The 563,830-nt window shown below is 39.0% G+C and overlaps 27 protein-coding genes and 1 pseudogene across 37 annotated transcripts; 14 read left to right on the plus strand and 14 right to left on the minus strand.

Annotated features, from left to right (window-relative positions):
• Window positions 1-1,241: 1,241 nt before the first annotated feature.
• vwf (von Willebrand factor) lies at window positions 1,242-33,041 on the minus strand. Its single transcript, XM_020934745.2, is given in 54 exon segments — window positions 1,242-1,315; window positions 1,318-1,420; window positions 2,046-2,143; window positions 2,319-2,358; window positions 3,005-3,133; window positions 4,343-4,441; window positions 4,974-5,090; window positions 5,180-5,220; window positions 6,010-6,190; window positions 6,275-6,391; window positions 7,037-7,186; window positions 7,864-8,069; window positions 9,027-9,131; window positions 9,213-9,284; window positions 9,376-9,478; window positions 10,042-10,265; window positions 10,700-11,053; window positions 11,502-11,691; window positions 12,266-12,507; window positions 13,091-13,268; window positions 13,405-13,451; window positions 13,517-13,681; window positions 13,756-13,899; window positions 14,877-15,020; window positions 15,914-16,018; window positions 16,100-17,234; window positions 17,750-18,059; window positions 18,126-18,261; window positions 18,819-18,986; window positions 19,512-19,668; window positions 19,840-19,938; window positions 20,940-21,080; window positions 21,147-21,293; window positions 21,956-22,090; window positions 22,373-22,511; window positions 22,995-23,098; window positions 23,169-23,323; window positions 23,809-23,903; window positions 24,245-24,491; window positions 25,040-25,255; window positions 26,180-26,375; window positions 26,855-26,955; window positions 27,042-27,180; window positions 27,622-27,758; window positions 27,840-27,886; window positions 28,494-28,605; window positions 28,746-28,868; window positions 29,192-29,408; window positions 30,012-30,133; window positions 31,144-31,352; window positions 31,424-31,526; window positions 32,603-32,746; window positions 32,821-32,869; window positions 32,966-33,041. Coding segments are annotated over 54 exon segments (8,517 nt in total). The 5' UTR covers window positions 32,972-33,041.
• A 1,459-nt stretch (window positions 33,042-34,500) lies between these two features.
• cd9a (CD9 molecule a) lies at window positions 34,501-40,031 on the plus strand. 2 transcript variants are annotated; one of them, XM_055155486.1, is made up of 8 exons: window positions 34,501-34,640; window positions 37,897-37,999; window positions 38,097-38,194; window positions 38,436-38,510; window positions 38,603-38,704; window positions 38,797-38,886; window positions 39,077-39,160; window positions 39,241-40,031. In XM_055155486.1, the coding sequence occupies exons 1-8, from the start codon at window positions 34,572-34,574 to the stop codon at window positions 39,304-39,306; spliced, it is 687 nt and encodes a 228-aa protein (XP_055011461.1). In that variant the 5' UTR covers window positions 34,501-34,571; the 3' UTR covers window positions 39,307-40,031. The 2 variants fall into 2 exon arrangements, with proteins under 2 accessions (XP_055011461.1, XP_055011462.1); XM_055155487.1 differs by lacking the exon at window positions 34,501-34,640 and adding an exon at window positions 37,375-37,529.
• Window positions 40,032-41,773: 1,742 nt separating this feature from the next.
• bbs10 (Bardet-Biedl syndrome 10) lies at window positions 41,774-45,441 on the minus strand. The gene is made up of 4 exons (XM_020934704.2): window positions 45,407-45,441; window positions 44,972-45,146; window positions 43,352-44,269; window positions 41,774-42,682 (listed from the first exon to the last, which is right to left on the minus strand). The coding sequence occupies exons 2-4, from the start codon at window positions 45,136-45,138 to the stop codon at window positions 42,034-42,036; spliced, it is 1,734 nt and encodes a 577-aa protein (XP_020790363.2). The 5' UTR covers window positions 45,139-45,146; window positions 45,407-45,441; the 3' UTR covers window positions 41,774-42,033.
• Window positions 45,442-46,712: 1,271 nt separating this feature from the next.
• On the plus strand, window positions 46,713-53,826 carry syt1b (synaptotagmin Ib). Its single transcript, XM_020934705.1, has 9 exons — window positions 46,713-46,854; window positions 48,366-48,509; window positions 49,155-49,336; window positions 50,040-50,153; window positions 50,251-50,418; window positions 51,641-51,808; window positions 52,356-52,473; window positions 52,704-52,837; window positions 53,620-53,826. The coding sequence occupies exons 1-9, from the start codon at window positions 46,713-46,715 to the stop codon at window positions 53,824-53,826; spliced, it is 1,377 nt and encodes a 458-aa protein (XP_020790364.1).
• A 1,476-nt stretch (window positions 53,827-55,302) lies between these two features.
• Window positions 55,303-76,744, plus strand: otogl (otogelin-like). The gene is made up of 57 exons (XM_055155360.1): window positions 55,303-55,375; window positions 55,619-55,661; window positions 55,871-55,916; window positions 56,127-56,205; window positions 56,284-56,376; window positions 57,132-57,286; window positions 57,499-57,620; window positions 58,380-58,585; window positions 59,856-59,980; window positions 60,059-60,165; window positions 60,249-60,355; window positions 60,417-60,542; window positions 60,622-60,730; window positions 60,810-60,856; window positions 60,927-61,072; window positions 61,148-61,274; window positions 61,377-61,554; window positions 61,632-61,756; window positions 61,829-62,038; window positions 62,132-62,300; window positions 62,379-62,453; window positions 62,836-62,879; window positions 62,974-63,139; window positions 63,356-63,463; window positions 63,550-63,688; window positions 64,355-64,489; window positions 64,571-64,717; window positions 65,315-65,434; window positions 65,601-65,717; window positions 66,284-66,440; window positions 66,640-66,666; window positions 66,742-66,921; window positions 67,005-67,283; window positions 67,376-67,493; window positions 67,569-67,648; window positions 67,726-68,612; window positions 69,655-69,832; window positions 69,914-70,056; window positions 70,129-70,152; window positions 70,232-70,321; window positions 70,393-70,582; window positions 71,169-71,386; window positions 72,105-72,246; window positions 72,323-72,508; window positions 73,133-73,345; window positions 73,426-73,530; window positions 73,635-73,742; window positions 73,854-73,955; window positions 74,030-74,134; window positions 74,356-74,396; window positions 74,484-74,547; window positions 74,656-74,834; window positions 74,905-75,009; window positions 75,088-75,207; window positions 75,293-75,338; window positions 76,390-76,469; window positions 76,544-76,744. Exons 1-57 carry the CDS (start codon window positions 55,303-55,305, stop codon window positions 76,742-76,744), a joined length of 7,812 nt encoding a protein of 2,603 aa, XP_055011335.1.
• A 1,059-nt stretch (window positions 76,745-77,803) lies between these two features.
• On the plus strand, window positions 77,804-134,192 carry ptprq (protein tyrosine phosphatase receptor type Q). Its single transcript, XM_055155844.1, is given in 64 exon segments — window positions 77,804-77,911; window positions 77,978-78,103; window positions 80,811-80,958; window positions 81,033-81,317; window positions 82,392-82,609; window positions 84,559-84,742; window positions 85,238-85,289; window positions 85,291-85,586; window positions 86,318-86,629; window positions 87,586-87,876; window positions 88,514-88,816; window positions 89,798-89,928; window positions 90,873-91,002; window positions 91,064-91,217; window positions 91,298-91,404; window positions 92,007-92,104; window positions 92,403-92,571; window positions 92,639-92,899; window positions 93,798-93,958; window positions 96,171-96,282; window positions 97,423-97,525; window positions 98,643-98,757; window positions 100,787-100,856; window positions 100,933-101,132; window positions 101,826-102,054; window positions 102,646-102,774; window positions 103,026-103,172; window positions 103,538-103,701; window positions 104,327-104,777; window positions 106,031-106,195; window positions 106,267-106,443; window positions 106,589-106,699; window positions 106,791-107,072; window positions 108,090-108,368; window positions 108,651-108,771; window positions 109,348-109,502; window positions 110,449-110,594; window positions 111,627-111,792; window positions 112,830-113,144; window positions 113,319-113,594; window positions 114,735-114,886; window positions 115,109-115,250; window positions 115,899-116,174; window positions 117,165-117,515; window positions 118,013-118,122; window positions 118,591-118,777; window positions 119,109-119,347; window positions 120,668-120,737; window positions 120,911-121,069; window positions 121,799-122,075; window positions 123,156-123,229; window positions 123,307-123,406; window positions 123,995-124,123; window positions 126,860-126,904; window positions 128,464-128,490; window positions 128,585-128,666; window positions 129,312-129,402; window positions 130,357-130,433; window positions 130,508-130,642; window positions 130,822-130,947; window positions 131,563-131,708; window positions 131,779-131,914; window positions 133,904-134,027; window positions 134,100-134,192. Coding segments are annotated over 64 exon segments (10,677 nt in total). The 5' UTR covers window positions 77,804-77,866; the 3' UTR covers window positions 134,138-134,192.
• Window positions 134,193-135,841: 1,649 nt separating this feature from the next.
• On the minus strand, window positions 135,842-202,329 carry iqsec3b (IQ motif and Sec7 domain ArfGEF 3b). Its single transcript, XM_020934754.2, has 16 exons — window positions 202,271-202,329; window positions 201,247-201,755; window positions 187,845-187,922; window positions 173,790-173,892; window positions 169,301-169,708; window positions 167,633-168,321; window positions 166,397-166,558; window positions 161,961-162,083; window positions 146,933-147,099; window positions 143,381-143,520; window positions 142,622-142,753; window positions 142,448-142,547; window positions 140,191-140,349; window positions 139,660-139,746; window positions 138,537-138,583; window positions 135,842-137,057 (listed from the first exon to the last, which is right to left on the minus strand). Exons 2-16 carry the CDS (start codon window positions 201,750-201,752, stop codon window positions 136,641-136,643), a joined length of 3,318 nt encoding a protein of 1,105 aa, XP_020790413.2. The 5' UTR covers window positions 201,753-201,755; window positions 202,271-202,329; the 3' UTR covers window positions 135,842-136,640.
• Window positions 202,330-202,572: 243 nt separating this feature from the next.
• On the plus strand, window positions 202,573-210,880 carry wash1 (WAS protein family homolog 1). 2 transcript variants are annotated; one of them, XM_055155156.1, is made up of 11 exons: window positions 202,573-202,711; window positions 203,444-203,584; window positions 204,411-204,522; window positions 204,643-204,789; window positions 206,020-206,156; window positions 206,947-207,082; window positions 207,476-207,671; window positions 208,178-208,348; window positions 208,925-209,083; window positions 209,468-209,539; window positions 210,030-210,880. In XM_055155156.1, the coding sequence occupies exons 1-11, from the start codon at window positions 202,704-202,706 to the stop codon at window positions 210,173-210,175; spliced, it is 1,425 nt and encodes a 474-aa protein (XP_055011131.1). In that variant the 5' UTR covers window positions 202,573-202,703; the 3' UTR covers window positions 210,176-210,880. The 2 variants fall into 2 exon arrangements, with proteins under 2 accessions (XP_055011131.1, XP_055011132.1); XM_055155157.1 differs by having other exon boundaries at window positions 209,471-209,539.
• On the minus strand, window positions 210,220-227,652 carry ddx11 (DEAD/H (Asp-Glu-Ala-Asp/His) box helicase 11). Its single transcript, XM_055155155.1, has 28 exons — window positions 227,467-227,652; window positions 226,920-227,065; window positions 226,000-226,214; window positions 225,157-225,241; window positions 224,949-225,082; window positions 224,270-224,330; window positions 224,087-224,194; window positions 223,433-223,520; window positions 223,155-223,357; window positions 222,192-222,266; window positions 221,410-221,487; window positions 221,094-221,140; window positions 220,934-221,013; window positions 220,490-220,531; window positions 220,347-220,414; window positions 219,674-219,712; window positions 219,460-219,592; window positions 218,885-219,019; window positions 217,145-217,257; window positions 216,024-216,096; window positions 215,841-215,944; window positions 215,233-215,382; window positions 214,210-214,278; window positions 214,026-214,126; window positions 213,057-213,141; window positions 212,902-212,977; window positions 211,692-211,846; window positions 210,220-210,996 (listed from the first exon to the last, which is right to left on the minus strand). The coding sequence occupies exons 2-28, from the start codon at window positions 227,046-227,048 to the stop codon at window positions 210,958-210,960; spliced, it is 2,685 nt and encodes an 894-aa protein (XP_055011130.1). The 5' UTR covers window positions 227,049-227,065; window positions 227,467-227,652; the 3' UTR covers window positions 210,220-210,957.
• Window positions 227,653-227,761: 109 nt separating this feature from the next.
• On the plus strand, window positions 227,762-236,350 carry fkbp4 (FKBP prolyl isomerase 4). Its single transcript, XM_055155158.1, has 11 exons — window positions 227,762-228,146; window positions 229,285-229,429; window positions 229,923-230,065; window positions 230,146-230,266; window positions 231,279-231,435; window positions 231,708-231,798; window positions 231,897-231,980; window positions 232,582-232,767; window positions 233,312-233,455; window positions 233,536-233,631; window positions 235,175-236,350. The coding sequence occupies exons 1-11, from the start codon at window positions 228,048-228,050 to the stop codon at window positions 235,265-235,267; spliced, it is 1,359 nt and encodes a 452-aa protein (XP_055011133.1). The 5' UTR covers window positions 227,762-228,047; the 3' UTR covers window positions 235,268-236,350.
• A 517-nt stretch (window positions 236,351-236,867) lies between these two features.
• On the plus strand, window positions 236,868-272,919 carry b4galnt3b (beta-1,4-N-acetyl-galactosaminyl transferase 3b). The gene is made up of 20 exons (XM_055155970.1): window positions 236,868-237,156; window positions 244,392-244,438; window positions 245,148-245,228; window positions 247,835-247,930; window positions 252,278-252,368; window positions 253,254-253,354; window positions 253,440-253,507; window positions 257,380-257,455; window positions 257,525-257,591; window positions 259,048-259,182; window positions 260,519-260,628; window positions 260,708-260,787; window positions 261,142-261,188; window positions 261,569-262,088; window positions 267,655-267,881; window positions 269,332-269,485; window positions 270,083-270,155; window positions 270,237-270,390; window positions 271,102-271,228; window positions 271,979-272,919. Exons 1-20 carry the CDS (start codon window positions 236,979-236,981, stop codon window positions 272,076-272,078), a joined length of 2,532 nt encoding a protein of 843 aa, XP_055011945.1. The 5' UTR covers window positions 236,868-236,978; the 3' UTR covers window positions 272,079-272,919.
• Window positions 252,790-252,907, minus strand: LOC129409571 (5S ribosomal RNA; annotated as a pseudogene).
• Window positions 272,920-275,869: 2,950 nt separating the features above from the next.
• Window positions 275,870-298,862, plus strand: c2cd5 (C2 calcium dependent domain containing 5). Of its 4 annotated transcripts, XM_055155305.1 has the most exons (29): window positions 275,870-276,164; window positions 277,043-277,150; window positions 277,231-277,317; window positions 277,693-277,864; window positions 277,948-278,043; window positions 278,181-278,336; window positions 278,820-279,033; window positions 283,222-283,385; window positions 284,283-284,462; window positions 284,704-284,792; window positions 285,807-285,915; window positions 290,413-290,527; window positions 290,608-290,706; window positions 290,804-290,915; window positions 290,991-291,070; window positions 291,834-292,020; window positions 292,114-292,278; window positions 293,269-293,409; window positions 293,542-293,605; window positions 293,704-293,765; window positions 293,858-293,956; window positions 294,038-294,127; window positions 294,531-294,612; window positions 294,776-294,865; window positions 296,236-296,268; window positions 296,464-296,565; window positions 297,380-297,573; window positions 297,640-297,786; window positions 297,859-298,862. In XM_055155305.1, exons 2-29 carry the CDS (start codon window positions 277,061-277,063, stop codon window positions 297,979-297,981), a joined length of 3,342 nt encoding a protein of 1,113 aa, XP_055011280.1. In that variant the 5' UTR covers window positions 275,870-276,164; window positions 277,043-277,060; the 3' UTR covers window positions 297,982-298,862. The 4 variants fall into 4 exon arrangements, with proteins under 4 accessions (XP_055011280.1, XP_020790339.1, XP_020790340.1 ...); XM_020934680.2 differs by lacking the exon at window positions 284,283-284,462 and having other exon boundaries at window positions 283,222-283,382; XM_020934681.2 differs by lacking the exon at window positions 284,283-284,462 and having other exon boundaries at window positions 283,222-283,382; window positions 296,494-296,565.
• Window positions 298,863-299,733: 871 nt separating this feature from the next.
• Window positions 299,734-308,328, plus strand: lmf2a (lipase maturation factor 2a). The gene is made up of 14 exons (XM_020934729.2): window positions 299,734-299,956; window positions 300,846-301,099; window positions 301,707-301,735; window positions 302,036-302,229; window positions 302,396-302,574; window positions 302,653-302,791; window positions 303,335-303,463; window positions 303,532-303,637; window positions 304,163-304,259; window positions 304,707-304,889; window positions 305,279-305,447; window positions 306,428-306,539; window positions 306,615-306,723; window positions 307,223-308,328. Exons 1-14 carry the CDS (start codon window positions 299,863-299,865, stop codon window positions 307,649-307,651), a joined length of 2,223 nt encoding a protein of 740 aa, XP_020790388.2. The 5' UTR covers window positions 299,734-299,862; the 3' UTR covers window positions 307,652-308,328.
• Window positions 308,268-312,455, minus strand: miox (myo-inositol oxygenase). Of its 2 annotated transcripts, XM_020934739.2 has the most exons (10): window positions 312,333-312,449; window positions 312,180-312,251; window positions 311,997-312,077; window positions 311,289-311,451; window positions 310,954-311,021; window positions 310,251-310,360; window positions 309,549-309,616; window positions 309,409-309,458; window positions 308,618-308,730; window positions 308,268-308,543 (listed from the first exon to the last, which is right to left on the minus strand). In XM_020934739.2, exons 1-10 carry the CDS (start codon window positions 312,348-312,350, stop codon window positions 308,435-308,437), a joined length of 852 nt encoding a protein of 283 aa, XP_020790398.1. In that variant the 5' UTR covers window positions 312,351-312,449; the 3' UTR covers window positions 308,268-308,434. The 2 variants fall into 2 exon arrangements, with proteins under 2 accessions (XP_020790398.1, XP_055011756.1); XM_055155781.1 differs by having other exon boundaries at window positions 309,409-309,616; window positions 312,333-312,455.
• A 2,960-nt stretch (window positions 312,456-315,415) lies between these two features.
• Window positions 315,416-322,505, minus strand: adm2b (adrenomedullin 2b). Its single transcript, XM_055155845.1, has 3 exons — window positions 322,486-322,505; window positions 319,808-319,951; window positions 315,416-315,794 (listed from the first exon to the last, which is right to left on the minus strand). The coding sequence occupies exons 1-3, from the start codon at window positions 322,503-322,505 to the stop codon at window positions 315,416-315,418; spliced, it is 543 nt and encodes a 180-aa protein (XP_055011820.1).
• A 1,612-nt stretch (window positions 322,506-324,117) lies between these two features.
• Window positions 324,118-330,886, minus strand: LOC110169210 (MOB kinase activator 2). The gene is made up of 5 exons (XM_055155570.1): window positions 330,550-330,886; window positions 327,416-327,555; window positions 327,233-327,329; window positions 326,136-326,260; window positions 324,118-324,660 (listed from the first exon to the last, which is right to left on the minus strand). Exons 1-5 carry the CDS (start codon window positions 330,618-330,620, stop codon window positions 324,401-324,403), a joined length of 693 nt encoding a protein of 230 aa, XP_055011545.1. The 5' UTR covers window positions 330,621-330,886; the 3' UTR covers window positions 324,118-324,400.
• Window positions 330,887-338,178: 7,292 nt separating this feature from the next.
• Window positions 338,179-355,175, minus strand: ppp6r2b (protein phosphatase 6, regulatory subunit 2b). The gene is made up of 24 exons (XM_020934711.2): window positions 355,052-355,175; window positions 352,728-352,889; window positions 351,150-351,248; window positions 350,170-350,356; window positions 349,157-349,294; window positions 348,611-348,676; window positions 348,426-348,538; window positions 347,613-347,726; window positions 347,408-347,528; window positions 345,995-346,156; window positions 345,054-345,290; window positions 344,909-344,973; window positions 342,977-343,092; window positions 342,823-342,908; window positions 342,509-342,586; window positions 342,318-342,415; window positions 342,180-342,237; window positions 341,958-342,079; window positions 341,485-341,636; window positions 340,737-340,896; window positions 340,551-340,630; window positions 340,028-340,172; window positions 339,786-339,875; window positions 338,179-339,330 (listed from the first exon to the last, which is right to left on the minus strand). Exons 2-24 carry the CDS (start codon window positions 352,853-352,855, stop codon window positions 339,297-339,299), a joined length of 2,649 nt encoding a protein of 882 aa, XP_020790370.2. The 5' UTR covers window positions 352,856-352,889; window positions 355,052-355,175; the 3' UTR covers window positions 338,179-339,296.
• Window positions 355,176-356,077: 902 nt separating this feature from the next.
• Window positions 356,078-361,221, plus strand: dnaja2b (DnaJ heat shock protein family (Hsp40) member A2b). The gene is made up of 9 exons (XM_020934667.2): window positions 356,078-356,237; window positions 357,211-357,270; window positions 357,355-357,578; window positions 358,403-358,483; window positions 358,556-358,689; window positions 358,763-358,959; window positions 359,409-359,553; window positions 359,641-359,768; window positions 359,844-361,221. The coding sequence occupies exons 1-9, from the start codon at window positions 356,160-356,162 to the stop codon at window positions 360,027-360,029; spliced, it is 1,233 nt and encodes a 410-aa protein (XP_020790326.1). The 5' UTR covers window positions 356,078-356,159; the 3' UTR covers window positions 360,030-361,221.
• A 15,333-nt stretch (window positions 361,222-376,554) lies between these two features.
• Window positions 376,555-403,147, minus strand: kcp (kielin cysteine rich BMP regulator). Its single transcript, XM_055155846.1, has 46 exons — window positions 403,045-403,147; window positions 402,128-402,654; window positions 401,964-402,033; window positions 400,918-401,168; window positions 400,229-400,397; window positions 395,009-395,085; window positions 394,837-394,930; window positions 394,063-394,142; window positions 393,888-393,981; window positions 393,728-393,807; window positions 393,565-393,650; window positions 393,389-393,479; window positions 392,347-392,446; window positions 392,173-392,258; window positions 391,511-391,604; window positions 391,003-391,152; window positions 390,816-390,922; window positions 390,222-390,315; window positions 389,083-389,256; window positions 388,921-389,003; window positions 388,755-388,848; window positions 387,931-388,113; window positions 387,693-387,863; window positions 387,130-387,303; window positions 386,761-386,843; window positions 386,595-386,685; window positions 386,292-386,374; window positions 386,050-386,223; window positions 385,060-385,239; window positions 384,118-384,379; window positions 383,170-383,252; window positions 382,996-383,089; window positions 382,416-382,589; window positions 381,516-381,598; window positions 381,327-381,447; window positions 381,159-381,241; window positions 380,526-380,625; window positions 380,362-380,450; window positions 379,694-379,796; window positions 379,473-379,615; window positions 379,212-379,384; window positions 378,730-378,841; window positions 378,563-378,664; window positions 378,316-378,480; window positions 377,891-378,191; window positions 376,555-377,432 (listed from the first exon to the last, which is right to left on the minus strand). The coding sequence occupies exons 1-46, from the start codon at window positions 403,145-403,147 to the stop codon at window positions 377,212-377,214; spliced, it is 6,252 nt and encodes a 2,083-aa protein (XP_055011821.1). The 3' UTR covers window positions 376,555-377,211.
• Window positions 403,148-405,631: 2,484 nt separating this feature from the next.
• Window positions 405,632-414,398, plus strand: LOC110169196 (cadherin-related family member 5). 2 transcript variants are annotated; one of them, XM_020934715.2, is made up of 16 exons: window positions 405,632-405,870; window positions 406,394-406,513; window positions 406,581-406,795; window positions 407,720-407,776; window positions 407,845-407,937; window positions 408,665-408,751; window positions 409,137-409,247; window positions 409,318-409,488; window positions 410,054-410,144; window positions 410,224-410,330; window positions 410,399-410,599; window positions 410,677-410,808; window positions 411,948-412,026; window positions 412,648-412,838; window positions 412,922-412,942; window positions 413,692-414,398. In XM_020934715.2, exons 2-16 carry the CDS (start codon window positions 406,426-406,428, stop codon window positions 414,361-414,363), a joined length of 2,316 nt encoding a protein of 771 aa, XP_020790374.2. In that variant the 5' UTR covers window positions 405,632-405,870; window positions 406,394-406,425; the 3' UTR covers window positions 414,364-414,398. The 2 variants fall into 2 exon arrangements, with proteins under 2 accessions (XP_020790374.2, XP_055011684.1); XM_055155709.1 differs by having other exon boundaries at window positions 405,632-405,829.
• Window positions 414,399-415,043: 645 nt separating this feature from the next.
• On the minus strand, window positions 415,044-421,698 carry calub (calumenin b). 2 transcript variants are annotated; one of them, XM_055155755.1, is made up of 7 exons: window positions 421,641-421,698; window positions 420,396-420,625; window positions 419,383-419,576; window positions 418,969-419,135; window positions 418,629-418,689; window positions 417,979-418,178; window positions 415,044-416,455 (listed from the first exon to the last, which is right to left on the minus strand). In XM_055155755.1, the coding sequence occupies exons 2-7, from the start codon at window positions 420,620-420,622 to the stop codon at window positions 416,351-416,353; spliced, it is 954 nt and encodes a 317-aa protein (XP_055011730.1). In that variant the 5' UTR covers window positions 420,623-420,625; window positions 421,641-421,698; the 3' UTR covers window positions 415,044-416,350. The 2 variants fall into 2 exon arrangements, with proteins under 2 accessions (XP_055011730.1, XP_020790337.1); XM_020934678.2 differs by having other exon boundaries at window positions 421,548-421,678.
• Window positions 421,699-423,108: 1,410 nt separating this feature from the next.
• Window positions 423,109-426,884, minus strand: gtf3c6 (general transcription factor IIIC, polypeptide 6, alpha). The gene is made up of 6 exons (XM_020934756.2): window positions 426,705-426,884; window positions 425,864-425,944; window positions 425,716-425,779; window positions 425,081-425,125; window positions 424,908-425,012; window positions 423,109-423,372 (listed from the first exon to the last, which is right to left on the minus strand). Exons 1-6 carry the CDS (start codon window positions 426,726-426,728, stop codon window positions 423,251-423,253), a joined length of 441 nt encoding a protein of 146 aa, XP_020790415.2. The 5' UTR covers window positions 426,729-426,884; the 3' UTR covers window positions 423,109-423,250.
• A 9,470-nt stretch (window positions 426,885-436,354) lies between these two features.
• LOC110169197 (zinc finger homeobox protein 4-like) lies at window positions 436,355-453,381 on the plus strand. The gene is made up of 11 exons (XM_055155542.1): window positions 436,355-436,660; window positions 438,739-440,314; window positions 440,384-440,922; window positions 441,242-441,455; window positions 442,039-442,146; window positions 442,310-442,431; window positions 442,559-442,669; window positions 444,085-444,232; window positions 444,765-449,290; window positions 449,494-450,156; window positions 450,423-453,381. Exons 2-11 carry the CDS (start codon window positions 438,775-438,777, stop codon window positions 450,534-450,536), a joined length of 8,085 nt encoding a protein of 2,694 aa, XP_055011517.1. The 5' UTR covers window positions 436,355-436,660; window positions 438,739-438,774; the 3' UTR covers window positions 450,537-453,381.
• Window positions 453,382-463,690: 10,309 nt separating this feature from the next.
• Window positions 463,691-471,130, plus strand: si:ch1073-390k14.1 (deoxyribodipyrimidine photo-lyase). The gene is made up of 9 exons (XM_055155543.1): window positions 463,691-463,997; window positions 465,161-465,626; window positions 466,534-466,830; window positions 467,279-467,451; window positions 467,533-467,617; window positions 467,691-467,923; window positions 468,112-468,306; window positions 468,396-468,621; window positions 469,192-471,130. The coding sequence occupies exons 1-9, from the start codon at window positions 463,767-463,769 to the stop codon at window positions 469,725-469,727; spliced, it is 2,442 nt and encodes an 813-aa protein (XP_055011518.1). The 5' UTR covers window positions 463,691-463,766; the 3' UTR covers window positions 469,728-471,130.
• Window positions 471,131-471,156: 26 nt separating this feature from the next.
• On the minus strand, window positions 471,157-474,365 carry LOC110169214 (glycine cleavage system H protein, mitochondrial-like). Its single transcript, XM_020934735.2, has 5 exons — window positions 474,175-474,365; window positions 473,895-473,977; window positions 473,720-473,783; window positions 472,964-473,095; window positions 471,157-471,675 (listed from the first exon to the last, which is right to left on the minus strand). Exons 1-5 carry the CDS (start codon window positions 474,329-474,331, stop codon window positions 471,578-471,580), a joined length of 534 nt encoding a protein of 177 aa, XP_020790394.1. The 5' UTR covers window positions 474,332-474,365; the 3' UTR covers window positions 471,157-471,577.
• Window positions 474,366-476,873: 2,508 nt separating this feature from the next.
• On the minus strand, window positions 476,874-509,172 carry fam107b (family with sequence similarity 107 member B). 3 transcript variants are annotated; one of them, XM_020934741.2, is made up of 4 exons: window positions 508,984-509,172; window positions 486,268-486,442; window positions 478,770-478,926; window positions 476,874-478,188 (listed from the first exon to the last, which is right to left on the minus strand). In XM_020934741.2, the coding sequence occupies exons 2-4, from the start codon at window positions 486,393-486,395 to the stop codon at window positions 478,069-478,071; spliced, it is 405 nt and encodes a 134-aa protein (XP_020790400.1). In that variant the 5' UTR covers window positions 486,396-486,442; window positions 508,984-509,172; the 3' UTR covers window positions 476,874-478,068. The 3 variants fall into 3 exon arrangements, with proteins under 3 accessions (XP_020790400.1, XP_055011519.1, XP_020790399.1); XM_055155544.1 differs by lacking the exon at window positions 508,984-509,172 and adding an exon at window positions 508,243-508,353; XM_020934740.2 differs by lacking the exon at window positions 508,984-509,172 and adding an exon at window positions 488,668-488,822.
• Window positions 509,173-536,628: 27,456 nt separating this feature from the next.
• elapor2a (endosome-lysosome associated apoptosis and autophagy regulator family member 2a) lies at window positions 536,629-557,473 on the plus strand. Its single transcript, XM_020934731.2, has 22 exons — window positions 536,629-536,884; window positions 540,284-540,404; window positions 542,565-542,754; window positions 543,664-543,811; window positions 544,422-544,511; window positions 544,992-545,097; window positions 545,195-545,347; window positions 546,016-546,104; window positions 546,183-546,363; window positions 546,700-546,828; window positions 547,047-547,137; window positions 548,428-548,530; window positions 548,954-549,091; window positions 551,168-551,446; window positions 551,936-552,109; window positions 552,307-552,487; window positions 552,638-552,734; window positions 552,879-552,980; window positions 553,464-553,590; window positions 554,160-554,338; window positions 554,926-555,094; window positions 556,474-557,473. The coding sequence occupies exons 1-22, from the start codon at window positions 536,810-536,812 to the stop codon at window positions 556,540-556,542; spliced, it is 2,991 nt and encodes a 996-aa protein (XP_020790390.1). The 5' UTR covers window positions 536,629-536,809; the 3' UTR covers window positions 556,543-557,473.
• The last annotated feature ends 6,357 nt before the right edge of the window (window positions 557,474-563,830 follow it).

The following is a 563,830-nucleotide window of genomic DNA, read 5'->3' on the forward strand; positions in this document are numbered from 1 at the left end:
ACAAGTGACAAAAGATTTACATTGACAGTGTGTATTTTTGCACTGCTCCTTCAGATATGATTTAGATTTTCAAATTTGTCTGTCTATAATTTAAAAATCCATGTGTGTACATTATTTAATGTTTCGTCAAGAGTTGCTAGTCTGGATAGTAGTCCATCCATCCATTTTCTTCCACTTATCCGGGGCCAGCTCCTGGGGGCAGCAGCCTAAGCAGGGACTTCCAGACTTCCTTCACTCCAGACACATCCTCCAGCTCCTCCGGGGGGACCCCGAGGCGTTCCCAGGTCAGCCGAGAGACATAGTCCCTCCAGCATGTCCTGGGTCTTCCCCGGGGCCTCCTCCCGGTGAGACATGCCCGGAACACCTCCCGAGGGAGGCGCCCAGGAGGCATCCGAGATAGATGCCCAAGCCACCTCGACTGGCTCCTCTCGACGTGGAGGAGCAGCGGCTCTACTCCGAGCTTCTCCCGTGTGACTGAGCTCCTCACCCTATCTCTAAGGGAGCGCCCAGCCACCATGCGAAGGAAACTCATTTCGAGCCCTTGTATCTGCGATCTTGTCCTTTCGGTCATTACCCAGAGCTCATGACCATAGGTGAGAGTAGGAACAAAGACTGACCGGTAAATTAAGAGTTTCACCTTTCGACTCAGCTCCCTCTTCACCACAATGGTCCGATACAGCGACCGCATCACTGCAGATACTGCCTGTCAATCTCACGCTCTGTCCTCCCCTCACTCGTGAACACGAGTGGATAGTAGTCATTTTTTCAAATACTTTTTTACTTTTACTTGAATAATTTCTTGGACCGCTACTTTGCACTTTTACTTGAGTAACATTATTTTGAAGTAACCTTACTCTTACTTGAATACAATTCTTGTCTCTCAACCCACGTTTGTTGATTAAGGGCACCCAACCAGCACATTGCATAGGGCCCCCACCTCACTAGAAACGGCCCTGCTTGTTCCTGTAAATGCTGAGCTGTATATTATTTGTATATGTAGGGCCTCATAGCATAATTACTATTTTTTAGCCAAGGTTCTCATCCTGCTCTCCAGACTCTGCTGCATCTGTAGCTAAATCATCTTCATGACTTAGGTGGATTAATAGATAATGCTGTTAAAACACCATACCACAGGTTTATAGTGGATAAAAATTGGATTTCATGTTTAGTTCGACTTTAAACAAAAATTACTCAGGCAATTATGCTATGAGGCTAATGATAGGTTGCATTGTGTTGCAGGATCAGTCACAGTGCCTGGACACGCAGTCACACTGGGTCACAGACAGGACAGTGTGGAGGGTCCGGGTCCCATTGGCACAGGTACACTCAGAGCCTGTGTGTTTAGAGCAGAGCAGCACACACACTCCTGCTCCACTGCTCCGCTCTCCAGCGAGTATAAGGAACGGCTCCGGCATTTACCCTGCAGGAGAGACACACAGACAGGGCTGGGGTCAGGTAATATGTGGAGAAGTATCTTAATATAATAGTGGGAAACGTGTTACAGATAACACACTGGCAGCGGTTACATGCACACTCATAATCAGATTTTGTAGTTAATAAGTCATAAAAATAATCCTAAATGTCCTGAAAACAGATAATAATCAGATTTTGATTGACTGTGGGTGATAACTGATAGTGCAGGGCACACAAAGGGATCCAGTAGAAGCCAGTAATCATGTACTGATTGATTAAAGGAATTATGCATGAAATTACTTAAATAATCACACAAATCACAGTTTAGCCTAATTAGAGACAATATATCAAAGACAAGGTCCATCCATTGTCCTGATAAATGATCAAACCACAACACACAAGACAAGCCAAGTTGGCCACTTGATCCTGCTCCATTTCTGAGATGTTGAAAATGAAGTGAATATTGGCTGGCCACATGTTTATTTCAAGTGTCTGAACTACTCCAAAAGACAAGGACACACATTTGGAGCTTGGGTCAACTTCACACAGGTGCTGCTCATAGTTCAGCCAGTTAGCAGATTTTTATTGTACAAGAGCATGTGTAGAGCAGGGCGTTTGCTGCCTTGGCTCACCTCACAGTAGTGCAGCTCCACCTGCTGCTCTGACTCACAGTCATCCACTTTGATGTACTTCAGGGTCCCTTTGGTCTTCTGGCACTCTGGCTCCACACCTCCAAACACACACAGAAGACAAACACATTTCACACACGCACACACACATACACACACACATATATAAATATAGATATAGATATAGATAGATATATAAGTAGATGTAATAGTTCTACCCACCTCTGACTCTTAAGGTTCAGGTGCAGTTTAAATATAAGAATTAGAATTACTCACATGTCTCACAGCAGCTGTCTCCGAGATGACTGACCGTACCCTGAGGAATAAATCATTTACTTTATTTAGACAAACTAAAGGACATCCTGCAGTTCAAATTACTTGAATTCATATTCTTAACCTTGATTTGTGCAGGAATACTACAAAGAAAAAAAATAAATAATACATTTTATTTATAGGTGCCTTTCAGTGCAGTAAAGGTCACCATTTTATAACATTAAAGTAAGGTGATCAGTTTATGTTATACTTTGCTATGGTTTTGATTTAGTTTTGATTTAATTTTTAGGCCTAATCATTAGCTTTTTCATAATGTTTCTGGCTGGTTCTACTTATCTGTCATGTAACAAATTTGCACTTGGAAATGGGCTGCAAGATTAATCACAATTTCAACAACCGTAATAAGCAAATTGCAATGGCTACAATTTTTGAAGTACCATAATTTGCTCCACAAACAATAAAATATCCTGTTTTACTCTGTATAAAAGCTGCAAACACTGTAGTTTAGATTTGCACAAACATGTTCTTAAATGTGATTGGATTAATTTGTCAGTTCTCCTGGACACATTTAAAATATGAACTTTGAACAGAATCCTGTTATTAAAACAAATCGAATCACAAACAGAAATGTGTGAATACAATAGATCGAGCAGCATTCTACAGTGTTAAATAGTGTAGAAGAGTTGTACCCCATTATCGCGACAGGCCTGTTGGTCAAAAGCAGGACAGCTGGTCACTTTGACCTGAGCCACAAGATCCCCCTGAGGGCTCACGCTGCATGAGTACAAGTTACAGCCCTCCTCCCTGGTGGAGTTCACCTGGAGATAGAGTCATTAAGTGTGTCAATGAGTTTTCACAAATATAGTAACAGCAATACACAGTAGCTCACACATCACAATATATTATAATAACAAAAAGCAAAAATATACATGGTTATAATAAATTCAAAATAAGTAACAAAAATAAGAAGAAATAAGGCATAATATCATAAATGTATAACAAGTATAACTTGTAATAAGTAAAATTTATATACAATTATGTCAATGTATAAAAAGTTTTGAAAAAAAGTAAAAAAAAAACAAAAAAAGAAACATTTAACATTTTGAACATCAAATTATCTTATTTTGGTTTGAGACTTCCAAAACTAGCCTTCTGATTTCACTTACCTGTTTGGGCGGCCTTCTTAACATAAGTCTGTACCACTGATCAACACTCACCCTCATAATGCAGATCTATATTTGAGTCTAACCAGTGTATGTGTGTGTGTGTGTGTGTTGTACAGATATATCCAGATAACTCAGCCAAGAATGAGGACAGAAAGTCCGTCATTGACTTCCTTATAGAAATGTTGTCCATGACGAGGAGCAAAGAGTGACTCCCTGTCAGGCCCTCCAGTATAGTTATATTGCAATGTTTCATCTGCAGAACACTACACTCCAGGAATAGTAAGTCTACAGATCTCAACCATAAAAAGTTGTACAAACTAAAATAGTGTGTGAGTACTGATTTATGTCTGTGTGTTTTTTTGTTTTTTTTTTCAGTTTGACGATGTCAAAGGAACTGACGCTGATCTGTCCTGGTGTGGATTCCTCTTTAAGTTCCCCAGAAGATATAGTGTTTGTCTCCTGCAGTAATTTAAAAGTTACTGTACAATCAGATGCTCTAGAATCCTTTCCTTCCTTTTAGGACCTTCATGTTCTACTTGCTCATCCCTTTCTGGACCTACATGTTCTCCTAGCTCGGGTGGACATTACAGTGGACATGACATTACAGTTACAGTATGCCCCAGCAGCTGGAATGAGCGTGAGCCTGAAACAATCACCCTCCAAATAGAATAATTGTGAGTAATGAGTATTAAGACTAAAGTGAATAAGCAATTCCTTCATGTTGGCCACGTTATGCATTTTAGACCATAGAGAGAAGTATCTGATTAGATTTGTACTATTTGATTTTTAACAATATCACAATCCTGATGGCTGTATATGATTAGTGCATATGATCAGTGCATTGCCACAGTACATATTTACTGGCAGACTGCTGAGAGTTCCATCAGGTCTCTGTATAAAACAGGTGGTGCCCACACAGTGACCACAGCACGCCCCCTCCTCCTTCTGTAGACTGTAGCCCTGCACAGAAGCATGAGGACAGAGGAGGACATTAGAGCCATTATAAGTAATACTGTTAGTCATTTACCCACTTTCCAAGTGACATGTGTAAAGTATTACTCAGAGGTTATAATGGGACATATTATGCAAAATAAACTTTTGTGAGCTTTAAACCATGTTATCACAGAGATCCGTTATCATAAGCTTAGTGATAGTTGTATTTCCATTGATTCATGTATGTTTGAGTTATCCTGTATTGTCATGCATTGAGATTGAGTGCTCTGAAAGTGTCTGTTTACACCCACCCCGTAGGATTCAGAAATGTCATGCTACCAATTTTCAACCATAAAAACACAATCAAAAATCTCTTGCTTTCCACAATGCCATGATGAAGAGGTGGGGTATATAAAAGTTTGAATGGCAGATTAGACTACTCCTTTTCTTTAAAGTTTGACAAATAAAAATAAATAATAAAAAACATTCTGGATGTATATCTTCTTAAATTAAAACAGTCATATTAATAATCCATAGAGTAGTTAAACACAGGAATTACCATGGGACACTCGGGGCAGGTGGTTTTCTTACAGGACAGTTTGAACTTCCTCACTGCCCCCTGCTCCACCTGACATTCACAATGAGTGCACAGGTCCACCATCAGTCGCTCTCCAGGCTGCACAATAACAACACAATCACACAGTCATAACAATGCAGGCTTTATGAACCATTTACCAACGCAATCTAAGTCAATGTTTAACTCACTCCAATCAGTGTGCTGTTGAAGAGACAGGCCTCCACAGGAACTGCAAAGAAAACACATCTTATTTATGAACTTTTTTATACCGCTCATAAAAACAGTGTGGTGTTAAATCAAAGGAGACAGAGACCCCCACTGGACAAAAGCAACAACTACACAGGAGACAGTAAACAATATTAAACCTTGTGAGAATCAATTTACATGACAGCCAGTTTGATACATTCAAAACCACATATAGTGATAGTAACTATCTTTCTTGGGATGGAAAGTCAGTTTCATAATTCTATGGAAATAGAAAGTTAAAATCATCCTTCAGAATATAAGTCAGAACAAATAATTCTCCACACCGAAAAAGAGTCAGGTTTGTGGAGATGCAAGCTCGCTCATAGAAAGGATGCATGTTTTTCTATATTTTTCTGTGCAACAAAGAACTGAAATGGAAAAAAACAGAATTTTGTTTCTGTGCTGTCCTGTGCCTTTATTTTCCAAAGGTCAGTGGTAGAAAATAATTATGAATATTGCCTTGAGCTGCAATAGCTAATCACATTTTGTAATAATTGAATTGTGCGTTAGCATGCTAGTTGTTGTTAGCTTCATTGTGGCAAAAATCTGCTCTGAATGCATAAGTGAGGAATAACTTTGGACCTCTGCAAACTGTTTAAAATGAACTAGTTCTATTTTTTATGCTTTTAAGACAGTAAAACCAGGTACATAGTTTAAGACTAATAAAAAATACACACCAACAACTTCGTTCTGTGTTAGTGTTTAGAAAAAATGCCATCACGTTTTCTAAGTTGTAAGCACTGTATAATATTGTGTATGCTTTGATGGTTACCACAGTGACAAAAGGGGCAGCATCCTTCCTTGGCACAGTGCAGCTCGGTCCCCAGGGGGCAGTTGGGAGTGTCCACAGCAGAGCAGCTCACATTCTTCTCAGTGACAAAGACCTGCTCATGGACCTTCACACACTCCTGTAGGACACACTGGTCCAGAGGAGAAGACCACACCTCACCCACCTGCTCCAAACAGAAAGCCCCGGTCAGCTCATATTCAATACAGTGAACGCATGAATAAGAAAAGTGAAACTGTATAGTACATACATGCCGTATTTTAGTTCCTATCAGCGTGTCTCCTCTCATCTCTCCTCGTGAGATCACACAGCTCGATGTTACACACTTTCCACAGCACTCATTGTCTGATGGAGCATATGTGGAGCCCTGGAAAGGGAGCACACTGATTCTAAAACATCACTTCATTGTGTGTTGTGGTGTTCTATCCTCTACATCAGTGAGTTAAAACAATGTAACACATTGTCTCACATTTAGTTTTAATAATGGGCTCAAATGTCCAAATAAGTAATAGAATATACGGGAAAAGTTTTTCACATGCGTCTTAGTGCAAACTAAGGTCGTATGGACAAAAGAGTCTGTTGCAGCCAATCAGATTCTTTCTTTCAACAATTCCAGTCAGTTCTGGTTTCTGAACTAATAAGACAGAAAAATCTTCTTCTTCAGAAGAAGATTTTTTTTTGCATGTCCTACTTAGGGATGCATACTCGTATCGGATATCAACTTTCAAGATATCGGTTCAGCCAATATCCCATTTTAGTTTATTTAGTAATAAACTGGTATAATAAGACAATTTACTGACCAATGTTGGCCCAAAATGTCTCTCAATATTAAACTTGTATTTTTACAATGATGTTCTGTAGTTACAAAACATATTTTTTTATACTATACTGGCGCAATTACAATCTGTCATATTGTTGCAGTATGATAACATAGGGAACATTTCATTACCTAGACCCATTTTATTGCTGTAGTATGATCTATATTTAGTACATTGTCGGGTCAGTCACTCACCAGAGGGCAGGCGGTGTCACAGGTGCGCGGACTACAGTGGGGCACGTACAGGGAGCTGTGGGCGTCCAGCTGCTGGGTGCACACACACTTGGTACAGCCGTCCTCCCACTCACTACCCACTGGGTGAGCCTGAGCACCCACTACGCACACCTAAGAAGAGGCACGCATATCACTGCACCAGATAGAGCTGCAGTTTAGAAGATTTTTGTTTGTATTACTCTGGGATGAATATTAAGTTGAAAGATGGAGGAGCATTAATATCAAGTACTAAAAATGTATAATATGTTTGGGTGAAGAGTAAGTGTTTTTTCCATCTTTCAAAAAATCACTTCAACTTTAAAGGTGCACTATATAACTTTTCTGGTGGAAGGTCTGGCAGATATATTACTGCTTTGCCTGGATTGTTACACTGCATGGCATTGGATTTAATCATCTCCACTGAGGTGACCCAACCAGGCCAAGTTACAGGTCAGCTCTGTGGAGAGGTGACCCTGCTCACAATATCCATGTTTTTCAAGGTATTTTTGAGCAATAAAACACTTGAAATAAAATAAATGCTTGAAAGGTATGTTTTAATGCCATATCGAGGAACATTGACAAAGCTAAAACTTACAAGGTCAAATATGTTGCACAGAACATCAACTTTAAGAAGTTGCCTGTTTATTTTGCCACTCAACCAATCAAGTCATTAATATAAATGCACCTTCTATCTTCCTGTTTTGTTTGTATACAACACTCATCCGCCCCACTCATCCGCCCCATTTCCACCACAACCTCTTCAGCTTCTTTCACCTCTTCATCACCATCTAAATGCTCTGTGTACCCACCTTGTCTGGCTCACAGCTGGTGACAGTGCAGCCACAGTCATTGGTGGAAGTAGACGTGACAAAGCCAACAGGACAGGCACGTGTGGAGTTCTGACACTTACATGCGCATTCGAACGCATCGCAGCATGTGGTTTTTTTGACTGACAGCTGCCGGTGTGGTGGACAAGTGGGAGGGGGCTTGAGATCACACTGCTCCTTTTTACAGACTAAGAAAAAGCTAAATTAAAAATACTGTTTCAAAAGCCTACACAGCATGTTATAAGTTACAATAAGATATTTAGAATGAAACAGAAGACCACATAGACTAATATACATCCATGGAACGCTATGGAACCTACCTAAAGGACTGAGGGATTACACAGATATAAGATCACATCATAAAATAAAAGAGTACTATAATTTAAAGTTAAAATTATATTCCATTGTCTACCTATTGAGTGTTTTTTACTATCATTGTGGTATTGAAATCGTAACTGAGTGTCAAGTCTATTTCTTAGTATCAAAATTTAGTTTGAAATTTTTGTATTGTAACAACAACAACAACAACAAAAATTCAATTATGTAGTATTGTTATGGATCCTTCCTGGACTACTGAGGAATTACACAGACTAATTGTAAGGGTGACATTTTTAGAATCTGATCTGTAAATTTATCTTGTTTTAGAAAATGTAGTTTGGGTAACATTCTTCACTCTGCTGTCTCTTATGCATTTTATTAGAATTAAAATATTGAAGCTAGTCTAAAATATGCTAAATACTTTAATTAAAAAGTAAAAGATGAACTGTGTAACGTAACCTTTATGGTACGGAGGTCTGTCATCTGCTTTGCCAAGAATGTTCCACAATATGGCATTAAATCATCTATCATCCAATAAATCAATTATAGATCTTTGATTACTAAAAAAATTGCACTTAAAAACTCTGGAATTTTAGTATGAGCAGCCTGCCTCTCCACAGATCTGAACAGCAAGTTGATCTTTTGGTGACATATGCATGTCTGCATGGAGGCAGTCAAGTTTAATGCCTTACTGTGATATATAAGCAATAGTGTATCCATGTAGACAAGTAGGCGACAGACCCTCCATCAAAAAGTTACATAGTGCATCTTTAATTAAAGGATTAAAATGAATATATTATTCTGAATTCACCAGGCTAGCTGCTTACCACATTCATGTACTGGTTGACATTCTCCTGGGTTTTTCAAAACTAAGGTTTGTCCGTCTTCACAGAGAGGCACTTCAGGCACCGAGCAATTTGTAAGATCACATACTACATAAAAAAATAAAGATATAAATAATATTCAGCAGTAAAAGCAATAGGAAAGTAAGAAATGTCTGTACAGTGCCTTACCACACTCATACTCTGGACAGCACTTGGACTCCCTCTTCTCTCTCAAGACCTCACAAGGGCCACACGCAGGAGCTACAAACAGATAATAATTCAAATCGCAGCCATATGTTTATTAATCCCTGATTTTAAAGAAAAATAGAGTAGTAAAGCAGTGTAAAAATACCCTTGACGTCATTGCAGGGCCGGGCAGTGCAGTTGATGCGCTGCTGGTCTAAACACAAACATATCAGGCAGGGATTCTCCTCTGGGATCCAGGAAAGCATGTACTGAGGAAAAGAGATCTTTTTTTTTTATGTGGCCAAGTAAACACTATACAGTATATAAAAGAAAAATACACTAGAAATATATGTAATGCCCATCTACAAGATATGTTAAATGTTACTATTAGCATGCACATGTCTCAGGTTGCAGATGCAGATGTACACAATTGTAACTATTCTTTTGTAACTACAACCATTTTTGCAATTAAATAATGTATTATTATTAGACTAAATGCGAAAAATAGTTCTGCAAATGAACAGTTTAGATTTTACTGCAAACTGTGGTTCTGCCACAAAGAGTGCAGCAGCATTGCACAAGTTTTCTTATAGATCATATTTCATCAAATTCAGTATTCAACTTGACACGTCAACATTGTGATTTTGAGAGCTACTTAAATGAAAACACATAAACCCAGGTATGTTCAAGATAAGGGGAAGTTTAAATGCAAAGTTTGACCTGCTCTCTATAGCAATTATGGCAACAAGGGACCTCAGCACAGAGACCCATCATCACTGGGTTGTTGGCATAGCCTGTAAAAGAGGACTATCTGAACAGTAGAGTGACTCACTGGATGTGTGTGGCCCTGCTGGTCCACACATTGGTTACAGCTGTCAGGTGGCACACACACACCCTGGTGGAGGACCATGCCCTCTGGACAGTAGCAGCCCTCTGTGGGCGTGTCCACACAGGAGGATGTGTTCCTCTCCTCTTTCAGAGTCTGGATACTGCTGCAGTCCTCTACACAGCCACTCTGACAAGCATGGTATTCCATCGGACTGGGGCACTGGAATGCTGCCACAATCAAACAAGTAATCAAATATGACCCATTGTAATGTAACAAGAATTATATAATATTTGTGGTGAATTTGTAGCATTTGTTCAGGTAATAACTAATGCAGAAGCTACTGATATGATCACTTTTTTTTGTCTAAACAGGCACAGGTTACTAAAAATTTTTGGGAAACAACTGCATATCACTATCCCAGAGAAAAGTTCTGTGTCATTGTGCAATATAACAGCGGCAGAAAGGACCGAGTTCAAATTCAGACAAGCTCACGACATGTTGTATTTTTATATTTGTGTGGAGGAAATGCTTGGCTAAACATTTTCCTATTATGTTTCAGTATAGATTCCTTAATGCACTCTGAGTGGCCTTGCTCCCATTAAAAACACATAGATTCATAATCATTTCACTTGTGACTCCCTGTGCTGTGTAGCAGACTCACGGCAAAGGTGTGGGCCCCTCCAGTGCACACAGGCCCCGTTCTGCCTGCACAGCTGAGCGTAGGCTGACAGCACCTCACACACGTCCGATTGCTCACATGCCTGCTCCTCACAGCGGGACAGGAACAGCTGCACCGGGACCACATGGTGACATGGGGCAAACACCTCAGACCGGAGAGCCTGACAGCCCATGGAGACTCCCAGGGCACACTGGGGCCTCCTCTTAGGCACACATACACCCTCACTCCCCTCTACACCTCCAGAGCTACTCCAGTCCCACATGAAGGCCGAGTGGTCTGAGGTCAGGCTGCCGTCACGCAGATGGAGTTGATTGGCTTGCTCCTCTCCACAAGTCCCTAAAAGAGTGAATAGTGTGAGAGAAAACAGGGGCTCATAGGTTAGGCCTACCTCAAGAGCGATAAAGCAATACTTGATACTTAATATATTGACCCTGAACCTCAATAAAATGTGTTGATAGTAAAGAAATACAAAAAGGAACTTGTCTCCTCAACTATACAACAGTTCCAACACACTGAAGCTCCTCTGTGTTTTTAAGTCCATACACCTTCATCAGAAACCGCACTTAAAATCAAGCATATAGGAAACATAGCTAATTTAATATGACAAATGGAGCTGACAGATCATTTAGAGAAATTATAGGGGCAGTGTGTAGTCTACACTGTTTTATTGAAGGTACAATCAACAAGTGAACTTGGTTTTAACCTGCAACTAGAGGACACAAGCTAACACTGGTTAATGACTGGCTGCAGGTGCTGCGGTGTAGGCTATGTGGAGATGTCTTACCACAAAGTCCATTGGTGGGCCCGGCAGCACTAGAACCAAGCACAGTGATGGTGAACTCGTTGCTGTGAGGTGTAAAGGTCAGAGTGTAGCCATGGTTTGACTTCAGCTGCAGCATGATGCCCCCATAACGCACCAGCTCCAGACCTGCATGTGTCCAGGGGAGAGCTAGCTCCTCACGCCCAATCAGAGCCTGTTCACAAGACAGTAACAACAAATAAAAGGTGATCAAATGCTTGTATTTATAGAATAGTATCCTCAGACATATTGATTAGTTCTACTAAAATAATAACCCAAAAAAGAAACTATATAACGAGAGAAGAGAATGAGATTTCTTTTTTGTAATAATGTTACTCAAAGTGGATAATTTTATGATACGGTCTAAATAAATTGTTTTATTTTATTTGATAGGCCCATTAAGATTTGGAGTTTTGTAATTAAATGCAATGATAACATGATATGATATTAAAAAAACTATATCTTACTACTGCATTTACAACTCTCTTAGAAAAATTAAATGTATTAATAAATTAATAAAGTCATGCTCTATATTAGTACATTTACTCAACATTTTGTTAAAAAAAGATGCATGTGGTTTCAACTGTTTTCATGGTATCATGCAGAAATCATGCAAGAAAGTTACTAATGTACTTTAAGAATAAAAAGGGTTGTAGAAGTTGTTATAGTGACTGTTATGTTTTATGATTATTGTAATACATTTTGTTATAGACTATTCCATTTTAGTGCCCTGTTCAGAGTAGCATTACCGTCATATCATCTTTTAGCGTGATGGTGTGAGGTCCATGGATGACTTCTATGGCCTTCATGCAGACTTGGTTGTACTCAGAGGGATGGCTGCATGGTCCATTGTGCAGTTTCACTTCAGACGATTCACTCAGACTCTTGTTCACAGTCAATAAGGTGTAGGAGCAAAGGCCCTCACTGTCCAACCGGAGAGCCAGGCTATCAAACCTCACTACGTGGTTGGTAGAGCTGCCCATGCACATGCCTACAAACACAGAAAAAGTACTTTTACACCTAGAACTCCACATACTGGTAACTCCAATTAAGTTTGTGGTGATGTAACTTTATGTTGTACTTTGGACAGCAAAACCCAACTAATGTGAGGTCTCATGTACTGCTTCATGTACTAAGACTAAATCAAGACTTTTAAACCCACTTAAACATCCTCCTGATGCTGAGAGGAGATAGAAATATGTCAGGCTGATTGAGATCATTTTGTCTTCCACTTAGTATCTTGGGTCTCTGGTGAGGAAAGGATGGAGCTTGAGATTGACAGGAGAATCATGCAGTGTCTGCAGTGACGCGATCACTGTATCGAACTATTGTGGTAAAAAGAATTGTATTAATTATAGACCACTATACGATCAATAGCTCCTTCTGCTGTTAACTGACTTGACAAATGGGGCAAAAGCTCATGCAAGTCCAACACTGTAACAGCTATTTTTGGTGTTCTTCCAAACCTTTATATATAATTCAGGGTCAAAGTCGAGGGATTACAGGTGTTCGTCATTTTGAAGTAGATTATGAGCAAAGAGTGTAAGATTGTGAATTACATATATTAGACTTACATGGGCATTCCCAGTGGCAGTTGCATTTCTCTTGGACCCTGACTGCGGGCATGTTGTTGGTACAGGCTGGGGGCTCCATGCTGTCACAGCTCACTTTGTGGCTCTGCATGGTGATTGCTCCACTGGGGTGACATAGGAGAGAGTGGCAGCCATCCTCCATCAGCCACGACTCTCCAGGCTACAACAGGGAGGTATGTCATAAGGAATAAGAGAAATCATCTTATACACAATTAAGAAAACTCATGTGTCAGCAGGATTTTAAAGATGCTAAAAGTTCTCATTCTAATATTAAGGACTGTGACTTAAATACAAACCTTTCTCTCTGTTCCATTATCATCTACACAAAATCCTGGTGGACCAGCTAAAACACAAAGACAGCATTAGCTTGAAAATAAGTCACATGAGTCTTAACTTCAGAATATGCACCTCTGCACATCCTCTCTATGTAGCCATGATCCAGGGTCAGCAGCAACCGCAGCTGGTCCATGCTGCTCAAGTGGAGGCTGTTGTCCTGGTTACCATGGCGACCCAGAACACTGAGCTCCGCCCTATCATATCCTGACCCCACGCCAATAGGAAACACAGACACGCCTAAAACGAAGAGAAATCACAAGTCAATAAAAACAGAATAGAGTCATGTGAGGGGAGTTCCAGATAGTAGTCACCGGCTGCGAGAGCTTCGTTAGCTGCTTCTTTCACATCATCAGTGGATTTGTCCTGGATCACCATGACAATGATTTTAGCCACCCCAGCTCTGCCTCCACTGGCCGGGGAAAGGGACGTTTGTATAGCAAACCGCAAAGCTGCACCTGAAGACAAGAGTCAAAAGTGTCAACTTTGCATGGAAAGATTTATTTCAGAATTTTGTATAAATTTTTACTATTACATTAGTATTAGTATTATATTACATTGCAAAAGATTACAGGTGTCACAGTAAGACAAGAGTTTAGAAAGTAGTTGTAAGAATTTTATCACATTTGATTGTAAATTAATCTACACTACAAATTAGGTGTGAGAAATATATTGAAAATGTACATTACATCACGTTATTTTGGAGATATGCAAAATTAGAATATCGAGTATGACCTGACCTCAAAAAGGTTCTGAATGTTTTGAAGTATGGTTTTAGTTTTCTATTTCCATCGAAGCATGCAGGTTAAGTACCACAAGACAGAAAAATCAAACAAATTATGTACTTTAGTTCAGGGATGTCTAAACTACTATGGCCCTGGGGCCAAATGTGGCCATTAGAGCAATATTTGTGGGCCCTCAAGCTTCTTGCTCAACTGGCCCAAATTATCATAAGCAGAACTTGTTACTGCAAATTGATGCAAATTTAAGCAATTCCACTTCTATAAACTCAATAACATCAAATTGTTTTGTGACATAGACCTAAAATGAATGTGCCAAGCCTTATTAAAGGTACACTGAATTGGCTCTGTCATAGCTAAATACACCAATCTGAACTACTCACTGTAATAACCAACTGTCTGCGGTGCAATGCTTCAAATACATTTTGATGTGGCCCACAATAAAAAAAGGTTTTGCTTTAGCTGATTAAATAAATATAGCCATGAATTATCTGTGACTCCCATTATCAGGGGAGTAGACAGGGGGACAAATGGGCCCCAGGGTTTTAGGGCACCAAAACTGAACCTTCATCCTATTAATCTGGAGGGGGGCCCATGTGAGGCTCCTTGCCCCAGGCCCCCAAATGTTGATGGGCATGCCCCTATTTAACGTAATTGTTCAGTAGATGGCTGATAATGTCATTCATGGTCATTACCGAGTTGTGGAGGTGTGGGAGTCCTGCTGGGAACTCTGTCCAGCAAGTTTAATAGCTGTTCTCTGCGCTGCTCCTGCTTCCAGGTTATTTCTGCTGTGTTTCTCTCACCATACTGTAATACACCGATCTGAGTGTCCTTTTGTCCTGTCAAAAGCATTGTAAAGCATTTAATATTTAAGTCCATTTATTGTCTTAATGTAGTACCTCAAACTAATACAAAGAATCATGTGCATACAATGTATATAAATGCACAGAACCCTTAAAAGCATTAGAGTTTGCTAAAGGTCATTTTTTTCTGGTGGTGAGTCCATTATCTGTCTCTTCATAGAGCATTTTCAGAAATGCTCTACAGTATAGAATTAAATTGATCTAACTCCGAGAGACAAACTAAGTAAAAAAGGAGGGTTTTTTTTGTAATATTTGCTATGGAATACATGTAATATAATAAAGTGGAGCTAGACTAGTTTAATGCCATACTGTGGAACATTTCTGGGAATGCACTATATAGAGATGGAAAATGTGCTTGGACCTTCCACTAGAAAAACTGTACACGGGGCACCTTTAAGTTTTAAAGGGCCCATGTTACTCTTTTTTCTGATTTGCTATAATGAAGTTGTGTTTTGTTTCATTTGCATGTTTAACTCAATAATCCTGTATATTAAGGCTGAGTTCTTCACTCACACAGAAAACACTCTGTTGCACCTTGAGGTGTCATTGGTAATACAGGAAGTGCTCCACTGTGTTTTTAAATTCCATACACCTTCACCTGAATCATTTGGATAATGTCAGATCTGGAATTGCCAATCTCCCCCTTCATGACCGCTTCATGACAACACAAGGTGGCACAGACCATTTTTTGTGTGTGTGTGTGTAATATAGGATCTTTAACATATTTCTAGTGCTTTGCAATTTGTTGCCTTTTAGAGTTTGGATCTGATTATGTGCATTGGTCAAAATCTATACTGAATTTGTGCAATACTAATATTAAGAAATGCTATTTAAAGACATATTAATTTAAAAGATAGATAAGACCATACCTATTTTAGCATTTGTGATGAAGCTTTTGACAAAGGTTTTCATTTCTGTGAACTGCTCCCCCGCCTTTAATAAGAACAGAACGTCCATGGGCTTGTCACATGGCACTAAACAACGACAGAGTACAAGCACACATAAGTACACTGTCAACAGCCAGCCTGATGTCTGCAGTAAGTACAGTACTGCACCTGAGGGGGGAAGTGTGGCCAGAGTGGGCACAACCAGAGGTGGGAGGGTTGGGGAGCGTGGCACTACTGTAGTCTTAGTAATATTGATCACACGGTGGACTATGCTTGTGAGGTTGAAATAGTCTTCTACCATGAGAGGTCGCTGGGGAGTGCTGAGAGGGAACAAGTCCATTTCCTTGACTTTTGGCCCAACTCCAATAGGGTAGATATGCGTTTGTGTACTGGTGACTGGGCGAGTTATAATGTCTGTTGGTGGATTTTCTGTGATGAGAAACACCAATTGAGGTGGAGATGTGGGTCCAGTGGGAGGAGCTGTTGCCACCTGCTGGAAAACTGTTGTAACTGCAGCCCCTGTGTTGGTTTTATTCCCTCCTCTCCAGCGAATCTCCCTTAACCTCTGTAAAAGTCTTTCTCTATGCCATCTGATCTCCCAATGGCTAATTTCGATAGTTACCGTCACTGAATATTGGATTATGGTAATGCGGATGACCTCTTCCTCTTCCTGTGCGAGCTGAGTGATCACTTCTTCAAGAAATGTTAGAGATTTGTTGAAGTTTGCCTCACCAACCGTATCTGAGCCCTCTATGACGAATGTGAGATCTTTGGTTGGGATGAGAAGAGCAAGGGGAGTGGTGATTGGAGAGGTGGTAGCTGGCTTGCTGGAACTTGCGGGGAGATTTGGAGTAGTAGTAGTGGTAGTAGTAGTAGTAGTAGAAGTAGTAGTAGTAGTAAGGGTAGTTTTTGGCTTGGCTCCTTCAGGCTCAAGCCCTAGAGTGCAAAGATAATCAGTCAGTTCTAACAGTCGGTCGTTGAGTTCCCCTGTACTGCTGAGAATATATGCTCTGTTGTCTGGACTGACTTTCGTGATTTCGTTGATTTGTGCCATGTCTACACCAGGACCCAGGGCTACAGTTAGAGTGGTGATGGACTTCCGGCGGAGCATCTTGAGCACAGCGCGCATGGATCGGGGGTTCTCACTGGCGGTCAGAATGACAGCAACGCGACCCGCATGCTCACGCTTGTTCTTGTCGTAGATGTTGATGGCCAAGTACTTGATGGCTTCGTCCAGGAATGCTGCATCTCCTCCGGCGTAGTGGAGCTCGTGGACAGTCTTCTTAAACAACCACTTCTGAACCTACAAACAAAGAGCGTGGTGCAATCAGTCAATCTTTTCTTGTGCCAGAAAGGAAATCCTCTTTGGAATTCTACTTACTACTAAGATGGGGGGCCTGTTTGCAAATGTGATTAGGCTAATGTTATTTTACCGGCAACCTATTTCAGTTAAATATTTTGTCCCATATAATATTGTGAGATCATCAGAAACCCAGTGACTATTCAAAATTAGGACTATGTTTTTCAAGCCAAAGGTCTTTAAAACATCAAAACAATTTCCAATATTTCCAAGCTACTACACTTGTAAAAGATACAGGGTAAGATAACATATTTTCATCACCTAGTAAGCTCCAAACACAGTGCAAATGTCAACTGTGGAACCAAAGAAATAGGGAAAGTGTCTCCACAACACCAGTGTACAATGTGTCAAGTTGTCAAAATTCTGCCTTTAAATCATTATTAACATTAGCTACCCACTAGTACATGTGAGGTTGATTAGTGCAACAGAATAACATGTTGTATTGCATTCCCACTCACCTGCAGGTCATAAGTTTTGACTCCAGAGTGGTAGAGAAGCACTGTGGCTCGGGTATGAGCTGAGCCCATCCGGAAGCGCTCCACCACGCCCAGGATGAAGTCTTTGGCCACCTGGAACTCCTCCTCGCTCAGGGCCTCTGACCCGTCCAGCAGGAAGGCCAGATCCATGGCTCTGTCACAATTCCCTTCAGGCATCAGCGTGGTATAGGGCAGGGTGCTCTGTGTCACCCAAGGGTGCGTGGGGGCAGGGGTGGTAAGAGAAGGGGAGGAAGCACAGTCCTCACAGTGCAGGGTGTTGGTTTCACAGTGACTAGAAAGAAGGAAGAGTAAATTTGATGCTTCTTTGGATTTTAATAAATATACTAAGTGGCTTTACCATATCTGGCACTTGTCTGGGTCTTCCTGGTTGAGGAGAATTTTGGTCCCATGGGAGATAGTTTGACCATCATGGACACACACCTGACACTGAGAGGGTTCCACACAGCGCAGGAGCACCTCATCCAACAACTGGCCTAAAAGAAAAAAAAAACAGCCTTTAAAACACCAGCTTCTTTTGGCATTTAATTTATAAGCTTCATATTTATATTGTGTGAACAGAATGATCATCAACTACCTCCAGTCTACCTCCCTTTCTGTCAATGTCAGACAATAAGAGCCTGATTCCTTTGATGGACTTCTTAAACAAAAGGTACTTATATGTACACATCAGGCTCCCGGATGAAAATGCCATAGGAAGTAAATTATACTGTAACTTTTGAGAGATTTCTATACAATCTTACATTGTAGTGTGGACAGATTTGATATTAAAGTGCCATCACTCAATTTTCACACCGTGAAGGGAGGAAGTATGTATGTATGTATGTAAACTATTCATAATTATGAATGCACTCACTCTCCCTTCCTTCCTTCTACCATCTTAGCTACAACCTTCCTCCACCACCCTTCCACCACTGCAGCAGAACCATCAGCCTCCTCAGCTTTTACATCTCCCCCATTACTCTTTGCAGAGGACTCATCTGTGCCTGCGTTCCTCCGTTTGCATACAGACAGTGAGTTGTTGGTAGGACACCTGGAGGGCAGTGGGCGTGGCATCCTTCTATACAGGTGAGTGAGCAGTGCAGAGGCTCTGGATGCTGACAGCTGATTGGACAGGCTGGACCACAGGCGTTGTACCTCCACTGACATAGCTCCTCCCCTGTGTTAGCGCTCATGGGGTTCAGGTCCTCACAGCTCAAAGCTTCAGGAAAATTAAACACATTTTTTATTGCTAAGAAATGCATTATAAAAAAACTGCCTGAATACAAGTGCTAAGAACAAACAAAGTTGCAAAGGTCAATGGAATATTTTTATATTTCCACAAAATTGTGGAACATTCCAAGGAAAGATTGTTTCATTAAACGTCTTTGTCCTGATTTACCATGACATTTAATGAAAAAAAAGGATCAGAATATATATATATATATATATATATATATATATATATATATATATATATATATATATATATATATATATATATATATATATATATATATATATATATATGTACTTTTTTTATTTTTATGAAAGATGCCCAACTAGGATGAAGAGTCTTACTCTTGACAACAACAATACAAGAAAGGGCAAGAATAGAGCTGGCTTTTGTTAATGGATGACTCAATTACCTACTACACCATAGTGAGTTTTTTCACAAAAATACACACTTTCAAATTTTTATTGCATACGCCAGGTTTTTGAGTAAATAATGTATGTAAATACTCACGACACAGCTGATTGGACCTCCAGCTGATAGGCAGGCCTTGTTCTGAGCAGGCCAGAGCGTAAGCTGCCACCACATCACAGAAACAAGCACAGTCTCCCACAGAGGGACAGGAGCATGCCGCTTCTACACACATCTCCACATAGGGCTCTGGGTCAATCTGAGGACAGAAGAATACCATATAGTTTGACTGAATAAAACGTAATACTACTACTACTACTACTACTACTACTACTACTACTAACAATAATAATAATAATAATAATACATGTATAAATACTATTATTTTAATATTTATTTTAGCTATTGATTTGAGTGTAAATTAGCTCACCTGAGTATTGCATTCCTTGAAGATGGGGCCCGTAAGGACACGGCAGGACTGTTCCACTGTGACCAGCTTGATGATGTCATTATTACAGTGGGGAGGTACCTGAAAGGGCAAATGTAAAACCAAGTCAAACCACATGTGCCACTCAATGGTAAAAGGCTATTTCTGTAGCCATAGCAACCATGTGAGTGTAAGAAGTGAGGCTATCTGCCAACAGCTTCTCCTATGCACAGTCTTAATATGTTCAGGGTAAAAAGTTTCAGCCCAGGACCTTAACAACAGTTTTTTCCCTTAGAACCAGGTTTGAACCCTCATCACATCGAGGGCTTGTGGTAAGGTTCCACAATATATCATCAAAAGAACTTAATCTGACAGAAATTGTGTGAGTTTTTGTAAGTAAAATGTATAAAAGGCAGATTTCATTCATGATTTTGCCTTCAAGTCTTGATTTAATTATTCTTAGTTAATAATGTGAAAAAGTGCATTAAAATATTACAATAGTCTTGTTATTGCTATACATAGCTATTGATCTTTTTTTTTCTTCTGAAATCATGCAGCCTTGTCTAATCGGTTGACTTATACATTGCACCAACGTCACCCAAATACTATACACTATGACTACTTCCTCAAACAAATAATAATACACAAATAGTTTAAATAACAGTGTAACTCATAAACATACATGTAATTATTAGGGTTGATGAAAGTAAATCGGATACTCATCAGATACTAATTGATATCAATACTAGATACTTATTTGAGAAAGTATTACTACTAGAAAAGTCACATTTACAGGAGAAAAATTTACCTATCCTAAATATCTTTAGAATGATCTTGAGTTGTATCAGAAGAAGTATGAGACCACATAGACAAGTATACATCCATGGACCACTATGAACCCTACATGGACAACTGAAGGATTATACAGATAAAAGGCCACAGGGTAATATTAAAGAAAGTACTATGATTTACTGTTGAAAATCACATTTTACTGTCTAAGGAAAGAGTGTTTTTATTATCACTGGGAGTACCAAGTCTATTCCTTAGTATTAAGATGGAGTTTGAAATTTTTGTATCGTGATAGCACTAGCACTTGTTCAGACCTGATTTACGTCAGCACAGCTGGGCACCACTTTCCAGGAGTTGCCAAAGTGTGGTGCATCCACCTCCAGCTGGTTGTTACTGCTCATCAGGTCATTGTTCAAGTTTCCATCATAGTTTCCACAGAGGCCACACACTTTGCCCTGCTCACACAGACATAGGTTAGAATCACATATTTAATAATCGCATGTATGAAATTACAATATTACCCTGTATACAGCGGAGATATGAACACGCAGGTGAGTTCCTCTGTCCCAACTGAGAGAGATGTGCTTTCCCAGGAGCACGGTGTAGGAGTGAGCGGACCGAATAATCTGCACCTGGGAGTCGAGCAGTATTGGCCTCTTCATTTTCACCTGGAAAAAATATTGCTATATGATGCTGTTGGTACTTTATTTATGGCTTATATATGTTACTTTTTTATTTACTAGAAGGTAAATTTGCAAAAGTTAACCCTTGTGTTAAAGGTGCATTGTGTACCTTTTCTGGTGGAGGGTCAGTCAAAAGCTTTTCTCCATGGAGATGCTATTTCTTTGTCAGAAATGTTTCACAGTATGGCTTTAAACCTTACTATCATCATGGATACCAAACCAGGTCAAGAGAGGTAACCCCACTCACAGTCAGAATGCCTGTTTTTCTAGGTATTTTTGAGCTATAAAATCACCTCTAATTGAATAAATGTAAGGTAGATCTGTTTAATGTCATATCGTGGAACATTCGAAGCAGAGCATTGACACATCCATAGAAACAAGAAGGTGATGGACCCCAACCAAAAACTTACATAATGCACCTTTAAGTGAATATCCCAAAATTCAGTCAATTTGCTTCTGAAAATCTCTACACCAAGGCAGTAAAAATAAACTTGAAATTTATATAATGAATATTTAATTTGTTGTTTTACACATACATGAAAAATATTTATTCAATATTGGCATGAAAGGAGAATTTAATAAAAATATGATGAGAAGCAGAAAGCGTATTGATATAATAATTAAAAAAAAATATATATTGTTGTAACCTCCCCATGCTGCATAACGATGACTCCTCCCTGGAAATAGATGGTGATGGCTTTTGCACAGCGATGTCCCACTATTCCACAGGCTTCATTCTCCACCAGCACTCTGAAGGAGCCCTCTTCACCTCCACACATGTCCTGGACAGACACATAAAAATTCACTATAGAGCAGGATAGAGGTTTAATATATGCAACAGTATTACTTATATCCACACATCAATAACTATTAAAGACGTAAGATTGTAGGCTTTGAAATGTTATAATAGTACAAATAAAATTAGCCAAAGTAAGACATCAACATTGGCTAATTAAAAATATGTTAAATTTATGTGTAAATTTATATTGTTTTATCATTCCTCCTATAACTCAGCAGCAGATCTTCTAAGTCTAAAGATGTATGTTAAGTTATGTAAAGTTTACCTGTACAAGCACATACTGACAGAACCCAGGGAAGGAGTACTTGAGCCCGTCGAAGGTGATGTAGTGGTTCTCTCCAACTGTGCGGCACACTGCATCACACACTTTATCTGTGCACTGCCACTTCCTCTTCTGACACACACTGTACAACAGAAAATATAAAACATAAATTACAGTACACCAAAACTCACTATATGAGGTACTCAGTGTTTGAGAAGACTAACGATGACAACAGATTTCTACTCAAGTACTTGTAGTGTGCATTCACACTTGCAACTACAATACAACTATAATAGAACCAAAACAGGACTCAAAAAGGACAAGCGTGAATGTGACCTTTGTATCCTACTGCTCTTAAGTAAATTGTATCCATTTCTAAAACAACAATAGAGCCAATAAAGCATACAAAAATCATAAAATGTAAGCATACATTAAATTGTCTTTAGTTGTATAAAGTAACTTTCTGGTTCAATTTCTTTATTATTACTAGGAATCTGATTCAAATAAAGTGTATTATGCTATGAGGTGAAGCTGGAGATGAACAATTTATCAGTAAAAAAAAATGGTTAAAAGGAAAGGGTGTGTTTCCCTACAGAATCAAGGTACAGTATTTACAGTTCTTTACCAGGTGTTGCATTCCACAGTTATGGTCTGTCCCGATGTATAAGGCCTGTTGTTATGGTAACAGGGACATTCCTCTGGTGCAATGCAGTCTCTTCGATGGCGCACCTGTTTGAAATTGTCAAGTTTTTAGTCTGTCATAAAAGGATGGACAGTAACATTAGGACAGCACGCTCACAGTGCCTGGTGGACAGAGACACCCAGGGATGCAGGCTGCACTGATACAGGGGAGGTCCACATTCTGACAGGTCCTGGCACATTCTAGACCTGTCTTTCCACTGGCCTCACAGTCTGCTCTGACCAGGGGGGGAGCACACTGAGCCGACCGCCGCTCTAAAACACACACATAAGCCAGAATCTACATACTCTGAAATAGTACAGTGGAGGGTTTGAACTGATTCTCCAGCAAATGTGATATTCAGATTTAGTTCATTCAGTAGCTCCTTTGTCCATAATTTTAAAGATGTATAAATTTTACTTAGATCAGCTTTACATTTGGTAGAAAGTAAAGATTTTGGCCAAACCTCCTTGTTATGGTCTGTTCTTGTCATCTTGTCAAGCTAAGCAGGTGTTATTGGTGCGCATTTGCAGCCTCACTTCTGTCAGTCTAGTGGCTACAATTGTAGCTTACCACCACCAAATGTGGAGTGAATTAATAATGCAAACATACATCTGGAAAAGACTTCTGAAATCTGGAATTTGGTCTCAGTGTGTTTCCATTCTTACATAGCGTCAGAGCCATCCTTGTCATTAACTTTTTTGTTTTTAGAATACAATATCTGTTAAAACATTTCAGGTATAATTGAAATAAATCCTACCTCTGGATGGGGCCAAATCATCATCATAAAACATGTCTGACAGCATGGCGCCCTCCTCAGTGGAACTGCAGCGCATGGCTCCATTCTCACAGTGACTGCACAAGCAATAGTTTACAATATTTAGCTTTACATGTACAATATGATTACAAATTCAAATCTGTGAAAATGATCAATTTCACATTTTTTTGTATTCCTTTTCTGATTATATTTTTATGCTATTTTAATGAATCATTTTGACACAGTGAGACAATTTAATCAAATAAAATATGTATATGTTTGGCAGAAGTCAGAACCAATAAGGATAATCAAACTATAAACATCATAGATCATAGATCATCATCATGGATAAAAAGACTTGAATCTGGCCATTTTAAGTTATGCAAACACTGCAGACTTAAAAAGCATCAATAAGCCTTTGACGTTAGCATTGCTGTACCAGATGGTGTGGTGGTCAGCATAGATGTCTTGGGGCTGGTAGAGCTGTCCATCATGCAGACAGGGGCAGAGGTCAGAGGTCACACACTGTCCTGAGTTGGTTAGGTACTTCCCCGGGGGACAGAAGCAGCCCTCCTCACATGCTGAATCTACTCCACAGCCAGGCTCCGCCCCAGACAAAGACCTGCATGTGCGCTCACACATGGTCCCACACGCTTCATACACCTGACCTCCAGGGCACTCCATGGCTGGCCAGGAAAAGAGACAAGATGGCTCTAAGAATGTACATGCAATTTGTGTGGTCGCAATAAACTGGGACTAAACTGGGACTAAACTAGAAACTAAACTTGGACTTTTAAAAATTTTAAAGTAAGGTCTAAAATCTGTGTGACAAAAATTAAAATCCAGGAATCAAAGCTATTGTGAGGTAGATGTGCCAACTACTGTGCCACCACGTTGCTAAATACAGTGCATTAGGTGACTTCAAATATATTCATCATATTTATGAAATCTGGAGCAACATTCAAAAAGTAATGGATGCTCTTCCTGGTCCAAAATGTCACATACATTGTGACTGTAATGGGTAAAGTCAGTAATAAGAGATGCACACCTTAACACGAGGTTTGAACTGGTGATGTTCCAGTTTTTAACATTTGATGATGCACCACACCACTGTCATCCCACAACTAATAAATATTCAACATATTTTATCTCAATTTTAATAGTCATTTATTTTATTTTTTTGTTTAGTGTTTAGTTGGATATTAAAGTATGTATAGCAAATTGCTCCCCATACCACATAGTGAGGGGGACCTCCAGCTGAGCAGCACTCCCCGGGCAGAGCAGGCTGAGGCATAAGCGGCCAGGGCTGAGCAGAGACACTCCTCTCCATCAGAGCAGGCGCACACGTCGTACCGACAGAAGCGTTGGAAAGGAGCCGGGTTCACCAGGAAGTGACAAGGAGTGAACACCTCTGACATCATCACTGAGCATGCCTCCTCTGCATAACGCACTGAGGGGACGGGAGGAAGAAGAAGGACTTAAAAGAAAGAAATGTTTACAAATATTTCATAAACATTACTTTTATGTGTGAAAATAAAGTAAACATATCCAAATCTGATATATATATTACTGTTAAAACATATTCACAATTTAAAAATAATTTAGTGACATTTGTAAGACTGCTGTAAAACGTTTGAACCAGTAAATACCTTTAAGGACAATTTTGTGAAGGTTACTTTTATTGTTTAGAAGAATCTGTACTTTGGACTTCACTTTGTTTGGGAACAGATTTGAAGTTATTAAAGACATTTTCAGAGTACTTTTCAATCATCCTCCTACTTGAGTAATATTTTTGTTGAAGTTTTGTTGAGGAAGAACGTTTTGGTTCCTCTTCCCACTGTGACTACGTCTACAAGTGACAAAAGCTTTATGTTGACAATGTTTTATGTCTATGCTTTAACATATCAGATTTTGTGGAATATTTAATGTTTTGTCCTTCCAACTGTATTAACATTAAATTATAAATCGTCCTAACACTTACTCTTTAAGTTAGTCTTACTTGAGTAATTTCTTCGTACTTAAGTAATATTATTTTGAAGTAACTTTACTCTTACTTGAGTACAATTTTTGGCTACTCTGCCCACCTCTGATTATCACACAGTCTTTAAAAAACAAAAACAAAAAAAACCTCTCTAATCTGGTCATGCCATTGCTATCAGTATTACAATTTCATAAAGTTACATTAGTAATAGATCACTACTACTTACTACAACTTACCATTACAGGAATATGACTGTCATTTGATTGTGCATTTAATGTTGAGAGAATATATAGAATATAGCTTCTTTTAGCTGACCAACAAATGCAATACTAGTTACATACTGATAATGAAATAGCAGTGTGAGTAGATCTGGATGTGGTAGTGTCAGTATACCTCTTTTGGGATTTGCAGCACACGGGTCCCCCTCCTGTTTGTGGATGGCCTCACAGTCTCCATTGATTCCCCAGGACTGAGCAAATGCCTGAGCCCCTCCCTCTACCAGACCTGACCCGGACAGGAAGTCATCGCCCTGGTTACTGTTGTAGTTTCCACAGAGGCCACAGGTGCGCCCCTGCCACCGTGGACCCAGCTGACACAAAGACAGACAAAAATATAACATATAGCTAACATTTATGAAGAATTCTACCTTTAACGATACAGTCTATTAATGTGTATGTGTATGAATCCTACTGTTTATGTCGTCAATAGGAAATGGTTTGAGCATTTGTGTTTCTTATACTACTCCTTCAGATTTTATTTAGATTTTGTGCTTCAAAGTATAAATCTGACGCTCCATACAGACAGGTACTCTTAAGTGGTAGTTTACCCAATTTCTTTTGTATTCTTACATGAGTAATCAATCAGAACAGTACTTGGTACTAAGATTTAATTCAAATTATTTAGCAGTAACTGTACTTATTGTATAGTTTTTCGTTACACTACCCATCTCTGCATTAGTAGTAGTAGTAGTTAGTATTTCAAAAAAGACTGTTAATGCCAAATGGAGAAATCTGCAGTTTATATTCTGTGTGAAGCTTGTTGGAAACTGTAAAATAAAATAAACTCTACCTTTAAGCGAAGACGACCACGCCCATCCCACTCAATCTGAAAGTCCTCTTTGAATCTGACATGCACTGCTGACTGGACTGGCCTGTGGATGTGCAGATGACCTGTACATAAGAAATATCTCAACATTTACTATTTGAACAGGTACTAGGACGTTTGTGACATATACATATGAGGTATATGTGAGTACCATGATGCATTGGTGTCTGGATATCCATACTGTTAACAGAGACCAATCCTCCATGTTTGAGCTTTATGGTCATGTTCTCCAGAGAGGGTAGGCTGAGCATCACTGAGCGTGTGCACACAGCATCCTGGTCATCAGCACACTAGGGTTGTCAAAAATATAAAAAAATCAGATAGTAATCGGTACTAAAACTAGTATCAAAACTAGATACTAATTTGAACAGGAATTGATACTAAAAAAGTCACATTCACTGGACAGAATTTAACCCTTCCTGAATACCTTTGAATTATCTTGAGCTGTATCAGAACAACTATAAGACCACATGGGCTGGTATACACCCATGGAGCACTACAGAACCAACTCAGGAGACTGAGGGATTACACATATATAAAGCCACATGGTAATATAAAATAAAGTACTACAATTTAATGTTGAAAATCACATTCTATCCTTAGTGTCAAAATCAAATTTGAAATTTTAGTATTGTGATAACACCATAGAACACTAAAATATATTATTAATACAAATGATGAATATTAGAGATAAAAGAATAAAATATAAAAAGCATACAGCTAGAATATACCTGCACATTCTCAATAATAACTGAAAATTCTTTGTCGACACAGTCCTTGGCCAGGAGATACTGGCACTGCCCGGTAAAGGTGAAGAACTTATCATCAAACGTTTTGAAGTGAGACTGGCCTAAGACCAAACACTCCCCTGTAAAGATACAATCATATATAAAGTACAATTGAAACAGGAAAATATATTACACTTAAATATGGTTTCATATTTGCTCACCCGGACAGCCTTCGTTAGTGCACTCCCAAGAACCATGGCGACACACACTGCAGACAAGACACATTTCACAATCATTCATTACAGTTATATCTGGGCTACAAGAAACCCTTTCAATAGTACATAGCTTAGTAGAATTTTGTTCTACTATTTCCAGCATGTAAGCAAGATTTTTAACAGTACCTACTAGTAAAGTGTCAAAACCAAACCTTGAAGACTACACATAAAAACTACAGTAATAGTACATTCAGACTGAATTTAGAATATCATGACTGAAAAAAAATAACAGTCAAATGGGAATGTCATAGATATACATCCTTTTAAAATATGTAAATATATCCTAGTTGAAATATAATTGTTAAAACCAAATATTTAAATTCTTATATTTGTAATGCAAATATGATTAGATGCTATTATACATTTCTCATTGACCATTAATTTAGTTAACAAACAATGTATTTTGTTACATGTACTACATTCTTTTACACTGAGTTACATAGCATTATAGTGTAAAAAACCTAACAAAATGGTTTATCTATGTTCCTCCCATTGTTGTGCATTTATTTATCACTAAGTAGAGAAGGGAAATTCCTTTGATTTTAGTAAAGTAACAGCATTCTGATAATAGATATTGTAGACATTTTATGGTCCCCTCACCAGGTGTTACAGTCTTGAGAGATGGTGGCCCCAGGAGGGAAGTGTCGGCCCATGTGCACACAGGAGCACAGGGACACCTCGACACACCGCTTCCCGTCCAGAACCTTACCCACTGCAACCAAAATCAGACAGATTCAATTAGTAAATCAGTATTGAAGATCTTTCATAAAATTTTGGTGAAACTGGTGACTAGCCATATTTCAACCATCTGAAATATGGACATTCACGGTCCCAGGCACAGGCATAGGTCACCTGGACATGTGCAGCCGTCAGAGCACTCCTCTGTACAGACCTCCTGGATGTTCAGACTGTGACAGGTGGTGGAGCAGGACTTGGTGCATTCACTGTACTGCATCCCGATGGGACATTTGGGCACTGAGTTCAATACAAACACCATCAATGAACACTCAATCAGGTTTTTCAGATAATAATTTACATTTAAAAAATTCATCTTACACATAATTTGGATACTTTCCAAGTCATAAAAATATATGATTTTTTAAATTGTATCTTTTTTTCACATTGGTAGATCTTGTACACAGGTCTACAGTTCCTCACAATATCATCTTATTTGCCATGTTAATAAAAACAGACTGTTGTAGCTTTCAGTGCAAACCTAAGAAATGTTCCATAGTATTGTATAGAGCAATCTATTTTGCGCCTTTTGCGCAAGGAAAACGCACTCTCATAGGACTCACCACAGTGACTCTCAGAGGTCCACCCGGTCAACACTACCCCATGGGCACGACAGGTGCGGGCGTACTCCAGTAGGACAGGGCAGGAGCAGTGCTCTGGAGCCCCCTCACAGTGACAGGCCTCTTGCTCACACAGAGCCACAAAGACCTCCAGAGGAACCACGTGAGCGCAACGACGGAACACGGACGACTGCCCCAGCACATTGCAGCCAGACAGGATCTGAGAGAGGAACAAGGGACTATGGTGGAGGATTGAGGTACCAGAAGATCATGCAAAATTCACATGGTATGGGAGTCAATTCATTATCATTCATTCATTAATTTCGGCTTCTTGTTATCAGGAACATTTTGAGAACTTTATTCAAAACATCAAAATTGAAGCCTATAATTTGAATATATATATATATATATATATATATATATATATATATATAGAGAGAGAGAGAGAGAGAGAGAGAGAGAGAGAGAGAGAGAGAGAGAGAGAGAGAGAGAGAGAGAGAGAGAGAGAGAGAGAGAGAGAGAGAGAGAGAGAGAGAGAGAGAGAGAGAGAGAGAGAGACGATATTACAGAGGTCTATGGGTGAATTTACCTACTAATATACACACAGATTGGGTTAAGCATCTCACTTAAGTGCCTGAAAGCAGTAGGAATTGACTTGAGATTTTAACCACCACCCCTGTAGTAATAAGGCAACTGCAACAGTTTACAAGCCTTAGCCAAATAGTCCTTTACTTTTACTCTGTCATCAATGATAATGAGTACCATTCATTATCTACTAACATGTATACAGTGCACTTTAAATGTTCTGTATGCATGCTCTCACCTCTGCAGTCCTTTGGGTGCTGTTACAGGTCAGAGTGGGTGGGGTGACCCTCTGACATATCTGGCCCGCCCCCTTCACTGCCCATGAGTTTGCAAAATCATAACTGTCTTCTGTGACAAACCCTACAATCAAACACACACTAATTAGACCAGGGTTTTACTTTAATCTCTTCTGAACACGGCTGTTTCTTTTACATCTTATCTTTTCCTCTTCCTGTTTCTCAGTCCCGGTGACTCAGAATATTTCCTAGATACCACTTAAAAGTTTGCTTTCATATAATGTTCTAACATTAGACCGGAGTTAAAAGTGTTGGTGTAGGACTGAGAATTCAGTAGTGGAGTATGTTGTAAAAAATACATGAAAAGCTGGTTAATTGTGAATGGGAAAAATTAAACACAATTTTGCAAATAACACAACATTACAAAACCCTTTTTTTCACAGTAACATTAAAGAGGTGACATTATTCCCTCACACAGGCTTACTGGTTTATAGAAGAAAGTACAATAACTCACAAAAGATGCTGGAGGCAAAGTGAGGCAAAGCAAAGGACACAATGACTGAATGCCGAATTGGGAACAGAACTGTCAAGTTTCAAGTTTGTTGCAAATGGTTAACACTTTTGCATAAGATGACTACTGAACATCAAACGTGGCTTGTTTGTTGTCAGTCAAATAAAGCTGTTAAACTGGGAAGTACCTGTAGAACTAAAGAAGGAAGTGAGAGGGGAGAAGGGGCAAGGTCTGGGGTTATAAAACATTGTGATTGGTCTAACAGGTAGCCACACTTCAAACTTGACCCCTGCAGCCTGTTGTTTATAATCAGAAGCAAGTGGTTGTAACAGCACAGTGCTGTGTGATGTAATGCAGTGCTTGAAATTGGAGAAGCCACTGGAGGCAGCACACACTCACTTTTTTGACTTCATGGCAAAGCTTCAAAGTGACCTATTCTACACTAAAATTGCCACTAGCCACAATACTAGCCAAGACAATTCAAATACCATAAAATACTTTGGGTTCAGTTCCAATAGCAGATCATTCATTCAACAATGATATTTTGAATGTAACTCTAGTAAGTGAATGCAAACTATTACAGATTTTGAACCGGTAAATACCCACTACACCTTCTTGCATACCTTCTTGAGCAGTATATTCATCTGATGTGATGGCATTGTAATTCCCACATAGACCACAGGTGCGGTTAGCATGCTGCTCGCTTAGGGTCAGCGCAAAGTTTGCTGCGTTATCGATTGTCACGGAGAAGCCAAACTCTTCACTCCAAAATTTGGAGAAGCCCAGCTCGGTACCCACAAACAGAGAATGGGATGCATATGGCACTGACAGGCTACAATCACACAAACAAACTTTATGTGAGGAATAACTGCAAATTAAGATATTGAGTAAAATATCTCTTACATTTTTTCTCCCTGTGAGAGGATTCCATCCACAGACAGGTGCAGCTCAAAGGCGTCTCCGAGAAATAGAGTGATGCCAACGCGTTTGCCATCCACAAAATCACCTGTAGTACAGCAAAGATAGGAATAATATTAGACACATCTTTGACTAACAGTTTATTGCAAATTATACAAATTATACAAATATATTCATGGGTTTCAGCTTTCTCCTATATGTAATATTTAAAGGACTTTTCACCACTCAAAAGATATTGGGTATTTGTTCTTAATTGTTAATCACTATGGCAACAGTCCTATTTTGTCATCATTCTGAATCCCATGGATAGCTGAACATAATAAAACTACTAAAACATGACAAGTACTCAAGTTATATTTGAATTTAAAGATAACTGTTGGAAGAAGTATCATGATTTTGTGATTATTCATAATTATTAACACCATGACTATAAATTTACCATCAGTGACTAAAAGATTCTTTAAAAGATTCTTTATGAAAGATAAAGTAAAATTAATGTCACATAAAAAGACAAATAAATAACATTTAGGTAAAACATTTTTTGGAGCATTTGTTGAACAACGTCAACATTCCAACCATTTTTACTATACTTTTACAAATTGTTATCTAAAGTAAGACCATTGTCTAGAATGCCTTCAAACTCAAAACAAAAACATATTTTCTATGCAGTAGATACTGAAAAGGAATATGAAGTAAGTTAGTTGGAGAGAAGAGAATGGTAGTTGGGACAGTAAAACAACAGGAGGCAAGGTAATTAAAGGTACAGTATATAACTTTCTGGAGGTGGCCCATCGCTTGCATGATTCCATGCAAACAGAAAGTGAAGACCATACTTGGGAACATTTCCATGGAAGTGTGTTTTATGCCATACTGTGGAATATTATAGCCAAAGGAACATTTCCATGGAGACAAGTAGGAAGAGCCTTTCCTTCAGGCTAAATAAGAGTCCGGTTTGAGAAGATGCAAGCCTGCTCAGTGTAACCTGCATGTTTTTTGTTTTGTTTTGTTTTTTGTCATTGTTGTTTGTTTTACAGTGCAATAAACACAACCAAAATGGAAAATACATTTATTTTAGTATAATTTCGGCTAAAAAGTTACATACTGTGACTTTAAATATCCCAAAAATAATACCATGTAAATATTGTCTCCATAGGTCTGACTCACCTAGCAGTGTAAAAGAGCGATGTGTGCAGTCCCCAGCCAACAGATAACTACAGTCTCCAGGAAAGTCATACAAAACTCCATCAAATGTGTGGATGTGCTGCCGACCAAACAGACTGCACCTGCCTTTTGCACCTGTCACCCAAACTACACCAAAAAAGTTTGAATTATAGCAAGAAATAAGTCATGATGTTAGCATGCACAACGAATATGCGCCTTACCTGTCTGATGGAAAAGGATGCATACATGTAGCAAATATCTCCAATAAACCTAGGGGGAAAAAAAAAAAATATATATATATATATATATATAAATAAAGTATTTATTTGAATATGATTAAGTCTTAAAAGTTGTAGATGTGAATACCTCCATATTTTCAGCCTGTACAAAATATGGCTTGAAAATAAAACAATTGACAACTTAAGCACCAAGTCAGGGCATGGTGCTCGACAAAGGACTTGTGCATAGAAAAGTGGTTTTATATTAGAGAAATTCCCAGCAAGTTAGTTCCCTCCCCTTATCGGGTTCTTTGGAGTGGGTAGTTGTGGATTGACACATCCAAAACATGCACAGGGACAAAGGCAGGATGTGCCCGCTGATCGGCCTGCTGAGAGATAGGTCCACACATGCGCACAGTGCCAGCCAGGCCAAGCCAAACAGACCCACTCTTGCTGAAAACTCACACTATGGGGGACACGTCCACAGCAACAGTAAATGGTATAAACATATGATTAAGAGGTTCCACTGTCACTGACTCACAACACAATCAGTGCTGGAAGACGCCATTCCCTCATTCACCCTTATAATCACTCGCTCACACAGTGAACACAGACACTGGAGGAAAGGCAAGTGAGGTGTTTTGCCAAAGGACACAATGGCACAATGTACTGCCAAAATTGGGAATCGAACAGAAATATTTGTGTCAAAAAGTGTTCCTTATTGTATTACAATTTTGAAGATAAATATGCTATCGTTCATTAGCTTAGAAATGCTTGTTTTTGGTATTGACCTGCATTTAAATCGTTTGATCTATCACCAGCCATGCTCGTGCACGTTCATTCATGTAGCAGTGCTGAAGCCTTGAACGCGCTTTGCCTGTATCGACGATGGCGTCACTGCACTGCCTGCAGCAGTAGAGCTGCAGGAGCATGCGTTTGCCAGAGGAGAATACTGTCACTGCTGCTGCACACCACAGAGCCCGACTTACTCTTCATCACATGCAGACACGTAATATTTTTATTAGAACGCCATAATAGTCACTGTGGCATTGTTATAGAATTTTTGTTGTTGTTATGAGACATTCAGTCATTTAAAATATTAATCTACGTTTAATCATTGTACATTATAAGATTATCAAAATTGCTTTGTGTCTTGTTCAAACTGTATGTAACTATAGAACATCAGCTGATATCTGTTGACGCATTTGGGCTGACACGGGACCCGGAGAGGCTGAGAAGGAGCTGTGTGTGAACCGGGATATGAAATTGAGTGTGTAATCGGGTGCTGTTAGTCAGAGAAAACAACAAAAAAACATGTATAACTATGTCAAGGCCATTGTGTGATGCTTAGCAATAAAAGGGCTGTGGGGAGGACGAGAGCTCCAGTGCTAGGTTCAGTCAGTTAGCTCTCGCCTTCTTGCTGCAAGTAAAACGAACCACGGTGTCGTCTCTGGCTTGTTATTTACTGATTGAGTCTTTGGGTTAATTCCCTGACAGGCATTAACCTTCCTTCTGTACACGCTTTAGGCTAGCGTACTCCTTATTTATTGTAACTAATGGCAATGAGCCATATCCAGCTAATGAGTTGACATGACGCTGGTTTGGAGCGGAGCGTTGGGAGGGGGCGGACCACTCCGAGCGCACAGCACGAAGCGCGTGTCCGCTAACCCCATTCTGCATAGTGACTGTTACTGACGCTTTCTTACTCCTCCATCGGTGCTAATACAAGTGTAATTTTTAATCTGTAGATCACCATGGCTGCTCTTTCGGGCGGAGAGACGTGCATTAAATACCTGATGTTTGCCTTCAATCTGGTCTTCTGGGTAAGTGTGGAGCGAACATTTTGCCTTGTTTGTTTCCTGTAAATGGAAGGATACCTGCAGTTGCGCGGGGTTTGTGCGTGCATTTGTCAAGTGCTGTTGAAGCTGTGGTATAATAGACTTATTAGTGTAACTGACAGAATGGTGTTTGGGAAGCCTCTCATTCCCTAGGATAAATATAAGCGACAGAAATGCTTCTTATGTGTTACACTCTTGTTCATCTAAACAAACAGTATCCGGTGTAATCCCCTGTGGCCAAGTGACCCAATTCCTGCGCAGACACCACCGTGGAGTCTGCGCGCATGGCATTACTATTACCGAATTTCTGAATGCGTAATTGTAGTGGTTTATTGTCTTTATCATAATCAAATAATAGGACTGGATCACGTGGTGCACTGAATTGCGCATGTCCCGTTTGGCATGTATTGGTTGAGTTGTGTGTGAATGAATTTAAGAACATAGCCTGTCACGAGCTATTTCTGTCCAGTTATGGATGGGCTGCGGTCTTGTGTCATGTAGTGGGTGCATATGAAATGTTTTGCCCTTATAAGAACAGAGAGAGGGTGATCTTCCATGTACTAGGAGTCATTACATTTCCATGCGCAGTGGGGGCAGCAAGAGGCGAGTTAATCATTCTTAATCGTGTCTGTGTGGCTGCTTGCACAAACATAAGTACCTGTAGTGCACTGTAAGCTCTTACATTCCCAGGTGAATCAAAAAAAAAAAAAAAAAAGACTAATTATACCGTGGTTTGGTGGGAAAGCACATGTGGTACATATTTATCATAGTTTTTCAAAAACAAATAAATTACTATAAAAATGCAGGAAGTAGCGCTGAGTTACAGAGTCCCTTGACCCTTAAAATTCCATCCAAAATACCGGGACAATTTATGCACAAGGAATTTATTTTTTCTGGCATTTTAAACTACTAGTATTTACTGTCCATATCCAACCAGGAAGTACAGTCATGAACTTCTCTAAAAGTAAAAAACAGAAAAAAAATGTAGGTAAGATTTTTTGTTGAGTTTTGTACTTATTGAGGGTTTGTATGTTTTTTAGTTTTAGTCGTAAATATAATTATGTTAACTATGTTTCAGTGAAATAAGTTAAGCTATTCAGCAGAGGTTCATTTCTTCTCCATGAAAGTGAATTTTGGTGTTACTATTTGTGTTACTATTGATTAGTAATTGATTTTCGATACAATGCTATGTACAAATAAAACACAAAGTCAGTTCATAGGCTAACCTGTAACCAACACAGTTCTCTTCATAAACAGTGACCCAGATGTGGGATGGGTAACTTTGGTAACAGAACTTCATAAAGTTTTTATTAGTTACAGCTGTACCTAAGAGGAACAACAAAGATCATGACCAAGTTGTGTTCAGTTTAAATAGCGTGTTTATCAGCAATGCAGCATATAGGAAGTGAAAATGATTTAGTTTGTTAATAATTATGTAATTCTGAAAAAGTTTTTTTTTTTTTTTTAATCTGGTTGTTTATGTCACATTATCTAACTTTGTCATTCAGAAAGTTTGAGTTCATAAAGCTGGTCACTTAAACAGCTTTATAGTTAGATCACCATTAAACTTCAATAGTAGTTTAATATCTATGAGACAATGTGAATAAAAGAAAAGTTTGGATTTCACTGTTGTTTGGTTATAGTATCAATAATTGTGAATAATTGTATGCTCCTTCTCACAATGACCTAATTGTAACCCTAAAACTTGACCTTGTGACCCCATTACCTGCATTTCAAATGTCCAGGTAGTTTAAAAAGGCACTTGATAGGGTTGTCAAAAGTATTGAATATCAGAGACTAGTCGATACTAAAACTAGTATCACAACTAGGTAGGTATTGATACTAACAAAATCACATTTACAGGACAGAAATTAACCTTTCCTGAATAGATTTAGCTAGTCTAGATAAGGCTAGACTATGGACCTACCTATATGACTGAGGGATTAGACAGATATAAAACTCACATGCTAATATAAAAAAGTACTGTGAAAAATATTTTTAAAAGTACTATGAAAAATGCATTCTATTGTTTAAATAAAGAGTATTTTTTATTATGATTATGGTACTGGAATCAGTATTAAGTATCGATACTATTCCGTAGTATCAAAATTGAGTATCATGACAACACTAACTACATAACATAGTGTTCTGAAACAGTGATCTTTTTTTTCATCTTAGGGATCAGTAGTTCAGTGAACATGCCCTGCCCACATCAGGAAAACTATTTATTTAAACATGTCTCAACAAATCCTTTTCAGCAGATGTGAAGTGTGTGTTCACTGACGCTGAGGTAAAAATCAACCAGTTCAACCAAAGAGAGGCTGACAACTGGTCTGGTCCTTAAAATAAAGAGCATAGGTTACTCGATCATGAAGAGAGGTGGGTAGAGTATTGTATGTGTGCTCAAAAAAGAGTAACATTCCTATATATAATAATATTAAGTAGAAGTACAACTTTAAAAGTAGAAGTACAAATTTAGCCGTAAGAGTAAATAAAATCTTTTACTCAAGTAAGAGTATTGTATTGTATTCAATAAAAATATGACTCAAGTAGGAGTAAAGGTATGCTGCTAGAAAAGTACTCTGAAAACTACAGTTTCTTAAAAGTTACTCAAGTAAACATAATACACAACTCTGGTCATAGCATTCTCCTTACATTAGCTTGCCACTCCCAAAATGAAAGATCAGGTGATGTCAGGTAGGCGGGTAGTGCTAGTGCTTTCCTTTTCACCCATGTCTGGGGCAGGCACCGTCTTGCTTCCTCTTCCTGTTAAAAAATATACACAAACAAAGTGCTACGTTAGGCAGCATGGCAGTCAGAGGAGGTATCCAGTGTGTCAAATATCTCATGTTTGTCTTCAACGGCATCTTCTGGGTAGGGAGAATGTTTCACTTTGATGTGGTTGTGTTGTGTGTGAAGAAGGAGAGACTGGGAGGTGAGTAAGTCTACAAAAAGGGCAGAGTAGTGTCAAAGTTGTGGATACAAAGTTTACGGAATGCTGTGTTTGCTGACAAGGTTTTGCTAGTGCTTTAGTCGTCACCTTTTAGCCCACAGTGTGCTCATGTGGTGAATAGCAATGCCTTGGAATTTTTCACTTCACCTTTTCACACTGGTTATAGGTTTTTTATGGTGAAACTGCAATGAAAGAACTTGATACTTTTGAAATAGCTGGTGAATGCTAGTTATTGAAAGCCTGAATCAATAGTTTGAGCTGTGTTATTAATCCCATCTGTGTCTTCAGCTTGCAGGGACAGCTGTCTTTGCCATTGGCTTGTGGCTCAGGCTCGACCCAAAGACCAAAGGCCTGTTTGAAGGGGACGACTCTCCATATGTCTTCTATACTGGTATGACAGTAATAATATTGTGCCATGTGAAGCCAAGGCACAAAAAAATATATTAAATAAATGCTTCTGTATAAACATGCATGTTCCATTTCCACAGGTGTGTATGTCCTGATTGCAGCCGGAGCACTCATGATGGTGGTGGGGTTTCTGGGCTGCTGTGGAGCCATCCAGGAGTCTCCCTGTATGCTTGGACTGGTCTGTGTCATGATAAAAACCCTATTGATCATTTACTTGTATGCTCTCTTAGAGTGTAATGTTTAACTGAGCTTTAACACCAAAGTCCCAAAGTCACTGACAACTAACAGCTGCGTCATAATCTTCTTGTAGTTAATCTCTGAGGGGCGGGGCTTATGTAAAATGACTTGTACCACCTGACCTTGCTTTTATAGACATGCCCTGTCATGGCCACATTATAACTGCATTGTTTTTTGTACAGTTCTTCTTCTTCCTGCTCATCATCTTTGCTGTTGAGGTGGCAGCAGGAATCTGGGGGTTTTCAAACCAAACAAAGGTAATTCAAAATGAATAATAAAATTTGCAATTTAAACTAAAACCATAAATGACACAGATGTGGAAACCTATAACAGAAAAGTCTGTTTGTAGGTGGTGAATGATATTACTACCTTCTATATACAAACATTCAACAAGTACAAAGAAACAAATGATCAGCGTCTAAAAGAGACATTAAAAGTCATTCAACATGGGGTGAGTATTGTCAACATGCTTCTCATGTTGATCAATGTACACTGAGAGGAACTGCCCTAATACATGATAATCTTATTGTCCTGTTTCGACAGCTTAACTGCTGTGGTCCCACTGGTACAGTGGCTGACATCGCTAAAGAAACATGTCCCAGAGGAGACACACTCCAGGAGCTGATTACGAAGGTCCTACTACAGAAACATACTCACAGACATTTAAACTAAATAATCTGCTATTATAACAGCTATTATATGAGTTCCTTTTTCTTGTATCACTTTTTATTCTGTCAAAAGTGGGAAGATTTGTTACTATGGCAACATTTGCTATAGATAGTGAATTTTATCAACTTCCTAAAACAAAGTTGTTGTTTTGCAGAGCTGCCCTGATGCTATTGATGAGGTGTTTGACTCCAAACTGCACATCATTGGAGGCGTGGGCATCACCATTGGAGTAATTATGGTGAGTCTCATTGTTAATAGGATAAGATGTCATAGTTTAATACATGTATTAAATGCAATCATGTAAATTATATTTGGCAGGTATTTGGGATGATCTTCAGCATGCTCCTGTGTTGTGCTATCAGGAAGTCTCGGGAGGTGGTGTGACAGCCCTCCTCATGCCCAAATGTGTATTAATATTGCATGATGTCATTCCCAGAGTCACATGACTCCTCACTGCCAATGGAACACTGCTTGTTGAAGAACATAAACTTAAAATAGGCCGGGATCAGACTTTTATAAATATGTTAAACTGTACTGCTGACACTTGAGATAGAAGAGGTATGGTGAGCAGACTGAGCTATACAATGGTGTCATCTGTGCTTGTATAAATATACTACAGATATGTGTCTTATTGTGATCATCGATTTAAACTACTGTTTGTAAACTGTTAATATTCTAATGAGACGTTTATATAACTGTTGATCACATACCGCCAAGACTCATGGTGCAAAGATACACTGGAACCACCTCCTCACTTGACAGCTGTTGCCAATGGATCCAATTTACCTACAATGCAAAGATATGTAGTCATTTTTTATTAGTTTTATACAAAACTCAATCATTTAAGCTTTGGTGGGAGTGGAAGTACCAGTTTTACATTTCAGTTTTTCCAGTTCAAATTTTAATTTTCAAATTTTCATTTATTTTGAATGTAACGTTTCACTTTTCTGAAATGTTTTGTTTTTATACTTGTAAGATTTATGAGAAAGTGTTGTATAGCGAGGCTGTCTGAAGGTACATTTTATACTGTAACTGACATGTTTTGGAGATTTTGTTGAATGATATGCACTGGTTCACTGTGTTGAGTAAAAACTATTATGCAAAAACAAGGCAATATCTTTTTTTTTCTTTAGTCTTTAGTACGTTTTGTTATGCAAGATCTATTTTCCCATGTGAACCTGTTTATCAGAAAGTTGCTCCTACTGACTCATACTTAATCAAATCCACAAAGACTTTCCGCAGTTATTTACCAAAAACACCAGCTGACTCATAGCAAAACCATTCTAAACACTATGCATTTGGGATCTTAAATTACTTAGAATAGAGTTACATCTGATCATTACAGTAGGAGGAAGCCTTGTCTGATTTGCTCGCTGACAGTTGAGTGCTGGACTTTCAGACCCACACCCATAACTCCACAGATAACACTGATTATAAAAGGAAGGTGTTATTGTGGTGTCTGCATGAGCTGTGAATGGACTCCAAGCAATATCAGAATGCCTTTGCTCCCAAAGAAGACAGTTGAGCTAAGAAGATTTTAAGAGTTTTAATACAGAGTGTTGATCTATTTGAAAAATATTTAATAGTATTTTTGGACAGTTAAACTAACAAGATTTGGCTTAAAAACTCCTTACGCTGTAGTTCAGCTCTGTATAAACAAGTTCTGAAATGTGATATCAGTCGTTTAATCAATTTTTCAATTTATTTATTATAATACCAGGTAACTAAAATCTTCTGGACATGTTTAAAATGAGAACTTTGAACAGAATCCTGTTGTTAAAAAAGTATTCTTTTATTTATTATTTATTGTTAAAAATCATAAATCTAATCACAATCACAAACCTTATTAGAAAAAAAAAACCCAAACACTTAAATATTTTTTCCCAAATTATTCAGCTCTGTCAAATCAAGATTCAGTTAGTAAATTTAAAAGTCATCCATAAGAACTAAGATTTCAGACTAAAATACAAACTACTAAAATAAGAATAATTTGTAGAGGCAACAGAGATTTTTTCATCATATGATCTCTAATAACTCAATAATACCGCCTTTGGAAGTTGCTAAAAGAACCATTCAAGCAGTGATTTTTGACTGATTCATGTAACACTTTATTTCAATGTATAGAATTAGTTAGAATTAAAATAATGTACATTAACTACTGAATTTTACCCATTGGCCTAAGGCAGGTCAAAACATACATTTTTTTTAAGAGTGTACAGTGCTCTGTACACTTCTGAGGGGGTCAGCCATCTGCTTGTCTCCATGGAAATGTAGTTTGCAATAACACTTCATAATCTAACTCTGCTATACGTACTATATGTAATTAGCCTTAATAAAGCATGAAAAATGCTTATTAAGAATAATTCAGGCTTAATAAGTACTTACATTTTCAGAATTAACTACAATTCTCTAGAGATAATTCTGTAACTGGGACCAAAACACATTAGTCCATAACCAGACTAATAAAAAGAGATTACAGATGCTTTATTTTGTTCAGTGTTTACTCTGTCAGAAAAATGATTTCCCTGTGTGTATTTTGAATGGAATTTTCTATCTTCATGGCACAGATAAAGGTATTCTGTTTTAATTCTCATTACTACTTGTAATTTGAAACTTTTCTTTTCAACTTTTTTCAGCACAAATTCTCACTCAGGTAAAATATGATAACTATTTACCACAAGTACTGTCCCACCAAAGTAATAAATAGAAATACATGTTAACTTCTCATATAGACTTTAATGAATAACCTACCCTAACCCCCAGATTAAGTAGTTACTAAGTCTTCATCGATCTTAATAAACTACTTCAATATGAGTGAAGTCTTTTAAACTGAATGAAGAGTTTTATTAAGGTTAATTAAGATATAATCATTATAAAGTGTAAACATGTAATGCCATATTGTGGAATATTCCACGAACCATCTCCCAGAAGTTTCATAGTGCACCTTTAATATGTACATGTTAGTGCACCTTTAATACGTATACCTTAGAATACCTGTTTTAATGAATAAAGACATCTCACCAGCTTTTATTGTTCTATGCACTCTTTATGTTATGCCTGAATGTCAGCTTTAAAGAGAGACCAGCCTCCCCATTAGCACACAATACAATGTCATTCCTCAACCTGCTCTTCCTCCTCTTCCCTCTCCTCCTCCTTGCAGGAAATGTTTGCGATTGTTTTTAATCTCCTGCGTGTGTGAATAACAGAGTCTATACGGAAAAGCTGTGAGACACACTGTAACACCGCCAAAAGCAACTGGTACTTACAGAAGACCGACTCTAGCCCCGACTCCTGTATACAACATTCTGATCCTACATTTATACTGCTCTCTGAAGACATAGGGCTTGTGTGTGTGCGTTTTATAACTTTGGATTGGATTTGAACAAAATGCAATGGTTTGTGGGAGTAAATAAGTCGAGGAAGGCAAAGGAGGGAGTCAGCCAAGATGCAGGAAATCATATATGTGTGTCTAGGAGCTGAATTGTTTTGAAGGCTGTGACTTAAAAGGAATTCAAAAGTTCCACCAGCAGTCAGAACGCAGCCTTGTGGACAGTTTGGGTGACGAGGAGGGCAGTTAGATGTAATGGAGGAGTTTCTTTCAGGTTGTGCAGAGGTAGGGGGTTGCCAGGTGGTCAGAAGCATCCTGATAGCGTCTAGCATAGCCAATGCGTGCTGTTCAGTCTGGCCTTCTCCAGCGCCACAGACGACCAGGCTGCAAGGTTTAAGGTCTTGTTTATCAGGGAAACCCACGTGGACATACCTTTGGAGAGAAAAAAATAAAATAATATCACAGAAAATTATCACATGATATAATATCTACAATAGTTAAGAGTTGGATTCAGTGTCCATTTGAGTCAAGTTAACTAATAAAGATGAAGATCTTATTTTGACAAATTTTATTCATAGCTAATTTATCTTACTAACCACTGCACTATATTTATTTATTTTATTTCATGTACAAGCCATTCTATAGGATAAAAAAATAGGACAGAAGAAATTGGAAATACTTTAAACAAGTCAAACGAGGACTGGATAATTTGTAAAAAAAAAAAATTAACTGAACTGAATTTTTATATATTTTTTTTATACATGAATTTACAATTTTGATTCGAATCTTTTTCTTTTTGAAACAAATAAATAAATGAAATGATGTTGATTACAATGCTCAATTACAATTTTAACTTCAACGTTTTTGAGACAAATTATGGCTTTTAATAATAGTGTTTATAAAAATTTTAATAAAACATAAGAAAATAAGTTATTTACATTACAATTCCATTTTATATATATTTTTCATCCAAATTTTGAAAAACACTACAAACAATATGCCTTTGCTACTACAAGACATGACTGGCTGTAGACCTGCTGATTTAAAAGTCCCCATTTTACCCCAAATTACTTTGTGACAATTTACACAAAATAATCAAACCTGTGAGCTCCAAGAACTGCTGCTTTACAAAAGGCCAGAGAGACCACATGCTTTGACTGGATATTCCAAAAGCCAGAGACAGCTGTGGCTTCACTTAGATGGATGAACAGATCTAAGTCCTCCTGGCTGATACACTCCACCACACTGATGCACGCCTGTGCTGCTAGGGCCAAAACCACAGCTGGCTGCTTGACTGAAGACAGGAGCACAGACACCCCCAGACTGCACAGGTATGAGATCACACATTCTAGAGAGCTTTCTGCAAAAGAGCTGAAATGCAGAATATCCCCCTTGCCTCCAATTTCCAGTGTCTCCCCTGCTTCAATGAATTTGGGGTGAAGAGGTGAGGTTAAAACAATAGCCTTGACTGGTCCTTGTGCGGTCTGTGTGGATGGTATCGCAAAGTCTCTATGGATGACCTGCCCCTCGAGTAACCGGGAGTAAACGATGGGAAAGCCAACTACAGGAGTATACAGCGCAGGCCAAGAGTCATTCAAAAACTGCAGGGAGGAATAAGGTTGGTTGTCTTTGATTGTCCAGTTGGATAACAGTTCACAAAGGAGTCCGCTGATGAAACTGCAATGATTCTGGCTCAGGCGGGTGTGGAAGAAGGCAGATAGCAGCTTCTGAACTGGACATGGTAGCGCGGCGTGTACCTCATCCCACATGAGGCACTGTGTGTAAGGCAGGACACCCACGCCCAGGACGTTATCCAGGTGATGCAGTGAGAAGGACAAGAGCTCATCAGCTAAGCATCGAGCTTTGGAACACGCTCTGGAAGGGTAGGAGAGGGACATCTGCTGGTCAGTACAAGCAGCACACTTGATTTTCCGAACAAGTGAGGCAAGGAGGAGGATGAAGGACTTGGAGCCATCCCCTGTTCTGGCACTGTGTCTTGATGCACAGTCCACAATGATTCTATTAAAAACATACATTGAATTAATAATTTTCAGTTTTAAATGAATATGGACAGGTTTTTATGTTTCTCTAAAAACTCACTGACTTAGTTTGGTGAGATAGTGCCTGCCTGCAGTCAATAATAATCAGTTTTGCATCAGTCAAACTTTGTGAAGAACTGTTGTTACAAATGACAAATTACAGTAGCACTGAGTACTAAAAGATCATTCATAAAATTCAGGGGGCATTTGCACGACAAACAGTTTTTCTGACCCTTTATATATTCACTTAACAAAAGTAAATTAGCCAAACTTTGTCACAATTTTCAAACAGGAGGCACAATTCAACCACAAAAATTGCTGGTGAAATAATAATAATAGTGTTCAGCAAAATAAGTATATAACACTCTGGAGGTGGCACATGACCTGCATTATTCCACTGAAATAGAAAGTTTAAACCATACTTTCCCATGGAAACAAGCAGGAGGTTCCAGTGTTCCAGACAAAAGTAAGAACACCAGACCTCACCCTTCAACAGAAAAGTTAAAAATTTGCATGTCAGGTCTGTGAAGAGACAAGCTTTTGTGTAGCAAGGGTGAGTGTTCATCAAGGTTTTTGGTGGAATAAAACCTACTGAAGGAAATACATTTGGTAGGCCAAATAACCTGTCATATGCACTTTAAAGAGATAAAAGCAGTATTATGTTAGGTAGGCCTATAGTTACCGTGCCAGTGGGTTGTCCAGTCGTAGTGCAGTGAGAATACGTGCTCCGCTGCGGCTGAGCATCGCCTGCCCCGTGTCCCGGGTGAAGAGGACTTGTCCCCCGTGTGGACCAAAGGCTCGTAGGACTACTGCCTCCAGAGCTCCCACGGTCTGCACTACGCTCTCCATTGCGCTCACTGCAAAACCAGCGCAAGATTTATGATGTCATATGACTTCATAAACATTAAATATAAGATGAGTTAAGCTATGGTAAGAAACGACATTTGCAGAAGTTAGCGACACAAAAACACGTGGTTAGCTGTAAACTTTAGCAATTAGTAATATTAGTTTATCAAGTATAGGATGGCGCCGATCTCTAACAAGCGCATGCAAGAGTAGGTCTGACCATACCCGTGTAACTTTGAGGAAAGAGCAGAAATGTGAGCAATGATCTTACCTCTTCAGTCTAAACGCTTCCTCCGTATCCTAGAGACGGCTTCTTTAGCTCTCAGTACACCGAAAATCTATATTATAACAACACTGCCATCTAGTGTGCAAAGGCATTATTGTGTAAATGCTCATACTGGGATACTGTGGTGTGTGTACTCATCATAACCATAGATAAGATCATAACAAAAAGACACGTTTATTTAAAAATAATTAGAACATCAATAAGTATCCCGTCATCAGTGCTATGATCAATTTTTATATGTTGTATTTGTTTTGCTTGTAATGCAAAGGTTGTCCGGCATTTTAAAATCAAAGTTTTAAAAAAGAATGGATAAATTAACTAATTACAAATTCTCAAGATGCAATAATTAAGTAACTATCCACATTAGGTAACTGTACTTTTTGTGTAGAGTTTTAAATATTATGTTACATTTTTATCAATGTAATTGTAATAAGTAACATTTAAAATCATACGAGTTACTGAGTACAGCACAAGTCTCACCGCTGTCCCTGCTCCTGTCTAAATCTACAAACACACCTGACAGCACTGTATCACCTGCTCAGAGCGCAGAGAATACTTGGTTTACAGTTTATAACAACTAACTACTATAGATTTAAATGGTTTAATTTGTCAAGTATTGTTTGGAGGTTATTTAATGCTACTAAAATTCCATTAAAAAGTAACACGTACAGATTATATTTGACTCTATTCAAATGCAAAGGCCATCCAGCTGTTTTATATCAGTCTTTTTTTATTAAATAAAAACTCACACATAATTCTATTTAAAATATATAAAATGAAAGTAAATCCACAGTCATATTCTACCTCCCTGTTTGTGTGCAGTATCTCTGAAACTCAAGGTGAAAGGGGTGGAGCCAGAACATGATCCCTGGGCTGCTGCAGCCACATCCTAAGTTTCTAAATGAGGAAACATCATCTATACATAGATCGTATGAGACAGTACTGCATCCCCCCCCCCCCCCCCCCCACACACACACTCACTTGTCCACTCTAAATGTAAATGTCCTCTACTGCTGAACTCTCACTATGCTAACGAGGTTTTAAAGGCCATGTCACCTCCCTGATGCATATTCATCATTGACCCAACAAGAGTGACCTGTAAGCAAACCTGCAATACAACCCCTAAACTGTCCCAAGTCAGGAACAATTAGAACATAATAAAGCATATTCAAATGAAAAAGACAAATATTATGGTAAATGTCCTGCAGATGGACCCAGAGGCATGTTTGTGGAGTATGAGTAAACTGCATATGCCTAAGTATAAGCCTGAGTGTGAGCCTGGTGTGAGGGTATGGACCAGGCTCTCTCTCCCCTGTTCACCTGCACTCCTCCTCCAGTCACCCACCCGCACCACCCCGAGGCACTACAGGCATATGAGCTCCCATCATCAGCCCGCACTGCTCCACTGATGCTGTACCTCAACTCTTTGTGCAGTCGGCGAGGGAATAATAATTATAAGGCAACGTCACACAGGTAAGTCACTCAGAAACTCATAATATTTAAATTACTTTAGAAAACAAAATGAAAATGTATTTGCCATCCAGTGTGTTTATTTTAACTTGCAAGTTTTTAAAGAACTGTGCTTGTTAACATAACCCATTTTAACCTATAAGTTAAAGTAAAACAAAGTAAAAAGCTCCAGGCAAACTCCCAAATTAAGAATCAGTAGAACTAGAACTGGAAAGTTTAACTAGAAATTAAGCAATGCTCACAAAACTTTAAGAGTTAAAAAAACAACCAGACTTACTTTTTCTCAATTTTCTTTTTTCTTTTTCACTTTTTATGTGCATTTATTTACATCTTGTTAATTAGTAATAATATATTATTTTGTAGTATATTCATATTTTACTGCATAGGATTAGAGCTCATAGAAAAAGCATAGCTCATTGCACAGTTACGGTTTGCAATGCGTCTGGTCACACGGGGTCGATGTCTGCCTGGGTCAGGTCCCATGTGCTGACTCAGCTCCAGATACTTGTGAAGAAAAGACAAAGCATGAGACATTGGAGTGAGTCATCCCCTTTGAACCTGTGATGGATTGTGTAGTGTCTGAACATGACCTTGCAGGAGTTTGACGAGGTGGTGACAGTAGAGGTCCATGATGCAGTGCTGTCCTGTTTTCCGTCTTCGCTGCTCCTCCCGTCAGCAGCTTTGGCCCAACCACAGCTTCATATCCTGTGTTGAAGTGTTGTGCCATGCCAGCAGAAATCAGAGAAGTCACTTGACACTGAGGGCCTTACAGTGTCGATAAGCACATTACTGTCTCCTAAGCATCAGATCAATTGTATTTGTGGACACTTTGTACATTTGTCTGCTCACTTTGTTAAGGTGTACTGCACTGGCAAGAAGAGCTGTTATCTTTAGGAACGGCATTAGTGGTGTCACGCTACAAAAATGTCAAACTCGTTATACAAGCCATAGATTACCAATTCTGATACAATGATTGTAATTTAAAAAATGCTTTTTCTTTAGGCAGCAGAATGTGATTTTCAACATTAAATTAGAGCGGTTTATTTTATATTACCTTGTGTTCTTTTATCTGTGTAGTCCCTTAGGGTCCATAGCAGTCATTCTTTTCAGGAAAGTTTCATTTCTGTCCTCTGACATTTTTTCTCAAATGAGAATTTATTTTCTATACTAGTATACTATTATCAATTATTATCTAATTTGGATACTTTTGACAAACCTAGCCATAGGTAATTTGGTTACTGACAATATCAGTATATTTCCCCAGGTATCTTTATCACAATATTTTTTTTTGCACATCTCCAGACTGTTTGTGCCCATGTGTCATTCCCAATCCATCTGCTTATATCAGTTATCAACAATAACAGCAAGACAAATATCAGTATCTTCTGAGAAAATACATCTTGGACCATCCCTAGTAATCTTAATGGTTATTATTTTCATATGTTGAAGATTTTTGTTTTGTCTGTTTTACTAGAACTGAAAATGACTGGAAAGCTACAAACCACCATCACTCCTGCTTCCCTCACCCTCTCATTCAACACTACCACACCGACCAATCACACGCATTCTGGAGGACACAGCATCAAAAAGTTCATGAATGAATTACGGCGAGCACACTGTAAGTATTGAGCCTGTATATATCCAATATAATATATATAAAATTAAACCGTATCTTTACCCCAAAAGTGTGTATCTTCAATGGCTAGTAATAATACTGAATTATCCATCCATCAGTGAATTTGGGGGCTTATATGTTCTAAAAAAAAATTAACAGAAAAAAGTTTTAGAAAGTGTATATTTATGAAAAGATGCTGATTAAACTCATGATTCACTTCCAAATCTTCAACTGACTCCCTACATACTTACATACTACTGTGGTTGTCCCATATATATTCTTTTAATCAAAATAAAATTATTAGTCGACTAACATAAACGTTGGTTGACTAAGACTGCATTCATCGACTAAACCACTAAAGCACTTCAGCCCTACATTCTAGTCTTGAATTGGGATTGCACATCCGGGTATACTGAAATGACTTCAGCCAATATGGGGTATGTTTTATTCTGAAAATATCAAAAGTGCAATGAAATTATGGTTTGACAATTCAACTAATTAAAAATGATGAAGATGCTCCTGAGAATGCAGCGGCAATGACAAGTGTGTGAAATGCAGCGACTAGCTATTTCTTAACCCTAAATGTGACTGTAACCATCCTAAAGATGCACCTTACAATACATAGCTATCATAGCATTGTCTTTGCAGTGCCATCCATGGAGGTAGGTGCCGTGTGCTTTGTGACTTTGTGCACCGTCCTAGCCTGCAGTCTGTGTGTGTGGAAAAAGTGCTTGAAAAAGAAAAACAAGGACAAAGACAAAGACAAGAAGACCGGCAAAGAAAAGGGCAGCAGCGGCTGTGACACTGAAATGATGTCCAGTTTTAAAGAGGTAACACAGCACATGCACTGCTCTGCCCATGTATCAGCACTGACATCCAGGTCACCCACTGTGCAGCTGTCAGAGGAGCAGGGCTAATGGAGTTATGAACTAGCCTTCACAGCAGTATAAGCTGGAATGAGCCCTGATATGTATGTGTTCTACTGCATCCACATAGTGTCATCTGTCTCATCTGAACAAGACAGCGATTGTCTACTTGTCTATATGTACACAATCTATAACATGAACAGCATATCTTTACAGGTTTTTCCAGTTGCCTGTATGCTTTACTAACTCAATTCAAACACACAGAGTGATACTATGCCCAGGGCACGTTTCAGCTGAGGATTTTGAAATGTGTAAAAACTACTGTGAGGGTAGAGGTGGGTAGTACAGCAAGAAGGCAAAAAAAAAAAAAGTATTTCAGGCCCACAACAAAGGGGCAATGCTGAGTATAACCAAAATATGGGCCATATTGGCCAGTTGGTCAGCCTGTACCTAGATCATTCTGAACAGATTTCAGCTTCTTGGTCAGAGCAATAATATACTGTAATCACAGTTACAATTGTAACACATACTTTTAATAGAAAACAATAAATGTGACTTTGAAAAGCCCTGTTTTGTCTGGGAATTGAACCCAATACTTTCTAGCTACAACTGCCATTGTACATAATCTCATGCACTTTGTGTTTTGCTTTGATGTTTATGTTGACAGAAAACAAAAGAAGATCGCAGTAAGGAAGCCGAGCTGTCTGATGAAGAGCCTAAAGAAGAGGAGAAGCTGGGCCGCCTGCAGTTTTCCCTAGACTACAACTTCACAGATAACACTGTGAGATCATTCTATATAGCCTGAAATACCACACTTTCAGACAAACATATATGATGAGTGCTTCTTTTAATAGATTCCCTTCCCCTTGCTTTTCTAGCTAGTGGTAGGCATCATACAAGCAGCAGAGCTCCCTGCTATGGATGTGGGAGGCAGTTCCGATCCCTATGTCAAAGTCTACCTTCTGCCAGACAAGAAGAAAAAGTTTGAAACCAAAGTTCATCGCAAAACTCTGGAGCCCACTTTCAATGAGACATTCACATTCAAGGTAAGAATATGGTGTAGTTGTCTGTGCCAGCATAACTCACTCAAACTAAACTGTAAGGTCCACAAATTGAAATAAAGTTGTTGTATCATTCACAAATTACCTTTTTGCTTAAAAAATGTAAAATGTATCTGATATCTTTATGATTACTATCTACATACAGACACTTGTTTATTTAGTTATATTGCTATTTCCATTTGAGATCAGTCGTCTGTTGATGCACGGTTGACAAACTGGGAATGACAAAGTGGTACATATTGTGGAAGTTTAACAAAATATTGGAGAAGTTCTAAACTGCATAAGGTTTGTTAATATAGTTATCATTATAGTTAAGATTTTACTAAACATCTGAATAGTTTAGTCTAGTTTTTTAATTCTGGTGAACGTTTTAATTTTCTAGTTTCTAGTTGGACAAGGGCAGCAGAGACTATTTAGAGGTTAATTAATCGATAACTGTATTTATATAGTGCCTTTCAAGACTCCTATAGTGTTTTACCGTTCATTGTTTATTCACTACACACTCAGTAGTAGCAAGCTACAATTGTAGCCACAGATGCACTGGGGCAGACTGACGGAAGCGGGACTGCCAGTCTGCACCATTGGCCCCTCCAACCACCACCAACACTCACACACACCCCATTTTCTTACTAGGCAATGTAGGTGAAGTGTCTTGCCTGTCTTGCCTAAATACACAGCAACAGTTTTTGCCACTGGTGAATCCATAACTGTTAACTAGCAACCATAATGTTAACAAATTGCTAAATAAATAAATAATTTAGTAGTTATGATTAGACAAAAAAAAATAAATGATAGGACACATTTATTTTGTTAAATTAATGTTTAAACTGTCAGAAAAATGTCTTTAAATTCTCCCAGCATTTTGGATAGAATTTTTGGGGTTGATGACATAGATACTCTGCTTTAGAACTTACTAAAATTTTTTTTTTGTAGTTTTCTTCAAAAAAAATGTTTCACAAAGTGTAATTTTCTTCACAAACTGTAAAAAAACACTAAGTAATTAAATAACATGAAAAAAACTTGAAAACCTGTCACATGCACTGTAATATGACAAAAATGCCCATACTGTATATCATATTACTTTCACACCTGCATATTCCATTCCTAGTAGTGGAATCATGTTTATTTTATGGGTATTTACTCTAACTCTTTACGCCTTAAGTTGAATTGCTCAAAATCCAAAGTGTACCTTGTTCTGCCTGCTCAGGTCCCTTACAGTGAGCTGGGAGGAAAGACCCTGGTGATGACGGTATATGACTTTGACCGCTTCTCCAAACATGACGCCATTGGAGATATAAAGATCCCCATGAGCAGCATAGACTTTAGCCAGTCCCTACAAGAGTGGAGAGACCTGCAGAAAGCAGAGAAGGAGGAGGTGAGCCCCAGGAATCAAACCTCTGACTCTTGTTATATAGCAAAGACATACATACACATCAATGGGAAAAGGACTTATTCTGTAAAAGATGTGCTAAAGCTGTAGTTTGGGGTTGTCCGAAGTATCAAAAATCAGATGCTAATTGAGACTAAAACTAATAATATAGCAGGTACCAGTACTGAAAAAAATCACATTCATTGAGAGCCAGTTTTAGTGCAACTTTTAGCTTTATGAGAATGAATATAAGACCTCAAGCTAAGATAAAGAAAGTATTATTATTTTGTAAAATAAAAATCTTTTAATATTTTCATTTAAACACATTTTACTTTATTCCCATGACCAACATTAGAGTTGAATACATTTCTACTCTTCAGCATGATAAGGCAAAAAAAATCTGAACTGGACTAGTTCACTTACTGCTTTCTCTCCATGTCACATCATTTTAAAATGTACTTCCCAATAGATCTGTAATAATTTAGCTGCCATATTGTAACATAATTGGAGTTCTTTGGATAATAAGCTTATTACCTCGGTCTCCTTGTTGTAGAGCGAGCGGCTGGGAGACATCTGCTTGTCCTTGAGATATGTTCCCACTGCAGGGAAGCTGACGGTGGTGATTCTGGAGGCCAAAAACCTCAAGAAAATGGACGTGGGTGGATTATCAGGTATTTTAACAGACTCTGGATTCATTTTAAAATTAACGAATCCTATGTACACACATTCACACAAGATCGACAAATTAAAGGACCCGCTTTGTGGTTGTGACCAAGTGATCTCTGATAAGTAGTTTGTTAATGGTGTATCAACTTTCAAGCAGTTAAGCAGCAACTAAAATACTGATGGATTTGCTGCAACTGTGCCAGGCCATATTTAATCCTCTCTGCTCTCCTAACAGACCCCTATGTGAAGCTCCACTTAATGCAAAATGGGAAAAGACTCAAGAAAAAGAAAACGACAATAAAGAAGAACACTTTGAATCCGTACTACAACGAGTCTTTCAGTTTTGAGGTGGCATGTGATCTCATAGAGGTACATTCATTTATTTTTCTTCTTTATTTCCATGGTTATTTTAATTGTAGATTCTCGATGAAAACATCAAAACTACGACATAACATATGGAAAGGAACAAATAAAAATAGAGCAAAAATAACTCAAAAGTACCTTTCGTTTTTGACACTCCAAGTCACCCGTTTCCACAAAGTCACTCCTCCTTCTGAGCGCTATCACAACACAATCAGTGTGCATCCCGCTAATTAAACTACTGCACATCGCATCGGGTTTATCAAGTTGTTACGTACAGTTTTGTATCATGTTTTTGAATATTTATGGAAAATTGTTGTATGAGCATGAAAGACATAGGCGTGTCTTACAGCTAACTTGTAAGAAATGTTTGAAACTGGTAACTCTAACATGCAAGGACGACATCTAAAACCTCTTCAAGCATGTTTTTGATGAAGGAACATTACAACATGGTAGAAAAAAAAAATATTTTGCTTAAAATCCCCTTTTTAAGAAGATCATAGAAAGATGAAGGTTTGCAGTGCTGTCAACAATGCAAAGAGTGGCTACTTTAAGGATTTGAATTTAAAATATAAAAGAAATTTAGTAGACCTATTAACTTTGTTTCTATACTACATAATTTCATATATCTTCCATCAACTATTTGATGTCTTCCTTATGCATCTAAAATGTAAAAAGTACTAAACCTAGAGAAAAAAAATCAATGAGAGGGTATGGCCCTTTGGCTGGTAGGGTACTATTTTTATTTATAATACTTACCTGTTCCTGGTTTTGTTGCTTGTTGTTCATAGAAAGTGCAGGTCGCTATAACTGTCCTGGATTATGACAAGATTGGGAAAAACGATGCCATTGGGAAAATACTGTTGGGAGCTACAAGCTTCGGCACAGAGCAGCGTCATTGGCTGGATATGCTGGCCAATCCGCGGAGGCCCATTGCCCAGTGGCATAGCCTGAAACCAGAGGAGGACATAAATGCACTCATTTCCAATAAGAAGTAACACGCAGTCACCAGCACACCAGCAGTAACCTATACAGCTCTGACAGTCTCAAGTGTATGCCCTCAAGTCTTCAAATACTGTCCCTACCTCTCTTCCAATCATTCTTCATTACTGGTCCACTCTACACCTGAACATCACATGATTGTTATACTGTATATGCTTCACCATCAACTTCAATACTTTAATGCTCAGTTTGATAGATTTCAGAGTATATCCGATTAAAACAAGTATGATATTCATAAAGGAAATGGAGACATTATGTTCCTGTTACAAATTCATACTAAGATTGTATCATAAGATTGTATCCTTTTTCTGTCTATTTACTGTATCTCCACATTGATCACAGTCAGACATTGTAATTTGCCAAATAAATATTTACTACAAATATGTTGTTAAAAGTGTTGTTTATATAAATGTTATGCTAACATTAAAATTTAAATAATTCTCAATAAAATTTTGGTGGTAATTTAAATTTTAGAAACACTGTATCTAAGGCAAAACTTAAGACCTGACTGGCAAGGGCGGTCCATCCTGTTTTACTTTCCACTCAGTAAAAGCTTTTCTAAAGCTGTGCTAATGGCTAAAAAATCATGCAAGTGAATATATTAGTGATGTGCCATAGGGATTGTGACAGCTAGGAACAAGTTAGTTAAAAATACGGCAAACAGACCTCCAGGTTAGAGTGTACTTGTAGGAATTTAGGCATAGAGGAATCAGTGTTCAGTTTATGTGGGCTATTTCGCTCCTACTTACAATCATTGGGCCAAACAAATGTAGGAGGGACTGGGGGGCCCCTTAGTGCACTCTGGCCAAACGGAATGCGAGCTAAAGGTATTTTTACTAAATAAATCACTGTTTGCACTTTAATACACAATACATAAATATACGTCATTAAATGTATTATTTGTAAAAGGAAAACCTAGCTCGCTATGTTAGCATACATAACGCTACTTTTGCTAGTTGAATTATTATAATTATAGGGTTAATTTTATTATAATATGATCTGTGTTGTTTTTGTTTTGTTTTTTTAAATATGCTTTCCAAATAACAAGTATTTATGAAAGTATGATATTAGCTGCATTTTTATTTAAAATATCTGGTGTTTTAGCTGGGTAAGTTTGCTAGCTTATGGTAAAAGATCATGGATCTTCCATGTAAAAGATGCCAGGATAATAGACCAGGTTGAGTGCGCTGGCAGCGTGCTTACCTGCCCATAACAGCCCAGTATACTGCCCAGTCCTGCCCAGTCCTGCCCACACATTCACATAGGTGCTGTTCCCGTCCCGAGCTGAAGGGGCCGTCGCCTCCTGGCAGGTAGACTTATTGGGCAGGTAGACTTATTGGGCAGGTAGGTGTAGGTAGGTTTCAGCCTCAAACTCCGCATCGTCCCGGTGTGTCCAGTCCTCCCGCGCCCTTTCTCCCGGGACCACAGAGATGCGCCGTTAAAGTTTGGCGGGACTTCTTTCGGACTCTGAAATGAACTTAAAGTGGACAGTGGAAAGATTTCTTCTTATGTCATTTTCCATCTCTCACCTGCTGCTAATTGAGGGTAAGCATGGCACCTGTTTTTGTAAAGTTGTAGTTACAGGGAAAAGAGCAATTAGTTATAAATATTATAACATGGTTATTTCATGGATGTACAATACATTAATTGTGTGCCATTCATATTGTTATTTGTTATGTAGAATTATATTTATATGTGGCCCTAAGCTGCTTTGACAAAACAGTTGTTTCTGTTGCCAAAAAAATCCTTCTTGCACTTTGAAAGGTGAATTGTTTTTGTGTTGTTTAGGAGCTCAGAGCCGACTTTCACTATCAACAGGGAAACTACAGAGGTAAATGATGATTACAATCATTCTATGTCCCAGTGCTGTCACTGGAGGTGAGATAGAGATCTGTGATGGTGTGTGTATGTGTGTGTATGTGCTTCTGAGTGCGAGAGGGTTCAGAAAAGAGTTTGGAGTCGAGATTCAAGTGGTGTAAAGTGCACTTAAGTCTCCCCTCTGACTGTTTCTCTCACTAATGTGCATGTTTGTGTGCGCAGAAGGGCTAATGCACTTCGGAGGAAACGGGATCTCCTCGGGGAGGAGGTTGGTACACTACACCTAAGAGAACCAGGAGAGGTCAGGGCACCCACATGCGCACAAACACCCAAACGGGCACAAAGCAGGCTTTGTACAGAACAAGACACACTCACTAACTAACACATTCACTTTGTCCCACTCATCTTGACGCAATTACAGCCAGTTACACTTGTGTCAATGATGCTGTTTAAGTGTCTGCTGCTTCTTATGTCCTAGACATACAGGCCACTGCTGTCAGAGGGAGCACTGTCACGTGGTATTGTGCACAATTACACATCCAGAGATGCTTCTTCAGGTAACTGTTCTAAAACTATAAAGAGAAATACACATTACATTAAAATGGACAAAGTGGATTTGACTTCATCTTCTCCAGAATACTGTGGTTGTCTCAATGGAGGTTGGTGTCAGGAGGGTGGTGCGTGTGACTGTGCTCAGTTCCAGGCAATGGGAGACCGCTGCCAGATCAGTGAGTAATACTGTACCTGCAAACTCATTACATTTCATTTAGTATGATTGTGGTTGACTGAACACACATATGGCTATATGCTCACCATTTGGTTTGAATGCCTAATAATCGTATTGTATTACACTAATTAATACAAGAATGTGTGAGACTTGAGTTGAATGCATCATACTCTCCAATCCTTCAACAAGCTTTAATTAGCTCTACGGCAAATGTTAATTATCAGATTTTCTGAGATTTGCTCATTCCAGTTTTAATTCATATTCAGAGCCACTGTAGTGAGGGCTCAGACACAAGCCCCCATCGCTCCCACAGAAGACAAAACCACCCTGTTCCTTCAGACTGTACATGATACACAACCATTCTATCATAGCTACTGGACAGCAAGTATTATGTAAATTCTGAATTAGATGTTTTGTCGTAATCCAGGTAAAATATAGAATTTAGAATCCAAACCTCTCTGTAGTTTTCCTGGTGATAAAAAGGCACTCATGACATGTGAGTCACTCTCAGTCATTTTCCAGGTGAATCTTGGGTAGCATCTTGGCACCACCAGCTAGGGGGGGAATTCCTGTAACAACAGTCTTTAGAGAATCAGGTGTTCATTTTCCTCTGATAAGTTTAGTAGAAAAGAAGGATGACGAAAGACAGTGCAGCACTAGCCCTATCACTTCCCTAGTATTTCAAATTCCTCATTGTGTTCATGGATGTCATCACTGCAAACATCTTGTGTGAGTAAATTGTCCATTTATCGTCAGTACCAAACCAGGGCCAGGACAGAGACGGGATCTGCCGGTCATGGGGTCAGCACCACTATGAAACATTTGATGGGATTTACTTCTACTTCCCCGGCACCTGCTCTTATATCCTGGCCCAAGACTGCCATTCAGCCATGCCACAGTACACCGTGTGGGTAAGAGCGTATAGATCAAGCTTATCTGCTGATTTGAAGCAGTTAAATAGAGCTAAGTAGATTTAAGTTGGTGTCAGGTGTTAGTGCTCAGGTTTAGGCTGGGTTCATCTCATCACAGACAATTGAGCGTATTTTTAGATAGACTGGTCACGTTACAGGGTGTGGATTAATACTGTTTTTCCTCTGCGCGCGTCCCTTTGATCCTCTTTCAGGTCCATAACAGCCGAGTGTGCGAGGGGAGTGTGTACTCCTGCCCTAGAGCTCTTAGCCTCTTCTTCCCTAATGAGGAAGAAATTCACATCTCTGGTTATCAAGTCCATCAAGGTGGTCACCGGTCAGTATGCATTTACACTGTTTAAAGTTTCACTATGTAACTTTTCTAGTGGAGGGTCTGCCACCTGCTTGTCTCCATGGTGATGTTATTGATTTGCCTGATTTGAATGTTCCATAGTATGGTATTAATCTTTTTTAGTTTATTCAATTATAGGTGTTTTTATTGTGAGGCCACCAGTTTCCATGGAAATAGGGTTTATACCATACTTTGCATAGGCTTTAAAAAGGAGATGTGGTGTTTGATGTTTGGACTAGTTTGATAGACTTGCCATCAAGCTAATCCAGGGACTTTTTAGAATTCTAGAGCCAGGCTCATATATTTTTTTCCAATTGCCATTAGCTTTAGTCCTCAAAAATAGCAAATTATTAATAATAACCATGAGATCAAAGCCTTGTTAAAAGTATTTGTTGAGCGTGTAAACCCTTTGTTGTTTTATAATTCTACTAATTTTAAATTGAGATTCAGATTTTGCGACAATTAAACATTTCTCCTCATGAAATGTATGTTGTCTCATCAACAAGGCTAAGAGCTAACCAAGTGATTGAGTTGCAGCAGGCCAATGTAGGGAATTGTCTATGCATGTCTCTGATACTCTGGAACATACTAGACAAAACCCAAGCACCTCCATGGAGACACAGACGTTTCAGACTCTCCACCAGAAATCATAAATAGTGCACTTTTCAAATAAGCTTGAACTGCTGTGGCCCAAGTAGATATATAATATACTTGTTTGTTTCTTTGTTTGTTTGTTTGTCGCAGGCTCAGCTTGCCACATACTATCGGAGGTGTATTTATAGAACGCCTGGCTGACTACCTGCTGGTGAAGAGTGTGTTTGGGTTCTCTCTAGCCTGGGATGGGGAATCAGGCGTTTACCTAAAAATGAGTGAGGATCACCAGGGCGCCCCCTGTGGTTTATGTGGTAACTTCAACCACCTCTCACGGGATGATCTCACTACTGCCCGAGGTAAGACTGAGCATTGTGGATTCCTCACTGATTTGAACTATCATGCAGCCTTTGTCTGCTTGATGTGTTTGTGTGTAGGCCAGGACAAGAGTATAGTATTGCATTGACGAGACCTTGATTAAACAGAACCTAATGAAAATAATAAATTACCAATTCTGAGTAGATGTGGGTAAAAGTATATTTATAAGTATAATTTATAGTTCAGGTATGACTTGGGGCCAGAAATAAGTCAACTCTATGTGACTACTAACCTGCTATTTGAGTTCAGTTCGTCACAGTGGGGCTGTAGTCAATTAAAGAAATTCTTGGCCAACTAAAGACATGTCCAGCCGACTGATTGGTCCACTCACAGAACTATTATGTATCTATGTAACTATTACGTATCTGACCCACTGATCTATTAAAATAACTGGAAAGGGTATTGCTAACTTGAAGCTCTCTTGAATTGGCATAGTGGCAACTCACTGGTACTACAGCAAAAAAATCCCTCTGGCCCAGAAAGGATTTTTCGCATAGAGCGCAGTGTAATCAAAAACTGCTCGTGTTCGGCTGACAGGGCGCCTACAGTTTGCAAAAATGTTGGATTTTGTCAAGATTTTTACCTATTTTTGATCACAAACTTTTTCTCAGCTCAAAATCCTTAAGTTGTCTTAAAAACAGCTTTTGAATCGTTAGCTCCGGCTCCACTCTGCTCCTCTCTAGCTGTTCTTCCTCTGATTGGTCAAAGCAGTCACGTGATACACAAGACCGTGCTCCTTGCACACGCACACTTGCATACATTTGTGTGTGCCCGTGGGAGAAAAGAGCACTACTGCACATGTTCAATGGGTAGGGAGCCGCCAGAAGTACCTAGCCAGGTTAGGCTAATCTGGAAACATGTGCCATTGAGCCATGCTTAGACCCCCGGAGCTTGATCTGACCCAAGACTACGCCTGCATGGTAGACCATTCAAAACAACTATCTGTTTATGCAGTAAAAAGTACTAGGAAGCATTGTATTTATATAAAGGCAGATTCAATTTGTGAACCATGAATTGAATATGCCTTTTTAAATACAAAAAAAATACCAAATATTCTGATAACTTGCTCACTAAGTAACTGCTCCTTTCTGCTGTTGTCCCATATACATCCTCATAATATAAATAAAATGATTTAACAGCTCTATTAACCCTCTGCAGTGTGGAAACACAGCATTTCCCAGGCCTATTACCAGCCTCTGAAGCTCTTTGTGCCTCTGTCTGAGTGTTTTGTGTTGATGTTGTGTTGTGAAGGGATCCGAACAGATGAGCCGGCTGTGTTTGCTAACAGCTGGGCTGTTGACTTGCCCCATGAACGACACTGTCCTGCTGTAGATCTTGACTTCAATGGGCCTTGCCAGTCAGAGTCAGACATGGATGTAAGAGCAATAGTAACAAAGACCAGCATAAAGCACTAGGGGATATTATGATGTGTCATATGCTTATATCTTACACAGGATGCCATAGAGAAATGCAGTGCACTTCTCTTCTTCCCCTTTCTGTCTTGTCATCAACATATTGATCCTAATCCGTTTGTAGCCAGTTGTGTCTCCGACCTTTGTGTGTAAGTTGTTTTTACACATGTATGTTTACAGGCATCTTTTGGAATTGTATGAAATGGTCATATTTATTTGTTTCTGCCTTTAGGTCTGATGATGAGGATACTTTTTGCAAAGCTTTGGTTGAATACACTCGTGCCTGCTCACATGTGGGGTATCCTGTGAGAGAGTGGAGAGACAGCTTTCCATCCTGCAGTAAGACTCCCTTGTACACTTATTGTTAGTATGCAACACCTAATATTGTATTTGTCTCAAGATGATGGCTGTGAGGACAGTTTTGTCTATAGAGACTGCATCAGTTGCTGTCCACCCACATGCACATTTGAAAAAGAATGTCTGGGAACAAACTTGCATTGTCTGGATGGCTGCTACTGTCCTGATGGTACAGAAGTGTTTCACCTCTGAGTGATGTTTTACTTGTGCTTTACAAATACATCACACTGTACTGTATCTTTTATCAGGCCTTATCCTACAAAATGGAACATGTATTGCTGTTTCCCAGTGTCCCTGTGTTTACCATGGCACATCATATGAACAAGGGCATGTTTTGCAGCAAGGATGTAGTGTTTGGTTAGTACTTCGTCATATAATACAATAGACTTGTCAAAATTGATCAGATGTACAGTAAATGTTAAATGTTATGCTCCAGCGTGTGCATGGGTGGAGTGTGGAACTGCACAGAGAACAACTGCACTGGTAAATCTCTGCATATTATACTTGGCCCAGATGCTCATTCTGAAATCTAAACTTATATTGTTTTCCTAAGCTGAGTGTTCAGTCGTGGGGGACGTGTTTGTCACCACCTTTGATGGAAGGATGTTCCTTCAGCCAGGGGCATGCCAGTATGTTCTAGCCAAAAGTCGCACCAGCAGCAAGTTTATTGTCACACTCCAGTACACCACATGTGCCGAGGTACATGGGATTTATTCAGAATAGATGAAATAGGATTTAAAATTTTGGCAGTTGATTTTAGCATTCTTTCTGTAGCATCAGGTGTGTATTCAGTCAGTGACTCTGGTGTTGGATGAAGACATGACTCGTCAAATCACGTTGACCCGGGAAGGGGAAGTAATCTTTGGAGTGAACCCAGCCCCTGTTCTGCCCTATGTGGATGGTATGATAGGACACTGACACATTTATTTATTTGAAAAGGGACATTGTACTTTAATTGACATGTAAAATGAGTAAATGACTAAAGCTGTTGTTTAATTTACAGAAACAGTTCAAATACGAAAACTCACCTCTGTATTTACTCAACTAAAGACAGATATTGGTCTGCGAATTCTCTATGATGGTCAAGGGGGCCGGATCTATTTGCAGATCGAAAATTATTGGCGGGGACTGACTCTTGGCCTTTGTGGTACCTTTAATGGAAATCTACGAGATGACTTCCTGTAACAACCTTAACACATCTCTAAAATCGCTTGTTTATTTCTTTTGTGTATTTATGTGATGATGCATGTTTTATTAGATCTCCCTCTGGAATGATCGAAGGAACTCCTCAGCTGCACAGTAATGCTTGGAAGGTGTCTTCTGCTTGCATTGCTCCTGTTAATATCCCCATCATAGACCCATGTGAGATGAACCAGCACAATGGTAATACTATTAAGAACATGTTAAATGTGTTCATTAAGGTCAGTGAATTAATGTGTATAATGCATTTCCTAGTATACTATGCAAACCAGTGTGAGATTCTTGTGGGGAGTGTGTTTGCTCCATGCCATGGCTACATCAGTCCTAACATGTACCAACAGCAGTGCCGGTACCAGGCGTGTCGCTGCGGTGGCAGCTGCCTGTGCACTGTCCTGGCTCATTATACATACCTCTGCTCAAAACATGGAGCAGACATCAACTTCAGGCCACATGTGTCTGAGTGTGGTGAGTGTGATATTAACAATATAACTCTATATATAACTACTGTAATTTAATGTCATAAAAGTATAGTAACAATTAGTCATGTCTTGTGAGCAGGCGTGGTGTGTCTTGGAGGGATGCTGTACCACTCGTGTGTCTCCTCCTGTGGCCGCTCATGTCGCGCTTTGTCCGGCCCAGAGACCTGTGATCCAGCCGAGTGTGCAGAGGGCTGTGGATGTCCTCACAACAGTTACTATGATGATGTACGCCAGCGCTGTGTGCAGCTGTAAGACCTCAAAGCCTATCTATGCTAGTGATCAAAACTACGTGGATGGTCATTTGAAAGTGTTTGGTTTTTCATAAGGTCTCAGTGCCACTGCTACTCCATGGGAGGTGTGTCACAGCCAGGAGAGGTAACCTTCAGTGTATCTGGTCCCTGGTGAGTGTTCAATAGAATTGTGAGCTAATCCTGTGACGATACGATATATTTTAATGAGATTGTCATTTCGTGATTGAGTCCTTCACTGTGTAATGCAGCTTTTAGCTCAAGCACAGACACTTTCCCACCCATGACTCCTATTTATCAGCCTCTATCATGCTTTCACTATAAATGAAATGTAGATTTCACAAATCGCAGTGAAATGTGAAGCAGCAGATGGGTTTAGTTAATGGATAAAAAGATATTAACTGCATGAAATGTGATGAAATCAAAATCATGAGCTTAGCTCAGAAGAACTGTGATCTGATTTTTTTAGAGGCCACCCCTAGTGCATTCTAGCTAACCTTTTTTACCGCCTTCTTTTTCTTGTTCTCTTTCACAGCCTCTGCAGAAACGGGAAGATGGAATGTGTGCAAGAGGAACAAGGTCTCACAGTATCACCATTTTCCCTAGTTCCATTTAAGCTTTATGACTTTTTTGTAACTTTCTTGTTTGATTCTCTGTTGTATCTCCCTTGCAGAGTCAGACAGCACAGAAGTTGGAGAGTGTCCAGAGGGTAAAGTGTACCACAGCTGCAACGAGCAGAGAGGAGGGGTGGCCTGTGCTCCAACCTGCCGCAACCTCATGCTCAATATGACCTGCCCTCCAAACACGCCCTGCATACCGGGATGTGTCTGTCCTCCTGGGTAAACACCAACTGCAGCTTCTCAAAACAGCACAGCTACCAATTTTTACACTAGAAGTAAAAATACAACATATACAACAATACTGCATTTTAGGTCTTAAAGTTAAGCCTTTGTTGGTTTACATATGTACATTATATTATAATATGTGAAGTAGATAAGTAAAAGGAATGCAGCTACTTTGATGAATGATTTTCTTTGCCTTTTTTATGTTTAAAGACTGGTCCTGCACCATGGAGAGTGCTACTATCCAGAGAATTGTCCTTGTGCTTGGCTGGGACTTGAATACCTTCCTGGAGAAACTGTTGAGACTCCATGTTACAGATGGTATAAAGCTTTGTTGTTGATGACGTGTTTTAAAAAGATAGAGTAAAACATACTGTACAATTAATGTATGTCTCTTTTTTTATCAGTGTGTGTCACCGTGGCTATTTTAACTGCAGCTATTCCCCATGTCCGGCAGTGTGCACTATCTACAGTGACCGACACTACCATACCTTTGATGGACTAGAGTATGACTACCATTCAGACTGTCAGGTCTACCTCATTAAAGTAAGTCATGCTTCATCACAGCTTCACTTAAGTACACAGTCTTTGCATTTCAGTGAAAGATTCTGGAATTTACCTTGACCACACAGGTGTCGGTTTCTACTTGATTGTGTTAAAGTATGTGTGTATAGAGCAATCATGCCTTTGAGAGCCAAGTGAGAGATTTTTTGTGTTTTTAACCAGGAGTGAATTGTATCTTTTTATCCTGATATAAACTGTACACTTAATTAGAACAAGATTAAGATTAATGTTTGTGTGAACATTGTACATAGCTTCATTTACACTGCAGTAATGCTATCAGACATTGGGCAAAGCTGTAACAACACAAAGGCACTAGTGTTCAATTCAAAGCCCTGGGCTCTGGCGCTCCCAGGGATATAGAATTAGAATTAGCTCAACAGACACAGCATTTCAGATCCAACAGGCGGCCGACCACTACTCAGACCTCAGAGAATGGCCACAGAGGTCACAGCCCTGTCCTAATAGCCTACAGCCACTTCCTGTCCTGTCACCTTTCACTTACCTGGAATGACACAGTTTCCTCCAGTCTGGATTGTGTTGCAATATATTTATTTTACAGGAATTATTATCAAAGTAGCACAAAATTTAAAGTAAATGTTTCTTTTTCTTTTTAGAGTTTTAATGAATAAATGTATTTTATTTCATCAGAGCACAGAGGAAACTGAGGTGTCCATCATTGCCCAAAACAAGGACTGTTATGAGAGTGGCATTGTGTGCTTGAAAACACTGGTCATTCACGTGGGACTTACCCAGATCTACTTCATGGACAACTCGGGCAACCCTGTAGGAGCTCACCTCTGGTTAACTCATTCTGCCAACTCATTTCCACCTTAGCTCTAAAACACTTCTGATCTGTTATTCCAGAGTCCATCCACTGTTATTGGAAGAGGATTTGAATTTGAATTGTGGAAGGCAGGCTACTACACGGTTGTTCATTTTGCAAATCAGGACTTAACCATCCTCTGGGACCGCAAAACGACTGTCCACATCCGAGCTGGGCCTCAGTGGAAGGTCTGGGTCAGAAAACAATCCCACACTATAGGTGTGCAGGTGTGCCTCTCACGCAACCTGCAGAGCCTACCTACTGCACAACAGACAGAACACTCAAAGCTCATTATTTCATGAGAACAGTAAGGGAGGTAGCAATAGTCCTTTACACTAATGCACTTTGCATGTTCAATGCTTTGTGCCCAAAGAAAGAGGTCAAGTTGCTGACTACTGGAATTTTATGAATGACCTTTATATATAAATGTATTTTTACTTCCTGGATGACACAGGCATAGAGAATCTTTGATGTTCAACGACAGGAATTTTCTTTTGAGATTATGAATTTATCACAAAGACCCCACAATAGCATTACAGTGAAATTCAGAAGTTCAAACCATGTTTATGACCAAATTTGAATGGAAGATTAATTTCTCTTTAATTTATTGGTATGTTTGGGCTTGTATGTCAGTGAAAATGCTTGTAGTCTGTGAAAATGCCACAATTTCAAGAAAATATTGCTACATTTCTGTGTTAGGTTTGTGTATCATTACATCCATGATGTATGAGTGTTACTGTTGTTGTTATGCAAATGCGATTGTGTGACCATGTTTGTGTTTGCAGGGACACCTAAGTGGGATGTGTGGTAACTTTGACAGTGTGACGGTGAATGACATGACCACCTCGAGCCACATGGAGGTGAATAATGCGCAGACATTTGGAGACAGCTGGGCCCTGGGGCAGGTAGGAAGCACCACAAACTTTCTCCCTCACTTACTCTTTCACTCTTCTTTTCAACTTGCATCTGTAATTCATGTGGACTCCATTCCCCTGAGTTCTGTGTGATATTTAAGAGTAATCAGACACTTAATCACATGGTGCTGTGCGTGTGTGTTGATGTGTGCATCAGTGTGAAAGTGACTATGTACTGGCCCGACCGTGTGAAGGGGACCTGGGCCGACAGCCATATGCCAAGAGGGAGTGTGCTCTTCTCTACAGTGACGTCTTTGCTCCCTGTCACAATGTGGTGAGTCATTTGAACTGTCATTAGGTGGCTCTTGACACACTTTTACATCTAATTATGAACTCACACGCGAACATTTCCTGTCTGTTGTTGTCCAGCAGAGGGAGCCACCAGTATGTCCAAAAAATAGTTGTTAGTGGTCATTTCAATACAAGTGAACAAGTAACAGAAACAGTACTACCTGTACTACTGTTTTTGAAAAAATACATTGGAACTATACTTTTTGACATTTCTGCAAAATAATATAATATTTGGAAGATTTTGTTTTCAAGAATCCTATCTGTTACAAGAAATCAAATATATACTGAATTTTAATATAAATCTATTATTCTGGGAAAGCATACTATATTTATATGGTACTCTCCATTTCAGTTTGACCCAATTCTTTTGATTATTTTGTCCCTAAAACTCACCCCTTCTTTCCTATGTGAATTATTGAGAGCTAGTCACCCCCTACCTACCCCCAGCAGCTCCCCCATGTGATCCCCCTATCCTGGTCCACATTGTAGTGAATATAATGAGTGTTTATGTGTACATGCATTTTTTAACATGGCTTGTCTTTCTGCCAGGTGGATGTGGCCTGGTTCTACAGAAACTGTCTGACTGACACTTGCAATTGTAATCGTGGGGGTGACTGTGAGTGTCTGTGCACGTCTATCGCAGCATATGCACATAAGTGCTGCCAGCAAGGGGTCACCATACACTGGAGGTCACCCTCTGCCTGCCGTAAGTCCAGCATCACTGACCCGTGTCTGTTACACAGGATAACAGCTTGTCCATTCTCTCCTTTTTACCTATTGCAGTAGTCTGCAGGAGGCAGTGCAGTGCTGTTTCATTTGTCAAACTCACTTTGATGTTATTGTGTTTTATGTGTGTTCTAAATATAACAATCGATAAACCTTCATCTCCTCTTCTTATTCTACAGCTTATGATTGTGAATACTATAATCAGGGTAGGTAGAAGAGCACTTAACATGCACTGCTTGTAGCATGGCATATTCCTCATATTCTGTTTGGTCTCCTATCAGAGTTAGGTGATGGCCCATTCTCCATAGTGAGTGCTGTGTATAATGACACCATGTTTGGGGTGAATCGCAGCAGCAGCACTGTCTTTCCTCTGTTCAGAGAGAGAGCAGGCCAGATGCCTGCTCCAGGCTTACTCTTCAACTTCATGATCACAGCAGGACTGCAGAAGGATAAAACATCACGTGGGTGCTCAGATTCTCACACAAATATGCAATACTGCCATGTTCCCGAGCTGATCCAAGTCCTTCCCCTCTCCTCATACCAGGTGTCCCTGTGGTGTCATTAGAATCTGCAGAGCGGCCTAACTACTTCCTGGTAGTATCCGGCCGTAGCAGTCTTCACCTGGAGCGCTGGACCAGAGGCCCAGAGTTCAGTCGCAGGGCCACCTTCATTCAGCACCAGGGCTTATTCCTGCCCGGACACAGCTCCTTTGAACTGATGAGCCAACCAGGAACCTTTATGACCCTGACACGAGCAGCCGCACAAGCTCAAAGATATGACTCCTCGGAGGGCTTTAAGGCCAGCAGCAGCTTTACACTGGAGGGTCAGGAACTCCTTCATACCTCATACCATACCATAAAAGCCTTCTATGATGCAAATATTGAATTTCATTTATTTTAATTTTTGTTCTTGTAGAAAGCAGTTTTGTTATTCCATACCGTATGATGTGTGAGTGGCGCTACCAGCCATGTGCCAGTCCATGTGTCCACACATGTAGTGATCCCGATGCTACACGCTGCCAGTTTTTGCCCCCGTAAGTTTGAGAACATTTAAATCAAAAGTCTTCTTAACCAGGACACTGGCACTAAAGCATAATTGTGTTTGACAGTGTGGAGGGATGCTTCCCACGATGTCCACAGAATATGGTTCTTGATGAAGTGACCAGAAGATGTGTGTACACAGAGGACTGTAAGTTCAAATAGCACACATTTGTTATTGTGCCTTTAGTTTACATGGCATTTACATTTTATTGTTTACTGTTGTAGGTGTGATGCTCCCCCCTACTCCTACTCCTTTTGCATATGTGACACGGTCAAACCGAACTACAACCCAACCAACCACTACTACAATAAGGCCTACAACCACCACAACTACCACCACAACTATCACCACAACTACCACCACAACAACAACCACTACCACAGATACCACTACCACTCTTCTGACCAGCACTGCTGCTCCCACTACCACTGCAATGATGACAACCGCCTCCACCACTCTCACTCCTACTACTACTACTACAACTCCCCTGCCAACTACTCCTACAACCACACTAACTACAGAGCTGGTCACTACGCCAACTACTCCTTTACCAACTACTTCCACTACCACTCCTTCACTGCTCCCCACCACTACCACCACTCCTCTTCCAACCACCTCACCTGAAGCCACCACTACTGAGATGGTCACTACGGTTGCTACAACTACTGCTGTTCCTACCACAACAGCTGTTCCCTCTACTACAACCAAAGCCACAACGCTACCACCCACTACTACTCCTACCATAACGACTACTGTGTTTATCACCACACCAACACTAACCCCAACCCCAGTGATAACAACTGAACAGATAACTACGACTACTACCTCCGCTCCCCCGACCACTCCTACTGCCATGCCCCCAACTACAACCATCCAAACTACACTTGTCTTTACCACTGAGAGCACAACCCCACTGCTTGAGACCACTACCGTAGAGACTACTACTCCAATGGAGACGTCAACAAGCACCATGACAACCACTGCTACACCATCTACAACCGCTGAGCCCACTACTGAGCTCTTGACGACAGAAATAGCCACAAGTCCTACTATTGTAACAGAAGAAGCATCCACCATGACTCCCTTTGTTCTGCCAACCTCTCCTTGTACAGTAAGTGACACATACTGTGAACAAGCTACTGGTGGTGAGGAGAGCTAATTTTCCAGTTTGTCTGCTTCTATCCTATACCAATAGATTCAAAATTCTTTTGACTTGCAGAGACGTTTACAATGAGAAGAGAAATAGTATCACCACTTAAAACACACTTTTTAATGTACAGATAGATAGGGCTATTGGAATCTTTAAATTGCTCCTCTAGGCTATAGTTTAGCTTGTAGTGATAACAGGCATTTCATAACAAGTACTTTTTTGTCCGACTTCAAACTTTGACAGCTATTGCTATAGTGATGCTGTATTGGTTGTGAATTATAATTCCTTTTGCATTGTGTATGTGTTAAAGTGGACCTTATTTAACTTTGTAATAATTGTAGTAATACATTTTATAATGAACCAAAATAAAAATAAAAAACACTTTTTTCAGCCATCTGATGATGTTAAGGACAAGACAAATACACAGACAGTATCATACCAACCAATAATTCGCACTGTGGACAGGATCTGATGTAAAAGTATAGTTCAATAGGGCTGTTGGTATTTTGGTCAATTAATCATTTATTAATGAGTCTTAGTCAACCAAAATTTGTATTAGTCAACTAATCATTTTATTTAGATAAATAGAATAAGAATTTGTATGGGGCAACAACAGAAAAGCGAATGAGTGAGTTAGCTGAAGTTTTGGTATAGTGTGGTATTTATATATAAAAAAGGCAGGTTCAATTCTCATTCACAAGTTTAATCGATCTTTATAGAAATATTCCTAGTGTTTCTATTTTCCTATGTATTCCTAGTGCTTTTATCTGAATAAATTGTTTTGCATGAACTCTCCTGCAGGTGTAGTCTTGTGAGTACAGTTGGAGTCAGATACATAGAGATGCATAATAGTTATTTTTGAGAGCTTTGGCCACACCCCTTTTTTAGTCAACTAATGGATCGTCAGGAACACAGTATAATAATTTTTATAGTGGGCAATGGGCATTTGGACAGGGTCTAATGTAAATGCTTGGTTCAAACACATCTTTGTTTTCCTCCGTAGCCGCCATACTCTTACCGCATCGATGAGTGTGCCGAGCTAATCTGTTTCAATGGAGAGCTTCTGCTTCACAACTCGTCTCTGCACTGCCGTTATAACACCACTCAGCCACAGTGCAACCTGCTGGGCCTGCCTGTCCTCACCAGCTCCGACCCCTGCTGTCCACAGTGGCAGTGTCCCTGTACGTTTACATGGTCATTACAGCCATAGCTCTTTTTCAGTCATCTTATACACGCATTCATGCTTACAAGTCTTTTTTCAGGTCGTTGCACTGTGATGTCAGACCTGCGAGTGATCACCTTTGATGGAAATAATGTAGCCTTGTATGATAATGGCTCCTACATTCTTGTGAAATTACCAAGAGAGACTATAATTGGTACAGTGGAAAAATGTCCAACAAGTCAGGTAAGAGGAACGTAAAATGAATATATGTAAAAAGTATCATAGCTTTATATAATATGTATTCTTGTTTTGTAGAGTGTTAATTCTATCCGACGCTATGTGAGTATAGTACTGAGAGACAAAAATATAAAATTATTAGTTTCAACCCACATTTTAATCCAGTCTTGTTTCCTTCCAGGGTCCCACTGGTGCATCCGGTTTGTGTTTCAAGAAGTTGAATATCACCACCTCATCTTACAGGATCATTATCAACAGATTAGACCGAAAGGTCAGTGGCTCTCCCTAATTTCCTATAATAAACATTATGTAAGTCACACTGAGGTTGTGCTGTTTGTCCAGGTAACAGTGAACTACCGGCCTGTGAGGCTCCCCTTCTCACGGCACTCTCTGTATGTGGAGGACACCGGCAGCATGTACCTGCTCCATACACCAGGAGGGATCGGTATACAGTGGTACCACAGCACTGGCATCATGGTGCTGCAGTACATGTCTCCCACTAATGGCTCTGTGCCCACCCGAGGCCTCTGTGGTAAGAAAACTAGCTTCTGGCGGGGAGATCATTAAAGGACTAGTATTGTACTGAATACAAAGCACTGTCCCTGCCATAGTCGTGTCATCCTTATGTAGTTACTACATTTGACAAGCTAGCTTACAGTAGCATTCAAATGCAGAAAGCATCTCTTCTTAAAATTCCATTTATAATTCAAAGTGAAATTTTTAATTTATCCCACCTCTGACTTAGATGTGTCCAACTATTTACACATTTGAAGTACTTTTAAACAAAATGTGAAATTCTGATTACAATTATTATTACTAGCATTGTTAGGGAGCAAACTGGTACCACAAACAAAGGATGTATACAAACGATGTAGATCACTTATGTTTGTATTATGACTAAGTATTATAAGTTGGAACTAGGAAAAGGAAGAGGATTAAATAAGATCAAACTTCTTCCCTTTGATCACGCAAGCACAATTATGTGAATATTATCGTTGCATTTTGTATTTATTATTACTTATTAAGATGCTGATGATAATAATTGTTACTATCCTAAAATCTTAAGTGTTTGTTTATGCACTAATATATGGTTTGACATGTCAACTTCTGTTTTCTAGGCTGTTGTGATGGACACCCAGAGGATGACCTAAAGCTGCCAAACGGCACAGTGGTGAGAGAAGTGGGTGACATGGTGGTGTTCCTTCATGCGTGGAGAGTGCAGACCACAGATGAGACAGAGCACACGCGCAGGGTTGGAGACAATTGCACCATCGGAGACTGCTCCACCTGCATCTCCATGCTACAGCAGAGAACCTTTGTGCCTTGTCACAGCAAGGTCCTTCATTAATACACTAGATAACTTTGGTAGTTTAGTGGCAAATAGATTTCATATGCCTTGTATATTGGTTCATGAGTGGATGAAGAATTTAGTAAACTACCTAGGCAGTAGCAATATCCCAGTCTCAGAGTATGGTAATATGATTTACCATACTCTAAGACTGGAATAGTGATTATTACTCTCTAGAGACAAGCAAAAGTAGTGGATTATAATTTGAATATAGGGATGTGTGCTTACTGTTCTACCTGTGATACATCTAAGGGTAAAAAACATGAAATATAAGGAAATGTGGATATTTTTTTGTGAATTGGGTATATAAGATTTTTTGTTGCTATATATTTGGTATTGCAGAAATGCTTATTCTGTAAAATGCTTTCTAACTAACCTTTAGTCCTTTAGTGAAGTTATTACTTTCTTCATTGCCCTTTGCCTGCACTGAGCTGGAACTCCAGTTTGTTTATATATATATGTGTGTGCGCGCGCGCATGTGTGTGTGTGTGTGTGCGCGCGCGCGCGCGTGTGTGTGTGTGTGTGTGTGTGTGTATATATATATATATATATATATATATATATATATATATATATATATATATATATATATATATATATATATATATATATATATATATATATATATATATATATTTTTTTTTTTTTTTTACCATGCCACCATGGCGACCATTAATTATGCTAATATATGTATTGTATTGAGCAGGTTCCCCCAGAGCAGTTTTGTGACATCATATGGGCTGGAGATTTGCACTACAAGAATCACCAATGTGACTTTTTGGCTGCATATGTGGCAGTCTGCTACACACATCAAGTGTGCATCAACTGGAGAAGACCCAACTTTTGTCGTAAGAGCTGCACAAAATGTAACCCACACACCATTAAACAGCACTGTATCTGTCTTACTTCTCTTGTGTCTTGCAGCGTTACGGTGTCCCCCTGGAAAGGAGTACCAGCCCTGTGTCAGCACATGCACCAGCCGCACATGTCTTAATAAAGATTATTACGAGGAAACCACCTGCTCTTTTATCCGAGAGGAGTGTGTGTGCCGCCCCGGGACCATCCTGCACCGCGCAGACTCTCCCTTCTGTGTCACAGAGGATCGCTGTGGTCAGTCACTGCCTCAATTCTGTGCTGTGTAGTCAAATATTTACAGCATATGTCTTTTTTTAAAAAAAGTACTTGCAACCTATTTTTTATTCCCAAATTATTTTCCAAACATGAATCCAAAAATTGATTGTTCATCAAATTATGTATCCTAAATGTTACACTATATAATTTTTGTTACTTTGCTTGTCTCCTTGGAAAATACCTTGTGATTCCTGGAATGTTCCATAATATAGCATTAAATGTGTCTTATCTCTAGGGAAACAAGCAGGTGATACCTCCAGGCCAGGTAATAAGTCATATCTGTGGAGAGGCAATCCTGCTCACAGAAAGAATGCATATAAGGTATATTTTAGCTATACAAACACCCATAACTGAATAAATGCAAGATAGATTAGTTTAATGCCATACTGTGGGACATCCTAGGCAAAGTATTAACATTTCCTTGGAGACAAGCCATTAGATGAACCCCACCATTAAAAAGTGGCATAGTACACCTTTACAATGATTCTTCTTTAGATTCTCTCACCCTAGGTATGATGTCAGTGTTATGTAAGTGTATATTGTAGTCACATAGTACTAAAGAACTCACTGTATCCCTTTGTATCTTTGTGCTGGGATTCCCAGTGTGCACAGATAATGAGGGTAACCCTCGGGCCCCAGGCGAAGTGTGGAACGGCTCTTTGCGTGGTTGCTGTCTGTACAAGTGTATGGAGAACGGCTCGGTGGTGTCTGTGGAGCCAGACTGTGACTCTGTGCCCACTCCTCTCTGTGAGAGAGAGGGAGAGTATGTGCTGGATGTGCTGGAGGAGGGAGCTTGCTGTCCCAAGAAAATCTGTGGTCTGTTTGAAGATCACTTTACTCTGTATAACACATGGATTAGACATAGGATTCATCTATGTTCTTACTGCTCTTTGTAGAATGCAATATGACCATTTGTGACAATGAAGCCCCACCCTGTGACTATGGAAACCGACTGGTGATTGGTTACAGTGCTACGTCATGCTGCCCAGAGTACAGATGTGGTGAGAGCTTATTTTATCTAGCATGCACTGCAGACATGCACAAATGTTGTATTTATTATTTGCACTAGCCTTTAAATGGCCTTTAAAGTGCCTGGTCTTTTCAGAGTGTGACCCGATGGCGTGCCCTCCTGTGTCCTCCCCTGAATGCAGGGAGGACCAGTTTCTGGTGGAGGTCAGAGGGTCCAGATCCTGCTGCTATTCGTACCTGTGTGGTAAGTTTAATGGCTGCTACAGGTCGGGCAGAAGTAAGGACCTTTTGCTTATGAGGTCAAGCTGTTTACTGCCATCAGCCTACCACACAAATACCTGTTCTGTGTATGCAGTGTGTGAATCATGCATTGAGCCTATTCCATCCTGTTCCAATGGGGAAATTCTGGCTGTGGATCTGAATACTACTAACAGTTGCTGTCCACGTTATCACTGTGGTATGAAGGCAGTTCCTTATATCAAACACACTTACGGTTGTTTATAGACTAAGATTGTTGTCTTTATTGTACAGTGTGTGATGTGAACCTGTGTTCAGAGTCTTCTATGAGCTGTGCTCAAGGCCTCTCTCTGATTACAACTACAGTCCCAGGACACTGCTGCCCTCAGTATCACTGTGGTACACATATTACACTATGTGCTGTCTGAAAATTAGAATTTGGACATTTGGACACACACATATATATATATGTGTGTGGGGGTGTGTGTGGGTGTGTGTCCAAATGTGTGTGTATATATATATATATATATATATATATATATAAACATCATATTTCTTGATTAAATTTAATAATATTAATAATCCATGACATGTAAATTAACTGTTTTTGTTGCTGTCAGAATGCCAATGTGACGACAACTCCCTCCCCAGCTGTCAAATTGTATGTTACAACAGGAAATGCAAAATATCCACAAATAAATACATTGAATAAATAAGAGTGTATTCACAAAGTGCTCTCTGCTTTTAGGGAGAGGTGAGGGTGGAGCTTCCAGAAAACAATGGGGACTGTGACTGCCTTCAACATGTATGCCGTAAGTGCATTTGAACCAGTACAATTGTACCAGTGTACTGTATCAATGCTGTATGTGCCCTATATCTAACTATTATTTGATACATAATACTGTGCTGATCTTCCACAGGGAAAGCAGATGTGTGCTTGTTCCAGGGTGTGACTGTTCTGGGGCCTGGCCAGTCTCTAGTGCAATATTTTGAGGGAGAAATGTGCTACACTGTGCACTGTCTGCATCGCAAGGACCCCGATACAGGCTTCTATGCTATGGAGATCAGCTCAGTTAACTGCTCTCAGAAATGTGGACCTGTATGTAGCAAAGATAGAGACCTAGTATTTTTTGTGGAAATTATTTATGACTGCTTTTGTGTTCTTTCAGCATCAGATCTATGTACCATCCACAGATCCTCAAGTCTGCTGTGGTTCATGTAAAAACATCTCCTGCACTTTTACTAATGAAAATGGAACCACAGAGCTTTTTGCTGTAAGAGTCAACCAAAGCGATTACTTTGCTACCTTGTATGACAATATTTTTATGAAATGTGTCCACTTTTTCTTGTAGGCAGGGAGTTCGTGGGTAGAGAACTGCACACGGTTTGACTGTATGGAGACAAGTGTAGGGGCAGTGGTCCTGGCCTCAGGGGTCATATGTCCTCCATTCAACGACACAGAGTGTGTTCAGGTCTGCTCTCTTTTATCTAAAGACATGCTCCATCTAACTTCTAACTCATTCTATATGATATGAGTGTGTTATATTCCTCCTACAGAACGGTGGTGTGGTACAGAGCTATGTGGATGGATGTTGCAGGACGTGTAAGTCACACAGTGCTTTGGGTAATGCTTAGAGTGCTGGATCAGAGCGGTGAGCGCCTTGTTGCCTGGCAGTCGGAGGGGCTTGTTGGCTGTTGGGGGCGTGGGCTGGTGTATACAGGAGGCTGAAGGAGCAGTATGCTGAGCCTGCCGTTACATTTGTCACAACTTTTATCAAATGTCCACTAATCTTATGCATTACATATACAGTATGTGCACTGCTATAGTTTAAGAGTACCAAATACGTATTTGGTTTCTTACATGTTTAAAGTGATAGAAATTATACCTGTGTATGATCTAATCTATGATTATCTAGTCCTTTGAGTTTAATGTGAAAGTTTGACTTTAACTTTTTTGAAACACTGAAATAGCTCTGGTCTCTGTGCAGCGCTGCTTGCTTGCTTCAGCCTGGATCTTGCCGTTTGGTGAATGTCAGGTGCAGTGGTTCCAACTTTATCCTGCTGTGCTTTTTGTCTGTATTGAATGACCGCAATGCCTGGCTGGGCCCAGTAACTCCCAATGCACACCCACGTGCATGCAGGCTGCATTCACTGCATTCTGTAATTCTCATTATATTAACTCTTTGTGTTGTTTGAACTCAATTGTGATCCCACCAGGTTCTGGAGTGGGTGTTTTACCATTTACCGTTAATCCAGTCACTCCCACTGGTAGTACTAACTGTGACACAGGTACCCTCAACTTACACATCTAACATACCATATCTGCATGCTTCCTCTATTTGCGAAGTATAGTGTTTGTAAAGATAACTATAGTATTGGCATAAAGTGTGCCACTGAAATCTGATCCTTTATTCATTAGTTCGGCTCTAAATGATCATCCCAGACCACACCTCCAACATCAGTCTGAAAGCTCTACTGCTGGGCAACAAAGAGACACACATGTGTTTTTGTGATCTTTATACCTTTTCACAGACCTCACATGCTTCTTCAGTTTTTAATTTCAACTTGTACTTGCCTTTTACAGCATGATCAGCATAAATAATATACATTACTACCATTTATTTTGTAAATCATTTTGTGTATCTCATTTATAGGTAAAGAAGATGGCAAAACCTGCAAACGTGTGGCTATAAGAACCACCATAAGAAAAGATGACTGCAGGAGCAATGCACCAGTGAGAAACACATCATTATCAGTCAGTGTCTCCTTATTGTTATAGCTCTCTCCGTTTGTTTTCTTCCCTTAAAGGTGACTGTCTATTCCTGTGATGGCAAATGCCCCTCTGCGACCATATTCAACTTCAATATCAACAGTCACGCTCGCTTTTGTAAATGCTGTCGGGAGAGTGCTCTACAAACACGCTCCGTCACACTCTACTGCTCCCGAAACGCCACTGTGGTGGAGTACAACTTCCAGGAGCCTCTGGACTGCTCGTGTCAGTGGAACTAAAACACACTGCAGCATGCGTGTGAAGAGTGCCACGTTTAAACCACTAATGGACTGGCCCTGCCACAGTAGTGTTGTACTGTATGTCTCACTGTCACACATCCTCTGCACTGTAGTGAACAGTAGCCAAGCCTCTGCTGGCCTCTTGGCTCCCTAGTCCTTTTGGTAGTGCTACACTGTCATTTAGATCATGTGTATTATCCTTTAATGCAACCAGTGTTTTATTTTTATATCTATTTTGATATCTACCTTTGCAAAATGTTGATGCTTTAATTATTGGAAATTGCTATTTCTGACTGGCAATTAGTAACTGTACATTTTGAAATGGCTTAAAATAATAAAGATTTTCTTCACACACAAACACAATGTTGTCTTGGTCCTTAATATGTCCTTGGCTCACAGTGATGTGAGTAAACACACTACTGCCTGAGTCAGCCTCCTTGTGCTGACAGCAGCTGACCTTTGACCTGGAGCTGTTATTGCTATGGTGGAGTCACCTTTAATACCAGCACCCCTCACTGGACTGTTACAGCAGTCAGCCTTATTTCTCTCCCCTCACATGCCGATCATTCCATACTGGCCGCTGCCTCAGCCACACCCGCTCCTGCAGCCAGAGCACACTCTACGCTGTTCTATACAGTTTGGGCCATATTTAACAACTTACATAAACACACTGAAATTAAAAAGTGACGTATTGTATTGCTGTCAGTGGTATGTGAACTTTCTCTCTCACTCTTTCTCGCTGCCCCCGCCTCTGCTTATATTCTCCAAAGCAAGTGGGCTGAACTTACACATAAACTCTCTCCTCCCATACATTATAATACAGACTTGAAGATTTCTTGTTGAGTGAGACACAGAATGTCCACTACATTTAAGTTCATGCTGCTATGATGACATGGCATGTAATTGCATGTAACAGCTTTGAGGTGTTAGTTTGAGTGGAAAAACCTTGAGTCACTTCAACTATCTGACATTCATCTTTGTCAAGGATCTAAATAGTCTGGGACTTTCCACAGCCTTACCCACGGCTTCTGTTTGGAATGATCTTGTAAGCAGTAACTTCTCACTGTGGATGCAGGAGGGATGCGTCCAGGGTAACACTGTGCCTAGGGAAATAGATTTTCAATGGGTGGAACAGAGCATCTTCTAATATTGGCAAGTGTATGTCAGGTAAGTAACACCCTTGCATATATCCCCACTATAACATTCGAAATCATCTCTTTGTTTCACTCTCAGGTGGTTTGGCTGACATGTGAACGACATTCCAGTCCTATTGAAGTTAAGATGGAGTTTCATCCTTTACCAAACAGTCAGGAAGCTGACAGCTACCTTGTCACCTGCAGGACTGCAACTCACCAGCTGGTAAAACACAAAAAGACATAATAATTGAAATAGAGACAGCTTACTGTAATTACAATGTATGACCTGTGGGATATGCACCAACCCAGGTGTATTGTAGATGTCAGGCCAAACTAACTAATAATTTGAACTTTTAAAGAAGAATAACAGCCTTTTAGCCATCTTAAAATGCTGTTACCTCATCAAAAACGTATCTGAAGTTATGCTTTGTTTCATTCCTGCATGTTTGAGTAACTGAAATGTTGGGCTGTCTACCTCTCCAAAGCTCAAAATGCTCTTTTCCACCTTGTGATGTCATTAAGTGGTGTAGATTTTAAGTTAATAGTTATTTTACCCTCAGTTGCACTGTTTTGTTGTTGCCATTTAAAAAAAAAAAGTTTTTGATTCAGTTGAGATTGACACAGAAAGTTAACAATATCTTTTCACGAAAACTAAAACAATAGCTGTAGCTTCAAAATTTGGCAAGTCCAGGACTGCAAATTGTTCAAATGATTCTAGTGAAGTGTATGGAGTTTAAAAACACAGTGAAGCAACTCCTGTATTACCTCTTGATGGCATCACAATTTTTTTTTCAGTCTGAGAGAAGAACAGAGAATTAGGCAAGGCAAGGCAAGTTTATTTGTATAACACAATTCGTACACAAAGTAATTCAAAGTGCTTTACAGAATAAGAAATACATTAAAATCATAATAAAAACTAATCAAAACATAAATAATCATGAAGATTAAAATTAAAAAAGAGAGACATAAATTGGAGAGAAGAGTGCGGAATGAAAACCTTTCAGTCATATGCACAGTTAAACAGAAATTTTTTGAGCCTGGATTTAAACAGCGTCACAGAAGAGTTGTCTCACATGTTCAGGAAGAGGCCGGTCCCTGAGCTCCTCAGAGTGCGAGATGGTTCATATGACACTAACATGTCACAGATGTACTTTGGTGCTCGGCCATGGAGAGACTTGTACACAAGCAGAGCTGCTTTTAAGTCTATTCTCTAATAATAATAATTAAATATACAGACTAATAAAATCATGTAGCTTCAAAATTATAACATATATCAAAAATATTTGTATTATAGGCCTTTTAAAAGTCAATTCTTATCACAACAAAGACGTCTGCCATTCTTCATCTGTTGTCAGAGCAAATGCTTTCTAACCTGTTCAACTCAGATTATTATTTTTTGTTTCTGGTGGCACAATCTTATGATTGCTCAGTCCCACATAAAACTGCACAGACACATATTTCATAATTATCAAGTGCAATTTATCACATGTAGGTGAACCACATGAAGTCTATCACATACATGCGACCCATTGTTTGCCACTGCCAGCCGTGTTTTATTATAGTTGGACTATGTAACCTTTCGAATGGAGACCCCACTAAACGCAGATGTTATCTCCAGATGTTATTGCTTTGCCCTTAGTATGGCAATAAACTTAGATTGATGCATTTACTTAATTTTATTGCTAAACATACTTTGAAAAAGCATTCATTCAGTCAGTGTCGTGTCTCCAGATATCTGAACTGTAACTTGCCCTTGTGAAGTCTTCTGCTTGTGTCCATGGAGATAGATAAGATTAATGACATACTGTGGAACATTCCAGGCAAAAACAAAATTTCTATGAAAACAAGTAGGTAGCGAACCCCCACATCAAACAAGTTAAATAATACCCCTTTAAGTAATTCATTTATTGTTCTGTATCCATCCTTTTGGAGGTCATGAGAGATTAGAACTTCCAAAGACTGCACACAAAATTGGCAGAGCCCCAATCATCATAACTTTTAAAGACTAAGAAAGATTTATTGCGACAGCTCAGTCAGGACATGTCTTTGGACAGTGGGACAGTTCTTAAAACAAGTGTTAGAGCCAGCCCATTCATTAACATCTTTTTATGTCAGTTTTCCTTTGAATTATTAGCTTCATTTTTTGCAGTTTAAAGTAAGTTGGGAAACTAATCTTGAAATTTTATGACACTTGTACAGGAAGCTCAAGGACCTAGACCTCATTTTGCCTCTAGACTAAAACTTGGCCTTTTCTGATTTATCTACATCAGGCCTATTCAAGTTGCAGCCAGGGGCCAGATCAAGCCCTCCAAACAAGCAAATCCAGTCCATAGCCCACATTCCAAATATTAAATATTTTTTTACTGGTTTTGTGTTGGTTTAGATGTAGTTTGCAGTTAGACTTTTTTGATCCCTGAGGGAAATTACTTTTACACAGTAGCTCACACAAACAAACAAAAGAGATGTAAAGGTGAGTTGGTGTACGGTTGTATGGAATATGGTATGAATGAATGAATAGAGCTGTAGGAGCCTGTTAGAGAATGAGCTCCTTTGTCTCTCTATAGTCTGGTGCAGTGGGTGAATAGGAGTGTCCTTGATGGAGAGCAGTTGTCTAGTGTCCTCCTGTTACTCACTGTGACAAATGTCTCCAGCTCACAGCCGATCACATGACCAGCTTTAGAACCAGTTTGTCAATCAAAAAAACATCCTAAAGGCACTGTTCTAGTCTTACAGGTTCACCAAGGACTGTAAAAGTGATATTGATAAAGCCTTTATTATTTTATTTTTCACAAAAATCAATTGTTATATTGTTATTACTGAAACAGATATAGTGTTTGGGTTATTTTGAGGCTATGGCTCTGCAAAAATATATGAAAATGTAGGTCAACAGCTCTGATCTATATGTCTTAAACGCAGCTTCCATTCTCCAGGTGCATGAAGAACCAGTAGCATGCTCATCGTGTTCTCCTGATTGCGCTCTGTCCTTCCACATCCTTGAGGATTTGAGAGGTTATCGAGTCACGCTGACGCCAAGGACTAATAACAGCAGAACACTCGCCGAGAGGACTTTTGACTTCAGTGAGTATCATCCAAACAATGCCCCCTGATTACACCATTCACTGAGCAGGATTCAACTATTATGTTGTGTTTAGGCCCGGTGTCTCCAAGTAGCTTTCATCTCTCCAGTACAACCACGTCTGTGTCCTTAGCATGGAGCCTTCCAAGACAACATGTGCTGTACAATCTAGCCCTATATGACCTCCACGATAGTTCTGTAATCAGGAGTGTGGACATAAACTCTACAGTGAGACAGTCCCATTACACTGTCAATGATATTCAACCAGGGGCACGCGTCAAAGCTGCTGTCATAGTGTCTGCGTTTCTCAAGGACCACAATGTGACACTGAAACAGCGACTCACCATGGTTATACAGACAGGTACAATCAATGAGAACTGCTACAATATATGAAAATATCTTTATTTTTGTCTTTTCCTTTATTTATTCTACTGTTAGGAAATTTCATTGTTGCACTACAAAGATCAAGAACAGCCAGAGAATAGAAACCGAAATATGTAATCAAAAATCAAGATGTCAAGTTATATGTGTCAAGTTATATGTTATAAACTTGTGTCTAAACTTATGATTTGTGAATTGTTGTCTATTTTGCCCTAAGTTTATGGGCAGAGGGCAAAGCTGATTATAGAGTAAATTATAAAACAGACCTTCACCAGTGCAGGAAGAAAACCACATATTTATTCTTTGCTCTCAGTAGCTCAGCCCTACTGAATTTGAAACATAACATTTTGAAATGAATCTACTTGAACAAGCACTTGATTTGCGCCTGAATGAAATCTCTTTTTTGGCTGCTTATACCAAATAGACCAAATATACCAAATAGAAAAGCAATATGAGGACAAAATATATCTGGTTCAGGAATGGCATTAAAGGACCTATATTAGATGGATTTTTCATCTGTTATAATGTATCCTCATCAAAAACTAGCTACATGTATTGTTTTAGCTTTTTTGAAACTACTTAATTTATAGTGCACCAATCTCAACTGAAGAAAAGGTAAAATGAAAAGGGAACAACTTGGTGGTTATTCTAGTGTATTGTAGAGTAAATCAGTAAATCAGTTCAAGGCTAAAAATACCTGTTAATTTTAAACTACCACATGATGACATCACAAGGTGGAATGGTGCATTTTGAGCTTTGGCGATGTAGATAGCCTAATAACACAGGATTACTCAAACATGTATGTATGTATGAAACTAAACACAACTGTTTGTATGTTAATGAAGTAACGTTCCTGAACACGACTAAAAGTGTCAATTTCCATAATATACGAGCTTTAATACCTAAAATCATTTAAAATCATTTACCATAATTTATTGTTAAATTGACCAAAGTGACAGACTTCTGTTACATACCATTATCATGATCCAACCAGCATCACTGATTGCTTAGTGTTTGCTTTGAACCGTGCTGTGATTCTGTTTTGTGTGACTAGCCCAGTGCCCCCCCAGCTGGCTGGCCAACAGAAGACACTGCTACACTGTTGAGAAGAAAGCTTTAGCCTGGAGCCAAGCCCAACAGAGCTGTTCAGACAGGGCTGTGGGGAGTCACCTGGCCGATCTGAAGACCCGCCAAGATCTGCACTTTATAACTTCACGCCTAATGAGCCACAACAGCCTGCTGCTGCTCTGGACCGCGCTCAATGACAGGCTGGTAATGCACAAGACACAGAGACAACCACAAGGCTTACAGGAACTGGTTTGGCTTTAGTAAATTCAAAGAGAGAGCTACAGAGAAAAAGTTATGTGATCCAAAAACATTTACAAAGCTTAACTACAAATTCTCTGAAGCGAGACGTGGGTAGTGTTTAGTTGCATTTACTCAGTTGCATTTACTTGAGTAACACTAACAGCATCCTTTTTAATCCTTCTTCAGTATTTTTTATAGAAGTAACAGTCTCACTTGAATAAAAGTTTTGGGTACTCTTCCTACTGTGAGTCCTTCAGATATGATTTAGTTTGTCTCATTTCTCTTACATTAGTAACTTGTTGGGCCACTACTTTGAACTTCTAATATTATTTTGAAGGAAAAATTTTTGGCTACTCTACCCACCTCTGGGTATTTGAAAATACATTTTCAAATCAGTTTCCTGTTAAATTTACAGATACCAAGGCTTTAACCACCCCAAATACTACATTATGCAAAACTAACAAGTGATTGATATTTGGAAAACTATTTACTTAGAGTTGAATTCACTTTTAATCAAGAAGAAATATTTTTGACTTTGCTAAAGATGCACTATGTAACTTTTCTGGAGAAGAGTGCACCATCTGTTTCACTCCATGATGTGATTATTTTGTCTAGACTACCACAGTGTGGTATCCATCTCTATAGAGATAAGCAGGTGATACTAACAGGCCAAGCCACAGGTCAGATCAATAGAGAAGTGACCCTGCTCATACAGCAAGTTTTTCACAGAATTTTTGATAATAATATGAATGTAACTAAATGAATACAAAACAAATCATTCTACTCTTATACACTGGAATATTCCAGGCAAAGCAATACAATCTCCATGGAGACAAGCAAGTTAACTTTTAAATAGTAATAAATCTGTACACTTTACACAAAGCTTGACAAGCCTCTCAAAGCACCACATTGTATTTATTGATTCCCTCCATACTCAGTGGTGGACAACTACGTCTATAGCACCAGCTGCCTTGAAATAGCAGAAGAAAGGCTGCCAATCTGTGCCCACCTCTGACCACCACCTATCACTCACACAGACCACATTCATCTTGCCCAAGGACACAACAATAGTATGCAGTGGTGGGCGTTCGCTCGAACCACTGAACCAGAAAGTTTTAGAGAAAATTGTCAAGTAGTGGAAAAACATTTACCAAACAAAACAACACATTGTGAAAGCTGCTTGAAGGTCAGTGGTGGAAAGCTTTTGAAAGTGAAGTGCCTCCTATTCATAGAGGAAGGTTGTTTTTTATTAACAGTTTTTCTACACGGAATAGCCACACGTGAAAGATGGCTCTCATTTAGAAAGACCAGTGTACCTAATCACCTGAACACCTCATTGAAACGATAATTACAAGACTGCTACAAACTGTGCTGTAGATGAATTTGTGGCTAAATTTCATTTATTTTGTATTTTTATTTATGTATGTATTTATTTATTTTTATTCTGACAGAATTTTATTTACAACAATATACTATTACAATTGGCAGTTGAAGAGTATTTTAAATTAGCAATGGCCTATATATTGGTTCCAGTATTTTAGTATCGGCCAATATTAATAGCTTTTTTAATATCTCAGTATTGACTGGTATCAATATTTGACACAAATATTGGATAAGTAAATTAAGTAAATTACTGATCTTTGTGGACCATGTTATGGATTTTAAAAGCCAAATATAGGTATCACAGCCACAGGAGCAAGCAAAATATCGTATCGACTCAAAAAATCCAGCACATACCTTCTTTAAATGTTTGGATCTGTAAAAAGAAAAAAGATTTAATAAAAAAATAGTACTATGAAAAATGTTTTGCAGGGCATAACATTTACAAAAAGGAAACTCTAGAAGATCACTACATTTGAAAGCCAATGTATCCCGTTAAGTGCACAAGGTGGTTTATCATTGTCATTCTGCAGGCGGAGGGCCGGGCTGTGTGGTCGGACGGATCGCTCAATAATATGACCAATAGTGTGATGTCATCAGTTCTCCCGGAGAACCAGAGTGACTGCTTTGCCCTTCAGAGGAATGCCACAGGGCCTGGATACTTCCTCACTCCATTCTTCTGCAGCATCCCTCTGCCTTTCATCTGCCACTACCCCAGTAAATCAGCACCGCTACTGTATTTACATGACACTTTTACTGGGAGTCTGGGGTTACATTTTCTACAGTTTCTCATTTGTTTTTCTGCAGAGGATCAAATAAACACACGAGCATATATACATGTAAATGGAAACAAAGCAAATTTGTCCATTCTGTTTGAATATTAGGGTTGGACAGTCCTCATATTGACAGATGGATTTTTTTTTTAAATGCAAAATTTAAGACCAAAAAATAAACTAATTTCTTCCTCCAAAGTCTTCTGTTTGCTCCAAACCACATGCTTTTACTCACAAAGGATTAGGTGTTGACCTTTCAATTCTGATTTAAGATCTCTTGATTAATTTCCCAGCCCTAATGAGTATGTTAAAAAAATAAATGTTAAGGGGGGCAAATAGATTTCTTTTTGTGACCTGTGCTTAATCCTTAAAACCTGTATGATTGTCTTTGGACAACAGGATGCAGTAAAAACTGTCTGTGTGTTTTTCTTGACCACAGTCCCGCTTGCGGCCTCCTCATTCTCCTTTGACCTGGTTCAAGTGACAGAGCGAGGTGGAGCTGCAGTGGAGTGAACCTTCAGCCCTAAACTCATTCACTCGGCCACCTTTGGAGATATTTCTTTTGTATCAACAAGACCAGCCATCAGACTTCAAAAAACACGGAGAGCAAAGTCACATGCACAGTCACAGCCGTACCAGTAAATTGGTCAAAGTCCCCATAGCTCTCTCTTCCCCTGGGGTAACTGTGGCAGGTCTGTTCCCAGGAAGTGTCTATTCCTTCAGCCTACAGGCCTCTCATCCCTCTGGCTTCAAATGGAACTTGGGACAATCCCGAACAGCGCACACAAGTAAGTCTGAGAAACACTATCATGCACTGGCATCTGTGTGCCACGTCTATACTGCAAAAATGAAATTTGGAGAAGTTACAAATTACATTAAAATTAAATTAATCTTATCAGTATGAGTGCATATACATGCCACAGTATCCCAGTTACAATTGGAATATACAAGCTACAGTATCAGGATACTGCCTTATTCGGGATACTGAAACAGGGATACTGCGTATACATGCACCATGACAAAACCGGGATACTCAAAAACCCGATCATAACCGGGATACTGATGTGCATGTATATGCACTCTATTAGAAGAATCCATAGTTTCCAAAGGATTTGTAAAACAAGTATTTCCAGTAATAACTCTAATATTTCTAACTCTAATAGGAATATTTATGATGACTGATTTTAATGCCATACTGTGGAACTCTCCAGTCAAAGCAATAACCTCCATTGATACATGCAAGTGGTGCCTTAACTAAAAGAGTTACATAGTGCATGTTTACGATTTATTTACTTCAAGATTTGTCTTTAAACAGGTTGTGTGAAAATAAGTGGTTACATCTTCAGCTTTTTTTACTAAATGATTTTGCAATGTTATGAACCAATGAAATGTTCAAACTCCTATATTGTTAGAAAATTACTCAAATCCATAGTAATCTTCTGAAGTCGAGTCATTTTAAGCAAGACTCAATATTAAATTTCATAGTGTAGTCTAATTCTTGTCTTCCTTCTCCTCTTAGGGCCCTTTCCCCCACTAAATGTCACTGTGATGGAGGCTACAGTGGATCAGATACGTGTCCATTGGCTGCTGACAGACGCACACTATGTCTCAGACTGGTCCTTTCTTGTGCACTATACAGACGTACATTTAAAAAAGGAGAGAATAGCTGGAATGGACAATATTTCCAGATCATTTAGGAGCGGCGGACAGCACTCATTCACTGCTGTTATCGGAGGTCTGGTTTCTTACAGGAACTACAGCATTGATGTGTATACAGTCACCAAGTATGGGATCAAGAGCTGTGGGCAGGTTCCACTTCTGGCACATACAGGTAAACTATAATATGCTCAAATGCATGTTAATTCAACCAGTAGAGCCTAGATAGTTTGTTTTTTGTTTGTACACTTTTTATTTAATGTTGAAAATCACATTCTCTTGTCTATAGAAAGAGTGTTTTTTATTATCATTATGGTATCGGAATTGGTATTGAGTATCAAGTCTGCGGTGGTGGAGATGAGGCAAAGGAGCTTTGCAAACCCCAGCTAAAACAAAAGAAAGAACAGAAAAACATCTTAAGGGGAGATTATTTAGAGTCCGTTTGGAATTTCATTTTCATTCATTTCATTTCAAAAAGATGACTGAAACATCTGCAGCATTCTTGGTACAATTTACTCTATCAAATCTTTTTGCATGATGCAGCAGAAGTGGCTTATTAATATTTTCAGATTTTTTGGTGGATCTAAACACTACTAATCTGTGTATATGGTGTTTTAATAGCTTTATTTACTACATTATTAATATAATATTACTATACAACTTTATTGGAAACTAAACAAATTTGGAGCTTTCTGGTAAAAAAAAATAAAATCTAAGTACATGCTGCCTCCAGTGACTTCTGTGATTTCCAGTACTTGGTGACATCACCCTGATTACAGCTAGGTGTTTCTGATTATTAACACCTTATATCTTACACCCTCAAATCCAGCCCCTCCTCCTTGCTCACTCTTTTCTTTAGTCCAAAAGTACTACCTAGTTTCGCCGCTCAATTTGAAATGCAGATATGGGCAGAGTTTAGGTGTTAAGTCCCATGTTAATAATAGTAACCGACGACCCTCAAGGTACACAAAGTTCTCTTCTTTCATTTAATGTTATGATCCACCACTTAAGAGCTATGGTTTACTTGCATCAAGGAAAGACTGAACTTTGTCCCTGCTGAGTGCATTTTTCTATAATAATATTAATGTCATATTTAATCTCTGATAGCTAACTTGACACTTTGTTTTTCAGCGATAAGAGCACCACGTGGGCTGGTAGCAGAGAGTTCAGCAGAAAACTTGACTGTGTGCTGGACGACTGAGCATGCAGACCTTCCAGACACATACAAAGTCACAACCCTCTCACTCCATGATACAAAGGTTACATCTAAACTGGTGCATCCTGGGACCCCTGAAGCATTCCCGGATGAGTCACTTTGTGTTTCTTTGGGTCCTTTTATTCCTGGACAAACTTACAACATAGGAGTGATGGCTTTTAAAGGGAATGACAGAAGCCAAGAGACCAGTATATTACACACTGCAAGTATGACAAATATAATATGTAAATTAATACAACTATCATTAATGTATTTTAACCCTAACCCTAAAGGTGCACTAAGTAACTTTTTCTGAATTTAGTGTTTTTGTTATTCCAGTAGTTAATACATCATTGAATAAATGCAACAAAAGATTAAAAATAAATAAATAAAATAAAATAAATAAATAATAATAAAATAATAACATTCTGGGCAACATTCCAAGCAAAGCAATGGCATCTTCGTGGATACAAGCAGATGGTGGATCATCTACCAGAAAAGTTAATTAGTGCATCTTTAATGGTCTTATATTATGGTAAATTAATTTTGCTGAGCCTTTAACTGTGTTGTAAAGTCTAAGTTGATCAGATAGCTTTCACTATTATGCTATCATGCCTTCTTTTTACTTACCAATTCGGGACTAGCAGCTACTGTTTGTAGTCTTATTTAAATTGCTTCATGCCCCTGCTGACAAAAGAGGGTGCAGGAACTAACTGACATTTAAATGTCAATTAAATCAGAGATTTATAACTTTTGCATCCATATTGTTTTAGGTTAAACTAAACCTAACTACCAAAAGAAATAAAAAAAGTCAGACTGGACTATAACATATCACATTTTTAAATGATGTTGTTTTTCTTTTAGAGCCAATGTCAGTCCAGGTCGCTGTTCCTCTCTCAGTTGGCACCACAAGTGTCCAGCTCTATGTCCAGCCTCCACAAGTCGGTTTGATGGATGGGGTCAAAGTTTGTGGTTGTCCAAAACTCTGTGACCCCACCTGTGAGGACTTTATTTGTGGCTATAACTGTGACTGGTATGCTGTCCACGCTGACATCCATACTGTTACGATTAGCAACCTTAGCCCGGGCTCACAACTGCAATTCAAGGTGTACAGCACAAGCAGAAATCAAACTGGACCACCTTTCTTCACCAAGCAAATTAGAACAAGTGAGTTAGCTGTTGTATAGTTAGTTGTATCTAAACACATTGTTAAAGAGGGATATTGGAAATTGTGAAGAGGAGGAGATGGAGAAGCTGAGGAATTCTGCTGCTTCACTGGGTATGAGGCAGAGGAGGCTGTAGCTGAAATGACTGTAACAATGAAGGAAGAGGGAGTGTTATTATATTAATGGATTGAGATGTGATTGATCGAGAGGCAGTGATAGCAAGCCATGATTGGTTGACAGTAATACATTAGATTTGATAGCAGCAGAGGTGGGTAGTACTCAGTTACATTTACTTGAGTAACTTTTTTTATGTACTTTTCATGCAGCATACTTACCTTGCCTTACCTACATAGTTACTTCTACCCAAGGAGTATATTTTAATTGAAGTAACAGAACTCTTACAGTATGTTAGTGTTCACAGTATGAAATTATTTGAACATTTGTATTTCTTGCAATACTCCTTCAGATATGATTTAGTTTTCTCATTTTTGTGGTCTATCCTTTGTGCATCTTAAATTATAAATCAGATGGCACGCTCCAAAGGTTCAGTTGCTCTTTAAATTACCCTTGAGTAGTAGTTTTCCCAAATCTGTTTTTTCTCTTACTTGAGTGAGTACTTTGTACTACTTATTTACAGAATAAATATTATTTAGAAGTAACATTACTCTTACTTGAGTAAAAATTTTGGATACTCTACCCATCTTTGGACAGGAGGAAATTTACACTTAAAAGTATGAAATGGTATTATAGCATTTAACATTTTTCTTCACAGATTGCAAATATATTTTAAGATTTGACTTTTCTCCCTACTAAATTTCTTGCTATCATGCAGGACTCTATCTGACCTCGACAGCTAACAAGTATTCACTGTAAAACTCAAGGGTTAAAAAGAATTCAGGCTCCTGTTAATTAGTGCAGGGTGAGCATGAGTGTAAAGCAGTAATTACAGCACTAACGCGTGTGATCTGGTTTCTAATTGTAGGTCTCACTCCTCCTAGCAGGCTAAGGGAGGGAGTGGTCACCCATTCAACTATAGAACTGCTTTGGGACCCTGCTCTGGGGCATGCCGACAGCTACGAAGTCATCTGTTACAACTGTGAACACACACATATGGTAAAAGGTTTTGTCTCTAATGTCTAACTCTTGACATTATTTCAACTAGTAGCTTGGTTTAAACATTATGTTTCATATGGTGCATTTTTTTGCCACTACCTTTTCCATCCCAATAAGTTGAGTTGTTCATGGATTTTAAATTGATGGCAAATTTAATGATACTCATACAGGCATTTTTATATATTTTTTTATTTCTTTAGTATTACTTATTGGTTCTCATTATCTTCAAAAAATTAAAAATAAAAAAGCTTAGAGAAAAGCATTTAAATAAAAAAACTTTATAAAATCATGCATCCTTACTGCGAGCAAGCTTGTATCTCCAAAAACCTGACTTATTTGTCCTGGAGTAAAGCCTCCTTCTGCTTGTTTCCATGGAAATGTTGGTCATTTGGCTATAATCTTCCACAATATGGCATAAAGCTTATCGTTCTGAAGTATGGTTTACTTTCTTGTTCTATGGCATTTTGCTGATGAAGTGCCATCTCCAGAAAGTTACATACAATACCTTTAAGACTACATTAATCTTGTCTTGTCTTGCCCGCATTCTCAACAACAGTATGCACTATTAACTAGTCTGAGCTTGACCAAAATATAAACTATACTGACAAAAAATAATATCTTGATAACAAATCAATATATAAATAAATTATCTACCCGCCCCACTCAAACCTTCAAGCTTGGGTTTGCGGGCACCCGCTCTAACCACTTAGCCACTGCTGCCCCTAAATTAGTCTACAACATATCCACGGCAACATTCCCAAAACTTCTTTATACATCTGAAACAGTATTCCATTAAAAGGTGCTGCATTGCCTTGAGCAGGTGACCAATTTAATGTTGCTTCAGGCAGTGTGCATATATCCACGATGTACTGCAGTGAAACCTTACATGCCCCTCCAGCCTTTGCGATAATGATTTAGGTTTGATTATTTTTTTCTCTGTAAAGGTGCAGAAAGTCTCTGGTCAAAGCGCTATGTACTCCTCCCTGACTCCTGGAACGCTGTATCAGTTTGCAGTGCGTACGGAAAAGCGTTTCTTCCCAGACTCCTATCCTATCAACATAAACATCACTGCAGGTAGACTCACATATTTTTATTCCGCTTTCAGCAGTTACACTAATTGTTTTTCACACACCAGCTCCCAACCCCGTAGAGCTGTCCATTGCCAATAAAACCACATCATCTATATGCATTAGTTGGACTGCAGGCCGAGGAGTTGTGAGCGGCTTTCTACTGTCAATCAAAAACGTAACAGCCAAACAAGCGGCAATCAATATGCATCCAGAGCACAGGTCATTTTGCGGCAAGCAGTATACCATGTGAATGATGAGGAGCATAGCTTTTATCCTCCAAACCTGTCTTGTATTTACAGATGGTACTGTTTCCGAGGGCTCACTCCAGGAAGCAGATATACTATTGAAGTGATGAGCCTCAGTGGAGAGAGGAGAGGTCAAGCTGCTGTTATTACGCTCCATACCAGTGAGTCTGAGTAAATAAATGCGTGTGGAAAAAATTTTGGTTATGTACATTATCTGACTAAATAATTTTTTTGCTACTAAACTGTGTATGTGGTGTTCTAATAGCATTATCTACTATTACTAGTCTCTTTTTGGCAACTTTAGTGCAAACTAGGTAAATTGACTTTTCAGGTTTACCTAGTTTTGTCTCTGCAAACACCTGGCTGTAGAAGTGGAGTTTGTGTGGCTTCCTGTAAGACCAATCACGCTATTTCTTATACAGCAAGAATGCAGGGTTTTCAAGGATTTTTGTGAAAAAATACTGTACATTGAATAAATGCTAGCTAGTTAAGTTTAATTGCATACAATGGAATGTAAACATATCTATGAGACACACATGTGACAGACCACCAGAAAAAGAACCTATAAAAATAATAGCTTCAGCAACTGTGATTCAAATGTGCAAGAGTTAATACAACCAGAACAGATTAAGCACATATTCTAAGAGGTCTCACACGCACACACTCACACACACACATATGACAACCACTAGGAGGAGCATAGTCTAGTCCCACTCCCCCTGTGTGGGTGTCTGTGATGTGTGCTCACTGACTCTGTCTGCAGCCCCACAGATGCCTCAGGACGTGACTCTGTCCGAGCAGGGGGTCACATCCGTCTTTGTTGCCTGGAGACCACCAGCTGGACTCGTGGATGGGTACAAGGTATCAGGAAACCAAAATATTTGCACTGTGCAGAATGAGCAGGCAGGCAGAAGAGAACACACCTCACAATATGGATTCAGAATTGGACTGAAAATGCTTTTTTGTGGGGCTGCTTACGTCAGGCCCTGTGCTTAGTTCTTGGTTTCTAAGCAGCAGCTGACAGCACACTGCAGCTTCAGTTACCACCCTTTTAAAGATGTATGACCTGTGCCTGAGCCATGACCAGGAAGCATGAGCCAGCAGTACACTCACAGTGACAAAGACAAACAAACATTTATTCTCTATTGTTTTGTTCCAGGTGTGCTTTGGACTGCACTTTGTCAACACAACATTCTGGGACCATGCTTATGTTCAAAGCCCAAGTTATGAGATCAGTCACTTAACCCCGGGCTCAGAGTATGGACTCAGCATTCAGAGTGTTCTAGGCTCTGACCTCAGTTCAGCTGTGCACAGGCACTTCAGCACACGTAAGAAAGAAGGTCCTACTTCAAACCTGTCAAACTATCAAGTAAAAGCACATCAAATCTGTTTTAGGCCCAGCGGGAGTGTGTGGTCTCCATTTGAACTACATCAACTCCTCATCTGTCTCTATTCGCTGGGACAATGCAGCTGGTGTCTTTGACTTCCACAGAGTGACCATGGCCAACATCTCTGTCACAAGCACATGGAGCATACGAAAGGAGGAGCGTGTCGCCATGGTTGCAGGCCTTCAAGATGGCTGCACTTACAACTTGAGTGTTGAAAGAGTGAGAGGAGCACATGTGGGGAGAGCAGCCTCTCTGACAGTAAGCACAGGTAGTTACAGCAGCAAAGGTCAGACAGACTATTGGTAGCTTTAACTTTATAGAATGTGATGTCTCAGATGGAGGGCATGGGACAAGATGATTCTGTGCTGAGGGACTATTCTGAAACACGTTGAATGTTGAACCTGAACATTGTTATTTATGCTCTGTCTACCACTCTTTTTGACCTGGTACTTTTCATTTAAGAGGTAGTATTATGCATTGATGAAAAATCAATTTTGAGCTTTCTATCATGTTTTAACATTCCTTCATCAAAAATATCCCCCAGGAGGTCTTAGATGTCATCCATGCATGTTTCAGTAATTTAGTGATCCCTCCCAGGCCATATTTGAACCCTCTTTATATGTAAGATTCTGTCCAATTCTCGGTCCACAAGCCTATGTCAACAATGCTCCCAAATGACAATTCTCCATAAATAACTATACAAAAGCATGATACAAAACTGTTCACAACAACTTGACAAACCTGATGTAATGTACTGTCGTTTCATTAGTAAGTTGCACGCTGATTGTACTGTGAGAGCATTTTCTAGTGTGAGTGAAGGGAGGAGGTGCTCAGAGCATCAAAATTGAAAGTGAAACTTTCAATATTAATAAGCTTTTGGAGAATATATCTTTTTCAAAGCATTAAAAGATAACATGGTGAGCTAAATAGATGTAAAAAACCTAACCAAAACCAAAAACCAAAAGCCTATTTTTATTTCTATTCTAATAGGCCCACCTTAACTTTCTTAAGGAAACCTAGAGTTTGAATCCTTAAAAGCTAATTCTAAAATATCCTGATGTGCCCTGCAGCTCAGTTTTAACCTATAGACACTATGTTTTGACAGCACATGAACCCAGCCTGCTCTATATACTCTTACATACTGTCTTCTCTCTGCTTGTCCTGAGTGCCAGCCCCAGTGAGGGAAGTGCGTGTCCAAAATGTGTCCTCCCACGCCTTCTCATTACTCTGGCCTGAAGCAAAGGGCTGTGTGGATCATTATCAAGTGACCTTACGACCGAATGAGGGCAAAGTCACAGTGCACCCAGCCCAGAATGGATACATACAGGTACATAAATCCACACCTCTGCATACATTCCACCAGTATTCTTAATTGTTTTCTTGTTGTCTGTTGCAAGACACTGCAAAAATAATTATCTACAATATTGTTACACAAATGAGAAAGAAAACATTATTTGGAGGCCTACCAGGTGAACACTTTCTTGTCCAATGGGGATGTTTTACTTTGCCTAAAATGTCCCACAGTATAGCATTAACATTGTTTATCTTTAATAAAACCTGTTTTATAGCTACAAAAATCATATTTTCTTACTGGGAAAGACATATTTTCTTACTGGGAGTTTGCAATCTTCTCCACAGATTTGACAGGTAACTTAGCCTGGTAGCATCACCTGTTTGTCTCCATGGTGATAGATCATTTTAATGCCATAGTGTGGAACTACAATAAGTAAAGGTCCAAATGAAATGTCTTACTACTACCCAAACTTTGGGTATGTTTAAGATAAGCCCTGCCCCCTCAGCATCTCTTCCTGAATAGCAGGTGTCACTTACCTCTAGCTGAAACCCTACACAGACACTGCACACAGTGGAGTAATAGATCTCATTCATTATTAAGTTTGCCTCATGAGCTCAACTCTGAATCATTCATTGACTTAAGCACCTCTCCCAGTAGAGCTGCAGAGACCAGAGGGAGCAAGTTAGCCTTATGCTAATGACAATAGTGTTTGGCATCTATGGATAACCATTTCCTTTACTGAATACAGCAGGATTATTATTCAATGCTGACATAACATAACTGGCTCTTGGATCTACTTTTTACCACTTCAAATTGGCTCTTTGTTACTGCCCTGGACTAAAACAACAGCTGATGTTGGGAGGCTGACAGTGGACATTACTCCACTGAGGAGGCCTCTGCTTGTTAGCCGTCCTCCATACTAAGTGTACTCCCTAGCATGGCCTTTCTGTCCGTGCTTTTCATATTCTGCTTTGGACACTCACAGGTAAGAATATTCAGTAAGGCTTCTCAAACTGTGGCATAGGTACTACCAGTGACACACAGTCTTTTCTTGGTTTTCTTTTCTTTTTGCAGTTAAAGGGGGCATGTTTGAGTAAACTTGTATTGCTCTGCATTCAAGGCTTGGATGGTCACAGAATTTCATTTTACACCTACCCCTATCTCTGCCCACTTTTCTGTACTTACTTGTCATTTTTCCCAAATTAACCCCACGGGTTAGATTAATATTTGCTGTTTGTTACATTTTCTTTTATGACAATACGTGAAAAAATGCTTGTGAAATGTTTGCGTTTGAAATATATGTTGGAATACAACAATTTTTCGCATTTCAAAATGTCTTTACTTTAGTAAACAGATTGCTACCCATTTCAGAACAGCAATGACAAATGTACAGTGTGGTTGTAATGACAATATTATACAGTTTCAAATAGCAAAGGGCGATAGCATGGGCGGTGAGATGCATATGGTGCATTGCTGCTGATACACTTTCAGAGATATAGAAATGGCTTGGTCATATTTCTGAGCGATAACATAAAGTATGAGTCTGACAGCAGCGGGAAGCAGCTGCAGTATAACAGTACAAATGCTGTTTAGAGGCAGCAGAGCAAAACGCAGAGGGCACCTAAAAACACTGGTCATCAGTCTAATTCCATATGAAAGGTGTGAATATGCAGAGACAAACTGGAACAAGCCAGCTCTCCCATAAACAGCTACATTCAGCCTCACAAGATTTTATGGTGTTGAAGAAATCCCCTATCTCATATAAGAAGGTTCCCAATGTTTCAAAATATCATTTTTATTTGGCCATCATACCTGTCAATGTTTCACAAGTCAAATGAAACAGAAAACTCACACCAAAGTTCTTGTAGAGGTGCAAATGCAAGGAACAGCAACATATATATAAAGTGAAAAAATACATAGCACACTCATATGCCCGATGTCCATTTTTAAATAATGTTTCAGCAAAAAGCAGGTTTTGTAAAATGATAATTTACATTACTGCATACCCTTCTTTAATAGTAAATGATCATTGTATCTCTTTACCCTGACATCTAATAACCTAACCTAATAACAAGCTAATAATATTGGAAAGGGTACCTTAGCTTGGATAAACTGAACATTATTTGTGCATTTTCAGTGACATCAAAAAGTTCTGCATTGAAGTATATGTGCAACAATGATTATTTTTAGATGGCGTCACATTATGCATTACGGTTGTGAGTTTGATGCATGTTTGTGTCCTCAGGCTCATGTGGTGAGTGTGACCCCCTCCACAGAGTACAATGTAACTGTCTCAGTAGCAGCCTCCTCCCACATCAGCCCTGGAGTCAGCCGCATGATCAGCACCAGGAACAGCGGTGAGACCCTCCACAATCCTATACCATCTAATCTGTAGCACACACATCTTCTTCTCTCTATTAGCACATGTATGCTCTAGTAGGCCTGGTGACATATCAAGTGGAATACCAAAACCAATGCATGACAAAAATGTATTTGATCATATTTTTCCATCAAAAATATGATGGGTTGTTGAATATGCTAAAACTGTTCAAGTGTCACACAGAAATTGAATTTACTGTAAAAAGGTTTTGTTTTGAAAGACACTGTACTCTACATTCTATCTAAACAAAACAATCAATATCATATTGTATATCAGTCTTTCTCAAACTATGGTATGCAAGCTCCTTCAGTTTGTATTTGGGCAGGTCTTTAATGTGTGGGTTTGCCACAGAGTCCACTTTAGAGTCCACTTTTTTGGTTAGATCTAGATTAGACCTGAAATTGTAATATTATTATCCACTTGATTTAAATCTGGTGTTACTAAGAAATTGGGATCTTTTTTTGGTGGTACTTGGTGTGAAAAGTTTGAGAGCCACTGTTGTAGATCATATGTCACTCAGATCTAATCATAAAATATCTGACATTATTTTATCAGCAGACTTCCAAAACCTTTCCAAAACCTGTAACACGAGTCTGTAGACTGCAGCCAGACTAGTAAAATCCTTCTTTCTGAGGTTAATACTGCCATCAGTTCAAAGAGCTGAGACATCACCAGTCAAAGCAGGGGGAGGGTTGTCAAGGAGCTGTGGTAAACTGTTAGAAAAGACTTTTGTGTGAATGTTATCTTCAGTGTGAGTTTTCAGAAATCACTTCTGTTTTCTATGATCCAGCATTCCCCAACAAAAAATCTCTATTATCTTTGGCTAGCTGGAGATGGCTACAGGTTTAGTGCTTATCATTTAGAATCCTCTAATCTCATGTTCTAAATTCCGTACGGCTGTGGATTTGGGTGCTCTCTTGTGTATTTGGTTTATCTGTTGTAACTTTAGCCCAGGCTTTTGAAGCAAACCGTGAATAAGCCTGAAGTGAATGTCACTGAAATGTCAGTGCTATGTAAGGGCTCATTCATCCGAGTTCAACCCAAAACACTCCTGCACTCGTTAAGCACAGGCCTCACAGTTCTTCTTCAAATTACTTCTTATTTTTGGTTCCTCTAGTGCCCTCTACCCCTTTTGGCCTCGAGGGTCACACTTCGGGTACCAATGGAATCTTGCTGTCCTGGACAATGGCAGATGCAAAATACTCAGAATTTATTATCAGGTATTATTTAATTTTAATCATTTAAATGTGCACAATGTAATGTTTAAGCTTAGGGTCCACCATCATCTTGTCTACATGGAGAGTTATTGTGTTGTCTGAAATGCTCCAAAAATTCTCCACAAATTCTTGTGAACTTTAAGCTATATTAAAAAGTCATTACAGAGCTGTGTTTTGTTTCATTCACACATCTTTGAGTAGACACCTATTATTAGTCTATCTACATCTCCGAAGCTCAAAATGCTCTGTTCCACCTTGTGATGTCATGTAGTGGTAGTTTTCAAGTTAAAGCTACCTTTTACCTTTAGTTCAGTAGAGACTCGTATTTCCAGGGCTGAAATTGTCCAAATAATTCTAGTGAAGGTGTATGGGGTTTGAAAACACTGGAGCACTTCCTGGATTACCTCACTAACATCAAAAGGTAGAACAGGGTGTTTGAGAGAAGAACTCAGTCTAAATATGGATCTGCTGGGATGTTATTGATAAGGAAACAACACTATAACATACATCAGAAAAATTGTCTAATATAAGTCCTGAAATAGATGCATAGATAGAAAATAGATGCATTTAGCATCTATTTTCTATTTAATCAATATGTGTTTTAATTACTTATAGATATAATTCCTCTAAAGAGAACTGTGCTTTATACAATCATTGGAATCAGCTCCCTAGCTAAGCACGTAGAATGGAAGTAAAACATTTACATTACAGTTACTACAGATGGCCAAATTTTTTATCCAACCATTATTCTTATCGCTGTAAGTTTTTAAATCATTGTTATGAAATGCAAATGGAGCACATTTCTATTGTGTAGTAGGTAAGAGGATGCCAGGAAATCTAGCTGCCATTAAACTGGCAGCTAATGGGGATCCTAATAAGACTATTAAATAATAAAACTTGAAATAATAAGAATGCCTTAAAATTGTGCCTTATTACCATAGGCATTCTCACCTCTTCACAAATCTAACTTGTATCTTGGCCTGGTGGGGTGATTATATTGTGGTACATTCCAGGCAAAGCAATAACATAATCATGGAGACAAGCAGGCAGAGGGTCCTCCAGCATAAAAGTTACATAATACACCTGTTTTGGAATAATCTAAAATGGCCTTTTCCGGCAGGTACAGGGAGGTGTGTCCTTACCCTGCCACTGACTTCACAGAGGAAACTATGTTGCTTGATTCTCCTGTCGTCCTGCTAACTGAGCTAATCTCCGGCTCAACATACCAGTTTCAGGTACAAACAATTCTTTTATTTATTATAAAATGGCCTTCTCACTCAAATCCTGCTGAGCTATTGTCTGGATTTGGCAGAATGTGGGTAATTGATCCAGATTGCATTATTAAGCAGGTAAAGGGATCTATGGATAAAGCAGGGTTCTTTCCACTGTCTGTTGTCACTGGGCTCCAACGTGATCACGCTTATTAGTTTTCAGAATGCATTAACCCATCCTGACCTTCATGCTCAGGCCAACTATCAAACATGCACTTTGTTTGTTAAGAGTGATGTGTGCAGGGTTCATATTACTATTGTGTTATTTTTTTTAGAAAGGATTATGTGATCATGTGTGTGACTATGTATGTTTGAACAACAACTGTTTTTTTTAGTTCAACTGCATTCAGAGAGTTGTAACCTGTATATTTTAATTGATCTGACCAAGAAGGTAATTGCATACAGCACATTAGTGATAAAAGGATTATTCTCTTTGGACACCTTGGCATTGATACTTGCCAAAGGGTCCTTCGCTGATGCACTGAGGAGTGAAGTAGAGGCATAAAACAAGAGCTGCTAGCTTCAGAGTTGAGATGTATTAAGACAAATTGAGCAGTGAAGGGATCCTTCGAATCTGATGAAGGTCAATAAACTTTAAAGGGGACATATCATGTGAAAGGGACTTTTATGAGCTTTTAACCATGTTATAAGGGTGTCTCCTTATCTTTGTCTTACTCAGATTTGAGATTCAAATGATTAATGCATCTTTGATTTAAGCCTCTTCTTTAAAAACACAGGAGCACTTGCTGGTTTGTCACTTCTTGTTCTTTCAAGGTGGTTGAGAGTGTTTGGCTCTGGAGAGGTTAACTTACAGTTTTCTCCGTTGATTTGGCTCATTTCTTGAAACAGAAATTACATTCTTAAAAGTAGAAGATGATTTTAAGAAGTTTGACATCACACACACTGCTCTCACACTGCCAACGAAACTGTAACCATTTTATTCACAGTTTCACACACATAAAGTCACTTCCATACATCAGAGTACATAAAAAGAGAATGTATACCGTATTCTGTACATGTACAAAATATAAACACAAACAAAAGGAGAGTACGGTGATAGTAGCTCCATGAGCATCATTGGATGGGGAGTGAACCATGAGCACAATCACACAGTGTGATAGGAAGTTCTCATTTAATCTGACTGTCAATTACTGTCATGAATTTATCAAATAAAATTCATATATGGTGTTCATGGTATCATGTTCCTGACTAATTTTGACAATTGAACAGTCTATTGTGCATATGATGACTTAGACAATGAAATCATGCTGACATGTTTTGGAGAGAACAACCATCAGACTGAGAATCAACTAATCAGCTTAGATCAGCAAGATCAATTTATTTGGAAAATGTGCCAAATGTGTACTCATTGTGCTAACTGTAGGCGACTTGTACAGAACCATTTGCAAAGATGCCCTGAGACACTTGAGACATGTACTAAGAAATTAGCAATTTGATGAAATCAATGAGAAATGCCTTTTTGTTGTTAACGATTGCAAGGTGGTTTGGAGATTTGTTCATGTTGTTTAGAGAATGTCATTTCTGTTTCAAGAAATGAGCCAAACCAATGGAGAAAAACTGTAATATGAACATGGATTAAAATAACAAAACAAAACTCAGAATATGTTTTTCATGATGAAATGAATTGATGAATATTATAACATGCTAGAAAAAAATTGTATAATAATGAAACCTAATGAACATGTTAACATGTAAATGGAATGTAGACTAAATCTCACAAAACACATGCATTTGTACTCCAGTGTGTGAATGAGGCATGGTTAGTGAAGTGTCTTGTTCAAGGACACGGCGGCAATGGTAGAATTGTCAACCTTTGAGTTTGTATGCAAATGCCTTACCACTGAGCCCCGCACAGTCAGCTGCAGTTTACTGTACATAAAATAAACTAAAAGATGAACATGTGAAATATAATTTATTCTCTGTCTTTTATGTTACCATCATTTGAAATAAGACAATTCTGTTTTCTTTCCAGGTAGCAGCTGTTTCTTCTGGTATTCCAGGAGCTTTCAGCAAATCGTTGTACATAAAAACAGCTGAGTCCCGTGAGTGCACATTATTGTAATAAAGAACAACACAGTGCTGTTTACTCATGTGTGTATGTGTTTGTGCTCTGTACAGCTCCTGGACATGTGACAAACCTGACTGCATTTGCACAGAACCACTCCTATGTGGTGGTCACCTGGTATCTGCCCCAGCGCATCAATGGTCTCATCACAAAGTTCAGTGTCAATGTCAAACACGCCCGAAATGGAATGGTGGTCCGCAGGCTCAACGTCAATGCAGAGGAGATCATGAGTATCTCACTGCCACACTGCAATGTAAGACTTTTAGTTTGTCCTTTTTAATCACTGAAACATATTTGTGTAAAATCTATGTTGAGAAGTAACATTACAGTTACTTTATAGGAAAGTCCTTTTCACAATAAATCACAGATTTTTATGATTTCTACACAGTCCCAGTGTGATTTTGACCATTGGCCTTGAGTGCTCTCCACAGTCTCTCATTTGGATTCTAGTGGGGATAGTGGCTGTGCCTCTCCAGAATGATGACCCTCTGTGTGATAAACGTTTCCTGACCACTTTGGACATGTTGTGTCGATCATTGTCAGGCTCCAAGATCCAATCTTTCTCAACAAGCAGCGTTTTCAGCAGTCTGTCTGATCTTCAGTGATACGTTAACTGTCTTTGACTGAAAACAGGGTTACACTTTTGGGATGGTGTTTTGGCGATGAAGACTCCCCCTTTTCTTTGCTGCTCAAGTGCAAACTCTGCATTTAGTTATTTTCCATCTCCTCTGAATAGAGAAACAAAGGTTTCTGGTCACCAACTAATGTTAGTGTCATTGCAAAAAAAATCTGACTGTTGTGGTGAACCATGTCCATTTCTTTAACACTAAATGCTGCAGAACAGTTTACATAAATGATCTTAAAGATACCTCAGTAATACTAGACTTGTCACATACCTGCTTCTAGATTTATGACCCTTGCTCCTCTATCTATTCTCACTTCCCAGGATGCTGCAGAAATCCTGTCACGGGCCACTGTGAGTCCTCTGGAGATGACCGCCTCGTCTCCACCCATCACCCTCTCAGCAGTGCCACCGGCCGCTCTGTGGAAAGTACCCATATCTGTGGGAGTGGATCAGCTCCGACCATTCACTCCTTATCTGTTTGAAGTGTCCGCCTTCACATCTGAGGGAGAGGGCAAAACCGGCTCTGTTATGGTCCACATGCCAGAATCAGGTGTGTGCTAATGTGTTGAATTCATAACATTTACATAAGATCTATCAAGTATTATTATTATTATACTTCCCTTCCATCTAGGGGTACTCAGTTACGGATAAAGACTAATAATAGTTATGTGACATTGAAATCATCATCATCATGACAACAAACCAGTACACTTATTCATGAACTGTCAAATGTTGACTTGTTACCATTTTTAGAAGTGTTTTAAAAGCCTCTGCAGATTAGACATTTGGTTGGGCTCCAGGTTTTGAGGGGCAGAATGGACAGTTGTATCAGTCTGAACTGAATTTAATTGTTTGTTTTTCATTTTTGTAATTAAATGATTTCAGTAAATGTAATTATTATTCAAATTTGATTAGTTCAATTCAATGCATTTTTGTGTAGCCCAAAATCACAGCAGCAGTCGCCTCACAGAGCTTCACAAAATGGTTCATTTAATCAGCAGAAAGTTCAAAAATCAATCAGATCCATGCAAGATTGGACAACATTCAAATAGTTGCCTTGCAGAGATTTTTACATAATCATACAACATATTTTTGAAGTAAGTAAGTTAAAGTATAACACTGGTAATTTGTTCTGATACAGCTCCTGAGGACTCGCCACAGAACCTGACCTTACTGAATATGACCTCCAGGTTCATTGTGTTGTCCTGGATTTCTCCCAGAATTGTGACAGGAAAATTCAGCTATGTCCTGCAGCTTCGCGGGCCTACAGGTAAGGCTGGCTTTAAGATGAAGTCTATTCAGTTATTCTAAGCTTGTAGTGGTTGATGGAGATTAAGGGAAGTGACTAAAAGTGAATATGCATATTTTCTTAAATGGATAGGTTTGACAATGAACCTTCACAGTAACAAATCATTATAGTACAATATTTGTGGGTTTTTCTTATGGAACTTAAGAAAATACCATATTGTTATATATCAGATATTTATACTGGTTTGTGCGTTGTTCCTTCTTTCTGTATAGGTTATTTCTTGAATGGAAGCACTTTTGACACAAGCTTTGAGTTCAAAGGTCTGACGCCGTACACCAGGTATACTGTGGTTGTTCGAGCCAAATCAGCAGGAGAATTGGGTCCAGCAGCAGAGAGGCGTGTGGTCACAGCGGCTGAAGGTACAGACTATGTATACAAGCTGTTCAACCCGGAGAAAATTAAACTGACAAAACCAGTGAGGTGCAATGAAAAGTTTATGGAATGGATACATATATCTACCATGACCTAGACACTGCTGATGAAAAGGAAGAGATGGAAAGGCTGAGGGTGCAGTTGGAGTGGAGACAGTGAGCTAAAATAGTTGAAAGAAGATCGAGGGGAGAGTGACTGCATGTATATGAATTTTCTGAGATGGGAACAGTTCTGCAAGAAAAATCACATTGACACTGACAGTAATATCTGAAAGAGAAACCAGAAGGAAATCAAGTTGAATTTATAAGTCTGTCCTTCATTTGTAACTGTGTTTAACTGTAACTTTGCTCAGCCCCCAGTGCTGTACAGGCCCTGACAGCAGAAGCAGAGGACTCCCTGTCCATCAGAGTGAACTGGAGGAGCCCTGCTCAGCCTAATGGCCCCATCATTCAGTACAGACTGCAGGTCCTGGTGCAGGGGACACTGCTACAGGACATCACCCTCACAGCTCCTCGGGTATGGCATTCTGTGAACATATGTGAACAACTTATATATTCACTATTCCAATGACCTATTGGTATCTTTTGCAAGTTAGTTTGAACTGTTATTAATTTATGGTGGCTTCAACTTCATTCGACTTTTATTTCTCATTTCAAGCTAAATTATCTGCCAGTGGAGACATTTTCTTTCTCATTTGCACTAAGTTACTTTACTAGTGCAGGGTCAGCCAGTTGCTTGTCACTATGTAATTGGAGTTTGTGGAATTGCATTTAACTTCCCTATCTAGGATTTTTTTCCACACGTGTTTATTCAAACTAAAAAATAACTTGAAAACGTGCATTCTTATTGTGAGTGGAGTTTCCTTTACACAGATCTAACCTTTTAAGTGCCTTGTTCCATGACCTATTTGTCTCCATGGTGACAGATACATTTACCGTAATGCCAAACTCTGGAGCATTCTAAGCTAAGCAAAAACATCTCTATGAAGACAAGCAAGTGGCAGATCTCCACCAGAAAAGTTACATAGTGAACCTTTATTATTTAATCATAATATATCAAGTTAATACATCAAGTTTTTGCAGCATAGCAGCACAGATCATTTGTCATTCAGAAACAACTGAAATATTGTGATTGTGTGCAGAATGAGACCACAACTGGCCTATATGAGGAGGAGACATTTACCGCCAGCCCTAGAAGGAGTAAGAGAAGCGCAGACTTTATCACATCCCCTGCCTCCTTCACTCCTTCAGTTTCCAAACGTTCCTCTGACTCCCTTGCTCTCGGCATAACCAATGACCCTCACGTCACTTCTGAACCCACGCTGAGCGACCACACCAGCCTGACTTACACAGCCACTGAAGAGTTTTATAGCATGGCTTTAGACAGCACAGATAGCCCTGCCTCTCACAGCCCCACCCAAGCTTACTCTGTCACCTCTGCCCCTCCTGTGACACACCCACCTTGGCTCACGCGGCAGTCCAGAACAGATATGACCTCTGAGTCTATGACCACGGCTTATCACTCTGTAAGCACTCGCGATACTTCAGTGACTGGGCGCTACACAGCTTACACTACAGGCTCTGGCATCACAGGTAACATTTAATTTCTGTCCCATTCTCTTTGAATGGATGTGTGAAGTGTACTTTGAAATTTAAAGCATGTAACTATGTAACTTTTCTGGTGGATGGGTCACCTGCTTGTCTCCATAGAGGTTATTATTTTGCATGAAATGTTCAACAAAAGTACATTGAACTTACCTACTTTGGCTATTTAGTTATTGCTAAAAATACCTTGAAAAATATGCATCCTACTATAAACCAGGCCACCTCTCCAAAAATCTGCCCTGTAACTGGGTCTAGTATTGTGTAGGGAAGATTAATAATACCTGATTGTGGAAGTTTCCAGGCAAATCAGTAGCATCTCCATGGAGAAAATCAGTATTGGGGACCCTCCACCAGAAGTTGCCCATTAACAGTGTGGTGCTGTTATGCTGCTAATATCACAGTATAATATATCAATATTTTGGGAGACTCATTATGTTATAGAAATCATACATTAACTAAATATGCCCCAATGAGCCTTTAGTCTAAGTTCTTGCCTGGAATGGTCCACAGTATGGGATTAAATGTATGTGTATGTAATTCCATGGAAACGAGCAGGTGATACTCTCAGGCCAAGTTACTGTTTAGTGTGGACAGGCTAACCCTTTCATAGTTTTTCAAGGTATTATTTTAGCAAAACACATGTAATTTAGTGACAGATACATTTTAATCTCATACAGTTGAAAATTCCAGATAAAGCTTTGTCATCTCCGAAAATTAAGACCACCAGAAAAGTGACATCCTTGTACTATTTGTATCAGTAGTAGTGTTGTCACGATACTGAAATTTCAAATTTCAAAGGAATAGACTTGATAATGAATACTGATTCCGATACCACAATGATAATTAAAAACATCATATGACCCCATATCTGTGTAATCCCTCAGTCATCCATGTTATAGTGATCCATGGGCTCTTTTCTGTTCTGTGAGTGTGACTTTTTAGTATTGATAGCTACTCAAGTAAGTATCTAGTTTTGGTGCCAGGTTTAATATTGATTAGTATCAGATTTTTTTGACAACCCTGATCAGTATTTGCTTTATGTTGCCTGAGGAAAGGAAGGACTGTGGTCTATCTGTGTAACTCCTTTGGGACTGATTTATAGCTGCAACAAATCAATGCATTTTATAAAGTTCTCCATTTAATCTGTTATGTAATGCCATATTGCTATTTTGAAATTAGAGCATTACATCACCTTTTGTTATACAGTACAATATGTGTAACAAGTATGATGTGTGTTACAGCCAGTGTGACAGTGAAAGAAGAGGTGCTGGGTGTTCTGTCGGAGGAGATGTCTTACTTAGTGTCAGATTTGAACCCCTTCACCGAGTACATGTTCAGGGTCAGTGCTTTCACCACAGTGGGAGAGGGCCCCGCTGCAGACATCATGGAAAAGACCAGAGAACAGGGTACACTACTACTGCTGCCATTATAATTCATGTGTAACTAGCAATGATAGGAGTGTATATTATTCCCTCAGTACCTAGCGCCGTGCTGAATGTTACCTACCAGAACATCAGCTCCACTTCCATACTGGTCAACTGGGTCCCTCCCATCAACCCCAACGGGAGAATCACACATTACACCATCTATGGGGTCAGAGTATATGACAGTGAAGAGTTGCAATGGGAGAGCAATGGCACATCCCTATTAATAACAGGAAAGTAGCAACATGTTTTAGTGTATTTCTAAGATTTTGTTTAAAGCTAATAATTTTCATGACACACATCTCTATAATATATTATAGAGCTACTGATAACTGTGATGACAGCAATTCATTATGTAAATGTAAATTTTCCTTCCAGATTTAGATAAATATACAGGCTATAAGCTTGGGGTGGCAGCCTCTACAGCAGTGGGAGAAAGTGAACTCACCAATGAAGACTACATCTATGTTTATACTGAGGAGGATGGTATGTTCTAGACACTATATATCTGTGTATCTCTTTTTCTGTCTAATTTATCTATTATAATAATCACTTTTTTCTTTCTTTTTTTCCCCAGTGCCAGACTCCCCTCCCACCAACCTCACTGTGGTCGACACCAGTCCCTCCACTGCCACTCTCTCCTGGTCGCCCCCTGAGCAGGCCAATGGAGTTATTCAATATTACCAAGTCCACTATGGCAATGACACCTTTGAGACGGCTATAAACACCAGTACAAACAGCGCCACACTAATGGACCTCAAGCCCTTCTCCTTCTACAACGTGTCTGTGAGAGCATTTACCCGCCTGGGCCATGGAGACCAAAGATCAGACTCATTACTGCTGCTGTCTGGAGAGGACGGTATGTTTATGCATTTTACATTCCTCTAAATGGGCCAGTATTGTCTGAGAGGCTGGCTTCAATGGTAGTCCCTTTGTAGAGTTTAGAGTGCCAGCAAAGAAGATAGAATAAAATCAAAAAGTATCTCAAATGGTTAAAATTAGAGGTTATTATGTAAAAGTTTGCTCAAATATTAATGTATTATTTCATACTAGAGTTGTCAAAAGTATTGAAACTGAGATACTAATTGATACTAAAAAATAGTATCGAAACTAGATAGATATAGTATCGATACTCTTTGAAATCGAGTTTGAGTTGAGTATTTTAACGCAAATTTGTTCAAGTCTTTTTTTTTTTTTTAATACTTTGATACTTGGAATGTTTTGCACATTTGTTAGGAGGGAGTTCCTGGTCTTCATCCCTCTTAACATAACACAGTATAATTTTTATTAGTAAGAAAAGCGAATATTATTCATTAGTTCATAGAAATGCACATGCATAAGAACTACATATGGTTGTCTTAGTATAAAATGTTTGAGTAATAAATACTTTGTGATCATATATGCATATGGGTATAAGTATTAAGGGAAAACCAAATTTATGGTCTATGGGAGGTATGTCTAAACTATGTCCCATTTCTTTTGCCCCTCAAATTTCCAGGTGAATTGGCCCATATTAATTTAAACAATACTTCTTACTGCAAGTTTTTGAAAATCTACCTTGATAAAGCCAATATCATATATTTAGTATGTTCTATTGAGGATCTAAGCATGAATAAAGGTCTAGTGGCTTGCATGCACATATTTGAATTATTCACTGTATTGACCTCCAGTCTATGGCCCTTGACTGGCCCTCTATTTCGTCTGTGTTTTGATATGCAGCATGTGATGAAAAGAAGTTTGGACACTCCTGGTCTAAGGTGTTCCTTTTCTAAAGCCTGTAGACTGAATTTATAAACGCCCTTTTCAAGATGAAACAGTAACTCTCAGGTGAGAAAAGTTTGTCAACTCATGAACTAAACTCTTCTTGTGTTCTCAGTCCCGGGCGGACCACCAAACGACCTGTCCTACGAGTCAGTCAGCCCCAGTGAGGTGAACGTGACCTGGCTGCCTCCTGAACTTCCTAATGGGAATATCACGCATTACGGTCTGGAGCTCTGGAACTCCACTCACTTCCTCAACCTCACCTCCAGCACCCAGCACCTGCTCATCCAATACCTGAAAAAGTACACGGAGTACAGGCTCAGGGTGCAGGCCTACACGCGGGTCGGCCCAGGCAACTTCAGCCAGCCCATCAACATCACCACACTGGAGGACGGTAAGGGATTTGTTTTTTTTTTTTTTCCCCAGGTGTTTTATGGGATCCCAGATTACATCATGGATGAAGGAGATCATCGGATTACATTTTGTCCTTCTCTTGAATTACAGCTCTTTGTTTCTCTGCATTCTAATCAATGTTACATCACAGGTACTACTCGGAGGATGTGGCTTCAGCTTTAACCAGGAGATTTCTTTCTTTCAGTAACATTTTTTTTTTTTATCCCAAGCTCTGCCATTACATTTTTTGTCTATTTAGTTGTTAATCTCTTGTATATCTCAGCCCCTGATACCCCACCTCAGTTTTTACGTGCTCGAAAGTTATCTGACTATGAGGTGGAGTTGTCTTGGGAGGCACCACGGGAAGCCAATTCTGACATCTTGTACTACAAAATCCGAGTTTGGTGAGTAGGTTATTAAGAGGGGGTATTATGTAAAATCTACTTTTTAGAGCTTTCTATCATGTTATAGCATTGTTCCAGCATCAAAAACATGCCAGAAGAACTAGTTTAAGAAGAATATTTTAGCAATCTCTCCAGGGCCCTGTTCAAATCCTCCTTATGGTTAGTTGTAAGATTCTGTCCAATGCTTTGCCTACAAACCTATTCCATGCTCCTGCACAACAATTTTCCACAAATATACAAAAGCGAAATACAAAACAATACACTATAGTGTCACAAACCTGATGCAATGATCAATAGTTTAATTTGTGGGATGCCTGCTGATTGTGTTGTGATAACACTCTGAAAGGGGAAGAGCAAAGGGAGGGGGATTAAACATGTTAATACATTGTTTTCGGTGTAATATAGCATTTCCAAAACAATAAAAGGAAACACGGTGATCCAAATATGTGTAATAATGTGTATGTGTTAGCAGTTAATACCCCATAGAAGTAAAATACTCCCTCTTTAAAGTGTGTAATAGGAGTTTGAAATTGGGACCTGGGTGAGTGAAACATATTGTGTATGTGGTTATGATAGGAATGAAACAACAGAGCAGTGGCAGAATGTGACGGGGACTTCAGTTGTAATAAATGTGGACTCTGAAAGCCCCTACAACGCCTCCGTGTCCAGCTGGACCCGCATGGGGGATGGAGGGGTGCTCGTCTACATCAGCTTTTCTACTAGTGTGGCAGGTGAGGACATGCACTAGCTCATGTGTACAGTTAAAGGGCCCATGTTACAATGTTTTCTGAGGTTTGTATTAATGCTGTTTCCTCATCCAAAACATACCCCCAGTTGTGTTTTGTTTAAAATGTTTAACTCACAAATCCTACATGTTTGAGCTGTGTTCTTCTCTCAAAATGTAAACACTATCCTTAGTACCTTGTGATCATGTTATCTTGTCATCAAGTGATAATATAGGAAGTGGTTCACTGTGTTTTTAAACTCTACAGCTTCACTAGAATTATTTCAATGACTGCCAAATCTCGACTGAACAACTGTAAACTGCTGTTTCATGACATCATAAGGTGGAACAAAGCATTTTGAGCTTTGGTAAACAGAAAGGGTTACAAAGTGCATAAATAATAAGTGAGTGAATAAAACAAAACAAACTCTGGTTATGTTTTTGAGGAGGTAACAACATTATAACATTTTATTATAACTGGGCTAAAAGCTCACAGCAGTCAGTAATATAGGGCCATTAATAATGAACTGAGTCATCCATTGCCATCCAAAGGGGAGATGTGATGTTCTTTCAGACTTTATCAGATGCCTTTTGATACATTTTCATAGTCATTTTATTATGTTTTTAAACTTATTTAATTATCCATGCTTTATTTAGTTTTCTTTGAACACCTGGGGTTGAAATGTTCAGTCTGGTGATGATATCAGAAACTAGCCCTTCCAAGTTTTTATTCCTTATGTAGAGACATGAAACCAAATGTGTGTTAGGAAAGGAGAGGACCTCACCAAAGTAACAGCCTGCATAAGCAATACAAAATACCAGTTCTTGAGGTGCAAACGTTATACTTTGTCTCTTTAAAATTCTTTAAATTTCAACAGTAAACTGTGCTGTGCATTAAGATCTTTACCAAAATATCATGTTTTCTTGAATTAATTTTGTTTGTTTCATTGCAGAGCCGTATGACCCTCCTCACAATGTGACTGCTGCAAACATGACCTTCTCCTCAGTCACTCTGACATGGCTCCCACCCCGAGAGCCTAACGGGATTATAGTGCACTACTCCATCTACTACAGAGACAACCACACTGTGTTGGAACAGGTAGGACACATGCCTAAGACCTGAATGTCTAAGACATAGACCACAAAGTAAGTAGTGAGTATTAAGTAATAAGTAAGTAGCTAAATGATACCAGTGAATAGCAGATTGATGAGTAATAGTCACAAAAACTGATCGCACCGCTTGTTCCTCAGCCATCTTAATTCCTTCTCTGTGCATTGTCTCTGTGCATGTGTGATGTTTCTGATGGTTCTTTTATTATGTAGACCTCTTACCCCCAGCATTCTCAGGGCTCTTGTGAGAAACTGCACAGCAAACCATCAAACTTCACGGGGCTGCAGCATGCTTGCCCTCCCTGGTTCCTTTATGTGTCTACTAGCTCCATGTACTTACCCATGTTGCTCTCAACGGCCTCCTTCTGGTCTTCTCAGGGGACAGCCTGACAGCAATGCCATACCTGGCCATAATGTAGTCTCTGCAATTCTGTCTGGGAATTTCAGTTGTCTCCCATAGATCAATCTTCAGCCGCCAGTCCCTTGCTTCTCCAGTTTGCTGCTTTGCTGATTGCTGGTGTTTGTTGCTTGAGATGCCTATGCTGATGGCCTCTGCAATGACTTTCAGCACTCGTTCGTGGTGCTATCAATAGTGCCCCTCTGCCAAGGCTCTTGGGCAGCAGCTCAGGATGTGTTCTAATAAGTCTGCCCCCTGGCAAAGTGGACCCCAGTGAAAGAGTTTAAATGGTGTAGACAGGCTTGCTGTAGATTGATTCTGGATGGATTGTAGCCAAGTCCTGCTCATCCAGAGGCCACACGTCAGCATGGACCTGCCTCATGTGCACTCCACTTCCTTCCAGTTCTGACTTTACTCTCAGGCTCATCTCGGTACAGCAGCACCTCTCTTACACGGCACTGCATTTTCATTGTTTTCATTATATTTGCAATTATCATAAGTTAGGATAGGAAATTGTTTATCTATCCCACAATGGAGACATTTCAGCAGAAGAATAAAAAAGTAATATTATCAGCCATTGTGTGCCATTCTTGTGAGAAAATGTATGTTTATATTTAATTGTAGAAAGTGTACACGAAGGAGTTGAGCTCCTCTTCTGATAAGGCCCTGTACTACACTCTGACTGGGCTGATCGGAGGAACCAACTACACTGTGTGGATGACCTCCAGCACCATCCAGGGCGATGGAGGAGTGCAGACGGATCTGTTCACTGTACTGTTACCAGAGGGAGGTCTGTCACACACACTCCTAAATCTAAAGAATATATGCTTGTAGGCTTACTTCTGCATATACACTAATCTGTACACTTTTTTCAAATCTGATCCTGATGAAAATTACATAAAAACTCTTTGTGTCAGTTAGGCAAAGGAAATAACTCTTTCTTACAAACTGTCTGTCTATGACGGCTTTATAGACATGCAGTTTGTGTTTCCTTTTTCTAAACATGACCAGTGGTGTCAAGGATTAAACGTTGTACAATTTTAGGATTTAAACAGGAATTGAGAAAACATTTGCGGTTTTACTTTGGCTCTAATGTTTTATAAATGTTGTGTTTCCATAGAAACTAACATTTGCATACAAATTTAATCATACCCAAACTCATCATACTTTCTGTTGATGGGTGTACATGTTTTTATGTGATTTTGTGAAAAATGGTGCAGATTTTGATATGTCACATTTGTATATCATGAGCTTGATGATGTTTTCTCTATCTTATACTGACTATGTTTCTGCCTGTACCCAGCCTGACAGGGGACCACCAGAGCAGCTATCCTTTTGTGCTTCACTCAGCCCAGCCGGGGCACCTTCTTCTGGGCTCAGACCTCCACACCACTCGGGTCTCACTAACACCTATGGATCTCTCAAGTGTCATTATGTCTTTTGAACTGTCTTTTCTTTCCCTCTGTGTGCACTGCTCACTGCCTCTAACATTGAGGTACAGAGCTGTACAAACATGGAGGACAGGATGAGTATTTCATTCACCATGTTTTATCATCACGCTTCTCCTTAATGTGTGCCAATGTGTAATGTTTCCTTATTCACTCTGCTATTGTGTCTATTATTTATGTCAAATGTGTCATCTGTTTTCTCTAATCATTCCAGTTCCTGTGACAGATGGTGACCATAATCATGATGATATTGATGAATTATGTGCTGCAAACACAGTTTTATTGTGTGTGGTTGCTTGATATCAATAACTGTGTCTATGTCTGTTTTTAGATTTACCCGTGACTTGCTGCTAATATGTTTTCCTCTGTCCGTCTTTAGTGCCCAGTGATTCTGTGCACAACCTGACTGCCACTAACGCCACTGCCCAGGCCATCCTGGTCACCTGGGACCCCCCTCTGGAGCCCAATGGACGTCTGCATTACCTGCTCACCTTACAGGAAGATGCCCTCCCTCCCAACACGTCCAACCAAGGGCCTCCTTACAAGATCATCAGACAGACCACTACAGATACTGTTTATCTTTTTACCAAGCTCAGGATATATTTCCCCTATGTGTTTAATGTTACCCCGGCAACGGCAGCTGGCATTGCATACAACCACACAAGGACGCTGCACCTGAGGACACGTGACGATGGTAATCTAAAGAAGTGTAAAAGTGACATTTAGAGCAGTAGGGACATAAAAGATGAGAGCTTTTGCTAATGATGACCTTATTCTATGCTAAAATATTATGAAAAAATGAAATACTTTATTTTTGTTTTAAATGCTCACACAATCTTATGTTTTTGTGATTTTTTTGTTTTATTAGTTCCCTCATCACCTCCAGTGCTGGTGTCCACACGGAACCTGTCATCATCTTCTGTCGCTGTAGTGTGGCAGCGCCCTCTAGAGGCAAATGGGGAGATAACAGAGTATACCCTTACACTATCTGGCCCTGGAGGCACCAACACTACATCCACTACTGAGACTTCGTACAAGTTAACCAACTTACTCCCATACACAGCCTATAACTTATCTATCACTGCGGCAACCCGCAAAGGCAATGGCCCTGCTCTCACGCTACACCTGCATACAGATGAAGGAGGTGAGAGAGTGTGGCTAACAGGCATCTCCATAAAACACATGATTATAAATGTATGATCCCTGAGCTTTGATCTTAATGAAGCTTTAAAGGTGCAGTGTGGAGCCTTTGGCAACAGCCCTGCCAGCCGTACCAGTTCTTCCTATTTTTCCAAATAATTAGTCTGGTCTCTGTGGATTTGAGCTACATTTCCAGGGAGCAGTTTCAGTCAGTGGTGCAAGTTTAAACCAGACAGACATACAAGTGAAGGAAATAGCAGAAAGCAAGATATCTGTTTGTGTTAGAAGCAATAAATTTGGCAAGGATCTTTGGGATGAAAACATTAAATTACTAATTAAACCAAGTGGAGCACCAAATGTGGGTGTGTCTTCAAACTATTAAGGCAAGACATTTAGAGATGTCAGTCAGATGTCAGATGTAGATATAGTATTGCTGGGTTTCAGGTAACATCACAACATTTTATTGACCAAAAATATTTAATACAGATGGGGGCAGCTCTAATTGATATGGTGAAAATGCAAATATTGTTTGTAATAAGAATACACTGTTAGGTACATTTGTCTTAAAGATATTGGCTTTTATTGGCCAATTGTTTTTAGATGTCATATTGTGGGGATAAAAAATACATATACACACTCAATTCATGATTTTTTTTTGTATCTAAAAATTTTAATTAAAAATCAAAATGATTAATTATTCTAAAATCCTTTGATCATGTATTGTATGTATATCATGTATATCTAGCAAATGAATAAAATGCCAAGGTCTCAATTAAAGTAAATGAGGTATACAGTATATGTTTTACAATAAAGTCAGAGTATATAACTTTTTAGCCAAAATAATAAATAAATCAAATAAAGAAATAAAACAAGAGCATGTTTTTTCATGTTGGATGCATTTAGTGTTGTGGACCTTACTGTGAATGAGCTTACAGCTCTGTGAACCTGACCCATATTTGGCCTCCACCTGCTTGTTTCCATGAAAAACTCATTCCTTTGGCTACAATCTTAATAGAAAGAAAGTTACATTTTGCAACTTCAAGCAGAACCCTGAAATCCAGAATGTGAGAAAGACACAGAGCCATGTATACAAAAGAAAAAACAATATATTGATGAATACCTTTGTAATCCTGTTGTGCCCCAGGGCCCATGTCCCCTCCACGTAACCTGACCATATACAACTACACGGCGGTGTCAGTGTGGCTGAGCTGGGAGCCTGCTCTGGAGCCCAATGGAGTGGTGACGCACTATGGCTTCAGGATCCTGGAGCTCATCACACAGACGGTCACACTCCAGGTGCTACTAATTTCACAGCCCGAAAGTCCACAGCCCCCTCCCCAAAAATACACCCCAGCATGCCGCTAAGTACCTTCACACTGTTATATTTACTCCAATTTCACAGACTGCAAAGCACCACAAACATGATATTTAAACACTCAAATGCACAGAGTCAAAGCAGTGTTATTCCTTCCACTAGATGAAGTAACCTGTTCTATCATATTTACTGTTTATGTGTAGAATTCCTCGGGTCCATCCACTATGGAGTATCTGTCTGGGTTCCGGCCCCACAGCTCCTATGAGATAAGTGTGTGCAGCTACACACGAGTGGGCCATGGAAACCAGTTCAGCAGCCCAGTCACCTTCACTACCAATGAGTCAGGTTTGTACTCTCACAACATTCATACATATTACATTACATTATCAAGATACACTTTTATGTTATCCTTTTACCTTTTTTCAGTAGAGATAGGCAATTTTAGGGCTAAAATCATCCAAATGATTCTAGGGATGGTGTATAGAGCTAAAAATACGGTGCAGCACTTCCTGTATGCCACATGACATCGCAAGGTGGAACAGAGTGTTTTCTGTTTGAGAGAAGAACTCAGGCTGAATTAGAAGAGTTTGTGTATGAATGAAACAATGTATGTTATAGCATAGATCAGAAAATAGTGTCATACCAACTTTTTAATGGTACAGCCAGTTAGACCCACTTTCAGCCACTGTTGCTGTGTGAACGCAGCAGGGGGAACTCAGGTTGATTCTTCTGACTAACAGGAACTGGGGATTATGGGGACTTAATTCTTAATGTGTGAAAAACCTGTTATCTAAACCTAACATGATAAAGCTGATGATAAAGTAAGTATTCACTCTGTGTTATCATCAAATTTAATTCCAAATTCATCCCTGTCTATTCACTTTCCATCTTCTTAAAATGTAAATGTGAGTAACCTTGAGTGTATTTAAGTGCAGAATAAAGATGAGCTCTAAGACCAAATGCCTTCTGAAATCCCTGTAACTGTGTGTGCAGTGTCTGACGCTGTGAATAATCTGTTATGCGCTGGAGTGAGCTGGGACTCGGTGTACTTAAGGTGGGAGAGCCCGGACAACCCCAATGGCCAGATCCTGTTTTATGAGATCACAGTGGAGGTGAACGCAGAGAGGCTACTCCATCAGGCTCTTACAACAGACTACACCATCTCAGGCTTGGCTCCAGAGCAGCACTACACTCTGACTGTGATTGCGGTCAACTCTGCGGGGCCTGGAGACGTGGTTAACTGTACCGCCAGCACACTGTCCGAGTCAGGTACAGCACAGTCTCAATCAGACTGGACATTTGATTATAGAGGAGGAGTTTTCTTGTGTCTCATTTGATGGTGTATGATAGCTTCACCAAGAATTGTTGAAAATGTAAACACTAACATTTGAATCCTAAGGAATAAACTTGACGCTGGATAGTAATTCCACAATCATATAAAAAAAAATTATAATAATAAAATGTCATTTTTAACTTAAATTACACTACTTTCTTATATTGCCATGTGGTTTTATAACTGTGTTATCCCACAGTCGTTCAGATCGGTTTCATAGTGGTCCATGGGCATATACTATATTTATACTTGTTCTGATGAAGTTCAAGAGCATTCTAAAGCAATTCAAAAGGTTCATTTCTGCCCTTGAATGTGACTTTTTGTAGTTTCAGCACTAGCTTTAATAATGATTAGCATCTGAATGTCAATACATTTGACAACCCTACTTTAAAAATGCACTATGTAACTTTCTGGAGAGTCTGGAGAGAGTCTGGAGAGAGTGCAAAGATATAACATCTTTTTGTCTCCATGGAGATGTTATATCTTTGCATGTTCCACAGTAAGGGATTAAACTTGTACATCTCCATGGAGTCAAGTAGATGACAGCCACAGTCTAAGAAACAGGCCTGATCTGTGAAGAGGCGAATCCACTCACAATAAAAATGCATGTTTTTCACTATTTTATGAAGTTTAGAAGTAAAACACCAATAATTTAATAAATGAAGTTGCTGTGCAACATTCCAGGCTAAGCAATTACAACTCTATGGAGACAAGAAGGTGCCATACACTCCACCAGAAAAGTTACATAGTGCACCTTTTTGATGGTTTATTTGGCATCGATATTAACAGTTACATGGTTAATGGTTACAATTGTACCCTGTCTGTGTCTCCCTACTTATTAGATATTCTCTCAAACCTTAGTGTCTACTTTGTGTAATCTATTTGAAGTAATTTAAAGTGTGTTTAATATCACTGTTGTTCCACAGTCCCAGCTGCCCCTCTCAGCCTCATCATCTCAGGGGCCACAGCTAACAACATGACTCTGGATTGGTCCCCTCCGCTGTCCGTCCCCGGTCTGCTCAGACAATACCAAATAATTGCACAGCTGCTGTCCACTGTTTGTGCATCATCCCCCACTATTACAGATGACACTCCGGAGTGTGTCGACGACAGCTTCATGTTGTCCCTTAATGTGTCCAATGGCACTGCAGACCAGTCCAGCTTCACAGTGCAGGCCCTGTCTAAATACAGGTCCTACCGCTTCAGAGTGGCTGCGGTCACTAACGCTGGAGTAGGGGAGTACACTGCCTGGGTGTATGGTCGGACCTTGGCAGGAGGTAACGCTTTTCAGTTCAACTCTACTATTTTACAACATATGACAGATCACCTTTAAGAAGCAATACATTTCTAAAACTTAAAGGGGTTGTACCTGATTTGAATTTATTTTGGCCAACATTGAGACTGTAAAATAGAAGTGATTCATTTTACATAGTATTTTCTCATGTAATTAAATAACACATAAGATACTGACAGGGTTAGTTCTTTCTGTGTACTCAGGCACAATGTTACTAAGAATCAAGGGAAATCATCTGCCTAACACTATCCCATACACTTTATTCTCTTTCATTTTCAATGTGACAAAACCACATTTTTTGTAATTTTTGGTGCATTTTTATTTGATAGTTTTGACACCACTGATTACCTCCCCAGCCTGTAGGCTAGACTAGAAACTATTTGCAATGAATATTAATGTTGTTGGAGATGTTATTTGTACTGACAGCCCTCTAACACAAACACAAATCAAAAGGAAATATTACGTAACTTTCTTCTGTAGATCCCGACGCTCCCCCTCGTGACCTCCAAGTGACCTCCACTGCCAACAGTCTACATGTGATGTGGGAGGAGCCAGCTGTTCTCTCTGGACCAACCAAATATCTAGTTCAGGTTGGTTTACTTGTTTTCCTGCACAAACTAATATGCATGTATGCAGATATAACCAGAGGTTGGTAGTAACCAAGCAGCATACTTTGACTTCTGCTTGATTACTATTTAATGAATTAACAGTACTACAAGTGACAAAAGCTTTATTTTGACATTTATTGACATTTATATTTTCCTTCAGATATTTAGTTTTTGTGACTATCCTTTGAAGATATAAGATTTTGTGCAACTTATATTATAAATCAGATGGCACGCAGATGAGAAAAAGATTTTATGCCTTATTTAATATTTTGTCCTTCAAATAAGACTATTTAAACTTTACCTTATTAATTAAATGCTACGGCCAGGCAGTTACTCCTTCACTCCTTACTTTAGTAGTAGTTTTCCCAAATACTTACTTTACTTACTGTTTGCTTTACCCACCTCTGGATCTAACTTGCCCTTGCTACATTTGTTGTTCTGTGCTTGTAGGTGGAGGGCCCTGGGGTGAACTTGTCCCTGGTGCGGGGCCCAGCAGAGAAGAATAGCCTGCTTGTGTCTAACCTGACGGCTTTCTCCACTTACTTCGTGACTGTCATCGCCTTCACCGGCCCAGTCCAGTCTGCAGCCATTGATGGAAAGGCCATTGGTCCTCTCGTGTTTCACACCTTAGAGGAGGGTATGCAAGTGTTTGTATATTTAAATTTGTGTGATTAATTATTTTCAGTTTCACTGTACTTATATTAAAAACTATTGAGAGGTAGGTGAAAAGTTAACTGCACGAAATAGAAACTTAAAACCATACACTGGAACTTTTCCTTGGTTATAGATGTTGCATTAGTAACTCAAAAGTAGCTCAAATACTGTCCATCTAATTTGATTAAATTGTACAAAATATACAAAATTCTTCTGAAAAGGTAGGCTTACCTATAGGGCAGTTGCTGAATTTCTCTTTTTATATAAATGGCCTATTATTCCTTATTAAATCTTACTGTATGATCTGCCTGCAGAGCCCAAGAGCCCTCCGACCAATGTGACAGTAACAGTTATCCCAGAGGAGGTGAACCGAGTGAGAGTGAGCTTCTCCCCTCCAGAAGAGCCCAATGGAAACATCACAGCTTATTACGTGTACATCTACCAAGGACAGGAGATAGTGAAAAACATCAGCCTCACTGCTATTCACTCTGAGGAGAACCAGCTAACAGCAGTGATCGACGGCCTGAAGGGAGGACACAACTATACCATACAGGTACAAACCTGACACTGCTGCTATTGGTCAACGTTTATTCTGGACAGGATTATTCAGATCTCAAAATAATCAGAAGAACTAAGCCTGTTATACCACTAGTATATCAAGTTACTGTTCAATACATGATAGAACAACCGTGGGTCCTTTTTGTACAGTTTTTTTTATGTATGGTGAGATTTGAGCTGTAGAAGGTTGACTTTTATGACAGATACAAACTAGTGTTTCAGTGTTTATTTGTTGTAGGTCATGTTTTTAAGTATATTGTATATTTACATTTGTTTTTGTTTAATCAATAAGCCTAGTTTCAATATTATCATTTATTGTCTCTATTTTGTTCATGTATATATTGCACTAAAGTTGTCAAACGTTTTGAAAGATACTTATTGATATTATACCTAGTATCAAAACTAGATACTCATTTGAGCAGGTGTCAGTACTAAAACAGTCACATTCACAGGACTTTAAAAAAATTTAACTTTCCCAAATAGATTTGGAATGATCTTGAGCTGTATTAGAACAAGTAAAAAAACACACAAGCACAGAGATTACACAGGTTTAGCACCACGTGGTAATATAAAAGAAAATACTATGATTTAATTTTGAAAGTTTTATCATAGTCATCAATCATAAAATTTTATTGTCCAAATAACAAGTTTTTATTATCATTGTGGTATCAGAATTTGCAGAATCTGTATTACAATATTGGACTTTAAATTTTGAAATTTTAAACTGGCCTAGTAAGTACTGAAAAATATTAACAATTTAACCCATCTAAGCCTTTGAAACTAAATTAAGTCAGTTCAGTTTATACTAAAAACAAATAAAACTATGTACAGTGCACTTTTATCTCTTAGACAATGTGAATGAAAAATTGTTGTGAGGTCAATAATTCAGATTGATTGTAACATGAAAAGCCGATATTGTAAAATTCCTTTTATCTTGAACCGCTATGTTCTGTCTAATTTATTTAAATGAACTGGAGTACACCCTTACAGTAAATACCTCCACAAAAAAGAAATACCTCCACAAAAAAGCTTTACATGTCTTGACAAAAATGTGTTTTTTACTAATAGTTCAGCCAGTGGAAAAATGTCACCACAAGCATAAAAGAGGCATTTCTGTGATGAATTACTCACAAACAGAGTGTCATCTTGGCCCTAAAGTCATTATGGTGTTATGCGGGGGGAGTAAGTTTTACAATGTGAAGTTACAAGAAATTCTTATCAAAATGATGGTGACATTTACGTGGTTATACAGAGGTGCTTTGGTAAATGCCAGAAACACTCATGACAGTTTCAAATCCTGTCTGTCTGATTGTAGATCTCAGCGAGGAATGGAGCAGGCAGGAGCCCCCCCAGCCCCCACGTCCAGATAACTACAGCCATCAAAGGTACAATAGTGCACTTACCGCTTAGGGCACAAGAGAGTGTAGCAGAGAAAGGAGATGATTAGCAGTGTAAAAATGATGTGTAAGCCTAAAGTGCAAGTGCAGTGTGGGTGTCTGCTGCAGACTACATAACCCGTCACTCATCTCTTCTGCTCTCTCACGTGTGGTCATCCCAGCTCCGTCCAAACCCACCCAGATACCCCGGGCGATGCTGGGCCCCCGAGGGGTTGCTATGGTAACCCACAGGAGTATCTACATCCACAAGCCTGCCTGTTTCTATAGTGACGACAACGGACCAATCGCGAGAATCCAGGTCATCGTGGCCGAGTCAGGGGGTATGACTCTTTTGGAATATATCATTAAAGGAATTACTCTTTGTAATTACTCTTAAATAAAATTCTGCTTACAATGTTTATTTTAAACACATGTGGAGCAATATGATTTTAAATATTATTATATTAAGTCTACTCTAAACAACAGGATTAGTAGTAATATATCAAAATATGACCACCATGGAGATGGGATATTTTGTCACTTTGCAAAGGATATCGCAATATTTGACATCATCTTGATCAAACTCAGATAGGTTGGGTTCATGTGACATCACAACATTCATGAATCTAAAATAGTTTAAACTGAAGTAGAGACAGGTCAGAATTACATGGTGGAATTTCCTGTTTAACTGTCAGATTGCAGATTTGTTAAACTGGTTTATGGTTAATATCTCTGTATTTACTCAGCCCAACAACAGGAATCAAAAACTGGTACAAGCTTCAACAACGTCTCTGTTTAAATAAACAAATAGCTTCAGAATGTGGTCCTACTATTAAGCCCAAAATGATTGTTGTGAGTTGAAAAGATATGGCAACCGTTCAACATTTTTGGATTTAGAATTTCTATATTTCATTTAAAAGAAGTACATTTCTCATACAGTTATATGAGCATCATCAAATTCTAGAACGTGAATGCAGCTTACTAATTTAGTTTTTTAGCAGTAATATGACTTTGATTAATCACCTGTAAATCACAAATTCCTGTCTAATTCTTGTTTCACATTTCAACAGTAAAAGACGCTGAGAACGTGACTAACTGGCGAGCTGCCTTCTCCCGGTCTCCTGCCCCTTACATCACAGACAGGGGCTTTCCCAACCCACCCTGTGAGGACCCAAACTCAGACCCTGACCTCAACCAGAGGATAGGCCAGCACCTCCTGTGGGGGGACAAGCCTCCTCTGGCACTGCCCAATATGACGGGAGTATACATGATCGGACAGAGGGATGACTGCCTGAACGAGACAGACACCTACTGTAATGGACCACTGAAGCCTAATACTGTTTATGTGTGAGTGAACCATGAGTGATAAACGTGTGCCAGAATGAACTATTAGCTGTGCCCTCTTAAGACTTTTCTCGAACTCTGAAGATGAACCAAGCACTTGTTTCCATATAGTTCTTTTTCAGCTGTGTGTGTGTGTGTTTCACATCTCTGATTGGATAAACTGTTCGTGGCAGGTGCTTCCTTGTAGTTTTCATTCAGCAAAAACACCTTTAAAGTGAGTTTATAACAAAAAAAAAAAATCCTGCTTTTCAGTTTACTGTATGAAGTTAAAATAAAAAATCAAGCACGTTTTTATTGCCTTGAAAAGGTAAAAAACAGAACTAGATCATTTTAGACAATTTGCAATGGTCCAAAGTTACTCTTCATTCTGAACATCCTAATTTATTCACCAATATGTGTTTATTAGAGCTTTTCACAACCCTAGTGTGGAGCTAACAACACTTGCATGCTAAAACGCACTTCCTGATTATCCGACAAATGCTTTCTAATGAGATGCAACTTCAAGAGTTGCTTATATAACACATTTACATAAATAAAAGTCCAGTACAAGTCTTTACACATAGACAAATGAGACTTGTGAGTAGGTATATAAGCCATAAAGAGATAGCAGAATGGATTTTTCAGGAAAAATGTCTCCCCAAATGCTTAGACACTGGTGGTGAAGAGAAGATGGAGAGGCGGAGGAGGCTAAGGCTTCTGCTGCTGAAGTGGAGATGAGGTGGAGGAGGGGTGAAGAATGCAGTCTTTTGTCTCAAAAACATTCTTTTGAAAGCCTTAACCCCTTGTTTTCTTGATATCCAGTTCACAGAGAAGAGAGATGGTTGTGTCATTTGTGAGAATGTGGGATTTAAGGCAAAGGCAGAATTTGCTTAAATATTTAGAGATTTGATTGTGGTTGAAGAAAAGGGGATAGAGCATGCAATTGAATGTATGGCTTGTGAGCTGATTGGTTTACATTTAAAAGTACCAGTTAAAAAACAAACAGGGAGGAAATGCAGTCTTCCTGGTTGAAACAATAAATAATGCATTAGGCTCATTTATCTTTCTAAAGTAACAGTTTCTGTGTTTTTCCATGGCACCCAGGTTTAAATTCCGAGCCACCAACATCAAGGGCGAGTACACAGACTCGGAATACTCAGAGCACATCAAAACCAATGGTATGATGATTCTCATTTTGTGCATAATTGGCTCAGCTGTGTATGCAATGTGATTTGTGTTGTGGTGCCTCTTACAGCAAACGGGCTGTTAACCAGAGACGAGCAGATCATCCTGGGAGTGCTCCTGTCCTTTTTCCTGGCAGTGTTGTTGATAATCATCATCTGCTGCTCTGTCAAGTAAGATGCACCAAGAATCCAGTGGTTCATTATCAGGAATCAGAGGCTGAGCATATCAGTTATAGCCAGTGAGCAGCACCTGTGTGAATAAGGCTCATCATGTTCAGATTACAGTGGCTCCTGGATATGCAGCAGTTCATCCATTATCTCTGACAAATATTTTTTCTTAACCACTAAAATGCCACAAAGCTGCAAATTAACCTAGTTTGCACTAAAATTGCCAAAAAAAAGTACTAGTAGGAAGAGTAGATATGCATTAAAACACTGGGTCATGAACAGTAGTTACCACATAGTTGGTTAGCCTTTTAACTTCTAACTGCTTAATATTTGAATTTTTAAAAAATCCATTTGGAAAAAGGGATAGGAAATTAACTTTGACAACTGTAGTAGGCTTCAAAGTGGTCAGGACTGTTGAGCTCCATTGCGTCACTGAGCAAGACACTTCAACCACAGTGTCTATGCCTATAAAATGTGAATGTGGAACTGAGTGAATACATAATGCACTAAACTGTAGAGCAATAGACAAGTGCTTTCAATGCCATATTCTGAAAGTAAAGTTTTCCTGGTAACTGTGCTGTTCCCATCCAGACTTCACCAGCACAAAAAAGAAGGAGGCACTTATTCCCCCCGAGAGGCTGAGATCATAGAGACCAAGTGTAAGCTGGACCAGCTGATTGCCATCGCAGACATGGAGCTCAAGCAGGAGAAAATCAACCGGTCAGTCAGTCTGTCCTCTGCACGAACACAATGTCTTATCCGCACAATGCTCTAGTTTACATTTGTCTACTTGTGTCATCTTTCTGAATACAGTAATTTCATTACTACTTCATTGCACAGTTTTGAATTAAAAATGGGAAATATTATAAAGGTACATTATGTAACTTTTTTGGTAGTGTATATTTTGCATTATATATGAATACTCAGGCAAAGCAATAACATCTCCAGGGAGACAAGCAGGTAATGAAGCCTCCACCAGAAAAGTTACATAGTGCAATTTAAAAAGTATATGACAGGTTAGAGTACTTTTTCAGTAAAACATAGTTAACATGATTATATTTAAGAATAAAAAATAAAAAAAAGTTTTACATATTTTTCTTTGTAATTCAAGTGAAGTTTATAATTTTACATCCTAGTATGACACACGTAGAGGTAATTCCACAGCTGTTACTTAGCAACCATAATGTTAACTGTAGCCATGTCTAAATTACACAATAGTTATGATTAGATAAACAAAAATGAATGATAAAAATGGGTTTCTTTCTTGTAAATTAGAACGATAGTATTTTCTCTGTTGATGACATTGAGGTTTGAGGTATTTTGTTTTAGAACTCTCCACTACTTGTACTACTACTACTACTACTACTACTACTACTACTACTACTACTACTACTACTACTACTGCTATATTTTTTATACTTTTCTCAACTTTTTTTCTTATCTGTGTTTTAGAAAAAAAAAATATATATATCTTGATGATACATAATTAATCCATTTGCGAAGCCTGATGAGTTTTTGGAATACAGACAAAGGTTTATTCTTGTTACAGCAGATATGGACAGGGTATAGGCCTGGCCTTGGCCAGAGACCAACAGCCTCTCCTGAGTATCCTCTCTCCAGCCACCCTTTCACTCCTTCTTTCCCCAGAGTGTCTGAGCTCTGAGTATTTATACAGAAATAAAAGTTACATACATATCAAAGCAGAGTGACTTCACACTCTTGTCACTTATGCTAATCAACTAAGCTTACATTTGAGGACTTACATCAGACAACAGTTTAGCTTCCTGGGGGTGGAGACAGTTGTGTCTGATGAGTCTTTACACATGCTAATGACTGGTCTGGTCTAAGGTAGAAATCACATTCATTTACACAAAGAAAGATTGAGGGAAATGTTTCTGCAATATAAATTTCCATCACTCCCGATATAAAACTTTGATAAGTAATATTTACAGGCACTATCCCTCCAAAACAAGTAAGAATTCTAAAAACATGAAAACCTGTCATATGTACTTTAAAGTAAACCCAAAATGCCTTTAAGGAAGTCAAAAAGTCAAAGCTGAATAAGTGATTATCTTAACTATTCCACTGAACCTCTCAAATGTGCTTGCATAGTTAAAGTTTCTTTATGTGTTCTTACTCATCACCTCCCTGTGTATCCAAACAGCAGCAGCAGTAGCAGTGTGCACAGGGCATTCATCACTAGACGTTAATGCTTTATTTAGTGCATTGAGACGAGACTTTAAATCTGATGCGACCAGACAAAAAGGTCTTTGGTGCAGCAGGCTGAAGTGAGCTCCTGTCAACAGCAGACTTCCAGCGCACAAGTGTAGAGCTGCACAGAAGCTAAAACAGGAGGTGCACCAGAGCCTGCCTCACTGTGTATGTGCATCCTCACACCTGAGTCTCTCTAACCAGACCTGGCAACTGCTCCACAAACTGCTTTTATCCTCTGTGTGCCCCAAAGTACAAAAGAGCTATCGGCAGAGCAACTATTACATCAACTTCTGCATCACTTTGATAATAACACGTATTACCTTTTCAGACTACCATTTCAGAAAAGATAAAAGACTCACAAACAGAAATTCTAGGACTGTAACAGAAATGTACTTAAAGGTGCACTATGTGACTTTTCTGATCTGGGGTTTGCCACCTGGTTGTCTTCATGGACTCCCCACACACAGTATGGGGTGAAATGAATCTATCAATATTCTATTTTACTATCATGCAGTTATTAAATTATAGGTGTTTTTGTTGCAAAGGAGATTCCTTAAAAAACATTAATTCGAATGTGAACAGGGTAGAGTCTCCACAGATCTGACCTGTAATTTAGCCTGGTTGCTTCATCTGCTTATCTATGAGGAGATACCATTTAATAAAGTTTTATACCAGAAAAAGTTCCGTTTCACCTTTAAAAAAAAAGAAGGATTCTAATAAGCATAAAAAACTGAAATATACTAAGGCAAGTAATGCAGAATTGTATGCTTTTTGTGTGGGTGACTGTAGCACTGTTCACAGGATCCAACTTTATGGGCACACACTGTCACCCCATAATGTTCCACTCTCATCGTATCATGCTTGATTGCAATAGGAAGGGCATCTGACATAAAAGTCAACACTCAATTTAGCAGATCCTCCATATCTCTGCTCAGATACCTTTTTAATATATTTCTAACGTGAGTAAATCAGGAGATATTTATTGGCTAAACTTCAACTCTTGAGTGTTCAGGCTAAGTTTAGTTCATGTGTTTTAGAGAGCTAAAATAGTATGGTGTGTCAGGCTTGTTGTCTCGTCTCGGCTCCAATTGGATCCCTTTATGACGCCTGCGCTGCTCTGCTCCTGCTGTGGCCCAGATAAAAGCCAGTTAGAGGAATGCTTAAATAACTGCTCTCTGCTCCCTGTCACACATAAGCCAGTACACTTTGGCTTGTTCACAGTCAGCAATCTTCTCCCTCCAGGTACTCCTCATTTTTTTTCAGGCGCAAAGAGATCTATGTCATTCAGTAAGTCCAGCGGTGTTTGGGATCACTTGTGTGTGTGTGTGGTCTTTGTAGCAATAAAGGTAAGTTAAAGTATTGCACTTTAACTTGGCTTTTGGAAAACACTATGGCTATGTCTTGAACAGTTTGTAGTGGTCCAGAGTTATTCCTCATTTACTTTATGCATTCCTAACATCCTAATTACTCACCCGGATGAGTTTATAAGCACCAGTGCATGTTTAGTCGCGACATTCAAGCTGACAACTAGCATGCTAACATCCTGATTATCTGAATATTAAAAGTCTTATAATTTGATGCAGACAGCACACAGCAGACTTATTTTGACCTCAAGAGCTGCTTATACAATATATTGTGGGTACAGAGCCTCTTACAAGTTATTAAGAATAAAGCAGCATTATCCGAAAAACTTTTTTGATTTGAACATGTTTACCTCATATGGGGATGCAGATAGGTCATGTTTATGGAATTTAAAATCAAAATACACACACTTCTTTTAAATACAATATAAAGATACTAGCCTAGTTGAATCGTGATAAAATAGAAATTGTGATATTGATTTTCTTTTGACATATCACCTATATTGTTCGCATGATTCTAACACAAAAACAGTTGCATAATCTTCTCATTCTTCCCGCATGGGAGTGACGTGATGTTTGCCTGCTCTGCTCCTGCCCCCCTTCACTTCCAGTTTGTTTACCTACTCAGCCGTTTTCAAATTGCTTTACCGGCCCAGTGCTGTTCAGGGGCACAAATAACCGGCTTTATCAGCAGCTGGGGATCTGCGCCGCTCAAAGTCCTGCAAGCCAATCCCAAAGCCTGCTCCAGATCATCACATAGTCCTTTAGAATTCCTCTAATCAGGGGAGGTTTGATTCTGCAAGCTCTGATCTCCTCTGTCTGATGGTTATCCGATTAATGCTGCTCTGTGATCGCACTAGTGTTGTGACGATGCGAAATTTTCAAACTCGATTTCGGTGCATTGTGTAGCTTTTCTGGTGGAGGGTCTGTCACCCGCTTGTTTCTATGGATATGTCAGTGCTCTGCCTGGAATATTCCACAGTATGACATTAAACAGCTCTACTTTACATTTATCCAATTACAGGTGGTTTTATAGATCAAAAATATCTAGGAAAATAGACATTCTGACTGTGAGTGAGGTTACCTCTCCGCAGATCTGACCTATAACTGGTCTGGTTTGGTCTCCATGGAGATAGAAAGGTTTAATGCCATACTATGAAATATTCCAGACAAAGTAATAAGAAAAGTGGAGAAAAGTATTTGATGGACCCTCCAGCAGAAAAGTTACACAATGGAACTTTAAATCATATACTTTCTTTCATATTAGAGGCAGGTTCCATAGTGGTCCATGGGTGTATAGTAGTCTTATCTGGTCTTATACTTTTTATACAGCTCAAGATCATTCTAAATCTATTCAGGAAAGGTTCATTTCTTTTTTACTCAAATGAGTATGTAGATTTGATACTAGTTTTACTATCAATTAGTATCTGATTTTCAATACTTTTGACATGCTACTAATTTTCACATTACCTGTTTTTTGTCCAGGCTTCTCAGCTACAGGAAATCCCTCAAGTAAGTCCAAAATCAAGCAAATATTGAGAACATGTTGTTCTCAAATGATGCTTTCTATCTCTGAGTAAATGTGTGTCTTGTGTTTCTTTTCCAGGCCTGTCAATAAGAAGTCCTTTCTGCAGCATGTGGAGGATCTGTGTAGCAATGACAATGCCAAGTTTCAGGAGGAGTTCTCGGTAAGCAGAATTAACCAGGCAAACTTAAAGGTGCACTTTGTAACTTTTTAGTTGGGGGTCCATCACCTCCTTTTTCTATGGATATATATCATTGCTCTGCCTGGAATGCTCCACAGCATGACTTTAAACAGCTATACTTTACATTTATTCAATTACAGGTGGTTTTAAAGCTTAAACAATGCCTAGATAAACAGGTACTCTGACTGTGAATGGATATGCCTCTCCACAGATCTGACCGGTAACTAACTTGGTCTGATTTGGTCCCCATAAAAATAGAAAGGTTTAATACCATACTGTTAAACACTCCTTACAAAGCAATAACATCTCCACAGAGAAAAACATTTAACAGGCCCTCCACTAGAAAAGTTACGCAATGCAGCTTTAAGTAATTTCCATTCAATATATATACTCCAAAAAAGTGCAATTAATGTAAAGTCTGCTTATTTCACCTCAATTTTAATTTATCATTTAGTAAGCTTGATTTCATAAACCAGGTCACAGACTGTAATGTGGTAGAAGAAATCAAAGGAAACAAAGAATTTAATTGTTGTTTCTGGTGTCAATAATCTTGAATAATTTTTAAATTCTCACAATACTGAAATGTGATATGTGACATCCCTATATACAAGTGTGGGCTTTTCACAGGCACTGCCAAAGCTGCTGCAGGACCTGGCCACCACAGACGCAGACATGCCCTGCAACAGAACCAAGAACCGCTTCCCCAACATCAAGCCCTGTGAGTACAACTACAGACAAGAGCAGACAGGAGCAAGCAGGAGAAGACAGGAGCAGACAGGAGCAAACAGGACCTGAGAGAAAAGGCAGGGCAGAGAGGGTTATGCAGGATGTCTGGACAGTGTTTAAACCTAAAGATTATCAAGGACATACTGATATAACAATATTAAATACAGAAATGTACAAGATCCACAAATTATGATGCACTGTGGTTCACATGGCCAACAGAATTTATGGAATACCATCAAGGAGATAAATGTAAATAAATGTAAATAAATGTGAAAGAAAAGTTACTATTTGAGGTACCAGAATAGGCACAGCTGCCTTGCGACAGACATATATCATTCTGTGCCAACTACCATCACTCTTTAAAACCACACAACCACTGTCAATGTCAGTTTTAAAGTCAGTATACTTAAAGGCGTGCTATCTAACTTGGTAGAGGGTCCGCTGCCTACTTGCCATGGAGATGGTATGGCTTTAGAATGTCCCACTGTACCGAACCAAATTACAAGTCTGATCTGTAAAGAGACAGGCCCACTGACAGTAAAAATGTATGTGTGTGTATTAGCAATAAAACCCTTTTATAGATGCAAAGCATTTATATTTATTGCCATAGTGTGGAACATTTCAGTCATATACACAACATCTCCATGGAGACAAGACTGTGGTAGTCTTGTTATGAGAGAGCTTATACAGTGTGCCTTTAAGTAATTGCCTCAATGTAATAGACTTGTGATAAAATGAAAACTGTAGGTGTAGAAAGGCTTTTTGTAAATAAGAAGTACCTTTCAGAGGATCCCTCCCCAGCTAACAGAGCTACCACAGCATTGGGAGTGCTTCCTTATTTGATTTGTGCCTCCACAGTGTCAGTATGGCACACAGTGAGCATTACAAAAGGCACTTGTGTTGGAGCAGCATCTTTTCTACATTGTGATTCCTGTTCTGTGCCTAGATAATAACAACCGAGTGAAGCTGCTCTCCCAGCCAGGCTCAGACGGCTCCGACTACATCAATGCCAGCTTTGTCTCTGTGAGTGCCACAGCATCAGCGCTTTTTAACAAGACTTCAGCAGCACATAGTCACTAAACTCTGGGGCATTTCAGGGCTATCTGTGTCCCAACGAGTTCATTGCCACCCAAGGGCCCCTCCCTGGCACCGTGGCCGCCTTCTGGAGGATGATCTGGGAGACGGGCACCCGCACCATCGTCATGCTCACCCAGTGCTTCGAGAAAGGCCGTGTGCGTACTAATGATGACATTCCCATAAATCATGTGTTAATGTGTAGCACTGAGTAGACAGGATGTGTGCGTGTGCTGTGGGCTTATTAGAACATCCCAGCAGCTTCTTTTCATCAGCTGTCTGACTCCTGTGTGTTGCGTGTGTGTGTGCTGTGTTTGTGTGTACTGGGACATTGCAGATCCGCTGTCATAAGTACTGGCCTGAGGACGACAAGCCCATGTCCGTGTTCAGTGACATTCTGGTGTCCAAAGTGTCTGAGGAGGTGTTCCCCGACTGGACTGTCCGGACCCTGCGAGTGGAGCGGGTGAGGACTGCACTAAGCCCACACACCGGCTGCATCTGACAGGAAATCAATGACACAAATGTGTGTTTTAATCACACATTATATAGTGCTCTCTAAGTCTAAGTTCTAATGTTTTAGAAAAGGAATAGAATTTATACTAAGTTTACCACAGCCCCGTTATGATGGCCTGTGACTACCAGTCCATGAAGCATTTAAGCATTTGCTGAAAAATATTAAAATGAATTGGAGTGGAAGTAATTTCTATAATGTTAATGATGAGGCAAATGGCTGCACACTGTTCACATGTCCATAAATCTTTGAGTGTTTGGAAAAGCGCTATATAAATAAAATGTATTATTATTATAAATCTGCACTCCACAATCAAAATCTAAAAGAGTATCATCTTTAAGGAGGCCACAAAATGTTTGATGCAGTTTCACACAGATACACACACTCACAAGAAACACAGGTGAAATCTTTTTGAACTAAATGTTTTAACATAGAAGTTGTAGTTGTGGAAACTGTTTCCAAGCTTGTCAATAAACAAACTGCACAAAGGAATCTGTCAGCTTCTTGAGGCTTCAGGTCCCTTTAAAGAGCCATATCCCATATGTATGGTACTGTTCTCCTGTGCAGCATGGACACTACATCCTGGTGCGTCACTTTAACTACACATCGTGGCCGGAGCATGGCGTCCCAGAGTCCTGCACCACGCTCATCAAGTTTGTGCGAGCTGTGCGCACTCACAGACTGGAGACCAGTACTATAGTGGTCCACTGCAGGTAAGCCCCGCCCAGTTCCTGTTTGTCATTATACCACAGGGATCCTTGTGACTAACAGTAATGTGTGCAGCGCTGGAGTGGGCAGGACCGGCGTGTTCATTGCCCTGGATCACCTGATTCAGCACGTGAGGGACCATGACTTTGTGGACATCTATGGGCTGGTAGCTGAGTTGCGCAGTGAGCGCATGTGCATGGTCCAGAACCTGGTGAGTGGAACTGAGTGCACTTTTAAACAGTCTGGAGTGAACATGAGCCAAACACAGGTAGATTTCACTCAACGATGCCAGCGGGCTCAAATTCATTAGCCTCTTTAGTTTGGCAGGATGGATTTTCAACATAATTACCTTCTAGATTTCCAACCACATGTCGCTTGTTATGTTTGAAATGTAATAGTAAAATACCCGTGAAGGTAAAATTAAAAAAAAAAAAATCTTTGTAACTTTATTCTTTTCAAGTGTTTGGGAGAACTGGGACTGCTGTCATAGCAACAACCTAAAACAAAGCCTTTAAACTGTCAAATAAAGATTTTTCACTTTTCTAGTGAAGGACCTGCCAAATGGTAGCCTCTCTACCACAAAAGATACGTAATGCACATTTAATGGTACAATTTGAATAGCTATTATAATCCAATCATAATTTTACATTGTCACTTGATATACATTATGCCATAATCAACTATATTAGGTGCAAAATGTAGAGCTAAAAACACACATGAGCAGTTTATCATGAGCAGAATCATGTCTCACTGGTGGTTGTGGAGTGCCCTACTTGCTCCCGGTGTCCCGCTGTGATCCTGCTCCCATGTGGAAGTGTTTGGAAAATTCTCTTTGTGACAAAGGGAATGATGTGGCTGTGGATTGGAGACACACTCTGAACAGGATTCCCCATTCTTCCCCATTCTGAGTGTGACAGCAGTCTGAGCTCACCGCTCGTACCTGAAGAGTGTTAGCTTTATTTTCCTCTGCAGTGCAAAGCCACAGCTCCCTTTAGTGTGTGCAGATTATACTATGTGTCCCTCATGACGTGTTTAATCACTTCTTCATTACAGCGCAATAATGAACAACTCCCATGGACGAGCAAAGGAACACAAGAATTATAACAGATTTCAACAAAGGGTAGAGAGAAGATGATAATATAATAATAGATAACAAGGAGTTTAAAGGGTTGCCCTGGGCTGGCCCATACTGCATTTACATATATGGCAACTACATATAGACACAACAAAACTCACTCTTGTATAATTTATTTTAACATTCAATGTTTAGTGTTTTCTCAATTTCCGTTTTCCTTTTAATTGTTTAGAACTGTATTACAATTTTGTTTCCTTTTTGTACTTATAGTGTAATTCAGTAGGTACGGTGTCTAATTTCCCTTATGGATCAATAATGTTTATCCAAGTGTAATATTTGTCTCTAAATTCTGCATTGCCCAGCCTAGATCAGAGAATTACATATCATTTAGGTTTCAGATAGCTTAAAAACATGTTATAGTGTTAAGTGCTTATTGTGTTTATCTGAGAAGAGAAACTTCAAATTGTTATTGTTAATATACAATTTTGTGGTTGGATAAATATACAGGCTTTTGGGTTAGCATCTGTTCCTCTTTTGGTTATCCTGTACAGTCATTTAGTCCCCACTTATATAGAGAATGTCCCACTTTTTAATTGAAGCCACATGAATTATAAATATTGGAATTTTGTTATACCAATTGATAAAAAACACAACATATGGTGTTATTATAGTTATGGTTGCGCTGATATAAATAATAGTTGAATTTGTTTTAAAGGTGAATTCTGGTAACTTCTGGTGGAGGGTCTGTCACCTGTTTGTTTCTATGGAGATATCATTGCTCTGCTTGGTGTTCCACAGTGTGACATTCAACAGCTCTGCCTTATATTTATTCAATTACAGCTGGTTTTATAGCTCAAAAATAACTAGAAAAACAGGCATTCTGACTGTGAGTGGGGTAAACTCTCCACAGATCTGACCTGTATCTCGGTCTGGTCTCCATGAACATAGAAAGGTTTAATATACTGTGAAACATTCTAGACAAAGCAATAACATCTCCATGGAGAAAAGCATCTGAAGCACCCTCCACCAGAAAAGTTACAGAATGCACCTTTAAAGACATCATAAAATAAATCAGAAAATGACATCATTAGTAAACAACAATGGCTTGTAAATGCTTCCTTCTAGGCCCAGTATATCTTCCTGCACCAAAGTACATTAGAGCTCCTAAACAGCAAAGGGAACAGCCAGTCAATCTGGTTTGTGAGCTACTCTGCCCTGGAGAAGACCGACTCCCTCGAGGGCATGGAAGGTAAAGCACCCAGCTGAAGCACTATCTACAAAGACTCACAAACCACCCTCACTCTGCTCCCTCTGCTTTCAGGTGATGTGGAACTGGAGTGGGAGGAGACAACCATGTGAGGAGTGACGCCTCAATGCACCAGAGGAGATGTTTGAATTGAGGGCTTTAGCTGACCCTGAATCAGTGATGAGTACAGGAGGAAATGAACAGTAGAAATGAACACAAGATTTTTTACAGTCCTCCAAGAAAGCCATTCATCATGTGCTTTTTACTCAACGACATCATGTCACTACATTTTACAGTGGCTGATGTAAAAGCACAGTTTGTTTGGACCATCAGCTTTGCACTATTCCCTTGTATATAGTATTTTAGTGTGAGCCTGGCCGGTCTGGACTTTATCACTTTTGTAACAGTGTGAAGTGGGTCTGGAACTTGTCCCCTCCAAGCCTATTTCCATTGCTGTATTATATGTGCATTCAAGTTTAATCTACACATTTTTATTTCTGATATGAACATCCACCAACAGGGAATGTAAAAAAATATTTAATTTATTATTATTATTATGACTGGCCAGGCTGTTTTTTACACCTGCGTATGATTTACTCAGCCAAAGTGTATGGATTTTCACTTGTTTTGGCTATTTGTGATTTGATAAACCTGTAAGGCTGAAAATGAAAAATAAAGTGATTCAGTATTTTTTCTAGCTTTGATATCCAGGTGTTGAAAATGTAACAATACTGCAGCTGGTTTGTGTTTGTTTAACCCCTTTGTATTATTCAAGACTTTGCAGCGACCTTGACAAACTCACCGGAGAACAGCGTGTGAGAGTAAAAACTACTTTATTCTTTCATTCTCTTCAAACAAAAAGCAAAGTTAGAAATATCCATTAATAAACATGTCGATCATTATAAATCTCTTTTTAGAAATCTGGTGAGGGTGCAAAGATTACCGACAGTGCTCCACAGTGAGGATGCAGATTGGTGCGTCTCCATGACAACCACGGAGAAGGGGAGGGGGGCAGGTAGGGGTTGGGCCAAGAAATGAAGCAGGAAGAAGAAGAAACGGAGGAGGAGGCCCAACATGCCATGACAAATGGTACGAACAAATGATAAAACAAAATCTCATGCTATAGGTAATACTACAGGTCATTCATAAAAGACTCTTAAGTGACTCTAAAACCAAGCATATCCTAAAGTGAAGTTAAATTGTTGCTTTGGCTGCTATGTGCACGTCGTGTCCACCCCTTTATTGTAAATGCATGTATATAGTCGCCAATACAGCATAGCCCTTTACTAACAAGTGACACATCCCTCCTCCCATCGTCCCGCAATTATATGACATGGTGGTTTAATGATTAATGCAGATCTGAAATCATATCTGTGTATGTTGCCATGGTAACTGCGGTGTACTCTAGAAAAGCTGCCCGTCTCTCACGCACACACATAGCAGAAGGATTTTAGGAGAACCCCCTGATTTGCGATGTGAAGAATAATCATAGAACTATATAATAATTACTATATATTCTGTCTTTTTAAACTAGACTCTTCTCTGTACAAATACACAGGATACACACGGATGGGCGAACCGAACACTTGTTCAGAATAAATTTCAATTCTCTATGTACAATATATTCCATCATGATGCAAAAAGAGTGTCAGATGATTGGTGGTCCGCTGTACAGAGACACCGGCGCGCAAAAGAAACTGCACAGTGACGAAGGAGAGCATAATTCCACGGACATCTTGAGTTTCCCCCTGATTTCACATTCAGTAAAGGAATGCATCGTCTATAAGAGTCGTGTGCAAAGGGGAGCAGAGGGGGGTGTGACCTCGGTCTACCCTGTCGAAGCTTGTTATCTTCATGTTTTGTGGCAGGAATATTCCAAAACACATATATGAGGAGCAAATGTACAAAAGGAAAATAAATCTGCCTTAGTTTAGTCCCTGCTACCTGTGAGAGCGCTGGACACAACAGGGCAGAGGACAGAGAGACCGAGCCTTCCTGAGATGTGAGAGCCAAACATAAAATGCTGAAAAAACCAAAGCTCCCACACGGTGAGCAAATGAAGCACACACATATGATTGTCTCGAGGATCCCAGGGGAAGGAGTGACATTCGTACGCACTATTCTACACAACAGAAGCCTGCTACAGTGCTCCCACATTTACACAGCACACATGAAAGCTACAGTTGTGTTTGGCCTCATTATGCACACTAAGAAAAACCATAACACCGTGTGTGGAGAAGCAGAGATTCCAAACGTGCCAGTGTGCTATCTCCAAGCAGATCTAACTGCAGCTACAGGAGCGGCCACAAAACCAAAATAGATCATTTGAGATGCATTCTTGTGAGTGTTTTAGTGTCCCTTTGAAGCTGTTGCAGTCTGAAGCCTGACTCGGCTTCTTGGTTGTGGAGACAAAGCTCACGTTTGAGAGGTGACATTTGAAAATGTTGGGTCGAAGGGTTTAAAGACAGAAGCACATCTGCTCCTGGGCCTGTTCTGATGGAAATGGCCTCAGAGTCAGTGGTGTTCAAAAACACCTCCTGTAATGAGGGGCTCCTGTCTGTCTCCTACAGTGTGTCTGCTCCTGTCTGCTCCTGTCGCAGACAGGGTAACGTGCTCTCAGACGATACTGCGTGAGCCGCTGGAGTTGCGTCGGCGGATCAGAGGCATGGTGTGGTGCAGGGGCATAGGAGAGTCAGGGGGACAGAACTGGTGCGGGTGGTTGTAAGGGGGCGGAGGGGGAGGCAGGGGGGGCTGGGGGCCGTCACTGGGCACACGCACAGGGGTGGATAAAGCAGATTGAATGAGCTGGTGTGTGGCCGGACCCTGGCTCAGGAAAGCTTCCATACGTCCTCTGCCACTCTGGTCCACCACGATCACCTTGACGATCTGCTGGCACTGGATCAGGGTCTCTGGGCGCAGTTCTCCAGCCTGGACGGGGCTGAGCAAGGCAGGGGGCCCCGTCAGAGCCAGGGGGGCCGACTCAATGGCGGGCTGGCTCAGCTGATAGGTCTGCAGCCTGTTGTGAATTGACACCTAGTTTAGGGACAGTCAGAGAACGCATGAGGAGTTACCAGCCTGAACGCAGCCTGTCTGCAGCCCTCAGGTGACTGACACATGGGCATGCAGCATGCAGTGAGACCGCCACAGACTGTGTGTGTGTTTGTGAGTGTGCATGGAACCAACAAATCACAGTGAGAATAAGGCCTTCAGGGCTCCCACACATCTACGCCTGTACAGTCATCTACACTTCTGATGTACGATCTACCAGCAGAGGCATGCCCCGCCTGCTCTGACAAACTGTGTAGACAACAGTCTACAGGGAATTAACTGTAAAGTTACAAAATGCCAAAGTAATCTGACTCTGGCACTACACTACTCGATGGATATTAATAGGGAAATATTCATATAATAACAGAGTACTGAGCTGAGGTGTGGGAACCTTGGGTATGATGTGACATCCCCAAACCCAGAGAGAGAGCAAGGAGCAATGAGTGAAATGTGTGTGGAGAGGGGGGGAGAAGGAGAGGGGGGAGAAGGAGAGGGGGGTATGGAGAGAGGTAGAATAGGGGAGGACAATGAGGATGGGACAGAGGTGACACCGAGGGCATGGTGCCTCTAACACAAGAGTTCACATCTACAGGAGCAGCTGAGGATACAGAGGAGCAGAGGGAACAGTCCAGGAAAAGCAGCTTGTGCCATAGGGTCATTCTGAAGAAGAGACTTCTCTAATATCTGATTTTAGATAAGGATTGGTGTAGATTTATGATACAATAATAGAACAATAGAGGCACCACAACTGTCCCCTATGGAACTACTCAATTCAGCCTAGTAATGTTTCCTATTCTTATCTGATTCATTCTAAAGGTGCTTTTGCACCTTTGTAAATGCTTTTGCTCCCCTTCAAAGCCAATTTTATCAATGCTAATTGCAGACTAGAATATTTTAAGGGACATTTCAAAATTATCAGTAAATACAGCAATTGTTCATAATAAGGAATGCAATAAAAGATCTAACATTTAATTCTATGCAGTACAATATTATTACCTATATGAACTGTAGCTGTTATGATTTGCTATTTTTTCAAATAAATACTGGATTTTGGATGTATTTTTACATATTTTGGCAAAGGTCTGTCTCATCCATTTCCTTGACAGATCCTCAGAGGCCCACTTTAGTCCCTCCGTTCTGCACATGCACTCAGCCTGCTAATGGTGACTAGCTCATGTGTCTGTGTGGCGAGCACTGTGAGCTCCAGCTGGCCTAGCGCTGGCTTAAAGGAGTGGGCCTGGCAGTGCTGATGAAAGAGGCCGTGATGTCTGCAGAGTGGAGGGTTGGTGGACCCTCTACCGCTGCACACACAGCCCTTTGTTTGTGGCTGCAGAGCGCTGCTGTGCCCCGGGCGCAGATTTCACTTTGACAGTACAGCCGTGGAGAACGCACTTTTGCTCTAGTGCAGGTTTGTTCTAAAGCACATAGAGACACTTACCACAGTGAGCAGAAAGAGACACTCACCTCCACTGTGTTGTTGTTGCCGGTTTTGTCATAAACGTCCTGTGCGCCTGTGGGAAAGGAGCAGCGCAGAGAGGGAAGCACAGAGATCAAGTCAAGGAGATGTCAAAGATATAAAGCTGAATGTATAAGAGGATATATAGTTGGGCAAATAGGATACACTGCACTACACTGTAAGTCACTGCACAATTACATCTGTTTTAAGGCACTGTCATAAATATACATAGATATTCCATCTGCCTATCAAGTCTATATGCTGAAATAACCTAAATGCTAAAATAACTATAAAGCAAAGCATTATTTTACAGTCAAAATAATGACTCTTGGTAATTTTTTTACATACCAATAATTCTTCTTTCTTAGATTAAAAGTACAGAATTAATTAAAATAAAAATCCAAGGGACATTTTTCTGTTTTCCAATACCAATTTGCCAAGCCTTATTGAGATGCAGTACTTTCCAAGTTGTGAGCCACCTCATTAAAGTAGACCTATTCTGCAAAATTACATTTTTACAGCCTTTAACTGTTATAGTTGTTTCCCTTCTCATTTACTCTTTAAAGTTGTATTTAGCGTTATTCATGCATGTTTTAGTCATCTTTATTCATTACTGTATTCAAGTAATGATCTATCCCCATTTACACCAGTACACACCCACTGCTTGGTACTTACTTCATTCTCCAGTTATATTTTCTTAATCAATGATACTCATAGGACTCGGCAGTGTTGTGTAGTCATTTTTGCACAGATGAAAAAAAATTCACTTCTTGCTAACGTGATCTGCAGCTCCCACTGGGCACTGTGGTTTTCTAACATGGAATTCAGTTAACTTGTTTATTTTATTAAGATTTCTTGATCAGTATTGCAATTTAAAATGTCCAAATGATAACACAAATAATCCATGGCCACAGGTGTCATAGATTATAATTACATAGCAGACTCAAACACAATATGTAACACTAACAATGAAACACTAAATATATGAGTAAATGTCCCTAGTCTATATTGAATGAGGTGGTAGGTGGCCCTGAGAGCCTGTGAGCAGAATCAGAAGGCTGTTCTGTCACCACGGTTACAGCAGTGGCAGACTGGAGCAGAGTCAGGTCCTAGTGCACAGTGTCCCAGTACCTGAGGGCGAGCCGTGGCCTGTGTGCTCCACCTGGCCTCCGTTGGTGTGGATGCCATGTTGGATGCCCTGCTGCCTCTCCAGCTCCCCTGCACACAGACAGACAGGGATTAGGCCTCTCTCTCTCTCTGCTTCTCTTTTTCTTCCACTCTCCCTCTCATCCTGCTTTCCCACTGTTGCTCCTAGTTGTTTACTAAAAACTTACATGGGATGAGGGCCCCTCACCCCTCCCTGTGTACTCAGACTTGGGTGAATGTGAACCACTGCCTCCCCCGTCCCTCGCTCTGTTTCTCTCTATATGCTCTCTGCCTCTCAATATATACTCAGACCTACACTGCATGTGGACCCCACCTCCTTCCTTTCTCCGTCCCCCTTCTATCTCATCTCCCACATCTCCATATATCCGCAGCTTCTAATGGATGTGGATCTCTCTTTCTTTCCCTCCCTCCCCTTTACCCCTCTTCTCTGTATACTCAGTAGTTACATTGGATATGGACCCTCCCCTCCTTTCCTCTCTGTATACTCAGACTTACACTGGATGTGGATTTGCTCCATCTCGTTCACCTCGGCGATGGCCTCTCTCAGCTCCTCTGCAAACTTGCGGAGCTCCTCTCCACTGGGGGAGCAGAAGCTCACCAGCTGCTTCTTCTCTGAGGTGAACGGGCTCATCATGGTGATGCCATGGGCGTAGTCTGGACAGCAAAGGACCACAGTCAGAAAGGAGGAAAATAAGGATTTTTCCAAGTATCAACAATATCAACATCAATAGTATCTATATCATATGAACATGAACAATTATATAATACTCAGCATAGGTTTTCCTGAACATGAATATGCCACAAAACCTGGAGAAGAGAACTACTCCTGAGATGGCTGCTATAGAAAAGTGTTTCTCTAACTGTGGTATATGAGCTCTGGCTTTTGTCTGGTGGTACTCGGAAAGCCAAATCTTTTCTTTGGTGATACTCGGTGTGAAAAGTGTAAGAGCCCCCGCCATAGAGGCATATATGTATTCACTGAATTTAATTTTCCATTACCATATTCTTAAACAGTCATCTATCACTTTCAATCTCCAACTATCACATTCAATCACAGCCTGCTATCTCTGCCTCTCTAACCTTCGTATAAATGCACTCTCTCTTTCTCTCTCCTTTCCTGCCATTTCACTGACAACCCTCAGCACCACAGCAGCAGAAGCACCAGCCTCTCCATCTCCTCCACTTCACTATAATCCCACTTCATTCATCTGTGTCTGTCCAAGTCCCCATGGATGACATTTCCTTGGTTTACTGTAGTCGTACTTTTAAAACTTTGCTAAACACTACATGAAACAACAAATCCCCACCCAGTTTTCAAACAGGACAATAAAAGACACGAGACAATGTACCGAAGTTTTGTCCCATAAATCCTGTCTTGTTTTTGTCCCGTCAAACTGAGCCGAGAAAATGATGAATGTTGCAAAAACAGGCCATCGCTTCTCCTCAGTAACAGCTGTTTGGGCTTTGTCGATATTACAGCCTCATGTTTTCTGACTAAAACTGTCAAAATAACATAATGCAGTGCAAGTACATCTTCTGCCCCATCTGACCCTCTCTTCTGCATCCTCTGCCCCATCTCACCCTCATCTCTGTATCATTTGCTCCATCTGACTCTCTCCTATTCATCTTCTGCTCCATCTGACCCTCTCATCTGCTCCATTTGACCTTCTCCTATTCATCCTCGCCTCCATCTGACCTTCTCCTATTCATCCTTTGCTCAGTCTGACCCTTTCCTCTGCATCCTCTGCTCTCACAACAACCAACTTCATGTGCTCTCAATACATCCATAGATCTATTTGCTCTTCCTCTAGCCCTCTTGTTTCCTGGCAGCCCATAATCAGAATCCTCCTACTTGTTTTCAATCAATTAAATTTTCCATAATGTTATTTTAACTTTCTGGACAATATTTACATCTCACTTTTTAGTTTGTTCCTCGAAACACTGAAGAATGACACATTTATCCTTTAAGTAATTTCCCTCTCCACTGGTTCCATTCGTCATCATTTCATTGACAAAAGCTAATCGTTTGTCTTAAGAATATAAGTACACATTTGCTGGCACTCCCCCGGCTGGCACACAGCTTAAGGCAGGAGTGTGGGTGATTAGGAGCCAGAGGGGACGTGTCAAACTTAATTTATCTGCTCATGAATCACGCCTTTCTGCTCCAAACACTGAAGGAGCTGCTTTTCAAACACAGGATGCCCTTGATTTGAATCCCACTTGACTGAAAAGGATCATTCTGAAGGTAATTGGCTTAAAAGCTAAAAAAATCGACAGCATGTTTTGGTGTAATTTAATATTCAGATGTGAACAAAGTGGGCATTTATCTGAAAGAGTGGATTTGAAGTTTAATATTAGAGGCATTTGTCTGGGCTTTGTGGGTTGTTCACTATATACTAGTATGCTTTAGGATCAGTCTGTGAACAAAATGTCTGGTGGAAACAGAAGGAATTTATTTAGTGTGTGTAAATTTCAAATTCAAAACAGCTAAGAGCAATTGAAAAAAAAAAATCAGCCTTGGCTTGTAATTTTGTGTCTTCGTGGCTAGATTTGTAATTAGTGCAATAAAAATCAAGGCATTCCTTCTTCATCAAATCACCTCGCTCAACTTATCACTGATAACTCCTGTACAATTTAAAAATATTCCTTCAAAAAAGTAATTTCAAACAACCAAAGTGATGTTTTGTGTGATCTTAAATGGGGCACCCTGACCCTGGCCCAGACAGAAGCTATAGGTGTGGTAGGCTCTTACACTCGTTGCTGAAGAGGTGGAACTGCATGCCCAGCAGCCCCATGGCCTTACAGAAGGTGTAGCAGGCAGCACTCTTCTTCTTAGGACACATCTTGAGAATCTGGAGGGACAGCGCACACACACATGAGCCTGTTCATACATTACACAGTCTATACCTAATGTTGATAGTCTGACCAGCAGCAGGTCGTTGAAGAGGAACACCTCCCTTTGCATCTGCGACAGCTTCTGTTTGTGAGCTTTGTTTGCATCAGGGACCTCGAAGAGCCGACAGCAGCACACGAGACGCCTGTGTGGCACAGCCAGGATCTGAAAGCAAACAACACTCTTATGTTTATTTTATATAACTTTAAAATGGTTGAGTAAGGTCAGTAGAGAGTGGAGCTGTGCACAGTATCACTAAATCATATTATTTGCACAATTTTCAAGAATCTAATAAGAAGAAATAACAGCATAACCTGACTCTCTTCAGATTGATGTGTAGCCCTCTGAACATAGTTCTACACATCAATCTGGCTTGGCTCTCACTGAAAGTGTCTGACCAATGATTGTATTTCAACTAAAATAGGCCAAAGTACATCTGGTGGTGTCGCCATGTTTGTTTTGGTTTGTTTAGTACTGGCTTCTGCACAAACCACAGAGCTGCCCTGTGATTGGTTAGTTTCTGCACCATTGCTGGTGTGGGACTTATCACATGCAAACTATTCAGCGGGAGCTGTTTTAGAACTCAGAAAAATTACCAGAATTCTTCTTGCTGACAAGGCTAATAACTGTGACCAAAACCACTGAAAAGACGGAGTTGCTATGAGATATTGAGCACTGGTCTTTGTGGCACTTTGGGCTCTGTGGTCACTACTTGTGGTCACTATGTCAGAATGTACAGTATGATTAGACTATCAGTATAATACACAGTAGGTTACACTGAACTGAACATACAGTTTTGAGTCCAAGGATGGACTGCTCCACACGGCTCACGTAGGTCACATGGTCCTCGTTGGAGCGCAGCTCCCTCTGCTGGATCCTCTCATAGATGCCAGACACCATGTCCCTGGGGATGTCTGCTCCGTCATCCACCCCTGTGGAGAACATATGGATCACTCACATCAGATATAACACACTGTATGTTGATGTCTACTGTAAGCAGTATGTAATTAAAGGCTCTTATCACCAGAGGAAATCGAATACATCAGCTACTTACATCAAAATAAAATGAATAAACAAATAAAATACATTCAATTCAATACATAGTGACATTATTTTTATTGTTACCCCTACATATATGCATGTTTTAGAATTCCTAACTCCCTGCATGTAGACCAGAGCAGCACTGCTGTTTGCTTTATGGGATCAATTCACACAGAATAGTGGCAGCCTTGTTTATTAATAGAAGCTGTAAATCAGGCCATTTGCATGTTCACAGTATGTGGCAGTATTCTCCACATACAGCACACAAAACAACACACTGGAGTATACAGGTGGCTCTACTCCCATTGCTACAAAATCCAAAGGAAGGTCACAATGCCCTTATTTGGTCACAGTAAACCTTATATGGTCAGGTGAAGGTAAATTTGTACAGGCCACATCTGGTGCTTTCAGATGATTCAATTTCTTCAGGACAAGCAATATAAGGGACGGAAAAGGATCCAATGTTGCGGAGGAGGAGAGGTCAAATATATTGTAAAATACATCCCCTGTGACAGGTCTTATACAAAACATGATTCCTTTAACATGCTTTTTGTAACGATATATTGATGAATTAAATGATGGAATAAACTACATAATACTTGGACTCAAACAAGTTATTAAAAAGGAACATTTTAGTTTATTACATTGTTGAATGTAATTGTTGCAAATCCGGACGGCTGTAGTTATTTATAAGATGGAATGTCCTTTGAAGATCCAGTCTCCACTGGGGCTCATAGAAAAAAAAACTACTTCTAAACCAATACAGCCATTTTCACTATTGTAAGTAAGCTGATGTTCTGTAATTATGGACCTATTCACATGAAAGAAAAACTGTCAGAAAGCTGAATAATTTATAAATAACTTATAAATCAGAAGTTTTGATATTTTCTTCAGAAACAGCGAATTTTCGAGTGCTATATAGGCCCCTGCTCTACATCTGAAATTATAACGTCATTAAATTCAAAAATATGATCGCAACGTATTCATAAATTTTGGAATAATGAAAAATTAGGACCAGAGATGGCCAAAAATTTTACTCAAGTACAATTTTATTACTTCAAAATAACATAAATCAAGTAGAAGTACAAAGTTGTGATCCATGAAATTACTCTATAATATATTATAATATCTGAAGGAGCATTGCAGGAAACACAAATGTTCAAATAATTTCATGTTATCAACATAAAGCTTTTGTCACACTAACTCTTACTTACCATCTTACTCAGTGCGGGAAGAGTAACCTCATCTTTTACTCTGCTAATAGTACTGTTACAACATTAAAACACACACACACATAATATATTAAATATTAGTATGAATAAAAGTATGCTGCTAGAAAAATGCTCTGAAAATATTATACTTTTGATTTGTGAAAAGTCCTCGTAATGTTCCTTGGGCTCTGAGTTTGTTTATGGTCTGGTTTGGGGCTCAGAGATTGAAAAGTGGAACTTGGATCTTTAGTCATTCTTTTCATTTATTACTGAACAAAAATAACAGTGTTTTTAGTTGACAAAAAAATCTACTTCTGTATGGATATAATTTTAGTAGTATTTTTAGTTGTGTTGTAATTACTTTTCATTTAGTTTTAGTCAGCAAAAATATGAAATTGAGTTAGCAGTCCTCCTGTCCCTATCCCTCACATTTGCTCATACTCCCAGTATTCTTCTTACATCATAACCTCTAACTGCAGTGACTGTAAAAGTGTCTGGACTGAGTGAGTTCTGCTGGTGCATGGGTCATGATGACGGTGGTGAGGCATGGAGCTCACTCATTTGCTCCACTTCAAGGGCCTGTCAGTCAAATCTCCCCTCCCTTCTCTCTCTAAACTCAGTCCTGTTCTTATCACATCCTCTCGAGTGAGTATGGAAGTTATGATTTATGATAGACCTAAACCAAGGATATCAAAAAGCCCATTATACGGCTCCGCTGCAGTTTCACTTTTACGAGTCAGATCTTGTGCTCCTGGCGACCGCTCACTCCACTCTGAGGTTATGTCATCAAGGCTGCACACTCCAGCCTCATTCAGAGCGGTGAGAGCATAAAGTGTATTTCATGGTCCCATTAGATCATGTTAAGTCTGTTAAATAGACATGGTAAATCCTAATTAATCTTCACTAGAACTAATTGCAAGTCAGTACATACTTAGAGACAGCATTTACATTTAGATACAGTTATTCTAAATGAAGATCAGTATACTAATAGTCACTACAGTGATTTATAGTTAAGACCTGCTGGTGGCTCAGTGGCTGAGTTATAGCGTATATGCAACGAGGTACTAATGTTGTATTGTGAAATGTAATATTCTTTCTTTCTTTGGACTGGAGACACATAAACGTGCAACAGAGATGAGACTCCAGACCAATGAACTCCTTTGTTTCACATGCGTCATTGAAATAAACAAATCTGATCTGAGCAAAAACCATACCCCATGTTGTATCCCAATAGCAATAAAATGCATTTCTTTGAAGCCGCATAGATTTGCATGGCAGTCTTCAACCCATTTACCTACTCCGCAGGGACAGAGTCATAGCACACCCAGTGATATTTAATACAAAGCAAACAGGAAGAGAAGGTGCCACACAATCAGCAGGGGGTAAAAGATAATGATGGACATAAGGGGCACAATAGCAAAATTTAAATATTGTAACAGCAAGTACCCTTTCACACAGCAGTGTTGCCCATTAATAGAGGCGACTATGGTGACCCAACATAGTCTACGTCATCCAGGCATGTTTCAGTAATTTAGCTATTTCTCCTGGGCCTTATTCGAATCTCCCTTATGGTTAGCTGTAAGATTCTGTGCAATACTCAGCCCACAAGTCCATGGCATCCATGCTCCTACAAGACAATTCTTCTTCAGTATATAAAAACATGATACTGTACGCAACAACTAGACTAACCTGATGCAATATTCAGAAGATTTGTTAGTGAGATACATGTTGAATGTGTTAATAATACTGTTCTGAAGGAAGAGTGACTTAGCAAGGAGAGCAAAGGGAGGGAGACTCATAGCGCCAAAAACGAAAGTTTATTGAATATGTTAATATAATATTTTCAGTGAATATAGCACTTTCAAAACAATAAAAGGAAACATATTTGATGTGTTAGCAGTTAATACCCCATAGAAGTAAAAAAAAATCTCTTTAGAACTAAATATAGACAATAAACATCACTTATAGCACAAAATTCATATAAAATGAAATTATTCAAATCGTAATTATTTGTGCCACCATAGTCTCCCCAGAATCTATGGGAAACACTGCACAGGGAGATAGTCTGGCACACTGTGCAGTGCGTACATACCTCGTAGGTTGCGTATGAAGTCATCCAGGCCCATCTTACGCTGGGGCTTGATGTTTGGGGAGTACATGTCTGTGTTGAGGAGGACCACGGCGAAGGCCAAGATGAAGATGGTGTCCGGGTTATGGAACTGCTGCACCACGTCTGGGTTACACATACAGTACCGCTGGCTGAGAGGGACAAAAAGCACAACAAACACATGTCAAGGAATATACTGTACACAGACTCACTTATTAAAATTTTATTTTAGTGAAGTCAAACTGAGAGTATCCCTATTGTAATATTATTTTATTCTCTAGTCTATCCCCATCAACATTTTCTTGCAATCTGCGCTTTCAGTTTTTTCCATCTGAATATTTAACATTTTAGCTTACATTGAGAAATGTCTGGTTCTACTACCTTTCATCATGGTAATGACTTTTTCTATTGGAAATGATTTCATATTCTTTGGTAAGATAAGACTTTCCAAGTGACTTTGTGCTTAAGCCATTTTAATGTGGTGTTAGATACATTGTAAATACGGCTTTCTAAGAAGAAGTTGCACATGAACACTTCCAAAGTCAAAAGTAAAAAAGTCACAAAATAGTTCACCCTAACCCTAACAACTAAAATTGCAAGATATTTTATAATAAGTGAACATTAAGGGATAACTCTATAGGCAATAGGTACTGCTCAAAACATTGAGTCAAAAACAGATACAGTGTGTTCTCAGCATCCCACCAATAGCACATGAATGCAACACGGTCACACTTCACACAGGTCAAAGGTCACACAGGTTGGTTGAACAAACACTGCCGTTGAAGAAATCTCCCATCCCAACTGGCCGAAATGCACATGACAACAGCATTAGACTGTCCTATTACATCAATACTAAAACACACACCATATTTTAACAGTATCCAGTCTTGATGCAGTACTTATAATTGTGAAAGTGAAAAGTGAATGAGTACTTTTAACTTGTACATGATTGAGTAGTGTTGTTTTAATGTTACCATACTCTTACAGCAGTACTGGTACATATTTATAATGAGATAAACCAAACCGCACAGCTGAATGTGCTGACTCACTTAAATTAGAAACAATTGCAACCCTCCTTCGCTGATTACATTATTAAAACGGGGGTATTTACCTTTATGGGGTATTACCTGCTCACACATAGCATATTTAGATCACCATGTTACCTCTTGTTGTTTTGAAAATGCTATATTTGCCAAAAACATCATATTAACATGATTCAGTTTCGTTTTTAATGCTCCATCCTTTGCTCTCCACACTGGTCACTCCCCCTTTTGAGACAGCACTATACAATCAGTGCAGCATGCATTCCGCTAATGAAACTACTACACATCGCATCAGGTTTGAGAAGTTGCAGTGTATTGTTTTGTCTCATGCTTTTGAATATTTATGAAGAATTGTCGTGTGGAAGCATGGGTGATGTTGGCTTATGGGTTTTTGATGAGGGAAAAACATTCCCACATAACAAAGCTAAAAAAAAATCTATTATGCATAATACCCCCTCTTTAAAGATATAACCTGCAGCATACAGTGTAGTTTAGTTTCATTTTATTCATCCATATATGTTAACTATAACTACAAGTGTAGTTATAGTCAACAAATTACCAACCATGGTTGGTTTGAATTTCCCTACAGTTTGCATTCTGCTTAGTCTGTGTTATTGTGTATAAAGTGAATTTCCTTGCCCACACCTGTTTTACATTTGCAGTACCGGTGGCTACAAGGGACAAAAAGCACACAAGGCACAATAACAGATGGTGAGATAGAGTAAACACAAACAGGATATACTGTACAGTGTGTTTGGCATGACTTGGCTAAGGATGCTAACTGATAGCTTCAGATAAGCCTGGGGAAAATAAGAGTGAATCAGAACTAAGTCTTATCAGTGAATTATAATTGGTTTATAGAGATACAGCCCAGCTAAATAAATGCAGGTCTATAAGGCAGAGATGAGACTACACACCTGATGCTTTGGTACCAGTGCCAAATCTAACTTCAGAATTAGATAAGCAAGTTTATATAATTTTAAAGAGTGACAAAGAATGAGATTAGATTTCTCATGACTATTCATTTTAATTAGGAACAGGGACAAATGAGCAGAAACATTAATCTGAGCAGTCAAAACTTTGGGTCGGGGCTGTCGCTGACAAATTTGAGTCTGACAATTATAGTGAAGCGAAACTGAGATTTTGATGAAAGGGGACATGCTTGATTTGATTCACTAATAGATTAAGATATGTGACCAGTTTAGTAATCTTCATCATAATGAGTGGTTCAGAGTAACACATTCCCCAGTAGGGCTGAACGATTTTGGCAAAATACCTAATTGCAATTTTGCTGACAAACCTTGTAATTACTATTAGATTAGCAATGTTTGTTTCCATAGTTGGATTCTGCTCAAAGTCCACATTTTACAGAGGGGGTATTCTATTTTTATGGGGCATTAAGATAGGACATGTTGTTGTTGAATAATTGCAGTCTTTGCTATTTGCTAATTGCATCCATTCAAACTGCAATTTCAATTCGATTGCAATTAATCTTGTAGTCCTATTACCCAGCCACAAAAGCAGTTGAGTCCACAGTGATACAGGTAGAATATGCAAACTCCACGTTCAGGAATCTAAGCCAGTGTCTCTTCTCTGAGCTCGAGGACAACTCAGATTTATCATGTTTCAAAAAGAAAAAAATGAAAGATTGCGCTTTCGATTTGAAAGACATTCACATCCTCACAGAGCAAAAGAGCATGTTGTTAATAAATAACTTATAGGACAATTAATAATAATAATGCTTTTGTCTTACATATTATATATTTTCCAGATGGTCAGAGTCACTTTACAATTTAGTACATTATCCATTCAGTCCACAAATGATGTGGTATACTACTATTGTAGCCACAGCTGCCTAGGGGCAAAAGTGAGGCTGCCAAGCACCAGCACTCACACACCACTTTCATACCAGGCAAAATGGGTGAAGTGTCTTGCCTAAATACACAAAAAGGTTTTGCCACTGGCGCCCCACTGTGAGCATTGGTATTCCCAGCAGTCTCCTGTCCACATAACCAGGCCTGGACTTATTTAGCTTCTGAGACCTGACAAGATCAGGCCTTGACAAGGAGATCTGGCCACAATAGTGACTGATACAAGTGACAGCCTCCACAGTATCACTATCAATAAGATGTGAACACACTGCTACATTCTGGCTTAGATTTAGATTGATTGTGGGGTGAGAGAACTAACCACTTAAGCTCTGTGCCAAAAGTGTGGTCAGAGAACTTTTATCTGTCCCACAATGGGGAAACGGGTCTTCTTCATTGTATTTGGTAATTGCAGTTTGATAAAGAGGGAGTATGACACTTACATGGGCTATTAATTACACATATTAAGATCACCTTTAATTGTTGTGGAAATGCTATGTTCGCCAAAACTACTAAACTAAAACTTTAATAAGTTTAAGTTTCACTGAAACTAATTAAAGTTTGTGGTGGGAGCATGGGGAGTGCTGCAGAGAACTGGTTATCTAGGCTTGTGGGCTGAGTCTTAGACAAGACCTGTGATGCTGCTAACTGAAATCAAGGTTCAAAGAGTGCCTGGGTAAAATTGCAAGATCACTCAAACATGCACAAATGATTCATGTTTTTGATAACAATATTATAACATGGTAAAAAGCCCCCCAAAAAGTCTATTTAGCACAACACCCCTTCTTTAAACATAACAGAACTTTATATACTTCAACTATTTTTTTTGATAAATAATAACAACAGTGAAAGTCCCATGCACACACACGGAGATAAAGAGCCACTACGACAATTTTGCTTTGCAATAGTGGACATCTCTGGTAAATTAAAACTGAAATAAAAATATAAAATTCAAACACACATGGACAGCTTTAATTCTCAAACTCACTTTGTAAATTCCACCCTACAGTAATCAAATGAAGTCTGATCATCTGTCAGCCACTCAGAGTTCATATAAGAATTCATATGAGATCTCTTTTGCCTTTGTTTCTGATAAATAGAACCTTTTAGCAGTAATTCAGGATAGAGTCCTTTTGGCATTTCCTTCAGGGGGCTCTGCCTGCTTGTTCTCACTGATTTATAGAGTGAGCTGAGCGCAGATGTGAAGACCAGGGTTATCAGTGGAGTACTCTACAAACCTCTACAGGGGCTGGAAAACTGAATATAGTGGTGTGGAGAGCTGACAGTCACAGAAAATGATTTTGTACAAGTCAGATTTCACTACCTTCTGTCTTTGAGAACAGTGCCATGGTAACACAGGGCACTACCTAGATTCTTGAGAAATTGTAATGTGAATAAGTAAATGGACGTTGAAATACAATAGTAGTCCTATGTACTGCCTGAATATTTTTAACATCTAAAACATCTACATCTAAAAGTGATTCTACTCAATATTCTCCTCAATTATACTGTGACATCTATAATCACCAATCTGTAAAATAGATTCATCAAGACAGTCATTTACTTTTTTCTTTAACTAATATGAAATCTCATCAATGACTGAGCAAATGAGAATAAAAAGTAATTTCTATCACAGTAAAACATGAACTCTCAGAACCGAAATTAATTGGCCTAATACCTTTTAATTAAAGGTACAATATGTAACTTTCTGGAGGTGGCACAACACCTCCATGGAAATTTGAAAGTTAAAACCATACTTTGGAACATTTCCATGGAGACAAACAGAGGGAGGCTCTTGTGATAAAAAACAAAATGAAAACATACTTTTATATTAGTGCATTTTTGTTCTAACAGTTACATACTGTGGCTTTAATATTACAATGATTAATATTCCATATTTCACACCCCAAACCCCAACAATCAGAAGGCTCCCGCTTGACATTTTCCATCAATATTGACACATGGGTCAAATACAAAGGATGATGTCTTTGTGGAGTCAAAAGGTCTACCTGAACCTTGTGTCCTTCTAAATCATTTTAAGCATCTCTAGTGTGTGCCCTGTGTATGTGCCAGTCTGCTCCTTTCATTCAGAAGTCTCCGGTCTGTGTTACATAAGGAGTTCTATTTAAACACCCGTTCGCCCTCCCTCTTCTCCACATGTGATCCAGCTGGCACAGAGGCCACTTGTACAAAGCACTATTTAAACAGAAGTACGACCATGCTACGCCGCGATGACATAACCACTGTTACGTAACACTGTGGAGGAGATGTGGCGGTCCGGTACCATGCACTCACTCACGAGGAGAGAGGAGGGGGTGCTCCTGGTGCATCTGAAATCGGCTGCACCCTAGGGAGCCGTGATGGAGTGTGATTAGCTGACGAGCGCAGCGGGAGGCTCTGATTGGCTCACGGATCACACCCACAGAGTTGGGAAGCACTACAAGGCAAATTCTACAATTCAAAATTTTTTTTAACATGTGTAAAAAACATGCAGAAGGATAAATTAGCAACTAGATTTTATCACTGATACAGACCTATGGAAATGAGGCTGCCTTGCCCAAGGACACAATGACTGGTTGGAGCTGAGATCAACTGTTTGGTTAGTTAATCACTGAGGCACTGTTCTAGAGGTCAAAATAAGTTTGCTAGGTTCTGTCTGAATCTAATTATAAAATGTTTTATTGTCAGAAACCTAGGTTTGTTTTTAATATTTATGACACTAAAAAGCAAGTACAGCACTTTTAGTATCTCTTTACTCCAGTTTACAAAAACATGCATTATTTTCTAGATTGCTGTACAATGTGCAGCAATTTACAGAGTGACACAAGCACAAATTTTCCTCCATTTGCTCCAAAGCAACCCTCCACTTTCTTACATTCACAAAACTATACCTGCCAACTCAACTCTCATTATACAATGACTGTGTGACATTTGATATTCATAAACATAAAGAAAAGAAAAAATGTCAATGTTAATCTGCAGTTTTTATGATATTTCTAGTAGGACTGCTGACCTTGCCATCATTTCAAGTGATCAGTTGTTGTCCTTTTGGATATTTCTCATAAAAATTATTATATTATAATAAATATACTGCTTATTTCCATGGAGATCTTAGCTTTGCCTGGAATATTCTACAACATGGCATTTAATCTCATTAATCTCACAACAGTTCCTTTACAGATGTATTAAATGCTCAAAAATATCTTGAAAAATATTCAATATTTGACTTAGGTTGAGATAAATATATTTAAAGTGGGACTAAACACCTACACTCCGCCCACAACCACATTTCATATAGAGCTGCTAAACTGGGCAGTACCTGCCTGGAGGACTGAAGGGGAGACTGAGGGAAGGAGGGGGTAGGGTCAGGGGCAAGAAAGAACAATGTCATTGGTCTAACAGGTCTACACTTCAGACTCAGTCCCTGCAGCCTTGTGTTTGTAATCAGAAACACCTGGCTGTCCTGTGTGATGTCATCAAGATATGGTGCAACATTCAGGACAATGAAGCAATCTCCATGGAGACAGGCAGGTAATGGCCCCTCCATCAGAAAAATGACATAATGCACCATTACATTTGAAAATAAGATCATTTGTAAAAACAACTAGTAATTATAGCATATTTATTTAAATGTACAGTCCTAGCGGCCAAAATCATTATTCATTGCCTTTGATGAGTGCTCGCTTTACTTTTCCCCCTGTATTATTTTTGTTAAACTTTAGTTCCGCTCCAATTAGAAAAACATACATTTGCCTAACTCTTACTAATCCCATTATAAGTGCAGCTATTAATTAACCTCTGTTCACAGTGGGCTGCTGCTGGCTATCACCTGGGCTGCACCTTCATTATCCTGCCCACATTATGGAACCAAATGCAGAAATCAGGACTTAGATTGCACCAAATGGGAAACGACTAAAAGACAATAGGTATAGATTATAAACGGGGTTTGTAATATAGGATGTAAGTAATTGGTTTGTGGGCTGAATGTTAAAGGTGTCTTGCTTAATTAGTGGGTGGTTGTATGCCTTTGTGTTGACATTGTGAGACGAGCCCAAGGGGAGGAATGGTGGACATCAGGATGAAGAAGGCGTCCGATAAAATGTGGACGTTTACCAGGAGAAGGGAAAACAATAATGAACGTTTTATCGGCTTTGGGTCCACAGGGAAGTGGGCACATATTTGCGGAGCGTTTCAAGGACGGGAGATGCCGGGAGATTACTGCACTGTGGACTCCAAAAAGACAGGAAATGTCACTTATATCGAATCATAAAAATTTATCTAGGGCTATTTGAAGTTTATATAGTGCAGTTGATGTGGAAAGAGAGTGGAAATTACTACTTACTGAACCACACTCCCTTGACACTACTAGATACATCTAATCAGTATATACAGAAAGTGTTTATCTGTTAGCATCAGCTTGATACTAGTCATGCTGGTGAATAGTTAAAATGGTTCATGCTTTACTCTCAGCCGTCAGAGGGTGCCAGATACCAACCTAATCCAAATATTCAAAAGGAAAGTAAAGGATATTTATTTTTATTGAACTTTAAAGGTGGAGTATATTTTGTGTGGATATTGTAAAAGCAGCACTTTATGACTAAATGAGACCACTGTGCACTGGCTATAGCTAATAATACATTATTTTTTATTTCTCCTCAACCTGGAATTAAGCACCGAAAGCAGTACTCTGTTTCGCTGTGCTTGAGCAGTACACTCCTATTTCACTCCGCTGTCCTAAAAATGCTGCTGTAAAGCTGTGCACACAAACGACTACTGAATTTATCATATGTGGATATTAAGAATTTGCTATAGCAATAGGGTTGTGCTACACTGATATAAATATTTCCTCTAAAATGATTTTGAATGTATTGTAAGGCATCATAAGAATAATATTTACAAAAAACTTAGGTATAATATAATTAATACATATAATAATGTTTATAAAAATGTTTTAAGATCAGGATTTCCTTCAGGAGCATTAAAGGCACTGTAGCTCTTAAAAACGTGAAAAACAGAACGGTTTACGGTGGTCCAAGGTTATTACTCACTTACATGTGCATTCTGAGCATCCTAATTTTAGTTACTGCAATGAACTTTAAATAATTAGATGCAGACAGCATGTAGTGGACATATTTTGACCTCAAGAGCTGCTTAGCCTTAGATAGTATAACTGTACTGAGACAAGACAATTGAGAGGACATAGAAATATAAACTCTTTTTGTATAGAGGCAGCTATTATATGCAATAAGGCAAGATATTGGAGGGCATTACATCACCTAAATCAACTTCTAGCCTAGACTATTCAAATTGTGATCGTGATTGCAGTTAATCTTGTAGCCCTAGTTAGAACACTTTTCAAATAAACATAAATTAGCTCCTGTTGCTGAACACTGTACCAAGAGTGGCAGTAAATCCAGCTATTGACAGAAAAGTGGGGCAGAGCAAAGTATGTGACTCAGCCAGACAAAATATAGCAACACAACCGGAACACATAGATTTATCCCGCTTTGTATCAATACTTCTTGCTGCTTGTGATCTGAAGAAGATATTGCCTTGCTGAAGCCCTCTAAGCTAACGTACTTAGACATGATTGTTACCTCCGTCTGTTTAACGAAAAGTGTCATAGAGGCCACATCAAACTATAGCCTTTCACTTTGGGTTGTAGCTTTGAGAGTGAGACACAGTAAATCAGTTCATATCCTCAGCTCCTCCTCTTCATCCCCTCCTCCTTCTCTTCCTCTCCTTATCTTCCTTCTCTCTCTCTCTCTCTCTGCTAACTCATGTGCTCTTTTAAACATTTATTCCCTCCTTTCTCTGTCCAACACCTGTCCTATCTGACGTCCTTTGTCTCTGACCACTTTTTTGCACTAGTCACTTCACATTGCATTATTCACTGACTCATCTCACACTCTGGTGGTAAAAGCCATTCTCAGCTTATGGCTTTTTCAGATATAGGGCTGCATTAATATGGAAAACTTCAGAATAACAAAAAAATATGTATAATAAAATATTCAAATTATTATTCAAAATTTCCACATGATGTTATTAAACTAATCTATCTCCATGGAGACAAGCAGGTGTTGCTACCAGGCCATCTTACAGGCCAGATCTATATAGCAGGGGTCATCAAACTTCGGCCCGCCACGCCCCTTTGGCTAGCCCCCTAGCCCCTCTGCCCCCCACCACTTGAGCTGGCCCTAGGAGGCAATCCTCCTAGGGATTGTCATGACCTATTTTTTTTTTATTACGTTCTGGCAAATAATAACATGCCTGCATCTTGTATTTTGTTGATTTTGTCAATTAAAAAATTATGTTTATATGAAGCATTTATTTAAATAATTATATGACGTTTGCCACCGAATTTGCAGTTGAATTTTAGTCACGAGACAAGCTCGAGATCAAACAGTGACAGTCAACGCACGTAAAGCGGTTTTCAAAAATATAATCTGTGCCGACAGTACGAAACCCACCACACACAAAGAGTAGGCTAGCTTGCGAGGGCAAACAAGGGAAGTTAGGATTTGGTGAATGAAAGGTGGACTGGCTGCTCAACAGCATGTATTCCCTCGTCGGTCTACCCGACCCTGGCCCCCCCCATCACAGTCAGGAGCAATAATGTGGCCCCCAGAGAAAAAGGTTTGGTGACCTCTCCTGTAGACAGAGGTATTTTTGAGCAAGCTATGCAAGCTACATATTTAATGCCATACTATGCAACACTCCAGGCAAAGCAGCAACATCTCCACTGACAGCCAGGTGGCAGACCTCCCTCCAGAAAAGTTACACAGTGCACATTTAATACACTGCAGTATGCAATGCCAGTATGGAATTGTGCTGTATACATTTATTATATACAAAAAATTGCATTTACATTGTATCAATAAAGGAGACAATTTATTCCAATCTGGTACCATGTATTTATTATGTGTCATACTAAAATTTCAAATTTTATTGTGATACTAAGGAATAGACTCTAAATACTCAATACCAATTCTGATACCACAATTATAATAAAAAACACTCTTTCTTTAGAAAATAGAATGTGTTTTTCAACATTAAATCATAGTACTTTCTTTTACCATGTGATCTTAAATTCTGTGTAATCCCTCAGTCGTCCAGGTAGTTTCCACAGTGGTCCACGGGCATATGTGGTCTTGTACTTGTTCTGATAGAGCTCAAGATCATTGATATTGAAGGGCTTATGGTGTAAAAATCTATTCCAATTTGCCATAAACCATACTGCATGCCTCTACCTTGCTTCATCTATGCTGTGAAGAATGAACACAACTAACTTCCAGTCAGCCCTAGCAGCACTTAAGTATTCATTGAGCACCATCAGTCTTTTCTGCTCCAAATAGACCCATCATGCTGTAGGGCAGGAGTTGGCTCGGACAAAAGCAGCCCCTCCACCCATAACCATGAGTAACAACAGGCTCATCTCGGTATTAAAGACACAGGAGGCATGAAGTCTGTGGAGAATGTAGCCGAGCATGCACAAGAGCGGAGGGTCTATTTTTATCCTGCTGGAGGCGCTCTTGATTACGCCATCTCCGGGACAATCACACTGATGCTGCTGGGTTCTGCCTCTAATCAGGAATAATTAGTCCATGGTGTACCATGGAGACCCAGTTCAATACAGCTCAAGTGTCGTTTCAAACTGGAAGGTGGAATTTCCTACTTGGTCCTACTTCCTGTCACCTCTGCCGATGTCAGTCAGTCACAGAAGGGTTGAGAAATTCTTGGTCAACAAAGACATGTGCTGCTGATCAATTAGTATACTAAAAAGGGGGTGCAGCAAAAGCTTTAAAAACTATTACACATCCCTATGGATCTGACCTCAAACTGCATTTACAAGACTACTACACCTGCACAGGAGATCATGCAAAAATAACTATTTATACCAAAAAAGTACTAGAAAACAAAGTATTTATATAAAGAATTGTGTGAATCTTTGGGTTATTCAGTGGGTTACTCACTTCACATACTAGACAATCTTATATCCTTTCAAATGACAAAAACACCACCATGTTATTTTTGGAGATAAAAATTACCTTACTTTAGTGCTGACAGAGTAAATTATGAACATTGTGGCAATTTATATATATATATTAGGGGTGTCAAATTATCGCGTTAATTGCAATTAATTAATTACAGTCATATTTAGCGCGTTATGTTTTTTAATCGCGTTAATCTCATTTTTAATCTCTAACTTTAGTGTTTCTGTATGTGAGTTTCTTTATTATTATTATTATTATATTAATTCCACTCATTGCCGGAAACTCACACAAAACGCGCGCAGTTACAGCGATGTAAACGTCATGTTAACGTTGGCGGCATCAGTCGCACAATGGACAAGGTCGAAGAGCCAGTAGAACAGAGTCAGCAGCGCACAGGTAAAAACACATTCGTGTCTTGGAAATTATTCTCCCGACGTGAAATAACAAATATAATATCGCCTGAAAACAACCTGCATAGGCTCATGATGTCTGCACTACTGTCCTATAGTGACCTGCCACATGAGGGGACACGCACACAAACACACACAAACACACAAACAAACACACACCTTCATCATCGTCATTAACCTGAGAACGCGCGGACCACGTTTCCTTCCGTAGACACTGTGCGGACACCGCTGTCCTCCCGTGAGCCGCGTGTGGATCGTGTTTTCTCGCGTACGCGGCGTAAACCGCGCTTCCTCCTGTGCGCCTCTAAACCAGAACTAACACCAAGACTAAAACCAGGACTAAACAGTCCAGGACTAAACCAGGACTAAACCAGGACTAAACCCAGAACTAAAACCAGATCTAAACCAGGTCTAAACCAGGACTAAACCAGGACTAAACCAGAACTAAAACCAGGTCTAAACCAGGACTAAACCAGGACTAAACCAGGTCTAAACCAGGTCTAAACCAGGACTAAACCAGGACTAAACCAGAACTAACACCAGGACTAAACCAGGTCTAAACCAGGTCTAAACCAGGACTAAACCAGAACTAACACCAGGACTAAAACCAGGATTAATCCATTCCAGGACTAAACTAGGACTAAAGTAGGTCTAAACCAGGTCTAAACCAGGACTAAAACCAGTGATCTCATATATATTTCTCTATCAATAATATTTTTAATATGGTTAAGGAAAGACTGGACTTTTTATTGTCTTTAAGTAGACAAAAGTTATTATGTTCAGATTTCCTCGTCTTTGCTACTTTACAAGCAAACAGTTTCTTATTCATGGAGACTTGGGCTCAACAGCCAATTTGGAGAGATTTGTTAAACAATAAATGACTTTATAAAGTCACTTTTTTAAATCTATATCAGTCTTTTGATCTGCCACAATAATGTAATAATGAATTTAAATGAAAATACCTCAAATTGAAGGCTTTTCTCAGCAATTTTTAGGTGAGATTAAAATGAGATTAATTAGATTAATTAATTACAGATCATAATTAATTAATCTCTCAATTTTTTTAATCGCATGACAGCACTATATATATATATATATATATATATATATATATATATATATATATATATATATATATATATATATATATATATATATATACAGTATACCTAGTTGATATCTAGGCTTTTACACTATTCACACAGGTACAGTATCATGAGATTTACCTTGATATATCTTGTTTGAATAAAACGTTTGACCATTATTGGTATGAAGCTCAAGACTGAGACTGAGCCCATGCTGTGAGATAACTAGTGGTAGTGGCCGTCTATAACAGGAAATCCCATTAGAGCCTAAAGAAAAGTGTTAATGGAAGTCATGTCAAGCAGCATCTCTAACAGATGTTTTCTTCATTTTACACCAAAACAGCCGTGTCTGTGGAGACAGGATAAAGCCGTCACTTTGTCTAATTATACCCCACCAACTGCAATCAAGCCTTACATTGTAATTACAGCACAATCATCAATCAACCAGGATCAGACACTTTTATAGTTTATATCTGATGTTTCAAACTCTACATGTAATGCCTCAGTGCACGGACAGTTCCAGCTTTGTGGGCCATTGTGTAAAATGCTATTTGGGAATAACCTTGCACAGTAAGATGGATTCTCACAATATTTGTGAGTTCACAAACTTACGTGAATCTGCAAAGCACCGAAACAAACCAAAACAAACATGGCGATGCAGACTGACATACTTCAGTCTATTTTACCATCAATACAGACTATTATGTTTGTGAAAAACGTGCAGAAGGTAAGTGTTCTGTGCATTTGTGGACAGGGAAGATACCCAGCTTACATCCAGCTTTTCTCTCAGCTGGATGTAACCAAAATTTGATTTCTGGGCTTGTTCTGCTACCAATCAGATTAAAATCAGATCAAATAGTTGTCATAAAGTTTTTGATTGATAATGTGTAGGACTCAATTCAGAGTGCTACATCTATCAATCTGGTGTGAGGCAGGTTAGTTTGAGAGCTCTTATTTGCTAAACTACAATTATATTTTTATAAGTCTCAAAAGATTCATAGGCATTAACCTATGTGACATGAATCATCACTACTTAAACCCCAAAACCCAAGCCAATGCAGGTCTTTGTTATATGTAATACAGTGAGTTTTGAGTCTATTCACTATTAGAAATGATCAAGTACAACATTTGTAAATTTACCTTTTGGATATTTCATGGCAAAGTACAATGTAATCAGGAAAAGGGGAAATCTGGCTCCTGCCCCCATCTGGCACTATGACATCCACATTCTAGAATCTGAAAGCCACCCATATAAAGGGGAAGAAAGAAAGTGTCACTTGGGTGTTGGAGTATAGAGGTAAACAGTTTGATTGTGGTCTGTAGTTTGCCAATAAACTTATGTGGAACACACAGTATTTTCTGAACTCTCTTATGGAAGATGCCACACATACTTGCAGCCAAAGTGGACCTTGCACAGGGCAAGTTTGGCAGCTATACATACATCGTGAAGTGTATAACATGACATGCATTCCTTTGCAATATATAACGTGTTTATAGCTAAAAACAGCGTCTTAGCCCTAATTTTTAATTTTAAATTTAATATAATATAAAATGTATGTTTTTTTTATTTAATTGCATATAGTGTGTATTTTAATGTATTCCTCTTTGGCGTTTTTGAGCACATAATGACAGCGCAGTATGTATCACACCAAGGTCATATCTGACTCTACTCAATGCTGTTTCATTAGGCGCATTTGAAAATATCTGCAAGAGCCTTACCTCACATGACATTAGGGCTGGGCAATATGGCAAAAAAAATCTAAATCTAAATGAATCTAAATTTTTTTGTTTAGTACATTTCATATGTCTCTCATAATTTTGATGCCTTCAGTGAGAATCTACAAAAATCAATGGAAATAAAGAAGAAACATATATGAAAAAGTGTGTCCAAACGTTTGAATGGTAGTGTATACGTAATTTCCCCAAATCATTCAGTGCTGCATTGCATTGTAAAATCCTTGGTGAATGTCATCATACCTTTAACCATCTGAAGAGGCACTGAAAGAATAATCTACAATCACTATTTACTCGACAGCCAGGTTTCTTATTGCATCAGTAGCCAGAGGACAGAGTGCCCGGTGTGCCCTCTCTCTCTCCCTCTTTACTCTCTTCTCTCCACTCTCCTCTTCCCTCTTCTCATTTCCTCTCTCCCCTTCTCCTTGGCCAATTCCTCTCATTCCCCATTTTTTCTGTATTCCTGTCTGACCCTCTCTTTCTCTCTTTACTCCTCTCTCCCATTCAGCTCCTCAGCTCCTCTTCTCTGCCCTCCCTCCCTGTCCCACCTCTCTCTTCTTTCTTCCTCTCAGCCTATGCCTCTCCTCTCTCCTGCTCCACTTCCCCTCCCTCTCTTTTCACTTCCTCTCTTCCTCGCCCTCTGCTGTGCCACTCCTACTCCTTCGCTCCCTCTTAGCCCCTCCCTCTCACTTCTCACTCCCTCTCCTTCTGTCTCACTTCTAACCCCCCATCTCTCTTCTCACTCCATCTCTGTCCCTCTCTCCTCGTCTCCTCACTTCTCTGCCTCTCCCACTCTCTTCTCATTTTCTTCTTCTTCTCACCTCCCCCCCCTCCCCTTAGCTACTCCACCCCTGTCTGTAGCAGTGTCCCCAGTCCCACCTGAAGGCCTCGATAAGCCGCTCCACCTTCTGCGCCTCCCCCTGGACTCTCACATGGGCCTGGAACTTCCTCAGTGCCTCGTCAAGCTCCATCCCAGAGAAGTCCATCTCGTCCACCACGCAGCTGTGAGCAGAGCAGAGCACTGATCAGGAGGCAAGCTTTGGATGCATCATTAGGGCTGGACAAAAGAACACAATAGGCTTTCATTTGCATTACCTGAACAGTTAAAATTTATAGCTGCACTTTTGGTGTAGGACGTGCTCTCCATGGAGTTATTGCGTTGCCTAAAATGTTCTACAACATGGAATTCAACTGTTTTATCTAGTGTTTATAAAATTTTTAGGCTCAAAAAGATCTGACCTGTAACTATGCCCAGTGGCACATTTGTATGTCTTCATTTGGATTTACAAGTTTAATGTCAATCTGTTGAACATTCCAGATAAACTGAATATCTCCACTGAGACTAGCAAGTGGCGAATCGTACTCCTGAAAATTTACATATTTCCACCAAGTTGACTCTGAACAGCAGCCAGTGCTTGTTCTGCCCTATGCTAGCTTGGTTTTCCACCAAATAAGTTTACTAGCCAGCTGTTAGCTATTAGTTGATGTTTTTTGTTTTTTTTATAACTGCCCCCTTAAGTTTTTGTTGTATTTAAATTAAGGCTGACTTACTTTTTTTTTTTTTAATAAGTGCTAATTATAATATGTATTTTTTATACTAAGTATTCCAAAATGGTTCTTATTTCTGGCCCAGCTCTTAACTGATGTCAAATAAGAACCAGTTTTGAATGTATGAACTGGTTATGAAATTGGTACCGGCCCAGAACTGACACCGGCACCAGCTTGGAGGAAAAGGGGTATTAGTGTGCCTTTAAAACATGAGACCTAGTATGCATTGATAAAACATTTTTGATAATAGAAACATACGTTTTAAACTATATTTAGTTTCAGGGGGAACATCTGAAGTGAAGAAATCTGAGATGACAAACGGTGGTACAAACCGATAGTAGAGACCATTTAAGGGTCAATGAAAGGGTGTGCATTTTAAAAACACACAGGACCGTGTAATGGTTTCAGTGATTTACATGGTAGAGAGTAGTTTCATGTGTCCAGAAGGAGACATCTGATCAAACAGGATTTAAAATGATACTCTGGGAAGTTGTTGCAAAACGTGCAAGCACCAACTGACAGACAAATTCTGCCAAGCAATTAAATTTAGCTTATACAGGACACTAATAGTCATACATACTGCTCACAGATCTCAATGATGATATGCAAACCTTGAGCTATAAATTTACATAGAAATCTTTTGATAAAATAAGTTCATAGTTCATAGTTCATAGTCCCCCAAGTCTTTTTTTTCTTCTTCTACAAAAAAAAAGTGCATTTATTCTGAAAACCTGAAGTTCACTGTGACCAGCCTGCATAGATGATAAATAGAAATTTGGTATTGTCTTCTTAGACCTGTTACAAGTAGCTATTTGCACACATTTAAGTTTGAATAGCTTTCTCATTGAAAAACTGTAACTGTATTCTAAAATTCCACCAAATTAAAATAGAGTTACTTGAAAAGTAAATCCGCTATACTTCCCCAGTTGCTTTACCATATGACTGTTCACACTAAACCTTTGTGACAGTCTGTGTGGTCTAAAAATAAAAGGCTTGTTCATGAGTCGTCCACATACGCAGCAATAACAAACCATGAGTGTCCAGTGCTTATGGCAACACTCCCTCCTGCTCCTACCTCTGTTTTCAAAAGCACTGACCTGGAAGACACACATGGAGACTGCACTTATTCTGATGGCAGAGATGAGAGCAACAGAAAAGGACGCGGGAATAGACTAAATAACGACATGCAGCGTGCAAGGTGACAAGAGGCTGGTATGAAAGCCTCATCCAATTACACATGTACACAGGAAACTAGGAGACAGGAAGGAACAGCGGTGTTGGGGAGCAGTGTGCAAAGGTGTTGAGGAGCGGTGTGCAAAGGTGTTGGGGAGCGGTGTGCAGAGGTGTTGGTGAGCGGTGTGCAGCGGTGATGGAAAGTGGTGTGAAGAGGTGTTGGGGAGCTGTGTGCAGAGGAGTTGCGGAGCAGCGTGCAAAGGTGTTGGTGAGCGATGTGCAGTGGTGATGGTGAGTGAGGTGCAGAGGTGTGGATGACCGGTGTGTAGTGGTGTTAGAAAGTGGTGTACAGCAGTTTTATAAAGCGGTATGCAGAAGTGTTGGACAGCAATGTGCAGCAGTGTTGGGAAGCGGTGTGCAGAGCTGTTGGAGAGCGGTGTGTAGTAGTGTTGATGAGTGGTGTGCAAAGGTGTTGGTGACCAGTGTGTAGCAGTGTTAGAAAGTGGTGTACAGTAGTTTTATGAAGCGATGCAGTGAAGTGTTGTACAGCAGTGTTGGGGAACGGTGAATTGCTGCACATGCAGCATGTGGGGGGCAAGATGCTGCTATGAAAGCCTCAGCCACATACACATGTACACAGAAAACTAGGAAATAGGATGGAACAGTGTTAGAGAGTGGGGTGCAGCAATGTTGAAGAGGGGTGTGCAGAAGTGTTTGGAGAGCAGTGTGCGGCAGTGTTGGTGAGCAGTGTGCAGCTGTCTTGGAGAACAGTATACAGCGGTGTTGGAGTGTTCAGATCTGACCTACTTCTCCAGGCTCTGCACCAGGCTGAGCAGAGAGGGCCTAGATCACAGTGTGGGTTTAAAGGGCTGAGTGTCAGAGCACACAGTTAATGCATGTTTTCAGAGACTGCTGCTTTATTTATCCCAGCGCTGTGGTAACTGTGTGTGTGGATTATGGGATGGTTCATGAGTGGTCTAAATGTCGGGGAGTTTTTTGTGCTTTTGTTTGTTTGTTTGTTTTGATTGGTTTTTGCTTTAAATGTTACAAATGTTGTAAAGTTTGTAGACATAAACATTCACATTTCATTCATAACTATGAAGCATCTACCTGTTTATGTTATATTATGTTGACAATACCTAACACCAGCTTCTTTCCCACTGTTGCTGCCAGAGGGTGAGATATGACAAAGATGTCCTCTTTAAATATTGATCTGTCTTCTGTTAATAATGTTTATGATGTGTTGGTCCTTGCTTTAAATGTGCTTAGATGTACAATCGTTTCAACAGTGATGAGATTGTACACACTGTGGACGCTTGATATCAAGTGTTTTGAGTGCAAATGTGCGACACACAGTGAATATAAATATCCTGTGCAAAGCATTGCCCTTAAGAACAGAGTGTCAAAGATGTCTGAACATGTGGCTTCAAGGACATTTTTAGAATGACTTTACTGATCCCAGCTCCACGTATGTGTGGTAAGATACACCAGGAACACTGAGTCACATGAAACTCTGACAACACTTCATTCTCACATTTCTGTAATTTTAGTCTAAACTCTAGACAAATTTAGATTCAAAAGGTAATCTTCACACTCACATGCCTGACCCTGAGCACCTGCAAGCTGTTCAAAAACATGAGGAAGAATGTACTTCACTTTTTCAAAAGTTATCTTAATTTGGTTTTATAACAACATTCTTTCTGTTTCTTTTTAGGGGTCATGGAACTGGCTGTCTAAATTTTAACCCAACCATCTGGGCCCACCATAATGTCCTCTTTCACCTCTAAACTCTGCTCTCTTATAACAACCTGCCTCTGTACATCTCAGTCTTATGTATTCACTCACATATACATGGCCAGATGTGTCACTTCAATCTTACACTCTTTGACATTTCTGGTCTTATGGTTATGTTGTAGATTTTAGTGCAATGCCATGATATCAAAACATCCTACAAGGTCTCACAATATGAATATAGTCTGTTAAGGCCACTCCAGAACATGGAGATAGACTGTTTGGAGCCAGTGAAAGGCACAGTGGGAAGCATGATTCTCACTGACTGCATCACGAAAACATAGAAGGACAGTTTTGCTGTATATGTAAAGCTGTGCGTGTGTCAATGAGACAGGCCACTGTCAACACTGTGTGTTTCTTAGTTGGAATACACTGAGGCCCCAAAATGCATGTGTTTGGTGGCAGTAGAGTCGCAAGGTCATTCACAAGTGTTCCATACTTCAGAAACAATTTTTATAGTATAGAGTTTTAAGTCAGATCACCTTCCTTTACTTTATGTCACATACATTGTAGGGAGGTGTTTCCTCACTAAACTAGAGGACACTGCTGAGAAGGCTGGCAGAGTCACAGTAAAGGATACTTTGACACTTTGTCTCCTGCATTAAAGCTCACTGCTTTAGAGGAAGAGCAAATTGAGGGTGAAAAAGGCCATGTGAAAATATGTGCGATAGATATCAGTTTTCTCTCTTTTCTCGTCATGCACTGGGAATTGTGTATGATGAAAAAAGAGATTGTATTACACTACTAGCCACTAGAATGTGAAAAACACTAGTATTGTACTAATTTTGCATACTAGGACTTACTCAAGTACATCTCTGTTGAACTGCAGCTTGGCGTTGCCCAGAAACTCTCCGATCATCTGTCTGCTCAGGCCCTTTCTCTGCAGCAGGAAGTGAGCAACTCCGATGGCTGTGTCTGGGACGAAGCCACGGGTGATCAGGAAGTGGATGCCCCTCTCTGGGTTCCTGCATAGAGACAAGAGAGAACACAGAGAGTGAGAGAGGAAGACTGCAGGAATTCTTCAAGTCAAAGAGCAACCTAGACCTATATTGTCCTGCATGATTAGTTCTCTCCTAGTCTAACATGATTTTTTGGGGTATCTTGATATAAAATACTCATTGATTTAAAAAATGTACTTGGAGTGAATGGAGATCACCTCATTAAATTTTTAGCAATAGTTTGTTTCTATAACGGGTTATGGTTTGAGGTGTTTGGTATTATGCGTAAGGGCTCAATATAATGTATTTAGAGTACACCACACCAGTATACTTAGTGTTTAGGGTTTAGAACTCGTATATGTAGTACTATTTGGTGATTACTGGTGAGGATGAACATAGGGGTGTGCTAAAATATTGATATATTAACACTAAATTTGGTGACACAATATCAATATCGTGAGATGCTGTATCATGGTATTGCATCAAGTCATGAGTAACCCTGTGATTCCAAGCCTGCACACAAGTTCTTGATTTCCACAGCTTAGACCTTCACACATCTTTCTCCAGTCACCACACCATGACCACGCAATCATGCTTTACACAGACAGTGCAACATTGGGACAATACTTAATAGGTTTTGTTTGAATGTAAGTGCTGGCTTCATTAATGATTCTATGGGGAATACTATGGAAAAAGGATGAAAAGATAGGACATAAACAGTGACTTTACCATTTCAGTCCAGTAGAGTCTCTGGAGGGTAACTATAATATTTGCATATTGTAATGTACATAGTGGATTCTGTTTGTACGTCTGGAATTGGTAGATTTTTTTTTTCCATACTTTGATTAGACCAGCCCCAGCCCATGCAGAGCAGCTGCTGCAGTGCTGCAGTGTGAATGGGAGCAGGATGATCAGTTGATGGTAACCAGGGAGACTACACTTTTTATGCAATTTAGTTTCTTATGCAGAGACTGGAGTTCTAAGTTTGAATGTATAAGATAAAGGTCATTATCAATAAGCCTGAATGTCATGAGGATTTCTTTCACTACAGTAGTAAAAGTGACAGCCTAGCCTGGCTGAAATGTTGGTGTGATCACTCACACATTGAAGAGGTTGAGTCCGATGCGATAGAGGCGTTTGCGGTGCGTGTCTGTGGACAGGGTGGGTGAACGACAAAGAGCGGGGTCCTGGCAACGATCCCTGGGCACCGACACCACCAAGGCCTGTAGAGACTCAGGAGTGGGGCCCCCGGGAGCCTGTGAGGGGTGGGTGTAGTGGTACTGCTGGTACTGAGTGTAGATCTGAGCGGGCTGCTGGGTGGACTGGGTCCCCGTGGAGACTGCTGTGGAGGTAGAGGTACTGGTGGAGCCCATCTCTCCTTCTATTCCCCCTGCTCCTCCGGGTAATGGCACTGTGGACCCCCTTCTGGAGCCTGGGTCCCCTATTTCTAACTCCTCACTGGGTGGAGGGGCTGGGAAGTCATCGTCATCCCCCAGACCACTGACGGAGGTTTTCCTGCTGCCTGGAGCTGCTCCCCCGGCTGTGCCCAGTGAAGTGGTAGTAGTGGTGGTGGTGGCAGAGGAGATGGTGTAGGAGCTGTTGGTGTCTATGTGAACAGTGACATCTCTGAAGGCCATGAGCAGAGAGCTAGCACTACGAGGCAGGGCAGCGCTCTCTGCTGCTACCCGCAGGGCCCCAGGGTCCATGAGCAGGCCCTTCCCCTCTCCAGCCTCCCCAGACAGGCTCCACCCACGCAGGGCCTCGTCGATCGACTGGGCCAGAGAGTGAAGCTGCAACAGACAACAACAATCAATACAAGTGGTCTAAACAGACTATTCTGAGCACCTAAACATATCAGAAGGTAATGTTTACAGGACAGTAAATAACAAGATATTATTATGAGGGCTAACTTACTGTGATTAGCTAAGCTAAAATCTTTTGCGCATTAAAATGATTTAAAGTTTAAGGTCGAGTGTCCCTCCTTACACAGCCCTGTTTCAGTGCTGGCTGGGAGTTGCTGGTGCACTTGTTGCTAGGCAATCCCACAATGTTTTCTCAGAGCTACACAGACCTCCTGGTGGTGGTAAATTATAATTACTTTCTTTCTAATGTTTTAGGGACTCCATAATTGTTGTTTTTGTTAATAAACAGCATACTTTCTCTTGTACTGTATGTGGGACCTGAACCCACTTGTTAACGTGCAGATGTTATACTTAAGGTGAAATGTTCTGAAATGGTTTATTCGATTCTTTCAATGTGCAAATAAAGCTGTTGAAGCTGAAAGGATGTTGTTGCCTCTATGAATGGTTCAATTACCAGTTTTACATAACATCTTCCCCTGTTCTATTCTCGACATGAGCTGACACGACAGGGCCTGGAGACTCATTTACAACTGCTTTAACAGCACAGATGGTGCCTGTATATAACACAATAGTGCATGCAGATCTGCTGCTGTGCACCTTTCAACTGTTTCAAAACTGCCTTTAAATCATTTGAGGACAAATCACCAACAGTTCAGAAAAAACTATAGACACTAAACACTTTCAAGATCTTTTATCATGGTTTTATTAAAACTCAGGTTAAAATCTTTTCATCCTCAATTAAGGAGTAACTAAAGCCCTTTGGCCTCTGCAGTTACTTCCTGACATTTCAGCAAGTCCAGTGTAGATATAGAAATCCTTCACTGCCTGGATCACCAACCTCTCTGCCAGCTGGGGCCAAAGTTTATCCAGAAAACTAAACCCATCGTCAGTCCTGACCATACCTTACCTGTTCGGAGAAACAGTCTTCCAGCTGGGTGAGAGAGGGCCCAGGCGTGGGTGTCTGTAGAGGGGGCTGTGGTGCAGTGGAGGCGGGTGGCGCATTGGGTGCTGATGCGGGGGAAGGGGGCAGAGAGGTGGAACGACAGGGCGGAGGAGGGGGGGTCTTGGAGCGTATGGGCACTGGTCCTCCCCCGGGGTGCAGGGTGTAGCTGTGCCTCTGGGTGGAGTTGCGACTGCGGCCTGAGGGGCTGGGCTGACGCAGGGAGATCCGGCGAGGAAGTTTGCTCTCAGACAGGGAGTTCCGGATCTTCTGGAAGTTTTTGCTGAGCTGGTACTGTCGGAAGGCTGTCTGGATGCGGCAGGCTGCACGTCTTGCTATCAGGTGGCCGCCATACTTTAGCTCCAGTTCTTCTATCTGAGGGGGAAAAGGACAGAGAAATGTTAAGATTTAGTGTTACATAGTATCCATACAGTCACTATTTTTACATCCATACCAGGAGAATTGACCTAGTCCAATTTAAAATAATTTTTTAAATGCATTTAACCTGAGAGCTATGAGTGAGGTGTTATTGATAGTACATCTGGAGAAACCACTATATGTACTTGGATACATGCTGCATGTAACAGCACAGTTTGATTTACATTAGGCGCAGACTAGAAGAGGCATTCAACTGCACGAGTTAAGAAATTGCCAAGGAAATAACAGACACGTATTTGAACATTTTCTCACTCATTTTATATCAGCAGCATGTGAGTAGCTGTTCATAATATTTATGAAAATCAAATGCTTAATGTAAATAAGATGTTGCTTATCTATTTCTGACAAAAGCTTGGTTATATGCAGTGGTTCCTACAGCATTTTATAGTTAAGGCGGTCGCCTTGACAACAAGTGGCTCCCGCCTTGACTATGTCCCTCTGAACCACAAACTACGGTCGTCGCACTGAATCTCTGCGCACCTCCCGATCCTCACTTCTTCTCCATGCATGGAATCTCCGCAGCACTGCCTTGCCTAACCAGTTTTCTGTGGGAAGCACTGATATGTATGAGAGTCGTTTTTATTAGTAATTGTAGCTGCAAAGTTTTAGTGCTTATACTAAATTACTAGACCCCCCTGAAACTCTAGTGTCTGTCTTTTGCCCCTATTTAGACTGACAGTGATCTGACAGGTTTTGGGGCAAAGACAATTTGATTTTATTGCACTTGAATTTCCCTGTGCATGTGAACACAGTGAGTGCTGTAGAATAATTAGTAATTAGTAATTAAGTAGCCACAGAGTTGTGCAGAGAAGCAGGACACTAATGTGAAGGAGAAGTGTATTTACTATTGGTATGGGACCCAGAGACATGAACACTCAACACATAGTTCATTCAAAACTAACTATGCTTCAATGTAACAGTATTACCTAGTATAACCTCAGATGGCATTGGGCAGAAAACAAGGACTGAGCTGGAGCTGTCCTTGGTACAGAAGTGCAGTTTCACACAGCATGAAATCTTTTAAATTGTATTATGAACATTGTCTCTACACAGAAAGTTTGGAACTGCTCAGTGAGTATGACTGCCTTGAGAAGAAATAGGCATTAACAGGATTTTGGTTTTGGCTGATAACCAATATTTACTGACAACTATGTCAAGATCTATGGCAAAGCCTTTGTAAATTAAAATTAGAGTAAAGATCACAAATGTACTTTGTGCTTCTGTATGAAATAGTTACACAATGTATAAGCAATATAGACCAATTTGTATTTTTAGAATGACAGCCACTTCTTTGCTCTTTTAATTCCTACTGAAGTCACTAAAAGTCATGAGTAAAATGAGTCCAAGAGAACTTTTCAATATTGGACCAATATATGTTAAAAAAAAAGCCCTGATATCTCCAATACCAATATTAGTGTCACATTAAGAAATTTTTACATGTGATATACTGCTATATTATGAATAATACACACAATATTTAATTTATGCCAATGACACAAAAAGCCAAAAGCAGGATCATAAAAACCCCATTAGTCAAATTTAGTACTGAAAATACATGGGATACTTGTACTGGTTTAGCGATTCAGATTGCAATCTTCTATCAAATATTAATACTCCTGGAGTTATTTACAATGTGCACTCTGAACGGGATCCTACGTTTTAAACATATCCTGCAAATCTAATCGCAACTGCAATACTCAGAAAAAATTCAATTTGACTTTTTATCCCAAATTGTGCAGCCCTTCTCCACAATATAGTCACAGGTTAATCCTTGTACCTGTGAGAATGCTGTATGCCTCAGTGTTTTTAAAGCAAGAGGAATCGCAGCCTCAGATCCGGACTAAGGCTCATCGATCATCATTTAGCGACTAACGCGCTCTGATGGCCCGGGGAGCAGGATGGATGACTTGTGACATGCGCTCCTCTTCGAGCCCTGATCTCCCCCTGCTCGCACCCCTCTCGTGTGGTGCCTTTTACAAACTGCATTACTACATCCCACGGTGGAAATGAGAGGAGATAAACCTGGGCTCTGCAAACTCAAATCAAGGATGACATTGGGTTTGTAAGGACATTCTGGTGTGGTTATTGTATTTTTATTGCTACGTTCACTGTGGCTCCTTTACAATATTGGAATCTATAGTGGAATGTGATGTGAGCTATTGTTCTAATTGGCTGTGGCGGGAGAATGTTCAGATGCCTGGACTCAAGGTATCAATGATGTTTAGGTACATGGATAATATCATTCAAGAGTAGCGTCATAGTCATAGCGCTAAATCAGACACAGCAAACTTAGTCCTAGCATGTAAGTCATTCAGCATTTGAATGTAAAACAAACTCGGCTTGAATTAATAAATATTAGGTAACAAACTGCTGCTTCCCCTCTCCTTTAACCAGTCACTGTAAAGGTGAAAAACTCATCCACTCTGACAGAAGGACCCATGCCACCCAGTACACTAGGCATACATGTAGCTCCTGATTAGAACCAGGAAATACAAGCACATGAGTTCTGTGCTCAGGTCTCTGCACTGACTTCCTGTGGCTCACAGAATAGACTTTAAAGCAGCTCTGCTTGTGTACAAGTCTCTCCATGGCTTAGCACAAAGTACATCTCCAACATGTTAGTGAACATGAAGATGTAGTCTTGGTTTAGACCTTGTTGAATCCTGGTTCAGTTCTGGTTCAGCCCCAGTTTAGTCCTGCTGGTGCCCAGAGTCAGGACTAAACTTGGGGAATCAGTGTTTCAGTTTTATGCACTTAAAACCGGGAACAGTCTTCTTGAAGATGAGAGACAGGCCTGTACTCTGACTATATTTAAAGCCAAGCTCAAAGTGGTTCTGTTTATTCTGCACTTCTATTTTAATGTTCATTTTATGAATATTTACATAGTTTGTTTGTGTTGTGATTTTAATGTCTTTCTCATTGTGTAAAGCATTTTGAATTACTTTGTGTACAAAAAGGGCTAGACATAAACTTGCCTTAGCTAGCTTTGGTACTAAAAACCAAAAGGTCAACCAGGAATGTATGGCACTGATGGTTGCATCAGATGGCTGCATTGCATTAGATGCAATACTCTATGCCTAACACTCATATGAATTTTGAACGAGCTACTCCATAAATAATGTAAACAATTAATATTTAAGTTTAAAATGTTTTTTTCTCCAACTTTGTAAAGGTCCTATGTTATGTTAAACTGACTATCAAGTTAGAAGCAGATCTAAACTAAGACAAAACCAGGTCTAAATTGGAGCTTAACCATACTACAGTGTTTTGTTCCTCATAAATGTACACATTACAAATTTAAGAAATCAAAGATTTAATTGTGAAAGAGCCAAACTCACATCCCCAACTCTTGATGCCATCTTTAGAAATAAGAAGTATTCTGTATTTTTAAAGTCCATTAAACTTTGACCGACTCATTCTAATCAGGCTCAAAATCGCAAGTTGCTATTGTTTCCATTAAAATGGAGATTTCAGTTCATTTGCGGGTAATCTTGCAGCCCAAATTCCAATTCTTAACACATCTGAGAGTTACGTACATGAATTAAAAGACCAAGAATACAATGTCCAAAAGTAATTTAAGGCTGTAATAATGCTATTGTTAATACTAATGTTTTTTTACACATTTTACACAACCCTAATATCAGTAGAACAATACAGTACACTTAAAGACAGCAGAGTGGGAGTGGACTAGCAGTGGGTGTGACAGAGAGGACATCCAACTGCAGCAGCCAGCCCCACTTTCTCCCACCAAGACATCTCTCTCTCCCCGTCTGCAGCGCTTATTACTTGTTACCATGACAACCTTGCATCTTCAGCGTTCCTGTTGCCGTGGATTCGCTGGTGCTCTTTTTCATGTCAACAGCTTGGACCGAAATAGATCTGAATGGGATTGTGAGGAGGGAGAAATGTCAAATGGTCATCTTTCACCTTCTTTTAGCGCTAGCGGCCCACCTGCTAACCTGATCTCAGGTCAGGATTCTGCCCTCACGCGCACACATGTGCATACACACACACGTACCTGCTTGTTCTTGTTTTCGTATTCACTGGGGCCCTCTCTCTTGGTCCCCTCTACTGGCTGTGCACATGACGACGTCCCATCTTCCAGGCTCAGCAAGGGTGCACTGTAAAAAACAAGAAAGAATAAGAGTGAGCTTAGTGGGCTTGCTAGTCTGTTGCTGTGTCTGCATTATTGCTTGGGGAACATTTTGGTTTGAAGTGTCCTGTGCCTCAAACCCAGTCAAACAGTTGACAACTTGCACACAAACCAATTTTAAAAACACAGTTAAAACTTTCAAAAATTAAATTTGTAGATAGGTAACACAACATGAACATAAAACAACATTATAATCATTAATAATTGTTTATAAAGAAGCATTTTGTAACCTTTCAAGCTGGCGACACCACAAAGCCAGGTTTCAGGTAATGATGCAGGGTTTTTTTTTAAATAAAAGAGCATGTATAATAGAATACATTAAAGAGAGGTCAGTATAATGCTATGCTGTGGAATATTCTGGGTGAAGCAAGAACTCCAGGGAAACAAGCAGGAGGCAGACCATCATCAGAATTCCATAATTCATTCACAAAATAAACATACAAAATACAAGATATTGGCATACAGTCACCAGCATCAGTAATAAAAATGACTGAAATCAATGTAAACATAACTCCATCTGGCACACTCACTGCATCAGCATTAAGCTGATATAAGCACAACTCCAGGTCACAGCTAGGGAGATATGTTATGATTATGATGTATTATGATAGTTTAGTTGATTGGACATTGTTGACATGTTTTACTCAGGAAATTATAATGTCCATAAAATGTTTTTGCAGACAGCAGAGGGAATTGTGCAGAAAAGACAACCCTAAGCTCTTCGTCAAACATGATCAAAATTAGAATAAAAAAATCCAGTGATTCCAAACAAGAATTGGTGCAACTTGTCAAAACAGTCAGAACCAATGGAGGGTAAAAAACATTTCAGTCTCATCCAATACAGCAAATGCTCTCTTCTGCTAATCCTGAAGTCATGTCCAGGAATGGAACACTCAATGCTACGCGTCCAATGTACTGTGCAACTCCATAATATCATGCCAGTCTAGAAGTTTCATTGGAAAATGTACATTGTCAAAAGTATCAAAAATATGATACTCATTTGGACAAGTATCAATACTAAACAAAGTCACATTAACAGGAGAGAAATTAACCTCTTCTGAATAGCTTTAGAATGATCTTGAGCTGTATCAGAAATAGTATAAGACCATATAGACTAGTATACGCCCATAGAGCACTATGGAACCTACCTGGACATGCTGAGGGATTACACGGATATAAAGCCACATGGTAATACAAAAGAAAGTATTATTATTATTATTGCCTATAGAAATTGGTACTGACTACCGAACCTATATCCACAGTATTAAAATCCAGTCTGAAATTTAGCTGAAAGAAGATATAACACTCCTTTATAGTAATAGAATGTAATTTTCATACACAAAATAGTAGTACTTTGTTCATGTTACCATTTTATACTAATTCTGATGAAACTCAAAATGACACCTAAATTGTTCAGGAAAGCTCAAATTTTGCCCTGTAATTGCTCATCTGAGCAAGATGAGTATTTAATTCCAATATTAGTTTTAGTATCGATTAGTATCTGATTTTCATTCTTTTACTTTTGACAACCTTAGCAGATGGAACTCTCAAAGTTAGACGGCCAATGTACCATACAACCCATCATCCTAGTCTGGCAGTCTTATTGGAAATATGTAACTGTGATGTATTATTCATGAAAAAAGTTGGTATTCAGCAGATTTGGCGTGGCTAGACTGATGTCAGCAAAGACGTGTAATCAAAGCCTAAGAGCCTCTGTAATGGTGTGTAATTACGGCGCGCTGCAGTCCAATAATGTTGCATGCTTTCGCTATCTTTCTTTCCAGACAGATAATGCTTACTCCTCTCGTTTGAATACAATACAAAGGGGACACGCTCTAAACAGGGCTGTGGAGATGGCCAGGATCACAGGTGCATTGTGTGAAATGTAGTATATTAAGAGCAGGGGAGGTATGTTTGTGGCCTATGTAATAGTGATAGATTAAAGGCCCAGTACCCTAATTTTTTTCCATGTATATAAGCAAAATTTGTCTTGCCTCAGCACAGAGTACATTGTATAAGCAGCTCTAGAGTACAGTACATGGATAAGCAGCTCTAGAGGTCAAAATATGTCCGCTGCTTGCTGTTAGCCTGCTAGTTGATGTCAGCTTTACTGTGACGATAAAACTCAGCTTTTATAACTTAGCACTTATAAATCATGGTGAATAAATAGGATGCTTGGAATGCATAAAGTAAGTGAGGAATAATTTCAAATAAACTAGTGAAATAACTTCAAATAAACTAGTACTGTTTTTCCTAAGAAAATAAAATCAGGTATAGTGCTTTTAACAACTTTTCATGAATGTCAATGTAACATGTTAGGAATTAAATATAAATATATATATATATATATATATATATATATACATATATATATATATAAAAATATATATATATGTGTGTGTGTGTGTGTATATATATATTTATATAGTGCTGTCATGCGATTAAAAAAATTGAGAGATTAATTAATTATGATCTGTAATTAATTAATCTAATTAATCTCATTTTAATCTCACCTAAAAATTGCTGAGAAAAGCCTTCAATTTGAGGTATTTTCATTTAAATTCATTATTACATTATTGTGGCAGATCAAAAGACTGATATAGATTTAAAAAAGTGACTTTATAAAGTCATTTATTGTTTAACAAATCTCTCCAAATTGGCTGTTGAGCCCAAGTCTCCATGAATAAGAAACTGTTTGTTGTAAAGTAGCAAAGACGAGGAAATCTGAACATAATAACTTTTGTCTACTTAAAGACAATAAAAAGTCCAGTCTTTCCTTAACCATATTAAAAATATTATTGATAGAGAAATATATATGAGATCACTGGTTTTAGTCCTGGTTTAGACCTACTTTAGTCCTAGTTTAGTCCTGGAATGGATTAATCCTGGTTTTAGTCCTGGTGTTAGTTCTGGTTTAGTCCTGGTTTAGACCTGGTTTAGACCTGGTTTAGTCCTGGTGTTAGTTCTGGTTTAGTCCTGGTTTAGACCTGGTTTAGACCTGGTTTAGTCCTGGTTTAGTCCTGGTTTAGTCCTGGTTTAGACCTGGTTTTAGTTCTGGTTTAGTCCTGGTTTAGTCCTGGTTTAGACCTGGTTTAGACCTGGTTTTAGTTCTGGTTTTAGTTCTGGTTTAGTCCTGGTTTAGTCCTGGTTTAGTCCTGGACTGGGTTAGTCCTGGTTTTAGTCTTGGTGTTAGTTCTGGTTTAGAGGCGCACAGGAGGAAGCGCGGTTTACGCCGCGTACGCGAGAAAACACGATCCACACGCGGCTCACGGGAGGACAGCGGTGTCCGCACAGTGTCTACGGAAGGAAACGTGGTCCGCGCGTTCTCAGGTTAATGACGATGATGAAGGTGTGTGTTTGTTTGTGTTTGTGTTTGTGTGTGTTTGTGTGCGTGTCCCCTCATGTGGCAGGTCACTATATAGGACAGTAGTGCAGACATCATGAGCCTATGCAGGTTGTTTTCAGGCGATATTATATTTGTTATTTCACGTCGGGAGAATAATTTCCAAGACACGAATGTGTTTTTACCTGTGCGCTGCTGACTCTGTTCTACTGGCTCTTCGACCTTGTCCATTGTGCGACTGATGCCGCCAACGTTAACATGACGTTTACATCGCTGTAACTGCGCGCGTTTTGTGTGAGTTTCCGGCAATGAGTGGAATTACCGAAATAAAAAATGTATAAATGTGTTTTGTGTGTGTGTGTGTGTGTTGTTGTCCCAACAACACATAAAAACAGGTTTTATAATAAAGAAACTCACATACAGAAACACTAAAGTTAGAGATTAAAAATGAGATTAACGCGATTAAAAAACATAACGCGCTAAATATGACTGTAATTAATTAATCGCAATTAACGCGATAATTTGACACCCCTAATATATATATATATATATATATATATATATATATATATATATATATATATATATATATATATATATATATATATATATATATAAGGGGAATATGACACTTATAATGAGTAACATAGTACCCCCTCTGAAACATAGACCATGGAGACCTCTTGTTGTGATATTTCTTCTCACAATAATCTTAAATAAAACTGTATATTGTGACGTCCTGAAAGTGCTTGATAAATAAGACTGGATGATATAGTTCACCTCAAACCACCTTTAAAACTGGAACTTTTGTGTGTGTGTGTCTATTTTGTGTTAGTGTGTGAGGAGTGAGGGACAGCTGGACTACTGCTGAAAGAGACTGTAGCTTCCTTTGACATCTCCAGGCTAAACACAGCTGTGCATCTTTTCTTTGATCATAATTGTGGATTCTTCTCATCAAAACTCCATCAAAACATCTGTTAGTTTGTTTAAGTCACTCATTTCAATATTGCCCCACAAACAAAGAAGAGACAGCAAATATATCATCTAAGCTTAACAAAAGTCAGATAACTTCTCAGGCAAAAGCTTTGTTTTTAAATTAATAGCCAACATGACAGCCAGTCTGCACTAAGAGCCCTTCTGACCAATAGGGCTGGAGTCGACTAAAGAAATTCTTGGTGGAATAAAGGCATGTACTGCAGATCAATTAGTTGACTAAAAAGGGAGCGCAGCTAAATCTCTCAAAACTTATGCATCTCTATCTGACCCAAGCTGCACTCATAAGACTACATGACACAAGTTCATGTAAAAATAACTATTCATGCAGAAAAAAACAAACAAACTGTGAAGCTATGTATATATGTAAAGACAGTTTAAACATGAATCATGAGTTTAATCTGCCTTTTTACATATAATACCAAAAATGCCAAATACTCAGAAACCCACTCACTTACTAACTTCTCCTTTTTGCTGTTGTCCTATAAGCATCATTATAATCTAAATAATATAATAATAATAATAACAATTCTACAAATTTTGGTGGACTAAATGACTAAAGGTCTATAGCCCTATTGACCATCACCTGTCACTCATTCACATTTTTAGGTATAGGCAAGATGGGTAAACTGTCTTACCCAAGGACACAACAGGAACAATTGGAGCTGGGATTGAACTGCCAATTGACACATCTGTTGCCCTTGCTTGCTCAGTAAAATATTCTGCATCATAAAGTTATGCTGTCACGGACCAGCTACTGTAATCTAGACTGGCCCTATTGGGGATGTTACATATCTTTTTGACGTGAATAAAATTGAATCATTGTCAGATGTCAGTGAATCCACCATCCACAAAGGTGACATGGTGCATTGTGGTTAAGGACACTGCCGCAAAGTAAAGTTTTCAGCCCTGGTTTTAGTCTAGGGTTGTCAAAAGTATTGAAAATCAGACACTAAGCGATATTAAAACTATCAAAACTAGATATTCATTTGAGCAGATATCAATTCTAAAAAAGTCACATTCACAAGACAGAAATGAACCTTTCCTGAATGTCTAGAATGGTCTTGAGTTGTGTCAGAACAAGTTTAAGAGCACATAGAGTAGTGCATGACCATGGACCACTAAGGAATTTACCTGGACGACTGAAGGATTACACAGATACACTATAAGATCATATGGTAATTTAAAAGCCACATTCTATTGTATATCATGGTATCAGAATCTGTACTGAGTATAGGTATTCCTTAGTATTGAAGTCTAAAATGTTAGTATAGTGACAACACTATATTAGTCAGTATTGATTATTAGAGGATGAAGAAGCACAGTTAGGGCTGAAAAAGTTGGATAAGTGATCTGTGGCCATATAAGCTTGTCAAAGCCCGATCCTGTCAAATCTCAAAAGCTAAGCAAGGCTGGGCCTGGTTAGTACTTGGATGCCTAGTATGAAATTGGTGTGTGTGTGAGTGATGGTTGTGGTCGAAGGGGCCGATGGCACAGATTGGCAGCCTTGCTTTCATCAGCCTGCCCCAGGGCAGCTGTGGCTACAATAGTAACTTACCACCACTGGGTATGGAGTGAATGAATAATGCTCTGTAAAGCGTCTTTGAGAGTCCAAAAAAGCAATACATAAAACTGATATTTATTATTATTAATTATGGTCCTGTCACTGATAATATGTTCATTCCCTCTAGGGTAGAATTTCTCCCTACAGGAGATACTGCATGTCTATGGGGATATTCTGGACTGATTAAATTAGTTATTGCTAAAATCATGTTTTAGGATTCTGGTCAAAGTTCACATGTTAAATGTGTACAGAAGACCTGACAAAAAAAAAAGAATTATGAACAGACAAACTAATACAAGATTCCCATTTTACAACATGTATGTACAGATTTAAACTGCAGGGTTAGTAGTTTTTTTAAGCAGATGAATTTGTTGTTTTTGGAGGAAATTATGATATGTGAAAAACTGCAGCCTTTACGGTCTGATAATTGCATCCATTAAAATTGTAATTTCGGTTTGATTATGATTAATCTTCAAAATCTGAATACTGACTATAGTTCAGTAAACTGAGGACACACACACCAAACAAATACATTGTACCTTTAGTAATGCAGTATTTAAAACTCTGTATTGTTCTGAGCTTTTCACACAGGGGCTTGGGTCAGATAATATGGATTAGAGCTGCAGTCCCTATCTTTAAAATGATAAAGTAACCGAGGAGAGCACTGAAAATGGCTGTGAAATGAGAAGTAATAGCCAAAGCTGCGATAGAACGTGCCTGGGTGTGTGTAGAGAGAGAGAGAGAAAGTGTCTGCCTTCTAACGTCCATTAAAACAGAGGCTGCATCCGAATACATTAGAGTACATTAGAATACATTAGGGGATTTGAAGGCTCCTGTGCTATTAATGCATGTGGACAGTGCTAACAGGATTGACGTCATGCTAGCACTTCTGTCAGATTACATTGTACTGTATGGGGCTAAGGGTGATATGGGAGAGCACAGGCTGAAGGGGAGGTGGTATGGAGAGGGTGGGGGGGAATTCACGGAGCTCTCTGAGAATTAGTGCGCATCGATAGGCCAGATTACACACGTACATAAAAGGTATTGGGAAAAAAACACAATGCCAATATAATATGAGGCTGTTGGATACAGCTCTCAGGTATTAGGTAAGCTTTTAATGCGTGCACTGATAGCACAAAGGGTTTACACAAATACCCCATGGTAGCATTTAATATTGTTTGAGTGAGGATTTGTATAAGTTAAAAATGTAATTAACTGCCAACATAGTTAGATCTGTCTATCTGAAAGCTATATTTGCCAAAAACAATGTATAAACATATTTTATAAAGTTTCACTTTCATTTTTGATGTTGAGTCTCCCCTCCCGTTACTCCAGATGCAAAGTCACTCCCCCTTCAGAGCACTACTACAGCACAATCAGCATGCATCCTGCTAATGAAACTACTGCTTATTGCATCAGGTTTGTCAAGTTGTTAGGCACAGTTTTGTATCACTGTATAACTGCAACAGTCTGCAGCAGAAAAACTTGGGATCAATAAAGTATCTCTCTGGAGAATTTTCATATGAAAGCATGGACGACATAGATTTGTGGGCTGAGCATTTCACAAAATCTTATTCCTAACCTTAAGGAGGGTTTGAATAAGGCCTTGGAGAGAGCACTAAATTAATCAAACATCCAAGGATGACATATAAAGCCTCTTCAGGTATGTTGTTGAGGGAATGTTATAAAATGGTAGAAAAAAACAAAAACAAAAAACATTTTCCATAATGAAACAGGTAAGACCTAAACTTTTCATTAATTTAATTTTAGTATTGCAACTCTTGTCCTATATAGCAACAAGCACAGTTTACTTCAGATGAGGCTTAATGTAAATGTAAACCACAGCCACATCTCTTATCAGAAGGGGTGAGTATTATGGCAAAAAATGTATATCACAGAGGAGTCAGATCACCATTTCAATTCATGTACAGTGTACATTTTGTATGTACTTGTGTGCATTATCTTGCCATTAAGAAGTAAATTAAGCCGTTTTCTTCATAATAATGCTTCACAATGATTGGTTAAATCAGGTGTCACTCACTGCGGGCTTTACAGAGGTTGACCAATAGAGGAAGTGGGTCTGTTATGAGCAGTTACCTTAAATACTGAAATGGTGAATAACAATATGACAATATGACTAAAATAGCAGATTGTCAAATGGATAAGCTCACAATTAAATTTGTATCACCATATTCCCCAGCCTTAGTCATCAGTCTGTGCCAAGCCAACTTTCTTCAAACTGGGGAGGAGATGAAGGATGCTCCTGTGTGTGGAGTTACCTTCAGTAGAGACAGAAGCAATGTTGGTCAGTGGAAACCATATTCAACTTCCTCTCATTCTACACTAGAGTAAACTAGAGGGTTTCACCTGCAAAAATGGGTCTGAGAGTGAACTATGAACATCACATAGCTATGGATTTAGAACAGTACAACAAACAGTTGGTAATCACAAATTCACTGCAGCTGCTCTGTTCACATTTTTGTACAAAATGGATGTTCTGCTCATCTGGCTGACATTATGTTAACAACAAACTTTTCAAGTGGTTCTACTTAATCAGCAGATCTGATGACTCTAACATTTCTTCACTAAAACACAAATTACAGTCATGAATTTCAAAATATATGAATCTAACACTAAACATAATATAATTTCTATAATGCTAGTAGGAGCTACCGTAATACTAGTCTTTATGTCTGAGGTCTGATCTTGCTACTGAATAAAGAGTTTATATTCTATTTTCTTTATTCCTAAAATGTAAGGCACGCAGCAAGCATCCCACTTGTGGACATGGATCTGCACATTCACATTCAGCCACATACAAACAGGTGTTTGTCATCAGTAACACCTGGTTTTAATTAAGCGTGAATAGAGCCTTGTCAGATGGGCATGACTGATTGGTTTAATACTGTAGGAACAGTAGATAACGCTATTAAACCATTGTACACATATAGTTATAGTAGCACAAAATGTCTAGTGTTTACTGTCACTTTAAAGGTGCATTGTGTAATTTTTCTGGTGGTGAAATGTTTCACAGTATGGCATTAAACATTTCTATCTTCATGGAGACTGAATCAGACCAGTTGCAGGTCAGTTACAGGTAAGATCTGGAGGGGCAACCCCACTATCAGTCTGAGTGCCTATTTTTCTTGGTATTTTTGAGCTGTAAAACCACCTGTAATTGAATAAATGTAAGGTATCACTGTGTGTCTGTGTATTTAAACATGAATTGTCAACATCAACCTGCTGCCTTTTTATTCAACCCAGATTGTGGCATGTTGGTGAATCCTAAATCATGCCTACCACATGCAAACCCCCAAACCTTTTTTTTTTTTTTTCTTACTGGGCCCTACATATTTGCCTGCCCTGTGCTTTGGCAGTGTTCACATTCTAAACAAACCTCCTCCACACATGCGTTATCACAGGAACAAGCCAAACGAGGAGATGCCGAGGAGATTGGAAAGGCGTAATGACTCCACGTCTTAAGCAGACGAGAGCTAAAGACACTTAATTAGTGGATTGGGGGCACAGAGAGGCAGCCTTCACAGTTTGGTCTCGACTCGGAGCTGTAACATGGAATTAATGTTCACAAGGCATGAATGAGAAGATGTTCTTTTTGAATATTTCATTTTGGACGTGATAGAGTGACGGAGAGGAGAGAAAGAGAGAGATGAGCAACCTGCCTGGAATGGAGCTATAGGAGTCATGCCAGGACATTGGTTTTAGCTAAAACACTGGACAAACAAGTGATCATTTGTCGATACAACTCTGTATCTTTAGTTAGTTTAGTAAATTTTAATTAACTTAAAACTTGTCAAACATATTGAAAATTGCACATGTTAGCAAATGCAAGCTAAAAAGTTTAAGATAGATAGATAGAAAACAATACAAAATGGATTTAAACAACACATTTTCAGGAGCCTGTGTCCACAGTCACATCTAGTGGTTTGATTTTCAACAAAAAGAGCAAGTGTGACGGGCAAACTATTGGCTAATGCTAGTTAGCTCATGATTGTAATTTGAGAGGGACAACAGCATAAATCAGCTCACCTGTAGCTCCAAGTCAGTTAAATCTGCATTTTAATATTTTATCTTCCTCCCATCTGTATTAAAAGTTATTGACCTAAAATGCTGTAATGTCAACTGAAAACCCTGTAGTGCAGGCTTTTTGACTCCTTTTTCAATTTTTGCTTAAAATATGCATCATATATCAATTGGCTGAATGCACCCTGATTGATTATTTGATTAAATCCTAATGACCCTTCATTTGGACACTGCCATGATTCCCAATACAAAAAACACCTTTCTTTCACTAGATCACTTATGAATGGTTTTTGAGATATACTGTTACAGAGATAGGCGTAAGTAGAGAGAAGATTTAGAATTAGAATTTAGAATTAGAATAGACCAATGATACCAAAGGAACTCTCTGCCTTCACAACAGATTGTCTTCTGTCCTGCTACCACACATGCAATCCTCCTCATGGGAAATCCTCTCCTCTTCATCCTTCTGCTCTTTCCGTGTGCCACAACAACCCTCTTAGGCAGACACGAGTGACCTTCTCATTGAATTTCAAATAGAGAAATGCCTTTAAATGGTACTGTTCGTTTGAATGTAAGGCTTGTGGAATAACAGAAGGAGCTCAAGAGCTATGGATGTCTAAGGATGTCTAAGGCAGGAGAAGTGCATTTACAATTAGTACAGCACCCAGAGACTAGGGTTGCCAAAAGCATAAAAAATCTGATACTAATCAATAGTAAAACAAATATCAAAACTAGATACTTATTTGAGCAATCTTTGATACCAAAAAAATCACATTTACAAGATAGTTATGAACCATTCCTGAAGAATGATCTTGAGCTGTAGCAGAAAATGTACAAGACCAAACTAATAAACTCATAGTTTTCCTTAGTATCGATATCGAGTTTGAAATTTTACTATCGTGACAACACTAGTGGAGTGAACACTCAACACGTTGTCCATTCAAGAGAATAATGACTACTGATGATGTAGGCCAGATAACAAGGACTGAGCTGGAGGTGTCGGTACAATAGTGTAGTTTCCCTATCAATGCAGTATAATATTCTGTCACATATCCAGCTTCAACAACAGACTGAATTTCTCAATATGGAGAAATATACCACCACCAGTATCTCTGTGTTTACTCTACCTCCATTAAATCATTACTGTAATCTCTACTTGCCAGGTTTTAAATGTGCAGTATGTAATTTTTCTTGTGGAGGGCTTGTTTCCATGAAGATGTTCTTGCTTTACCTGAAATGTTCCACAGTATGGTATAAAGATAGTCTGTCTTGTTTTTATTCAGTTACAGGTGTTTTTTTATTGCTCATTTAATACCTCGAAAAGCATGCATTCTTATTATGACCGGAGTCATTTCTAAGGATCTGATCAGTAACAATGGGAATATATACAAGAAAAGCAGGGAAAGGGAAACTTGACTGCTTATGCTGTTCATTTTGAACAGAAATTGAACGCAGAGTCCAGAGGTGTTATGGATTTGTGTATGATTAGAACATATTTTAAGCTGTGATGCAACAATCCGAGTTTGGTGAAGACAACTTTGAATTAATGGATTAATGAAACAAGCCAAGTGTGAATGAAGCAAAATACAACTTCAGATGTGTATTTGAAGAGGGGACAATGATAAAAAAGCTCATAATTTTGCATAATATGTGTCCTTAATGCAATCAACAATCGACTAGAAAAGTTACACAGTGCGCCTTTAAAGCTACAACAATCTAGTCCTCAGTCATGGGTCTGTTTAAGTGCCTTCTGAAGAAAATGTACATCCGTGCTTCAGACATCCTGAGTGAAGCGTCTTGCTCTCACACCTCCACATCTCCTCAGCACAGCACAGCACAGCCTGGCCCGCACACACAGCAGAGGGGCAGAGGGCAGCTAGAATGTGGAGAGATGATCTTATTGGATTAACCCTGTGTAACCATGGAGGATGGTGAGAGACCCTGGAGACGGGCAGACGCTGAATGTATCTCACAAACAGACTCGGCACCGGTAAACAAACTCCTCATGTGTGAATCAGTGCTGACAAATACAGTATGTGCGCTCATGTGGGCTTGGACCATCTGCACTGTGGGGGCACATAGAGTAGGTGCATTTAGAAGAAAACCATCATGGGCGTGAGAGTTAGTGCCAGCTCAATGGGTTGTGTAAGGAAGAGCATCATGTGTTAAATAAATGTGTGCCAAATCACTATGGGACAATAACAGGGATATCACCACAAATCAATCCAATTTAAACATGGTAGGTGGTATATAAAAGGAACTGTATGTAGCCTGCAATCTTACCTTGAAATGTATTGCTTTAAAAATGTACTACGTTTACAAGTGAACCTGGGTTACGAGTAGCCAGACTGGTGCCACCTAGTGCCTTCACTCAATTTAATTTCTCTCCAGCGGCTAGGTCAGGAATCAAAATACAATAGATTCTCAAAAACCCCAGAAGTGCAAGTCAACATTTCCCAAGATCAAGGATTTAAAGCCGGAACAAAGAGAATGTTATGTTTTATCAAGACGTTATTGCCCTTCTTCCTATGGGATTTGGGAAAAGCTTAATATACCAATTAGCCCCATTACCTACGTGACTACCAAATAGCAGTGATTGGTTAAATGATAAAAAGTACCCGCCTACCATCAAGCGAACAAATTCCAGGACGTCAGACGGTTTGTACGAAGTGACACGAAGTAAAATTGGCTGATGAATCAGGCTAGGTTACTATTGCATCAACCTGCAGCTAGAGGACACATACAAGTTTGTCTTATTCTCATGTGGACTCTCCATGCCATGCAGAGGCTGCACTAGCACTGATTCATGATTGGCTGCAAGTGCTGGGGTTTAGGTAGTGAGCATTCAGATCAGAGAGAGACATCTTAGGTTTAAACCAACTGGATTTCAGTACTGAAACTGGCAACCCAAATGAGAGACTCATGTGAAGCTCATTCTGCTGGTTCATCTTGAGAACCAAATCACCAAATTCTAACATAAACAACAATGTTTTTTTTTTTTGCAATATGAATAAATCTGCATTAGAATTGTTATCAGAAAAAGCTATTTAATTTGAACATGTTTACCTTGTATCTGGGGACAAAGATAGGTAATGTTTTTGAAATTTAAAATCTAAATCGTACATAGAGTTCCTTTAAGACGTATTAGCAGACAGTTGATCTTGAAATTTTAATTCACTAGCAAAATTACATCTGCATAATGTATTGGCTATAAAAGAACCATTTTAAATCTCTCTTTACAAATAGTGATATATAGTAGGTTATGTGAAACAATTATCACATAATTACCACCATATCATTGTACTCTCTGTATTGAGAAAGTCATGTATCAAATTCAGAGGTCCCTTGCGGTTACTACTACAATAGATGTGCTGATACAATAATTACAGTGATGAATTCTCCTTTTTGCTGTGTCAAAATGCTACAAATATCACTATAGCATACATAGTTAAGGGATTATGCTTTTCTAAGGTATAAGGTAAGTGCATATATATTTTTGCAGTGTAAGTAATCTGGAGGAGTGGGGCTGTGTTCTTCTGAATGACCCATGGGGAACAGTGTAAGTCAGCAGAACACGGACAGAAGAGCAAGAGGAGAAAGAGGAGAGGAAGAGAAGAGAAGAAGATAAAGGGAGGAGAGATGGGGAGCATAGGAGGCGAGTAGGGGGAGAGAAAATAAGGAAAAAAGGAGAGGATGAGAGGAGAGGCGAAAAAGGCAAAGAGCAGAAGAGAGCAAGAGAGGAGGGTGAGAGGAGGTAGGAAAAGTGAGGTGGGGAGGAGAAGAAGCGAGGAGGGGGAGGAGGGGAGGAGATGAGGATGAGAGGTGGAAAAAGAGGAGCGGGTGGAGAAGGGAGGAGGCGTAGGAGGGAGAGAAGAGGATAAGAGAGGGAGGAGGGAAGGACAAGGTAGAGGGGGCAGAAAAAACAGAGGAGTAGGAAGGAAAGAAAAGGACGGTTTGAGAGGAGGAGATGAACTCTTACCCTGCTGATCCAGTGGAGTCAGGGGCCTCGGGGTGCTCCGGGGCAGGACAACAGAACTGATGCAGCACAGTCTCACTCCTGTGGGACAAAACAGCACTGCAGTCAAACACAAGCACTGGTAATACAGTACCAAGAGCCTAAGTTCAAAAATCTAAAGGCGCTGTATCAGATTTTTACTATCTCCAAATGTTAAAAACAAAATTAGTTAATTTTTTGCAGTGGTCAGTTATTCCTTGCTTATCTTGAGCATTCCGAGGACACAACCACAGTTTTGTGTCTCCTGTCTGTCTGATTGCATTACATACTTATAGCATAACATGGTACAGAAGGGGCATATATTTGTTTAATGGGTAAAACCTAAGATTAGAATAGAAATTTAAAAGTTGAACATTGATAATCAACTGATGATAGCTCTACATCTTAAAACACATTTATCGTCTGACCTATTTTTGCTGTTTATTTTTAGACAACAGCTTGTCCCTCCAGGGCTACCGTAGGTGTTCACAGCCCGTAAAAGCAGGAGGTGTGGAGAGAGGAGGTGCAATCTGAAAGGCCACTATAAGATTCCACAAAAACAAAAGTTATATTCAACTCTTTAACACAGTGTAACTCGCCTGCTTATCTCCATGGAGATGTTACAGCTTTGCTGAGAATGTTTCACAGTTTTGCATTAAATTTGTCTATTATTTCCTTGTGGTGTTTATATTGCTAAAACCTGTATAGTGAGGAGGGTCACCTCTCCAGAAACTTGTCAAAATACTAAAATTTCAAGCTCAATTTTGATACTAAGGAATAGACACATTACTCAATACCAATTACAATACCACAATGAAAATAAATAACATGTTCTTTCAACATAGAATGTCAGTTTCAAACTGTCGTACTTTCTTTCATATTAGTGTATGGTAAGTTCAATAGTGGTTCATGGGTGTATATTAGTCTATGTGGTCTTGTTCTTGTCCTGATATAGCTCAAAATCAGTTATTCAGGAAAAGAAAGGTTCATTTCTGTCCTGTGTTTTAGTATAAATTAGTATCTGATTTTCAATACTTTTGACAACCTTACTAGAGACCTGACCTGTAAATTGGCCTGGTGGTGCAACATCATCTACTTGTCTCCATATGTTTAATGCCATACTGTTGAACATTCTAGACAAAGCATTGATATCTCCATGGAGACAAGCATGTTAGACTTTATTCCAGAAAAGTTACACAGTGCATCTTTAAAACACATGTATTTATATTCATTGGTGGAAAAATAAGAGGCACATTGTTGTTTTGGTAATGATAATCTAAAAATGAAAAGCCTCGCAATCCTCTGTTTAGAAAAATTCCTTGCACAGTGTTGAGGGCATGGTTCCAAAGTTGGGATGCAAACTTTTGGACTTTGTAGTGTTTGTGCTTTCATCTGCAGAAGTCAGAATGTTAATGCGACTATTTATACGGGCTTCACAGTGTGGTGTGGTTCAAAGCATTTCACTCCTGAACCAGCCGGGTTGAGTCTATTAGCACGGTCCTATTAACAAGACCACAGGAATGCAATCAGACAGATCAGAGTGTCAAATGACAAATTTACAGAGGTATTTTTAGCACAGATTTGCGGAGGACACATACACATTATCACCACCGTAGGCAAGCTGGTTATTGTACATGGCATGTGTTTTACATATATTTGTAAGTCTTATTTTATCAGTTACACTTGAGTTAAAATATAGATTTTAGGATTGTTTTGTCTAGAGCTATATTAGACTAAGGAAATTCTTACCCTGAGAATCTATTAACTGACTAAAAGGGGGCATGACACTAGTAAAAGCTCTCAAAATCATAAGGATCTTATGCAAAAACAACTATGTCATAAGTGAAAAGTAAGATTAAACATATAAACATGGTCAGTGATTTTGGACGATGTTCCTAAATATAAAAGCCATGTATTTTATGCTATTATTCTTTATTCCCATAATGCTACTTTTGCCTCTCAACCTCTCAGGTCATATTATGCAGCCTCTCTCCCTACCTTCAAAATGATGTTTCAGCTAAGGGCCACAACTCTCTTCTGCCCCATCTCCTTCAGCAGAACCATAAACCTTTTCAGCCTCCCCAGCTCCTCATCTTTACCCCAAAAAATCTTCATGTTTAAATTATTTGCATCCTGCTCCATTAGGTTATTAGTTATAATAAACCACTATCAAAATATAAGACTAACTGCATGATGTCTCCTTTTCTCATGTGTAGTATCTGTTAGCCTGTGCATTCCCTCTCATGTTTAACCCCCCCTCACCATCTCATCTTCCTGGGCACTGCATTAGATTCCTGTGGATTATTTCTTCCTTCTCTGTTTACACACAGGCTCTGATGGGCCTGCAGACTCTATGTAGGTCAGACTAAGGCACAGAAAGCTTAGAAAGTGTTTGTGTCCTGATTAGAGCACAGCCGGACTACACTTGTTTTACACTACCCGGCTCCGATGAGCACTGATTTAACCCCACGTTTTAAAGCTTATGCTTAGTCTTGCATGGGTTTCTTTACTCCCAAGGTTTGTAATCTCGCATAGACTACATTTGACATGCTTATGTGATAGGTGAACTCATCATATGTGTAATACTTTTTGCATGCAACTACTAGAATGTCCTAGAGTTGTCACAATGCTAAAGTATCAAACTCGATTCCAATACCACAATGATTTAGACAACAGAATGTCATTTTCAGCATTAAATCATAGTACTTGCGTTCATATTACCATGTGGTCTTATATCCTGTGTATCCATGGGTGTATACTAGTCTATGTGTACTGATATAGTTCACTGTAATCCCAGTCAAATTTTAAATACACGGGTTTATTCAAGAAGCTTGAGCTGAACAAATAAATAGAATGAACCAATAATTAGCTAAAGAAGTTAGTTATTCAACCCTCTACAGCTCAAATCTTATTGTATTACAACAAAAATACCCCAAATTCTTAACACTTTTACAAAGAAATTGTACACACCATAAATATTGCAGCTTTCTGGTAAAAATGTCTAAATCTGAGTGTGTGCTGCCTTAATGGCCTCTGCGATTTCAAGTACTATGTGACATTGCACAAGACTGCCCTGATTTCTTTCACGCATTTCTACAAACAATGGGCTCTAGGGGCAGCATCTGCTGTGTGGATACTTGTGGCTGTGGGTGGAGTTTAAGTGTTTAGTCCTACTTTAATATAGATCAAGATCATAGTAAAACTATTTAGGAAAGGTCCATCGTTTTTCTATGTGATCTAGCTTTGATACTAGTTTTAGTATTGATTAGTATCTGCTATTTTTTTATGACTTTTAGTAGCTAGTCACGCATGGTGATGTGCATGTGGCTCCCTGTTTGTCTAATCAGATTAACTGATAAACCGACATTAACACACCAAATAATTACAATCACATAGTTAAGGCAATTATTGACATGAACTCTGAAGTGTTCTATGTGTATGTTTCTTTGAGTAAAAAAGTGGCCCATGGGTGGAGCTTTTCTAGCATGTTTATAACAGCCTTTGTGCAAGATATGTTTCACTTTAATTTGATCTGTTAATTCTCTTAATTATAAGCATGCTGATGCACCACACTCTCTCTCTGTGAATAATTGTTTGAATAATTGTGATTTCAATTCAAAATTATGATTAAAGAATGTGATATCAAGTTGCCCTAACACAAGCTGCCTAGGAGTGGCGAAGCACATAATCAATGAGCAATGCCAGTGTGGATTATCTTCAAGTTAGTGTACAAATGTATTAATATTTTGTATTCATAATTACATACAATACTGAGCAAATATGTTTTGATTGAGCAATATCATCCATTTATATGAAAAGACATAAGCATGATTAAAGCAAGAGAGGATGAGATCTTGAGATATGGGTTAGGTAGGGATATGCATGGAGATTTAAAGAAACTACATTTTTGCAGCACATGCTAAATCCTTGTCTACTAGTGTCTGGCTTTCTGAGTACTGCCAGATCTAAATCTGAACAATATATGGCATGAATTATGCCTTAAGATGGTCTATAATGAGACTAAACCAGGTTTACTATGGCTACTATGAGACTAAACCATGTTCTCAATAGATTCATCCAAAAGAGAGCAAAACATGAATAGATTGGTCTCTAAATAAAAGGAATAGTCAAACTGCAGAGGGCACAACCTACCACCAGAGGAAACCTGCATACCACCATTGGTGCACACGTCACAGTTTGAGAAACACTCTTGATTACTTTCTTCTGCACAGTAGGTACCATCACTAGTTGAAGGAAAAAGCACAGATCTGCCATCCTCTAGCAGATAAAAATCTAAATTGAATGGACTGAGTGCATATTCTAACAAAATAATCTATAATAATCTGCATCTTTTATTTGTATTGAATTCTTAAATAAGCAAACTGGTTATCCGTATTTGCCATTTCAATTCCAAGTTACCACCAGCCAATTCCCTCTGGCACTGCTGTGTATCCAACAGCTTTCCTTCCATTCGCCTGTTTTAAAAATGCATCGTCCTCTTTTATTTATCACCTGTCAACATCCGGATCCTTTTGCCCTGCTATTGTCTTTCACGTGAGGGGTGCACAGATTCCCAGCAAAGGTCAGAAAACATATATGTAAAATGTAACAAGCCTGTCCAACGGCCATATGCACGAGCAGAGGAGAGGATCCCAAATGCGTCACGTATGTATCCATCTGCAGTAGACACGCAGCCAGCTTCCTAACACGAGTCCAAGTGAATATTTCAACACAACATAGTCCCTCTCTCACTCCTGCTCCTGTTTGGTGTCAGCGGTTTTCACGAAAGAGGCTAGGGCTAGAAAATTAACACGGACAAGATTTTAAAGGTTATATCAGGTAATGCTGCAGGACACCAATTATTTAGGCATATATTAGCATTGACCAAAGGCAAGCAAAACACTCTCACACTTTCAATAATAAAAGGAAACTCAAACGAGGTCTAATAGAGAATTTTTCAGCCAATAATGATATTTGTCTTGCTAGTATGGCTGATATCACTGTCTATTTTTAAAAAATTAGGGCACTTTACACTTTTCATAATAATAATAATAATAATAATAATAATAATAATAATACATTTTATTTATTAGGCACCTTTCTTAACATTCCAAAAATTATGTTTTTAAATCATTTAAAAATGCCAATTCAATCACCTCTGCAGCTTTTTTGCTCTTCTTTGTCTAGTTGAACTCACCAATCTTAGGGATGTACAAATACCACTTTTTTCAAAATGAGTATGAGTTTAAGTATATCATTTTGAGAGTTTGACAATACTGATACCATGCATTATTTTTAAGGTCACATCACAGTGGTAAATCTAATTCTTTTCATATGATTTTTATAGTATAGCCTACCTTTACACTGGAATAGTTATTTGAAGTGCTGTTTTAAATTTTCACTACTCTGTCTTTGCAGACTGTGCTGAACCCGCTGTATTCTGTACAGTGTAATAAGTCACAATGCATGCACAAACAAAGAATCACGTGCTACTATTTAAACACAAGCACTGTGCTGATATCCTTTTTGAACTATTAAAACCTTGAAGAGTTCTAAATATTGTCACGTGACAATCACATGTGTTTAAAGCTGAGCTTAATGTTATAGTTAATGTGCTTCTTGATGTTCAATTCCTCTCTGCTCAGCACTCACTGCTTAGCTGAGAGGCGAGCCGTGAGCATCAGATTAGGACGTAGTGCAGTTATAGTGGTATCGGCTCTTGGTGTCTAATCTAGTCTGTAAAAAGACAGCCAAAATGGATGGAGCGAAAAATAGGAGAAATTTTCCATACCAATATAAGAACAAATTCGCACATTTTGGTCTATATTCACGCAGAAAAACAAATCAGTAGGTAACGGACTGTCTGCTGCAGAAAAATAAATGTTGCTATCCCTGTATTTCATTATAATATCATTTATTAAACTTGACACTGGATTATTCTCTCCACCCTTAGTTGCCTTGCCACCAATTACTCACTCACAGACCACAAACTAGTCAAGGTGGATGTCTTGCCTGAGGACACAACAACAGTAAGATGGTTGGTATTCCCAGCTGTCTCCCATCACAGTACTAACCATGACCAACCCTGCTTAGCTTCCAAGATCAGATGAGATTGTTTTTAAGTTGGTATGACTATTTTAGAACTCTACAAACACGCTTCTGAAATACTTGTAACAGTTAAGCATCTGTCTTCTGTCAAATGTGAACGTGCATCAACATAAATTCTGAAAATACAGTATGTTTATTTATCTGAAAAAATGCAATTCAGTGTTTTTTGTAAACTTCTCAGCCCAACTGTGCGTGAGGAGATGAGCCGGGTAGCTGGTTATTTCTGATCCCAGCAGCGCTCCGGGGGTCTGCAGTGGCTCTGTGTTCTGCAGAATAGAAGAAGTGAGGACGGAGCTGGCCCAAAGCCACCCCCCCATCTCTCTCTCTTTATGATCCTACTCTTTTGAATGTATGTAGCCATCTCTCTTCCTCTGGTTCCCCTCTTCCTGTTTACATAAATACATAAAAGACGAAAACTACCCATACCTGAATTTGTAATCTATATTTCACAGCCACACTATGGAAAAGGTTTGCGGGAGATACAGGGGAATTTTGTAAGGCTTTCACAAGTTTTTCTTTTTCTTTTTTCTTGACAGTAAATTCTCAGCTCCTCAGCCAGCATTGCACATAAGAACAGTATACTGCACGCAGAATCCAAAGTATTGTTTGAAATTTGAATAGTTAAACTATCAGATCTCATTTAGTAATCTTATGTTTTGAGTTGACCCATTTACAATATGGGATAGGACTGAATGCTTTAGAATATCTAATTGCCTTTTTCTTTTTTCTTTTTTGTCAAGCACTGCAATTGCAGCTAGATTAGATTATATGATTATAATTTATATATTAAGATTCCATTCACATTTTAAAATGTGTCCAAGAGTATTGACAAATTGACAAAAAGAAATATGAGCTGACAAAGTAATACAAGAATAACATGTTGGTATAGCTTCAGGGTGAGCAGTTTTTATGCAGAATAAGACAGAATATTTTGTTGTTTGCAGAGAAAATTATGGTACTTCAAAAACTGCTGCCTTTACAGTTTGCTAATTGAGTCCATTCAAATTGTGATTCAATGAATCTTGCAGTCAGTTTGGAAACAGTGCTTACTTATCTCTTGTCCATCAGCATAAACAAGTGGGAGATAACCATGAAATGAAAAGACAAACACTGATGTTATGTGACAGCCTCTCAGGTGGACATAGTGCAGGAGACCAGGTCTGTAATGGTGTGGTTTAATTTTTATGGGCTAAACCGCTCTTGTGTTACAGTGGATTATTGTCCACTCGTTACACTGGACCCAAGCCTTGGTCTGACCTGCCATTGGGTCATTTGTCCTGGATCTATATGTATCGATCCAACCTCCTGCGGTAAGTGGAACAGAGCAGAGTAAAGGAGATATAGGAGCATAAAACACTGGACTCAAGCCAATGGTTTATGACACATGTCTTCTCCAGACACTGCCAATACTCTGCATTGATACACACTTTGGATCTGCAGTTTTAAAAATGAATTCTACATGAGAAAAATCAGACCTCATTTTCCTCCTCTCTTAGAACAGTAGAGCATGAAACATTTGCAACATAGAAAATGAACAGTTCATGTTTTGACAGCAAGATTCTGTTCAAAGTGTTAAAGTGGGACTGAACACCTAAACTCTGCCCACAACCACATTTCAAACAGAGTTGATAATGTGGGCAGTGCCTGAAGGACTGAAGAGAAGAGTGAGGGACGGGGAGGGGTCTAGAGGTATGTCAGCTAAAGCCAGGTAGAAACTCAGAAATCAGAAACATCTGCTTTAATCGGGGCAGTCTTTCGTAATATCACCAACTACTGGAAATTGCAGAGGCCACTGAAGGCAGCAGAAATTTTTATTTTGTACTAAAGTAGCCACAACATGACTAGGAACAGTAGATAATGCTATTAAAATAACATATACACAGTTAAGAGTTTAGTTCCACTTAAAAGACACGCTGCAGCAGCTTTAAGAGAAGAAGAAGAAAGAATCATGTATTTCAGAACATGTTTGTAGAATTCTAACTACAGGATTTGCTTTTTTACATAATAAGAGAGGATAAATTGTTGATAAATTGTAGTTTGAAGAGAAAATTATGTTAAACAATTGCATTTTTTGTGTTTACTAATTGCAGTCATTTCAAATTTTGATTTGATAGCGATATATCTTGCTGTCCTAACCACACTACTAATTAGAAGACAGAGCAGTGTGGCTTTGTAATTGTGAAGGAAATGCAAACATTAACATGACTAAAATTTGTGCTGGGAAGGTGTATGAGCCAGGAGTAAATGGTTTATGCAGGCAGTTAAAACTATGCATATGGGTGTACAGAAGATGAATTGAGTATATATTTGAGTATAATTACATTAAATAATTGGATTAATGTTGCATTTGACAAGCTTCTCAAAGTATTACAGTAGGACATTATCCATTCCCTCCCCACTCATTGTTGATGGTAAGTTGCCCCTGTCACAACTGCCCTGGGACTGCCTGACAAATCCATGACTGCCAATCTGCTGTAACAGTCTCATATATACACAGATTGTAAATAAGCCTGTGCCATGTTTTGTCGCCCAGATGAGATAAGATTTCATTCAATAACTTGCAGTAAGGAATAGGAACAGTTACTCCAGGCAAGTTTTGGAGGTGCAAATATTATCATGTCTCTGAGCACTCATTTGTCTGATTTAATCCTCACCTGGTTACAGTTAAATGGTAGATACAAACACATGACATAAGCAGTGTGGCTCTGTGTTCCTGCAGTGGCTTTGTCTGGACACATCCGAGGCTCCATGTAAGCTGGCCCTGCTCCGCTCCGAGTGTGCCTGCCTCTCCTCTCTCTAGAGAAAGCCTGATTACGCCTCGCTCCATGGGCTAAGTGGGGCATATATGGCGGGCTCAGCTGGGAAGAGGGGGTGGGGAGAGCCGGGACGCTTTCTCCGGCCCCATAGGCACATCCACGTGCGATGGCAGAGCACAAAAGCACACACCGTACATCCGAAGAACAGGGGAACAGTCAGAGAAATGGGAGCTCTAAGATGGAAATAAGGCACAGAAGAGTCTATATGTGCACACAGGAGAAGGCAGGAGCAGACAGGAAGAGACAGGTGCGACAGGAGCAGACAGGTGCTGACAGGAGCACTGACACCTCCCCTCCACCTGCCAGGACCGCGCTATAGACCAAGGTGTCATCCAAAAAGAAGGATGATGGATCGATAAGGAGCTGGAGCGTGAGGCTGTATTCAAGGGCACACACGAGCTGGACTTGGCTATTGTACTGCTCATCAAGCCAGTACACACTATACAGAAAAGAAGTGCTATTATAAAACAGACAATATATTTTGGTTTACAATCTGCTGGTGATTCCCCTCTCTCACATTGTATTTTCATGAGAAAAACAAAAAAACTAAACAATATATATCCAACCAAAATCAACAATAAACCATTTAAACATTTATTTCCAAAACACCTCTAAATCACTCTGATATCATCACAGCAGTTCACATACAGCTGTTTTAAATATCCAAATTAGACTTGAATCTACATTTAAACTGTCACAAGAATCAAACATGACGAGACAGCTAACTGTGATCAATAGAAAATCAGACTTAAGTAAGTTATAATGCACTATTACACAGTACTTAAATGAGGACTGTAGTAGGACTGTGAAAAGTATAAAAAAAATCAGATACAAAACTATACTAAAATGTAAGGAGAAAAATGGCCGAAAAGGAAAAAGGCACATTCACGCGACAGAATTAACCTTTTCTGAATAGTTTTAGAATGATCTTGAGCTGTATCAGAACACGTATAAAAGCACATGAACATAGTATACGCCCATGGACCACTATGGAACCTACCTGGACATCTAAGGGAATACACAGATGTAAGGCCACATGGTAATATAAAAGTACTACGATTTAATGTTAATAATACAGTACTTGAAGCAATATAGCAACTCCAACATTGTGTAACTAATGAAGCAATCAGATGGAAAAGGAAGTGGGTGTATAAGCGGCAGAAGTCAGACCCAAGATCAGATCAAGTCAGTGACACAGAATTCAATTATATCATATTAAGTGAAGTTTATGGGCCATTTTAAAGCTCATATTTGTCAACCTCTACACAGATATACTCCTCTCATACCAAGGCCACTGCATACAGCCGCTCTGCCAAAGTTGTACCCTGTCTGACATTGAAACCAAATGGTGCAAAAGTGATTATGACACAACAAACATGGAGTAGTTGCCACAGGCTTTGATGCGTAAAGGAAGATTTATGTTTCAGATAAATATTATGATTGCCTTAAAGGTGTACTATGTAACTTTTCTGGTGAAGAGTCTGCCACCTACTCGCCTCCATGGAGCTGTTATTGCTTTGCCTGAAATGCTCCACATTTTTTTAACTTGAATTTATTTATCTCCATGGAGACAAGAAGGTGCCATCATTAGGTCATGTTGCAAGAAAAGTAACCCCATGCAGTGTATGAAAGTATGTTTTTTCATATGACAATTTTCTCAACAATACAAACTGTTGATATTGTCTAAATGTAAGATAGATAAGTTTAATGCTTTAGTGTGGAACAATTCCAGGCAAAGTAATTACATCAAGACATGCAGGTGACAAGCCCTTTACCAAAATATTTACAAAGACTTAGTGACACGATGCTAAAATTTCAAACTCAGTTTTAACAGTAAAGAACAGACTTGATACTCAGTACTGATTTTGATAACCAAATTACTATTTTAAAAGCTCTTTTGTAGTCAATATTGTAGATTTTCCAACACAAATAATAGTATTTACGTATTATACCATGTGGTCTTCTGATAAAAATCAAGATGAAAGGTAATTTTTTGTGATGATTTTTTTTTTTTTTCAGTATCAATACTTGCTTAAATGATCTAGTTTTGACACTAGTTTTAGTATTGATTAGTATCTGACTTTCAATACTTTTGACAACATTACAAAGTGCTTATGTTTTAATCAAGGTTGTATTCTCAGTACACATTTGAACTGCGTCCAGAGACATTCACATTAGATAAAAGGTGGAAATGTGAACTGCGAAACTAATACAAGAATCCCATACAAACATGTTTGTTGACATCTAAACTACCATAAGACCATATGAAGACACAAGGAGATTTGGTCCATTCAAATAGTATTTTCAAACAATTCTTCCTTCTGCCTTAGCTGATTCATCACTACATCTTAGAGAACGAAGGGTGCTGCTATCTGTGATTTTATTGGTTTTTTTTTTTTTTTTATTTACTCTGCCTCCTTTTGCCTTTTCTTTGAGTGTTGTCTTGTCCTGCTCTGTGGGGGTGGAGTCCCGGAGAGACCAATCACAACTGACACAGCTGGGACAAACACACACACTAATCTTAGGTTTTGTGGACACATTACACTGACTAAGATACATTTCTGATCGTAAACTTAACCAAAAATACTGCTTGACAAATCAAAAAGGACCCATATTACAGTATTTTCTGATTTATGTTGTAATGTATGTCCGCATGAAAAACATACCTGTAGTAGTGTTTTGTTACATTCAATATGCTGTGTTCTTCTCTCAAACTGAAGAATGCAGGTTTTCCAAAGTATTATTTTGTCAATTAAAACACGCAAAGTTCATCCTGTGACTATACAAAGATTTCAGTCCCTATAATGTCACACACACGCACACACGCACATGCACATATATACATGTCCACGCACAGACATCCAGAGACACAAGGCATGCTGCTGTGTCATTAAGTGATGTACTATGAAGCTCTGGTGCCAAGGAAGGTTGGTGCTCAGGTGCGTATTAATGTCTGAGTGCCTTTGTGACCAGGGATGTTTCTAAATAAAAGCAAATCGCAAACTACATGAGGAGCAGATTTTAAATAGCTAGTTTGCCGCCACCTAGTGCCTCCACTCAATTTCATTTCTCTCCAGCGACTAGTTCAGGAATTGGAATACACTAGATGGTTTGCAAGAACCTTGGAAGTTGAAGACTGTGCACCGGCCAATCAGCGAAGTGGTAAACCAACCTGAGTTGCGATAGCAGACTGCATACCTGCCTACACTATCCTTCCTTTGTCAAATACAAACTTCGCATTTTTTATCGCACCTTTAATACGCATGTTCTTCTCGCACTTCCATGAAGTGAAACCGGCTGATGAATCAGGCTAGGTTTTATACATAGTAGGGCTGCAAACTGAGCCAAAATAACAATAAATAAATAATAAATCACAAATCTTGGGTTTTGGTAAAACTAAAATGTACTCTGAATGAATATGAGGTATATTACCTGCTGATCTCATAGTTAGATGTAGACCTCTACAAACATGTTCTGAAATGCATGTGATCCTTGTGTAAGTCTTCTCTCAAATATGAATGCTTCGGGGTGAGTTTAATATTTTGGCACCCAGCTGCCAAAATATGCATGACCAATACGTGCATAAAGCTTTATTGATCACTTAAGTCCAATGAGGGTACTGCAAAAATATGACTACACAGCTCTATCCAGTTTGTTGTAAAACAAGGTTGGGGGTGAATTTGCACTAAATTCAAACAGACAGTTTAGGGAAAATCACCAAAACTGGTCCTACATATTGGCCCAACAATCTGTTTCTTTGAATTCTTAACAATCAGTATTAGCCCTGAAAAAAACATATCAGTTGATCTCTGCTGATTATCTTAGAAATTAAGCATGGACTTTTATGTTTCTATATTTATTATTTGTGTCCATTATTTTATTAGTATGAGTGATGACTCAAATTGCACTGAATTTTAATAGAAGGGATAAGCATGGCTGGGGTATGTGGAGTCAAGATTTCCCCATTGTGGTCAAACTGAAGGCTCCCCAAACCGCCTCTTATCTTCCATAGGGCCCTCACGAGGCAGAAACGTCCCTGTTTGTGAGAAATGTAAAGCTGCAACATCAGAGCCTTCACGGGTCCCGGCAGAGCACTCAGGTCTCTGCTGTATGACAAGCAGCACCATGGACAGCTACTAAGTGTTGCATCTGTGTCCCGCTAACGCCGTAACCTCCATGCGTAAAGTCATTACTATGCACGCGCGCACACACACGTACATACGGTGGGCCTACAGCTGTTTGTTATGTAATGACCAAGTGATTATGATCAGAAATAATCCACAGTTTTTTGGCACAGACCACTGAAAATTTGAACTTCACAAACGACTTATTTTTTTATTTAATTATATTTTTTCTTTCTTCTGTTTTTTTTTTTAGGAAATTGCTAAACATGAATTAAGTATCAGATGGATATTCTATTTAGACCCCTACGTGAAATGTGTAAAAAAGCACAGCCTACTTACTCAGATTTCCTCGCCAAAGCCAAAGAACGACACAGGGTGGTAGGGGTCATGGGCACCAAGGAACGACAGCTCGGACAGTTGCTTCCATTTTCTGGGTCACTCTCCACGGGGGATACAGTGGAGGGGTCTGCGGGAACAAGCTGCATGTCTCCGGGGTCCAGAGGTTGTTGAGGGGGTGCTTGGACAGCAGGAGCCGCATCCAAGGCTGGAGAGGCTGCATTTTCCGCCGCTGGACTCGCCTTATCCTGGTTCTCTTGGTGGTGATGACAGCTCGAGTCTGGGTGATGGTGATGCAGATGGTGGTGGTAGTAAGGGAGCTGTTGCTGGACTCTCACGTCCCGGAGGTGCCTGTTCTCGCCGATCAGCTCGTCCACTCGCCGGTCTAACTCCTCAATCCGAGCGCGCTGGGTTTGGATAAGGCTCTGCTGGTTCTGCACGATGGTCGTAAGCTCCCGCAGGTACAGAATCGCCTGCACCGGGTTTTCCAACAGACTGGAGCTCATCATAGCCTAGAACAGAGAGGGGAGAGGGGGTAAAGGTGGACCGACAGCTTGGTTCGGGCGCGCAGAGGAAATGCGGGGTGAGGTGGGGTGTCCTCCGGTGCTTCTCCGCGGTGCTGCTCAGTCGGTTGTGGATGATGAAGGAGCCGATGCCCTCCGTTCCTTCCCGCCCAGCCTCTCTCTCTCTCACTGCGCTGAACGGTGCTGAGGAGCGAAGCCCGATCCAGATGTGCCCGGGAGGAGGAGGGAGGTACAGGGATGGAGGAGGTGGCGAGCCAAGAGCAGAGGCATGTTCAAAGCAACAGCGCGCTCTACTGACGACTTTGTAGTCGAACTGTCTTCCCATGGTCGGCGGGAAAAAAATGATTAAAAGTGCACGCAAAAACCTGGTTAGCCTAAAACAAGCTAGGCAGCTACATGCACAAAGTTCCATAAGGTATAACGCGTACTAAGTACTAAAAACAGAACACAAATATAAAGCAGAAATTATAAATAAAAATAATGTATATTTGTTACATACTTACACAACACTAACAAAAAAAACAACAAAGAGTTTGCAAATGACATCCACAGGTCAGTGGCGCCACTGGGGTGCATTCATGGTCTATGGTTTGTGAAAAAAACAAACAAACAAAAAACAACTAAAAACTAAAGCGTCAAACATAATTAGTTTATGTGCTTATATCGAGCCAAAACTGGTAATAACCATGTGTGAATCAAAATATGTGACGTTACACAAGTGTACAATACCGTTTTATACGATATTACTGAACGAAGGAGTTACTCACAAAACATACGAGTATTGTGTAAGCACTTAAACGCATCAGACGTGGTCACGTGTCAGATCAACGCGGAAGTCAGCGCCGATGTTTTCACAGCTTTGTTGATAGAAGGGAAGCGGGGCCTGGATTTTCTAAACTAAGCTGTTTAAATTGCCATTATACCTGAGTTCTCTTCATGGTCAGGTGAGTTTTCATCTGAAAAAGTGTCTGAACATGACACTTAATTTTGTCTTCAAGTAGTGAACGTTTTGGACTGTGGATTATGAAAAAGAATTGGGTAAAACATGAAAGGGATAGCAGTGCCCTCATATTTTGTGTTGTCATCGTTATTTGATTGTCGTATTTACTCGTAAATTGTCTGACCTATTTTGGCATTCTAGTCTTTTAAGAATTATTTAGCGTGTACTTGACACGAGTCATGTGATGGTCAGATGCTGATGTGAGATAGTCTGTGCATCAGGATTGTGGCTTTGCATCTGCACTCCTGCGATGATTATAGTGTGTGTAATGTGTATGTACTGTGTGTGTAAGTCATCTGTTCAAAACTGCCTTCAAATAACTGCATCTCATTTTTATTATTCATTTGTCTTTTGTCTCTCTTGTATTGTGTGAAACTTTGAAGTCTTTGAATGTCAGGAAAAGCGTTATACAAGTGTCATGTATTATTATTATTATTATTATTATTATTATTATTATTGTTCTTGTCCTTGTTGTTTGTGTACTGTGTATGTACTGTGTGTGTACTGTGTGTGATACAGAATACAAATTTAATAGTTAATATATATTCCATGATTCTATATGTAATCCCTTTGGTGTGATGGAGCATGAGCCTCTCTGAGCTCTCTACCTCTGTGTTATCTCTACTTAAAGCATGCTTGTATCTTGCAATAAAAAGCATGCACTGTTCTGTTTCAGGATGAGTGAGAAGCGCTCCCTGGAGGGCCAGGTGTACTCTGTGCCACTTATCCAGCCGGATGTGAGAAGAGAGGAGGCTATACTGCAGATAGCAGATGCATTAGTATACCTGGAGAACATATCCACAGACATTTTTCAAAGGTACCATTAGTTATCATTGCATGCATTTGTGATAAGTCTAATATAGGAATACCGTGCCTTTATATTTACACTCCTCCTCACAGTAATTGTTAGACTTCAGTATTTGAGGTTCTCCTCCAGTCGTGCCATGCTTTCCTATGGTCTGCTGTCTGTTCTTTCCCCTTCGCTGTGATTGTCAAGACACTTAGATGACCTACTGCACAGTTTTCCCTTCTAAAAACAACAGGTTCTGTTTTGGGCCAAAGAGTCCCTCTAAAAAAAACAATACACATTTTCTCTCACTTAAAATAGCACATTTTTGATATTATCATTGCATTATTCATTCACTCAAAAGTGGTGGTTATAAACTACTTGTATAGGCTTAACATCTTGGGTTCTTTTTAAAGACAATAAAGTAGGAGGTGTATTTATCTTGTTGACATGTTTCGGCTGCTAGCTGCAAGCCATCTTCACTGGTGTTCATGGTGACGTGTTGGTGGTGTCAGCTGTTGTTACTTCCTGTAGGCATAGTCAGCCTGATGGACCTAACAGGTCACTCAGACTGACCACGCTTCATCACCCAGTTGTCTCTGGAGGTGTGTGAAAGGAGCAGCACGTCACTACCAACACCAGTGACAGTTCTGAAAATAACTTGCTGATAGCAACTGAAACATGTCAACAAGGTAAATACACCTTCTACTGTATTGGTTTTAAAAAGGACTCAAGAAATTAATGTACATAAGAAGACAAATCAGCATTTTTGGATTACTTCTGTAGCCAAATTTGCCAGGGTTGTCTGGCTGTCCTGCCCATCAACATCCTGTTTAAACATGTCTCCTCTTTGTAGAGTGTCTGAGAGTGTGGAGAAGAACAGGCAGCAGCTGCAGAGCGTCACGGACCGCATCAGACTGGCCCAGGCCCGAGTCGACAAGATCAAAGGCAGTAAGAAGGCCACTAAGGTAACCCTCTACACACTGCACTACTACACCTGCACACTACACTGTGGTGGCTTTGCACACTGTATACTGCATTAGCCCTGTACAGACTGATAGCTCTGTTTAATTTGACCTTGTTTTTAGGTGTTCTCCAGTGCCAAATACCCTGCTCCAGATCGATTAGCCGATTACTCCTCCATCTTTAGTGGAGCAACAGACCCCTCCTCACAGCCTCGCCCAAGACACCGAATACAATCCAAGATCAGACCATTTGATGAGAAAGCCCTTCAAGTAAGTTTTAAATCACAATGTTTGGTAAAGACATTTATAAATAATATTATTTATTACAATATTTCATGTGCATAATTAGTTTAGTAAATTTTCTTAATAACGCTCAATTTCTTAAGCTTGATAGCATATGATTACCACAGTTACCTTTACAATACATTACCATGGCAATAGGAAGAACATTGCATTGGAAATAGGATAACTGAGCTAGTGGCATTTTTCAGATCTGTGTCCTGGTCATTTTCAGTCTTCATACTGGCTTAGGATCAATTATATCTCCAGAAAATGACATGTCCTGTTTGACTGAGTAAATACCATTTAAATACCATGACATTAAGCTATTTACATATTACTATTATTATTGTGCTTGAAAGTGCTACCATATGTTTTGTAGCTTTAAAATTGAATTGGAGATTGCAGATATTTTTTACCTTGTTTTATGGTTAATATCTCTCCAATTAGTATGCCTATTCACATGAAACTGTTCAACATCTTCTCTGTCAGTACAATAAACAATAGTCAAATTATATTTACATATTAGCTTCATAAAACTCATGCTTAGTTGACAGCATTTTACTTAAGGACTTTACTTTACTTTAATTAAGGATTAAGTTGTGGAGCCAATCCCAAACATATAATGATAAGGTTCAGCTTAATATCATAAGTTTGGATATTTCTTTCAAAAACAGTGAATCTCCCATAGAGTTCTATAGGCCCTTGCTCTGTATCTAATCTAATCTTAACACAATCTTCACATTTTTGTCCCTACATCACTTAGGATTCCTTTTACCTTCACTATTTGATCAAACCTAGGAGAAGCTTGTACATTTTCCTGTGTACATATTTTCTAAAACCTGAAACAAACAAGTCCATTTTCCTCCGGCACAGAAATGCATTATTCACCACTCCCAGGCGCTCTTTTCCAGACTATCAAATATTGTCTCTGTGTTAGGAGAGCACTTTGGTGGCATTTCGGACGTGTCTTTTTCAACATTTGCTGACATTTTGCCCATCTCTCTCTCTCTGTATCTCTATTTCTCTCTGTCTCTCACTTTCATATTTCTATCTTTCTCTCTCTCACACACACAAACACATCTTTCTCTTTCTTATCTCCATTCTTGCTTTCTATGTCTCTGTCCCTCCCACCCTCTCCCTTTCTGTCTCTTTTTCTTGCACTCTCGCATCTTTATCTCTATCGCCCTCTCTCTGTCTCTCTCTTCCCCTCTGTCCCAGGAGCGGCTCATGTATTTCCCTGTGTGTGTGAACAATAAGAAGAGGTCTGAGGATGAGACAGAGGAGGGGCTGGGCAGTCTGCCACGCAACATCTCCTCGGTCAGTTCGCTCCTGCTCTTCAACACCACCGAGAACCTGTGAGACAAACAGCACACTAATCACATTTCTTTTTTTCTCTATTTCTGGTTTCTATCTCTCTCCATCTCTCTCTGTTCGTCTCCCTATAAGAATTATATGTTGTTGTCACCTGTCTCTCTCTCCTTCTATCTGACTCTGTCTCTTGATCTCTCTCTATCTCTTTGTTAGTCTCTCTCTCTCTCTCTCTCTCCCTCCCTCCATCTCACCTATCAACTTCCTTTTTTTCCTTGTGTATTGTTCGTGTAACAAGTATGTGTTGATGGAACTTCTGGTCTCCCTCCCTCCATCTCTCCTTTCATCTCGCTTTTCTTCCATTATGTTGCTGGTATAATAAGCATGTTTTGGTCTCACTTCTTTTGCGCTGTCTCTTCTCTTCTCTCCTCTCTTTCTCCATTTCTTATTTATCCCTCCATCTTATTCCGTCCCTTTTTTCTCTGCGTGTTATAGGTATAAGAAGTGTGTGTTGCTGGAGCCTCTGGCCTACCCCTCACCTCTCTTTTGCTCTTTTCCTCCATCTCTCCTTTCATTTTCCTTTCTTTCCTTCTGTGTTATAGGTGTAAGAAGTACATGCCCAGCCTATCTCTGTGCTTTATCTCTCTGTTTGTTTGTCTATCCCTCCATCTCTCTTTCATCACTTCCTTCTTTTTCTGTGTGTTATAGGTATAAGAATTACGTGTTGCTATACCCTCTGGTCTTTCTCTCACTTGTCAACCTCTCTCTCGCAGTCTCTCTCTCTCTGTGTGTTGCCTCCCTTCTTCCTCTCATTCCTACTTTCTCTGTATGTTGCAGATACAAGAAGTATGTTCTGCTGGACCCTCTGGCTGGAGCAGTGACAAAGACTCACACAGCTCTGGAAACTGAGAAAGAGGAAAAGCCATTTGACGCTCCTCTGTCTATCACCAAGCGAGAGCAGCTGGAGCGGCAGGTGCGTGAGTCCTCTGCTCCTGCCAGCGGAGTGGTAGAAAAGGATGCATTTTGTCCATTCTGTCACTGCCTCCAGTGACCTTAAACAGAGGTCCAATATAGTCACATGTTTGTTGTTACTTCAGTGCTATGTTATTTTAAAGAAGAGGTATTTTACTTCTATGGGGTAATAACTCATAACGTCATTCTCAGTTTTGTATCTTAGGAAGGGAGGCTCAAACAGGGTCTGGGAGAAATTGCTTAAAAAACATGCATGGATGATATCTAAAACCTCTTCAGGCATATTTTTGACGAAGGAACAATGTTATAACATGGTAGAAAAAAAAAATAAAAAATTGTGTCATTTCATATATTTCTGATATTTTTCATCTGTATAACTGTTCTCTGTACCCAGGCTGCAGAGAGCTACTTCTATGTGCCAAACCTGGGCCAGGTGCCAGAGCTCGTGGTACCCATGTACCTGCCTGACCTGCCTGGCATTGCAGACGATCTATCCTATAGTGCAGATCTGGGCCCCGGCTTCGCACCGTCTGGGAACACCCACAACATCCCAGAGCTGCCTTCCTTCTCTGTGGACGCCGATTTGCCTGGTAAACAGCATTCAACTACAGCACAACATTTACCTTTTGTTTTAGAATGTGTGAACACCCCTGCTACAAATGTATTGAATATTTATTACTTTTTTAGATGTTCTTAGTCACTACTGTATGTATCATAATTCATCAGTTTGGTATCAGACTAGAGTTGTTGAAAATATTGAAATACTCATGGATACTAATAACTGACATCAAAAGTAGATACTGATTTGAGCCGGCTTTTAAAAAAAAGTTTATTCACAGGAAAGAAATGAACCTTTCCTGAATAGCTTTAGAATGATCTTCAGCTAAATCAGAACACGTATATGGTCATAGACTAGTACGGACCACTATGTAACCTACCTGGATGACTCCGGGATTAAAGAGATATAAAATGACATGGTAATATAATAGAAAGTTCTACGATTTGTAGAAAGTGAAAATCACATTCTATTGTCTAAAGACAAATGAAGTGTTTTTCTTTATTATCATCATAGTATTTTTGTACTTTTGTATTTCAGATTTTTCACTGCAGCCGAGTGTCCATCCTCCACCGCCCCCTCCTCCCCCTCCCCCTCCTGAGCCTGCCTCCTCTCCTGCTGTTCCTGCTGGAGCCCCACCCCCTCCTCCACCTCCCCCACCCCCTCCACCTGCAGACCTGCCCCCTGAAGCCTCACGCACGCCTCCCTCAGGTATCCATCTAAAATCAAACTTGCAATGTGCCGAAGTTCTTTTTCAGCACATGCAGTTATTGTTTATTTGAACTGTTAAAATGTCTAATAAGCTGGTGTCATGATGCTTGGGAGACAAAGGATTTGGCAATATTAAATTAATGATCTTAAAGGATTTGATTATTTATGTTTCTTTAGATTTTATTTTGTTTATTTATCCTTTGAAAATACTAGATTCTGTTCAGTAATAAAAGTTGTGTTCTTCCAATTACATTTACTTCTAATTATATTTAAATAAATAATAATAATAATATTATTTGGAAGTAACATTACTCTTACTTGAGTAAAAATTTTGGTTTCTCTACCCACCTCTGGGTATTTGAATGCTTCATAGACACCACATGTTTTTCATGTGTACAAATTCACAATGGTTATATGCTTTGCAACAAGGGTTAGTGTTAGCTGTTGTTATCACTTCTTGAATACCACAGTTGAATAGTGTCTGGTTTACATAAATGTGTTGTATGTGTAGTTTTGTCCTCTCCTTCCTATCCCATGTAAACTATGTAAACTTCCCCCCTCCCTTTCTTTGTGTAGGCCCAGTATCTGGTGCACCGTCTGAGGTGGTGCAGCCCTCTGACGGTCGGGCCAGTCTGCTGGAGTCCATCCGTAACGCTGGCGGGATCGGGAAGGCCAAACTCCGGAATGTGAAGGAGAGGAAGATGGAGAAGAAGAAGCAGAAGGAGCAGGAACAAGGTAACTGTGTGAGAGGGATTATGAGTCTATGGGATTCATTCATTTTTGATATATTACTTATTTATGTCAAAGATTTGGCAGATTTTTATAAACATTAAGCTAGTCAACACTGATGTACATATATTGTATTGTTGCATTTAATCATAAGCATTACTATGTATTCTAGATCAACTTTCTCCTTGTCCCAAAATCAGGGGTCTAGTTGACATGATGTGTTCCGTTGAGTTAGTGCACTGTGAATGACTCAGTCTGACAATCCGACTCCAAAAATAGCCATTTAAATAATTCTTCTACCCTTCCCTCTCCTCTTTCTATCCTGTTCTTTCTCTCCCTGCCTGTCTCTCCTCCCTCTCTTCTTCTTTCTCTCCCCCGCCTCTTTTTCAGCAGTGGGGTCGGCCATGACTGGAGGAGACTTCATGTCAGATCTCTTCAACAAGCTTGCCATGCGCAGGAAAGGTGCTGTGTGCATTTGGATTATTTTGTTTTGTTGATGTAATATATTTATTAATGAAAGCTAAATAAACTAGAATTAACAAGGGAAAAAACAATGACTAAATGTAAAACATAAAAAATATATAGGGAAGAGATGAGACCTTGTAAAAGTCCTGTACAAGGAACATGTGGAAGAAGACTGATCAAGCCATGTTAAATGATTAAAGATGCACTCTAACTTTTCTGGTGTGTGTGGAGGAGTCACCATGGATAATATTGCTTTGACTGAAATTGTCTACAGTATTTTATTACCTTGGAAAAACATGCATTCTTAAGTGCAAGCATGGTCACCTTTCTACAGATCCACCTGATTGTCTCTGTGGAGACAGATCATAGTTACTGTAACTAAATAATGGTTTTATTAGATCTTGGCTTCACCAGATTAAAATTGGATTTTTAAATTTGATGTTTAAAAGTTCATTTTGGCAACAAACTTTAAAAGTTTTGTCTTCAGGCATCTCTGGGAAGGGCCCGGCTGGAGGAGAAGCAGGTGACACCCCCAGTGGTAGCGGAGGTGCATTTGCCCGAATGTCAGACGTGATCCCCCCACCACCCGCTCCTCACACCACCACAGGCGATGATGATGATTGGGAGGCATAGCAAAACTATGCACTATGGACTGCCAATAACATGGACACTTTACATACAAGATATTAACATGTTTTTATTTTTTCACAGAACCGTAATCATATAAAAAAAGATCTGTGTAAAATATTTCAAAAATTAATAAGAATGCAAAAAGTATAAATAGAGAACAAATTCATTTATTAACATTTAAATCATGCAAAATTAACAATTTAACCTTTTTATTTCAAAAGAATTTAAAAGGAACTGTATGCAAGATTATTTATTTAATTTCATTTAAATTTATTTGGACATGATGGCCAAATTGTTTATGTTGTAATTTGGTATTTTTGTTCTCAAGATTATTACCGATTAGCCTCTCATTTGGGTTGCAGTTTCAATCCTGAAATCTAGTGGGTTTAAACCTATAAGGAATCTCTAATCTGAATCCTTACTACCTAAACCCCAGTAGCAACAGCCAATCATTAATCTGTGCCTCTGCTGCACTACATGCTGTCCAAATTCAAGAATGTTAAAGTACTGGCAACCCTGGTTCAGTTGTGATTGTTTTAAATGTTTTAAAACGTTAAGAGCACAGGCTACATACAGTTCCTTTAAGAAGCTAAACCTATATAAGATACTATAGAGATCTCCGCTGTGCACATGACTTGAATGTACTGTATATAAAAGAATTCTCATTCCCTGATACTGCTTGAACAATAAACATTTATATTTCTCATATTGCAATTTTTCAACAACACATACACAAGTAGAGCTAACCATAAGTGAATTTGAATCATTATGTCCTGTTGAGCCAGTTACTTCTGCTGCTGTTGCCTCTTCTTCTCTACAAAGAACTGGAACACAAACATGAATGAATCCTGTGTGTCAGAGTATTTCTGCTCTCAAACATAGTTGGTCATTATATTTAAAATTTTATTACAAATTTTACTTTGTTTCATCTATTTTAATCAGTTAATCTGGTAATGTTGCTATGAACAACTAATGTTATGCTATTTTTTACTGTTTTATGTTCTACTTTATGGGGTAAATTGAGATGAGGCAGCAGGTGACTTTTTTTTTACTCATTTCACTTATTAAGTATACATAATACTTTTCCTAATCTTAACCATAATACATTTCACTAGGATACAGAATCACTTCATATGATCAATTGTAGTAGACTGTCCATCCTGACTCAACATTCTAGCATTAACCTTTTTAATTTTGGTGGAGTTTCCTAGTTAGATTTGGGCATCAGAAGTGACATGAATAGAGGTAATACCAATTCTGTTTCCTAGCAACCGTAACGTTAACAAGGGCCAAAAATTACACAGTAGTTATGATATGGCAAATAAACATAAGACGATAGAAAAATCCCTTTGTCGTATTCATTTCAGAACTCATCGCCACTTCCTGTATTTTTTTACTTTTCTTAAGTATTTTTCTCCACAACCTGCCACTTAACTGATGTAAAACTATGATAAATATTTACCAGAGGTACTATCCCACCAAAACCTCTTGAATGCACGTTAAACAGGGCTGGACTTACCTTTCTCAGAGCAGCAAAAGCCGGGCCAAATGATGCATGTGTGCAGGTGCGCTCCTTTATCCACGAGGGCAGCTTAGACAGAGTGGCAGAACGGGAGTAGCGCCTGTCACATAAGACTATGGTGGAATAGTCTCCACGGTGGCGGATGGCTCTTCCTATAGCAAAGAGATACAGTGAGGTTTTGTATTGAGGATAAATCATTAATTGTCCGGATTGGACAAGAAAAAAATATCATCCCCAATTATGAGCAACAGAAGTGATAAGTTTTAGTTTTCAATTTCATTCTTTCATTCACATAAAACTGTGTATCATGGTTAAAAGTATTAATGAAGTATGTTTGGATTTTAGATTTCTTATTATGGAGTCTTTCCAACCAGGTTTTCTAAGATTAGGCTAATATCACAATTATGGTTGTCAAAAGTATTGAAACTGAGATAAAGTACTAATTAGAACTCATTTGAGCAGGTATCAGTACTAAAAAAGGGACCAAATCTGTTATGAATCAGGCTGGAACATCTCAGTGCAACCTCTGCACTGTCTGGATGGTTCCAGTGGAAACAATCTTTGTGACTATCTGCACAAGAGCTGCATACATAAGTGGAGTAAGGGTCAGAAAGCCTTCAAAACTACACCACAAACTCCCCCACATCAACACAGATTTGATTTAGGCAGTTGTATCCTAGCTAAGGACACTGCACTGCTGTACTCTCAGGATAATATAAAGTCATATTTAGTCTGAATAGAATTGACACTACTGATACTGATGCCAACATTTTGAACTTGATGGTGCCATACTTCAATGTAATTTCTAAAAGGACAACAGCTTTTGTAGAAATACAGGATATATATGTAAGGTATTTCTATACTGTATGACTTTATTTGTACAAGACAGTTGAGAATTGCCTTATGCATTCACTGTATTCTTACTACTGTTGTCCATTTACAGTAGTGTGTGGTAATTAGTTGTAAAATAGATTTGCGTTATAAACAACAATAACTGTTTTTAACTTCAAATTGTAGTACGTTCTTTTCTATTACCATGTGGCCTTATATCTGTGTAATCAGTTGCCCAGGTATATCCCACAGTGGTCCATGGGTGTATACTAGTCTATGTGCTCTTATACATGATCTGATACAGCTCAAGATCATTCTAAGGCTATTCAGGATGTACATTTCTAGACAGTGTAGTAATTATGCCTTGGACATTTACCTATGGACTGATTGACAGCCTTCATGCAGAGGTTTTCGATGAGTGCTTGACCAGGACTCCTCCCTCCAGTATGAGGCTGACATATTGACAGGTGGATTTTAATTAGTCTTTATAGTAATTAGTGTATTAGCTAACCGATATTTCAGGGGAATTACCAGATGTTTGTCGAGATAGGCCATCTTCTCCTGCAGCTCTGGGGACTTGATGTTCGGATAAGGCATTCCCACCATCACTACACACCTGAGAATAAGTGCAAGCAGACATGTGGGTTTGCTATGTCATTACAGATGGGGGCAGGGGCAATATGAATGCTCTCTGCTCTCTGCATTGTATTCATATATTTAAAAACAGAAATCTCTACACAGCTTTCTCCAGATCTTGAACTAGTTTTGGTAGGAATACCTTTGCTGGAAGATGTGACCTATTGTGTATGTTCTGGGTTGATGAGGAAAATGCACTACACATTAAAAGGTCTAACTTTTCTGATAGTGGGTCCGGCACCTGGTTGTCTCTGTGTTATTGCTTCTACTAAGAATGTTTCACAGTATGGAATTAAACATTTCCAAAGTAGGTGGAGCTAGAGGTTCACAGTGAGAATGTGTGTTTTTGAACTATTTTTGACCTCTACAAACACTGTTGTATCAGTTAAGCTAATGTTAATATTCCAGTCTTCTCTGAAATGCTACAGAACCTGTCAACTTTCATGTCAAAATCGAATCACAAATTAAAAATCCATCCATCCATCCAGTTTCTTCCGCTTATCTGGGGCCGGGTCGCGAAGGCAGCAGTCTAAGCAGGGACTCCCAGACTTGCCTTTCCATGCACACTTCCTCCAGCTCTTCCGGGGGGACCCCGAGGCGTTCCCAGGCCAGCCGAGAGACATAGTCCCTCCAGTGTGTCCTGGGTCTTCCCCAGGGTCTCCTCCCGGTGGGACATGCCCAGAACACCTCCCGAGGGAAGTGTCCAGGAGGCATCAGGAACAGATGCCCGAGCCACCTCAACTTAAATTCAAATTAAAATCAGGATCATACATTTCTTGCAGCCCTAATTTATACATATGCCTCGGTATTGAAGTAATGGCAATTAACTCATCTAATACACTATGTGGGAAAACTGATGCAAACCTTCCCAGATCATCAGAGAAGTTGATGCCTTCACTCATCTTTCCTCCAACGACAGAAAACAGCAGGGCTCCTGTGAGACTTCCCCCATCGTGAGCACATCTCTGTTCAAGATAAACCGTTGTATGTGCTAACCTTATGCAAATACATGGCCACTAAGAGGTCAGAAGTCAAAGCATCCTCTTACCTGGATACAACGGGAAAACTCACTAAGCACCTGCTCCACTTGGTTAGCTTTCTTTGGTTCCTGGAAAATCTGGGAAGACAAAAGATCAAATTTGTTAACACAGCAACAACTTAAATGACCTATTTTCTGATCTATTCCTCAACAAAAACATGCCTGGAGTTGTGTTTTGTGTTTTCATTCATATATGTTCAACACAACACAAATTCTGCATATTGAGGTTGAGTTCTTTTCTCAAACTAAAAACACACCCTTCACCTTGGGATGTAATCTGGTAATACGGGAAGTACTCCACTGTGTTTTTAAATTCCATATACATACACTAAAATCATTTGGATGATTTCAGCCCTGGATATGCCAAGCTCTACTGAAATAAAGGGGGAAAAAAGTAGCCGTTAACATGAAAATGACTGCTTCATGACATTTCAAGCTTTTTGAGCCTTGGAGATGTAGAGAGACTAATAATAAAAGATTACTTAAGAAAACACAACTCCAGGCTTTTTATTAGGGTAACAACATTCTAACCTGGCTTAAAGCCATTTTGAATAATATAGGACCTTTAAAGAAATATCTATTAAATTATATGTCACTTTTATGCATAAGAAAGTGAATTCACTCCAGGCTGAGGTCGATTTGAACACTAAAATCAGAATGAGTGAAGGTGAAACACAAGGCACTTTAACAGAACATTATGTAAACTTTATTTTTATGAGCTTTTAACCAGGTTATAACAGTGTTTCTTTATTGTTAGTTTACCCATTGGAGACTTAAGTGCTCTGAAAATTTCTGTTTTAACCTACCACCTATAGGTTTTTCACGGATAAAAGCAAGTAACTGAAATATCACAGAGGCATTTCTGCAGTTTTGATAATAAACAAAAGCTAATGATCTACAACGTAATACCCCCAAGAAAGCATAGTATGAGACATAAATATGCAGAATAATTTATACAAAACACAACTCCAAAACCAAAAACCCAGAAGAAACAGAAAATGTAATTACGCATCCATGCTTGCGATCCCTCACCTTTTTCTTGTTAGCCAGACGACCCAGTGTTCCAGTGGTCTCCCAGTGTGAGATGACCTTCCTTGAATACTCATAGGAAGGAAAGAAACACACCACCCCACCGGGCACCACGGTACAGATGTTAGACAGGACACGACCGGTCTCATCCATCTGGACACAAACAAAACAGTATATTAAGTATATTATAGTGTTTCTTTAGATCTTTTGCATTGGCATCACACTGGGGGTTCTGCATGGGGACACAATGCACACATTAGCAAACAGTGCCAAACAAGTGTTAAGAAAAGTCAAGAATCTGAAAACTCAAGACAAAATACAAAATAGATTTAAACATATTTTCAGCTTTCATGGTCCTGTTTAGAGATTTGATTTTCAATAAAAGGGCTCAGAGTGACTAGCTGAAAAACTGTTGGTTGATGCTAGCTAGCTCGTGAGTGTAATTTTATGTGTGAGAGACTTTTTTAAGAGCTCAAATCATCTCACCTGTTGTAGTTCAAACTAAGTAAAAAAAAAAAATTGGTGAGAATCAGATCAGGTTAAAGTGTAACTTTAGTAACAGAGCAAAGTATCACTAAGGTAGGTTTGATTTGATAGTAAATACCACGTGCCATGCTTGGAGAGTCTCGGGTCTGAAACGTAAACTCCAGCTCCTGACCTGAGGGACCGTTGCATAGGACTATGGGTAGAATATTTTCAGGAGGGATCACATGACCTGCACAAAGTAGACAGAATATTCAAAAGTGTATTTATATTGAAGGCTAAATATATCTGTGGGTTTAAAAATGGCTCACCACATGAAAACTCAGCAATTCGTCCCTCCTCCACTCCAGCAGAGAAGAGGAGCTCTTGTTTGAAGTCTGAAACCTATAAACATATATAGAATTAAAAGGAGCACTATATAACATTTCTGATGGAGAGTCTGCCATATGCTTGAATCCATGGAGATGTTGCAGCTTTGTCTCGAATGTTCCTCGGTACAGCATTATACTAATTTAACTCCGTGAGACACCAGAACAACTGCGAAAGATATATGCTTTTCGAAGCATATTGTACAGGTACATTGCATTTAGTGCCTTACCTCGGAATATTCCTGGAAATGCAATAACACCTCCATAGTGACAAGTAGCTGGCAGTCCTCTCACTAGAAAAGTTATATAGTGCGTCTTCACATAATAAAGGAAAGCACATATTTAGTGATGGGATGTTTTGTCATTTTTCAAGTTGGAAAAGAAAATATGGTAACTGCAGGCAATGACAAAATGTTTGTTTAAAAAAAAAAAAAGTCTTTTACGGAATATTATAATTGGTTTAGTTTTAGTTGACCAAATTTTGTATTGGTCAACTATGCATTTTATTTAGATTATAGGGATTTATATGGGCCAACAGCAAAAAAAATTGTGAGAGTGAATCAGCTGATGATTTGGTATTTTTGACAGTTAATTGAAAAAATAACATATTAAACTCATGATTCAAGTTTAATCTGTCTTTATTCTTAATCCTTTTCCAGTACGTTTTCAGTATAAATGGTTGTTTTTGTATGAAATCCTGTGCAGGTGTAGTCTTGTGAGTGCAGTTTGGGTCACACACATATAGATGTGTAATAGTTTTGAGAGCTTTTGCCATGCCCCTTTTTTAGTTGACAAATCAGCAGGACATGTCTTTAGTGGTTCAAGAATTTCTTTAGTCAACTACAGTCCTACTATTTTTATTGAATATTTAGTCAACTGCATATGTGAACAGATGTTCTTTAGCATTTGTCAAATTGTCATTTCCTTCTTATGTTATGGGGGTTGAAAGAAATAAAAAAAATAGATACATTAAACATCTTAGGGGGAAAAGCATGACAAACTTATGACTTATAAATATGTGTTTCCTTAATAAACTAAAAGCAGTTCCAAAGCAGCTCTGGTACCGGCTGCATGGTGCCCCCAGCGATGACCACAGCGCGAGCTTCTCGGAGCACTTGGGCAAAGTGCACGGCTGGGTTCAACAGCAGGAACTTCACACTACTCTCTGACAGAGTGCCTGCACACACAAACACAGACCAATCAGACTCATCCTATATCTATCACTGAGACATTAAAACAACAGATTCATTTTTTTTAGAAGTATGTCACAGTATGTTACAGTACTTTTTCACAAAACATAATTAACATTTTTTAAATTTTACTATAAATCTTGCCAAGTTTTGTCGTTTTTTTTTATTGGTGAATTTTACTTCCTGTTTGGATACGGGCAACAGATATGACACATGTAGAGGTAATTCCAGTTCCTTTCAACACCTTTATTTTAATAAATGAAGGATGACCTTTTTTCCTTGTGCACAAATTTGCCCTGCATTTTGGATGGAATTTTTGGTCTTAATGACATAGGTATAGGTACACTAAATACACCAATGTTTAACCAAAATAACTGTGAGTGATTTGCCATACTAATCAGTTTGATAGGCCATAGACCAGGTAAAAAAATAAAAAGATAATTACACAATAATAATAATAATAATTTACACAATTAAAAAAATTATACAATGTGACCTGCTCTCTGTATGTTTTAATTTTATAAACAGACTAAACTGCATGACATATGCTGGAAAAGAGGTTTTATAACAGAAGAGAGCTACTTTATTTAAAGCCCACCGCATAAATTTTAGTCATGCTTGTGGTTGTTTTTATTGCATTGAAAAACAGAAAAAACATGTGTCTTTCTTCTGAACGGGCTTGCATCTCCACAAACCTGTTATCTGACCTGGAGGAAACATTGTTCCACACTATATAGCACAAAACATATCTATTTCCATGGTAGGGTTGTCAAATCTATCAAAAATTAGATACTAACCGATACTAAAACTAGTATTGGACCTAGATTTATAGGACAGAAATTAACCTTTCCTGCATAGCTTTAGAATGATCTTGAGCTGTACCAGAACAAGTATAAGACCACATATACTAGAACCACTATGGAATATACCTGAATGACTGAGGGATTACACAGATTTAAGGCCACGTGTAATAATGTAAAAGAGAGTACTAGGATTTAATGTTTAAAATCCCTTTTATCTAAAGGGATTGTGGTGTGGGCTCTATTCACACTTGTGTCAAAAAAACTGAAGATGTTTGGAAACACGTGGATGATGATTCCGGCGGGCTCTGTTGGCGGTAGTAACTGACAAAATGGCCTGTTTTTCTTCATCCAGATGTCACTGTATTCTTTTTTGTTTTTATAAATTGCTTAATAATTTCTGTATTATAATTTGTCTAACTTAATAAATAAAAAAAATTATAAAAAACTGCCTGTAAGTGTCATCGGAGATGAGATTAGAGTCACGTCCCCCATGGAAAGTTTGGCAGGTTGTGAAGACTGCTGCTGCTGAATCCATGGTTTTATCATACATGCCCAGTGTTCGCAACTACACCGGAAGTCGTCATCCGCCTGTTTCCAAACATCTTCCGGGAAGTAAAAATAGGGCCTCTTGGAGTCAGCATTGGGTATTGAGTCTATTCCCTAGTATCAAAATTGAGTATACTGAAAGTTTTGCAGTGTTGTTTAAGTCTAAACTACAAAATGAATGTATTTTTCTATATGATTATAATGAACATTCTCAAAATTTCCTTCAGCCTACTGTTCATCTTAGACTGTATTTTCTGGGTAGTACCATGTCTGTGCAGCACCACGCGTCCGTCTGTGTTACTGTTGGTCAGGGTCATGAAGAAGCCCTCCATCTGCATCATGGGAGACATGGACAGAGCTCTGTCGGACTCTGCTGCCCCCTGTTGTTCTAACGAGGGCACTGTACAAAGAGATACATGGAATATGTGCTGACAAATACAAAAACATCAAATAATCATTATAATCACTGACTTAAGTGACAAGTTCTGTCTGTGAAACACTTCCAATTGATAAGTTAACTATTCTTCTTGTGTATTCTTGTCATGGCTTTGTTAAAATGTTCCAAAGTGTGGAATAAAACATATCTATCTAGCATTTACTCAACTATGAGTGCTTTTTATTAATAAAAGCCTCTTGAAAAAAAGGCATTTTTACTGTGAGAAAGGTCAGTTGTCCACAGATCTGACCTGTAACATCTTGTAGCAATAAGATAAATAAGTTTAATGCCATAGTTGTGAAACATTCCAGGCAAAACAGGAACATCCCCAAGGGAGACAAAAAGGCAGGGACCACAAAAGTTACAGTGTATCTTTAAGCCATAGAGAATTAGCTTGTATAGACCTGGCTGTGAATGGTTGCTATGCAGGCTCTGGAGGAAGCGGTTGAGTCCATCTGTGCGGTGGTTCTCCTTGTTGGGGTTCTGGGTGTGCACACTCACTCCTGAGCCTGCATACTTTTCCACAAAGCCCCCTAGCTGAGCAAACAAGGCAGAATTATGCGTAAAGCAATGGCATTAGATTGAGAGATGGGTACAGATGGCAGGAATAAGGCTTACTTTTCTGCTGATCAGGCTCTTCTCAAAGTACCTCTGCAGCTAAAAGACAGAAGGGTTAGTGTTCCTTTTCACAACTATTTTAATCTCATTTTAGACTTTAACAAATCTATCTAGTAGGGATGTCGAAAATATTTGGTTAATCATATATTCATATAATTGTGATTGTACAGGTCACAATATAATCATACAAACTAATGACAAATGTGACCATTTTAGAAGCAAAATTAATTCATTTCAGTACAATATAGTCACATTAACAGAAAAGTGTGATTTCATAAAGCTGGTCACATATTAAGAGTTACGGTGATCTATTAAACAATGTGAATAGAAGATAATTAAGGGTATTACAGGTCATAGTATCAATAATTGTTCAACTGTAACACAAAAATCTGATATATCCCTACTATGTGGTTTTGAATATAATTTTGTCAAATAATTATTGCAGGTTTTTGTCTAACTAAAATAAAAAATAAAAAATTGACAGTCTTTAATGGACCTTATACTAAATATATAAAAGGACCAGACTTGTTAACATGACATTCAACTAAAAATAAATACACACCAAGACACAATGCAAGTCGACGTAATCAACACTTGTTTGTAGTAGTTTCTTCAAGACTCTTTAATAATAAAAGCACAAGACTAAGGTTCAATTCAGGATTAGAGCACTTACCTTAAATAAATTGATGTTGTCGATCTGAGCCTTAAAAAGGAAGTTGTTAATAGTCAGCATCTCTGTGCCTGAAATAAAATAGTCCAGTAATAAGTGAACCCAAGTTGTGTATAGTATTCACAAGTTCATGTATCTGTGCTCACCAGCCTGGGTGGTCTGAGTTTGTGGATTCTGCCCCACTTTACCTACAGAAAGAAATGTTTTAGTGGCAGAGGAAACTGGACAAGTCTGGGAAAACCAACACATACAGGCAAACTCCATACAGAGAGTTTCAAAGTTTGGGTACATCGTAAAAGCTGCTCTCTGTGACAAAATCTTACTTCAGAGCCTTGCCTGCAACTAATATTCACACATTTATCAATGGGAAACCTGGAATAATAATTCTGATGCTATGTTGTGCTTTACGATGAAAGTGTGTGCAATGTTCTAAAACTAAACAGAAAACTAAAAGCTGTTCCAAACCTGAAAACCTCACACATGTGGACACTAGTGATGTGCCAGTGGGTTTCTGAGAACTATAAACTAGTTAGAGAAGCAGCTAACAATTAACATTGAAAATATAGTACCCAAAGATAAAAATGTCTTACCTCCAAGAGCCTTGACCAGTCCCTCAATCACAAACAGGATCTGTTTGATATACATGAGGTTCTTGGCTTTGAGTCTGCTCCTAGTATCAAAACCACCCGCACACAACAGGTCAGTTACAATGGCATATTTTCCTGCTATTTAAAATATCGGCAAACTTACCTGTAGCGCTCTGAATACTGGGTAAGCTGAGAGTGAGCACGGCAAAGCTATAACAAAAAATAATATACATCTTAGTAATTTAATTTGATTAACTGCAATTTTTAATCATTTTGTAACCCATGGATAGGTTCACATGACATCACCAAATTCTTCTAAACTGCTTAGATTGAATCCATAAGAATACAAATTTATGGACCCAGCCCTAAATAAACAATAATATCAAAGTATTTTTCCATTTTTTCCCCCTCCAAATTGGTACAGCCCCTTACATCTGAAATGATCATATTGTATTAAGCCATGAAGGCTTCCCATTTACCTGTGCTCCTGTGAGTTCAGCACTGTGGATGCAAGAGAGCGTGTCACTCAGATTGTGGGCTTCATCTATGATCACCACCTGCACACAGTTATGATAGCGATACTGACAAAAAATCTTCTTTTTTCTTTTGCATTTCTGCTAACCATACTAAGACAATATTTTAAAGAAGGGATATTACACTTGGGGTATTAACTGCTAACACATAACATATTACGATCACCACAACATATTAACATTTCAGTTTCCTTTTGCCACTTTGAGTCCTCTCTCCCTTTGCTCCCCATGCTAAGACACTTCCCTTTCAGAGCGCTATTACAACACAATCTGTATGCATTTCTCTAATGAAACTACTGCACATCAGGTTAGTGAAGTTGTAGTGTATTGTTTTGTATCATGCTTTTGTATATTTATGTATAGTTGCTGTGAGGGAGCATGGGTGACATAGGCTTGTGGGTTGAGCTTTGGATAGGTTTGTACCGCTAACTGTAAGGAGGGTTCAAAGAAGGCCGGGAAGATTAAAAAAAAAAAAAAAAAAAACATCATCAGGCATGTTTTGAAGATGGAACAATGTTATAACATGGTTGAAACTTGCACAAAACGTGAATAGACCATAAAAAATATAAAAAAAGGCATACATATATATATATTTTTTCAATTTACACCCTTCTTAGGAAATAACACTAGATATTTCTCTTGTTAATGTTGTAATGTTATCAATAGTTTTGATATATCTAAAACACTGTAGCCTGCTCCTGTAGAAGTATGAAAGAGAGAAGACTCACCTGGCCCTTCAGCTGGACCCCTGCAGCACGTCGGGTGGCCTCATGGAGGATCATCTGATATGGCAACACGACCAGCTGTGGAAGACAAATACCATACAATCTTAACAGGGATATTAAGTGGATCTTAAAAGCTTCATAACGACAGATTATACTTTTTTCTTTTATTTAGTTACATGAGTATCATATAATTTTATATTATCTTCAGTGTAAGAGCTAATAATGATGTAAGTTATAGAAAGTCGTAATAGAAAGTCCAATGAGTTGACTAATTATAGTTCAGCACTGCAGAATTGATTCTCACCTGCCCTCTAGCTCAATGCATGCAACAATGCAAAGACTACTCTGACTAAGCAAATAACAGGGGATACAGTTGAAATATGGCTGCATTGGAATTGCTGATTTTGTGACTCAACATAATGTCTATCATGTACAAAAAATACCCTAATTTGTGTTTTCACTGTGGAACTGATCAGGTGTCTCATGCTCTCTGCAGGTAATAGTGGGGAGCAGTGGGGAGCAGTGGGGAGCAGTGGGGAGCTATGTTCAGCGAAGTCCAGTGAAGATGGTAGAACTTCTGACAGCACTTTCAGGAGCACTTTCTGATTTCCACATTGCTTATATAGAGAATATATGATTCTAAGTAGATCATCTTGCAATATTTCTAATATTCCATATACTGATTTGGGCAGATTTTTTACATTGTTGCTTATATAGAGGTTATATTAAAAGGTGTGCTATTTAACTTTTCTGGTAGAGGGCCAACCACCTAACTGTCACTTTGAAGATGTTAATGTTTTGCCTGAAATGTTCCACAGTAGGGTGTCAAATCAACACCATTAATTCAAAAAAATAGATAACACTCCATGGAGACAAGCAGGTATCATACCCTTCACTAACAAAGTTACATAGTGTACCTTTAATTGTCAGATCAACCTTTATAACTGCACTCTAAAAGGTACGTACCTGTGCGGGGGGTACAGAGAGGCGCGTGGCGTAGTATGGACATGAGTGCAGCTCGTTTCCCAGCCTCAGAAGCTGCTCAATGTCATGGACACTCCCCAGGATGTCATCTCTCATCTGCAGCTGAGCCGACACTTTGTTAAAGGGACACACAGCCTTAGCTGGGCCCCGCCTCCGCTTAACCCCGTCCTCAGGGTCAGATTTCTCTACAAACACAAAAGGAAAGCTTAGGACTATGAATAGTGACTGTGTTTTAGCATAGATGGTAGATTAGCCCGCACCATGTTGGTTCTTCTGCATTTCCAGGCAGCGGTCGTTGATGCGCTGGATGCTCCCTAGACGCTTCACCTCCTCGTTGATACATAAATTCTGTCATTTAAATGAATGGTGCGTGAGTGTTTTCATATGAGAAAACTGGGCAATGCCAGCTAATCAAATTTTAGAGCCCTCTAAGGAATTAATTGGCCAATTCAATGGCCTTTTTTCAATGCCAAACCAGTCAAGAGCTGTGAGGGGCTACCATGTAGCAATCTGGTGCTCTAGAGGTAGTCTTGGTTAAAACTACCTTAGCTAGAAGTTTTGACCTATTGTGCATGTTTTGGGTTGATGGGGGAAACTGGAGTGCCTGAAGGAAACACGGAAACTGCACTCTTCTTTGCTGTAAAGTGAGATTATCAATGGTGGCACAGTGGTTGAGTGGCTAGTATTCAATTTAATAACATGTGGTTTCCATTATTAATAGTGTCTGTATCTGTGTGTGCGTGTGCGTTTGTATGTGCGTATATATAATCATTATGTCATTATTTATACAGTACAATTATACACAAAATGTTATAAGTGTAATGTTTAGTATAAGTGTTTAAATTATTTTTAAAAAGTAAATCAATATTTGAATCTGAAATTTAGTTTTCCTATTGGGGGCTACATACACATACCTGCCGAGAGCCCAGGGTGACCACACTGATGTCTTTACTGAAGGGACTCTTCTGAACCTCGTGTACAAACTGAGCCAGCTGAGAGTGAGTGCGACTACAGTAGTAAATCTGAAACAGGAACTCATCATATAAACTTGACTTGATATAATCCAAGTCATTCTACACATATGAAGATAACTGCACCTTTGTAACATGTTCTTCTACCAGGTCTTCATCGTCATCATCATCACAGTGCCCATGGAATCTAAACAAGGAAACAACATTTTGAGAACAAATAATAAACTTTATGAATTGTAATGCCTTCTTTTTCAGCAAAGAGGTAGTACTATTCAATGATACAAGCATGATTTGTCAGTTTGAAATAAAATTTAACCTAAATAATTTCTGAACTCAGTCTAATCAATTATAAAATTAAAACAGGGACCTGAACATACAGTTATATGGGCCCCAGCCCTTCCATATGAAATTATGTATTAAAATAATTCTTCTATTGAAATTAGTGAACACAATCTACAGAGATGGGGACACAGTACAATCATACAGATGTTGTGGAGTGGAAGGGTATACAGAGTATATTGGGATAAGGAAAGTTAATACTAAAAAATGATCAGTTTCAACATTTGGAGCTTTTCTTGAGGATATACCTTTTGGATATTATAAATTATGAATTATATATTATTTATTCATGGATTTCAACTTCCTGTTTATCCACTAGTTTCATAAATGTTTACTGCGAAATAGTTGTGTTCCTTTTGGCCATTCTTCATTCAAGATTCAATTTCATTTTGAACTGATAATTGCTATTACAACGGTGTTAATTTCATCACCCTGAAACCCATGGATATTTGCAGCAAAAATTTACCTGTTTTTAGATTTTGTTTCATCGTCACTTTCATATTCTGCTACCACTAACTCCTCATCCTCTTTGTCTCCAGCCCCCTCTGCTGGTTCTTCTTTACTCAACTGCAGCAGTTTAAATGCCTCGTCCTCCTCAACCTCAGAGAAATAAAGACACATTGTCAGCAGAATTGTGGTGCTATCTTAAACATTATAGAAATGCATTTACTCACCTTTCTTTTCATGGCAAACTTGAGCTGAACATTGTTTCGGATCATCTCGAGACGTTCTTCTCTCTTCTTCCTTTTAATTTCTTCATCCTGAAACAAGTGAAACAAGTATACATTTTACAAAAGACTTAAGTTACCATAATGTGACTTTAAGACCTAAGTAGTCAACAGACTTTTGTTATATTAATAGTCCTAATAACTTTTTAGAATGCAAAACACTTCATGCGTTTAAGGGCCAGGTAATCAAACTAAAACAAAAAATATATAAATAACTAATACAATGTGATGGAATATGAAGTCTACTACTAGAAATGTTCCACAATATAGCAGTAAGCATATATATCTCCATGGAGACAAGGAGGCACCTCAAGGTTAACTTATAGGTGAGACTGGTGGTGAGGTGATTAAGAATGCAGTATTTTTCAAGTTATTTTATAGCAATAAATACTCCTGTAACTGAATAAATGCCAGATAGATAAGTCTAATGTCAAACATTTCAGGCAGGAAAATACCATCTTATCTCTGTAAGACAAGCAGGTGGCAGACCCTCCACCAGATAAGTGTTGTCCTTTAACTTCATCAGACTATTTCTGGGTAAAATTCTTCAACCTCTTGTGCTCTCAAAATGTATAATTTGTGTGAATATTTATGTGAATATATTTTTAAGCACATCACAAACTTCAATTTAATATAGAAATATTTTTTTCCTATGTTACTTAACACATTTTTATTTATTTATTTTTTTTATTCTTGTATTGCTAGGAATATGTATAAATCCATGTATTTAGTGTTATATGTTATATGTTATATTGTCCCTGTACTGTAAAAGGTTCTGGAACCAGTCTTTCCTTGAGCTTTGTCACCAGATCTCGTTGGGCCTTTTTCTGGACAAAGTCAGTGATCCAGTCTGGTTCTGTGGAGCTGCTGTCAGGGGTCTGGGTGAAGGTGGAGGAGAGGACGGCCTGGCCTTTTTGGAGCAGAACATCCGCTTCTTGTTTCCTCTTCTCCTCAAAGTCTGTAAGCCAGCTGAGTGCACCACAAATCAGGCTCAGAGACTTGCCCTGGAGCAGGAACAAATACAGTGCTGGTTAGATGGATTCAAGCTAAATTTTTAAACTTGCCTTTGAAAAAAGAAATGACAGAATTAAGAACATAAAAAAGCAACTTATAAAAGTAAATAGGAATAAATAAGCAATAAAAGGGGTACATCAAGGTTCCTGATAACTTCTCAGCTGAAAAACTGATTGAAATTGCAATGCCAACATACACAGTTCTAATTTAAGGTGCAAATATATATGACAGTGGTTCCCAACCAGGGGTTTGGGGAGCCCTGAGAACATCAAGATCAAGATACTGTAAGAGTAATTAATGACAATAGGAGTAATCAAATAAGATAGTTAGTTATCTTATTCTCACACTCCAAGTACAGTTGGAGGGTACATGGAGCATGAGAATGATCTTAACTTGAGACAAAAAAAAGTTGGGAACATCTGACTTGGGACATGTATTGGGTCCAGCAGGTAACTTCTTGCCAATCAGGTCCACAATTTGTCCACAATTCCCATTCTGGGTTGAGTGGCAAATCCAGAATGATAAAGTATTAAAGAGGTGTGCCATCTGGATCAGAGCACAACCATTTTTAAATGTTGAATAAATGATTGTCTATTATGTCTAATACTTCCATTCATCCATCATTGCATTATTTACTTGACACAATTAATCGAATTTGTTATTGCAGCCCTATATATCAACTTGCAGACACACACCGTTCCAGTGGGACTCTCAAAGATGCCCACTTTGCCCTGATCCAATGCCCAGTACAGAGCTTGCATGAACTGCTCCTGGATGGAATAAGGCTGGTATGGAAATGGAAAACTGGTCCTGCCTCCTTCCATGCTCTTCAGACCTCGTACTAAACAACAGAAGACAGAATGATTCATGAGCATTTTTTTTATTAATATAGCATATGATTTATTCATAATGATTAAAAACATTGTGGTGATGGGAAATAGATATGACAATTTGTAGGCTTAATAAACCGGAATAATCATACGTGATTTGCGATGGGAAATAATAATGTTGTAAGCCATATAACGGATAGCTGCATGTTTGTTTGTTTTTTGGTATTAATCTAATTACTCGACGTAAAATCTCTCACTAGCCTATTGGCTTTAGACAATGTTTAATAGTATAATATAGCAAGCAGAAACCGGCTGCTGCCGACAACAAGCATAACAAATATAGCCTTGTATTTAACAATCTACAAAGACATGTTAGCTCAACTATACATGGAATTGTCGTAAACTCACTTACCGATTTCCTAAAATGCGATCTTCAGGTTTTAATTGACCAAAACAGGCACCAAAAGCTGTTGAATACCCGCGCCAAATGACAGCTCCGTGTTCAGAAACCAGCCAATCAGAGTTTAGCTAGAAATTGCGCGTTTGTTTTTATGCAAAGCGTACTCCGATATTACCAAACTCTTTCTGCTACGAAACTACTCCCGCCCTTTTTAACTACGCTTGTAAAGTAAAGAGGTGTCCCCAGCGCGTTTCCTCCGTTCGCTCTTTCTTGAATGTCTGGAAAGTTCTCTGCCCTTCTTAACGCGCAGATCTGATGCCAACAGACACAACGTGGATCTGAAGTGACCTGAACCGACGCCAGTCTGCACACACGGCTGCCTGCTTCACAGCAACACCCGGATCTCTGCTGTCAGGATACTGTTTGTACTAGCATTATAAGCTAGTGGTTTGCTACTTGTCAGGGTTGTAGCTTTGGCCAGCCACATAAGGTACCCACAGTTTACAAGTGCATTGACCAGCTAGCTTTAGCATATTAGCAAGGAAGCGTCAGATAACTGTGGAGAGGCATACGGAGGGAAGCCCACTATCCCAATGACCATGACTGCAGACGAACAGGCGAAAGAAGGACTGGCCACGATCCCGATGGAAGGAGAGGACATCACGCCGAAGAAGGATGGGGGGGTGCTAAAGGTAATGGCAGTAAGGTAGTGTGTTGATGTGGTTAGCTTTACCTGTTACCAAATGGGTTGTTTACAGATCGTGGCTGCAAGGCTAAGCTAACGGAGCTAGAGAAGCTAATTTATTATTCATCACGTACACAGAAACTATAAGCTGTCAGGACCTACGCATGGCTCACATATTCATTTAAAAATGTATTGTAAAATGACGTTAGGGCAATCCCTCTACATTTTATAAGCAGCAAAGTCCCCTTACACCTTTATAGACATGATTAATTTATTAAATTCATTTGTCTTTAAGTAAATTTAGTTGACAGGGAAGATTATCTTTATAGCTGCTGATATTGCAATAATGATGTGATGTGCAATTTATGGGTGACAACATCAACAATGTAAAGCTGATATTGCAATCTTGATGTGCAATTTATGGGTGTCAACATCAACAATGTAAAGCCACCTCATGTTTTTAACCTTCAAAAATACACTGAAATTATTTTAATATTATTTTTCTTTACAGTCCCATCACAATATTCACAACGATTACTATATCAACTTGTTTAATAAATTACATATGGAACAAGAATTTCTCAGCATTTGCCTTGAGTACTTTTTCTTTGCACTGGGGACCTTCTGTTATTTTTCTGTGTTGCACTGACATTTTAGTTGTTCAGGGTTGAATAAATTGTATGACTCATTACTGGTGAAAATTAGCTACTAAAGTGTTTAAATGCACTACAGATTGATAAAACTGCAGAAATTTGACTTTTTTGATATGATCCTGCTGTAGGGATATATTGTTAGTGGCATATTTTGATTATCATAATCATTACCTGGATTATGTACTCTAAAGGCCATGTTATAACAAAGAACAAAGAAGCCCTCAGTCACCATATTTGAACTTTTATTTGGTTGAGTATGTATTTAAAATATCTCAATATACAATAGCAATAGTCAAATAATAATCATAATAATCAATATAATAATAAATCTAATAGACTCATCAAAAAATGGATTGTTGTCTAATCACTACTAAAATTATTGTTTGTTGCAGCCCTAATCGTGCCATGATTTTGTTTATTGACAAATCCAGTATTCATTTTTGTAATAATTGAAATGATTGAAAAAAGTACCTTTATTTCCCCCCCCCCCAGCTGGTGAAACGGGAAGGAACAGGTGAAGAGCTGCCCATGACTGGAGATAAAGTCTTTGTACATTATGTGGGCACACTTCTGGACGGAACTCACTTCGACTCAAGCAGAGACAAGGGAGAGAAATTCTCCTTTGAGTTGGGCAAAGGTTGGTGCATGCACAATCATCTGGTGCACACACTGGTCTTATGCAAATTTAACTCTTGTGAGCTTTAAGTCATGTTAGCATGTTGACACCTCATCTAAAACACACCTAGGGTTGTGTTTTGTTTCATTCACACATGTTAGGCTAATAATAAATTGTTACTCGATCTGTATTTCCAAAGCTAAAAATGCTCTGTTTCACCTTGTGATGTCATTAAGCGATAGCTTTCAAGTTAACAACTTTTACTTTTTTTTATCAGTAGAGATTAGAGTTTTAAAACACAGTGGGGCACTTGCTTTACCACATGACGTCACAAGGTGGAACGTTTTCCATTTTTGGAGGATTTGTGTGTTAAATATGTGTGAATGAAACTGGATGATGAGGAAACCACATTATAACAGAGTTTAAAAAAAAAAAAAAAAAAAAGAAGAAGAAGAAGCGTAATTTGGACCTTTTAAATGTGCCCTGGCTCTCTAACTTTATCATATGGTTTCAGGTCAAGTGATAAGGGCATGGGATATTGGTGTAGCCACTATGAAAGTGGGTGAACTGTGTCAGCTCATCTGTAAGCCCGAGTATGCATATGGTTTGGCTGGGAGTCCACCCAAGATCCCCCCTAATGCTACCCTTGTGTTTGAGGTATGACGAATAATGTGAAAATAAACCCCATTCATTAACTTGTGTTACAAGAGGGACAGTGACATTTTTCTCCATTTTAGATTGAACTTTTTGAATTCCATGGTGAAGACCTAACTGAAGATGAAGATGGGGGAATTATTCGTCGCATTATCACCAAAGGGCAAGGGTACTCCAAACCCAATGAAGGAGCGTCTGTGGAAGGTAAACTACTTATGATCTGTGGGCATTTTACTAATACCTAAATATTAGAATTGAATTACAGCAATAGTAAGTAGTAGGGGGAGTAGTGGCTCAGTGGTCCTTGGTGGTGGTCGTCTGATGGAGCAGAATGACAGCCTTGCTTCTTTCAGTCTACCCCAGGGCAGCTGTGGAGAAAAATGTACTTTACAAAATTTGTGACTGGAGGTCAACGGTTACCTCACACTTTCTGAAAATACTTTTTTTTTCCCCATTCATTTTTCTCATAAATAAAGAAATATTAAACATTTGCTGGGGGCTAATCTTCTCTGTGGTAACTAATGACCATTAGACCTAATAATGTAATTGTGCATCTGTAGTAAAGGATTCAGCTTTAAATCAAATATAGCTTTTTCTTATAACAATTGTAATGCTGATTTATTCTTGACTACAAAAACATTGGACACGATGGCCAAGTTGTTTGTTATAATTTGTGTGTTTTGGGTCTCAAGATGATTATCCTATCGTTAGGCAGAATGAGTTGCAAGTTTTAGTCTTAAAATCCAGTTGGTTTAATCCTCAAATAACTTGTTCTGGCTGAAGGTGATAGGGTTTAGGTAGTGAGGATTCAGAGCAATCATTAAACAGTGCTAGTGCAGCCTCTGAAGCACACTGCTCTGTACTTATATAGTTCTCCAATTGTGAATCAGAATTTTTTTTTTTGTCATTTCAGTATAAATACACAGAAACAAAACACTGCAGTCAGGTCCAGGTTGTGTGTGCATATATTATATTATAGTTTATTATATTATATTATATTATATTTTATTATTTTGTATTGCAATTTATTATATTGTCTTATCTTTTAAAAATCCACTTACGTGGAAGACAAGTTTAGATTAATATTGCAATTTTAAATGTACAAATTATAACAAAATGATCCACGGATGTTATAGATTATTACTTTGTCTCTTAATACATTTGACACATTTATTTATTTATTTATTTTTTCCTCTGTTGTGTCTGTGTGTTACAGTTAGTGTGGAAGGCACACTGGATGAACATGTGTTTTATGAACGGGAACTGAAGTTTGAGGTGGGAGATGGAGAAAGTTTTGATTTACCGGTAGGAGTAGAAAAGGGCATCATGGCAATGGAGCAAGGAGAGGAGGCACTCTTCACTATAAAACCTAAGTATGGAGATTTTCTTACGTCTTCTATTTACTGTTACATTATTATTGACCTGGTTACGAGTGCAAGTAGTTGCTGAATTTGTGAATTTGAATTTGTGATTAATTTCCACATCATTTATCTATATGTTAATGGTAAATTGTCACATTTATACAGTGTAGCTCCATTTTAACCAAAGTCTTCTAAGGTTATTTGATTGGATTCTAAAAGCTCAGTCCTACCAAAAAAATTGAACTGGTCTAATAGTCTTTGAATCTGTCTTATGTCTTCTGCAGATACGGTTTTGGAATTGCAGGAAATGAAAAGCTTGGTGTTCCCGGTGGAGCAACATTAGTATATAAAATTAAGCTAACGGCCTTTGAGAAGGTACAAAATCAAAATTACAGCGAGTATGTTTGTTGAGTTCTTGTCATGTTACTCATGTCTTTTTTTTTTTTATTTATTTATTTATTTTTATTCTGAAGGCTAAAGAATCCTGGGAGATGAACACACCAGAAAAACTGGAACAGAGCGTCATTGTGAAGGAAAAGGGGACACAGTATTTTAAGGTTTGACCACAAATGTACATATTAAAAATGCATTGTCACTTTTTAATGGTGACATTGGTCTGCCACCAATTTTTCTCAATGGAGATGTTATTACCTGAAATATTCCATAACAATACTTATCCAACCTGTAGTTATTCTGTTTATTGCTAAAAAAGTATAGAAAAGTATAGAAAGTCAGATACTTAACGATATTAAAAATAGAAATGAGCCTTTCCTGAATAGCTTTAGAATGATCTTGAGCTGTATCAGAACAAGTATAAGACCACATAGACGCTCACGGACCTCTATGAATCCTACCGAACAACTCAGTGATTACAGATATAAGACTGCATGGTAATATAAAAGAAAGGATTATGATTTAATTAGTGTTTTTAATTCACCAATCGTAGAACCTCTATTGAGTATTGAGTTTGTTACTGAGCCTGGTGGGTGTTCCTGATAGATAAGGTAAATGCCGTACTGTGGAACATGCCAGCTAAAGCAATAACATCTCCATGGATACTAACAGGTGACCGAACATCCACCAGAAAAGTCATAGTACAGCTTTTAAATAAAACACTAGAAAAGAATCACTGTCTAAAACATTATTCCTCATCTCCAGGAGGGCAAATACAAGCAGGCGTCAGTGCAGTACAAAAGGATTGTGTTGTGGCTGGACAATGAGTCAGGTCTACAGGAAGAGGATGAGAAGAAGGCCAAAGCTCTGCGTCTGGCTGCTCATCTCAACTTAGCCATGTGCTATCTGAAGATCCAGGAGCCCAGCCATGCTCTGGACAGCTGTGACAAGGTAAGCAGCACACAGTAGCACACATTATCAAACTCTGAGCAGAGCAATGTCCATGTGAGGCCAGCAGGGGGCAGTAGGGGTACTCTGCCTTACTTCTCAAGGATTGTCCGAAGAGATTACTTATTCAGATTAGTTAGGTTACTTCCCAATCCTTTATTCTTCTTATATTATAGTACTTTACTGTCTTAAAACATGGACAAAACAGAACTAGTTACATTTTAAATAATGTGTTCAAAATTATTCCTAACTTACCTTATGTTATTATTACATTACCTTACATGAATTATTATTATTCACCTTAATGACTTTATAAGCACTTTTCACAATTCTTAGAAAACAGTGCAAAGGTGGCAGAAACTGGAATCCTTATGCGTGCTTTCTGACTATCTGACAACAAGAAAGACAGCAAACAGTGAACTTATTTTGTCCTGAAGAGCTGTTTATACAATATATCTGCTCTGGGGCAATACACATTTTGCTCAAATACATGGAAAAAATACGTGGAAGGCCTTAAATATGGTTCATATTTTTTTGTGACTTTTAGGCTTTGATGCTGGATCCCACAAATGAGAAGGCCTTGTTCAGAAGAGGAGAGGCTCTCTTTGGCATGAAGGAGTTTGACCGAGCCAAGGATGACTTTCAGAAGGTCATTCAGCTGTATCCCTCCAACAAGGCCGCCAAAAGCCAGGTACTGCCTTATAGTGAAACATGGATAGTGATTTTAGTGCTCAGATCTTCTCCTAATGTTGTTTTATAAATGATTTTCAGGTGGCATTATGTCAGAAACGTCTAAAGGAGCAGCATGAGAAGGACAAACGCATCTATGCTAACATGTTTCAGAAGTTTGCAGAGAGAGACTCAAAGGTAAAGCTGATATGTACATAGACAGTGGCTGACTTCTGAATATGTCCTGCAGTTTTAGATGGGACTCTAAACCTCAACCCTCCTCCCTTATATCCTTTTTATATTCTTATATATGATTATCAGATCATAGGGAGTTCAAGTTTTTCAAATTTTGACTTGGAAATTTGAAGAACTTGAACTTGAATATTCTCCATGGGATAATACCCATGGAGAATATTTTTCAGTTTTAACTGGTGTCAAGTGGCAGCTTAAAAAGAAAAATAATATACTATACTGAAATCCATGAGTTCTGAAAAGGAATATATTTATTTGTCAAATAAAGGGTAAATGGTCACATTTTTATGTAGCACATTTCATCAAGGCACTCAAGGCGTTTTTACATCAAGAAACCACTCGCCAAATAATGACTTGTGTAAATAAAATAAGCTTTGGCCTTTGTTTACTATATGCTAGGAAACAGTTAAGGAATTACCTCTAGCACATCTGCTATTGTGCAACTAGGAAGTATGAGTTAAAGTCATCTTATGTTAACTTTTGGTCTAACCTAATCTTATCTCTCTTATCTTGTCTCTCACCTCTACAAATAAACAATTCAAGGGGAAACTAAAATTAAACAAATCAGTGATTCAAATCTTTTTTGATTTTTTTTTTTTTTTTTTTTTTAACATGGCAAATTGACTTTAATAATTACCTGAAATAGTTTTGGTTCACTCTAGACATCGGTTGCCCCCATTTCCTCCCTTGCATTAGTGTACTGTATTCTTATGTAGTATCACTGTATTGTCCCTACACCAGCTTGGGGGCAGGGACAGTACAGCTGCAGCCTCATGTTATACAGCTTTTCCTCCCTCTTTGAAACCTCCCAGTCCTGCTCTGTCCTGTCCTCTATGTAGTTTGTCCATTTCCCTGTGTTCCCTTTGTCTGCTGTGACCCCCACCCTCTTTGGGCAAATGGAGAGGTCAGCCTGCACACATTTCTCATACATTTCTCACACATTTCTGACACCAGCCTGCCTGGAAACTATAGGCATTTTCTCTGGTAGATCGGATGTCTCAATATTGGTTGTCTGTCTCTGGGGTGTGCAGGTGCCACAGGTGTTACAAGGGGTCAATATTTTAAAATCAATTAATTTTCTGTACTATGATCATATTCAAGTTTTACAAGGGTGGATAAATAACTTACTAAATTTATTTGTTTATGACATGCAATATTATTATGGAATTCAAAATGTGTTATTGCAACGGATGTACCTGAAATAAACCAGGGCTAAACCAGGGCTAAACCAGGGCTAAACCAGGGCTAAACCAGGGCTAAACCAGGGCTAAACCAGGGCTAAACCAGGGCTAAACCAGGGCTAAACCAGGGCTAACATTTTAACAGAATCAAAAACTTGGCCTGGGGGGGCAAGTAAAAGAAAATTCTAGTGGAACAAGTTAGACACGAAATACAGAGAAGACGCTTGCATACCACAGTTTGAAAAGCACAGCCTGAGAATGCTACAACACCACTTAAAAGCAACCTCACTTTTTTCTTTTTCCCCCAGAAAGAAGCTGGCGCAAAGACAGAAAACAAAGAGAACAGTAGCGAGTCCATGGAGGTGGAAAATGGACAAGGGGAGACGGAAGTGAAGGAGTAGCATCTTCTGACATAATGGGACATTTGCGTGTTTTGTCCTGCGGTGTGAATGCGAGTGATTTGAGAAAGACGAGCATGTATGGGGAAAAGAAGGCACTGATTCTGGGCATGTCTTTGCTGGCTTACTGTCCAGGCCTATATGTGGCAGCTGTCGAATGAAAAGATTTAAATATGTGAAGAAATACGGCACTTACCCCGCACCGCTTCGGACCTGTGCATGTGGTTTCACTTTTGGGGGAGGAAAATAGATCCATCCAATGAAATACTCCCCCGTTACCCGTTAAGGGCTAGACGCGTTTACTTGCACTACTGTCTTTCCCGCTTCTCCCAAAAATTCTGGCCATCTCTCTTCTTAACTGGGCCTACTGATCAATTTTAGTAGTTGGCTTTTGTTGGTAGTTTTTGTGTTTTTTAAAGGGCCTATATTACACAGATTTTTGATACGTTGTAATTTTGTTACCTCCTCAAAACATACCTGGGTTTGTTTTGTTTCATTCACACATGTTTAACACAGAAACCCTGCATATTCAGGAGTTATTTTCTCAAACTGAAAGCTGAATTGTTTGAGCCTCATTTAAAGTTCTTTGCTTCTCAGTCTGCGATAAAAAATTACTATAAAAAATAACTTTAAAACTACCACTTATCACAAGGCGGAATTTACCATTTTGAGCTTTAGAGATGTAGCCAGTCCAGTAATTCAAGGTTACTCTAATGTTTGAAACAATACACATTTCGGGGTACGTTTATGATGAAGTAAGAATGTTCTAACATGGTTATAAGTTCACATTACTCATACTAGGGTAATATAGGACCTTTAAGGAGTGCCTGTGTCCCTAAAAGTACGTATGTAGCACTGTGGCGTTCTGGAAAGTTGGCCTTGAATATTGATCAGACACATTCTCTTTCTTAATCTGTTATACTGTAGGTACAAGACTGTTCAACTTTTTGCTTTGATAATTTTGTATTTTTGCCCAAAGTGTTGTGGTTATTCCCAAGATAATACATGCAACGTACAGCTTAACTGGAATCTGTATATAACAAGCAGTTGATGATCATATGTAATAAATGGCAAATTGTACAAAGAGCGTGTGTGGTGAGCATTTGTAATAAAGATAATTTACATATATTGTAAAGGAACCGTATATAAACGTATTGGTTTATTATTTGTATGTTTAGTTCACAAAGTTTACTTTTTCAAACCTTCTGCATTGCTTTGCGCATTTTGCAATATTCACACAAGACACAAAAGATTTTCAGATTTATTAAAAAAATTCAGAAAATGTGCCAAAAGCAATTAAAAAAAAAAACTTACCTTACTTTACCGTTTCCGGTGCGGCAGGCGTAAATGCGGATAGCCCACTTGTCACTTACGCTCTAACAACATAACTTTTGTTCGTAAGTAGACAAAAATCTCACGTGCCCTCCAGAAACCAATGCAGAGATTGGTATTTCAAACCGAGTGAGTTTTTATACACCTAGAGAAGTTTGCTTTTATTGTGAAAGGCTGGTTACGCACGCATCTGGATATCAGGTCTTGGAAACTTCACAGCCGCTTAAATCAGTCAGTCGGGACAGGGGGGAGTGTGGGCTTCGGTCCTGAGACACGGAGGAAAGAGTGAGCGGAGGTGCGACTCACAAATGAAGGTAGTTTCACAAATTTTCGTTCTGTAGCGCTGTCCAGTGGATGATTGGACGGACAGGTGGTGCGCAAGATGCCTTCTATGTGGGCTGTGACCAGGTGTCCCAGCTCATCCTTATTGGGGTCCCCGCTCTGGAAAACTTTACAAATGAGCAAACTGCAGACGGTGTTCGCCCTTATGCTCATGTTCCTGCTAGGTGGGTTGCTCTTTGGCTTCTCTGCGCTCAGAGACGTTGGATACTATGGATCCCGTGAGTAGCTATATATATATATATATATATATATATATATATATATATATATATATATATATATATATATATATATATATATATATATATATATATATATATATATATATATATATATATATATAAAGTGTTGGGAAGGTTACTTTTAAAACGTATTCCCCTACAGATTACAGATTACATACCCCAAAATGTAGTTTGTAACGTAATCCATTAAATAATTTAAAGTGAGTAACGTAATCTGAATACTTTGGATTACTTGATATTGTCATGCTTTTTAAAACGACATGAATGTAGCAACCACATCCTGAAAATTCTTGTTTGTTCTCTTCGAATTGTCTGTTGACCCAAAGTCTCCATGAATAAGCAACTGTTTGCTGTAGAGAAGCAAAGAATAGGATCTGTTAGGATTAGGACTAGGATGTTAACATAAAATGTTTTGTCTCCTAAAAGACAATAACAAGATCAGTCTTTCCTTAACCATATTAAAAAATATTATTGATAGAGAAATATTTTTTATATGAGATCTCCTTAAATTATGTCCAACCTGTTAATTGTCATATTGTTTAGACCTGGTTTAGTCCTGACTTTAGACCTGGTTTAGTCCTGGTTTTAGTCCTGGTTAAGTCCTGATTTTAGACCTGGTTTAGTTCTGGTTTAGTCCTGGTTTTAGTCCTGATTTTAGACCTGATTTTATGCCTGGTTTAGTTCTGGTTTAATCCTGGTTTTAGTCCTGATTTTAGACCTGGTTTCGTCCTGGTTTCATCCTGATTTTAGACCTGATTTATTTCTGGTTTAGTTCTGGTTTAGTCCTGATTTTAGACCTGGTTTAGTTCTGGTTTAGTCCTGGTTTTAGTCCTGGTTTAGACCTGGATTAGTCCTATAGTTTAGACCTGATTTAACCCTGGTTTAGACCTGGTTCAGTCCTGGTTTAGTCCTGGTTTTAGTCCTGGTTTAGTCCTGATTTTAGACTTGCTTTAGTCCTGGTTTAATCCTGATTTTAGACCTGATTTAGTTCTGGTTTAGTCCTGGTTTTACTCCTGGTTTAGACCTGGATTAGTCCTATAGTTTAGATCTGATTTAGCCCTGGTTTAGACCTGGTTCAATCCTGGTGTAGTCCTGGTTTTAGTCCTGATTTTAGACCTGGTTTTGTTCTGGTTTGGTCCTGGTTTTAGTCCTGATTTTAGACCTGGTTTAGTTCTGGTTTTAGTCCTGGTTTTAGTCCTGATTTTAGGCCTGATTTTAGGCCTGGTTTAGTTCTGGTTTAGGCCTGGTTTTAGTCCTGATTTTAGACCTGATTTAGTCCTGGTTTAGTCCTGGTTTAATCCTGATTTTAGACCTGGTTTAGTTCTGGTTTAGTCCTGGTTTAGCCCTGGTTTAGACCTGGTTCAGTCCTGGTTTAGTCCTGGACTGGTTTAGTCCTGGTTTTTGTCCTGGTTTTAGTCCTGGTGTTAGTTCTGGTTTAGAAGCTCACAGGAGGAAGCGCAGTTTACGCAGCGTACGTGAGAAAACACGGCGAGAAAACACGGTCCACACGCGGCGCACGTGAGCACGTCGGTGTCCGCGCAGTAGCTGTGGAAGGAGACATGGTCCACACGTTCTCAGGTTGATGACGATGATGAAGGTGTGTGTTTGTGTGCGTGTTCCCTCATGTGGCAGGTCACTATAGGACAGTACTGCAGATATCAGGAGCCTAGGCAGGTTGTTTTCACCAGTGCCAGTAGCTCCGGTTTGACATTTAACTTCTAGGCGATTTTATATTTGTTATTTTTTTTATATTTCACGTCTGGAGAAGAATTTTCCAGACACAAATGTGTGTTTTACCTGTGCACTGCTGCCTCTGTTCTACTGGCTCTTCGACCTCGTCCAATGTGTGACTGACGCCGCCAACATTAACATGACGTTTACATCGCTCTTATTGCCACATTCTGTTTGGGTTTCCGGCAATGAGTGGAATTACCGAAATGAAAAAATAAATAAATGGGATGTAGCACAAAATGTGAAAACAGGAAAATACCTCCTTGTAATCCATTATTTCAGCAAAGTAATTGTAATCCAATTACCACTCATTGAAACAGTAACTATAACTGAATACAGTTACTCATAATTTGTACTCTGATTATGTAACGGTACATGTAACATGTACATGTAATCCGTTACTCCCCAACACTGCTTGCTGAGCAGTTCAGCATATAAACAGTTGTTTTTGTCAGCAACTTGTGGCAAGTGTACGGGTATCGTCTGAGTAATTTAGCCCATATTATAGCGCATCGAAAATGCAGTGCACTCTGCTGTCAAAAGTGGGGAGTGTGGAGTAGTTTGCTTGTTTGTTTGTTTGTTTGTTTGTTTTGTTTGTTTGTTTGTTTGTTTTTGTATGTGTGTGTTTTTTGTTTGTTTGTTTTTTATAAACGGATTAAAAATTTCCTTTTTGATTTTTACCCACGCGGGGGCTTTGTTCTTTGGCAGATTGCATTTAGATAATTGAGCAAGTGAAAAAGAGTATTGATACCATTCTATGTTAGGTAAGGAGAGCCCATCTTGTTCTTTAACAGAGTATAATTTAGAATGATTAACTAAGGGCTTTTTCAATTAGGCCTACATCAAGTGAACATAGCTGATTGGTTAAAATAATTACATTACAGCATTAACTGATCTGGGTATGAATAAGTCTTTATTTATTTATTTATTCATTTATTTATTTAATTGAGCATCATTTTCGGTACATTACAGCAAATGCTTTGTGATTTAGGTGCAAAGAGGTGATCAAAAAGATTAGGTAGAAGTAAAAAAATGTATCTGACTTAGACTTAGACAAACTATTGATCCACAAGGGAAATTATTTGGACACAGTAGCTCACACATCACAGCATCATATAATAACAAAGAGTAAGAAGTAGCAAAAAAGATAGCAAAACAGACATGTGTCAAATAAGGTATATAAATGTACATGTACAAGTCAAAATATAAAAAAATAAACATTCAGCTATATACAGAGGTCACAAGAAAAGAGTGCAAAATGATATGATGACTGACATGACATAGGGTTATCTGTTACATAAAGGTGAGTTGTTGTAAAGTTATATGGCGTATGGTATGAATGTATTCTCATTGTTTGAGCGGAGCTGCAGGAGCCTGTTGTTGAATGAGCTCCTCTGACCTGTTAGTCTGATGCAGTTTGTGAACAGGAGTGTCCATGATGGAGAGCAGTTTGTCCAGTGTCCTCCTGTCCTTCACTGTGACAAATGTCTCCAGCTCACAGCCAGTCACATGATCAGCTTTATGGATCAGTTTGTTAATTTGCCAAATGTCCCTGCTGCTCCCCCAGCAGACCACAGCGAAGTACAGGGCGTTAGTGGCCACCACAGACTGCTAGAAAATCTCCAGTAACTTGCTGCACACATTGAAAGACCTGAGCTTTCTCAGGAAGTAGAGTCTACTCATGCCCTTCTTCTACACAGCATTACAGTTGTTCTCATGGACGCCAAGGTACTTGTAGCAGTCTACTATTCAACGTCATGGCCCTGGCCGGTGCTGGGCTCCACTGCTGTCCTCTTCCTTCTGAAGTCAATCACCAGTTCCTTGGTCTTGTCAATGTTCTGATGATTTGCCTGGGACCACTCCACAAAGTTTGCAATCAGTGTCCTGTACTCCAGCACCTGTACATCTTTGATACATCCTACCACTGCAGAGTCATCAGAGAACTTCTGCAGGTGGCCAGACCCAGAACTGTACTGGAAATCAGAGGTGAACAGAAATGGAGACAGTACTGTACCCTGTCCTGAGTTTTACAGTTCACTAGGGATGGGCATGATTAGTCGATTAATTGATAATTGATTAAGCATTTCATCTATTACGTTCATTTTAATCGACAAACAGAATGCAGGTTGCTGTGCGTAGCGTGACCAAACAGGGGTCCGGACATGTAGCTCTCTGCACCCAGAAGGAGCGAGCAAACACAAACAGTCAGTCAGCCTGCAACGTACCGAAGCACAAATGTGTATTTAACGATGACTTGTACAAGAAATTCCACGCGTTCCGTTATGTTCGGGACAAGTGTGAGTCCATGTGCAAAGTGTACAAAGCAGCACATATGTTTCGTTGTCCAGTGGAAAAAAGCTTTGCCAGGTGAGAGTCGCGCAATGTCGATGACGAGTCCCCACTTCCCTCCCCCCGTACGGTGTCCTGGTTTTGACAAATGCAAATATGGTCACACTAACCTGTATTCCATTGAGTCATGTCTTTTAATCTGACAGAAATTAACAGCATTAGCGCACAAGAGCTGTAGTTTTATCTTCGCTTAGATTATGCAATTTAGCGATGCGGTTTTAAGTTTTGTTTCTGTGAGAGTTGCGCAAAACTGAATTAAACACATTATAATCCCAAACGGATTGATGTGGCTCTAAAGTCGTTACGGTTTATATGTCGTAAAGTTGAATTTATTTATGCAGATTAGTAGTGCAGATAGTAATAATAATGATGATCATTTTAATATAATAACGTTAATGATTCATCGATAATCGATCGTTAATTCTTCCGACAATCGATTAAGAAAATTTGATTGAATGCCCATCCCTACAATCCACATACTGATGAAGAGTGGGTAAAACATTGTTCAAGGAAGCATGATTGAAGTCACCAGAAATCAAAAGTAGAGCCTGTGGGTGTTTTGACTGCAGCCCAGCAACATTGTATAACTTGTCACAGGCAGCATCTTCACCCGCTGAAGAAGGGATGTAAACTCCGATGACTGGACAGAAGTAAATTCCCTTGGCAAATAATATGAACGCATTCCCAAAGCCAAAAGTTCAATGTCTGGTGAACAGATATATTGCTTCACAGTAATATGGCCAGGATTACCCCACCTCTCGTTCACCAAAACAGCAATCCCACCGCCCTTCTTCTCACCACTAATGAGAGTGTCTCTGTCTGCCCGGCCTCTGTCTTAAAGCCTGGTACAGATGCACTGTTGTCAGAGAAGTTTGAATGAAGCCAGGTCTCTGCGAAGCACATGATACTGCTGACAGTGTACTCCCTCTGGGTCTGAACAAGCGCACAGAGTTCGTCCATCTTATTTCCCAATAACCTTACATTCCCCATCAGAACTGTCGGAACCACAGGATTGAACTTCCTTCTCACTCTCACTCCAGTGTGACATCCTCTGTGCGTCCTCCTCCTTAGTTACGCAGGAATGTCAGGCTTAACTTCAAACAGCACTAGGGACTTGGACAGTGAAAGGCGATGCTCTGGAATACACAATAGGCCGTGTGGACTACTGGGCTACACAGCAAAGAACAAAGCGAAAAAGAAGAGATAAGAGATAAGACAAAAGATAAAAAACGCCCAAAAAATATGGTGAGTGTTTAATTGGATGAATCAAGTAATAAAAATAAAATAAAATCTTAAAGTGCAAAGAAGAATAACTTAAAAAGGTAGTGGTTTTCAGGAAAATCTTCAGGAGCTACCCAGCTGCTACTCTCTCAGGTGCTCAGGGTGTGACCCCTTATTCCAGAATTTAGTAGTTAGCTGCTATGTGTGTGCTATGTCTGCAGAAACTAACTACAATTTAGAATATACTAGTATAGAAATATTTGTACAGCAGTACTAAAATAGGATATAGGAAATGATTCAGAAAAGCACACAACAAAAATATACAGTGCAACAATATTCAGAACAATTAACTTGCCAAGTCCTCATGATCTACATATTTTTTGAACATAGATAATTTGGCCTTTTGTTTTAAATTCATTGAAGTTAGTACATGCTTTTATAATTTTGTCTAAAGCATTCCAGAGGTCAACGCCGCACCATCTTCACAGCTGTGCAAATTCATGTTTGTTTTTTTTTATTCAATATTCCTCTCAATGTATATCTCCTACCTTTCTGTTTGAAAATAAAGATTGAATGTTCTTACAGGTTTTGTTTTGCCTTGTACATCAATGGTAAAGTTTTAATTAAATTTGGCCTCAAGTTTGAGCTATTTTGAATTTCTCTGTAGCCAGCATTGTGTAGTATCCATACTGCTCTTTTCTGTAGTTTGAACAATGGATTTGTATTATTTCTGTAAGATGCCCTGAACTTCCACACCATAACTAATGGATGGAAGAATGAGGGAACTATGCAGAATGGACAAGAGCTTCCTCGTTGTGTTTCTATAGCACATTGAAACTCTAGCAAATCTTGTCTACAGTTTGCAAAACTGTGCACACTAACAAATTAGAATGTTTGAAAAAGTACACTTTGTGAACAAAATGTAACCCAGTCTTGTTAAAAGGACACTTTTTACAAAAAAAACACACACACACACATTTTTCAAATCTCTGTTTTTTAGCAGTTGGTATTTGGGCTGTGTCTTTTGGATCCTTGAGTGGCAAGTTTTGTGCCAAAATGTATTCTTTAGTGTCAAAGAAATAGAAAAAAAAAAACATCCTAGAGATATATTGTCACAAATTCCACCCATGGATTATACCATACTCCTTTTGCATATAGTCAATGGTATTCTGTAAGCATTAGCCTGTCAACTAATTCTTATTAAGAAACGCTAGTGTTTAATCTTTATTAAAACAGTATCAAAATTACATATTCATTTGAGCGGGTATCAATACTAAAAGAATCACATTCATTCGAGCTGTATCAGAACAAGTATAAAACTACATAGACTAATAGACTAATATACGCCCATGGACCACTATGGAACCTACCTGGACAACTGAGGGATTTACACAGATGTAAGACCATATGGTAACATAAAAGAGAGAACTATGATTTAATGTTGAAAATCAGATTCTAATTTGTGTTTTTTGTACTAGTTGCAGGTGGTATTCATAGTTATAGTTAATCATAGGTTTATGTCACAGGTTTTTGTCGTATCAAGGACACATATAGGCCTCAGTATGTGCGACTTGGGAGCACTCTGTCCAATATCGTGGTCAGTAATATAGAAGCTCTCCTGGGCACTTCTGATTTCCACTATAGCTCTGGATCCTACCACCTGTAGAAGATGATTCTGTGGTGATAGGGTGTATCGGAGATGGACAGGAGCTGGAGTATAGGACGCTGATTGCAAATTTTGTGGAGTGGTTCCAGCCAAACCATCTGCTCTTCAAAGGTGTTCAAAATGTTGCATATAACAGGACTCTGAAACTTTTGAATGAAAAAATAAGCCAGTTAAATTTTTATTTTATTTAGTCTGACTTCACTTTAAAGCTCAACTAACTCTTCACCTTGTTTGATTTCCACAGGATACTACACCGACAACAGTTGGGATAAAACCTCTTCATTTCGATGGGTAATCTCACTTTTGTTCAATGACGCCAAAAATATTTAAATTGTTTTGAAAAAAAAATAGCATAATTAAACACTAAAGTTAGGTACACTATGTAACTTTTCTGTTGCTCGTCTCCATGTCAATGTTATTGCTTTACCTTGAATGTTACGCAGTAGGGCATTTAACCTTTCTATCTCATATTAATCAAATTAGGGTTTTATTACAAATGTATTACCATGAATGGGCTTTCCTCTCTACAGATCTAACTCGACTCAGGTCTGTCACCTGCTTGTCTCCATGGAGATGGATAAGATTAATGCTATACTGGGAGAAAATCCCAGCAAAGCAATCACATTTCTAAGTAGGTGGCAGACCATCCACCAGCAGAACTTTTCTTTGAACACTGTGAACCTTTAAATAATACAACTAAATACTACAATAAAGATGAAATAAAGTCACAAGTGGCATTGAACAATCCTTGTAGGCCATGCTTTGTACCCGGCTGAATCGGCACTCCCCCTAAGGATGGCCCGTCAACAAATTTAAACAGTTCTAATTACATTGTAAAAATTATTTTCAACTTTATTTTTCCAATATCGATATTAGCACTGTTATATTGTCCCAAGTATTACCTTCTTATCTTAGTCATGTGTGGATTTACTGTTAGAGTTGACAGCAGGATGGGAAATGACCACTGATATAGTAGTAGTGTTTTGGTTTGTTTTTTCAGATACTGCCCTCCAAAGAAGACTCTGGGGAGGATTGGGGTGTTTGGAGTGGGAACTACACTCCGTTGCCGTGGAGAGCAGAGGTAAAGTGAATGTGCCTATACATGTAGGGCTTTATAATGACTAGCCTTGCGCACTCACAGTCACGCCTGGACCTGCTGCTGTCCTCACTGAGCTGCTAGTGTGTTCTACTGACCCATCTACTCTTGAACTACATTTTGATTGATTCATGCATGTTTGAGTAATCTTGTACTGTCCTGTATCTGAGGACCCCTGTCCTGCACATTGCTCTGTACTTAACTGCGATTATTTTAAAAATGCATATACGCAGGGTTCAAAATGTCACATAGCTATTTTTCAACAATAAAAACATATACATGAATGTATGTATGTAATAGTTTAGTCCTAAATAGTTTAATGCAAAATACCCTGCTAAAAGCATCATGTGTTTTATTTAAGTTATCTCATTTTGTTAATAATGAGCACCAAATTCTGGGCTCTGGGAACAAATCATTTTGGTGGGCTTACACTACATGTTGTCAAATGAAAAGAAATATGCACATTACAGACTTTGCGAAGTGCCCTGCCCTGCACTGGGTCCTGGGTAAACAATATCCTTTACTCCCATCCTATTTTTGTGGGGGAAAAAAAGAAAATACACTACAAGTTTGGACACACCCTCTCATTCAGTGTTTCTTTTCTTTATGTTTACTACTTTCAACATTTTATACATCAAATCAATGATGCAACAAATATGGAATTATGTGGCAAAGAAAGAAACAGTTAAATAATAAATAAATATTGACAGCGCTGCAGACGCTTGGCCTTCTCTCAATAATCTTTATAATAAATTTACCTGAAATTGTTTTCACTTTACAAGTGTCAAGGTCAAGAAATACCAAAAGTGCAAACCAGGGTTCAAAGCAAAGGCTGGCTATATTTGATTTTTGTTTGCTGCAATCCATATGTGCTCATTCATAATGCTGATGCCTTCAATGAGAATCCACAGTCCAAATAATGATGGAAGTAAAGAAGGAAAATAAATGAAAAAGTATGTCTAGTCTTTTGACTGGAAGTGTATTTCTTTGAACCGCTTAAGGTACAAGTTAGCTTCAGTTTACAATAGCCTTCTTAAAACTTGGTCCAAATCACAAAGCCAGTCATAAGCTAATCAAGTGATTGTTTTATAAGTAAACATGTGTAGAGCAAGTAAATAAATCAAGAGGCAAGGAAGAGTAAAATAAAGTTTAGGGTAAGTAAACAAATCTCGGGTAAGTAAACTAATCCAGAGGAAGTTTCTGGTATAACTCCTCCCCTTGTACTTATCCTTGCTCCCCTCCCCTCAGGGCACCATAAATTCTAGCTCCTCAGACCCCTACCTCCTGATTGAAAATGACTTCTGGACAGCTAGCCAAAACATCCCAATTAATAAAATGACTGCCACTGAAACTTTTATTACATAGACCACTTCTCGACAAATTAAAAATGGTCAAATTGTCAAACGTAACCATCTTTACAGCAGCATTGTTTTCAACTTTAAATAGAAGAACACCCAGAAGGTTACGTGTTTTTACTGGCTTGTTTATGGCTATGTCACCGTGTCACATATCCATAGGTAGTTCATTCTATCTGTTTCTATTGAATGCACTTACAATTGACTGAAAGCTTATCCAAATGCATTCATAAATATAGACTCTGCCCATGTGAAAATAACAAAACATATGCCTGGGCAATAGGAAATAAATGTATCATAAAATGTATTACTATTTTCAATTCAGTTTTATTTTGTTCCTATAAAACAAATATAAATGTGTAATACTAATTTCTAGAACATGTACAAGACAGAACTTTAATCATTAACTCCCAAAAACTGTCTTCCTCCAAAGTCTTCTGTCTGCTCCAAACCACATGCCTTTATTAAGGATTGGGTGTAGACAACTCCATTGAAAAGACCCAACCATTAGGAAGGACTCAATTTTGATATTGACTAAATTGAATTGTGACTGATAGGTAGACAGGCATGGTTCATCTGTATCAAAACAAACTTGTTTGCTTACAGGAAAAATATTACTGGGGACTAAAAACACAGACATGTGTTACTGAAATGAACAACTCTGCTTGGATGGCCATGTTTGAGCCTGGTCTGAGGTGTATTGGAGGGAGTGGTGACCAAGCTGATATCCCTCTATATAAAAACACACAGAGATATCAGTCTGGATATGTTGGGAAAGTCGTCATTGTAATAATACATATCTACTGGTCCTGTTCACCTGAAACAAAAACACAGAGGCACAAAATTCAAAGTAAGTCTCAAAGGATGGAGTTGTAGAGTGAAACATGTTTAGTAGCTAACCTCATTATGGGTCCTTATCCCCATATTGTGTATTGGCTCTCTCACCTTCAGCATTGTCTGGGCGGTTTTCACTCTGAAATGTCTTGATAGCAAAAAACACTGTTCAGATTACCTCCAAAATTTTCTCAACATAGAACCATGCCTGGACAAATGAGGGATTGGGTTACACCTCCTTAAATGTTCAAAGTGTTCTGTATTACACAATCCGCCAAAATATTGTGCATTCCTAAATTACTGAGCGATAAGTTCATAACCTTCTCTCTTTGTGTGTCTTTTATTCAGTCACAAGAGTGTAAAACTGAGCAGTGCATTCATATGTCTGTCTTCTGTTTGTAGTACATGGGACAAGCCAACCTCCATGTTTTTGATGAGTGGTGTGGCAGCTCAGTGGATTCCCTCCGCAAGAACGTGCACTACCCTCTTCACCCACATGTAAGTCCATTCAGCTATGCAATACAGTTAATTTATTATTGGGTAGCAGTAGAAGTAGTAACAGTAGTAGCATTTGTAGTTGCAATGGAGCATCAGCACTTAGTAATAATTGTAATAGTAATAGTTATAGCAGTAGTAGCATTGTAGTGGTAACAAAAGCAACAGTACTAGTAGTAGGCTAGTACTGGTAGTAGTTGTCTCTGATATGAGAGTATTTGATATGAAGTAATAGTACTAAAAATTGTACACTAGTAGTTGTTGGAGGATAAGCTGTCGTAATATAAACTCACACAGACATGTACATGCCCATCGATCATTTTGGAACCTACCACTAAGGGATTACACAGATAGAACGCCACATGGTAATATACTGGTAAAAGAAAGTACTATTAGGATTTGTATTTATTTATTTATTTTTTTTTTTTTATTGTGGCGTATGTGAACTTTAAGAGAGATTTGCCATAGCGTGTAAGAATGTTGCTATTGCTTTTTCCAACCCCCTATAGAAACTTTTAAACAAAGAAGAGAGACGTGGTTGTAGATCCAGTAGAATGTCATTTGTGAACAACATTCTACTGTTAAAAAAACAACTATGGCATCCTGTCTGTCACTGCACTAGCTACACAACCGGTATTTTCTGACACCCAATTTACATACTTGGAGTTGGGTTTTGTTTGATTCACACATGTTTAACACACAAACCCTGCATATTCAGACAGACAGACATCTTCACTAGACTCATTTGGATAATTTCAGCCCTGGAATTGTCAATCTAAATCTAAATACCTTTGAAAAATATGTTTGAAAGAATATGATTTGGACAACAATGAATGAAATAAAACAGGTGGAAGTGGTGGTGTGTATCAATGTAAACTGAGAAAAAAACACAGACTAAAATGCAGGATATTATGTCTATGAGTTATAGGAGGAAAATGACACTGTGAGCACTGACATTTTATCCATTTTGAATTGTTCTCATGTGGTTGTTGTCCCTTGTGGTTTTAAGGATGCCATTGTTCATCCTTAACAAAATGTCACTCGATCCCTCAGACCTGAACAGTTTCAAGCTATTTCCAATCTGCCCTTCTAGGCCAAAATTGTAGAAAAAATTGTTGCCACTCAGTTGACTCGGCACATGAAAAATAATAATATCTTTGTTAACAAGTTTTCTTAAGTTCAAGTCTGACTTTCGATCCAAACACAGCACATTAGCGCCTCTTATCAAGGATACCAATTACCTTATTTTTTTTTATTTTTATTTTTTTTTGACAAAAGGTTTATGTTCAATTTTTGTTTTGCTTGATCAGTGTTCTACTTTTTATACATTTGACCATATCATCCTACTAAAATGTCTGTGTTGGCATTTATATATATATATATAATAAATAATATATAATATATATATATATATATATATATATATATATATATATATATATATATATATATATATATATATATATAAAAAATGTGTTTCTCACCTTCCACGGTGGTAGGTCTCTCTCACCCTCATTCAGCTCGGGTCCTCTACCAGAGGCCTGGGAGCTTGAGAGTTCTGCGCAGTATCTTTGCTGTTCCCAGTACTGCACTTTTCTGGACTGAGATGTCCGTTGTTTTTCCCGGTATCTGTTGAAGCCACTCTTCCAGTTTGGGGTTACAGCCCCGAGTGCTCCGATCACCACAGGCACCACTGATGCCTTTACTTTCCAGGCTCTCTCCAGCTCTTCCTTGAGCCCCTGGTATTTCTCTAGCTTCTCGTGTTCCTTTTTCCTGATATTACCATCGCTTGGTATTGCGATGTCAACCACCACGGCTCTGCTCTGTTTCTTATCCACCACCACTATGTCTGGTTGGTTCGCCATCACCATTCTGTCAGTCTGTATCTGGAAGTCCCACAGGATCTTGGCTCGGTCATTCTCCACAACCTTTGGAGGTGTTTCCCACCTTGATCCTGGGGTTTCCAGCCCGTACTCTGCACAGATGTTTCTGTACACTATGCCCGCCACTTGGTTATGTCGCTCCATGTATGCTTTCCCTGCCAGCATCTTACACCCCGCAGTTATGTGCTGGACTGTCTCAGGAGCCTCTTTGCACAGTCTACACCGTGGGTCTTGTCTGGTGTGGTAGATCTGGGCCTCTATTGCTCGAGTGCCCAGGGCCTGCTCCTGAGCAGCCAGGATCAGTGCCTCTGTGCTGTCCTTCAGACCAGCCCTCTCAAGCCATTGGTAGGATTTCTTGATATCAGCCACCTTCAGTTATGCTCCGGTGGTACGCCCCATGTAGGGGTTTGTCCTGCCATGATGGTCCCTCCAGCACCTCTTCCTCTGGACCCCACTGTCTGAGACATTCTCTGAGCACCTCATCTGCCGGGGCCTTGTCCTTGATGTACTCAAGGAGCTTGGATGTTTCATCCTGGACAGTGGTTCCCACACTCACTAGTCCTCGGCCCCCTTCCTTCCGGCCTGCGTACAGTCTCAGGGTGCTGGATTTGGGATGGAACCCTCCATGCATGGTCAGGAGCTTTCGTGTCTTAACATCTGTGGTCTGTATCTCCTCCTTTGGCCAGCTTACAATCCCTGCAGGGTATCTGATCACTGGCAGGGCGTAGCTGTTGATTGCCTGCACCTTGTTCTTGCCATTGAGCTGGCTTCTAAGGACTTGCCTCACTCTTTGCAGGTATTTGGCCGTAGCCGCTTTCCTTGTTGCCTCTTCGAGGTTGCCACTTGCTTGTGGGATACCAAGGTACTTGTAACTGTCCTCAACGTCTGCTATTGTTCCCTCTGGGAGTGACACCCCCTCTGTGTGGACTACCTTCCCTCTCTTTGTCACCATCCTGCTACATTTCTCAAGCCCGAATGACATCCCAATGTCTGTACTGTAGATCCTTGTGGTGTGGATCAGTGAGTCGATGTCTCGCTCACTCTTAGCGTACAGCTTGATGTCATCCATGTAGAGGAGGTGACTGATGGTGGCCCCGTTTCTGAGTCGGTATCCATAGCCAGTGCGGTCGATTATTTGGCTGAGAGGGTTCAGGCCTATGCAGAACAGTAGTGGGGACAGTGAGTCTCCTTGGTATATGCCACATTTGATGGACACATGTGCAAGTGGCTTCCCCTTGGCTTCAAGGGTGGTTTTCCACAACCGCATCGAGTTCGCAATGAACGCCCTTAGAGTCCTGTTGATATTGTACAGCTTCAAGCACTCAGTGATCCATGTGTGTGGCATTGAGTCATAGGCTTTCTTGTAATCAATCCAGGCAGTGCACAGGTTGGTCTTACGGGTTCTGCAGTCACGGGCGACTGTTCGGGTCAACCAGGAGTTGGTGTTTGGCTCCCCTGGTGTTTTTGCCGATACCCTTCTGTGCTGCACTCATGTATTGATTCATGTGCCCACTTATCTTAGCCGCAATGATGCCTGACATGAGCTTCCATGTTGTGGAGAGACAGGTTATTGGCCGATAGTTGGATGGGACTGCACCCTTTGAAGGATCCTTTAGGATCAGGATCGTACGCCCTTGGGTTAACCATTCAGGGTGAGTCCCATCCCTTAGCAGCTGGTTCATTTGTGCTGCCAGGCGCTCGTGGAGGGCAGTGAGCTTCTTTAGCCAGTACGCATGGATCATGTCAGGGCCCGGTGCGGTCCAGTTTTTCATACCTGAGACTCTTCCCTGGATGTCTGCCACTGTGATGGTGACTGGATTCTGTTCAGGGAGGTTGCTGTGGTCTTCTCTCAGATCCACCAGCCACTGTGCATCGGTGTTATGTGATGCCTCCCTTTCCCATATGCCTTTCCAGTACCTCTCAGTCTCCAGCCTTGGTGGGTATGCTCTGCTGTTATTACCCTGCCACTGAGCGTACACTTTCGCCGGTTGTGTTGCGAACAGCCGGTTTATTCGTCTGGCCTCGTTATCTCGTGTGTACCTCTTTAGGCGGCTGGCCAAGGCTTGGAACCTTTGTTTACTATTACAAGTACAAGTAAAAGTTTAAAAATCTACTAAAAAAATTACAATATTATTATTTATTACAGTTACAAGTTACAGGTCAGACCTGTGGAGAGGCCACACATTTTTCACTAAAGAATGTGTTTTTCAAAGCATTTTCTTAATTGAAAAATGCACAATGGATATGATTAATGCCATACAGTGGAACATTTTTGGTAAAGCAATAACATCTCTGTAGAGACAATCAGGAAAGCTTTAAATAAGTGGACCATTCTAACCCTCTCAAGTGCTTTGTAAACATGGTCACAGGCAAAGCATTGTGTCTGGGCACATTCAACATGTCTGTGTGAGCTCCTTGGATGGTTCTAAACCTGATGCTTCTGTTTCCTGTTTCCTCCTCTGCTCAGGTCAGGACCACAGTCAAGAAGCTGGCATTGGCCCCACAACAGCTTAATTATGGCCTTCGGTTATTTGGCTACATACATCCTCCTGCTGACGGTAACTATCTTTATCTAGTTTGATCATGTTAAAGATGCAGTAGACTTTCTGGCTGATGGTCCATCATCTACTTGTTTCCATGGAGAGTTTTTTTTTGCCTAGCATGTTACACAGTATAGTTTTAAACTTAAACATATCTATCTACATGGTGAAAAGCAGCTGAATAATAAAAATAATGCAACTTTTTGGACACTCAAATATGCTTTACAGAGCATTATCCATTCATTCCACACCCGGTGGTGGTAAGCTACTATTGTAGACACAGCTGCCCTGGGGCAGACTGACAGAAGCGAGGCTGCCAATCTGCACCATCAGCCCCTCCGACCACCACCATCACTCACGCACACAACACTTTCATACTAGGCAATGTGGGTGAAGTGCCTTGCCTAAGGACACAACAAAAGTTTTTGTGACTGGCTCCCCACTGTGGCACCTGATTTTCCCAGTAGGCTCCCGTCCAAGTACTAACCAGGCCCAGCCTTGCTTAGTTTCTGAGATCTGACGGGATCAGGCATTGACAAGCTGGTATGACTACAGGCTATGCTACAGGTCAGCTCTGTAGTGAGGCAACATTGCTTACATGAAGAATGCACGTTTTCAATGTATTTTTAAACCAAAAAAATAAAATAATATTTAGTTGAATAAGTGCTAAATAAATTTGTAATCCTATACTATGTGGCAGACCCTCCACCAGAAAAGTCACTTTAAAGTGGACTGTAAAAGCAACATTGTGTAGTTTTCTGGCGGTCGGCACTTCACCTGTAGATTCTTTCCACATACCCACTCCTCACCTGAACCTACACTTGCCCTCCGCTGAGGTCTTTCCCATAAAGGAACAATAAAGTGTACCTTAAACAGAGGATTGTAACTGTCCATTTCTTTCAGGAGAGTACGTGTTTGCATTGAGCTCGGACGATAACTCAGAGCTGTGGCTGAGCACGGACCATTCCCCTCTGAACCTGCTGCTCCACGCCTGGATCGGGAAGGTATATCCACTGTCCAGGATTTCAAGCACAACAAGGTTACATAACTGTAAATAAACAATGTATTTAATGTAATTTTGTGTTTTAGACTGGTGCTGAATGGACAGCTCCTGGAGAATATGATAAATATATCCACCAGAAATCTGTACCTATAAGGTTTGTCCACAACTTGATTGTAATATTTTAAGGTCCTGTATATCGCAAAAATACCTCCTGAGCTTAAGACATGTTATAATGCTGTTATCTCCTCAAAAATGTACCTGGAGTTGTGTTTTGTTTCACACATGTTTGAGTAATACAGTTACATTGCAAATGTAATAACATATAATCATAAAGCAATGTGGAACTTTTGAAAATAATTATTTTGGGTAGAATAGCAATAGCCAATTATCTTTGAATTACAACCACACAATGCAGCAAAATGTAGACCATGAGGCTGTGTGTGCTAGCAGCAGTGACATGGTTGTAATTTAATGAGTAATGGACATTAACATAACATATACTACTGATAAAATGTGACTTAATCAGATTTTTTTTTTAACTGATTTTGTGTGTGAACATTGAACCCAACAGCCTTGCAGTAGTGTGTGCTGTGTGCAGATTATGGCAGCGATCAACTAAAATAATTCTTGGTAGAGTAAAAACATGTGCTGCCAATTGTTTAAACAAAAAATCACCATGCTAAAACCTCTCAAAACTTTTAAGTATCTGACCCAAACTGCACTCACTGACTATACAACTCTACAAATTTACAGGGGTTTATGCAAAAACTACTGTACAGAAAAGTATTATGAGAATTTTTACTTATAAATACCAAAAAATACAAAATCCTCATCTAACTCACTCACTATTTCCCATATAAATCCATCCATCCATCCATCCATTTTCGTCCGCTTATCCGGGGCCGGGTCGCGGGGGGGAGCAGCCTAAGCAGGGACTCCCAGACTTCCTTCACCCCAGACACGTCCTCCAGCTCCTCCGGGGGGACCCCGAGGCGTTCCCAGGCCAGCCGAGAGACATAGTCCCTCCAGCGTGTCCTGGGTCTTCCCCGGGGCTTCCTCCCGGCGGGACATGCCCGGAACACCTCCCGAGGGAGGCGCCCAGGAGGCATCCGGAACAGATGCCCGAGCCACCTCAACTGGCTCCTCTCGACGTGGAGGAGCAGCGGCTCTACTCCGAGCTCCTCCCGTGTGACTGAGCTCCTCACCCTATCTCTAAGGGAGCGCCCAGCCACCCTGCGGAGGAAACTCATTTCGAGCGCTTGTATCCGCGATCTCGTCCTTTCGGTCACTACCCAGAGCTCATGACCATAGGTGAGGGTAGGAACGAAGACTGACCGGTAAATCGAGAGCTTCGCCTTTCGACTCAGCTCCCTCTTCACCACAACGGTCCGATACAGCGACCGCATCACTGCCGAAGCTGCACCGATCCGCCTGTCAATCTCACGTTCCGTCCTTCCCTCACTCGTGAACAAGACCCCGAGATACTTGAACTCCTCCACTTGAGGCAAAGACTCCCCACCCACCCGGAGAGGGCAAGCCACCTTTTTCCGGTCAAGAACCATGGCCTCGGACTTGGAAGAGCTGATCTTCATCCCAGCCGCTTCACACTCGGCTGCAAACCGCCCCAGTGCACATTGTAGGTCCTGGTTCGATGAAGCCAACAGGACAACATCATCCGCAAACAGCAGAGATGAAATCCTGTGGTCCCCAAACCGGACCCCCTCCGGCCCCTGACTGCACCTAGAAATTCTGTCCATAAATACAATGAACAGAACCGGTGACAAAGGGCAGCCCTGGCGGAGTCCAACATGCACCGGGAACAGGTCTGACTTACTGCCGGCAATGCGAACACAGCTCCTGCTCCGGTCATACAGGGACCGGACAGCCCTTAGCAAAGGGCCCCGGACCCCATACTCCCAGAGCACCCCCACAGGACACCACGAGGGACACGGTCGAATGCCTTCTCCAGATCCACAAAACACATGTGGACTGGTTGGGCAAACTCCCATGAACCCTCGAGCACCCGATGGAGAGTGTAGAGCTGGTCCAGTGTTCCACGGCCAGGACGAAAACCACACTGCTCCTCCTGACACGCGGCCGGAGATCAGATGACACGACGACAAAGTCGATCATCGACCTCCGGCCTAGGGTGTCCTGGTGCCACGTGCACTTATGGACACCCTTGTGCTCGAACATGGTGTTCGTTATGGACAAACTGTGACTAGCACAGAAGTCCAATAACAAAACACCACTCGGGTTCAGATCAGGGAGGCCGTTCCTCCCAATCACCCCTCTCCAAGTGTCGTTGCCCACGTGGGCGTTGAAGTCCCCCAGGAGAACAACGGAGTCCCCGGTCGGTGCACTGTCTAGTACCCCTCCCAAGGACTCCAAGAAGGCCGGGTACTCAGCACTGCTGTTCGGCCCGTAGGCCGACACCACAGTGAGAGACCTGTCCCCGACCCGAAGGCGCAGGGACGCGACCCTCTCGTTCACCGGGGTGAACTCCAACACACAGCGGCTGAGCTGTGGGGCAATGAGCAGGCCCACACCAGCCCGCCGCCGCTCCCCGCGGCCAACGCCAGAGAAATGGAGAGTCCAGCCCCTCTCAAGGAGTTGGGTTCCAGAGCCCAAACTGTGCGTGGAGGTGAGGCCGACTATATCTAGTCGGTAACGCTCAACCTCCCGCACAAGCTCAGGCTCCTTCCCCCCCAGCGAGGTGACATTCCATGTCCCAGAGCTAGACTCCATGTCCGGAGATCTGGTCGCCGAGGCCCCCGCCGTCGACTGCTGCCCAGATCTCTCTGCACCGGCCCCATATGGATCCTCCTGCGGGTGGTGGGCCCACGTGAGGACGGCCCCACGTCGCTCCTTCGGGCTGAGCCCGGCCGAGCCCCGTGGGGGGAGGCTCGGCCACCAGGCGCTCGCTGGCGAGCACCCACCCCAGGCCTGGCTCCAGGGTGAGGCCCCGGTGACGCCAATCCGGGCGACGTAACTGGCCTTGCTGGTGTACTCATCATAGGGGCTTCTGAACCGTTCTTTGTCTGGCCCGTCCCCCCGGACCTGTTTGCCTTGGGTGACCCTACCAGGGGCATGAAGCCCCCGACAACATAGCTCCCAGGATCAATAAATAAATAAATCCATATAATCTAATTTTAATTATTTGTTGACTAATACAAGTTTTGGTTGACTAAGACTCCATCTACCATATAATTACCTAAAATGTGTCATTTTCATATTTTGGCTTGAACGTTCACACTGTTGGATTTGAAAAAATCAGGTTGGGACTGCGGTTATATGCACACTCTAAATTTTGACTATTATCAGATTTATTTTTTTTTAGTTATATTAAAAGTGCGTTATGCAATGTTTGGTGGAATTCAAATGCTTTTCTTCAAGGAAATGTTATTGCTTTGTCTGGAATGTTTCACAGTATGAACATCTGCACTGGAGACCAAACCAGATCAAGTTACAGGTCAGAACTGTGGAGAAGCAACCCCATGTACCATCAGAATACCTGTTTTTCAAGGTATTTTTGAGCTATGAAACTAGCTGTAATAGAATAATTTTAAGGTAGGAGCTGTTTAGTGTCGCACTGTGGAACATTTCTGGCAGAGCAATGACATATCCATAGAAACAAACAGGTGATGGACCTTCCACCAGAAAAGTTACACAATGCACCTTTAAAATGGTGTGTAAACAGCAAAGTCATGTGATTTCTTTCTGATCATGGTTCCTCCATTCAGTCAAATTGCATTTTGCAGTTTACAAGCCACTGACATGAAGAAATCAGATCCAGGTCACATTTGTGTAAAAACTAATTCAATTCAATCTGCAGTGTGAATGTACCAAAACAATATTTTCAACTTTGATGAAGCCATTTGCCCAAGCATTTGAAATGCTTGGACAGACCGGGAAACTTATCCTCATCCCAAACCTTAACAACATAATTTCACATCTCCAGGAGTGGGTAGAGTAGTACTAAAGCAGTACTGTATTAAGAGGTAAGTATGTCTGTGTCTCTTACAGGCTGTCCTCTCAGATGAAGTATTTTTTTGAGGTGATTTTCAAACAGAATACGGGCAATGACCATGTAGCAGTGGCAGTAAGTACACATACTGCAAAAACATTTGATTATACAACTATTGTCATTTATTATTCGTTACCCATGCAGTGGAAGCTCCTGAACCATACTCAGGATTTTAAGATTATTCAGTCCGATCACATCTCACTCTATGTCGGTAAGTAAAGAACAATGCATGTGACAACAAAAACACAGATTACATGTTAATTATTTGTAAAGAACTGATTTTGATTGTCAAATGAATTAAATTGTACCTCTCAGAGTAGGTTTCAAATACTTTTTACTTTACTCCTATTTGAGTAATATATTTCTCTACAGTACTTATACTTGAATAAAGTTTGGTTACTGTGACTGACCACTGTCATTAAGTCTTTAAGTGACTAAAGATTTATGTTGACAATATGGAATGATTTGAACATTTGTGTTTCTTGCACCTCATGATTTAGTTTTCTCATTTTTGTGGTCTATTCCCTGTAAATACCCACTGCGCAAAGAAACGTTGAAACAACATATTTTTAAGGTAATTTTTATACGTCCAGTCTCGGTTCACTGAAGGTGCAGACTGTAATGCCAGATGACATCTTTTATTCAACATCTTCCAGATATCCAGTATCCAAACTGCCAATCTTCAGATCAAATTAATATTATGACCTAGAATTATAATAATTTTTATATGAGTAGTAATAATAATAATAATGATAACAACAATGTTGATATCTGTCATGAATTTAAAAAAGTATTTCTGTGCCTGTGTTAGACATTCCCATGACATCCAGAAAAGTCAGACTGGTTTAACTGCATATTGATGTCCAAGTGTTGTCATAATTAGATGCCTAAATAGTGAACGCAATTTATACATCATTTAGTAGTTTAGAATTGGTCTTGAACCGACAGACGCAATATAGACATGATCTGCAAGTCTATAAAATGTCTAATGTTTAGTGGGTTCGTGATTGCAGTTGTGCATGATTTTCTTTTACATATTTTGTCTTTTGAAATACTTTTAATTGTAAATCAGAGCTTATATCTGACAGTTACCTTAATTGTGTACATGTAGCCTGTGCTCTTAATAAAACAAAACAAAAAACAAAAACTAAAATCTCAACAGAATCAGGGTGCCTTAACCTGCAGATAGAGGACACATACAAGTTTTTTTCTCAGAGAGTCCTTGGATTTCAGTATTAAAATCGACAACCCAAATGAAAGACTCATGTGGACTATATCTGCTTTCTGATTGGATAATATTGAGGACCACAACACCAAATTATAGCATAAATAAATAAAATATCTTGTCCAATGTTCTTGTAATTAAGAATAAATCCACAGTTGAATTGTATCAGTAAAGGTTTGTCATTTGTCATATGTGGGGATACAGATAGGTAAGTATAGGTAGGTAAGTGTATGAATCTAAAATCAACAATATACATACAATTCCTTTAAGTAATACTATTTTGAAGTTACAGTGTTCTTACTTGACACTGTTTTTGGCTACTACCCTAAGTAGTGAATGCCACTCATCATAAGCATTCATAGGCTAGACAAGTCAAATACTGTATCCCCTGCTGTTTTAAGAGACAAGCATGAAAGTCTTGTCCACTGTATTTATTCCACAGATGAGTCGTCTAAAGTCATTGGTGATATTGCTCACATCCCTCAGACAGCTGCCAGCCATGAACAGCATCAGGGCAAAAAGCAGAGCATAATCCCAGATATGCAGAGGGAAGACCTCAGGGACACTTTGTACCAAGGTGAGCTCTGCCTCTGTTACGTCCTTCACATCAGGACTTTAATATCGTTCTTGGGTCCATATTCAGTGGGTGGGTGATTCTGGTTTAAGACTGTTGGAAAATTATTTGTGGACAGTCATCCTTATGATAAATGCCATGTTTGAGGAAATCTAATCTGCTTTGTTTTGATATTGATCTATCTATATATATATATATATATATATATATATATATATATATATATATATGCAAAAAAATATAGACATGTTTTACAATTTTATTGCTATTGTAATAGTAGTAATAATTACACAGCAATTTGTTATTTGGGCCATAAAGCTAGAGAATTTGAGAGCTACAATGCAGTAGATGGCTCTTGCTGAAAGTTCTGCTCACTTTCTGACAAGTAGTCTACTTCCAGCTGATTTCTTGAAGTAGGGTTGTCAAAAGTATTGAAAATCAGAAGTATCGATCGATATTTACAATGTCACATTCATTGGACAGAAATGAACCTTTCCTGATTAGCTATAGAATGACCTTGAGCTTTATCAGAACAAATACATGAAAACATAGACTAGTATATGCCCATGGACCATTGTGGAACCTATACCTGAACGACTCAGGGATTAAACAGATATAAGTCCAGCTGGTATTATAAAAGAAAGTACTTTGATTTATTTTGAAAATGACATTCTAGTGTCTTTATCATCATGGTATCAGATTTGTTAATGAGTTTCAAGTCTATTTCTTAGTATTGAAAAAAATCAAGTTTGAAATATTAGTATCGTGACAACAGTAATCAAAAGCAGGGCAATCAAATTTTCTGCTTAACTCAACTGAGAAACAAAACACAGACATCTTGCCCTCTGCATGTCGTTAAAAAACATAATAGTCAGTATTTATGCTTATGTTTTTGCTTACTTTATGTAGCCCAGTGTTTCCTGATCAGGTGTACAGGAGCACTTGGCAGGAGGTACTTGGAGTGGTTTCCAATTTAAAAGAAAAGTGGCACTGAATGGTATTTGAACGTAAAATAGTCTTTGTTTTACATTTTAATACACTGAGTTGTTCTGTTGGTTATTTTTGCATGCATTTTAATAAAACAAAAACATAATAGTTATTATTGGTAGTGAATTAGTAAAAGGATTTATTTTTACAAAAGAAACTTGAGTACTGTTTATAAGGGGTACTCACTCGCTTAGGGTGCACTCAAACCAAAAAAAGGTTGGGAACCACTGATGTAGTTCACCTTCAGAAAGGTTTTAAATCTCCCCATAGGAAAAATACAGTTTACACAATAATCACAAAAATCTAACAATATAAAGTTGTTTTGACCCCATTCCTGTTTGTGTGATTGTAGTGCCTATGGTAAACGTAAGCGTTGTGAGTGGGCTTTTGCCAGACTGTGAGTACAACCCCAGTTATACCCTCAAAGGCCAGAGATTGGGACGCTACCAAGGACTCAACTATGTACGTGCCTTACATCACAATGCACTCTCCCAGGTTATGTCACACAGTGTGTACGGATCTAAGTGTGTGCTCTCCTCAGGTCCACTTGTCCTATATTTATCCCAATGACCACACCCGGCTGACCCACATGAATGCAAAATGCTACTATAGCATCAAGCCGTAAGCACCTTTTTTTTTTTTTGAGCTGTACGAAGTATGGACAACCACATAGGCTAGTCTATGTCCACGAACCGCTATGCAACCAATGATAACTGAGGGATTACACAGATATAAGCCACATGGTATCTAAGAAAATACTCAGATTTAATGTTGAAAATCATATTCTATTATCTAAATAAAGAGGGTGTTAGAATCAGTATTGACCATGGAGTCTATTCCTTAGTATATATATTTGTTATTACTACCAATGTTAAAGTAACACACTTAGTGTAACTGTATGACAATATTGTGAAACAGTTCATTTATCTATTGTATCCATAAAAATTCCTCTGCTAATTCCTCTCTCCTCCACAGGGATGCATTTGCTAACAACATGGTTCTGGACAGTCCAGTTAAAAAAGGTAGGATGTGCCTTTTACCATTATCTTTTTTAGTACTGTTTGAATTGACCGTTTAATTTGCAGAGGTGGCCAAAGTACTGCATTTCATTACTTGATTTAAAATAAAGATACAACAGGTGAAATATTATGATTATGATTATGATTAGGAGTATGATTAGGATTATCATCAAATACATCACTGTCAAATTATTACTTAAGTTAAAGTATTGAGGTATCTGCTATAGAAATCGTTTAAGGATTGAAAGTACTTTTAAAAAATCATTTTAAATAAACTGTTGTGAATGATAACTTTGCTGCTTCACAAGTAATAAAATACAATATGCTACTTTTAAAGATAAAAGGTACTAACCACCTCTGCCTATTTCCGACATGTATTTCAGATCCCTCTAGGGAAAACCATGGCCGCAAAGTTCTTTCTGTTGACACCAACTATGAAGACCTTGCTAAATCAAGAGACAGAAAAGTTTTTATGACAAAGTCAAAAACTAAATCAAAACATAAAAAAGCTGTACACAGAAATCAACTTGGACCAGAGAAAAGTATAAAACCATCACAGCAGGTTTTTTTTAGAAGAGTAAAGATACTGACAAAACCAGTCAAAGCTCCAGAGCCAGAGATCCAAAACACAGCGCTTGACCCCTCAAACTTTGGAGACCTCAGGTTTGATGGATGGGACCAGTTGGGGAAACCAGTAGTGCAGAGTATGCCTATAGACGAGAAAGATAAAAGTCTAGCTAAATGGACACAGACGTTCCAGGTAAAGCCCATGAACTACCAGGGCCAGAAGTCACATGCCCTCAACATGGACTGCAGAGTGACTGGGAACATCCAGGCTCAGGAGACCGAGGTGCAGAGCATAGTGAGGGCCTACATGGACAAGATCACCCAGAGGAATGGACGGTAAGGAACATGGGGTTTTTAAAAGGAAATGTATACAAGATTTGAATGTGAAATTACATAAGCATGACCTATTTGTGTTCCCAAATACCTCAAAGATAAAGATGTTAAAATCAAATATACCTTTTACTGGTGACAGTTGTAATGCTCGTTTATTCTTAAAGGTGCATTCTGTAACTTTTCTGGTGGAGGGTCTGTTACCTGCTTGTTCCTATAGATATGTAATTCCTCTGCCAGGAATACACAGTAACTTGGTCTGGTTTGATCTCCATAAAGATAGAAAGGTTTAATACTATACTGTGAAACATTCCAGGCAAAACAATCACAATTCCACGGAGAAGAGCATTTGACGGACCCTCCACCAGAAAAGTTACACAATGCACCTTTAAGATAAGATATGCCTTTATTAGTCCCACAGTGGGGAAATTCCAGTGTTGCAACGCGCAATTTCAGAACAGCAGGAAAAGGTAACACAGATAATAAATAATAGCTTAAAAATAATTTAAAAATAGACTTAAAATAATTTCACATGGATATAATTGACTGGCACATGTTCAGTGTTAACAGTGTTTGTTGTAAAGTTTGACAGCAGCAGGAAGGAAAGACCTGCGAAACCTCTCCTTCACACAGCGAGGGTGAATCAGTCTGTCACTGAAGCTGCTCTCCAGAGCAGACAGAGCGTCCTGCAGGGGGTGAGACTCATGGCCCAGCATAGAGGTGATCTTAGTCAGGACCCTCCTGTCCCCCACCTCCTGCACTGAGTCCAGACGACAGCCCAGGACAGAGCTGGACTTCTTGATGACCTTGTCCAGCTTCTTCCTCTCCCTCTCTGTGATGCTGGTGCTCCAGCAGACCACACCGTACAGGATGGCTGATGCCACCACAGAGTCATAAAAGGTCTTCAGGAGTGGCCCCCCCACTCCAAAAGACCTGAGTCTCCTCAGGAGATAGAGCCTGCTCTGGCCCTTCCTGTACAGTGCATCTGTGTTGTGAGTCCAGTCCAGTTTATTGTTCAGATGAACACCCAGGTACTTATATGAGTCCACTCTCTCAATGTCCCTTCCCTGGATGTTCACTGAGGGGGCAGTAGAGTGGTGTCTGCGGAAGTCCACTACCATCTCCTTGGTCTTCCCTGCATTGATGATGAGGTGGTACAGCTGACACCAGTCCACAAAGTCCTGTGTAGTCTGTACTCCACATCATTATCATCTTTGATGAAGCCAATGATGGCAGAGTCATCAGAGAACTTCTGCAGGACGCAGCTGTCCGTGTTGTGTCTGAAGTCTGCAGTGTAGAGGGTGAAAAGAAAGGGCGCAAGGACAGTGCCCTGGGGCGCCCCCACACTTCCAGTCAGGAGGTCAGACACGCAGTTCTTGGATCTCACAAACTGGGGCCGGTTTGTGAGGTAATCCAGAATCCAGTCTGCCAGGTCACAGTCCACACCGGCAGTCTCCAGCTTGTCCCTCAGGAGCAGTGGCTGGATGGTGTTGAAAGCACTGGAGAAGTCAAAGAAAAGAATCCTCACAGTGCTGCCGGGGTTCTCCAGGTGAGACAGTGAGCAGTGCAGCAGGTGGATGACGGCGTCCTCCACTCCGATTCCAGGCCGGTACGCAAACTGCAGCGGGTCCATCGCTGAGATCACGGTGGAGCGGAGGTGGCCAAGGATCAGTCTCTCCAGTGTCTTCATCAGATGGGATGTTAGAACCACCGGCCTGAAGCTGCTGAGGTCTCTAGCGTGCGGTGTCTTAGGCACTGGTACTACGCAAGAGGTCTTCCAGAGTCGCGGTACCACCCTCAGCTTAAGGCTCATGTTGAAGACATGCTCCATAACACCACACAGTTCATCTGCACAGGACTTAAGGAGCCTGGAGCTGATGCCGTCTGGTCCTGCTGCCTTCCTGGGTCTAATTTTCTTGAGCTCCAGTCTCACCTGGGCTGCAGAAAAAGACAGTGGCAGGCTGGGAGGAGGGATGAGTCCATGTGTAGTGATGGGCTGAAGAGCAGAGGCAGAGGTGTGAAGAGGTGGTGCAGGATTTCCCCATTGTCCAGCTGGGGAGGTGAGAGCTGACAACTGGGTGGGGGGAGGAGTGGGTGATTGATCAAACCTCAGGAAGTGAGAATTGAGGTCATTCACCCACTGCAGGTCCCCCTCCATCTGAGCAGGAGGTGCTTTGAAGCCTGAGATAGTCTTGAGACTTCTCCACACCCCGTGGATGTTCTTCTGCTGTAGCTGCTGCTCCATCCTTCTCTTTTGGCTGGCTTGGCTCATCCTGATTTTCCTCCTCAGCTCCTTCTGTACAGCCTTCAGCTCCTCCTTGGTCCCTGACCTAAAAGCTCTCTTCTTCTCCTTCAGCAGAGCTTTTATGTCAGGGTTAATCCATGGCTTGTTGTTCGAAAAACAACGCACCGTCTGGGAGGGGACAATGTTTTCAAAACAAAAGTTGATATAGTCCGTGATGCATTCTATCATTGCATTGATATCCTCTCCATGTGGGTCACAGAGCTCTGCCCACACTATGGTGTCAAAGCAGCCCCTCAGAGCCTCCTCACTCTCAGCAGACCACTTCTTCACCACGCGGGGCACCACAGGCTGCCTGTGCACAATAGGCTGATAAACAGGCCGCAGATGGACAATGTTGTGGTCTGCTCTACCCAGGGGAGGCAGTGAGGATGAGGAATAAGCCTCCTTGGCGTTGGCAAAAAATAAATCCAATATTTTATTGTCCCTTGTGGGGCAGGTGACATACTGGGTGTATGTAGGCAGAACAGGTGCAGGAGATGCATGGTTGAAGTCTCCAGAAATCAGGAAGAGAGCCTGTGGATGCTTTGTTTGGAGTATGCTAGTACAGGAGTGCAGTGTGTCACATGCTGTCTCAGCATTAGCAGAGGGAGGAACATAAACAGCGATCACCATCACATGTGAGAACTCCCGGGGCAGGTAATATGGCCTCATGCTAACAGCCAGCAGCTCAATGTCTTTGTTACACAGCTGCTCCTTCACTGTACAGTGTCCAGGTTTGCACCACTTCTCATTCACAAACAGAGCCAGACCTCTTCCTTTCCTCTTACCACTCTCTGCCGTCCTGTCTGCGCGCAGCAGGTGAAAGTTGTCCATAGCCACAGCTGAATCCGGGATTTGCGAGGTTAACCAGGACTCCGTGAAAAGCATGATGCTGCAGTCTCTGTATTCCCGCTGATATCGCGTGAGCGCCGCTGGTTCGTCCGTCTTGTTCGAAATAGACCGCACATTTCCCGCAATGACAGAGGGGAGCACAGGTCTGAAGCGTCTTTTCTTTTCCCGGAGTTTGCGTCCAGCGCGTCGGCCCCTGCGCGTCTTCCGTAGAAACTCCACCGGGATGACATGGCGATCTCGGGGGAACACTACAGCGCTGCGCAGCGCTAACAGCTGATCCTTCGTATACACGATGGGGGTCGCGGCCCCACGCACATCGCATCGGTGGAATTGGCGATAATCCAACAAAGAAAAGTTGAAACGGAGCAGAAACAGTGCGTTTCTGAAGTTAAAAAAAAGTTGGAAAATAGAGGAGCGCGATGCAACCAGCTGCGGTTCTCACCAGCGCCGGAAGTAGAAACTACTACTACTAACTACAAAAACATAACATTATTGCCATGTTATGCTAGAATTTGGTGTTTTGGTTCTCAGGACAGTATTCCAATCAGAAAGGAGAATGAGCTGCTTTCATTTGGGCTGCCAGTTTTGTTAATCAGACAACGTAGTAGGAGCAGTGCGAGGACTCTGTAAATGTAAAGTTTTACAATCATCACCATAGACTTTATCAAGGATGGGAGTGTTGGTCATTGCTAATGTTTTTGCATGTTCAAACAGAAATGAGATTTTGATAAGCAAATGTAGCCCATCTATATAATATATTTTGATGGCATGTAAAATTATGTAGTATTTATCAATTACAGTATATGCACTGTTAATTTATTAAATTTGAATGTAATTAATACACTGTAGCATCGAGAGCAGCCAGGAAATGGGTGGTGCCAATAGTTGGGGGTCCAGCTATAAAAGTAGGTCAGACACGCCCATCCAGGTGTTGTGAGTGTGGCCTGCGCTCAGGTGTTGTAGCCCTGCGTGCCTTGCATGTAAAGAACCGCTTTGATAAAATAAACGTTGCAAAACAGAACTATTCGCCTGGATTATTTAAGAGTGCAACACAAACTTATATAAACTCCTCTGCAGTTAGGCTTCTAATACATATCCACTCACAACCCTCTGCCTTTAACACGTGTGCATGCTCACCATCATGCCCAAACCTGTAACACGGGCTGTCCGTCATGTGCTCAGACACATGGATTGTTTGATAAACTTCATCCAGAATAGAGGTTTTATTGTGTCATCCATTCTGTCCTCCTCCTATAAGCCTATATTGTGTAATTTATTAATCTAACTGACCCACCTGTGTTGATATAGCTGACATACTGTATGGTCAGCCTGGTGTGTATGGTACCGTTTAAAGTGCCTATGGCTGGTTAGACTATTCATGTTGGTAGTTAGTAATGTGACGGGGACAGTGCACAATATACATTAATCATAACAGGGGAGATGTATTGTACCAGGTTTGTAGAACCAGTGCTAATGTCCACCTGTAGTCGTTGGGCAGATTAATTGATTGTTTTTATTTAATTGACCTTAGCTATCAGCTATCAGCTGTTCTTCCTGGAGACCTATGTAGCATGTTTTGGGTTGATAGGGGAAGCCAGAGCGCCCGAATGAAACCCATCCAGGCACAGGGAGAAAGACCCGGGCAACGTGGGGATCAAACCCGGAACCTTCTTGTTGTGATGCACGAGTGCTAGCCACTCAGGCACCATGCCGTTCATCTCTCTAAAACATATTTAACATTTAAGATTTTACTAAAAATCTTGCCCGATCTTTTCTAGTCTAATAAGTTTATAATTTAATTTCCTGGTTGAACACGGGCAGCTACATAACATACGTAGAGGTCAATAAAAAAAATGCAGGTAAAAAAAAAATGCATAGCACAGTCAGATGGCCGATGTCCAAAATCTTTTTTATTTTTAAATTACGTTTTGGCAAAAAGCCTCATCAGATCATTTTTCTTGATCCTAAACATACAAAATGGCTGCCAGCCCAGGTGCTCATATCCCCACCAATGACTGGGAAGTCCCAAAGTGAGGTCACAAAGTGAGGTCACAAAGTGAGGTCACCCAGTGAGATCAGCCCACTCTACAACAAGAAAAAACTGTAAATTATTTACATAAATACATTCTCATAAAATAAAAAATAACATATCCCAGTCAAAATCAGTCAGTAAATAGTCTTATTAGATCCAATTAAAGGCTTAACCAATGTCATGAAATAAATTGTAATTGATGAGTGTTATTTACATAGGTAGAGATTATGTTTTAGAACTAACTGCTACTTCTTACTTTTCACTTTGTAATTTTCTTCACAAACCAGGAACTCTTAACTGATGTAAAACTATGATGAATATTTGCCTAGGGTCATTAAGTCATAATTAGAAAAATATATAAATCTTTCAAATGTACTTTAACCCTCCCTTTTATGTCTTTACAGGTGGACTCTGGTGCATGTGACCAATGTGGTGCTGAATGTTGACTTGCACAAGGGAAGGCGGTACCTTGTGGAGCTGTTGGTGAGAGATGAGACTGGCACACTCCGTCGGCTCTCAGAGTACATCTATGCCCAGGGGACCTCCAACCTGTTCTCCGAGCCCCCCAGACTCTGCTACCCCACAGGCTTCAGCTGGAATCCTCAGGCCACTGTACACTTTGTCATACCAGGTCCGGAGCAGCTTTGCTTTTTTCAAAGATACACAGGGCTTGATATGAACACCATAGCCTAAATCCTGCTACTTACTGTTCACATCCAGGAGGGCAGAGGGGGTAGAGTAGCCAAAAATTGTACTCAAGTAAGAGTAAGATAATATAACTCTACTATAAGTAGAATGATGAAGGAAATGATCCAAGAAATAGTAAAAAAAATCTTTGAAAAAATAAGTCTTCTTCTCAAGCAAAAGTAACTTAATGAATAACTGTTGGGACATAACATCTGATTTATAATTTGATGTTAGTGTAATTTGAAGGACAAAACATGTCATGCATTACCTCAGCCCAATTTTCCATTTTTTGTGCCTCTGTCCTTAACCACTTCCTTGTCATACCCTTTTCCCCCGCTAATATCATGATCCTAAACATCCTGATATTCAAGGTCTTTTTATAATTAGCGTCAAGTTTACCCACATAAAACCATTCAAAAGTATAAGGGAGGTCAGCATTAAGGTCTTTATCTATACATTTCTTTAGATCTAGATAGGTCCAAATAATATGAACATGATTTGCCACCTCTTCCCCGCATTTTTCCTCACTCAATTGTTTAAATCATTTATTATTCCCAGTTAGTGCTTGAACTGGAATCCCCCATATTCTACTGTTTTCTGTTTCTTTCTGCCTAGAAGAATATGAGTGATTACACACATTTAACAAACTTTTTATTTGTGCTGCTTGATAATAACTCCATCAGCTTGGCAAAGCCAACCCCCCTTCATTTGGCCAATTGTAATGTTCTATATTTTGTTCTTGGCCTTCTCCCCTGCCAAATATACCTTGAAATAAATTTGTCGCATTTGATAAATTCCTTACTCAGGATCTCGACTGGCAGATTCTGACAAAGATACAGTAATTGGGTTAGAATATTGATTTTAATTACCTCCACTCTTGATGAAATGGTCATTGTCATACATGGAATCAAGTTTCATCTCTCTCTCTCTCTCTCTCTCTCTCTCTCTCTCTCTCTCTCTCTCTCTCTCTCTCTCTCTCTCTCTCTCTCTCTATATATATATATATATATATATATATATATATATATATATATATATATATATATATATATATATATACATATATATAATACAGTAAAATACAAAAATAGTAGAAAGCTCAAACAAAAGTCACAAAAGAGGTAGGGTCATCAGAGCCATGAAAATGTAAAAAAAAAAAAAAAAAGAATATTTAAACTACTCAGTGCACCAGCCAGTCAGCCACAAGGGCAACCAATCATGACCATGGCAACCATGGATGCCTAAGTTTCATGTGTCGCTTGTTGATACTGTGTTTTTGCTATTTGCTATTTCTCTGTCCTCTATTTCTTTCTTTTTTACCTACACTTTTTCATGATGTCAAAGCAGCCATATGCATTTTGTATAATAGACTTTGTGTGTTTTGTGTGTGTCAGTGAAAAACCAGGCCAAGTGGGTGCATCTGCTGATCAAAGATGTGGAGACGCTTGTGAGGGAGACCGGAGATGCCAACTTTAACCTGATCCTCACCGACTTCAGCAGCTCTGATATGGACATGGAACAAGTTTTAGCCAAATCCCAAATCCCACGGTATGCACATAATATTGCATGACAGTATGGTTTTCCACTTCTTTTGAGCTTTTGAAGGGTTTGAATTCCTTGTTATGGCACACAGTAGTATATCGAGCCTATTCAAACTTCAACAATCTTATCCGGCCCACTTTTTAAATTTTGCTGAAAAGCCTTCCTCTATATCTGTTACAATATGAGATGCCTATCTAACTCTAACCCTATCTAAAAAAAATAAAAAATTTGTCCATACTAGATTATGCAGCTCCCTGTTAGTTTGTACAGGATCTTGAGGAGAATTCTGTCTACTGGAACTGGACATTCTTTACTATATGGTCACAATCTCTCTAGTTTCTTATTATACCTAACTGGGTCAGACTATACTTGAATTCTTAATTGCTATGGCAACAGTCCCAATTTTTCATCACTCTGAAACCCATGGATAACTAGGCTACTTATATTGTATTTTAGTCTTACATATGTAAACCTGTATATATAGTGAACTTGGATTACAACTCAATTGCTTTGTTTTAACTGTAGAAAAAATATAAAAACATAACAGCAACCATTTCTTATTACTACATTTTATAATTGAATCACAAAATTGCGTGTATGCAGGTATCAGTATAAGAAGTTAACTGGTAACTTTGAGCGCGCTCGGGGTTTGCAAGAAGGCATCAATCTTATTAAAGTGAGTATTTGAAGACCTGATTGAACATTTCCCAGGCTGTGATTTTACACTAAAATAATTGTTGTACCTGGTGATGTCTAGGATCCGCACAGCATCATATTTCTGTTTGATCTGCACATCCGCTTCCCTTCTCACATTATTGACCTTATAAGGAAGCACTGCGTGGAAGGACACCAGGCCTTTGCACCCATTGTGATGAGGTTGGAGTGTGGTGCTTCACCATTAGATGCCAGAGGTATACTGAGCTTCTGTTTAAACTAACACATGACAGGTTAGACTATTAATTTCAATAAAACATCATTATAGTTTTTTTTCTTTTTTCTTTTTTTTTATGCTGCCATCTTTCGGGTTGGTGAACTAGTTTATAAATAAAACATAAAACTGTCAAAAATATAACATGTTAGGCTTGTTTGTAGCTATAAATTCTAACATATTACAATGGCAACCAGAGTTATGTGATCACTTCCACCTGGACCTGACTATCTAGCATCAACCAATCAAGAATCCACTGCTCTATATGGGTTAGGATGTGAAAAACTTTGTTATTTTATTATACTTATCCAAATTATCATAGCAGAACTTAACTTAACTTAATAATAAACTGAGTGTATGTAGCTATTTAGAGCACTAGTTCACCAAGCAGAAAGACGGACTGATTCTTAGACAGACCAAGTTCTGTTGTTGTGTCCTTAGGCAAGACACTTATACATTAGTATAAAAGTGGTGTGAGTGGGTGTTCCGGGTGTAGTCATTATTATTATTCCGTGGAGATTTTTTGAACACTCTTAAAAATGATTTATTTGTTGCATAGTGTACTTATTGAATCTTGTCTGCAGCAAAAATACTATAGCACTCAATAGTGGCCTAATGTGGAATAGCACTGTAATTATTCTAAATGGGCTAAATGGGCTGTTTGGTCCTTATCTTGTATTGTTGTCATGTGCAGGTTTATGGGAAGTCCAAGGCTTTGGACTGCTGGGGATCTACAAGTCCGACCTGGAAAAAGTAGGAGGGATGAACACCAGAGAATTCAAAGACCACTGGGGAGGAGAGGACTGGGAACTACTTGACAGGTTTGTAGACTTCAATGTTCAAGTCAGCTTTTGCTGTTTGTTAAAGGGACTGTATGTTGCCTGCACTCTTGCAGTTTAAAAACAATTATTAAAATTAAAATTGGGTTGCCAGTTCCTATACCTACAGATAGAGAACACATACAAGTTTTTCTCATTCTCAGTATATGGGCAGACCATGTCTCATGTGAAAACTCAGAACCTCCAGAATTCCCTCTCTGAGCTGCAGAGGCTGCACTAGCACTGATTCATGATTGTCTGCAGGGTTTAGGTAGTGACCATTCAGATCAGAGAAAGGCATTTTAGGGTTTAAACCAACTGGATTTCAGCAACTCAAATGAGAGACTTATGTGAGGCTCACTCTGCTTTATGATTTGAATGGTTTTGAGAACAAAAACTTCAAATTATATTATAAACAAATTGGCCATCATGTTTAATGTTTTTTTGTAATTAGAACAATAAGCATTACAATTGTTATTAGTAAAATCTATATTTGATTGGAACATGTCTACCTCATATCTAGGGACACAGATGGTTATGTTTATAAAGATCTAAAGTTCAATTTTCATAGGACCAGAGGAATGCAATTTGGAACATGATTGTAAAGATATAAACTACAGGGTTAGCAAATGTTATACATAACCAGATCATACAGGCCTACATTGGTGTTTGTAGAATAGAGGGCATGGGAAACATAATTACTGAAATAGCACAATTACCTGTAACTGGTGTTTTTGAATTGTGTGTGTTTAGAATTTTGATGAGTGGGCTGGAGGTTGAGCGGTTTTACATGAGGAACTTCTATCACCACTTCCACTCCAAACGGGGCATGTGGTTGACCAATCATCGCTGACCAATGTCCGATAACCAACCCTCACCGACTAAACATCTCCCACTTAATGTTTACATTTGGGGTGGGACACTACCACTAGCTAATCTTTGTGGTACTTTTTGACAGAGTAAATAACGGTAATATATTTCTACTGGCCAGAGCAAAATAACTATAATCAACATTGTAAAGATTTTAAAAACATGAATTAACAGATTTATTTTAAATCACCTTAACAGTGGCAGCTTTTTAAAATTATTTGCCACATGGAACAAAGAGAAGTAGAGTTTTTTCTCAAATCAAGTCTTGTTTACAGCAATGAGATAACTGACAGAAGACATTGTAAGGGCTGGCAGCTAAGATCAGCTTCAAGGACAGAATGCGTGATTATGTGCACTTAACTGGCCCTTGAACTAAATGAGAGACTAACCTAGGGGTCAATCAATGCATAAAAAGTCTGGTTAGAATTAGAAATGTACAGTAGGCTATATTGCAGTACATGAAGGTAGGTAGTACTCACATTTATTCAAGTATATTTGCTGAGACACCAAACTAAACTAACTTAAGTAGTATATTTTTGTTTAACAGTGCTATAACTTGCGTAAAGATTTTGATTTTTTATGTTTCATTCTTAAAATTACATAAGCCACAGATTTTATATCACATGTTTGTTATTACAGAAAACAAACAGATACTTTTGCAGTTACTCATACTAATTTCTTGAACCACTGGACAGTAATTAAAGCTGAAATATTTAAGTCCAAATGAATGTACCATTTTTCTTTAAGTTTTAAGAGGGGATTATTTGAAAATATATATATTTAAAGAAAGGTTAATGTAAATGTAATTTGTAGTATATATTAATGACCAGGGGCCTTACAATGATTCAGGTGGATTACCATACCATGTGCAATGTCGAATCACAAACCAAAAATGTGCCTGTAGGACATTTTTCTGTTCAACACTGTGTGTAAAATACAATTCAGATTTTTATTAAAGAAATGTATCATTTCCTTAACTGTGTAAATGTTATGGAGATGTACTGTACACATTTTATAATAAAAGTTTTGTTGTTGTATCTCACTGTCACATCTTATTTGTGAATGAGTGAAGAAATGTAGTTTGGCTCTCGTCTAACATTATAATAATATACACAAGTAGCTTCGATGCACAGATGTTCCTTATCTGCTCTGGACAGGTTGACCTAAAACTGATATGACAGAGCCACAACAAGTAAGACGTTCTTGGGGGATAAAGGATAAAATGCCCACAATGTCAAATTTATTTATTTATTTATCAGATCAACAATTATAGTGGTCCACACCATACACAATTTGCATCAACAATGCATTATATTTATGTTTAAAACACTATAAAATAAGATATATCAGTGAATGTTCTGTCTTATTTTGTGCAAAGAGGTTAAAAAGCAAAGTAACAATAACTGTTAGTAACAATGTATGCTATGCAGTACATTTCATAAAATGTTGTTTGATGACTTTCTAAAAATGATTTTACTCCCTGCGTTAATAAATTCTATAGGCAAAGTATTCTACAGTTGCATATTAGCAGTGTACATCCACCTCTCAAGGCATGTCTGATTGGATAAGAATGTTTGTTTTGGCTCAGGGTCACTTTTTGAAACATGACATTAGGGATGTTTTTGTGAATTATATTCCTAATAAACACAGCTGTTGAATAATCTTATATTTCTTTAGCTAACAACCATCCTAACATCTGATACATTTTTGTAACACTAGTATAGTAGTGGCATTTCAACACAGTATGAACAGCCCTATTTTGAATAATTTGAAGTGTGTTGAAATTTTTGGTTGTTGCATTGGACCAGATAATTGGGCAGTAAACTAGATGAGAGAGAACCAAAGCTTGAATTAAGTTTTTGGTGCAAGTATTCCTGCATATCTTCTATTCTTATTGATATACCCTTACCCCTCCTATTGATGATGTTGCCTGTATGTTTAAATGTAGTTAATACGATTAACTGAGATTCAGGAGCAGGACCACGCCTCAGCCGCCCTCTCCTCTCACCAGCGAACCACAACTCACCTCGACCACGCCTCTAATTTCACAGAAGCCTATATGTAGCAGCCTTTCCCATCATCCCAGTTTGTCTCGGCTAACTCGACCCCACCCTCCCATCCCCTATTTTGTCTTTCAGTCATAAGACCCCTATAGGGGGGTCCCGTTCCGGCTGGGCCAATTGTAGATTGAGACGGAGCCCACACCCATAGTCTCAATACAGCCATCTCTGCCTCGCTTCGTACATTATCAACAAACTTCTTCGCACTATGACGTTGTTGGCGTAGTCCTAGCTAGTGAATGATGTGTTATCTAAAGTCATGCCTAAAAGTATTGTCTCTTCAACCTGCTCCACAGATGTCCCAGCCACCCACTTATTTAATTTTTAAAAATTAATTAATACAATTTAGATATTAGATGTTTTAAAATCAATTTTACAACTGTCTTTTTTTCCTCCTTTCTTATTTCCTCAATACTTACTTTCTGTAATTTGAAGTTGCAGTTTTTTCCTTTTATAATTTTATACAAAATTAAATTAATACTTTTATTTAAATTGCATGCTAATCTTTAAATTGCTTGTTTTGTAAATGATTGTTTAATTTATTTGCAATATCAGAAGACCTGGTTAAAAACTGTCCAACTTTGCCCAAAAGATACTTTTGTGAATTATTTTTCTTTCCCATTAATTCATTTAGGTTCAGTGTGAACTCTGAATTACACTAATCTATGTATATGTACACTCATATAGCCTACTGTTTCTTGAAAAAGCAGCTTTTGGCTTTGCACTATTCATAGATGCATATATAGTTTATGTCGGCCAACCAAATTGCCACATAAGCATCTGGTTCTGATCACCCTGTGCAATGACAAAAATGTACACCTTCTTTCTCCTTTTTAATTCATAACATTTTTTTTTAACAAAAACATTATAACGCATTTGGCACACGTGACATCTTTTGTTTTCTGATCTATGTTATAATGCTGTTTCCTCCTCAAAAACATATCTGGAGTTGTGTTTCGTTTCATTCATGACATCACAAGGTGGAACAGAGAATTTTGAGCTTTGGAAATGTAGACAGAATTATTCAATGAACCAAAACAGCTTCAGGTATGTTCATGAGGTAATAACATCCTGTATAACTATAACTTAAAGCTCCCAACAGTCACAATTTTGCGTAATATTATACATGGGTCACTCGTTGACTCGTTGTTGACAAACAAACAAAAAACAAACATATATATATATATATATATATATATATATATATATATATATATATATATATATATATATATATATATACACACATACATACACACACAATAAACATTGCTGTGAAAATGGATGATAGCTATGTTTATATGGCAAAAAGCTCAAAGATAATGTTGTGTCAGCCTATGGAACTATCTACATTAAAAAAAAAATCTAAACTTCAAAATTCTAGTGTTTAAAAGACATTTCAAATATGATATGTTATGGAAATACAAGAGGGCAACTGTCTGTCCTTTTGTGTCCTTTTGAGAGTGGTGTAATGGTGTCAAGTCAAGTAAATGATCCAGTTGCAGATTCAGTAGTTGGAACAGTTAATGATTTTAGTTTGAAAACGGGGCAGATCGTACAAGTTATCATTATTTTATGTTCATCTTAAATTAATAAAACAAGTACATAAATTAAAATAAATTAAAAAGAAAAAATAAAATGGTGTGAAAATTCAATATACTTGATATAGAAAAGCCAGATTTTCGGCGGTCCGTGAAGCTCGCACACTCATTCATCAGAGCAGTGCGCGAGCAGAGCGAGCTAGCAGCAGGGTCACGCGTTCACTCCACTATCATGTCACCAACAGACCGATGTGTTTAGCCTAACTCAACCTCCAAAGCTAATAATCATCACGTTTATATCTCCTCTAACCTGAAAAGTCTGCTTCGAAGCCGCACATTGGCGTCTCCAGAGCGCGGTGTTATGGGAGAGACACGGAGGTCAGAGCGGAGGGCTGTCAGCGTTAACGTCCGCGTACAAGGAACCTCCAGCAGTGGCCGCTTTGACAGCTCCATGTTGTTGTAGCGCCGGTAGGAATCACATCTCTTTCACACGCGGAACAGGCTTATTTATTCGTGCTATATGTTCAGTCAATTCACCAGTAACTGCAACATGGCCGCAAACGTGTAGTACTGAAGATAGACTGCAATGCGGTTAATTTAAGTGGCTTTTCCTGCTAGCCGTGCTAGCGTTAATCTGGCTAACTAGCAGGAGGCTACTCTTGGGTGTATCTTGATCTTTTGTAAGCCGTTAATCTCTCACCGCTGAAGAAATTCTGTTCTCCATACATGTAGTGACCGCCCATTTCTCTGGCCTCATTAATTACCTGTTAATGACGAGAGACTTGCGTGCGTATATTATCCATGTTATGTTGTTACCTCGTCAGAAACATACCCGGTGTTGTGTTGTGTTTTGTTTCATTCACACGTTTGACTAACCCATAATTATTAGTCTGTCTACATCTCCAAATTCTGTGTTCCACCTTTTGATGTCATGTTGTGGTAGTTTTCATCTTAACAGCTCATTTTATCTTTAGTTCAGTAGATATTGGTAATTCAAGGGCTGAAATGATCCAAATGATTCTACTGAAGGTGTATAAAGTTTAAAAACACAGTGGAGGCCTATCTGTATTACCACATGACATCACAAAGTGGAACAGAGTGATTTCCGTTTAAGAGAAGAATTTCAGGTATGTTTTAATGAGGAAACACCATTATGTTATAGATAGAAAACTGCATAATATAGGCCCTTTAATGACCAGTGAGTAGAAGCTGTCCTTAGTGCCACTCACAGGTGTCTCTCTGAGGTGGACACTCTTGACTGTTGTTGCTGACAGCAATGTGGCCATAGACCTTATGAGTGTTGTTCATAGCTCTTGCCATGGGTTGACTTCAGACTTTCTTTTCAGGTCCTGTACATGTGAATCATGCCTGGTAAACTCAAGGCCAAAATAGTGGCCGGGCGCCACTTGCCTGTGATGGACAGAGCCAGCGACCTCACAGATGCATTTGTGGAGGTGAGTTTCTTGAAACTTTACTAAATTATACAGTCAAAGTGGAATTAATTATTGTTTTATCCCCCCCCCCTGAATTTTAGGTAAAATTTGGAAACACAACATTCAAAACAGATGTCTGTCCCAAGTCCCTCAATCCCCAGTGGAATTCTGAATGGTTCAAATTTGAGGTACACCGTTTGCAATGACTATACTATGTAGGGCTATAGGCCATTTATTGTTTAGGTCATTAATTGGTCAATGATGTCTTAGTCAACTAATAATTTTATTTATATTATAAGGATTTATGTAGGCAGGAAGAAGTTATTGAGTGTGTGAGATACAGTAGCTGAAAAACTGGTCTTCAAATAAAAGATAAAAGCCATAATTCACAAGTTTTATCTGTTTTTATATAAATACATTGCCTTCTCAGTTTTTTCTGCATAAATTATTGTTTGTTTGCATAAACTCCCATGTTGTATTAGTTATAGTATTATAGCCTTAATCTTAATCATTTAACTGGTGTCTGTTTAGATATGCTTGTGTTTGTGCGCTTTTCTACTCAGGTGGATGATGAGGATCTGCAGGATGAGCCGCTGCAGATAACTGTCTTGGACCATGACACCTACAGTGCTAATGATGCCATCGGGAAGGTTTACATTGACATTGACCCACTGCTAGCCACTGAGGCAGCTTCTATCATATCTGGCTGGTTTCCCATCTATGATACAATTCACGGTGCAACATTTGTTTATGGCAATTCTATTTAACCTTTGTGTTGTACCTGATAATAATTGTTCTATATTGTGCTCAAACTGTAGGCATAAGAGGAGAGATTAATGTCCTTGTTAAAGTGGAGTTGTTTAATGATTTGAACCGCTTCAGGCAATCATCCTGTGGAGTCAAGTTCTTCTGCAGTAAGTCTGATGTTTTTAATGTACATGTATCTGGTCATTTTTCTAATACAGCATCAAGGATATGACAGTTTATTTGACAATTTCATATTAAAGTGGTAAGTTAGTAATAATATATATTTTGTTCTTGTCGTTTTTAGCTACATCCATCCCACGGTGCTATTGGGCTGTAATGGTGCATGGCTTTGTGGAGGAGCTGGTAGTGAACGAGGATCCAGAGTACCAATGGATCGACCGTATCAGAACTCCACGGGCCTCAAATGAAGCACGCCAAAGACTCATCTCGCTAATGTCCGGTGAGATTTCTTTTCTTTTCCAGTGCAATATAAGGATAAGGCTCTATAGAAAAATCATAACCAACTCAATGTATTTTGGTTTATCACCCAAGTACATTAATTTATCTAAAAATTATAATTAATTTAACTGTAAAAAGTGGTGAAAAAGTACAGTACATATATTTTACAACAATTGTATCTAATAAATATGTGGAGGATTAATGTTACTCATGCCTACACTGAATCTTTTATCCAGTGCACTATGTAAGTTCCTGTGGTGGGGACTCCTGGTATGAGATAAGTAGGTGGCAGACCATTCGCCAGAAAAGTTACATAGTAGTGCACTTTTAAGTTTACATGTTAATAATAATACAAAGTGGGATATTGTTCTGCTAATGTAGCCAGGTTGTTTTTAAACTATGGGAGGAAATATTTCACTATGAGAGGTCACAGTCGTCTCCTATTTGTCTGGAAATACCTGGTTAACCTGTGTCATGTGTTTAGGAGAATTGCAGAGAAAAATTGGTCTTAAAGTCTTGGAGATGGGTGGAAACGCCGTGGTGGGCTACCTGCAGTGTTTTGACCTGGAGGGGGAGTCAGGGCTGGTGGTGCGCGCCATTGGCACAGCCTGCACTCTGGACAAACTGAGCTCCAACACACACAGTAACACGGCTCCTGCCTCTAACGCCTGCAGCTCCCCTTCCAAAGAGGGCAAAGAGTGAGTATGACATCAGCACAAGCATGGAGCCTTATGTGACACAATATACAAAGCTTGTGTGCATGTGGAGAATGAGAGAATGGTCTTGTTGCTCTGTCCACATGTAAATATACTCTGTATATACTATCCTAGAAAGCATATTTAATTGGACTTTTTCCTTGGATGTCACCAGGACTGGCCTAAGTGTTTTGCATTTATTCAGTTACAAGTGTTTTTATTACTAAAAATACATGGAAAAACTACTTACTTGAGCTGAATCACTGACGTGTCTTTGTGACTCTAGATTTGTTTATGCAAAATTGACTCTTTAAGCCAAGTTAGAATATTGTTACCTCCTTAAAAAACATAACCAGAGTTGTGTTTTTTTTCATTCACACATGTTGAGTAGCGGTGCATTATTAGTCTGTTTACATTTTTAAAGCCCAGACGCTTTGTTCAACCTTGTGATGTCATGAAACTTTTTGTTTAGTAGACATTGGCAATTCCAGGGCTGAAATGTTAGTTGCATGGAGTTTACAAAATACTAAGGAGCACTTCCTATATTACCACTTGACATCACAAGGTGGAACAGAGTGTTTTCTGTTTGAGAGAAAAAAATGTGTGTTAAACATGTGTGAATGAAATGAAACACAACTTCACTAGGCCAAGCAACAACCTTTGCATGATAAGCAGGGAGAAGGATACTCTTCAAGAAAAGTTGCATAGTGCATTAAACTAAATGTGAGATAAAACTTTTTGGCATCAACCATCTTGGCCACCGTTTAGTTAAGGCCATATAAAGTACAGTAATAAAGTTTTTAGTTTATTAACTCTAGCTCAACAGGGCTTTTATTAAACAGTTCATTTGACACAGTTTTTAAAAGGCTACAGACTTCTGTAACTTCTTAATTTGCCTATATAGCACTATTTTTATCTTATATTATGATGTTGTGTCCTTATGACAAACATCTTTGGAGTTGTGTTTTGTTTCATGCTGCTTAGCACACAAATTCTGGATATTTCTGTTCTTCTCTCAAACTTAAAACACAAAGGAAATGCTGTTTTTTAAACTCCATACACAGTCATGTTGATCGTTTCAGTTCTAGATTTGAAGTTAGTTATTGTTTTAACCTCACTGAAACTGATTTGCTCTTTGTTGCCTCCAGGTAAGAGCATATTATAATGTTGCTAAAAGCTCATCTGCATCTTGCGTAAGGACCTTTTAAAAAATTCGCTTGTACTGTATATATGCTGTGTATGAGAATGCAGTTGTGTATACGTACATGTGGACAGAGCCCTTCTAAGTGTGTTCATTGTCCCGTGTGTATTTCAGTATTGAGCGTGTGAATGAACATGTTTGGAATCGTGTCTTGTGTTTATTCTAATACTAACACCACTCCACATATCCTGATACACACACATGGATAACACAAGCACAGAGCCATCTTAACAGCCTCATGTGTGCACTGTGCCAAGCTCTGCTCTGCCTCTGCACTGCACCTTACCCTCCTGTTTCTGCACACAGGAAGTACTGCTCTTTACACAACCACAGGTGGAATGTGCAGCGTTTATGGAGACAGTATGATTGGGATGTAAACGAATTGGTTTTGTGCTACTATTTTCATTCAGCACAGAATTAGATCAAAAATACATTGTTTACATCGCTACTTTATTTTGCCCTTACTAACAACAAAGCAGGTTTAAACTTATCACACTGAAGATACAGATACCAGTGCAGAGAATAAAAACGGCATTGAAATATTATGAGACTTTCTTGGGCCAACTACAACCAGTACATCTTATTACATCAATTTATATGATCAACCTGGATATCGGCTGAGCAGATAGTTAGAAGCCTATATCCGATTCAGCTTTTTTTTAGGATTGGCAATGATAGTCAGTACCAATGTTAGATTGATGCATCCCTCCCAATATTCCAATATTTACTCTCAACACATGAAATAAGACGTGAACTAATCTTTTACAAGTTACAAGTCGTTTACAAGTTTTCAAGGTCCCTGACCTGCATGGGAAAATAGAATTAAATTTTGTACGTAACATGGATAGCAGCTTTGGAGATAGTCACTTTTTTTTTTTCCACACATCACTATACATTTTTGAGTTTTGTTGAAGTGCTGAGTTGAACCAGTGTGCTTAGACTGAACCTGCTCTGTGAACTGAACTCAATCATTGGGGACGGACTTGTGTTTGCATGTGAGCTTTGCATGTGATTCTTGCATAACATGCCCCCACCTCCTCTGCCTCTTTCTTTTGATCTGTCACACTTCACTCCTGCCGTACTGTAGTGTTGGTTCTTGTTTGCGTTCTTTCTTCCTCTCTGGCTTCATGTGGACTTGGACGTTGCTCATCGCGTGTCTGTGGGGGGCGCTGTTGTCTCTGCTGATTGGCCCAGGTCTCCTGTAGCCCTCGGATGCCGCTCCACTCACAACAGCCCAGTGCACTCGGCTTGCACTTCCCAGAGGCTCACCCAGAACTTCTCTGTCTCTGTGCCCACTCTCATCTTCACTGGTATGCAGGGGAGACAGCGTTAATACATATGACCAAAAATAAATAAATAAATAAATCATCAGAAATAACTGAACTTAGTTGGCCTGTATAGCAAAACCAAATTGCTAGAATACCACAATGCTATTAATACTGATGCCATCAACATTCCCTGGTTGGTAAAGCTAACTCGAGGCATTGCTCTCTCTGAAACTTTTGATACTCAATTTAGACCTAGAGATGATTTGTGCTGTTAAACAAGTCCCTGTGTGAAATAACATTACAGCCACAAGCTAGCTAGCATTGTCCAACAGTTCGTGTTAAAACTTATTAGTCAATGTTGATGTGCGCATTGTGTCACCATGGTAACAGCTGATCATTCCGTTCATAGACACATGCAGTACCCCCATCATGATGTCACTGTGAAGTATCAATAGGTGTTTAATCAGTACAGTGAAATGAAACATTTCTAATCTGGTAACACTAACGCTAGTATGATGTTTAGCCATTTGTATTTCTCAAAGATGGACCCTGAAAGACATTAATTATGCTTAAAACTAGTGCTAAGCAAGCAATGGTGAGGGAGGTCCTGAGTGTTGGTACTGGGACACATGCTTCTATATGTCTCCTTTGGTTTTCTTTTGGCTTTCGCTGTTTTGCCCTGCTGCTTTCCTTTTCCGCTTCGTGTGATGTGTGTCTTGTGTGTTGTAGTCCATTAACCATCCCCAAAGCATCACATGCCTCACCCTGAGCAAACACTCACATGTGGGTATAGCACAGTGCAGTACGCAGGGCTTGGGAATGGATCAGGAGAATGCTGGTTAGCTCTCATCATACGCTCTAATATGTCTAAGTCCCATCAATGTGAGTTAAGTATTGCTTGACTGACTGATAACTTTGATTTCGGACATGACAAAACACATAATAAATAACAAAGTATGGAACAGCAGTTTTAAAGTGTACAGAAAAAGACTATACCTGTTTGATATTTAAAGGAAATAACAGAATATGCGATAAAGCATCTAGAAGCAAAATGTCACAGTGGAGATGCAAGATACACAATATAATATGGAATGGTTCAAGAAACCCCTCAGAATAGAATAGGCATATGTGGCTCAATACACATACACTATACTGTCCTCACTGTAGTACATTAAAGTTTCAGATGTCCAAAAAACACTACCAAAAACATATTGGTATTGTGATCCATGTATTGAGATGTGTATTGAAAACATCACTCGGATACACTTCGATGAAAAGAAGATTTCAGTCATGATAGTTTTATTAGATAATCCTATAAAAATGCACATCTGGAATGAAGTAACGGGTAAACAACAACAGTAGAATAAGAAGATGCTATATTAATGACACTGTAGCTTTAAAATTATAATATGTCAATGTAAGCAAAGTGTCTAGATTATAGAATCCTACTGGAGAACACAAGAGCACAACAGTATGCACCTGATCAGTTATGAAGAACATTAGAGCAGCATTCTACTACACACTGTCTCTCTTTGGCTTTTCTTAAAGCTTATTTTTAAAGCTTTTTCCATAAATGCTACTTTCTGTTACAGAGTGAGTACATGATCACATGCCTAAGCCCTCTTTGTACAAATACACACTTTATAAAGTCACCCATACACTGAACACATGAAGCCAGTCCACTGCTGGGGGTGACCTGCTGACTCCCTTGTTCTCTGCCAGGCCAGTGTTTGGGGAGGACCTGCCTACATCCTCTGGGCCACCCACCCCTTTCCGAGCTCTCCCCACCTCCTCCTCCTCTCCTCCCCCCTTCTCTCCCTCCAAGCCATGCAGTCGCCAGTCCTCCTCATCCGACACAGACCTCAGTTTGACACCCAAGACTGGTAAGAGCACCCACCCATTCTCCCATGTCACCCATCGCCCACTCCCATAGTGATGTGTGTTGTTATTGTGGATATGTTTGATTTTAAGTTAATTTGACTTAAGTTATGTTTTATTTAAATGATTTCTATGGAAGCATTGTGTCTCATGACTGACTGTTTTTGACTGTTAAGCTAACATAACTTCTTCATTAGCTCCCAGCTTGGTCATTCATAGAGTGGAAGGTAAGTCCTACAGCACTGCCTATAAAAACACAGTAGTGGGCAATGGCAGCAGAGGCTTTCCTTGTCCTCCCAAGTCCCTCTTTTCTGTAGCCATGTATGCTTCCCTCTAGTTTCCTTTCTTTTCATATCTTTTTCACTTTTTCTTCCTTATATTTGTTTAGCACCATTCATTTAGCCATGTTTAACTCCTCAGTGCTATAGTGACACGGAAGAATTGGCAATAACAAGACATTTTATGCTCACACCAATATTGCAATTTTGGTTGAATTGCTTTGTCTGAGTCATAAAACCTCACAGCACATGGTAGGTTTGAAAGTATAGTTCAGAAAATTCAACAATTGATGATTATTTCAATAATGATTGGTTGTACACCACAGGAATATTGATTTAACTCTCAGTGATAAATAGGAAATGCATTGAATGAAATGTGTTGTTTTAAATTTTGGAGTTCTTCTATAGCTCCGCTTAAAAAGTAATTTTTGCCAGACATATCTACTGTAGTGGGTCAATGTACAGAGTCATACTGCACACTCACATTCATTCTCCTTGCTGTTGTTTGGTTTCTGCATTCTTTCTGCTCCCTCTACCATTCTTTCATCTTCGTATCTGTGTTTCTCCATTCGTTTGCCTTGTGTCTGTGCTGGACAGAGGACCGCCAGGCAATGAGACGCAGGCCCGGGATCTTCTTCTGCCCTAGCTCCCCCGTCCTGCCCACAGACACCCTGTCTTTCCCTGGTCCTGACTCAGTGTGCTCTGCTCACAGCAGCCCACCCCTCCCCTCCACCACCCACTCAGACTCCGCCCTTCTCAGAAAGAGTGTGTCCTTCAATGAGGACCTGCTGCTCATGGCAGCCTCTGGTACTGTAGGATAACCTGTGTGTTTCACATTCATGCCAAGTGTTTAATAACCAGCTTAGGGTGTTAGGGTGAACAACTTCACTAACACACTGTCATTGTGTGTTGTCATACTATAGCATGCATCATTTTATGAGCTACTCCATTGAGAATAAAATAGTTATTCAGAAAAGTAGTACAACAGATAAAATATTAAAATGCATTGAGCTCTTATGAAGTTGACAATGGCTTTGTTTTTTAACAGGCATGGGAAGTGGTGGCAGTGGGGGAAAAGAGGCCGGACCCTTGAAGACTCTGCTAAGGCAACAAACACAGACTGCTCTTGAACAGCGAGTATGCACTGCTCTATAACTTTACTTAATATTTGGATTTATATACTTAATCGCTATGAAAACACACTGGGCAATGTTTTGTTGCCAACTGCACAGATTGAACAATGTAAAGAGCTGTAAGTTCCAGGTCCAGATTCTGATACCTCTCTCTGTCCTCTTGATGCTTGTGCTCCTCAGGGAGCATCCTCCTCTAGGTTATTGTGTAACACTGGGGTATGTTCTACTGTGGGACCTCTATCTGCATTTCTTCCTCTTAAGACCTAAGCCTCTGATGGCCATGCCCCCCTCAGCCTCTTCCTCTTGTGCTCTGACTCTGATGGAAGCTGGCCTTCAGTTTGATGTGACCCTGCTTTGTGTTTGCTTTGAACCCACTTCACTCTCAAAAATCCACAGACTGATGATGCAGAGCCCCATATTTTTGTGTTTTCATCAATGAAAGGTCATGTCATCAGACAATGCATCATCATCATCATTATCATCATCATCAGCCATGCTTTGCTCTTGTAAATAAGAACCTTCTTTCTTGGAATTACAAGGAAAAAATTTATTGATTGATAATGTTATGTTTTTTAAATTAATTAAACATTCTACTAACCTATAACCAAGAACATGATAGTTGAAATGTCAGACAGTATTGAGAATGCATGGGTTTATTGTCATGATTGATCTCAAAGTACCATGTGTTTGGGGACAAATAAAGCATGTCAAATGTAAAGAGACCTTTACTCTGGAAGTATTTTTCATCTGTTTGTCTGTCTATTTCCACAAGTGCACTGTACTTGCTGCATGCCTTGTTCATCTGCTCTCTCGTTTCCGTCCTGTATGGCAGTATTCAAATGAAAATCTTATCAACTGACAAGCTTGGTGTAAAATAGTTCAGCTTTCAGACCTCAAATGTCAATTCACACACAATACATCAGACACACAGACGCAAAGACTGGTGTGGAGAAATGAAGTATACTAGCTTTGATCAAATGTGTACTTTAAAATGTACATTTTCCCTATTTTCCCGCAGGAGTTCCCCTTCTTTACGCTGACTTCTTTCCCTCCTGGTTTTTTGGTTCATGTTGGTGGAGTGGTCAGTGCCCGCTCTGTGAAACTGCTGGACCGCATTCACAACCCTGGTGAGTACAACAGACATGTATAACTGCGTCTTTGACTCATTCTTGTGTGACATGCAGTTAAATGTATTTGGTAATTGAACATAAAAAAAATCTTTCTGTTAAGAAGGTGAAAGATGTTCCTTGCAATGCTTTGTAATATGATTACAGTGTTTCCTCTAGGTTTACTGGCTTGACAGGTTTGGCCGTGGATGTGTATGTACACAATCACACGCTTGGGAATGTTACAGAGGGAAAATACAGACTATTAAATAGTTTTTAACTGTCAATTTCAGATTAATAATTAAATGTCTATGTATTTAATATTGTCTAAAACAATTAAGTGGCTCTAAAACACCTTATATTTCAGAAGTTTGGTCATTTTAATTAAACAAGCTCATAGTTTGTTTAATTTCATGCTAAGACCTTAATCATTTGCAGAAATGAATTCTGAAGTTATGATCTAATACAGTTATTTATAATGTGGTTAAACTACAGCAGTAGCACAGCAGTAACAGTGACTGGAAACTCACTTTTCTTCTGCTCATCCAACTCTGACTGCTATTGACTTTACATTGAAAAATTGTCACTCCTCTCTCTGTAACTGCTGCAGTGAGTCTCATCCTTTTGGTCTTCAAATGTTCGTATTAATCCACTCTACGTGATCCTGGTGTTTTTATTTCGCTGTTTTGTCCGTAAGTAAATTCCCATTCCTAATATGGAACTCGGCTCCAAATCACCTCTGTAACTGCTAGCCTCATGAGCTTCATTTAACTGGAGTCGAACACTCTGAGTGACGTCACACTCACTTAGTCCACTTCTTTATACAGTCTGAGCTAACTAAGTATGAGGGAAAATATTATAATAATATGGGCTCGATGTCTATTGATACAGTTGTTTTAGTGGAATGGATTTGGTAAAGACTATAATTTTGATGATGTAGGAATAGCTGCATCATTTGATTGAAAGGGTTGGGGGGGCCATATAATTTAAAGGGAAACACTGGATTAGTGGTCTAGGGATTGCAAAGTAATTAATGAATAGGACTTCTCTTGGTGCATCTTTCACCTTGTTGCCAGCTCTGCGTGCTGTTTAAATAGTGATGTGACTGATGTGTCTGTGTGCTGTGGTGCTGTGGTGGTCTGGAGGTCAGGTGCATGGCTCCAACATGATTTCTTTGCTCGCTTCAGCTGAAGCATTGGCTGCAGATGGGGCTTTGGTGTTGTATATGCTCCTCTGCTTTTTTCATTTTTTTAAATGTTACTTTCTGTGTAATAAAGAATTAAATTTTTTGGTTGTATTCTGTTGAGATAAGATGATAATTTCTGCCTTTACGTTGTCTAAGAAAAAGCAGCAAATTGCGTGCGTTTTTTGAAAATCTTGTAACTTGTAATGATCTTACCAATCAGTAATTGGGGTTGAATTATTTTATACTGATTATACTCCATTAATTTAAGTGAAATAACAGGGCTATTGATACTTTGAAGTGACATCACGCTGGGGCGGTACTACATGTATGTCTATGGCAGAATGTTCAACCCTGATCATGGTGGCACAATGCATACATTGGCAAACACTGCCAAAAAGTATTAACCTTGTCTGAAAACTGTTTGAAAAGAAAAATTAAAATGCCGAATGGCTTTAATTTAAACGTACTATGAGTGTTCATGGTCCATGATCCTAGGTGTTTTCAATGAAAAGTTGAAAGTGACTGTAACTGAAAATGTTAGCTGATACTAGCTAGCTTATGTGAGGGGGACTTGTTCAACAGTGTCCTGTTTTAGTTCAAACTGTCAATTCTTTATGATCTGATTACGTTAGAACAAAGTTCAGATTAAAGTCTAACATGAGTAACGGAGCTTCAGACAGACCAGTGCCTCTAGTTGGCATCACTCCTCCAGTAACTGTTGATGACATCAGCTCCAAGGTATCAATAGTGTCCAAATGCATTTTAAATCTTGAATAAAGTATAATGTGGGAGATCATGAGGTTTGAGAGGGCAAGAGGAGAGTGTATCCAGTTTCTTAGAACATGAGTTCCGTAGCAACTTACAGTTCTGTTCTGTAAGTTTGTCTAACAGTTGCTGTGGCTTGTCTTTTATGATGTTGGCTCAGTAAGGTCAAGATTTCTCTGTTCTTTAAATGTCTTCATGCCATTTTCCTATAACTGCTCTGGCCTTTGGCTTCAGTTTAGATTCATTATCTACTGCTCAGTCAATGCTGTGTCTCTGTGGTGAATGTGAGTTGTGCTGTGCTTGTGTGTTAGACTGTCTCTTCTCTTGTCTTTCTCCTGTACTAACGGTGTGTTCTGGCCCAGCCTTGGGTAACACGCGCTCTTACAAACTGCTAGACTGGAATAGTGTCACTGCAGGTATTTCCCCTTTTATGCTTTCTCCCACAGGAGTGATGGCAGCTCAGTGACAGCGCTTTGTCACATAATTAACTAACTATAGAGAATGTATGTTTTGTAAAGTGGTTCTCACGCATAAGTATAGGTGTCTGGTATTACATGTGGGTCCTGTGATATATGGACGTTCATGCATTAATCTCTACATATAAATAAATATCTGACAAAGGCATTTATAAATACTTAATTAACATACTTAAATAACATATACTATACTTAAATAAAATGTTAACTACATTTTAAAGTTGTATTGTTGAGTTGAATTGAGTAGTAGTCAGATCAGATGCACTTTTTGCATTATTGGTAGTCATGGTATTTCTGATACAGTCATTATTTATTTACATGAAACCCTTTTTCTATTTTCTGAGTTGTTTTTTCCCCCAAAGCAAGGAAATATTTCTGAGCAAAGAAGACAAATTTCATTAGCTTGAATCTTTTAATGTAGGCCCTAATACTTATCCTTTAGGTGTCTCACACTAAAGGTTCCCCAATCCACTGTTTTCTATATTGTAATATTGAAATAAGGATTCAAAGGCCTTTTGTAGATTAATGCAAATCTTATTAGATTTTGAATGGCACAAGATTCTGATTCTTAGATTACTATATTTATTAATCAAGTACTCACAAGCTACAGAATAATTTGAGAAACTTATTGACAGGGTTTGACCAGTGAAGATCTTTTCAGTTCCTGTGAGAGTGAGAGTGTGAACCACTCAGTAGACTATCCTAACACATAGTCCACATGTGGCCTTCAGTGAGCTGCCATCCTCTTGCCTATCAGTGTGAGTGTATGCTGCTGCTAAGCTGAGTTTAGCATGCGCTGTGCTCCTTCCCTCCCTCTCCAGCCTGGCCTGGCTCCCTGCCCTCCACCCGCTGTCGCCCCCTCCTGGTCCTAGCGCTGTACTGATGCTTTCAAACAGCATTGTGCTCAAACCTCTAGACCAGCGCAGGTTTAGGAGGTTTCTGTGTGAGCGAGCCACTGACCAGGCATGTGCATCCTTACCTCACTGGGCCGTATTCATACTGAGAGAAGAAGAAAGGACTAGAGGCTGCATTTGGAGCTACATTTCTCCTATATCTGGCTTGGTTGATTGGGACTGAGGGAAAGAGTTGATGTTGGAGCTGGACTGGTGAATGAATATGGCCCTCCTCTGCTCATCCGCGTGTACATGGTCATACGCGTGCACGTTGGTGAGCCTGTGCCTGTGTGACATGCTGCTTCTGGTTTAACAAAGCCATTTCGTAGGCCTGATGCCTGATCATTGGTCATCTTCATCTCTCTACATCTTCACTCTCTGTATTTTCCTTCATCTTCCCTGCTCTGCTAAGTAGCATTCTTTTAAAAATCTTAGCAAATCTAAACCTTTAACATGTAGCATGATTAATTTAACACAATACGCTATATTTCCTATTATATTATCCAGTATGCAGGTTTGAAAGAATGGCTTCTATTCCTAAGTGCATATGATAGTTTTTTGTTTTTCAAGACAATACAGTATATATATTTCAGGACAATATGGTAAATATTTATTATCGTTTTACATCTGTTAGTTTGTGGGGGAAAAAGTTGAATATAACTAAATACATGTACCTGTGTCGTCAATAGTAAATATTCCATCCAAAATGCAGACAATTTCCATAATTTTAAGCAGATTTTTACCGATTTTAATATGGGTTCTATGTCCCTCTTTACACAATGTTGATCATTAATAAAAATGTTCCACTGAATCGGACCAGATAACCTGTTTGCAAACACATACAGTATTTCAACAATATTAGCTGAAAGTATCGTTGGAAAGGCAACGCTGATGTGAGAGACACAAATGCACCAATGTACGGTATTGACAATTTATAGCCTGACTCAACTAATCTGTCCATCGCCTCCATCCTCATTCTGAAATCATCTCCACTCATCTTAGTCATCACGTTTCACAAACTATAGCTGCTTTTGACATGCTTTGATGGACCCTTCCTCCTCAGAAAATACTCCTATTTTCTGTCTTTCTGATAAGTCAAAGCAGTCAGAAACTTGTGTTCCATGGAGATACTGTACATGGACTTTTAAACATTGCAGGTATTTCTCCATTTAGATGGTTTCAATGTTATGTTTTCCAGATGAGCCTGAGACTCGTGACGCCTGGTGGGAAGAAATACGCCAAGAAATCAAATCTCACGCCAAAGCTCTTGGTTGCCATGCTGTTGTGGGATACAGCGAGAGTACAAGTATCTGGTATGTGCAGTACATGCTCCATCTCTTGGGTACTTGTATTTCCCTTCTTTAAAACTATATATATTATTACTATTTTGCAGTGAGGAGGTCTGTATTTTATCAGCATCAGGTACAGCAGCCATTCTAAACCCACGATATATGCGTGATGGCTGCCTAGACCTTGGAAGTACAGACCATAGGTACTTTTGTTACTTTTTTATCAAATTTAATCACAGAAAAATTAAGTGTGAATCTGCATTTGATCTAATTTCTTGTTTCTGTTTGTTTTTTCCTCAGATTTGAAGAGCCATCTCCCCCAAGCTGTGGGTTCTGCCACATTCCATACGATGAACTCAACATGCCCTTCCCTGCCCAGCTCACATACTGTTATCACTGTCGACGGCAGAAGGTGCAGTGCCTTGACTGGCACCATTTTCCCTCAAATAAATGCTAACAACTTAAATGCATTGGTTATGTGCCATAGGTCCCTGATGTATTGTTCACCACCATAGACCTGCCATCTGAAGCTGCAGTCACAGGCAAAGGGTGTCTCATCCAGGCCAGGTATAAGGGATCATATGTCTTATACCTCACTTTTCATCACTTTTTCAAAGTGCTTGGTGTGATCTAGTCTTAATTTTGGCACATCACATCAAACATCACTTAGCCATTGCCTTTAAACATTTGCCTACATGACAAATCAACTTTGAAAAGAACAAAAATTAATTAAACATAATTTTTTTTGGCTAAGTAAGAACCCTTCTTAACCAGTTCTTTACATGAGGGCTTCCTAGATTCTGAATTAAACAGATAACAGTTTTAGTTTCTATTGATACTTTGCAGTGACATGATGCTGGGGGATGGCATGTTTGTCTATGGAAGAATGTTCAGAAGTTACCATGGTGACACAGTGCACACATTAGCAAACGCAGCCTGATGTTTTAAGTGGAAAAAGTGCATAATGGATGTAAACAACATATTTCCGGCAGTCTGCCATTAATACAAGTGTTCATGGTTATGTTTCAAAAAGCTCACCTGTTGGAATTCAAATTAAGTAATTTCTTTATGTTAAAAGAAAGCTCAGCCTCAGAGTAAAGTTTAAATTGTATAACAGGGCTTCAGACAGAGCCTTTAGTTAGTTTCATCGCGCAAGGAATGTTGATACCATCAGCTGCAAAGTATCAATTTGAGTTAATTTATTTATCTAAAATTTTTATCTTTATCTAAAATTTTGAATTTTGAGACCTGATCCCAAAGTAACAGTATTTTTTTTTCTTTGTTTGTCAAATCAGTATCTTTAAAAAAAATCTATTTGTGACTTTTGTAGACTCTGTCGTTTAAAGAAGAAAGCCCAGGGAGAAGTCAACGCCACAGCCATCTCCAACCTGCTGCCCTTCATGGAGTACGAGCTGCACACTCAGCTGATGAACAAGCTGAAGCTGCGCAGCATGAATGCCCTGTTTGGCCTGCACATTCAGATCAGTGTGGGCGAAAACATGCTTCTGGGGCTCGCTGTAGGTCCTCTGCTCTCTGTTCTCCTGCCATGTTGGATAGGCCTATATGTGGTAACCGCTGTGCTGTGTCTTGTTTTGTGTTTGTTTGGTCAGTCTGCCACAGGAGTCTATCTGACTGCCCTCCCTGCTCCTGGAGGTATTCAGATTGCAGGAAAGACCCCGGGGGACCTCAGTAACGAGCATCACATTCAGACCATCCAGAAAAGAATCAATGACACCATTGCCCGGAACAAGGAGCTCTACCAAATCAACCCCCCGGTAAGCTAACATGAGCCAAACATACATATACAAGCTTCATAATTGGAGTTGTACATAAACATATTTTACACACCATCTTATGCATAGAACCAGGCTTATACACAGATATCCATTCAGCACATGGCAACATATATTAGTTTTAGATTATAATATTAATAAGAATGTCACTTAAAGGGCCCATATTACGCTTTTTTAAAGTTATGATGTTATTTCCTTATCAAAAACATACCCAGAGTTGTGTTTTGTTTCATTCACACATGTATAACACACAAACTCTGCATATTTGGTCTCATTCTTTCAACTTATGATGTCACGTGGTAATACATGAAGTGCTTCATACAACTCCGGGTATGTATTTGAGGAGGTAAAAGCATTATAATAAGATTAAACGCTCACAGGAGTAAATTTGCGTAATATAAGACCTTTTAACCTTTTGAGTAGCCATCTTTTCATTTGCTCCTCCATGACCCTTGAGCTGAGGTTAGTGAGCAGCAGGTATACATGTTTAATATTGGACATAAAACGACAGTACATACCTATAATTGTTATACATTCCTCCTGATCATTGAAACCCTGCTTTGCTTTTTTCTTGGTCATGAAAGAAAATATTTGCGTTGGATCCCGAGGTGTTTGGAGGCGTAAACATGGTACTGAGCCTTTGCTGTGAGATGCAGCGCAGCATGACAAATCCTCTGTTTCACCTTTAAACTGCACCATTTGTGTTCTGTGTAACATGACTTATCTGGGACGTTTGGGAGCAGGACCATTGTAACTTACTACAGCAGCACTTCCTGTGGGCAACACAATAGAGCCATGACTATAGGCCCTCACTCTACTCCTCACCTCAACCCCACTTCCACATTAACACTGTGTGACTGAATGAGAGCTGGAATGAGTGTACTCGGGCATGTGAATCACTCTCAACATACTAAGATTCCACTTATTGCCTTGTCTTTTCCCAAACTGAGTGTTGATTCTGTGTCGCTGTAGGATCTAACAGATGAGACTGTGGGCTCTCCCATCCCTGAACCCCGGCAGCGCTCCAGGCTGTTCCGCTCTCACTCAGAAAGCTCGGATGAAGTGTCAGAACTGGACCTTTCCCATGGAAAGAAGGATGCTTTTGTTTTAGAGGTTAACTCAGTTATTTTAAATTTCTCTTGTCAAAGGCACCTGTAGACCTGACTTGTTTAGTACCAGATTCCAACTTGGACAGACACTGTGAACTCTTTCCGTGCTCACTGTTCACTGTTTCTTTTGCAACAGATTGATGACACTGATGCTGTGGAAGACATCCACTCCCTTCTCACTGATGCAGCGCCTCCTACAGGTTTGAATGTCTCTTTATTTTTATTAGATTATCTGGACAATTATAATTCATCAAGTCTCAAGAATCTCACCGGTGTCCTAATTTTACCTTTATCCAAGGCTTCTACAGCTGTAACACAGAGATCATGCCTGGGATCAACAACTGGACATCAGCCGTACAGGTCAGACAAAAGGACAAAACATGTCTCATTCTTTTCTACTCTTCTTTTCTCATGGCTAGGTTCACCTGCTTACCTCTGTTTTTGTGTACCAGATGTTTACATCAGTCAGAGTTTTACGGCTGAACAATGTCAATCTCACTAATCAAGTCTTGAACAAGATCTTCACCGATCTATGTGAGAATCTGCTAAAGGTAAGACACTATATTGCCCTTTCAGCAGCCTTAGGTAATTTTGATGTGATATTAACTAATTTCTCCTGCTGCTTTGTTCAGAGTTTTTATTTCAAGCTGCGCTACATGATCCCCTGCTGTCTCTGTCACCTCAACTTCACAGTGGCTGTGCCAGAGGAAGAACTCGTACAGGTAACAGGAAATTCACTACATGTTCCATCTTGGAACTAAACACTTTAGTGCAAATTCAGTAAATTTGCAGCTTTCTGATCAAAAATTCTAAATCCAGATTTGTGCTGCCTTCAGTGGCCTCTGTCTTTTCCAGTAGTTGGTGACATCACACAGGACTGTCCTACTTACAGCCAGGTGTTTGATTACAAACACATGGCTGCAGGAGTGGAGATTAAAGTGTGGCTTCTTCTTAGACCAATCACATTGTTTCTTATTCTTCTATACCCCGTCTCTCTTCTCCCATCACTTTCTTCTTTAGTCCACACCCACTGCCCAGTTTAGCAACTCTTTTTGAAATGTGGTTATTATTTAAGTGTTTGTCCCACTTTAAGTCTTAAATCGTTCTATTCGCTCCCTCTGTCAGGTGGCTGTTACTGCAGTGGCCATGACTTTTGACAAGGACCAGGCTCAGGATAAACCAGCAGAGAAAGCCCCCCAAAGCAAAGGTCAGATATTTCTTTCCCCCCTTCTTGGCTTTCACTTTTCTTACAAACTGATTGGGTCCTTTAATCAATTAATCAGTTGATGGTTTCTAGGTCAACCAAAATTTGTATTAGTCAACTAATCATTTTATATAGCCAACTACAGAGCTAATGTAAATTCTTATAGGGAACGGTGAGACTGAGGAGCAGCTGCAGTTCCCCCTGGAGTTGTGTGTAGACGCTTCATCCTCTGCAGTCCAGACTTCGAAAATCACAGGTATATATCATTTTCTTTTGATTTAACCCATAAGGTGGTTTGGACTTCGATCACTAACGGGTGTTTGACATCCCCACCCACAATCCAGGCACAGTTTCTTTGTTAACACCAGCTGCAAAACTCTGTCAAAATCAGCTGGTGATGATGCGAGCCTCAGGTAAAGGTCGTGTGACCACTTGTACATGGTGTGAGGTGCTTTGCTGTGAAGGTAGAGCTCAGTGGAGCATTAGTAGTCAAGTTCTTTTGTCAGTGTGGGCTTTCTTCAGGACATGCCCTATTTACACATTTAGATTACCTTTTGCATGCAGAATTTGAACAGATGGTTATTCTTGAAATTTCTTGTTCAAATGGATTGACCATTGTGGAATCACTTAAGGAGGGGGTATCGGGGGGACTCAGCACCGGGAACAAAGAGCATTTTTGACGCTCTAAATCTTACCCCTTCAGAGAACAATCACAAAACAATCAGTGTGCATCTCGCTAATAAATGCATATCGCGTCAGGTTTTTGAAGACATGTAGTGTATTGTTTGTATCAGGCTTTTGTATATTTATGGAAAATTGCACTGGGAGCTAGGGGCTGAGCATTGGACAAAATCTTACTGCTACGCACAGGGAGGGTTTGAATAGGACCCATGAGAGATTGCTAAATTACTCAAACATACATGGTTGACATATAAACCTCATCAGGCACATTTTTGATGAAGAAATTTTACGACATGGTAGAAAGCTTTCTCTTTAATCTTATTTTCACTAGCTAGGACCATGCCACTAGGACGTTTATTGATAATGTACTAAGCGAGGCAGAGATGGCTGTGTTGAGACTATGGGTGGGGGGCTCCGTCTCAATCTACAATTGGCCCAGCTGGGACGGGACCCCCCTTGTAGGGGTCTTATGACTGAAAGACAAAATAGGGGATGGGAGGGTGGGGTCGAGTTAGCCGAGACAAACTGGGATGATGGGAAAGGCTGCTACATATAGGCTTCTTGGAAATTAGAGGCGTGGTCGAGGTGAGTTGTGGTTCGCTGGTGAGAGGAGAGGGCGGCTGAGGCGTGGTCCTGCTCCTGAATCTCAGTTAATCTTATTAACTACATTTATTTCTGCAAAACATACCAACTGTTCATTTTCTACATATAGCATCTTTTAAAGTGAGATATCTTAATTCTATCAGCTATGGAAGCCCATTTCTTCTAGTAAATAAAAAATAAATGCCTCATATGACAAAGAAGTCATGAACTCATTAAAACTCATAATTATGACTTTAAAACTCATTATTATGACTTCCTTCCTGTGAGGATTTTATTTTTTATTTACTGGTAGAAATGGGCTTCCATAATGAGCCAAGTTCTAACTTGTTCTGTATTCCTCAGGTGTCCAGGAGAGTTCTACTACGTCATCCCGAGGTGAGCGCCCTCCCTCTTCTCCGCTCTCACACTACTACACAGGCCCGTTTTTTGTCCGAGTTGACGTTGCACTGCTCCTGGAACCTCATCCACTTTCTTTTGTTCTTTTGTGTTGTTTGTGTTTGTGCGTCGCTGTTGTGTGGTGGTTTTGTCCGTCTGGGTGCGGGCTGTTTGTCTCTTGTGTGTTCTCTCCAGCTGCCTCGGTTGATTACGGTTCCTTTGCAGACAGATGCAGCACCTGGATAGAGCTGCTTAGGCTGAAAGCGCACACCATAAGACGTGGATCAGTTAAGACAAGTACGAGGACTCAGTCTCTGAGCACACACAATCTCACACACACACTTTTCTGTGCATGCGGCTGTGGGTGGGGCTATTCTGATCAAGCCCTGCCCTGCAGAATCATCCCAATCAACAGCTTGGCTTTGAACTGCCTGAAGCTATCAGAATTCTGGATGAGAGCAGTAATGCATTGCATAGGACTTTGATTTCTGCTATGATTTCTTCTTGTATGCTCCTGCAATATGCTGGGTATAGTTTGTAAGTGATCATTTACTGTGATTCAAACTAAATGCAAGTGGATAAAGGGAATGGGTGGGGCAGTGCTGCTATGGAACTATGTAAAAATCAGCCCTGTGCACAGTAAGTAAACTCTTAATATAAGATGATGTGGGTTTGATGGAGGCAGTGGACAGCAGGTCATTTATCAGTATAATGTTGATGAACACTTTTGTCACTAGCTCCTCAGTTCATAGTCTCTGTTCATTTCATTGTCTCACAAACACAGAACAGTTCAGTCACTGTACTGAGCAGTGTAGTGCCACAGCTGTGCCCAGGTCTGTGTGTCTGTCTGCACACTCTCTGTCTGACTCAGGTGCATGGCAGCCTGCTTTTCTAAACATATTCAACATCACCAAACCTACAGTAACTGCATGCACTCATCCACTACATGGGCTCCGGTGGCACACTCTTCTAATACTCTGCATGTGGTAACAGGGTTGAACCTCTGCATGTAGAAGAACATGACTTCATGATTATAGATTTGTTAAGCTTGGTCAGTATTGTTGTAGGGTCACTGTTTTCTGCATGTCATCGTCTTGATTTCTCTGAGCAGTCTCCTCTCTGGAGCGCTCCAGCCCTCTGCCAGAGGGGCGCTCTCGCTCGCTACGCTCCACGCGTTCTTTTGGAGGCACTTCTGTCACTGTGGTCAAGATGACGCCACTGGCATTTCTGCCTGGGACCCGCATTATCAAATACCTTGGGATCATTAATATGTTCTTTATAAGAGAGACGACATCATTGCGTGAGGTATGTGTATTATGAAACGCCTGAACGCTATTCAATATTGTATGTGCTAAAACATGCATTTTACAGGAAGGAGGCGTGAGTGGCTTTCTTCACTCATTTATCGCTGAGGTGTTTGCCATGGTTCGAGCACATGTTGCAGCTCTTGGTGGGAATGCTGTTGTCTCCTATAGTATGAAAGAATGCATGCTGATGGAAAATCCAAATAAAAACCAGGTATTATGTCAATCATGTAAACTGTATGTTACACAATGCTGTTGATTTAAAGTGTGTTGTTCTGGCATGTAGGCCCAGTGTCTCATGAATGTGAGTGGAGATGCTGTGATCTGTGTTCGAGAAACTGAGCAGGAGGCCCCCTGTTCCTCCACAAACACTGCACAAACTTCCAGTGGATCAGAGGGGACCACGTGATTATCAGACGTCCAAATACTACTCCAAGATGGCTGCCTTAGAACTTTGAAATAACCCAAAGCTTTGAGTGCAACATTGAACTACTCACACTAGCAGTGTATGCTAACCATGTGTACAATGTTGAAGATACAAAATGTACAGGACAAGTATTACATAAACATTTAGGGAATGTCTGATTTGTTTTTTGGTAGCTTTATTCGTCCATTTCATGAAAAATATTGTAAAAAGGTTACTTGCAAGACAGTTTCCATAGAAACCTAATATTGTCACACCAAAAGGGACTGAAATTAATTTGAAGGATAGATATATATATGTGCAACTTTTCAATCATACAGCTCCCTATAATACCAAATATTACTTTTACTCTGGACCTAATTACAATTGGTAATATGGGACCCAGATATAAAAATAGATCTCTAGATAATTTGGTTTAGCTTTTGGTATAAGTATTTCCAGCACACAAAAATTATTATCTTAATTAGTCATAATTCTTTACAGATTAATTTGATTTCTGTTGTTGAAACTTGTGTCAAGTCTTGATTCTCCTGCCAATCTTAATCATCTCTTACATTCGTCCAAAACTGTTGTGCCACAGAAAATATATGGTGTAGGTTTTATTGAAATATATTTTTATAACATGCATTCTCTCACCTGGTGAACTTCTGTATAATAATGGTACTTTGATCTGAGCTGTTTATACTATTTTCTGTCTAAAACTTGAATGTATATACTGATGGGTTAGCTTTCCAACAGCTATTGCCATAAATTCTGTATGTTTGCCTGGAAGGTTGTACTATAAATTTAAACCATTGTTTTGTCAGTAATTCATGTTTCAAGACAAGTTTATTGCACACTAAAATAAATGAGTCTTTTAACCAAGAGTCTTGTCTGAATAGTTTCAAAATAAAAGACTATATTTGGTGATTTATATTTTTGATACATTTTATAGACCTTTGGCAAAAATACTTTGAATACTTAATTTTGTATAAGTTTTTAAGATCCATATGTATGTTAAAATTTACCTACACTGCTGAGCAGCATTTTTTCAATTACTATTATTACTTTTACTGACATCAGTAGTAATAGTTTTTTGTATATTTGTTTTACTTTGTTCTCTGATGCTTAAAACTCCTATATTAAGCAAAATGGCCTCTTCTGAGCTTTAAGACATGTTATAATGTTAGCTCATCAAAAACATCCGGAGTTCTATTTTGTTTCTTACACACATTTTTTGAGTTAGTCAGTCTACATCTCCAAATCTCAAAAGTTATCTTCCTTCTAGTAATGCCAAGAAGTGATTTTGAAGTTAACAGCTACTTTTTGTTCAGTAATAATTGGCAATTCCAGAACTGAAATTATCCAAATAATTCTAGTGAAGATGCAAGGAGTGTTCGTTTGGGAGAAGAACTCAGCCTAAATATTCAGGACTTGTGCGTTAAACATGTGTGAATGACACAAAATACAACTCTCCAGGCAGACTATGTTTTTGATGAGGAAGCAGCATTATAATATAGATCAGAAATTGCGTAAATTGATGGGCCCTTTAAGACTAAAGATTTAACCCATTATTTCATCTCATTATTTTAAGTTTTTAATTCTCATTTTGCATATCATAGATTTTTAACACAAAATTTCCCAGTGTTCCAAAACGCACCACCCCGGAAAACAATAACGCTGTCTTTTGGCTCCACCTAGCGGTCTCTTTTTGTATCGACCCTGTGCACTGGCTGGCCGCTACGTGTCAGAGTCTGCGCGCCTTCTCAATCCTGCTTCTTCCTCGCCAGCGGCAACAGGAACAGATAGTGGCTACTGCTGCAGGACTACGGGCTTCAGCTGTACTGGGGAGGGTCACTCCTATGTGCACGGCGGATCGGCTAAAATATGGACTCCATAGTCTTACCGAGACGCATGTTCCTGTGGTGCATGGCGGTCATCTATCTGTCCGCGTTTGTTTCCCTGTATGTGCAGATTCCAGGTGGGTGCACTCCGCTCTGTGTTGTTGGAGCTAGGCTAGCAGTATTATAGGGAAGTTTAACCCACAGTTTTAGCCACTTTTTTTATCGTGATGATCATGATTTTAGACTAACAAAAGCTGCACTGGCACTCAAGCAACGCTATCGTACTTGATATTCCAATAGTTTTATGAATAATAGTACAGCTAAAAGGGTTTTGGCATAGATTCATGACAACTTTAGGCATGATGGGTCTTGATTTTTAAAAATGGCAATTTAAAGTAAGCAATCAAGTACTTTACCTACTTAAATGTAAGCAAATACTATGTTTACATAAATACAAAAGTGTATCTTTTATATTCTGAAGGTGGGGACCATAGACTTCATGCAGTCTTTGGTGGGGACTAGTTGTACAGGTAGATGGGAGATGACGGTATGAACCAGAGAAGTTTAAGATTTTATGTTAAAATTACATAACTAATAAGTATTTATTACAGATTAGATCCGATATAGGTGGGCAGTTTATTTTTATTTATTTTAAGATAATATAATACTCAAATGTTGTCAATTTCACCCCGGGAAAGGCCTTATTTTTGTAAATAATAATATTCACGCAATTAAAAGGTGAGTCAAATTCATGGGATGGTGATAAACGCCCTAATTATTGTGCATGAACACCAGCAACAAGAGTGACAGGCAGTCTGGTCATATCCTGTTTCAGCATAAATAGCAAGTTGAGTTGTCTCAATTGTCACCAATAGGAATGATCAGGTTCAATTTACCTTTTAGTCCTTATGAAAAAATACAATGTAATATTAGGAAAAACTGTCTCTTGCCCCCCATCTGGGAATTTGACATCATCTCACTTACATCTTAAAAGCTACAATGGTATCCTGCTATTGTCTCGCCCAGGTCTCTATGGTAACGATGGCCTGCTGCCTGCCCGCTGGAGACTGCGTTACAGTGGGAAAGCATTGTGGGAGCAACTCTGGACCTCCCCCACTCTGCTGTGGCTTGGTCCTCACCTGGGTCTGGACACTCACAGCTGTATGGAGCTGCTGTGTCTGTTGGGAGCCGCCCTGAGCCTGGCTGCAACTCTGATGGAGACCTTCAGGGACAGTGTGGTGTTCTTCTGCCTCTGGGCACTCTATATGTCCATGTACCAGGTATTAAATATAATGATATGTGTAGAGAAATATCTTTAGTTGTTCTTTTTTTGACATGTATTTGTAGACGTGTGAGATATATTGAAAAAGGTATAATATTGCATTTGTATATTATCTATATAAACCATTAAAAAAATGCTCAAAGTTTTGAATAAAGTCATTAAGTAATCTGTCTGCAATTTTGCGTTTAATATTAGGGTTCATTCTTGTTTAGGAGATACTTGAACCTCAACTGAAACATTTACTTTTAGCACATTTTTGATCGATTTGTCTGAAAATTGTTACTGAGATCATCTAAAAATTTGAAATATTTGAAAAGACGGAAATCTGAACTGTTAAATAATACAAGAATCCCATGCATTTCCAATTTGTTCTTTTTGTTTATAGATCTCTAAACTGCAGAGTTAGCGGGTATTTTTCATAAATAAGTTTTTGTTTTTTTTACAGAGGAGATACTATTACGCTTATAATTGCATCCTTTGTGATTTGATAATTGCTGTCATTGTAATTAACAATTTTGGTGTGATTGTAATATGTTGCAATATGTTGTCTATGGTTTAGTTAAGCATTGTTAAGTAGTGATTTATCATACGCTTGTGTTTTTCAGGTTGGCCAGGTTTTCCTCTACTTCCAGTGGTGAGTCCTAATATTTTATGGCTGCTGTCTGTCTCGCTCAAATTTACCATTGGCTTTATTCACTACATTTCTCCATTACAAATTACAATATAATATGGCGTGGAACGGGGTATTGAAGGGGTAGGTTGGGAAAGGCGATATGCTGACATCCAAAAAGTGAACTTACAATAAAAAGTTAGCTGCTAAATGTTTTTTAAAGGAGATGGTAGAGGCAGAGGAGGCTTGACTGGTTGTTAGGGTCTAGGGAGTAGGCTGTGATGGGCTGACACTCTTTTTCTTCCTGATTGCATGTGTTTCCAGGGATAATTTGCTTCTGGAGACAGGCTTTCTGTGTATTCTGGTGGCCCCGCTTACAGTGGTCAGGGGCTCTCGCTCGGTCAGGGATCATGATGCAATCACTTTCTGGCTGGTCCGTTGGCTGCTCTTCAGGCTCATGTTTGCATCTGGAGTGGTCAAATTGACCTCTCGCTGTCCGACCTGGTGGGGTCTGACTGGTAAGGCACAAGCACTTTTAGACAAGGAGTGGCAAATGATCAGGTGGTGGTGTATTGGTTTTAAGATCTAATTGAAAGATGAATGGTATAATGTGAAATACTACTGTTTTTTGGGGATCGCCCTTTAAAACTATGCCATGACAGTTTCCTGTCTGTTTTTGTGCAGCACTGACCTATCACTATGAGACCCAGTGCATCCCCACTCCTTTGGCCTGGTTTGCTCACCAGCTCCCTGTATGGTGGCAGAAGCTCAGCGTGGTGGGCACCTTCTTCATAGAGATCGCTGTCCCTCCTCTTTTCTTTAGTCCTCTGCGCAGACTCCGTATTGCTTCCTTCTACTTACAGGTTTGAAATGATTATCTAAGCCCTGTTTCTTATCATTAGTATAACAAAAGAAATGTAATGAAATGTTTTACCCCATAGATTCTTCTTCAAGTTCTCATTATTTTATCTGGAAATTACAACTTCTTCAACCTGCTGACAATAGCTCTGTGTCTATCTCTACTGGACGACAAGCACGTTCACTTGTGGATACGCAAACCCTACCAGACCAGTCATAAGGGTGAGAAACTAAACACGCATTGGCAAGAAACTGTTTCTTACAAATTTTATTGAGCTGTGTGCTGGGACATGAGAAACTGCTAATAATCTAATCTATGCAGGCATGTCCAAACTATATCAGACCAATTTTTTGTGGCCCTCAGACTTCCAGGTGAAATGGCCCATATTCCTTTAAACAGTACTTTTTACTGCAAGTGTGTCCTTTTGATGATCTAAGCATGTCTGTTGGCTTTGTCTGTGTTTTGATATGCGACTCTTGATGAAAAGACAGAAGTTTGGACACCCCTAGTGTAAGTCACTTAAAGTGCAAAGGACATCTTCTGAGCGTCAAGCCTCGACTGCAGTACAGTACTGAATTACTCAAATATGTATTAATCAATATAAATAAAGCTCTGAGTAAGCTGACAATGATGGAAAAACATTATAACCTGGTTAAGTTCAAAAAGGTGATTTTATAGGTGGCTTGGGGTACTACTGCAGCCAGCAGCTCTTTCATAACGGAAAGTATTATTGTAAAAATGTATAATTTTGTGTTTGTGTTCAGAGTCCAGACTTTGGTCTTGGTTGGCATACATACTGGAGCTCCTGGTTTGGGCATTCCTTGTTTTTGTGACAATCATGTGCTTTGACTTGCAAATTGACACACAGAAGAAAAGTATTACGTCCAGGACAGGTTTGTGGAGCCACCAGGTCATATTCATCATTTTGTATCAATAATAACTGTTCATCATTTTGTTTCAGCTTTCACTTACCACCAGTTCAACCAGTTTCTGAAGGCTGTGACTATCCCCTGTGTGTGGATGGGGGTTCTTTCCCTCACATGGGAGATGATAACAGCCATGTTCAGGTCAGTGTGTCATGTTTTCTGGAATTCAACAATAATTTTGTTTACAATGTAATTTTCCCATTCAATTTCCCAAAATAATATGTGTTCTATGGTGATCATTGTTAGAAATATGCATTTGTTACCCCATAGTTAATCAGGAAACATTTGGAAATTCTTTTAAAAAGGGGACAGTGGAATGAACAATTAGTTTAGAACCAGAGTTTTTGGGATCTGTGTTGATCCTATATGGATTTTTTTGGTTTGTTGATGTGGTTGGTAACAGATATTTCCCAATATTTAACTTTCTAAGTCCATACCCACAATTGTATTTATTTTAAAAGTGAATTAACTTTTGGCTTTGGTAAAGAAATATATATATACTGGGATATAAAATAATTAGTTGCATGAAGTAGTTTTTCTATTTGAATATTTACTCATTAGTCTGATACCAGTATCAGTGAAAACCCTCTAATATTAGCCGTTACCAATAGAACAAATATATCACCCATCCGTATAAATAATGTAAGTCTTGTCCTATGTTTAAAGGAGTGCATGTGTGAGAGGGTTTTTCCGGAGGCTAGGGGGAACTTTACAGTGGACACTGTTTGGAGCTGCAGCCGTTGCCATGTTCACCATCAGTCTGGTAAGCACATGGCTTTGGCTTAATGAAATGAAACAAATTAAATGGTTTTCTTTTCAACTGGACTGAGGCAAAACAGGCACATGCTTATATATTTACTTTGTTCTTTATATTAATCAGTCATTTATTTCTTTTAACATTGCCAGAAAGAGGAAATTTATCAAATCACTACAGTACTGTTTAATTATAATGACTGAAACACAATTATTAAGTTTCTTAATGTCCTGTTTTACTTCTTCCCATTCTTCCATGACTAAATGCAAAGGTTAATTGTGTATAGATCTGTTGTGTTTTAAAGTGTGTTTCTGTATTAAGAATGTTGAAATATTGGATTAAAATGACTTAAAAATCATAACATTTCTCTTCTGCATATGCTTTGTTATTGATAGTCAATCCGTTTTTTCTTTTTTTGAACAGTATTTTGTAGTTCTTACCGTTTTTCTGTTGCAGGTGCCTTTCACTTACATAGAGTACGACTCGCATGCAAGCCTGTGGCCTGGAGTGAGACAAGCCCATGCGCTGGTGGACCGCTATCAACTGGTCAACTCCTATGGCCTGTTCAGACGCATGACCGGGGTCGGGGGCCGGCCTGAAGTCGTCATCGAAGGCAGCAATGATGGAATCACATGGGTGGTAAGACAAGCTTAGTTTTTTTGTTTTGATTATTTTTTTCCTTTGTAAAATTGAGATAAAATACACTAATGATTATCACATTAAAGCAGAAGTAAGTAACAGTAACAGGTACTTGTAATCAGAAACTCCTGGCTGTAATCAGAGCAATTTCTATTTTATTTTGACTTATACATACCATATACATTTATATAATTATGCCGTATTTGACGCCTGTCTCCTGCGATCTTTTTTGCTATTCTCTGACATTATATTCTCATAAGAGCAAAGCAGGGGGAGCCCCACAGAGGAAAGTTACTTAGTTCTGCTTTAATTGGGTAGATTTTTTTTAAATGAGAGGTAGTCGGTTGCTATGATTTCTGATAGATTCATGTTTTGTGTTGTCCCTGTAGGAGATAGAGTTCATGTACAAACCAGGGAACATGAGTGGCCCTCCCCCCTGGGTGACCCCACACCAGCCCCGTCTGGACTGGCAGATGTGGTTCGCTGCCCTGGGACCTCAGCAGCAGTCGCCCTGGTTCAGCAGTCTCATACACAGACTGCTGCAGGGCAAACAAGATGGTACGAGCCAGTGATTTTTTATTTTTTTTTTAGTATAGAAGTCAGTTTTGCCTAAAGAACAATGTGAGTATAGTATACCTCGCAGGAAAAGTTCAGTTTTGTTTTAGTGTCCAGAATGGCTGGGTTATGCCCATTGCTAACCCCAATATTGTAAAATGTTTTCTGAAGCTCTGTTTCTCAAGTTAGTTCTTTGTGATCAGATTGTGTTAAAACAAATCTTAAATTAATGTCTGAGGCTGCAACTACAACAGGTGAGCTGATTTGTGCTGTTAAACAAGTACCTTCAGATAACATTACAGTCACAAGCAGTCACAAAGTTTTTTCAGTTAGTCACTCTCACCTTTTTGTTTAAAATCAAACACTTAATCAGGACCATGAACGCACATATTGATCACAGATTCTTGAATATGTGTTGTTTTATTCCTTTTTTTTCCAAACTATTTTAAAACTTTTTTGCAGGTTTTGATATGTGTATTGTATCATCAAGGTAACTGATGACTATTCTGCCATAGACATACATGTAGAACATAGCAAAGGAAGAATTAAAGGCCCCTTTCTCATTTTTCAAATTTTTTTTCTGCCATGTATTTGAGCTAAATTTGTCTTACCGTACAGTACAGATGTATTGCATAAGGAGGTCTTGAGGTCAAAATTAGTCTGCTGTGTACTGACTGCATCTTCATTAGAAAGCATTTTATTGTCTGCTCATCAGGACGTGCACATTAGCATGCTCCATGCTGGTGTCTGAGAGCTGTAAAAAGCGCTTACTATAAACTCATCACTGTGAAGAAATAGGATGCTTAGAGTGCGTAGGATAACTGAGTAAGTGAGTGAGGTTAGGTGCAGCCCCTTTAAATGCTGAAAAATATTGCAATTAGATTCTCAATGTTATATTTTATGATTCTAGTAGAAACTTATTTGCCGAGTCTTTACCAGTAAATTGCTCACATTTTAAATAAAGTATGTGTGTATGTTTACAGTGGTAGAGCTGATCCAGTCTGATATCAGGCAATACCCATTCCACCAGCAGCCTCCTGCCTACCTGCGGGCACATCGCTACAAGTACTGGTTTACAGAGCCCAAGACCGATGGGTAGGTTCATTTATAATAACTGCCTTTTTGCATTTAGATCAGTGTTTAATTATATGCTTTTATTTTGATTGATAGGTCATACCCAGAGCGCTGGTGGAGGCGGGTTTATGATGAAGAGTTTTACCCCACAGTGCACCTCGGCAACTCTTTTCTAACGGGCATGCTTAACCAACATGGGCTCAAGGTAACCAAAACCACATTATCTAGTTGGTTTTGTAACTGGAAGGTTGGTGGTTCAAATAGTGAACTAGTCGATACTGGTAGTGTCATTGTGCAAGACACTTTAGTCTTCGCCTGTTTGATTTGTGGTTGGCACAGAATGACCAGAGGTGAGTAGAGTAGCCAAAAAATGTACTTGTACATTGTAGTTGTACAGGGCAGTTGTAACTTCACACTATCCAAATAGCCTTTGGGTTGAATTAATATAAATATGTATTTTTTGTATGCTTTCTGTATGCTATTTTTTATTGTCCTTTGCTGCTATTATTATAAGTTATTATTATTGTTATTTGTGTTGATAATAATCATAATCATAAATAATAATCATATATAATATATTTAACAAGCTTGAATTTTTACTAAAGTATCTCATTGTACGTGTTGCTAGTTTTGCGATTTGGTACATTTACTAATAATAGCTTTGAACACAGATTGCTAATTTTTATTTAATGATTTTATCGCAGGACTCCTCTCCTCCCCGTCGGGCCTCCAAAGCCAAATTAGCCCGTGCTGTGAGGTGGGTGCGGTCCCAAGTGAAAGGTGTACCTGCTCCTTTGATAGTGTGGACTCTTGTTGGATGTAGCGTCCTCTTCTGCCTGCTCAGCGCACTGCAGCATAGAAGCAAATACCGGACAGCGCAAGCTCCTGAGCCCACAATAGCTGAGAGTGAGCCAACTGAAGATAAACAAGAAGAGAACTGTGGAGAGGAGGATGGGGAGAAGGAGAAGGAAGTGGGAAAGGAGATGGAAGGTGAGGTAGCAGGAGAGAAACAGGAGGATGAAGGGAGCGATGGAAGCCTAGAGGACAGAGAGAGTGAAGTGGAGACTGAAGACCAATCACAAGGGGAGGAGGAGAGGGAGGAGCAGACAGAGAAACACATGAGGAAAAGATAAATACAGACGCTTACGTTTTAACTTTATACCACACAAAAATGCCTTTAAGAATGCCACTATGAAATCCTAATCTGACAGTTAAGGATGGTGTCACACTCAACAGCATGACAACATCAGTGTAAGAATTAATGTTTAAATTGCTTTAAATACTTTTCTGAGTAGACCTGGCTATAGAATTTTACAGTATGTTGTATTTTGTTAAATTAACAAGCCAAGCTTGCTCTATTTGCCTTGTATTATCTGTTCATAATACATGGCACCTTAGGAGAGCCCAATGAACTGTCTTGCCCAAGGATACAACAGCATTGGAAGTGCAAGGGTGTGGTTGGGGACTGAATCTCTCAACCTCCAAATGGTATATGGTATGCGATCCATTTGGTTTCACTGAGCCACTAGCGCTATAACAATGTAATAAATATTGGGTATTGAGTGCAAGGTCTTCCTAGCATTAACTTATTCTGTCAAGCCAACCAAAATTACGATTCTACTGAGAAATGTGTTATGTGGGAATTATGTGCACTACATTTTTGTACTTTTATATATTTTGTGTATTATGTGTGGTGTCACTCTGCTGTTGCTGTATGCTTTTTATACCCACTAGAAAACTACAAATGAATGATTCATAAAAACATTTTATTACATAATAAAAAGTGCTTTTTATATTTTGTGCAATTTAACTGTCACTTTGCGCTTTTGATCATTTACAAAGTTTACACGTAAATACTGTTAACGTGGCATTAGAATAAGATCCCATGTTTTATAATATATGTTTATCATTGTCTTTCACCACTTGAGTATTCCAGGACAATACTTGTCAATGAGCGACTGGTAATATGGTTTCAGCTTCTCCACATCTGGCAGGTCTGTGGTCTTGGTATACAGATCAAATTTGCTATGAAAATGAAATTGCACAATGTTAAATATCATTATAATTTAATTGTAATTATGATTTTATTTGTTACTGACTTGAATTCTTTGACCCAGGGCAGCATTTGGAGGTCTTTGTCACTGCACAGATGGAAGTAGTCTCCGTGAGAGTGCCACGGGTAGAAGGAATGGAAGCGGATCATGTATAGCCCCTAAAAGATTTTTTATAAAGTAAGAGTCCATATATATATTAAAATACTATTATAACAGTTTAAAATGCTATGTCATCAGAATGTTCCATAAAAGAAGGAAAATGGAGGCAAAGTGAAGTACAGTATTGGTACATTACGAATTATAATTTTATTTATTTTTTACATGATTGTGCTACAGTTTGGAATTTCCACAGTAGTAAAATAAGTTAGTTTGTTTCTTTATTTTAAACAGTGGAAATTACCTCCAGCTTGTTTTGTGATAGATTTATATCGGTACATGTAAAACAAATAACTATTGTGGGGTAGCGTTGTCATGATATTAAAATTTCAAATTCGATACTCACTCAATACTGATTCCTATACCACAATGATAATAAAAAACACTGTTTACATAGACAAAAGAATGTGATTATAGAACATTAAATCCTAGTACTTTCTTGTGTTCTTCTACCATGTGGCCTTATATCTGTGTAATCCCTCAGTCTTTCCATAGTGGTTATAGATGTATACTAATCTGTGTTTTTTGGAGACTTTTGACAACCTTATTCTCAGGCTAATCCCAGTTTTCCAGTTGCCTCCATTCTGGAAATTAGAATTATTTTATTTATTTATTTTTTATTTTTTTTACAAACTTTTAAATTCTCTATATTAAGGAGGAAAACAATTTTCAGGACTTACTTCTTCAGGGATGGAGCAGTTGTTGAACTTCAGAACCCGGTAAAGATATTCTACAGTTAAGAAATTAGAAAATGTCAAGAAATGTATTTGTAAATGTATTTTGAAGTCCCCTGGATTAATGCTGTGTTTGAGAGTCTTACCATCATGACCCCAGGACATGAGCACTTTGTCCAGGCCACAGTTCGGCTCATAGATGCCACATTCAGTGCTGAACAAAAGGACAGCACATTCATACATTTAAATGGATTTAAAGCCTTCCTTTTGGTTGTCCTTGATTTCTATACTAAGGAATAGACTCTATATTCAGTACGGATTCTGATATCATAGAATGTGATTTTAAATCATAATACTTTCTTTTATATTACCATGTGTTCTTATGTCATCCATTTATGTTCTCTGACACTTTTGACAACCCTAGTAGTGAGTAGTCCTATAAGCGGCAAAACATCTATGTTGATAGACAGTATTCGATAATTTATTTTTGATTTGCCTTTTCTAAATAGTATTTATATTTGCAAATACTAGATTAACCACAATGAAGTTGGAATTATATAATGTCATTTTCATACCCAAAATAATAGTACTTTCTTTATCTTGACATGGTAATTTTTATATTTGTTCTGATAACATACATTGTTTTGATATTGGTTTTGTATCAATTAGTATTTGATTTTCAATACTTCTGACAACCCTACTACTTAATTCATATAGTAATTTCAGTACAAAAACATTTCAGCAGCAGGGCCAATGCAGCTGGGACTCAAATTAACAACAGTAAATAATGTTTGTTTGTTTTTTTCCCCAGGGACAATAAAACTGATTTGAGTTCAGCAAAGGCTTACCTGTACTTTGGGTTAATCTCATCTGGATTCTGTTTAAAGGAAGTATCTCGAAAAACTATATTATTTTGAAACTTGCAGCCAACGGGGAAAGTGTCTCCAACCACTGCCCACTAGATATTAGAAAAAAACATAAGCAATATTAAAAATAGTTTAGAATTACCCTGTGACTAAATGCAGAAATCAAGGGGATTGTTATGGGAATATTACGAGTGAATAAGGATGCGATCACAGTATCAATCAAGTTTAGACACAACTTCTCATTTAGTGTTGTTTTTCTTTGTTTGCTACTTTCTACATTTTAGACACAAACTGAAGACATCAAATATATGAAAAAAGGTGTAGGCTAATAACTCAAATGTTTTATATTTTAGACAGATTCCTCATAGTATAGACCCTTTGTTTTGTTGACAGTGCTGCAAACCCTTTGCCTTCTCTCTATGATTTTTATAATTAAGTCACTTGAAATGGTTTTCACTTCATGATGTATCATGGCAGGGTTAAGAATTGTCAATAGTGCAAAGCAGTGATCAAAACGAGGGGTGAGAATCTACAATGTAAATGATCACGGAAGTTAAGAAGATGAATGAAATGAAAAGGTGCATCCAATCTTTTGACTGCTGTATACTGACAGTATCATAATTTTACAATATTAAGAGTTTAGTATTAGATGATACTAGTTACAATAATTTGGAGACCATGTTACCTGGGGCTCGTCCCACAGAGCCATGATCTTGCCCACGTCATGGATAAGGCCAACCAGCTGGAACCAGTCTGTGCAGAGTGATGGCTGTTAGTTTTAGATTGGGATCACTTGGATGCTTGCCTGGTTGGACCCTGTAACCTGTGTTTTTGTTGGTATTACCCTGGGTGTATACTACTTATACCTTGGTTGTACACTGTTACCACATTGTCTTGTCTCCTGCTTAAATGCTTGTTTACTTGGCACACAATTACCTGGTCATATGCAGATTGTTCTCTGACTATTCCCCTGAGTGGACTACAGTATCACATCTTGTACCCTGGTCATACCCTTTGTACCTTTGTCGGGGTGCTCCCTGCGGATGCCCTCAGCGGTCTGGAAGGCGTGGAAGGAGTTGGGGAAGTCCACATCTGGATCAGACTCGTCCACCAGCTGGTCCAGAGACATGATGGCCTCCATCATCCTCATCTTACTGTGGGTGAAGCTTGTCCACTCTATGTGCTGAGAGAGATTGCGATTGCAAAACACTTACCCAACTATTTCATAATGTATAAAAAAGGACTGCAAAAAAATATTTTCGCAGTCAAAGGGTTAGTGAGTTTTTATTTATTTATTAATTTTGATTAGCTCTCTAGTCAATCCTATTGTAAATTTAGATTTTCAAAACACATTTTGAATCAAATAGAGATCAAAATATGTGGACTGAAGGCTACAAAATAGAAAATATTTACAAATGAGTTGATGAAATTATTGATGATATTATTGATGAAATTAAGAAATTGTTAATTCTTTTGTGACATTCGGATAATGTCACTATCTTTGTCATATAAAGGTCTTTTTAGATAACGATAACGTTGATCAAAATACAATTATGATTACTTTTTTTTTTTTTTTATAGTTGGCTCATCACAAATAGTTGATTGTTACAGCCAAAATAAACAGTGACATGATGTATAAACAACATGCCCTTTTTAAAAAAATGTATGCACTGACACATAACTGTGTAAGTCATTTTTGCCCCAAACTGAATGTGTGAGTGCACCCACCTTCTGCTGGACAAACGTCAGGGTCTGGTTGGTGTGCATCAGTTTGTAGGTGTTAAAAACCCGATCAATCAAATCTCCATGCTGCAATACAAGAATGGCTATGCAAATAACAAAGGCAAACTGAACTCTAAACTGCAACTTGAATGTACACAAGGATTTAACCAGTCTTAAATGTGACGTTACCTCATAGTTTCTGTACTCTTCTTTTTTCTTCTCTTCCAAATTGGGTCGATAAACCAGAGATGGATCAGGACCCTGCTTTCAAAGAGAGTGCATTTTCAAACACCCCAGAGTCAATGAATAGCCAACATAATGCTCCATAAAGCAAACTCATACAAGGCTGACGATCCTCATGGTGACTGCTCTCTGGTGACCTCCTCTACCTCTGTGTTCATGTAGTGTTCCTTATATACACCTGGTGCTGATAATGTGCTTGACCCGTCACATTTTAACTAAAGTAGAGAGAGCCTTAGCCCCCTCCAAATGTCATCTTTTCAATTATTCTCCAGTCCACAACATGTACCAATGTAGTATGACTCAGTTCTTTTGACTTGCTGATCATTTAGGATTAATCATTTAAATTTTTAATCAAAAATGTGTTGTTTATATAAGGCTGGTAACTTCTGAGAATTAGATCAGTGAGTATTTGGGGTAATCAAACAAACTCTAGACACTGACCTACTTTTTATTTATTTGCAAAAATTGGATTTCCTTTGTAATTTTACTCCAATTTGTACAATTAATGCAGTTATTTACACATTTTAAATAGTTATGTTGTTTAAGAATAGAATTTCAGAACCTTTGTTTTGTAAGTAAAATGTTGAATGATGTTTTCCTTTCTACACTAAAAGGTCACTGGCCTCATACTTATTTGTCAAACACATTTTATTGGAGAACAGGCAGTGGCTCAAATTCTCACTTCCTATTGGTCATTACTGCTCTGGAGAGATGGCTAGATATATACAGAAGTTAGACCACACACACGCACACCCAAACATACGCCCCCAAAAAACTGTATGAGTCTGAATACATAGGGAAGAGAAACTTGAATACAAGGTATCTGGAGGCTGTTTTTGGGGTAATGGTGTTTTGGTGGTGCTGAGGGTTTGAATTTCACCAGAATCTCCTTTTCAAAAGGACAGAAAGTGAAAGGTTTTTTCTGCACTTTGATGCTAATCTACAGTTTAGTGGATTAATGCAAATGTTGGTAGAAAATGTTCTATGTTTTTGTACTGCTGCTGTGCCCTGTTCCTGGACAAGCTGCTCAGAGGCAAATACATGTTTGTACTAAAGTACTTGAGAAATGGTAATAATTTTATTCTAATTACAACAAACACTTTACTGAATTACTAAACCAAGTAAAATACAGTAAAGGGAAGTAAACTGCCCTACAACTGACTGTAGTCTACAGTCTGAACACTAGAGGGCACAACGTTTAACAAACTAAAAGATAGTACTAATGTATACATTATGAGCCCCACATTATTATTCGAGAGTTATGTTTAATACTTTTCTTTTACAGTTTCTATGGCACCAGCAATGTCAAATCTTACAGAAATAAATGAGGATACAAATTACAATATTTAATTGATCAATTAAGTGCTGTGCCTATAAATCATTGTTACAATATGTAACATTAGTTTATAATAAATGTGCATAATTTGAAAATATTCTATATCTTTTCCCTAATGCCTTAATCCATCCAAAAGAAACTGGACAAAAAACAAACAGGCCAGGCACAGGTAAAGAGTAGATTTATAACATGTTTATTACACAACGCAGCTGTTATAAAAATAATATTAGACACATGTTCACAAAAGGACACTTTCCTTTACGGGCTCTTTTAATATTAGTACAGAGATACATTCACATTATAACTGGTACGCTAAATAACAAAATTCAAGTCATTAATACAGACGATGAATAAAGTGCTTTTATAATTTGTTGTCCTATTGACCTTTGGGAAATACTGAAAGTGTAGTGTTGTCTATCTAATTCATTCAGTAAAAGTACTACAGTAGTATAATATAAGCACTAGACCAAGTGAGATGCTCCCTCTGTGCGCTGAAGGCAGAGTTATGAATGAAAGGCTGTAGCACAGCAGGGAGCTGCCCACAACAGACGCTCCAGGATTAGGGTTAGGTTATTTTGGCCCTGTTTAGGTGAAGGGTTAGCGGGTTTGGCTTAATCTTTTTTTGCACTACTGTCCACAGGCGCCGGGACCCAGAGAATGGATTATGAGGTTTAGCAGAGGCGATGACGTCGCAGATCTTAAACAGGAAGGCCAAATTTAACAGGCTTCTCCAGGATTCTTTGTTCTCTAAATACATGAACAAGTGGATCAGCTCCAAGTTACAACATCAGGATGGGGCCATGCTTCCAATGCCATTAGACATTTAAGCTGATTGGTTTAGCTATATGCAAATTAGGTCTTACTTGTATTCCTGCAGTGTTTCTCAATAATACAGGAGACTAGAGAGGCCCACCAAAGTCTAAAATTCTTCCCCATAGTCTAAAAACAACCTGGGCTGGACATGGCATGACAATGTTTTACTTTGTTGCTCACTGTGTTATCATGAACTTAAAAAACAAAATACTCATCAAAATGATGAATGTTTTTTAAAAGATTAAATAGGCAGTACATGACTTTTATACTGCACAAATGGAATGGAATTAAATTATTCAAATAAAAATTATTTGTGCCACCATAATCTTAACCAGATCTATGGGAAAAACTCATGTGTTATCTGTCTGTCAATCAAACCCTTTAAAGGTGCACTATGTAACTTTTCTGGTAGAGGGTCAGCCAAATACTTGTCTCCATAGAGATGTTATTGCTATAGTATGGTATTAAATATATTGTTCTTGCATTTATTCAATTACATTTTTATTACCGGTACTCAAAACCCCTCCATTGTGACAAACATGTAACAGGCCGTCCACCAGGAAAGTTACATAGTCCAGCTTTAATGCAGTGATTGTCAAACCTTACACAAATACTTAAAAGATAGGTCTTGGGCTAGTTCTGGTGGTACTTGGAAAGCTAAGCCAGATATTGAAGTGGACTAATCTTACACTAAATCATGTCTAGACCAGATATAATTCAGAAGAAAAAACTAAATTGAATAGAATACTAAAGCATACATAAAATAAAGTTCTTGTACTACAGTTTGAGAAACACAGCCAACTGCTTTAAGACACAATTATGTATACAATGCTCTCATAGTCTGAAGGATACTGTAAGTGAGGACTAGGTGCTGTACATGTCCCTAAAAATATCTCTCAGAACTACGATTTCATATTTGTGAGACGGTTTTTGACATAACAGATGAAGAGCATCTACCAGTGTTGGACTAAGGCATAGCGGTCAGTCGCACAGTGAATGTACAGTAGTGTGTTAGCCATAATCAGCCATAGTGCTATCCATAGCTGTGGGGGCTGCGAGGGTTGATGGGGGAGGAGTCCTCTCTCCCGCTCTGTCCAATCAGCTGGTAGAGGCGATGACTTAGATTCTGAACCTGACAGGTGCCCAGGACACAGCCCACTCGCATCAGTTGACCCCTCCCCACCACACTGTTGATATGGCGGCGACCCCGTGACCCCCGCGACCTGCTTGCTGTCCCCTCTGCATCCTGTCCCTCTGCTGACACATGGTTGTTGTGATGCAGAGGAGGAGGGTCTTTGTGAATGATTGCTCTCCAGATGAGCTGTGTGTCGGTGTGTGGGAGGTGGTTGTCCATGAGGGGAGAGAGAAGGGGTGCAGCGGAGCTGGGGTCCTGCTGAAGAGGCTCAAGGTGTCTGAAAGAGAACAGCACAGAGAATATCAATATATGTACCTTTCATAGTTCAACTTTTTTCACTCTATTTCTTGGCAAAGGTTTTAGTATAACCATGAATTAATGCTGAAGGAGTGAATTTCTATATCAGTTCTATTTTAATACTGAATAGGGATGGGCAATATTGACAAACTATTGCTTTTATATTTTTTGATAGTCTTACAATAATTCTGATATTGGAATTTAATATTGGCACTGATCCTGTGAAATTGGCTGGATTGGATATTGACCCCAAAATATCAGTTCTACCGAACATCTAATTTGATGTCAGACTACAGATCAGCCCAGAAAGTCTTTTATACAAAGTTGTTCTGTAGTTACATGCGTGATAAATAACAGCAATCAGAACTGATAAAGCTACATCAGAACATCCTAACAATAATCAGAAATATCACTTTGCATTCTTGGAATATTACAAACTACTATGTGAAGTGTTTTTGAAAATGATAAAATCATAAATTCCACATTCAAATTTTTCATACTTTTGAAACAACAATTATATATCAAATATTTTCTTTGATATTGATAGATTCCTGTCAGAACCACATAACGTCACAGGAGTAGATAATAAATGCTGCTAAGGATCTAGCCCAGAGACAGTAAGACTTACAGTAAGACTGGAACTATAAACCCTCATATACTGTATGTTACAAATTATTTTAGTAGTATTTGTTTTGTACTGTCTTACGCTTACTGATCCTCACATGGCTCTGGGGATGACTGAAGCGCCCTCTATAGGCTCATGTTTCTTCTAGCACGTGAGATAACCAGATCAGAGTGGTTCAGACTGACAAGACACTGTTTACCACTCACTCTTATATAATACACCAGCATCAGCTACTCATCTCTAAACTCTGTGTTAATCAATGACTCCCACTAATAATAGGACACCACATTCACAAAAAACATTAAGGGAGGACTGTACAATTCATCAACCCATGATTACAAATATTGATGCAATCTATTACAGAAAATCACAACCTGGAGCAAAGCCACTTGTGAAAAAAAACAAGTCCTCCCTTGTCCCCCCATGTTTTTTGGCATCACTAGGATTATCAAAAGTATCAAAAATCTGATACTAATCGATACTAAAACTAGTAATGGAACGAGATATTCAATTGAACAAGCATCGATACAAGTCACATGCACAGGACAGAAATGAACCTTTCCTGAATAACTTTAGAATGATCTTGTGCTGCATCTGAACAAGTATAAGAGCACATAGACAACTGTGGGATTACACAGCTATAAGGCAACATGGTAATATAAAAAAAGTCCCTAATCCTTAATACTTAAAATAATCATGATTTTTCCCCCCATAGTCAAAAGGGCCTATATTAATGTTTAATACAGAAGTAGGGGTAGGTGATATATCAGTTCCAATATAAGTGTTAATTCATGATATATGACGGTTTAGTAGAGCAATTAGGTAAAAAATATAGCTGTATGTTTACACAATGATGCCATAAATTATTTCATATCCTACAGAAACACTTTTTTGTTTTGTTTTTTTACAAAATGAAAAGCTAATTTGTAGACTTTACAATGCTATGCATATGCAAATCATAATATTGGTATCTGCAAATATTGTTTATCGGCTACAACAGCAAGCTAAATACCGCCGCTATTTATTGAGTGGTACGAGAGTATGAATGGTTTACTATTGTATAAATTGACATTCCCAATCAAATATGGGTTCTTATTTGAGTTAATCATGAGCAGGGCAGATTTTGAGCTTTTAATAAGTTAAGCAACTAAGAATAAATATTTTTTTTTGTTTGGGATAAATACAGCAAATAATCTGGATCCAAGCTTTAATCCTGACTGGTATTCTGATCACTCGTCTGGCTGTTTCACAAAATTTGTTCATTGCTTTATTCACTCTGCCTCAGTCCTTTTGGCTCAAAGAGGTAATTCTGTTAGGCTTTTGAACTGAAGTTTGGCTGCTCTACACTGCAAGCATAACTGTGACAAAGTGTTGTTACTTGTAAGTAACGTGAGCACATGGCAACAAGTGTTTATGAACATGGGAATGCATGGCTAGTTATTATAACACTGGTGAACTGCTAAAATAAGTGTACTGTACTAAAATTAAAGAGATAATCTGAAGTAGTATAAGACCACATCGTAGTATTAAAGAAGCTACTATTGTTTTATTGAAAATTAATTATGTTATCTATCAAGTAATATCAAGTAGTATCCAAATCATCATGAGAGCAAAAACTAGGAACACAGAATATATATGTTATGTGACTTTGGTTTATATAAGTAACACTTGCATATAAATAAAAGTTCAAACCTGATGGGATGTTCTGGGCTGGTGAATAGTCTTATTATGTTAAACGGATTGCCCTACCCCCAAACATTTCACACTTGACTTCAATACTAAGGAAAAAGCTTGATACTTTTCTCTATTCCAGTACGACAATCATACTATAAAATACTCTTACTGCTAATATAATGGTAATTTCTTTGATATTACCAGGTGATCTTATAGGTCTATTAGTTATGATATAAGCTATAAAACTTTTCCGGAAAGCTCCAAATGTATCCAATTTATGTGAGCATATCGTTTCAACACTACCTGGATATAGATTTTTTTGATACATGTCCTGTCCAATACATGATTGTTTTTTGTGGATTAGAGCTGGTTCAGTACCAGTACTGGTATTGGTGCATTTCTGACACACAGTAACAGTAACAGTAACCAAAAAAACAGAAACCTAAACTTAATGGATTTTATATATATATGGATTATATAACAGATGTTTTGGTTGTTCTTCAGACCTTTCTCTCACAGTAGCATGTGTGTAATGATGCTTCAGACTGAGGAACTTCTTGCACATTCCTATGGTCCTCCAGCGCTCAGCGTGTGGCTCTCCTCTCTTCTCTCCTCTCATTCTTCTCTCTTCCTTCCACCCTCCCTCTTCTCTCCTCTTTTCCTCCTTTCCTCTCCCCCCTTCCTCCTCTCCTCCCTCCTCTCCTCCCCCACACACTGGCTTGTTTCCCTGCCCCTGCTTGGACACAGCCAGGACACCCATTGACGTAATTCTCTACTAACCTTGGCCATTACAATTAGCCCTAACCTTTACTACTACCCTAACCTAATTCTGCCTGAACCTTAAACAAGTCTTAACCCCAAAAAGGAAGATTTAGGCTGCAGCACAGGCCATTCACAAATCCAGCATGGAGCAGTACTGGCTGCACTGATTCCTAGTGTGGTTGCAAGTTTGACTCTAAAAGTGAAAATAATTCTTGCACAGTTAAAAAAGATGCTATATTTCTCCAACACTATTATTTGAAATTTATTGTAAGTTTATTGCAGACTCCATATAAAACGTCCAAAACCATACAGACTACTAATTGTCTGTATTGCTTATTATAACAACAGTCAATAGAAGTAAAAAAACAAAAACAAAAAAACCTATATTATGTTATATTAATTTAAGTATACCCTGACTCAAACAGATGTTTAACTCCCCTCTAAAGCCTCAGATTCGGCCCCTGTCTCCTCTGTCTCGGCCCCTGAGGCTCCCGGCGACCTCACAGAACCGTCTGGTCACATTCTCACATTAATGACTGCTAACAACAAGGGATATTGAACCAAAGCTCCCCATGGGCTGCAACACTGTTCTTTAAAAATGTAATTAGTTTTAACAAATGGACCACATTTGTTACAGGCAAAAATGGCATGTCTAGACACTATATACTGTAGTGCATTTACTTATTTTAGTGCGCATTTAAAAATATTAATTAGATTTTTTTACGCTAACTAACCTATTAGCATTAGCATTTGTTTCATTTTGCTAATAACTTTAGTTTATTACGCGTGTGCTAATGTCTGCATACGGCCGCGTGCTATTTCTGCATGCAGATATGAAGAGAGGAAGAAATGTTTATTCTAATAATATTTTTAAGTTAAAAACTATATAATCATTAATTTATGTTATGCTATTTTTAGTGGTGTTGAAGTACCTGTGACTGTGTGAGAGTGTGTGCACAGTCAAAGCCCGGGACTGGATCTCCAGAGGCAGGAGACCGAGCAGCACGCAGAGCCAAGCCGAGATGAGCACGCACATTCCGGGGTCAGCAGAGGCGTGGTCCGGTGAGCCCTGGAGCCTGCACCAAAAGTTTGACAGATACTTCACAGAAGCAAAAAAAAAAAAAAAAAAAAAAAATGTAAAATCAAAGATGAAACGTCCGGAATGTCTTTAGAACGTATGGCATCCTTAGCTTGACACTTTCATCCGTGGAGGTAACACAGTTCCGCACTTGTTATGGACCACACCATAGTTTCTGATGTCCCGAGTGTTCTGGTTTATAAAGGCCGATGGAGGGAGGAGGACGCTGGAAAGGAGGTGGGAGGAAGAGAGCTTAGAGGCTATTGTCTGTCCCACACTCAGCAGTCTTTTTACCTCTGTGGGACCTGCAATCTAATTAAACCCCAAGGACTCCAGTCTTCACCTAGAGCCCAGTAGCACCCATATATTGTTGTTATTGTCCAATCACTCCTGCTTTGATAGCTATTACGCCTGACTTTTGGGCCAGATAAGGTCATACTGACCTTACACTGTAGCGTTTGGACTGTATTATTGGATTTAGTTTCCTTTTACACAAAGAACGTCTATTTAAGGCTGTAGTTGGCTTGACCCAGTTGAGAGTGACAAGCTCAAAGAGGCCTTGGTAACGTTATATTAAAATAAATGGAAAACCAACAGGTACAAGTCTATTGATAAAGAGCTGATATTAATCTGTTTACAACAGCTGGCCTTTAGAGAAGCCTGTAGGGCAATAAATATTTGTCATGTGTACACAGTAGCTTACAGGGGCGTGTGCCCTTTTAAATACTTGTGAGGACACCTGTAAAATAGGCCCAAAATATTACCTTTATAATAATTCTGTAAAAACTAACATTCATATAAGAATTGTTTTTCTTCGCTTTTGATAGAAAATAGACAGTCAGTGGAGTACAAGAATAAAGCTAAAAGTTCAGTTACAATGAATGGTGCCATGGTGCAAAATATACGGTGTGCATGAATCAGATGCTGTATCAAGTTATGCAGTGAACGTTGTGGAGTTCAAACATGCTCTTCATTTTGTTGATAAGCATTATATAAAAATGGCATGATGATCATTCTTTTACAGTTACCTACTGAATGCACCAAGGGGCTGATAATTCTTACTCTAATCCCCATTTCATTTTTATCTGCTATAGTAGTCAGCTAGTCAGGAATTTTTTTTTTTAAAAATTGATCAAGCTGTTATCTCTATTGCACACTGACATTTAAAAAATAAATTTATAACCAAAATAAAGGTTGAAATTAAGTCACTGAATGATAAAACATCAGTGTTTCCCATTAGTAGAGCAGACTACAGTGGCCCACATTGTCATTTTTGCCCCCATAGTCTTGAAGAAGCTGAACAATAAATTGGTATTTCCTTTGCTCATTATATTTCATACATTTATAGTAGTACCTTTATTTAATAATTTAATTATTAAATAAAGGTACTACTATAAATATGATAGTAGAGGTAATGATAAGTGACATATTTACTCCAAAAAGTTATTCAATCCAATTAACATAGTGACATAAACCTGTGGGAAATGCTGCGTTGCAGCTCTGTAAAGTAGAGTAACTTTATGCTGGAGATTTGTTGTAGTGAAATCTCTCAATGAGTCAATGGTTCTATGTTGGAAAGTACTGTTGAGTAACTCCATCTGTCAATCAAAGTCCAGTAATTCAGTGGACTTTAACAATTAGTTTCTCCATAACAGAAGTAAAATGAGCTCTAGATCTAACTTACACTCTGTGATGAGCATAAGATTCCATAGCAGACAGAATGTGGGTGAAAAGTGATGTCTCTTCTCTGGTGCACACAGGAGCAGCGTGAGCCGAAGCAGATGAATTGAAGCCTGCGCGTGGAAGTGGACGACTGGACTCTTAATTAAAAGTTTGAGCAGTAGCGTGTGTGTGACTCAGCGCCTTGGCTCTGTTACCAGGTGAGCTGCACTCTCCTCCGCATCTCCTCATGTCTCTGTGCTCACTTTCTCCACATGTGAAAGAGCCGTTTCATCTCAAACCTCTCTCCTCAACACCTCAGTCACAGAGATCAGATGTCTGGACACATTATATCTGCAGCCAAGTCCAGACAACCTCACTTTTCCTGACTGTGTAGGTTTTGTACAATAGAAGGCATTGGTGTGATTTTCTGAAACATTTTTATTCATCTGCTGCAGCACATTTATTTCCTTGTCTTCCCAAGCTTGTACTTACAGTATTAAGCACCTTTCCTGCATGCTGTCTGATCCAGAAATTTACCTGCATTTTACCAGAACATGGTAATGTGTGAATAAAGCCAGATAATTGCTAGTGGTTTCTTTGGTTACAAGCTTGGTTTTCTGGTTATGCTACAAAAGAGGTCAGGTTATACGGGAACAGAGCAGACCATGCAATGGAGAGTGGTGCATGTGTGAGAGTCACTGCAGAGTGTTCTGGCATTTTGTATCTGACAATTTACTGGGAACCATGTGTGATTGGGGCTTTCCTTTATTCCAAGTATTTCCACTTGATTAACCCAAAATCCCAGGCAGACACAGACATCGATTAGTTTGGGGTATTTAGGCAGGCGCCGCTGTAGTCACTGTAGCTTACATCCCTAGAAACACTGGCATCTTTGCTTTGGAACCAGGCCTAAGCTGGTTGTAAACCTGCTTATACAATAAGTAACCCTAAAACACCTAATACACTCAACAACAACAGGTGTCCCATGAGGCAAACATTATACAATGAATAATCTGAATGGAAATTTCTACAGGTTTTAAATAAAAAGATATCACAAAGCTACCTCCCTGTGTACTTGTGTGTCTAAGACGCAAGATTATGCATTAGCCGTTTGAACTGCCAGAACAATGTACTACTGCAAGGAGGTATTCAAAATGAAAGCAACATGCATCAGATACACAGGTGGGTAAATGCTCAGTTACATCAGTTACATTTACTCAGGTATTTTGACTTGAGTAAGTTTTTAAGGAAATTGTACTTGTCTCAGTACCTTTCTAGTGGCATACTTTTAATCCTACTTGAGTAATATATTTATGTTTATGTAATAGTAGTCTTACTTGGGTAAAAGTTTTGATTTGGTAACTCTACAAGTGACTAAAACTCTATTTTAAAGCACACATTTATTAACAGTATTTGTGTTTCTTGCACTGTTCCTTCATTTTGTGTCTGTTTTTTGAAAATACAAGTTGTTGTGCATTATTCAGTGTTTTGTCCTTCAAATTATTTTAACTTCAAATTATGAATCAGATGTTACAGTTAACAGTTACTTGATACTTCTACAGGAGTAATATTATTTTGAAGTTAGTTATTTTGCACTTTTGCTTGAGTACAATTTCGGGTACTACCATTTCTGATCATATAAAATGATTAGGAAAAAGTGGCCAGTTGAAAATCTTTTGAGGGAGAGGTGAAATACTTTCTCCCTTTGGCGATTTTGAAATGTTGTTAAATGTGGAGACGTAATGAGTTCAGTGAGGTTTAGTTTCCATGATTGGTGTCTATCCGCACAGAGCAGACAAAAGCAGTGTCAGTGTCAGTTATCACACAGCCTTCAGCCTTCAGCTGTGTCTGTAGAAACGACCCTTTTCTCACATATCACTGTTTACGCCTTGTTCTCAAGTATGTGTACATTCAAGTAGGGCTGTTGGCCTTTAGTCAGTTTGTCAATTAAGCAGTTGATGATGTCTTAACCTTTTTTGACTTGAGTACCCCCAAAAGTTGTCTCGCACTCTAAGAATTTCTTTAGTCATTACAAATTTGTTTATTAGTTCATTGCCAATTATAACTATTATATTGTCTTGTTTAAATACAATTTATGTCTAAATTATTTTTAACATTTTAGACAAATTACGACAGCAGCAGAAAGGAGAAGTGAGTTTTTTTTTTTTTTTTAATATATGTATTTATCTGTAAAATGACAGATTAAATGACCAAGTATTTCTTTAGTCAACTACAGCCATACATACAGGTATCTAAGATGTATTTGTAAAGAATTTAGCATTGTAGTTACAAATAAAAATTGCAGTTTCCTAAAATTAAGACTTATATCTCCACTCAGATTTGCAGTAGCACAATAGCATCCAGGAGATGGTGCTGTTTTTTATTTCATCAATAACTAAACTCACTATAACATGTAATATTTAGTTAAGACATTCGTATTCTTGTTTTTTTATTAAATAAAAATGGCATACTTATTGCTATTCTAAAAGTTGTACCAAAAAATGCATTGGCGATATTTTATTTTAAAAACATTACAAACAAAATATTATAATTAAAGCAAATTAATCTTGTATCTTAAATATAATGCTTGTCCATTTGTGTGCTGTTTATTCGCACGTCGTAACATGGGGTGGGCTGAAATGACCTTGGCTGTCTCTTGGCCTTTAACAAACAATAAATGCACCTTTCACATGCAGTATTTACACAAGCATTGTAACAAGTCCTCTCACTTCTGTACAGGCTCCATATTTAGTCCTATGAGAGCATTCTGAGGAGTGGATCAGATCTAACTGCCACTCGTGTGCTGCCTCTGCCCCAGCCCCAGAGCAGAGAGGAGGTCCTGCATGGGCTGTGTATCCTCGGGGTCCAACAGGCCGTGCTGCAGGCTGAACACACTCAGGTGGGTGAAGAGTGTGTTGAGGTGAGGCTGAAGACCCAGGACCAGAGTCTCCCTGTAGTGGCTCCAGTAAATGTGCGCCAGGGTCCGGAACAGTAGCAGGAAAACCTTCTGCACCAGGAAGATGAAGCCATTTGGGAATGCCGAGCCTGGACAAGGTCAGGGGAGGGAATGGTGAGAAGGTAACACTGATAAGACAAATGCAAACAGGTACTGGTAATGCCTGTAATGTGGTAAGATTTTTATATTGCCTGATGCTAGGGTTAACAAAAAAACAAAAACAAAACACCGAATGATCCAAACTTGCAACTCAATTTTTTATTTCATTTAACTTTTATTTAACATTTATTTTACTAAATCTAAGTATATACAGTATGTTTCATTAGCTAACTAAGATACATTTTGTATTAAAAAACAGTGTTAAAAAGCTGCTACAATCAGAACTTGGGTTGCCAGTGCTTGAACCTACAGATAGAGGGCACATACAAGTTTTTCTCTATGTATGTATATAGAGAGGCCTTGCATCATATGAAAGCTCAAAACCTCCAGAATTCCCTCACTGAGCTACAGAGGCTGCACTAGCACTGAGTAATGATTGGCTGCAGGTGCTGGGGTTTAGGTAGTGACCATTCAGATCAGAACGAGTCCTTTTAGGTTTAAACAAACTGAATTTCAGCACTGAAGTTGGCAACCCAAATGAGAAACTCATGTGAGACTACCTGCTACCTGCTATGTTTACTTTGTATCTGGGGACACACTTGAGTCAAATTTATGAAATTTTAAATCTAAATCTTACAGTTCCTTTAAACTTAAGCTTTATCAATAAATGAATATTTTCCACTACAGTGAGATATAAAAGCTTGAGCTCCAAACTGTGTGCTTTCTGGCTAGATTGGTTGTAGACCTGTAGATCTTAAAACATTTTAACCACAAGTAATTAAAAAATTGTAAAGCCTGATGCTCTTCTTGTTAGAGCCAGCCACATTTCTATGACAGGAGTGGGTAGTGAATGTGAGGGGAAAGTGCTGTAGCTAGGGAACAAGAGCTGCACAAACTAAAGTGGAGATCTAAACTGATTTGGCCCCTGTCATCCCATGGAATCAACAAGATTACAGCTAATGAACAGATTACAAGATAAAGTAAGCATTGGCACTACTGACATTTGCATAAGAGGCCTACATATTGCAGTTACAGTGTACACAGTCTTCTGTTTTTTGCAATCAAAGAAAAGTTAAATACGTATTAGCTCACACCTAATCTTACACATGCTTTAATTCCGCTCAAGGCATGAGAATGTGGCTGTTTGCAGTGAAGCATCTGGATGGTTTGTTGTAGCAACTACTGTGAAAAATGGGAGCAGCTGAAGGGATTTTTCGCACAGTACATTATAGACATACCTGACACACCTTTATAATTTGTTTAGTGTTGATGTAGTTTCAGCTATAAATTGCGCTAAATGTAACGTGCAATTAAGTTCTTTCAGATGCATCATCTACTGTTGTGGAAGCTGGCATTGATTGATTTTGGTAGCAAAATGGCCTTAAATACAGTTGAAACAAACATAAACAAACATTGTGCGGTTTTATTGCAAAGTGCTAGCATGGCTGCATGTGGCTCTATGTACCTGCTTTTGTGGGGAAGACCTCCTCGTCTGTCAGCAGGTCTTGAATATAAGACATAGCATAGTCAATGTACAGAGGAGCAGAGCATTTTAGCTTCCTGCCCTGCTCATCGGTCCACGTATACACCCTGTGAGGCAGGCACAAAACAAATCACTGATTACTCAAAACATTAAACTAGTAATAGTAATGTTAGCATATATTTGAATCAACACCAACTCCATCTTAAATACTCCTTTTATTTACAATTACATGAACATGTCTGTGTAGAATGGTGCTTGGTGTGACAATCTGAAGCCCTATGTGTGACCATATGTGACCTATATGCATCTGTGCATATTATTTGGTCTTTTATATACCACAAAGTTGGAATATTAACAGTTGTCATTTTGGATGAATTCCATCTCAGTTGCAAACAGGATATGTAGAATTTGTAGAATTTCACATTTTCAAAAATATGACTTACCCAGATAGGAGGTAGACTTTCAGTTTAAATATAGTTTGTGGATTTACACAAAAAACATTGGATGCGATGGGTTGTTTATATTGTTGCACAAAGTTGTTTATACTGTCATGTTGTGTTAAGTTCACATAAGACAATTATTCACTCAGAAAGTTGAATGAACCTCACATTTGGGGTTCCACTAAAATCAACTCTGATCTGAATGGTCACTACCTAAACCCCAGCACTTGCAGCCAATCATGAATCAGTGGTAGTGCAGCCTCTGCTGCATGTCTAACATGTATGTGTCCTCCTCCATATATTGTAGGTGAATAGTCTTGGGTGGTCCTGGCTTGAGTTCAGTTTAGTCCTAATGTAGATTTGGCTTATTCCTGCTTTACTTGAGGTGTAGTTTAGGGTTAGTTCCAACATTAGTCTTTTATTATTTTGTAGTTGTTTGTGATTGTAGTACGTTTTTTCCAAGTGTGTAGGTTACAGAACCTACCTTTAAACCAAATGAGCCTATAAGGGTTTGTAATGTCATAGGAGCCAAGTAACAGATCGAGCAAGCGTCTGTTTAACTACATGACACATAAAATTTTATGTGACACAGTCTATAAAAAGTGCATGGAGGTTCTTGAAATAAAGCAGTAGACTTACGTGTTGCCCGGTCCACATGCAGTGGGACAGGTGCTGGGGGTGCAGAACTCTGATAGTGCGCTGGAGAACAGGTTTATGTGCTTGAAAAACGCCACAGCTGAGGACAGCCACAACAGTACCACAACATTACCTATTGTATCTCTTTCTCTCTGTAAACTCCACGTACACCATGTCCATACTCACTGTTGCTGGCGAGCCACTCTGATTGGTCGACGCCAGGGGGTAATGCAGTGAGGGCGTGCATGTCTGTAGTGGTGATCCTCTGGCACACGTACTGGGGCTGGAGGTACGGCCGCTCGTCCAGGTTATTGTTGTTAATGCCCCTTGAGGAGACACAGCACAGTTAAGTTAATGGGGTAAGAAAAGATAGTAAAAGGCATGAAATAGTGCTGGGTTTCACTATGGAGTGGTCAGCAGATTCACTAGCCCTCCTGCACCAATGGATAAGACCCTCTCCACTTGATACAAATGCTGCAGTGGACTTTATAACCAGATAAAGCTGAGTTAATGGGATGAACACAATCAATACGGACACACTGTAATTACTACTAATGAAGCGCTGGGCTGCAGTGGTAAAGGTCTCACAGCTGAGAAAAATAACTAGGCAAGATACTGGCTATAGCTCTGTGATGTAATTATATATGTACTAATCTTTAAAGGTGCACTATCTAACACTATCTGGTCTGCCACCTGCTTGCCTCCATGGAGATGTTATGGCTAATGCTTTGCCTACAATATTTTTCAATATGGCATTAAATATATCTGCTTTGCATGTATTAAATTATAGGTGTTTTTATTTCACACAAATACCTTGAAAATTATGCACTATTACTGTAAGCAGGCTAGGGCCACCTTTCTAGAGATCTAACCTGTAACTTGGCTTAGAGACTGCACCTGCTTATAGACAATGCTTTGCATGAAACCATATGACATTAAACGCAACATGTAACATCTAACTTGAAACAAGTAAAAAATGATAGGCAAACTTGTAGAACCTACAAAATTTTGGTCAAGGACGTGGTGTCTGGAGAGGGGATTGGAAGCCTAAATTTACCAAATAGGCAATAGAAGCAGGATAGAGGATAAAAGTGCAGCCCATAAATAATAATTGTTAATGAATTGCCTGTTAGAATCACGTCATTTCATTAATATAGTAGGTGTTATCTTGAGTAACATTAATATAACTTTTATTAACATATATGGGTTTAGTTGGCCTTGCCTTGGTTTGGCTTTGTTTATGTTGTAGCTCAAACCATTAAGGGCTGCATACCATTAATATACAGTAGGTTGTATATTACAACAAAATTCACTACAACCACTGAATTTCATCCCATCTTTGGGGGTGAATAATGGCACCACTTTCTGAATCAGGTTTCATGTGAACAGACCCAGTAATTACAGAGATATTAGTCATAAACCAGGTCAACAAATCTGCAATCTGACATTTAAACAGAAAATTCTACCATATAATTCTCACCTGTCCTCCTGCTCAGTTTTCTAAGAATTTAAGAATGTTGTGATGACATTTGAATGCAACCTATTGCCATTCTATGCAACTGTAGCTTGTGCTGTAAAGTTGTCATAACAATTGTACGATGCAGGCTGATACTGATATGCACCTTTGTCTAAAGTAGGACACCGTATTTGACTCCATGCAAAGTGAAGGACTGCCATTTGTTTGCTGTGGCCTGAAGTAGTGAGCTAACCTGACTGTAGATAAGTCAATGAAAGCCAATGGAGGCTGACAGCTGTTTCTCAGACTGCCTTTCCTCATAGTGACCTTGCTGCTGTGATAAGGGAACACTGTGCTCTGTGTAGGGGCCCTTGCACTGTTAGGGCCAGACAGAGAGAGAGGAGCAGGGGCCAAACAGCACGGCATTGTCCACACTAAAGGTCAGAGGAGGGAGGAGGAAGTGCACTCTCACACAGGAATGTAAACATAGACACAGGGACACATGCTTTACTCTATGAGTTTGTAGTAATAGTTTTAAGAGGGAACTGTTGGTAACTAAAAATGTTTTAGCAGCTGTTCATTAAAGGTTCTGTATTACACAAAATAGATTCTTGTGAGCTTTTAGCCATGTTGCTATCTCATTAAAAACATACCTGGAGTTCTGTTTTGTTTTATTCACACATGTTTAAGTGATCCTTTATTATTAGCCTGTCTACATCTCCAAAGCTCAAAATGCTCAAAATGATAAAAAAAAAAAAAAAAAGATTAAAAAAAAAAAAAATTAAGTTAAGAGCTACTTTTTACTTTTACTTCGGTAGAAATCGGGAATTCTGAGGCTGAAATCATCCAAATGATTCTAATGGAGTTTAAAAACACAGTGGAGCACTTCCTGTATTACCACAGGACATCACAAGGTGGAGTGTTTTCAGTTTGAAAGAAGAACTAAACATGTAGATAGTAGATAATAGTCGTAGTAGGTAATAAATGGTAGTAATAGGTAGTAATAGATGGTAGTAATAAGTAAGTAGTAGGTGGTAGCAGATAGTAGTACGTGGTTGTAGTAGGCGAAAGTAACTAATATTAGTTGTAGTAGGTAGTACAGGGTAGAAGGTGGTGATAGTAGTAGAAGTAGAAGTTGCCGTTTTTCTATTAATGGTAGGATTTATTGACAGCAAGCAAAGTTGTAGTAAACCTGATACAACTTTGCCCCAAAATTAGAGCAGTATTTACATTACATTCCATACCTTCATTCTTTTAATTGGCAGTACTTTCACTTCAGTGTAGTTAACTCATGTAGTATATTTTACAGTGTAGATGTACCTCCTATCTCTATGCTTAATATCGGGGGAAGTACTTTTGTTAACATCCTGCTCTGTGTTCCCTCTCCTGCCTCACCTCAGCACACATGCACGGAAATGAGGAGGAGGGAGAGAGGGAAAGAGAGAAGGAGAGAGAGAGGGAGGGCTTCTTGTAAAAGTAGTATTTATGTGTAAACAAAGCTCTCTCTCTCTCTCTCTCCAGCCTGTACCATGTGTTTACCTTACACTCCACCATCAGAAGCCCCACAAAGGCGACTCATCCCAGAGCAAACATTTGGATAGCAACTGGACCCATATAAGTACACACACATACACGCACACACAGCGTCCTCCCTAACTGTTTTTCATCGCCCTTTTCCTGCTACTACCTTCTCTGATGCCATCGTCCAAATATGTAGCAAGCATGCAGTCTTATCTTAACGCATTCCTATCTTATACCATTAGCTGTTGACTTGTAGAAAGTACCTTCATTGCAAGCTTGGTCTACTTTGGATAATTTGTGCAGTGAGTGACGTAGGAGTATAGTAGTAACTAGAGGTACTCACAGTGTTTTGATGTCAGATGGTTGGAGAGTGGTGTCGTCCGCTTCCGAGGGGTAACTATGGCAACCCCCCATGGCACAAGGCTAAGAGCGCTCCTCACAGACCCACTTTTCCATATCTCCAGGAGCTGTTTTTTTTTTTTTACCTCACGCTAGCAACATAAGGTGACCGACAGCAGGCTGAACCTAACATGGCTGAGCTTTGTGAGATCACCTAACCATCCAAAACGAAGAGATAAGAAAAATGGTTAAAGGGAAAAGTGGTTGAAGTAGTTGCAGCTGTGCGCTTCACTCTGGGGCTCCAGTGTCAGGGAGAGAGAGTGGGGAAGTCTTTGTTTAACAGCAGTCCAACACCCCACAGACTCCTCCCCCTCAGGGCTGCGAGCGGACAGGCAGGTTCCTCCACCCCGTGGACTCCGCCCACATCCCATTTCAAACACAACTCTACCGATGCATCCCGGGAAAGTGCTCAGGAACTGTGATCAAAGCAGTATGAAAGGGATGTAGTTTTGGATTAAAAAGTCATACATTTACTTGAGTGACATTTGAAAGATTTTTAGAGTACTTTTCTAGCAGAATACTTTTTCTCCTATTTGATTACTATCTTAATTGAAATAACAGTACTCCTACTTGAGTAAAAGTTTTGGTTACTCTTCCCACTGTGAGCAAGTCTACAAGACAAAAGCTTTATGATGACAATATGAAATGGTGTGTACATTTAAGTTTCTTGCACTGTTCCTTCAGATATGATTTAATTTTTCTCATTTTTGTGTACAACCTTTGAGAATACCAGAGTTTGTGCGTGATTGTTTTGTCCTTCAAACTACATTGACTTTAAATTATAATTCAGATGTTACGTCCTGACAGTTACTCTTTCAGTTACTCTTAAGTTACTCTTCTGAGTAATTTCTTGGACCACTACTTCTACTTGAGTAATAATTATGTTCATGTAACAATGCTCTTACTAGAATACAAATTTTGGCTACTCTATCCACATCTGTTTAGATTAAAGTGAGAAGAAGGTAACAAGGCAGATGTTTTGACCTGGTTTATGGTTAAAATTATTTATGGTTAAGATCTCTGTAATTACTTGAGTTATTCACAGAAACTGGAGACGTTAATGCATCAATTTTAAATAACGTTTTTTCTGGACACTCAAAGATGCTTTACAGAGCATTACTCATTCACTCCACACTCGGTGGTAAGGTACAATTGTAGCCACAGCTGCCCTGGAAGACTGACAGAAGTGAGGCTACCAGTCTGTGGCATCTGCCCCTCCGACCATTACCATCACTCACGCACACACCACTTTCACACTAGGCAATGTAGGTGAAGTGCCTTGCCTAATGACACAACAACTGTGGTATTACGCAATCACACAGGTGCGCTTGTTGTCACTGGAAACAAAGTCAAGATTACGTATTTGTGAGTTCAGCTAAACCCTAACAGAAACAGCCTTTATGTTTTGATATTTATAGTGTAAGTATAATACTATATTAATTATCTATTGGCCTCTGAACCATCTGTGCCTGACAAGAATAAAAATATTATTACAAGCATGTATGACAAAATTTAGGCAAGTATCTTAACCATACTTGTATTGGATAAAGAAGTAATTAGTAATACAGCAATACAATTATTCAAGGGGTAGTTTACTTTTCTAGAAGGTGTAGAAGTGAAATTATAGTTCCATATCTGAGCTTGCTTTCTAAGCACTAATTTAGGACCAATAGTATTATGTTTAAGATTTGGCAACCAGCTTTTATTAGAAACAAAAGGTATTGCATGTATATGATAAACACAAAAACAGCTACTCAGAATACCAGGTGCCATAGTGTTGTTGTGTCTTTGAGCAAGACACCTCACCCACTGTGCTTCCAGTGTCTATGTACACTGGTGTTTGAATGAGAGAGAGGATGGAAATTAGCTCATGGCTACAATTCAATGTATTTACAGCATGTATCTCGTGTTTGTATATTAACAAACAAATAAACTAATAATAATCACAGATCAGGACTAGTCACCACAGGGTTTAAGTTATAAATTACATACTTTTCCTGACAGATTTGTGCATAACACATAGGCAAATTACACAAAATGGTTAGATGGATTAATAAAGTGATACTGGGTTTTAGGGTCTGCAACAATTAACCATCTAATAATTAATAATAATACAAATAATCAATATCTGGACTTTACAGATCTAAAATGTATCAAAGACATTTTATAACAAAGACAGTGGTATTATTAAATTAAAATGTCAAAAAAAAATGTTTTGACTTGTCGACTACTAAAATAATTGTTGCTCTTGTGGGTTCCCCTATTCTTCAAATTAAAATATGTATCCTGAGTATTCTATAGTCAGTTAAAAACTCCCCCCTTGTCATTACTGCAGCGTATCCTCTAACACACATGTACAACACAAAGCCATCTCTGTGCGTATGGCTGTGGGCAGGTGACATTTTTAGAAGACATGACAATAGTAGGATACAAGCCCCACCCCTTTTGAGCATCCACTGTTACATGGGTTTGTAAAGAGATGTCATTTACACAGCACCACAGACTCCACCAGGCTGCTCCATGTTTGACCAGAGGCAAGAGCACAAGGGTGGAGCACTCACGGTACACTGCACAAACACAATATCTACATGGCTTGAAATCACTTGGCTTTATCTTTATTTTTGTGCGGATTTATAATACTGATAATAATACATAGTTTTTTCTATTAGCACTTTTCAATGCGGGGGTTATAGGCTATGAAGAAAAGGTGTTTTTGAAGGTGTTTAGTGAGTCTGAGTTTGATGTGGAGGGGGAGAGTTCCAGATGTATATAGTTTCAAGCAAAATTATATGCTCATGATTTTTAAATGAACCTTTAACCATCTTAAAACTCTATTCCCTCATCACTAATTAGTTATTCAGAGTTGTACTTTAATTAATTCACAAGTAATCCTGTATTGTCCCACAGCCAAGGCTTGAAATCTGTCATACATGTAGGTAGTTTAATTTTTTCAGATCTGCAATTATATGGACTGGTTACTACTGTATTATAAAGCAGTTTAAAATCAATACTACTGCTGAATGTAGTATGAGTTGAATGTGTGTATATAAAAAAGATATATGTATGTTACAATTTAATACTAAATACTCACCAAAAATGTATGGGTATGTATACAATTTCTTTCCACACTTTTCCCTAGAGGAAGACAAAAGGTACAAAAATACAGCAAAAAATTACCTTCAATTCTGAATTATGTAGATGATAGTTTTCTTTTCTTTTTTTATGGTGTAAAGTATACAGTAGTGAGTACAGTAGTCTTGAAGTGTAGTCTAATCTACCTGCGCTGGAATCATACACCCTGAGTTTTGTCTTGTGAATTACAAATTGGACGCTGGCATTTTGTTGGTTTAACATACTGTATTTATTACTATATTGGAATCTACAAGCTCAACAGACAACAGGTAACAGATACGTCACTCAAATGAAGTGAAAACACGCCAGCATCAGTTCACCAATCCGAAAGGCATTGTACAGCACAGAGACCCCCATACAAGCTAAACGTAACATAGGCATTTAAATACAGGTGTTTGGGGGGGAGTGTATAGACCATACAGCATTATGTGCAAACCTAACGGCACTTAAAGATGAAGACAGCATCCCCCATTGAAGCCTCCGCACACTGTACATGATTGGCTGAGGTTGTGGGTGGGTATTCGTCACATTGTGGGGACTAAAATCTGTACACACATATGGGGACCTGCCTTGTTTATGGGGACAGAAATCTGTAAATACTTTATAATACTTTAACATGATTTTAAAGTTAAAGTGGAACTAAATACAAAATTAAAGTAGGTCAATATGCAGCTTTTTGTTAAAAGAGTGTGTGCTGCCTTCAGTAGTCACTGCAAGTACTACGAGACATCACACAGGACTGTCCTGATTACACTCCGATTTAGAAGTGTGGCCCAAATACACTGTACCTTATACCTCCAAACCCCTCCCCTCCTTACCCCCTTACTCTTTTCTTTAGTCCTGCAGGTACTGCCCAATTTAGAAGCTTTATTTGGAATGTGTTTGTGGGCAGAGTTTAGGTGTTTAGTCCCACTTTAAGGTTGGACAAATAGTGACTATTAATAAGGTTATGATTTGTCTCTCTAGGAATTTAATTTAAGTCAATGTTATGTCCCCAAAAAGCATGGAAACATGTGTGCTAAAATTGGACAAAAACCCTGACAGAAAACAGTCATTGTTTCCTGTGTAAACCCTGACATGTAAACCAATGTCTCACTGCCCAAAAGCATGGGGCCATATGGGAGTAATATATTGATGTATGGTTTTATACATACTGTATCAAGGGAGTGTGATAATCTAAATGTGTAAAAAACAAAGATAAATAGTCTAAGTATTTATAGTAGAACACTCATGATATGCTACTAGATCTCTTGGCTCCTGTTTTCTCTATAGCCAAAATGTTTGCTTACTTCCCAAAGGCTATTTAATAAAAAAAATAAATAATAATAATTCATGAATAATAATATAATAGAATGTTTGAGGGTTCAGTCCCCATTTCTCATTCTGCACTTGTATTCCAAGTTGCTGAACCCCGCCTTGCCTCTGGGCTAGGGTACTACTGTGTGGGTAGGAGAAAATTGATGTATTAAAGGTGCACCATTTAACTTTTTTTGCCACCTCTTCATCTCCAATGAGATGTTAGAGCAATGCTTGGAATGTTCCACAGTATGTCATTAAATATATTTATCTCAAAAAGACAAGCAAAGCTTTAGGTCAGATCTGTGGAGAGGCGACCCTGCCCGTTGACAGAACGTATGTCTTTCAAGGTAGTATTTAACCCATTTGAGCACATGGGAGATAAATACTTCAATGTAGTACTTTTTCAACATTGCAGGCAAACCAACAACATCTCCATGGAAACAGTGAGGTACCTCTGTCAGAAAAGTTACATAGTGCTCATTTCATTTATTTATTTTGGAAAATTGAATGACATAAAATAACTGGAATAACTACTTCTGGTTAGAACTTGTATATGATTGGCATGAACAGACTGACTTTCTAAAAATTAAATGGATATAATTTCCATAATTTGATACAATCACATCTTAAGACTGCCTGTATCGCCCCATGCCGTAAGACAGATCCAACATTACAAAGTGCTTAAATCAAAAATAGCTGCACAGATGGATTTCAAAACTTTCTCCCTTCTCTCCCTGACATGTGCTGTGCTCCCACGCCTCACAATCCTCCACATGAGACTGCAATACACTGCATTAAACAAAGACAGCTGGAGAGGAGCGGACAACTGGAGCAGCTCTACTCCAACTGTATCAACCAATGTGTGCAGTGAGATCACATATGAACCAATGTGTGTGGGGCTGTCTCAAGTCACACTTTGGCAAAAAGCATTGAAGACTAAACTATCTACATGGTTTTACTTGTTCCACTCAGAGAACAAGGGTGGCACGTGGCACTGTTACACACAAACCAAAGTGCTGCTCGAAAAGTGCGTTTAAAATAAATACAACAATCTACACATGTCAAAAGGCAAAATATGTACAAGATATAGACCACTCCTGCCCTGAGAAAGATGAGAAAGAAAAGCATAGGGCTGCACAAGAGATAGCAAAATGTTAATTTGTGCTATAAAGGCAAATGGCCATAACATTTCTTTATTTAGTGACTTAAAGGTACACAGTGTAACTTTTCTGGAAGAGGGTTAGTCACCTGGCTGTCTCCATGGAGATGCTTGTCATGTTTCACTATATTTTATTAAACTTGTCTTTCTCCACTAGTATTGTCACAATACTAACTTTTTAAACTTGATTTCAATACTGAGGAATAGAGTTGATACTCTATACCCATTCTGATGATTATTATCTTTATTCAGACATTAGAATGTGATTTTCAACACTGAATCGTAATACTTTCTTTTATATTGCCGAGTGCCCTTATCTCTCAGTCATCCAGGTAGTCTCCATAGTTGTCCATGGGTGTTTCCTAGTCTATGTGATCTCGTACATGTTCTGATACAACTCAAGATCATTCTAAAGCTATTCAGGAAAGGTTAATTTATGTCATGTGAATGTGACTGTTTTTGAGTATAGTTATTTATTTAGTAGAAATTAGTTTCTAGTTTTAATTGATTGATTGATTGATTCCTTTTTATTTCGAGTTTGAGAATTAGCCAAGAGAGAAACAATAATCAGATATACTACATATACATTGTAAACAACAGAAAAGCACATTTCTCGAAAAGGAGTGGGAAGAAGAAAAACTTATATTAGCCCACGCCTATTCAATTAATTAATTGGATTAGTATACATACTAAAAATTAGTTTTAGTATGGATTAGTATCTGATATTCTGACAATGACTTTTGACAACCCTAATGTCCATATAGACAAGATAACATCTTAGTGAAGACAAACGGGTGGTGGGCCCTTCACCAGAAAAGTTACATGGTGAACTTTTAACACATAAAAACATTGTTTAGACAAATATATTTCAGTAGGGTTGTTATCGCAAATATCACATCATCACATTATGCAGCCCTAGTAAAGCATCACTGGCACACACAAACGGCAAGATAATTCTGGTTTAGTACAACTTCCTCTTCCACAAATCTGTTAGAATCATAAAGTCAGATATATGACGCCATAAATGGGCTGCTGGGCTGTAATGTATTTAAATGTGCAAATGTTCTCGGGTGGTACAAAGCAGACTTAGCAGCTCCCATAATGAACTAAAAGAAAACATTTGCTATGGAACACTTTGTCAGCAGCTTTACCGTCCAAACGATTCTTATCTTAACTAGAATACAATGCTGCTGATGGTGAGTTCCTGCTAACAGTGATAAACAAACTGAGCAGGCTTAACTATAAGAGTGGTTAATTACAGTCTGAAGTTGCCTTAAACTCAGTGGAAGTAAAAGTACAGATACAAAAAATGCTCATGTATCAAATAAAATCTACATACTTAAAGGAACTGTATGTAACATTTTAATTTTAGATTCCATATTAAAGTTTGTTTAAACCTAAAAGGGTTCTCTATGAGTCATCACTACCTAAACCCCAGAACCTGCAGCCAATCATGAATTTGTGCTAGTGCAGCCTCTGCAGCTCAGTGAGTGAGTTATGGAGGTTCTAAGTTTTTACGTGAGGCATGGCCTGTCCATATACTGAGAATGAGAAACACTTGTATGTGTCCTCTATCTGCATGTTAAGGCACTGGCAACCCAGGTTCAGTTGTGATTGCGATACCTTTTTTGTGTGTAAGAGCCCAGGCTACATACAGTTCCTTTAAGTATTTGCAAAAAATAATTTTCTCTCTGAGATAATAAAGTTAAAAGTCTAAAAGCCTAAGTAAGTGTACTGAAGTACCAATTAAAAAAATTACTTCAAGGGTATTTCACACAGATTTTGTGAAAAATGTCAAATGTAGTGATTCTGATGATAAAGTGTGCAGATTTTTGGACAACAAAAGCTACCGAAATTCTAACAAAATGTATCCAGTAATCTATATTTTTAAAAAAGAACCCTATGGCAATAGAATCCTGAATAAAAGAACATATAAATCTAGTTCAAAATGTAGCCTAATGGAGTAGAAAGTACAAATGTAGTGAAGTAAATGTATCCACTTTAAATTCCTCTTAACTACAGTACTTATGACCTCTGTCTAAACCTGAGCTATCTTGGCTGTGGACACTAGGGAAGACAGTGCAGCTCAGAGCCAAACAAAGTGGCAGATGTGGTGGAAGAATGGAGCATGTATGAACTGATGCTGCGCCCTAAACTCAAACACACGTCTCATTATTGCCTCTGCGATTCAACAGTACAACACAAAACTCACTGCCTCCAGGCGGCGTTATTCCAAAAATAGATATACTGCGGTTTAAATAGTTTACATTTATAGTACGTTTACATGTTACCAAGAAGAGCCACGGCCTAATACAGGGTCAAAGATCACAATAGTACAGGGGACATCACTTTGGGGCATGGGTGGACTGTGATAGTGCTGAGCTGTGTGTGTATGTATGTGTGTGAGGTGTGCTTCATCTGCTTGGACCGGAGAGGGTCCTCTTTCCCATACAAAGTACAAGCATAGGTGAATACAGCAGCACACTCCAAGGACTACTGCCATGTTAGAAATGTTTATATTAGAGAGGCCATGACTACACTTCTACCATTGTCAAAAGTTCAGATGGTGTCAAGAATCTAAATAAAACCTAATATTGTAGTGATGTTCATAATAAGATCAGGATAAACTCTGTGGTCCCTTGATAAATCTGTCTTAGGATCATAGTGCAAAATGTCAAGTAGTGGCATTACATGATAGCTGAACAACTTTGTTCTATTCTATTCATAATTCACTGTTAAAATACACCTTTTCTTTGCTTGTAAATGTTTAAAACATTTTGTACATTGGCTAATTTACATGGTTCAATTTTGGCTAATATTTCCAGTGCTGTAGAAGTTACTGGCCTTTAATATAATTTTGTAAAATCTCAAATAAAAAAAAGGTTTGTAAAGTTACAATTTAATTGCAGAATACTTCTGCATCGAATCCAGTTGAGAAGGAATCCTGCAAATCAAATAGTATGGCCATGTGCAGGTTTGAGACGGTAAAACATGTAGTTTGTGAGAGCAGAGCTAAAGGGTGACCTCCTGGTGGTGCTGTTCCTATTTCTGGAGGGAGATGGTCTGAGTTGGATGGAGGAGTGTGTGAGCTCCTCAGGGCATCACGCTGGGCCGTTGGCTGAAGGCTGCATTTCCCTGTAATGTCACAACACAGGGTTTATTAAGCACAGGGTTTTTCCAGCACTGTTGGATGAGAAAAAAAACTCATTTTTAGTTTTAGTCACACTAGGACTAAACAGTAACTGAATTTTAACTGAATCTAGATCCAACTGTTGTAAAATGTCATTGTTTATCTTGGGGCTTAAAAATGTAGAGGTCTCCATTAGGTCTTCAAGCACTGACAGCAAACCAATGTTCTGTCAGTAAAGACATGAGGTTTGGAGGAAGAAATATGGTATTGACCAAAAGGTTGGTTGAAAAGTGTCTCAGTGTTCAAAGAATAAATGAAGGCCCCTTTAATTTATTTACTTGATATTAGAAATTGGATCAAATGCAATAAAACTGTGATTTATCATTAGAAGGGAAAACTATTGTTTTTTCCATATGATCCAGCCCTAAGTTGCACTCACACACACTCAGCCAATACTCACAGAGTGACATCGGACTGCTGTGTTGAACTGGCCAAAGTTGTGTCCCCTTCTCCTGGGTTGCATTTTACTTCTGACATTTTCTCTGTCTCACTGCAACAAACAAAATAAAAAACTGAAACATGTCTCCAAACCTCACTATCCTCTTTAATTATTATTATTATTTTTTTTTTCAAATGAACAGTGCAGAGGCTCCCCATTCCCCTGCCTGGAGCCAGATCAGACCCTGCAATGTGGGCACAGACCTGGAGAATAGTGCTCTCTGGTGGTGGAGGCTCTCTTTAGCAGCTGCTTTGGCCTCCTCTTCATCAGTGTCAGAGCTGCTGGAGGAGGAGCTGTCGGAAGCCACCAGAGGAGCCTTCCTGGGCACACACACGCCCCAGCCACATGCTGCAGAGCACACACACACACAGTCATGTCCACATTTGTCAGATATTCTATAGTATGCAAGGTTACAATATAAAATTTTAACCTTATGATTATTGTGAAAAGTGCTATGCTTTAACATTTATTTATGATTATTGACACCACAACTAAATTCACTGTCATTTATATTATCGCTTTTTTTTTTCAATAAATTGACATGATATTTTTGCTAATCAGTATTCATTATATTTTGGTTGATTTTCAAATAACTACTTCTGGAAAATGTGCTTCCAGTTTTAGCAATGATTAGAATATTAAAGTTGTCCTATTGACTAGTGACAGAGCTAGTTTTATCATTTACCTATATATGTACAGTAGTACTTCTGTACTCAAAAAACATACGGTTCTGTTTTGAGATGGTGCTGTCTGATCCACTGTTGATGGAGTCGACTGGAGAGCTGCACCTGGGGCCTGTTTCAGAGCTGCGTGCAGAGATGTCATTTAAAGACAGAATTAACATGACTGAAACATAGAACAATTAGAACAATTCAAAAATCTCTGTTTAAACTGTAACTGTGTCTGGCTCACCAACAGAAAGGCTGGAAGTCTGTGAAGTTGGCCCAGCCTTTCTCCTCTGAGTCTGTGGTGGTTTGGTCAGAGGCTGCAGTATCCCAGGCCCCAAAGCCTCCTCCTCCTGCAGGGGGCGCAGTGGAGTTGACCTCCCCAAAGTCTGCTATCCAGCCACTGCCTGCACGCACACAACACACCATAATGCATATAGTACATACATAGAATAAAACAGAGAAACAGTAGAAGAGGGCTGCAAGATATACTGCAATCAATATAAAATTGTAATTTGAATGGTCGCAATTGGCAAATCCCAGCCAGTTACAGAATTATCTCTAAAACAACAAAAATATGTCTAATTATGTGTAAAAGCTGCTAACCCTGTAATTTTAACCTCTACAAACTTATTCTTAAATGCATGAGATTCTTATTTATTCCTATATGCATCAGTTTAGCAGTTCAGATTTCTTCTCTCAAATGCTAATGTCAATAATAATAATAATAATAATAATAATAATAATAATAATAATAATAATAATAATAATGCTTTTTTTTAAAGCCACCTTTCTGGGCACTCAAGGACAACATACAAACAGCAATTAAGACACACAATAAATCAAACCGTACAGAACAGGTTCTAATATATGATATGTGAACTACTATTAAAACAATTGCAAATCTGATCACAATTGCAAGGGTTTTCAGAAAATATAGCTATTTTTCCAAAATTACAGAGCCCTACAGAAGTATATTCAGGGGAGGGTCTTACTGCTGCCTGTGTCTGTGTGGCAGTGGCTGAGGAAAGGGTCCAGGTGTTCTTTAGACTCATCTTCTGAGTCAGAATCTGGAGTCTGGTCTGAGCTGTGTGGCTCTGTGCGCTCTCCCACTGCTGGGCTCTGTGAGGATGGGCAGCCACCAAACCTGTGCACAAGAACTACTTTCAAGAGGACATATTGGGCATTACAGGTATACATTATTGTTTTACACTTTGCATATTGTATGCAATGTAGGGTGGGTCCCGTTCTACTCCTGGTTTAGTCTCAATTTTAATGCATTGTGTAGGCTACTGTGAACGCACCCTTAAACAACCCAATGGACAACTGGCTTCCTTCAAAACCATGAAACTGACTCTGACAACCCTCTAACCCAGCAACACAAATTTTTAATCCTCACGCGGGGGTAAATTTTAATAAATGGTTGGAGTCTATACAAAACATAACTAGAACACAATAAAAGAATTACCTGTTTCGTGATTTTGTCTGAGTTGCATAGTTGATTTCCTTTTCCTCCCAAATGTCTTCTTCATCATCATCAAACGGCTGTATCCTGTCTTTGGAGCACGCCTCAAACACAGTGCAGTTTTTCTACATGGCAGATACACGAATTATATCAGCCGAATATACACTTAAAATACATTATAAACTACACTGGTTTATAATGATATACATCATAATATGAATTTACATTCTCATGGCTTGAATCAATGTTGATATTGATTTCTGCGATACGATCAAAAGTAGCCCTGTGATTAGAGAATTTTATAATTAGGTTAAAAGTTGTAAGCACAGAAGTACAGATTTAGTGTCATATTTATGCTTATACCCAATAGTGTCCTCATGATCAGTGAACTCCTCATCATTGAAGCCAAACTGATCCACGAAGTCTGCAGTCATCTGCTGAATCTGATAGTCTGAGAAGGACTACAACAAGTACAGGTTTATAGAACTGGGTATAGTCTGGGTACTCAAGGTAATAAATTATTTTGTGGGTTATAGCTTGATTATGAAAACTACCTGTTGTAATGTGAGTTCTTTGGGGAAAGGACTCTCCATGTCGTCCTCTGATGATGGACGAGGATTTCCACTACCAACCTGATATGGGAGCATTCAATTTATTAATGCAATAGCTATCCTTACATAATTACAGGTACACATATTTTAAAAATAAAAAGCTACAATTAATTGTTATGTTATCCACAGTAACTGTCTTTCATAATGACGTCTACCTCAACACTGTTTTAAAGTGACAGTATTCTTTCTTGAGTACATTTCTGAGTACTCTTCCACTTCTGCTCATACATGATATAGAAATGGAACCATGCGTTTACCAGATCTATGGTATTCTTCCTGTTGGTCTCAGTCAAGGTGTGTTCCACAAAGGTTTCCCAGCGCCCCCTGGTGTCCTCGGGCAGCTCTACATGCACATGTGTATTAAAATACATTGTAACGTATACATTATAACACATGCTGCAATGCACTGACCTGATATGAGCTGGCTGATTTGTGTGTGCACAGGACCCTTCTCCAGGTTGTGGACCACAGTGTTTGCAATCCTGGTTAGATGGCCCATGTACCCTCTCCTCATACCACCTTCTGATCTGAGACAAAATGGAAACAGGTTAAGTTCAAGTTCATATCTGAAATTGAAGGGCAATATAAATGTGTACAGTAAATTAATTTTTTATGAATTGGCCCACAGAATTGAAGATGTTATTGCATTACCTGGAATGCACACTGATATCTAATAATAATCTAACTGGTTATTTGGCAAACCCTCCACCAGAAAAATATAACCTCTTTTTGTACAGCAAAATTTTAATTTTGTGCTGTCAATTGATGCACTGATAATGAATATTTGGTGTAGCAATATTATCATAGCTTTACACATACAGACGTGGACAAAATTGTTGGTACCCCCTGGTAATGAAATAAAAATCAACATTGGTCACTGAACTAACATGAAACTGAGAAAACCAATAATAAGTAAAAATTTCCTGAAAAATAACCAATGAAAATCAGGCACTGTTTTTGAAATGTTGTTCAACAGAATAATTTGAAAAAAACAAACTAATTAAACTGGCCTGGACAAAAATGACGGTACCCCTAGAAAAGATGAACAATAGGGACATGTTAAACTTAGGTGTATCCTCTAATTGGCATCACAGGTGTCTTCAAACTTGTCCTCAGTCAGTCTGCCTGTTTAAAGGAGGACATGTGTCATTGTGCTGTTTGGGGACTTGATGGATACAACACTGAACATGGACCAGAGAAAGAGAAGAAGACAACTGTGTCAGGAGACTAGAAAGAAATGATAGACAAGCAGATAAAAGATAAAGGCCATAAGACCATCTGCAAGCAGCTTGGTACAAGGTACATTAGTGTCAGATAGCACCATCCATCACTGTTTGAGCCAAAGTGGACTTCATGTAAGGACACCACTGTTGAGAGCAAATCATAAATAAAAAAGTGAGACTGAAATTTGCCACAATGCATATTGACAAGCCAGAAAGCTTCTAGAAGAATGTCTTTTGGACAGATGAGACAAAACTGGAGCTCTTTGGCGAGACATGTCAGCTCTACATTCACAGATGTGAAAATGAAGCACACTAAGAAAAAAACACTGTCCCTACTGTGAATCGTGGAGGCTTGGTTATGTTCTAGGGCTGTTTTGCTGCCATCTGGCACAGGGTGTCTTGAATCTGTGCAAGGTACAATGAAATCTCAAAACTATCAAGGTATTTTGGAACGGAATATGTTGCCTAGCTTGGTCTCAGTCATAGGTCATGGGTCTTCCAACAGGATAATGACTCAAAACACACAGCTAAAAACACCCAAAAATGACTTAGAACAAAACATTGGACTGTTCTGAAGAGGTCTTCTGTGAGCCCAGATCTCAAATCTATTGAATATCTGTCAAAGGAGCTGAAACATGCTGTCTGGAGAAGGCATCCTTCAAACCTGAGACAACTACAACAGTTTGCTCATGAGAAATGGGTCAAAATACAAGTTGACCAAAGCAGAAGTCTCATTGACAGTTACAGAAATTGTCTGCTTGCAGAGTTTGCCTCAAAAGGGTGCGTAAAAAATATTAAGTTAAGGGTACCATCATTTTTGTCCAGGCCAGTTTGAACCACAGGTGAAAAGGAATGTTTAATTTTCATTGGACAATTTTCAGTAAATTTTTATTTATTATTGCTTTAATCAGTTTCAAGTTATTTCAGTGACAATTGTTGAGTTTTCAAATTTGTCAGAGGGGTACCAACAATTTTTTTCTACGTCTGTATTCATGTTATTTTTCATTTGTTTAAAGATTACTTTATTTGTGTATCACAAATGCTAATAATTGTTTTTGTTAACATTAGGCGGTATGTGATTTTTCACATCTTATTTGGAAAAGTAAACTCTAGTACTTACTGCAGTTTATCATTCTCTTCCCAGGCCTCTAAAATCCGCTGGACCAGGTGGCAGTGCTGAAACAACTGAAAAAGAAGACACATTTTAATATTAGAGCTTTCAAACTTTTAAACTAGTTATTTGCTAAACCAGTTCATAAGCTTACATGGCTCATGAGTAGATTGTGTGCAGAATTCTCTGGCTGGTCTAACGTGTTTCTGGGAGTGCTTGGGGCTCCGCTGGGCTCCTGGGGGCCCTCCTCACTGCTCTGCAGGCTTTTGTCCTGGGAGCTCAGAATTGGCTGCAGTCTCATCTCGTGCGCACAGGGCCTCAAGATGGCTGCCACACACAGCTCCACTTGAAGATGAAGGAAGTTGTTCCACGTGTATTTAAAGAACAAGTCCTGAGAAGAGATTACAGGGATAAAACCAAGGGAAAAATCTAGCACACTTAGTTTTTTAGTGGTTGTAGGTTTATACCTGCAACATTTAAACATTATAAGATTAACAATGTACTGTATTAGGAATATATTTTCAGGAACATGGATGATGTTATATTACTCAGAAAGTAGTGATCCAAGAAATTACAGAAAAGGTATTTGGGGAGACTACTACTCAAGCAAAAGTAAATGTAATTGTCTGGACATAACATCTGATGTAACTGTAACTAGAAGGACACAAAATTAAATAATGCACAAAATCTTTTTTTTTTTTTTCAGAACACTCAAAAATTTGTAAAACAAAATCATATCTGAAGCAGAAGTGCAAGAAGCACAAATGTTCAATTCATTTCATATTGTAAACTTAAAGCTTTTGTCACTAGTTGACATACTCACAATGGGTAACCAAAATTGTAGAATTACTCTGAGATAAACCTTTATTAAAAGGCTACTCAAGTAAATGTATCTGAGTAAATGTAGATGCGTACTACAGCCCACCTTTTAGTATTCACACATGTGAAGGAAAATATATACATTCAGCTGGCTAAAAACCCAATGTAGAACAATTGGCTAATGTGGGTGGTGGGTGTTTGGTGGCACTAGCTAAAATACTATTAATTAAGTGTATCAATGTGTGCCCTTTCTACATCTTAAACATTGCACCTTACCAGCAGTAGGTTCATGGTGTTGAGTCGGCACAACTCCTGGGCTACCACGGCATGGCTGGAAGAGCTGGTGTAAAGCAGAGAGGCCACCAGCCGGGCCACATGCAGACGGGTGTTCCCCAAAGGGTCCTCCAGCATGCCCAGGCTGGTTAGCACGGGACTCTTCTAATCACAACACAAACAGAGGCAGGGTTAAGTTAAAGAGTGCTATTACACAAAGTCAACTTTTTAGAGTTTTCTACTGTGTCATAATATTGTTCCCACATCAAAAGCATGCCTGAAGTGGTTTTATATGTTATCCATGCATGAGTAATTAGCGATCTCTCCTGGGCCCTATCCAAACCCTCCTTACAGTAGCTTCTGTGCAATGCTCTGCTCTAAAGTCTACGCCGTCCATGCTTTCACATCACAGTTCTGCATAAATATACAAATGCATCATACAAACAAAACTACACACTACAGCTTTACAGTTCTGATGCAATATGCGGTAGCTTCATTAGCAAAACGCAGGATGATTATGTTGTGATAGCGCTGTGAAGGGGGAGTGACTATTGAAAAAGTGAAATTATGTTTGCTTATGTTAATATGTTGTTTTCAGAATTTTGCATTTTCAAAACAGTAAAAGGTGACAGTGGTCTAAATATATTAAGTGGTATGTGTTATGTGTTAATACCCCATAGAAATAAACTATCCCTATTTAATGTTAATGAACTGTCCAGATACTTCATAGTAAAAGGTTGCAATCAACAATGTAGTAAACAAACAATGTAGAGTCAATGGAAAATGTATTATTCTTTAAGTAAATTACCAGAGTTTTTAGTTTATTTTAGTTTATTTAATTAATGAAACAGGGACAGTGCACAATATACATTAACCTTAACAGGAGAGATGCATTGTACCAGGTTGTAGAACCAGTGCTAATTTCCACCTGTAGTTCCTGGGCAGGTTAATTGATTGATTGCATTTAATTGAACTCCATTAGCTATGAGCTATTCTTCCTGGAGACCTACGTAGCATGTTTTGAGCTAATGGGACAGAAATACACAAATGTTTTGAGTTATTTTGTTATGGACAAATGTGTTATAGTAACATGACTTAATGGCTTAAAGTTCTTTCACAGACTTTTCTGTTGTCACCATATATTTGAGTTCACTTTAGTTTGTTTGTGCTGATAGGCGCAGTTGCTACCATGATATTAACCATAAACTTGGACAAAACATCTACATTTTGACTGTTAAAAGGCTAATTCTGTGATAGAATTATTGCCTGTCCTTCGGCTCAGTTTTAAAATATATGATGTTAAAAATGTAATGATGAATGCAACATAGCAGTACTTATGGTCAATAACGCTTTAAAAAAATAGATAAAAAAGTCCCCCATAGGAATTACGTTATAATATGAGTAAGACACACAGACCTTGGGTGGCTCTAGAAGTAGTTGATGAAAATGTTTTAAATGGGGTTCTATAGCCAACAGTATACTGCTGTTCACCAGGTAACTCCTCTCAAATCCCTGAGCATCCATGACGCCATCCACTCTGTAATAACCAAACATGGAAGTACATTAATCATAAAATTAACACAAGAATAAACATATATATGGGTTAGGCGTTGCCACCCACACAGGCCTCCTGATCTCCAGTAGTGTGAGAAGTACTTGGATTCCATTGACGATGCAGCTCTCAGTCCTCTCTCCAGAGAACATGTTCTGCAACAACTGCTCCACAGATGTTTGCCTGAGAAACACACACACACAAATGTCCTACCTCAGAACGTCCTAAGAATCTGATGGCTGTCTGAGCTGAAGAGTTTGAAAGCACTGCATTCTCACTGCATTGTTTCATTTATTTTTGAATAATTAAAAATCTAAAACTAACACGGTTTCCAAGTTTTGCTTTTTTTACAATTAGCTTTCCAATGTACATTATCAGTCAAAATTCAGTATTAATCTAAATTCATTCTTTTTATTTCTTTACATTTGCTAGTTTCTATATTTTATATATAAACAGAAGACATCAAATATAAGGTGCAAAATATATGGAATTATAGTTGTAACTAAAAATATTTTTTCATCTATTCCTCAAAGTAGCCACTCTTTGCTTTGTCAACAGCGCTGGAATCTTTGCACTTCTGTCAATGAGTCTTATGAAGAAATTACCTGAAATGGTTTTCATTTCACAGCTGTGCTATATCAGTGTCAAGAAATGTTCAAACCGGTGATCAAAGCAAAGGGTGGCTATTTTTCAAAATCTAAAATCTAAAACAAGTTTTTAATTTTTTTTTGTTTACTATATTCCATGTATTAAATACTCCCGGGAATATTAACATTTGAGAGAAGACTGAAATCCTAATGGCTAAACTAATACAATGTGAAGATAATGTATAGATTTTTGTAGTGGTAGATATGAATAATATGAAAATGATGCAGGACTTACGACTCTAGCACAGTTAGCAGAGGGTCGGGCTGAGACAGTTCTTGAAGTTGATTGGCCTGATCTCTGCTTAGACGAATGATGTCACATAAGGTCTGGGATGCGTTAGACTGTCTCTGTGGATAGAAAACACATTTTTAATTGCAAAATTCAAAAAATTTGGTCCAAACCTGTCCATATGTGTGTACCTCCTCATCTCTCTCAGGGTGGATCAGCTCTATCAGTCTCTGGGCTAATTTCTCCTCATTCAACCACTGTGGACAGAAAAAACATAAAACGATGCCATCCGATAGTTGTGCAGTGCAATTTACATTCTTCTAACTTTATTATTGGCTTAGAGGTCTTATTACAACATTCATCAGGCCTAAAATATTCAGATATGTAAATGTGGACAGTGAAGTAGTGTCTTGATGATAAAACATCAATTTGCAAGTGTTTTAGAATCTGTACTGTACAGATAATGAGTATGATTATCAAAACATGATTACAACTGTTTTAATAGTTGACTAGTCACAATTATTCTGATTGATTTTTAATGTGCACATTTATGTTGTAATATAATGTGTTTAACTGAGCCTAGTCACTGACATAAATGTTTGTGTGTTTGTGCATTATCTTTTTAGGTAACTGGCTCTTTCCCTCCATCTGATGTCAGAGTCTGTTATCTGGAAATTCCTCAGTACTTCACTCAGTGTGGTTACATGGGTACATGAAGTATAGGTAGTCCTCCTCACAGTGAGTGTGTCCAGTCTGAGTGGAGGAGGCTCCACACAGCTGATGAGTCTGAGCAGGACGTCCATCATGGCCGAAGTGTCAATGTGCTTCAAGACAAGGGACAGGAAGCCCTCTTTACGCCGCAGGAAGTTTAGCACCTACAAAACAATAGGCAACACCCAAACATATACTGTCATTACAATGTGATGTTAAAAGCATGGTTCTCAAACTGGTTTAGATCAGGTGTATGTTCACGCTAGACATTTAGTCCAGGTTTAGGTTAATTTTAGCCCTGATTAGCAAAGTTTTAGTGAGTCGAGTCCTGGTGATACTTGGAAAGCATGTTGTTACTGATAGAAGGCATGACAAATCCATACTTTCATGTCTGGTAATACCCTCTCAAAATGTACTTGAATTTACTTTAAACTGTTATAGATTTAGTATATTATAATTTCCTGAATAAATTTGAGACCAAATCTAAATCTAAGCTTTATTCTGTAACAAAAAACAAAACAAAAAAACATTCCAACAGACCATTTTAAAGACACAATATCTGTTTTTAATCTTATTTTGCACACACATACACTAACCACCACTCTACTATGATCATATGGTGACGAGTAGGGCTGAAAGATTAATCAAATCAAAATTGCAATTTGAATGTATTACAATGCAATTAGCAAATCACAAAGACTGCAATTCTTGAAGTAGCATTATTTCCACCAACAGCAAAATATCCTGTCTTATTCTGCATAAAAACTGCAAACTGTAGTTTAGGTCTGTACAAACATGCTTTGAAATGTGATTCTTGTATTTGTTTGTGAATTCAGACTTCAGTATTTCATCAATTCTTCTGGATACATTTAAAGTAAACTCCTAAATTCTGCCTACAACCACATTTTAAATAGAGCTGCAAAACTTAACATGTCAACACTAACATAAATATGTAATCGTAATCAAAATACGTAATCAAAATTGCAATTCGATATTTTTCCCAAATTGTGCATCTGTAGAGACTGCTGTAGTAGTGTACCTGCTCAGTCTTGCGTGCAATGAGGTTGCCGATGGTCTTGCTAAAGAAGGAGGCCAGGAGGGGGTTGAGAGGAGGGGGCTGCTCCAGGAAGGAGTACAGGCTCTCCAGCAGAGGCTCCTCATTCCCCAGCTTATCATTGATCAGCCCCACATCACAGGTCAGGAGCTCACACGCTATGTTTGGATGCCTGATAACACAACCATTACATATATAATACACTATTTCAGGATTATCAAATGTAGACTTAAACTTTCTTCAGTATTAAAACTAATATTGAAACTGGATACTCATTTGAGAAAGTATTGATACTAAAAAAGTCACATTCACAGGACAGAAATCAACATTTCATATCTTTAGAATGAAATGTTGATTTCGTTCTAAAGAATCATAACTTTAGAATGATTTTGAGCTGTATCAGAACAAGACCACACAGACTAGTATAAACCCATGGACCACTATGGGTCCTACCTGGATGACTGAGGGATTGCACAGATATAAGACCACATGGTAATATAAAAGAAAGTAATATGATTTAAGGTTGAAAATGACACAGTACCTTCTGTTTTTTTTTTTATCAGAATCATTACTGAGTACTGACTTTTTAGTATCAAAATCGAGAAATTTTAGTACTGTGACCACACTACAAGGTTAGGCATTCTCTCCATCAGTGGGGGTTGCATTTCCACATGTCGGATCTATAAAATGGCCTGGTTTATATTTTTTTTTGACAGAGACAAGAAAGTCATCCATATTTATAAGCAAAGGTTGCTGCTGATGTGGCCCATCCAGAGTGTACAGCTAGTACTTCTCAACGCCTGTCCCTAGTTGGGGTTTTCCCTTTCTTGTCTCCATGAGGTAGCCAAATTTAATGCCAAACTGTGGAACTTTCCTGGTAAAGCAGTAACATCTCCAAAGAGACAAGCAAGTAGCTGACCCTCCAATTACAAAGAGCAGCTTTAAATAAATAATGAAAAGCCTACTTGAAGCGCTTTGTCTCCTCTACACCAGCAGGGGGCTCTGTCGTGATCAAACGGACCAGCTCCTGCATAGACTGGTCCTTACACAGGAACAGTAGAAGTCTGCAAATAAAAGACAGAGACACATTTTGGTTTAGTTATACAATATTAGACTATACACTTTTACATACTATTCTCAGTCATTTTATACTGACTGTTGCTTTTCAATAGGGTCATAGTGAATGGTAATATAGGTCTGCTCTAGATTATATATACAGTGTATCGCAATCCTATGAGATAATGATCAATTGAGACACACATTGACAAAATATGTTGATCAACACCAGGTCTGACTGGGCTATGATGAAAAATCTAATCATGATTATTTAGCTCATAATTTAAATCACAATGATTTCAACTGATTACTTCATTACAGTCAAAAATTAACTATAGAGAAAGTATGGTAATGGTATGAAGAAAAGTGGCTTTGGCCCTGATTTTAAGATTATTAAATGTTTATTAAATGTTTTTTTTTATTTTATTTACAGAATCTTTATAATTAAATAGAGTAATAACTGAATTCACTATTTTAAATGTGATGTGCCGGATCCAAAACTTGGACTCAGGTTTTATATCACGATTGTACCAGGTCCAAATCAGAGCAGAACAAAAGCAATGGAATAACAATGCAAGAGTAATCCTGGTACAGACTGGTTCTAATACTGAACTTTTGGTTTATTTCAATCTTTGATATTTGTTATTGTTATTTACTTATTAAAAAGCATACAGACAGACAAACAAATCCCTCCCAGTAAAGCTTTCTGAGGTTAATGCATGTGCAGTGAATTGAATTGATCTAGTCTGGACTGTGTTGTTATCTCACTTGGAAATAAGACATAATTCCGAGCAGTGCTAGGAGTAGAACTGTTATAAAGTAAGTAAGTAAGTAAGATTTGATGCATTAGTGCATTTTATTATTTATTATTTTACAATTATTATGCATTACTACAAGTATGGTATTATTGAAATTATTGTATATGTAGAAATTGCCTAGGAAAGTTAAAGTGGAGCAGCATTATATACTGTTCTTAGTCAGTTTTGGCAGCTTTAGCATCAATGAGGAAAAATAGCAGATTTCTGGACAAAAACGCCTTAATCTAAGTATGTCCTGGCTCCAGAGGCCTCTGCAATTTCCATTAGCTGGTAACATCACAAAAAAAGCCCTGATTACAGCCAGTTTGAAAAAGAAATGTGACAGTTTGAAATGTTAGACCGATCACACTGTTCCTCATATGTCCAGACCCTGCCCCTCCTCTCCCCTCACTATTCCCTTTAGTCCTCTAGGTACTGCCCAGTCTAGCATTGAAGATCATTAGGTTATTCAAAAAACATGATGATTAATTTCACAATCGTAAGAGCTAGCAAACTAATTTGAGCTATTTTACTTCAAGTTTGAGTCTGTTTATGTGACAATAATTTGACTTAAGTATATTAATTTTGAGCAACACTTTTACTATACAGTTACTCAGAATTGGTATTCTGAAGAAGCAGTTTTGGTACATAATCACTTCAACAACACAAATAAAAAGTAGCAGCGAGCACCTCCTGTTCTGAGCCTTGCACTCCTGCAGAACATCTTCCTCCTCCAGCAGCTGGCTCAGGCTCACGTCCTCCTGGTCCAGTAGAGCCTCCAGGTGAGAGGCTGTTTGCAGATCGAACTTCCAGAACATGGCTGCTGCTGCTGTCTGCCTCACACACACTTAGCTGCAAGACAACCAGTGGTGGAAAGAGAAATTAATATTTGGATTCATGTACAACTGCCATTACATGGATAATAACAGTGATGGGTAGAGTAGCCAAAAATTGTACTCAAGTAAGAGTAATGTTTTTTCAAATTAATATTACTCAAGTAGAAGTACAAAGTAGTGTTTCAAGAAATCACTCAATTCATCAGGTTATAAAAACCGGATTAAGTTGTTTTAAGCCACAAATTGCTCTGCCCAATCAAAGCAGGTGATGCTGTTGCTGTTATGTGTTTATTGGTGTATAAAGAGGCAGACAGTCAATAGCAATACTAAGAAAAGATACATAATAAATGCATAATAAATCAAATATGGTTTTAAAATTAAGATTTAGTAGAAGCATAGATGGGATCTGATGGTTCTAAAACTTTGGGACAGGTAATAGCAGTGGTATGCAAACTTCTACTAGCAATTTTTAGTTACATAGGCCTACTTATTTAGAGCAGCTTACTTAAAGGTGCAATAAGTAGCTTTTCTGCCACCTTCTTGTCTCTAAGGAGACGTTATAGTTGCCCTGATTTAAAATAGGTTAAAAGGCCTGTATTACACAAAATGGATTCCTGTGAGCTTTAAGTCTTGTTATAATATTGCTCCCTCATCAAAAACATACAATTTTGTTACATACAGAGTTGTATTTTGTTTTATTCACACATTTGTTTCCATTCACACATGGTTGTGTAATCTTTTTTTATGTCTACATTGCCAAAGCAAAATGCTCTGTTCCACCTTGTGATACCACGTAGTGGTAGTTTTCAAGTTTTATACTTTTTTCAAGTTTTATACTTTTTTAGTTATACATTCAATAGAAATTGGCAATTCCAGGGGTGACATTATTGAAAAGACACTGGAGCACTTCCTTTTTCACCACATGACATCACAAGGTGGAACAGAGCATTTTGAGTGTTTTCTGTTTGAGAGAACTCACCTAAAATGCAGGGTTTGTGTGTTAATCATGTGTGAATGAAACAAAACACAACTCCTGGTGTTTTTGATGAGGAAACAACATAGTTCAGAAAATAGTGTAATATGGGGCCTTTAAACCTGGTTTATGACACAATATTGTCCCTATTTTGTGTTACTTAACTGTGTCCTTGTTTAACCTTGGATCAGCTCTGGTTTGGTGATTTGGGCAACAACATGATACAGTCTCAGTGTTGGTGTTTTTTGATCAAACTATGTTAGGAATGTCAAGATTATTTGCTTAATTTATAATTGTGGTTGCCACAATATAAGAGTAGGAACTAAAATAATAACTATGAGAATTTTTGAAGCAAAATAAGTAATTTCAATTCAGTATTCCTCTAACCTAATTGGAAAGTGTCTGTTTATGTCACATTACTTTACTTAAGGAAGTTTGATTTCATAAAGTTAGTCCCATAGAGCAATAGTAATATATTAGACAATGTGTGTCAATAATTGTGATTAATATAGGCTACTGAAGGCTATATTGTTATCATAGGGACCAGACTTGAAGACTTGAAATTAAATTAGCCATATCAAATCTTAAAAAACAATAAGCAGCTTACATGACATTTTGAAGCACTTGTGGTATATATAGCCAAAATTGGTACCACTGGACCCATAGCTTAAATAGCTTTTAGAATTGCTTTTTTTTTTGCTAGTATTAAAGTAAAATATCTATCACTTGCTTCCTGAACTAACACAGGCCTTTCTAGTATATTTGTAGAATCAGACGCTAACTGTGCTAATGTATGAGCAATAACATGATTTTAATAGTGCACAAGCGTCACTGTCCATGGTTTAATGCGTTTATATCTGGATAAGTTACGTGCACCGTGGTTTATCCATCACTGGAAACCTCCTCCAATCTCGGTGTCATGGCTCATACGCGACCCAATACTTACCATTCCGTCCATGTTAGATTTGAGTCCGATATAGATTTTGTTTTTGTGTTAAAATAGCTATGCGTTGTGTAGAAAGAAGTACGCAACACAGGGCTACGGCGCAAAGTAACGTGCTATTAGCAGCCTCATTGCAAACACCGATGTCCTTACTCAGACCTAGCGCTACTCTCCCTCCTCATCCTTTACGCTGAATGACAACAAGCTTTTACTCGGGCAATATTGGCGCAAATAGCCCAACAAGACGCTCACGGGGGCTTACCTTATGTCTATCATTTCTGTAGAGCAGGTCAAGGGAGATGCGAAGGGGAATCTCGCCGACTTTGGCCGTAAGCGCTAGGTCACCGGCGGCAGGCCCATAGCGGCGCTCTGTCAGCAGGGGCGGCTTTAGAGACGGGAGGGGCGCAGGGCAGGTTCGCAGAGGGCTCGAGAGACGCATCACTGAAGATTGTTGGGGGGTGGGGGTAATACATACATACATGAATAAATACAAATAAATAAATATAAAAATAATTATATAATAAATATTTACTTGGTCAAATATGTAATAAGTGTCTGTCTTCAGGAGACCTGAACAAGTTTGACCCTACAATTTGCCTTTGTGCACAGGCAAAGTCACAGAAAAAGTTAAAAAATTCACAATTATGAGCAAATAAATTTGTTGAGTTAGCATGCAATACACTATACAAATATATACAAATGTAAATGCACTATTATGTATTCGTGTAGGGTGACCAGATTTTCAAAATCAAAAACTGGGACACTACTGGTTTGGAGTGGTTGGTAATAATAAAACTGTGAAAGGAGTGTGTAATTAAAGACAATTGTTATGCACTCAGCCCACTTGAGTCAGCATAGTCACATTTTCTTTGTCTTTTGGTCATTTTTAAGCATGCATTTCTATATTTTACCTAAACAAATTGCAATTGATTCCTCTCTTTACTGTTGCTAGGTAACAAACTTGTCAAAAATAGGGACACCTGGGACATTTCTTGTACAAAACTGGGACAAATCAATGGTTCTGGATAAATCTGCTGGGACAGGGGACACAGAGCTCAAAACTGGGACTATCCTGGGTAAACAGGGACGTCTGGTCTCCGTGTATTTGTGGCCATGGCAATACTGACTATTATTGCTCTTCTTGACTTGTCTGGAAAGCTCCAGAAAGACTGTACAACCTGACACTATCCAACTCTGGTGGCTGGGTGTTCCTGGGGGGGGCTTTGGGTGTCTCTCGGGGTGTCTCTCGGGGGGGCCGCTGTATTTAGACATACGGGGCTGTGGGGGGCTGTCCGCGGCTGCGCTCAGCTGACTCTGGGTTGACTCTCCGCAGAGGCTCGTTCACTGTTAGCCTTTAGCCTGTTAGCATCATGGCGAATGTCGCGGATACCAGGCTCTACGATATCCTTGGAGTTTCACCCTCGGTTTCGGAAAATGAGCTGAAAAAGGTATGTTCTCAAAAGCAGGTAGATATTGGGTAGAGGGACGAGCAAAAGAAAATGTGAAGAGAGGTGTACTGCGGATAGCAGCCTGGTATAGAGTTGACAACGTGAGCTAGTTCGTGTAGCTTTAGCTCTAATGCTAAAAGCAGTTGGCAGTGCGCTAGTCGTGTCAAGATCGTTTCCACCGGGGCTGAATGTGCGCTAACCCGCGGGACTGGGTCACTGACAGTCCGCAGTTATTGTCCACATACCGTGTACAGATGTTTTTACAGAGGACAAGAAGAAGACCTGATAACATCTTCAGTTTGTAACCACTGAACACACAATATCAGGAGTAGGAGCTAGCAAACAGGCTCCTTAACGTTAATGGAAAAACAAGTCAATAACCTCCAGTGAGACAAGTCTACACTTTATTTGGATTGGTCATTTGCAAAGCTACGCATTAAAAGCGTCTTTGGACTGTAGAACCATTGTTCAGGTTAAACAATGAAAAAGTTTAACTGTACTAACCTTGTTATTGTTATGAAATAGGCTAATGGCTAAAATATGAGCGAGTAATAAACTACACACAGGTGGATGTCCTCTGACACAGCCTTTAATACTGAACAATGAACGTCATCCTTTATTCCCTGCCCTTGCTACACAAGCTAGAGAAGAGTGCATTCAGGTTTAGCACTTAGCAATGACTATGCTGTCACCAGATCTGTATTATTCAGGGAAAAGATTATTTGGTATATTACGTGTATCTTACACAGATAATGAAATGACTTTGTTAGTTTAGTATCTGTGTAATAAATGAGCGGTTAGGAGGCACACATACAGAGTGGCTTCACTGGGGATGTCACCAGCAGTAAGTCCTCTGAGTGAGTCCTCTGAGTGGCTGGTGTTTCTGACAGGCCAAGCATTTCAGGAGAGAGCAGAGATGGAAATAGTTTCAGCTGGATCTTCCACAGAACTCAAACAGATTGTATTTTTTTAGGCCTACCGAAAATTAGCCAAAGAGTATCATCCGGACAAGAACCCTGATGCTGGAGACAAGGTAGGATTGAATAAAACGGAATTAATGAGATATACATTGTAAATTATATGAACTGTTTATGTCAACTTATGTTTATATTTCCAGTTTAAAGAGATAAGCTTTGCCTATGAAGTACTGTCCAACCCTGAAAAGAAAGAGCTGTATGACCGTTATGGAGAGCAGGGTCTGCGGGAGGGAGGAGGCCCCGGGCCCGGCATGGATGACATTTTCTCCCACATCTTTGGGGGAGGGCTGTTTGGGTTCATGGACGGAGGACGGAGGCGTAACGGCGGGCGAAGGCGGGGCGAGGACATGGTGCACCCCCTGAAGTAGGTTTGACATCACGCTTTGGTCAGATTTTATTTCAATACTAAGGAATAGACTCAAAAGCAATTCAGATATGACAATGATTATTAAAAACACTCTTCAACTTTAAATCATAGTCCTTTCTTTTACATTACCATGTGACCTTATATCTTTGTAATCCCTCTGTCATCTAGGTAGGGTTCATCTTGGTCCATGAGTGCATACTACTATGTGTGGTCTGTTCTGATACAGCTCAAGATCATTCTAAATCTATTCAGGATTTTTTAATATTAAAAAAGTCACATTCACCGAACAGAATCCAGTGAATGTGAATTTTTTAGTATTGATACCTGCTCAAATGATTATCTCGGTTTGATATTACTTTTAGTATAAATTAGTGTCTGATTTTTGATACTTTTAACAAACCTAGATATATGTGTTAAAGGTGCACCACTTAACATTTATGGTGGATGGTATGTCACCTGTTTGTCTTCCTGGCTATGTTAAAGCCTTATCTTGAAAGCTTCATTGTATTTGCATTAACCTGATTGATCTACCATTTATTTGTCAACTGTGGGTGTTTTGGAGCTCATAAAAAACATGCATTCATAGTGTGAGGAGGGTCACCTCTACACAGATCTGATCTTTAACTTGGGATGGCGATGTCACCTTATTGTCTCCATGGAGACAGAAAAGTACCATACCATAGTGTAGAAGACTCCGGGCAAAGCAATAGCACTTCCACAGAGATGAGCAGGTGGCGGACCATCCATTAGAAAAGTTCCGCAATGCTCCTTTAATGTTGTTACTGTTATTAATGCTGTTACTAAATGGCACTGTGTTGCAGAGTTTCCTTGGAGGATCTCTACAATGGGAAAACCACAAAACTACAGCTCAGTAAGAATGTGCTGTGTAGTGCGTGCAATGGGTGAGTTTTCATAGTCATTGTTTATTCTCTTTGATTTAACAATGTCTTAATTGTCTATGTGTCCACTTTCAGTCAAGGGGGTAAGGCTGGGGCTGTTCAGAAGTGTACTGCATGTAGAGGACGAGGGATGAGGGTCATGATCAGACAGCTGGCTCCTGGGATGGTCCAACAGATGCAGTCCGTGTGCACAGACTGTAACGGAGAAGGTAACATTAGTGTTCTCAGTCAGTTTACCAAAGCACTGAGAGCTATGAGTGAATCCCAGAGCTCTTTGCACAGGTGAGGTCATTAATGAGAAGGACCGCTGTAAGAAGTGCGAAGGGCACAAGGTCAGTAAGGAGACCAAGCTCCTGGAAGTGCACGTGGACAAAGGCATGAAGCACGGCCAGAAAATCACATTCACTGGAGAGGCAGACCAAGCTCCAGGGGTAGAACCAGGAGACATCGTCCTGGTGCTGCAGGAGAAGGAGCATGAGGTAACATCTGCTACTGACCCTTTGTACACTGTAGACTCTAGTTTGACTCACTAGTCAAGTACACTCCATGGACGAAAAGAAAGTCACCAAAGTGCGCATTCCAACTTACCCCTTGAAATGCTTCTCTTGTCATCAAGACAACGGGTGCACACTTTGTGAATATGGAGAACAATGTTGATGCAGATTCATTTCAAAAACAGTATTGTTGAAATATTCAGTAATTTTATTATGTTGTTTAGGACTGTATGACATAATCAAACAGTAAAGTGTATTTCATTTCTTGGGTCAGGCAGCTTGTAAGTTTGTTAGAAGATTTAACGCTTAAAAATCTCATATGGACACTAAATGGATTTCAGTTTGGATCATCCTTATCTGACATAATGCTGAATGTTTGAAATATGTTTGATAACCCAAACCCAGTTTAATCTATTCATTCTGTTGCCAACCAGGATTTTAAGCGCGATGGAAGTGACCTGCATATGGTGCAGCGCATTGGTCTAGTGGAGGCTCTTTGTGGGTTCCAGATGACCATCACACATTTAGATGGACGACAGCTGCTTGTCAAATATCCAACTGGAAAAGTGATTGAGCCAGGTAAATGTGATACTTAAGCTGGGATTTGGTCATGAAGCATGTACCTAATATAGAACAAGAAAAGTTTCATGTCACATTTGTGCACAGGTTCTATACGAGTGGTGAAAGGAGAGGGAATGCCACAGTACAGAAACCCATTTGAGAAGGGAGACCTCTACATTAAGTTTGATGTTCAATTTCCTGAGAACAACTGGATTAGCCCTGAAAAGCTCAATGTGAGTTTAAATCAGTCACGTTTACATTTGAATGTCTGACTCTGGGCCTTTAATTTGATGTTGTGCTGTTTACAGGAACTGGAGTGCTTGCTGCCCGCCCGCTCTGAGACGCCGGTCATCGCTCCTGATGCAGAAGAAGTGGACCTGACAGAGTTTGACAAGAGTCAAGCCGGGGGTGGAGCCAGGAGGGAGGCTTATAATGATAGTTCAGATGAGGAAGGCGGCCACCATGGGCCTGGGGTGCAGTGTGCACACCAGTAGAGACTCCTCTCATAGAAACACACACAGATGTTAGCATATACACAAACTCTGAGCTGACAGACCTGACATGCAGACATGCCCCATTTCCTCTAATATCTGAGGGAAGTCTCTGAATCCATAATCACCTCACATCTCATCATGGTGCCCATCACATGTAAAATGCTGGAACAATGATTCTTTTGTTTATGGACAGCACTGCTCACAAAAACCACAATCTGAAGGTGGTTCATTATCACTGGCTGATCTTGACTTGGTCTGATCCGTTTTCCTCATATAGGGCACACTAGATTACAATAACATAGACCAGTGGCTAAGATGTAAAGCTGTAGTTTACCAGCACATGCTGCTTTCTGCACTGATCTTGCACATACACGTTGAAGTATTGGAAGTAGTGGTGATAATGAAGTTCAGTTCAACATGTTCCTAATATCAATGTGCCCTGCCTTTGTTTAAGTAAAGCTGTCCCCATAGCACACAGGGGCATGTTTCATAGGCTTCCTACGGGTGAAATATTTGGAGAATGGTTTGTACAAGTTTAGTTCAGTCTACTCCACACACCTCCATAGTGCACCTATGGTGGGATGTCTCTTAAGTTTAAACCCAGCTTTGATCTTCATAGAGTGAATGTGGGGCTACAAAACTTGACCCTTTCTGTTGTATACTCCTCATGATTGCTGAGGACTGGTGTACCTTGTATGTGTGTGATACAGGAGCCACAGTTGAATGTTTGTTTAGCATTAGTGTTTCTGCTTTATGTTGGACTGCAGTGCGCTTGTACATAACTATACAGTCATATAAAAGAAGTGGATTCTCATTTGCTTCACTTTAGACCCCCTCCCCTCTCCTCTGGACTCTTAGAGCCCCTCTGTACAAACACTTCACACATTTGTTCAGTCGTTTGCCAAATGTCATTGGGCCTGCTCATTAAATCTCCGTTAACTTGTAAATACATCCTTCTTAGGTGCAGTGGGCCTCTACAGCAGTGTCCTGTGTGTTATGTAAGCAACAAGCAAACCCAAATCAATCTTATAAGTAAAAAGGCGCTATGTGGAGGGTCGACCCGCACCTTCAGGACTCACGGTGTATGTAATTTAGTCCACTGGGGTTTGACGTGTACACAACTAAGGGGAGCAGTGATAAATTAATGTTAATGCTTATGTTTGTCCAGATTATTAAAATGTATAAGAAACCAGCCATGTGCCTGTTACTCTGTTATTCATTTAATGTCTATGACATGATAATATCACTGTAAAGAAGACTGTACTAAGGTAATACCAGCAGCCCTATAGCTCAATGGCTATTCAGTCTAAAAAAGGGCATGAGTCAAAAATATATACCGAATATTCATTTATTGTCAATAAACCTGAATGCATTGTTGGAGAAATATATTGTCAAAAATGTACAGAAGAACTTTGAATACTTATCAAAATTTCAATTACAAATCAGTAGACTGAAGAAGAAGGCAGCAAAACTTATACTTACAAGGTATACTTAAAATATTGACACTCTTTAGGACTGCAAGATTAATTGCAACTGAATTAAAATCACAACTTCAATAGACGCAGTTAGCAAATCACAAAGGCTACAATTTTAAGTATAATTTCTTCCTCTAAAACCACAGTATCCTGTCTTATCTTGCATTGAAAGTGCTAACACTATATTTTAGAACAGTATAAACGTGGCAAATGTGATTCTTGTATTAGTTTGTCAGTTCCTTTTTCAGTATTTTTGCCAGTTCAGAATGCGTTTAAATTGTGAAATTTGAACAGAATTCTATTTTATAAAACAAAAATTGCAAATCTAATAACTGAAAAAAAAAAAAAAAAAGCGATTAGATATTTTTCCTTATTTGTGCAGCCATATCTTTAAAGTAATATAGTAAACAGTCTTGGGAGCAGACAGTCTGACAGTGGTGCTACTAGGCTCCTCTATTTCTGAATAAATGTTGTGTGTGAAGGTGTGTAGCAACAGGTGTCTTACTGGTCTCTACCAAGCAAAACCTTCTTGCCTACAGTATACAGTACTCTATGGGGGCTGGGACAGAGGGCGGAAGTAGTTCAATTTTGGTAGTGTTCAAATCTGATCCAAACGTCAGCAGTTCGAATCCCGCTCTAGACATAAACAATGATAGCATGGCCAAATCCACTGACCCACAGGTTGATGGTGCTCTCAACTTTGAGTCATTGTGTCCTAGGGCAAAATGCTTAGCCCCCTTAACTCCAGTGTCTGCATAAAACTGGTGCATGAATATGTGTGTGAATGGGTGAGTGAAGTTCCTACAAAGTGCAAGAAGTTAGTCAAGTAAAACTAACATTTACATCAGACATACATTACTTTTTTTTTAGAAATAAAAAGAGTGACTATCCGATGTAACATCTGATGTATAATTTGTGATAAAGTTAATGTAATTTGAACGACAAAACATTAAATGTTTGATGTTTTCAAAGGACACAAAAATGACTAAAAACTAAATATCTGAAGGAGCAGTGCAAGGAACAAATGTTCAAATCATTTCATATCGTTAACATAAAGGTTTTGTCACTTGTACACTTAAAATAATAACATAAAATAATGCTCAAGTAGGAGTAAAAGTATGCCATTAGAAAAGTACAATTTTGTTAAAACATTACTCAAGTAAATGTAACTGAGTAACACCACCTATGCTTCGGCTACATAATATCTGTTTATTGTATTTGTCCCTAACAAATAATCAATAAATAAACTGCAAATGAAAAGGAGTGGACAATAACTCTGTCATAGCTCAGTCAGCATCCTCCTTGATTTTAGTGTGGTGCAGTCCCACAGGGCCCAGGAGCTCCTTAAACCCAGCTGTGTTCCTGCAGAAGAGAAGACAAAGTTATATCACTGGTCTATGTGGGGCTGATCGCACATGGAGGGACTGACTTGTCTCTCTTGGATTGCAGGATGTAAGAGCGCTCTCTTCTTAGCTGCTCCAGTCTCTCCTTCACGACCGCCTTCTGCTGCTGGATGTCCTCCTACAAAACCAACCCAATTATCAATTATTAGAAATATATCTTGAAAGTCATACTTGTTTCCCTGTTCCTACCTCCTGTCAGTCATAGCACTCTCTCTTTCTTGAGAATACATTCTATAGTCTATAATTTGATGATAGGGGGCAGGTGCCTTTCCCTACAGGGGGAGTCACTGTTTTTGGAAGAAACATCCAAACATATAGTACATAAACTATATTTCATTATTTGTGGAATTAGCTTCAAAATATATATATATATATTTACATGATGGCACAAGTAATTTCATCTGACACCCATCATATCTTTGGGGCTGAATACTGTCACCACTTTACGCTGTGTTATTGTGTGTTTATTTATACTGGCAGAGAAATAGAGAAGACATTGAACTTTGTGCCTGTTTTATTCCACGTGGAGAGAGATGGCTGGAGGATTTGACCTATTGTGCATGTTTTGGGCTGATGGGAAAATGCAAAAAGATAGGCTCAGGCTACGTGAGACTCAAACCCAGAACCTTCTTGCTGTGAGGCATCAATGCTAGACACTCAGCTACCATGTGGCCATATTCTACCACAGTATTCTGGACCTGTCCTCGGGCAAAATTTTAACTAAAGTGATTTTAAAATGTTGTGATGCCACATAAAACAAACCTATTTAGCCAACACCCTCAGTGTGGCAGCAGCATCACGAGCCTCTCTGTGTCCTCTTCAACAGTGTGTAAGTGTCAAGAGCTATTCCATCCTAACCCCATCCCAATTCATTATGTGCTTCCATCCTCACATCACTGGCCCATACCTGCCAAGGTGCCCTAGACAATCTCCCCTGTTGTAACAGTTGTTACCTGTGGGAGATCCTGTGTGAGCAGTTTGAGTCTGTCCTTGAGGCCAAGCTGGTCCTCCTCAGCTTTCCTGCTCTGGATGATGGAGAGGCGCTCCTGAACCTGACAGAGATGATGACATGTGGAGTTCATATGACTGACTGCAATTCAAGAGAAGGACCAAGCCTCAATCTCCCCCTGGTCCTCTCCAGCAAACCACAGCTCAGCTCAACCACACCTTCAGTTACCCAGAAGCCCTATTTATACAGGCCTATCCTGACAAAACCTTCTATCTCCACTCTCTATACCCCCCTTTTCCCCCTATCTTTACTGTATACCATTTTTGTGGTGTGGTCCATGATAGTGAAGTAAATATTTGTATTAGTGAAGACACAAATTGACCTCTATTTCACCAACTGATACAATGATGACCACTCTTCTTCAGCAGAGAAGGAGCTAAGTATAGGCAGCTCACCTATAGTCACTGGGATGAAAAAAACAGCTTGTCCAAAGGCACTTTCCTTGATGGTATTATACAGTCACCTCTGGAGCTTACTCTTGTTGATCTGTTTTGATTTTTAAAAACAAATTCTTCTAGTGGAACAGGGGTAAAAGTTTGTACATAAGAATAGAGTCTGCAAGTTTAATCATGTGTTCCCAACCCAACATGTGGTGTTTCTTCAAAATAAAGGCTTGTTTATATATATACTGTTTCAATTGGTTTCAGAGTGGTCTTGCATGCTGAGACCCAGCTTGTCATGCAGTATGTCATGAGAAACAATGATTGCGTTAAAATACAGCTTAGTTGCCTCCAATGAGATGGATGTAGTCGATGGTCTCTTATGTGTTTAAAATTAGACACATTGAACTAAATGTCTCAATTGGTGTTCCTTTTATCAGTACAGGAGGGTTATTGTAGGGTTATTTGAGGGAGGTTTTTTTTACCTCTATAGCCACTCTGAAATTGTGTTCATTGCATTTGTCAGTTCTTTAGCTGCTTGATATTTGTTTTTTGCAGTAGATACTGCTGGTATGCAGTAGATACTTGGTATCTATAGTTCCTTGTTTCTGTTGGATCTCCAGATTTAGAGATTAGTGTAATCGCTGAGATCTTCCAAGAGTTTGGGAGAGCTTTATTATTGATTGTTAATATTAATTTTTTTATTCATTTATAATTCTAGTTATAAGTGATATGAGAGATGGTTTGTATGTTTTAATAAACAGTGTACTCAACCCAAATGCACTACTGTTTATTTTATCAATTTGCATATGTGATACTGGATTTATATCAAAAGCAGGTTCATCAGTAGTGGCAGACATCACAGCATGGCCTGTGTCTGCCATGGCTGATACCTTTTGTGACAGATTCTCAACAAAGTCCACAAAACATGTACTGAAGGCTAACACTATTTTTGATGGATCATTGGTTACTTTATTATTACAAAATTTAATCTTTCTAATGTTGCTATTTGAAGTGAGGTTCCGGTCAGTGTGTCCGGATTTCAGTGAGATCTTAAGTGTGTGGTCATGCTGTTTTATCAGAGTCCAGATTTCTTCATTGAGCCAAGGTAGATGTTTTTCCTGGGGTCTGGCTTTTACCACTTTCTGAAATTGACTAATTGTATCTTGAATTTGTTTTGTGAATACTTTACAGTTTTCATTTAAGATATCATGTGAGAGATGATCAGACCAGTTTATTTAATTCAAGGTGGTTTCCAGATGATTTATTTCACTTTTGGGTATTTTTTAACTGTTCAGGTGATTTATTAAAGGGTCTGGCATATCTATTTTTGGATAATTTTCTTAAGAAAAGAATTAAGTTATGGTCTGATAGATTGGTAACCATGTTGAAGGTTTTATGAATTCTGTCTGTTCTATTAGAGAATACCAAATGCCTGTCTCAACGGACTTGCTTATTCTGGTTGGAACTTCTATTATTTGAGACAGATCATGATTATTTACAACTGATTTGAGTTTTTTGCAGTTAGATTTGTCAAACCAGTTTATAAGTAAAATGCTTTCCTCCTTCCAGTGACATTCTTTAAGGACAGCCTGTAGTTCCACATAGAACACACTAGAGGTTGATGGAGGCCCGTATATTCCAGTCAGTGTAATTGGAGGGATTTACATTGAATCTGATATATTCCAAATTGTTAGGGGATGTACATTTTATGTGGCTGCATTTCAAGTGTTCCCTTACATAGAACATCACCCCTCCTCCTCTAACTTCTGATTTGTCCCATCTATAAATGGTGTATCCTGGTACATTCAGCCCTGCAGTTACAGAGTTTTCAGAGGATTCAAGTTATACATAAAAAAATCTATGTTTGATTCATTCAGAAGATTACTGGTATGTATTTGGTCACATTTAGACATGATCCTTTGAATACTTATGTGGCCTTATACAAATCTATTTTCAGAAACCATTTTAATGTATCAGGCCATGTTTGCATTACTTAACATAACATATCAAACCTGTAATTTTGTACATAGGCTGTGAACAAGTACTTTTGGTTCAGTCTGACTGTCATATACCTTGAGCAACTGCCTCTCCCTGTCCCTCTGCTGCCTCTGCTCCACTCTCCTCTGCAAATCCACCAGACTGCGCATGGCCTGCTCCCTCTCCACAGCAGACACACTCTCCACAGAGAAAAACTTATCTGCTCTTCTCTCCTGCAAAAGGATGATGATGGAGGTAACATAGTCAGAGGTAGGTAGTACTCAGTCACATTTAGTTCAGTAAATTTTTAAAGAGATTGTACACACTTTTACTCCTACATAATTTTTATTGAAGTAGCAGCTTACTTAAGTAAAAGATTTGGTTACTCTTCCCAATGTGATTAAGTGACAAAAGCTTTATGTTAACATTTAAATGATCTGAACAACACCTTTCGCTCCTTTAGATATGATTTTGTTTTTTACATTATTGTGTTTGTCTTTAGAAAATACCAGATTTTGCGCATTATGTAATGTTTTGTCTTTCAGATTACATTAACTTCAAATTATAAATCAAATCAGAGTATCAGAGTAACTGCCCTGACTGTTACTCTTTTTTTGCTTGCATTTGAGTAGTAGTTTTCACAAATACCTTTTAAATCTTACTTTAATAATTTCTTGTGTCTTCTTTGCATTTAAATCTTCGTTCTCCACTGTAACTGCCACATCCCTGGGTTGCTCATGGTGCAAAACCTGTTCCTCAGAGTTGGAGGAGTTTGTGGAAGATGTTAGAAGGTCCTCTGCCACCAAAACATGTACTCTGTTTTCATCCTCACTTATAGATCCATGTGGGGTGATCTATACAACACAAATGACAAATGGAGAAAACTGTGCATTGCCATATGTTATTTTACAGAGATTTTAACTGTTCAGTGCAGCAATGGCTAGTAGGATTGTCAAAAAATATACAAACACTATTACTGATACTAATCTGAACTAGTGTTGTCCTGATACAAAAATTTCAAATAGACTTTCTATACTAAGATATATACTCTATACTCAATAGCAATTCTGATACCACGATGATAATATACACTCTTTCTTTAGAAAAGAAAGTCGTAGTAGTCTTTCTTGTTTATTAACATGTGGCCTTATCTGTGCAATTCCTGATTGGTCCAGGTAAGTTCCATAGTGGTCCATGGTTGTATAGTCTATGTGCTCTTATACTTGTTCTGATACAGCTCAAGGTCATTCTAAAGCAATTCAAGAAAGGTTCATTTCTGCCAAACATCCTGCTTAAAAAGAATCACATAAATTAAACAGAAATTGACACTGCCTTTACCTTAATGTCAAAATCAAATTTGACATTTTACTATTGTCACAACACTAATAACTCTGCTCTATGAAAGTAACTAGCTATGAAGAATATTCACTAGCACGCAGATTTTAGATTACTACTATTAAAATCAACAATGATCACTAATATTGCATGAATTTATTGTATTAATATATGGTCAGTTCATTAAAAACTATTGCATCTACTGTGCAAAATATGCAGTATTGCCCATCTCCCCAAAGTCATTTTGCCAAAGATTTTAAGTAATTTTAAGTTATAAACAAAGCAGTTGGTAGATGGCCAGTAGGATTCTCTCCCTTTTTAAAGTGTAACTAACTAGACTAGACTGTTACAGAATTACCTGCTCTGTGTTGCAATACTGTATCTGCTCTCCAGCATTAGTTTCACATGTTGTCTGCTGTAAGTTGGTCTCATTTGGCTGCTGTCCAACTTCTTTCCAGTCTCCACTCTCGGCAGGACAATCAGGATTTGGTGTTTTGCTCCAGGCCAGTGTGATCAGAGAGGCCTGGATCTCCACTGGACTGTTCACTGGTTCCTCCCTGGTCCCTTCACTTGGATCAGATGCACCCAGAACCTCCAGGTAGGGCAGACCAGCCATGGCAGCCCCACAGCCTGTATTACAATGAATGGAGTGTCTCAAGCTGTGGTATATGTGCTACTGAAGGTTCTCTGTTTTTATTGTGATACTACTTTGCTGTTCAGTAAAAGTAAAGTACTAAAGTAAAAGTTAAACATTAATAAGTAAGCATGGGACTGACTTGTTAATAAGATTTGTGTTGCAATTTAACCATTATTTTTGACCAATTCAGCATTTAAAAAAAAGAGTATCTGCCAGTCAAATCCATTTATGTCCATTTATTTCAACTGTAGTGTCTTAACCCAAACAGCAACTAATTATACACTGACAGGTGTTGGAATAACTACCAAAGATATAATGTAATTGAGGCTAATTAAAAAAAAATTTAAAAACTCAAATAAAGATAAGTACTCTGAAGTACTATTACAACTTCTTGATTAACGCACCCTTCCCATAAAGGATATTATTTTTGAGGATTTTTAAAAACAAATTTCCAGTTCGCAGTCCTCACCTGTGCATACTTCAAGCTGTAGTGGAACCTCTGTCCCCTGCACACTCACACGGCTTGGCTCTGTGTCTATAGGGGGGCTGCTCTGCTCCTCTGCTGATGCCTCTGTGTTTCTGATGGGTGAGTTAGACTGGCCTGGTTCAGTGGGCTGATCCATGGACAGCAGCTGGAGCAGGTTGGGCAGACACTGGGTCTGTAGACTACACCTCAAGTCCTCCAGGAGAGACAGGAGTGCAGGTGGATTCTGAAAATAGAAAATGACACCTGCAAACTTACTCCCAAACTGGATTTAATAAAAATGCCTTGGTTCTGGCAGTCTGTACCAGGGCAATTATGGCTACAAAAGTAACTTGTCACCACTGAGTGTGGAGTGAATGAATGGTGCATAAAATTGTAGAGACATTTTGAGCATCTGCAAAAGTGTTATGACTAATGTATCATTATATTTTGTCCAATGTTGAATTAAGTGTTATGCTCATTTAATTTAGCTAATAATATTATCCAGTTGTCCAGCTATATATAAATAAATAAATAAATGTGTGTGTGTATATATATATATATATATATATATAACATTTACATAACACTGTCTTTGTATTTTGCTAAATGTGTACAGTTAAGATGTCACTCTATTTCCTGACCTTGTCCAGCATGGTGGGCAGCAGCACTGACACCTGGACCTCCTGCAGTCTCAGTAGGTCCATGAGGAGCTGAAGTCCACAGTCCTGGACCCTGGGCTCACTCTGGGTTTGGCTCTTCATACTGCTGTAGATCTGCTGCAGTCTTCTTACACAAACAGCCTGAAGATCTGCAGCCTCTTCACTGTTCTCTGTTGACAGGGGGAATAACCAGATATAAGCAACCATTCCAAGCAGAGTAGTCAGCATTGTATGAAAGAGCTAAATTGCAAGATATTTCTGCTTTATCAAAAAGTATTGTTCTTTTGTTACCATCACTGTCTACAGAGATTATTAAGGCACATGTATAATGGACAGAGGTGGATAGTACTCAGTTTACTTGAGTAACAATTTAAAGAAATTAGTAACAGTACTCTTACTTTAGGTTTTGAACAATTAAATAATTTGAACATTAGCGTTTCTTGCACCACTCCTTCAGATACAAGTAGTAGTTTTCTCATTTTTGTAGTGTATCTTTTGAAAACAGCATATTTTATGCATTATTTAATGTTTTGCCATCTAAATTATATTAACTTCAAATTACAAATCAGATGTTACGTCTGGACAGTTACTCTTACTTGAGTTGTCATTGTCCCATTCTACTTTTTAGTCTTACTTGGTATTTCTTGGATTATTTTTCTACTTGAGTAATATTATCCTGAAGTAACGTTAGTCTTACTTGAGCACAATTTTTTGGCTATTCTACTCACCTGGAAGGGATAGATTCCTATTTAATGGCAGTAAAATACATTTGGCTTAAAAAAAAATTACTATGGAAAGAGGAAAACTATAAGCCTGAAAGTCAGAATCTTTTAAATTATAATTATATTTTAGTACTTATACAATTAGACAGCTAGGCTTACTTACACACACTGTAACTGTGGATTGACCTAGTTTAGGCCCCTATTAGATCTAGCCAGATTTAGCCCTACAGGTTAATTCAAATCTGCCTTTCCTGGATCTGGGTTAGTCCAAATTTAGTCTTGGGCTAGTTCTAGTGGTATGTAAAAAGATACATATTTTATATTGTACGAAATTATCTGAAACATCATATGTAAATAATACTCATATATAAACAATTCTCTCTCTTACATTCAAAACTCTCAAACTTTTCATGTGTTTTCTGGGCTTTTAGATTCATTTGACAGATCAGAAGTTTTAACGCTGCTCTCAATGAAAACAGAGAATCACTGTTTTAGTGCAGTCTGGGATTGACATCTGACACTGGGGTTCACACTTTACAGTTACACATATAAATAGGACTGAAAGAAATATAATTGATATACATGTACATTTGCGTAGTGGATTTTATGATATTTTATTATGATATTTATTTTATTTAATACCCACACTGAAGAAAACTGAAAGATGTCAGAATAGAAAATACATTAAAACCACTTTTATACTCTCATCAAGCCTAAATGTAACCTATACTAACAAACCTTTTTGTAGGCCTATTATGTCTGCTGGACAGGAGTCTCTATCTCCTTCGTGTGCTCTGCTACACTCAGGCCTTTATGAACAACTTGCAGGTAAGGACAAATCTGTACACATATGTACTATAATACAGCTGGGTTTCAGATGACATTGCAACATTGTATAGGTCAATAATATTTAATACAGATGCCGGCAGCAAAAAAGGAATATGATTAAATTTTTTGTTGTAAATACAGTAAGTTCTTGGGTCTAGCCAGTTATAGAAATGATCAGGTTCAACATTTGTGAATTTACCTCTTATTAAAATAATATTAACATTTTATTTAAAAAATCTAAAATGTTATTATTTTTTAATAAAAAGTATAGATATAGTATATTCATATTTGTCAATAAAACCCTAATGGCAAGCCTAAATTTAACGTATACTGTAGGGGTGGAACAAGACACAAGATTGGGTCCTCGAGAATGAGAACATATGAGAAACAGTATGATTTTTCTAACAGGAATCTACACTTAAAATTCTGCCCCTGTCTGTAATCAGAAACGCCTAGCTGTAAATAGGATAGTCTTAGGTGATGTTATCAAATACTTGAAACTGCAGAGACCATTGAAGGCAGCAAACACTTAGATTTAGGTATTTTTACAGAAAGTTGTTACAGAAACCTTGTTTGCACTAAAATTGTCAAACAAATTACAGTAGGAACAGTACATAATGGAATTATAACACCATGTAAACAGTTTAGTAGCAAAAAAGGTGGATTTAGTGTTTAGTTTCACCTTAACTTATTCCTAGACACTTCACTTGCCTTCTTTTAGAGTTTCTGCTGTGCATGCTGGCTCCTGTATTTCCTTACTGGAGACCGATTGCAGCAGTTTGATCAGATGCCTTCTCTCCTGTTCCTGAGCCAGCACTAGTAGCTGAAGCAGAGCCTGTGTGGACAAAAAGGTATATAATTTCTTTTACCATTTCTAATGACCACAACACTCTTCCCATTCCTGTAATGTACCTGCTGAGGCGTTTCTGAGACCGGCTCCACTTTGTGCTCATGGTCCATAGATTGGAGCAGGAGGGCTGCTAGCTCTGCTCTCTTTGGACTGTGCACATCTGGCCTGGATATAGATAGACATAAAGTGCACCAAAAATACTATAGTATAGGGTTGTCAAAAGTATTAAACATCAGATACTAACTGATATTAAAACTAGTATTGAAACCAGAAACTTATTTGTGCAAGTATCAATAATAAAAATGTCACATTCACAAGACAGAAATTAGGTATTCTTGAATAGATTTAGAATAATCTTGACCTGTATCAGAACACTTAAGTGTTCTGTATAAGACCACATAGACACAGATATAAGACCAGAGGGTAATATCAAAGAAAGTACTACAATTGAATGTTGAAAGTGATATTCTGTTATCTAAACACATCTGTTTGGACAATCAGATGATGTCACCATATCAACCTACAGGTCAGATCTGTGGAGAGGCTCACTCACTGAAGGTATTTTTGAGTCTGAAAAAACACCCATAATGATGTTAAATGCCATATTCTGGAACATTACAGGCAAAGCAATAACATCTCAATGAAGACAAGTAGATGGCAAATTCTCCAATAGAAAAGTTATGCAGTGCACATTTAATGAATATATGTCATACAGTATTTTATTGTGTAAAATAATTAAAAATATCTACAGCAGTTAAAATACAAGTGCATTGTTTAAAAATAGGATTGTGTTTTACCAATAAGTATTTTTGTTGACCGAATATTTTACCAGTATTCCGCAAAAGTATCTTTTTATCAGACACAATATGAATGAGAGGTGACTGGTTGAGAGGAAAAAGCCAGTTGTGATTGGCTGACAGTGACAGATGGTCTCACCAGCTCTCCCAGGACTGCTGAGCTTCCAGAACAGCACCATATGACTGCTTTTGTCTCTGAGCTCGGACAGTGGCCAGTCTGATGTACAGACATACAAGCCTCAGACTGTCCCTGCTCAACCTGTAGGAGGAAAATATCATCACATTTTAAATAACCCATCAACAATATATATATTAGATCATATGTACCTAGTGAAAAAATGCGTCTTGTTTAAGGTAGTACCTGTGAGCCAAGACTTTCAGTGAATTATTTTCCTGTTGACAAAGTGTATTTAACTCGCACAGAAAGGAAACGGCAGACCAGCACTGATCCTGGAATCTGTAAGCATTAAGTCAAGTTACAAATTTGACAAACAGTTAAAGTATCTGCACAGTAGTCAGTGTTACCAGCGCTTTTAAACAATTTCTCACCACAAGCCCTTCTTCAAATATTAAGTCTAAAGAAGTAGCAAATATTTGGGATATTTGTGGGCTAGTTGCACTTCACTCTATAAATAAATTTCTTATGCTTTAATGTTTAACTTAATACATTGTAATATATAGGTAGTCTTTAGTTTGTACTTTCTGGTCTTGTCTCTTGGTCATCTATGAATTTAAGTCTAATTAGGTTAATTGAAAACATATAAAGAGAGAAAACTTTTAAATAAGCAGTGATAGTTACACTGTAGTGCCAGTCCAATGGCTGTTGATAATTATTGTAAAATAATAATAAAAAATGCAGCTAGCAAAACTCTTAAATGACTACAAATTTGATAACACTTATGGTAATGCTGTCCAACAAGCAGAAGTCAAATGGTAAATGGTCACATTTTTGTATAGCGCTTGTTCCCTTCAAGGCATTCACAGCACTTCACATCAAGGAACCACTTACCCATTCACATACACATTCATACACCAGTGTATGCAGACACTTGGGGCAAGGGGGGTTAAGTGTCTTGCCTGTGGACACAATGGTAGCATTCATCTGTGGAAAAAGGAATTGCACTGCCAGCCTGTGGGTCAGTGCATCTGACCGCTCAACCAATCAAGTTAAGTACCCTATGTCTCTGTTACCTGCACATACTGAATGCTCCGGGCAGCTGGGCCAAGTGAAGCAGGTCATGTGACTCAAAACCCTGGTCTGCTCCATCTCCCAGCCCCTCCTCTGCCTCTCGCTGTTCCCATGGTGACAGACTTTCCCACACATCAGCAGCTGTCAGATCAAATGAGAGAGCTATCAGAATCTGGTCCACCTGTTAAATATAAATATAAATATAAATATAAATATAGAGCTAGAGTTCCTTACAGTAATGCTCCTTCAGCATTTCTGTGTACAGCAAACTCTTCACAACATCGTACTTCACTTGTCCCAAAAGAAGCATGTCTGATACACTGACACAGCCCCATGCTTGACCTCTGACCTGCAGGGCTGGTCCTGGTAAAGGAGCGAGGAGCAGACTGTGTAAGCCTTCCACTACAAGCCTGCAAATATGAAAGCAAAACATACTGTATTATCAATGTAATCAAATGTATTGGGCTTAGACACAGTATGTAAGCTGATTTTAAAATTTATCAACAACCTGCTTGCGTCCACAGAGGTAAACATGTCCAAATCTAATATAACTTTTACTGATAATAATTGTAAAGATGATTTATTCTTAATTACAAAAACATTGGGCATGATAGCCCATTTATCTATGTTATATGATGTTTTGGTTCTTAACTCAATTAGCCCATTAGAAAGCAGAATGACCCTCTCATTTGAGGTGTCATTGAACACTTAAATCCAGTTGGTTTAAACCTAAAAGGTCTGATCTGATCTGAATTATTACTACCTCAATCTAGAACTTACAGCCATCATTTATCAGTGCCATTGCAGCCTCTGCAGCTCAGTAAATTTGGAAGTTCTGAGCTTTTACGTGAGGCATGGCCTGTCCATGTCCTGAGAATGAGAAAAACTTGTATGTGTCTTACATCTGCAGGTTAAGGCACTGGCAGTGCATGTTCAGTTGTGTAAAAGCATAAGCTGCATACAGTTCCTTTAATTAAGTTCTTCATTCTCACCTGGCCCAGCTCTGTCTATGGGCTTTCCTCAGTCTGCTCATGCTCCAGTCATTTTTCTTCAAGACCATATTTGCCGATGATATATTTTTCCGATTACTAATCTGAAAACAGTCCCTCTGTGTGCCTTCATGGTGCAGAGTGTAGGGGTCACATATCACTGGTGTGTCCGTCACAGCTGGAGGGTTGTGGTAGTTCACTGCATTTACCATCTGTCGCTCCCAGTACAGCTGCAGACGGGACATCTCAGGATCAGTACAAATTCACAAAATACTACATAACTGCAGTTATTTTTTAAAAAGTAGCCTACCTTCTCACTTTTAACTCTCTGATGCTCCATTTCTCTGAGAACATCCAAAACATTCTGACCAGCACAAGTCCAACCTCTGTTACCATTGGATATCTGAAGAGAATATTAAATACAAACAGGAGACTGATCCAAACATCAGAAACATTACGCAGTGCAGTGTTAATATGCTCTTTCTATAGCCTTTTAAAATAATTTTATAATGGATGGTGTACTGTGTATATATATGATTATCTCCAAAACAACAATTTAAATACTATACATTTGAACCACACACCATTTGTATCTAATATGGGCTCAAATATAAATTGCAATCAAATCAGAAACTGTATGGTCGGTCATAATTAGCAAATCTGAATTATAATGACCCCTGCTAAGCCTGTAGTTTAAACCTCTACAAACATCTGCATTTCATTCTGAAATGCATGCTTGTACTGGTTTAGCTGTTCATATGGCCCTACCCATATCCTGAACTTCTTTAAAATATTCACTGTATAATGAACTGAGACTTTATATACTGCATACCAATATAGTTGTCATAAGAAATTCCAAGTAGATGTATTTCTTTGCAAAATTGTAATCACGATGAGATTATATTACATTGAAGCATTCCCTCGATAGCCTTACCTTTGTGATAGCCGCGTGCACCTCCTCTGCATTGGACGGTTCATGGAAGATTTTGCCAAACAGCTGGCACATGTCTTCAGAGGAGAAGGGCTCCCCCACATCCCTGCCCATATACTGGTAAAGGCCCACCACACAGTCCTGAAGAGCAGAGCACATGCAGAAGGATACAAGCATAAAACCAATCGTACAGCCAAACATCTCACCTGCTCCATGTTTTCACCACAGCGTAATCATGAAATATATATGAGGTCGCTATGGCAACGGCAAGCATGCAGGGCAACCACTGGATAAGATTACCGGACTACAAAAGTGACAGTGGATAAGTGAAATGTAAGACATGCCAGGTGACAAGTTACACCAGTGATGAGAGGATTGAGTCATTAGTGAAAGTTATACAACCATTTTACACTGATTTAGAGTTTAATTTAAAGTTGCACTATGTCATTTTTAGGTGAATGGTCAACATCCTGCTTGTCTCCATGGAGATGTTATTGCTTTGCTGCACTTTTCATAATCATAGAGAATATTTGAGTGCCAATTTCTGTTCTCTTGTTGTTCTTGAACTATGCATTGCAACACTAAAATTTCCCCATTGTGGTATAAATATAAGTTATCTAATCTTATCTTTGCCTGGAATGTTGCAGTATGGCATAAACTCATTTATCTTACATTTTATTTAATCACAGGTGTTTTATTGTTCTAAAATATCTTAAAAAACGTGTATTCTTACTGTAAGCAGTCTTGCCTCTCCACAGATCTGACCAAGAACTAAGCCTGGTGGCATCAGCTGCTCGTCTTCAAGGAGATAGATAAATTTAAGTTTAATGCCATTCTGTGGGAAATTCCAAGAACAGTAGTCTAAATTGGTGTAATCCTAAAGTCTTTAATTTATATAAAATACTGAAAAAAAAAAAATACCTGAGATTAATAACATAAAGTACACACAGTTAACAGTGTAACATGGTGCTGTATCAGGCTTTAACAGTGAAAAACATTTTGCATTGACCTTGGCTTCATGTAGATGAATTATAGATTATAGATATGTTTAAAATCTATAATTAGACAGATGAGGCTATTCTGTATAATTCCATTACAGTATTTGATGAGAAGTAAGACTTGAACATTCAGAATGCCCTAAAGAAGAATGTGAGTGGTTGGTATTGAGTAATTGTCCATGGGGTAGTATCCCCTTAAATTCATTATTTCTGGGATAAACTGCATCCACCTGTGATCCATCCTAGTGATAAAATTTCTATTTGTTAATTTAACTTCAAGAAAACAACAGCAACACATACATTAGAAAAAATAACTGTCATAAAAATGTAGCAAAGACATTCTGTATTGTCACCAAAATAGAATACAATCTTGACTTGCTGTTATATAAATATCCACCAATCCATGGGTTTTAGAATAATAAAAAAATTAGGAGTGTTTCCATAGCGATTTAAAATGTGTCCTCAAAATGTTCCATCTAACACGAAGCTGAAACCCTTGAATAGTCAGTTCGCCATAGTCCTCTGCAGTCATTTTCAGTTGTCTTTCTCATGGATGATCTTGGGGCACTTGTCTGGATGTATGCAGTAGTTGTTGTGCAAGACCAGCCCAGCAGGGCACTGGCATCCGGGAACACAGGGTTTGAAGCAATGGCTCTCTATCACCCCCAGTGGCACATCTTTATTAAAGCAGGTGACTGGACACAGAGGGCCGCACTCGTCGAACACGAAGCCCCTCTCCACAGGACAGCCCACAGCTGGAGCAGGAGACAACAAACAACTATGAGTATATGTATCTCATCTGCAGGGCAAAAGTCTTTTTTTATTTATTAGATCCCCATTAGTCTTTACAAAGGTAAAGGCTATTCTTCCTGGGGCCCAAGTGAAATACGGCTAGTTCTGTGCTGAAGTGACAAGCCAGTGAGTGCTTTCACTAGGTGGGTAGTACTCAGTTACATTTACTTGAGTTGCGTAACTTTAAAAAACTGTACTTTTCAGAGCACTTTTTTTAGCAGGATATGTTTACTTCTACTTGAGTAATATTTTTATTGAAGTAACAGTACTCTTACTCAAGTAAAAGATTTAGTTACTCTTCATACTTGATGAGGGAACATTATTACATGATAGACAGCGCGATTTTGCTTAGTACCCCCTCTTTAACAGACAGTTTCTTGCAAATAGATAAATATAAGAGTTTATTCACATCAACACTGACCACAGAGTGAAGGGCTCCTCCACTGCAGCACCACCCCGGCCTCTCTGCACTGACTAGCATAGGCCTCCAGAGTGTCACACAGGCACTCGTCAGCATTGGCCCCACAGGCACACAGGTCGTACACACAGGCCCCGTACCAGGGCTCCGGAGGCACTACGCGGTGACACGCCTTAAACACAGACGACTTCAGCACCTTACAACGCGTGTTAGCTGACTTCTTGGCCTGGAAACCAGCGTCTTTACACGGGTCCACGTCCTCCCCCGGTCTGCAGGACGCCAGGGCATGGACTCCTTTTGTCACCTGAAAAAGTCAGAAACAACACAAGTGACGTCATTATGTGGAAACAACATTGTAATATAGCTCAGAAAATAGCATAATATGGGTTTTAATAAATTATTATAATAATTTTTATAATAGAACATACCCTCCAGCTGTTTCCAAATTCAGACTCCGAGAGGCTTATCTTGCCACTAGGCATCTTCAGGTCGTCTTGGTAATAATTATTAAAGTTCCCACAAAGGCCACACGTTTGGCTCTTGTACGTCCCTGGAACACTCACTTCCAAATGGGAGCGTCCACTCCACAGCACCTGCACGAATGAATATCGTGAATATCCACTCCAAATTGCTACAGTTATTTTAGGTTTGTAGTTAAGAAGACCAAAAGCTCACCTTTAGACCGATGTTTGTATTCAGTAGGATGGTGTTGGTTTGCCGTTCTATGTAAATGTAAGGCTCGAGAAGAAATGGAAGGCTGATGGGCTCATCATTCACCTACATAGTAAAGATCAATTAATACAACATAAAAATAGTGTGTATACAATTTTTTTGAGACTGACCTTGACAGCCCAGTCCTGCAGCAGTTGCACTGACACATTTCCAATGAACACAGTGACCTCTTTGGTCCAGGACACGCCCTTCCGCCCGCGCTCATCGTTTGTAGCATGGATACTGCAGCAGCAGAGTTACAACAGTATAAAAAGCTAAGCATGTTGAGCATGCTATCAGTAATTACTTTAGGTGATGCCTGCAAAAAGCATTTAGATTTGTCAAAATTATTTAATAATCTTTATTTTAGAAGTTTTGATAAGCTTGATATTACTAGGTTATTTAAGGTATTTGTTTCTTTTACTTTACCATACGGTTTAGATTTTTGAGTCATTTCAGCTGAAATTTTCTGCCAGTGGAATCATTAAGTTGACATATTCAATTAATTTTGAATTTGTATTTCTTTACTTTTTAAAAAATATGTAATGGACAGATTCTAGATTAGATTGCTTAATTTTTAAACCACTTTGAACTAAATCATTTTTCATCTCACCTAAAGTCTCCCCCCTCGCAGTCCTGTGCCAGCACATATGTGCACGCTCCCTGGAAGTGCAGCATGCGTCCATCGAAGGTGCGGTAGTGTGGGTCGCCAAAGGCGATGCATGTGGCTGGTCTGGGAATGCAGTGAGGGCAGCACAGACCAGGCACCACCACAGGCATCTCATCCTGGGCACAATCACACATTCATATTTAACAGTATAACAGTATAATTAACAGAGAGTAAAAGGTTTGTAATGGGATGCCTGGTACTGACAGTGGCACAGGTGAGGGGAGGACATCGCTCTGTGTGGCAGTGGACCTCTCCAAACACACAGGTACAGCTGGTGCACTCATCCACAGCCCAACGCTCGCCCCACTGGTACTCCACCCCCTCGTACACACATGGTCCTGCAGAGGCTGAAAGGACCAACCACAACATCAAAACTAATACTAATAGATACAATAGAGGTGTGTGAACTGGTGTGCTGGTTTTACCTTGACAGACATGGCAGCATTTTCCTGGAATCTTGACTGGTTTTTGACCTCCCGGGCAAATGACAGATACACACTCTTCAATGCTGCATTCTATAAAACCCAACTGTGGAAAAAAGAAAACTAAATACTTCATGTCTTTTAAATGTTATATAATTCATATTAAGATGCTTGGGATTTTTGTTCCTCATTTGACCAGTTCTTTTAATGGGATAATGCCAAATTATCCTGAGAAGGATACAAGACTCCCAGGGATACAAGATGAGAGTGCTGTCAAAATACAGAGAAATTCAAACTAGATTTTGATACTAAAGAATAAACTTGATGCACTATTCAATTTTGATTAATGACCCATATGAACACAAAATAGTACCAGTATGTGTTTATTATATTTATGTGGTCTTACAGTGGTTCTACACAAAACTCAAGATGAAGCTGTTCAGGAAAGGTCAAATTTTATCGAGTGTGATGTGATTTATTTTCACTACTGATACTTGCTTAAATTATTATCTAGTTTTAGTATTGATTAGTAGTTGATTTTAGATACTTCTGACAACCCTAGAAGAATCTGTGAATGTCCTGGTTAAATATAGGTTACAAAAAACATCCATATTTAGAGCTTTCTGTAATTAACGGCCCACTTTTCTTGATAGAATAATATTTATTCTCACATTACAGGTGCAGGTGACACAGTCGTCATCACTGTCAGTCCAGCTGCTGCCGTTTGTCACTCGTTTGTCCTGGCCTTCGATTACACAATCTACATGTGACACAACAGCCTGATTTAATACACATTCACTAACTATAGACATACAAGAGTTATGTCTCATACTACCTTTACACACAGGGCAGCAGGAGTCTGGGGGAGTGACCTGCTCAAAGGGAGGGCAGGTGAGAGAAGGGCAGAACCGGTGTAGGCACGTCCATGTTAGATCCTACAACACAATCACAATTAACTTTGAATAGGATGTACTTGGGAAATTATAGTGGGGAGGTACTATTTGTAACTATTAGAACCAGAGGTGGGAAGTGCTCAGTTACATTTACTCAGATACATTTACTTGAGCAACTTTTTAAAGAAAATGTACTTTTCAGAGTTCTTTTCTAGCAGCATACTTTTACTCCTACTTGAGTAATACATTTACTGAAGTAACAGTACTACCTGAGTAACACTTTGGGTTTCCCTTCTCACTGTGACTAAGTCTACAAATGTTTCTTGCACAGTTTTTCAGATATGTTTAGTTTGTCTCATTTTAGTGTCAGTTCCTTTGTAAAATATCAGATTTTGTGCATTATTTAACATTTTGTCCTTCCAGTTACATTAACTTTAAATTATAAATCATATGTTGCATCCTGCCAATTACTCTTTAAGTTACTCTTACTTGAGTAGTACTTACTCGTTACTCTTAGGTGAGTATCATTTTCTTCTACTCTACCCACCTCTGATTAGATGTCACTGTTTTATTACCTGACACTGGCAGGTAAAGCAAGGATCATCTGTGGCCAAAACTTCATTCCCAACCAGAGCTGAAGTGCAGTTACTAAGAGGCTCTGAAGTGTTAATAAAAAAAGACAAATTCATATTTTGTAATCATGCATAATTTAAAAATAAAATTACATTAAGAGTGGTTCTGACGTGCACAGACGGGGCAGCAGGAATCGGGACCAGAGAAGTGGATGTTGCTTTTGGGGCAATCCACCAGGCTGGGACACTGCTTTCTGTAACACCGCAGATGTTGTTCTCCGTCCGGCATCACCTGGAGAGCAGAGTGTGAATGGGACTGTTTTGACATGCGCTCTGTGTTACAAAAGTATTGAATCCTACCTCACAAGTGCAGATCTGACAGGGGTCGTCTGCCGGGTGGAAACTCTCCCCAGGACCATAGATTCTGTCCTCAAATACACAGTCTGCAAATAAACAACAGAAGTTTACAGCAAAGTCAAAATGTAGTTATCCAGACACATCTGAATTTTTCACCATTTTGTCTTGTTGTAGAAGAGAGTAAATGAAAACAGGAGGTGATTTTTTTTATGCCCACAAAGCACAAAATCAATGCCACGGAATGCCATAAGGGTCTGTCTTTCTTTTCTTGTATTTTAGAGTCAATCAACTTCACTTGATCATTTCAGTGCATTATTAAAAAGCATGTTTTGCTAATACTTATGTCACAAATTACCAAACTGGTAGACGCTCCGATTGTGGTTGTTCTGTGTGCATAGAACAAATTCATACTAATTACTAATTAATTTTAGCTAGAAAACACACTAGAATATACAAAAGGAAAATGCATTATATGGGACTTTTGTACAGTATACTTTAACTTGCAAATTGAGCTTAAGAGGGCCAATATTACACTATTTTCTGATCAGTTCTGTAAAGTTGTTTTCCTCATCAAAAACACGTCATGTTTTGTTTCATTCACACACAAATCCTGCATATTTAAGATGAGATCTTCTCTTGAATTAAAAACACTGTTTCACCTTGTGATGTCCTGAGGTAATACAGAAAGTGCTTTTAAACTCACTTCACTAGCATCACTTTGATAATTTCACCCCTGGAATTTCCAATCTGCCCTAAAAAAAGTACTGCTTCATGACATCACAAGATGGAACTGATGATGATGATGATACAAAATACAAAATACAGATGCACCGTGCTTTAAGGTGAACTGTTTTAATAATTACAACCTAATATGATTTTAATAGAAAGTCAGTGAGTAGTTACCTGCACAGACAGGGCAGCACTCTCCAGGCACACTGATGAAGTTATTACAGGGGGAGAGGCAGCGGACCTCAGAGCAGGTGGTGACCCCGTCCACACACATGCAGGTCACACAGGGAGTGGCGTCTGCATACCAGCTGCTGCCCTCACCATGCTCCTTGCCCTCGTACATACAGCCTAACAACAGCAGTTTTTTTTTTTTTTTTTTTGAGCAACAATCAAGTTTCTTATGCTGATGTGGAACTATACAGTAAATACACTTTTTTTTGCTACTATACTGTTTAAGTGGTGGATAATAGTATTATTTATCTAACTATCAAACTAAGTAACTTTGAAGTCTGGATACCTGTTATACCATAGAATTTGTACTAATGGAAAAATAGAAAAAAAACTAAAAATCATTACATTTCCACACAGATTAAAATTACCCTAAAACTGTGCTTAAAACTGCATTGTGACACTCCCCATCTGGTCTCAGTCTCAAGTTTAAACTGTGACTCTAATAGCTCTTGTTATGACATTACAGATCACAATACTGTAAACCTGGCACAATTATTCATAACAGTTCCAGTGTTCTGTTTACCTCTGCAGCGGGGACAGCAGGATCCCGGGTCGGTCACCTGGTGCAAACAGGGCAGTTTGGGACACTCAGGAGACACACAGTAGACTTGACCTGCCTGCAGATACAACACAGACTTATCACATGAGGACAAAACAAAAGGGAGCACATATAGGGATAAGGTGATTTTTATCAGACCGTGCAGGTGCAACTGGAGCAGGGGTCTGAGCGAGGAGTCCACCTCTGTCCTTCTCTGTACTTCTGCTGCTCTGATACACAAACTAAAAGGAAAATATAAGAAAAACTTGTAAAAATACAATTTAAATTTTCAGGATCTTTTTAAAATCATCTGTGGTGCCCAAGTCTTTTATGAAAGCTTTGAAGAAAAGGTGTTTATTGCTTGTTTCACAGTTAATAAAGTATTTGCAGGTACAGCAGATGATAGATGCCAAAACTATATCTATCAAAGCGGTTATATAATGTAAAATGAACTTTTATGAGCTTTTAACAATGTTTTAACAGTGTTGTACTTTGATTGATTATTGTATGTTTGAGTAATCCTGCATTGTTTATTTTATGTATTTATTTGGTAGGGACAATACAAACAGTAGATGCAAAACAAAGTTTGCAGCTGACGTGATATATACAGGGTATAGCAAGTGCTAATTTTCATCTCCCATCCCTGGTTGAGCTTTTGTACACTATTACACATTTGAGGTTTGATAGTCCCAAAACATCTTGTTTCAGCTACACCCTACAATTATTTTTAAAATTCATGTGGGGATAAATGGGATCTGAAATGTGTCTCTTGTATTAGTTTGTCAGTTCATAGGATTATTTCAGTCTTTTTGTCAATTTATCAGTATGTGTTTAAAATATGAATAGAATCCTATTATTAAAGCATAAATTGCTACATAAATCACAAGTAGATATTTTCCCCTAACCGTTCAGCCCTAATGTGTACACATTTTTCGAATATAATCTTTTATATATTCATATTAAAATTTAAGAAGTGAAAAAGCATCTTCTTTATTCACATTTATAGTGGTGTGGTGTGTGTAGATTATTTTTTTTATTATGGTTTACCAAATCATACGACTTCTGTACTAAACCATTAAAATGTGTGGAACGTAACATGCAGCTTACCTGGGCATTCTGGGCAACACTGTCCCGGCTTGGTGACTGGTTTGGAGCACGCAGGTTTGGGGCAGAGCAGGGGAGTACAGGTGACAGAGCCTCGGACACAGGTGCAGCGTTGGCAGGGCTCTGAAGGGGTGAAGGAGCCCCCGTGAGGATGAACCCCTCCCTCATACATGCAGGAGTCACACACAGGGCAGCAGCTGTTGGAGGGCACAGGGTGGGAACACTGAACAGGACAGGGCCTCTTCTCACAGCTCACCACCTCATTCTGAAAAGGAGCAAGTAAGAAGGTAGGATCAGAAAATGCAGGTACTATATTTTAATTTTGGGTAGTGACACATTTAGTCCAAGAAGTCACTTTAGATAGGTGTGCCATATTTATCTTGTCATTGTTAGATCACACATAAAAACAAACATAAAACCACAAAAAACAAAACAGCACAGCTCAACAATTCCCTTTGATAATCAATGGCTTTTTCTATATTAGTAATGAGAGTCAAAAAAAAAAGGTCTAACTTTTCTTCCTTTATCTGGATTTTCAACAGTACTGCATTAAGCTTTTGTATCTCCATGAATATTCAATACTTGCAAGATAAATAAGTGTAAAGGTAATATGTGGAACATTCCCAACATTTCTAAGAAGACAAGCATGGTGCACCTTCAACTAAACTATAATAGTTAGCAAGTCCATGCCAAACTCTGCTTAGTGAGTAGTGAGTAGAAAAGAATAAATACAAGTCCAGTCCAAAGACATTTAAGTCATTCTTATGGTTTAGTATTGATACAGCATAACAAAACTGTATGTGAGTGTGCATGTTTCTAAAGAACAATGTGGCCCATAACAATCTGGAAAAGAAATGTACATCACGCCTTGATGATTTCCAGTAAACATGTTAATTCACAAAGTGTTGAGTGCTACTACAATACAGCAGTGAGTGTGTTGCTGACCAAACAGGAGCAGGTGGAGCAGGGGTCAGAGGAGGGGTTGAACTGGGAGCCATGGAGGTGCTCTCTGGCCTCATGCACACAGTTGCCTGTACAGACGGGACAGCACTCTCCTGGAGGGGTCACTGGATGCCTACAGCTCACAGCGGGACAGGGCACATGGGTACAGGCCACTGCACCACTCTGAGAAAAAAACAAAGTCAAGATAATGACAATAATAAAATGATATGTAACCCGGCATCCTAACGTAACTATTTGTATTAAATTCCTCTAACTAACATTTCTCCTGTAGAATTTGGATACAGACAGAAATTATTTAAGTTTAATGCTAAATTTTAAGAAACATTTTATTAAAATACAACTGAATAAATCATTAATAATTAGAAAAGACAAGTATTTGGTCTGCTCTAAAAAAACAAATTTTTCAGTCTTTTAAATATGATTGGCAAGACGGTTGTAAACATGACAGTGAGGAGAGACATTTAGTTAACTGTGCTGCTGTCTCATTGGGAGGCAAGTTTAGAATGATCTCTTTGTATTTTTATACAGAGGGATATCAGTCTGCTCCTCAGCCTCTGTCGCGTCTCGAACCACAACCAAACATGTTTGTCCAATCAGATTGGTTTCTATCAGTGACGCATGTGAAACAAAGGATCTTACTGACCACCCATCATTTTGAACAAAATCAAGTAAAGAGATCAGTACTTTGCTCATTGACTCAACAGAAATCCAGGGTGTATTTTTCTCCTTTGTGATACTTTCTTTTTCCTCGTAAGCTGATATATTTGTTTTGATACACGTGTCACTGGCTAATCCACCTGTTAATCACGCTGATCTGTACTAAGGACATGTATTGAAGAAGTGTGTAATCTGGATCCCAGGCAAGCAGAGTAAACCAATTTTTTATCAAGTCTCACATTAACTACAGGTAAGGAGAGTCAACATCTTATTTGTTCGATAAAAAAAAGGACAAAAACAAGCTAATTGCGATACCAGACAGGAGCAGAGCTGGCAGTGGTCAGTGGGATGTGGAAATCTCTCTCCGCTGTAACAGTCACGTCCATAGTAGTTACAGCCCTCACACTCCCCACAGCCACAAGAGTCCAGAGCAGGGTGAGGGCAGGACACAGTGGGGCACCTCCTCTCAGCACACACTACCTCTCCTCTCTAGAAAACAAAATATGAAATATAAGGGGAGGGGGAAGCGTTAACTCAAAACAGCCTGTACCACTCACCCTGCATGTGCACTCCTGGCAATCTCCACTTCCTCCAGTCACTGTCTGGCTATCAACATAGGTCACCCCTTGATACAGGCATCCTTTGAAACAGATCACAAGCAATAGTTTATTTAGCTACGTATACATTAACATTCAGTATCTGGCAATAGCTAATTTGACACTAAAATTAAGTTTGAAAGTAAAAAAATAAAACAGATGCGACTGAGAATCTACCAAGGTTGCAGCTGTGTATTAAAAGCTGTTTGTACACCTTCAAAATACAGGGTCTGAGGAGAAGATTCATAATTGGTTGCATGTTACCATCACACACAGGGCATCCACATGGGTCAGCAGCAGGATGAGGGCAGTATGCAGGAGGACATGCTTTCCTTTCACATTGCACTGACCCACTCTGTAAGAAGCACAACAAAGATTCTTAAATAGACTATTAAATATAGAATAAAAGTACAAGTATATGAGTGTGTACCTGACAGGTGCACTGGGAGCAAGGGTTCTCTCTGTCTGGAATGGTCTGACCGTTACTCAGCACTGCACCATTATAGGAGCAACCTAAGAAGGATCAATTCTTTGTGAACTGTATATGACAACAGATATTGAATCTAGAGCTGAACGAAAAAAATCTAATTGTGTTTTGTTCCGACAATCCTTGTGATGGGGTTGGCAGTTTTTATGCAGAGTAAAAAAGGATATTCTGTTGTTTTTAGAGGAAATTATGGTACTTTTAAAAAAAACCGCCATGTTTGAGATTTGCTAAGTGCTCTCATTCAAATTGGGATTTCGATTCGATTGTGATTACTCTTGCAGCCCTAACCAAATCAGGTGTATTCATACTTACGATCACATTCTGTGCAGCACTGTCCTGGGGTTTTGTACGGGTGGCTGCACTCTTCAAAACAGGGAATTCTGGTGCAAACGACCTCTCCTCTATAGCAGTGACACACGCTGCATGGATCATTGTCATTTGCAAATTCAAAACTGTCAGGGTACTCTTTTCCTTTGTACATGCATCCTAGAGAAGAGCAAATAGAAATTATTACAAGTATCGTTAAAGGAACTGCAAGATTTTGATTTTTACATAAACTTGACTTAGATACAAGGTAGACATGTTCAAATCAAATATAATCTTTACTGAGAAAAATTCTAATGTTGAATTACAAAAACAATGATTATAACAATTTTATCTTACAGTAAGATTTTTATCAGGCTAATGTCATGACAAATGGCAAACATGTCAAAATATATGGCCAACTTTGTCTCATCTTCTTTTCACAGATACCTGCTTTGTCACACTTCATGATGTAAACCAACTAAAAAATGTGCAATTATTAAAGGGCATGTAACTATGTTGTATCATACTGCATCATACTAATTACTAAGAATGCCTGTGTCTGTAATCACCATCACAGGACATGCAGCAGCCTCTCTGTACGGGGTGGTCACAATTGGATGGGGGACAGCGCTTCTTCTCACAAAGCACGTCGCCGTGACGACACATGCACTCGCCACATGGGTCGGACGGGTCCTCCCAAGTCACACCGTTCACCCGCTCTGCTCCATTAAACAGACAACCTAAAAGATATATTATTTTTTTGTTTAGAGTGGAAAGGTTTCTTTAAAGTGAGTGGGGTGGGTGTACCTTCACAGCTCCGGCAGCAGTCTCGTGTGATTGGATGAGAGCAGGAGGCAAAGGGACAGGGTCTACGCTGACACTGGACAGTCCCGTTGGTGCACATGCATGATTGACAGCTGTCTGTCGGGTGATAGAAGCGCTCAGAGTGTCGGTATGGGTGGCGTTCATATGTGCAGTCAGAAGGAGGAGCTGGGTTAAAAAAAAAGTAATTCATTAGTAATACACAGTTAAAATATAGAATCAAACATTTTAATGATTTAAAGGGTTTTTGAGCAATGTTATAATGTTATTTCCTCATCACAAACATAGGAGTTGTGTTTTGTTTCAGTCACATGTTTAACACATAAATCCTGCATATTTAGTCCTTTTCTCAAATACTGTTCCTCCTTGTGATGTCATTAAGTGGTAAAATGGGAAATGCTCCTCTGTGTTTTTAAACTTCATACACCTTCGCTCGAATCATTTTAATAATTTAAACGATGGTTCTGCCTAATTTATAGCTACTGTTTAAGCCTGATTGAAATGGCTTCAATCCTCAGTGCACAGGTGCAGATATTAGTGATTATACTGACAGTCTCAACTGTACAAAAGGTAAAACAATTATATTCAAAAATTAAAGCAACAACTTAAGGTTACTCTAGAGACATGAAGAGTAAAGGAGTTCAGTTGAGCACAGGATTACTCAAACGTGAATGAAACAAAACACAACATTATGATATGGCTTATAGCTCATCTGAGTCAGTTTTGTGTAATACAGAAGAAAAACATTAAAATGTTTCAAATATAATCCCAAAATCTGACCAACAGTAAATTATATTTGTTTATTTTACCTGGACACTTGGGGCAGCAGTCTCCAGGGTGAAGACTAGCGTTAGAGCAGGACAGTGGGGGACATCTCTTCTTCAGACACTGCACATTTCCATTCTGTGATAACAAAGCAAAAGATTAACAAAACCATACAGTCTACACATATTTTACATGATTAGATAGGCTCACAGTGCAGGTGCAGGAGCGACACTTGTCCACAGGATGAGGAAACTCCTGACCATTGGAGTACTCCTTCCCAGCGTAGCTACAGTCTAAATATAAATGTAGGACAAAGTATTTATATTGTGTGTGTGCTTTAATGTATGTGACTCTATCAGACCAGTAGCTCACCATTGCAGTTGTTGTTGCAGCACTCTCCAGGCACAGGCGCATTGCACTGAGGAGCCGGACACTCACTTTTGTAGCATTCTGTTCGGCCACTGTCACATTTGCACTCCTCACACACATTCACTGGGTTTGGGAAGGCTTCTCCATCCACAAACACGCGGTTCTCAAAGGAGCAGTCTGTCTCAATGTTAAAGACGGGGTATTACACTTCTATGGTGTATTAATTACTAACACACATATTTAGAAAAATGAAATGAAAAATCTAGATTTATAGCAATGTATGCACAATGTACAATGCACAAAGTAACAATGTTTAAAAAGTTTCAGTTTTATTTTTTTGATATTCTAAGTCCCCCCTTCCTTTGCTCCCTGTGTCACTCCCCTTTTAAGATCAGGTTTGTAATTTAATAGTGAGTTGTTCTGTATCGTGCTTTTGTATATATTGAAAATGGGAGAGCAGGAGCTTGGGTTATGTAGGGTTATGACTGGCTTGTACCATTAACCATAAGGAGGATTTGAATAGTGTCCAGGAGAGATTACTCAAACATGCATGGATGACTTCAGACATGTTCCAAAATGTAGATTTTGCATCATACAGTCTTTAATAAGAAAACATTTTCTTTCTCTGAATATAGTAGTGGGGGCTTAGCGTGTATTTAATGAAAGACTACCTACATGTTTTGCCCTTCCCATCACCTCAGCCCCCTCCATAATGCACATAGGAGCCATGACAGAGAGAGGTGGACTACCTCAGCTAGACAGCAATTAGGCACGCTCTGCTAATGACACAGTGTTGCGGTCATGGTTGAGTAGCACTGGACTGGCTGTTTTGTTGATTTATTATTTATTTATTTATTTTTTAAGGCAATATGTGATTGTATTCTCTTGCAATGGTTGTGGGTGTAACCTCCTCATCATAGTGTGTTTGGGGTAGCCAATCAGTAGGCCTATGTACGGCATGTAACATGTTTATTGCCAGCCACCTCTCTCAAGAATTATCATTTTATAACTTTAAGTTGAAACTGTGTTTTTAATGGTGTATTATCCCTACAGGACCCTCCTGGCAACAAGATAGATAGAAGTCAAGCAACAATGTGTGTTTATTTTGGTTTCTCAAAAATGTAACAATTCACAAAATTTACCTGGACACTTTGGACAGCACTCCCCTGGTGGTGTGGATGGGTTACTGCAGGTGACAGGAGGACAGGCTCTTCTCTCACATTCAACAGTTCCATGCTAAGTAAGGACATTTCAAAAAATATAGTTATTGCTTTATTAAGAAAGGGATACAACAATATGAGAACAATTATACCCAAGATTTGCCAGAAATACACACTAAACCCACGTGGGCAGTGTGAGGTAATTTTTAAAGTGCATATGACAGAATTTCCTGTTTTTCTAGTTTGGTGGGTTAGTCCATGTGTTAAATATTTACCATAATTTTAAATCAGTTAAGTGGCAGTGTGTAAAAAAAATGTATGTTGTGAAGAAATGTACATAATGACAGGAAGTAGCGCTGGATTCTAAAGTAATACCTCTATGTCATCAATACTGAAAATTGCATCCAGAATGCAGGGCCATTTTTCTGGCAGGTTAAACATTCATTCAACAATATAAAAGGCACTGTGATAAGTCTTATGCACCGTCAGGCTTGTATAAGATGGAGTAGGGGTCACTTGTTTGTTATGTTGCTAAATACATATATTGAGAGGAGAATTCAACAGTGGAAGACTCACCAGACAAGTGCACATTTGGCAGGGCTGTTCTGGGCTTGTAAACCTCTGCCCGTTGCTATAGATACGATGATTATAAGTACAACTGTCACACACAGGACAACAGGTGCCTGAAAGCAGAGACACAGCATGCTAATAAAAACTTGACTGTGGCTAATAAAAGGTCATTGCACAGGCGAAGTATTGTTACCCGTGATTTTTGTGGGGTGGAGGCAGTCGGTGGGTGGGCAGTGGGTGTGGGTGCAGCGGGTTTCTCCATTCACACAAGTGCAGGAGGAGCAGGGACCCTCAGGACGCCACTCAGACCCCTCCTCGAACTCCACTCCCTCCAAAACACACACTGGAAGCAGAATGTAGGAAATACTCCACTAATATATGTAACACTGATATGACCCAAGAAGGAAATAAAATGTTAGTGGTTCACAATTTAGATACAACTTTTCCCATGGAGATGTTACTCTATAGCTTAGAATGTTTGACAGTATGGCGTGAAATAGTTTTTATCTTGCTTTTTTCAATTATGGATGTAAATTTTTCTTAAGTCGGACTAAAAACCAAAACTACCTAAAACTTAGGCAGTACATGGAGGACTAGAGAGAAGAGTGAGGGGAAAGGACGGTCCGGGACGTATGAGAAAGTGTGATTAGATTTAATCCGGGTGCCAATATAAGTAGATCTATTTTTGAGATAGTGAATACCTTTGCAGATGGGGCAGCAGTGCTGTGGGTCAATGATGGGATTGGAGCATGACAATGGAGGGCACTTCTCTTGATGACAGATGACATTTCCGTTCTAATGCAGCAGGAACAAGGGACATTTCCAGTTAATCAAGATGATGGAAAATGACACTCAGTGTATTCTGTTTGGAGCATGTTTCATATAAAGGTCTTGTCTGTGGTCTTAAACAGTTAATAAGAGTTACAGAAGACATCTTTTGTTTTTGTCTGCTATATTGTTATGACACCTGTGTATCATTATCTTATATTGATTTAAAATAATAAAAGAAACATTTCCAGGTTGCCCAATGAAGTATTAGGAGCCGATTCCCACCTGCCCCTGCATAATTCATTTCTGTAAATCAGGGACTGCAAATCGAGACTAGCTATTTGGCTACAATCTGGTATGCTGTTTTTATTACCTTAATGTCTCTGTAAATTATCCTTTCAAATAAAGACTAAACTATGTGTATCATCAATTAAATAAAACTAGAGAACAAAGTATAGAACAGTGGGTGTGATGTAAATGAGGAGGAATAAGGGAAAACAATTATAACATAACATAAAAAACCTCTAAAAAGTACATTTGCACAAAATGCCTTCTTTAAAAATGATGAGAGCATTCTTTCAGAGAGTGGACTTACCTTACAGGTGCAGTGCAGACAGGGCCCACTGCCAGCTGGGGTGAACACGTTGCCGTTAGCATACACCCTCCTCTCATACTCACACTCTGTAGAGCATATGTGTATAAAGAAAAGTGATGGTAATGAATACTGAACATATGTTTGATGTTAGGATTTGACATGGGCAGGACTGACCCTTACACGAGGGACAGCACTCTCCTGCTGTGCGCGCAGGATGGCTGCAGTGCAGAGGAGGGCACGCAGAGGCCATGTGCTCACAGGACACCTGCCCTGCCTGAGACATGGAGAGCAGAGCAAACAAGTCACACTTATACACTTGCTTATTGGGATCTTAAGAAAGAAATTTAGACATATAATTGTTATAAATCCAGCTGGGGAGCTAAAAAATAATGAAACGAATAATAACAAATTGCCAAATGGCTGAGGCTGGACTGATGTGAGTTAAATCACATAGAATATTGATAGTAGACAGGACAGAAGAGTAGGACAAGCATTAAGTAAATGATAAGAAATTATTTATAAAATAAAAAAGGTAGCAAAGAGGTTACAATTATCCGGGTTAGGTCCTGGATTGGTCTCTCTTTACTGCTGATGAAGACTTTGTTTGGTTTTGTTCTAGTCCTGATCTGATCAGGATTTTTAGATCAGGTTTTGTTCTGTGTTTTTTCCCCAATTTTGATGTGCTGTGTGTGCACTGGGAACGCTCTCAGCTCTCTGTTTGCTGTGTGCTTACGGACCTGTGAATTGCAATCTATATATAAGAACTACAGACTGTCTTGTTTTGATTCTTAACCTAGATAACATGGTAATGGTTCTTCATAAGATGTTTTAGTTTGTCATTTAATATGAAATGGCTGAGTGGCTAGCAATCATGTTCACAGGAAGAAGGTTATGGATTTGATCCCTGTGCTGCCCAGGCCATTCTGTTCATTCTGTGTTTGTGTTTTTTTTTTTCTGGGCACTCTCTGGTTTCCCCCATCAAAAAAAAACAAAAAACGTGCACCACAGGTAAAAAAGGGAGCCCTGACCAAGCCTAGCAACAAGATCATGGAGATGGGTCCCTGGGCACCCCATGTGCTACCCACTGCTTCTGAAAGGATGGGCGATTTGCAGAGGACAATTTCCCTACAAGGATAATAAAGTACTTCAAAACTAATAAAAATAACTACAAACAAACATCCAAAACCTAAATATGGCACATATTACGTATACACACAGAGCAGTGGCACTGGAGGCAGGGGTCTCTGGTAGAGCTAAAAGTCTGTCCTTCTGTGTACAGCTGGGCCTCATAATCACATTGATCACAGCTGTAAACAAATATAACATTTAACAACATATAACATAACATAAGTGCAAAATTATGAGCTCCAGACAACAATGGAGCAGAAGCACCTCGGGCAGCAGTCCCCCACTCGATGCACTGGACTGGGGCAAGACAGCACGGGGCAGGAGAGAGGGGAGCACCGCACATCTCCATTCTGAAAACAGTTACATAGTTTGATAAAGCTTTGACATATGGAATATCATATGGTAATGGAATTAAATGCAGGCCTACCAGACAAGTGCATTCCTGACATCTATCACCAGTCGGAATCAAAGCGCCATTCGCGAAGGTGTGGCCATTCACGCCACAAGCTACAAAATACAGGGTTAAGGGTTAGCAAAATGTCTTTATAAGATGATTTCTACACATAATCAATCCTCTTCAAGTCGACCTTGGCAAACTGGGCAGCAGCTGTTTGGTGGAGGAGCAGCTGGGTTTTTACATGGAGTGTGGCATTGCTCTTTCTCACAGTGAACATGGCCCTCCTGAAAATGTGAAAAAACAGCAACATAATAAATAAAGGTACTTTTTAAAAGAAGAATATTACAGGGCAGTATCAGACTTACCAAACAGTGGCAGACTTCACAGTTGTCCACAGACCTCCACTTGGCATTGTGATCATAGCGGCTTCCATCATGGACACAGCCTGTAGCACATTTACAAATATAGAGGACAAATGCAGTGAACACGAAGTGGGTGATACATAACTGGGGCAATAGAGACTAATTATTTTCCCATTATATACTAAGATAATGGTCTACTCTGGCCAAAAGGAATTATATTGAACATTATGCAGACGTGGGTAGTACTCAGTTATAGTAGTTAGTTAAGAAACTTTTATAAAAATGTTACTTTTCAGAGTACTTTTCTAGCAGCATACTGTTACTCTTATTTGAGTAATAATTTTTATTGAAGTAACAGTACTCTTATGTGAGTAAAACTTTGGGTTCATTTTCCCTCTGTGAATAAGTCTACAAGTGAGAAAAACTTTGGAAGAAAATTAAATTATTTGAACATTTGTGTTTCTCACACTGGTCCTTCAGATATGATTTAGTTTTTCAACTATTTATTTTAAATCATGCTACTCTTAAGTAGTAATTTCATCAAATACTTGCTTGAGTAATTTCAATTATTCTGAAGTACTTCAGTATAGTTTTTGGCTACTCTATCCCCATTCTGAACATATGTGAAAGTAATGAAACCACTGTGTATATTTTTGAGATCTACAAAAAAAATTACAAATGAGTTAAGAAAATGTCAGAATGGAGCAGATGGGTGTTCATGGATGGTTCCCAGTTGACCTCCTTTATTAAAGTGTGATGGATGATGTGAGCTCTGACCTCTGCATTTCTGGCAGCATTCACCAGAGACAGTCTCTGTGTGGGTACAGTCAAGAGGAGGACAGGGCAAGGGAGTGCACTCTCTATTACCTCCCTAAGGCAAGAGGGAGCAGTTAGATAAGATTACAGTGACTCACAAAAAAGTACAAAGTGAGCTGAAATTAAAGCATACCTTACAAGTGCAGGTTTGGCAACCCTCGATTGTGGTGGAGAAGGATACATTCTGAATGGTTCCATCCAGATCACAACCTGCATTACATCATTTGGCTGTAGTGTTATCATAATACTTAAATTTAAAAAATGATACTAATCTGTGTAATCCCTAACTCATCCAGGTACATTTCATAGTGGTCTATGGGCGTATACTAATCTAGGTGGTCTTACACATGTACTGATACAGTTTAAGATCATTCTAAAGGTTCAATTTTGTCCTATAAATGTGGGTGATACCTGCTAAAATGAGATTAGTATTTGTTAGTACCCGATTTTTCATATTTTTGACAACCCTCCTTGACTCAAATCCAGCTGCTGTTAGTAGAGCACTCTTGACTTTTCCTAAGGTCAGTGTCCAAACATGTGGCTACACTCTGGAGCTGTACATGTGCTGACAGTCCAGTGTAGTGCTGACATTCAGTGCATGTGTTTTCTCTCTTACCCACAATGCTTTATGGGCCATAAGAGTATGCAGTCATGGCCCTACAGAGACCAGCATTTAATCTATTAACACTCATAGATTTACTGTTGTAGCAGAGACAGGAAATATACAAGCTTCTACAGTAATCAAACCTTTATACAAAGGCTATAGTCCTTGGGTTGCTATAAGAATTATTCAGTCGATGGCGTCTTAGTCTACCAAAATTTGTATTAAAGAAGACCTATTGTGCTTGTGTTATGCTATATAGCTACTATCTATGACACCTGTGAATCATTACGTAATTTGCACATTTTAAATCACAATATTAATCTAAAACAACTTAATAAAAGAAACAAATCTGCAAACTTCTGTGTTAGAAGACTGCAGTGCCCAGTGAGAGCTGACGTCCCTGTAAACATCATCATAACAAAGAGTCGGCACCTGCGATAGATAGCTGCAGATCAAGCTTGCTTCATTTGTACCAAATTGACTATAAAACAACGCTGCTGAATCCTGCCAATCTCTGCTGATTAAAAGGCAAAAGGTAACTGGACATTTAAAGATTTGTTAGTGAATTATAAGTTTAATTTGCATCTTTGCATACTGTTTTACAATAAATGCAGTACTCTCGTGCAGGTATGAGTGCAGTTTGGGTCAGGTACACTGAGATACGTAATAGTTTTGCGAAATTTTGCCACGCCCTTTTAGACTTCCAATTGATTGGCAGGGCATATTTTGTCACTACTGATACTCACACGACTGGGAATCAAGTGTATGTGGTAGTGTCAGACACTGCTACCCAAGATTCTTGGTGAACAATGTGCCTGACTGGATGAAAATAGGTTATCCTATCAGTGGCTTCTGCTTTAGTTGATGCATAACAACATGCCATGCAAATTGCATTCATTATGTATGACAGGCTACATCTATTTCTTATTTAGCAGCACTTATCTTATTTGGAGTACATTAAAATCAGGTACAGCCCCTGCCTCCTAGGACCTGGGGTCCACATATGTGGACATATATGTCCAACACATTTTGGGTTGTTCAGGCACTTAATTTTTGCAAATCATTATTCAGTTGTGACTTTATTGTGTTCCATCAAAATTCTTAAAACATAAAATTAATATTTTATATATCATATATGGACATATTATAAATATAAAAATATTATAAAAAAATATATAATTCTTTGTTTTTTAAACACATCAGGTCCCAATCAACCCAAATAACAAAGAGAAATAAATAAAGCATGCCATGCAAGAGTTCGGGTCCTAGGAGGTTAAAATGAATACATTTGTGTTTCGCAAGAACACATTATCTTTTTGGTCAGAAATAATCCCATGAAAACCCAGTGCTTGTGTGTGCTTGTATTAATGTGTGGGACATTATAGTAGTTAGAGTGGCGTGCTGTTGTGTGAGGAATCCAAGCCTGCATGAGATCAAAGGCTGCTCCCTGACAACATACACAAACTATGGAGATGGATATATGGCCCGAGCAGGGGACCATGTTGTGAGAAGGAACAACAAAGTGGAGTTAGTCTGAAGATGGATGCAGTAAGCGGCGATGAAGAGAATTAGGTCAAAAGTGTAAACTACTGCTGAACGGAAGGAGACACAGGAAATGCTTCATATAAACACAGGGTCATTGGTTCCACATGTTTGCCTCAAAATACTACTCAACACAACTGTAAGGCATGATGAGAGTAGGTCAAACTATATGGCTGTCAAAAGAATGTAAAATCAGATACTAATCAATAGTTTCAAAACTATATACTCCTCTGAGGGCAGAAATGACCCTTTCCTGAATAGCTTTAAAATGATCTTGAGCTGTATCAAAACAAGTATAGGAACACATAGACTAGTATACGCCCATGGACCACTAACCACTAACCCTGGAAACTACTTGAGGCGTCTTAAGGATTACACAGATAAAAGGTCACATAGTAATATAAAAGAAAAGTACATCTAGCGTCGAAATCGAGCTAGAAATTTTAGTATTACAATAACACTACTTTAAACATTAGTATTTAGTTACAGCGTACTGAATACCTGCATTAAAATGTATTTTGTAACATATCCTGTTATAAGGTCCATTTAGAGTACTGTACATTATAGTGTGAAAATACAGGATTAAAACAGCTTTATTGTTGTTTCACTATTTGTTATGCATTTCCTATCACTGATTAGAGAAGGTACAATCACACATGCACTTTCTATTTTTCCACTTGTGCAATTTGACAATATGAAATGTTTGAGCATTTGTTTCTTGCACCTCTCTTTCAGATATGATTTAATGGTCTAATTTTTGTGCTTACCTTTGAAAATATCAGATTTTGTGCATTATTTAATGTTCTTCAGATTACATTGACTTCAAATTATAAATCAGATGTTGCATCTAGATAGTTACTTGAGTAGTAGTTTCCCCAAATATTTTTTTACTCTTACTTGAGTCATTTCTTGAACCACTACTTTGTACTTAGACTTGAATAATATCATTTAAAGTGCTACTCTGTTACATCTCCTGTTAGTAAAGTGAATGCAAATTTACTGTACATGTTTTCAGTTACTTCACAACACCGAGTCAGCCTGAAGTGAGAAAGCAAAACAAACTCTACAGAAATCCTTCAGCAGATCAGATTCATAAATTTTACACTAAATACTAGCCAGAAAACATAGGAGACATATATTTTACTATAAATGTTTGAATTCTGCCAGATTTGCACTTCTTGCCACTGTTCTTCCTTCATCCTTTGGCACAGAGTGAGTTTCCAGTCACAATGCATTAGATGGTTTCCAGTTGTTGTGTCTAATACAGGAAGTCAAGTTGTGCTATACTAGAAGTCAGTCTAGTACAGAGCCAAGAAACAGGCACAGATCTGCTTCAGTAACAACAAGCAGAGAAAGCATCGGGCAGCAGTACAAACACTGTACAACTATACACTATACAACTATACAAATGAAATGCAGATTTGACGGGTACTGCTCAACTCAAAATGTTGTTGATAAGACAAAAAGTTCAGAGGTGGGTAGAGTGACCATAATTGTACTCAAGTAAGAATACAGTTACTTCAAAAGTAGAAGTAGAAATTTGTGCTCCAAGAACTTACTCAACTTTAAGAGTAACTGCATAACTTAACATTTGCTTTATATAAGTTAATGTAATCGGAATGATAAACCTTTTACTAATACACAAAATCTGGTATCTTCACAGGATAAACACAACAATGAGAAAAACTAAATCATATATGAAGGAGCGGTGCAAGAAACACAAATGACCAATTTATTTCATATTGTCAATATAAAGCTTTTGTCCCTTGTAGACAGTGGGAAGAGGAACAACAGCTTTTACTCAAGTATGAGCGCACTGTCATATTTAGTGCTCAAGCAGGGGTAAATGTATGGTGTCTTTGAAATTAGCCATTTTTATTATTAAAATGGCTAAAACTAGATGACCAGTACTGCACCTAATTGCAATTCTGACTTGATAAAAACACTGTAACCATAACATGTTTCACAGCACCAACAGAGTACACCAGCGAACAGCTGAGCCCATAACAGCTGTGGTGGATATGCCACATTGATCTTTGAATGACATCACTTTCAGAACCATTGCAGAAAGCATCACCTCCTGTCCCACAAATCCTGCATACTCTGAGCCCTTCAGTCAGTCAGAGTTGTAAATAATGTACTCCTCCATGTACTCCTCAAGGCCACACTTTAAATTCACTATCCATAGAAAGCTGATCATAAAACAGATCCCAAAACAGTGTTAGATTGTAAAGGACACATAAAAAGACTACAGATTGGTGCAAAGTTTATTTTAATGTCTTAATTTAGCAATGGTAATCATAGAAAGTGGCATACACCAAAGATCATCATAGGTGGTATATGTGCCAACCAAGACTATACACTTTTAATGTACTTTGCAAAGTCATTGTTTATGTCCCAGTGTTATCACTCAGTGTTCAGAGGGGCATGATAGACATTAGTCAAGCAGAGAAATGCATGGGCAGTTCACAATCAAAACAAAGGTGGCTGAGTAAAATAAAAATCATAATATAATTATGCTGAGGACTGAAAAACAGTGTGTAGTTTGATTTGTTCTAAATGACAGATGACAAATGAGTGCCTGACAAAAGAACAAGTAGGTGTAGAGAAACTATATAGAGAGAACCAGCCTGGATTCAAGATTAAATCACTGCTGGAATGTTGCTCAAAAATTGAAAAGTATGATAGCAATCAGAACTGAGCACGTTGATGTTGTTTACATATGTTATAGTACACAGTTGAGTTTATACAAGCATGTTTCCCTGTGATGAGTGGGAACCCTGAATATGACGCTGAGAGGCTCTGTTCGTAATTAAGCTTTATGGAAGGTACACCAAAGGTTAGACCAATTAGCAGCTGGGTTTCTTACTAATATGATGTTTGCAGTTTTACTTGACTAGCATAGCATGTAGTTTTAGTCACATTAAGTCAATTAATATTTGGTTAGTTTTACCGAGGAAACATTAAATTAAATTACACAAATTAACTTTTAACTTGAACTTGTTTGTCACCTGCTTGATTCTATGGAAATAGAATATTCTTCATAAATAGATATGTTTTATAATTTATTTTATTTTATTTTTTTAATTTTACATTACTTTTACTATTTTTATATAGCTAGGGAAATCAATTACTGACAAAACCACACTGAATTATATAATAGAACAGAATCAGACCCCAAAGCACATGTATAGAACTAAACCTTACCTTTGGTGTTGCTCTGACACTGGACCGCGCCGGCTGTACAGATGCACAGGGTGTGGCTGTCTGTGTACCAGCGTTGTCCCTCCTCCACCTCTCTGCCTTCCCACACACACCTCTGCCTCACACACTCACAGCCTTCCAGGTACTGCACACGTGTCTGCAGCTCCGCGTTCTGTTCAACATATAGAAAACATATGATCAAACACATCAAATCACACATTCCATTCAAACTGTTTATATTCACTCAAATTCCGGGGTGAATGTACAGCCACATCTGAGCCCTGCTGAAAACTGAAGCTTTAGATGACTGATGTAGTTTGCATTTCTCATTAAGAGTCGATGATAGCGACAAAAATTTTAATCATAATTTTTTGAAAGACAATCATTTCTGATCATTTTGTAGTCCATCAGAAAAGTACTGTAAATTTCACAAATGATTCCAATATTAAACATGTAAATTGACTTACAACCAAAACTGCAGTAAAATCACTCTATTACCCTGTTTGGACAATTTGTTTCTGCTGTTTTACTTCAACATTTTTTTTAAATCTTCAAATTATCTCATAATAAATCTGCTCATATTGTATACTGTATTATGAAATTATATTAATTACTTTATATTTTTGTAGAGTACACAAAATATTGTTCATGTATTGCTAGGCAGTTGAGGACTATAATTTGCTTCAGCCTACCTGAGCTTTCATCATGTCCACCATTTGAGTGAGCTGGCTCAGTCTGAGCTCCATAGTCTTGAGTCTGTCAGCATCTCCCTGGCTTGGACCAGTCTTTGAGCCCTGTGGAGGTGATGGAGGCCCCAGCACCACCCCTCTATGCTGCTGCTCATTCTGGACATCTTTAGTGGCTTTTGGTTTTCTCTGTGGCTTGCTGGAAGAGGAATTCTGGTGACTTGTGGTCCTATTGGCAGACCTCATCTGATCAGAATCTAAAGGAAAAAAGTTTGAGTCTATAGATGTAGTTATACTTATCCTATTCATAGAAAATAAAATACTAAAGTTTTTATTTGCAATAACAGCTGTGCCAGACTTTACCCGTGCGTCTTATGAATAAAATGCATACTGTTATAGATACTTCTTAACCACCAGATCTGAGCCCAAACCTATAATAATACATTGCCAAAATAATGTTTTGTTAAATTGCAGTATTTTTTGTATGAGTACTTATACATGTCAAATATATGTCAGACTGAACAAGTCTTAGAAACACAACTCGAGCGAGACACTGCTCATGACTCTGTGCTCACACTGTTCTGTATTGTTTCAATTCAATTCAATTTCATCTTTATTAAGAACACGTAATATCTGGTTCATAGTATTGAAAAGAAAATAGTAAGAATAAAAAAAATTAAATACAGTGCATGTTATATGTATACAGATAAGACCGCCAGTGTCTCCACAACTTAGAGGTGAATCTGACAGAGCTCCTCACAGACACACTAGAGCTTCAGTGATGTTTGTTATTCTTTAGAGAGTAAATTACATTAAGTTATTGCAATATTTACTAATATCAAATCACTGTATAGTATGTATTGTATCATGTCTAAAGCATATCACCCCAGCCCTAATATTAAGGCAGAAAATTATGTTTTTAGTAATTACAGTGAAAAATGCAAAATTGCAACAGTAGAAGTCAAAGTTCAAAATCCAACCATATCCATTTGTATAACAGTTTCAAATTTTAATTAATGAGCAAACACTGTCTTACTTTGTTACTATCTTACCTGTACTGTCACAGTCCCATTCTCTCTTCTCATAAGCCTTTAAAGAGAGTTCTGCAGCTAGTAGATAGCCCTACATAAAACACAAGATTTGGATATGAATAAATTTAACAATAATAATTTCTAAAAACTAAGAACATGTTTTACAGTGCTGATGCAGTACTCACAGTGAATTTGCTGTGTTTCCTCCCAGGCATGCTGCCCACAGTGATGAGTACATCTCCAGGCAATGTTAAGTTGATTCTGTCATCATTTGTTATTGGTACAACCACTGCTTTCTCACATTCTACAAAGAAGGTAACCTTCTCTGGCTCCACACTTATGGCAAGCTGAACCAGATCCTGAGCAGTGAAGGGATTTCTTCTGGGGTACAAAAGGCGGGAGAGCTTCTGCATTGCTCTTGAAGACCAATACTCCACACTCAGGCTTTTAGAGGACGATGTGACTTGCAGAATGGGAGAGGATGCAGAGGAGAGAGAGAACAGTGTGACAGGAGAGTTGGAGGTTTGCACACCTTTTAGAAGCACACCCAGGCTGCTGCTAACATTGGAGCTTATGTACTGGGAGTATTCTGAAGGAAGAGTGAGGTGTGGAGCTTTGCTGCGGAGTTTGTACAATATTCCAGTGGTGGTCTGCACCCAGGACACACCGCTGATGGGTTGGGACAGGTTCAGAGATCCCAACAGGTCCACCACTGCAAACACATCACACACAATTTATCAACTCACAACATTTAACATACAAATATAAATAATTACATATTTTTAGCTAACAAGAGATATTTTTCAATGCATAGCCTTCATAAGTAGCCTCAAATGAAAAAACAAATTATTTTTACACTAAATAAGAACACACAAAGTCTGAGCCATGTGTGCTGCTCCAGGTTGGACAAACCGTAGCAGCGTCATAATCATTTTGTATGATTATTTGAATTGAACGTTTTCACAAGTGGTCTAACAGCATGACATTTTCTTGTTAGTTTTGTTGTATTAGCCAATTTGACAGTCACCCTGAACATAAAAACACAACATTTTCAAACATTGCCAATTCGTAGAGAATAGATTATTGTAAATAATTTTTCTACCTGTGTCATAAACGTGTAGTGGCTCTCCAGTCACGCTGTACGCAGCAGTCAAAAACACGAGTATCTTGAGCACAACCAGCGTCCTCACTTTCCCCCAATCCATTTTGTGCAGTGTTTGATCCCTACTCTGCTATGGATCCAGAAGTATGCACCGCTATGTTGACCGGTCCGTCACGGCTCCGCGCATGGTCTCCCCGCTTCCCCGGAGCTCTCTCCCATTCCCTTCTTGCAGAAGCGCCGCGCACCGTACATGGAACATCTGGAGGCAGGCAGGGCGTCTCTTCTCCGCGGTCACTTACATTCTCCCCAAGGGAAAATATCACACAGCCTACTTCCCAAAACTTTCAACATAGCAAGACCAAAACGGTTCCAAACATTCAGGTGTGCGGAACTTTCCCAAGAGAACCCGTCCTCCCCCTTTGTGAAAAAAGAAGAATCCCCTCCTAGGAGACTACTTAGCGATTCCCAAGGACCCTCGTTTTTGGTAATGGCCTAAAACCTGGTCCGGAGACTGGAGAGGACCCATAGACTATTGTTTATACAGTCAAATGTGTGCGCGTACTTGGCCAATGTGCGTGTGCGTAAAAGTGCACGAAAAGGGCGGGAGTAAACATAAGTGGTCATGTTTCACGGGGTTGGAAAATGTCCAAGCAGTGTGCATCCCCATAGCGTTCAGTGACTGCGCCCCCCACAACTGTCTTCAAGACTTTCAGACACTCGGAGGACAATGGAGTCTCTAAATTATGCACAATGACGCAGGGACATTACTGAAGTGTGAGCATGTGTTTACTGCTAGAAGCTCATAGCAAATGACGTCACGTGACACATCCCCGCACCTGATTCTAATTAAGACCCCCTCTCTCCACGCGGCAAACAAAGGCTCATCTATGACTCATGCCAGGATAAGTGACCCCGTAATAACAGAGATTTTTTATAAAGCCTTCCCACAAAAATCAGCCCGCTTGCTTTGCCTCTTTTGCTTTTTACCATAAACACACCACTGGAAAGCACAGCACTTAAACTACTTCTGGACTGCAGGAGTTAATTAACCAGCCAGACTCCTTTGTTCAAACCAAAAGAAGAAACATTTAAACGGGCCATAGTCATAAAAACAAAATGGGGGCCAGCATGGTGCTCTGGGGAGCTCCAAAAATAAAGTTCTTCTGTGAAGTCCAACAACTATAAAGTTTTTATTGTTAAGGGTCATGTTTGCTGGATCATAAAACGGAAATAATAAAACTAAATAATACAGACATTTGACAAATTAATTACAGAAACAAAAAGTATTTTACAACATCTGCTACTACAGTCAGCACATTGAGTATAACAGATTTTGAAGAATAAGTATTCTCTAATTTACTGGTGTTGAGTTCTCTCAATACAAACTGGGAAAGATAATGCAGGACTCACTCATGGTTCAGAAGTAATTAAGTGTGCGTCGTCAAGTTGTATCTGAAACTCACTTGGAAAACAAAGATGAAAGACCACTAGAGGCCCATTCCAGCATTTCATCATCAAGTCATTGGCAGTCTTTTCACTGCTTTTTAGAAGCTCGGCACAGTCCTTAGTGGGTTTAGTCCACAATGAAGAATCATTGCTATGCCTTGCATAATGACTGTTCAGTGCTGCATGTTCATAATATTGAATAAACCTCTTAAATGTATCATAATAGTGCATTGTCTGTTCTTAAACTGCAGTGCTATGTGACATTTTATTGTTATAATCTAAGCGGTGTCAATGTCATTCCATCATTAGAATTCAAGCAATCCAGTCTGGTCCTCTTTTTAAGAACCCCAGTGGGCATCCCTTGAGAATCTTTGGGGTCTAAACACCTAGGTTGGGAATCATTGGTTTACTTAATGCCTATCTTATCATAGTGAACAGCCTAATGTTTCTGAGAAAGATTGTAGAGTTGGCCCTGTGGTTAGAATGCTCTAATGCCTGAGCTGAACTCTGCTGACATCATGTGGTCAGCTCTAACCACAACAGTCAACTCAGTGGTTTTTCCTAATTTACAACAGATCCATCAAACCCAAGGGCATTTTATGGAGAAAATATGTCTAGCTCTTTATACATGTCCACCATTTCTGGCTGACACTGTGAAGTGAGGTTATGTAGCCTCTTCAGGTAGGACAAGTGTGTTAGCAGAACTAGGCTAATCTTGAGCAGGTGAGCAGCTGTGACTTGATAGCTAAATCCTCGTCAGGAAACATTAGTTAGGGCGCCAGGCTAATTGAATTAATTCCTTTAGACTAGCTATAGCAGCAACAATTTCAAGATGCTAGCCTATTTACCAGCACTACATAAACGCATTTGTTTACTCCATATAATGACAACATATATTACATAATACTTAATTGTATCTAATTAGAATGGACAACTTAACATTTTTGATTTGTTGCCACTACTTGCCGCTGTTTGCAGTCAATGATTAGTCTTCATGAGACAAATCTTGCGCGCACGTGAACCCCGGGCCTGACATTAAAGTGTGATTTTCTGCGCTGTGGTTGGCTCGCGTGCGGCTGTGCACAGGTAAGCCCCGCCCCCGCCTGAGCCTCAGATTATCCCGGGACCAGGATGGGACCAGAGGACAGGACACAGGGCAGACACACACATGCATACGCCGTAAGCCGCTGTGCCGGGGTGCAGACCTGTTTAGCTCGGCTGAATGCAGGACTCTTGGTGGGACTTTCTGAACCCAGGACCCTTTTTCTCAAGATACTTCTGCTGGGATAGTTACTAGTGCTATAGCCTATGTCTTCCACTTGTGACTTGAGGAGGAGAGGTAAGGGAGAGTTTGGAAGAAAGCTGCTGAGGATTTGACAGGTTGGTCTGCTACTAGTTGTTGTAACGATATTGTACAGTAAAACTAGACTATTTTGGATATAGCCTATGCAAAATAATTTTTACAGGTAGCCTATTGCATTGCTATATTTGAGACAGAATAGCCATAGACTGACAGTGTCATTATGATTGACCTCTAGGCTATAACCTTAATTTGGGATGGATATTTTTTTGAACATCACATAAACGAAAAACCAAACAAAACAATGTGGCACTGAATCACAGTGGTTAGATTTACACGTTCAAAAGAAGGCCTCTGCGGGATATTCTTTCATTTTGTTCCATAAGCAATTTAATGTAGCCTGTTATTATGTGGTACATTATTAAGAATTCCTAATAGGCTAAATAAATTATATTGCAGTAATTTATTAGGCCCCATAATGTGCCTATTGTATATTGTATTTATGTGATTTGTATATGTATATTGTATTTATATGATTCAGCACAATTTTTGCATTTAATCACACAAACGTTGAAATTCACTGTATTTTTCACCCTATCACAGATGTGGGATGTGAGCTCTAACAGTGACAAGAAATGGCCCCCACACAACTACTGCGTGTTTTAAGTGCCAAGAGCCAATTCTGTGTATTTGTACTCATACTGCAGAGTCCACGGGTTTATGGTAAAGTAACATATCGTTAACATAATGTTGCTCTGAAGCTTGTAGATTTACATTATGTTTGTTGCAGGCATGTCTGGCTGGGGTGGCTGTCTGGATGGCCAGGACGTGTTTGCTGCAGTCAGGGAGAACAGTCCCCCAGTTGTCCTGTCTCCAGAGCTCATTGGGGACTGGGGTGAGGACAGCTTCTCCTGGACAGTGCGTGGAAAGGACGCACACTGGTTCTTCTTGGATGGGACAAACCTCTGGCTCAACACATCTGAAGAAAAAGTCCTGGACAGAGAGGTAAACCTTCACCTTGTAAAGAATCCATTTATTAGTGAGGATCTAAAAATGGAGTGATGTTCTGGTAACTGCATGTAATGATAATATAAATTATATATTTGATTTCTGGACCTTTTTAAGATTATTTAAATGATTTGCAAATTTAACAAAAATATATAATCTCATAATAATCAGATTTGTTTTGTGTACATGTAATTGTAGGTATTGTTTACTATAATGACTTTTGTTTTCCCATTTTACTGGCTTAGTTTAGTTTAAAAAACTTTATTTATTCCCAAAAGTCATTTTTCTTTGCAGTCATAGATCACAGCATAAAAACCACACATACATTAGTTCACGCAGGTCAGGTGCTTGTACAAATCACATCAGAGCTGAGCATAAGTGCAAATGAGGCTTGACAAACCTCTAAAAGCACTACACTGTAGTCAATATTCATTCACTCCATACTTGGTGGAGGTAAGCTGCTATTGTAGCCACAATTGCCTTGGGGTAGAGTGACACAAGCAAGGCCCCTCCGACCAACACCTCACACTCACACACCATAGTGATACTAGGCAAGGTGAGTGTGTCTATGTGGACACAACAGTATGCACTTGTCAGAACTCAGATGAAACTGCCAAATTTCAGGTTTCTGTGTAAAACCAAAATCAAAGTTATTAGGCTATTAAATCCTTTAATCTTATTTAAGACTGTAAGTTCTGTAACAATATAATCCTTGTCAAACACAGACTGACTGAAAAGGTTCAGAGAAAGGAATATACTTTTGTCATGTTTGGCCTCGAATCATGTTCCCCCAAGATGTCACACTCCTTAGATTCATCATTTAACACGTTTAATGTCTTAAATTATGTCTCATTGTTGAATATTCAGCTTTTTGTCTCAACCAGGTCCAAGTACATTTTTTTCAAATGTTTTTTTAATCAGATAGAGGGCCCAGTTTTATTGGCAGAGCTGGTATGTTATGAGGAGGACACACTTCAGGTACATTACATTACATTATCCAGAATGCCCTGGTGCTCTCTCTCCCTGATCTCTTCCTCCTGTCCCAGAGCGTTTACAGGATTGTGGTGGAGATCCTCAATGAAAACGACAACATGCCAGTGTTTGTGGACGGACCTGTGCAGACTGCTGTCATCAGTGAGGTACAGTGTGTCAGTCAAGTGAAGTTGTGGGAATTCAGTATATATCAATGTTTCCTCTTGTTCTTTTCTCCTTTCTGTTACCTGTCTGTCACCTGTATGCCACCTGTCTGTCACTATCAGCCAGTAACTGCCCACTCCCTATGCCACCAACACTCTCCTTTCCTCAGTTTTTATTGGCTCTCTGTTTATTGGTATTTGGCTCCCTGATTTGATAATCATCTTGAGAACCAAAATAGTAAATTATAACATAAATAAAAGGGACATCATGTCCAATATTTTTGTAATTAATTCAGCATTACAATTGTCTGCAAAAGTTATATTTGATTTTAACATCTTCATTTTAGCATACTTCATATCTGAGGACACAGGTAGGTCATGTTTATGGAAAAATCAAAACCTTACATATAGTTCTTTAAAAGCTTGATTTATTTGTAGCAGCATGCAAAATAGAAGGAATTACAAAAATTGAAGCTTCCCCACAATTTCACAATAAATATTGTACTGTGAGGTAAATACCATGTTAACATGGTCCTGTGTTTGATATTGTTACGTAACATGTTTTCATCATACTTTCTCTTCATCTCTGCCAAGTCCTCTCTAAAGAACTGCTTTCTTTTGAACTTTTCATGACACCCATATGCTTGTTTGACACACTTTTGGTTTTAAATACATATTTTTTTCTCACCACTTCTTAACCTTGAGTGAATATCTAATTTTCTGTTTCTAGTTGAGTCCAGTGAATGCAGTTGTTCTCAAGGTCCAAGCAATAGATGCTGATAACGACAAGATTATGTACAATATTGACCAGGCATCAGTAAGTTGTAATTCAATATTTACACAATTAAAATAGGGCTGTGCAACTAATCGAGATTGAGATTCGGTCATTTTTAATAGTCAAAAATTATTGTTGAACATTTGTCAGTTAAAGCATGTGGTTTAGAGCAGAATTTAGACTTTTGAAGAAAAAAGCTGACCAGTATTTGGATTAAATGGCAATGAATGATGAAGTCTGTATTGTTTATATTTAGGGAAATGATTGTCAAAACCATTTAAATTTGTTTTTAATAAGACAAAATTAAATAAAGTCACAAATAGGAATTGAGCAATCAGAAGATTTTTTTTTGTCTTATCACCCAGCCTTAGATGACAATGTCAAAGCATCATCATATATTTTACTATTTTTATTATTATGTTGGTAGCCTGATGCAAAGTACTTCAAAGTGGTTCTACCAAACAGCGGAGAAATTGTCCTGGCCAAACCTTTAGACTACGAGACCAAGACTCTGCTCAGTGTGGTCGTGCGCGCTTCTGTAAGATTACTGATTGAATATTAGAAGATTTTGACACACATAAGTGCTCAGTGACAGACTGTTGTTGCAGGAGATGGGCACAGCAGAGCAGTACAGCACCAGCGCTCACATCTCCATCACAGTGCAGGACGGAGATGACCAATACCCTCTGTTTATGCCCTGTACTGTCCTTTACGAGGAGGTCAATGCTCGGGTGTGTGTCAGCCCCACCTACACGGCCAATGTCACCGAGGGACAGCAAGTAAGCACACTCTTTACTCTGTGTCAGGCCATGATAGGCTAGATTAAGCTGTCTGTGTTTTAAGATAGGGTCAACATTCAAATCAAATATGTATTTTTTTTTTACTGTAATTTTGTGTTTTGACAATTACCCAATTAGAAAGCAGAATGTGCTCAAACATTAATCAATGCTAGTGAAGCCTCTGCATCTCATTGAGTCACGGCTTGTCCTGAGAATTCGAAAGGCCTTTTACCATCTGAAATACTATTTGGTCTGGTTTCAAAATCCGATAACAGTTCCCTAAATAGGAATCCATTGCTTTACTATGTTGAAATGTACAGTTCCTCACAGCAGATATCTGACATAGGTTGATATAGCAACTTATGACCCCAAATGTCTTAGATCTCAGTGTATGAATGTTTTTATTAATATATGTGCTCACTAAAGCATAAACACTTGTACAAAGACATGTTCACCATTTGATAGATATTCCTATGTTTTTGTGCTGATATCTTTTAGCTGCATCATATTATTGAATTTAAAACATTCCAAAAGCAATTTTGCAACAATAACATGTTTCTTGCAGGACATTGTGTTGAGCTTCTCTCCTGGGCCCATCTACGCAGTGGACGGAGACAGCGGCCTCAGTTCCTCCATTAGTTACGCCATCCTCACAGGTCTAGTATATACTGAGAAGTGAGTACACTCTAATAACTGCTGTTCATGTACACTTATATACACATATACGTGTTGTAGGGAATGACGATGGCCAGTTCCTGATAGACAGACACACTGGTGAGATGTCTTTAACTCAGGGCATCCCTGACAGACTCATCACTCCAGCCCTCCACCTGCAGGTCATGGTAAGAACTTCACACACCTCTGTACTGTTTCTATTAACCAATTAATTAACAACTTATATTTTGTACAGGCATTCCAGGACAATGATCCCAGGAAGTACTCTGTGGCTGCCGTAGTCGTGCATATTTTAGGACATAACCAGTTTCCACCAGTGTTTGAGAAGTCCCAGTATTCAGGCTTTGTGACTATGGGGCTTGGTGCAGTCACTCTGGTTCACACATACGGCAACAGAGAGCTTGTGTTAACCGTGAGAGACCAGGATTTCAACCAGGTCTGTAATAAGTCTCATTCATACAATATTTGAACTGGATTTGTGATTTGGTTAATTTTGTATTTGTCATCTTGCAGAGTGCCAACCCCATGATAGTTTTCAGTTTAAGTCCCATGTCTAACCACTCAAAGTTGTACACGGTCACCAAAGAGGGGCTGGTGTTTGTGAAGACGGGTCAGCTCAGCCCTAGAGAGAAACATGTCCTCGAGGTTAGTATTGATCTTCCAGAATCTGTGGACTAGATTAAAGGTGCACTGTGTCACTTTTGTGACACAGTATGGAATATCCCTAACCTGCTTGTCTCCACACACCTGTTATTGGTGTGCCTGTAATTTTCCACAGTATGGTATTTAAGTCTGTGGCGGTGTTATTTTTTTTATACAACAAACAGACCAAAATAAAAGCATGTAGTTTTATTAAGGATGTTTTTAGACCATTAAAAAGCTTAAAAAACATGTGTTCTTGCTGTAAGCAGGCTTGCATGTCCACAAACCTGACGCTTACTTGGACTGGAGGAGGGCCTTCTCCTTGTTACCAAGGAAATTTTGTTGCTTTGTGTCTCCATGAAGAATGATCTGAAGTGTGGTTTGAATGTTTCCCCTTAGCAGGGGGTGACACCAGGCCAAGTTACTGGTCAAAACCACGGAGAGGTGAGCCCGATAGAAGAAAGTCTAATGCCATACTATGGAAAATTCCAGACAAGGCAAAAACATCTCCATGGACACAAGCATGTAACTGACCCCTCATCAGACAAATTACATGGTGTATCTTTAAAAGTACAGCCATAAAAGGAAAAAAAAGATTTGTAATGGTATATTTCTCAAATACATACTGATCCAAAATAGGTCATGGTGCAATGGAAGGGCACTTTAAAACCACAGAGATTTAACTGAACTATTCTCAGGAGATTAAGCTTGATTTGTGCATTTTCACTGATAACCTTGGTACGATATAACTGCTGTGTAATCCTATGGGAAAGCTACCACCATACACCTTATCTTACTTTGTCTTATCCTATGTGTATGAATGTGTAGTTGGAGGGGTAGAAGAGGCCAGATTGGCAGCCAGTTTTCCAGACTCAAGGCAGCTTTGGTTAGATATCTGCAGCACAATCTCTGCACACGCACATTATGCACAGCGTGTTACTCAATAAGTTACTCTTGAGTTTGAGTTTTCTCAAATATTCTTTTTTCTTACTTCAGAAATTTCTTGAAGCATTACTTTGTACTTCTTGTAATATTATTGAAACATATTAAGTAATGTTGCTCCTTCGTGAGTTCAATTTTTGGCTACTCTACCCACCTCTGCTACTGACTTGATAGTTAAATCTCTACTTGATGTTTTGTAGGTGAGAGCTGTGGACCAGGAGTCGGGAGAATCCACCTTCACCACTGTGACAGTGGAGGTGTTGGCTGAGGGACAAGCAGGTTAGTTACACTTTGGTTTGCATTGTCAAATAGAGCTTTTATTTTATTATTATTAGATATTGAGGGCTGAGAATTGAAAGACTGTCTCAGATAAAAGATTAGGATGTTACTGTCATTGTAGAGTTGTTGATAAAAAACAAAGTCCTATCTCATAACTGGTGATAAAAAAATACAGTCTGAGAAAAATATGCCCTCATTTAACTCAAACTTACAGAGACTAAGCCAAGAGGACAATATATAATTTAAACTGTGACTTAAAGTTACAGTATGTAACTTTCTGAAAGTGGCACATCACTTGTATGATTCCATATAAAAAGAAAGTTAAAACCATGCTTCAGAACATTCTGCATGGTGATAGATATGTTTTATGCAACACTAGGGAAAATTATAGAAACAACATTTCAATTAAAAGTCTGGTTTATGGAGATGGGAGCCTGCTCACAGTAATGTTTTTCAAAGCAAACAATGCAAACCATCATAAAAAATAAAATAAAGTAAAGGTTCACTTTTGTCTTGTGAGTGTGACTTTTTAGTATCAATACTTATTCAAATGACGATCTAGTTTGTTGTCTGTACTATGTATTAAACTAAGCTTTGGTTTGACTGCTTTGTGTCCCTCAGCTCCTCAGAGTGAGATGTCTGGGCAGCGCCTCAATGGCTGTGTGGTAGGTAAAGCGCTCTTCCTCTGCCTCATGGCCCTGTCTCTGGGGCTGTGTCTGCTCTATCTGTGTGTGTGGATGAAGAAGAGGCTGCAGGACCGCAGGGACCCACTGGAGAGGGGCAGTGTGGCCCAGGGCAAACATCCCAATGTGGTGAGAGCACAAAGGTTAAATTTTATAATCGTGTATGAACAGAGTAACAGTCATGTGTGACAGGAATGTTAATGTGTCCACAGAGTCTACGCTGGTTTCAACTGGTGAGTTCTTGTAGTATTATTTGTTTTTTTTATGTGTTTTTTTCTTTTTACTTCACCGCAACATTTAGAGCTGTACAATAAACATGAAGAATTATGGACAATAGAACATTATTATTGATATATTTAAAAAAATCATTACTTCATTATTGATGTAAAAAAAATCTATCTTTTTTAAAAAACTATTTATAATGTATATGTTGCTGCTTCATGCTGTGTTAGTAAGTAAGTTTTTATTTATATAGCACTTTTCACAGACATATGTCACAAAGACGCTTTACAGATAATTTTTTATTCACTTCACACTCAGTGGTTCATGCTAGGCAATGTGGGTGAAGTGCTTTGCCTAAGGACACAACTACAGGTTCTTTGTGACTGGTGCCCCACTATGGCACCTGATTTTCCCAGTGGTCTGGGTCAAGCTGATGGTAACATTAAAATCACAAACAAGAACAAACAACAGCAAACTGAACACGATACAAATATTTCCATGGAATCAGGCAGGTGACATGCCACCTCCAGAAAGTTACACACTGTACTTTTAAAACTGGCTAGTTTGAAACGCCTATGAAATTCAGTCACAATATATGTATTTTTTTAAGAAAGAAAGTAACCTATTTCTTGTGTTGATGTAGTAATATAATTTAATTTACTTTTCATTCTTTTCTGTTGTTGTATTAGTTTACATTATATATCTATATAAATATTAAAACTTGTTGTTAAAATTTTAATTTAATTATTTCCATATAAAGGTGAGCCATGGAAGTACCATGTCCCAGACGGAGGATCTCCCATTCAGCACTGAAGACTACGGGACCTCCAACCCATCTTTCATATTCTCCAACCAGGACAGTCCCTCCCAGCCTAAAGACGACGCCAAAGCCACTCAGTCTACCTGCGAGAACACAACCAGCCAGGATACAGAAAACCTCAGCTTAGAAACACTTCCATGTGATTCCCCTCTCCACCTGTCGGAAAACTTCAGCATTCCTGAAACCCCTCTTGCTCCTCCCAATCCAAAGACTACCAGCCCTACCCCTCCCTCCTCTCCATCCGACCTCTTGAGCAGACGGTTAGCAGCAGCCGCAATCGACAAACCAATCTGCAAAGTCCTCAGCCCTCCCAAACGCACCTCCTCTCCTCTGTTGAGTGCAAAAAAAGCCACCACCCCTCCTCCGAGCCCTGAGCTGTTGAGCTGGTCATCCCTCAGTCATTCACCGTTTACAGGAGAAGAGGCAGAGGTAGAGCCGTGCACTTCGCTGGATAACTCGGACCATTCTTCTGTGGGGCCCCCCCCTAGTGGACGAGAGGATGAGGTGTTTTTCGAAGAGGAAAACGTTAGTCCAGATCTGCTGCCAGATGAACTCGAGCTGCTGGATGTGATGGAGAGATGTTATCCTGTGATGGTCACCTTCAGGAAATAGGCTCACATACACAAATAAGACAAAGACTGGTTTCAATGGTTTGACTGTGACAGATAAATAATGTGTTAATCTGCTGCTGGACTGCTCAAGTGTCTTGTTTTATTAAGTCATTGTTATAATGTTGTTTTCACCATGATTAGGTACTGATAGGTCTAACAGAATAGTAATAGTTTTTTTAGAAGTTTAACAAATATTTTGTGTGTGGTGTGCCATTGAAGCAATGACTTGTAATCACACTCAAACGGATTAAATGTAAACTCTGCTGGATCTAAGTGAGTGACATGTACTATTATCATAATGCATTAGATATAGTACTTTTCCAGAAAAAAATCATCTAGCCACAGCTGCCCTGGGGTAGAGTGATGGAAGTGAGATTGCCAATTTGCACCACTGACCTCTCTGATCACTAATCATGCTCACAGACAATACACTTTAGTACATGCAGATCTATGCAATTTTATTGGTTGTTTTGGATCTGGGTCAGATTTTACTGTTCATCTGGTTTGATGGTACTTGGAGAGCCCAATCTTTTGAGAAGTGGTGTTTAGTAAAACATTTTGATCTTGGAAGATTTTTTGAAAATAAACACATAATATGGTTTTCTAGTGTACTCTTCTTTCACTATGTGGCACCTAAAGTTCCCTTGACATCCCACCATTAACAGTGTCAACACCAGTTAATCATTTTGTTTTATTTTATTGAGACATTTCTCCCAATCACAAAATGGACCTCATTTGGGCTGCACCAACATCATTACAGTAAAGTCACTTGCGAACGCTATTGGTGAGGCCAGCTTGTAAAAAACAATTTCATATACAATTTATAATCATAGATAAAAGTATCAACAGTGGTTATAAGGTGAGAATACAAGCCAAACATTTAGAAAGAATCCAATCAAAACAAAGGGTTAACTTTTTGGATGAAATCAAAGTTCTTTTTAGCTTGGCACAAAATACAAAAGTGAACACACCAAACAGAAATACACGAGTAATATATGTACACAACATGCATACCAGCACGGTGATGCTTCAACAATATAATGCAGCTTCTCTGGACAAAATTATTTAGTTCAACCAAGGCCTTCAAGTCCAACCTTCACTGAGAGACATCATTCAATTAACAAAAACTAATCCTGCTTTCATTATTGCACTGGTCCAAATAATCTTCACGGTCAAACTCGTAGCAGTCGCTTATCGTCAGCAAAACAACATTCAGTCATTAACGGTGAAATATGGAACTTTTCTTGCGGAGGGTCTCAGTCTGCCACCTGCTTGTCTCCATGAAGATGTAATTGATTTTCCTGGTATGGAATTTAAGTTATCTACATTGGATTGATTGAATTACTGGCATTTGTATTAGTATTAAAATACTCTGAAAAACATTAAGGTAATAATCAAAATGCATAAGTCAAACAAACTGTCTAGTAAGAACAATTTAGTAACTATTAAAAATGATTCAGTACTAATTATGTAAACTACTTGTTGATTATGACTTAAGTCTTTCATTAGGCTTTATTAAGGTGTAGTTATATATTTATATTATAAAGTGTCACCAATATTTCTAATGCTATACAGTGGATCATCCAAACTTTAACATCTCCATGGAGATGGAGGTAGGTGACACTAGATGAGAAAAGTTACATATTGCACATTTAAAAAACAAAAACACATCCACTTGGGCATGATACAAAATTTACAGCAAAATGTTACGGTTTATGGTCCAGTGCATTTCAAAAAGATGTGTCCTGATTTTTTTTCTTTTTCTGTCTTTAACACTGTCCATCCTTATGATCTGAAAAGGTGGAATTCAAAACCAGCCAAGCTTGTGTATGAAATAATTTGCATTAAAAAACAAAAACAAAACAAAACAAAAAAACATTCAAATAAATTATTGTCCGTGGCGTTTGGGCTCATCTCAGTGACAGCACTCCTAGTGGCAGAGGCGAGCAACACACGGTGATCTGAGTCTTTGAGCAGGAGGGGAAGGGTTAAAACTCATCATGTCGCGTGAGTGCCTCCCCGAAGTCTGTGGCCTGGCTGCCCACGAACAGGTCATACTTGTCCACGATCTCAGACTTGGTCAAACGGCCGTCCTGTGGGGGGAGGGGCGGCAGGAGGTTAATATGGGACAAGACTGGCCCATAGCCTGACTAGTTAATAGGGGTGTGCATTGTCTTAAGTCAATACCTTTCATGATATGCATGTCACGATTCTATATATCCCGATATTAAAACAATGGATCATATATTGCCAGTTATCAATAATTACTTCTAATAATAGAGTCAACTACACCAGAACAATAACAAAATTGTATGAAATATAAATTTATACATTTTTTAAAATCATGAGAACAGTAAATGGAACTAATGATTTTTTTGTGAAAAATATTATTTAAAAAAATCTATCTGGATGCATTTTGAATAGATTCGAGAATTGTGCAACAATATATCACTGAATCATTTTTTTTCTTATAGCCCTAGTAGTTTGATTTGAATTTAAACAGCAATCTAAGTAGTGATCAGGTAACAGAGTGCCTTTATAGAATCCTTTGATTGTTTTGCATTGTCCTGCTTTTTATAATTATCTTTGAAAATGAATGGGTCTACCCCATAGAGTGTATAAAGAAGTGGACTAAGGAAATGTGACGTCATAACATTCGCTCCAATCAAATGAAGCTCATAGAATCTAGCAGTTATGCGGCGAATTTGGAGCAGAGTTCCGTTTTAAGAATAGAAATAATTTTATGAACAAAACAGAGAAATAGCTAAATAAAAACACCAGGATTATATAGAGCGGGACGAGGCGCTTTTCAATGCCAAGTGAATTGGGGCCTGAGTCGATACGGTCTATCCACATGAAACACGAACAACAACAAAAAAAAAATCTATAACTGGCTAAACATAGGAGCAGACAAAAACACTATTGTTATTATGCAAATGTGTGTAATATAGTGTGTTTATAACCTGGCAATGCCAGATTGATATTAAGTCGCTAATGAGGTACCAAATGGGCTCAAAAGGATCAGCATGATTTATACAAGACTGATTTTTGTGAGTATGAAAACTCAAACCATGCTACAGTCTAGCAGCGCATGATTAGTGGAATGAAAGGAACTTAAAGAACTTATGACTGAAAATACATGAGGATTCACCATGACAACAGTAATCCAACAGAGTTAATGGGGAATTCAGAGTAACCCACAGAAAATAAATCACCTCTGTGTGTCTCACCGATGGACAAACATGACTGAGCCAACATCACATACTTATGCTAATACTCACTCTTTCCATGCACTGGGTTTTAGTCCTGCCTTTTGTGCACAAGCATCTCAAAATGTATAATGCTCATGTGTGGTGCATAAAGGCATTTAAAAAATGCATCCCAAAATTTGTTCCTGATTTATGATTAATCTAGTTAGCTAGTCTGTATTTACTGAGCCTGTCTTATTGGGCAATCAGTGATTAAAATAGAAAAATAAAACATTTAGAATTCGGACAAGTTCTGGAGGGTAAGTGCACTTTTGAGAAGTGACTTCTGTGGTGGTTTTTGGATCCACACATTTACAAACAATTTGACTTCTATTCTGAAATTCTGAGAAGTAGTTAATAATGCATACCTTATCAGAATCTGACTCGTAGACCAAGTGCTTGGCCTCGGCTTCAGCGTGGTCGTAGTCACTGGGCAAGATCCAGTCTCGAGTCTCTTCTTTGTCCATTTTGCCGTCTTTGTTTTTGTCCCTGAACTCAGTGAACTGTTCACGCTCCGTCTTCACCCACTCAGGTTCAGAGGCGTCCCCATCCTGGTTGTACATGTCACCTGGATAACAAGACAAAAGTCAGTTAGCCTTGGTTTGCGTACAGTAAATCATAAATCTCTCATTACAAAACATCATATAGTGACTTACAAAACTGAGGTATCAGGCAAGAATCCTAAATGCCTGATACCTCAGAATTCTAAATGCTGTTATTCTGACCTGGTTAATGTCACTAAAATCACTAGGACCATCCACAAGCACTGGCACAAAGTCTATAGCCATTTTGGGGTAAATGAAATTATATAATCTTTTTAGCTGTGCAATTAGAGAGTGGCAGAGTTAAAAATATTACAAGCATTTTTACTGTACAATTCAAATTTTTTGTTGGAAAGTTGATACCACTTACATATTTCCTCATGCCACCAACTAACTGGTTTCCCAATGCTGTATTCACACTTTTTAAAACTGCTGACAACAAAAATAAGTCTACTCTTGGTGAAAGAAAAACTGACCGATGTACTCATCCAGGTCGATGAGGCCATCTCCATTCTTGTCGATATCCTCCATGGTTTCCTACAGGAAAAAGAACAGGAAAAGAACAAATTAGAATGTAAAGAGAGAGACACAATACTGGACAATGGTAACAGGATATGAAATAAAGACGATTGTGTATTTTCTTTGACATTCTACTATCACGAGTCAATTTTGTTTTTTTGTTTTGTTTTAGACTTGAGCGCACAAACATTGTTGGAATCTTGTTCACATCAACCGATAAAAATTTAAATGTGTTATTGGATTGATTTTGACTGACTATGCAAAATACCCAGTGTGGAAACCTTTCTTTGCTCTCACCAGCACCACGATGTCTTTCATGTGATCATACTCCTCTGGGTGAAGAAAAGCAGTGAACTCTTCTTTGTTGGCCTTCATGTCCGAATCCTGGTCGGCCATTTTAAATCTCCTCTCGTCACGATCCATCATCTGTCTGTAGCTTAGACCATCTTCTGGGTCGCTGTCATCTGCAAAACAGTACAATACAGAGTCATTCTAATATGTGTATTCCTGTTCTTCTGGGGTAGTTCAATTTCTTCTTCTTTGACTAATTTCTTTTTCTTGTTGTGTCCTTGGGGAAGACATATCACCCCTATTACTTGCTCAAGTCATTCCTTCATCTTCTGGTTAAATCTTAATTAGTAGTACAGACTTGTCAACAACTTTGACAGTCCAGAAAAGTACACTGCATTACTAGAAGCAGAGCAGTCGTACCGAGGATATAGCCGTAAGTGGCGTTCCTATACTCGTCCCAGGACACCACCCCGTCTCCATTCAAGTCGTGGCTTTTCCACTGTCGGTCAACGTCGTCATAGATCCACCTCTTCTGAGCGTGTTTGATCCACTTCTTCATCTCCTCCACAGTCACAAAGCCATCCTGGTCTTCATCGATGCGCTCCACCAACATACTAAAATATATTTTTAAAATTCATTAAATAGTTTTATGATACCTTGTTTAATGTTCCATTCTCAAACACAGACACACCGAATCCTCCTTTTGGTCAAGCTATGAGTGAGTGACAGCTAAATTTAACCAATCACAAATTTAACCAATGACAAATACAAATAGCTTTGGTTACTTCTTAAAAGAATTGTATGTAGAATGTTCTCTAACAAAAAACAAAACAAAAACAACAAAAAAAAAAAAAAAACCAACACGTTTTTCTCATTTTCAGGGCATACCTGAAGTAAAAGCTCAGAACCTGCAATAAAACCTGCAGAGGCTGGACTAGCACTGATTTATAATTGGCTGTAGATTCTGGGGTTTAGGTGGTGATAATTCAGATCAGAGAGAGTCCTTTAAGATTTTAGCTAACTGGAGTTCAGAATTAAACCAGACCACCCAAATGAGAGACTATTTATACAGGGACAGTGCACACCGACCAAAACGAAAGATGGATTAGACCAGGTTATAGCAGAAAATGCTAATTTCCACCTGTAGTCCCTGTGCAGATTGATGTTTCATTTACAGAATCTAAAAGTTGATGGATACAACATGACCAGTATATATTCTCACATAAAATTTACTAACATTTAATTCAATATATAAGTGGTCCCTATTTTGAAACCAACATAATAAAACAGTTCGACCTCACCCTCAACCTCAACTTCCACTCTCACACTGCTTCACAGACACACATACACGTAGTATACACGCTCAGCACACATGAGCATCACTGTACACACCACCTAGAGATCTATGTTTTTGAGGCAGTATTTTCTCTCACCCAAGGCGCTCCTTGCTCTCCTCAGGTGTAAGCTGGTCAAAGGTTTTGGCCTCCTCTTGTCCCAGAAAAGCTTCGTGGTCATAGTCGAAGTCTTCTGCGTCATTGTGCTCACGGTTACTCAGTGGTTCATCATGGTGGACACGGTCTTTCTTCTCCATGGGTTTACTGGAGGCGTACACCAGGCACACGGCAAAACACATGAACAAGGGACGCAGCTCCATCTTCATGATCTGATACAGAACAGAAATTATTAGCTATATTGCTTTCACAGGTGGTAGAGTTAAAGGTGCACTGTCCAACTTTTCTGGGTAATGATCTTTGCCACCTGTCTCCATTAAGGTATTATTGTCTTGAGTAAATGTTCTCAATTGCAGGTGTTTTTATAGCTCAAGAATAACTTTAAAAATATGCATTGCATTCTGACTATGAGCAGCGCCTCCTTTCCATAGATCTGACCTGCACCTAGTGGCATCGACTGGCTGTCACCATAAAAAGGGATAATGCCCTACTGTAGAACATTTCAGTGAAAGCACATCTCTACGAACTCTAGAAACCAAGCAGGAGATGGTCTCTCCAGCAGACATGTTACATAGTGCACATTTAAGATCAATATTTCTCATGCAGTTCTTAGTTTTAGACCTCGCAAGTAGTTATTGCGTCTGTTGAAATATACATATACATTCAGTCAGTCTATGATTGAAACATAAGTCCGTCTTCACAAAGTCTGGTCATGAATTGTTTGGATTAGATTTTGTATTTGCATATTATTTTAAAGCTATTTAAAACGGAAAAAAAGTACCTTGAGATGATGCAATCCTTAGTGTGTCAATTACTAATATTATTATTAAATGGGATTTTACGGATTTAGAGAGCTGGTATAAGGCATTTTGTTTGCTTGTCTGATTAATTAGTCTAATATTTAATGCAAAATATGTATGATAACTGCATCTTAAAACTACAAATACAACACACAAAATCTCACCATAACCTGTAAACGTTTAGCTTTTTCTTTAGATTGCCATAATAGTCCGTTCAAAATAGAAAGTAGAATCTGTCTGTGAGTAACAATAGTGTAGTCTGCGTCCCGTTAGATTGGAGTCAACATAATCATCTGACATTTGGCTAAGAAAACAAAATCACAAACTCCTTTACCATTAAATCACGTGTCCGCTATATCACAGCTAAATCACCGGCCAAATGCTAGACTTCCAGTCACTATAAAAGATTGAAAGTAAAAGAAAGTACCCGGTCTGGTGAGAAGTTGTTCGATGCAGTTTGAGGGCAGCAGCAGAGCGGAAACACACCCATGCTCTTCCGGTGCTAAAGCTGCAGGCGGCCAATCAGAGGCCAGGACGGCTAGTGTGATGTCGCGATGTGATTGGTCCACTTCAGAAGCAGGGCGGTGATTGGATTGGACCAGAACCGCCACGTCCTCAAAGTCAACAACATCCCGTTCATTCATAAATCTATGAAGTGAAAAGTCTGGGATCTCCACATCTTATTTTTATTCATCTACTGTTGTGCTCAAATTGGCTTTTCAATTGAATAGATTTTAAAATGATAATCAATAACAGAGTTGGTTGTACTGATTACATTTACTGAGTTAAATTTACTTGTTTAACTTTTTAAAGAAATTGTCCTTTTCAGAGTACTTTTGTAGCAGCATACTTTTATTCTGACTTGAGTAATATTTTTATTGAAGTAATAGTAGGCCTAGTTTTGGATACTCTCTCTACTGTGAGCAAGTCTTCAAGTGACAAAAGTTTAATGTGGACAGTGTGAAATGATTATAACAGTTGTGTTTCTTACATTGCTTCTTCAGATATGATTTTTTTCCCCTCATTTTTCTAATTGTGTCTATCTTTTGAAAATAGTAGGTTTTGTTAGTTAATGTTTTGCCCTTCACAGTACCTTGAAATTATAAATCAGATGTCTCGACAGTTTTTAGTAGCGGTTTTCCAAAATACTATGTTGCTTTTACTTCAGTTGTTTCTTGGACCACTTATCTGTATTTCTAGCCTATTTGAGTAATATTATTTTGAGGTAATGTTACTGTTAGTTTAGTAAAATTTTTGGCTACTCTACCCATTTCTGATCAAGTATATTTACTTAATTTATACTTCAGATAGTCAAGTTCCCAACCAAGAAAAAGAAACAAATAAAATGTCTCAATCCTGTGGCCAACACCTGTTTTGAGAACACTGGCACTCCCACATTAACACCTATACAGGTGAACTGCCATCTCAAAATTAGAGACAACAAAAATCAGCACTTAAAGATCAGGAATGTCAAGCTTGTGGTCGTAACCTGTCCAGAACAGGTCGCCCTCAAGTCAAGGGGAAATCGTACTGTCAAGGTTATTTATTATTGGTCTCTTGTACCTACTGTGCTTGCAAACTGTGTAAGCCAGACTCTGGCTATGGGAGTCTCTCTGAGAAGGAAGAGGAGGAGGAAGAAGAAGAGAGGGAAGAGGACATTTTCTTCGCTTGTCTACAGGAGCTGGGGGGGTTCTTGCTTATTATGGTGTTATACTCATGATGCTGTGCAGATGTAAATTGACCAGCATAGACATATGTATAAATGTGTAAATACACACACACACACACACCCACACCCACACACACCCACACACACACACACACACACGTCTATGGATGCAATTTGTGAACCTCTAAATTTAAAAAACATCAAAAAACACTCTAGAACACATCAATCAGATTATTATTTTATTACAAACTACAAAACATTTGAAAAAACCTGAACTAATAAATCCAGTTGTAGGTGCAAACCAGTCTGCCTGTGGCTTCGAGCTGCCTGAATGTACATATATACTACTATAGTGAGTCCTTCTGGAATCAGCCCAGCAGGGAGTCCTCCACATCCACAGTGTTGTGTGTGTCATCCAGCTCTGCCCCAGTCTCCTCATCATCACTCAACAAGATGGCATCATCTTGTTCTCCACTGTCTCCTGTACCTCCTAGTAAGAGACAAAAATGTACAAAGCTTGTAACTTCAGCAGAATGAATGTCTGACACTTTAATACAAACAGAGAAAAAGAAAAGAATACTGCTATTACAAAATCACTACTGCTGATTTTATAATTGAGGTATTGTCATGGCGAATCTCCATCAGTTCAGAAGGGTGTGATTGACAGGTGAATTCTCTAATCAAGGACATACATGGTCTGTCCTTATCAAAACAAATACCACAAGGGACAGAAACTATCACAGGTTTCTGTAGAATCAATGAGCAAAACACTAAATTCTGTTAATCTGAGGTGAGATGTAATTTTGTCAGTAAATGATAAGTGACCAAATACCTCCTTTGTTTCACATGTGTCACTGAGAATGGAGCATCTAATTGCACAATCATGTTTAGTTCTGGCTTGAGACGCCACAGAGGAAGTGCTCGCTAACATGATATGTAAAATATACAGACACATACAGTATCATTCTGGACTTGCTAGGCAATTATTTGAGATAAAATAGAGTGAAAATGACTTCAAATCAATAATAGCCTGATATCTTTACTGTGAAAGAAATTACTAATTTTATTCACTAACCAAAAATCATACCATTTTCTGAATTCTGGAGATGTCAGATTACTGTATTGAAGCAAATAGCAAAGGTGAAGATGGAATGTGAAATTTTTCTTTTACTTTGAACTAATTAAAGGTCCTATATTACACAAATGGATTCTTGGATTCTTGGTGAATTGTGAAATTCCAATTATTCTTAACCATAGGGCCGGGGCCCAGAGTAGGGCCATGAGCACCTTCTTGAGAGCCGCAAAACCAATTGCATTAAATACAACTGATATGAGATTGGGCCCCGGGTTACTTTTTACAGAAAAAGTCAGATCCCGAGGTCAGATAGATAATAAGCCAAACCCTTGCTTTAAGCCATGTTAGAATGCTGCCACCTCATCAAAAACCGATCCAGAGCTGTTTTGTTTCATTCACATACAACCCTGGTTTATTAGTCTGTCTACATCTCCAAAGCTTAAAATGCTCTGTTCTACCTTGTGATGTCATGATGCAGTAGTTTTCAAGTTAACAAATACCTTTTACCTTTTGTTGAGTAGAGAATGGCAATTCCAGGTCTGAAATCTTCCAAATAATTCTAGTGAAGGTGAATGGAGTTTAAAAACACAGTGGACCACTTCCTGTATTACCACATGGCATCAAGGTGTCAAGAGTGTTTTCCATTTGAGAGAAAAACTCAACCTAAATATGCAGGGTTTGTGTGTTAAACATGTGTGAATGAGACAAAACACTATGTATGTTTTTGATGAGGAAACAACATTATAACATAGATCAGAAAATAACATGATATATACAATTTAAAATCCATTTAAAAACCTTTTTCTGGTTTTAGATTATAATTTCTAATGTGCATTTGCACATACCAATAATCTGCCAATGCTGTTGTACCTGAATAAAAAAAAGTGTTGTAATTGAACTTGTGCTGCAAGCGAAGAGACTACACTAAAACTGGGATTGCCGGTAGGTACCTTGGCCGGTTTCCCCCTCTTTTTTCTCTGTCAGGAACACGCGCTGCATCATAAGTTTCTTTACAGTGTGACACATGTATTTGAGCTCAGTAGTGGAGTCCTTTCCTGCAAAAACATAGGAATTAAATTAAAATGCAATGAAAAGAAAAAAATATTGAAGGTTAAATGTTTACCTTTCCGTGGCAACTCCTCAAACAGCATAGAAGTCCCCAAAGCATCTGAACAAGTAAGATAGTATAAGAGGTAGCAAAGATATGGAATTAATGTCTCTGTGTCAGTTTCTTTTTTCTTGTGAATAAACTCAGTAATTACAGAGTTATTAACCATAAACCAGGTCAACAAATCTGCAATCTGACAGTTAAACAGCATAGCACAGAATTCTAACCTGTCCTCCAGCTCAATTGAAACTACAGAGATTCTATAATGTCATGATGTCATGTGAATGTAGCCTATTGTTAAAAACATACTTTCAAAAACATGTATTCTTGCTATAAGTGTTGCTTCGCCACTGATCTGACCTGTTACTTGGCCTGACAGCAATGCCTGCTCATCTCTCTGGAGATAGATAATAAGCAAGTGGCTGACCCTCCACAAGAAAAGCACATTTTAAACTCAATTATTACAACTATAACAACTTTATAAGCATGTGTACATGTACTGAACGTCTGTCAAATGGACAAAAAAAAAAAGATGAATACATATATAAATATTGGTGACAACAATATGCTGTCCTGTTCTAATTCAGTGTGAGTGAAAAAAAAACTGGTAGGCTAGACAGTAGTGAAATACAGACTTTTTATTGTCTTACCTTCATATTCTCCAGCAAAGACAAATTGTCCCACTTGTATGAATGGCTTGTCACTGTCAATATCCTTAGAAACAGAGAAAGTAGAAACAATCATACAAAAAATGCTGCAAATGTATCCATCTGTAATAGCACAGTAGTAAAGACTTACAAGAACTTTACATGTGCTCTTGTTCTTGGTCAGAAACTCATTGCTCAGGGTTCCGGCCAGTTCCACAACAACTAGCTGCTCCTGAAAACACAGTTGTGTGAGTAATGTTAAGATGGATCACAGTTAACACTATTGTTATATTGAAATTTCTGTGGTATATTATGAATACACTATAAAATGTGTTACACAGCAATAATCCATGGCCCATTCTGCCATTATCAAGGCAACTAAGTTACACAGAGAATGTATTTATTTAAAGGTGCATTATGTAACCTTTCTGGTGGTACATACGTCACCAGTCTTATTGCTTTGAATGTAAAGTTCCACATTATGATAAGAATTCTATCTATCTTGCATTTATTCAATTACAGGTGTATACTGATATTGTTAGAAAATATATTGAAAAAACATGCATTTTTACAGTGAGCTGGTTCTCCTGTCACCAAATCTGACCTGTGATCTGCCTGATGACGCCCCCTGCTTTTCTCCATGCTTGGGATAGACGATTATAATGGCATACTGTGGAAAATTCTCGGCAAAGCAAACGTGACATACCCTCTACCAGAAAAGTTACACTGTGCACCTTTAAGTGTGTTGCATTTAATGGCGAGGGATGATAGTTGCACTATAGATGGAAATGATTGGTTCATCACTACTTTTTCCTCCATATAACATAACGATATTGAAATGATATGGTAATACAACCGCACACTTTTCCCCACAATGTGATCAGTGATGTGATTCATGGATTAATATTTCTATAGATATGATGGTGGACTAGCAGTGAAGCTAACCGAGCATATAGATTCACATAAGTTTAGTGATTTTAGCCTTTACCTACCTCTTCTTCCCATTCATCATCCATCGTTTGTAAAAAATGATTTAACTACATTAATAATAATACAAATTATAGCTGCATACCGAGCCTGCCTTATGATAATATTCAGAAAACCCGTTGTGTTTTGATGCAGTTTTTGACCAGCTTCCGCGAAAGTACGGTGTCCTGGAGGGCTTTCTTTAACCAGTCTCTATGAATGTTATTGCACTAATTAGCCACTGGGTTGGGCTGTTGCACAATTTTCCGGCAGTTGTATCGTGAAGTTAAACAATACAGCGCTCAGGATGGAGGACAGGGACATGTCTATGGCTCTAAAGACAAAGTAGACCTACAGCTCAAAACATTATTTAAGAAAAGGAAATTAAAAAATGTCCAACTTGATTATTTTCTTAAAGTTTAAAATAGAGGAATTAACTCACTATAACCCCCTAAGTGTGAGCGTGTTTTTGTTTTGTTTTTAGTATAACTGCAATTAAGCCAGTTATAACATATTTTTAGGATAGTGTGAACAAAACACAATTGTAGTTCTTTTGTGCTGAAAAAGAAGTCACTTTAAATAATAGAATATAATTTGCAATACATATTAATAGCATCTTCCTCAATATTTACGTGTGGTCTTATGCTAGTTCTAATATAGATCAAAACCATTTTGATTCACTCAGATTTTTAGCATTAAATCTTGCTCATATCAGTATGTCGCTTTTATAACAGTTTTCAATAATACAATGTAATTTTCATTCTTACATATTAATAGTATTTTTCATCAGTATTGTTATACTAGTTGTGATATGAATCAAGACCATTTTAAACCCCAGATTTTAATGATTTTTTTTCAGTATAGATTCTAGTTCAAATAAGTACCGGTATGTAGCATCAGTAGTTTTTAATATCAATTGCTATATTAGTATTGATTTTATTGACAATCCCATTTTAAGGGTTGATTACTAATAGCTTTTTAACTAAAATACTACAACTACTACTCCACACTAAAACTAGTATCGAAACTAGATACTAATTTGAGCTAGTATTGATACTAAAAAAGTCACACTCATAAGGCATAAATAAACCTTCCTGAATAGCTCTACAATGATCTTGAGCTGTATCAGAAAAAGTATAAGACTACATAGTCTAGTACACGGCCATGGACCAATTTGGAACATACCTGGATGACTGAGATATTACACAGATAAAAGGCCATGTGGTAATACAAAAGAAAGTACTATGATTTAATGTTGAAAATTCTAAGAACATTTTATTGTGTAAAAGCTTTTTATTATCATCATGGTAATGGGATCAGTATTGAGTATTGAGTCTATTCCTTAGTGATGAAAGTTTGAAATTTTAGTATTATAACAACAGGCCTGTACCTTCTGCTCATCACACTAATGCTTCCTGATGATTGTACCATAGGATCTGTGTACCTGTGGACAACCTCATCTCCACCCAGCATTCAGTTTATGGATGTTCTCCAGTGCAAGCCCATTGGAGAGGTGATGAGATGAGATGAGACCCATAGTCTTTATTGATCCCCAAGGGAAGATCCATCTGTCAGCGGCACAGGCAACAAATACCAGATGAAACGTGCCCATCAAATGCGTCCACGCCACCAAAGAAGCCATCAGAGAGAAGCAAGACAAAAGGACATATCAGACTACATCTTTAATCAAGGAGGGAGCCATCATCAATCTATGGGATTATATACAAGAGTCATATGCATTTGTGAAATTGCCTTGCTGTGGCTCATTTGAATAGTCTAAAAATGGAAATGGGTAACATGATAAAAGACTGTTATGTTGAACTTACCTTTAACCAAATAAGCAAATGTGTTACGTTAAGAGTTTTGTTTGGTTGACATAGTTTAAAACATCAAGTCAGTGTTTTAGGCAGTCAATTACCAGTCCCAGAAGCAACAAAACAATGAGAGACAGACCGATACAGCGGGTTGACATTTGCACTTATGAACTATCAACCTTAAATCTCAAGCAGAGGATGATATATTTTTTGGCTGACTTACTGTCTAAACAATATGCATAATAAAAGCTGTATTTGAACACTTTAGTGCGAAGAAATAACTGCACAAAATGACTACACAACTCTCTTAAAGGTTTGAGGTAAAAAAGGCTGTAGGTGAGTTTGTAGTAAATTTAAATGACATAATTTGGGGAAAATAATCAAAACTGGCTTTACATATTGGACCAAAAATATCAAGAGTTCTTATTGGGCACTGGGTTCTCTGGATCACATCAGCATCAGCCATGACACAAACACATAATGGTCGATCTCTATACTTTTTTTTTTTTTTTTACCAAGACAGATTTTTTACAGTCCTGACAAATTACATCACCAGAGTCTACAAGCCTGCAGTGTTTGAATTTAAATGTTTCACTTCTGCGGTACATAAAATCTTATAATACAACATGTCATAAATATAGATTATCAGCTTGAATCCCTTAAAATTATTTTAAGATGAAAAACCATATTACCTAATTGATACAGAAATACTGATAGGGGCTTTCCAGGGCTTTCTATGTGGAGTTTGCATATTCTGCCTCTGTCTGACTGGGTTTAGTCCAGGCACTCCTGTCAACCCAAAACATACATACATAGGTCAAAACCTCCAGCGAAGATAGACGTGACCAAGACTAGCTGAAGATCCGGAGATAGGTCCCACTGCTCTTGACAGGTTGCCTCGGCAGCACTGCAGTTGCTTTATACACATTGGCCTCTGAAAATACAAATTATTAACCCCTGAAGATAAATTATTTAACATGAATAATTAAATGTTATTAAAAACTTTGTCCAAATGTCTTCTCTGTCTGACTTTCAAATTGACAATAACCTGGGTGATTGTAAATGTCACTGGGGCTGCCCGATATGCTATTTTGTATATGTGTATTTTTCATAATTTTTTATTAATATGATAACATGACAAAATAGATAGATGATAGAAAGAATAAATAATATGTTATTCAATGGGGGATGGATAGTAATCCAGTATTGATTTAAATATCACAAAGGAAAATGCACAAATGTAGAACCATTGGGTGACATGGTCCATTATCCTGGTATACGTATCCTAACACACCACAAAATCAGCATAATAGCAATAGTCATTTCACCTGCCCCCATCTCCGCACTAGGCCTCGGGATTGTGTCGTCACACCTCATCAGAATTTACAGTTAGCCTAATGTTAAACCAGTGGAGATTTTAAGATGCTAAATACTAAAGTTAGCATTCATTCCACAGTATTATGACACTACAATAGTGTTGTCATCATACTAAAATTTCAAACTGGATTTTGAAACTAAAGAATAGAATTAATACTTCATTACAATTTTGATGCCCAAATGATCATTTTAAAATCTTACAATATTGTAATTTTCAACACAAAATAATAGTATTTGTGTATGTAGTGTTGACAGTAGCTTTAGTATTGATTAGTATCTGATTTTTGTTATTTTTGACAGTCCTACCCTACAGTAAAAAATGTATTTACCCGTAGTGATCCAGCAGCTTGTGGCTGTTAGTTTTTTTTTCAATATTGTTTAACATCTCTATGGATGTTTGGCACACCTGGCCATTCACATATTGCCTGTACTTAATATTTAAAGGTGCTATATTATGCAAATGTTAGAATGTTGTTATCTCCTCAAAAACATACCTGGAGTTGTATTTTGATTTAGTCACACATGTTTGAGTAATCCTTTATTATTAGTCTGTTTACATCTCCAAAGCTCAAAATGCTGTGTCCACACTGTGATGTCATGAAGCGGTAATTTTCAATTTACCAGTAGACATTGGAAATTCCAGGACTGAAATCATCCAAATGATTCTAGTGATGGTGTATGGAGTTTAAAAACAGAGTGGAGCTCTTCCTGTATTACCACATGACATCACAACGTGGAGAGAGAACTCAGCCTAAATATGATGGATGTATGTGTTAAACATGTGTGAATTAAACAAAACACAACTCCAGGTTTGTTCCTGATAAGGAAACAACATTACAACATCAGAAAGATCAGAAAACAGCATACCCGGTAATATAGGCCCTTTAAGCTGTATTTTTTAACACTGTACTTTTTATGTGAATGACAATACAAGGAGCAAAAAACTGAGATTTTGTTATGCCAATGTTAAGTCCATGTTCTTTTTAGACTATGGGGGAGAAGTTCAGAAAATGGGGGGCCACCAAAGTCTCAACCACTGAAAGAAAACAATGGTGTCATGTACGTTAACTATTGGTCCACTTACAACTGAAATGTCGTCATATAGGCATAATACTACATGAAATTACAAAAGACAATCCCCCACTTGCGCAAAGAAAACTGATAAAAAATATTGTTCACTTAGCATATGTTGAATGACAAATCTGTATAGTAATTATCGCGACCTATCAGGCCTATCAGTAATTCATTCACAGTATTTCTCATATTGTTTCCTATGACAATGTTACAATTGAGTGTATTTTGACAATCAATATGACACTATGATACAAATATGTTATATATATGTAATACACCATAAAACTGATAATATATTCCATCTTAATATTACATCCACACACAATAACATTTAGAAATTTATGAAGCATCAATAAGGACACGGTGAATGCTAAGGATATGTTATAGCTCAGTACGATATTTCATAGGCTATAATGGCATTTCAGCGGCAGTAATTTTATTAGCATGGAGGAGCTCTGACCACAGCTCGACACACATTTACATGGGCTCTATAGCATTCACATTATGCTAAGGTGCCTGAAAGGTTACACTGTCTATTTTAATTGAATAGTCCTAATTTAAATGTTACCTATTGATTCTTAATGTCAGTTTTTGCATGGCTGCCTTCACGTTAGGGTCAAAGTGCAGGGTCAGTCATCGGGCAGAGGCCTATAGTCATTCCTGAAGGATGCAGATTTTGTTCTCACCAGCTGTTCAAATCAAGAGAAAAACATGGTGGTGATAAGGACGTAAACATAAATATTCAAATCAAGAATGTCAGGTGACTTATATCAGAGCTGGAAAATTCATTGAAATTCAGTCAAAATTTGGATTGTCCAAAATGACAAATCGCAAAGGCTGCAATTATTTCTGAAGTTATTTTGTGATAACAGCTAACCTTGTAGTTTAGACCACTACAAACATTAGAGACTGGCCGATATATATAAGCTCTGCCGATATTTTTAGGTTGATATGCAGAGCAGATTTTGATTATTTTGTAGTCGATAAGTGTAGTCGATAAGCTGTGCTGATATTTTTAGGCTGATATGCAGAGCAGATTTTGATTATTTTCCTCAAATCACATAATTTTAAAAACTCTATCTTTTTTTTTTTTTTTTACCACAAACCGAGAGCTGTGTAGTCACTGTAGTCATGTTTTGTGCAGTTATCTTTTCACATTAAAGTGTTCAAATAAAGCTTTATGTGTACTCCTTACGCAGAACTTTATGTATCCTCTTTAGCCAAAACTAAATATTGGCCTGTGATGGAGATTTAAGGCATGTACACTTAAACATGCAAATATCGGCCTGGTATACTGGCCAACATATATATATTGGTCTATCTATAACAAACATGTCTTAAAATGCACAGGTTTCTTCTAATTGTAAAGTATTATCTCAGTTTCCAAATTTTTATTACTCTCATATGTCGCTAGAATAGGCACCGAGAAGCCAAATCTTAATTCTGAAAGTATAATCAAAAACGCAATTTGTCAGAAAAATTGCAATTGTGTTATTTTACAATTCATTATTCATATATCAAAATGTGGAGTAACAAAATCTGAAATGATAAATGTGGAATAGGTTCTTCCATTTGCAGTGAGTTCATGTGCTGACCAGCTATATGTGGCAATTATACCTGTGTAAATATGAATGTATAACTAACCTCTGGAGAGCCTTTGAGAAGGAGGAAAAAAAACACAGTTCTGAATGTGAATCAGGCAAACTAAATTAAAGCGGGTGTGCAAATCCCCCATGCACCTTCTTCCCTCCCAATTTCTGGCCTATCATCTATCTCTGGACCGTGGTGGGGTTGTCATGTCGACCGGTTGGCAAGTTACTATGACAACGGCTCAAGGGGGAAGCACTTGCTAGGGAGGTTATTGCCTCCTCTGGGATGGAAGAAGGACAGGGCCGAATGTGGACCAAAATGGAGAGACTTCCGTATATGGATTATATAAACAGTGAGGTCAAGGAGGAGCGTATAAGCTAGACATATGTTTGCAGACGTATCCCGAGTGCAGAATCAAAAGGCCTTAAGTGACATGCCACTGTCTTTGAATAGACTTTTCTTTTTTTAGATTTGTCCACAGTCGAAAATTAAATACTTATCCATGTATGTGTAACTGTTCTAACTTTTAAAATCTGACAAAAAAAGGTCACCCATGAATGAGAAGTGCAAGGAGAAGGACAAGAAGTTGGAAGAATTGCCTCTTTTAGCACAAATATTAGATAAAAGTACAGTGACACAGACAGCTATGCACTTGCATGTTTTTGAAGGGAATTTTTTCCACCAGTTATTTAAAATAATTGTTAAATTTTTTGTAACATTTTGACAGAGGATTGAGCTAAAATTTGTTTTTTATTGATATAATTTAGCCCAAAAAATCACTTATTCCCAAATGGTGCTAAAATGTATCTGAAGTTACGATGTGAGTGGCTTTTAAGATTAATTTAGATTATTGATAATATTTTGGCTTAGACATTTTTATAACATTTTTGCTCATCATAAGCTTTCATTTGATGTATATAAACTAATTTAGACCAAAAAAAAAAGTGATGTATTTGGAGATTTTTTTGAATTCAATAAGTAATATTATGGACCATATTTTGGTTAGAGCAGATGAGATAATAACAATTTCAATAAAATTTGGCTAAAATGATTTAGATTCTCAGTCCTTTTCAAAGTCTTTTTGTGATAATGTTGAGTGTGAGTTAGATTTGAGAGTTCCCCCTCTACCTCCTCTGTACATGATGCATTACACTTGCTCCGTGTCGTACCCCGGGGCAGAAATCGGGGCGGGGGCAGCCGAGAGGGGAGTGACATAAAGGACCCTCTGAGGTGTCAGATGGGTCCCCAGCTTCCCCCACATAGTGTCATATAAATGTCATAAAGACAAGTTTGGAGTTGGGGTGCTCCTTTCTGCCTGGGGGTATCACTGTGGTTAATTGCCCCATTAACAGTGACAGGGTAAATTGGTGGAATGGCTAACTATATATTACAGTGAAAACAACAACCCCTGGCATGGACCTGAGGGCACAAGAGGCACAGTGCATGAGAAGAGTGCATCCAGAGAGGGCCCAAGCGCGGTTAGACTGTGGGTGTAACTATTCCAATGCACAGTGAAAAAAAACTGTGAAAATTAATATACAGTGATTATAGTGATCCTTTCATACATATGTGTTTCATGCAGCTAGGGTAAGAGTGTATGCGGAGTGTTTTGTAAAAATGCAAGCTCATTTTGTTTTAAAGTAGTTGCATGATTATAAACAACCTATATACCTACTACACCACATGTTAAGATGAATGCTTGTGCAGCTTACAAATGCTTTTACTTTGTATATGAAAATCTGTATTATTTTTTGGCACATATTTTATTAATGAATACAAAATATTGATTACAGGCCCAAGGGTTGGGTCAAAGTAAAGACAATTACTTCACATTACACATTTATAGTTCTATATGCTAATTTAGAAATTGCCTGTAAATAATAAAATATTCATAATGCCTAAAAACTACAACACACAAGGTATAAACACAATTACAAGTTTATAAGCAGAAGAAGCTCATTTATAGATAGGTTTACTCTGTCTTTAAACATTATAATGTACGCTAATAGGTAGGCTACGTCTTTTTCTCACTGTACACATTATGACCGCATAGACCTCACGCACGCACGTCATACATCTCATATGCAAAATGGCCTGGTGTTAAAATCACACCACCTTTTCCAGCCGACGTGTTTAGCTCATAAATGACAGGCTCGTCAGTGTCTTTTAACGCAGTCTCATCAATAATAAAACGTATCCATGTGTGCGTAAAGACGCAGCGCTCGGAGTCGGACACGCGCTGATTTATGCCTGGGATATGCTGCAATCTTTGTGTGGTGGTGAGGGCCAGACAGACATCCACTTTACACCATGGTGTTCAAATCGTAAAATAATTATTGGATGAGCTACAAATGTCGGCCACCATGTTAACTGGCCAATAAATGGACTCTCTACGAATTTATTGTCAGAAATAAATTGAAGGAAAATCAGGACAAAGTAAATGTGTATAGAAATGCAGAATGAGGCATAGTTTATAAGTGAATATAATAGGGTTCATTATAATCATTATAATTACTGTAATGTACATCATGGTTGGGATACAAACAATTTATAAATCTTAAATATTGAGCGAATTAGGGCCTTCATCTTATGATCACTACGATATTAATGCACAAAATAATATGCGAGGGATATTTCTGATCCACCTGTGCGAAAACCTAATTTAGTTACAATAATGTCAAACAGCAAGTCTAAAATGTTTCTCAAGTACTTTTTTAGTTCTATGTCCTCATAATCTGTGTCTGTGTGTTAAATTTCGACGAAGAACAGATTGCCATCCACCATGAAAATCACAATAGTATTATCATAACAATAGGCGAGCCGTGTGGCAGGATGGGACGGCCACAGAAAAAAACCAAACCAAAACAAAACAAAAAAACCTCAGGCTTCTGTCCGGACACTGCAGTGGACACCAGTGCATAACTATTTATATTCTCGTTTACATACATTAATTAACAAACAAAAGAAACACTAACATTATGTTAAAAACGTGACGTACAGCTATGGCCAAACTGATCGGACATCACCAAGGGTGGCGTCTCAAAAAAAGCAAATGTTCTTCAGGATTTATTTTCATTATTTTATATAACATTTGTAAATTTTTCTTGACATTTGTTCACTAACAACAATGTTTGTAAAGTTTGCAGAGAAACCGACGTAATTACACGTCAACTCGAAAAGCAAAGCTGCAAAACGCAAGTAGATGAAGGGGGACAGTACAATACAGTCAAATAAGACTGCGTATTTAAATGTAAAATGAATTTTAAATGTCTCCCCCTATTTTAATCTGACTAAAATAAACAATTACACAGATACCATCGTCTCGAGGCCCTGTGTTCGATGCTCCTGGTTTTCTGAATCTCGAAGACATTATCGAGTGTGGAAATTACAGATTTACATCTTTTTAAATAACCTCTCATGCACAACTTCTCTGTCTTTCTATTGTTTCAGCTAGGCCTATATATATAGTTTAAAAAGTACGCGACAATATTTTGTGTTTCTGTACAATTGTAAATTCTTTTGACAATATGTATAATAGATTTCTTTCTCTTTTTTTAATACATGCGCCCGAAAACTACGTCACTGGATGTAAAAATAAATAAATAAATAAAATTTCATATTCTAGCGATAATTTCCTACGCTTAAAAATGTCTAAAATGTTATATTTTCTCTCTCTCTCCGTCCCGTGAAGCCTCTCCCCTCCCTCTCTCTCTCCTCTCGCTCTCGCGGAATCCTATTGATCCAAACGGGCTAATTAGCGGTGTCTGCGCAATTACGCACATGCGCACTGGGCGTAATCTCAGCCATTTTTTGAAGGAAACTAATTAGCAGGAATAAAGAGCCAAGTGTTTTTCCCCCCACAGTGATCAGAACTCATTCTACCTCTGGAGCTCGCACAAACCCCTCCGTCCCCCATCTTCTGTTTACCACAGCCTATATGTAGCTTTAATTACACTGTTGTTTGGTAACAAGTCGGACCCTGCTGCTCTCTCCCTCTCCCCGTTTCCCCTCTCCTGCTTCGCAAAAACACAAGAGGATCATCCAAAAGGAATGAGTGGGATCTCTATACGATTGTTTTGTGGATTACTTAAGCGTGAGGAGCGTCGCACCGGAGCCGCTGCACAAATGTAAGTGCTCGCACTTGTTTATTTTACGTATATAGCGACAGACGAAACGTCCGGCGATGGTCCAGAGAAGGCTGTTTGGTCCGCGTATCCCTGTAATTCGCACAAATGACGCTTTTGTTGATCTGCTTATGGCTCGAGTCACCTGTTACGGGATATCTACGCTCGGTTAAGCTGTATCGGTGTGGTACGGAGCGGTCCATTGTAAACAAAGGCTGGAGTAGTCATGTTGGTTAGTGGTTTGACAACACACTGGCTGGGAGTGAACTACCAAGTCCCTTCCTTGTTCTGTGTCCGCACTAGCTTTACGATAGCCCCTAATAACACAATGGTAGCGGTGCTATTACCTGATACTGGTGCATACTGTTTGCAAGCTCCTCTGACATCAGCCTTTATGAAGAAAAAACAATATCCACTGGTCATTTGGTCCTATACTGTAAAGTAAAACCAATACAAGTATAGTCACACAACTCTTGTGCGTGTTTGTGCCTCCTCCTCTTTCTCCTCCACACATCCTTTCACGCTTGGCACTCACCCTCACTCCCCACATATAGGTAGACAGACATCACCCAGGGAATACATTGTTTGGATTTGGAAACCTAGTTTTAACAATACTCTTAGCTACCACAACTACTGTTAATATAAGCTTTTAAATTGAAATATTGCTTTGGAACCTGTGCTCAATGGACATGATACGCACAACAAATTGTACATGCATTAACGCACCGAGATGTATACACACACATGTTAAATGATGGTTTCCCGCACTCGTGATCGATAGGGAGCCAGGAATGCTTGTATAAATAGTTACATTGCCGATAGACCGGGGTTATTGATTGCAGTGTAAATGAAAATCTTTATCAGATTAGAGAGTGTTCTCAGCTGCTGGCAGACAGGCAGGGTCCCTGAGCACTTGCAGGCAGGACAGTGGACAGCTGCAGTGGCCAAGGGTCTGTGGCCTGTGACATAAGCACAGTACATTAAAGGACTATCAGAGTGCCGATATGAGCCATATATCTTTAAAGTGCGGGCAGGGCAGAGGGAAAGGGGGATGGCTGCTGGGGAGTGTTAGAGTGGGGCCCATGCAGGAGGAAGGGGTGGGCAGGAGGAGAAGGTGAAAGGGTACATTAAGGTCTCTCCTTGATTAAAAAAGGTCAGTAATGAGATTGTGGAATAGGCACACAATATGAAACATACATCTTGCTTCATATCTAGCACCTATCTGTCAGTCCATGGAGGAGAAGACATTTTTGTAATCATGTTCAATTACTCAGCTGAACAAAAACACTTCTTTAAAAATCATTCGACATGCAGTAATGATTTGACTGGATTACATATCACATATAGTGTGGACAATTGTGTTTTGCTCTCGGAAAAAAAGAATCATTAGTTATTCTCTTGCAAAGATAAATGTGTGTTTACTGTGTGCAATCCATTAGGGGGTGGACACCACGTCAGATCTGGGGCTGTGAAGACGAAATGCAATTACACCTTACGTGTGCTGCAATGCATCACGTGATAGCAAACATTAAAGCTCAATATGTAATTATGTTAGGACCATAACTACTGCTCTTTTGTATCAATTTACATTTTGTTCAATATTTTATACCTTCCACTGGTATATTAATGTTCTGTAATGGTAGTAATACTAAATTAGAGATCCCATATACTTATAACATCTAATGACACACTTCAGTAGATGTAAAAGCTGATACACTGGCTTAAGAATGTGTTCTTTTATCCGAGTGTGGCAATTTAGTGAAAGCCCTTTAGCTCAAAAGCGTTCAGTTCTTTATTTAATCCTATCCCCTGAGGAATATTATAGACCTCCTGCGAAGCCCTCACCCGCATTCCTCTACCTAGTTTAGCGCTCGGGCTATTGATTTTCCCATTAAGGGCTAACGCTAACCCCTGTGTAACCAGCCTATGTATTGCACTCTGAAGTCTGTATTGAACAGATGCTATCCAGGGACGCTAATCAATGGGCTCTGTGTTATGCAATATTATTTACATGACTCAAGCCTTCCATCTTTTGTTTTAATCATGGCTGTGCTTTCTTGTGTGTCTCTCCGCACTAACAGGTGGGGTCGTGATGGTCGGCAGCTGTAGCCTCCGGTATGGACAGCGGTGAAGGAGGGGATGGAGGGGGAGGAGAGGAGCGAGAGTCCGACCTCAGTCCCCAGGGGTTATCTGTTCCTCTGCGGTCCCGGGCGGCCATTCCTGAGCAGGGGTCACCCACTCATACCTCAGCCATGGCCCCTGCCAAAGAGCTCCTGACCCTCTCGCCACAAGGGCCAGAGGAGGTCCAGGGAGATGAGCAGACTGAAGAAGGACTGAAGGGAAACCAGAGGGAAGGATGTTCGTCAAGGCGATGGAGGTTAGACGGGGAGGTGCACTTAGGTGTGGAAGAGGCGTCAGTTATAGGCAGCGGAGGCCAAGAGGAGGAGGAGGCCATCTCAAACCAAAGCCAAAATAAATCCAAATGTTCTTTATTACCTCAACAGAGCCAGCACTGCTCTTCTTCCAGCACTGCACAGGCCAGTGGCACACTCGACAGCAAAACAGACCCCACCCCTTCCTCCTCTCCAAAGCCCGCCCCTTCGCTCTCTGCCTCTCCAAAGCACTTCACATGTCCGTCCTCCTCGTCTGCTCTGCATCCCGACACAGAGGTAAAAGACATTAAGGGAGATCAGGGCTGGATTTCTGGGTTACCACAGAGCTTTAAATCCCAGCAGTCGATTGCGACGTTTCCAGCGCTGGCAGGTACGGGGCCTGCCAGTTCACCCACTGCTGAGGATGGAGAGCCGACAGGGGTTCTTCACTCTTCCGTTACCAATGGAAATGGTGCCAAAGCTCCAGAACCAAATGACAGTCAACCAGAGACAGAGGTGGATGATGAGAGAGAAAAAGAAGATCCGAAAGAAGCTGTAACTAAAAACCTCAACCAAGACCTCTCTCCAAATTCACTGACGAGTCACATGACCATAATGCACTCACGCAATTCATGTAAGACACTGAAATGCCCCAAATGTAACTGGCACTATAAATCCCAGCATACGCTCCAAGTCCACATGAAAGAAAAACACCCAGAAACCGGAGGGCAGTGCGTGTGTGGAGGCTCGGCTGGCAAATGTGTCTGTGGTGGGGCAGCTCGAGGGGTGTGCACGTACTGCAGTTCAGGGAAGCCCCATCCTCGCCTGGCCCGAGGTGAGACCTACGCTTGTGGCTACAAGCCCTACCGCTGTGAGGTGTGCGACTATGCCACCTCCTCCAAAGGCAACTTAAGCATACACATGCAGTCAGACAAGCACCTGAACAACGTCCAAAGTGGGGGAAACACGAACGGTCACATGCATGTCAGCAACAGCAGTACTCCTGGTGGACACACGGTGGACGAGCAGACATACAAGCTTCCACTGGCTCTCCACACTCCTGCTGCCCAGCCAGCTAAGATCACCTCTGCAGTGCACTCACACTCGCATGGTGGTAAGCGCTGGCGTTGTGATGTGTGTGATTATGAGACCAGCATTGCCCGAAACTTGCGCATTCACACCACCAGCGAGAAGCACACACACAACATGCTACGGCTACAGAGAGGATACTACCTGTCCCAGTGCCGAGGCCTGGCCCCTCCACTCAAACATCTGCAGAACACAGGTAGAATGCATGAGTCATTATTTGTACACTACTAACATTACACTAGCTAACACTCTGTTTGTTCTGCAGGCGGTGAGCTCTCCCTAAGCATGCGCTTAAGCAGTCAGCAGGTTCCAGAGCCGCCTGTGACACTGGGGTCAGCTCTGACGCCTTCCCCATCGCCTTCACCCTCACCCCCTCCAGCTGCCTCTTTGTCCCCCTCAGGAGCCCTCTCTCTCTGTGTTTTCCAGTGCACGATATGCTCTAGTTTCTCCTCTGACAGCCTGGAGAGTGTGGAGCAGCACCTGAACACCCCTCGCTCTCTGCCCCAGACTGAATGGTGCTCCCTGGTCGCTGGGGGATGCCACTGCAGGCTGTGTGGCTACACTACCCCGCTGAGGGCCAACTTCTCCCTGCACTGCCAGACTGACCGACACCGCACCAGGTATCAGCTGGCAGCTCATCTACAGGAAGGTGGAGACAGAGGTCAAGAAGGTGCTGCCCTGATTGCTAAAGGGAATCCAGTCCAACTGAGATGCAACCTGTGCGACTATGTAAGCAGCAGTCTGGAGAAGCTCCGTGGCCACTCGCTCAGTGCACAACACAAAGCTGGCATCCGCGTCTACAGAGTACGTGCACAAGGGGGGGAAATAGTATTTCACTACTTTGTGTATCACAGACAGAATTTCATTGTTATATATTTGACTGCTTAAAGATGCAAACATTTGAAAATACTGTAGTGACATTAACACTGACTATTGAAATTAATTTAATTAATTTGGGAAAACCTATTTTCAAATTTAAGTATCAGAAATCAACAAATAAGATACACATTTATTCTACTTGGAATTGCACTCTCTTTGAAACTATCAGTCTGTCTGTCAAAGCAAGACCAAATAATCCTTCCTTCCATTAACAACCGTCAATTTTTCTCTCATCTCTTTTCAGTTTTTGCAACAGTATGACGGCGAGGTTGACGGAGGCTCATGGCTCTTCCATTGTCTCCTATGCAACCACTCTTGCTCATCTAAAATTCAAGTACTCAAACACAGTCAAACCCCAACCCATCAGCAGAGGGAAGGGCTAATCCAGCTGCAGCCAATGGGGGGCGAGGAGCTGGCAGCCATTTTCACCATCAGGAAAAACACAGATGGAGTCACAGGTGAGCCGCTCAGTCGCGCAGCGTGATGCGATTTTGTCTGGCATGTGTTTGGTGACATCAAGAGAGTGGCCCAGGGATTAAGATGAAAAGAGTGAGAACATGAGTAATGGCTGTTGCTCAAATATTGATCAGGCAAATTGATTAGTCGATATACATCCTTGTTATATCCCCAATCACCCCTGACAACAGCTAACTAGCACCTGCTAATCAATGGGCCAATACAAATCCCCTGGATATGCATGGGTGAGTGTAGTCCACTAAGATGTTCCAAAGATGTATTATTACTTCATATTCATTAATATATTTAGCATAGCTTTAAACTACAAGCACCGCTGTCTAAATTAAGTCCTTTCATTTGTATTTGTGTTGTTTAAGGCTTATTAAGAGAAGCTGATGCTCTCTGGTCATGTTGCCACTACCCCGCCTCTTAAGAGAAGTTAATAGAGAATCAATAATTGATCAATAAAGGCCAGTGAGTGTGGTCTGAGACACTGGCCTGACTGAGGGAGTTCGTTAGAAAGGATGTATGTTACGATGCAGTACTCAAGCATAACATAACTATTTGTCATTTTTTAACCCCCAGAAGAGCTCAGCGATGACATGGACACTACCAGTGAGCTTCAAATTGGTCTTCTGGACCAAACCAAAGACACAAGCAACACGGGGTCAAACCTAGTTTCTACAGATAATGGTAGGCATCACATACGATAATAAATAAATAATTTATCTCCAGATTAAAAACACTGGCCAATTTTAAGGAATTTTCTAAATATATCTGATAATCCTGTATTAAAATGATGACCCTGAAGAGTGTACATGATGGTGTTGTTTACAATTTTCATTCATTTTAATAGAAAATGGAAGAAAAGAACAAGAAAAGGGAGAATTAAAGCGCTCATTCTCTGAATGCACAGAAACAGATGGCGCCATCTCAAATAAACGGCCCAAAACACACCAGCAAAATGAAAACCAGCAGGTATGCCTTTTACACACAAAATATATTTATTTTAGTTAGTTTTAATAAGAATGTATGTGTGCATTTGTATTTATTATCATAAGGCAATATTATTCTCCATAGTTTAACCTGTGTTCTCTCCCCTCAGACTGTCCAGTGCCCCTTGTGCCAGCTCAAAGTCCCTTACGCTAATATTCGCCAACACCTCACTCATGTGCACAGTGTGGCACAGGACTGTGTTGACAAGCTCATCAGCACTGTAAGTCTACCTGAGCTTTTTGCTGTATGTGCGTTTGTCTGGATGCAAAATAGAAAATGAGAAGCAAAAGCAGTGGGGGATGGGGCCAAGTGAAATGTTGGGAGACAATTCCATTAAGAAGGCACCAGAGAGAAAGGCATGGCTTTTTTTAATGCATGTTTAAGTAGCTCCCCGCTATCATCTTTGATGCAGCCGTCCGTTTGGTGTTAGTGTGTGTGCTTGTGTGTGTGTGCTCCTTAAGAGTGGAGGAGAGGGTTTGACTGAGCGAGTGAGGGAAAAAGCCAGTCTTTCTATAATGCATGTTTAAGTAGCCCTCTATTACCAGAAGTGCAGTCAAGCTAAAAAGCCCCCCCCCTCATGCTTTTTACTATGTCTCTCCAACTAACAAAGACTGGTCATCTATCCACATCAGCGTCCTCCATCTCGCTGGCCCGTATGCTAAGTGGCCTTTGTCTCACGCGCTCTTCGCCTCCACTTCACTGACTGCTTTTCACCCTTTACTCCCCTCCACTCCCCCCCTGCCTCCCCTCCTTCCTCCCCCCTCCAGCTCCTTCTATCATTCCTATTCTGCGACCCACCGTCCTCAAGCCCCTCCCCGTCCGGTCTTACTCCTCTCCACCCCTCCTTGTTTCTTATGCTCTACCCCTCCCGTACTCATTCCCCTGTCTCTCCAATGCAGTTTTTTTTAATTCGTTGCCCCTTATGTCCTCCTCCCTCCCTCCACTCTTTTTTTCATATTGGACGCCCCCCACCCACCACCATGGTCCTGCCTCCCCTCACTCTCTCTGATAGTAATTGAGGTTCATTAATTCAGACTGAGGTGATGATGGCCATTATGTACCTTGCTTTCCAATTACGCTCTCTAGATTAAGCCTGACCTTCAGTTTTCTCTGCAGCGTGCGCGTGGATGAGTGTGGGTGCACATTCTCATTCGTTCTTATGAATCTGTTAGAAAAAACTCTTGTCATGTAAATCTCATCTTTAGCCGCCTGTCCCTTTCCTTGGGCTAGCTAGTTGTTCGCAAAGATATAGCATTTGCTCCGAGTGCTTGAAGCTACCAAGATGGAGGGTTTCTATAAGGAGAGGGATGATTTTAAATAAATTCATTATTCAGCTCAGTAAAGTTTTATTAAACCCTTGGGGCATGTTGGAGGGTGTCGCAGGAGGAGATGGTAGTCCCACATATCACCACTATATACACTTATTACCAAATTAATGCATTTTTTTAGCTTCATATCAGGGTGTAGTGGCAGGTGCAAGATGTACATTACAAATTCATACTTGAATCTTTTATTAGTGAAGGAAACAGGCGCCCGCTGTTTATAAGTCGGCTTGTTTGCAGTACAAGTGAACATGTTTTATTCACGCAGTTGAATTAAGAAAATGTTGAATAACTAATGTTTTCCTTCTTTTAGGTAACTCCACCGGTGGAAGAACTGGCGTTTCACTCAAAGGTGGAATCCTTGCCTGCCTCTTGTACAGATGAACACAAAATGAAAAATGGGAAGACTAGTCATGCAAAAACTATGGACGCTATTGCTTCTGCTGATGCACAGAAAAATGGTTGGTATATATTTTGATGGAAAAAGCATTATTTATAGATCTAGATCCTAGTGTTATGGAGGTCGGATGTAAACCTCAATTCTGTTCAAATACATAATTAAATGTACTTAAATGAATGCATATCACATTCTATACAATAATATAATACATATAGATGAAAAGATAATTCATAATACATTTAAAGAAATAGATGACATACATTCTCCTTGATATCAGCACCTTCTCAGTATTGACCAATTAATATTGTCAATTAATACTGGCCAAACTCATAATAAGGGCCATGGGCAGTCTAATGTAGTCACGTTTAAACCACTTCAAATAAAATTGGTCTAAACCAGAATATTATTATGTGCACCACAATAGACATTTTTATGGAATAGTTTCATACTGTATTGAGGGTAACCCTATTTTAATTTTTTTTAACCAAAATTTAAGTGCATAATTTTTTGCTGCATTCTGTGAATGAAATTGTAAAAAACTCAAGAAACGTAGAACACTCAAGAAGTGAACATATCATTTATCTATTTTTCAGGCATCTCTACAGAAACCACTGAAAGTGAAGTTGCCGCACCCAAAGATGTCACAGCTCTGCTCACCCCACCCCTAGAAGACAACACCACTCACCCCTCCAACGGCAAAGTGGCTCCTCAGTCCCCCTCCTCTCCGCCTACGTCTCCATCCAGCGACCCCCCTCCTCTCACAGATCGCCATGGTTACCGTTTTCGCTGCAGCAGGTGCAGCCTAGCGTTTCCTACTCAGGAGAAGCTGCAGCTGCACTGGCAATACCATGCCATGAGGGCGGCGACAGAGTGCCCCCTGTGTTCCAGACAATGTCGCAGTCAGGAGGCCCTGCAGCGACATATGCAGAACACACACTCCGGGCAACAGCTGGACAACTCACAGGCGCAGAACACACATTTACTACCCCATACTGCGCACTACATGGAGCATAACAAGAGTGCCGTTCAGCAGGACTTCAGCCTGTCACCTCAAATTGGACAAGAAGCGGGAGAGGGTGAGGATGAGGAGGTGGAGGAAGAGGAAGCCTTAGAAAGCCAGAAAAAAGATAAATTCAAGGAAATGGTGGGTGAGGTTGAAGAAGAAGGTTTAACAGATATGGAGAAACATGAGGAGACCACAACTGAGCCCACTTTCACTGAGGTCACTTCTAACTCTCTTATCAAAAAGAGTTCAAATCCCACCTTAGATCGCTATTTAGATCCATCGAGGCCCTACAAATGCACAATATGTTCAGAGTCTTTCACTCAGAAAACCATTTTATTGGTGCACTTTAACTCTGTTTCCCATCTCCACCGAGCCAGGCGAGCCCTCCAAGACTCCAGTTCAGGCAGTACTACTACCACTGAGACCCCTCGTGGACCAGATCCTAGGCCCTACCGCTGTAAACTGTGTGGAGTCGGCTACAGTCAAAGTTCCACACTAGACATACATCTTCGCTCTGTTCTTCACCAAACCAGAGCCCGCGCCGCCCAAAACACCTCTGCAAGTGCTCCAACCTCCTCTACTCAGGCTAGAGAAGAACCATCTAAGGGTTCTGCTTTAACAAAGAGATCAGATGCTGCAAGCTCCTCAGCCTCTTCATTACTAGGCAACAGTTTGGCCGCTGAGGGCCAGTCAGCCCTTGTTAATTCTGAGTGCCAGCAGGCTAAAAAGAGAGTAGCAGAGCTGCTAGCATCGAGGAACCAGCTAATGCTTTTACAGCAGCAGCAGTTAGCCCAGGCTCAGGCCCAAGCTCACTTACAGCAGCAAACAGCGCTACTGCAGTCCCAAGTGATGCATCATCTGCCTATGGGACTAGATAATCTCCTTAAGCATCACTTTCCTGTGGCTGCAGATAACTTGCTCTCGCTACAGCAACAGCTTCTCCTGCCCTTTTACTTAGCAGGAGACATTAAGCTTAACTCTGAACTTGCTGGCAAAATCCCTGATCTTAGCCAGTTTGACTTTACAAACTCTATATTAAAAGAAAGTAGTAAGACAGTGGAGAAAAATGAGTCATCTCCCCAAACAACTGACAAACAAACCCAAAATGAAAGTTCAGACGAGACAGTGTACCAACAAAATGAGAAGTGTGAGGCTAACGGTGAAGAAAGCGTCAGTGATCCCACCTTTGTTAAGACTAAAAAAGAACCTAGAATTTCTGAGGTAGATAAAGAAGAAGTGCTTCTTCTCCCAGTGAAAAATGAGAGCCAGAAACAGGAAGTAAATGTATCTCCTATTAATCTCCTTGGACAGCAGTGCCCTCCTCCCAGAGTCCCCTACGCTGCTGTAAACGGTGAGCCTCTTAGAGCACTACTGCAGAGTTATGGGTATGAGCTGGCGCTGCAGTACATACAAAGTAGGCACAGACACCAGCAGCAGAGTCCGTTCATTCAAGACAAACAAAAGTGCACTGAACAATTAGAAGCTTGCTTTAAACAGGAAAATGGAGATATTGCTGAGGAAGAAGATGGGCAGTCAGAGGTTTGCAATAAAATGGAGATTAAAAAAGTAGAGGCCCAAAGTTTACAAATGGAGATGAATGGGAACAAACCTGAAGATGAAAAGAAAGAAAAGACGTGTTGTGGTGATGGAAAAAAGTGTAAAGATTGTGGCAAGTTCTTTTCAGATGCACTTATTTTGAAAAGCCACCAAGAATACATTCATAGAATGTTATTCCCCACATCTGCTCTAGAGAAATTTTCAAAAGAGTATAGATCCCAATATGACCAGATGTACCCCATCACACAAGCTAAATCTACAGAGAGTTCAACTGTAACCACCACAAGTACAGCAAAGTCAACAAATGAAGAACCAGAATCTGTAGCAGAAGAATTAAAAGCACAAATGAAACCTTGTGCATCCTCAGAGTCACCCACAGCATCTGAACCTCCCAAACAAACAAGCACTTCACCTTCTGATGTGAAAACAACATCAACTGCTTCTTCTTCTTCTCCACCCTCTCCAAAAGCTCCAGCCTTATCACAACAGGAAGAAGCAACAACACCAAGCACTTCTGGGACAACCCAGCCGAAGACCATGCCTCTTTCATTACCTAAGATACCTATGCTTCCCCTGCCACTGCCTCAGCTTCAGATACCTCCCCTGCCTTTGTCCAAGCTTCCAATGCCCCCTATCCCTTTCACCATGGAGTTGCCACTTCTTCCCCCAGTTGTCATGCAGTCTGTCGCCCTGCAGCCCCAACCCTGGCTTGATTCAAATGCAAACCCTGATCTAACAAAACTGTACCAGTCCCAGCTAAATCCAGCACTTTTAGGGCAGCAGCCGCAGTCCAGCCCTGCTTTATTAGCTCAGCAGTCCCCTCTGAGTCCAGCTTTACTTGCACAGCCTCCACAGCTTAACACTCCTCTATTAGGTCAGACATCCCAGCCAAGCCCCGTCCCAGCAGGGCAGCAACCCCAAATGAGTCCATCTATACTTGAACAACAGGGTAAACGAACCCGGACAAGGATCTCCGAGGAGCAGCTTGCAATTCTGAGGAAACACTTTGATATTAACAGCCTCCCCAGTGATGAAGAGATCAACAAAATGTCTGTCACATCTGGACTGCCTCACAAAGTCATCAAACACTGGTTCCGCAACACGTTATTTAAAGAAAGACAGAGAGACAAAGACTCTCCTTACAATTTTAATAATCCCCCAACCACAGCTTTAGAGGAAGGCAGAGAGGAAGAAGCACAGAGTCAGTCTTTGTCAGTATCTCCATCGACTATGTCCCCAGCCCTCACTTCTGTGACCACTCAGCCCCAGCCTGTGGACCTCCCAAGGGAACTCCACCGAGGCAGGCGCTCTTCTCGAACCCGCTTTACAGAGCAACAACTTGAGACTCTCCAGGGTGTGTTTGAGGCCACTCCTTACCCCAGAGAGGAGGAATATGAAAGGCTGTCTGCTCTGTTGTCTCTGCCTAACAGAGTCATTGTAGTATGGTTCCAGAATGCCAGACAAAGAGCCCGCAAGAACCAAGACAGAGGGAATGAGGAAAGTTTTGGGGGTGAGAATAAGAGCCAGTTTGACAACATTCACACTCAGAGTAATGGCTTCAATATGAACAATGATGAAGAGGAGAGCAGATGCATGGATGGACAAGGGGACAGTCATAATGAAAACTCAATGGATTTGACTTATGAATACTATACGAACCCAGAGTCACCTACTCCAGAGTCCTCTGCTCATACTATCGAATCAGTTAAAAAGATACTAGATGATAAAGCTAATTTGGGAAATGATAACAAAACAACAAAGAATGTAGATGAGGGTGTAAAAAACATAGATGGTATGCACACTTCATTATCTGAAAAAGGTGAAGGGACTCAAGACAGAGAACAGCCATGGTCTTCTTCCCAAAAAACAGCACCTGTGTCTGACTCCAGAAAAGAGAGTACAAATTCTCCAGCTGCTGAACGTTCTGCTGTTAGTAAACCATCTGAATCTGAGGATAGGGGCACCCTGTCCAGCTTAACTGTTGAAACAAAGCAGCAAAGTACTTCCCAGCCTCTCCCTACAGCGCAGTTTCAATGTACTTTTTGTCCAATGTCTTTGCCATCATTCCAACTGTGGCAAGAGCACCAAGCTAGGCACCTGCTGGCTGCTCAGTCCCAAGTTCAGTTACTCCACTCTGGCTTTACAGACCGAACAATGCCTTACATGATGCTCCATCCGAACCACACCTTAATGGCCAACCAAATGCTTTCAGGCACTATGTCTCAGTTACACCCAAATGCCCCACATCCAATGATTTCACATTTGAACAGCTTACAAATGAAGAATACTTTGCCTGATCACTCTGGAAGCCTTTCACAAAATGCTCTTGCATCACTGAAACAGAATTCAAAGCTTATGGCAGAAGCCAGCTTTGAATCTCAAAGGAGTGGTAAAGATGTGGAAGAGGAACACAGACGAGACAAGCGCCAGAGAACAACCATCACCCCAGAACAACTAGAGGTGTTATACCAGCGCTACAGCATGGACTCCAACCCCACCAGAGGAGTCCTGGAAAGCATTGCACGAGATGTGGGCCTTACAAGACGAGTTGTTCAGGTAAATTATTTTACACTTAAAATATGCCACATATTTTGATATTATACTATTGCAATGTGCGGCTTTAAGATGAGCTATAATTTTGTAATCCTTATAAAACAGAGTAAACAATAATGAAAACATTAAAGTACATTGGTCAAACTGGACTGAATAAGTGAGTAATAAATAATGTATTACAAAATTAAAGTTTCATGTCTTTACAGGTCTGGTTTCAGAACACAAGAGCCAGAGAAAGAAAAGGACAGTTCCGGTCAATGGGTCCAGGGTCCACCTTCAGTTTGGGTTTAAACCACTTGCGCTGCCCATTTTGTAGAGCCCTCTTCAAAGTAAAAAGCGCCTTAGATGCCCATATGCGATCTCGCCACTGGGCTGAAGCTGAAAGAGCAGGCTTTAACTTGTCAATAAGCAATGGATCCAGTGGGCAGATAGCCACGTCCTCTGTCATGGACAGACCTGGCCCATCGATCTCCTCCAGCCATCTTACACACCCTGGTTTTCCAGTAAACAAAGAACCAAATGCTAGACCCCCTATGTCATCCTTGTCCATTACAACTGATCTCAACAATCCAGACGAGGATGACGACTATGAGGAGGAAGAGGATGAGTACCCGTGCGAGGAGAGCTCCAGTATGGCCGATCTGGCGTCTTCGAGTCCCGAGGGATCCGGCGGGCCCAGTTCAGATTGGGGTGAGACACCAAATTTGCAGCAGAACTACCAACATTCACAGCAGCAGCGCCAAAGGACACAGATGAGCCACTTCCAGATTCTCCAGCTCCGAGACTTCTACAGGACCCACCGAACACCAAACCGGCAGGAGTGTGAGGCGTTAGGCCAGGAACTAGGACTGCCTCACCGGGTTGTGCAGGTAAACATCAACAAATGCATGAGAAAAATATTTTAATGAAAACATATTTTGTAAGAGGTGGTCTTTGAATATATTGTAAAACAATATGAATCAAATGGTTTATGCAGTGTATTACCTAATACTCACCTGAAATTATACACCCACAGAGAATGCATCTCTCTTGATTTTAATTGATGTGGCATTTTTCCAAATGGGATTGTGGCCTGTATTAATACATTATACATACTTAAAGGTCTGAATTCCCTCTTTTCCCCTTTATGTTGCAGGTGTGGTTCCAGAATGCCCGGGCAAAGGAGAAGAGAGCCCGCAGCATGAGTTCTGACTCTGTGGAGCGAGAGGCAGAGCTTAGTGCCGGGGCCGGGGAGCGGGATAGAGCCTGAAATGTGCTGTACTCCTTATTTCTCCAGTGGTCTCCTTTACTCCTTTAAACCTTCCTGCACTTAATGTTCATCTGCTACCATAAACTGTCCACCTTGCTGCCAACCTGAACACCCCAAAGATCCAGAGCCATAGCGGCCCAAAGAGAAACTCTTCCATGTGAATTGAAGAGTCCAAACCAAGTCTTCGCTACCATTACTTTACACATATCCATTGTACTTTAACCCATTGCTGGTCTGTCCTTCAGTGTTGAAAATAGCTTCTATTACAACCAAACACCATCTTGATGAAAAATAACCAGATGCCACAGAGGCCAAAGAGCATTCTCCAAGTACGTGACCTCACTGCCCAGCTAGACCTGCAGTCTACCTCTCAGTCTGCATGCCAGACTCACATTGGGCCCTCCACCAGACAGTGCTAGATGACTTGTTGTGTAGCATGTAGCGCCAGTCTACACAAAAAATTGTCAAAGAGATTTTAGTGTAAATAGAGTACTCCAAAAGATAAACTTGAAAAAAGTCAAAGGACAAAAAAGTGAAAAAACAAATAATATCTTAGATGGCGGTATTTGCATAGAGCTTTTGTAAAGACTGACTCAGATTCCAAAGCTCATAACCAAAATTTTACATGTCTGTGGATTTAGTTTGAACGTGCTTGTTTTTTCAATAATGAACCGCAGAGCTGACGTCTGTAAGGTGAAAGGATGGGACCTGCTGCTGGCATTGGTATACATTCGTAGAAAAAGACTGATACTACGGTGCAAACCTCCAGCTTCGCCCTTCCACAAGCCAATGATGAGTCTTCTGTTGTACACCTTCTATGTTCCTTTAGTGGATAACAACCCAAATAGCACAGAAAGCAAAAGGCCAGTTTGTCCTCAGTGGGGCAGACTATTTTTATAGCACTCAACCATTAATACTGTATATGGAAACTTTAACCAAACTCAAATTGACATTGTGTGTGTTTAGTAATAGTTTCTTAATATAAAATCTTATGGGTCGAGATAAACTGTCTTGCTTCGATATTATAGTGTCACGGTTATGAAAAAGACAGCTTTGATATGTTCAGGAGAGGTGACGTAACTGCCTTTCCACTCTATTTGAATATACCAATGGCTTACCAATGTTATGTGATTAATGTAAAGCTTTCTATGCTCAGGTTAACAGCTCAACGTTGCTCCACTTCCAATGTGACTTTAACACCATACCTTTTAAAAAACAAAAGGTGCATGGTTAAGTATTAACAATATTTCCCAAAAAGACCTGCATTTCAAAGATCTGAGCTTTTCACACTGAGTAATAGATTGTTACATATTAAAACTAAAGTGTTTAATGATGTGAGGGGTAAATGTACAGTATTTAGCTTTTGTATGGCTGACTCAAGACTTAATTGGATGTTTGAGACTTGGCTCCCTTTCCTGTTTACAGTTTTAGGAGCTGCTGCGCAAAGCCGATGGGAAAAAACAAACCAACTTTGGATGTTACTGATGTTATTTTTGTAAACTTAATTTATTCTTCCTCCCTACCTGCCTTCTTATTTTTGTTTACTCTTAACCTTTACTACTGTGTTCATTTGCAACTTATTCTGACTGTAATAATAATATAACAATAATAGCTAAACAATAATTAATGCTTTAAGACAAAAATCCAAAGACAAGATAATACTTTAACCATATGACCTACAAGAATAAGCGCTACTGTTTACTTGACGATGTATTGCTGTTTTTAAAGAAAAGGAAAGGAGTCCCTATATCTAAGCTACTGTTTTTCTGCCTCTCATAAGCACACTGGTGACTGTAACCAAAATCCCAACCTAGAGCCATGGCAGTCTGTATAGCGGTTAAAGAGTTTTACTTCTCTTAAGAAAGTTTATTTTGTTTGTTTGTTTGTTTGTTTGTTTTTTTAAAAAACCATAGTGTTGAACTTCAGCCCTTAAGGATGTCCAGTTTGCTGCTAATGTACTGTAGTTTCTAATATGATACTGTAGATAGATGCATGCTCTGATCGCTTTACCACTAGGCTTTAATGACTACAAACTGTAATGATACCTGTGATGCTGTTGATTAAACTTGCTCCTGTAATACTATTGGAAAATGGATATGTGGGGCTCAATTCCAACAAGTTTGTCAGTATCTTCATATTTATTACAAAATGGCTTTCACGATACATGTTTTTATTTTTTTTTATTTTTTCATCAAACATAGAGGCTTCCAGATTACAGAGTAACCCTATGCTACTGGGGCATTACCTTCTCAGTGCTTAGAGAGATACTGCATAGCTTTTTGAAGGAGTTCAGCCCCTAGAACCTCCACTTGGTATAGTGTCAGTCTCTCTGTGTTGTGTAATGTCTAGTCTATTTGTCCATCGAGCTACAATGCAACGACTGGACTTCACAACCCACTTCCCAAAGCATGTGGACTGACTTCACTTTTGTCGAGTTTTTGTTTTTCTAACTAACCAATGTTTACGTCAATACCAATGAGCTTTCTTCTGTGCAGAAATGTGCATTCCAAATACCGCAAAGACAGTTTTATATGCTGATTACTTTGGGTTTCATTTCTCTTAACTTCTCTTGATCTTAGTGACTGTAAGATGTACATATTGGGGTCCTCTATGGTGAAGGGGCTCTGTTAACCTTGCTGTAGGTAAAACTATTATTTTTCTTTATTTTCTGGATATGTTGTTGCCATAGTGATGACCAAAAAGATACCCGTGATGTGCACCTGTCCTAACGTCTTGCTCCAGTGGTTTAGTGTGTCTCTATACTGTCCCTTGCCCAGTTCTTACCTATGCTGTGTGTTACCACCCTGTTCCCTTCCCCAAACTCCACTGAGCTTAATAAAGTCTGCTTTGGTGCATGTTCTGGTCTCATGTCTTACCCAGAAGGAGCCATTTTGTGTTATGGTATGCATGGGGTATTATGCACGCGTTTCATATTGTAGGTGGTGTGGGGGTCTGTGTGTGTGTACCTCTGATAAGTGTAACAGCGATGTGTGGAAGGCGCTTGGTGAATGGAGCCATGACCTCTGGGGTCACTTCATTAATTACATCTGTGACATTCAGCCAGATGAGTTTCCTTTGTGACTAAATGATATGATGAATATTAACGACCTTGGATGAATTACGCTGCTGCTCCTGCTGCTGCTGATGATGATAATGTGTTTTACGACTCTGGGACTAAGGGGACTAAAATGCACACCACAGCACATTTAGGACACTCACATTTTCATATACAATGTATACTTGAGAGATCAATCTTTGTGCCTGGAGAATTTGTTTATTATTTTTTGTAAAGAATGTAACTTCCAACAGGCAAAAACTTATGTAAACTGACTTTTTTGAGAGGATGAGGTAGCATCTCGTTTTCACTTGTTTTTTCACTTTAACTATGGTGCTGTAATTTGCAGTAACTGCAAAGGTTAGTTCTACTTTGGTACAAATGAATTAAAGCTTAACATACAAACTGCATAACGGAAAAGGCAAATAAACAACTTGAGATGGCTTGGTAGCTTGTGATAGCCATCTTAGAAAGTCATCCTGATAAAGTGATCCCCCAGCTTTTCTCCTTCTCCCTGTCCTCCCCCTCTTAATCAAATGAATGCTGTGCAGCTGGTGGGGTTGCGGCAAAAAGGGGGTACGAGTGGCCGCGCGGGGGGAGAAGGTGGGGCTTTGAGGGATGGCGTGAAATGATTGCCTGCTGGTGAATATGTGTCGCTGGGGGTAGCGGGCTGGAGGAGAGGGGGTTGGGCCGGGCGGAGGGGGGTGTAATGTCATTGCCTGCTGGTCTATCTGTAGTGGGGGCTCATTTAGATTTAGATTGGTTATGTGAGGAGAGAGCCGAAAGGCCAGCTCATGTTTATGCATGAATCTGCAAGCACGCTGCTGTGGAGGAGCCAGGCATTAAAGACACAGAACAGAAATACATTTGCACGTTTAGATACAGCTCTGCTTCTGTGGATAAGGCTTCTGAAGCAGCAACGCCACGCTATCTGATACATTTCAATCAGTATTTGTGTTCTCTGTTTGCTAGTGTACCGAGACAACAATAATTCTTTCTTACAATTTCTACCTTCTTAATACAGCATGCATTCTAATAATTAATCCTTTACTATGCATTCACTATCTTATGCAATTAATGTGGGCTCCACTCGTTACATGTAGATACTTTCCACATTACACTCAGTCACATGGAGAGTAATCAGTAAATGTCTTCTAAGGAGAGTTTGTTCAGCACTTCATCAGGTATAAAGTGGTTTTTATTTGGAAATGTGGTCCCTATCCATCTTTTAAATGACTTTTTAATGGTCGTCACACCATCCTAATCAATCATGTAGCAGAGCTCGCCTGCAAGCCCAAATACACTCAATTTATAATTCCTACATTCTACAGGAAAAAGGACGCTCTCTGTAGCTGCTGCCATTATCTACTGTAAATGAGCAGAAGCAAACATTAGAATGCCTTCCTGTGTGACGATCCAGGGGTACAACTTGTGATAAGGAGCAGTAAGAAAACAGCACACTCTGGATCACTCAGGTTCACGCTATAATTGCATGAAAGTAGTGTATGTTATTTTTTGGTGTCTATTTTGGAAGTCCACTCTTGGGGAGCCCCTGATCCTCCCTCCTGAACCGTGGCACCCCTCAGTCAGCCCCCCTTCAGTACTTTACATCTATAATGAGATACAAATGCGCATCAGCAGGACAGTGTCTATGCCACGCGTCGCTGTGTGAATATTACTCACACTTATTAGCTGGATTATGTTAATCTTTACACTCTCTGCTCACAGACAACAGACTCTTCATGATCCGGGGGTGGTCACGGCACAAAACGTGTGGCTGACGTGTGTTTGTGTGCACGCCTGTACGTGTGTGTTAGTGTGATTGCCATGTTTTCAAATTGATCTGCATGTGAAAGGGCGGTCTAATTACATCACTTATGCAAATGTGGGATGCATGTTTGAATGCACACACATACACACTAACACTTACAATAAGGTCAAAAAGGTGTGGTGTGGGCCCTTACTAGCAAACGCACCACCTGTCAAAATGCAATGTATCCTGACACAATACATGTTGCGCCACAATGGATGTTTTGATCAATCTCTTCCAGATAAAGAGTGGACAGGTCAAGCTCACTGAAGACTTGAGCACTTAGGCTGTTATTGGAAAATGTCTGCCCCTATATCTAAAGATTAGTGTTTTTCCAGTCTGAAACATTGATAGTATCCCTGTTGGAATGATTGATTGGGTCTGACACATTTTAATTATGCCTAAATTAAATGAATCGGCTGGCAGACTATAAAACATTGCTGTTTAATAACGAGCTCCTCCATTTGCCGTTTTTTCCTCTCGTCTTCATCCAATCCCATTTCGGCTGCCCGCACAAAATAACCTCTCTCCGTTTAATGATATGCAAATGAATTTTCATGAACCCCATGATCCCATGCGATGATTAAACTGAGATGACATTAGCTGCCATGCTGCTGCCACTGTCAGTGTTTCCGTCTGCCTTCTTTCTCTTATCCTATCTCAACCATCTCTCCACGTATCCACGACAACGGCCAACTGGTGATATTAAGGGGCTCATTGTCACTGGTCCCTTATGAGTTTTCTTTGTGAGGAGAAATCCTGCACATCCAGTTTCCTCCAGTGGAAGCAGAGATAGGGAACACATGATTAGTTGTAGTAGCACCAGTGTACACCCAAAGACATACATCAGACAAAAGTATACAATTACTGTAGTGCAAAAAAACATCACAGAGATCCAGTAGTCTTCTGCTTTTTACATTTTCCAGGGTCTTTGGCTTGGTGTGCGTCTGGCTGAAGCTCCGCCTCTGCTGTCGTTTATTGTACTCCATTTGCATAATGAAGCCCAGGCTTAATTAAGATCCCTCCGGAGTCTGAAGCCAAGAAGGATGAGGACGAGGGGAGGGGGAACTCCAGCGTTCCTTTAGCTTATCCGCACGTGTCCAAAGAGGAGGTGCATTTTAAAAGGGGGAGAGAAAGCGTTGACGAGCGATTAAATCACTAATTATGATCGGCTGTTAGAATGAGTCTGGGGCTGTTAATTAGACGCAGTTGATGCCCAGACAGTCGCCCGCCCTGGTGGCTGCAGCACCACCCTGACTGGCAAAGGCAAAACACAAGCTGACATATCCTGAGATGATGCCAGCACATCCCTCCTGTTAGCAGTCAGAGCATGCTGAGGGAGTATCCCTTTAAGAACATCCCAGGTGTGCACGTTCAGAAAAAGGGATGCTCATTCTTCACCCACTCCTACTGTTCTTCATTAGGCTCAAGGTGTTTCCTGTTTCACTGCCCTACATTTATCTGCTACATGATTTATACATTTTTAAACACTACAATGGAACGGACCTATACCATTCCTTGGCAGAACAGTGGCTTCCTTTACTGTTTTTGACTTTAGGACATCATCATGTATCTATCCCAGAGAGTACATGAATTTGTTTGTCCATTATTTGGTTACTTTTTCACATCAACATTTACTCCACTTCGATTTAGCTTGCTTTTCGATTTAGCTTACTTAGCGCCCGCGAACATCTCCAGGTTGGCGTTTGGCATGGTGCCATCTCTGTTTCCAAATGGTCCCTTCAGGGGTTGCCATCGTGCAAAACATTTACGACATGTGAAATCTTCTGCTCACCTTATGGTGGTTTTGTTGGCACATGTGATTAGCTGGCTTGGCAGAGCGCCATCTGTTTCGTTGTGCTTTTGCAGCCACTGCGACTATGCCATCGCGACTATGTCAGGTGCATGGGCACATCGTATTGGCTTTATCCAAACAAGCGGTGATTAGCAACAAATCCTGAGGGCAGAGGTTCTTGTATACAAATCCTGTAGGCTGAAGTTCTTGTGTTCGACAGGTCTTTGTGTATTTGCCGTCTTCACTTCGAGTAGAACAAGCTGGCATGATGCCCGCTGGATGGCACACGGCAAGTGGCATAGGGCGAAAAAAAGATCCAAAAGTTAAACGTTATGATTTGCCGTTAAAGCTCTCGCATCAATTTGTGCACCAGCTTCATCTGACTCACCCTCCGTGTGTTGGCGTCTGTCGGACTTGGCTGCTTCGCTATCGACTTCCTCTATGTTTTCCCTCTGCTAATTCCGCTGTGCCAGTGAAGGTGGCATCGGGGCAGCAGTATGACGGTGCGCTTCTCTTCCTCTTCCATTCTTATTCTCTGCGCCCCTTTCGCCCATGCCCATGCCTGCCCCCGCTCAATAGCTGACTGGATGGCACGGTGCCAACCTGCCACCGCCATCGTTCCTATTTGTAGCTCATCTCTTCATTGCCCTTCCCCCGTTTCTGGGTTTTTTCTCCCTTCCCTTCGTTAAATTCATACATATTATGAATCATTAACACTGTGAATGTTAGAAATTATGTCTTAAGCCTTAATTTTTCATGCTCTGTTTGAGATTTTACTGCACCTGAAGGAGTGCTGGTAGTGCCAGCCGTGCAAGTAATTACTAAAGCAGTAAGTTATTCCACTGAGACAAAAGGAGAAAGAAGTCAGAGTTTGAATGCTTATGTTGATTTAATTAACTTTCACCAGCCCCCATCAAGCGCGCCTTTACACTTTGGTAGTGGCTCATTTTGTTCAACACACAAACTAAAGCCATACAATTGATCCCATCCACAGTAGAAATCGATTAAGTATCATTGACCTCATCTGCTTTACCAATATGACCCGACTCGCCTATTTGTTCGACTGAAATCAAAAGCTGGCTGTGGTGGTGGGGCTATTAAGCAAATATTCTCATTAGTACACAAAACATAATGAATATGTAAATGATGTGTGTAATTTATGCATGGGCTAAGAGGCTTGCTTTATTTTCTGCACCTCTTTGTATACACTCTATTTACAGCTCACTGAGTTAGACTTCACACTTGAAATCCCCATTTTATCACTTTCTCAACCAAATCATGTCAATAATGCCACAGTAGAGCTTTCCATTTTTTTCCTTAAGCTGATGAACAATTAGATGTAATTAGACATTTCCTTATGGAAACTAGATATACACATACTGATTTTTTCAAGATCGATTTATTAAATTAGTTAAAAGAACAATAATTTTGTAAGCTTTCGGGGAACACTTAATCACTCAACAAAACACCTAACACTATACACAGCTTTTTTGTACCACCAAGATGTGAAACAGAAAATTTACTGGAAATCAACTACTAGTTTAGTCCACAAGTCCACAGTGCGTTGAAGCCATCTATTTTTGATAATGATTTATTCTTAGTTGCAACAACATTGGACATGATGTCACATTTATTTACATTATAATTTGATATTTTGATTCTCAAGACGATTCGTTTGGTTTAGTCTTTATTTGTAGGAACAATGTATAGAGACATTAAGCACATAAAAACAGAGATGTTCAGAACCAGATTGTCAAATAAGAAAGCAGAATGAGCCTCCCATTTACGTTGCTACCTAAACCCCCACACCTGCAGACAATCATGAGTCAGTGCTATTGCAGCCTCTGCAGCTCAGGGAGCCAATTCTGCAGGTTCTGAGCTTTAACATGAGACATGGTCTGTCCATGTATTAAGAAAAAACTATATGTGTCCTTTATATACAGGTTTAGGCACTAGAACCCCACATTCAGTTGTGATTGTACAACAGTAACAGCGCAAGCTACATACAGTTCCTTTAATATATATGTTTTGGTAAATAGCTTTGGATCAACATAAAAATAATAAAATGGAATAAACATATTATTTATAGTTTTTGCAATTTTAAGATTTGAATAAAGTCACAGATTAGGGATGGGTGATACATAAAATCCAAAACTTGTCTTTTAATTTATTTTTACCAGATTTATATTTATCGCTTATTGAAAATTTAGTCTCTATGTGCCCATGGGTTATTCACAATTTATCTTCTGTGCAGATATGTCTTTTTGAACAGAGTAATGAGGAAAAATGAAAATAAAAGAGCAATTAAAGTAAAAATCTGTCTGCATTAAATGCCATATTACGGATGAACACATTTTGTTAGTTTAGTTGTTATTATTATAAAAGTAAAAAGTTATTTTGTGAAATTTGCAGTGATCCTAAATAAGTTTGTGAACCTTACTATGAATTTTTCAAATCTTCTGTATCATCAAATATCGGTTATCAGTTACAACAGCAAGTCAAAAGTTGCCTATTGGCTCAAATTAAAATCCTTATTGGACCATCCCTACAACAAATGTGTTTTGGGGGTCCTCTCCAAACCTTTCTAATTATTCTATGTCTTTTTATGGCAAATCCAGCCTGACTCAACTCTAGTGCTTCAGATTTACTTTGACTTGAAACTCCTCTTTAACTCCCAGAGTGGCCTCTTGAAACAACAAACCCTGGAGTGTTGCGTTAAACCCACAACAGTGTCTTTGAACAAGGCTGCTTCTTTCAAGAGTGTGAACAGTTAACATTCTCACTCCACCATGTTTCCCTTTGTGCCCATTCATGGCTTGGCTCTTAATGTGTGGTCCAAACCTTGTGTTAAACATGTCCCTTATACTGGTGGGGTATTTTTCGCTCCTGTCTGGCATAAACACCTATACTACCGTAGCTCCCTCGGAGATCACCATAGCAACAAACTGCCGTACCCACGTGAGGCGCATAATAAGATGTTCCCCGAGACTGTGAACCATAAAGCAGCGACAAACTAGACACCCACAGCGATGAATGTGAATCAGAAGATAACCACTCAAATGGCAGCCCTCACCTTTTTACAGACGCCATTTTCTGTGTGTACTTATCAACAGGCTAGCATCACTGGGCACGCTCTCTGATTGGAACGTGCACTGTCTTTCCGCCTCTTCAGACCCTAACAGGTGCTGATGAGCTGCAGTCAATGATTGTAATGAGCTATCGATCAGCGTGGGAAAACAGAGGGGACACAGAGGCTGGAGGGAGGCTGGGGGAAGCAGAGGACACAAACACTACGGCCAGGGAGGAAAAAAAGTAACTTCAACTAAATGGAGACAAGCCGCCTCAGACAGTCTATCAATACTCCTTTTAATCAAGTTCTCCTCATTGTTCTGCCTTTATGGGGAAGTCTTTGAGGGTCCATGTATTACAGGGACTAGGGCATTTCCTGATCATTAGGGGCAGGATCAAAATCAAAGAAAATACAGCACTGTAAGTCTATGTACTCTGTCGCATATTGTACACATTATAAGTCTACATATTAAAGTAATGTTATGACATTTGTAATTCACTATTCAGATGTTTGGCTCAAAATACCATGTGCCAAAGACAGTGTGATGATATAGTTTAGGCAACTGTAATTTAGAAGATATGGATGTATCATGAACATTAACAATATCTGTAAATGCAGTATACAAAGTTATTTACAAATACAAATGAAGCAAACTTGCATAGTAATCTTTCAAGTATATTAAGTCATATTTCTGCAATGGATTGCCACAATATGCTGTTATTATGGTTACAGAGATACTTCAAAAAATATGAAATGATAAATTTTTTACAACACGGCCCATCCCAAATTTAGTCTTCAAATTATTATTTGAAGCAAGAAGTCTTTTTTGGTCCTTTTTTAAACATTGTGGACTAATGTGAATTTGATCTAAATTTAGTCTTAGTTGATCCCTAGAGCCTGGTTTATATTACCACATTTCATCCTCTTTTTGTTTAGGTTTGTTTGGCTCATGATTTTGTTCTGGCTCATTTTAGACTGTTTGTATACCTTTTATTTGGACCTAGGGCTGTACGAATTTTGAACAATTTTGACAAGTCTTGCAATAAGATTTGTTATATATGTTTTAATGCAAAATAATCTATGCATTTCAGAACATGTTTATAAAGGTATAAACAGCTGGTTATGACATATATTTATATATAACAAAGAATAATATTCTGTTATTTGCTATGTAAATTGAAAGATAGAAGTCTTTGCTATTTCTACTTTTGACCACTTGAGTTTGCTACTTTGATTTGATTGCAATTAATCTTACAGCCCTACTACCTTGTATAGTTTTAAAAATAATCTATCTAAGGTAAGTCATATACATTTTATCAAAGAGACAACAGTCATATTGCTGCTACATAATAAAAAAAATCACTTTTGTAATGCATTGTGATTTTGTTTTTGTTCCATAACTTCTAATCAGAGAAAACATTTATATTGTTAGACATCACCTGGAAATCCTCCAATCTATGTTACTGTTAAGGCCCCATAACCGAAACAAAGAGCAATTACATTATGGGATGTTGTGGGTTTTATATCTAGCCAGCGTTACTTACAACTAAATTTCAACTTAATGAACGCACACGTTTTCCTAACAACCAACAACCTCTTATAAAGTAGACCAAACTACACAAGCCAAAGTATCAAGGTACATGTATGTATAATGACCATGCAGACTTCACAATTGTGCCAAGGTGCCAGTCAACAGCACTGACGCAGTATCTTTATTTGCTTTTTCTTTCCTCTCTTTTTTTGTGTGTACCTTATGCGGGGAGCAGGGTAGACAGCTTTAGGGGAGGGGGAGGTGCCTGATGTTTGTCGTGTGTGTTGGCTGGCGTTCCAGATAATGAAATGCAGCAAGGAACAAAGAGCTGGGGGCCGCTATTCTGTGCGCTGCGGCTTCATTGGCACCGCCGTCACTCTATGATTCTTCCATAGCCTCCTTTCTTGTGTATGCACGCGCCTGTGTTGATGTTTGTAAGGGTTGGATTGTTATGCGCGTGTGTATATAGCCCCTCCTCTCCCTGTTAGTATTCTACATGGCAGATCCCCCTAATGTAATAACGGTGTCTGCATGTCTAATTTACAGCAGGAGAGAGTAAATAGCCTGTGGTTAATTACAGTATGTGTGTGTGTGTGTGTGCGCATGTGTCCACGGACGCATGGCTTTGTCAAGATGATTTATGAGTTGCAAATAGCTACACCAGTGGCCCGTTTCTCCACACTTAGTTTTTAATCTGTCCTCTCATTAATTTTCCCTGAGACGTTATTATGGTTTTATAACATTGTGCACGAGGATGCACATGTGAGTTAATGAGACAGAGGTGTGGACATTTTGTAAGCATCCTCACCAACATGGACACTTGGGTTTTACTTACTTACCTTCATGGTACCAACCATCTTCACTTACCTTTTACTTGGCGTTTTCCTGGTGACACGGTATCACTTTTCTCTCCTCTTTTCCGGGTTCTTTCACTCACTCTCTCCATTGAAAGCCACAATGAACACAGATCTGTATTGACAGTACACGGTAGAACATGGAAACAGCGGGTCAATCCGTTTAGCCCAAGGGCCGATACACCAATTCACCAATTTGTCAGTGTTAGTTTGAGAGAGAAAAGCAGCTAATCTCTTCGCTGTGCTCTCTATTGATCACCCACTTAGAATCCACTTCTCTGTCTAAACACTATTGATTCTCTCTCTCCCTCAATCTTTTTCCCTTTCTCTCTATTTTCTGTATCGCTCTTTCTGCACATGCCGTCGCTTTCAGTGCTTTTGTTTTTTTACTTCTACTACTTTTACTCAGGCTCAAAAGTGTATGACCTTGCTAAAAACCTGATGTCAATTTTTTAGATATCAATACCAGACAGCGCTCATCCTCAAAAGATAACTTGAAAAGATTTATTTCAAAGAGATATGATTAGAAAACCATCTTATCAGGTGTGCCAGGGTGTTCGAGACTTTACCCCCTTGACTACCAAATCAGGGCACCCCACTGAGTTGACTTAAAAGCCAGTGTAGGCTCTTATTAAAGAAATTAATTACTTAGCAATCTTCTGCTGGCCTATGATTACAAATTCACTCCTGGGTGCAATTGCTTTGTTTCTCACTTGAAAAAAGACAGCATTCCTGCTTAGATGAGGCTTTTGTCAATCTGTCCTTTGGGATCTAGCAGGCCGCAATGAGAAACTATGCCAAATGTTGGCCCAGTCTGATGAGATGTGTTACACTAGGCTGGCAGAGAGGCAGGTATAAAGCTATGGGATAAATGCAAGATTTTATGTAAATGTATGCGTTTGCGTGTAACTTCAAACGCAATTGTTATTCCATGAAGCGTTATGTTTGATACGGGAATGTATTTCTTACATTGGCACTCCCCCTATTGGTTAAAATAAGAAATTACCATCGAAGTTACAAAACACAGCCACATGGCTTGTGTAACTCTCCAAATCAGCTGTTGAGTTTGATAAACAGGGAGCACAGCGAAGAGACGTATTTAGTACCTGTTCAAGATGTCCCTGTCCATTGGCAGCGGTGAAGACGGCGTGTCCCTGGTGAGGAAGATGCTGAGGGAGGTGCTGGTGGGTCGGGAGGATCCAGAGGGTTTTTTCGCTCTGTGTGTGTCCGTCCTTGGGCACCACGACACCCGGGCACAGTTCCTGACTATCATCCGGCCTCTGTCCACGGCAAATATAGCTCTGCATTCCGCGTTGACGGCAATCTACGAGGAATATTTCAGAAATGTAAGACATGGATGATCGTATGCGAGTAATATGTATTGTAATGGCGTTATTACTTCTTAAAACTTTGAAAACATTGTAAGACTTGACAACATGAAAAAATAAGTTTAAAAATATAAAATACATAATCATAGTCTATATACATATTTTTAGGGGTTGTCCAAAAATATTTCTAACATGTTCTAGCTAGTTGGCTTTTAAACTCTGAAACATGACAACATACTTAACAAATTCCATTTAATATGTGTTCGGGGCTAACTTTATCAGTAATTCAAGTGTACCAGTTTGTTCTATAAAAAAGGAGTTACATTTCGCCCCTCTTTACTTGTAGAAAGTTTCTGACTGTAGAAAGGTAATTGGCTAATCGACTTTTGCAAAGCTACTTCCCTCACCTGTAATGCAGCATCAAGTCAAGGTTTAGCGTCAAGTCAACTCTCAAAAAGCGTGTAAAGGCCCTGTCCAAACAACCAAACATAAATAAAAGTATATGTATTACACAACTGCCTTCATAATATGTAAGTGTTACAGTAAAAAAATCACCGAGCACGTTGTTGTTGCACATTTTGCTTAAAGCGTAACGTACTCCTCTGGCGCCGCCTTTTGGCAATAGACTGAGATGTAGATTATAGCGTAGATGGACCACAGATGTGACTGGTTCTCTGTATGGAGTTCAGTTTTTATTACTTAAATAAACATGTAATTAACCTACAATAAAATTGCGTTTTGTGAAATGCTCTTTCAGTCATAAAAAAACTATCATCATTATTTAAATATTTATATGAATTCATTATAACAGAAATTCATTTTATAGTTTTATTTACAAAATGTTTATGTTTTTAAATTTATAAATTATATATATTTTTTTATTTATTCCATGTTCTATTTGTTTCATGATGATTTTTTTTTTTTTAAATTATACAATTTTCTGTCTTTTCTTTCTCTACACACAATTACATTAAGCTGTCTTACAGAATGTTATTAATTTATTTGATCAAGGGCAATGGATAGAACATAGGCTATTTAAAATCAAATGAGCTTTGACATAATGACAGTGACTGCACATTATTGGTAAATAGGAAAGCTGGCTGAAAACTGAAATTCTTGTATATAGACAACTAAATAACAATCAGTGACCATGTTTATGTCATATTTGTATACAATTACAGACTGAAGATGATGAGCTGCAACTTGCAATGGCACTCTCTCTCCTGGATACAGAAGAAATCACCACTACCACCAAGCAGAGCACCACCCAGAATGTCAATCAGTGCTCCCTTCCCTACATGTCTGAAGATGTGTCCACTGTCCAAAATAAGTCTGTACTAAATATACAGAACAGTGACCAGAGCTCCAGACAGTCTTCCCCATCTTCTAAGCAGAACTCTTCTGAACCTAAACGTTCTAAGAGGAGAAGGCAGAGGAGTAAGGGGACAGGGCAGCAGGTAGTTGGGTTACCTACAGCTCCATCATCTCAGCCCCCAGTCCTGCTGTGGTTCAGGAGGGACTTGAGGCTGTGTGATAACCCTGCCATGATCGGGGCATTGGAGATTGGTGCACCTGTCATCCCTGTCTTCATCTGGGCTCCTGATGAGGAAGAAGGCCCTGGGACCACTGTGGCCATGGGAGGGGCTTGTAAGTCAGCAAACACATGCATACGTTACTCAAAATTAAATTTTTTGTTACTGAAAATGAAAAAGGATGCAGTACCCGATACCACTGTAGGGACTGAAAATCTGAAAAACTCAAAAAACAGGTTACTTAAGTAACTACAAAATGAATTTGTATGATTAAAAATTCAGACATGATGAGATGCAGGCTGGGGCTTACATCAGCCAGTTATAATCTTACTAAAACCAATTAAAGACCCAAACAGCATATCTTCTGTACCAATATCATGGGACTAATACTCTATCCAGCAAATTTTCCTGGATCGGTACAGCTATTCAATATTAGTATCGGTATTGGTGCATCCCTAGTAAATCATTTGATTTACATGGCTTTATTTGCCTCTCAAAGACATTACTCCTTCACTCTTCATAATTCATAACAAACTGTTGACTGAGTTGTGGTTGGTTCTGTTTGAATGGTGTCTCTGACCACCATCAATCTCTCACACATCATTTATTTCAGGCACAATAGATCAACTGTCTTGCTCAAATACACAATGACAACTGGATATACAGTAATTATACCAAGACTCTAGCACCTTTTGTTTATTTATTATTTATGTATGTGAATGAGACTGCATTTACCTGCACCATTATAACCACAATTACTTCATTTGTTGGCCTATATGGCCTATGTAACTCAGTGCCTGATTCAGCTTTTTACATTTCTAACCTTATTTTTGAGTTGAGAATAGAATCCATGTTGATGTTCTATGACATAATCATTTAAACTGACTGTGCATGCATATTAAAATAATGCCAGCAGTAAGCTTTTGTCAGTTTCATGTCCTGTGTTATTACAGAGATATTACCGACCATAAACCAGGTAATTTTGATAGTTAAAAGTCAAATTGCTGCTCCTCTTTTCTTAGGTAAGTTCTGGCTTCACCAAGCTCTGTCCTGTCTGCGTTCGTCTTTGGAGCGGATCGGTAGCAGTCTTGTGTTCCTTAAGGCTGAGAGTGGCTCCTCACTTCAGACACTGAGGGGGCTGCTACAGGAGACTGGAGCCTGCACTGTGGTGGCCAATGCTTTGTATGAGCCCTGGCTTAAGCAGAGGGATGATCTGGTGCTGTCCGGTTTGCACAAAGACGGGGTGGGCCTCAAGATGTATCACTCCTACTGTCTCAGAGACCCCTATTCTGTCAGCACAGTGGGAGTGGGGCTCAGAGGTACGCGAGTTAAAAGTATTAAAAGTGCAGGATGAACTTTCTAATGTTTTGTATTAGTATCTACTTGACTTCTGACTTCTGCTCACTTTTTGTAGTTATACTCAACAGTCTTTTGCCTATTCATCAAAATGGTTCAGTCTTGATTGATTCATTCTGATTTTGATTTGATATAGTCTTAGTTTTGACCCACGTTATGAATCTGATAAAAAACAAAATACATTTATTAAATACAATTTTAAAAATCTATAATGGAATTGTTCCTTTGGCTATGCTATTCCACAGTATGGAATCAAACATATCTAGCTCCATGGAGTATTTTCCAAAGTATGATTTTCTTTTTCTATGAAATCGCACAGGTGACGTGCCACCTCCAGAAAGTTACCTACTGTACTTTTAAGTCAGTTGACTTTTTTTTTTTTTTAACAAAACTTTGATCTGTGCTGTGCAGGGATTGGTTCTGTGTCCCACTTCATGAGCTGTTGTAAACAAAATCCAGGGCCTCCTCTTGGGGCAACCCTGGACCCCCCTGTGTCTCTGCCCACCCCCTCTCACTGGCCTTTAGGTGTAACTTTGGACACGCTAGAATTAGCCAAGATGCCCCGACGGAAGGATGGCACCATAGTGAGTACATAAACAATATCCCAATTGTGTAAAAATGTATAAACTGTATAATAAAACTGTATGTTTATATTTTACGCTTAGATTGACTGGGCAGCTAACATTCGTAAGTCTTGGGATTTCAGTGAAGAGGGGGCACATGCCCAGTTATTCACTTTCCTTCAAGATGGTGAGTCTTTATTTGTAAGTTAAATGTACAATTTAGTTCTGCTCCTTCTCCCTCATCATTGTTATTTACACAGGGGTGTACAGGTATGAGAAGGAGTCAGGCAGAGCAGACTACCCTAACACCAGTGGCCTGTCTCCATACCTTCACTTTGGACAGCTGAGCCCACGCTGGCTCCTGTGGGACGCCAAAGAGGCAAAGTGCCGCCCCCCAAAGTTCCAGCGTAAACTAGCCTGGAGAGACCTGGCCTACTGGCAGCTCAGCCTGTTCCCTGATCTGCCATGGGAGTCCCTCAGACCGCCTTATAAGGTTAGCAGCAGCATTTCAAATGTGCTTATTTTATCTATAACAATTTAATTTCAACTTGGTTGGACAGATTATATTATGCATGTAGTGCTTAGCTTACCATTTACTCTTTAAACTGGAAGTCTTTAGGTCTTTAGATAATAAAATAAAAATCATTCATTGTGTCTTCTTGACATATTAATATTTTGCAGGCCCTCCGCTGGAGCTCCAACCAGTCACACCTGAAAGCATGGCAGCGTGGCCGGACTGGGTACCCTCTGGTGGATGCAGCCATGAGGCAGCTGTGGCTCAGCGGCTGGATGAATAACTACATGAGACACGTGGTGGCGTCTTTCCTCATCGCATACCTGCACCTGCCCTGGCAGGAAGGATACCGCTGGTTCCAGGTAAACCACAAAAGCCATAAACCATAAAGACGAGATTTATACAAATATATGATCATGCAGTAACCATGGCTTATATGTCCCATGAGCAGGACACCCTGGTGGATGCAGACGTGGCCATAGATGCCATGATGTGGCAGAATGGAGGCATGTGTGGACTGGACCACTGGAACTTTGTCATGCACCCTGTGGACGCAGCCATGACCTGTGACCCCTGTGGTGCCTTTGTCAGACAGTGGTGTCCAGAGTTGGCCGACCTGCCTGATGAGCTCATCCACAAACCCTGGAAATGCCCTGCCTCCATGCTCAGACGTGCCGGTAAGGACCTGTGCTGTGTTTAGAACTATTCTTGTATTGTATTTATATTGTATAATGTGTTTATATGTGTGAGATACTTGGTCCTATTAATTTTACTTTTACTTTACTTTTATGTGGATCAATAAAGTTGTCTCAGGTTGCTTTCATACTTTTCCCTATTGGATCCTGGTTTGAAACCAACATGGACTTTGGTTTGGTTCTATTCTAGTCCTGTGTTAGTTCTGGACTAGTCCAGGATTATTCAGAGTTTACACAAAACATTTGTAGGAGGGGTTATAGCTGAAATAATAAATATAGTATGTCGATGATAAGTCTTGATATCTGTAAATTTTTCTTAAATGGATGTTGGTAATTTGACATCCAGGTCATAGATAAGTCTAAATTAGAAATGAAGCTCAGTAATTTTAAGCTTCTTAGAAAACTTGAATCAGGTTAGAGCAGTTTAATAAAAAGTAAACATGGCAAATATTTATTTTCTATTCTCCAGTTACATTAGAGACACTATTTGCGATTATGTGCTCCTTTAAACATGTAAATATGACCCTAAACATAACCTCTGTGTGTCCTCAGGTGTAGTACTGGGACAATCCTACCCTGAGCGTATCATCACAGACCTGGAGGAGCGTAGGACCCAGTCTCTGAAGGACGTGGCCCAGGTGCGTCTACAGTTTAAACAGTATGTGGACCAGGGCAGCGGCTGTGACCTGGTCCCCCTGCCCCCCCGCCTGGTCTCTGAAGCTCTGGGTATCCACGGCGAGACAGTGGTGAGGGGCAAACAGTTCCTCCTCCCTCTCATAACACGCATGGAGTTCAAACATCAACTGGAGGAACCGGATGCGGACGCAGTCTCCAACCCATACAATGCTGTTTTAAAGGGGTATGTGAGCAGGAAGAGAGATGAGACCATAGCTTTTCTGAATGAGCGAGATTTCACGGCCAGTGTGATGAACGAGGGATCGCAGAGGAGAGAGAGGATGGATGTGAACTATAGGAAAATGGAAGGTCTACCACAGTCTCGCGAGCCTAGAGGACGAGCCAGGCGGACTCCAACAGCCAAAGACAGGTTCTCCATAGTTCCTGGAGCTGTGGTCAATACACTCAGATAGAACTCAACATGCTTTATTTTTATATGGTTCATTTATTTATTATTACTGAAAATATGGGGAAAACTGGTGTCGCAGTGGTGTGATGGGTGGAGTGGATTCTTAATAGTGTTATTGTTAACATTTCCATTGTAATGTAATCATGATACCTTCTTACAGTTCAGTTTTATATTTTTTTGTGTTTCATAGTGTATGGACTGTTATGATGCAGCATATGCATTTCTGTCAGGGTATATAAGCAATAAATTTTCTGCTACTTTAGATGTTTTGAAGTTATGCAGAATTATCACCATACATCTTTTAGAATGTCCAATCTTGTTTGATCCCCAAAGCTGAGCTGGGCTTGATTAGTATTTGGATGGGAGACCAATGGAAATATCAGGTACCACAGCAGACAAGCAGGAAACTTCAACAATCTTGTCTTGTGTGAATGTGATGATCAGAGGGGGTTTGAGCATCTCGAAAAAGCGCAATACAACTAATGCACAGTTAGATGCAAAGGTGGGTAGAAGAGTCAAAAATTGCACTCAAGTAAGAGTAATGTTACTTCAAAATAATATTAATCAAATAGAAAATACTCACATTAAAGAAGAACTTGGGAAAAGTACTATTCAAGAAAGAGTAACTGTCATGAAGTAACATTTGATTAATAATTTGTGAGTGTACGTAATTTGAAGGGCAAAACTATAATTAAATATTGTGCAAAATCTGCTCTTTTCAAAAAACAGAGACTAACTAAATCATATCTGAAGGACCGGTGCAAGAAAAACAAATGTTCAAACAATTTCATATTGTCAACATAGAGCTTTTGTCACTTGTGGACGGTTGGAACAGTAGCCAAAACTTTTACTCAACTTACTGGTACTTCATTTAAAATATTACTAAAGTATGAGTAAAGGTATGGTAGAAAGGTACTCCAAAAAGCATATCTTTATTTTTTTTAATTACTCAAGTTAATATAACTGAGTACTACACACCTCTGGTTATATCTGAATATTGAGTTTATTGTCTAGACCTGGTAAAAAGAGGTACTGTATAAATTTGCAGTTGAATCTTACTGGTGGGTATATAGAACATTTTTATTTAATTTTACTCTCCATTCATTTGCGTAAAACTTCAACCTTTAATTTACAAGCACATTATTCATTTTTATACTGTTTTGTTACCCACCAATACGTATAGTTTACGTATTTCCCTAAATACACTATAGTCTAGTGTGAGTATAGTGACTAGACCTTTGAATGGGTTGGGTTAAGCCTTTTGACCTGTAACATATTTGATGCAAATATTAAGACAACATGCAGAAAATATTCAAGTGGGACCTAGAACCACTATATGTTGTCCATAATCTAGTTTTACATTGTTTTGGCAGACATATATTTCTCTATTTTTTGTACTTTTATTTTAATAAAAAAAACAAAAAACAAGAACACACTAGTCTGGAAATGTTTATTATTCTCAAACGAACTGTCCCATGCACAGTTTCACCGACCATACATTTTAGACCGAGTTTATTATTAGAATCATAACAAAAGTGCTTTAAGAAATCTCACATTGAGCTAGAACATACCACAGCATTTGAAATGTATGGAAGCTGGTCTATAGATTCTAGTGCCTTCATTGAGGGTGTAATGAATGTAATGTAGTGAATTCACTGACTACAGCCTGTCTGACCACTTCAGCCCCAATTTAGCAATAGATAAGAAATGCTAGAGTCCAAATCTACAACACTGCCAGGTCAGCAGAGTGGAGCCCTTTACACAGCAGATGCCCAGAATAGCCTGTTGTTTGTGGCTCTCCTGCCCCCCTATGTCTGGAGAAGTGAAAGTGGCTGTTTTTAAAGAGGTAGTGGGTTAGTCTTCGATTGAGCGGATGTATCTCTCGTAAGCAGCCTCGTCCATCAGGGAGTCCAGTTCTGCGGGTTTGGCTATGGTCATCTTCATTAACCAGCCTTCAATAACACATACAAAAATGGTATTTACATTGCCCATATTCATATTTTTATACAGTGCTTTTCTACCTTCTAGACACTAAAATCACTTTACATCAAGGAACCACTCACCCATTCACACACACATTCACACACTTACAACGTGGATTAAGAGTCTTGCCCAAAGACACATTGACAGCATTCATCTGTGAGAGCTGGAATCACATTGCCAACCTGTGGGTCAATGGATCTGACCACTTAACCAGTGATATTTATGTCAAGAGCGGGATTCACATATCAGAGTTGTGTTTTGTTTCATTCACACATGCTTAAAACTCAAACCCTGAATATTTAGGTTAAGTTCTTCTCTCAAACGGAAAACACTCACATAGGTCAGAATTGTGAAAAAATTACCTGCCTCACAAGGATGTACTTGTGTTTTTGTAGGTATTTCCAGATATTACAAAACATGATTAAATAAGGTGGTCAAAAGTACCAAAAATCAGATACTAATAAATAGTAAAATACTCATGTGAGCAGGTATTATACTAAAAAAAAAAAGTCACATTCACAGGAAATTTACTTTTCACGAATAGCTTTAGAATGATCTTGAGCTGTATCAGAACAAGTATAAGACTACATAGACTAGTATATGTATTATGATTTAATGTTGACTTTTGTTGATATTGTCTAAAGAAAGAGTTTTTTTATTGTCACTGAGGTATCTGAATTGGTATTGAGTATCAAATCTATCCCTTAATATCAAAAGAGAGCATAATTTTTTTGTAAAAACACTAATAAATATGATAAAAACACCCATAATTAAATAAATGTTAGATAAATTTCAAACAGCAAGCAATATATGTGTATTGACTTTATGGGGGAGGACAGGTCTGTATTGTATTTCAGAAAAGAATGTGCCCACTGCTTGTCAAAGCAGAGAATAAAGCTTTTTGCCACATTAGCACCAGGGCTAATATTGACACTGTCAACATGATGCCAGTGAATAAATACAGAATAGTGAGGGCATTAAGGGAGGTTAAAATACTCAGTAGGGGTTTGGTGAAGATACATGGAATAAAACTACTTCAAAACTACTACTTAAAACACTAAGATAGTTGAAAATGAGCTACTGCATCTATTCAGAAGAAGACCACTTAATCAAAAATATAAAAAATGTGAATAAATGAAACAAAAACTCCATGCTGTGACACTAAACTACACTGTATGAAACACATACAAGTCAGCATAATAATGGACTGTGTTAAATTATGAGTGCTGAAATTAGGCTGGTTTACACTGTCCGTACCATCTTTGTAGCAGGAGGAGTTGACCAGGCCCGGTCTGTCTGCCAGCAGTGTGTTGACTTCCACCACCTCCCCAGTCAGCGGTGAGTACAGTTCACTGGCTGCTTTCACACTCTCCAGGGCACCAAACTCATCTGCACACAGTCACATGAGGTCAGATTGAGTAGAAATTAGGGCTGTAGTTGACTAAGTAAATTATTGTTGGACTGGAGACATGTGCTGCTGATTTATTAGCCATACCCCTTTTTGTTGACTAAAGTTCTAAACTATTATGTATCTCTCTTTCCCAAACTGCACTAACAAGACCACACCTACATGAGAGTTCATGTAAAAACTATATTGCTATTTATGCACCTGCACTATATGTCTAATGAAAAATGCTCATTATAAACTTTGAGGGGCCTTGCAAACAGTACCCTTAACCTCCCGCAGTCCAACGACCCTGCTTACCAACTTCTCCTTTCTAACTCTCCATATAAAACCTTATAATATCGATGAAATTATTAGTCAGTCACCATTGATCTATTAATGGACTAATCTAAAGGGCAACAGCTCTAGTGGAAATAAAAATTATCTCTATTTCTTTTGCATTTTCATATAACTCAAAATGTGTCATTGTAAGTGGTGGTGACAGATGGCCACTTGCTAGGCTTATAGATATCAGCGGAGATACATATGGACTACTACGACAATGAAAGCTCTATATAGAATTATTGTTGTTACAATACAGTGCTAATGCCAAATGCATAAAAGTGTACCTTGCTGCGCCAGCTGGGTGCCCACCTCCGGTAATCCACAGTAAACTACATCTCCTAGAGCCTCCTGATGATTCCCAAACAAGGTCAAAAGAACAAAGATTTAGACAAGCATTCAGTTTATCATTTGAACGAGATGTTATTGTCTGTCTGCGTGAAGATGGACAAGGGGGCATACTTGTGCAAAGTTACTAATGCCGACAGTCCCAATACCATCCTCTTCTACTCGGATCCATTCATGTTTGTCTGTGAATTTTAGTGCTGTAAACAAAAACACAAGAATTAAGAGAGAAAAACAGTTGGAACGTGCTGATTACGCAAAACAAGTGGACCTCTAGTGAAAAGTTGTGCAACGTGAGGGCCATCCAACAGGCACTTTTAGCTGCTCTTTTGACTTTTGCCCAGTTTAGAGACAAGCTAACCTGCACGAGATCGTGAAGGTTACACGGCTCTATTACCTGCTGATAAAGGGCTGGAGGAGGTCACAGTTCTCCGGGCATAAGGCTGGGTGGGCAGGCGCAGTGAGAGGCTCCGTGCGGGTCTGGAGAGCGCTGGCACGGCTGTGGAGACACCGGAGCAGAGCGAGCGCAGCAGCAGCCCACAGGCGGCGGCCATGTCTGTCGCGGAATGATGACCCACGAGAGGGGGAGACGAGTCTTCTGCTGGTTTGTGTGTGAGAGAGACCCTAAGACGGGCTTTTACTGCTCTCTGCTGGTCATAGTCTGGTGTTACTGCAGAACAAGTCAATGGCCTAAATATGTTTGTCTAATTTAGAGCTCATTGTATCCACTTTTTGTCCTAATTTGGATAATTTCGTGTTTCGAACTACAGTGGAAATTATGTAGTCCACTGTCAGGTTTAGCCCTAGCTCAGACCTAGAATAGATCGTGTCCTACACCCATAGTCAGACCGTATATATTCTTTTATACAGTCTATGATTGTGATATGATATGATGATATGATATGATTTCTGGAACAATCATTGACAAGGCTGATTGTAATTAATTTACCTCAAAATCCATTTCATTTCCCACAACTATTTAAGGGTGCACTGTTTGTGTAGGGTACACTTTTTGTGTAGGAAGTTACCTGTTTGTGTCCATGGAGTTGTTTATAGCTCTGCCCTGAAATGTTCTACAGCGTGATATTTAAAACCTGTATTTGCATTTAATTACATTACATTACATTTTATTGCTAGAGAATGCCTTCAAAATTTACTCTGAGTGGGGTAGCCTCTCCACAGATCTGATCTGTAACTTGGCCTGCTTTTTATTTCCACAATATCATATTTGGTCATATTTATCCAGTATGGAGCCTCACTAGAAATACACTAGTCAGAACAATGGCCTTTATTCATCCATCCATACATTTTCTTCTACTTATACGGGGCCGGGTCACGGGGGCAGCAGTCTAAGCAGGGTCCTATATTCATTCATCTATTAATTTAGCTCAACAAATGAATCTGATCTCTTTTTTGTGAATGGTTATGCAGAGAGACTCTTAAGACTTTCTGATGAACAGTCAAATGCAGTTTGCAAACTGAGCTAAGAGAGAAGCCGTGGGTAAAATCCTGTGTGGCAGATTTTTGAGCCAGAGACGTTTTGCTGACAAAGTGCCTTGCTTCAGGACAGCATGGCAGGATCTCTAATGGATTCAAACCTTCAAAACCATTGACTGAGTTACTCGTGGATGATGAACAGTCCACACTGTGTTAATAAATCTCATTTAGTCAAAACTATAAGATTAATAATATGTACTAACAATGCACTGGAATTATATAGCCCTTTCTTTACAGTGCATTATTCATTCACTTCATACTCACTCTAATATTGGTATGTTATCACTGTAGGTATTGTTACCACCACAAATCCGGCTAAATTATCCATTTCATTACAAGCCTAAAACTGTTTTAAAATGTATTTTGTTGTCACAGTTACTACCCTACATAAAGTCTTATATAAAAATGCCTTTAAAGAACTGTATGCAAGATTTAGTTTAAATTCCATAAACATGACCTGACAGTATCAAATACAGTTTTACGGATAATACATCAGCGTTACAACTGTAAATCGCTAAAACAATAGATGTGATGGCCAAGTTGTTTATGTTATAATTTGGTGTTTTAGTTCAGAAAACAGAATGAGCATCACATGGGTTTCTCCTGAACCCCAGCACCTGCAGCCAAACATGAATCAGTGCTAATGCAGCCTCTGCAGCTCAGAGAGGGAATTCTGAAGATTCTTCTGAAGAGCTTTCACATGAGGCCTGTCCATATACTTAGAATGAGAACTATTGTGTTCTCTATCAGCAGGGTAAGGCACTGACAACCAATGTACAGAGGACCAAAGCACAGACTACATACAGTTCCTTTAAAATTCCAGGACCTTAATTCCAAAACATGGCAGAATAATAGGAAAACAGTTTGACTTTTATTCAAGATACACAGATATTCTCAAAGGTGAACATTTATTGGGAAAAATAAGGACATAATTTGAACAAATTAGGAAAAATGACATGAATGTGCACTATAGCCAGGCTTAGCCCTACTACGCAAATACTTAAAGGTCCTATATGACTTTTGTGAATTTTAAGCCATGTCAGCACATTGTTACCTCATCAAAAACAGACCCAGAGTTGTGCTTTGTTTCATTCACACATGCTTGAGTAATCCTGCATTATTAGTGTGCCTACATCTCCAAAACTCAAAATGCTCCGTTGCACCTTGTGATGTCATGAAACAATCGTTTTCAAGTTAACTGCTGCTTTTTCAGTAGAGTTTAGCAATTCCAGGGATTAAATTATCCAAATGATTCTAAGGTGTATAGAGTATAAAAGCACAGTGGAGCACTTCCTGTATTACCATATCATCACAAAGTGGAGCAGAGTTTTTTCTGTTAGAGAGAACTCAGCATAAATATGCAGGGTTTGTGTGTTAAACATGTGCGAATGAAGCAAAACACAGCTCCAGGTACTGTATGTTTTTGATGTGTTACAATGCTGTTTTCTCAGGTCAGGAAATACCATAATACAGGCCCTTTAAACATTAGCTATATGAATTGAAAACACTGAGTCAATATAAACACTAATCTGGAGAATAGGTTCAAATTATATATTTTACCTTCTGTTTTGACTCAAAAGAAAAAAATTTGACCAAAACTTAAATTAACATGTTTATTTATACAAAACAACAGAATACATAAAGAAAAGGTCACTCTCATGCCACTTTCATATTGCTTCAAATTGCTTTAGCTGAACAAACGGCATGTTGATAAAAAATTATATTAATAATCTTTTGCAAATTGGTCACACCACTCCCTTTGTCCTCATCTGGCTTTTTGAAAACTATACGGTAAAACTAAAATAAAAATACGACTAAAACATGTCCTAAAAACTATAAACATAAATAACAGAAACGCACATTAGGTTTGGCTTTACAATACACAGCTTTGAGAGTCCATCCAGTGTCCACTTTTCCTCATTTGATTGAAAAACAAAAAACTAAAACAAAATTCGACAACACTTATATCAAGAGAAATGGCAGCAAAACATAGAAAGACATTTTTGTTCCTCTGTCCGTGGAAGCTCGGAAAATTGCCTTGTATTCTGTAACAAGTTCATTTAGGGTGAGGTCCGGCCTGCAGGGGGAGCAACTGGAGCTGTGTGAAGGCATGGGAAGGCAGGAGGAGAAAAAAAAAAAAAGAGTCCTGGTCCAAAAATAATACTCTCTAACAAGACTCTCGGTAAAAGTGGTGAACAGTTTGGTGAGCACATAGCTAGGTAGGCCCACAGTTGTGGAATTCCCAGCTATCTCCCCTCTCGTGTGGGTAAAAGCGGTCCATTCCTCCCCCCTACTCTGGGCAGTGTTGTCACGATACTAAAATTTTGAACTCAACTTCAATACTAAGGAATAGGCTTGATACTGATTCCGATACCATGATGATAATTAAAAACATTCTTTCTTTAGACAATAGAATGTAATTTTCCACATTAAACTGTTGTACTTCTGTTTATATTACCATGTGGCTTTATATATGTGTAATCCCTCAGTCAGCCATGTAGGTTCCACAGAGATCCATGGGTGTATAATAGTCTATGTGGTCTTATACCTGCTCAGCACAAGATCATTCTAAAGCTATTCAGGAAAGGTTCATTCTGTTCTGTGAATGGGGCTTTTTTAGTATCAATACCTGCTCAAATGAGTATCTAGTTTTAGTATCGATTAGTATTTGATTTACAATACTTTTGACAGCCCTTGCTATAGGTGAAGGTGATCCGCTCCTCTCCCCCCTCCTCCAGCTCTGGGTGTAGGTTTAGGTGGTCCTCTCCCCTCTTCTCTAGCTCTGAGTGTGGGTTTAGGTGGTCCGCTCCTCTCCCCCCTCCTCCTGTCTGGTCCGGCGAAGGTTGCTCTTCATCTTGACAAATTCAGGTGTGTTCTCTTGCTCTTCCTCGTTTTTCTGCTGCTCCAGTTCAAGCTGCAAAGACGAACATTGAAATTATTAATATTTCGTGGAACAGAAAGTGAGATTCGTACATACATGGGGAGTCATTCACTGCTCTCAGTACTTCCCTCTGGCAGTCATCTGGGATTCATAGAACCAGTTACATTATTAACATTTGTTTTAAATTGCTGCACTTGGACTCGGACACAAGTTCACTCGGACAAGACCTAAGTGACTTTTACTTGAGCATAACTTAGACAAAAAACATTGTGGCTCAACTACAACCCTGTATTTTAAATGATGTATTTTTATGGTTAATAATACAGTATACAATACAGTTACAACCCTATAAAACAGTCAATTTGGACATCTTTTCAGAAACCCCTGGGGACAGATTGAGATACTGACCCCTCAGTTGAATTGAAAGCTGGGAATCATTGTGTCAGCCGCAAAAAGCTATATATATCTTACACTGTTGGGATAAGAGCCAGGAGCCAGAAAACTCCTCTTCAGTAAAAATAGCATGTTGCCCCTCCCTCCCTGCCTTTCAAAGTGCCTAGTCCTACAGACTCTGGCCTAACAGCTCTCCATTGTGAGGTGTGTGCATTATTGACCTGCTCGAGTTTCTGCTGGCGTTTGAGCAGCTCAATCTCCAGGTCACTCCTCTTCTTGTGGGCTTCTTGCTCCTCCCTCTGAGCCTTGAGAACCTGCTCTCTCTTCCTCTTCTCCAGCACCTTCTGCAGCTCAGGCTTGTTCTGAGGAGCCAGGCCTCTGCAAGAGATAACAACAAACACATTAGAGGACATTTAAATGTTTTTTTTTCCTCATTCTCAATATATGAACAGTCCATGGCTCATGTGAAAACTCAGACCCTCCAGAATTTCCTCTCTGGGCTGCAGAGGCTGCACTAGCACTGATCCATGATTGTCTGGAGGTCCTGGGTTTAAGTAGTGTCTATTTAGATCAGACAGAGGCATTTTAGGTGTAAACCAACTGGATTTCAGCATTGAATTGTTATCATTTTTGTTATGTCTTGATTAAGTGTACATAATTGCACTGGTACACAATTGAATAAGAGTATAACGTCTTCCTTCTCCCTTGAGAAAATGTTATGTAATGTAGTCTGTCAAATTGGCAAAACATACAAGATGTAAACTCAGCTGTGCCAAGAGCTGAATTAAATCGGGCAACTGATCAAACAACAACAAAATCAGGTCTTGCGGATGCACCAACTCAATGTATTCACTACCTCATTCATCAATTTTCAATTTGTGGTAATTTGGATTTTCATTGGCACCATTTTGTTTCCAACTCTGTCCCCATTCTAACAATAGTTGCCTTTCTCCAGTCTGAATATGGCACACTGGAACGTAAGTAGAAGTACGATATCAGTTACTGAAAAATTCATATTCTAAAGAGAGGAGCTTTTATGGCTTTTTCGCTGGCTGCATTTTAGAGCAACAGTACATGGTAAAGTGGTATATTTTTACTGTCCCATGACCTATCTTATACTTCAGGTGAATTATGTTTTTTTCTTGATATATTCTATAGGTTATATTAGACACCTGCATTGTTTATAATAATAATTAGCCACAGAACAAATGTTCAGTTATGATATAGAAATTACATTAAATAGATAAAAAAAAAAAAAAAAAGTCTGAATCTCATCTTGTCTTAATGTGGACTCAATGATGTGACTTGTATCATCATCAGCCTTATTATGAAAACCTGGTTCATTGCTATAGTTTAATGCCGAAATACATACGGAAATACGTCAATAAGTGTGAGTTTTCCCAATTATTGAATGTCAAACACACAAAAGCCTGGCATAACCACAACAATAAAATAAAGTTCCATAAACATGACCTAACAGTGTGAAATATAGTTTTACCACATTAATACACTGTCAAGCTTTAAGCAACCAAGAGTTTTAGAAGAAATGTAGAAGAAAAAGCACTTGAAGAAATTACTCAAGTACAAGTAAAAAGTTCTCTTCAAGCAGTTTGTCAGTTAGTACCCATATTTAATGTGTAAATAAACTGATGCTGTGATGCAACATTAATCAGTATTCTATTAGAATCACTCAGTCACTTGTAAGATGCCAACAAATTTTAACTAACAAAATTCTTCCCTGTTATACAACATCCTAATGGTCTATTGTTTCCATATGGCTTACATAACATAAGTGTGCCTTCTGCCTCTGTCCGAGCTCTCACCTCCTCTGTCCTCTACTCCACTCCCAGACTCTGTGGTATGTTTACAAGGACAGTCCAAATCACATCACTTCAATAATCAGATAACTAAAGCTGCAAGATCAATCGCAATTTGAATGACAAATCACAAAAGCTGCAATTTTTAAAGTACCATAATTTCCTCCACAAACAGTGCAATACCCTGTCTTATTCTGCATAAAAAACTGCTAACCCTATAGTTTAGATCTGTACAAACATGTTCTGAAATGAGATTCTTGTATTAGTTTGTTAGTTTACATTTACACGTGTTTAAATGTGAACAAAATCCTGTTATTACATGTAAACATAGCCACAGTTAGGGCCCTTTGTGCAGACAGACTATGAGAACACGCTCACTCAGCTCTTGGCTCATACTCTTAATTAAACGTATTATTGAATCTCAGGTCTTATGTAACCAGGGGCCGGTTGTTCTAGAGGTGGGTGGGAGCAGAGGAGTGAGTGGGAGGGAGTGGTGGAGTTATGAAGGCAAAACACAAGGTCAAAGGTAACATGTGTGGGAGTTACTGTAGGGCAAGGCTGTTCGGAATGTATGGAGAAGTTGTGGAAAACAAACAAGCAAACAAAAAAAACCAAACATTTGTAGTAAAGCAGTACCATGTATACAGTTTTGAATGCACATGTAACTAATTTTGATGGGTTACTTACCTGCTTGTCTCCATGGAGATGTTATTGCTTTGCCTCGAATATCCCACAGTATAGCACTGCACTTTTCCATCTCCATGTAGACAAGAAGGTGACACAACCAGGCCAAGTTACAGGTCAGATCTGTGGTTTGGCGAGTCGCTTACACGAATGTATGTTTTTTAAGCAATATAAGCACCTTAGTTACTTAAGAAATAGACTCGATGCTCAATACTAATTCAGATGCCACGATGATATTAAAAAACAACAACAAAAAAAGTCAACATTGAATCATTTACTTTACTATACTTTAATATTACCACATGGCCTTCTACCTGTGTAACCCCTCAGTCATCCAGGTGCATCATTCTAAAGCTATCCAGGAAAGGTTAATTTCTGTCCTGTAAATGTGACTTTTTTAGTATTGATACCTGCTCGAATTAGTATCTGGTTTCGAAACTACTTTTAATATTGATTAATATCCGATTTTCGATACTTTTGACAACCCTACAATGCACACAATTCATGATTACTCTGCTCACATCTGTATTATTAAGAAAATAATAATAAATTACAAACAATTTGTGGTCCTTATGTAGCATAGAATATATAATTCATTATCAAACACCAATATTCTACAAGATGTGTGTTGTTTCATAAATGCCAAACATTACACATCTCACCCCAGTCCCAACCCAAAATGCCCAACTGACATCTCAATGCCCGACCCCACAGTGCCCTTTACCCCCTCGGTGTCCACACTCCTTTAGCCTCTCCAACCCCCCTCCCCTTTGTCTCCAGTCCCCAGTCCCCTTCTCAGTCTGTGCTGTCCTCCCCTCTGTCTGAATGTCTCAAATTCCTCTGTCTGTGTTGACAAAAGGTGAAGCAGCAGCAGCAGCAGCCCACAGCCACAGTGTGTTTTGTAACCAGCATTATGTAACAGGCAGAGCTAACAGCAAGCATCCTCTCTCTCTTCATCCATCTCTCCATCCCTCCTACAGTCGCTCTCTCTCAGCATCCCTCCATCTCTCCACCGCATTCCTCCATGCCCCTCTCCACGTCACTCTCTTCATCCCTTTTTTCTCCACTCTCTTTCTTACTTCATCTTTCTCTCCAACCCTCTCTCTCTTTCCTCTTCCACTCTTTTCATCCTGCTTTCATCTTACTTGCATTCCCCCTCCATTTCTTTCTCCATCTCTCTATCTCCCTAACCCTCTTTCTTTTCTTACTAACTCACTTCTTCTCCCTCTTCTCTACCTCTCTCCATCCCTTTCTACCCTTCCCTTCTCTTTTCACCGATCTCCTCCTCCCCTGCTTCCTCTTTCTATCCCTCTCGTACCTAGTCCCCACCCCACTCTCTATCCCCCTCTTATTTCACTTGCTCCCTCTCCCCATCCTTCTCTCCATTTCTCTATGTCCTTCTCCCTCTGTTTTGATCTTTCTTCCTCCCTCCTCCTCTCCATCCATTCTTCTCTTACCATCTCCTTCTTTCCTGCTCTCTTCATCTCTCTTCATCCCTGTCTCCCCCCAATCACTAGTCCCTCTTATTTCACTCTCCCTTTCTCTCTCCATCCTTTTCTCCCTCTTTCTCTGTACCTCTCCACCTCTTTTCAATCCATCCCTCCATTTCCTCCTCCTCCGCTTGCATCGTGACTAATCTGTGACGCTGAACACTTTCACTTTTTCTCACAGTGGACAGGCACATGAAATCACGACAGCGACTTCTGTTAGGAACTATATGTACAGACTGGTTTTGAAAAGACTGTCAGAAAAATTTGTTAAATAAAATGCTGATCTACAAGTTATATTGGCTTGATGATCGTGCCTTTCGGGTTGTTCATTTCAGTAGTTTCAAAGATATTAATGTGAACATAGAACTAATTTGACTTAGTTTTGGAAATGTAGAAAACCAAAATTGCAAATCAATGTATATAGGATGAATTGGTGTAGGTTTTATGCAAGCCATATTCATCCCACTAATGCATACTGCCTGAATGTAAGACCTTAATCTCTGGAAGAGCTTGATGTCATGGAAGTTATATAATGTTTATGAGAGGGTACTACAAACTCCTGCTGTACTGAGAACCTAGTGTTTTTGAATAGTAAACCCTACCTAGTTTGTCACCATCAGTCAATCACAGTCTGCTACCTTTTTAAAAAGTTACTGTCATCACAACTGAACCTGGGTCAGTGCCTTAAACTGCAGATAGAGGGTACATAGAAGTTTTTCTCATTCTGTTCAATGTAAAACCTCAAAACCTGCAGAATTCACTCACTGAGCTACAGAGGCTGCACTAGACAGATTACTGCTACATAATATTTAGAAATGTTGAACTGAATTTCACTTGGAAAACAGGCCAAACAGTGAAGGACGGATTAACCCAGCACATATATAACCCGACATCTGCATGGCACTCTTTTTAAGGTGGCATCAACATTGACCTCTTTTTAAGGTGGCACACCCAGCCCCATATGCCTCTGTGATGTAAGAGTCAACAGGCTGTGTTCTGCGGAGCTATTTTTAACCCAGCACAAAGCGTCCGATCTGGGGAAAACAAACACAGTATAGTGCCAAAACGATGCACGCTAGGCTTAGCTATAGATATGATGCAGCAATAAGAGGATAGCATTAACATTAGAGTTTGGTGCCAATTAGCCATCCATGGGTTTCAACTCCTGTTGCCTAATGCCATTTTAAGGGTAGTTGAGCATTCAAAAGATAGATTTTGTTTTGATTGTTAAATGCTATGGCAACGGTCCTAACTTTTCATCATTCTGAACCTGGTCATCCTAAAACCATTCCGATATTATCTTTTAGACCAAGTATATCATCCAAAATACAAAAAATACAAAAGCTACAAAGAGATGATAGACAATGCCCATAACATACACTTGCAAGTAAAGTTTTAAGTGTTTTTTTGTAGTAAATTTTTAAGTCATTTCATACATATTGAATATTCCATTTGGGGAATACTATTTTAACAACTTATACAGGCCATTGACTACTAGCTACATCCAATAATATGGATGTGCAAATAACTAATATCATGTAGCTGTTATGTATCCCTCAAGTAACTTCAAAACAGTTAAATAAAAAAGTTCAACCATCACAAGACTTTCTAGGTTAACTACAACAGCAAAAGTTTAATTTTTATGTCCTTTGAGGATATTGACTTAACTGATATTTGGGAGGAAAAAACCATTCCAGCTAATCTTACTGGATCATTGCCAATCAGTGCATTCCTAATTTTCATCAACAGTTTATTAAAGAAAATTGTGTTTATTGTGCTTGTGTCTGCTTTATCCATGACACCCATGGATCATTATGTAATAATTTGCACATTTTAAATTACAATATTCATCTAAAATCACATAAAAGTTAGTATAACGTTAGTACGGCAATATGGTGTCTTGAAAATAAGCAATTAAAAATTACAACTTAAAGAGGGTAAATGAGATGGAAACTACAAAGTGGTAAAAAGTTCTAAAAAGTTTATTTTGCATAACAGATATGCTTTAAATAAAACCAATAATTTGGAAGACTTTTTATTTCTATTTGAGTATTATTATTACTTGAAGTAGCCTAACTCCCTATCGCCCTGTTGACCATGGCATGTTTACATAATTCATATGCGACCCACAAACCAAAGCTGATTTTATGTAATAGTCCTCTAAAAGTGTGATGTCATCACATTTATATAAATGTGTTTTGGACGCTACAGACTCCAGAGGATGCACTCAGACACAGTCAAGAGGGTATGGCATTATCTCACCCTGCAGCACAAATGGCACACACTTTTATATACCTATATACAGTAGTTTTCAAATATTAACCTTTCAATGAAATCTATAAGCACAGTTGGTTTCATAACGTCCTCCTTATCAGAGAGAAAAGCAGTTCAAGGGTGTGAAAGACATTGTTAAGAATGTGACAGAGATAACTGGTCTATACTATTAAACAATAGGTCTATAGATTGACATGGAAGAAAGGTGAGTGAAAATGTATAATAATAATTTTTTGGTCACATCTTTATTTTATCCTCTTTTAAAAATATTCATTGTAAACACCATAAATTTTAGCTTCAAATAAGATTTTGATAGCAAAATTTATGTAAGAGTTCTAATTATATATCAGTACACCCTAGGCTGGTAATTTATTTAAACTGTAATTGAAATAGCATGTAAAAGATGTTAAGATTAAAACATGCCCCTTAGTTCCATCTGCTACTAATGTAAACAGCAGAGAATCAATGATTGACTGGTTCGAGTGCCAGATTACTATGGATGGTATTTATAGCTTTTGATAAAATGGAGCTGAGAGTGAATATTGTGCTGGGTGTAGCTCTTTGGTTAAGCCGCCACACATAAACTTTCCATTGTCTGGTCTCTGAATGTCTTACACTGGTCTTGGTCATTATTGTTGTACTTTAGCCAATATCTTAAAAACAAAATACTCGTTAGATGTTAGATGATTTATGGTAAATTCATTCTATATTGATTATTACATAAAAATGGCTAACCCTGTGATTTAGATCTGTACAAAACATGTTCTGAAATGTGATTCTTGTATTGAGGACAGTTATGACAAAATATCATTATGTAATATACTTTTTACATTGCCAAATAAATGTGTATAATATTAACATGCGAATGACACACTGACCTAAATGCTCATTTCTACCTTATATGGTTGGCACATATATCACCACTTTCATGTGACTGATACTGTTTCTTATCAGTATTGACTAGATTGTAATTAAGGAAGACAATAAAAACTAGAAAGCAGTTTTTATTGCAGTGGACTTGCTTCTCCACAAACCTGACTTTTATTTGGCCTGAAGATTCGGCTGCCTCCTGCTTGGAAATGTTCTTCCTTTGGTTATAATCTCATGACATAAAATTAATCTATCTATTCATCATCATGGAGAACGTTCCAAAGTATGGCTTTCACTTTCTATTTCCATGAAATCATTTAGGTGATGTGCCAGTTCCTGAAAGGCATACTGTAAAAAAATATTTTACAGTACCACTTTGTAAAACCACTATATTTTTTAGAAATACTTTAATAATAACAGGTTTTCCTTTTTCCAAACAAACCACAAAATGCTCTGTCAAAGTTTTGTTTTGAAAATTAGATGAAATAAAGTCAACAAACCCCTTAATTTAACTAGTTAGTAGATGGTGCAGTAAAAGATAAATTAGCCTTATTGTGAGTCATGTATTGTATGTGTGTTGGTACCTCTTCTGGTTCATGAGCAGCTCGCGGTGCAGGTCCTGGTGGTTCCTGGAGCTCTTGACTGGGTTAAGGAGCTTCTTGGGCTTGATGAGCTCATCACAGGGGTCCTCCAGGTAGTCCGGCTCCGCCATGACACTGCGAGGGGGCGGGGACAGGGAGAGGCCGGGGGCGCACGGGTCTACAGGGAAAGGAAGACAGCACAATGTCAATAAGGATGTGCAGAGGAAAGTATCATTAAAAAAAAGTACATATTTTCAGTACTTTTAGACAACTATGGTATTTCATGTTTATACATTAAAGGTGCACAATATCACTTTTCTGCTGGAGAGGTTGTCATCTGCTTGTCTCCATAAAGATGTTTTTTTTTTATTTGCTTGTTCTACAGCATAGCATTACTCTGTCTTTAGATGGAGATAATAAATTAAGTAGTAAATTAAAGCTGTATACATTCTCAGTATCAAAACTAATATGCCTGCTTACGAAGAAAAAAAGGAAAAAGTATCACAAAGTGACAGGTGACAAATGAGCTCCTTCTTTTCACACGCATCACTGATATAAACAAATCTGATGGGATGATCATGTTTGGCTCTGGCTCGAGATGCAACAGAGGGAGTGGGGACCAGACTGATATCCGTCTGTGTAAAAATACAGAGATATCAGTCTGGATTTGCCAGGCAATAACTTTCCAGTCCAAGCAACAGCATCTCCATGGAAACAAAGCAGGTGGCGGACCCTGTTTCAGAGATGTTACATAGTACATCTTTATAATGGATGAAAAAAGCAGCATGACTAATTACCAACACAGCAAAGGAACTAAATTTACCACAGTTGAATAAAAACGGAATTCAAACTCACAATTAGCAAATCATAAAGGTTGCCTCAAATAATGCAACAAAAAACAGCTATATACCTATTTCATTATGTGAGAAAAATGGCAACACTGTAGTTTGGACTTCTACAAACGTGTTGTGAAAGGCTTGTATTGGTTTAGCAGTCCACATTATAGTCCTCCCTCAAAGAGCAACACACAGCAGAACCTTCTAGTTTCAGTTGTTTACGCAGCTAAAACAGTTTATGCATGTTTCTATGACAATGACCTCACCAAAAGGCAAAACTCAAAACATGTGTGAATCAAACAAACTCCAAGCATGTATTTAGAAAGGCCAAATTGGAAAAGTCTGTTTCTTTTGTGCAATGTTTCTCAGAAAACAAAAAGTGTGCAGCCTGAGTTGGTTGTGAATGGTCTCTATGGCGATGTGGAGGAATTACATAATTGTCCCGTTCTGATGAGGAACATGCCATCCTTCTGTGAATCAGCTAAATCAGACACAAAACTACACAAATATTTTACTCAAAAACTAAATATACTAAATATTACCAAAAAAATCTGTTCAAAGTTGAAACTGGGTCATTCTATAGCCCATTATCATATATTATTTACATTGTTCTATATGCGTGCATGTTCAGGTCAGTGGACAAGGTTAGAAAAACAGATTTTTATTCTTTATTTGAGAAATGCACTAGTATAAATTTAAGTACTAAACTATGACAACTACATTTATTTATTAAATTTTTTCATTACATTTTATTATACAAAACAAATACATTATGTTTTTGTTTTGTTTTTTTGAACAATTTGGCAAAGTTTCAAAACAGTAAAACAATAATTAATATGCAGATATAAATATTACTGACGTTAGAAAATACAGTTCAAGTTCAGTGTTTACATTTTAGGTCTTTTTGTTATAATACTTTTACATAACACATATAGATTAGTGTGGAGCTTATTGATCTAGATATAAAAATAAACGGTTTTTAAATGAGCAAAAACTTTTACAACTATTACCACTAATATACACAATTACATGGAATATGAACATAGAAATGTATATATTAATCATAAAATTCACAAATTATAATACATTTGCACTCATTACATAATATATGTAATACAGTATGCAATCTTTAACTTAAATAATTTTATAAATGAATCTACAATGCAACCCCACAATCTTAAAAATAGCCCCTTTTAGAACATTTTGTATACGTCCATAGACTACTATGGAATCTACCTGGATGACTGAGGGATTACTTGGATATAAAACCACATGATAATATATTAGAAAGTGCTATTATTTAATGTTGAAAATCACATTCTGTTGTCTAAGACAGAGTGTTTTTAATTATCATCATGGTATCAGAATCTGTATCGAGACTATGCTAACACTTAGAATATGCACATTGTTAAAATTATAAAAATATTGAACTTAAATACTGTGTAAAATTGCATGCATAATCAGTGACACAATAACCAAACCTTTAAAAAATAGTTGCTTTTCACAAACACAAAAATTACAATAAAAGCATGTTGTTTTTGAAAATTTTGTGTTATCCTGGACTCACCCTGGAGATGAGGAAACACCGGGTATCTGAACATGGTAGCCATCTTTGTTGTTTTTATTGTCAAAGTTTCCCTGGCAAAGCTTTGTAGGAGCTTGGATCTCCTTTTTTGTGTCTTGCAAACGGTTATACTGTTCTTCTGCACTAGTCCTGTCGTAAGCATGTGGTCGCTCAAAGTGTTCTCTTTTATAGCGCTCCATCACTCTCTCTCCCTCCTCCTCCCTCTCACACTCCTCCACCCGAGCCCCACCTCCTGTGTCTCCAAAACCCCTCCCACATTCATGTTCAGTCTATTGATTTTCCATGAATTTGTTGAACACTAAATCAGTTACACAATGCATAAACAAGGTAGACATTTTGTATTGCTTAAGAAGAACTAGAAGTAGTTTCAAATGGTAAAGCTACCAACAACTAGCAGGCTAAAGTGTGTTTCTCGATTATCGTACACTAAACATTATAATTAAATGCAGACAGCACATAGCAGCAATATATTTCTACCGAGGCAAAGATAAATTTCGCTCAAATATATGGGGGGAAAAAATCGGGTACAGTCCATATAACTGCAAAATTTGAGATATAATCTAAAACTACACATTTTGATGAGAAATCACTAAACTTCAAATATTCAAGCTAATTTAGGCCAACATCATACCATTACACCAAATTTCCATATTAACATACATCTGACTGTTCCTTTTCTCAATTTAAGACATAAAAACTGCATGATTTGACAACAAAACATCAATTATGCTTCATTATATTTGTGATTTTAAATAATTTCTATCAATTATGTAAGTGAGAAAAGTAAAAAAAAAAAGCCATTTAAAGGCTCAGTTATGTAATCCAGGCACATGCTGAAGACAATAGAGCGCTAAATCAAAACATCCAGTGTGGTGTAATGAGCCAGAGTCACCACTAGAGGCCGATATTCTCACATTGCTATTACCCAGCAGGCAGTATTGCATAACAAAGAGAGAACATGCAAAACAAGATCTTTTGGTATTTTCTGGTCAAAACTGGGAATAGGTGTGACTAGACTCTTACACAATACAAATAACATTTTTCACACTCATAAAACAATGAAGTTATTGAACCAAGTAGATATGTAAACAAGAACACATTTTACCTACCCATAAGCCTATCAGGCAAGTAGTCAATTCGCTTTAGTATCTGTCTGTGGGACAATGTTATGTCATGGTATGTTATGGTGACATTTGATTTGTAAATTTAGTGATATGGACTTGAGGGTTGACAAAAGTATCAATACCCAGATAGGTCTACTCAATTGAGGTACTGATACTGTATTGGTATCAAACTAAATTGGACTTTTGGTGAGATTACTGTGGGCTCACTAACCAGTGGGTACATGGTTTAAAAACTGTTCATCCTAGTCTAATAACAGAATAAAGCAACAGTTCACCTTAGTTTAAAACTCATATACACAGCAAAGCAAGCTTGGCAGAATACACTATTTGAAATTAACATTAAAGGTGCACTATGTAACTTTTCATTTAGAGGGTCTGCCACCTTCTTGTCTACAGGCAGAGATGATCACTTTGCCTCAAATGTTCTACAGTATGAACTTTAACTTGTCTGTCTCCATGGGGCCAAGTAGGTGCGTAGTCTTATCTTTCCAAGTTACAAATAAGAACTTTGGCGAGACGACACAGCTCTCATATTTTTCAAGATATTTTTGAGGAATAAAAGCATCTCTAGATATAGAGGTTTAATCAAAGACATCATAGATGCAAAATTCTCCCTCTCTGCCCATTGCAACAATTGGCAAAGGGATGGGTTTGTGCCAAAAATACAGAGGACTGGCTCCGGAGTTCCAAAATCTTCCTGGACTAATTGAGTTGCTAAGTGGATGATAGCATTAGTATCGAACACTGCATCATTAATTATATGTGTAAGAGTTTATTACCATACTGTGAAACTGTCCAGACAAAGCAATAACATCTCCATAAAGACAATGCTGATGCAACTGATGGACCCCCCCCAACTAGAAAAGTTATGCAATGCATAAAAACAGTTGTTAAGTGTTGTTAAGAGCCTACTGACGTAGAAACCATGTACCTGGCACCTCATATAAGCTTAGAACATCAAAAACACAATTTATGCCCAGTTTAGTTAAAAGTTCCAGGTTACTAATGCTAATGCTAACCCAAGTACACATGTTCCTTCTGCCCAGGGACATGGAAGCTGCATGGGGCGTTCAAAGGAGGCCTGCTCTCTCCAAATGTGCCCCATAACCCTGTGCTTTACAGCATCTTTCATTATAAACCACCCTCTGGCACCACTTTAAAGCCCCAGTACTTAAAAGGGACATTGTGCAAGTGTTAATTCAAACCAGGGTCAAATAAACTTGTTTTTAGCATCTACTGGTTTCAGTATAAACATGTACAGAATCAATACATGTGGATATGAGGTGCAAAAACAACATCAGAAAAATACAGGACAGTGATAAGGACTGTTAAACAAAATAGGTGTGGTTCTGGTATCATCAAATATTAGCTAGTGCAATAAAGGAAGGAATGGTGGACTTAAGGTGTGGTGTACAGTCAGGATTAACAATACAATATTTCATCTTCAAATCAAGGGTGCTGAAATCTAGTTGGTTTAAATGTAATGAATGTTTAAAAGCTCACTACCTAAACCCCAGCACCTTCAGCCAATCATGAATCAGTGATAGTGCAGGCGCTGCAGCTTGGTAGGGGAAGTCTGGAGGTTCTGAGCCTTCACATGATGCCTGGCCTGTCCATGCACTGAAAATGAGAAACACTTGGGTGTCCTCTATCTGCAGATTATAAGGCACTGGCAACCCAGGTTCAGTTGAGATTTTAATACCTTTATTCAAACAGTAAGGGCCCAGACTAGAAGACATGTAAGTGGGGCACTATGCTTTTCTCCATATAAATATGGAGTGTGTCACAATATGGCATTAAACTCAGAAAATCACCACTTGACCAAGTTAAGTCAGATTTCCGGAGAGGCAAATGCATGTTTTGAGCAATAATAACACCTAATTTACACTGTAACATTTTTAACTACTTTAGACTCAACCATATGTTGTGTAACTTAAAATGCAAAGTGTAAGTGTAGTTGTGTTGCAGCTGTGAAGCTGACTTAGTGACACATATCAGAAGACTGCTGTTTTGTACTGGGGGAGTCCATCTCTTTTTCTGTATATATGCTCTATAAGTGTCCACACAGACAGAGGTGGGATGAGGACAATCGTCTTCACAAAACTCCACTCCACAACTCTCCTCTCAACCGTTATATCCGCCTTCACTGCACTCAGGAAATGGACCAACCTCAACTGACACATTTCAGCATTTCTTGCTACTGTACAAAATTCAAATAACGTTTTCATTGTGGCTGTCATTTTAAGTTAGTGAGCATTTTACTTAGTCCATGGCAGTATACAAAGTAGGAGAGATGAACTTGAAGTGATATATTACATTTTTAGAGTATTTGATTTTTACGGTCTTATAAACATGAAAAACAGTACTAGTTAGTTTGAAACAGTTAGCTGTGGTTCAAAGTTATTCCTCACTTATTTTATACACCCCAGTTACAATTAGTTCATAAGCAAAGCACTTTTCACAAAGTTATGCAGCCACAGTAAAACTAACAACTAGCATGTGAAAGCGCATATCCTGATTGTTGGAACATATTTTGACCTCAAGACCTGCTTTTACAATAGGATATATGTGTATTGGGGCAAATTTTTGGTCAAATACATGAAAAAAAAAAAAATTACAGGGCCTTTAACATGCATTTGGGTCAGCGAGATTTTTTTCAATAATTTGATTTAAGATTTTTTTTAAGTCATAAATAATGCTCAAATATGTGTAAAAGGCATTTAGGACAAGTGACAACAATAGACAACATAAATTATATAAAAAATTTAACTTCAAAAATAGTAAAAAAAAACAAACAAACAAAAAACCTAAACATTTTACTTCAACTAAAAATGGTTAAGAGGTTGAGCAAACATGCTGTTTCGCAAATATCTGACAGCTTTCTGATCTTATCACATCATTCATTTTCCAGGAATTAGAGACTTTACCACATTGTCACTATGTAAGCACATTAAAACCTGTATTACATCATCCCATCTATTAGACCATATAGAGAACGCATGAGGTCTGTGTATGCGTCAGAGAAGTCAGAGAGACCAGAGGAGACAGACAGGGCGGGGGCAGGGGGAGGATGCTGGCTGCTATTGGATGAAAACCGTCTCAGGCCACGCCCACTCTCACAGGGGGACATGGGGGACAGATTATTCAGCAGTTTACAGTGGACAGGGTGGAACAATGGGCTGTATGCACCACTGATTATAGAGGATGTAGAACAGATATTTACAAGGTTATATAGGACCAGGATATAAAGTAGCACAAAATGTCAGTTAAATTAAAGGGCTTGAAGTCTTTTTTTTTAGTTAAAAAAATAAATAAATCCACATTACAGATATATTGTAAAAGCAGCTCTTATTAAAATGAGATTACTGTGTGCTGTCTGCATCCAATAATAATGCATATTTATTGTTGTGCAAACTAGGATGTAGCCTATTGCTGATGTGCTGTTAGCATGCTAGTCGTTGTTAGCATTAGCATAAAGGCACTCTGGTAGATCCATGCTCTGGTCTCTGAAAGTTGAAATTCTGGTGAATAATTAGGATGCTTGGAATGTGTTATGAAAGTGTGCCAATACTGTCACAACTGAACCTAGTCATATGAGAGGCTGAGTGAGGACACCTCATTTCATTGGGAGCTATTTTGCAAACTGATTTTAGTCGGAAGATCTGGCAACCTAAAGTGAGGAGATCTTTCTGCTTTCTGATTAGATATGAACATGAGAAACTTTAAAATCATGTAAATTGTTATCAGTAAAATCATTACTTGATTGCAACAACATATCTGAGGCAAGAAGGGTATTGTTTATGAAAGTGTTAAGAAAATTCCAAAAAACTCAATGAGAGCTAATACCACCATAAACGTAATAACAACAAAGATGCAGCTGTCAGCCCCTCCTATGGACATCACGCCAACTAGCAGCGGATTATTTTTCATTAGTACTAAAGTGATTATGTGATGCTGCCAATTCCTCCGTGTCACCAAAATAGGAAAATAAATTAGAATAACGAAGTAAGCAAGTAGTGGGCATGTACTGGTGGTGAAAGCAGGGTTAGATCAGAGCAATGAAGTCTTTAATACATCAGTATAAATATTACTCAAACATGCATGAATCACTCTAAATACAACCATGAGAGGGTAAAAGAGAAGGTAAACAAATATAACATGGACAAAAGCTCTAAATTTTGCATAAAAGGTCCACTTTAAACACTTAAGGACACAGACTGGAAAAAAAAACATAAACATATCTGAAATAAAAATTCCAGGATGGATATTTATGCACTTTGAATTCCTAGTAGTTGGCAAAAGTCTACATCATCATGGCCACATCCATTTAGTGCCATCAATAACACTTATTATTTATAGACTAGAGGGCATTTGCCTTTTTAATACATACTGTACATAGGCCTACCATTTTTTACAGACCCCATGCAGTATTCCTCCATTGATGTTTTGGCTGCTTGTTGCTCCAAGATGGGCGGTCCACACCTCTGGGAAATGACATCACCAATAGAAATACCCCCCTCCCCCTTTTCACCCCCTTCTCTCCCCCCTCCCTGTTATAGATCCTAGCTTTGCCTGCTAATGAAGCGACCATTCAGCCAGAAATAGAGGAGCACTAATTAAAACACAAACACTGCAACGAATGGGCTTTTAACTTGAGGGACGGATGGAGGGAGGAGGGACACAGAGAATAAGGGATGGATAGAGGGATGGAGAAAGAGAAGGGGGAGGAAGAGTGATAGAGGACGTCCTGTAAGTGCATTTCCTCCGGGCCCCTCTTTACAAGGCCCCTGTGACCAAATACAAGCCGCATGGGGGCCAGTGACGTGCAGGATTCCACAGCAGTGAATGGGACAATACTAGTCTTTATCACCAACAATAGTGTGCACTTGAGTAAGTTTTGAACTGGTGACTTCATGGTTTGGGGACAAATATTTAAAACATTTGTACATTACTGGTGCATAGATGATATTTGGTGTATAACAACTGTGTGCAATTGTAGGGTGCTAAAGTTCTTTAACCAGGCACTGACATTAGACAGGACGAAACCAAGACTAAAGCAAGACCAAACTAAGTCTATATCAGGATTAAACTAGGTTCAAACCAGGACAAAAATCACACTTAATCTAAAGGAGTGCCAAAAATCAATACTGTGATCAGAGATGTGTAGAGTAGCCAAAAGTTGTACTGAAGTAAGAGTAATGTTATTTAAAGTAGAAGTACAAAGTAGTAGGCCAAGAAATGACTCAAGTAAGAGTAAAAAGTATTTAGAAAAAGTTTGCTACAAGTAAAATAAGAGTAATTGTACTTGTCAAGTAAGTCAAGTAAGAGTCTGTAACTGATTTGATCATTTAGAGTTAATATATTTTGAAGGATAACACATACAATAAGGCAATTTTTCAAAGAATGGGCAAAATAAATTATATCTGAAGGAGGGGTGCAAGAAACAAATGTTCAAAATATTTCATATTGTCAACGTAAAGCTTTTGTCTTGCACTTACTCAAAGTGGGTAAGAGTAACCAAAACTCAAGCACTGTTACTTAAATAAAAAATATTCTCAAACAGAAGTAAAAGTATGCTGCTAGAAAAATACTCTGAAAGTACAATTTCTTTAAAAAGTTACTCACATAAATGTGAGTGCTACTGCTATGTGGTATAATTAAATTTTGATGCTAATTGAGAAAAAGAAAACATATACTGGATGGCGAGTTTTATCTACTGTGTATTATCCTCTGGAGGTCCAGGAAGCGCTTCTTTTGAAACCTTTTTTATATACTGGCTGGTGTTGATGACACAGAGACCTATTTTATAACTCACCACTACTTCCTGTATATTTGTATTTTTTATTTCAACCCGCAAACTGCCACTTAACTCATGTAAAATTATGATAAATATTTACCACACATACTATGTCACTAAAAACATGAAAACCTGTCATATATACTTTATTCCATTCATCATACATTGACATATTTAAGGCAACTACTGGCTTTCTCAGCTAATGATACGTCAGACAGGGGCTAAACCAGTGAAAGAACAGGGGACATGTATAGGGGCTCTCACATATCTCAAACATAGGGACATCTCACAGTGTGGCTTTACAATGGGTCCTATAAAACACAGGATCTCTGAATAGAGATCCGGGCAGGGTGTTACCGAAACAGGAGGCTGGTGTCAGTTGTGACGTATATGGCCATGAATTCCAACAATACTTTTTCCAGTGTTTTGTTTGGGTCTTTAAAACAATGCTGATTCAGAAAACCCACAGAACCTTTGTCAGTAAGGAACATTTGAGGGAAGACTGAACTGCTAAACTAATACAAGAATGCATTTCAAAACATATCTGTAGAGAACTGCTCAGTTATATATAACAATGAATCAACAATGAGAATATAAACAAATAAAGGAGGCAACATGACTGCTTATGCTAATAGAGCCATGCAACACAGTTTGACCACAGAATGAGTCTGGTAACGGTTTATGGTCTTAAAAATTGCATAGAAGGCCAAAGGTTTATCTGTGATGCAATAATCCAGGCAAAATACAAACAGAGCTTTTTTTTAAAATATAAAACAGGATGTAAAAATATCAGCTTCACATCAGGATAAAATAAGAGAGGCATTTATGGCTCTTTTATAGCTTACAGTATCTATAAACCTATATTATTTATTACATTTAATGGTGCTGTACCTGATTTTACTGTCTTAAAAACATTATAAAAACAGAACTAGTTCATTTTAATCAGTCTGCAGAATGCCAATGTGCACTTCCTGATTACCAGACGCTTTCTACTTAGGTATAGACAGCACACAACTAACTTATTTTGACCTCAATAGCTGCTTATACACTCTATCTGTACTCAAACTGTTGCTCCAAGACCGTTAGACAGGACTGTAACTGTATGTCGACATGGTCTGAAATGATGAGAGTTGGCAAATATTACATGTGTTTATAACTTCCAAAAGCTTAAATTTTAAGAATGTTAGAATCAGACATTTCAGATGCAAAATCACATGGCCTACTCTATCGCAAAGAAGAAATTCAATTCTGTCAACTGGACAATAGTTTTTTTGATCAGATACATTTCACAGCTCATTCAAGCTGCCTCTTCAGTTCTGCTTGGATGAGCTGAAAAAATGTTTGTCCAGTTGACAGAAATGAATTTCTCCTTTGCTATGGATCCTACCTGGATGACTGAGGGATTCCATGTACATGATCTACCATAGTATAAAAAAATGTGGTATGTGTGACCGGAAAACCATCTAGTGTAAAAATTTGCTCCACTTGACACTTACTAAAAGTAAAATCGTCAAGTATGGCAATCGTTTAATTGTATTTTTTTCAGTGCTGTGACTTAATCATATCATTTTGGGTAACAATAAATATCACCCTTCTTCACTAGGATAATCACTGACTATTTTAATAATTGTTATTGTGATGACATCTACTCCCAATAGGCACCAGAAAAAGCCTACTGACTTGTTTCTTTTATTATGTCATTTTAGATGAATATTGGGATTTAAAATGTTCAAATAATAACGTTACAATCTATGGGTGTCAAAGATTATAACATATAGTAGACACAGGCACAATAGGTCTTCTTTAAAACACATTTGATAAGATATTGGTATTGGATATCAATGATATTCTTTATTTAGATATTCATTATCTAGAAGCCTTTAATCTGGATGTTATTTTCAAATAAACATGCAAAAAGAAAAAATCATTTGACTAGTGAACTAATAAAACGCTACTACTAAAACATTTGTTAGTTGGAGCCCTAGGTTAAAGGTTCTATATTCTGCATTGTATAACAAAGATTTTTGTATCAGGACTAAATACTTTTACTTGTTTTAACAATTCCATTGACATTAACATACATAACCATTTAACATAAAGTTAAATGTGGCTGTAAACAGTGCCTCTATCTGAACAGCGCATTGAGGTGTGAGAAGGGTGACACGCACTCGCATACGTGCACAGAGCAGTGGAGTCATGCAGTAAGAATGTGATGAGCGAGCAGAACAGTGGACATGTAGTGACAAAGATACAGGCAACAACTGGACTGTGGTGATAGGGCAGTACAGGGCATATGCTATGGAAAGCATTCATTCATTCCATATGATTCATGCTATCAGTGTTAAAAGATGTGGTATGTAACTTCTGTGGTGGAGGGTGTGCCACAGGCTTGTCTCCATGGAGACAGTATTGTTTTGCCCACAATGTTCCTTAGTGTGTTATTCATCTTACATTTATTTAATTACAAGAGTTCAGACTGTGAGCGTTCATACTGTGAGCTGGGTCACCTATCCACAGATGAATTGTAACTTGTGGCTATGCTTGCTCATCTCCATGGAGGTTTAATACCATATTGTGGAAGATTCCAAAAAATTGCAGAGATCCAAACTTATTCCTCACTTACCATATGCATTCTGAACATCCTTATTCTTATTCACTGCAATGAGTTGATAAGAGTGTTTCAGAACTTTCAGAGACCAGAGTTTTTCTATTACTGTAATGCTAGCATGCTTACAGCTCACATCCTGATTATTGGACAGTAACACACTTTAAAATTAGATGCAGACTTACTGGGGCAAGACATTTTCCTCAAAAGCAAGTGAAAAAAAATGTGCACTATCCACCGAATTTTGGCGAATGTGTTAAAAACCTGTTTACAATATGATTTTATGTTTGTCAGTTGCACTTATAATTTACCTCCATAGTTATACACATGCAGACAGTTGAGTGACAGATGCTTTCTATTTGGGTCCAAAACCAAAAGTGCTGACCGATGAGGTGGGAGGGTGAGGGGACAGGGTCAGAAGGAGATTCAGGCACACCTGTCACTCACATACAAAGAGCTGTTTAAATGTCCACTGCTCCAGCTGACCCCACATATGCGTCTCATGTACAGGAGCAGCGATGGGCAAACCAACTGTGGTACAACTGTCACACGCCTGTACGCTCAATTACACACAAGGAATCCTCATTTTAACTCTCACAAATGGGCTGAGGACTTCTGTGCACAGGTTTAGAGTTTAAGGACCATTTGAACTCAGCAGCCAGGAATACATCAGCTTCTATTCACTTACAGAAGAAGTTAGTCTGGATGGAATACAGCAAGTAGTCCATTTGGTTTATTCAATTAGGGCGCCAAGAAATAATATATTATGTTATAGACGTACAGAAAAAATAGACAAATTTAAATACTTACTTTTTCAGCAGTGCCACAGGTTTAAGTGAATTTTATTTAAAAATCAAGATTCTGTCATGTCTAATGGTCAGCTTGGGTCCTTTAAATGAAGACATCTACAGCCAATTCTCTGTCTGTAAAAAGCTAAAGACAGACTGCTATATAGGTTGGTCAGTATAGGCACTTTTTTTTTTAAGCATATTGGCTATCGACCTTAAATCTCCCACTGTGGCTGTTATTTTTTTTTAGGTCCAGCCACCTCCATAAATTTGCATAAATAATATATGTATATAGCTCAATTTAAACACTTTGGTATAAAGATGGTACTGCAAAACAGCTCTCTTAACCAATTAGTAGTAAAACAAGGTAGTGGATGAATTTGTATTTCATTCAAATTTAGATAATTTGGGGAAAATGATCAAAATCTGCCCTACATATGAACCCCAAAATATCAGCAGACCTTTTCAGCATCAGGAATGAAAGAACCCATATCAACGGACCCATGTCTTTCTCTAGTAAAAGCATGCAACTATTTATATTTTCAAATAGCAAAGGCAGTAGTTATTTGGATAATAAAATGTTCTCTTGTTCAACATGATAGCTAGAACAATATATTTTTGACTCAGTATCTTTCGTGTGTACAGTTTCTTTGGCAAAATGTGGAGATATTTGTTATTTTGTTGTATTGTAAAAAGATATGAGGTGTAGAGGGTGGAATAAGTCACTTCTATGGCTAATTATTTCTTCATTCTGTTTATTTGTTGCAGCTCATGCCTTTTAATGATACTGTTTATTTACTGGGGATTATACTGTTCATTGTTATTATGACAGTTGCATAAAGTAGTTTCAAGATCATCATTTACCACAGTATTAATCTGTAGCAATATATCGTGGTTCAAAGTTTATCGTGACAAGCTTACATCTATTCAGAATACTCAGAAAAATCCCAATTCAAATTTTCCCTAAACCATGCAGGTCCAATACTGAGCCCTGCTGGGAAAACGCGACATGGAGCTGTAATTTTGTACATACTCTCACCCAGTCATCTAGCCTTCTTCACAATACTGCCCTTGTCACACTCATGAAGCCACAAATCCAAGTGTTAAGTGGCCAATCCCAGTCTATAAAACCTATAAACACAAGCCTAGCACTGCTGTGAGAGAGGAGCTTAAGTCTTTGTTGCTGCTGCAGTCTGCTCCAATCCCACATTCAAAGCTTTGTGCTCCACTGCTGTTTTCCCATCCGGAGCAGAGGACCGCCCCCCTCCTCCCTGCCGATTGGTCGTTCCCGGCTCGAGGATGCGCTGCGATTGGCCAGAGAGCACACCGAATCGGACAGGGGCAGGTTCTTTCTTTGTTTACATGCTGGTACAGAAGACCCCAACAACAACGGTTACCGTGGGCAACCAGACAGGCGCGCGGTGGGCTCAAAGGCAGGTATTGCAGAAACAAAGCAACAAAGAACATGTTTACGCTGTGTTAACTGGACAAGCAGTGTAAAAAATATGTCCAAAAAAGTGTTATGGAAAATAAAATGGTATTATTATGTAGAAATTAATTATCATTTTAATAAAATGTTTACAATTGGGGATGGTAAGTAAAAAAACAAACAAACAAAAATGCAGATACAATGAAAGTTGATTGCATTATAACAAAATCAACTACAGTCAAAAACAGACAAAAAAAAAACCCAAAACTCCCCAAAATTTTACTTATTTGACACCAACATCACTGTAAAAATAAATGCCAAAAAATAATTGCATGTTGTTTTTGCTACTTTTAATTAAGCATGCTTGAAATTGAAGTCATACTACTACTACAAATTTGACACACATTTTAACATTAGAATTAAATTAAATATCTATTAGTGCTATAGTCCTTTATTTGTTTAGTTGATTAATCAATCTATGGTGTCGTACCAAAATTTGCTTGTGTCAACTAATCACTTTATGTACATTATAAAAAGTATTAGAACATAATTTAATCTGTCTTTATGAATACATATTTTCCTAGTACTTTTTTCTGCATTAATAGTTGTTTTTGCAGGAACTCCAGTGCTGTTTGGGTTAGATACATAGAGACACATAATAGCTTTGAGAGCTTTGGCTACTCCTTGTTTTTGTCGACTAAATGATCAGCAGGACATGTATTTAGACGAAGAATATCGACTGCAAACCAAGCATCTACTGTTTAATGATTAGTTACTAAAAAAAAGTTACAAAAGACTGAACTCTAAGTACCCTTTTCTTTTTTTTCCCGATCATGCTTTTCTGTCTTAGGGTCTATACAGCCATGTGTCTGATACTTGACTTTACTCATTAGTTCTACTGGATCACAACATTTGGCAGCCGTTTTTCCAAAACCAATCACATTAGCTGTGAGACGTGCATCTTCTGAACAGTCTAGTGACTTTCTACACAGTCTGCACCATCTCAGTCCATGGTATTTAGGTGTCTGATTGTAATTTATAGTCTTGATATAACTTTGGATTGTTCCCTTTTCTGGGGTTATCACATTTCTCCACTGCATCCTCTTCCCTATTTTGGCAACCTAGCCTCTTGTCTTGGTTAAGGTTAAAGTTTTGCATAATAACTGTAAAATTAAAGCCTGGAAAAATCATAAATTTGCAGTAATTCATTTATTTAATTCATTTCAGTTTTCTTATTATATAAAAAATTACTCAATTTTGTAAACTGGCAATATTATTATGATAAAGTTTGGGACTGTCTGATAATTGTATATAACATATTGGGTTGTACTAGGGCTGAATGATTTGAAAAAAAAAGAAAAAAAAAAAAAGATTGTAATTAGATCTGCAATTGATGTTTCAATAACAGGATTCTGTTCAAAGTTCACATTTTGAAGTATTGACAAACTACAAGAATCTCATTTCAGAACATGTTTCTACAGATCTAAACTGCAGGATTTGCAGTGTTTATGCAGAATAAGACAGGAAATTTTGTTGTTTGCAGAGGAAATTATGGTATTTCAAAAATGCAGATCAGTTCTCTTGTCAACATCCACCATAGATTGTCCGTCAGGTGTAGGCAAAGTGGCAAATTTCAAACAGTCTCCACCTTATATTAAAAGAAGAGTATCTCCTCCAAAGAAATGCGTAAATAGGCCTACTGTAGTCTTGCATTTAAATCTGCAATCATGGCTTCATTGCTTGCTATAACTTTCCATTGTGTGTATACTGTGGTTAGATCTTATATACTCACTCACTAGATCATATATCTTGATCCAGGCTTACAAGGAGCCTAATTCAATTCCACTGCGCTCCAATCTTGCAAGACTTCCAACCGACAACCCACAAGAGGCAAAGCATTGTGGGTAGAACGGCTGTACCAGTACAATAAAGGAACATTATTGTGATTGTGCAAAATGGACGCAAAAATCAATATATTTTCTATGTGCACAACAAACAAGCTAAAGTGGATAATTCTTCAGCAAATAATACCATAACCCAAACAATCATGCCAGCTCTTTATCTTTATCTGAAACTCAATACCAAAACAACACCGCCATAACCATGCCGTAACCGTGGTGACCGAGACCGCAGGCCAATGTAAACACGTCCTTTGTCCCGGTAATACCCAGATCTGTGAATTGCATCATTCATGTTTGTGTTGCATCATAAGAGTGGAGTCAACCGCAAAATGGGAGAAGAGGGAGGAGGGACAAAAACAACAACAAAACATACTAATAAAAGCACTAGCAAACAAAAGAGGAGATTTACTGGTAGCCCATCTGCTGCTGACTGAACTATAAGTCACCAAGCCATTGTAGATGTCCAACCAAACAATGGCTAAAAGGCATAGTGTAGCTGTGCATGTACTAAAATAGAAAATTAAATATTACAGTCATGTTTAGCATCTCCAATCTTAATAATAACAGGCCATATATCCTTTGGAATAGAGCCATAAAAAGCATCCTAAAAGCCAGTTTGGTTCTTCCCGCATTTCACTGCCAAATATAGCCCCGGCCCAAGAGAAGTGCCACCAATCATTGACATTTGCAAAGTGTGGGCAATATTGCAATTATTTTTAAAATGAACATAACAAAATAAGTGGCTCCTCCAGTATAAGTGCATATAAATAGTACAATCCTACAAAGTTTAGCTATGAAAATGTTTGGTAATTGATAATGATCTAATTATGCATGCGAGTGTGTGGGTAAAACATTTGCAGAATATATTTATGTACTATGTTACAGTAGGCCTACTTGCAAAGATGAATTTGCACAATGGCCACATGTGCCCTGTCCCTATATAAAGACTGAAACATTAGTGAGTTTATGTCTGAATAACTTTATAAATACTCCACAATTTTTACCACAATTTTTATTGTTTCATGACCAGTGTTGGGAAGAATACTTTGAAAATGTATCTAGTTACTAGGGCTGTAGACCTTTAGTCGTTTGATTATTTGGTTGATGGAGTTTTAGTTGACCAAAATTTCTATTAATCAACCAATTATTTTATCTTATAAGGATTTACTAGCATATGGGAGAAGAGCAAAAAGCAAAATGTATTGAGGGAGTTAGCTAAACATTTGGGAGTGAATCATGAGTTTAATATATATTTTTTTACATATAAAGACATTGTTTCCAAGTATTTTATTTTTTTTTTGCATAAAAGTAGTTTTTGCACGCAGGTGTAGTGAGTGCAGTTTGGGTCCGATACATAGAGATATGTTTTGAGTTTTTGCCACGCACCCTTTTAGTTGACTAATAGATCAACAGCACATACAATATCCATGGTTTACCAAGAATACCTTAAGTCAACTACAGACCTACTAGTTACAGAATAAATGAATACCTTCTTTATAATGTATTTTATAACATTCAGCAACATTCAATTACATGGCCCACTCAAAGCATAGTATATTGAATAATTTCACATTGAGTTGCATTATGGCTTCTCTGCCTTTGACCCTTAGCCACCGTGACCAATTGCTCAGGAGTAGCTGAAGAACGCGCCATGTGATACCATTTATATAACTTACGGCAAATCCCAAACTATGTAAAATAAAGTAAAGTGATCCTACTGAGATGTGGTTGTACTCCCAAAGTGTTAAACTGTGAAAAGACATAGTCAAACTAAGTCCAAATAAACATGTATGGCCCTGGTTCATAAAGGAGGTACTGGGCTGCAGACAGCACGCTCAGTCTTTGTTGACATAGCTCATTACAGGGGAAACCGCCGGAGTAAAGCAGCTCAGTCTGGAACTAGCATAGCGCTGGAGACTGGAGAGAGAGGAGAGCCTGGGTGAGTGTGCTGTGGTCTGAGGACTTGTGCTGAGTAATGCGATCCAGGAACCCGCAGACCAATGACTATCAACATATAGTGGGGTTAGACAGGTTAGGCTTCACTTGTAGGTCGGATTTTAAAGAAGACCTATTGTGAGTGTGTCTGATATATAGTTATAATCTATACTTGTGGATCATTATATTATAATATTGACATTTTAAATCGCAATATTGATCTAAAAGGATTTAATAAAAGAAATAAGTCTGTTGAGTTTTGCGTTAGAAAAACCTGGTGCGCAATGGGAGCCATAACATCTCAGGTGACCAGATGACCCTATTTACCCAGGGCAGTCTCAGTTCTGAATGTCTCCTATCCCAGAAGACTTATACAAAACCATTTGTTTAGCTAAAATACAGAAAACCACACCTGAAAATAACATTAAGCCAACAAAAATACAGTCAGTTGCAGACAATAGTCTCTAAGATTATACACTGACCCACAAATGGGTTGAGAATGGACAATGTTGCTCTTTTCACAATTTTATTTATACCAACCACCCAAACCCAGATTTGTCCTAGTTTTTAATTTTGAAAATCTGGTCACTCTAGTAACGTCATCACATGTCTGTGGAAAGGCTGAGCTCAGTTTGACGAGTCTGCCATCATTGTGACTTGTTGACTTGGATGTTCTGGTGGTTGGCTCAGAGCAAAAGACTATATAGTAATAACCTCGTGTTACATATATAGTGCAGTAGTTAACATAGGCTATGGTCATACAAAAGCAGAGACTCCAACGGTCAGTGAGGCTTTCCAGTTCCTGCATAGCATTAGAAACATGTAATTTACTGTAACCACTGGCTGACCTTTCATGTGCATTTAACCCTCTGTGTCCATGCCTGGCCATGATTGGTCTCAAATGGATCTACAGCAGTGGTTCTCAAACTATGGTGTAAATTCATTGTCAGCAGTCCTACGTCATTACAGTCTACTGTATTGTGTTGAATGATTTGGGAAATATATTGAATTGAGATTCTTCTGACAAACATTACAACTGCGATCAGATTTGCCATTTATGTTTTCATAAGAGCATTCTGTTCAAGTTCACATTTTAAACAGCTCCAGGAAATATGAACTGACAAACTAATACAAAAATCACATTTCAGAACATGTTTGTACAGATCTAATCTACAGGGTTAGTAGTTTGTACGCAGAAAAAGACAGGATATTTTGTTTGTTGAGGAAATGACGGTACTTCAAAAATTGCTGCCTTTGCGATTTGCCAATTGCATCCACTCAAATTCCTTGGATAGATTAAAGTAACATGTTAGATGAGGTTTAGTCCTGTTTAGTGACTTGGTTTAGTTCTGGCTTAGTCAAGTTTTAGATTTGATATATTCAATCTTTGATAATACATTCTGAGGTGGATCAGAATGTGAAAAGTTCGAAAATCACTGGTCTTTATTATTACGTTTTTTCATATCAGCAGACTACATAGGTTTTGAGGATTAAAGGGGCGTGTACCCATTTCTCATCCATGTATTTGAGCAAAAACTGTCTCTGCCCAGCACAGATACATTATATAAACTAGGCTAGGGTTACCTCCAGAAATTTTTCAATCCCCTTCAAAATAAGTCTGCTACATGCTGTCTGGATCTAATTATAAAGCATTTTTATAACCCAAACCCTATCACTTCAGAAAATCAGGAAGTGCACATTTGCATGCTAGTAGATGTTGTTAGCTTTACCATCATGCCAAAACAGCACTCTGGAGAGTTGAGAAAAGTGGTTATAAACTCTTTGCAGTGAAAAATTAGAATGCTCAGAATGTATGAACATTCCAAACAAGTTATTTTTCCACGATTTTAAGACTGGTACAGCACCTTTAAATGAAGAGAGTATTCAAGACCTCACAACTGTAGAAACCCTCACTCACTCTTTTTCCACTTTGGGCAATTCAGAATAGACTCCTCACCAGTACAGGGAAGCTTCAGATACAGTAGGAGGAATAAGGAGTTCCCTCATCACCATACGCAAAACAGACTGTTACTTTCCACTGATTACACTGTTAACACCCCCTACGGCACTTTGAAGGTCTTTGGTGCTTTGGGTTGACACAATTTTTAGCCATGGATTTCAGCCAATACAAATATCCGATATTTCTCTCAGTGTTCTCTATAGGCTCATTTGGCTATATATTTTTTTTGGAGCTCACAATACCTTTTAATGATACTGTATTTAAAAATGGTTTAGTAGAATTCTCCTGCTTTAGTGTATTATGTGAGTGGCATGAAGTAGTTTCAACATTATTGTTCATTGCGACATTTCTTGGTACAGATATATAGGGCTTCAAAATCAAAATATCAGAAAACGTTTTCATACCGGGCCAATAATGATATAGAAAAACATCTTACAGATTGGCCGTTATCGATCTTAGTTAACACCAATATATTGTCCATCCATAAGATTATACTGGCTTATCTAGCTCTCTTGTTTTGAGCTTTCCCTTACTACACAACCCAAAACATGAAATCTCTTTCCAAAGAACTGCAAAATTACAGTTGGGATGATCCAAAATATCCAACAGCTTAGGTCCATTGAAGAAAACATGTACTTCTTCAGAACCAGGAAACGTGGACCGTCTGTAATTCCCACATTCCTGGAGTACGAGCGGCATTCCTTTGGCAGGCAGCAGGATACGAACTTGACTCACAACAGCCAAGCAGTGACAGCATGCTCAAGATGGGAAGCACAACACGCAAGCAGAGAGAAAGAGAGAGAGAGAGAGTAAGAGAAGGGAAGAAAGAGAAGGGAGAGAGCGAGAGAGGAGAGGAGGAGGGGAAGACCACATCACAAAACACATGTAAGACATTTGACAAAGTCCCTGGTCCAAATGATTACCACATGTGCTCAGACTAGACCCCTCCCTGTACATACGCACCCTTTAAACTCAACTCAAGCACTTTTTGGTACATTTGATTAGAACATGCTTTTCAACAGTCTGCCACTTCCACTCTTTAACATGAGAAGAGGAAGGTAGTTTATATATTGCTAAATAAAACTGAAATGTATTATTATTATTATTATATTTTTTTACTAAAGACCATTTTCAAAAAGATAAATATCTCAACCATTCTGTCAAAAAATAGCCTATCTACGGGTTTCGTAATGAAGAAAAAAGGTAATTGCCATAGAGATTAATCATTTAAAACAAAATTATAAATGGTAAAAAGTTCTGAATAAATGTTATATATTCACTGATATATTTGCCGGATGTGTTTTGTATTATTCACACATGCTTGAGAAATTTTGCATTTTTAGTTCCAGCAACCTCTCCAGATTTCAAAACGGTCAGGTCCACCTGTGATGTCACTACATGGCAATAAAGGCTAGTTGTGATCACTTTCAATGGTTTGTTTTCCTACACCAACATGCATGCCACCTTTGGGACTAACAGCTATTGTGTTTAGTCTCATTTGAACTTCTTCACTTCTCAACACCACAGCACATGGCCTTGCACAGGCCTCTGCAAAGAGTAAAATTACTAGGCTACTTGTCTACTTGTACTTGTTTACCATCTGCTTTAAAAGGTACAATATATAACTATCTGACTTGCATGATTCCATGGAAATAGAAAGTTAAAATTGCACTTTGGAACATTCTCCATGGAGACAGATGCTAACAACTTTACAGTGGAAAAAAGCAGGAGGAGGCCAGGAGTCAGGTTTGTGGAGATGCAAGCCCGCTCACAGTATGGCATTTTTCTAAGTTTTCAGTGCAATAAAAACAGAAACAGAAACAAAAATAAACCCAATAAAAACATGCTTCTTATTCTTATTTAGTCTATTTATTTGCTAAAAAAAGTAGTAGTTGTAGCTTTAAATGTGAAATATGAATACTAGGCTTTCCAAACATCACTCAAAGCGCGTTAAAAAAAAATGCAGCAGAACTTTTACACAGTGCATCTGAAACCATCAATAAAAGTAGGCTACTTACACGAACAACCCACCTTCTTTCCCCTCCTAACCACTCACTTACAAGATACAGTCAAGTCGAAACTCTCTCAGGCATTTGGCACATTTCTGAGGCTAGTCTGGGCAAATGCTCGTGACAGTTGGCTCCTCAATGATGACAGCACCCAAGGGCTAAGAACTCTCACCCAACCCATGTGCCAAGACAACAAAACTGGGTGACAATGCTCCAGCTACTATAAATGACCCAGTTGTACAAGATAAGCACGTTGTTTGAAAATTGAAAATGCGATCTTAGGGTATGTGGTAAATTGCTTTGTTTTGCGATTTCGAAACACTTTACTCCTCCAAATAACGAAAAACGCGCGGTTGTGTAATGTCTACGTCCAGAAACATGTTATAATTACTTTGCTACAATAAAAACAAAACAAAAAAACACATTTTATCTGCTCTCAAATCGACTCCAATCCCAACATCTGACTAACTGTCCCATTGGCTACTACTACAGTCAAGCGCTGCAACCAACAAAAGGCAAGACAATAGAGTTTGGACCAGCGCTGCTACGTTCTTTGCGTGTTTTGCCCGTGTTTGGGTGGCAAAATTTCAGTTTTAAATTCGTAAATCTAGGACTTTTTGAAGCCAGCGAACGTGCCAGTAGACCGTTACAACGTGCGGCTTTGTTAGTTGCTCCAGCGGCTGGGGCTCGCTTGCTTCACGGGGAAAAAGAAAAACAGTACCCGAGACGCACGCAGACGCACACACCTACCTCCTCGTAAAGTGTCCAAGTCAACTTCGTGAATTTTTAAAGCGAGCAAAGCGGTGCGGTCCACGCATGGGTGTACGGTTGCTCCCCGGGTTGAGGTTGAGGTGGGACGGCTCGGAGGAGTGTTGACTACAGCCAGCGGCAGCGGGCAGGAGGATACACTACTAGTCGGGACCCATAGAAAATGTAAATGATCAAGAGAGCGGGGAGGGGAGGGCATCCGTGACGCCATGACAGGGGCTCCTCCCCGGCTTCACGGGAGAGGGGAGTCCTCGAGAGCAGGGCGGGGCCATGGAGGAGAGGATACATGTGCCAACCAACAAAAATACGCACGAAATGTTTTAGTATTTACAGTAATATTAAGGCGCCAGATGTTTTTTGTTTGTGATATTTGGTCTTCATTTTTCGACATATCATGACTCACTGATGATTATTCACAACTTTGCAGTTTCTGAACACGTGGTATAACATGACTAAATATGACCTAAGCCAGTGCGTAATGTGTGCGTAAATTATTTAGCGGAATTTATTAAATATGGGGTATAATGTAAATCGTTTTGTTTTTGTTTCTTTCTACCGTGTTATAAAGTTGTTCACTCATCAAAAACATTCCTGAAGAGGTTTTAGATGTCATCCATGCTTTAGTAATTTTGCATCTCTCCCAGGCCCCATTTGAACACTCCTTAGCTGTAAGATTCTGACCATTAGCCTACTCAGGTCACAAGTCTACATCATCTATGCTTCTACACAGCAGTTATTCATGAGTATGCAAAATCTTGATACAAAGCTAGACACACACAACAACTTGATAAACCTGATGCGATGTGCAGTAGTTTCACTGGTTACACTGATTATGTTGAGATAATGCTCTGAAAGGTAACATGGTGATTTAAATATGTTTTCTGTTAGCAGCAAATACCCCATAGAAGTAAATATGCCCTCTTTAATTTCCTATTTTTAAGAAGTGGGTAGAGAAGTCAAAAACTGTACTCAAGTAATAAGCTGTTCTGTGGCTTTTAAATAATTGCTCAAGTAGAAGTAAAACATTTCAGCCCAGGAAATTAGTCAAGCATTGTATAATTTGAAGTTAACGTAATTTGAAGGACAAAACTATAAATAGGCTTAATGGACAAAAAGGGACAGACCACAAAAATGTGATCTGAAGGAGTGGTGCAAAAAGTGTACATGTAACTGAGCACAACCCATCTCTGGTATTACACTGCTAAACACATGGAACACTGGACTTGACCCTGTCCCTGCCTATGGGGCCACGCGGGTCAGCTGTGGGTCTGCTGATTGGGTTACAGCCTGTGGACAGTGCAGGTACATCCAGGATCAGACTGACCAGACAGGAGGTTCTGAAAAGGGACAGTCCCAGACCAGATCAGTGGAACATATGTTTCACCCACTCCCAGTCTACAAATCAACCATCTGACCACCCTTTACTGGGGACTCCTGCAGGCATCAGGCTTAGCGTCACCTTCAATTGTCTGTGTTAGTAGTCACTTTTGAAACAGTTTTGGTCATACTATTGTGCTGTGTTCAGGTGTGACCAAGCTATGTGGAGATGTACCAAATGATGGGTAGAAGCCTCCATGTATGTCCTCATGTGTTTTGAGCAAAGAGCATAAATTACCTGAAATGTTTTCACCTTTCAGTATTAGGCCTTCCAAGTGCCAGCAGTGCTACAATACAATAAGATCTGGGGCGAGATGAGCCTACTCTGGGATATTTGCTTGGAGAAAAAATTAAAAGCAAATTGATGGATGACATTTATTTATTTGTTTCAAGTCTTGTTATAATCTTTATGTTAATCAAAGGTGCTGTATCTGATAAAAACAAACAAACAACAGAACTAGTCCATTTTAAATAGTTTGCAGTGGGCCAAAGTTATTCTCTATGAGTTTATAAGCGTGTTTCACAACTTTCAGAGACTATTATGCTGTGACAGTAATGGCAACAACAGGATGCTAAAGCACACATCCTGATCATGGGACAATAAAATGCAATAAATGCCAATAAATGCCAGCACATAGACAGCAGACTATTCTGACCTCAAGATAGAAGATACAGTATATTTGTGTTTATACGAGACATTTTGGTCAAATACAAAGGGAAAAAAATAGGATACCTTTAAATGTGATATAGATGTATATTTAGATACTTTCCGTTGTAGTTTTTGTATACTATTGGTTTATATACATGTAAGTTTCCACATCTAAACCTCACCATTCTGCCAATATTATTAAGATAAAGTATGCCTCTCACCCGTCAGACCCACGGCACATCTCATAAGTACATTGGTTCTTATCTTTCCAAGTTTGATTGTATGTTCTTAGACAGTGCTGATAGTCCTGACCATGATAAAGTGTAATCTGCTTATGCCCTGGTCAGATGAGGGGACAGTGGATCTCCTTATACCCATCACCCCCCTCTCTCCTTCTGCTCTTGCCCCAGTCAAAGCCCCCCTTATCCCATGCACTCAGCTGACACGGGCCTGGCTTATTTGTGTGGGGGGATACCATAATCTTCCACAGTACTGTTCATGAGTGTCAACCTAGGATATGGTTCTCTGCTGTCATTGCAATTACAGTATGGATATTTTGCAACTGATAACATCAACATTCTTTGAGGGTGTGATGCTAACTGTTGGCACTGCTCTGTCTGAACTTTATTCTGATCTTTATTTGATCAAAAGCTGACCATAAAGAGCTGACTTAGTTGGATCTACAATATGTGAGCTGATTTGTGCTGTTAAACAAGTCCCCCTAAAATAGTGTTACAGTCACAAGCTAGCACAGGCTTCTAAAAACGTGTTGATTAAATTCATTTGTATTTTTTCTTTAGTTTTCAGTTTATCTTCTTTTCTTGAGTTTTCAGTTGATCTTTTATTAAACTTTTTTGGCTGTTTGCAAATGTTTTGATAATGTGCCTCCATGGTAACTGCTGAACATTCCTCCATAGACATACATGCAGAACACCCCCAGTGCAATGCCACCGTAATGCAGTGGCTAACAGGTTAACTATGTCCATTTATAAATATAGAGTCTATGGTTTAGTCTCAGCTTTGTCCCACTTTTGATGTGGAGTGTGTTGAGGTATGAAGGCAAATCTTACTTTTTGCATAATACTTATTTCCATATTGTACTTTTTTCATCCTCCAAGCGTTTCCAAGTTACCGCACATCTCCTCCCCTGACTAACTGTAAATGATCTTAAAACTCAATGTCGAGATGTCCCTGTGTGGGAGGACAGGGGTGGAGGGTCCAGTATCCCCCTTTGTGACTCATATCCTAAAGGGTTAAACAATAGCGCATGAGTCACTTTGACTGACAGCACAGGCCCCACCCCTTTCTCAGATCTAAGCCCCACCCCCTCTCTCAAACAGGAAACACATGTGGACTGACGTGCAAGAGGTTTGATTCATGACAGCTGTTCTATGGGCACTTTCACTCCATATTGTAAACAAGATAATGTTCCCGCTTCCATGGCAACTATAGCTAAACTAATGTGACTTCGTGCTCTGCGGTTGAGTTGCAGAATGGGACAGGGAAGTTTGCACTATGTGGGGTCTAAGAACTTCTGTAAAATTATGGGATATACCAATATCCAGAGGAAGTTGCAGCCTGATATGAGGAACATTGTAAATTATTTTTTGGAAATATCAGCATTTACAAGTTTAAATTGGTCATTTAAGACTTCTCTGCATTATTCAAAATGGTTTAAAGTAGCACTAGGTACCTTTCCAGTGAATAGTTTGCCTGACTCTCCTCTTCTTTTTATTGCTTTCTCAGAACCAACAGAATAAATGCAAGATAAATGCTATTGTGATACTGGAAGGAGAGCAGACCCAGAAAAACGTTTTTTCTTATGTTCCTATTGTAATTTTGACAGTGGTTATGGAGGGTGGATTCACACAGCGAAGGCCTCTTCCTGTGTGTGTCTGGGGGTTTCCTCAAGAAATGTCACTGCTTGGAAGTGAAAAAACTGTAACTGTAACTGAATAAATGCAAATTTGTTGTCTGCCATATACATTATTTATTATGTGGTAGACCAATGGGTCTTTTTTTAAACAACTCATTAAAATATCAAATAGTGTCAGTCTGAAGCATACAAACCAAATCTTGTCCATAATATTTGATATATATATGTGTGTGTGTGTGTGCGTGTGTGTGTGTGTGTGTGATATAAAATTACCCTAGTGTAATTTTTAAAGCATTTTTCAATAGTTTTTTTTTTTCATACTGTTGCTATACTACAATATGTGTCAAAAATACTACATTTGGGTAACTGTATGTAGCTACTCTGTCATTTAGTGGTATTCAAAATACAGTTACTTTCCTTAAACCAAAGGAATACATTGTGGCCCCTTCATGACCCCTCACAGAAAGAAGATCTTGGGTTCGACCCAGAGTTTGCATGTTCTCCCCGTGTCTGGTTTTGGGTTTTCTCAGGGCTCTCCATTTTCCCCCATCAACCCAAAACATGCACAATTGATACTTGACATCATGCTGGAGGTGTTCTACATTTAGCCTTCTCTATAATGGAGTGTTCAGCAGTTACCATGGAGACACAATGCAAACATTAATAAACACTCTCAAAAAAGTTTTACAATGCTAGTTATCTTAGCACCATAATGTTATTTGAGAGGGACAGCACATATCATCTCAGCTGTTGTAGTTCCAACTAATCAGCTCTTTATGGACAGATTGTTAAAATAAAGATCAGGTTAATGACTAACTTGAATAACAGAGCTTCGGACAGAGTAGTGTCTACAGTTAGCATCATGCCCCCTGGGAATGTTAATGACATCGGCTGCAAAGTATTAATAGATGAAATCCTCCCTCTTACCAAACCTAGCAACAAGATCTGGAGGTAGGTCCCAGGTGTGGTACTGCGGCACCCACTGCTCTTGACAGCTTGACCCCAGTGGCATTGAAGGATGGGTCGAATACAGAGGATGAATTTCCCTACATCGGCAATAAAGTGTAGCTTCACTCACCCCCTGTCACCCCTACCCCCCTCTGACCTTCCAGCCCCCCACCCCACTGCTGACATGTGATATGTGAAAGCTCATTTTTGGACAGATGTTTCCAGTCTGAGCTGTGTTTGTGCACATGTGTAAGCTAGGGCCATGATGTTAGCGCTTGTGTTTGTCTTGGCCCCCTGGAGCCCCCTCAGAGGCTCCCCACTTTAAACAGGATATGGCCCAAATCTGGTCACATGTAGAGAGGACTTCCTGTCACTGACGCCATCGGACTGATAATAGGGACTCTAGGAGGGCTTTGAAGAACACTAACTCTAGGATAGCTGAGAGGTAAAAAGGTTTACGATGTTTTTAATTAAAATCTGTGAGAAAAAAGTAAGTTTGGTCGTAAAATATGAAAATATATTTGATGTACAACTTGGCAGTACATTCATAGTGTTTTTTCCACGCTTTCTGGTTCTTCAAACTAACTACCCATTTGGGAGTTTTACTAACCACAAGAAAATGTTGAAGGTTGTTTCAACATTAGTCACTTTATTATAATAAAAACAATGGAAATTTGTGATCATGTTATGAATCATTACTTATACTAATGCTGTTCATTTATCTTAACAATACAAACAAAATAAGTCAGCGCACCAGTCAGCGCAGATATGAAGAAGGATATTTTTAGGCAAAGCAGAAATTTTATATTGTCTGTGTTTTCATATCTGAACATCTAATTTATCTTAGTAATACATTAGGTTTATTTTTGAAAATAGTTAATATTTTCTTTGTCTAGTTTTCATTAAGACTTTAGAATAGCCTTATTTATCTTGGAATTGGAAAATAATGTCTCTTTGCCCTACATTAGACTAGAGTAGATTACAGATTACACATAATTGTCTTGTATATAAACACTAGCTCCTGTCTATCTCTGACCTACTTCTGCTCGGGTGTGTTGAAAACATTAGCCTAGCATTAGCGCTAAGTCCACATTTCCTTGTCATTTTGCTTGAATTTGTGCATTCTTTCCACATTATTCTTCCCCTCACTCTATGCCTGACCCCACGACCGTCTGGGAATCAAACCTCAAACCGCACGCTCCCAAAATGCACTGCAGCAATAGTACACAGTCATCAGAATACAAGTTTACAAGTCTACAGTTTTAAAGATTTATTTCCAAGTATTTGAGCAAAATGCATCTTGCCCCAGATATATTGTTAAAGCAGCTGTTAGGGTGCAGTGTTGCTATCTACGTCTAATTATGAAACAGTTTTATCCTAGTCGAAACAGGAAGTACGTTGTTAGTATGCTAGTTGTTAGTATGGTCGTTGTTACCATTACTGTAACGACAAACCTGTGCTCAGGTCTCTGAGAGATGTACTTGGAATGCATAAGGTAAGTGAAGAGAGCTCAATAACCACTGCAAAATGTTTAACATGAACTACTGTGTTCACATTTTTAAGACAGTAATATCAGGCACAGCACCTATGATATATTTAATGTATGTTCTCATATCATTATTATTTAAGGCTTTTTGTCACGGTGTTAGCTAATCACAGTGACAAAAATCATCTCTCAGTAAATTAATATAAATGCACTCCCTGTCAACCCTCCAGTGTACCACTTAGTATTAGTACTACTTGTATAGTGGTAGTGAGAGCTGGGCAGCTGTAGTAGTAGGGTGACAGTGGGGCATATGTTACGTATTCACTCTCCACTGAAAAGGTAGATGGTTTAGTCCTCAGCTGGATTGCCATCTGAAATAAAATCCTGCCTGAATGAAATCATTTTTGCAAAACAAATTAGAAACTTAAAGGTGCACTATATAACTTTTTTTCTGGTGAGGGATCTGTCACCTGGCTGTCTTCATTGAGATTATATTGTTTTACCTGGAATGTTCCCCATCTTGATATTAAATTAACATATATATATCTATGTATATCTATATATGTATATATGTATATATATATATGTATGTATGTATGTATGTATGTGTATATATATATATATATATATATATATATATATATATATATATATATATATATATTATATATATATACATCTTGCATTTATTCAGTTCAATAAGTTTTTAATTGCTAAGATAAAAACGAGCAGTTTGAGAAGGCTTGCCTTTCCATAGATCTGACATTAAACGTCTCTTGTCTCCATGGAGATAGATTAGTTGAATGCGATACTGTTGCAGAACATTCTACAGAAAAGTTACACAGTGCTCCTTTAAATGTGTACTTTCATGTGTAAGTAAAGAGATCTTTTATGGAAATTGGCATCCTTCATTCAAATCTGGTGTTTTCATGCTTCATGCAGGTGGTAAAGTATCTGTACCAAGCTTCCCCGGGATTTGCATATGTGTTTGTACGTATTTACCACACTGTAGGGACTAAAATCTGTGCACACTAATTTCATGGAGACATACCTCCCTTATGAGGACAAAAATCATGTTAAAGTTCAATATACTGTAGATTAAAAATTGAGTATTACTTCTATATGGCATTAATTGCCAACACATACAATTTTTACTTCACCTTTTACCTTTTATTGTTTTGAAAATGCATGCATTCTGCTAATGAAACTACAGCACATCGCATCACATTTGTTGAGATACTGTGTATAGTTTTGTGTCTTGCTTTTGTATATTTATCGTTGTGTGGGAGCATGGATGACAGAGACTTGTGGGCTGAGCATTGCACAGAAGCTAACCGCTAACTGTAAGGAGGGTTCGAATAGGGCCCGGGAGAGAAACACACATGGATGCCATATAAAACCACTTGTTTTTGACGAGGGAACATTATAACAAATATTATTTTGCACAAGACCCCCTCTTTAACATGTAGATCACATCAGGGGCAACATAAGAATATTGTTTCTAGTTGTTTATTTCATTCCTGTATTTGGGACAATATGACTGTGTCTTTGTGAAACTCTCTGAGCTGTGGTGAGATTGGGCCATACAAAATGAATTAATGTGACAAAGAAAGAGTGAAAGTATTTCCCAGCAGAGATGACGAACTGAAAGTGACATCAGAAATGGGGTTGTAACATGTCCCACATCTGGAGGAGAGCAGAGTCAAACATCTGGAGCTGTTTGAGTCCTGGCAAAGACCTGGTCCCAGCTCAGCACTGGTCCGAGGAACACCCAGTCACATACGCAATCATGTTGACAATATGTTAGCTAGTGTACCTCCCAAAAATCCAGAATTTATCAAATGTTTCGCAAGCTGTTTTCACTTTTAAAGTTGAACTATGAGGGTCTGTCACATGCTTTTTTCTATGGGAATGTTATTAAATATTATGCAAAATTTACTTTTTAGACCTTTTAGCCATGTTATAACATTGTTCCCTAATCAAAAACATGCTGTAATTAGTTTCATTCACACTAGTTTAAATCCTATGTAAAAGTGTTTTGACTCTGAGACTCAGAAAATACATGATTTGAATTGTCCCAGGATTGTTGTGTCACAGGTTAAATCCATAAATCTATGCCAGTCTTCTGCAGTCAAATCTCATTCATTACTATGAATAATAATGTATTAGATTTATGTAGCACCTTTCAAGACGCTCCAAACACTTTACAGTGCCTTCATCATTCACTCCACAGTCTGTGGTGGTAAGTCACTAGTGTAGTTACTGCTGCCTTGGGGCAGACTGACAGCAGTGGGTTTACCAGTCTGTGCCATCTGCACCTCCGACCAGCACCAACACATGCACACCACTGTCATACTGGGCAAGGTGGGTGTAGTGTCTTGCCTAAGGACACAGCTAGAGTAGTTGATTAATTTATTTCTTATGGTAATTCATTCTTGCCGAGTTAAATTCTTTATGGTGTCACGATACATGCAAGTACAATGAAATAAGGGGAAACTGGGGACACAGGGAGAACATGCAAACTCCACTTAGAAAGACCCCATGCTGCCCAGGAATCTATCCCAGGACCGTCCTTACACAAGAGCCCTAAGCCATTATGCTTCCCTGGTGTACATGGCAAGCTAACCCCAGATCCAAGTAAACTGGGAAGTAATGTGGAGCTTTATGATTAGTCATCATTTTAAATTCTAAAACATGAGATGCTATAGTAAAAGATACTCAAGAGCATTTTTAAAGGCCAACAATTAATGCATAATGTGTGTCCTTTAAACAGGTCTATATCTATAATAACTCAATTACAGGTACTTTTATAGCTATATAACTGTACATCTTTCCATAAATCTGATCCTTAATCTTGCCTGTTGATTGTCTCCAGACACTTGTGCTCAAATAGTTAAAGACAAAACTTATGCATTTTGCACAACATTGCACATATTTTCATACTTATATGATTGGAAGGGCATATGGCAAATTTAAATTTCAACCATTGTCATAGCAGCTGTCTATATTTACTGATCTAAAAATGTGGCCTGCTCTAAACTGGAAGCACTCAGTCTAAAATTACACAGTTTCCATCCATTTCTGTGCAAGCCAAGGCCAAATACGTCTGGACATATCCTTTAGTGATCAAAATACCCTTGTGCTATGTTATTTTCACATCCAAACATGAGTCAGTGCAGACAGAAGAAATGCCACGCCCATTCTGAAGACCATGGGTTTGTTTAGAATAGGCCGAATAAGCAGGAGTCTCGATGTAAGCAGGAAGGCTCATTATGTTTACACGCACAGGGAACTCCTAGTATACAAAACAATCCAATTCAAATCGCCTTTGCCCCAAAATCTGCTAGATCACTCTTGTCTAACCCAGTCTGCAGCAAATCAAAGAACCAAATAGGAGAGAGTGGGGGCTGTAAGATGATCAGGTGCTTGCAGTAATTTAGCATAAGCACAAAATAAAGAAAAAAAGCCACTATAACTACTAATAAAAACGACTATACAGCTGCAATTCTGAGATTTGGGAATTTTAGTCAATATGTGAATGCATCAATACAGCAATGACAAGTAATTAAATTTGATATATTTTAAGTCAGTACAGTCTACAGAGTTCAGTGTGACAAAATTTAAAGAAAAATTACAGTAATAAAATAAATGATTTTCCACATGCACTTCATTTCATTTCTTTCACTAAAATGTTTGGTGGCCATTGTGAGATCGACCTCCACGTGGATCTGGATTGCAGGTACAGAAGTAGATGCATCACGATAACAAATTTGAAATAAACAACAATACTGAGTCAGCTTGATACCACTGAAACAAAGCAGGATAATCCCAATAAAAAGCAAGATAATTCCAATAAACCATTTTTAAAACATAAACTGCAATATTATAAGGCCTGAGCTGCAATAAATAAACAGCAGAATTAACTAATAATTAGCCATAGAAGTTACATATTTTACCATTATGCATTTTATTTTTTAAAAACACTGCATATCCTTTGAAAGGCTTTTTGAAAATGCTTTATTTAATTTAAGAGAGGATGGAATCGGTCGGGAGCCCTAAATCTACTGCTTGCAGAGTTGTCGAAAGTAGATCTCTTCACCAGAATCCTCATCTGGCATTTCAAACCAAAATCTGTCTCCTGCTTTGGTCAAACTGCATTTCTTTCTATAGAGTTTGAGTCCATAGTTTGAAGGTCCACTTTGTTCCTTTGGCTCTGGGTTCACTGTTAAAGTCTCGATTACTGGAGGAACTTGGACATTGTGTAAGTCTGGTGTATTTTCCTTTTGCTTGTTTTCAGAGGAGATGCCGCTCTCTTTGTTTCCCATTGAAAAAGGTCCAGATCGACAATCCAGATCTCCAAAGTGAATCACTACTTTGTCTGTGTTGTAAGGCAACTCCAATGCCAAACCTTCTCTCACTTTAGTTGATCTGCACTTGTGTTTCCGCTATTTTCTCCTCATTTCTTTCCTCATATCTGTTCAGGTGTCATTTGTGTTGCCCTATAAAGATTTTTTCAGTGTGGGCTTGATAGTGGGCCAGTCTACATCTCCGAAGTGTATCTCTACTTCAGCTGTGTTGTATGGCCACTCCAACCCAAAACTGTAACACCCTCTAGTTGCTCTGTGCTTATTTTTCCTCTGTTTTCTCCTCCTCTCTCTCTTCACTTCTGTTGGGGTCTCATTTGTGTTCAGTCCAGTCGAGATTTTTTCGTTGTGGATTTGATGGTGAACGAGTCAACTTCTCCAAAGAAGATTTCAACTTCTGGAATTTTATAAGGCAACTCCAACCACTGTTTTACTGGAAGCACCTTTTCAATGCCTCGCTCCTGAACTTGAGGATCTTCTGGAGTTGAAACCTCTACCTTGATGTCCTTTGGTGTCTCTCCACTTGTTGTGTTGTGGGTTGAGAAGTTTTAGAATATCAACTTCTCAACCGCTCCAAAGCAGATGATGATCTCTGGAGCAACTCCAGCCAGTCTCCTACCTTAGAGGCTCTACACTTTGCTTTTCTAACTTTTTTAGTGCTTTTGCCAAAGCCTGCTGTCCTGCTGAGCATTTGCTCAAAGAAGTCCTGAAAAGTGACCAGTCACCTTCCCCAAAAAAGATGTTCACTTCTGGTTTGTTGTGTGGGATCTCCTGCATCTCCAACCAGCAGCAATCATCTGCCTTTTTTGAATTTCACTTGCTGGGACTAACTGAAGTCTAGGTCCTGTGAGGACCACCTCGACACTAGGCTCAGTGTCTCCAGGCATAGAAGATCCCTCTGAGGACTTGGGAGGTCCCTGGTCTCTGTCCACAATGGGAACTGGAGCTGTGGGCATCAGCCATCAGTCTCAGGAGACTGTTTGGACTCATATTTGTTAAGATCCAGACCATTGAATCATTACCTCCGCCAAGGAGGTTATGTTTTTGCCGGCGTTTGTCTGTTTGTTTGTTTGTTTGTCTGTTAGCAACATAACTCAAAAAGTTATGGACTGATTTTGATGAAATTTTCAGGATTTGTTGGAAATGTGAAAAGGAAGAACTGGTTTCATTTTGGGGGTGATCCTGGAAGAAATCCTGGATTCTGGATCAGTTTGAAATTTTAGTTCACATTGTGGTAAATGGGGCCAAAAATTTTTTTTCTCAATATCTCGATAATTATTGACCAAACCCCATGAAATTTGACTCAGGGATGGACAATGGGATCCTCTTTCATATTCCAAAGGCTGATCCGGATCTGATCCAGAAGACTGATTTTATCGCAATTTATATAAAAAATGGGGGTAGTCCTTGGCGGAGGTCTGCGCTCTCTGAGTGCTTTTCTAGTTTAGAATGGTTTCTGTTTCTTTTTCCCATTTTAAACAGTGAGTTTAGGCAGGGTCTGTTAGCTTTCACCTACAAGTGCTTATGAGCTGAAATCTCCTCCTTCTCAGTTTGTGTATGTCTACTAGAGCTGGGATCAGCAAATGACCTGAATTTGCTCCGTTTCACACTTCTTCTTCTTCTTCTTCTTCTTCTTCTTCTTATTATTATTATTATTACAGACATCATTGCAATAAGCAGGGTGTTGATACTTTGCAGCTGATGGCATCAATGTTCTCTGGGGGTGTGATCCTAACTGTAGGTGGTGTTCTGTCTGAAACTCTGTTACTCAAATTTGACTTTAAACTGAGTTTTGTTGTAAAACAATCTGACCATTAAGAACTGATTTAGCTGGAGCTACAACAGGTGAGATGATTTGTGCTGTTAAACAAGTCCCTCTTATGCAACATTACAGACACATGCTAGCTAGCTTTTTCAGTTATGCACTTTCACCCTTTTTGTTGAAAATCAAACACTTAAACAGGACCATGGATGCATTTTGTATTTAGTCTTGAGTTTTAAAACCTTTTTTGCAATGTGTGCATTGTGGCACCATGGAAACTACAGAAACTTTCCTCCATATGTACCTCTATATCAGATTGATATGTGTAGCCACCTCAACTTTAACCATGCACATCAAGAAGGTTTCTTGCGATATTTGGATTCTTGCGATATTTGTTCACAAACTCACAAGAATCCATCTTGACATGCTCTATGACATGCTGTATGGTTTAAATTTGCTCCCCACAGGGCTTTTGTGGCAGGAGGAAGTATTTCAGGCAACATGACGACAACATCAAGCACTAGGTCTACAACGAATAAAACAAACACGGTGGTGCTGGCAGACAGTGGTGATGGCCACATCAAAAACATCAAAATTTGTTTATCGACATCTTCCCTCTCCAGCATGACACTTGTTTTGGTTTTAACTAGCCTGGTTGGATAATAAAGTAAAGTAATTTTGCCGTGATTGGCTAAAAAGAAACTGGTGGGTGGTCACTTTAGGATGCTTTGCTCAATCAGCTCGAGGCATTCTGCTGAAAGTCCCTTCTTTTTCGAAACGCTTTCAGTGAGAGCCGTTCAGATGGATAATGTATAGAAATCAGTTCAGAGTGATATATATCTGGCATGAGCCAGGTTACCTCAACTTAGTTCTACACAGTCTGGGTTTTGCATCAGTCTGGGATGGCTCTTACTGAAAGTGGCTTGAAACCAGTGAAACTTTCCCTGTCTAGAAATGCATAAGTGCTTAAACTAAACTCTTTTATATTCTTTGAACATTTGAATTAATAATTTATATTTAAGTGTCATGTGCTCTTCTGTACATCTTTGCCTAAATTTGAAGATTTGAAGATAAGATGCTTCGATATTCATACTGAGCCTTGTTTTCTTCACTTACCCTCGCTAACAGCTCCTAGCCCTGACCGCTAACCCTGTGGTACAGTGTCATTATACCGCAGTAATCCTGCAGATGTGTGGATGCTTTCAAAGGATTAACAGGTTTAACTACATCAGTGTACCCCCGCACACTTACCCACAATGCATCTGTAAGAGCATGTCAACATGCCCCACCCCCATGCTCTGCCCTCCACAACTGTACAGACATCTGATCTCAGGCAGGGTTTCTCAAACAGTGAGGCACAGACAGCTAGACTGCACATAACATAACAACTTTCAGGAAATACAAGGGGTTAATTCTTCACTCTACTTATTTGATGTCATGTTTGCATCTTCTTCCCATGTCTGAGTGGTCTCTCATCTATAACATGTACAGGTAAAAGAACGTTTGAACACACCTTCTCATTCAGTGTTTTATCATTATGTTTACTATTTTCTGCATTGTAGATAGAAGATAGAAGACATCAGACATATGCAATAAGATATAAGGTTTTACAATCGCATTTGAACCTGAGTTGTAAAAACTGATTATAGAGGAGACAATTAAGTTTTATTCATTCTCAGTACATGCTGCAGGCAAAAGCTCACCCTGTAACCCTAAAAAAAAGAAAAAAAAAGTTGACTCAACTTAAAATAGTAAGCAAACCTGCTGCGAAGCTTTTTTGAGTTCACTGTGTCAGCAAGAGTTCATAAGTTTATCATTTCTTGGGGCCAACTAATGATCTCTTTTTTCAAAACATGTGAATATTAGTTCACATAATAAACATCTTAAAAGTCTATCAAACTTTTTATTCACTGTTTGGTGAAGTCATTAATATTAGTTGAACCAAGAAATGGTTAACTTATCCACTCTTGTTGGGCAGTAAACTTTAAAAGTCCTTGCAGCAGGTTTGCCAACTATTTTAAGTTTTAAGACTGAACTGTTAAATTCAAGTCTGTAAGTCAGTACATACAATATTCCAAGTACAACAGAAGTGGAACATTAAAGCTCATTTATTCATTGTATAATTACATATTTTACCAATAAACAGCCACAAACAATGTAAACTTTTATCAATGAATAATACAACAGGATTAAGATTAAGATTCATTAACATTTTAAATGCGTCCAAAAGCAAGAAAGCAAAGCCATTTGGGAAGGAACTTACAATGTCCATAACAAGCATATAGCAAAGAACCTGAGAGGGGACGTCAACTTTTGGTGATAGTCGATCTTCATCCTCTTTTATATAGTGCTCTTTCTGCTTTGTGTTCTGTAAAAGAAATAAACTGTCAGGATCATTTGCTCAAGAAAAGTATGAACACAAACCCAAGTCATCTTTATTGAGGAAACTACTGTAAACCCTTCCCTAATGACTTCATTAAAATGTGTGCATTATAATAATTAAGACCATTTGTAATATTGGATAGGGTTTGCCCCCATATAGCCTCTGTGAAAGAAGTAAAAATGACAAAATGAGGAGAATAGTAAACTTCAACTAATCAACTAAAAATATACTAATCTCCTTATTTAACCCCTTCATGTCCCCTGGAAACATTGGTGACTGAAAATGGGGTTAATACATACCTCCAAGTATAAAAGTAGATACCTCCAAGTATAAAAGTACTGTCTTTGAGTGGCATATCTACAGGTGAAGAACAAAGATGAATATTGTCAGATAAGGTGTAATATAATAATATAGTCATCATTATATTGGTAGTTATAGAAATATAGTAATACAGACAGTCACACTGTTGTTACTTATAACTCAGTTTCATTTGACCATAAAAAGTTAAAGTATAAACCACATAAATATAGAGGCTATTGTGTACAAAATGGACACATACCTGTTTTTTAACACAAGTCACTTACATTCACAGTAAAATAAGTTGTTTTCAAATCTAAAACACATGATCAAATCTTCTTAAACATATTAAAATAAATGGCACATAGCTTTTAATTAACTTCTTCCATTACAGGCTGAAGACTGCACTGAAAACCTGTCCTACATCTCCTTTGTTGTTTAGCACATGTCTGCTTGTCTCTCTGTATCTGTGCTGCTGGGCTTCATTATCTACAACAATTCACAAAATATATTTTTCAGATTAAGCTTGAACACCCATGAATTACAAATACAGTGTATACAGACAGTTACTCATGCCTCTAGTTTATTTAAATTTCTAGCATTCTGGGAACAAATAATCAGATATTTGACTAAATAATCAGATAATTTTTGCACTCCTGATTAAGGAGTGACATACCCTCAGTTATATCAAGCACATTTTGACACAAAACAACAGAAAATCCACTTACTTGAAGTGCCACATGTCTTGTCAATATGACTGCTGTGAGGAGAGTGGGAAACTTCATACATTTTCCAACTGAGCATGTGTGAAGTTCTCTAGTTGAAAGTTTGAGCTTTCAACTAGAGAATTAAGATAACAAGTTCTCTCAACTTCTCATCTTTGATCCACTGAAAAACACTGCACTATAGCTGAACTGAATGGCTGTTATGCACTGACTAAACTTTTAACTTTTAGCATTAACTTATAATTGTAAATTCTGTTAACAAAATGCAAGTTGCCCACTGAGCTGCAGAGGCTGCATTAGCACTGATTAATAACTGGCTGCAAAATTTTAGATAGGCTAGTGTTCCTTTAAGACTGGTAGAAGGCAAATCTTCCAACTAGGTACTTCTGACAGATTTGTATAAATGTATATGGATCATAACATGTACAGGAACATAAACTGATCACATGATGTAGGCTTATTGGTCAGAACTATTAAATATGACTGTAGTTGCTGTATAAGCACTTCTATTGCATTAGGCACATCAGTTGTTAGCATAGACAGCAGCACTTATGATAATTGCCTGTGATGTATATTGTGTAATAAAAGGTTATGCCAAATATATGAGTATGTTACTAACAATATCCCTCTGGTACACAGTCGGCTATTTTGCTCTCAATCAATCAAACATATTGCTATATAAAAGTGTATTATTTTGTTTTCAGCTGACTGCAAATGGATTCAAATATAATAGGAAGTTTTCATCATGTTATAAAGTTGTTCATTAAAAACACAGGTTAAAGGTGTACTAAGTAACTTTTCTGATGAGGAGTCTGCCTATATGGAGATGGTGATGCTAAATATTCCAAAGTATGATATTAAAACATGCATTTATTCAACTGTTTTTATTGCTCAAAACATCATTAAAGAGGAGGTATAGTACAAAGTTTACTTTTAAAGCTTTCTACCATGTTATAATGCAATTCCCTCATCAAAAACAAGACTGAAGAGGTATGAGATGTCATCCATGCATGTTTAATCTAGCAATCTCTCCCAGGCCTTATTCAAAACCTGCTTATGGTTAGCTCGGAGATATTATGCAAAACTCAGCCCACTTGCCGTCATTACACATGCCCTCACATGATAATTCTCCAAAAATAAAAACATGATACAAAACAATACGCTACAACTTCACAAACCTGAGGCTCTGTATAGCTTCATTAGAGTGACGCACACTGATTGTGCTGTGATTGCTCAAAGGGGGAGCGACTTAGTGTGGAGAGAAAAGAGAGGGAAGATTTAATGCGTTGTTTTTGGAGACTATATCAATAAAAGGTAACCTGGTGGTATCTTCTGCTTAATGCCATACTGTGGAACATTCCTGACTAGGCAATCAAATTTCCATGAAGACAATCAAGTTAAAAATGTTACATAGTGCATAGCGGTTTAGAGGTGAAGGGCAAAAGGTAAAGAATGTTCCACAGAATGGCATTAAACTTGTCTATCTCCATGGAGACAAGCCAGTGACACAATGCAATCCAAATTTTTGACCTCTAAGCTAACCACTCTGCCACTACCCAGTACACACCCTGCAATGTATCCTTTTTAATCCTTGCCTCTTATTTCATCAAATTCCCAAGAATCCTATGAACGCTGCCCTCCTGTCTGTCTGTAGGTTGGGGGTAAGGTAATATTGTTCTTCCTAATTAATGTTTTGCCCCAGGACCCGTCACCATGGTAACCCCTCCCACACTGTCCCCTCCCTCACCCATAAACACACTCACAAAGTAGATGTTCCCTTTATGACTGTTTACAGAGGCTTAACTTCATCCGCCATTATGGGAAAGCCAAAATCTTTAACCATAACTGTGGACTCTGTGTAAGCCTTTATATTTCATACTGACAAGAGGAAAGAGAATTAAACTTTTTTTATTTTTTACCATCTTAAATTTTTACCATCTTAAATTACAGGATCCTTTAACCATCTTATAATGCTCAACAGAATCACTCACATTTATGATATATGTTATGTTATGAATAAGTTATGTATCTGTACTTTCTACTCCTCTACAATTTTGAACAGGACAGAAATGTATATTGAAGCTTTATTACATTGTTTCCCAAAGACTGGGTCGTGACCCTCAAGGGGGTCACAAGAGATTTTTTTTGGGTCGCCTTGTCACGATCTGCATGTAGGTCCAAACAGGTGACTTATAGATATCTTTCACCGTTGGTTCAGTGGCTGTTTTTCATTGTTTAAAACTTGAGTAATACTAATTGTTCAGAGAGACACGATCACTCAGTCAACAACAAAATATCCTCATTAATGTTCAATAATGGTCACAGATTTATTTTGTGATTTATGAATAATGTCTATTGACTTGAGTCGCAAATATTTGTGGCTTTTAAAATATGGGTCCCCAGAAAAAAAGTTTGGAAAGCACTGCTTTATTAGATCTCAAACTGTGCAAAATACTTTTCCTTTTTTGCTCTTAAAGTACATTTTTAAATAGGTACTTTAATACTTTCATTTAAGTATTTTTTTTTTCATGTGATTCATGTGAAGCTGTGATGTGATTGAAACAGTTGCTTCTCTGTGTTTCTCTGGGCTTTCTCTGTGTTTTTAAAGTCACACGCTTTCACTCCAAAGGATCTCTCTGTTAGCTTCATGTTGGCAATAGCCATGCTGCTAATTTCACTGAATCTCCTACAATTATAGGCTTTCATGTAAATTGTGGGTAGTTCTGAGATGTTAAGTTTTCAAGTTTTAGCCACTCATTCAGCAAAAGCAGCACAGAAAACAAAAAAAAAATAAATAAAAATCTACCAAATTCCAAGCATAAAAAATAAATTGCTATAATGTACAGACAATATAATGTAACTCATTCTTTCACTCAATAATGTCAAACAGAACTTCATCTTCAAAACTCCCCAGTGTTTTAAGCATAAGGTCTCAATCCAAGTGTTCAAATGGAAAGCGAATATGAAAGTGCTGAAAAGAACATACTTTTTATTCATTGGAATAAAATGTGAAATATCAATACAAAGGTGTCCTAAAGCGAAAAACAAACCCAAGAGGTCGAGAACTTTCCAAGAGAGGAAGGAGGGATGAGAAAAGGAAGTGGCCCGAGCTTCCGTACCTGATAATTCTCCATCCTCTGTCTCCCTGTAGTCTGACCGGTCCCACCATGTTTCCTGAAGGTCCGGATCCTGGAAGTCTGAGTCCTCCTAACAAAGGGAACAGGTGGGAGAGAGAGAAGAGGAAGAGAGAGGAGAGAGAGGGGAGGAAATGAGAGGGAGAGAGAGGAGATAGAAAGAGAGGGTGAGAGACAAGAGAGAGAGAGGGAGGAACAGAGAGGGAGAGGGGAGAGAGAGAAAGAGAGGGAGAGACAGAGGGAGTGAAGAGAGAGTGAGGGAGTAGTGAGAGAACAGTGAGAGGGGGTAAGAGAAGAGGAGGAAGTGAGAAAGAGAAGGAGAGATAAGTGAAAAGGAGGGGAGAGGATAGAGAAGGGTAGAAGGGAGGAAGAGATAAGGAGAAAGAGGGAAAGAGGGCGGAAAACAAAAGCCATGGTCAGGTATTTGTAAGGTCATCACAGAATAACAGGCACATTAATCCAAGTAACAGTTTACGTGCAATAGTTTGAGAATAATGAAGGTGTATAGCAAAGGGCAAAGGGACAAAAAAAGACAGTAATACAATTTATGAATGACAAACTGACTGGTATTATCATGAAAAAATCTATTTTCATGTTAAAATGGTTCTCTCTTGGCTTACACATGCCAAACAGCTTGCTTGTACACACAAATCTTAACCAAAATAAATAACTAAATATAGATTGCCATTGTGGCTGTGTTTATTGCACTAAAAATATACTGTATCCTTACTGTGAGTGAGCTTGTATCTCCACAAACCTGACTCTAATTGTCCACAGTAATATATCTATTTCCATTGAGAAAGTTGAAAAGTTTTAACTTCTATTTCCATGCAATCTCCACCTTCAGAAAGTTAGATACTGTTTCTTTAAGTTCATCTGTCATGTTTCCAAATGTAGACAAATAAATGGACTAAACTGCATCTGATGAAGTGCACAGTGAGAGTAAGGTGGGAAGGAGGTGCTGTCTTTTTTGTAACACATAAATTGTGTATCACACCATAAAAGAACTGTACTGCTGTACTGTCTATGCATATTCATTACATTGTTTTATGCTGTTTGTACACTTCTGTTTTTGTATGTCACAGGAACTGCTTCCAGCAAGTCATTTCAGGTCAGTTTACAATAAAATACTTTTGATCTGTCTGTTTATGTCACATTTATTTGACTTTCTCATTTTGAAAGTTTGCTTTTATAAAACTGCTCAGAGGAATGGTTAGGCTATCCATTAGACATTGCATTTAATTATTATGCAAAATTGACTCTTGTGAGCTTTAAGACATGTTAGAATGTTGATACCTTCTCAAAAACATACTGTACCTGGGGTTGTGTTTTGTTTCATTCACACATGTTTGACTAATGTGAAAAATCCCTCAGTTGTCCAGGTAGAAGCCATGGTAAAAGGAGAAATTCAATTTGTCAGCTGGACAAAATAGATTTGGTCAAATACATTTTGCATTCATCCAAGCTGTTTCTTTAGTTCTGGTCAGAATGCTGGTGGGTAGGTAGCCAGATCAGGTCCAGAGGTGTGAAAGCACCCATTATGGCCATGAATGGTTATGCTAATATGATCCCACACTCAGTGCATTTCAATAGGCCTAACTAACTAACTAACAAACAGAAACTGTAAACAAGTAGGTGGGTTAGTTTCAGAGTAATTTCATTGTAGTTAGCTCCTCCCTGCAGACAGATATAAGGAAGTACCCACCAGCATTCTGACCAGATCTGAGTCTACATCTCAGTTCAAAATGCTCTGTTCCACCTTGCTCTGGCATGAAGCAGTAGTTTTCAAGTTAACAGCCACAGTAGATTAAACCAGTAGAGATAGTCAATTCCAGGTCTGAAAACATCCAAATGATTCTAGTGAAAATATATGGAGTTCAAAAACAAAGTGGAGCATTTCCTGTACTACCACATGGCATCACAAGGTGGAACAGAGTGTTTTTTTGTTTGAGAAAAGAACAAAGCCTAAATACGTAGGATTTGTGTGTTAAACATGTCCAAATGAAACAAAAAACAAGTCTGGGTACTTTTTTGATGAAGAAACAACATTAACACCTGTTAGAAAATAGCCTAATATGGGTCCTTAGACATCCTTAATCTCACAAATACATTATTGAAACATATACAGAAAGCTAACATGTACAAATGTATGGAAAACACAAAGCACCACCCCTCCTACAATATGCTCTTATTTACTTTACATACTGTTATATACTTTGCCCTCTGAATTTCCTGGGATTGGCCTAACCCTCTATTTGCTTAATAACAGACTCGTATAATCTTTGACCACCTCACCTTTGTCTCTCCAGTCTATTTAACATGGGGCATTCCATTCTCAGACTGTACATTCAGATAAACTGTTTGATATGGTGTTCTATTGTTCACACTTGACATTGAAAGCACTGGCTTACACATGATAACAGTACGTGCGGTGCAGGTTGGCTCTGACTGGTCAGTTCAGGCTCTTGATAAAACTGTTAGCTTATTACTACACACATTCTTGAGAGTTTGACTGTGGCTATTCTTAACAAGTGTTTCCAAATATGGCCAAGCTCAAAGATTAACTAAATGTGGTAGAAGGAGTTCACAAGACCACGCGCTTGACCCCTCAGAGGTTATATTATTGAGTGTGTACCAGTTCTACACAGCAAAGTTAAAGTAAGTTAAAGGTGCATTGTGCAACTTTTCTATCAGGAGGGAGGCAAGTAGTTCACAGCACTACGCTACTTTACAGTTCAGGTATGTGAAGAGTCGACCCTGTTCACAGGAGGAATTATAATATTTTTTTAGCAATAAAATACCTGTAATAGATGAAAATATTTAATGTCATACCATGGAACATTCCAGACATAGTAATAACATCTCCATGGAGACAAGCAGGTGGTGGACCCTCTATCAGAAAAGATACAATAAGATACAAACAGTACACAGCATTAAAAAGAACTGCTTTTACAATATATCTGGGGCAAAACACAAGTTTTTACTTAAGTACATGAAAAAACATTAACAGAATCTTGAATAAATAGGCTACAAATGTAAAGTTAGATTGTCTGTAGCTCATATCTCCTCCTCCCTCCCTCCTCTGTTGTGTGTGATTGTCATTCCACTGCAGTACTGTGTCTCATGATGGGCGGTATTGATTCAGCCTGAGGACACACACACAGGTCCATTACCATAACGACACTGCATGCTTTGTCAAACTTTGGTTTCTCAGAAGTTATCAGCAATTCAAGATGTTTATCCATGGTTGTCAGAATGATGAACAATTAAAACCGTTGCCATAGCGATTAACAATTTAAAAGTAAAAAACAAACAAATCTGTGCTGCCCAGTACAGAGATATTTGTATATTATACTGTATAAACAGCTCTTGAGGTCAAAATAAGTCTGCTGTGCTGTCTGCGTCTAATTAAAAAGCATTTTTGTCTGACCAGGAAGTGTGTGTTAGCATGCTATTTGTTATTAGCTTCACTGTCACAGAGCAAAAACTCCACTTCACTCTGATGTGAAAGACGCTTAAGAACGCATAAGGTAAGTGAGGAATAACTTTGGACCACTGCAAACTGAACTAGTTCTAACACAGTAAAATTCAGATACAGCACCTTTAAAACAAAATATCACATTCTTTTGCTTTTTATGAGCACTTAAAAAGTAGGTTACACTATACTTTGTTTAATCATTCACTCTCACCTTATTCTGTAATTATTTTATGTCAATCAAAGGCAAATAATTCAGATTTAAAATGGTCTAGACTAGAGCTATTTCAAATGTAGCCTCTATAGATGACTTAACAACACACTGAAATAAAAACATTGTCATAATATGTGTACGTATCTATTTATTTATTGCAATACCTCATGATTTTCTTTTGCATTCTTTTCATTAAGGCTGCGTTGATACAGAATTCTCCTCTAGTTTTGTTTTCCTTGTAAAAATAGTGCAAAGTCAGAGTAGCCAGTGTGGTACAGTCCCAAATTGAAACACTACACACTACACTCTCTTTTAGATAGACTGTGATCCATCCGGAGTAGAAAGCCCAGAGCTCCCGGTTTCACTGACATCCTATCTGCTCCTGAACACAACACGAGCGCTTCAGGTGCACGCTGCGTCAGAGAAACTCAGCGATATGACCACTGCTGCGAGCGAGTTTACAACAGCGGAGTTCATTCACTGACAACTGACGGTCCCGTTGATAATATCATGTGAAATATTTATGTAACAACACCCTCTACTGGTTAAAGTTACGTATTACAATGTGAGGGGGCGTGTACTTCTGAAAATAAAACAACATTTACAAGCAATGCAATCAATAAAATACATTAATGCAATAAACAATAAATTGCTTTTCAGGTTAATAGGCCTATTCACAATGCCTGTTCAGACACTACCTTTATTATGTCAATATAAACTTAATTAAATGTACACTAACTTTCTGATCAGGGGCCAGTGTTGGGAAGGTTACTTTTAAAATGTATTCCCCTACAGATTACAGATTACATATCCCAAAATGTAGTTTGTAACATAATCCATTAATTTACTTAAGGCGAGTAATGAAATCTGAATACTTTGGATTAATTGATATTGTCATGCTTTTTAAAACTACATGAATGTAGAAACCACATCCTGAAAATCCTTGTTTGTTCTCTTCAAATTGTCTGTTGAGCCCAAGTCTCCATGAACAGGCAGTTGTTTGGATATGTTAACAGTTTTGTCTGCTAAAAGACAATAAAAAGCCCAGACTTTCCTTAATCAGATTAAAAATATTACTGATAGAGAAATTATTTTTATATGAGATCACGCTCCCTTCAATTATGTCCACCCTACTGTTAGGTGTCATATTGTTTAGTCCTGATTTAGTCCTGGTTTAGACCTGGTTTAAACCTGGTTTAGTCCTGGTTTAGACCTGGATTGGACCTGGTTTAAACCTGATTTAGTCCTGGTTTAGACCTGGATTGGACCTGGTTTAGTCCTGGTCTTAGTTCTGGTTTATCCCAAAATGTGAAAACAGGAAAATACCGCAATGTAATCCATTTATTTCAACAAAGTAACTGTAATCCAATTACCACTCACTGAAACTGTAACTGTGACTGAATACAATTTGTACTATGATTACGTAACACCGGTACATGTAATCCATTACTCTCCAACACTGTCAGGGGCCCACCACCTATGAGCGAGCTCGCTTCATCACAGATATGACCATCTACCATGTTATAACGTTGTTCCCTCATCAAACATGCCTGAAGAGGTTTTAGATTTCATCCGTGCATGTCTCTCCCAGGTACTATTCAAACCCTCCTTTGGTTAGTTGTAAGATTCTCAGCCCACAAGCCTACTGTATGTCACATGTTCTCGTATGATAATTCTCTATAAATATACAAAAACATGACACAAAACTGTACACAACAACTTGACAAACCTGATGTGATGTGCAGTAATGTCATTTTTATGATGCATGCTATGATTAATGTGGTAATGCTCTGAAGGGGGAGGGATTTAGTGCAGGGAGCAAGGGGAAGGAATAGTAATCAGAGTGTGATTTTGGCGAATATAGCATTTTGAGCATTTTGATCACGATGATATAAATATGTTATGTGCTTGCAGTTAATACTCCTTAGAAGGGTAAAAATTTACTTCCGGGACCAGATTGAACTTCAAAATAGGCGGGAATGTGGAGCTCCGTAGGTCATAGGTTTCCTGAAGGGGGCGGAGTTAATGTGCAAAACGAAAAACTCAATAAACTCTGCAATAGAGAAAACACAACAAACTCATTCATAAACTGTGCACCCTTACCTCTGTGTATCTTATAATGGAGGGCCTGGGGATAGACGGGTAGCTTAGTTCCACTTCAGGATAATAGTCTGACTCCTCCTCCTCGGAATGCACGGACACACTCAAAGACACCGACGATTCAAAACACACCTCCTCCTCTTGCTCCGAGAGGCAGCCATCTTTGACCCCCCCATTCCCGTTGTGGTCGGATGCATAGCTGACGGTTCTGGGTTCTTGATTTTGGGGTATCTCTCCAGGGTGTAAGGCAGGTTTGGGTTGGGATACGATGGGTTCTTTTGGTTCTGCTACTGGAGGAGCAGATGCAGCTTTTGGGGGAGAAGTGTCTGGTTCTTGGGGTGGTTCTGGGTTGACTTCCGTTGGGTCATCAAAACAGCTGCCCAGAGACGCACAGGGTAGGCCATGCATGCTGGCAGAGATGCTGGCTAACTGGGTCAAAAGGCTACATTTGGGGGGTAGTTTAAATAAGGATAAGTAATAGGCTCTGTGCGCGCCAGCACACTAGTTACCTCACTGTCTCAAAACTAACACTAACTTATATTAAAATTGTAAAATTTTTAACTAAACAACCTTAAAAAAATAACAAAAAAAACCCCCAAACTTTGCTTAAAAAAGAAAAAAAAAAAAAAAAAAAAAAAAAATTGGACAGGAAGTAGTGATGCTAACAGTTGCTGGGTGCTGTTGTGCACAAACACAATTCCAATTTGTCAATGATGTTGGGCCAACTACAACAACGATTTATAACTAAAACCAGGATATTGGTTGAACCGATATAAAAAAAAAAAAAGCCGATATCCAATTCAGCAAATTTCTTAGTATTGGTGCCGATATCTGATGCCACTATTGGACTGGTGCATCTCTAGTTTTGAATACTTCCCATTCAAAGTATTTCCACAAAATAGAGTGATAACATTTTCTAAAACTGGTCAACTCCAGTTAATTAATGAATTGGTTGTTGTTTCCTAGGTTTTGACTGGTCCTATATCCATCCAAGAGTGCTGCCTCCTCTAGAAGTTCAATTTAGTACTATGGAGCTACTATAAGAAATGAAAAAATGCCAGAAAAATCGCTTACTTAGAAGAAAACTTTCAAATGGTTTTGTCCATCAAAATAAAACCTTTGGTACAATGTACTCCAGTCCCTTTAAATCAGCATCAAAATCCTTTTCATTAAAAAACAAAACAAAACAGAAAGCTCAAAAATATATTTACAAATAATAAAACTAAAACCAGGTATCCAGGGTTGTTCCCAGGTCACTTGTTGCTCCGTACCCAGACTGAGTGACTTCTCCCCTGCATGCCCTGTGCTTCGGTGTCCCCTTACTGGAGGTAGTCCTTGTCATTTTGTGAGTTTGGGAGACAGTACTGGTGCTGTTCTAAGTATCTCCGGTTACCATCTGATCCAGGGCCAGTCCACGCTTCATGTGCCCTGGAGTGAGGTGCTGTGCTGGGCTGACCACGGAGCAGCAGCCAAGGAGGGGTTTTGGTGGGGGCTGGTGGATGTAGAGGAGAGGAGAGGCAGATGGGTGGATATAGAGGTCAGATTACAGGTGCTATTGTTGGAGAAGGAGAAAGGAGGGATAATAGAGGAAGAGGAGTACTTAAGTATGGAGGAGGTCATATTAAATCGATGTATTTAATTATGTAGATTTAATTAGAAGTTTCAGTGAGTGATTGAAAAGGTGAAAGTGTTTGGTGACATGGGACAGATAAAAAGCTAAATGGTGGGAGATCCATCACCTGTTTTTTTCCAAGGACACTTGATTCACATGGCCTAGTATGAATGTGGTGTGTCAGTGTTGATGGTCAAGGGGGAGATGGCACAGATAGGCAGCCTCACTTACATCAGTCTGTCATGTGGCTACAATAATATCTTACCACCACCAAGTGTGGAGTGAGTGAACAATGACTAGAGAGCAGGGTCAAGGAGAGGTGAAGAAGAAGAAGAAGAAGACTACAAAGTGGCATTATTATTATTACTGTGGTAAAAGAGACGAGCTGTTGCCACCACCAGGTCAAGTTTGATTAGCCATTTCGGATCTGTTTTTCAAGGTATTTAAAAAGAAGAAGTTTAATCACTATGGAACATCTCAGGAAAATGAAGAGAAGCCACAGCACAAAGTGCACTTTTAAACATACATCTGGTATAAACTGATAGTTTTACTCCACAATAAATGTTTGATGATTCTGAATAGAAACAATAAAAGTTTAACAGCATGGTGGCAAACCAATAGACAGAATGGTAGTGAGCTTTGAGGCCCTGTGGTGGTGTATGATGGAAAATGCTAAAAAAATAATCTCTATAGAATCATAATATCGAAATCTATTAATTAGTTAAATTATAATTCATAGTACTAAAGAAGAAACAATGATAAAATATCGTATCAGTACAGCAGTTCAGCACTTGGGATATTACTAGACTCCTCCAACACACGCCCTCAATAAATGAAAAATTTCTGGCAAATAAAAGAGAATAGAATAAACTGGTTATTTTGTAAAATAACCAACATATAATGTGTTTTACCAACGTCACAGCAGCGTCAGAGCCGGAGATTTATGACCAGCGTCAAGCTCCCCACTGCTCTCTCGAAGTGACAGTGTAAATTATACACAGTCGATTAAAAAGGGGGGGAAAAAAAAGAACATAAAAATCGAATACAATTATTTTTAAAAAATTAGAACAAAAACATGGGGTAATAAATATGATCATGATTGGGCTTTTTGTTGACTTTAAAACAAAAAAAACTTAATTATTGCGCATCTTTTACATTTTACGCTGAAACGCACGCAAGGAAACAGTATTCCTAAACACAAACAACTTGACTGCGCCTGCGCGTGGAGGAGCAGGGAGCGCTCCTGAGGATAATCGCAGGTGGCTCTGGGAATCACAATCTGCCGAGGAGGATCGGTGTGGGCAGTCGTCTTTTGTGCTTCACCGCCCGGCTTCAGTCTTCATCCACACCACACCACCGACCGTCTCCAAAGTCGTGCGTAATCGTTTGGCTTTCCATGGTTCAAAATGCGGTCCCTCACCCTCCTCATCCTCTGCTACCTCCTGAACCTCGGAGCCAGCGAACAGCGCCAGTGCACCGAGGTAAGATGCTACATTGGATCAACGCGGAATTAGCCAAATGAACGTTTACGCATTTACGACTAGTGCGTAATATACGAAATTGGCAGTGCGTCATGGTTGTAGTGGTCAAAATTGCTGATATACAATTGTTTTCAGGTACTGACAATGATTGATGGAGTTGTGTAGGATCTTATCAGTTATCAAAAGCAAATATTTAGCCTCAAGGGAAGGGCTACATCCAAAATGGTTCTAAAACGGGACAAAATCAAGACTAAACCAGGACTTAATCGAGACGAAAGCAGTCCTGAACTAGATCCAAAGCTCAAGGATAAAATCTTGACTAAATCTGTGCTAAACCTGGACTAGAACTGGATTTAACCAAGAAACTAAAAATTAAACCAGTACTTAACTAAGGCTTACAAGGACCAAACCCTATGAGTAAATAAAGATTAAGTCTTTATTATCTAAAGCAGGACTAAAGCAGGACTAAAGCAGGACTAAAGCAGGACTAAGGCAGGACTAAGGCAGGACTAAGGCAGGACTAAGGATTGGACCACACAATGATTCCAGAAGTTGTTTAAAACTAGCTATGAAAAGACTACCACTACTACAGTACTACAATAATCATATTAACCTGAAAACTAGTGATGTAACAAATACCATAAACAAATACCTAGATTTTTGTGAACAATTTGCAGGCTACGGTATGAGTGGTGACCAGGGGAGTGTTGAACTTGACTGTAGAGAGTGTTATCTGGTTCCTGTCTGCTCCAGTCTTTCCTTCCTCTGGTCAGGCTCAATGTAACACCTCCTCAGCCTCTCAGGCCCAGATAAGGACAGGACTGACACTCAGTTATGGCATAGTTAAAGGGAGATGTGATTTGGATTTGTTTTACCTCATTTGTACAAGTAGTTCAGCTTTCTCTCAATTTAGATACTGACGTAAAGCAGACATTATGCTTTTTCTAGTACTTACCAATAAACTGTAACATAATTTATTGTAAAGTAAAACTCAAATTTGACCTAAAACAACTTTGTACTTGAAATGGGACTATGGTTTAATTTCATTTGTTTATTTTTATTGATAAGATATAGTTGCCCAATATTTTTTAACTTTACATGTATGTCCCAGAGTCTACTTAGTAAAACAAGCTGGGAGGAAGGGAGAGGGAACTGGGCAGACATAAGGGGTAAGTGAAAAAAATTTCTGAGCAATCAAGCAAATTAATATAATGCAGGACAATACAGGATTACGGTACTCAAACATGTATGAATCAATCACAATACAGCTTTAAGTAAGCCAACCTTAATCCTCATGGAACAGTTTATAAAAGTCAGATTTTGCCTGTCTACTAGATGCAAAGGTCTGTACTGAGTTTCCACAGGGTGGTTGGTGCTCCTCTAGGGTGGAGAGGGAGCTTGGAGTAAATCCACTGCTCCTGCACATTAATGGGAATGGTACATTTGCAGTATTTGGGTTAGAGGTCTAACATTTGTGCTGCATAAACTAGGCTTGCTTACACATGGTCAACTTCAAAAATAATCAGAAAATGTAGAGAGATTTGTACAAATTGAAATTGCACCCCTTCATTCATGCGGTATCAATCCTCTTCAATCATACGTTGACTTCTGCTGGCAAGATTTCAGTATTGATTTACTTATTTATTTTTTAATATACAAAATGCGCTGCATAATTTTATTGGTTTTGTGGTACAGATTTAGTCTTATTTAGTGTTAGTTTAGCCCTGATAAATTCCTGGTTAAGTCATGGTCTGAACATGGTTTAGCTTTGGTCCTGCAAAGGCTGCAATTTTTATAGTTTCCTCCACAAACGGCAAAATATCCTGTCTTATTCTGCTTAAAAATGGCTAACCCTGTTTAGATCTGTACAAACAGGTTCTAAAATGTGATTTTTGTATTAGTTTATCAGTGGTCTTTTTGTCAATTTTTCAGAAAGCATTTATAATGTGACCACTCTACAGAAAACTATTATTAAAACAAGTCTAATTACAATGCACAATCACAATTAGATATTTTCCCCAAATCATTTCAATCCTACTTCTAACTGATAAGTCTCTGTCTTAATACTGTACTATAGATACTAGTAAGTTACCAGGCATAATTTTGAAGGCAGAGAAGACATTTGCATAATTATAGTGAATCACTGCTCTTGTGGTGAAACAGTTGGCTGCTCCTCGTCTTTATCAGAAGTGTCACACGACCCCAGGCGCCACACGTCTGCGAGCTGCCAGCACAAGTACATCTGCTGTCATGTCAACTGTCAGTCTCCCGCTGCAGACTCAGGAGTCATGGAAGATTCAGTTTATTGCAAGTTTGAGTTTTTTTTTTATCAGAAAAAATACAGCCCCAATGCAGTATCCATATTGGAAGGAGAAAAACAAAATATATTTTAAAATTACTTATTTGTGCTTTTATTTAGTCCTTTTTGAATGAATTTTTACACAGTTTGACTGGTAAATAGAGAGATTTTCAATTATGTTTTTCACCAAATTGAACTCCCATATTAAAGTATATCACCCAGCCGAGATTGAACCAGGATTTAACCAGGATTGAACCAAGACCAAAAATCAATATTATATCATGTTTCTTTATACATTTAAAATTGTAATGTGATTTTGTGGTTTTGGAGCTCTTCCTGGTTTGTGGCACCCCCCCTCCCTCATGGTAACATCACCATGGTGACGGAATGTGTCATATACAAGAGCGCCTCAGGAGATAACACGAGTGACTGGACTGAACAAGCCACTGTAGACCCTCAGTCCTCAGTCACCTGTCTATGAGTTTAAAGTAAAGTAGATGAAAATATGGTTTTGTTTAATTTTTATACCAATACCAACATATACAGTATTTCAGTTCTGCTTTCAATGTTAAAAAAATGAAGAAAAAAAGAAAATAATCCAAACTTTTTTTGCTGAATGAGGACTGAACCAGGACTAGATTGGTGAAGAAGGACACAACAGTAGGAAGGGACTAAACCAAGATTAAACCAGATTCATCAGGTCAAAACCAGGACTAAATAAAGACTAAACCAAGACTGAATAGGTCTACTTGGGACTAAACCAGTACTACCACTTATTATTATTACCACTACTTATTTCAAAACTAAATTAGGACTGAATCGGGAGTAAACCTGAAGCAGGACACTGCTGTATGAAGGCTGTGAGTATACCAGAATTAAACCAGATTTATCAAGTCCAAATCAGGACTAAGCAAAGACTAAACCAGGTCTGAATTAAAACTAATCTAGCACTAACCCTCTTGTGTTTTTCACTATTGTAATTCTAATGGTGAATGACAGCTGCTCATGTCAAAGAGCCTGTTGTGTGTTGACCCGTCTCTGCCTCTGACTGGCTGTGTGCTTGTCTCCATCACCATGACTACGTGTTGTTGTGTCTCCAGGTTGATTACTACTACGAGTACACCGAATGTGACAGTACGGGGGTGCGCTGGAGAGTGGCCATCCCCCAGAGTCCAGGCTCCTGCTCCGGACTGCCCAACCCCGTCAAAGGCACTGAGTGTAGTAAGTCTAAGGAAAAAAACAAAAAAACACACAGCACACCACATGAAAGCTTCTATGTTGTTGAGAGACCAAACTGACCTAAAAATTCCTATAGTATCTCCTGTAGGAATTTATTTATTATTTAAAGTTCCTGTATTATGTGAAATATTAAACATAACATATTAAAATGTTGTTACATGATAGTTGTAGCAGAGTTGTTTTGCTTCACATTTCTGAGTACAGGTAATCTATTATTTGTCTGTCTACATCTCCAAAGCTCAAAATGCTCTTTTCCACCTTGTGATGTCATGAAGCCATAATTTTCAAGTTAACAGCTACCTTTTACCTTTACCTGTAAAGATTGGCAATTCATGGGCTGAAATCTTTCAAATAATTCTAGTGAAGGTGTATGGAGTTTAAAAACACAGTGAAGCATTTCCTGTATCACCACATGCCATCACAAGGTTGAACAGTGTTTTCAGTTTGAGAAAAGAACTCAACCTAAATGTGCAGGATTTGTGTTAAACATGTGTGAAAGAAACAAACAACAAACAAACAACATAACTAGGTTTGTTTGATGAGGAAACAACATTATAACACAGAATAGAAAATAGCCTAATATGAACCCTTTTTAGTGTGGTTTTGGGAAGAAGGCAACCAGAAACTCACAACTTAAACTGACCTGGTTTAAAAAGAACCGAACAGATTTGTGGCCATTATGTTTGTGATCATGGACACAGCACCTTTGACAGCCTTTGCTGTTTGGACACAAGTCTTTTCCTTCTTCCTGTTTCAGTGTACTGCAGGTTACTCTAAACTATGAGGAAGCTGGAAAGTAATTTTGCAGAAGATGCAGATGCAGACTGATGATGATGATGATGCCATGGTAGAATAAAAAACTCGATATAGAGACTCAGATGTCTTTAAAAATAATCAGGTTTCTTCACACTTTGTCATACTTTGTGGAAACTTGAGGTCTCTGGTTTGGGTCAGTGGTTGTCATGGTCATGAAGAAGTATGTTAGACTTGCAAAACATGTTCCTATTTTGAAAGAGACATTTCCACAACAGACTGTGTCCACATTGTGGAATTTAACAATGTAAAAGAGATCAGATGTCGGGTAGGGGCCGATATTAATCTGTTATTGTAGCAGCAAGTTCTTTCAAATGGTAATTATCAAACCGAGGTGATAATGTGCATTACCACATATTTGTGATGCATTAAAATGTTAATTACTCATTTGTCCTGAGAGAGAAGGCACTTATCAGAGTTCCGCCTTTTGTTTCATGCGTGTAGTAATGGTGATTACAATTATCCAATAATAGTTTTACAATCTATCAAAAATGTGTCTGTAAATGTCTTGATCATGTATTGCATGAAAGGTGAATGGACTCCACTAAGCACAAATATTACTTTATATACTTATATTAGAATATTACAGACATGTTATTTCCCCCCTTTTCCTATTATTACAGACAATATTCTGATTTGTCAAATAGTTGTTTTGATTATGGTATGTGCTAAATTTCCCACCATCACCATCACCATGTGCATCAGACATACCCATTATTACTAATTAAAGGTTCACTATATAAATTTGCTGATGGAGTCATTCTTCACCTGGGATGTTCCACAGAAAGGCATTAAGGTTTTGACATTGCATGAATATAAATTATTCTAAAAACACCCTGAGCAATACGCTTTCTTGTCTAACAAGGAGTGGACTCAAAGGTGCAGTAGTGATAAAATTTATTACACAATAGATGGAAGATCTGACACCATTATAGTGTTTTCATGATACTAAAATTTTAAACTTGATACCAAGGAGTAGATTCAGTACTTAATACCAATTCTGATGACACAATGATAATAAAAAAAACAAAAAACAAAAAATAAACACTGTATTTAGACAATAAAATGTTGTTTTCAACATTAAAATGTAGTACTTACCATGTAGCCTTATCTCCATAATCCCTCACTCTCCCTGTTAGGATCCATAGTATCCATTTGTTTATACTAGTCCATGTGGTATTTTACAGCTCAAGATCATTCTAAAACTATTTAATATTGATACTTGTTCAAATGAGTATCTAGATTTGACACCGATACTTTAGTACTTTTGACGACCCTACTCCATTATGTACAGAATACATTGTTGTGATTGTGATTGTGTCTGTATAGCGTTCTCATGCCAGGCTGGACAGTTCTTGGAGATGTCTGCTCAGGAGTGTACCCCCTGTGCTGCTGGGAGCTTCTCTCTGGGCAGTGGGGTGAGGTTTGACCAGTGGGACAGTCTGCCCTCAGGCTTCAGCAGTGTGGCCTCCTCTGGGGACAGCAGCACGCACACGCCTGACAACCTCAGCTGCAACAGGTACATATTTGTCTGTGACCCTTTTAACATGACAAAGTGCTCAATAAATGAATATGAGACCTGTGAATCTTCCTAGGGGCTAATCATCACTGTGGTAACTGACCAAAAGTCTTAAACCATGAAAATATTTAGCATATATATTTGCTACAAACAAATGTCTTTTTACAATTTTTTTATTAGCACATAGCTGGTTAGTAGGGATGGGACAAGACCTCATGCCACAAGATCTCGTGAGACCAAATTTCCACAAGGTTGAGTACACAAGAGGAAAATGAGCATGAGTTTTTTTCCCCTTATATTTTTATTACATTTGCCTTGAATATAAAAGGGGTTAACTTTGCTGAGTAACCTATAATACCAAAAAGCACTGCAACAATGATAGAAAAACTATAAAATGAAATAAATAAAAAATTGTCAAGCTGAAATTCTGAACTGAGTTATAAAAAATTGTATATTGTCTCATCCTATCTCTCCTGATTAATCATCATCATTGTGATTGTATTGTCTAAAAAGGGAAACTGACTCCCGGAATCTGGCCGGGCTTTGAAGTGGATGGGACTGATAAGCTTCATAGACATAACATCATCCAGGCAACTAGTAATAAACAACCGTAGAGAAGTAACACAATTAGAAGTAAAAAAAAATATTACAAATACATGACAAAATGGACTTTCTTTGAAAACTGTCTTGCTGTAAAGCCGCTTTCATTTTGAGCATGTATTAGGTACCCTAGTGAGGATTAAAGTGTTTTAAAACAGATAAATTAGAGGCTTGGCAATTGGCCATATTACACTAATGGTTCAAAATTTACCATAGTTAAAAGATAATTTTGTATCTCCTTTTATATTAATGTACACACAAAACGGTAAAAAGCTATCAGATTACTCATTCTGCCATTTGTCCTTGCAGTTCCACGTGGCTGCCACAGGGGACATACTTGGAGTCGAGCAGAGACGAGTGCACCGTGTCTCTGATCTACGCCGTGCACCTGAAGAAACAGGGCTCGGTCAGCTTTGAGTACCAGTATCCGGACCACAACCTGCTCTTCCAGTTCTTTGTGAGTTCTCTTACTATCACCTTTATTGTTGTAAGGGCATCCTTTAAAGAACTGAACTAAACCCCTTTTTCTACAAGTATGTGTGGCATGTTAATAGCATTTTTTATGGTTCTTTTTTTATTGGATATTTTAGTGCAAATTAGGTCAAAATGCAGCTTGTGTGTGCGCCCTTCAGTGGTCATTGCAATTTCAAGTACTATATGACACTATAATAGACTGGTGTTTCTGATTACAATTATGTGGCTGCAGGGGTGGAATTTGAAGAGGGGATACCAATTACACTGTTCCTTATATATCAAAATTTGATCTTTCCTCAACAGTTTTAGAATCATCTTGAGCATTACAAGTATCTTGTCTTTTGTCTGCAAAGAAAAAAATCTACGCATTTGAACAATGTACAAACACCATGCCGATCACCTCGTTGTCCATACCAGTCAATGTAATGTGGATGGTACATCGCAAAAGCAAGGGCATCTGACACAAAAATCTACAAAAGGTCCTGCTGTATCCCTGGTGGTGGTTCTTTCCCTGGTTGGAAAATATCCTGCTAGTATTGGATGTTGGATGAACTGCCTTGCACTGGTACTGACTGTATGACTGTGTGTTGTAGATTCAGAATGACCAGTGTCAGGAGATGGACCAAACGGCTGACACCAAATGGCTCAAGCTCACCAGCCACGGAGAATGGGCATCTCACACGGTAAGGCCCAGGCAGCTCACACTGTAAGATTTAAGAGTCTGACACGGTATAAAATCTAGGTGTCTCACACACTACAGCAGGAGTATTTCGTCTCACTATTTGCTCCTTTTGATTTGGTTACCACCACAACCAGCAGAGAATGGGAGGAAATACTATACTTGTGGGCTGTTTTTAAATAATCCTGATTCTCACTGATGGAAAACTACTGGCCATTTGAACCACTGCCAGCCTGTTTATGCAGCATACTTCCTGGAGCTGCCTGTTCCTCCTGCTGCTGACAGACTGACAGCTCAGGGGAGGCCTACTCTTGGATTGGCTCCACTGGCATTAAAGAAGTTCCTGAATGCTTTAATCGAAGGATCTCTCTTTTGCCACTGGGGCCAATCCAGTGCCATTGCCCATCATAGTGCTGCAGGAGACACACCAGATTATTTGCAAAACGATAACTCTTTTTACATTTATATGTCTTAAACTTTTAAGGTGAACCTGAAATCTGGAACCAACATCTTGTACTGGAGGACGGGTGGAGTGGTAATGGGCAGCAAGGTGGTCAAGCCGGTGTTTCTGAAGAACATCCAAATAGAAGGTCTGGTTTGTACTGCATATATAACATAACATGCATCTAAACAATATTATACTGAAGTAATAGTGTTTGCTCTGCTCACTGTGAACTCTTTCCTCAGGAGTGGCCTACACCTCCGAGTGCTTCCCCTGCAAACCAGGCACATTCAGTCGAGTGCCAGGGTCATCTGCGTGTGAAGCCTGCCCACGGGACACCTTCTCTGGGCACGGGGCCAGCTCCTGCACCCCCTGTAACACCACCACCCACTATGCAGGTATTACTCTACTCGTATGTTATGTCAGAGGTTCTCAAACCTTTCACCACCTAGGAGTACCTTTTAGGCTACTAGGGATGCAACTATACAGTTTTCCCATAATTTAATACGTATCGCAATACATGGGTAACAATGTCGATTCGATTTTGATACATTTTAAGACTCGGAAAAAAAAAATCTCATGTCTTTTTTTCTTCTGAGTATAATATAATAACACTATGATATTAATGAAACATTACATACATTACACACAATACATTACAGTACAACTACTGTAAAGTTTATATGTGAAGTGTTTTAGTTCATTTGGTTCAATGATTTACAGCTCAGAATTTTTATTCAGTGAAAATAAGAATAGCGCTTTCTCAGGCAATTTTATAGTTTTTTAGTTTTAGTTAGTTTTTTATAGCGGCATTTCATTTCATTCTTTGCAACTGCCAAATTTTTTTTAAACAATTATTTTATATACAAAACACAAATTATAACATGAACAACATGTTCATCATGTCCAATGTTTTTGTAATAAAGAATAAATCAGAATTAGAAACAACTGTTATCAATACAAGTTTGAATATGTATATGGGGACACAGATGGGTCAAGTTTATAAAATTTTAAATAAAATTCTTACATATAGTTCCTTTAAAACATGTCTTTGTTTATTTCAAAGCTGAGGGATCATCTAAGTGCAAAGTCAGACTTCCTTGTTCCAAAAAGGACTACTTTCAGCTCCACACAACCTGCGATCACGAAGGAAAGGTACACCTCAGCTGCCGTCTTGGGTCTAGTACGTCTTCTGTCTAACTGACAAAACTCCCCTTTGTGACTCCTCTATAGACCCAGGTGGTGTATAAGTGGATGGAGCCAAAGATCTGCCTGGAAGATGTCCCTGGAGCTGTGAGTCTGCCTCCTGGTGGGGAGCGTGAGAATTGCCCTCCGTGTAACCCCGGTTTCTATAGCAACGACACAGCCACCTGCTCCCCCTGCCCCTCGGGAACCTACTCGGATGGGATGAAACGTAAGCTACTGGCAGACTTCCACTTCTATTTTGCTTAAGAAAAAGGACTAAACCAAGGCTATATCCTATATAAATGAGGCCTGAACAGAGCCTGTTCTAGAGTTACACAGGGACCAAGACGGGGCTTAACCTGGACTAGACCTGGAACTGGACCTGGACCTGGACCTGGACCTGGACGAAACCTCGACTGGATGAAACTGGGACTGGACTAAATCAGGGCTGGAACAGGACTTGGAATAGGACTAGAAACAGGACTTGGAACAGGACCAGATCAAATTTATAGACCTAAACTAAAATATATATCAGAATTGACTTTTTCCTGTCTATCTTCCCCAGCTTGTATGAAGTGTCCCGCCGGCACAGAGCCCACCCCGGGGTACGAGTTTAAATGGTGGAATGTCCTGCCTCCAAACATGAAGTCCACCTGTTTCAACGTGGGAAACTCCAAGTGTGACCTGATGAACGGTGTGTGATCAGATTATGTATCACTTAAGCACTCTTGTTTTCCTGTATTCTTCAGTGCAGCAGAAACAACCACATTGCTTCCAAACACAGGCTTTTATTTTGGAAGATTTGGCAAGTAGTTACTATGGTTAAGGTTAGGATCAGTTGCCAGGACAAGACAATGTAATGTCCCAAAGAAACATGGAACCCTAACGTGTGTGTGCCTCTGTGTGTGTCAGGCTGGGAGACTGCTGGGGGGTATGTCCAGAGCGGAGCTGGAGCTTCGGACAACGACTATCTCCTCCTCAACATCCGCATTCCAGGCTTTAAGTGAGTTCAGCGCCCTGTGTGCTGCTTTGTGTTTACATGGCGTTAAAATTAAACTAGTGCCAGAGATGACTTACAGTGTCCAAACAATAAACACAGTGAGTCATTCAGATGGATCAATTTAAAATGGCCTTCACAAGGCGTTTTCAGGCCGACAGAGAACTGTGCCAGTTCCGGTTCCTGCACCTAATCTTGAACCGACTCACGTGTTCATGCTGGAAATCAGAGTGCTCGGGAACCGAAAAGTTGGTTCCCAATGGGAACCAAGTAAAACTTGTTTTTTCTAAGCGAACCGCGATAACACAGAAGACGTCAGCACGTTCATCCGGGTCACACGTGGTAAAATAAACAAACAAAAGCAATTGAAACTATCATGTATTAAATTAAAAGTTTTAAGCCTACAAAAACTATTACGTACTGTTCGTTTTGCATGTATCCGTGTTTGCCTGATAAGATTATATCTTTGTATTCGGCATCGCCGCCGTCTTCTCCACAGCAGATTGATGTTGTAGCAGAGCTTGGCGCGCATAAAAAATGACTTGTATAAGTACATACGCTCGTTGGTGTTGATGATGCGATCCATGATTGTTATTTTCCTTTCTGTGACATCCATTTTCATATGGCCTTTTTATTTGATGGTAAATCCATACCCTCTGTCGTTGACGCGGGTTCCCGTAAATAGTATGAATGCGGGTCGTTCACCAGTGAGCACTTTGGTTCCCAGTGGAACTGGTGTGGGAACCTGCACCGGCACTGTTCTGACCAGCCTGAAAACAACTACAGAGTCACCATACCTTTTAAATAAGGACTGGAACATTACTTTTAGGTCACTATCACAAGGCAATGTTATGAGATTAAAGTTACAGTCGTCCAAATGCTTATTTGTCACTTGCCTTAAGCATTCTAGAGCATCCTAATATCCACACTTTTAACAAAAACTAGTATGCTATCACGCTGTTCCTGATACTCAGAAAAAACACTTTATAAATGGGCACAAACAGTTCACAGCTGACTTATTTTGGACTCAAGATCTGCTTATAGAAGACCTATTTTGCTCAAACATATCCACTGTCCAGTGTAGTTCATATTTTACTTATCTATTCATCTCCATGAGTTAAGTTTCCTTGATGGCGTATTTACAGACAATGTTGTCATTTCCATTTTTCTTTTGGTTCTGTTTTTTGGTTCTGTGTTGATAATAATACCTCTTCTGTCAATATCAACTCTCCATCTCTTCATCATTTATGTAACAGTGTACTGTAATTAATAGTTTATTATGACCTTGTCCTGCAGACTTCCTACGTCAATGTCGGGGCAGTCGGCCTCAGAGTACGGCCGCATCACATTTGAGTTTGAGACATTGTGCAGTGCCGACTGTGAGCTCTACTTCATGATGGTGAGGAGGAGTCTACAATGCATCAAATGTGTAATCTAGGAAGAGTTAAAACACAAACCATAGAGACTGATTTGTGATTCCCTTAATATCAATATCAGCCACCAAAATTCTCAACAGTTCAGACATTTTTCTTTGCCCATATTTGCCAAGCATATTTGCTAAATTACTAAAGGAAACTGCACATTTAAATTCGAAATTTGAAAAAAATTTGAAAAAAGTATCAGTTGTAGCAGTTAGCGCTTTCCCCTCACAGCAAGAAGGTCCTGTGTTCGACTCCTGAGTGGGATGGGGCCTTTCTGTGTGGAGTTTGCATGTTCTTTCTATGTCTAAAAGAATTAAAGAAATAAAAACAATTATTTTAAAGTACATTTATTCTCTGTTTTATTATGTTATTCTATTGTTTTTCTGTTTTCCTTTGTTCAGGACATAAACCGTAAAAGTACGACTGTAGTGGAGTCCTGGTCCAAAACCCAGACCAGACGTACCTACTCCCATGTGATGACCCAGAATGCATCTGTATCTTACACCTGGGCCTTTCAGAGGACCAACCAGCCCTCAGAGGTAAGCCCCAACCCTCACCTGCTACATGGCCCTATTCAAAATGTAATAGAATATTACTAGTTGAAACCTGTTGCAAGTGGCCAGTCCATTGATACTGCAGCGAAAAACTACTGCACATAGTTAGTGGGCTCCACAGTAGAGATGCGCGGATTGTGGTTACAACCACGGTATCCGCGGTTAATCCGCGGGTCGGGCAGATGACGTGACGAAAAATTATATTTTAATTAAATTCGGGCGGGTGGCGGTTTAACTACTAAAAAAAAAAAAAAAAAAAAAAAAAAGTTATTGTTAGTTACCTACATCTGAAAAGACGAGTGTCATTGTCTATGCTTGTAGTATGAAGTGTACGTCATATCCTTAATTAGCCCATTTGACCTCGTTTTTATGTTCTGAAGGTTAAGGTTGTGTCAGGTTATTGATGCCTAAGGTTTACGAGGCACATATATGCAGTTTATTTTATTATTTCTAATTTATTTCAGCTGTTTGCCAACACGTAAGTGGCTATAGGGCCATATTTATTTAGTTATGCTTTTTTTTTGTTTTGTTTTGATATCAGATATATTTTAAAACACGCAGACATTATAGCGTAGACTGCCACTCGGGGTATTTAAAACTTAAAGAAAGACCGATGGAGTGAGGCTATGACTTGAAATAACATCGGGCAATGGCAGAATGTTCAGAATGTAACAACATCCAACACGAAGGCAAGAAGGTTCAAAAATAGCCTAGTTGAAAAACGTTGTCAATTAATTAGCTGCGCAAGAAAACCAGGTAAGTCTGGAGTTGTTACGGACAATTAAGAATGCGAACATACACGCTGAGCGAATTTTGGAATGAATGAGCTATAGAGTTTGCATTTTTATCGAGGCTCCTTAGTTTGTTTGCTGTATGATTGTTCTAAAATCTAAAATCAATCGGCGGATGGCAGGCGGGTGCGGTTTTGAAAACCTTCGGTGCAAAATGGACAGCGGGCGGATGATGAGTTTTATGTTGCGGTTGCGGATGAAAAAATAGCCCATCCGCGCATCTCTACTCCCCGGCACTGGATGTACCTAGCTCATAAAGGCAAAACAAGTACCACACAGCAATGTGCTCGGCCCATTCATGAAAACAGGCAGCCATATTGGAACCCTGGGGCTGGATATACTACCACTCCTAGTATTACACTGTGTTTGAATGGGACTGATAAGACTGAGGTGGTGCTGGTCTGAAGCTCACTTATCACTAAACAAACACATTCAGGTCTTTGGTCGTGTGTTCAGCAGATACAGGGTGCTACTGTTTGCTTAGCTTTGGTTTGGGATAATTTTGCTTGTACTTCTACTCCTTTATCAGACCATACGTTTTGCAAGAACTTGGGTAATACTTCTTGAAGTAATAGTTTTTGCTTCACTGAAATACTTACTTCCCCATTTTCATTGCAAATAAGCCACAATTTTGATATGTAACATTTTTGCATTGCTTTGCAAGTACAAAATCTTTTTGTGCAAAATCTTATCAGTCCAAGTGTTTTGTGCAAATGATAGAAATGATTCCTGTATTCAGTGTTTTATTGTAGTGCTAGTCGATAAGAAGTTTTATTCTGAAAAGAAGATGTCATAACAACAGCTCTGACCATACACACAACTTGAAATTCTGAGGTCCATATTGATCCCAGTTTAGTCCTCCTGGGTTATGGTTAGATTAGTTTAATCTTAAACTTTGATTTAGACCTGGTTCAGTCCTGTTTTAAACCATGTCAGACAAGGTTTAGGCATTTAGTTGTTAACTTTATGTTAGTTATGTGCAGATCTTGATTCAGGAATAAAATAGCGGAATAAAAAATTCAGGATAATTTGGAGTGGGTTAATATGAACATTTTAAGACCAAAATGACAAGGCTCACAGCAGCAGTTACAGAAAGAGGGAGGACAAGATCCTAATGTAAGTCAATTGGAGCCAGGGTCAGAAGGAGCTGGAAAAGCCTCCTGTGCACACGTATTTGGAATGCAGCGGCTAGTGTGTTAGCTATGGCCATTCATATATACGGTCTATGATTCAGCCCTAGTGTAACCCAAGCCTTTTGTACACCCCACAGTCTCGTCTCTATGTGAACGACGTGGCCAGGATCTACTCCATCACTGTGAGTAATGCCATAGACGGAGTGTCCTCACGGTGCCGTGCCTGTGCCTTGAGCTCCCTGAGTCCCCAGCCCTCCTCCTCTAGCTCGGCCTGTGTGCCCTGTCCTCCTGGGCACTACATCCACCCTGAGACCAGTCAGTGCACCGAGTGTCCTCCCAACACCTACCTGCTCCCCCATGCTACCCCTGGGCCGGACGCCTGCCAGCCCTGTGGACCAGGGAGCAAGAGCGACAAGGTATCATTAAAAATACTAGCACTAGTGTGTGGGATAATAAATTAACATTTTAATCAGGGCATAATTTTAATGTTGGCCAAATGCAGAACACTTCTGCTATGTAGACTATTGACAAGTGTTGTCATGATGCAAAAAATTCAGACTTGTTTAAGAAATAGACTCAATACTCAATACTGATTATGATACCACAATGATAAAATTAAAACTTTCTTTATGCAACAGAATGTGATTTTTAATATTGAAGTAGTACTTTCTTTTATATTGCCATGTGGCCTTATATCTATATAATCCTCAGTTGTCCAGGTAGGTTACATAGTGGTTCATAGGTGAATACTAGTCTAGGCAGTCTGCAAAAATAATTATTTACAGCTCAACTTTGTGGTACTTTTGTCCATACTTTATAAAAAAATCTGAATAACAGATGTCAAAAAGTGCATCAAATGATGTCCCTTACTTTCTGTGCTTTTGCCTGGCTTGTGCTGTGCTCAGGACCACAGCCGTTGCTACAGTGACTGTCTCTTCACTCACACTGAGGGAAACATGAGCAGGACGTACATTCTGAGGCCCCTCGGGCCTGTGGAGGCCCTCATGAACGGCCCCAGCTTCACCTCCAAAGGAACCAAGTACTACCACCTGTTCAACATCAGCCTGTGTGGAGGGCAGGTTTGTTATTCATTTTTTTGTATGTACCAAAAAAAAAAAAAAAGTTCAGATTTGAGCAGTTTTAGCAAATTCCCTGTTTTTTTTTATGCATTTAGATCCAGGAGGTTGCCATTTAATAGATTCCCTATGCTTTAATACCTTAGATACATAATAATGTTAATAGTATCATCTAAACAATCGCTCTTCTCTCTCCTCAGCTGGCTGAATGCAAAGACAATGTGACAGATCTGTCTCTATACGAGTCTCAGGGAGGCAAACCTGAGGGGAGCACTTATGTTCAGGCCTTCATTTGTCAATCAACTATCATCCCGGCCAGTGGGCGAGGCTTCCACACCTCCCTCTCCTCTCAGTCCGTCACACTGGCAGACACCTTCCTGGGTCAGTTGCCATTTTATTCGCACACTTCACAAAAGCTTGCTCCAACCAAACCATTTAACTACATGGTTGAATGTACAGTTAGTTCAGATTATAAACTGTATTTGTTCAGAATAAACCCCCATTTGTTCCCTTGTGTGTGTGTATGAACAGGAGCCACAGTAGAGAGCACACTGGGGGACATCACAGCCCGACTAGACCATTTTCCAGAGGCCCCCAACAAAGTGCCTGATGTCAACTTCTACTACAGGTTAGATAAGATAAACTATCCTACCAGGAAAAGGATCCACGATTTATTTATCAATAGTATTACTAATACTTTTTAATTCAACCTTTTTTGTAGCTTGTAGAGTTTATTATTTTTGTTTTTGTCATTAATTTATTCTTGACACAGGTCTTCAGAGGCCACATCTTCCTGTGCTGCTGGCCGGCGGGTGGTGGTTCAACTCCGCTGTAACCCAGACAAGAGCGCTAAAGGAGAGATCTCTGTGCCCAGGTACTGCTGATGTTTTAGTCCTGGAGCAGCTATAACAATAGTTCTAGTTTAGTCCTGGAATAGTTCTGAAATTATTCTGTTCAGTCCTGGTTCAGTCCTGGTTCAGTCCTGGTTCAGTCCTGGTTCAGCCCTGGTTCAGCCCTGGTTCAGCCCTGGTTCAGCCCTGGTTCAGCCCTGGTTCAGCCCTGGTTCAGCCCTGGTTCAGCCCTGGTTCAGCCCTGGTTCAGCCCTGGTTCAGCCCTGGTTCAGTCCTGGTTCAGTCCTGGTTCAGTCCTGGTTCAGTCCTGGTTTAGATCTGGTTGAGTATTGTCCTAGAATTAGTTCTGTCTCTTTAGTTAAGCCATCTTTACTCTTGATTTGGTCCTGATATTGGCTGACCCAGTTCATTATTTCATGGCAGTGTTTTTAAAGGCACATACTGTTAGAGCTGTTTGTTGTTGCACAATGATAATTCTGATCTCCCTGTCCTCTTATCCTATACAGTCAGTGTCCTGCTGGGACGTGTGATGGCTGCACCTTCCACTTCTTATGGCAGAGCTCCTCCGCCTGCCCCGTCTGCTCTGCCCACGACTACCACCAGATAGAGGGTGCCTGCAAAGGGGGACAACAGGTACTGCCTATATGCTTACATACATTTTTACACCAGATGCCCTTCTTCTTCTGTCCAGCCATATTGTTGTTGGGTGCTGCTGGTTCTTCCTTGCATAAGGTCTAATAAAGTATTATGATATAGGAAAGATATCCCCAGGCAGCAACAGATCTTGAAGAAATAAACCATTGGGTAATGCGATACCATGAGGTTAATAACGGTAAAAATTAAATAGAGGTGGGCAGAGAAAAAATGTTGCTCAAGTAGAAGTACGAAGTAGTGATCTAAGAAATAATAAAAGAAAGAGTAAAAAGGTATTTGTGGGAACTACTTTTTTAATTAACTGCCTGGATGTAGCATGTGATTTATAATTTGATGTAATCTGACAGGGAATCGAAAGTAAATCATATTTGAAAGAGGGGTGTAAGAAACATAAATGTTAAAAATAATTTCTTGCTTTTGTCATGTATAAAGTTTTACCCAAGACCCAGGCTTTTACTCAATAAAAAAGTAAATGTGATTGAGTACTACCCACCTGGACCACAATACTCCAAATGATCATGTTAGGCTAAATGTCTTGTTGTGGCCAGGAGTTGGTGTCTGTGTGGAGAGAGCCCCGGGTGTGTGTGGGCGGGGTGAGCTTGCCTCAGAAGAGGATCGTCCCCTGCGAAAGTGTAGAGATGTGGGTGCAGCTTGGAGGAGGCCTGGGCGTGCTCACGGCTCTACTCCTGGTCTCCCTCACCTGCTACTTTTGGAAAAAAAACAAGAGGTACTTTATCAGTTTATGTTCTGATCAAAATGGAAGCTTGAAAATCTCACATAATCCGGTAATTAATGCACATAATTTGGATTGCTGGATTGCTTCACAAATATAATTTCAGTACTTGAAGAACTGTAATTACATGTTATCCAAAAGCATTGCCCTTGGTAAAATGGATGCATGGATTCAATTGTTTTTAAAGTGAACACAACATTTTATACATTTATAGTTCATTTGTTTCCTAAATGAATTTGCCAAGCTCATCAAAGTATTGGGTTTCAGATGATACCACCACATTCAATAGGCCAGTAATGCTTAATACATATGTGGGGCAGCTAAAAGTAAACATTTAAAAAAGCATTAAACAAAAAAAAAAGGATTTCTTGTGTCTAGTCGCTAATATTCAATATTCAATATTTGTGCTTTTACTTTTTGGATATTTCATCCCAATGTTCAGTGTTAATCAATAGGGAAAACTGGCTCTTGCCCCCATCTGACATCATCACATTCTAGAGTGAAAAAAAAACTAAACAATAAAGTAATGGTTGCTTGACGTCCTGTTGGCATTATATGCTGATTGTGTATATTACTTCCAGACTGGAGTACAAGTATTCGCGTCTGGTGATGTCGGCCAATAAAGAGTGTGAGCTGCCTGGAGCAGACAGTTGTGCCATGATGGAAGGAGAAACAGAGGGAGAGATGGAGGACGAGGTGCTCTATTCCAAGCCCTCACTCATTGGGAAACTCAAGGCTTTGGCATCCAAGGTATTCTTTGGAAAACCTGACTATAATTATTTATTTATGCTGGGTAGAACATTGGTTATGTATGTTGTTTTGCTTATGTATGTTGTACTGCAAGTAGTGGGGGTAAAAGTAAAATAAAGTAATGAAGTGTAAGTAACAGGATGTGTAAAATGTATCTTTCTGTTGTGCAGTAACAAAAACATTAAACGCTAAGGTAAAGTTCAGGTTGCATTTGACCCACCCTTTCAATGTCACTGGGCCAACCTGTCAGGAGGGCCACTCCTTAGAACTACCTTTGCTGGTGGATTTTACCTATTGAGTATTCATGTAAATACTGTGTAAATTCTATATTCAAATAATAGGCAAATAAATGCAAAAACTTATTTCTTCAAGGTGCACTGTGTAATAAAATGCTTATAAAACATTTTTATCCTCCATGAACTAGGAAATAATGCTGGTGCCTTGAGCAATGCACATGCTAGTAAAACTGTTTATGAAGGAGGCTATGAATGTATTAGGAAATTATGGAATACGTTTAGACCACTACAAACAGTTTAAAAGAAGCAAATGAACACGCCCACTACTCTATTTATTTCGTTCTCCAATTTTATTTTAGTTGGCAACGCTGCATAACGTTTAGCCACGTAGCGTGATCCTCAGCTATCCATGGGATGGGCTGACAGCATGTGGCGCTTTGACTGATTGACTGATTGAACAATAAGTCAACAATTCTATTAATCCCAAAGGGCAATTCAGTTCACACATCTCTAGTCGTGCACAATCCATAAATAATAAAAAGAAAATCGAATACATACAACACAAGCCATACATTCAAACCTCAGTGCAACAGGGACACAATGGCAAATTTACTTTCCATTTAAAAGCTTTATGGCAGACAGAATAAAATATTTAGCGTAGCAGTTGGTCTTTTGTTGTGGGGTGACATATCATCTCCCAGAGGGCATTTGCACAAACTATGAGTTTGTTGTCATGAGCTTTGTTGTCATGACGTTTAAGGTGACAGGGGGCAGGCAGGAACTGACTCCAAATACCTCTTAAGACACTGCAATTTTCTGACACAGACATCAGTGGATTTGTTTCTTTTATCAAATTGTTTTAGATAAATATTGCAATTTAAAATGTCAAAAATATAACCAATATAACATAATGATCCACGAGTGACATGGATTATACTGTATAGTAGACATTAGCACAATAAGTATTTTAAGTGTTCTCATGATGTCACGTTAGATATTCCATCACTTTTTCACTTTTGCTTGTAATGAAAACTTTTGTCAAGCATTTGAATCAAGTCGAAATACTTTGACTTGAGAATGTTACCCTAAAAACAAAAGTAAAAATGCATGTGTACTGACCATCTTTTGTATTTTTGTGTCAAGGGAAATGGGGACAGCTATGAAAACGTGCAACTCAACTCCTCTCACTCCAAAGCTCTGGTGTGGAGCTAGACCTCTAAGAACTACACACCTGCACTGGAGAGTTTGCCTCCTCAGCTCTGCCCCCTGTTGACGTGTGGGACCAATCACAAGCCTCCTACCCACAATGCATCAGGAGCAGACCCCGGATCCTAAATGGTGGCCTTACGGACGGTACTGTGGCCTGTGAGCTAGCATGGGCATGCAAGGCTGTCCACCCCACTGATACAATGGAGAGAGAAGGGTGGGGCAGTTTGGATCAGCTCAGGGTACGATATGGACATATGGCATTAATGTATTTATTTTATTCATGGTTAAAATGGTGGGGATTGTCCTGAGTTTATTAATAAGCATTGTTCACACTACATTTTGAGTCTTGTTCTTTTTTGAGGTTAAAGGGCCCATATTGCACTGTTTTCTGATCTATGTTCTAATGTTTCCTCATCACAAACATACCTGGAGTTATTTAGTTTCATTCACACATGTTTAACACATACACACACATGTTTAACACCCTGCATATTTAGGTTGTATTCTTCTCACAGACTGAAAACACTCACCTTGTGATGTCATGTAGTAATGCAAGAAGTGCTCCACTGTGTCCGTAAACTCCATACACCTTCACTAGAATCATTTGGATGATTACAGGCCAGGAATTTCCCATCTCTACTCAGTTAAATTTGAAAGGTAGCTGATAACTTAAAAACTGCGGCTTCATGACATCACAAGGTGGTACAGAGTGTTTTGAGCTTTGGAGATGTAGACAAACTAATAATGCAGGATTACTCAAACTTGTGAATAAAACAAAACACTACTCCAGGTATGTTTTTGATGATTTAACAACACTATATCATGACTTTAAGCTCACAAGCATTAATTTTGTTATGTCAGACCTTTAAGATTGAATTCCTGTTCACACAAATTGAGAAAAGGATGTCATGTATGTAATGGGCTGTGGTGTCAAATAAAAGATATTTATTTAAGAATATATGTTTTTGTTAAGGCATGTTTTTCCCTCATGCATAAGAACAAGGTGAGAAAAAAATTATCAGTTTACTTGGCAATAGTAATAAGTAGAGCCATAACTAGTAAGTGAAGTAGATGAAGTGTCTTGCCAAGTGACACAACAACAGGGAGGTTGTCACTAATGTATGATGTGATCACCTTCCAGCCTTCTTTAACTGTTGACTTTATTTGGCCCGTTCTTTTACCTCTAAACTGCACTTTTGTTGTGGTGGCACTTCCGGTTTATTCCAGTAATTCCATTAATTTTAATGAAGAATTTGAGAAAAGTTCTGCTGCTAAAATCTCATATGCAAGTCAACACTGCACTGATTCTCTGGGAGGCTTTACAGCAACAGGTGGAAAGCCTCCCTGCAAAAATCGCTACCAAATTTTAAGTTACTTTTCACTCCAAAGTTTGTCGAATAAAATTATAATTCAGGAAGTTTACTAAAAAGTAAAAAAAAAACAAACAAACAAAAAAAAAAACCCAACCAAACAAAAAAACAACTCGATACAAAATGATTTTATCATGTTCAAGTAACAGGGTCTCCTGTCACCTGCTTCCCTTGATGGAGATGTTATTGCTTTTCCAAGAATTGATTATACTATGGCTTTAAACTTTTCTTTCTGTAACACATGTAATTAAATAAATGGAATGCCCAAGTTTAATGCCACACTGGAACATTCCAGACCAAAAAAGATGACACCTACATAGTGATATTCAGTTAGCAGACCTTGCATCAGAAAAGTTACGTAGTACATCTTTAAACTAAGAAAAGTTCTAAACATGTTCCAAATTTTGTAATCCAATGATAAATTGCATATTCTGTAATCGTATATTATTTTAATGTTTTTCAAGTGATACTATTGGCATGGAGATACTATGCAGTAAAAATAGTCTGACGTAGGTTTTAGAGTGTGATTATATTAAAAACCTGACTACATTAGTGCATCGCCAAAGGGAGGAACCTAATGACTGCAGCTGAGCCTCAGCCCTTTTCTAACATTTGTATTTGGTTTAGAGAAATGTTTAGACTCCTTGCTTTCTTTTGGATCTTTTCTTTTGGATTTAGAAAGTGATGAATTCCATGTGTATTTTTGCAATGACAGGGCAGGTATAATGGACATAGCTGGTCCATGTAGTACATATATTTAAATTGTTTTATTAAGTCCAAGGAGGCTCCATGGTATTTGCAGAGGTGAGTGAATACTGTTATTATAAATTCAATTAATCAAATTGAATTAAATTACTAAATAATGAGTAAAGTTTGAACATCTTACGTCTAGATTTAGTGTTCATGTGACTGGGCAACTTAACATTAAGGGGAATTATTTTACATATCAGTAGGCAGTTTTTGCTCCCATTACAATAAAATAATGACTTTAGCTGATACACAAACCAGGTCCACAAACCAGAACACATTTCTTTCTTTCTTTTTTTTTTTTTTTTTTTTGCTTTCAAGGACATTTACCAACATTCAGTGTCTTAAATGGCCAGCAGAGGGTGCTCTTTGACAGGGGAAACACATGTTAAACCCAACCTGTAGCTTTATGGTGTAGTAAGCATTTAAATATTTTATGTATTTTCAACATTTTTCTGACTTCAATAAAGTCAAAATGCTTAACTTGTTAATAGTTAAGTCAGAAAAGCCAGTCAATTAAAAAAAATAAAATAAATGTGTGTACAATGAATGATAAATGTAGTGGGGCTTGTTCTCCTCTTTTCTAACTGGAGAGCAGCCCTAGTTAAAGCATGGGAGCTGTTTAGCTAAAAAACAGTATCATAATCTTTTTTTTCATTTTGGATGTTTATTGCTCCCTTACTGTGAGTATGCTTGAATCTCTACAAAGCTGACCCTAATTTGGCCTGGTGGAGGGCTTTCTCCTGCTTCATTTGAGTATAATCTTTCCACAGTTCAGTCCATTTTCAATCCTGATTCTGTTCTGATATGTATTTACAAGACACTATAACTATGAGTCACTTATTTAACATCTAAAGCTGTCCTGGTTTATTTTGGATATGTAAACTACAGAATACTTAAAAGTGCATTGTGTAACTTTGCGGGTGGAGAGTTCGTCACCATGGAGATGTTGTTGTTATGCCTGGATTTTTTTTACAGCAATACAATATATAAAGAATATTATATACAATATTAAACTTATCTATTTTCATGGAAACAAGCAACAAGTCAATTTACAGGTCTGATTTGTGTAGAGGTGAGCCTGTACATGTTTTTCAAGGTACTGTTTCATTGTAAAGAATTCAATAATAAGCAAGTTTAATACCACACTGTTGTGTATTCCAGGGAAAGCAGTCTCTCCAGTATATCACCATGGACACAACCTGTTGCTGGACTCTTACCAGAAAAGCTACATAGTGCACCTTTAAACATACTTTACAATAGGGTTGCCTAAAATCAAAAATAGTGTTGATAAAGTATAGCAAATCTTTGTTTAAATGCATATGTTCTCTGTACTTCCTCCCCTGCATTTCCAAACCTCTCTCTTCTGTAGATTCATTTGTTTTGGTGCAGAACAGCCAAGGCCATATGAGCGCATTGTATCAGGCTCAGCAGCACCCAGCATGTTCAGTGTTTAATTAACCAAGATTCTACTGCTCTGTTCTCCTCCTCTCTATCCTCCTTTCCCACCGTGCCTCTCTAAATGCCCCACTAACACCTCTCCTGAGTCTCCTTATCCAATCCGCTCCCTCACTTTGGCATCCGACCAATCAGAGCATTTAGTTTCAAGTGTCCAGCCCAGTCTTTAACCCAGAACAAGTACTTCACATGACCACTACACTGCAAAATGAAATATGTTAAAAGGTGAGGCAAAGCACGTGAATGGGAAAAATAAGTAATTAAAGGTGCTGTACCTGATTTTTACTGTCTTAAAAATGTGAAAAAGCAGAACTAGTTTATTTACTAGTTACTAGTACTAGTTATTATTTGCAGTGGTCCAAAGTTATTCCAAGCATCCTGTTGTTCACCACTGTGAGTTTATAAGTGCTTTTCAAACAACTAGCATGCTAAGGTGCGCTGTCTAATTATCAGTCAATAAAGTGCTTTTCTATTAGATGCAGACGGTGCACAGTGGACTTATTTTGACCTCAATAGCTGCTTATACAATAGACAGGCTACGATCCAAGAATGTATCCACTGTCTAAAGTTATCTGTAAGCAGATATAAACAGAAAATGATCATTTCTCACCACTCGTCGACTTTTATTTTGTGATAAACCACTGTGTTTCCAGTGATGTGACTTGAGCTGACATGCTACATAAAACAACGCTAGCACGTTTGCAACAGCTGTATTTTTTTTTAATGCACGGCACTCATGTAAAGATCAAAAAGCTAATATCTCCAATGTATAATGGATCTAATATGTTCTAAATTCGCTGCATTACAAAAGAGAGGTTAAAACACCGAGCAGAGGTGCAGAGAAGTTAAATAAATGCAAATAAAGCTGACGATAAATCTGAAAGTGTTTTGTGTTTATGGTGGCTTTAGCCCTGTCTCATCACAGCACCACAGACTTGGAATTACTAAAGGTCTTTTTGTGAATAATTGAAATTGGCATTATGATTAAGAGAGTGTAATTAAAATAAGTTGAGTGAAACATGAGTTATGTGAGTTATGGTTGGGTCACATCAGTGTCTCACAAAGCAGAGCCCTACCCTGGACTCAGAGCAGTACTTGAAGCAAGGAAACCCAACCAGGCTGGAGGGAAAAAGGAGAGTCCAGTGTTCTTTTTCTGGAGTGTCTCAGGGTTAAACAGGTCTACACTGGGCTTACATGAGAGCAGAGGTAAGGTTAAGTGTTGTATTTGCCCTGCATTAAAACCTGGTGAAAAAGTCCTAGCTGGTCTGTGCAAGTCTTCAAGTCCAAATCCACTGGTGCCAACTGGAATAAGCCCCAGCCAGCCAGTCTCCTCCGACCATAAAAAAGCGGACATTCCGACAGATTCCAGCTGAGATAGGGCCCGTCGTCCATAGCAACAGGCCGTGCTGGGTGTCAATGGGTATGCCGCGCGCTAACAAAGAAGGAATCTGCTAGTTGGAGACACTAGAGGAAGCCATAGTGGAGGTTTTATGTAACTCAGCAGAGAGGAGAGAGCCTTTATAGATTTGTTATTTTAGTGTGCAGAATAAATGAAAACATGCCGTAGTCCATAAAATGTCGATAATATTTGTAAACATGATTCATAGTTTCAAGTAAAAATAATAATAATAATAAAGCTAAAAAAAACCCCGAAAACTAAATTTATTTATATGGAGAATGTACCAAAGAATTAACTTTCTATTTCAATAGAATCATGCAGGTGACGTGTCACTTCCAGAAAGTTACATACTAGTCCTTTTGTATGTAACTGTATATATGCTTGTCTCCATGCAGATATTATTGTTCTGCATATGTTCAGTTACAGGTATCACTTGTTTGTCACAGTGGAGATAGGATTTGTTTAACGTCATACTGTGGAACATTACAAATAAAGCAATAACATCTCTGTAGAGACAAGAAAGTGACAAATCCACCACCAAAAATGTAACATAGTGCACTTTTAAACTTTGGCAAGCTTAGAATGTTAATTGGATCTTATGTAAAAATAAAGCTAGCAGTTACAGTTTTTAGCCTAATTTAAACAAGTTTACTCCTGAGTTATTATCATAAACTCTGAGACTTGGTTATTTCCCCTGACTAAAACTGTAGAATTCATCCCATGATCTTATCGTAGCTAGGTACTCCCTCTTACCAAGATCCTGGCTCTGCTCTTTGCTCTGCTCTAAAGGATGGATCACTTGAAGCAGGGGTGTCAAACACAAATTCACAGAGGGCCAAAATGAAAAACTGGGACTAAGTTGTGGGCCAAACAAAATATTTATTGAAAACATAGAACATTAAATCCAGAACAAGCATAATATAAAATAATAACAAAATTTTAAATAAATAATGTCTCTGTAGCCTATCTGTAACCGGTGGGCCAGCTCTAATACATATTTGATATGATCTTGCGAGCCAAACATTATTATATCGTGGGCCAAATTTGGCCCCTGGGCCTGAGTTTGACATGTCTGACTTGAAAAAATATATTCATATGATACAATAAAGCCTGCCTTAACCTGCTTTACATAAAGACTAAATGAACACATGTACATGATAATAGTTCACATCTGCTGCAGACACAACCAAGGCTCCAGAGAATACACAGCCCCCTGGGGCTGTATGCACTGTAAACTGTGTATGGACGTCATCACAAATAGTATGTTCTGAGGACTCATCCAAAGAATATAATGCACATGTCTACCTGTAAGCAGCACTATGGTGTAGGTCCTAGTTTTCAGTCTCAAAAATATAGTCTCTACCTTCCATGAGTTCAACAACATTCCTTCGGGGTCTAAAAGCTAACTGGAGGCACTGCTCTGCCTGAAGCTCTGTTACTCCAGATGGCAGTAGCTCAGTTGGTAAAGCGTTTGTCCACTCATCTGAAGGTTGACGATTGGAATCCTGCTCTCAAAAAAAAAAAAAAAATAAAAATCTGCCACCCCACAGCGGTGTGATTCTAGCTCCCACAGATACATGTTGTTGTATCCATGGGCAAGACACTTAACCCACCTCGTACATCGGTGGGTGAGTGGTTCCTTGTTGTAAAGCGCTTTGCGTAAAAATGTGACCATTTACTTTAACCTGAGCTTATTCTTTATGGCATCAGGTGGGCACGAGTAGGTAATTGAATTGGTCATTTTGTTCATATGTTTGTATTGCACGTTGTGTTTTATTATGGTTTTAGTTTAGCACAAAAGACTGAATAAAGAGACTGACTGTTTGGGTTTTATTGGTCAGGCCAGACTGTTCTCACTCTTCACTTTTAGCCAAATAGTTTTTAACCCCGATTTGGCCACTATCACCATCCCAAATGCTACAACAACCATTCCACCTGTGAAATTTATTCAGTGTTTCAACAGTGTTATAATTAGAACATGGGCTATAAAGAAATTACTTCACTCACAATAGACATTTCTTTTACATGTTCTGTGGGGGTCTGTATATTCCTGCATTTGTTAGATTGTAGAGCAATGGTTAAGGTTAGGGCCAGGGTAAAGGGTTACAGATTTACTTTCAGAAATACCCCTAAATACTTAACATTGGTAGGCTCCCTTGTGGCCTGCACTCACACTTGCACAAACAAACCAAATCACAGCCCAGTGACGTCATGTACAGCTACAACATTAGCACAAGTAAACAAACAGATCTAGAGCTAACTCTGTAGTGGAGATATAAGCCCAGAGGCATGAAATATCTCTATGATATGCTCCGTC

Source organism: Boleophthalmus pectinirostris, unplaced genomic scaffold, assembly GCF_026225935.1.
Source record: "Boleophthalmus pectinirostris isolate CB_2022bp ecotype Guang Dong unplaced genomic scaffold, ASM2622593v1 HiC_scaffold_2, whole genome shotgun sequence".
NCBI lineage: Eukaryota > Metazoa > Chordata > Actinopteri > Gobiiformes > Gobiidae > Boleophthalmus > Boleophthalmus pectinirostris.

Bases quoted from the DNA above. Each gene is read 5' to 3' on its own strand.
- cd9a (XM_055155486.1), top strand. From the start codon at position 34,572: ATGGCTGCTCTTTCGGGCGGAGAGACGTGCATTAAATACCTGATGTTT. The intron at 38,511-38,602 runs GTAATTCAAAAT...GTCTGTTTGTAG, and splicing joins GGTTTTCAAACCAAACAAAG to GTGGTGAATGATATTACTAC. The intron at 38,705-38,796 runs GTGAGTATTGTC...CTGTTTCGACAG, and splicing joins TAAAAGTCATTCAACATGGG to CTTAACTGCTGTGGTCCCAC.
- bbs10 (XM_020934704.2), bottom strand. From the start codon at position 45,138: ATGGAGAGCGTAGTGCAGACCGTGGGAGCTCTGGAGGCAGTAGTCCTA. The intron at 44,270-44,971 runs GTAACTATAGGC...TGTTTTTAATAG, and splicing joins CTGGACAACCCACTGGCACG to AATCATTGTGGACTGTGCAT. The intron at 42,683-43,351 runs GTTTGATTATTT...TTCTCTCCAAAG, and splicing joins GCAGTTCTTGGAGCTCACAG to GTATGTCCACGTGGGTTTCC.
- syt1b (XM_020934705.1), top strand. From the start codon at position 46,713: ATGGACCAGGCTCTCTCTCCCCTGTTCACCTGCACTCCTCCTCCAGTC. The intron at 49,337-50,039 runs GTAACACAGCAC...TTATGTTGACAG, and splicing joins TGATGTCCAGTTTTAAAGAG to AAAACAAAAGAAGATCGCAG. The intron at 52,838-53,619 runs GTACATTCATTT...TGTTGTTCATAG, and splicing joins TGGCATGTGATCTCATAGAG to AAAGTGCAGGTCGCTATAAC.
- otogl (XM_055155360.1), top strand. From the start codon at position 55,303: ATGAACTTAAAGTGGACAGTGGAAAGATTTCTTCTTATGTCATTTTCC. The intron at 67,494-67,568 runs GTAAGTTTGAGA...TGTGTTTGACAG, and splicing joins CGCTGCCAGTTTTTGCCCCC to TGTGGAGGGATGCTTCCCAC. The intron at 73,743-73,853 runs GTAAGTTTAATG...CTGTGTATGCAG, and splicing joins CTGCTATTCGTACCTGTGTG to TGTGTGAATCATGCATTGAG.
- iqsec3b (XM_020934754.2), bottom strand. From the start codon at position 201,752: ATGATGAGCTCCAGTCTGTTGGAAAACCCGGTGCAGGCGATTCTGTAC. The intron at 166,559-167,632 runs GTGAGTGATCAC...GTCTCTATGCAG, and splicing joins GGACTCAACCTCTTCAATGT to GAACCCAGAGAGGGGCATCC. The intron at 143,521-146,932 runs GTATGTACGCAC...TGTTCTCCACAG, and splicing joins CTTCATACGCAACCTACGAG to GGGTGGATGACGGAGCAGAC.
- wash1 (XM_055155156.1), top strand. The intron at 207,672-208,177 runs GTAAACAGCATT...TTTGTATTTCAG, and splicing joins TGTGGACGCCGATTTGCCTG to ATTTTTCACTGCAGCCGAGT. The intron at 208,349-208,924 runs GTATCCATCTAA...TTCTTTGTGTAG, and splicing joins CTCACGCACGCCTCCCTCAG to GCCCAGTATCTGGTGCACCG.
- ddx11 (XM_055155155.1), bottom strand. From the start codon at position 227,048: ATGGAAGGAGGCAGGACCAGTTTTCCATTTCCATACCAGCCTTATTCC. The intron at 221,488-222,191 runs GTGAGTCTTCTC...AACTGTGTGCAG, and splicing joins GGGTCCAGCTGAAGGGCCAG to GTGGTGATCATAGATGAAGC. The intron at 215,383-215,840 runs GCACGTGGTATT...GTTTGTGTCCAG, and splicing joins CCCGAGACTCTCCAAGCATG to ATGGATGAGACCGGTCGTGT.
- fkbp4 (XM_055155158.1), top strand. From the start codon at position 228,048: ATGACCATGACTGCAGACGAACAGGCGAAAGAAGGACTGGCCACGATC. The intron at 229,430-229,922 runs GTTGGTGCATGC...ATATGGTTTCAG, and splicing joins CTCCTTTGAGTTGGGCAAAG to GTCAAGTGATAAGGGCATGG. The intron at 233,456-233,535 runs GTACTGCCTTAT...AATGATTTTCAG, and splicing joins ACAAGGCCGCCAAAAGCCAG to GTGGCATTATGTCAGAAACG.
- b4galnt3b (XM_055155970.1), top strand. From the start codon at position 236,979: ATGCCTTCTATGTGGGCTGTGACCAGGTGTCCCAGCTCATCCTTATTG. The intron at 253,355-253,439 runs GTATATCCACTG...TTTGTGTTTTAG, and splicing joins TCCACGCCTGGATCGGGAAG to ACTGGTGCTGAATGGACAGC. The intron at 257,456-257,524 runs GTAAGTACACAT...TTACCCATGCAG, and splicing joins ATGACCATGTAGCAGTGGCA to TGGAAGCTCCTGAACCATAC.
- c2cd5 (XM_055155305.1), top strand. From the start codon at position 277,061: ATGCCTGGTAAACTCAAGGCCAAAATAGTGGCCGGGCGCCACTTGCCT. The intron at 293,606-293,703 runs GTTTGAATGTCT...CCTTTATCCAAG, and splicing joins TGATGCAGCGCCTCCTACAG to GCTTCTACAGCTGTAACACA. The intron at 297,574-297,639 runs GTATGTGTATTA...TGCATTTTACAG, and splicing joins AGACGACATCATTGCGTGAG to GAAGGAGGCGTGAGTGGCTT.
- lmf2a (XM_020934729.2), top strand. From the start codon at position 299,863: ATGGACTCCATAGTCTTACCGAGACGCATGTTCCTGTGGTGCATGGCG. The intron at 301,100-301,706 runs GTATTAAATATA...TGTGTTTTTCAG, and splicing joins TCTATATGTCCATGTACCAG to GTTGGCCAGGTTTTCCTCTA. The intron at 303,464-303,531 runs GTTTGTGGAGCC...ATTTTGTTTCAG, and splicing joins AAGTATTACGTCCAGGACAG to CTTTCACTTACCACCAGTTC.
- miox (XM_055155781.1), bottom strand. The intron at 308,731-309,408 runs GTAAGTCCTGAA...AAAATCTTTTAG, and splicing joins ACTGCTCCATCCCTGAAGAA to GGGCTATACATGATCCGCTT. The intron at 308,544-308,617 runs GTCAGTAACAAA...TCATTTTCATAG, and splicing joins CCCTGGGTCAAAGAATTCAA to CAAATTTGATCTGTATACCA.
- adm2b (XM_055155845.1), bottom strand. From the start codon at position 322,505: ATGCCAGTGTTTCTAGGGAT. The intron at 319,952-322,485 runs GTAAGCTACAGT...CTTTTGGTGCAG, and splicing joins ATGCCAGTGTTTCTAGGGAT to GCTCCAGGGCTCACCGGACC. The intron at 315,795-319,807 runs GTACTTCAACAC...GTTCTCTTTCAG, and splicing joins ACACTCTCACACAGTCACAG to ACACCTTGAGCCTCTTCAGC.
- LOC110169210 (XM_055155570.1), bottom strand. From the start codon at position 330,620: ATGGGGGGTTGCCATAGTTACCCCTCGGAAGCGGACGACACCACTCTC. The intron at 327,330-327,415 runs GTGAGTATGGAC...GGCTGTCCTCAG, and splicing joins AGAGTGGCTCGCCAGCAACA to CTGTGGCGTTTTTCAAGCAC. The intron at 324,661-326,135 runs GTACATAGAGCC...GACCTTGTCCAG, and splicing joins GGTCTTCCCCACAAAAGCAG to GCTCGGCATTCCCAAATGGC.
- ppp6r2b (XM_020934711.2), bottom strand. From the start codon at position 352,855: ATGTTCTGGAAGTTCGATCTGCAAACAGCCTCTCACCTGGAGGCTCTA. The intron at 351,249-352,727 runs GTGCTCGCTGCT...TTTTATTTGCAG, and splicing joins TGCAAGGCTCAGAACAGGAG to ACTTCTACTGTTCCTGTGTA. The intron at 345,291-345,994 runs GTAAGGTGCAAT...ATCTCTTCTCAG, and splicing joins ACACCATGAACCTACTGCTG to GACTTGTTCTTTAAATACAC.
- dnaja2b (XM_020934667.2), top strand. From the start codon at position 356,160: ATGGCGAATGTCGCGGATACCAGGCTCTACGATATCCTTGGAGTTTCA. The intron at 357,271-357,354 runs GTAGGATTGAAT...TTATATTTCCAG, and splicing joins ACCCTGATGCTGGAGACAAG to TTTAAAGAGATAAGCTTTGC. The intron at 358,960-359,408 runs GTAACATCTGCT...GTTGCCAACCAG, and splicing joins TGCAGGAGAAGGAGCATGAG to GATTTTAAGCGCGATGGAAG.
- kcp (XM_055155846.1), bottom strand. From the start codon at position 403,147: ATGGATTGGGGGAAAGTGAGGACGCTGGTTGTGCTCAAGATACTCGTG. The intron at 379,385-379,472 runs GTCAGTACCAGG...GATTGTGCCCAG, and splicing joins CTCCCCTCACCTGTGCCACT to GATGAGATGCCTGTGGTGGT. The intron at 378,481-378,562 runs GTGAGCTTTTGG...TCATTCGTGCAG, and splicing joins ATACAAACATCGGTCTAAAG to GTGCTGTGGAGTGGACGCTC.
- LOC110169196 (XM_020934715.2), top strand. From the start codon at position 406,426: ATGGCCCCCACACAACTACTGCGTGTTTTAAGTGCCAAGAGCCAATTC. The intron at 407,777-407,844 runs GTACATTACATT...CTCCTGTCCCAG, and splicing joins ATGAGGAGGACACACTTCAG to AGCGTTTACAGGATTGTGGT. The intron at 410,331-410,398 runs GTAAGAACTTCA...TATTTTGTACAG, and splicing joins CCCTCCACCTGCAGGTCATG to GCATTCCAGGACAATGATCC.
- calub (XM_020934678.2), bottom strand. The intron at 419,577-420,395 runs GTGAGAGAAAAT...AATATATTTTAG, and splicing joins GAGAGCAAGGAGCGCCTTGG to TATGTTGGTGGAGCGCATCG. The intron at 416,456-417,978 runs GTATGCATTATT...CTCCCCCCACAG, and splicing joins ACGAGTCAGATTCTGATAAG to GACGGCCGTTTGACCAAGTC.
- gtf3c6 (XM_020934756.2), bottom strand. From the start codon at position 426,728: ATGGATGATGAATGGGAAGAAGAG. The intron at 425,126-425,715 runs GTAAGACAATAA...TTACTTGTTCAG, and splicing joins CTTTGCTGGAGAATATGAAG to ATGCTTTGGGGACTTCTATG. The intron at 423,373-424,907 runs GTACCTACCGGC...GTCTCTTACTAG, and splicing joins AGAGGGGGAAACCGGCCAAG to GAGGTACAGGAGACAGTGGA.
- LOC110169197 (XM_055155542.1), top strand. From the start codon at position 438,775: ATGGACAGCGGTGAAGGAGGGGATGGAGGGGGAGGAGAGGAGCGAGAG. The intron at 440,315-440,383 runs GTAGAATGCATG...TTTGTTCTGCAG, and splicing joins CAAACATCTGCAGAACACAG to GCGGTGAGCTCTCCCTAAGC. The intron at 442,670-444,084 runs GTAAGTCTACCT...TCCTTCTTTTAG, and splicing joins TTGACAAGCTCATCAGCACT to GTAACTCCACCGGTGGAAGA.
- si:ch1073-390k14.1 (XM_055155543.1), top strand. From the start codon at position 463,767: ATGTCCCTGTCCATTGGCAGCGGTGAAGACGGCGTGTCCCTGGTGAGG. The intron at 465,627-466,533 runs GTAAGTCAGCAA...CTCTTTTCTTAG, and splicing joins TGTGGCCATGGGAGGGGCTT to GTAAGTTCTGGCTTCACCAA. The intron at 467,924-468,111 runs GTTAGCAGCAGC...AATATTTTGCAG, and splicing joins CCCTCAGACCGCCTTATAAG to GCCCTCCGCTGGAGCTCCAA.
- LOC110169214 (XM_020934735.2), bottom strand. From the start codon at position 474,331: ATGGCCGCCGCCTGTGGGCTGCTGCTGCGCTCGCTCTGCTCCGGTGTC. The intron at 473,784-473,894 runs GTATGCCCCCTT...GGGAATCATCAG, and splicing joins GCATTAGTAACTTTGCACAA to GAGGCTCTAGGAGATGTAGT. The intron at 473,096-473,719 runs GTACACTTTTAT...GACTGTGTGCAG, and splicing joins CACCCAGCTGGCGCAGCAAG to ATGAGTTTGGTGCCCTGGAG.
- fam107b (XM_020934740.2), bottom strand. From the start codon at position 488,710: ATGGCTACCATGTTCAGATACCCGGTGTTTCCTCATCTCCAGG. The intron at 486,443-488,667 runs GTGAGTCCAGGA...CTTTCCCTGTAG, and splicing joins GGTGTTTCCTCATCTCCAGG to ACCCGTGCGCCCCCGGCCTC. The intron at 478,189-478,769 runs GTCAATAATGCA...TCGTCTTTGCAG, and splicing joins GCCAGCAGAAACTCGAGCAG to CTTGAACTGGAGCAGCAGAA.
- elapor2a (XM_020934731.2), top strand. From the start codon at position 536,810: ATGCGGTCCCTCACCCTCCTCATCCTCTGCTACCTCCTGAACCTCGGA. The intron at 545,098-545,194 runs GTCTGGTTTGTA...CTCTTTCCTCAG, and splicing joins GAAGAACATCCAAATAGAAG to GAGTGGCCTACACCTCCGAG. The intron at 546,829-547,046 runs GTGTGTGATCAG...TGTGTGTGTCAG, and splicing joins CAAGTGTGACCTGATGAACG to GCTGGGAGACTGCTGGGGGG.